The sequence below is a fragment of the Pseudorca crassidens genome, chromosome 16, assembly GCF_039906515.1.
Source record: "Pseudorca crassidens isolate mPseCra1 chromosome 16, mPseCra1.hap1, whole genome shotgun sequence".
NCBI classification, from domain to species: Eukaryota; Metazoa; Chordata; class Mammalia; order Artiodactyla; family Delphinidae; genus Pseudorca; species Pseudorca crassidens.
Window position 1 is genome coordinate 62,242,689 of NC_090311.1, and position 552,438 is coordinate 62,795,126.

Here is a 552,438-nt window from a genome sequence, read left to right on the forward strand (position 1 = left end):
TCTGGTTTCCAAAATATCTGAGTGGATATTTGGTAAGCACGCTGGTAAGGTCCCTGGGGTCTGGGCAGCATGTGGTGGTCCCATGAAGATGAAGAGTCTGTGAGTGCGACCTCACAATGTGGCAGGGGTCCCACGAATGTGAAGCTCATTAACTTAGAGTGTCTGTTACCATGCGTGGACAGGGTCTCCGTTTCAGTGTGACTTTGTACTGTCTATGATGAAAGGATATACATATAAAGACACATCAAAGTGCAAACAAAATGGGGGGGGGTGTTTAAATTACCCAAGTACTTCGTTATTTTCAAGCCCTCTAGAAGCACCAATTATGTTGTAACACGTAACAGTAAACCTGTGTGCTGCCCCATAGGTAATACTTACCTACTTTAAAATAGGTTTATTTTATTTATAAGCAGCAAGACCTTTATAAGCACTATACTAACAACAGTACAGAAAACCGTAAAACTCTGCTTCTTAAAAAATAAAAACAGCTTCAGATTGCCAATATCTTGCCCAGATTCCTGTTTTCTGAGCGTTCTTTGTTGGAGCGGAATGGCTGTGAGGCAAACTTTTCAACTGCTAGTTGTGAGTAGACCTTGCAAATCTATAGCAAATGAATGGCCATCGTCAGCAATAGCTGCTACTAGTGATTGCAGCCCCAAAAGAAAGAAAAACAAACCAAAAAGCCACCAAAAAACAAAAGCAGTAGCAAGTAGCCCTTTGTAACCTTGGGGGCTTCGAGGGTTTCAGCACAACTGAACTTTACACACTTCATGTGGCACTGTAATGAACTTGGGGTACATTATAATAGACGTTGCTTAATATAGTCCCAGCCCTCCCTCTGTTGGACTTAATGGTTCAAACCATTAAACTTCTGAGGACCCTCCGCTTCTGGAACTTCCTGATTTCACAAGAAAAGAATGTATTTAATTTAGTGATGAATCAGGATCAAGAATTGCCATGTTTAATTTTTTTAATAATGAAAATCCATAAGAGTTTAAAATATTCTGAGACACACCTAGCTTAGCAAACACCATGGAACTCCATGTATCTCTGAAGTCACACATAAACTAGCCAGCACCTGAGTGCTGGTTGGCCCCCTTTGGCACTGGAACACAATAATTTATTAAGCTTCAATACTTAATAAGTGTGCACAAATATCATGCAAACGTACAGCCGTACTCACTAACGAAAAGTGTATTAGAGTCTTAGACGTATACAAAACATCTTGTAAACAAAAGGGAAGAGGTTGGTATTTTCTGTACAAAATATGCAGGCTTTCCTTTTTTTTAATAATCTGTAAGATGCATCATACTTTGGGCATTTTCAAAAAGTGGAAACTGTATAAAAATAAATATTCTATTTACAAACACACACACAGGCCAATCCCAGGTTAGAGGCATCACTGCAAAACAAAAACAAACACAAAACAACATGGAGTTAGTGTCAGTTGGTCTGTGAGTGTTTATTTCCCTTGTGGGAAACGAGGTGGGTCTTGTCCTGGGTTGGATGGGAGCTTTGGGTAGGGGAACTGGGGGAGTCAGGAACCCGCTTCGTTCCAAGACCCTGGTGCTGGCTCTCAGCATCCTGAGGGTGGGAAACCACTTTCTCTTTCCAGTCATTCCCCGTCCTGGCCACTAGAGGGCACTTTCTCCCTATGCTGCCTTTGGAGGCCTGGCTGTTGAATTAATTGCATCTTCCCAAAATGAATTAATGGTGTGAACCAACAGACACCAGGCTCTCTAGTTGCTTCTCCCAGACATTGCAGCTCTCGAGAGTAGGCTGTTCTTCCCCTGCTAAGCCCAACCATTTCTATCTCCTAACCATCCACAGCAACCTTGAAGAAGAAAATCTTTTTTCTTAGGGGACGCACCCCTTTCCTTCTTCTTGGAGCTAACTAGGTCTACAGGAACTCACCGAGAGGGCGAGGCACAGCGAGAGAGACAGATTCTTGGGGAGGCATCTCCCTTGAGGGCTGAGCTTTCCCTTTCTCTGGTTAGGGGTGCTTTAGGTACCTGGGTGGTTTCATCGCTTTTACTGAATCGCGTGAACTAATGAGATTGTGGGCACTTAGCCGGAGGATTGTATTCATCTCATTGTAAGTGTGACTCTGCTGTCACTGGGCAGGACTGGATCAGCTAAGCGCAAACTCTCAGGCAGGTAGTGGACTCCAGCCCTTTAATGAGGATGAACCCACACCTCGAGACCTCAGTGATAAAGGGCTGGCATGAAGTCTCTGAGCGGGAGGCAAGGTGGAGGGAGGCCGTGGGTGGGACTGCATGGCAGCTGCTACCTTTGCCAGGACCAAGCTGGGCTTCTGGATTAGCAAACCAGTGGCCCTGGTCATGCCGGGGAGCCTTGCACTTTGGAGGTCCTGGATGAGTGGGGTGATTGCATGTAAGGACCCAGCCCAGTGCTGTCAGATGGCTTTAATGATGGCAAATGCAGGGGCAAGTGTGAACAAATGAAACCTCATTGTTGGTAGGTTGAGGTTGGGCTGCAGGTCTCATGTGCAGAAGCATGGAGCTCTGACAGCTTAAGTTCAAGGGGCAAGGTAGAGTGGTGAGCTGGCCGATCTCTAGGAGGAGGTATAGAATCTATGTGACTTTATAGTTTAAACAACTTAGATTTCCTATATCTGGATAATGGCTTAAATGGCCTCCTACGAGCACTATGAGACTAGCTAATAATAACTAATTTTAAAACATGGTTTAGAACTCCTTGCAGGAGAAGTATTGTATAATTTAACCACACAAAGCATAAAGATGTCATCTGTCTGACTACATGGAACTTCCATACACTCGGGTTTGCAGATGCCTTAAAAATCATTTTTAAATGTTCTCAATTTTGTGCAGTGAGTGGGAGGGTGTTTAATGGGCACCCTGCCTGTGGGATTGTTCCTTTTTTGACCCATGTCTTGCTACCTCATCTGCAGAAAGGCCCAGAATGGAAATAGTGCATGCTTTATTCCACCATAGAGAAAGGAGCCCAAGGACACCTCTGCTCCAAGGCACTAGAACCCTGGGAAACCTTACCTTATTCCAGCAGCCCTGGACTGGCAAGCCATCTTCACCCTGCAGTGAGGAAGGAAGGCAGACGGCTCAGACTCTGCGGGATGGCCCACCAAGCAGCAGGACAGGGGGAACAAGGGCCACAAACATCGCGGCGGCCGATCAGGGTGCGGCCCCCCGATATAGTCTGTCTCTTTTCTCTACCCCAGGGCTGAGCCGAAAGGAGGCAGGAAGCAAGCCTGCCCGTCTGCCCACTGGCCAAGCTCACATGTAGTTACAGTGCAAGGCCAAGACACTAGCCTGTGGGCTCAGCAAGCAGGGGTCACCTGAATGCTGTGGAGAGGACAGACTAGAGGCCTGCTGGTCTCCCCTCGGGCTGTACTGAGCGCGGGGTGCCCGTGGGCGTCACTCAGCGCTTGGGGGCCTCAGTTTCCTCCTCCGTAAAACCTGGGGCAGGTGCGGCTCTATGAAACGACCGCCCCCACTTCCTCCGTTCTCTGATTTTTTCTCTCTTCCTTAGCAGCTGGGGGAGGACATCTAGGCAATTCCCACCTGGTGGTCAGTAAGGAGGAGGAGGGGTGATTTCACAGGCATTGCAATGTGGGCCTGAGGTGCCTTCAGCAGGGAGGCAGGGCTCCTGGCACAGCCATTGCTGGGGACTTGGGGGGAAGAGGCAGTGGTGGAATGGGAAGCCACCGGGTGCCGCTTGTTCCCTTTGCCGGTGCACCTCCGGAGCACCTACAGCCTCAGGACGTCCCGAGTCTCCTCGGGCCCTGCTATCCTGGCTGCTCTGGCACTCCCTGCGGGAACCTAGAAACCACTTAGAGGCAGGTGGGGAGGGTGAGGTTGAACCAGGGCAAAGATCTGGTTCTTAGTCCGGATCTATTAGAATTGCAGCCCAGATTCTAGAACTCCAGGCTCCAGGGCAGAGAAAGAGACACACACGAGGTTTCAGGGGACTGCAGCAAGTGGTCAGCCCCCGCGAAGCCGGAATGGGAGCACCCTGTGCCCTGGACCTACTCATCCACCCATGACAGGTGCCAAAACCACTCACCTGGCATCCAGCAGACAGCCGGCCCTGCACGGGGGCCGCAGAAGTCTAGTTACCTTGTACTAAAATTCCCGATCAACAGCCCCCCAGCCCCGCCCCACTTCCACAGTAACACAGCGCAGGAGACGGCGAACAGCAACAATGAGAAACAAGAAAGGCAAGGCATGTACACTTCCACAGCAAAAGTCACACACAAATGTTATTGGAGAAAATGCCAGTAAGGTCAAATCCAGATAACTTTCATTGTCCCCTCTGGGTCGGGGAGGGTCTGCAGGATGAGATGGTGCATCCCAGGGTTCCATGAGGACCTCTGTCCCTTTCCCCAGCCCGCCACAATGCGACACTTCACACGGTCTCTGGAAGGGAGAGGAGCCTCCGTGGACCACAGGGGCATTCCCACTGGCACGTGGATGGTGGCAGGGGGGACAGAGGAGGGCTGGGCAGGCAGAGGGGAGTGACAGTGTGTGGGTGAGAAGCAGGGAGGCCAGGGCTGCAGTTGTCAGAACTCAAGTGTTCAGATCGTGGGAAGGGTCATGGCAGAGGGGACGCCTGGCTGCTTGGTTAACGGAGGTGCCGCGGAGGGCGCGGGAGATTCCATGGCTGAGAAAGGCGCCTGTGCGGTGCGCGCTGCATGCTGGGGGTTCAAGGTGGGGGTGGGAAGGTGGGGAGCGCGGTGGGAACGGGAGGCTTGCGACGCTGCTTGCTCTGCCGTCCTTCGTGTTGCCTGTGTGGTCCTAAATAGTCCCTTCCAGGGGCTCTATGGTCACCTGTCAGGGTCACACAGAGATAATTCCTGTGTCACCCTGGGGTGGGGATGTGAGGCTGGGAATGCTCATCTGACAATTACTGGTCTGAAACTAGATCCACGAGCTCCAAACCTCCTCCAGAAATTTAGGAGAGCAGGAAGTTTTTGAGCCAATTGCCTTGGAGTGGAGTGCCGTCTCCTGCTTCCCCTGCAGTATGTTCAAAGGATTGCTGTAGAAGCCTCAGGTGTCCCTGCTTGGAGAGGGACTGGGCCCCGCGGGACCAGAAATGCCACCACTTAGGTGGGACATGCTTGGGAGCGGGTCCTAAATGTCGCCCCTCCCTCCCTGTCTCTCCCTTCCCTTCCTTAACTACATTCTTAACCTTTCCAGGTTCTTTCAGACTTTTTGGTTGTGAACCACCTAAAGATGAAAAAAAAAGGGAAACCAAGGGAGGGTCTTGTAGTGTCTTCTGAGATTTAAGCATAAAGGATGAACCCTACAGGATCCAGAATCCTGATTTTGGACCGTCCCCTGGTTCTGGGGGTGTCGCCAGGGCAGTGATCCCAGATCTATGCCGGAAGAACAGTCAGCATACCCCCTCCTCTACTTTGGTTCTAGAACTCCTCATTCTTCCCCGTGTTCATAAGGTGCCCATCTTTCCTCTGCTAAATCGTGCGATGCTGGAGTGGAGCGGGACATGGGGCCAACTGAGGCATCTCATTGAAATGTTTTGCCAACGCTTTTCCAACTAACTGCAGTGTGTGAAGGAAGAGAAGTCACAATCCTAAGAACTTGTCCTGAGAATCCACTTCCCTGGCTTGCTTTCTGGTGGCAGGTTTGTCTAGAAGCAGTTCTGAAAGGAGGGTCTGATGCAGCTAAGGTTGGCATCGGGTGGGGAGGGCCGCTCACATTAAGGTGATGGGCTTTTGAAGCAGCTGCAGGAGGAAGCCAAGAAAGCATCCTGGCAGACTCTGCATGCAAGAGGGGAACGTGGCGGGAGCCCCCTGAGGACCAGCTAAGGCAGGGTGACCCTTGGTGTCTACTGAGTGAAGAGTGACAAGCAGGAGTGTGCAGGGCAGCGGGAGAGGCGCACAGGCACAAGCCGCACACGTGGGGAAGCCCACACTGGCCATGCAGGAAAGGGAGGGTGATGCCATACCAGTGGGCACGGGGCATCCAGTCCGTCCAGCCCTGGTAACCCCGGCTCCCCTTTCTCTCCTTTAAAACCTCGGTGTCCCTGTTCACAAAACCAACCACGATGATTATTTAGGTCAAGGCTGGCCAGCTCCGACTGTGGCGTGGACAGGCCCTGTCCTACCCTGGCCAGGATGCAGGACCCTCGAGGCATCTACAAATACACCCCAGTTCCCAGTTGATTCCCGTCTTCCCAGTTCAGTTTTTGTGCTATCTCTGGCTCCTGGGAGAGTTGAGCTTTGGAACGTGTACATCCCGCCCCCTCTCCATCTAGACTCACTCGGAGTAAACACAGGTGAACTTCAACTTCAGCGCATCACAATTTCAGGACCTTCAAATGAGTTGAGGGACACTTGAGAAGCCCGGCATATGTGCCACGAATCGTTCGTCGTTGGCTGGTTTGGGAAGGCTTCGTGGGGGTCTGTCTACAGATTTTGGTCTGCAGCTTTACAGGTTTTAGCCAGATGGCTGGTGAGCATTGGGAGGCTGTGTAGGAAAGCCCCTTTCTGGCCTCGTTCTGCCCAGTTTGGGGCATAGATGGCCCTCAGGAGACGCTAACCCCAGTGTCCTGCATCCTGACCAAGTGGGGATTCAGACAGCTTGAACTGCTGGCCACAGAGGTGGCCACGAAACGAAGAAGGCAAATGCGGGGTGGGTTTCACAATCGCTACACTGGCTTCCAAAGCCAGCCTGGAGCTAAGAGCCCAGGCCTGCTCCCAAATCCCTTTCCTCGTGGTGTCTCCGTTTCCACACATCAATTGTTCGGCATCTTCAAAGGAAAGGGCTTTAGTGGGAATTACTTGCAGCTGTGGTTTTAGGGCAACACCAACAGCAGGCAGAATTTCATCAGTCACATGAGCAGGTCGGTTTTGGTGGCATCAGTGGAGTCATTTGGTTTTCATCTTTTTATTTGCCTTCTTTGTTTCCAGCTTGCAAACCTCAAGGAAAAACCCAGAACAACCAAGTGATAGATGGAAACATACCAATGGACAGGGGGCATCTAATCCAGGCGCTCCTTGGTCTCCCTTATCCCCCTTAGGCCCTCTAGAGCCTTTCTTCCCCCTCTCCCCCTGTAAATAACGGTTTAGTCCAAGAAAAAAAATAACATAAAAACTTTAGGATCATTCATGTGTTAACATTAGAGACAGAAAAAAAAAAAATGAAAGCAGGAAAAATAGATTCTCTCAATTAGGATATTCTCCCCAGTAGGATTAGGGGTCAGTCCCTGAGAATTTGGCTAAGGCAGGTGCGGAGGGGGCGGGGAGCAATAGGGCTGAGAGCCAGAGGTGGGAGGAAGTGCGGATGGATGATACTGGTGGCCAGTTTTGCTAATTCTGAGCCCAGAGTGCATCTATAATGAACCTGGGGGACCCACTTCCTTCTCTTTGAGGGTTCATTTTTGAAAGGGTCTGGCCTGACAGCTTTTGTCCCAACTGGTTGTCGTCCCTTTGATATTCTATGAGGAGGCAAAGTGATTTTGTTTAGAGCCCTGGGGTGTGTGTGTGCATATGGCTGTGAATGCGGCGTGTAGGCGTGTGCGCATACATGGTTGTGCATGTGTGTATATGAGCTTGCGCATGTGTACACAAGTGTGTGCATGTACTAGTGTGTGCTCGCACGTGTGTGTACAAGGGCACGTGTGTGTCCACGGCTCACAGGTGGCACCTGGTTCTCGGCGGGGTCCTCCCGTTTTATGTGTGTCTCTGGTCCATCCTGGTCTGAAGTCACAGGCAGCTATTTGTATGTGGGTATGTGGGTTCAAGAAATCCATTTGTCTCTGAAAAGCTTCAGTAAACATCGTCTTTCTAAACTGAACCCTGTTTTGTATGTGTCAGGGTCACTCTCCATTTAAAGTGGGGCTATGGGAAATTCTTGGTAATGAATTTGAGTTTGGATTTTTATATGTTGGGTTTCTCTATAAAGGGGCCAAGTGTGCCCCTGGAGAGTCTTCCTGGGAACTCTCCTCCTCTACAGAAGGCCGGTTGTCTAATGCTTGGGGGCTTCCACAGTGTCCCTTGGGGTGGGTGGCCAAGTGGTCAGAGCAAAGGCTTAGAGCCAGAATAGGATTTGCCTCTTATCAGCCACATGACTTTGGGAACTTAACCTCTCTGAACCTCAGTTTCTTCATCTGTAAAATGGGGATAATAATACCTCCCTCAAAACTGTTGTGATATGTATAGCTGAGTCACTTTGTTATACAGCAGAAACTAACACACCATTGTAAAGCAGTTATACTCCAATATAGATGTTAAAAAAAAAAACTTCGTTGCGAGGTCTTTGTGCACATTTAGCGCTTAATACTAAATGTGCACTAATACAGTAGGTGCTCCGTAAATGACAGTGGCTTCATAAAGAGAGCAGTAACGATCGCTACTTCTTGTCAGCCAGTACAGGAGCCAAGGCTGCTGCCAGCGGCACGGTCTTGTGTCTACCGTGTTCCCGCAGTGGAAGGCTGCAGGGTTCCTTAGAGGGAGGCAATGGATAAGAATACTTTTGACGTTTCTCCAGGTCTTTGGAAATTACCCACATTTCTTGATTGCAAAGGTTGCCTGCAATTGCCAACACATCTTTCTAAGTGAGTTTTCTAAAATGCAGGTGCTTACTTAGAAAATGAGATGTGTTTAAGAGGAAACATGTAGACGCATCTTAGGGGTCATCTCATTGGCTCTAAGATATGCCCGCCAATGAGGAAGTCATGGCACGATTAATCTGCAGACAGTGGACAAGCCAAACCACTAGCTGTTTGGAGGGGGAAGCCCCATGGGAAACTTTCTCAGGAATGTGGCCCCTTATTCTCTTTGGGTCAGGCCAGTGCAAAAGTGAGCACAGTTCCCTAAATTCAGAGGGTGAGAGAAGCTCCTGGGGAGTGGGGGATGGTGATGATGTGCCTGTGGGTCACAGAGGGTCAGCGGTGGTCCCTTCCGGATGGGAAACTTGCACTCTGGGCCGTCATGTTCTAAGGGCACAGGAAATAGCCTTAATTGGGTGCCCCTTAAAGACAGTAGAGTAGTAACCTCACCTCCATCCTCCCTGCTCCCCTCTCTTGAAGAGGACATGAAAAGGGCCCTGGTGCAGAGGGGATTCTAGCTGGTACGGGAGAGGGGCAAAGAGAGTCAAGCAGCAGGGGTTTCTTAAAAAAATAAATAAATGTACAAAACTGCGTTTAGAGGAAATAAATTGAAGTTGGGGGAGTGGAAGGGAAAGGATGAGGGCTATGGGATTATTATAATAGGGTGAACATATCTAGAGGGAGAAATAGTGAAGGAGTAAAGGAAAGAAGAAGCAGGCTGAGGCCGAGAGAGAGAGCAGAGGAGAGAGAGCTAGGAGGTAAGGGGGCCTGGGGAAGCAAGACACGCACACACACAAGTGTGCACACACATACGTGCACACACATGCACACACACATGTACACCCAGGCACACACGTGCACACTTCCACACACACACACGTACACACACACCCCAGATGGCACCTCTCGCAGCGTGGGAGGAGCCTCACCGCACACTCTCAGACCTTTCAGTTGGCTGGCTTGCAGGCAGCTCCTCGGTTACACCCAATTTTCCTGATACCCAAATTGCCAAATTCACACCACCCTTTATCCTCTGATGGACTGTTTCATCCTAAAAGTGGCTCCTGGGCCAAATTCACAGAGCTGTTAATGGACAGGAGAATGCCCCTGGTGACAAGGACAGAATCATTCCCCTGGCATGTGTGTCCCCTTGGAAAACTGCCTATCTTGGGCTCTGGGCCTTGGCCACCACTACAAGGACTGTCCTCCTTCCATGAGCAGAAAGGAGACTCCAAGACCATCCTCTGGCGGTACTTGGAGAAGCATGGCTTTAAGGCTGTGAGATAGGATAACAGACGGTGGGGAGCCCGCCCGAGCCTCTCTGACGGGGACCCCGGGTGTGATGGGGGCAAAGTTTGGGAGCCCCCTTCCACACTCGGTGGGCACGGGCGTCTTGAACATCTCCAGCTTCATCTCCATAAGAAACAGTGAAGCTTCCAACTAGAATGTCATCTTAGCACTCCTGGCCTTTTACTTTGACAAAAGTGTCAGCATTCTGAGCTTCCAGGCACCAGAAAACACGGGTCAGGGCACAGAGCTGACGCTGCCTGGACCTTTCTTCATTTTGTAGGCTTTCATTACCAAACCCTCATCTCTCCCCTTAGAAGTCCTGTTAGGGCTGGTGGTATAAAGAGGTCTGGAAGAGGAGGTGAGCTGTAGGTGGGACTCTTCTAGGATGTTCTGGTATCCAGAGAGTCAGAGGTCTTAGATGGAAGAACAAGCTGGTCCTTGATTTGGAAAGCTGCCCTTTAGAAGGAGCTGACTGGTTCTTTATGGTGCACTCAGAGGAAGGTTCAGGTACCTTGCTTGTTTTCTGGACTTGACTTTTACTGACATATTGCTGATTTATATGTGGGACTGGGGGGAAGTGTATAAAACCTTGGACACAGCAAGTGGAGAAGAAATACTTCCCCACTGGATAGTGGGGACTCAGCGGCTCATTCAATGACCTCGGTTCCTTGAGCATCAGAGCCACCAGCCTCCCGCCCCTGTCCACCTGCCGGCCCTCCAGAGCACACAGTCACTACCAATGGGAGGACTAGCTTCGCAGCCTTCAAATGCCCGGTGCCTCAAGCCAACTGAAAAAGTCATGAGAGATTAGGTTTAACAAGTGTTCATCGAATTAACAAAGAACACCGGAACACTTCAGACATAAATTAGAAAGGTTAGTATGTCAACTGAGAGGTGCAATGATCAGTTATTTCAGTGGCCTAAATTCTTGGATGCCACAGTAACGAAGGTGGGCTTCCCAGCCTGCCTGAACAGGCTGGCCCATTTCTGGAAGTAGAACTGTTTATTCCAGGGGTTTCTAGACTTGGGCTCCCCATGGACAGTCTGGGAGGGGTCGCTCTGCCTCTTCCTTCTTGTTCATAGGATATATGGGACAGATTGATTGCTTTTGACCAGCTGCCAGAAAGGAAAATTTAGGAATATGGAAGCGTTCAATAAATCGATCTTAAATGGAAGAGACTTGCATTGATGCCAGATATAAACGTACAGATTCTGGCATGTTCCAGCCATAAACACGGCTATCGTGTTCAAAGATCAGCGGAAGGCCTGGGTTCTGGAAGCCACCTGCTCTGTCTCTAACAGTCCTGGGAACTCAGAACATGTTATCATAGTTCAGGGCCTCGTTTCTCCATCGGTTCGTCCCACTCCTCTTTCACCTCTAAGATCCTTGGGTATTATTCCCACTAGAAGATGCTCTTGGGCTTCTAGGGGACGTGCATCCCACTGAGAACCCCTGTGATGAGGCAGCCAATGAGACGTCCTAGAAGGGAACCCAAAAGTCATCCCTCGGTCAGATGCAGTGGGATGATCTCTCCTGGGCACAAAGGTGCCACGTGTCATGTGCCATCAGGTGGCTGTGGGTGCTGTGGACGGACACTCAGCAACTGCGTCTTGGTGGACACGGCAGAAACCAAAGGGGCAGCTGGGGGCCTCGAAAGGCACGATTTGTTTCATAGTCCTGCCGATTCGTCCCAAGAGAAATAATGGCTGGGATAGCTTTTTAAAGGGTTGGCTGTGTACAACAGCTGTCTGCTTGTTCTTGGAACTGGGATTTATTTTCTCTCTCACCAGTGGCCTGGGATGCCTGGTAAAACTAAGTGTCAGAAGACTAGGACACAGCAACGACGGATATAAAAATACCATTCAGGGGCCCATTATCAGGGCAAGCTAGAGAGAGCCGGGCACGTGGCTCCTGTTACTGGATGGCGATGCTAATCTGACGGCTGCCCTGGGATTCAGCCTCCCCTTTCCACGCGGAAAAATACATGCTGCAATTTCAAGATTAGGTCCCGGGCTCCCTGTAATGCTATGGATGGAGCCCCTCACTATAAAGCCTTTTAATTTAGGATGCTATATCAGGAAAGACTGTATTTCCATGTTGGGTCAGGAATCCCCAGTTGGTCATTTCACCTCACCATGATGACACTAGTAACCACAGCCAAAGTGCGAGGACTCAGACTCACCCGGTTTCCTTTGTCCCCGGGTGGTCCGTGTAAACCCTGCAGTAAATCAGAGAAACGAAGACAGGTTAATGAGAAGGCACAGGATGGCCGTACCGTCCATCCTTCCAGGCTCATAAAGCTCTTTACCGGTGCCTAATTCATCGGAGACGGGCTTAATTATCCCCATTTTACAGAAGGGGGACAAAGGAGAAAACTGCTCAAGGAACTTGACCTAGAGACAGATAACGAGTTATGGGTAAAGTCAAACACAGTTCTGGTTTTCTCTCTCGGCCCCAATGCCCTGGCCTGCAGCCGAGTTCTTCTAGATGGTCCGTGCTGAGGACACGGTCTGGGCGCAGAGACCTCTCCTGGAAGGGCAGGGATTTGCATGGCTCTCCCACCAGCCGCTTGCTAGAAAAATGACTCCAAAGCTCCCGAGCCCCTCTTTTCAAGGTGCCGGCTGCTCCCCTTGTCTTTAGCTGGGGAGTGGGCACGAGGCAAAGACTGGCCGGAGGTGCCTACTTAGCCAAAGCACAGCCGAGCATGGAACCCACGAACAAGTGTATGGCCTTCAAGCGGGTGGGAAACCAAAGTGCTGGCTCTCGTAGGCAGCCGACTTCTATAAGCCAGCAAGGAGACGTCGGCTGCAGATGGAAAGCCAGTCCCGTGGGAAGCTGCCCGTCTCAGGAGATGTCTCCTTGCCCGATGGTGATCTGGACCTGGTTCGGTCCCTCCTCGAGGGTACGGGCCGTGGCACATTCACCTGTGAGACCCCCGCTGCCTTGAGCACAGAGCCCTGCAGCGGAAGGTGCTCATCTGTGTTTGCTACAGCCAGTTAGACGGTGCACACGGCTGAGGACGTGGTTCCCTAACGGGCCGTGTGCGCCAGGGTTCGCCTCTAGCGGTGCCCGGCGGGGAAGTTCTAGCGCGTGGGCTAGTGGCTGTCGGTTGCTTCCACCGCCACAGAACTGGGCACTGTCGCTTGGCCCTAGATTTTCTGCCCCAGGCTCTGGGTGTTCTGTTTTGGCAGTGCTTCTGGGGGGGACCAGGGCAGGTGGAGAGCAGCCTCTGAGCCCATGAGACTTACAGGAAGCCCAGCTGCTCCCGTTGGTCCTGTCATCCCAGGGTCGCCTTTGCTGCCCTGAAACCGGAGAAAGAACACATAAGCCTTCTCTGACATGGTAACAACCTCCCGTCAGCGATTTTCTGTTTTCATACAAAACTTGGGAAACCTTTCCAGTCTCTTCAAAGAGACACCCCCCGCCCCCAAACAAGGAAGCGAGGGCTGGGCGGAGGGCGGGGTGAAGGTGGGGTGACTGCTGAGGACTCTGCCCCGAGGAGGGGGCCTGGAAGCCTCTCTCACCCTCCCTCCACGAAGCCTGGCCCCCCAACGCGCTTAGGAAGGACTGGACAGTGGGGGTACAAGTTGGCCAGAGGCAGAAGCAGTGGGGAGAACAGGAGCAGGAAACGGGCACGGACAAGGGAGATGGGGGCGAACGGGGAGAGGAAGAGAGCTCTGATTTCTCTTCGAAGCTGTGTCACCCCTCGGAGCAGCCACCCTGGTTCCCCCAGTGGCTGGTGATCTCAGGGAAGCCCACGCCTCTCTCCAGAAGCTCCCCACCCTCTCCCCCCTCCCCTCTGCCAGCTGTGGGACCCAAGAGCGTAGCGATAGAGCCCCCGGCGGCAGACGGCAAGAGGGAGAGCTGCTCCCGCGGGCAGAGAGCCCAGCAGACGGCCACTCAGAGGTCCAGCACCCAGGCCAGGCCCCCAGCGACCCCAGGCCCCGCGGTGCGGAAACCGGGCCAGGCTGGGAGGAGCCGCCGCGCGGAACTCTCCTGCCTCCGCCCGCCACCCTGGCTGCGGGAGACGTGACCCCTGGTAGCCGGCCTGAGGCACAGGTCTCCTGGCTTCTCGATGTCTCCCAGGTTTTCTACCACCACCTGGCACTGTTTCATGCCGTATCCCTAAATCACTGCAGAATTGAGGCGTGTCCGGTGACAGCAGGGCCTGGGGCCTTGTGTGGCCCCTGGGACTGATGCCAGGTGACCGGAAGCTGAGGGAAGGAAGCTCTCCGAGTCTCTGTCCACTTGTAGCCCCAAAATGGGCACCTCCGGCCTGCCTGCCACCCCATGGGCTGCGAGGGTCATCCAGAGAGGACATGGATGAGGTGCTTGCCGGGCCGAGGAGGAGCGGATGGGGGCCGAGATGGCTGGCTGACGCGGTGGCCCCGTGGGCTGCAGGGGCTGAGGACCCGAGGCTGAGAGGGGCAGCAGGGCCCCCTGTCCTGGTGGTCCAGGCTCCCGGCTCGCTGAGCACTCACCCTCTCTCCCTTTGGTCCCGCTGGGCCTGGAACTCCAATTGGTCCTGGAGTACCCTGGGGAGGTGAAAGAGCACAGAGGTGAGGGTCCTGACGCCGAGGGGAGCCCCGGGAGCCCCGCACGACACCTGGAGATGAGCAAGGTCCAGAGGCCCAGTTTTCAGGGTTGGCGAGGCCCGGCTTGTTCAGGGCGGTCATTGGACTGGGCCGCGTTCCTGTTTGGGTTTGGGGGCCTCGGGGAGAGAGCGCCTCCCCGCTGCCTCAGAGCCAGATTTGAGGAAGGTACCCCTTTGGTTTCACAACCAAGCTTGCCAAGGCTGAAAACGGCAGAACAGTTGCTTAGTTTGCTCCCAGAAGCGCTCGGGAGGGAGTCGACGCCATCCCGGGGGTGGGGAGGCCGGGGGCTGGCACCCCTTGGCTGACGCAGCTCCACATGCAGCGGGAGGGTCTTCATGCCACAGAGACCGATGCAGACGCACACACAGAGCCAGGCGTGGGAGGGTCATTCCGCCACCGCCCACTCCACCCCCACTGTGGGCCCTGGCCCTGGCCTTCAGCCTCCGGCCAGGCCTTCTGTCCCCATCCCAGGCCCTAGGGAACAGGCTGGATTGGAGAGTGGATTAGTATGCTTCGGATGTCTGCTGACACGGGCCTGGCAGGGAGGTGTGTCCTAAGCACTCCTGACTCGGGGCTGCAGCCCCGGGGGGCAGCTGGAGCGTCAGAGCTGTGTTGATTAGAGACACAGCAGGGCTTGCTAAGGCATAATTAAACGTCTTCTCCAGGTTCCTAATTTATGGCCCGACTAGACGGAGTCTATATTTCCAAGCTTCCTATTGCTCTGCCTCGGTGATTATATTTTCTTGCTCAGGACGTGAGGACTGGGCCTGGGCCTGTGGGCGGTTCCCGGTGGTGCTCCGAATGTAGCTGTGATAGGCAGGGCAGGAGCAAGGTGGGGAAAGGCTGATTTACTTTACATGAAAGTAAAATAGAGGATAAGATGTTCTCGGTGGCTCCTTTGAGGGAAGAAGGAAAGCTGTGGACATCTGTGACAGAGTGTCAGAATAGCACTCTGGAGTCCCTGGCCAGCTTCAAGTCCTGCCTCAAAGGCCTACAACTGTGCTATTGGAAAGTTTCTTGGCTTCTCTAAGGATCAGTTTTCCCACCTGTAAAATGGGAATAATCGCATGAGTGTCTGCTTCCTAGGTTGCGGCCAGGTTAGAATGGATGAATACATGTCACACATTTGGCGCTGGGCCCGACACCTAGGAAGTGTCCAGTAAATGTCCTGGCAGCGTAGGATCACTCTTCCCATAAACATTTTCCTTTAAGGTTGTGTTAACTGATTTTATAAGGAAAAAACCCTTCAGGTCCAAAGGGGACAGAATATATGAATGTGCACTGCTCCCCTCTGTCCAATATGAAGGAAATAACTAGTTGAGAGGAAAGTCATGGTTTCTCGTGATTCCAGCCACAGATAATGCCCCTAGCCCAGACTGGCCACCCGGGAAAGGTGTGCTAGGTGCGAGGAGGATGGAAAGAAAGGGACTGTGGTGGGGGGCAGCTGTGGTGCCACAGGAAGTGAAAGGTGTGGTTGTGACATGCCATCAGAACACTGAGCTGGGACTCGCCCGTGTGCTCCTAAGTGCTACACCTGCCCTCACCCATCAGTGCGGTCCCCACCCACATACACACCAGACTGGTGGCTGCACAGGACTAGAAAGCCCTTGTGGGCAGACAGGAGATGGACAGAGCTCACAGCATGAAGACAACACAGCATGACGGGCACATACAGACACTGTTGTGTTTGGTGGGGATGAGTCACGGCCCAAACCCCTAGGGCTGGGGTCCCAGGCTGAAGTCAGCACTCCTTTAGGAACAGAGTCTTTGCTGCTGAAGCAGCCTCCCACCCCACAGCCAGTGTTCTGGAAATTCAGATTTGAGGACCCTGGGTGCATTCCACAGACAGGGAAATTTAGATGGAGGCCAGCTGTCTTTGGTCAAGAGGCGTGAATAAGCACTTGTGAACTGAGCACAGATGGTACTTCCTGGTGTTGGTGGTGGGATGAGGCACGCCTCACTGAAGAAGTGAGGCCACAGCAGGACAGACGAAAGGGATTACAGGCCAGGGCTGGGGTGGGGGTGGGTGGGTTGAGGGGTAATGGAGAAGTGACACTCACCGGTGGCCCAGGCCTGCCGTCCAAACCTGAAGCTCCCTGGACAAAGGGAACAGTTTGACCAAAAGAAGGGGAAGGGAGGAATGGGAGGGAGAAAAAGGGACCAGGGAGGGAAGAGGTGAGTGAAGCAGTGACTCTGGACAGACATAAATGCTGGTAATTAAACAAAATGGGAGAAATAAGCTTGGGAGGACAGGTAATGTATTCACATGAAAACCAACAAAAAACATGGAGACACCGAGTGCAGTGTGGCCAACTGCTGAGCAAGCTGGGTGGAGACCAGTGCAGGTGGCCGTTACGATCCTCTGTGCCCCCTGCTCCCCTCTCTCCTTTCATCCTCTCTCAGAAACCTCTCTTCCAAGGGATTGAAGTGTTCCAGGGAAAGAGATATAGAAAGTAAATTCATGGAGAGGTGTCTGGAACCAGAGCTAGTGCATCCTTCCCAGGACCAGTCTTACTTGGGGAAGACACGCCTACATGGCAGGTGGGGCCCAGGTGAGGGTGGTCTTCCCAGTCTTTTTTGCATACTGTTGAGGCGAGGCCACACTGGGGGACCCCAGAAGGCTCAGCATTGAATTACAGCATCCAGCTTTGAAATCTGGGCAGAAGCTGGCCTACTTCAACTTCAGCTAGGTGGGAGGAGTTGGGGCCTTGAATGACAATACTAATGATGCCTGACATTTCTCTGGCATTTTACAGTTTGCAAAGCTTAACACAAATTCAGTCCGTTCATCTTATCCCAGACAAGGCCTCTTTTATAGAAAAAGCCTTTAGGGGCAGCTGACTGGGACAGAGGTCTAAGGCCATGTATCCCTTGGAATGAACTGTCTGGCAGGTGGGATGCTATTAAGACCCACTCACTGTGCAGCATCCAGTGATATATACAGTGGGAATTAGAGTTCTTGTTCCAATGCTGGGCTATGATGCTGCCCCTACAACCCACCTAGGAGAACAGGGGTACAATTATCTGATGATATCAATAAGACAAAGCAGGGAGAGAGCAACTGGGACATTCTAGGCCAATAAGGACTGAGTTCTTGAAATCTGCTTCCAACTGAGCCTCAGAAACGAGCCTAGGCCTCAGGATTTTAAAGGTGGGGGAATACCCCCAGGTAAGGGAGGGCAGGGAGCTGCTTCCTCCTGGGGCAAGGGTGTTGGGTAGCAGGACCCTACAGGGCCTCGCTTCTCAGTCTTAGGACCACATAATTCTGGGACCAATCTTGCTTATGGCCTAGAGAGTTGTGGTTCTCAGACCCAGCTACAATGTCAGAATCTCCTGGGGTGATGTTAAAAAATACAGATGCCTGGGCCCTACCCCAGCCCAATTCAAACAGAATATAGCATACTTGGAAAGCTCCAGGGGATTCCAACGTGCAGCCAGCACTGAGAACCACTTCTGTAGGGCAAATAAGAGGAACGCAGTAGGATGTACCTGGAAACACAGGCTGCTGCTCTATGAAGTAAAACACTGAGGGGAAGCCTAAAAACAGAACTTTAGCTAAACATCCATATACTTTGTCTATGCAGCGTTAATACTGAGTTATCTTGAGAGGCCTGGCGCACAGGGCATGAACTGGAGTTTTGGGGGCCATACGTGGGCCACTGACATATTTTCTATGGGTTGCAGTATTGCAGATAATTTTGGTTTAATATTAGAAAATGAGGAGATATCCCATCAAATGCCAGATGTGTAGCTTCCTTAGGAAAATTAGAATACGCAGAAATACTGGACCCTCATTCCCCCAAAGCAACAGTCCGCTGAACTGAGTAGGGCTGTTACCACAGTCCCCACCACTCCTTATTGTCCGTCTGACGTCCACATTAGTTGCCCTTTATGAACACTGCTTGCTCTGTTGTTTTCTTAAGCTAGCCAAAGCACTTCTCTGTACCCGTGTCTCTATCAAAAGTTGACAAATCAAAGATAGACTGGGTACTTTTTCTTTCGTCTGGCGCTTTCTTTGTTTATATTACCTGTATGGTCTTCATTTCAACCCCTGACTGAATTCCCCAATGTTCACTAGGGTTATTGGAGCCATGAAGGTGAACAAGGAGAGGTTTGTGGTTGAGTGGGGGTGGGCAGGAAGGCGCTTTAACAGTAAAGAGTACTTAGTCATTTTGGACACAGCTTAAGACATGGGAAAGTGTCTGCTAAAGTCATCAGTCTACTGTAGTCTGTCAAGCGAATCAGCTCCTTAAATATTCCCACATTTGATGCACTAATGAGGTGTAATCATACCTTTTGTTCTTTCTCTTTGGTTGCTGGGATTACATTAACCAGACCTTCAAACCCTGCCAAGCTGGGGCATCTGGGCTTCCCATCATTCCTCTGCTTTTTACAGCTTCCTGGGGGTGGGAACTGGCCTTGTGCCCAGCACAGAGGAAGCCTCAGTGGCTGGAAAGAGGCCTTTGCAAGGCTGTGGCCTCAGTGAAGGAGCAGCCTCTGGTGTAGCCAGGCCATCGACTTCATATGTGACCTCAAGTGACTCAATTTTTTCTCTGGACCCACCAATAAAATGATTATAGGGAATCCTAAAGTCCCTTCCAGATCTTGAAAAACAAACAAGAAAAGAGTGCCAGCCTCACTGGGGTGTGAGGGAGGATGGAGCCCAGGGCTCCGGGATGGGTGGTGGGATGCGCTCACCTGGAGACAGGTGAGGCAGTGATGAGACCATCAGTCACTGGAGCTTGGGGCAAAGGAATTCACCCAGTCCAGGCCAGACATCGGGAGATGCAGACACCTTCTGAGCAGCCCCTGCCCTGACCTGGGGCCTTAAGCTGAGATCAGAGATCTCAGGGAACCAAGATGTGAGTGGCCTTAGCCTGCTGGGACCGGAGGATCTGACTTTTTGCAAGCTTTTCTGCTGTGGCCAGTGCTTAAGCGCAGAGAGCAGGGGCTCTCTTGGGGTCTGCCTGGGAAAGTAGGAGAGACATGAATACTCTACTGTCCCAGTGCTCCCAAGTCCTCTAAGCTTGGCCCCAATAAGGGCAGATTTTTATTGCCTCAGACAAGCACAAGTAGGGCCTAAGGCTGTTCTCGGGCCCCTTCTGGCTCCCAGCTGGGTCCTCCTTGGGGTGGGGGGCTTTGTCGTATTCAGATTCACATTCCTCCAGAACCTAGGCCAGGGCCAGCCCAGAGGAGGCCCTCGGTAAGAGAGTTAGAGCCTACGGTCTTGTCCAGGTGGGAAAGCAGAACCCCACGGAGCTCTGGAATGCTCAGAACTTTAGAACCTCGAGTTTTCCAGTGGCCTTCTCCCAGGGCCCTGCCCAGCACCTCCTCAGGACCGCCCGGCCAGGCCCCTCACACCAGTTTGCCGGGTCCACGATACTTACGGGTAATCCCAGAGGACCTCGGTCTCCTTTTTCTCCCTGGATGCCCTTCTCTCCTTTTGCTCCATCTAGCCCTGCTTCCCCCTGAAGGAAAGGGAGATGGGCGAGATCACAGAAGGGCATGGCCCAGACGACTCATTCTTGCATTCTGGGGTCCTGCAGATGGGGATGGGTGGTGGGGAGGGATGGTAGATAGAGGAGGGAGGAGGTAGAGGTGGCTGACCCAGGGGTGGCAGGCCGGGGACTCCAAGAATTGCTGAATTCTTAGCCTGGCTCTGCCTCAGTTACAGTCAGTTACTACAGAGTATCTCTGTGGTAACTTTGAGGTCCCCAAAGGGAAAGGGGATGGCAGGAGTAGAGACAAACCCATAGGTCAGTTCCAGGTCAGGCTTTGGCATAGATGACCATTTGCATAGCAGAAAAACTGGGACCCTGCAGATACTGGATGGTGAATGCCTGAAATGCCACCGCTGGAGCTCTGAGGCTCCCACACTAACCAGGAGAGGAAAGTGCCTAGCAGTCCCCTGGAGAGCGCCAGTGTAGGAGACAAGGGCTGTTGTCATGCCAGCAGCCTCCAGCCCTTCTTATCCATTTGAAACGCTGGGGGTGGGAGCTGGGAGAGTCCCAGGCCAGAGTCCAGTGGGCTTGGTCCTGGGAAGGGGTCCCTTGCTATGCCACCCTCTGTCTGCCACCTATACTTCAGGGTGAGTGAAGGGTCTGGGGCAGGTTACATGGAAAAAGGATTTCATCACTGGCTAAGAATCTAACCTGTCACTCTGTAGGGTTGATTGATGGATGGGAAAATTCTGAATCCAAAGCCTGCCCAGTGTCAATGATGGATGTTAACAGGACCATAGGACTTTATTCTGTCCCAATGGTACCCCACTGGCTGAAGCGTCACATGATTTCGTTTAGGGAAGGGGTCAGCTGGGTCCCCTGTCTCTGAAGCATTTTCTCTCTTTTCTGCCTTCACTGACACAGCGCCTTCCCCCACCCCCTTCACCCAGCACCTGTCACGTGATCTCTTCTTACCTTTGGTCCAGGAATGCCTTGGAGCCCCTGCATTTGGAATCAAAACAAAGCATCTCTGGTTAAGTCGACTTCCTTGTCCACAGGTTGGACCACAAAAAAGCAAGGGCCCTCTACAAAAAAGTACAGAGCCTGGCCTGGGGCCCCTTCCCAGGAGAGGTAGAAGGGAATGCTAAGGGGGGGGTCCACCTTAGGACTTCCTGGGGTGGGGTCTGAGCCATGCTTCCCCAGCCAGGGACTGAGAATCTCTCTGTGGCCCTCACAGCTGACTCATGAGAGAAGATTCAGAGTCTCATGAAGGCAAAATTCAGAGGGAACACAGCAAAAATTAAATAATATGTGCAAAGTGCTTAGAGTAGCATCTGGCACATAGTAAGTTTCAATATACCTTGGCCGCTGTCATTATTACTACTACTACTACCACTACTACTCGTACCAATGACAGTGGGTGGCCCATCACCACGGGGACTCTGAACCCGGCAGAGGCAAGGACCAGCATCTGTTGGTTTAGGATGCTTGCAGACCCTCGAGGCCCAATGCATAGGGGTCCCTTTACAGGTGCCTTATCATCTGTAACCATGGAAAGGCCAATCCAGTGGGGCTGGTTTTAAATGGGTCACTTTCTATTTTAATCCTGGCCTTCTTGCTGGCTGGTTAGCAGGAATAAAAGAGGGAGAGGAGCAGATGTCTGATGGCAAAGGGCAGAACCGAGTGACAGAATGACTCCTACTCCTGCAAGGAGGGACCAGACCTCGGGGCTGCCATGCCAGTCAACTGTTTCTGGGAAACCGGGTGCTGCCCAGGCTCCTTGGTGTCACAGAGACAATGCCTGTTTAAGGTGGGAGGGAAGAGAAGCAGGGAGGGGCTTGTGGATGTGAAAATCCCACCGTGGAAGGAGGTGATAGTGACCTAAGGTTGAGGTTAAGCCCAGTGACTGCCATGGGGAGGGGATGTTAGGGGCCTAATCACAGTGGACTGAAACATAGACAAGCCCTCCAAACTTACCGGAGGTCCGGGAGGTCCCTCTGGCCCTGGTGGCCCAGGAACCTAGAAGCCAAAGGGAGACAGTTAGCCCACCCCCTGTTATACTCTAAGGGCTCCTGCCTTCTGCCATAGCCTGGTGTCCGGCTAGGGACTGCAAGGCCGAAGGACAGAACTACCAGCACACAGTCTCCCAAACAAAGGCCGAGAACAGGTCAGAAACTCATAGCACCTCATTAGCCTGCGCAGTGTTTCGAAAGAACAAACAAACATGGCCATGAAATATGCTCAAAATGCCTATTCTTCTGGATGTTTTTGAAAAACCAGAAAATCTGGCCGCCTCAGGCTCTTGTTTGTGCATGGCACACAGTTGCCTGGAGCTCAATGAGAGCTTTCCCTTCCGGCTGGGGCTTGAGTTCCTTGGTTTACCTCAGTCCTCACCACTCCCTATTATTATTATTATTATTTTTTTAATATTTTTTATTTTTTTTTCAGTACGCGGGCCTCTCACTGTTGTGGCCTCTCCCGTTGCGGAGCACAGGCTCCGGACGCGCAGGCTCAGCGGCCGTGGCTCACGGGCCCAGCAGCTCTGCGGCGTGTGGGATCTTCCCGGACCAGGGCATGAACCTGTATCCCCTGCATCGGCAGGCGGACTCTCAATCACTGCGCCACGCGGTAAGCCCTCCCTATTATTTTTAACGCAGACTTCTTGCATTCATTTGTTGCATGCCTGGTCCCGGTTGGCATTTGGGTTTGAGACCTTTAGCTTAAAGGAAGAGAGACTGGTTGTCTGGAATGGGGGGAGACTGAGATGCTTCCGAAGAATATTCCTCAAGCTCCCCAGGTTTGTAACAGACAGGATGGGGACTGTGGGTCTCCGTTTCTCTTGAGGGCAGGTTAAAGTCAAAGAGATTCGGACTGGACAGAGAACACGAAGGAACCCAGGGCGGTCTTCCTCTCTACAGAGGATGCTGTGCAGGGTAGATTGTGTCTCTGGTGAAGATGGACATCCATTTCTCCACAGTCAGCCACCCAAGAGGCAGGAAGGAGACCCGCCTGCTCTTTTCTGAGCCGGTCCCCCCATTTCAGCTTCTGAACTCTCCTTGGGCACCTCACCTTCCCAGGGACAGAATCCCCTGGAGTGTGGCCAGCATGGGGACCCTCTGCCAGGTGACTATAAAGGGAGCCTCTGCACTGGGCAGACAGGGAATCCCTGCTGTCGCTTGGACAGGTGGACTTTTTAACTCCATAAATACTATTGTCTCCTTGCAGGGAACGCAATCTTTGGAAACTCAACCTTCTTAAAAAAAAAAGTTTACTGCTTTTTTTCTTATTATAAACAAGTAATTCATATATCTTGATTGGGGTAGAGGTTATATAAATCTATGCATGTATTAAAATTCATAGAACTGTCAAAAAGTCAATTTTACCATATTATCATTTTACTATATGATAATTTAAAAAAAAAAATTTAAAGGAATATAAATTTATTAACATATTAGTAAATTAAAGAGAACTGAAAGAAGATCTCTGAGTAATGCTAATATTTTGCTTTATTTCCTTCTACTACTCTTTTGATGCATAAAATGTATTTGAATGTATGTCTATACTTACGATGGTATCATATATATATAAAATTTGGTTCTCTTCTCCTTTTCACTTAACACAAAACCCACTTTTCCGTGTTTTGTATGTTCCCCACAAGCCTCGTTTCAATGTTGATGTGTTACTCATTGACTGGAATAAAAATGAGTTCCTACCTAGCCAGGGCTTGGAGCAGGGCTTGGCGTGAGGAAAGCTCTCCAGCACGGGGACTATTATTACCATTAGTATTTTGTGGTAAGTTATTTAATCATTTCCTTCTTGTTAGAAATGCAGCCTGTTCCCAATTTTTAGTTTAAATACATCTGGAAGGAACATTTTTGCATATTATGCTTTTCCTGAGTTTCAGAGCATTTCTTTAGGAGCCTATCCAAATAAATAACATACATGTTATATAATCAGGTCTGTGTTACTAAATGCAGATGGGGTTTGGTGACACTGAAGGGTGACCGAGGGTTTGGTGGTCTCTCTCTGTGGTAGTGTCTGGGTGGCCCAGGCCCTTCCACCAAATAGCCTCTCCCTCACGTATCCTCGACCTCTGTTGCTCTCCTGGCTTTTACCCTAAGCCTGATTCCCTCCCCTGTTATGAGAAGCTGGCTTCCATCCTGACTACCTCTCACTCCACTGTTCCCTTAACCACCACACTTCTCAAAAGAATAATGCCTCTCTCTGGAAACCCTACCTCTGGAGCTTCTAGGCAAACTCCTACAGAGTCTTCAAGACCCTGCTCCAATGACCCATCTTCTGGGGTGCTCACCCGACTCCCTGAGCTGCTGCCATTCTAGTGCCCACAACTGGGGACTGTTTGCTGCACAGGGATGCTCTTGTTTTCCTGTCTCCAGGCTCTAGCACTGGAATGGAACATGGCAGGTGCTGTGTGAATACCGCTGAGGGACTTGATGAATGGGAAGACCGCGGACAAGACCTGTGGGTCCTTGCTGACCCCTGAGGTGCTCAGGAAATGTTCAGCTTCCTGCACTCTTCCTGTGCCAGGCAGTTGTGAGTTTCTTTCTAGAGCACGGAAGTGATGTGCACACTGGAGAGACTGTGGTGTGACAAGGTCCCTGTCAAATATTCCCTGTGACACAAGCCGCAGAGCAGGCACAACCTACCTCCACTCCTGGGTCACCCTTCTCCCCGGGTTCTCCTTTCTCTCCCTGTGGGCACAAAACAACATGGCGTGGGTGCCAGCACTCAGGGGATCCTGGGAAAGACACCCTCAAATCTGTGACAAACCTGACCAGTACTAGACTAGGCCTAGATATCAGCAAGGACCACCTGGGAGGCTGCAGAGGTAGCTGGCCTGAAGGACGAAGGCCAGGGCAGGGGACTTGTGATCACTGACTTCCTGAATCTGAGGTTCTAGCAAGAACCTCAGAGAGGCTGATATTCTGTATGGATCCTGCAGGGCAGAGGCCCTAGGATGGACCTGGGACTTGTTTCTAACCAGCAGAATAGGGCCTGTTGGCAAAGATGATGGGATGTCGCTCTTGTGATTACGTTACAAGCTTATGTTACAAATTATACATGATATACAAATGATAGGTTAAGACTGTGTTACAAGTACGTTACACACACACACACACACACCCCACCCCCCCACCCCCACCCCCCCACCCCCCGTCTTGCTAGGATGCACTGAGAGACGCCTGCTGGCCTTGGTCTTGAAGAAGCAGGCTGCTATAATATGATCTGCCTACTATGGGGAAGGCTGAGTGGCCGGGAACTGTAGGTGGCCTCTAGGAGCTGAGGGACTCATTGCTACTAAAGAAGGAACTGAAAATTATGCCAGTAGCAGCGAGCTTGGAAGAGGACCCCAGCTCTAGATGGGGCTGCAGCTGGATGACACCCTGACTGGGCAGAGGCCCCAGCTGCGACGGGCCTGGACCCCTGACCCATGGAAGTGGTGCCATAATACGAGTGTGTTGTTTTAAGCCACTGAATTTGTGGTGACGTGTTACGCAGCTACAGAAAGTGAATATGGCTCTAGAAGCGGAGCCAGGGCCATGGGGGTGGGGGGCGGTTGATGAGGGTACCGCACACCACATCAGAAGCATTTTCCCTCCAGCTTGGAGGGGACATGTCAGGAGGCTACCAGCTGCCTGCCTGTCCCAGCTGAGTGGGGCAGCCACAGTCAGTGGCCTTCGAGGTATCCTGCACTGGGTCAGAGGTGGGACTGGTTGACCTCTGAGGTTCTTTCCACTTCTAAGAGGAGAATTCCGAGTCCAAGATTCTAGCACCTTGGAACTATGCTGGCCCCTGGAGATGGAGGCCACCAGGCTGTGAGCGGAGGGCGCTGGAACCCCTGCTGACACCCAACTGCCCCTCAGGGAGTAGCTGCTCATCCAGAGGACCCTCCCATCCCCAGGCTGGACAGGCAGGCTGGCGGTCAGTGCAGCTTCATCACAGCACCAGGTACCCGCCAGGCAGGTGACCTCAGGGAGGGCATCCCACTTGCTTGCCCTCATCGGCAGAGGCCTGCTGACCCCCCTGATGCTCGGCCCCCTCGCCTTACCGTGAATCCTGGGAGCCCGATTGGGCCAGGCAATCCGGTCGCTCCATGTCTCCCTTGGTCACCTGGTTCTCCTTTCTCCCCAGTTGGGCCGTCTAGACCCTACAGATCGAAAAAGGTCTCTGTTAGTCAAGGGCAAGGTCATCACACTGAGGTATGGGACCTGCCGTGGCATGCACGTGGGGCCACCTTCCTCCAAGGGCAGGTGTCTAGGGTGCTGCCTGGAAACCATGAAGCCCAGAGAAGGCTCCCAAGTCAAGCCAGAGGCCTAGCTGGCCTGGGCTAAGGTCCCTTGTTTGTACCTCTCCTGGGTCTAGGGCTGTCCCTATACTCTCCTGGGTATAGGTTTGCTGTCCCAAGAGGCAGTTTTACACTCCCAACAACTCAGTGAGGTATCCAGGGAAAGCATTATCATCCCCATTTTATTCTTTTTTGTTAAGTCAAATTTATCAATTTTTTTCCTAATGAATTACGCATTTGGTGTTGTAGCTAAGAAATCTCTTTTTTGTTTCCCCCGCCCTTGACCACACGGCTTGTGGGATCTCAGCTCCCTGACCAGGGATTGAACCTGGGCCACGGCAGTGGAAGTCTGGAATCCTAACCACTGGGCCACCAGGGAATTTCCAATCATCCCCATTTTAGAGATGAGAAAACCGAGGCTCTGCCAGGCTCAGTGACTCTCCCGAGATGACAGAACAAGACCCAGGTCTCTTGAGGCAGGAAACTGGCCTTTATAAAGTAAAGCTTGAAGGGAAAACGGGTGAGCGCCCTGTCCCCAGCTCCCGGCTCCGGTTTCCAGCTGCAGCTGTCCCAGCGCACAGCCACATCATGCTGGGTGGGCCCCGGCACTCACCGGTGGGCCTGGCTGCCCCATCTCCCCTTTCTCCCCCTTCTTTCCTGGGTTCCCCGGAAGGCCATCTTCTCCCTTCAGTCCTGCAGGCCCAGCCTTTCCTGGGGGGCCTTGGGGACCAGGAGGGCCCACATCTCCTGGTTTGCCTCGAGGTCCCTCGAGAAAAGATCAACAACACTATTAGATGCACTGATGGAGAAACGAGGGGCAAGAACAAGGAAGAATGGCGGGGGGAGGGGGAGGGTACAAAGGACTCGGCTCTTTGGCGCTTGATTGGACCAGCCAGAGAGCCTGTCCAGCTCCCGGTGGGAATCTGAGGGGCTGCAGCCCATCCCAGCGTGGGTTGGCCTGGCTCCCCCTGGGGCCAGCAGTGGGGCTCGGCTGGGCTTCCAGAGGTGGGCCTCCCCTCCCCTCCCCCTTCCCCACAAGGCTCCCTTCCAGAGCCTTCTGTATCCTCACCCCCAGGGCAAAGATTATCTTCAGAGGTTTGTCTGGGAGTGTCCTTACCTTCTCCCCATCGTGTCCAGGAGGGCCGGGCAGTCCAATCTCCCCCTGTAGCCAGAACAACTAAAGGTCACTCTCAGACCAGAGAAGAACAGTAACTGTTATTTATACAGCACTTCTTATGTCAGGTGTCCTCAGCACTCACACAGAAGGTATGTACTTTCACTGACTCTGTTTTGGAGGTGAGGACCCCAGTGCAGAGTTGTGAGCCCAAGGCCTGGGGTTAGTGAAGACTGGATCCCAGTCCGGGCATCCCGGCTCCACAGTCCATGTTTTAGCCACAACCTTGCACCAGGCGCTCCACAGGAGGGGTGCTTGCCTCCTTTTTCTCCCTCCCCCCCAAACTCAGCCTTCCAGTCCTGGCCCCCACACGGGGCGCTCCCTTCACTTCACATCAACCTGAGTCCCTTCTTTAAGTCAGGGAGGGGGATAAAGGAGGTGTGGCCTCTGATTTGAGGCCAGGTAAACAACCAGCTGCATCACCGAGGCAAGCTGAGAGGAAAGAGCAGTGAATTCCTCCTGATAGATCAGGGAAGGCTTCAGGGAGGAAGTGGCCTTCAAGTTGGGCTTGGAATATGAAGACTTTGAAAGGTAGGGAAAACCGGAAGGGACTTCAGGGCAGAGGACCTCATAAGCAGAGGACAGAGGGGCAAATGTGTTGGCCTTCTGGGAAAAATCACAGGGGTGGGGGGCAGAGGATAAAAGGGAGCAAAGGCAGGAATCGAGGGAGGGGTGAGATTGGGGAGGGGCTCAAGCAGGGTTGGGTCCCTGCTGTGGCTCTGGCTGGGGCGGGCGCTCGTCTAGATCCAGCCCCACCACATCAGAGGGGTCTGTGAATTACAGGAGCCCAAGACAGACAGCGACGGAAGAAAGGCAGAGCTGAGGATGGGGGGAGTGAAGGGGCGGTGATGTCGGTGGGCAGGCGGTGCCTTGGAGCTTTGGGGAGAATTGAAGGCTGGAGTGAGGTGGTGGCTCTGGGAACATGAGAAGGACACAGATGAGGGGCAGCCGTGGGGTCCCGCGCCCAGAGACACATGCAGGGCTTCTGCAGGGTCTGCACCCGCCTTGTCAAGACAGTGTTACCTTCTGGCCTGGGATCCCTGGAGCTCCAGGTGGGCCAATCTGCCCAGGAAGACCAGGGGGCCCCTAGGAAAGAAAAGAAAGACACGTGGGAGAAGTTTCCAACTGAGGAGGGGTGGCCTGTCTCCAGAGAAGTGTATGTGGAGGCTGGTTTATAGAGACTGCTCATTTCCAAATATTTCATCAGGGGCAGGAAAACTTTTGTTTGCAGAGGAAATACGGAGACCCCGCAGTGTAAGGCAGATAAGCACTGAGCGTGTCTGGATTAAAGTGGGGGGCGGGGACCCTAGGGCCACGCTTATCAGCCTCTCCCTCCCTGTCCGTCTACACCCTGGGGGCTCCTTGGGCTCCAAGAAGATAAATCTGACCTTCCCCGACAGTGACTTAAAAATGTCTCCAGGAAGCAACCCAAATGTCCATCAACAGCTGAACGTCTGGCACATTCATACAATGGATACTACGCAGCAGTGAAAAAAGAACCGAGCACTGCACAGGCCATGCCATAGAAGGAAGAAACCCTGACACATTATGCAGAGCAAAAGAAGCTAGATGCAGACACCTACATACTGTGTGACTCCATTCATAGGAGACTCTAGAACTAAAGAAATCTAAGCTCTGGTGAGAGAAAGCAGATTAGTGGTGGCTCAGGGTTGGGCATAAGTGTGGGACTGACTCCTGAGATGCGTGAAGGAACTTTCTGAAGTGATTGGGGTGGTGGGTACGTGGCTATATACATTTGTCAAAACTCAGCAAATTCTACACCTAAAATGGGTGCATTTTATTGTATGTAAATGGTTAATTCAAGGTTGATTATTAAAATGAAAAAAAAAAGTTTCAGAAACTTTTGCTTCAAAGAGCTATTTCAAATAATCTATTTTAATGTTTCCAAATGAAGCTCACTGATGCCAGAATCATGTGGTTAATACCAGTTTCTGGGATTGGGGCGCTGTACGACTGGTGCTTAATTCTGGCTTTGCATCGTCCCTAAGTGTGTTCTGTGGCACATGGCCACTAAAAATATTAAATGACATAAAATGTGAGTGAGTTTGAGAACGTTGTGATCTCCCCTCTCTTCTCTGCCTTGGAAGTTAAACCTGGTGGTAATCATTTTAGCTACAAATATTTACTGAAAGCCTGTCACTGGTAGGCACACGTGCAAAATCCAGGCTTGGAATTCACTGGTTTTCCAGATGCAGAGAATGAAATTGATTTCTAGGAAAGAGGGAAAGGTAGAGGGTCGCTACTGATGTTTTTAGGATTATGCACTTCATTTATTAGCAAAAGATTGGGTAAAAGGAGAACTTAAAAACACCCTCCTCTATACCACCACTTCCTTGACGCAGCTGCAATGAGAACCAGTATTTGTCCTGTGACGGGAGTGCACCACTGGGTCGGTGAAGAGCTACTCTGGACGACAGTCATGACCCTGCTCTGCAGGGTCAACCCTAACCTTCTGGAGGCGAGACCTCCAGTCCTGTCTTCCAGGCTGCCCTCCACCAGCCCTCAGCCCAGTGCCCGGGGAAATCAGGAGGGAGGACTCACCATCAAGGCCAGTGTCCGGATCTCCTGAAAACCAACACCATGCGATCAGTTGAAGAGCAAATAAGAGCCACATGGAGGGTCCCCTCGGCCCAGTCCTGGAAACGTGGGCACTGGGACCCTTGAGGGAGCACAGTAGAGGTAGACCCTCTTGGGGGGCCTCTGCCTTCCAGCCCCACCCCACCCCCACCTCTCCCCTCCCAGAGGCTTGTAGTCACTGGACAGGGAGTACCCCACGAGCACCAGATGCTATCCTACAACAGATTCCTACATGCCCTAAAATGGACTGCAAATTTTCTCTTTACAAGAGGAAGGAAGCAGCATCTCCTATTCCTTCTGTTTTGTTTTTTTCTTTTGGCCTCGCAGCATGGGGGATCTTAGGTCCCTGACCAGGGGTCGAATGCCTGCCCCCTGCAGTGGAAGGGCGGAGTCTTAACCACCGGACTGTCAGGGAAGTCCCTCCCATTGTTTCTAATCATTCACTGGGACCCTTCCTTGAACTTCCCTCTTCTCCTAGAACCCAGATTTAAGGCTCTGATGTACCTCCCTTGAAACAGACAGACACAATAGAAAACACGGCACCACTGGAAAACTAAATTAGAGGGACAACTCTTGGCATTAAAAAAAATAACTGTACAGCTTGTAAATGCATTCACATAGGTACAAAGATTCCTTTAAAGGAGCAGTTCTCAATCTGGGGTGAGTTTGTCCCCCTGGAGACATCTGGCAATGTGCAGAGGCATATTTTGGTTGTCATAGCTGGGAGTGGGGAGGCATCTAGCGGGTAGAGACCAGGCACGCTGTTGAACATCCTCCAGCACACGGGACAGGCTTCCCCACAACCAACATTTCCCAGCCCCAAATGTCAGGGGCGCCCAGGTTGAGAAGCCCCGCGTTTAAACGAGGGTACCTAATGAACCTGAAATATGATTACATTGACACAAAGGTAGATGTGTTCCAGGAAGACAGAGTCTACCATGTGAAGGGGGAGGGTGTGTGCTGGAGAAATGGGGTCCTAGAACCCCAAGTGGGCCAGCACCCTGCAGGCACCAGGATGCCCCAGTTATGGCTCTCAGTGACCCAGAGCCAGGATACCTGGCCAGCTGGGCCCAGACCCAAAGCCAGGCCATCTGGATTTCAAATGAGGGGGCCGTGTGCATGGGGGCTGCATGGGGGAGGCTGAAGGAGAGAAGGCAAGGGGATGAACCCCCGGAAGCTCTGTCCAGCGGCCTGGCCTCAGGGACATGAGTCAGGGTGTTGGAACGCTCAGCTCTGTCATCACACAGCCCGGAGGCCCATGAGGACCTCCAGATCTCTCATCTCTGGGTAGGCCCCGCTCACCTGGAGAGCCTCGTTGATGTTTCCATTGTAGTCCACCATCTCTCCTTTCCCAGGTTCGCCCTTGGAGCCCTACGAGACAAAGGAGACCTGCACCCAGGGCCTGGGCCAGCGGGGCCCTCAGGACAAGCTCTCTACCATCACTGGCTGCACAGGGGATGCAGAGCAGCTGGGGCGGCTACTGGGGGCTCCAAACACTCTCAGAGGATGCCCAGGGGCTCCAGAACCAAAGAGAAGACTCCGTGTGAGAACCCTGGACTAGACAGACCTGGGGGAGACCGAGTGCAATCGTGGCTGCAATGTCAGACCTCCTATCTGGAGCCAGAATGCTCTTCCCTGCCGCCCACCCCCCTGCAAGGCCCCGGGGACAAGCCACTTCACCCTGTGACCCCAGGGAGGTGAGATGTGGTGCTATGACTCTGGGTGAGAGATGCACGTACCTTGGGGCCAGCAGGTCCCTGTTCTCCAGCTGCTCCAGGCTCCCCCTGTTGCACGACAAAATTGGAGTGAAATGGGCACAAAGTCAGGTACACAGAATCTGGTGTCCCCAGATGGGCCGTGTGTTAGGGAACTCAGAGGGGGCCAGGAGGCTCGGCTCAGCTCAGGCTGAGAGGCGCAGGGCTCCCTGTGCCTCCCGTGCAGGCTCCACCCCTTGGGAAGCACCTCCACCGGCCAGCAAGCCCCTCTCCCTCCCAGCTCCCTCCAGCTTCTTGCTGGAAGATCCTTCTGTCCCATGTTAGTTGTTGGTGATTCCACCCATGTCCGTCTGGCCACCTCCCTCCGGTCTCCTAAGTCAGCCACCTCCTCGGGAGCAGGGACCAGACCCTCTGCCCCTCTTTATTTCTATCCTGCTCGAGGAGCAAGGGCTCAGAAAGTTTTTGCCAATTGCCTGGGTGGTTGACAATTGCCGTGGACAGCCCAGGCGGTTCCTGTCTGCTGGTGAAAGACCCAAACTGTGGGAGGAAACATGGGGGCCAGGGCGAGGCGTTAGAACACCCAGCCTCCTGGAGCAGGTCGGGATGGGGGGATTTGTTTCTGTTGGAAACAGGGCAGAACTGTGGGGAATAAATGAAACGTGGTGTAAATTGTGAAAAGCAAACCATGGTTCCAATTGTTCTGGGATAACGTGAACACTGAACACATTTCAGAAAATCAAGACAGAAAGTAAAAATAAAGGGAAAACAAACCCTTTAATATAACTCAACTGCTGCCGACCCTGCCGCTGGCCAGCTCACGGAGCCTCGCCTCCAGGTAACCTGCCCTGCACCTCCCCAAGCCCACAGCCTTTCAGTCACGGGGCACCTGCGAAGGACACAGCAGCACCAGGCTGACCCATCCACAGGGAGTAGCTGGAGGGAAGTGGGGCCCCGTCTTTACCAGTGGTGTGGGAGCTAGCAGAAGCAGGGGCTCCAGCTCTCTCCCCAGCCCCAGCGTCCCATCCCTGGGCCTGCCTTTGCCTGGCCGCCGTCTCAGTGGAAGTTCTCCAAAGCCCGAGGCGACCAGGAGAGATGGTAGGCACGAGTCATGGCCGTCAGCCCTATGCCTGGAGGCCCAGCGGCAGGACGGCCAAGACTCTGTCTCTCTCTCTGAACTCCCAAGCTGACCCTCATCCTGCAGCTCTTAGATCTGGGGGCTCCTGTACCTTGTCTCCTTGCCGTCCTGGGGCGCCCGCCCGGCCATCAGCTCCAGCTTCCCCCTGGGCAAGAGGAGAGAGATGGGTGAGGGCACACGGGGCAGCTGGGACTGCTGCTTCAGGGGCAAAAGATGGTCTTGCTATTGATGTTCTAGTAAGTGTCTCTGGGTCTTTGTCTCTTTCCCTGCTGGCTTCTACTAACTCACCCCATTCCACCTGTCTGATTCCTTCCCACCCTTGGGCCCCACCCAGGTCTCACCTCCTCCTAGCAGCCCTCCCTGACTACTCCCTTCCTCCCCTGGGCTCTGCGCTGCCAGGCCCTCCTCAGGTCTCGGTTAACACACGCGTGCCCAGTTCTGTCGAGGCCCCTAACTGTGGACTGCCACCAGCCTCCAGGGGCAGGAGGAAGGTCGTTTTGGAGCCTGGAACTCTTACACACCTCATCAGGTCCTGCCTGGAGGACAGAGCGGAGCAGGAGGGGCCTGGGCACGTGGGGACGGGGTGCCCAGGAGGCCTAGGACAGGAGGAGCAGGGAGAGGTAGGAGGTAGCCCACTCCAAATACTTCATTTATTCAAGATTTTGCCTGGTCCTGGAAAGAGGACATGAGTCTGGGGACAGTCTTCTAGCTTTCCCTTGCTTTTGTCCTAGGATACAGGGACAAGAGTGACCAGATTTCCCCAGCCCCAGATCGAGACCCAAGACGCGCCTGGTATCACGCCCTTCAGGGTCAGCGGGACAGACTCAACAGTGGGCATGCCCTGGAGGCTGGGTGCTCGTACCAGGGAAGCTCTGTTCTCACCACAATCACGTGGGAACGTGGCGCTGAGCCCGAGACCCTTCCTGCCACTTCATCTTGCCTGTCTGTGGGGTTCCCTGTGGCCCCCTACACTACATTCCTGTGAATTGTGGGTTTGCTTCTCCTGCTGGATGGTGGGCAAGCCGAGGGCAGGTTCTCGGCAGCCTCACAGCCCACAGCAGGCCCTTGATAAACGTCGGTGGAACGAATGAGGGTATTGCCTCAGATCATGCAGAGTAATTAATCCTTTCCTTATAAGCTGAGCAAGACACCCCCTTATTTCCCTGTGCTGTTAAAATAAACCGAGCAATGCAGGAGGCATCTGCCTCGCAGAACTCAAGTCTTACCACTGCAGCTTGCACCTTCTGCAAGGAAAGTGTGGGCAGCCCCATTTGTAGCTGTCCCACTGCTGCAACCGTACCTCCCCGCAGTGTGCCGCACCAGGTGGGCCCAGCTGATCCCTGACCTGCAACTGATTTAGAGCCTAAGCTAGGGGCCTTTCTGGTTGTCTTAAGACCTTGTAGCCATTGGTCCTTGACTCAGTTACATCATAGCCATTTGAATCAATGGGACCATCCATCTGCCCTAGAGATGCTTGGAAGCAGAAGCTTGGTCCAAATGACCTTTCTAGAATCCACTGGAAAAACCACACGGAGCAGGAGAGAAGGCAAGGTGCCCAGGACACGGGGTCCCCCAAATGGACTAAGGATAAAGGCCACAGGCAAACATCTGCCTTGAGCACTGATCCCAGGGAAAGACTCACCTTTGGCCCTGGGGGCCCAGGGAGCCCTGGGGGCCCAGGCTCCCCTCTGCCCCCTCCAATGGAGTTGCCGGCATCACCTTTTTCTCCCTGGGGGTGGAAGGTAGAGTTACCATCACTAACTCTGGAAGAAGGTGGTTGATCCCTGTCTTTTCTCCCCTCACAATTCGAAGGAGTGAAGGCAGCAGACTGCCTCTCAGTCTATGCTGAATGTTGGGGGACATTAAGGGACTGTGGGCTCCAGGATGGCTGGGGACCAGAGACCTTCAGAAACCTGGCTGTGGGATTTGAGGAGAGAATGGAGCTGGTTACTGAAGGAGAATGGGTGTAGAGCTAGACCAAGAACCCATCAGGACCAGGATCTAGAGCAGTGTTTCCCAAAGTGTGTTCCCTGGAACACTCCTTCCACAGGTTGGGAATATCCAGAACATGAAGAAAAGGGGTCTGGTGGCCAAACAACGTTGGAAAGGCAAAGTGAAATGAAGCTTCGCAGGCTCTTCCACTGCAGGGTGCTGGGAGCCTCTTAGGCCAAGGTGCCCATGACTCTCTGAGGAGCCTGTTTTATTTATTTAAATTTTTACTGGAGTAGAGTTGATTTACAATGTTGTGTTAGTTTCAGGTACACAGCAAAGTAAATCAGTTATACGTGTACATACGTCTAATCTTTTTTAGATTCTTTTTCCGTATAGGCCAATATATAGGCCATTACAGAGTACTGAGTAGAGTTCTGAGGGACCTGTTTTATATAGCTTTCCCCACACTTATTTGACCCAAGTCTTTTTTTTTTTTTTTTAAGCGGAATATCTTACGGAGCTCACATATGGTGGTGCAAAGAAATCAGACCAGGTCATAGCTACTAAATTCTTTGAATTTGGGCATTTTTTTTGGCCAGTCAGGGCCTCCCATGTGGAACCCCATGCCTCTGTCCCCCAAAACACAATCTGGCTGTGTTCCAGCTGCTTTCCCCCAATCTGGGAGGGACACCTCCAGTGCTGGGGCCCGTGTGAATGTGCAGGGCTAGGAATGGGGCTGGGGATGGACACTGGGGCCCTTACACAGAACCCACCATTCAGAGCTGGTTGCTACCCACCTTCTGCCCTAGGAGGCCAAGTAGCCCAGGGGCGCCCGCAGCCCCCTTCTCACCCTGCGGAGGAAACGCAGACAGTTTGGGTTAGGAACTGTTTCTCCGGGATGTTGGCGAAGGCACCAGCCCTCCAGCGTCGGGCCTTGGCTTTTCTCTCTCGTCTCTCTGCCCCTGCGTGGGCTCTTCTCGGAAGGACTCCACTTCCAGCTGGACCCCATCAGGGACCAGACTCCTTCCTTGGGACACTGCACCCTGGTATTGTTATCCTCCCCATCCTGTGTGGGTGGGGCCCTCAGCACTTACGCAGGGGGAGGGGCCAGGAGCATTCAGTCACTTTTGGGGGTCTCCTGGGGACAGGCGAGCAGTTCAGAATGCCAGTATTTGGGAAAAGCTTTTTTAACCCGCTTGGCTCTTTTTTATGTTTGTAACGTCTAGCAATTAGATACCCCTGGTCTCTAGGGAGAGCTTTCCGTCTACCTCCTCCCTACCTCTAGGGAGGACAAAAACCATCGAACCAGAACTTCTCCTTTGGAGGAATATTCTGAGAAGTCTGCCTCCTATTATGGGTTGAATTGTGTCCCATGAAAATTCATTTGTTGAAGTCCTAACTCCAAGTATCTCAGAATGTGACCTTATTTGGCAACTGGGCCATTGGAGATGTAATTAGCTAAGTTATGAGGTGGGCCCCTAATCCAATATGATCGGTGTCCTTATAAAAAGGGGAAATTTGGACACAGACATGCATATCGGGAGGACACCGTGTGAAGATGAAGGCAGAGATTGGGGCAATGCTTCTACAAGCCAAGGTGCCAGCAAACTACCGGGAACTAAAAGGGAAGCACGGAACAGATTTTTCTTCACACCCCACAGAAGGAACCAACCCTGTTGACACCTTGGTCTCAGACGTCTGTCCTCAGAACTGTGGGACAATACATTTCTGTTGCAGAAGCCACACAGTTTGTGGTCCTGTGTTAGGGCAGCCCTAGTAAACGAGTACCCCTCCCTAACTAGCTTCTTCCTGAAGAACACTTTTTCTCCCTTATGGCGCAAGTCCCAGAGCCCTGCTCTCACTGCAGAAAGGAAGGGGCTCCGAGACTGTGGACGACCCCTCACTGCAGCAGTGACACAGCCACGTCCAGCACCCAGGTCCGCCTTCTATGCCACAAAGACTTCACTCTGATTCAGAGCGTCCACTATCAAGAAGGCCCCTGCCTGGTCAGCATGAGAAGCCCCACTCTCCACAGCCTGAAGGCCGGTGGTTCTCATAGGTAACAATGTAAATTGAGGACCCTGGGGTTGCAATGTGCTCACATCTCAATGAACTTTTCAGCTGGAGCCACAAAAGTTGCCACACCAAATCTTTAGCTGTCTTCCCCTTGCCACCTGCCCTTGGGTAGAAGCTGAATGACAAAATAGCCTGTAGCAGGCTAAGGGAGGAGAGGAGGGGCAGATAAGGGCCCAGGTGATGAGAGGGATGTGAATCCTGAGGCCCCAGCTGGCCCTGCTGTGCCTGGGCTGTGCCTTTGCCTTTAGCTGGGGCACCCCCTGAAACAGGCCAGGTCTAAGGGAAAGGGTGCGGTCCTGCCCTACAGAGGTCCTGGGGGATGGGGGCGGGGGGAGGGAAAGCTTCCCTTCCTTCTAGGCTTTCCTCCTGGGTACCCAATGGCTTTCAAGGAGAAAGGCTGTGCTCTTGAGTGTGAATTTCCTGAAGCTTTGCCAGGCCATCGAGGCACTCCCTTTTTCCTGGAGACATGCACCCACTGCACACTGCAAGCAGCACGCCAGCCATAGGGGTGGGGCAGGCAGTGGGGGACCAGCAGAGGCCAGGATGAAGGGAGCACACACTCAAGGACACAGTATCCTACCCTCTGCCCCGTCTTTCCCGGCAAACCTGGGGGCCCCGGCTTCCCTGTTGCTCCTGGGTCTCCCTTTGGGGTAAGAAGAGAAAGTCACTGATAAGAGGATGGGGTAGGGGTGGTGAGGGGTACGAAGGGCAGTAATCATAGACCAGTGTTTCCAGAATACTTGCCTCATAAGACGCTTCTCTTAAAAAACGAATGCCCTGGTCAGAAAGTTTGAAAATGCTGCACAAGACCCTGCATTTTTTTTTTTTAGAGTTTCCCAATGTATATTTAGCATAGTAAAGGCTCTGAGAAGGCCTGCAGTAAAGACACCTGCGTAATAGTTTTAACCCCACATTTCTCAAACGTATTTGACCATGGAAACTTTTTCTCATGTTACATCTCTTATTGTCCTGGATGAGAGAGACAGAGCCCTGTGGGTGCAGGGGACAACAGTCACTACTGGAGCTGGTGTGAAGGCAAACCAGACCGCTGCCCAGGCCAGGATCCAGGGAAGGGGGGAGGCATCTGCAGAGCATACCTGAGGAGCAAGCCCCTCCCCGCAGGCTCTCCTCTGCTCAGTCAGGTCCCCAGCCCCAGGCTAGCCTCGGGGGACCAGGAGCAAAACAACAGCAGCCCCTCCCACCTCCATCCCACGACTGACGTTGCCTCTGTATCAGTACCTTGGCTCCTGGGATCCCAGGCTCACCCTGTGTGGGAAAAAAACAAGACTCAGGTAAAGAAATGAGCGAGCGAGAGTGAGTGAACGCAGGAGCAGAGGAGTGAAGGCATCTGAGGGTAGGGGAAGCGTCTGGCCAGCCCAGGGCTTCCCGCTGCCTAGGACTCGGGCCCCTCCTGGACCGTCCCTTATTCTTCCCCCAGGTGAGAGAGGTGGCAGGTGTGAGGCAGCCCAGGAGGAGGGAGAGGAAGGAAGGGACATTTGCTTCTGACACGGTATCCCTGTAAGTGACCTGCTGGGAGAGCCACATCGAGCATTTGTGCTTCCGGGGTGTCCCCTCCCATCTGCTGAATTTTTTTTTTTTTTTTTTTTTGCTGTACGCGGGCCTCTCACTGTTGTGGCCTCTCCCGTTGTGGAGCACAGGCTCCGGATGCACAGGCTTAGCGGCCATGGCTCACGGGCCCAGCCGCTCCGTGGCATGTGGGATCTTCCTGGACCGGGGCACGAACCCATGTCCCCTGCATCGGCAGGCAGACCCCCAAGCACTGCGCCACCAGGGAAGCCTCCATCTGCTGAATTTTGGAGTGTAAAGGAAAGTGCTAGGTTCCTTTCACATCGGCAGGCTGGCAAGACCTTTAGTTGAGGCTGGTAAACCTTTGCCACTTACTTGCAAGGCTTAGTTAAACATCTGTTGTTCAATCTGTGCATCTGGCATAAATGTTGCTTTAAGAGAAATGGTTCTGAATCCTGTCTACTCCCTCCTTGGTCCAGTGGCCACCCAATGAGCCCCTGAAGCCCAACTCTGTCCTCTCTCCATCCCTCCCATCCTGCCCCTCAGGTGTTGAGTTACAAGGTCCACTGACCTTCATCCCGGCCACAGCGATTCCAGGAGCCCCCTGGCAGAGAGAAGGAAAGGCATGGGGACCTTCTCACCCAGTGGGAAACAAAGAGGACGTGGCCAGCCTCCTCTCCCAGCCTCTTCTTGGAGAGATGTGAGATGTGGAGGCTTCTGCCTGCCCCCAGGCCTACAGGGAAGGGGGTGGCTGAGCTTGGCACATAGGGAATGGGTCCGAGGAAGAGGCTCCGCACAGCTCAGCTGGGCTCCCTGGGCTTCCCACCCACCTGCTCAGCCCCTAGGCCCTCCTGGGGGACTTAGAGGGCACTGTTTCAGGCAGCCCATGGCTGGGCTAGACAGAGGCCTCCCTGGGTGGAATGCGGGGAGGGCTTCTTGGGATAGGAAAGGAGGAGGAGGGGATGGGGGAGAAAGGGAGAGCCATGGGGAAGGGGACAACAGTAGATGGCTGAGTTCACCAAGCTCCTGGACCCTGAGGGTGCCCATGGGACTCTCCTCAAGGGAGCTCTCTGGCCCTATGCACTGATGGACTGGGGAGCGGCTGGGAGTGAACCCCATTTCCTTATCAGCCCAAGACCACCAACTTTGAGGTAAATAGGCTGCCCAGTGCACCACTTAGTAAATTCCATGTGAAGGCGATTTTTAGGGGGTCCCGATTCCCACATGGGTCTCAGAACTGCAGCCAGAGCTGGGGGTACCTGAGAGGACTTTTTTTTTTCAGTACGCGGGCCTCTCACTGTTGTGGCCTCTCCCCTTGCAGAGCACAGGCTCCAGACATGCAGGCTCAGCGGCCATGGCTCACGGGCCTAGCTGCTCTGCGGTACGTGGGATCTTCCCGGACCGGGGCACGAACCCACGTCCCCTGCATCGGCAGGCGGACTCTCAACCACTGCGCCACCAGGGAAGCCCTTGAGAGGAATTTTATGACCCACAGTTGCCCACAAGGAGGCCTGGCCATGTCGGGAGGGCACTGCTGAGTGATGGCTCATGGGCCAAAAAGGAACACCCCTGCCTGGAAGACAGGCCAGGCAGCAAAGGGGAGAGGACAGGAAGAAACGTGCACCCCGTCTCCTGTCTTTACAGCAAGACAGGGTGTGGGAAGGGAAGAAGCTGGGAGAGAGGGCTGGGGCTGGGGGAGCTGCCTGAGGGTGGCGTACCTTTGTTCCGTGTTTGCCCGGCATCCCTGGCATGCCCCGTTCTCCCTGAAGGAAGAAAGAGAAACAGTGACAAGAGGACCAGACTCAGGGCCCAAGGTCTTGGCCCTGGAAGCGTGGCCTGCAAGGATGTCAGTGAGAGTGGTTGCTGTGGAAGCTTGGGATGACCGTCCAGCCCGTGAGGAGCTTGAGGTCCCCACCATTGCCGGCAGCCACGGTGGGCCACTCTTCTCAGCAAGGTGGACCTGCACAAGGACCCCAGTCGCAGACCACAGAGCAGGAAAGAGCCCCAGAGAGAGGCCCACCAGGAGGAGCCTGAGGCCAGGGAGGGGGAAAGCGGACTTGCACAAGGTTTCCTGCCTGACGGGGGCCTGGGCTAGGGCCGTGGGCCTCAGCCGCCCACTTGGCCACTTGCCTACTGCATACCTTCCCTCCCTCCCTGGCCTGCTGCCTCCTGCCCATTTTCACTCTGCACGTTTGCATGGGTGGTACTGCTGGCTGAGCCAGATGGGGCTCCGGCCTCTCCTCTTCCCTGGGGTCCTCTTCCTTCCAGGTTCCTTGGGTCTAACTCTTCCCGAGGACATGAGGGCTTTGGCCCCAGGTCGGGGAGGCTTTGGGCGGTGGGGGACTGTGGATGGAGGCAGGGCGTGGCCCGGAGCCCACCCACTTCTCTGCACTCCTGGCCTTGCCTGGCCAGAGGCACCAGTCACGCGGCTGCTTCTCCAGGATACCACGCTTGGGCTTTGCTCTACCATCTCGGCAGTGTCCTGCCCTCCTTGGAAGGACACACCAGGAGGAGATGGGGTTGGAGGTGACAGCCAGCGACAACTGGGGGCCGAGAGTAGGTGAGTCAAGACTTACCCGCTGTGTCAGAGGGGGAGGGGTGCAGGGGAGGAAGGAGGCCTTTGTCTCCATGAGTGGAACCCCAAAAGAAGTCCCAGTGTGAGCCCCAGCCAGGGCTCAGGGTGCTGCGCAGCGTGCGTGGTAGCAGCTCAGACCCTGTGGCCTGGGGGCCACGCTGCATACCCCACAGGCAGAGGGGGAACATGGCCCCACCTGGCCTCCATCTTTTCAGCTGACCTCGTCCCTTCCCTGACATCTTACAGGAAGCCCTGGTCCACCCCTCTCCTCGCAGAGGCTGGAGCTACTCCCAACCTTTCCCCTCCATGACTGGGCCTCCACGCTGGCATCCAGATAAGCGTCCCACACACAGACTGGACAGTACCACTCCTGTACTTTGACACTGCCACCGCCCGGCACTGACTGTGGCAAAGGGGCCAGGCTCCTGAGCATGGCATTCCACCCCAGCTCCCTCCTGGTCTCATCGCCTCACATCCTGACACCTACACTGCTTCTCTGAAAACATCACCCGTTTTCAGAATTCTCTGCCTTTCTGCTATTTCCTCTGCTCAAAACCCTATCCATCCTTGGGTGCTGGTCAAATGCCATCTCCTCTTGAAGCCTTTTGCTCTGCCCCACAGCCCAGTGCTGGTTCCTCAGTGCAGCGGGAACCACTGTGTGTATGTAACCTGTATACACAAATCATGTCTGCTAGGGAAGGCTTCACCTCCATCCTCTTTGGGTCAAGTCTCTGAATTCTGTGAAAGGCCCAGAAACTTTAGCTCCAAATGCAGGAGCCCTCCCTCACCCGACCCCACCAGGACCCCTGAGCCACAGGCAGGGGTGGTAGAGCTGGACTCAGAAGTGACCACAGCAGACAAGCCGGTGCCCCAGGTCTGCCCCAGGCACTAAATTCTGGTAAATCCCTCTTGTGGGAAAAAGTGGAAAAAGGCACAGCCAGTTACTGTGCCTATGATGTGTCTGGCGCTGAGTTAAGCCTTTGCGTCCTTCCTCTCTTCCATCTCTAAGAAGCCCCTGTAGTCAGTGAGGCGGTGGCTGTTGCCCCTGTCTCACAGGCCAGCGAACTGTGGCTCTGGAAGGCCAGGTGTGAGTGCCAGTGTCACACAGAGCAGGGATTTGGACACGGGTCTTTTGTCTGGCAAGCGCAGGCACCAGCGACTGGTGTTCCGTCGCTTCCGTTAGACACCCTCTGCAGGCCCGAAGCAGGGCAAAGCCCTCTCTTCTGGATGGCCCTCCGGTCTGTGCCCCATAGGGGTGAAAAGTCAGTGCTCAGGCCAGGGCTGTGTCTTTAACCACAGGCCCTAGGGAAAAGAGCTGAGCCGGGGCCGGCCTGTGAGCACAGTTCTGCTCTACGGCCAGCAGAGGGCGCCACAGGACTTCATCAGAAGTCTGGCGACAGAGGCTGTAGAGCGCCAGCCGAGGGCCCCATCACTCTTTCCTTTGGAGGACCCCTGCTCAAATTCCAAACAACCCAACTGGGTTGACTCAGCCCCGAGGACACCAGGCAGAGTTCCCTGGGGGTGGGGAGGTACAGGTGGGAGGTCAGCTTGACTATTCAAGGATCTCCGGTTTGCCCCATTTTCCCTCTTCCCATCTTTCCCTCAGCTTTCCCCCAATACATGTGCCCTCACCTTCCCACCCCCACCGAGGGAGCTGGGCGGAGGAGTCAGGAAAGGCTGTCTGTGGAACCCCGCATAAGTCACTTCCTCTCTCTGGGTCTGCAAAGAGGGATTGGACTAGACCCTTCCTACCCACCCCTGCTCCTGACAGGCCAAAGCCGAGGAGCTGACACTGGGTGTGTTGGCAGTTCCGGAAAAAGGCTCCTCGGGGGAGGGAATGTTAGCTCTGCGGCTCTACGAGGGGCTCAGTTGGTCTCCTTCTGCTCCGGAGGACAGCCTGGGATGCCTCAGTAGGGGAGGAGGCTGGGGTCTGCCCACGCTCTCCAGTCTCCACGTGAGCTGTGCAGAGCAGAACCCTGGGAGAGAGGGTTTCCGGGCTAATCGGGGTTGTCTTCAGCCCATGATGGTTTGTATGTAAAGATGCAACTGCACACTCCGGGGAAATCTGGGCCCCTTGCAGCCTCTAAGGAGGCAAGCCTCCTCGTTAGGGTGGCTGACCTTTGCCCCTTCCCTCCCCTCTGGGTCAAGTCTCTTAATTCTCTAGGTGACCCAGGCTCCCTTGATCCCCATCCCGGGGCCTCCCTCACTTCCCACCCCTCTGCGGGGCAGGAAGCAGGGGTGGCCCCGGCTGACCCCACCCTGCGGGCTCATTCCACTCTCATCAGTCTCCTTCTCCAGGGCTTGTCTCCAGGGGCTTGCCCCAGCCTGACCTCTGAACCGGCGGCTGGGCTCATTCTGCACCAGAAAACATTGATTCTGGACGGTGGGAGAGGTGAGAGCGGGCTGAGAGTCACGATCAAGGACTCCAGGGTGGCTGAGGGCAGCGCATTCATTTGCAGGGGTGGTGGGGTGGGGGCGGGGAGCATTTCCGGGGCCATTGCTAAAGGGAGGACATTGACACACTGTGCGCACAGAGCTTTTCCTCATGGCATGGCTTTGCGAGAGCACATCTAGAGGCTCCTTCTTTCCCGTTTCACTTCGTAAAAGTTATTTTGTTTAAAAGGTTTAAGTTTGGAATTGTCCTAAATTTAGATCCACTAACTCACTAATGTCTTAGTTGGGGAGGGAGAACTCATAGTCTGCCAAAACGCGAGGGCCCCAATTTACCTCCTGTACCTCCTGTCCTCCCAGCAGGGAGCTCGGCCACCGGATCTGGGCCATCCAGCAGCTGGGAAAGCGGGCGCTCCAAGCATTACAAAGGGTCCTGCCCCAGATGCACGGAGCATGGGCAGTGGTCCCTGCTGTGGAACCTGGCCTGCGAGCCCCAGGCCAGCCCTGCCCTGCCTACCACCTGGGAGACTGGCTCTTTAACCTTGGTGCCAAGAACCAAGGACGCTGGCTGGCTGGCCTGGAAGGGGTGGATTCCAGTCTTTGTGGCCAAGAAAGTGCTGGGGTGAGCACAGGTGGCTGCCCTGAATGACCTTGAAGGCCATCCAAGCCCCCACTTTTATGATGCCACTGACTCCAGCTGCCCCTGTCCAGAGTTCGCACCAGCATCAATAGGTTCTCTATTCTGGTTCCGCTTCCAGGTGGGAGGACGCATCCTTTACCCAGATGACAGTATGGAAGCGAGCTCCTTGGAGCACAAACCGTTCATGCTCTGCTCTCTTAATTGGTGATTTACTGTTTGTTGAACAAGCGGGGCAGGGACTTGGCAAGAAGACATAGTCTCGAAAGAGGTGGGGGGCTTCCAGGTCAGCTCCCCAGCTGAGCAAAGGTCAGGCCAGAGGAGCAGGGGGAGATACGTAGACCTCCCTAACGTGAGGCTCCCGCTGCGGCCCAGCTGCGGGTGAGGAGGGCCCTGGGCCCGAGCAGTTCCACACAGACTCTTTGTTCTCTGCAGGGAAGAAGTGTGGGGAGCGGAGGGCTGGGGGGAGGCCAGCAGGTGACTCAGGCCTTAAGCCTGGACCAGTGCCCTTTCCCGGGTTGGAAAAGCTGGGTGAGGAGGGCTAATGTCTTTCTCTCCCCTAAAGAGTTCCCAGAACTCCCTTCCGGGAGAAAGGCAGCGCGGCTCCCTCTTCTCTGCCCCAGCCAGCTCCAGACTGGAGAGGCCTGGGACCGCGGAAACGCCAGGTCCTCCGGTAATTAGGGCCGGCAGGAAGTGATCCGGGGAATTACCGGGGTCAGGCACCCCACCGAAGGCCAGGGCTTTGGAAGGGCGGCTGGCTTGTAATCTCGATTTGAGATCAGTTGATTTTGTAGTTAGTTCCAAAAAGAAAAGTCAGCTCTAATTAATCTGGGGACTTTGGAGGCAGGAGAAACAGGGCCCGGAGAGCACAGGCTGGGGGCTGGGGTCTGGCGGAGCAGAAGTCCCATCAGCCCCCGTGAGGCCTCAGATCTGGGGCCCGTGTCTCAGCTCCCTGATCTGCTTTAATTGAAATGGTCTGGATGCCCCCGCTGGGAATTCATGGCTTTGAAAGCAAGCGCTGTCCCCACTCCAGAAGGCTCCTGCGTCTACGGTTTCCATCTGCATGGAGTGCTCTGCTGCACGTGAGTGTGGCAGGGAGCCGGGGGTTGCCCAGGTCCTCTGGGAGCCTGGGGGTGCAGGGAGGTTTCAGGAGGTTTCTCCACTGGGGTGCAGGGCTGAGACAGCTGCCTTCTCCTGGCTTTACTGGAGGTCCTGGGACCATGCCAGCTCCCTGGGGAAGCATTCGGGTGGAATCAGTGCCAATGGGCAAAGCACTCCCCTTCCTCGGTTCTTTGACTAAAACACACCAAGCACCCCAAGTTCTCTGCCTTAGATGCTCCAGGTCCTGCTCATAGAGAGCCTGAATCCAGCCACAACCTTCTCACAAGAAGCCCAACTCCCTCTTTCTTTCCTTCTAGTAGAGGAAGTAGGGGTCTGGGAGGGGAGGTGTTTGGAAATCATGGGTCCCCCCAGATTCATAAGACCCAGGTAGTAAAGTCATTTAGAACAAGCCTTTGGGGCCAGACAGATCTGGCCTCACTGCTTTGTAGTTGTGGCCCTTTGGGGATTCACCTCTGTGAACCTTGGTTTGCTCATCTGTAAATTGGGGCTAAGAATAAAACCTCCCTCACAGGGCGGTTATAAGGGTCCAACGAGGTGAGGCAAGCCAAGTGCCCCATATAGCTTGGCACGAAGAGGCCCAGTAAGGTAGATATAATAATACTAGTTATCATTCGACAGAAGCGTGTCCACCCATGTGACGCCTGGCTCTGACCAGCAGCTCAGGACGATCCTGCCCTTTTGCAGAAGGATTGAGGAGGGGTGAGAGGTGGGCGGGGTGGGCGTGCTTCTGCTCCTCACACCCTTGCTCCAGTGCCCTAGCCAGCCGGCCACAAGGCCCATCGGATCTCCTCCCCAGGACTCCCTGTTTCTGGGGTGCCCCGCAGCCTCCAGGGGGAGCACCCGCAGTTACAGCCTGAGTGAGCACGAGGCTCTCGCAACCTGCCTCCTCTGGTCTGAAGACGCACAGCCTGCAGCCTGCAGGAGAGCTCTGGTCCTTCATGCAACCACCAAGGCTTAACATCCAGACCACCACATGCGTCAAACTCACCCCCCACTGCCAAGATGGGTGGACCAGCTCTGATCTGCTTAGATATAAGCTCTCACCAGGTTTTGTGATCCACACACAGTCTGACAATACTCGTAGCCTCTTGAAAGAGAGCCAAGGTTGTAATGTTTTAAACACACTTTGCGTCTTGCAACATATTTAAAGTAGATTGGCGTCATAAATTTGGATCAAATAGGTACCACATGGGCACACAACAATACTCACAGTGTCCAGGACGCGGGGCTGGGGCAGCACAGGGCCCGCGGGCGACCCCAGGCTGTGATCTCAAGTAGCTGGTGGAGACGCTGCCCTGATGGCCTGGCTGGCCTTTGAGAGGACGCCAGGCTGGGAACAGCTGCCAGGGTGGTGGTGGTGGTGGAGGATGGAACTAATCATCAGTAAACCTCACAGGAGGAGAAACGTCTTTGCTGAGAGTTAAATTCCACCCCTCACTGAAAGAAGGGCCCCGCGTGTGTGTCAAGTTGACGGGACAGAGCAATGGAAGCAGATGTGGAGGGTCCATCAGTTACCCTGAGGGTCCCCTCATGCCCTGAACACAAGTGGTGTCTTGGGGCCTCTGTCCCAGCTTGGTGTCCCCAACCACCAGTACGGAGTGGTGGGTGGGAACAAACTCATTTTCTCAGCATCCGTGACCAAGCTGCCCTTCGTGTTGGTACCTCCAGGCCTCATTCCAGGCAGAGAGCAGAGGGGGAGGAGGAGAGAGAAAAAGAGATCTGACAGACGCCCCAGAAAAGAGCCTGGGGGCTAACCCTCCACATCCCAGAGAAACCACAGGGGAGGGTGGTCTGTGCACAGATGGCTTAGCCTGGGGTGAGACCCCCTGAGCAGACATTCACTTCTGCACCAGAGCAAGACGACTGCCTTCCGGGTTCGGACTCATGAGACCTAGCTTCCAATTCCAGCATGACTGTTCACCAGCTGTGCAACCTTGGGCAAAGTATTAACCTCTCTGAGCTTCTCATCTAGACAGTGGGGATAATGCGCTCAAACTACTGGGCCGTGGTGAGGATGAGTCAGAGAGGGAGTGAATGGACTTTGGCTAAACCAGAGATGTGAAGTATTGCTGCCCTTGTCCTCGGGCACCAGACTCTTCATCTCAGAATTCTGACAGGAAGCAAACTGCTGCCTGGGCATGGTGATCACTGGGGCTGGGGCAGTGGGCGGGCACTCATAGCCTCCTGAGTATTGCTTGACCTGGAGGAATGACCCCCAAGTCCTCGGGGGCAGACTCTTTGCTGCTGGCCATCGGTCTCCAGTGCACGCCCTCTGGCCTCTGTTGGACTAGGAGGCTGTGGCGTCGGGGATGACAGGACAAGGGTCCCAGCAGAGTGAGGGCCACCATAGAGACAAGGGCGCTGAGACTACCCAGTGCTCCAGGAGCACCTACTGAAAAGTCTCAAGGACAGGCTGGGAGAAGAGGAGGCAGCAGGAGCCTTCCAGAAACCCAGAGAGGCTAGCAGCCTCACAGCCCCTCCGGATTCCAGGAGAAGAGGCCGTTGTGGAAGGGCAGGGGGTGGTCCGGCAGAGAAAGAAAGAGTGGGGAGCATGAAGGAGAAGGGCCTTCTCAATTCCTCGAGAGCCCTAAGAGCACTGATGCTTCTGACAAGCCCTGGATGCCTGGCCTGGAGGGGCCTGATCATCAAGCCAGGGTGGGGTGGCGGGCTGCTCCTCTCTAGAGGGTATGGAGCCAACTCTGTTCTTAGGAAGCTGTAGCTTCCCTGAGCTGGAAGGGATTTTAGTCCAGCCTCCCATCTGACACAGAAGCTTCTCTTAACACATCCCAGACCCATAGTTATCCAGCCTCTCCTTGAATACCTCGGGTGACAGGGAGCTCCCTCCTTCTCAAGGTAGCCATCTATACTGCTCTACCCTTAGTCATGCACCCTTCCATGCTCGAGCCTTCTCTAGCAGCCCTGAGCCTTTTCTCCCCAGAGCAGGCTTCCCAGAGGTCAGAAGCTGCCCCTCCGTCAGCAGGACCACACTAGTTTTCTCTGCAAATTCAGTGCAGCCAGGGCTGAATGATTCCTCCCACAATCTGAGCCCAGAATTGCCAAAATCATGGAACCAGGCCCTCTATCATCATGACACCCCAGCCCCAAGCTGGCGCCTCTCCGTCCTCAGGGCAGCAGACCCCCAACCTCCTTTCCGGATGAATTAGACTTCCCATTGGCAGGGGAGTGCAGACGCCTGCCATAGTATGGATGCCAGCTGAGGGCATCCCCTTGATCCCGGGGGAAACTGCCGCCCTGAAGCTTCTTCACAGTTTGAAAGAGCTGGTCTGGCTGCTAATGGGAAAGCCGTCCCCGTGCTGCATCAGGAGAGGCAGTAAATGCTGTGAGTCTGCGTGAGTGGGTGGAGGCAACCTCGGGGGTTGTGATTTCCACTTCCTGACACGGTACAAACTTCGCAGTTTATGCAGAACTAATGAAAGATCTCTTGGGTCTTGCCATTTCACCCACCAAGCGCCCGTAAAACAATGCGGTGACAGCAGCCGCCTGATCACAGAGCTACATGGCGTGTGGAATGTGCTTCTCCAGAGTGATTCTTGCCTTTCCAGAATCCCTCCCCATCCTTGTCCTGCCTTTCCTTCCTGTCTCTTTTCTTCTCCAGGAAGGCGCCAGAGCCTCCCAGCTGGGGCCTGGAGGGCGGGATGGGCTCCTTATGGCAGGTGGCACCCTGTGAAAGACCCGGACCCGGACTTGAATTCCTGCTCTGCCACTTAGGACACTTTGGGCGTGCCTCATTTTCCTCATCTGTTACATAGGAGAAGAATAGTGTCAGCCTCCTAAGGTGGTCTTAGGATTAGATGTGATGCAAGTCACGTTGAAGGACAGCCTGGTACACAGTAGGCATCTAGTAAGTGGTGCCTAGTATTAAAATGATTTTTATGTTATATAGTTACTGTAATGACCACCTCTGGGCCTCTGCTCAAATTGTTTTCTTGTCTAAAATGCCATTTCCCTTGAAATCTGCTGCTTGAAGGACCACAGTGGTGGATTAAAAATGGCCACAAAGGCTTTGCACCCTTGGACAAGAAAAAGCGGAGGCTGAGTCCCCCAGCCCCACTGACTTGCATGCTTTGGCTGTGTGGCTTGCTTTGGCCAATAGGACTTCGGAAAATGTGATGCAAGGGATGTTTCTGAAAAGCACTTGAGCGCTGGGACTCCCCTGTTTTGAAAGCTGACCTAGGCCTGCCATGCTATGAGGAAACCTCTCTGCCCTACCGGGGCTGAGAAGCCACGTGGAGGAGAACAGAGGTACCCAGCCCACAGCCAGGGCCAACCCCAGGCATGTGGATGAGGCCATCTTGCCCCCTCCCCACCCAGCCTTTCCGCCCAACATCCCATGTGACTGCATCGGTGAGCCCAGAGGAGATACAGAACTCCCACGTGGCCAAGCCACAGAATCCTGAGAAAGAATTGTTTTAAGACGTAAGTTTGAGACGGTTTGTTACACAGCAATAGATAACCGATACAATTACCCATTCACCAGGATTAAGCTCAGAGCCTGTCCCTTCTCAGAAGACTTCCCAAACTCCTCCCAACCTAGAATTAATCTCCCTGCACGCACACACACAGCCCCGCCCCGTATTGACACAGCACTTTGCAAGGGTAGCAGTTAGCACAGTCTGCCTTCACCAGGGTTATTTGTACAGGAATCCTGTCTCTCTGGCCTGTGAGCTGCCAGAGAGCAGGGTTGGGACCCTTTCATATTTCCCACCATGCTCAGAAGCTCTGCCTGGTTCCCACATACTAGGTCCTCAGGGGGGCCAGTGAGAACCTGGCCTGCCTCTGTGCAGACACAGCCACCCAGGCTGGCGGGGGACACACTCCTGGGTCTGAGGTCCAGCAGGGCCACTGACTTGCCCAAGGCCCCTCCCCTTCTGAGCCTCTTCCTCCCGCAGGTGGACACATGAACCCCTGTTCAGCCCCCCTCAAGGGTTTTGAGGCTCCTGCTGGTATGTGTGCAAAAGTGTGTGTGCACGACCAAGTCCGGACCCTGTGTGCACTGTGGTGAAGCCCCACTTGGGTTGTCACGGGGTGGGGGGGTGGGGTCCTCCGCTCCACTCCTTCTTACCTTCCGGCCGTGGTAGCCCTGGATCCCCGGGTCTCCCTGGGGGAACCAAGAGAAGGCCATTAGAGGGGTTTTCTTGCCACCCCCTTCATATTACCATCCCTCCTCCTTCCAAATCCTCTGACCTCCACCTCCAGCCATCCCTGGAACAATAACAGGGACTGTTCTACTCTTCAGAATGAGTCCTTGCCTTGCAGAGGCAGAGGGAGGTGAGAAAGGTCAACTTGGCAGGGGCCCAGGACACCTGAGGATCAGTTATTGTTCTACCGCGGACCCTCTGTGGCACCTGGACAAGTCACTTTTCCCCAGGGCTCTAGCTTCTGCATTTGTGAAACGGTTGGCTGCGATCAGTGCTTTGCTACTTCTCATCCCTAGAGCCGCAGGGACTCCAGCTTCAAAGGGAGATTCTGTTTGACATCGTGGGCTTCCAGATAAGGTTTCCAAAGAAACCGGATGACCCTGAAGGTCCTTTCCAGTTCTGGCCCCTTATGAAATGCTGTTTTATTGGGATGTTGTGACAGCGTCCTGGGCATCACTTTTCCAACTAGACCATGACCTCCTTGGAGGGCAGGGCCGCATCTTCCATACCAGCCGTAGCACTTGCTTGGCCTGAGCCCACAAAAATGCAATCCTTGTGGGACCCAATCAATTTCCGAGTGGCGTTTTTGGAAATAAGCCACTCGTGACCGTTCTCTCAGCCGAGATCCCCCTCAGCTCCCGTCAGTGCCGCCTCCCCCTCCCTCCTGCAGGGAACTCTCCCGCCCGTTTGACGCATCACCCAGAGGGCCCTCACCTTCGGTCCAGGAGGCCCAGGTAAGCCCTGCGGAAGCAAGAAAAAAGGTGAGTGGATTCCTCTGGCAAACGGTGGGGGCTCGTCATGTTTCCACTGGAGGCTGTAATGGGTTCTGGACGTGTTGAAGAACAGATCCAGAGGGTCCTGGAAGGGTATCTGAAACCTGCTGAGGGCACGTGGGGACAACAGGCTCATGTCCCTCTCTGGAGCCACATGGGCGCCGTGGGCATCTCCGCTGTGCTCGCCCACTGGAAAGTAGGTCAGTGGCATCATGTGAGATTGGCAGTGTGGTTTGGTCCAGATTCCCACCCACCCACCTCCTAACTGGAACCGCTCCCTGGAAAGCCGACCTTGCCCAGCAGAGCCTGGGTTTTGCCTCTGGCCCTGCCAGCCTGTGGGGGAGCCCTCTTCTCCCTGCCCCACCCCTGGGGCACAGTGAGCACAGCAGCCAGCGCGGGGGAGGTGGCATGGGCCCCCGCGGGAGCCCGAGGGAGAAACAAGGGAAGGTGGGCTCCGGCGTGGTCTTGGGCGTGGGTCTGGACGGCAAACACTGGCTGGAGAAAACCATGATGCTCGAGTCTGGTCTCTTTCAGTTGGTTTCAAAACATGCTTTCTGGTTTTTCTCTTTATAAACAACCTAACAAAGAAAACCACCTGGCTTGGGTTCAGCGATCGGGAGCCCACTGTGTCTGGGCCGTCAGTAAAGAAGTGAATTTGGAGCCTTGTTTTTTGGTTTTCTTGGCTTGGTTTGTTTGGTTCAATTCCCTAAATTTCACTTCCTTTCAGGTTTTCTGTTTTTGCATCTAGAAACCCATGGAAGTGAGACTAACTTCCCTCCCCCGGGTTCTGGGGAGAAATCATGGAAATATTTGAAATTCGTTACGGGGATCAAGCTGAACAGGAGAGCTGGCTCCCAGCAACTTAGGTTTTCACTCTGCTGGGCCGCCTTCTGGCCAAGATGGCGACCCTCGTCTGCCAGAGCTGTCGCCCAGCCTGGGGGGACCCTACGCTGAACCTCAGCTTTTGGGCAGCTGGGGTAGCTGAGGGCCCAGATGTGAAGCCAAGTGACATGGAATGTGGCTGTACTCATCGAGGGCTATTTGGCGGGGACACCCTGACCCAGCAACTCCACCTTTGGGAATCTATCACCACGAAAGCATCAGAGATGTGCACATTTATGTTCAAGAATATACGGAAGGGGACTCATTAACTTCCTTGAAGACAGACCCAGCAGTCCTAAAATCCACAGCACAGGAGACTCCTGTCTTAGGAAGGGGCATGGTTTACGATATTAAGGGAAAAAAGTAACAGGATGTTATATTATTCAGAACATCATCAACGTGGAAAACCTTTATGTGCAGATCTAAGGAGAAAAGTGGGGAGTACTCTCCACACTGTTAATGATGGGAACTCTGGCTATGAGACAGCAGCAACTTAAGACTTTGTCATAAGAGAGAAAAACACTTTTTTAAAAAAAGCCACGTGGAAAAAACATTATCAAACAGACTATGTCCTTAACCCCCGTCCCTCCAATCACTGCTGATGGTAGTCTTAGCTCTGGGTGGAGAACCCATTTTCTCCAAAGAAGTCCAAGGCCCTGCTAAGTTATTCTGCCCTGGTGCTTTCTTGCACTAAATTGGGCTGAGAAAGAGTCGGGGCTTGGCCAGGGCTTACAAACAGATGACTGGTGGACACTGGGACTGACCTATTGCCCGAGTGTGGTCTTGCTTAGCGGGGTGTCTGTTGGCCCCCCTGGGCCCTCCCGGCAGTGGTCCAGTCCCCAGGCTCGATGCAGGGCCCTCCTGGCCGACCAGACGTGTAACTTGGCTGGAAGGTGGCCCAGGAGTGGAAGCCCACACACACCAGCAAAAGAATATCTGTTAGCGATGCCAGGCAGTCAGATGCCCCCTTGCTACCTCCTTAGAACACACTGTGCCCAACTCAGGTTTTCCTAAGCCCGGGGGTCGGGAGACAGCCATCAGAATGGCCCTGGGAACTTTCTTTCCAAGCTCCTGTCTGCTGAACCTGGGAGGGGGCGCCTATTCGTGGTGTCCTCCCTGGCAGGCAATGACTGGAGTGGAACACATTGGTCTCAGGATGTGTGTTCAGAACCAGAGTGTAACAGGTGAGTGTGGCAGGGACAGGCAGCTCCTGCAGGGGCCAGCCACATCCAGCGGCCTTGTCAAGTGTTTCTGCCTGTTCAGTGGGGACCCAGGTTCCCATGGGTTATGAAAGGTTTGGAAGCTTCCAGGGAATTCCTGGGACAAATCTCAAAGGAGAGGAAGTAGTGGAGAGTGGGAGAGTTACTTACGGGTGGCCCCATGGGCCCTGGCAGTCCTGGGGGCCCCAGAGGTCCACTTGGTCCAGGAGGGCCTGGTGGCCCTGGTGGGCCTTGGATGCCGGCCTGGCCCTGTTCACCCTGAGGTTCGTGGAAACAAGTGTTAGAGAGAGAGCCCCAGGCTGCAGAGCGGTCCCGCCCCAGTGCCATGCACCCGGTGAGGCCCTGCCGTGGGCTCTGGGGGAGGCGGTGGTGGGGTGATGGTGATGGTGCTGTGGTGGTGACTACATGCAGGGGCTGGTGGCAGTGAGGAGACGGCCAAGACATTAGCCCCCAGAGGAGGGGCTTCCAGAGAGGACTCGCTGCGTCAGCTGCTGGTCCCCAGGGCAGAGCTCTGCTGCGGTGGCAGAGGACAGGGTGAGATGCCTCCCGCCCGACCGAAGGCCTCTTCCCAGCCTGCTCAGATGGCCAGGGTACAGCCCAGGTGGCCGGCAGCCTGGGCGTGTCTCGGGCCCTCCCTCTGCGTGGCGAGTCCACCGTCTCTGCGCCCTGGCCTCCTAACTATCAAACGAGAACAGCTGCTCCTTGTTTCCTGTCACTGCTTTTTGCTGTCTTTCATTATCTGGCCCAGAGGATCAACTGAGATCCTGAGGTCAGAGGCCACAGAATTTTGTTCGGCTCACCAAATAACTGGGCAAGAGATTTTATGGAAAACATTTGGCTTGGTGGCTTCTGATGAAAAACTGGGAGCCCTGGCCAGCTAGGCCCACATTCCCGGGGGGCTGCCTCAGGCCCGCCCCCATCCTTTCTGCCTGCAGCCTGCTTCTGTCACTTATGTGATTTGTACCTGACCTCAGTTGAGTTTTGAAAGTGTAAAGTGCTTTGTGCCTCTCTGGAGTCTCTATTATTATTCCTTTGCCTTATCCCCCAGCCTTTGTCACCCACCGTGCATGTGCCCAGGGTAGACCCAGGGCCCAGGGAGGTAGGGGTGGGATCATGCTCCCTGGTCCATGTGACCCAGATCTTGGGGCTGAGGGCCAGCCCGAGTCATCCTAGATCTACACAGACCAAGGTCATTATGTTACTTTCTACGTGACCTCTCCAGGGAGGTTCTGGGCTCAGCTCTTGATGGGGGGATCCAGCCCTGCAGACAGACTAAGGCAGAACAGCCTGGCAGGTGTGAGCGCTCCAGGCTGGGATGCAGGGAGACCCAGGCAGCCAGACTCCAGTCCAGCCCACCCTTCTCAGTGTGATCTCAGTAATCCTCTATGACACTGCTGCTTCCCTATGTGAAAAAGGGAGCTGACAACGCTTGCTGCAAACTCCATAGAGGAAAATGATATTTACAAATAGGAGTGTATGACCTCACAATGAGAACTAAGATTTTAGCAGCATCTGCTTGAATCATCTCTCAGATGGGACATCCTAGGGCAGATGCCACCAGCAGTGCCACTCTGGGGCCTGGGCTGCAACCTGCCACACCCTCTGAGAAGCCACTTAAGGGCTCAGAGTGTCCATGATGGAGAAGGCAGGTGCAGAAATGGGTCACAGGCCCCATTTTACAGAAGAAAAAACTGAGGCTCAGAGAAGTTGAGCTCCCTAACCAAGGTCACAAGAAGAATTTGGGGGGAGCCAGGACCCAAGCTCAGAACTCCAGACTATTCCTATTCATTCCAAGTAAGCCCCCAGCAAAAACTGCTCACAGTCTAACTTTCTGCACTTTGGCAATGACTTCCAACACCATCTGCTAAGCACATCATATGTCATATAAAGTTTCCTCTTTCAACTAATGTTAGACCCAATGTTTACGCATCTTATAGAGCCTGTGAAATCAATATTGGTTTATTGATAGGAAATGGACAAGCCTTTTTATGTCCCACCATGGCTGACAGCATAAAAACCTTATTCTCTAGGCAGAATCTGCAGCAGGCAGGACAGGGGCCCCTATTCTTCTCTCTCCTTTGCAAATCAGGTCAGGGCAACACAAAAAGTTCTGGCTTATCCACCTCTTGCTCTTGAAAAGGGGGGCAGCAACATGCCTCGGCCCCTCCTAATTTCTTCGTCTGTGAGGTGGCGATGATGCCACCTCCACTGCCAGGTGGCCCATGTCGGATTACATGAGATAATCCAAGCAGAATTCTTACAACAGTGCTTGGGACCCAGCAAGGGCTCAACACATAGCAGCTAATGCAACTAAGGCCAGGAGGTGGCTGCTGGGGCTTGAGGCGAATGGCCGCTCTGAGGGCAAGGACTCGGCTCTCCTGAAATGGGGTCTGACACGGGTAGGGGTGGCTGAGAGCGGGGTGGGCCTGGTGCTCTCTGAGCTGCCAGTGGGCCCCCTGAATAGCCAGCCTTGGGCTAAGCGCTCAGAGCACATGGAGGCTCTCAGGACTTGGCTGGTGTAACGGGATACGTAGCCTTGGGTAGCACGTGTGTCACGTGTCCCTCTGTATTTTTAGCTGTAAATTGGAGTGATTTTTCAGCCTTGTTCAGCCAGGTGCCTGAACATGCAGGCCCCTGGGCCCTGGCTCCTGAATCAGGCCAGATGGTGGCTCCAGGCCCTGCTGTCGGGTTTTCAGAGAGCATCTCGGAGCCCTGCCGCTTCCAGTTAGCTTGGGGGTAACCCCTGACCCCCAGTGTAAGGAAGGCTACGGGCATGGGTGGCAGCCATGGAATTCCTGGCCTGGCATCACGCTGCAATGCCTATGCCTGGATCCCTGGGTCTGTGGTCTCTCGTTCTTTGTGATCTGGTCCTATCCCAGCCTCCTTGGCTTCGTTAGGCAGGAAGAAGGGAGCAGTTGCTCACAATGATTACACCTGTCAGTTGTGGGCTACATTTCCTCTGCAAATTCCCTCGCTTCTCAAACTCAGGTTACAAGTGATCGGATGCTAAGCAATCTGCATTTCTAAATATAAAGGGTGTAGGTCCAGGTGAGAGAGCTCTGGACGTGGGGTCTGAAGACCTGGCTGCCGGTTCCCGATCTGCCCCTTGTTGTTTGTGCGACCTTAGGTACAAATTCACCTCTCTGAGCCTCAATTTAATTCTTGCACTGTGCCAGGAATTATTCCCAGTGCTCTACAAACACAATAACCCTATGCAGTAGGAACCGTTATTATCCTCGTTTTACAAATGAGAAGCTGAGGTGCAGAGAGGTTAAGTAACTTGCCCCACATCACACAGCTAATAAGAGAAGGAGAATCTGGGTGCTCTGCAATTTACTGGCTGTGTGACCTCAGGCAACTTACTTAATGTCTCTGAGCCTTACTTCCCCATCTGTGAAATAAGGATGATCATGCCTAATTCATACAACCACTGAGAGAATTAAATGAAATGAGGCCTGTGAAATGCATAGCCCAGTGGCCGGCACACAGTGATGGCTGTCGTGAGTAGTAATGGTGGGGTAGTAGTTGTGGCTTCTGGGCCTGGGAGTTGTGTATTTCCACGTCTACGGCATTCGTGAGTCCATTTTTGTCTAAATTAATGTAACGGGAGTGCAGTGAGATTCTCGCTTCACCTATAGCCCCAGCTGGCCTGACAGGGACCAGAGACTCGCCAGCCCCTGGGAAGCCCCACGTTGTCTGGGAAAGGGAGGTGTCTACCTGGAAGGTCCGCCTTTTAATGACTGGGGGTGCAGCCAGCCGCACTGAATTGAGGAGAGGCAGCAGCTGAGGAGAAAGATGAGTTGGAAGGCCAGAGGGCAAAGGCCAAAGATCGCAGGGGTTCAGGAGGGTTGAAAGTCCACCAGGATGGCAGGGCGGCCAAGAAGGAGGGAGGAGAGGAAGAGAGAAGAGAGATTAGCGAGCGTGAGGCACAGGAGGGAGGGCGTGGGCGGGGCGCTTGATGCTTGTGGGTGCAGTGCTGAGCTTGCCCTTAGATGGTACCCCATCCCTGGAAGGAGGCGGGCCCTTGGGGTACTGGCCAGAAGCACTCCCCGACTGGGAGAGTGGCCCCCTGGCCAGACCTGCCCTCCATGGCCAAGCTGGGTCACAGAGGCCTCCTAACATGCGGCCCAACATTGCACTGCCAGCCCCGCCGGTCCCTGGTCACGGACAGAGGCTGCTGGGCCGAGGGGAGCAGACTCCGAGGCTCTGGCTTGGGAGCCACAGGACCACCCTAAATTGGTACTTGAAGCCAGGCTGGTGTGTGGCGACCTCTGGGTTCTTTTTTTGGCTAAACGAGAAGGGCTGGTGTCAGCGGATCTGGGGAGGATGGTCAAAAGCAGAGCCAAGCCCAATCCCGAGGGTGTGGCCAGTGTGGGCACCAGCTAAGTGCTACTGAGGTCTCACCCTGGGGCTAGTGGGCTTGGAAAATAGACACTGGACAAAGACGTCTCTTGCATGTTCAACCACTTTTCTGGGGGGAGGCAACTTGCAATCATGTTATCTAATGTAATTTTCATTTCTGGAAATTCTTGCTGTTTCCAGACTCTCAACCCATGGGTGCTGAGCGCTCCGCTTCGGAAGAGGTTAGAATCCACGTGAAAAGAAAGATGGCGTATAATCCACCTCTCGTTTTTGAAAGCATTGTGACTCACATGAGGCCACTGGGATGATTAGAGGCAGGGGCCGCCTGGGCTGAGGACGCACCCAGCTAGGGACCTGGGAGCCCAATCGTGGGCGGCCCCATCCCTCCCACTGTGGGGCCTGGGGACGTGCAATGTTGGGCTCTGCATCTAGGGAGCCTCTAAGCAGAGGGGCCTGGAGACCTTCCAGAACCTACAAACCTTCAGGGTAATTATCTGGTTAGAGCGCAGAGCTGCTAGAGACCTGCTTAGGTGCTCCTGGTGTGGGGTAGGGGTGGAGGTGGAGACAGGGCAATGGGGAGAGTGAGTGCCAGGCCCAGACACCAGCTCCCCGTCCCAAGGCACCCCTCCTCCCCCTCCCTCCCTGGGGATGCTACAGGCTGGAACAGGGGCCCGGACCACCTGGATCTTGTACCTTGCAGGCCAGGAGGCCTGCCACCCCCATCAGGTCTGCAGTCCCCTCAGAGAGCCAACAGACGCCTTGCCCTAGAAGGACCCTGCTTTCCTACCCACTTCCAGATAAACAGACGGTGCCAGCTGCCTTGCCCTGCCCAGCGGCTGGATCCCCAAATCCACGCTCACCCGGCCTGACTCGCTACCCACACTGGCGCAGCCATACCCCGGGCTCCTCTGCGCCCTGTGGCCCTGTGGAGCCTTCTCTCCCCGCCAGCTCCCTCTTCTTGGGTTGCGCTGAAGGGCAGAGAGCTCTCTCCTAACCGGCCCCATGCGTTCTCTCGGGGCTGATGACACACTGTCAAAGCGTCTAAGTTGTGTTGTCTTTTGTGCTGGGGGATGCTGTCTTTCTTTTGGGTAACATAACAATCCTGTGAGCCCATCGTTTCAAATAAACACAGCTGACCTTCTATTATTGTATCAGGATCAGGCTGGCCGGAACACCAGGGCCCCTGCTTCCCTGCAGCACATGCCGCTGACAGGCTGGCTCTGTCTGTGCTGCTGCCGGCCTGTGCCCCCCGCCCAGTCTTGGCCTCGCCCCCACCCCAGCCACTGACGCTCAGGGCTGTCCCCGCCTTGGCCTCCCCCTGGCCTGGGAACCAGGGGTCAGAGTCTGAATGGCCAGACCCTGCCAGCAAGGCCCTCCCAGCGGTCTTCTGGAGCCAAGCTGACCGACTCTGAGTCTGGCTTGTGCTTCTCTCCACTCCCTCAAGACCACTCCCTGGCAGGGGTGGGCGCCCAGGGCAGCCACACTGTGTGTGTGTTTGTGGGCATGATGCAGCCTATGACAGGGGGATGGACACCTAAAGATGCTCCTCTGAGAGAGGCAAGGCCGATCCACAAAACGAGGGGCATTTCTCGGGTCCCAGCTCACTGGGGCTCCTGCACACCTTCACTGCCCCCATCCCCGAGAATGGCTCTCTGATGTTGGCACACACATCTGAGGGCTCCCGATAGGATGACAGCAGACTTTGGGCTCTGTATCCTGGGCTGAAGCAAGGGAAAGGAAGGAGCTGGGTGGGGCCAAGGGGGCACAGGAGATCATCCCAGCCCTGAAATCCCCCACTCCACTTGGAGGGGCTTCCTTGATTCTTAAAGAAGCAAAACAGAGACTTTACCCTTGAATTGATTCAGTCAGCCTCCAATTATCTCCCACCATGGAGGTCTGGTCCTCTGAAACAATGACTAACCCAAAAGTCCCTCTGATTCCACCAGGGCAGGCAGATGGACACACACAAGCTGTCTCTCTCTCTCTCTCTCTCTCTCTCTCTCTCTCTCTCTCTCTCTCACACACACACACACACACACACACACACACACACACACACACGCACGCACACACACGCACGCTGGGTAGGGAGCCAGACCCAGACTCACACAAGCTGCACAGCCTTACGATGAAGGCCATGTGCAGAGGAGCACACAGCCAGGCGTGCAGAGTTCCAGATACACACACGCTAGGGGCTCGCAGGCCCAGCCAGCACAGGAGCAGACATACAAAGACACGCAGCTCTGCACAAACACACACACACTGACTACCAGGCACACCCCCAGGAGCTGGCCAAACACCCCAGCACCGTCACAGCCCCACTCTGGCTGCTGAGTGCAGAGGGGGGCTGTGTGCTCCTGGTCTCCAAGCTCTATAGGGAAGAAGATGAGGCTAAACTGGGGGCTGTGCTCCAGGGATGGATCAGTATTCGGGGTTCACTTACCCGGTGTGGGTGCTCTCCACACTGACCCTGGGGAAGAGAAGGAAGGAGAGGAGTAATTAGGCCCTTGTTGGGGGGCTGTACCTCGGGGGCAACCTCAGGACTTGGGGACGCACCATGCATGTGCGTCACCTGCCTGCCCCGCTCTGTCTTGGGCTGAGCTCTCTCAGGCAGGAGAACCGATTCCCTCCCTCGAGCCTGGCTGGCAGCAGGGAGGTAACCTCCAGGACCTGCCTGGATGTGGCTCCACAGAGCCAAGGGCAGGACTCTGCCGCCATACATCACATGCCATGACGGCAGAGTCACGAGTTATGCTCCGTGCCTGGCTGGAAGTATCTTCCGGAAAGGCTGACCCTCTGGGTGGGTCCACCCAATGGCTCTGAACAGGAGCCCCTGGAAGGGAACAGCAGACACCAAGGCAGGCTATGGGCAACGGGGCCCTCGGAGACACCTTCTTGGAGCCGCGGGTGCCAGGTCCCTGCACCATCTGCCCGGGGGCAAGCCCAGAAGAGCCCCCATCAGAAACTCAAGGAAGCAGAGAAGGTAGGAGGCTGGGAAGAGGGCCAGGCCAGTGGTTTACAAACTGACACCTCAGAATCCTAGAGGCTCATGGAGGTGCTCAGGAAATACCATGGGGGTGGCAGGCAGGATGGGCAGAGAAACAGGCTGAGAAGGACCAGGCTCCAGGCCATGCCTTCCCCGCAAAAGAACCCCACGCAGGGCAGCTTCCCTTCTCTCATATACCATGTACCACAGGGTACAGGGGATTCCCCTGGTTCTGTTGATAAAATCTGAAGTTTGAAAATAATCCTTTCTACCTGTTGGAAGGCTGCTTCTTGAGATGAAAATTCTAGAAAACCTCCATCAGCTTACCTTTTCTCCTTTTTGTCCTGGAGGTCCCTAAGAAGAGAAATGAGACAGTTAGAAACAGAGGCTAAGGACTCAGGGCCCAAAGCCTCTCTGCTGGGAAACACTGGGGCGAGGTACCAACTGGCTATCCTGGGGGACCCGCCAAGCCCTGTGGGGAGGAACACACACACAGGTCAGTGGCACACAGAAGGCGGGCAGAATCAGAGATGCAGGCCTGTGTGGGATTGTGCAAGAAACTTTTTGGAAAGCCTGAAGTCCCGAAGGCTGGGCTTGGCCACCCACACCAGGTCTTCCGGTGCCCGAGATGTTCCAGCTGGCGTGGCCCAGCTCCTTCATCCACCTGTGGACATGACTAGGTGTGCCCTGCCCCCCGCATGCGGCCACGACGAAGGACAGGTGTCATCCTTCGTTCATTCCCGCAACCGCCAGCATCTTGTGGGCCAGCCACGGAGGAGGCTGCATGGCCACGTCAGGCAGGGCTCTGCTACTGCACACTCACGCCACGTCCTCACGGAGCCAAAAGCACCTTCTAACTCCTACCCTCCGAGGCCTCAGCATCAACCCCACTGAACCAGAAGGGCTTCTGGGGACACGGGGGCTGGGGCAGCGCTGCGGACTTTGAGGGTTTTGGAGAAACCTTTGGCCAAAGAGGAAGCAGGAAGTGGGCGACTTAAGCCATCCTCAGTTCTGTGAGGAGGACATGGCGTCCAGCTGACCCGAGGCCAGTGCTGAGAAGGCTTCACGCTCGGCCAGTGTGGAGGGGAGGGGGTAGGATGGCGCACCTTGTTCTGAGGACCCCCTCGAAAGCAAGGCTTCCAGGATGTGCTGAGTCACACCCGCGCTGGCCCGAGAGGAAGGCGCTGGCGTCACTCCATCTCCCGGACGAGGTGACGGAGACAAGACCCTGCGGCTCAGTGAGTGGTGCCACTGGGACCGTGAAGGTCCAGCTGTGTCCACTCTGCCACGCGCTCTGAACTGGGCTGGACCTCGGGGGGCAGGGCTTCTAACCTTGGCTGGAGCCACAGGCAGTGTCCCAGCCTCTGGGGCCCTGAGCTCCCTTCCATCCTGCAGGCCTTCCTGAGGGCCTGTGAGGACCCACCTGCCAGGCCAGTCTCTTTGGGGTTTGAAGACCTCAGGATGCCCATGGACAGATCCATCTGGGTGGGAGGAAAGCCTTCTTTTGTCCCCGACTTGACAACTGGACCAACCCCCAAACTGGGAAATTCCTAGGAGGTTCGTGGGAAGGGACAAGTGGTCTTTGGGACAATCCATGTGGCACCCCAGTCTATGCGGTTCACTAAGTGTTTAGCATCAAGTTTAGCGAATATGATGCATCTGGCAGGGAATCAGACTGCAGGGGACCAGGCCACCCTCTCTGGGGACAGAGAGAGGAGTGTGATGAGAGGAGGAGGGCCAGGGGCCCAGAGGAAGAACCCAAAGGCTTGGGACTGCAGAGACTTGGAGGACTGAGTCCAGACGTCCCAAATGGCGGCCCATGGGACAATCGTGGTCCCCAAGGTATTTTGTTGATCCCACACAGTTTTATTTCAATAAACTGAAATATTGAAGAGCAAGGAGAGTACAACAAAAATCTGAATTTCAAGTTTCTTTTAAGTATTTCAAGGTCCAACAACACAGGGCACCAATTAGCTCCTGAGCCTGCCCCTTTAGGACAGGTCAGGGCGATGTGCCAGCTTGGCACCTGTCGTGCTTCCTCTGTGCCAGGCACTGTTCTAAGCACTTGGCGTGAATTAACTCCTCTCGTCCTTAGGACGGCCCTGTGAGTTGTGGGACAAGCCATGAATGCAGAGTCCTGGCTCTCTTCTATGCCACTTGGGGGGCCCCGGTCCTGTCTACGCCTTACATCAGATTCTCGGGGCTACTGTGAGGTGGGTGGGGCAGAGGTGACCCCCCTTTGACAGGTGAGGGCACAGGTTAAGCATGTGAGGGTGAGCCCCAGCCCCCCATGTTGGATGCCCAGCAGCAGGTAAACCACCCAGGAAGGGAGGCGAGTGGGAGACGGACAGATGCTAAACAGGCCAAGATAATTACACTAGACAGCGTGTTGAATTAATAGCTTGGGGTCCCCATGCCAAGCCAAACAGAAGCCTAATGGCTCTGTGGCCTGTCGGATTTTGACGGACGACTATGAGGTGGACGGGGGACCTATCACACTGATGTGAGCTCATGGGAGAAGGGGTGGCCCTACCGTTCCCTGTTCAAGTTAGTTCTGACCCTGAGACAGATGGGGAAGACTCACGGCGGGTGAAGTGGGGTGGGGCAGAGGGATGGCAGAAAGGGGAGTCCCCTAGAAGGGTCCCTTTCTTTCTAAACAAAGGGCCCTGGCAGCAGAAGGAGACACGGTGGAGGGTAAGGGCCTACCACGTGGGTCTCACTCCCTGTTCTGTTATTTAGGAGTTGTGTAAACTCAGGCAATACACACAACCATTCTGAGCCTTGATCTGCCCTTTCATAGAGTGGGGATGATAAGCTGTTGGGAGGATTACAGAGCAGTGCCCTGCTGAGGGCCATCACTGTTCCTTCCGGGGTGGCACGGACTGGGTTAAGGCTCTCCAGAAGGTGGGAAGGGGCCAGGAGGAAGGTAGGGGCAGAGGTCTGCTTCTCTGGGTCTGCCTTGTGCCCGGCTGGGGCAGGAGCGCCTGGAGCCCTGGGTGGCCCAGAGCAGGGAGCACGAGGAAATCAGGCTCAGGACGAAGTGCCCGATGGGTACCCCTCGGCCCCCCTGCGAGTGCTGGATGAGAGCGGCGGTTTGGGAACACTAGCTGCTAATTCTGTGTGACACTGGCCAAGTGCAGACGCTCTCTGGACCTCCCTTCTCTCATTCTTCAGGTGGAGAAGCCCCCTGCCGCCTCTCCTCCCTGCGCTGAGCGAGGACCTAGGGGGACACGTCGCACCCAGCCGGGGAGTGACCATGGGGCGGCCACTCCCGCTGCGGGGCAGTGCTTCTGTGGCCCGTGAGGGCTAGGCTGACCCCCGCACCCCTCGAGGGAAGGCAGGAAAGCTGGGTCTTACCGTCTCCCCTTTTGGTCCGGGGCGGCCCTGGAAGGAGAGGAGCACGAGTGCTGGTTGAGTCGTTTGCACCCCAGAAGTACCCCAGCCCCACCCCCCAGTCACACAGGGCTCCTCCCGTGAACGTGTGCGTCTGGGGCCCAGTGAAAAGGACTGAGATGAGCAGAGAGGAGCTCTGGACGGGAAGCAGCCTCCATGTGGACTTGGGCATGTATTGGGGCTCGACCGAGATGGAGACACCGAGTAGCACACAGGAGGCGCCCTGCGGGGCTGGGGGCAACGGCGCGAGCCAGAGCTCTCCAGCCCTCTCCTCTCCCGCGGCCTCCTTGCCTCACTACCTTCCAGCCCCTTCCAGGAGGCCCCGGAATCAGTAGATTCTAGGATGGCTCTTGCTCCAGATACTGAGAGTGCAGCTTGGAGGCCGTGGACTTGTGCCCAGGGGAGGCTCATGGGGGACAGGGCAACTCATGCAAATGGCCTCTCCTCCCCTTCCCACTGGCAACGACTTTCCGCCCCAAGAACGTTCATTTTATCTGAAGCGTCTTCCAAGGAGTCGGGGTCTCACAGAAGGACGAGGAGACCCCGGGTTAGTGACCCGGACTAAGTGGGGGGGAGCCCATAGCCCGAGAGGGTCCACTCACCGGTTTGCCGTCAAGCCCAATGGGACCCTGAAAGAGAAAGAGGCCAGATGTAAAGACTGAGCATCACAGCTGTCCTGGCAGAGAGGCAGCCTGGGAGGTAGTTAAGGGCACAGGTTCTGCACTATAACAAGTTAGGGATCACATCTCTGCTTCACCACTTGCTGTTATGAGACCATGGGTAAGCTTAAACCTCGCTTTCCCATTCTAAAGTGGGGAGTAAAGGAATCTCCCATGAGGGGTCTTTGGGAGTGAACGAGATGCCCCCTGCCCCGTGCTGGCACGAGGGAGAACCTGACGGGTGGCAGTCGCCATGGCATCAAAGTCCTTTTCACCTCGAGTGGAAAGTGGAGGGCGCGTTCCTGGAAAGCAGGGCTGGCCAGCGCCGAGGCCTGCGGGAAAGGGGGAGCTGGCTGCTCCCTGCCCGCCTCTCATAATCTGTTTTAGGCCTTAGGCAGGGCTCCCAGGACATCCAGATGGCCACATGACTGCCCCCAGCAGGCGGATCTACTCTCAGAGCCAGGTCAGAGGTGGCCTCCGAGCGGTGCGTCATCTGCCCCACAGCCTAGGGTCCTGTGGCTTCACAGCCTGTCCTGTCTGCCACCCCTGCAGGTCCGTGTTGGTGTCCCTGTCCCCTCCTGCACCGTAAGCCGAGCGCTGGGCTACTCTCCTCAGTTACTCTCCACGAAAGGCTGCAGGAGAGGGTCCTTACCAATGGGAATTTGGAATGGCAAAAGCAGTTTGAGGGCCGGCCCTGCCTGAAGTTTAACATAGCCAGGCCCAGGAGTCGCCAGGGGCACAGCTGACCACTTACCGGAAATCCAGGAAAACCTCGAGTGCCCGGCTGACCCTGAAAAGAGCAGGAGAGGAGTGAGTGTGGGCGAGGAGGAGAGGAAGCCACACCTTAGTCCCCCGTTCACCTTGGCTCCCAGAGGATCAGTGGTTTCCCTCCCACTCCTCTGTGATCATCCGTGAGAGACACAGGCTGGGAGGCAGGATGGAGAAAGGAGATGGACCATCATAGGAAATCTCCTCCAGGGAGTGGGGTGGGGAAGGGAAAAGCAGGTGGCCAGCATCCTTTGGGTTTTTCTGGGAAGTAGCCTCCCAGAGCTCCTCACTGCCCGCCCAGATGCTCTGAACCTCGGCATGGGAATGGGATGGAGAGCAAGGACAATGGGGACAGCCTACAGCACGCTGAACTCCTGGACTGGGATTGTCTAAGTCCGCTTCATCTACACAGTCATTGTTCATGGTCACCTATCTAACGATGGTTTGGATATCGGAAATTGGCCTTTGGAATGTGTTTTCAGACCAGAACAGGTCGGATTGCCCACTGTCCTCTCGCCCTGGCTAATAGGGCTCTCCTGGTTGGGTAATCTCTGGATCCCCCAATCTTTGTGGGATGCAGAGCGATCATGTCCATTTTTCCGGAGGTACAGAGTGCACAGATCTCGGTATTCAGGTTGGAAATTAGAAGCAGGTTCACTGGCCAGATTCAGGACAAAAGAGAAGTGCGGAGGTGAGAAGAAGCCTGAGGCTATGCAGACCCAGGGCTGGAACGGGCTGACCAGGAGGTCCAGGGTGATGGAGAGCTACGAAACCTGGGTCCTGTCACTCCCCTTCTCAAGAACCAGCAAGGGTTCTCTTCTGCTCACATGCCATTCAAGGTCAGCCTCACTCTCATCCTGATGCACCATTTTAGCTCCTTTCCTGCCTCACCTTCCTACCTACTCTCTGCTTGGGCACCCTGGCTCACCTGCCTTTCAGTGGACACACCACATCTTTCACACGATTAGCTTTCAGCTTGAAGTCTCCCCTTGACTGAGATGGCCTCAGTCTCTTCCCAAGCTTGGGGTTTTGACTCTGGTAGACTGAGTTCTAATCGTGTCTCCACTGCCACCAATGGCTATGTGACTCTGAGCAAATGGCTTAACCTCCCTGAGCATCAGTCTCCTCATCTACAGAATGGGGATAACTGTATACACTCATAGGGTCGTTCAGCTACATCTGTAAAGCCTATTGAAATGCTAGCTGCCATCGTCAGATGTCTGTTAAACTGAACTGAACCTATAGGAGCACCAGAATAGAGCAAGGTTGTCTTTGATCCAATGTCTTAGGATCAATGGAGGTCTGTCCTTGCCAAGCAGTAGTTTCAGCATTGGCCCTTATCCAGAGGAAGATTCCTCTGGGTCCAACTGCTGTAAACCTGAAACACCTCCAGGCTGCTTGGGTCTTCCTTGAAGCTGTGGACATGGATGCCTAGAGGCCTCTGTTTGGGGGATATGCTCAGGGGACAAGGCTGGGTGGGATGGGGTCCCTGCTGCCAGGGTCCAGGCAGGGAACCAGCTGGAGCATGCTGTGGGCCCGGGATGGGCTTGTGGGAAGCATCCCAGAGGGCAAGAGCGTGGAGATGCCACTCATGTACCAGAAGGGCCCCAGGCCTCTGTCCTCTCAAGGATAAGTGATGCTAAGAATAGCACTAAGAAGAAAACCTGGAAACCACCCAGTGTAAACTTCCAGCTACGCTGAATGCTGAGAGGCCTGAAGAAAAGGTCAGGAGGAGAGGATTCCAAGAAACATCTTCAAGTCCCACTCTGGGTAATGTTTACATGGTAGGGATAATCACATGGTTTGCTAATTACAGAGCTGTCCCTGGTAGCAGGACGCATCTCTCCCACCCAGAGCCAAAGCCAGGGCTAACCAAAGCTTTTTCAGGGATCTTGGGAAGAATGTTGTCATTGACCAAATGGAAACTGGGACTCTACTTCCTGGAGAGGTCGGGCCTTGGTGAGGCACTTGGAGAGGCTTGGAAATGGATTTCAGTTTCCATGTCTTCATATCTATACTGAAGGTGGACATCTCTTCCAATGTTTGTTGACCCATCCTATTTATTTGTGAACTGCCTGTTTGTATTCTTTACCAATAATTCCTACTACGTTTATCTTTTTCCTACTGATTTGAGTAGAGCTCTTTGTCAAGAATAGTAACTGAGAGTCATATGTGTTGCAAATATTCTTTCCAATTTGGCATTTATCTTTTTTATGCTATATTTTCTGCCGTGTGGAAGTTCTACATTTATGCCGACAAACATATCAATCTTTTCCTATGGCTTCTGGGTTTTAGGTCATGTTTTTTTAAAAAAATTAATTAATTAATTTATTTTTGGCTGTGTTGGGTCTTCATTGCTGCGCACAGGCTTTCTCTAGTTGAGGCGAGCGGGGGCTACTCTTCGTTGTGGTGCGCAGGCTTCTCATTGTGGTGGCTTCTCTCATTGCAGAGCACAGGCTCTAGGCAGGTGGGCTTCGGTAGTTGTGGCACACAGGCTCAGTAGTTGTGGCTTGCGGGTTCTAGAGCGTAGGCTCAGTAGTTGTGGCGCATGGGCTTAGCTGCTCCGTGGCATGTGGGATCTTCCTGGACCAGGGCTCGAACCCGTGTCCTCTGCATTGGCAGGCGGTGGATGCTTAACCACTGCACCACCAGGGAAGTCTTTAGGTCATGTTTTGAAGGGACTTCCTCAGTTCAGAATTATAAATGTTTGCTCATGCTTTGTCCTCATATTTTATGGCTGCATGTTTTACATCTGAGTATTTTGTTCATTTGAAATTTACTCTGATTTCTAAACTGTTTGTCAGTTGTCTCAGCATCATTTCCTGAACAATCTATCTTCTCTTTCTATTGTGAAATGAAGCCTTTATCATGGACCAAATTCCCAGATGCGTTTGACTTTACTTCTGTTCTATTTGTTGTTTTAATTGCTCTGTTTCTATAATACGTTTTGATGGCTGGTAGAACAACTAAACCCCTCCTCCCCTACCCCCCTTACTCTATGTTTCAAAAAGTTTCTGAAATTCTCATAACTTTTATTTTTCCAAATGAAATTGAATGTTACTTTGTTGGACTCCTAACTCCACCCCCCAGATTCATGGGTATTAGGATCATGTTAAAATTGTGGATAGATTTTTTTGTAGATTAATTTACAGATTAATGTTATATCCTTCTATACAAGTACAAGGGAAATAAGCTTTACACTGCTCTCTAAAATCTCTTCCTTTAATTCGAGGCCAGGGAAGAGAGGGAGCGAAGTGCATCCCTGTTTTTCGGAAGTGGACCTACGTCTATTCCTCCCTACCTTCCTCCTGCCTGCACTTGTGTGGGGTAAAGCAACACAGACAAACTGAAGTTTCTGGTAGGAAGGACGCTACCAGGAGCTCTCCCTTCCCTCTTATCTAACCCCTGAAAGAGGGCCAGTCGTGGATCTGTCCAGAGCATGCCTTATTCTACCTCCGCTACCCCAAGTCAGTGCTGGCTATCTTTTAAACAAGACTCTGCTGGTAAATGCTTAATCCCGTTGGGGAGAGTGGGGGAGGAGAGCCCTGCTTTGTACAGCATTTGCCAATTTCTGTAAATCTGTGATTCTGTAAATACTCCCACCACAGCCCGTTTTAAGCTTGAAAAGTGATGTCACTGAACGCAGAGTTGGGAGAGGGTGTGTGTGACCCACCCTCGTGAGCCGCCTCCACTCACTCTGACCTCCGGCAGCAAACGGAAGGCCAAACATTACAAGGACATCCCAAATCTATCACCTTCAGATTGAACTCATCTGCCCCCGCACAATCTGCTTCTCCCTTTGGGGAAGGGCACTGCCAGGCACTCCGCTACTCAAGTCCGAAAGATGGGGTCACCTTGAACTCCTCTTTCTCCGTCAATCCCCGTTTTTATCATCACTAAATTCCGTCAATTCCCCTTCCAACATATCTCGCCAGTCCAGCCCTCCCAACAGCCCCACTGACTGTGCTCCAGTCCAGGCCTTGACGATTACAAGTTCCTTCCTGCCAGCCCCATACCTGCAGCCTCTTCTAAGCATGCTCCGTGCTGGAGCAGGAAGGATCAGGGGAGCTTTTTTTTTTTTTTTTTCGGTACGCGGGCCTCTCACTGTCGTGGCCTCTCCCGTTGCGGAGCACAGGCTCTGGACCCGCAGGCTCAGCGGCCATGGCTCACGGGCCCAGCCGCTCCGCGGCATGTGGGATCTTCCCGGACCGGGGCACGAACCCGCGTCCCCTGCATTGGCAGGCGGACTCCCAACCACTGCGCCACTAGGGAAGTCCCTGGGGAGCTTTTTAAACTGCAAGTCTGATCGTGTTCCTCCTCAGCAGAACACAATCCAAGGGGTCTGCACTGCCCTCGGGGTAAAATCCTGACTCCTGAACATCGTGTCCTTCATGATCGGGCCCTTGCTCACCTTGCCAACCTCTCTCTCACCATCCTTGCTCTTGCTTTGCTCTGGAAAGAACTTCCCCCATTTCTCCGGTAGTTTACGGGAACCGCTCCTGCCTTGGAGTTTCAGCACTCCTCCCCAGCCTTGGTGCCTGGGACCTCTGATCCTCCTTGATCACAGTTTAGTTACCTCTTCCTCCCGGAAGCCTTCCCTGCCTGCCCTCACCCCGAGTCAGGTGCCTCCTCATCTTCCACAGCTCCCTAACCGTCCCCAGCTGAGCGCTGACTGTCTGTACTATAATCGCTATGGGATGGCTTCTCTCTGCAAAGGGCAAGCGGGCTGCAGTCAGGTTTTCATCTTCTACCCAGCACCTAGGATGTCGTAGGTGCCTGACAAATATTAATGGAACAAATAAACGAAGAAACACTCAATGGGTGTATTGACCTGGTGTCTCACTGTGAATGAGGGCTGGAAGTTCAGACAGTTCCTCCTGGCCCCTGAAGAGAACCTGGGGTCTCTGGGAAAGAATGAGCTCCCTCTGAGATGGGGGGCATTTCCTAGCCTGGCAGCTGACCTCTCCAGTGCCTGTGGGGCCAGCCAGCATCTCGGGGTCCCAGCCTCCTGCTCAGTTTAATGGGGCCCACCGCTCCGGCACCTTGCCTCACTGGAATGTGAACCATCCTTCTCCAAAGAGCCCGGATGGCGCCCCCTTTGCACGGACCGTTTACGAAGCTGCAAGACAGGAGGCAGGTGGCCGCTGAGAGTGGCAAGGCTGGTTCTCATTAGCAGCATGTGTCCTAGGCCCTTCCTGGCTGAGTGGAAAGCCACATGTTCCCCATCATCCCGGGCCGCAGAGGGCTTGCCCACTTGACCTCTACCCCTTAATTGCAATCGGTCCCATGGTCTTCTGCGGTCCCCTGCTCTCAGCAGCTCCAGGCGGCTTCCTAGGAGGAGCTAAGGGGGTTGCCCTGGTGTCTAGCGAGGACTCAGCAGGGGCCCCAGCCATCTGGGTGAAGGTCACACACACAGGCCAAAATCCGAGGACACTGGGCTTGATCAAGCCTCCTGGTGCCATAAAGCCTCCCCCAACATCAACACAACACCCACAGGGAGGACTGTTTTTTCAAGGTAAATATCCTTTTTAAACAGTAGAGCTTAAAACGTGGAAGGCGCTGTTGGAGAAAGAATGCTGGCTTTGGAATGAGGCCGACCGGGCCCAAACCAAGCTCCAGCACGGAGGAGCCGTGTGACCACAGGCCAGTTATGGACCTCTGTTTCCCGCTCTGTGAAATGGGCTGGCAGCTTTCCTGGGGGCCGGAGGGACTGGAGGAGGCTGTCACATACACAGGCTTTCAGTGTAGGACCTAGCATGTCTCCTAGGTGTCCAGAAGAGGGAAGCTATTGCTATTACTGGAACAGAAGGTACCCTTCACCACTGGAACCATGTCCAGCGCGGTGGGTATATTGATACACGCTGGGCTGGAAGCAGGGGGAGCTGAGGCCCCCGGAGCATATTCTCCAGAAGTGAGGCCTTTTCAACCACTTCTAGGTCTCCAGCTGACATGACACTGCTGAAAGATGCTGCTAAGAGGCTGTGAGAGGACCAGCCTGATCCACACAAGGGAACATCTGTGGTCAGACCAGGAGGCAGACAGAGATGCTGGCCAAAGGGTAGGGCCTGTATTCTGTGCTACTGCCCTGTCCTCCTAACAGGTCCACCCCAGATTCCGTCCTTGTCGTTGGAACCTGGGGGACTGTCTTTCTCTGTGACCTCCCCATGTCCTAGTCGGCCCCTGGCTGTGTACCCCACCTGGGCTCAGGGCACCCACACTGTGGCTCCCCCAGTACACGAGGGGGCTTACAGCCCAGCGGGACGGTGGCCACGTGAGCCAGAAGCACAGGTGACGGGAACCCCGTGGCTGGGTAGCATCAGGGGTCAGAGTGTAGACTCTGAGCACACGGCCCGGGCTGAGTGTCAAATCCCAGCACCATGGCCACACTCTCATGTATGGCCTTCGGCAAGTCACCCGGCCTCGCTGTGCCCTGCTTTTCTCATCTATAAAGTGGAGGTGCTAATGGTGCCTACCTGTGGAGTTCTCGTGAGGATTAAGTGAGCTGCTATGTGTAAAGGTGTTAGGATACTGCCTGCCACAGAGTAAGTGCAAAGTGTCAGCCCTCAGCACTGTCGCGTGCTCTGAGCTGGTAGAAACCTTGCAGGGAAGGCCTGTCCACGCAGCCCAGGCCCCTTCAAGCCCTGCCTCCAGCCCAGGCCCCCGGCCTGCCCGCTGGCCCTGCTCCCCAGCTCCATCCTTCGGCTGCCCTCTCTGACCTTCTCGGCTCTCCCTCTCTGCTCCCAGCTCTCACCATAGCCCCTTCCTGGCTGCAGAGCCGTCAGGGCCTTGCACGTAGCTTAGCAATTTGCTCTCTGACCCCCCTCCTCTCCCTAGTCAGTGGGTAGGAGCCTCCTGCTTCCCACTGAACGCAGGGGAATGGGTAGGGGGCGCGTCACCACCCATTGGGCGAGGCTCTGGGAGCATGAGGCTAGGCTCTGGGTCCCTACCCCTCTCAACTACGCACGGCAGGGCAGGAAAAGAGCACAGCAGAGCATGGAGACTGCAGCCTGTTGCTGCGGGGGGAGCCTTGGGCGCCCGGGGTCCTGCGTTCTAACCCTGCTTCGGCCTCTATGTGTGGGACCCTGGCCAAGCCCCTTCCTCTCCCCAGGCCTCAGTTTCCCCTTCTGAGAAGGTCGTGCTAGACCATCCTTGAGGTCCTTTCCACCCCGACATTTGGCGATTTTATCGAAGTCCCTTGGGTCGGACGCTCTGAGAAAAACAGCCATTCCTCCTTCCCATAGTCACGCTATCTTCCCGCAGCATCGCCCACGCCCCCCCTTGGTCCCTAAGGAAGCCTATCTGAGGGGAAGGCTCTCTGCTTTTCCCCAGCCCCCAGCCACTGGGTGGGGGGGACTGGGACCCAGCACTGAGCACAGAACCAGGGCCTTTGAGGGCGAGAGGCGGGCTGGGCTCTGTCAAGAGCAGGAGAGGGTGCTTGGCTCAAGAGACCTGGGCTCTGGGGTAACTGCTTCTTGGGCTTCTGGAACGTGTCCCCGGGAAGCCGGAGCACGGCCACCACCGCCCTCCCGGGAGAGGAGCCAGCACTTTCGCCCTCTGCCTGTGAACAGCAGGGCCGCCTCACAGCTGCTGTTGTTTCACGGCTACAGGGTAGGGCCTTGTGAACCCTCCCGAGAGGCTGTAACTGAGGTCCGTTTAGTCAGGCCGCTTTCTTTAACATCAGCAGCAGTGAGGCCTGGCCCGTGGTGGCCGTCACACCCAGAGGCGTGGCCAGGACCCGCGCTGGCCCCCCACAGGCCTCCTTACTAACTCACCCATCCCCCCACCCCGAGGAAGGGCAAGAGCCACTTACCGGGGGGCCGCGGGGACCGATGATGGACATCCCGGCATCTCCTGGGGCTCCCTGTGGGGGAGAGAAAGAGGGAGGAGGGGGAGAGGGAGGGGGGCAGGGGTGGGAGGGGAAGAGTAGAAGGGGGCAGCTGGCAGGTGGGGAAGGCGGAGCGGGTGAGGGTGGGTCCCGAGAGCCAGAGGACAAAGCGGGGCAGAGGATACGGGGGAAGATGAGGGACCCAGAGGAGAGGAGATGAAAAGGGGATGGATGGAACATTCGAGAAGGATCGAGAAGGGCAGTGGGGAAGCAGGAGGAATGAAGAGAGAAGTGAGCAAGAGCATGTGGTGTGGGGACCAGGGAAAGAGGGCAATGGGGCCCAGGCCGGAAGCGGGAGAAGAGGATTCAGTGCAGTGATGGGCAAGAGGGGGCCCAGGGAGGGATGGGGAGGGGGGAGGGAGGGAGAGAGGAGGCCTCAGCTCAGCCATGGCTGCTGAGGCCCCAGAGGCATCCCCACAGGGCCCTGCTCAGGATGCTCCCAACCTGCCCCAGCCCCAGCCAAGTTTCACACCCCCTGAGGTCTTCTTCCCCAGCCCCAGGTGGCCACACGGCTTCACACCCTGGCCCCGGGCTGGAGCTGCTGTAAAGAGAGGGTGGGGAGAAGACACACACTTGCTGTTGGGCCCAGCAGCCCTGAGCCTGAAGGTGGGAGCTGCCTTGCCTCCTAGTCCTGGTGTGACTAGGTGTAGGTCTGGGTGTTTCCCTGGGGGACTCTCTCTGGAGCAGCACAAATAGAGTGTCTAAATCTGAGGGACCAGTGAAGGGCTAGGGAGGGGCTAGAACCAGCTACACAAAACAGCACTTGCTGCTCTCCTTGCCTCTGGGAAGGGTGACTGCCTAAGGCTGAAATCAGTGCGAAGAGGCCACATGCAGCCTCTGTGGGCAGGGGACACCCCCTCAGACCTCAGCCAGGGAAGCTGGGACCCTTAGTCCAGGAGTCCCAAGACTCCTGCCCGATGGTGTGGAAGCTGTTAGGAAACCAGGCTGTGAGAGGCTGTGAGGGCAGAGCAGGACGAGCTGGCATGCTCCGCTGGCCTGTGTGCCAGGAGGAGGGGATGGGGGCCTCTGGAAGCCCCCCCAAGAGTCCAGGAGGTGGAGGCAGAGGCTGGGGTGGCAGTGCGGAGGGGAAAGTGTGGACTCACCTTCTCGCCTGGTTGGCCCTTTCCTCCCTGTGGCGGCCACATGCAACATGGAGTGCAGGGAAGAGACAGGGAGGGAGAGAAAAAAGAAAGGATGAGAGAGAGGCACACACACAAGAATTCGTGTTAATGGCACAACGACCCAACACAGGAAGTCACCGTGAAATAAGAAACAAAACAAAACACAGATGCTGACAGATGACAGGTCCTGAATCCAACGAGCACAGCACGTGGACGGCTGGTGTCTCAGCCTGAGGGCCGGCCCCAGCCAGATAACTAAGAAGGCAACAGTGGCAGGAGCCTTATGAGGCCCCCTTGCGAGGTGTGTGTGTGTGTGTGTGTGTGTGTGTGTGTGTGTGTGTGTGCGCGCGTGCGTGTGTGTGTGTAGGAGCCGTGGCCCCAGGGGTGGCCATGGGAGAGACTTTCCCAAGGACTCTGTGGTGAGGTGGAGTCTAGTTGTTTTGAAGGTCCGACCAAATACCAAGCACAAAACTGCCAATAGATGCGACAGGAGTCGTTAGGGGTGGCCAGGCAAGATGCGAGGAGGGACACGGGAAGACAGATAGAAGGACACACACACCTGGGGGATGGAGGATGTGGCCGGGACGCAGAGGAAAGTGGGTCACGGCCAAGGACCCCTGCGCACACAGTGGCCAGTGGATAGATGGCCCCAATCCGCCCTCATTCGTGGCAGCCCGTGGAGCCGCCTCTGGTGGATCATGGGAACAACGCAGGCATTTCACACCCACTGGCCACCCCAGCTCTTATCAGGGGGTCCATGCCAGGGCTCCTACTGGGCAGCCAAATGGGTCCATTGTCACAGTTAAAATAGCACCAGCAGCATGAAAGCACCAAAGTGGTTTGAAAATAGCTTTGTGTAGAAGGAAATGGGGAGACCTCCTGTGGCTCTCCTTCCTGCTCCACCGGAGGCTCAGGTGGACACTTCCCCGGCGGGGGACACATCCACAGGGCCCAAGAAGGAGGGCAGGAGCGGGTAGCCCTGGAGGGATTGCTCTGCACTTTGCAGGCTTCCCTGCAGGCCGGGTAGACTCCTGAAGCTGACCTGTCAGGAGCAAGGACTTTGGTGTCTTGGGTACAAGACCCAATTCTGCCCCAATCCTGGGCAAACTGAGTCTCAACATGCTCACTGATAAATGGGATCTCGGAGGGCTACGGAGAAGAATGTGCCTGGCCCAGGCCCACCCACAGCTAGCCTCTGAGAAAGGCGGCTGAATGCGTCTCGCTAATCTACACAGGGAAGGACCCAGTGACAGCCTGGGGGACTCAAGGTTTGGAGTTAGAGAACTGAAGCCTAGAGACAGGGTCAGGCAGGAATTGCACGGTGCTGTGATCTGGGACGTGGTTGGACAGTTGCACGCGGGGGTGGCCCAGGGCTCCCAGCCTCCATGTCTTGACAGACAGTTCTTGGGTAGCCCTGGGGAGCTCAAAGCTCTGTGACATGGAACACTTGTCCTGAACCTCTGAAATGTCCCAGGTCCTAGGCCTAGGACTGCGGCTTCTTCCTAAGGACCAGACCCTCCGTAGAGCTGTGATGCCAGTGGAGGGGGCCTGGGCAGGGTGAGTTCCATTATCAAGGTCAAGAGCACAGGTCTGGAGTCAGACTGCCTGGATTAAAGTCCCTGATCAGCCACTTCCTAGACCTGTGACCTTGGCACAGACACTTAACATCTGAGCCTCAGTTCTCTCATCTGAACAGTGGGGTAGAAACTGGGCCCACCTCATGCAGTTCTCGTGAGGGCTGAATCAGATGATGTGTGCAAAGCCCTTAGCACAGTGCCAAGCACACCAGCAGCACTTTCAAGTGTGAGCTATGATTTGGTGCCTTTTCTCTGGGCACTGGGTTCACACCAGGTCAGCAGACTCACACAGGATGCCATACCCAGGCCTAAGGCCAACCCGGCCCAGGAGGTGAGGTTACCAGGCAAAGCATGTGAGTGACATGGAAGGACGGCACGGGGCAAGTTGGGGCACCGGGAGCCAGGGTGGAAGTTGAGGCTGGCGGCTGGTGGGGAGTTCGAGGTCAGACGGGGAGAGCAGCTTGGGCCACGTCCTAGACTAGGCTGGGGGGTGGTGAGGCCAGCGTGTGGCCATCATTGCCTTAGGCTGCCACCAGGTGCTGCCCATTCCAGCCCCTCGGAGGCTAGAAGCCACCCGGAAAAACCCTGGTGCTGGGACCTTAAAGCCTAGCACCAACCTTCCCATTTCTGAGATACAAGCTCCCTATCAAATATGCCCTTTCATCATCTTATTGTTTTCAGCAGGAAACGATGAATGTTTTAACCCCCAGCCTCCTGCTGAGGATTTGGAGGCCCTGCCTGGAAGCAAGCCCTTTCTGCATCACTAGCCTCTGTCTAGGGAAGATGCCTACGGAGCTGGCTCCACTGCAGTTTCTGTAGAGCATTTTCTGTTTGCATTTCTTGCCATCTTTCGCTACTCTTGCCGGGGAATGGTTGCAGGAGCAGCTATAAATCTGGGGGTGAGCTGGCAGCCTCGGGAGGTTAGGGAGTGGAGTGGGTGGGAGTCCTCAGTAGTGACTGGCGATTAGCTTTATTCATGCCATCTTTGGATTTTTCCTTTGCCATGGCAGTTCTCTGGAGAGTAAAGCCATATAGCAAGATCGGAAGGATTGGAATAAAACTTTTCCCTCCTCCTTGAAGCAGACTTGGGTGGGGGAAGGGAGAGGTCCGACCCCTCCTTGGGGTGGGGTAGGCAACGCCTTGCCATGGTCTGCAGGACAGGCCGGCACGGGGAAGCAAGCAATGGCCACACAAGCAGGCACAGATGCTCCAACTCACCACACGTCCAGGCATCCCAATGGCACCTTTGTCCCCCTGATGGAGGCAGAAACATACAGATGTGACTGGAGCCAGGCCAGCACGTGAAGGACCCCATGGCTAGCTACACACCCAAGACCTGGTTTGCATGGGCACTTGGGATGATTCCCAGGCGTCACGTGGGTGAACTCGCCCCTTTCAGTCCCACAGACTGTCTGGCCGCATCCTCGTCACGCGGAACTAGGCACGGGGCAGGGTGAATGAATGGCAGCTCCCGTGTGACAGATGGGCGAATCACTTCCCTTGGTCTATCTCTGCCAGAGCTGGGGAGCAGCGCCCACGTCCCCCAGCTCCTCCCCAGGCCCTGTGTCTGCGAAGGCCACCAACAGAGTCCTGCCCCTCCTCACTGCCACAGCCAGGCCCCACCCCGTCCCGCGCCAATAGTGTGCCCTGTGGGTTCAGCCGCAACAGGAGTTTCAGCTGCTGAGAGGGAACGGCTCTGTTTTGCAGCCAGGGGTTACATCTTCTCACTCTGGAAATCTGCTTATTAAGTTTTGTTCCTCCCTCTTTTGGTAGAGAATATTTTTTTGCAATCATATATGTGCAGACCCATAAAATCTGGGGTGGGGCTTGGGGTTTGCCAGGGGCCTGGAAGGATGGAAAACAACAGGGGCTGAAAATCAGACGGTGTTTGTCCCGGCAGGAGAGAGCTGGGTTTGTGGGTTCCCCTGAAGGGTGGGCATTTCTGGGGTGATTCTGTGTCTGCTGATCTCACTTAGGCAAAACGTCCTGAGGGATGGCTAGCATCCCAAGAGGTATGTGGACGCACCAGGGAATAGCAACCAGCTCTGAATTAGGCTACTGTTACATGTACACTGTCAAGACCGAAGTGTCTTTAGTAAACCATTCAGACTTTGGGAAAGAGTGGCAGGGTTGCAGCGATACGTGGATATCTGTTATATATATATATATATATATATATATATATATATATATATATATATACACACACACGTGGATCTGTTTCTTGAACCTCCCTGAACATCCGGATCTCTCCCCCGGGACTGCTGGGAGGATGCCAAGAGACAATGGTTCTGGAACGCTAACTCCGGGTGCCTGGCACCTGGTGAGTGCTGTGTAAACTGCGTCTACAGGTAGTGAGCCCAGTATGGCCACAGGCAAGTGATTTTTATAAGCACGTGTGTACTTCACACTTTTGTATTTCACAAGAGACCAGCATCCGCAAATCTTTGTGTGGGTCACTCCCAGGTCCCTGTGCTCGGAAGCACGAGCAGGACTGTGACCCTCCCTGCTGAGGACGACAGGCCTGCTGGTCCCAACAACCCACTCACTCTTGGGCTTCTGAATGATACTGCAGGATGTGTGTTTTGGTTTCTTTTCATTTCTTTTTTAAAACTAATGTTCTTTGCAGTCCTGGCCATAAAATGCTCGGGTTAGGGGCTGGCATGGAAGGGCCAGAGGCTGAAAACTCTGTGCGGCAGCCCCTGCTCTGAGAATTGCCCCCAAATGCTTTTTAAAGGTGGACATTGTCAGAAAAAAACAAAGTCTGCCCACATTCTCCCAGTCAGCTGATTTTTCCCCTCCTTGGATTTCATGGGACAGAGTCCTCCGTCCTCCTTTGCTCCAGGGCTCGTACTTGCTGGGAGAGTTTTCATTTTCAAGGGCTAAACATTTGCCCACATGCGTTTCATTAAAAAAGTCACTGCTGGACATGAATTCTAGAAGCTGCTGGTTTAGTCAAGAGGTTACAGTATAATTCATGTCTAAAAGAGGAGTAACTGGGATAAGAGGGATGCACAGAAGGCTCTGGAATCCAGGGGGTGTGGCCTTCAGTGCAGGGAGAGAGGGCAGCCTGGTGCCAGCCCTGGCTCGGCCTCCACGCCCACCTCGGCCCTCTGGCTGGCTACAGCATCTCGCCTGAGCCACTACCCATCCAAGGGCCCGCAGTATCCGGTACTCAATGCCTCTACACCCCAGGCTACACCCCACAGGGCAATGCCTTTGAAGACTTTAAAGATAGTCCTCAAATGTCGAGTACGGACAGCAGGAAACAGTAGTATGGGATGGTATGTGGTAACACGGGACCTCAAACAGGTCTACAACTGAAGCTTGGACAATCGGACAAGCGATTGTACCTATCTGTTTCCTCATCCATAAAATGGGCATAATAATACCCATTTCATTGAGCTGGTGAGCAAATCAAATGTATAAGGAGGGATTAGCAGAGTGCCTGGCACCTATGAAGGTCTCAGTGAGACATGGCTACTAGTACTATTGATCCTTTTGTCCCAGAGTCCCCATGGTTACTCGACCCAGCCTCTCTAGCACTCAGAAATGGTAACTGGGGGGAAAACAAAGTTTTTGAGTCTACTCTTACCAGAGGACACAGGACAAAGCAGGGACAGTGGCCTTCGACTAAGCTGGTGCCTCCCGGTAAGGAGGACACCCAGTAAGTCAGGGGACTGCCTCCCCATCCAGCCCCCCATTATAGGGCCACCAGCATGGGAGTCAGGTGTGGCCCCGGATGGGCCTGCATGAAGTCATTTGCCTGCCTGGGCCCCAGGAAAGGTGCCAAGGAGCTTCACCCTCAGCTGTAGGTTAGAGACGCTGGAGAGAGGCCTCCTACCCAGACACACCTGGAGGAAAGCAGCCACCCAACCTCTCCCGTCCTTGGATTGAGAAAGAGCCCATGAGAGAGGTGCAAAGGAAAAAAGAAATGAAAGCTACTTACCGGGAGGCCGGGTCTTCCAGCAGGACCCTGAAATAAAGGGGGAAAGAGTGAAGTTTAGGAAGGTCAGGGTATTGTTCCACAGAGCCCAGCCAGCTGTGTGACCTTGGAGTCACTTGTGCTCTATAAGCCTCTGTTATTTTATGAACAAAATGAAGAGAGGGCCATAATCACTAAGCTTCCTTTCAGTTCTAGCATGCATTCACTCACTCATTCATTCATTCATTCAGAAAAACAGTTAGCAGTGGTCTCCTCCGTGCCAGGCTCAGGGCAGGTGCAGGGAACAGAAAGACAAGAATGTCCCTTCATATCTCTGTCCCTCAAGGATCATCAGGGCTCTAGGGCTCACCGGCATGTCCCCTCTCTCTGAGTCTCTGTGCCTCAGTGTCCCCCACTCATGTGTGTTGGTCCTGGCCTGGGAAAGGGCCCAAGGGGCTGGAGCTTGGTCTTCCCTGTCCTACGACACAGGGGAAGCTAGATGCCAGCTCTGATGGAGCCGGTCTGCCTGGGACGCTTCTGCTGGGCCTGCCCCATCTGAGCCGATGGACCATGGCCAGGGAGCAGGGTGTGGGAAGGGTGTGGGCCTCTCTAGGGGGCCTCTTGCCCTCTATTGGGATGGTGAAGGGGGCAGTGGGACTTCCTTCCTTTAATGCCTCTAACTAGCTTCAGGCCACCCTCTCTACAATGGGTTGGCGCTGGCAGTGAAGCAGGAGACTCGACCCCACCCTGTGTGGCTCCAGAAGTCTGCCTTCACTGACCACAGCCATGTCTTTCTCAAGCTCTTTTTTTTTTTTTTCTTTTTGCGGTACGCGGGCCTCTCACTGCTGTGGCCTCTCCCGTTGCGGAGCACAGGCTCCGGACGCGCAGGCTCAGCGGCCATGGCTCACGGGCCTAGCCGCTCCGCGGCATGTGGGATCTTCCCAGACCGGGGCACGAACCCGTGTCCCCTGCATCGGCAGGCGGACTCTCAACCACTGCGCCACCAGGGAAGCCCCTCAAACTCTTTTTTTATGACCCTAGGACTCCTGCCTAGCACAGTTCTGGGTATAGACTAAAGACTCCATACGATGGATCTGAAATCCCACTGAAAAGAGGAAAACATTCAAAAAAATGTCGATCATAATAGATATTCGCATAGTAATATGCACAGGAGGGGGCTCAGGAACAAAGCAGCTTCTGAGAAAGTCATGTGTTTTTCACTCTGGCCCCCAACTTCCAGATGGATCTGATACAAGGGGGCGGCAGAGAAACTGCTCTAGGAGCTGCCTGGTGAGGTGTCATGGGGCGCCGTGCGGAGTGGGAGGACCCCCTGCGGAGAGCTTCTGGAGCTGAGCCCCAGCCTGGCACGGCCGGGGCCTGGGGTCAGGAGAGATACAGTCTTGGTGTGGGAGAAAGCAGCAGGCTTTAGGTAAGTGCAGTGCTCTGCAGTCAGCCTGCCTGGCCGTCACTGACTAGTCGGTGACTTGGGGCAAGTCGCTTGGCCTCCCTGTATCTCAGTTTCCTCATCTTGTAAATGGGAGAACAATCATATCTACCTCTCGGGACTGAATGAGATAATTTGTGTAGAGCACTCAGCACACGGGCCGGGGCCGGCATCGAGCGAGCGCTGAATGCTGCGATCATTAGGAAAGAAGAGGACTGGCCGGGAGGTGCGTGGAGCTGGCCCCTGGTCTCGCCCTCCAGAGGCTCTGCCATCAGGTGAGTTTCTCTCCTTCCAGATGTCCTGCTCTTCCCATAGACCCACAGCGGTGCCAGGAGGGGGTCTCAGGGTGCCCACCTGGAGACAAGTCCATCTGCCTCAGGGCTGCTGAGGCAACGCAGGCAGCACCAGGAGTAATGCCCCTGGCACCACCCCACCCGCCGGGTCCCTTGCTCCTGAGGACATCCCAGAGGTGGGGGCGGGGGTGGGTGATGCCCCCCAGAGGACCAAGCTCGGGGGATGCTGGTTAGCGGCCCCGTGGGCATGCAGCCCGTGCCCACCCTTTCACTCTGCTTTGCCCCCAGGCACTAAAACGCAAGCTCCCAAGGCAGGCAGGGCACTTTCTGTTTTGTTCACGGATGTGTCCCCAGTGCCTTAAGGAGCGCTGAGCTCTTAGTAGCTCCTTATTTCATGTTTGTGAGCGAATGAACCTGAGGGCGGCTACCACAAACCTGGGGACTCAGCCCCTTCTTTCCCAGCTCTGCAAAGACAGCTCGGGCACCCAATGTTCTCAAACCAGAGCTGTAGCACTGAGCCAGTCCCCCTTCCTGTCATTTCTAAATGCTATCAGGGAGTGGGCCAACAAGCGGCCACGACCTCCCTCCCGTCCCAGGAGGCAGACGGGCCTGTGGGGAGTTCCCAACCTCACACAGGGGGTCTAACCCCGATAGGGACAGAAGGGCAGTCTACCCACTGCTCCTGTGTACTGAACAACAACATCACCTGTACGCGGGAGGAACTTCTCTAGGGTCTCAGCACCAGGAAAGCTATGCTTCACCCAACAGCCAGGGGTGCTCCCACCTTCCTGCCCCCTGGCTCTTGTAACAGCTCTGCTTCCCTCTTTGCTCCGACCACCAAGAAGCTCAAAGCTGCGTCTGTGGCTCATCTGCGCAGGATGTTGTGGTGTCATCAGCTCTGGATTCTCCTTGTTTTCTTGCCTCTGCTCTCCACACTCCCCTCCACTGTTTCCTTATCTAGTTTGTAAATAACCCCGAAATGTTTCTTGGAATAAGGTGGGGTAGAAATAAAATGAAATCGTAAATTAATTTATAAAAATACAAAGAATAATAATTTCTTCCTGAAAATTAAAGACTTGTCAGAATCTTTGGGGATCATCTAGGGAAGTCTTCTGTTTTTAGAATTTAAATGAGTTAATACATTCTAAATGGAAAAAATATATACGTACATACACACATACATGTGTATGCATAATATATATACATATACACATATATACATATACATACATATAATTATATATATTCCTTACAACACCTGGCTGAGTCAAGTACTATTACTACTCCCATTTTATAGATGAGGAAACTGAGGCACGGAGAGGTAAAGTAATTTGTCCAAGGTCACACAGCTAGAAGTGGCAGAGCCAGGATTCGGACCCAGGTGGCTTCCCTCCAGAGTCCATGCTTGAAATCACTCAATTACACTGCTTCCATAAAAGCACATGAGCTCCTAAGACATAGTAAGTGTTAGCTAGTATTTCAGCAAGGATCATTTTCAACCAGGGCTGGCAGCTGGACATCAAACATTTCCTTATATTCCTTCGGAGAAAGAGACATGCATACTTCCCTTGGTCATCTGCTTCAGTCTCACAATTCCTGTAATTAAGAAATTCTCTTAAATCTAGTGCAGGGATGGCCAGCAACTGTCAGCTTGAGTGCAGACTCCAGTGGATTGGTAGTGACTGAGTAAAGCATTCTGTTAAGAAGCCTCTTAATTGATTAGCGATGTCTGCCATGGACAGGAGTGGTGGGGTAGTGGTGGGCCCCACTGCTCAGATGATTCCTGCTGCTGCTTAAATCTATCCTCCATGGTTGTGTTATCTAGGCACTGACCACAGTAACCAGTGTCACCCCAGAGGTGCCCCTGAAAAACAGAGGGTGGCAGACAGGCATTGTGACCAGCTGCCATCTCCCTCTCCCTGCCTCTGGCTGGCGGCATTCTTCCTTTGCGGGAAGCAGAGAGAACGGGCTAGGGGGTGATTTCCACCCCGGCCAGCTTCCCATTTCCTCCTCATCCTGCCTTGTGGTTTCAGCCAGAGTTGGGTGAAGACTCAGGCCTCTTCTGCGTCAGGCTGAGAATCCAGGGAAGCTACCTGGGCTCCTCTCCCTCAGTCCATGGGAGTGGTGGCTGGGCCGGCAGGGACTGTGAGGAGAGGCTCACATCCCGCCCCCGCCCCGGCCCCGATCTGCTCTGCACTGCAGAGCCCCCAGCAGTGACAGCACCCTCCCTGGCTGGGGAAAGTTGTGGGGTGAGGCCAGCAGAAGCTCTCAGGATGCTGCATTCCTGGTGAGGGCAGCCCTCAAGTCAGGCAGGGACCCAGAGCTGACTTGGGTTAGCCCCGCAGCCTGGCTGTGGGAAGGAGGTATATGTGGAAGGTCCCTGGAATGGGGGGAGGTGAGGACCCTTTTTGGCTCTGGAAAAGCAGCCCATTTCCAGCCCATTTGCTGGAAAAGCAGCCCATTTCCAGCAGGTGGTCTGTCGAAGTTTCCTATGGCAGAGTTTATTTTGGAAGATTGATGACAGGAATTGAGATCTGACGTCCAAAGCATGGATGATAAATCATCCCTCCTCTTTTCAGGGAATGACAGGATTTTCCTCTCTCTCTGTAACTGAGCAGTGAGCGAGCTGGGCGGGATCGTCAGCCCAGGTTCAATGTGCCTTTCAGGACACAGATGGAATGGAACATCATGGTCTTGTTACAGCTTAGGCGGCTGTTCTTGTTGGTTCAGATCGAGAGAACAGCTATGGAAATGACTTCTCCGAGGAAGGGACGATGATAGGGCTGCTTTCATTATCCTTGAGAAAGATCTGATGTGGAGGGCTCGGCCCTTTCAACTCCGATACCCAGCTCCCCCGGCGACCTCTGGGCCTTTTGTTGGGATATCAAATGCTGTCCTCAGAAGACATGCCCCTGTTCTCTGGATCCATTACTTCGAGGAGACGGTCTCCTCGGGCTCTTCTCAGGTTCTCTGGAAATGGCTCAGCTCCCCCGCCCTGCCTCTGGCTTTAGGGTGATGCCAGGGGAAGGAGCCCGACAGGCTGCCTCTAGTTTGTGTTGTTTCCCAATCTAACCTGCTGACATCATTCTCTTACATAAAACCCCTGCCACTACCACCAACCACCACCTGCCCGAAGTGATCTGGCAAGATGGAGATGCCCACTCGGCGGTGCGGACACCGCATCCTCAGAAGCCGTCCACGCTTAGAGCCGCTCACCGACCTGTTTACTGAAAGGGCAGGGGACTTTCAAGGACCAAACCCGACCAGAGATGATCTCTTTCTTCTTTCTAATACCAGGTGCTTCTATGACTCCACTTGCCTCTTTGGGGGACAAAGGAGCAGGCTAACAATGGGGCAAACCAGCCTTTCAGATTGCAACTGGGACGTGTTCTGCCCGGGGCACAACTATGGTCTGGCCCTGGAGGCTGCAGAGGTGGGTGGAAAGCAAAATGACTGCCGTGTCAACCTTCTGGAGGGACCCTGCAGACTTCAGTGGAGGGTATAGGGGCCTCAATCCCCCCACCCAGGGCCCGGTTACCAGCAGGGAGCAAGGTCTTTCAGATGCGTGAGACCAGGCTTCAAGGGAGTACTTACAGGAGGGCCTGAAAGAGAGAGAGAAAATGCCGGGGTCAGTGTCAGTGCCATAAGGGCTGCTTAGAAGCAGCGTCCAAGAATTCTTCAGCTGAGGGGTTTCCATCTGGTCTTCGAAGTTTGTATTTTCCTGGCCCACTGTCACCAATATAATCTCTTCCCCCTTTATTTCATCTCTGTATTTTTATCACTGGATGAGAAATCCAGAGGTCTGGGCCCCAGGTGCAGCCAGGCCGGGGCCCTAACTTCCTGAACTGTCCTTTCCACACCTCAGCTTCCGACCCCACAAAACGCGCTCCCTGGGACCCGTCCCAGGTTGGGCACACAGTGGCTTTGCCGAACACAGGGCGCTGGGCACCAAGGCTTTTTGCCAAGGGTCAGAGTGTTACAGAACCTGGAAGCTGTGATTATCAGCATGCCCGTTGTCTCTCCACGCTCACACGAAATGCAACAGAAAACAGGCAGGAACAGAAGGGGCCAAAGGAGGTTTCTCACGGGGTTCCCCGCCTGATGTTTATCAGGCCTGTCCTGGTTTCTGTTAAGCTCTGAGTCAGGCTTTCTGCCCTCCTGGGTCCGCTGCCCACTCCCTCTTTCTCACCACCCGCCTCTGTGCCCTGGCCCTACCCTCCCTCCAAGCTCTCTCCTTTCTTTCCTCCTCCTTGTGGCCACTCTCCCTCCTCCCTCCCACAGGCCTCAGCATGAGCCCTATCTCATTAGGACAACAGCGGCAGCGGCGGAGAATTACAAATTCAAATGGTCAGCAAAAGGGGCAGGAGGACGGGTGGGGAGGTAAGGGAGAGAAGAAGCGGCGGCTGAAAGATAGCAAACTGAAAGGCATTTCTGCAAACGTGAGTCACCAAAGCCCCAGGGCCCGTGGGATTCCCAGCTGGGCCCGGTGTGTCTGCCCAGCCCCTGGTGACCTGGCCACGTTAAGACAGCTGCTACTCCCGTCGCTTCTTTTATGCTCAGCCAATAAAGACTGCTTATGTTTCCCCTTGCTCTTCACATTCCCAAAGCCAGCTTCCTTCTCTGCCTTCATCTGCCTGTTTCTCCATCCTGGTCCCCTTCCAGCAGGAAACAGCCTCTTTCATGCTGGCCTCTGTCAAGCCGTCACATTAAGGGGGAACAAAATGTTTTAAATTAAAAAAAAAAAAAAAAGAGTCAAGGGGTGTAATGCCTGGGTGAGGAGGCCCCAGGCGGGCCGGCAGTGAGGTTTCAGAACAGCGAGAGGGAGGGAGGTCAAGGGAGGAGGGGACATCTGGGACCTATTAGGCTGAGGGGCAGGGGAATGTCACCCAGAACCTGAAAATATCCCCCAAGTGCACTTGCCAGGGGGGCCAGCCCAGCTGGAAGGTCCGTGCCTCTTGGTGGGGGGAAGTGTCCTCGTGAGAAACATGCTGGTGACAAAGTTCAGCCCACGGCAATTTGGGGACGGTTTAGCCACATGGAGAGCAGATGTCCTGACCCGCCTGGGCTCCCAGAGCGTACAGTCTTGGTGGTGGTGGAGGTGGGGTGTCCCTGGTGACACAGCAGAGCCCTGGTGATGGCCCGGCCCGCTGTTAGCAGCCTCGGCCGCACAGGTATCACCAGGTGTTGCCGGGCAGCTAACGTGAGACTTGCCACTCAGCCTAGTCCCTGAAGGGCAGTTTGCTGGGTCCTCCCAAGGGATGTAAATTCTACTGGCGATTTCAAGGTTTTTTTTTTTTTATAGCCCCATCACCACCGCTGCACACACTTCTGTGGTCCTTTACTACATGCCGGGCACAATTCTAAGTGTTTTCCACTCCAGAGAAGATTCTGTCATGCCTACCTTGTAGATGAGGAAACTGAGGCACAGACAGGCTAAGCTTCTCCCCCAGGGACAAGCCGCTAGTAACCCGCAGAGCTCCTGACTCTTCATCCCACTGCCTCTCTCCATGCCTCTCACTCAGAAAGCAACTCACTTCACCCCCAAATCGCCCACAGACCTGTTCCCTCTCCAATCCTCTCCCCTGGATGCCTGCTGTGTTCAGCCTCTGGCTCCTCTCTCTGGACCCAACCCTCTCACCTCTCTTTTACGGGCCCCTTTTTCCGATGCAAAGGAATTTGACTCTGTCAAGCTCTTGCAGGCTAGTGTTCCCCTACCTGTCACTTACACAGACTTCAGGATGGGAAAAGCCCCTGTTTGTTAGTTGATTCTGTACCTTAGGAAGGGGGAGAGGGATAGAGGAATTATCAAAGAAGACTTTTTCTATCACTAACATTTTTTTCCCCTGTTAATGCTAATCCTCAAGGGTCCCCCTGGAAAATCTTTAGGCCCCTTGGAAAATCTAACTACTGCCCTACCCCCGGCAGCTTTCATCAGGCCTCTGGATTTCAGAGTGGATGCTTCACCTAGTGCTGTGTTCAAAGCCCAGCAGCTCTAAGGTGGCTGGGGAGCTGATTGTGAAATCAGTAGTGCTTTGATGTCACTGGTTGGTCTCCAATGTGGGTCACTTGGCCACGCTCAGTAACATGGCTATTAACTGACTGGTCACCCTGGCCAAGCACCAAAAGATAGAGTCACACCAAGGCATGACCAAGCACCCATTGAATGGATGGGGAAACAGAAGCCCAAGGAGCGTAGTGACCATGCAGTGTCACTGCATAGATGGGTGGCAGGGATGGGACCAGAGCCCAGGTCTCCTGACTCCCCATCCAGGGGTCTTCCTAACAAACTTCACTGTCTCTCATGGCTGTGCAGTTGATCCTGTCACCTACCACCTCAGTGAGGCCACTGCTGCCCTTCCCAGGGATTGGCTGACCTCCTCCAAGTAAGACAGTCGTGTTCCTCCTAAAGGGACATGTTAGGCATGGACTCCAATAAAGAATCCCAGGTAGTGTTCTATGTCACACCTTTCACTGAACCATTTTTAGTATGTTCATTTATTCATTCAGCAAACATTTAATGAATGCCTGCTGTGTGCCAGTCGCTGTGCTGTTCTATGGCTCTATAAAGATGAATAAGGCACAGTCATTGCCCTCTGAGGAAGGAAAACTTCATTTTTTAAGCACCTAATATCTACCAGGCCTGATGCTCTAGTGATACAGAGATGAGTAACTCATTTCCTCCCGTTGAGAAATCAACAGTTTCCTATGTCAGAGAACTGGAGAAATTCCAGAGAAGAGAACTAAAACGAACAAAAGGATTTAAGGGAGAAAGGTTTGCTGTGTGAGGATTCACCCATTCACTCAATCAACAACATTTACTGAGTGCCTATGACGTGCCAGACATAATGTTAAATATAGTCATTATAACAGCACATTCAATTCTTATAACAACCACACGAGGTTGGCATTATCCTCACTTCACAAATGAAGAACGTGAGGCTCAGAGGTTAAGCAACCTGCCTAAGGTGGTCTCCCTGTCTTAAATGGCAGCATCTGTTACTTTTTGTAGGTTTAATTTCCATGCAGCAGAGCACGGGTTTGAACCTGGTCTCTCTCAGCCGGAAGCCCGTGCTCTCCAGACTGGAGGTCATCAAGGTCATCAGGCTGGGTGGGGCCCCTCCTGTCTCTTCCCCTCTTACCACCCTCCCCAACCCCTGTACAGAAGGCTGTGCCCCGTCCAGACCTTGGATCCAGTCCTGGTCCTGGACAGAGAAGCGGAGAACCACAGAGTGTGCCCAGGTTCTACGTCATATGAGGCGTGAACTGCCCCTGTTTGGCTGCTGGGCTCCCAGCAGCTGGGGTCTTAGCCCCAACCTATGCCGCCTGGTGCCTGCTGCCAGGCTGCCTGCAGCTGACCACCTGCCACTTGGCTCTGCCACGTGCCGACCCGCCCATCCTGCCAGGACAGATGCTCTGTAACCCTGGCTCTCCTGGGACCTGGGTGGCTAACAACAGTGCCTGTCACGCTCTGTCTGGGGGAACACGGGTTCTCAACCAGGGTCGATTTTGCCCCTCGGGGAACAGCTGGCAATATCTGGAGACATTTTTGATGGTTACAGCTGGGAGGCTGCTTGTGGTCTCTAGTGGGTAGAGGCCAGGGGTACTGCTAGACATCCTGCAGTGCACAGGCAGCTTCCTACAACAAAGCATTATCTGGCCCCAAATGTCAATAGTGCCAAGAGTGAGGAATCCTGCACTACCAGAAGCAGTCCTGTCTCTGGGCTCCCGCTGTGCCTGCAGTCCTGCCTGTACTCCTAGGATGAGGCCCTGGCCTCACTCCACCCAAGGTTTGCCAACTTTGGGGATCTTCTTCTATAGGTTGGCCTGTTCTGCCTCCACTCAAGACCTTGTTAGGACAAATAATAATTCATTTATTGAGCAATTATTCCGAGCCTGACACTATGCAAACAGCTTTATGTACCGCCCAACAAACCAGTGAAGTGGCGACTATTATTATTCTAGAGATGGAAAAGCCGACGCCCAGGGCATTTAAGTATGTGTTCGTGGTCATGGAGCTCACGTGTGCCTGAGCGGGTAGCTGAACCCAGCTGACCGTGGCGTCAAGCAGCCTGGCACAGCCTCCCAAGGCCATGGGGCCCCCGTGCTTGAAGGAGGCACACACGTAGGTGAAATAAGGGGGCAAACTCTGCCTCGAGGACTGGTGAAGAAGGGAAACGCGAGTAGCTCAAAAACCGTCGAGAGAATTTGTCAGGGACAAGCATGACGGCCTGTTAAGGGAATCTGAACGGGATCTGAGGCAGCCTCTGCCCTCTGAGGCACACATCAAAGAGAACAGGAAGTCCTTCTCCCGGGCAGTCCCGGGGCGGGGATACTGGCTTTACAGGGGGTCACGGCAGACCTCTGGGCAGAGCCTCTGGATTCGGTGCTGTGGGAGCATGTCTCACAGATCACGCTTTGTGACCAATGCTTCCCCGTATTGAGGTTCACCACAATCCAGCTCCCATTCTACAGATGAGGAAACTGAGGCTCAGAAGGGATGTAACTCAACTATGGTTCACGGCTGGTAAGGGATCCTGAATTCTAGTCCAGTGCCCTTCCTGGAACAGCCCGCCACTGGCAGAGCTTTGAGGGGTGGCAGGCTTTATAGTTCTTAGAAAAAATATACAAGTACTCAAATGGTGTCTTGTGAGGGCCGATCGTGCTCTTCCCAACTCTGTGTTCACATTGGCAGCTAGAAATCAACCACGGTGGGAGTATTCACACCACAGAAATTGGCAAAAGCTACAAAGCAGCCTCACCCCGACCCCAAAAGCCAACTGTTAACCATTTTCCAGCACACTGAGACTCTGATCTGTCCCATGATGACGTCAGCCACAAGACATCCCCAGACCTTTCCAGCTCAGGCTGATGGAGAATAACAGGTCCTGAGAGGAGTGGGGCAGCAGCTAAAATCACACACACCACACTTTCTACTCTTGCACTCGTGGCAGACACGGCTAATCGATCACAGCTAGTCTTCCCACAATGCGCCTTGACAAGGCTTCACAATTGTTTCCAACATGGCCACTATCAATCAGCACAAGCTGGCACATGAGGTGAAATCTATTAGTCATCTTGGAACTAGAGCCGTCTGGCTGGTGAGACACAGGGAGACAGGTAGGCAAAGCACGAGGGTCATTTTCTGACTTATCAGGGAGGACTGGGTTAGGCCTGGGGGGCAACAGAGGTGGAGAGGCTGGCTATCCTGGACTCCGCAGCTGTACCTTATGCCAGGGGTAGGAACTAGCATTAATTGCAGCCCTCTCCCCCTGTCCCCAGACAGTTGTCAAGACTGGCAGAGAGACTGGGGAGGTGTGAGCACAAAAGGGACAGGAGCCAGCAAGACCCCCTCCAGTTTAGTTCATGTCCTGGCCCCAGGAGGTCCCCGATGACCTACTGCTGCCACACCTGGAGCCACCAGAGGGCAACTCGAATGGTCACCTTCCTGCAGACACCATGGAAGTTGCCTTCCCACCTGATGGGGTCTTGGACCAGCTCCAGGTGCTCTCGGAGCCCTCTGCCCTTAGTGAACACCCCCTTCACCGTGCAGGCTGTCCCTCTTCGTGACCTTGCTCCCCATCTTACTTGGCGAGGGCCTGGGGACAGGCGGAGGCAGTGGGATGGGGGAGGCTCAGGTGCCCTGCCCTGCACTTCTGGATGTGGAGGGGGTGTCTGGGTAGCAAACTCTCTCGTCTCCCCAGCACCCACTCTCCCTTCCTCCTTCCTACAGAACCTCGATTCTATGCTCGTCTCCACCCACTCTTCACACAGCCCCATGTCTCTGGGGAAGCCAATCCCAGGCCTAGCTGGGAATGGGTGAGGGTAAGTGTCTGGGGCCAGGAACCCTCATGAAGATGGCTCTGGGGGGGGTCAGTCTGCGCAGGCAAAGAGGAAGGCCACAGCTGAGGACACTGAGAGGGGGGACATCCCAGTCCAACTACCGCAGTTCCCACCACCCCAGACTCCTGCGTGCCCTGTGACTGGGGAAGCAGCCCCAAGGCTCCAGGAAGTGGCCGTGAGGGCTGCTGGCTGGCAGGAGGCCACAGCAGAGAGCAGCGCCAGGCCCCGCAGAATGGACAACGGCTCCGACCGAAGATGGCCACCGGCCACACCTGTGTCCCCTCCCCAGCACCACGGCAGCTGTAATCCTGGGAGGATGAGAGAGGAGGGGATGTTGTCCTGAACTGACTGAGTGGTGAGTCTGAAGGGCTGAGTATTAAACAGGAAGTGGCTGAGTTTCTCTAGGTTATTTCTCTCCCCCTCAGCAGAGGCAGGGGCTCGAGAGCAAAGCTGAACGCAGTATTGGGAGGGGGAAGACAACCGCATCTTTGCACACGTGAGCTGTGTCCCCTTCATGCTCGCTGCACGAGCATTTATTATCATAAACATCTGCTCAGCCCTGGCTGCATGGGGCTGCTGTGCTGGATGTTGTGAAAGTCAGGCACCGTCCCTGTTCCCAGGGGCTCCTCTAGCTCAGGAGATGCCTCCCCGCTCCAAGTGACACCCACATACCCTGTCCCTCAGCCTGAGCTTCTGGCCAGCTTTTTCCTCGAGACTGGGGCCAGGAACCCCCAGAGTCAGACTGCGGCTGTCCCTCTGGGTTCAGGGGCCGGACCCTGACTTCCGTCCAGATTAGAGCCGGCTTTGCTGTGGATCTTGGAGGGATGCTGTCCTCTCTCCCTCTTGGCTGCCACCCACCTGGCGAGCTCCTGCCTGGGGTGCCGTGTGCGTGGACTGGCTGTCTCATTGACATTCAGCCCTCCGCCCCCTCAAGGATCTTGTTTTATCTTTACTCGTTTGATCCTCAAAGCAACCCTGAAAGGTTGGAGCAGGTATCAGCAGCCCCATTTTATGGGCGGGGGACTGAGGTACAGGCAGGGGAAGTGCTACCCAGCAAACTCTGGTCTCTCCCTCTGGCTCCAGCCCCCGGGCAGCCCGCTCGCCTGCAAACTTGGGCCCAGCGACCACCGACTGCACTGGAAGCAGCAAATGGTCTTAAGACACTGGACCGCCACCCTCCTCCCACCCCGCCCCCCTGCACTGGAGCCCTGAGCCGGGGCTTGCTTTCTCCCTTCGGTTGTCACATGGGTCCTGCAGGAGGACAAGCCTCCGAGGCCCCGCACCTCTGACCCCAGACCTTCTTCCTGACACCGGATCTGGCCACTGCATCCGAGTTCCTGTGGCAGGCCCTGCTCGGGGCAGCTCACACGTCACAGCTCTGCAGGCCGGGCCCCACCAGGCAACTGCTGGGGGGAGAGAGGGGAGGGGTTGGCCAGGGGTCGAGACCCTGGTCAGACCCACACGGGACGTTACCCCCCAGAGGCCTGGGAGAGGCCACAGGCTTCGTAGGTCTTGTCTTTACAACCAGGCCTGGACCTCCCAAGGATGAGCTTTTGTTTTTATATTAAAGTCACAGTTATTGACAACTCATTAAGAGGCTGGCATCCTGAGTCTTTTGTCTCATCATTGTCATAAACACTAACATTTATTAAGTACTCACCAACCTCCATCAAGAGCTAAGTCTGTTATACATCGTCTCACCTACTCTTCACAATAGCCCTGCAAGGTGACACTATTATTATCCACACCTAACAGATGAGGAAACTGAGGCAGGGAGGTCACATTAGCAGCCCATGGTCATACAGCCAGAGCCCAGGCATGTCCTTAGCTGCAAAGCTATGCATTACCTCACTGACCAGCCACCACAACCCAGGCAGGTTCAGTGCTATTACTGCTATTATTGCTCCACAGGGGGCTCCTGGGGCACAGAGAAGTGAAATAATTTGTCCAAAGTCAGACGGCTGGAAGAGGCAGAGCTGGCACTTGGAATCAGTTATACCCTAAAGCTTTCCTTTTTAACCCCTACCTTTATTGCTTCTGTGAAAGCAAATAAGAGTCAGCACGACAGGTGGTAGGGCGAGAGGGCTAGACTGCTGAGCACGAAAATCTGCAGTAAGTCCTTTCTAGCCCCTTTGAGGACTGTGCATGGCCTCATCCATGGGCTAAGTTCAGACCACTCTCATCTCTCTTAAAGCTGGCTCCCCGAGTTCCCCCACTGAGGACTGATTGTAAACCCCACCGAGACACTGCCTGTCTGAGCAGGAACTACAGCCAGCCGCACGCACACTCGGTCTCATGGCTTCGCTGTTCCTTTATTTAGAAGTAGCAGGTTAAAAACTTGACAACTTGCATTCTTCACTTATCAAACTGCCCAGAATCATGGGAAGAGCATGAGTTTTGAAGCCAAACAGCCACAGGTTCAAATTCCAACTTTGCTACTTGCTAGCTGTGTGATCTTGGGCAAGTTGCTTAACTTCTCTGAGTTCCAGTGTCTTTTTCTGTAAAATGGGGGTAATGATAGTATCTACCTTGTTGGAATTCAAGGAGTAAATGAGAGAATACAGGTAAAAGGTTAAACACTGCTCCCGGCTTAGAGTAAGCATATAGTAAATAATAGCTATGGTAATTACTATGGTTATGAACTTGGAAAAAATGACATCCTATCCCAGAAGGCTATGATACCTTCCTCCGTTCTAAGCACAGGTACGGTTAACACAGAGAGCTCTTTCCATGTGCCAGGCACCATTCTTAGTGTTTTATGGACATGACCATATTCAGCCCGCACAAGCCTTATAAGATGAACATCTTTGTGACCCTCATTTTACAGATGGGAAAACTGAGGCACAGACAGGTGGTGTCTCCGGCGTGGGGTCACAGCTGGCAGGGGCAGGCTGACTCCAGGGCCCAGGCCATTAGCCTCTGTGCTGCACTGCCTCCCAGATGAGCCCCCCAAACACTGGAAACCACGAAGAACAAACAGGCAGGGGTCAGGGTAAGCTGAGATAAGCAGAGCAGGATGGATCGGGCTGGGCAAGCATCTGAATAAAACAGTACAAAGTCACCAGCTTTGAACCCGTGGGACAAATTACGTATTTTCTTGCTTCCCTGGGTCCTGACACTTCCAGGTTGGGGTCAGAATCACAAGTCCTGAGTGAGGAAATCTCAGGACAGTTCTCGCTGATGGAGAGTGCAGGCCCAACTCTGCAGACTGAGGCCAAGGGCAGGCATTGTTCTCTGGCCGCCAGTTTCCTGGAGTGGCCTCCGGCACAGGGCAGAGGGGCCGGGCTGCCCGAGCACAGATGGGGGCCCAGGGAATGGGGAGAAGTTTTCTATCAAGACACCCCCTGCGTTGTCAGGGTGGAAATCAATCAGGGCTGGGGCATCCATCAGACTCTGCTGGCTCTGACCCTTATTTCGATAAGGATCTGGGACCTCACTTGAACTTGTCATCCTTGACTGAATCTCCAGGAAGCCGCGAGATCCTCCCACAAGCTCTGGAGGTACCTCCCAAGAGGAGTTACCTCCTGCCCCACCCCCACTGCTCACCTTGGGTCGTCCCCAAGAAGTCAGCAGTGTGCAGGCGATGCTCCCTTGCCACATCCAAGAGGCACACAGAGCTCTCCAGCAAAGGTCACCACATGTACACCACGGCTCCACACCGTCTCCTTTAGGTAGCTGGCTTTGAGTTACCATGACCCCAGAGTACTGTGCACGATGCTCTCCAAGCCCTCAAGATATTCAGTTAGTTATTGGTCTCATTTCTATGTGAGAAAGCCAATTCCATGTTTTTCTTCCTCGTCTTTTCTGTTAGACTGTAAGCTTTCTGATGGGTGCAATCATTTACTCTTTGGTCACTATTCTAAGAGAAGCTGAGGGAGATTAGATGCTGCCAACTCCAGTGCCTGTGTAATACACGCACTGGAGTTGTACTTGTCTGTACAGCCAGACAATAAGTGAATGAAGCAGGCCAGGTGTAGTGCGATAGGGAGTGGTAGAGGCTGTGGCAAAGCACTAAAGGCTTGCTTGGGTGCCTAAAGCAGAGTTACCACCTATGAGTTCCAGCCAAGTACTGCCAGGTGGGGATGCAGACACACTATTGTCAGATCTTGAAAATATTTAAGAAAAGCCAAAATTGGATATTTTATGCAAAATCTTCTGATTTCTAAATGTTGATACTAATTAAAAAATTTTTTTTAACTATTCAGCAAGCCAAACAAAGTTGCATTTGGTCCTTGAGCTGCTAATTCACCGTACATAATCTCTGGGGATCTTCCAGACCTGATGTGTTCCAATTCCACAGCCAGAATACGTGCTCAGTAGATCCTTGCTGAGGACATGAATGGGTGGATGGCTGGACACACTGGTTATGACGGAGAAGTCTGTGAAGAAACAGTGTCCTAACAGTATTTGCAAACTGAATTTATGTTTGAGAGTTAGCTTTAACCAAGTGTGGAATTGCTTAGTTATGCCACCGTCAAGCGTGTTTACGTCCCTCCCCTCTTTGCCGTCCTCCTCCTGCTGGGCATGGAAGCCCAGAACTGACGACTAGCACTGAACAAGGCCCGAACCTTAGGGTGGCAGGTGAGTTAGAAAGTTGAGTTTTACTCAGGCTTGGAGGTAAAGCAGGGTTATGTTGAGCAGTGACTGAGATTAACAATTAATGAGGTGCTTAATTGCACCTATTTGTGTCTATTTGTATTGCACCTAAATTGTATCTATTTTTCTTAAATCTTACTTTAAAATGCACACAATTAAAAATATATACTGTGATGAATAATTAATAAATGTTAATGTCTGGTCATAATACAGAGTGTTTTAACTCAGGGGTCGCCAACCCCCATCGCTTGCATTACCAGCCTGAACCATCCCCCGACTCCAGCCCTGTTCTGTGGAAAAACTGTCTTCCACGAAACCGGTCCCTGGTGCCAAAAAGGTTGGGGACTGCTGTTTTAACTTAGAATAGCATAATCAAGTGAAAAATTTGCTTGTCTCTGTCTCTCAATTATGTCTCAAGCAGCTGTGCTATCTGCCCACAAGGTCACGGTTAAGGTGTGCATATGTAATTGTGGGCCATTTAGCCCTAACGACATACACAGCCTCAGGGGCAGCAGCCTGGCAACCCAGCATGGGTCTTCTTCCATGCCACCTGCCTGGATGGTACCACCAAACCCTCTGAACAGGATAACAGCTAGTGTGTGCCAGACAGTAGACTGGGCATTTCCTATTCACTATTTCTAATCCTAATAACACATCTTATCTGCATGTATTCTAATTTACAGATGAAAACACCAAGGCTCAGTAAGGTTAAATAGATTTTCCAAGGTCAAATAGCTAAAAATGATGGAGGTGGCATTCTCTCTTGGGTCCATCAGACTGAGAAGTCCATCCTCTTTCCACACAGCACACTGCCTAAATAAGGGCACATCCTCTCTTCCTTTTACAGGACAAAGTTGTTCAGTACCCAAGATTCTTCAGGGAAGCACTGGCAGGGTTGAGACGGAAGCCCAGATGTCAGAGCCCTACTTGTAGTACCAGATTACTCTGGAATAGCAAATGCCTGGGATATGTACCACTCACTACTCATCTATCCAGGGCCCGTGGCAGACATAAGCAATCTATTTCTATGCTGCTTCTCGTACTTGTGGCAGCCACAACCAATCAATCACAGCTGGCTCCCATGAGGAAACATATTTGCCATCCTTGGCTAGGCTCTTAGCACAACTGCCAGTCAAAGAACTTTCATAAACTGAAGATGTAGAAACGCTAACCGGAGTCTGGTGGCAAGCAGAGATAGACGGAAACCACTATCTTCTGAACTGAGAGGGCCTTAAACATGTGATAGGAGAAGAGGCAGAAGGAAAAAGAAAGGATGAAGTTGGGCTCTGTGGTCTTATATCCTAACCTAGACAGGCTGGGGGTCGGACCCGGTTTGCACTGCGAGTTGGGTGACCTCGTATGTCTGTGCTGAGGCTGCGGGGTACTGCGGTGAACAGGGGCCAAGGAACTGGATACGTCTGAGCTGAGAAGAGTGAAAACCCTTTGGATCTTGCATTAGGCTTTGCTTTCTAAAAAGAGTTTGGTTTGTTTTTCTGACATGTATTTATTGTTAAAACAGCTCTTTAGGAACATTAAAGGACATTTCGTGAAAGAAAAGCATCATCCCCCAGCCCCCTGCTCTCACACAACTGTCTCCGTTTTCCCTCCTCCCCTCTGCTCCTCTTCCCCACGCACGGCTAGGCGGGGCTGAGCTTAGCGAGCACGCAATAGGGGAGGCCGCTTTCTTTACTCTCCATGACAGGGTAATCGCACTCCCACCCTTGTGCCGCCTTCCAAGTGACATTTTGTAAATGGCTGCACAGTATAGCATGATTGGCCTAGACTTGTTGGCTACTACATCTGGAAGTCTCTGTGTTTTTTGTATTTTATGCTATGATGAATAACTTTGTGCATTTAGCACCTCTCTTGTGATAAATTATTTTCTTAGGCTAAGGAAGTGAGACTACTGGGTCGACACGAAACCTTGTATGAGCATCGCTCTGACTTTCTGCCCTTGCTTTTGACCTCACATGTGTATAAACCCTTGAGAGTTCTGGAGCACTGAACCCCAGCTGGGAGGTTAAGAAGGCTACTCCAGGCCACCCAGCGGAAGAGAGGCCTCGATGGAACCGATGCTTGCCTCTCAGGCTCCTCGTCCAAAGCTCCTGCGTGCCCATAAGCCCTCCCTGCAGGGGTCGGGGGCTGCACATGGACAGGGGGTGGGCTGCGGAGCCCACAGGAAATGCGGACACGGCATCAAGAGGAGGGTGAAGCCCCTCTGGTGGCCTCCAGTGTCCCCTCCTCATGGAAGGTCGCCTTCCGACAGGAAGAGGCTGTTTAGAGGGGGCGGGGCACCCCGGGAGCCCAGGTTCTTAGGTGCTGATCCGCATGAAGGAGCTCACAGCGGAGAAGCCTCTACCCACTGTACCCAGCCCCTCCACCCCACCCCCTGCAGCTGGACAGCCTGAGGCCAGGGCTTCGGTGGGGAGGGCAAGCGGTGTGAGAGCTCTGTGCAGGGAAAGGCTGGGTGGTCTCCAAAGCTCTGGTCCCCTTCTGCCCGAGGCACCAGGAAAGCACAATAAACACAGGCTGAGCAGCCTGAGCCCCAGCTCAGCCCCAGTCCCCGGCCCAGCCCCTGCCTCAGCTGCTACGAGTGCACCCTGGCTGAGAGTATCACTTCACTGCCCAGGAGGAACGTTTGTAAGTTGAGTCCAGCCAGTCCCCACTCCTCTCCCCACTCAGCCCACTGGGGGCTCCCAGGACTGGGTGGGTATGACTGCAGGCCACACTCAGCACTACCCGGGACCTCACCTCCAGCCCACTGTTCCAGCCTGGGGTTCCACAGAACCGCAGGGCCGGTGCCCACACTCAGGGCTGGAGGCCAACCCTGAGCTCACACGAGCCCAGCCTCCCCACCCAGCAAAGTCCTAGCCAGCCCACAGTCAATGGCTGCTTATGGAGCTCTTGCTTTCTGTGTCTGGCACTGTGCTAAGTTGGTGCTGGGGTTACAGAGGTGAAAAAGACAGAGTCCTGGCGTGTGACCTTGCGCAAGTCAACCTCTGAGCTTCAGTATCCTCATCTGTAAAATGGGGGTGCTGTGGCAATTAAGTGAGGTCATATATGTGAGGCACTTAAACCAGTACCTAACATACAGTAAGAGGTATGCAAATATTAGATTTTACATTGTCATTATTCTTCTAGTTGCAAGCAATAGACAAAAAACAAACAAGCAAACAAACAGAAACAAAAAACAGAAATAAATGAGAAAAATCCAGGCATTGATAACTGCCCTGAAGTTAAAATATGGTAACGTACTGGAGAGAGGCTGGAATTAAATGAGAACATGCTTTAGCTTAGATGGTGGAGGAAGGCCTTTCTGAGGAGGTGATACTAAGCTGGAACTTAAAAAACGAGAAGGAGCCAGTGTGAGAGGATCCAAGGGATGATTATTCCGTTCAAGCCACACAGCAAGTGCAAAGGCCCTGAGGTAGGAACAAGCTTGGGTGTCTGGGAAACAGAAAAAAGACCTTATAGCTGGAGCTGTGATATCTAATTCAGTGTCCATTAGCTACCTGGGGCCATTAAAACTAAAATTAAGTAAAATTAAAAATTCAGTTCCTCAGTCTCACTAACCACATTTCAAGTATTCAATAGCTACATATAGCTAATGGCTACTGTATTGGACAGCACAGGTATGAAATATTTTCATCACTGTAGGAAGTTCTATCAGCAGCTCTGCCCTAGAGCTTTGGGAGGAAAAAAAGAGATTGACATGAGATGAGGCAGGAAAGGCAGGTGGGGGCCAGAGCTCAAAGGATCTGGGAGGCCAGAGCAAGGAGCGTGGCGTCTGTCCCAAGTGTACTGGGAAACCCTTGAGGTGTCCAGACTTTGGACTGGGCTCGGAAAGAGCTCCCTCTGATTCTCCCACTTGTCTGAGCCTGAGGAATCCTCCAAAGCCAGAGCTGAAGGGGAACAGACATAGTCACTGAGTCTGACGAATCCACAAGTTCTGAAGCGTATACAGGAATGCCCCAGAAACTCCCCGGGACCCGGCATTTCCCTGGGGGATGCGTGGCTCCCTTAGGGAAGGCAGAGGTGCTGCTGGCACAGAGCCCTCACCGTCAGTGCTTTTCAAGGATTGCCTTGGCTGAAGAGAAGCCCTTTGTCCAAGGCCGCCACAGCAGGCCAGCCCCCGAGCCCAACCTGGGACGGCGCTGAAGGGCCATCCCGGCTTCAGAGCGCCCTGGGGTGGGCTGGGCCTTCCTTGAGACTACACCGCAGCTCAGCTTCTCCCTTTGCCCACTCCTTCCCGTCACCCGTTTCAAAGCCAGCTTTCCAGGGCACCCAGTCTGCCTCGGCCCCTCTGCATCCCAGGAGAGCAGCTGGTCCTTTTGCCCGCTGGTGGGAGACAGTGGAGGAGTCAGAGCATAACGTACTCCCCATGACGACAGCACTAAGTCAAGCACAGCGCTGACCGGAAGGCAGCCTCCTCTGAGCGAGGGTGGCCCCCGGAAGGTCCCCAAAGTGCCCTCACATTGGACATGCCCCAAGGGGTGAGAAATCATATTCACTGAGTGCCCTCCTGTGCCACGCAGTTTACACGTGTGGTCCCAGGGCCCCTCACCAGGCCTCTAGGAGCAGCATGGTAATCCTCATCCTTCTAGAAGCAAAGCCTGGGCTTTGAGAGACATCATAATGAGCCCAATTCCCACAGCTCCCAGATGCCAGAACTGGGATGCGAACCCGGATCTTGTTGATTCTAGAATCCACTCTTTTTGCCTGTACTGCCCTGTGCAGCCGAAACTCACCGAGTTCCGAACACAAGGATTTCATGCATTGAAGCACAAGTTCATGCTAAGGAACATGGACATTTGGGTCTCCTCTCACCTTTGCTGTAGTCAAGAACCAAAGTGACTCTCTTCTCTCAACCTCCACCTCACCTGGGGGGCAGGTTATGGTATAGCAACAGTTACCATCTGTCATAGTCACCACTTTTCCAGGCTCTACAAATACTGCTTTGATGTGCTAACAGCCCCTAATGGAGACAGTGGCTAATAAATCATTCACTGGAGCCCAGGATGGTCAATCCAAGCTACTCTCCTGACCTCTGACCTCACTCGGGAGCTGGCTGTGGGACCACGGCACATCCCAGGCACTGAGGCAGGACAGCTCAGGGAAGCTGAAATCCCCCGAAGGCAGTGTACAGTGGGCAAGGCCTGGAAAGAGGCCAGGAACATTGCGACTTCAGCAGATGGGAAAAAACGCCCATAACAGAGTCACCTGGGGATGACAGTGGTGACCTGAGCTGGGGACAGGTTGAGGCAGCCTGGGAAGATGTCAGGAGACACCAGCCATGTCAGTAGCCCCTGAACATGACGCAAGACTACACAGTTGGCTTCTGAAGAAACAGGACCCCCGTGCTACTAGGGTCAGAAAGTCTGCAGAATAGGGGCTGGGGTTGGTGGCAGGGATGCTGGTAGGGCTGGGGCCAGGATCAAGAAGAGATGTGAAAAAAAAGAAACAACATCCTCTCCTCTTGTTAAAAACGAACAAGAAAAGAAACCTACCATCGTGAGGCAATAATTCCACAACCCTTCCCAAAGACGGGGCAGAAGGGCTGCAGAGCCTGGTCCCTGCCCGTGGGCTCCGTGCTGGGGCGGAAGGAAACGGTGAGTTACTGTTGCTGCCCGAGTCCCCCTCGAGCACCTGGTCAGGTGACCAGGGCATCTGTGCCAGCCCCCAGCTGCCGTCCTGGAGGAAGCAGGAAAGGAATTCGAGGGGAGGGAAATCCCATCTTGTCTCTGGTGGGACAATGGGTCTGAGGCCTGCACGTGACTTTCTGCAGGTTTAGGGTCAGGAACCTGTTCCTTGTAGGCACTGTGGTTTAAGAACCTTTTAACACTCCAAGACGTTTGAAAAATGGTCTTAATATTTCTCTTTGTTTTTATGGGGGTTTTTTGGCTGCGTCGAGTGGCTTGCAGGATCTTAGTTCCCCAGCCAGGGACTGAACCGGGCCACGGCAGTGAGAGCATAGAGTCCTCACCCCTGGACTGCCAGGGAATTCCCTCACTTTGTTTTTGGTAAAATTGTTAAGGCAATTTCAGTCCATCTGAGCCGGAGGGGAATATGGAGATGAACTGCCTGTGTGACCCAGGCAGAGAAGTGGGGCACGGTACCCTGGGCAGCTGGGGACCATGGCAACAGCAGGATACCCCATGGGGATGGTGTTTCAGGGGCAAATGCCGGCTGGATGTGGCAGCCCTTAGCTGTGTGGATGTCCGCACTGCCCGTGATATGTAGGGATAAGGAGAGCTGTTGGATGGGGCATGTCGGGGGGGTGGTGGTGGTGTAGCCTTTCTTGCCCTTAAGCTCCCCACTAGTGCTGGTTGTTTCTTCTGTGGGGGATGCTTCATTCGGGTTTTATAAGAGGAGGGGGATCCCCTTCTTGTTCAATGAAACATCCTCGTCCATCTGTCCCCAGAAAGACACAACGGAAGTCTGGGGTGGGGAAGACAGGTGAATCAGATGCCAACCACGTGAGACAGAAAATCAGTCCACACCTGTCGGGCTCTTCCCTCTTTCACTGAGGGGGGTTGTTTACACTCTCAGCATTTCTTATAACACTGGGAGCCATGAGCTTTGGAGCCTTGGAGCCAAACAGACCTGGGTTCAAATCCCAGCGACTCTCAGTAGCTATGGAGCCCCCCACAAGTTTCTTTTAATTTTTGGGGGCCTCAGTCTCCTTATTTACAAATGGAACTAGTAGTAGCAGCGTGTAAGATTGTCATGAGGGCAGGACACATGGATGCAAGGGTCTTGCACTGAATAAGCATTTGGTAAATGGCAGCTTTACTTCTTGTTACTCGGCCACCATATGGGTCAGGATGTTTGCTATGGGTTGATTTTAATTCAATTCAGGCCACAGTTCGCTCACACTTTGTCAACAACCTCAGCTGTACGGCTTTGGTTGTACAGCTGTGATACTCTTTGACCATCTATCCACCTTCTTGGCAACGTATGCATTTGTCCTGCCCCCTCCCCCAGAGCCCCTGGTGTCAGCTGCTCCAAGGGGCTCCCTTACCTCCCGACTTAGAGAACCTGAGCAAATGATCCTAGAATCCATCAGGCCTAGACAACCCCACTCTTAGAACCCAGACAGGCTAGGAAGGGGAAGGTGGGTGGAGCCAGGGGGCAAGAAGGGCTGTGCTTCCTGCCTGAGTTCCAAGCACACTGGCTCTCAGAAGGTGCTCTCATGCCTGTGGGTCAGAATGTAGCCCTCTGCAGGCAGAGGGATTCCTCCCCGGCCCCCTCCCCTTGGGCCAGTCCCACCCCACTGAGGACCTTGAGGGGAAGAACCTGTTGAACTTTCTTTAAGTTCTTGGCTGGTTTTGTGGGGCCTGCCTGGTTGCTTTTATGGGCCACAGATGGGGAGGGTAAAGGGAGAGTGATTCAGGGCCCCTCCCCCGCCTAGGCAGGAGCCCACGTCCCTCCCTCCCAGGGCTCCCAACCCCTGTAAACGCCTATCATCCTGAGCTGAGATGCTGCAGAGCCAGAGGCTTGTACACAGTCCCATTATTTATTGGGAGGCTTAGGGCCAGGATGAGGTCAGGGCCACATTCTCTTCTGTCCTGGCTCTTCTCACCTGGGTTGTAAGCAGGGAGAGAAGGAGAAAGGGGGGAGAGAGAGGTGCAGGGACAGGATGGAGGAAGGGGCACTCGCGTGTTGAGGACCTACTATGGCCTGGTCCTGTACGAGGTATTTACAGGGGCAACTTCACTGAACAGATCACAGTAGGTCACTTTTACCTGAGGCACGTGCACGTGTGAGCAGTGTGGATGTGTGTGTTTGGAGACAGGATGGTACAGTGGTCAACAGTACAGCTCTTGAGTCAGGCCTGGGTCCAATCTCCAGCCCTGACACTTAAGGGATGACTTCATATACACACATTCCTTCACCTCTCTGAGCCTTAGTTTTCTCATCTGTAAAATGGGGTTAAGAATGTCTACTTCCTGGAGTTCTAGAGGAGCTGGAGCCAAGCCTCAAGCACGGGTCCTGGCACACAGCTGCAGTAGACAGATGGTGGCTGTCACGAGGAGGCGGAGGAAGGGGCTAGGAGAGAGGGGCGTGAGAGAAGAGGAGAAAATAGGAGAGAGGCAAGGAGGAGTGTCTGGGCAAGAGAAGTCACCCACTTGCCTGGGATTTGCCTGGACTCAGTTTTCCAGCAGCACCCTGTGGGTGAGCCCCTAAGGAGAACCGCAGCTCCCACTGGGAAGCCCCGGCTAAGAATGACGGAGGGGGAACCAGAGGGTCCCAAGCAGCAGAGCTGCAGCCACTGCCCCCACCCCAAATGCCTGCACACCAGGTTTCACCAGGAGCCATTGCACAGAGGAGGGACATCTCGGGGTGGGGGTGGGGGATTTGGTCCCTCCTGGGGCTCCCTGCTGAGATTCAAAAAAGCACCCTGCGTCTTTAAGGAGGCACCTGTTGGGAGCGCAGGAGGGAGGAAGGTTAAGATGATTAGCTGGTGCTAACAAATTTAGGATGTGGAAGAAGTCTTTTCTTGGCTGTCCATCAAAGGGAGGATTGAATGTCCCTGAGGTTAGAGAGAGCAGAAGGAGGGAAGGAAAGGGCTGGGGGAGGGGGGCAGGAGGGTGTTATGTGCTTACCAGTGGAGCCTTCTCCCTGCACTGGCCTTTCCCTAGGAACTGGGGGTGTGTGGGAGTTGGGCAGGCTTGCAGGGCCACGTGCTGCCTGTCCAGCTGCTGGCCTCCCTATCAGCCTGTCTGTCATTACCCCTCCCCCATGGTCCCAACCCCAGCTCAGGTTATGTCCAAGCAGCTGGGCTGAAAAGTGATCCTGGAGGAAGAAGGCCCTTCCTGTTGATTAGGAACCGGGACACTCTCCCCTAACCCCCCTCTAACATGATAGACCCCTGCCTCATCCAGGCTCCCTGTTCTGGGGGGACCCCCGGCCTCTCGTCACCAAGGGCTGTACCACCCTTCATCTAGGTTCCCCTGTAACCAAGGGAAACCTGCATGGTCTCCCAGAGAGATCACAAACCACTCACAAAAGCCTTCATAAAAGGTTATTTCCGGCACAGGCTGGAAGGAGGGGGGGGCACAGGATCCGCGCCACGTCCAGGAATGGTTCATTCAGAACTGCCTGGGTACGGGCTCTGGGCCAGGCCCTGTGCCGGGCACTGGGGAAACAGATAGCAAGGCACCGTTCCTGTCCCTGCCCTAGCTCCTGTCCCCAGGAATGCACCATCCAGCGGGGAAAAGAGAGATGAGAACAAAACAATGCACTAAAATGAACCGTAGAGACAGCAGCGGTGTTCAGAACTCAGTGGGCAGAAGGATGACCTGGAAATGCCTATCTAAACGCAGGGTTCTAGACCACACCCTCGGAGATTCTGATGCTGAAGGTCTGGTGTGGGCCCTGGGCATCTATCTGCATGTTTAAACAGAGTGGGTGATTCTCATAGAATCGATGGACGTCAGAGTCATGGGGAGGAAGGCTGAAATGGAGGGAGCAGGGGTAGTGCTGAGAAAGGGTGTAGGGACGGGGCGCAGGAAGCAGAGAAGGCTTTCCAGATTTGGTGGCCCGAAGCTGATTTCTGCTGGGGAGGGTGGACAGGCTAAGAGAGAGGAAGGGTTGAAGGAGGCCTGCGGGTTAGGGAATGCCTAGGTTGGTGTGGCTGGAACGTAGAAAAAGACCAGGCTGAGCAACAAGCGGTATCTCGGGAGCATCCCAGGGGCATTGAATGTCTTCAGCAAGGGAGGTCTTGATTGGGTTGGCAGTTTTGAGAAACTGTTCTACCTGACAAGTGGAGGGTAGGGGGAAGGGACCAGAATGGAGGAGGGGCAACTGATAGCACACTGTGGCAAGGATCTGCAGGAGGGCTGAGGGTGGGAGTAAGACGGTGGCAGGAGCTGGGGGGCGGGGGGGGGGTGGGCAGACAATGGGGAATATCAAGGAGGCTGAGTCCGTAGGTCATGGTGCCTGGTGGACAGGGTGGGGGTGAGGGAGAGGGCGGAAGCAGCGTCAAGTTTCTAGTCTTGGTCGTGGGTGGTACAGCCTGCTTTTCCCTGAGGCTGAGGATACAAGAGAAATGAGCTGGTTCAAGAGGAAAATGGGGAATTTCATTTCGGATCCAGTAAAATCCAGGTAGAGAAGGAGGTGTAATTGGAGCAGATGTGAGGCCCAGGGGGGCAGGACACAGTGATGAGCTTCCCCCGGATCACTGATTCCATAAATCCTGAGTGTCTGGCATTTGAGTATCGGGCCTGTGCCCCATGTCCTCCGCACCAGCCACGCTGAGTTGTCCATCATTTCCATTGCACAGACAGCTTTTCTGCCCCATGTGTTAGCACCTGCTGCTCCCTGGTCTGGGTTGCCCTCCTGCCCTCTAAAAATCAAGCCCCACTCCTCCTTCAAGACCGAGATCCAATGATGCCTCCTCTGGGAAGCCCTCAGGGCTTGCTACTCCTTTCTTTTTTGCTTCTGACTCTCCTTGGGTGCTTTTTACATTCTATACTTTATTTGTGGGCATCTCTCCTGGAAGATGAGGACCATTTCTCGTTCCAGTTTGCGACTTATCGAAAACCTATCACAGAGTCTGGCCCAGAGCAAAGGGTAAGCACCTTTTTATTGATAGATAAACCCAGGTGTATTGATGCCTAGCTCCAGCACCTTTTTATTGGATAGCAACACCTCTCTGGTGGATGCAGCCGGCCGTTGAGAATGTACGTGGAAATGAACAGACTGTCACCAACCCTGTCGCCACCTTCACCATCACAGTAAACGTCAGTGGACAATACTCGGGGTCCTGTGTCAGGTTGCTTCACATTCATTATCTCATTTAATCCTTATCAAAATCCATAGGCTAAGTCTCCTCATCACCCTCGTTGTATAGATCAAAGCTGTCCAGCAGGATGTTCTGCCACGATGGAAATGTTCTACGTCTGTGCTGTGCAGCACAACTGCCACGAGCCACACGAGCACTTGAAATAAGGCTGGGGTGACCCAGGAGCCGAATTCCAAACTTTAATTTTAATTAGTTTAAACATAGTCACATGTGGCTAGGGGCAGTCGTAATGGACATTTCAGCGTAAACGAAAACAGACTGAAGGGGTTGTGTAACTTGCCCACGACCCCACAGCTGGCAAGTGATAAAGGCAGGACTTGTACCCAGGGTTGTCTGGCCCCAAACCCATGCTTTGAGCCACCAGGCTTTAACTCCATCTCCTTTTCTCAGCCCCAGATTGTGGGTGTGGTTGGGAGGAGCTTTGCATCATCACACCAGCTCCAGTGCAGGCTGGTGGCCTCTGTGACCGACCACCAGTCGAATCCTCTGACGGTTTGTGCAGTGTGACTGCCCTGTGTGAGACTCTGGGCCTCCCCGGGGCCCTCCACTCCTGCTGTGACAGTGAGTCCTGGAGGAGATGATCCCACATCCCCCAGCACTCACATCCCACGAACCACGATTTCTTTGCAGGAGGCCTTTGGTCACAGGCTCCGCAGCTGGAGAATATAAACAGTTTACTCTCACTGCATTTCTGCAGCCCAGGCAATGGGGAAGATTTAACCTTGCTTAGTCCTGGCACCGACTTCCAATGTTTGCAGACCTGAGGCCTGTGAGAGCCACTGCTCCGGTGTAAATGGCGCTGGCCAATCACTGCGGCCCCTGTCTGAAACCCCCGCACAGTAGGGCCTGGAAGGAGCAAACCATGAGTGATGCAGTCCTTGCCCCCTGGCTGCTGCTGGGGACACTGGTCCCCTGGCAACACACTGGGGTTAGCACCTGGGCACCCACAGCCCGCTGTGACTGCTGGAGACAAGAGGGTAGAGACCGCGGTGCAGTGGAAAGCCAGCATTCGGGGTGGGGATAATGTTAGTGCCCAAAGCAGCACGGGCAGATGAATGCTCAGGAGGTGGGAGGGGAGAGGGGAAGAGAATCCTTAGAGACGTGTTGACCTCAGCGGGGCGGGGGTACAGAATATGGATGTCACATAGGGACTGGGTGTGAGGACACCCAGGTTCTGGTCCCTGCTCTGTACAGAAGTCAGTCTGAGCTTTCCAATGCACCAATAGGATTAGGTCATGGCTCTGCTCAGCACCCTTCGGTGGCTCCCCATTGCTCTCAAGATAAAGGCAAAAACCTTAACATGGTCCACGAGCCATGTTCCAGCTCCTGCCGACCTTCCAAATCTCGCCTTATGCCACTCTGCCCCCGAGCTCCCTGCTCTGGCCATGCAGCGCCTCCAGTTCCTCATTCTTGCCACCCTCTTTCCCACCTCAGTGTCCTTGCACATGCTCGTCCCTTTGCCTGGAATGAACCCTCTCCCTCCCCTCTTTGCCTGGTCAATTTCTGCTCCTCAAGTGTCACTTCCTTGGGGAACCTTCCTGGACCTCCCTGACACTGAGGACTCTTTCTAGCTTGTCATGAAAGCCTGTACTCCCTTTGGTAGGACCGGTCACCACTGCAATTGTACATTTGCTAGTGCGATCCATGGAGGTGCCTCCCTCACTAGACGGTAAGTTCTGGGACTTACTTTGCACACCCTCGGGTCCCCTGCACCTAGGAAAGTCCTGGCACGGAGCAGGTGCTAGGTAACACGAGTTGAATGCATGCACGGATGAATGTCCGAAAGGATGCTATTGTGATTGTGTGCAAGGCAATTCTGTTCTCTGGGCCTGCTACCTTAAATGATGGTTTGTAGAGTATTTACTTCATGCCAGGTGCTGGGGAGGGCACAGAGCTGGCTGTGCAGAGGGAGATAGACATTTAAACAGGCCATGATGATGCAGTGGGATAAGGGTCTGCTTGGAGGACCAGCAGGCTGTGAGGAAGCTTTTAGCAGAAGCATTCGGTGGGAAAGGGGCTGGAAGTCGGGGAGGACTCCCCGGATGGGGATTACAACTGAGGCCCAATCCGAAGGGTAAGAGAGAGTTAACAGGCAAAGATGGAACAAGGGTGTTCCTGGCAGAGGGCAGAGCGAGGGGAAGAGAGCCCTAGCGAGGCTGCAAGGTGGGCGGGGGGCAGTGGGGAGAGATGGGGCCAGATGGGGACCGAGCTGGACTTTGTCGTGAAGGCGCTGGCGCCACTGCGGGCTTTCTGGCAGATGGATGACAGAGGAGTGTCCTCCTGTGTAAAAGGAGAGGACTGAGTGGGGCAGAGTCTGGGGCCCCTCCAGCTCTGGCGCCCGGGCGGGTACGAAGCTAGATTAGGAAGGTTCCTGACTCCATTGCCAGCACAAGCCTCAAGGGACTGGTTTCCTCCCTGACGTCAGCTTAAAGGTCACACAGATCCCAGGTTTCCTCTCCAGAGCCATTTAGCGTTCTGCATTTTGTCCTTTTCCCCAGATCCCTTTGGGATCCCGTGACATTCCCAGCCTGGACCACCTCGAGGGGTAAGCAGTCCCCTGAGCTCCTGAATCACTGTGAGAAGTAGGACTTCCTTAATTTGTCCTAAACTTACCTCGCTCATGTTTCAAAGGGGGCCTATCATCCTCGCCTGTCCGGAGTCAATGCTGAAGGAAATACACCAGGAGCTGTGCGGTGGGAAGGGGAACTCAGGACATCTTTACCCTGGGGGCCCTTTGCATCATCACATCAGCCAACAAGCTGTATGCCCACAACCATGCAGACAGGCCCGTCTCTCCCTCTCCCCAAACCCAGGCCCCTCTCTGCACCTAACAAACCGGGCATGAGCTTATGAACTGGAAGTGAAACTAGGCCATTCAACTAACTTCTCACTCTAGCCAACAGATGCCACAGCTGGGGGGCGTGTAAATAATAGGGCCACTAAGTAACCGGCGCCTTCACTGCCGCTGACTATCCCTTCAGCTTCTTCTTCCAGGCCTGATGCCATGCCTCCAGGAACCTGGCACCTTGGGCTGCAGCCATGCTCCAGCCCCATGCCCTGCACAGCCCAGCCAGGCAATGGCTCCAGCCAAAAAGCTCTCAGTCTTGCCCGGCTTCTCTCTTTCTCTCCCTGCCGCAGGCAGCCCAGCAGCAAGGCCTGCCAATGTTACCTCCAAAGCATAGCCCAAGCCTCTCCACTTTTCCAATCTCCTCTGTCACCGCTGCCTGGACACCCACAGCAGGATCTTCTCTCCCTACCTCAGCACCCTGCCTCTGTAGTCCATTCTCTGTCAACCCAAGAAGAAGGTAAATTGTACTCTGAGTGCGTGGCTCCCCTTTTAAAACCCTCCAGTGGCTTCCTGGTTCATGAATGATGAAATTTACAAACCCCACAGGCCAGAGTCATGCAAGGCACCTCAGGGCTGCCAGCACGACCTCTCTCCCTTTCACTCACTCCATCAGGCCACTCTGACCTTCTTTCTCTTCTTCAGTCACACCAAGCTCATTTCTACCTCAGGGCCTTTGCACATGCTGTTCCTGCTGACTGGAATGCTCACACCCCATCCTCTGATATAATCAGTCAATTAATTAATTAGTTAATTTAATAGATACTTTTATAGTGCTTTGTTCTATGCCAGGCTCAGTCTAAGCACTTTTCAAGTTCTGAATCATTTGTTAACTCTTCACAAGGCAGGGTCCCTCTTGTCAGTTCAAATGTCACCTTCTCATGGAGGCCTTCCCTGACCCACCTTCAAACAGACACCATTGCCCACCCCCCCAGGCTCCATGGAAAATAGGCCTTTGATTCATTTTCATCATAATAATCAATGGATATTTTCTTATTTATTTCTTTATATGCTTATTAGCTCTCTCTTTTAGACTGGAAGCCCCAGGAGGACAAGGCCTGTCAGTCAACTTGACCCTTATATCCCTAGAGCCTAGCATAGTGCCTGCCCCTGAGAATGAATGAATGAAGGGGTCACCTGCCCCGGAGAGGCTTCTAAGACCACCACACTCTCTAAATGCCACAGCTGGCATGTACACATTGCAGGATATAAGTGGTGAAATGATTCTTGTGGACACTGCTTAGGGCCCAATCAGGAGATGAGCTTCTAGAAGGCGGGGACAAGATCTTGCTTGTCTTTGTGTAAATTATGAAAATAGCAACTGGTATGTTTGCAGCAAATGGCAATTCACTTTAGAACTTTCAAAGGAGCTGCATACACATGAACTCACTGAGAGACTCACTCAGTGAGACTGTCATAGCTCCATTTTATAGACGCGGGAGCCGAGGCCCAGAGAGTCAGGGCTACACCGTGTTCACAAGAGCCAGGACTCAGTGCAGATCTGAAGCCTTTACAAATGTTGTATCCACCTGAGTGCCCGGTGCTCTGTATACAGCAGGGGCTCAGTGGAGATTTGCTGCAGCCAACAGGCAGCTGTTCAAACAGATTCCTCTGGAAGGGCTGGTCCCAGGGCAGTGGTGTTTCAGAGGCTCAGGAGGAGAGGCAATGTGGGCAGTCAAAAGAGTACTGGGTGGGTGTTTGGGAGAGGTGAGTAACAGCAGCTCGGTACCATTTAGTAGGCACCTCCCCTGTGCCCGGCACTGTGCCAAGGGCTTTACCTACATCTCAGTGCCCACAGCAGTGCAATGAGATAGATGGTATCATTATCCCCATTTTACAGATGAGAAAGCTGAGGCTCAGAGAGGTTAAGTCACTTGCCCAGTAACTGTAACATAGTCAAATCCTAGAACTCAGCCAGCAGACAATCTCACCACTCATTAGTCCAGATGCTTCCACACATGGCTGAAGGAACCTCCTGCCTTCTCTGGGTCTTAGACTCTGTCTATAAAGCCTGACTTCAAACTAGATCCTGTCTAGGCCTGTCCAGCTCTGACACGAGTCTGGGAGGGATGAGAGGATGTGTGGCCCCTTGCAACATGAGGAAAGGGCTGCCTGGATGCCCTGGAGCAGGGGCAGACCTTGCCCTGCCCAGGACTTGGTGGATGGAGTGCCCAGGGGCAAGCAGTCCACAGGGCCCTGGTCTCCTTTGCTGGCTGGATGACAAGGACTGGGTCATACGGGAATGGAGAAGGGCTGGGGGATCTCGGAGCTTCCCAAGACCAAGAGAGTGACTCATCATACCACAGGGGTTGTCAAGGTGAGCAAATGCTGTGAGTACATCCAGCCCTCCCACACAGCTGCTAAAGTGAACATCAGAAAGGGGTCCCCAGCCTGAGCTTCCTCTGGATAATAACATCTCATTGTTCCTTCTCTGTATGTCTCTTTCTTTCTTTCCTTTTTTTTTTTCAAGCAGAATCTTGGAGTTGTTGTTCTATAGAAACACGATCCTACTGCCTTAGGTGTCCACCTTACAAGGAGATGGGCAGAGAGGATGGAGAAGAAGTGAGAGTCAAGGCTGATTTCTAATTCGCAAGGAACCTACTGCCCTCCGCAGAAGCAAGACGGGGGAGTGACACATGCCCCCGGGGAGGAGTCGAGAAGACTGGATCTGGATTCATCCCTGGAAATAGTTGTGTGGTGGGTGGTGGCTTCAGGGGCCAATCAGCTTTAGGGACATGACAGCATCTTTTGTTCTGGCAGGAAGGACAGGCTGTCTAATGGACAGATGAATCCGGAACCAGATACCCAGCTTGGCGGGAGCTCCTGGCCTCAGGACACATTACGGTGTTGGCCGACACTGGCCACTGGGCAACTTTACAGTCCTTCGCTTTGCCTCAGTTTCCACAGAAGTTCTCTCTCCCTGTGGCCCCAGGTGTGCCTCTGGGGACCCGTTTGGAGGACAAGACATGGCGGAGAGAGCACGGCCACTCCCCATCTGGCTGCGTAGATTGGGGCAAGTTCCTTTCTTCCTCCTAGAGCCTCATTTTCCCCAACTACAAAGTGAACAGGTTGGATGACACCGGTGGATTCTGAGTCCTGCTCCTAGAGCATCGAGCTACCTGGAGGGGTCACCAGTGGGACACCCCGATCCCACCTGTGGGGCTCTGCCCCTGTGTTTACATGACAGGTAAAGTTTGGATTGCAGGGAAGTTTCCTTCAAAGAAAGGGTTTGCCGCTGCCTCCCTGCCCAAGGTGGCCTCTGACGATGTCCCTTTGGTGTCGAGGTCTGGATTTGGCAGCTGTAAGGAGGAGATGTGCCCCCCTCCATCCCTGCAGGAACCCCCTCTTCCGTACCTGGTCAGGATCCAGAATTAGGCCGATCTCACCCCATACCTTACAGGCTCTGCACTCCCCTCGCTCAATGCCCAGCTTGCCCTCCTGTTCCTTCCTCAGCTAAGCTGGGGAGCACTTGGCAGATGCCAGGATTATAATTGTAAGAGTTGGGAGCCGGATTCTGCTAGAGTTGTTGAACAGACTTTCCAGACTCAAGGGCACATGATTTCAAAAGAATAACATGATTAAAAAAAAACTCCGTGAACTTCCAGCGTTGTTTCTCAGAGTCAGCGTCCATTCAGTCCAATAAGTCATCTGACCCTTCCTCAACCCCACTCCCTGAGGTAAAAACAGAACATCACGTTCCGGTCAACACCTCTGGGCACCAATCAGCAAAGAGCGAAGCAGCCGGGGTGATGCTGTCAAGTACCGGGAACTATAGCGACACGGAGACCAGCCAATCGCAGCCAGTGCTGGCGCCATGACTGGGTGAGGCCATGGCAATGGCCCTGCGGCCAGTGTCCAGACTCACGAGCGCCTGAGGGAGAGGAGAGGCTCATTCAAGGAGGACAGGCACCAGCTTCTAAGCCTGAAGGGCCACGAAGAGGATGTTCCGGCCGCCGAAGCCCTCAGGCCCTAGGTGTCTGGGAGGGAGCCTGGAGGCACGGCTGGGACAGCCCCCCACGCCAACATGCTGGGAGCCCACGGCCCCCTGCTCTGTCCCGCTGCCCCCCAAGGTCTGGGAGCTGCCCTGGCCTCCTCACCGTGCGCCAGGCGGCCCCGTGACTGTGCGCAGAGCTGTGTGGAGAGCTGGCGTCCACTCAGCTACCCACGCCTGCTGGGCCCGGCGCCACGCCAGGCGGTCATGCATTTCCTCCCCACTTGGGCTGGCTGAAGCGGCAGGCCGCACTGCTGGAGCCCTCTGCCCGCTCGACCCTCATTCCAGGCCCCACGAGCCTCCCCAGGGTCTCCACCAGGCGGAGGCGTTCGCCTGCCAAGGGATGCGGTGCCAGGGGCGCCAGACCAGCCGCCCCTGGTTCCTCTCGCTGCACGCCCCGCCCACTGGAGACATTCCCACTTGCCTTGCCTGCCATACCTGCCTCGCCGATGGCAAAGGCCAGAGGGGCCGGGAAGGAGCGCCAGGCTGCAGAGGAGTTCGCGAAGCGAGCTGGAAAGAACGAGCAGGCAGGCCCAGGGCCAGCCCTGCTGCCACTCAGCCACTGCAGGGCCAGACGCTTTTGGAATCCTCTCCTCTCTCCCTCCCCTACTCCCGCCGACCTCTGCCACACCCCCTCGTGCAGAGCTGGGGGGCTCTCCTGCTTCTCACCGAGGAGCCTGGTGCAGCTGAGCTACTGGGTCTCTTCTGACCCCCCTGGGCTAGGGCCTTAGGTACAAATGCCAGCTGTGCAGGCCACCGTCAACAGCATCGGTCCCCGCCCTGCTTGTGGCCCACCTCACAGAGGTGACCCCAAGACTGCAGCTGGACTGCCTCACGCAGAGCACCCACCTGCCCCCCCTGCAGAGCTGCCCCCACTGGAGCCCTTGGTCTCCACAGCAGCTGCTGCTTTACCTGTGCATCCCTTCACCTGAACTGTGAGCCCCTCTGAGTCTCCTGAGGACACGGCATGGCACACAGACAGTGTTTGTTGAGTGAGTGAGTGAGTGAAAGTGACAGAGACAGAGGGAGGGAGAGCGAGTCTGCATTCTGACACTGCTCTGGTTTGCTCCGAGTCAGACTTCTTGGGTTAAAATAATTCTGGCTCCAGCACATGCTAGTTCTGTGACCTTGGCCACATTACATAACCTCTCTGGGCCTCGGTCTTCTCATTTGTAAAAAGGAGGTAGTAATAGTAACTGCCACATAAAGTAATTACGAGGATTAAATGAGATAATGTGATGAAGCGCTTATAACAGAGCCCGGCACAGAGTTAGCCCTCGATACATGTTGTTACCATTATTAATTCATGTCCTCCAGCCTTATCTGACACCACCTCCCTGGACAAGCATTATGGCCATTGCCAAGTCCTCAGTTTGCTCTCGGGGAGCACTCTGGCGGCTGGAGAATGTACACTAGAAGCAAGGAACTTCTGACGTTTCAGGGCTTGTTTCAGGTCCCAACCCTGCCACTTCCTAACCCTGTATCCTTGAGCGGAGTGCTCTGAGCTTCAGAGTCCTGATCTAGAAAACACGGTCATGTAAGTCTTAACTTCAGAGAGAGGCTGGGAGGAAGAAGTGAGGTGTACGAGGTACGAAGTGAGCAGTCAGACTAGCTGCTGTCAGAGACCATCCAAGCCGCCTTGATGGTGGACAGCAATCTGCCGGGGAGTAGCTGAGAGGCTGGCTGGGCTGTGACAAGGAGTGGGGCTCCAGCAAGGGCGTGCGTGGCAGGGTGGCTCCAGGAAGAACTGAGGGATGTGTCCACATGTCCAGCGTGCTCTACCTTTTAGCCTCTCGTAAGGGCCATGGCCCTTCCCGTTTACCGCCCCTTTCCTGCAAAGCAGCACCTGGCATTCCTTTAGCATCACTGTGGTAGAAACTTCTCTTGGGACGGTTAAGTGGCCTTTCCGATGCTCAAAAGCAAGGCATAGAGAGCTGGGGTTCCCCCTGAGGGCTCCCACCCCACCGCAAATGCTGCCATCACCTCTTTGAGGGCAGGCATGCAGCTCACCTGCTTCGCAACCTGCACGCAGAGCCCCGTGTCCTGTATAAAGGTATCCAGAATTTTAGTCAGTGTTGGAATGACTTAGCCACCAGCAGGGCAGAGACGGAAGTGGGAGGGAGCGAGCACCTTCTGCGGCTTCAACCACATTCCCGTGTTGCCTTCAGTGCGTGATGTGCATTCTCTTCCAGGACCTCACATGGCCGGATGCAACTGGGCAAAAGCCTTTTCCACTCATCATCATCATCATCATCATCATCATCATCATCATCATCATCATCATTATCATCATCACGGCAATGGACAATCGTTAAGAGCCAAGTATGTGTCAGGCCCCATGTTAAGCCCAATAAGCTGGGTACTATCATTATTCCCATTTTATCTGAGGTCAAGAGAGTAACTCATCCACAGTCCCATGACTAATAGGGGTAGAATGGGATTTCTGGGACTTGACCCCGGGGATGATGGAATTCAGAGCCCACACCTGTAGGCGCTGGGTTAGCCTGATTCTCGAGGGCAGGTCAACTGGGAACCACGGCTACTGAAGCCGGGCAATTGCTTCCCCCTACAGACAGCACAGCCCTGCCCAGGGTCATCCTCCTGTAACAGGGAAGACAGAGATATGAAAACAGATCCTGGGACTTCCCTGGTGGCGCAGTGGTTAAGAATCCACCTGCCAATGCAGGTGACACGGGTTTGAGCGCTGGTCTGGGAAGATCCCACATGCTGCAGAGCAACTAAGCCCATGCGCCACAATTACTGAGCCTGCGCTCTAGAGCCCGCAAGCCACAACTACTAAGCCCGTGTGCCACAACTACTGAAGCCCGCGTGCCTAAGAGCCCGTGCTCTGCAACAAGAGAAGCCATCACAGTGAGAAGCCCGCGCACCGCAACGAAGAGTAGCTCCTGCTCGCCGCAACTAGAGAAAGCCCGCGCGCAACGAAGACCCAATGCAGCCAAAAATAAATAAACAAATAAATTTAAAAACATGCCTCTTATTAAAAAAAAAAAAGCAAATCCTGACAAAGACTCTGGATAATAGATACATAACATTTCATTGAATATTCATCTCTATTAGGTGGGCCCTAGTACCTTCAATTTATAGTGGTGGAGACCGATGCTCAGAAAAGATAAGGACCTTGCAGGGCTGTCAGCCCTCAATGCCTGGATGCTCCCAGGGCCACCAGCTGTGCCTGGGAGAGTCACGGGAGACGTCTCAGAGGTGGTGACACTGAGGAAGGGAAAGGGGGCAGCACAGCAACCAGGGGGGATTGGGTGCTAGAGTCCAGCTGAATAAGGCTTGGCCCCCTAGACATGGGTCCTGGTAGGGCTGGCACTATTGCTGCCAGAGGTGGCAAAGGCCCCACACATGGGACTTAAGCTCCAAGCGGTGGCACGTCCTCGTTGGTGGAGAATGCCAATTAGGTATTACAGAGTCAGGCCCAAAGCTTCCTTCAACATCTAATCCAACAGTATCTTCTAATCAAACTTATGATTAAAAATGTTTTATCTTGAAATGTTGTAGATATTCAAAAAGGTTTAACATGATGTGTTACTGAGTAATAAAAAGGAATGACATACGGGCACATGCTACAATATGGACGAACCTTGAAAACATTACACTAGATCCAAAGAAAGGAAAATAGATTAGTGGCTCTCTGGGGCTGGGAAGGTTGGGGTCGTGGAGGATGACTGCTAAAGGGTACGGGGTTTCTTTTTGAGGTGATAAAAATGTTCTAAAATTGACTATGGTGAGGGTTGCACATCTCTGTGAATATACTAGAAACCACTGAATTGTATACTTTAAATAGATGAATTATATATGTGAATTGTATCTTTAAAAAGGTTTACAAAAAAATATAATGAACCTGGCATACCCGCCATCCAGCTTAATTGTTACCAATACAGCCAACCCCCCAGGACCCCAATCTCTACCTCCTCCTCCCCCCCTCCACTGAGTTTGATGTTCATCACTCCTCTCCCATGCATTTCTTTACATACTTATTACTTATGCATATACTCCCTGAGCAATGTATGGTGTTGTTTTATATGTCTCTAATTTTACATAAATGAATTATATTGTAAATATTCTCTTCTCATTTGCTTTCTCCTTCAATAGGATGAGATTAACCTATGGCATTGCTTGGTCTGGAGGTCAAGTACATCCATGCTCACTGTGTAAGGTATTTCACTGATGAAAGTACTGCAATTTGTGTCTCCACTCTGCTACTGACAAACATTTAGGTTTTCTTTTTCTTTTGTCAGTAGCACACACAGTGCAGAGGTGGACACCCTTCCCTCTCTTAAGCACGTGGGAGTGTTTCTCTAGGATGTGGCTGGGAGGGGGGCAGCTCTCCACACTTGACCAGATTCTGCCAAATTGTTCTTCAAAGGCGTTGAGCTCTCTTTACCAGCGAGGAAACTGAGGCCCAGAGAGAGGGCAGTGACCTGCTCAGAGTCCTCAGGGTCTGGGACCGTTTCCCAGTCCCGGGCCCTTCCGGGCACAGCACACTGCCTGTCCGGAACCCTCCATTTCCTTATTTTTATTTTCTCTACAAATCGCTGCGACCACCCGGGTGGGTGTTATCAGAACCGATCTAGGAGAAACACATTATCAGCGACGTCCAGGAGGGCTGGGGATCTGGAAGTGCTTTCCAGAGGAAATGGGGAAGAAATTAACTTTAGAGAATTCCCCAGGCGGCTCTAAAACTCCAAGCTGAGGGCCTTGAGAGGAGAGGCGCTTCCAGGGGCAGATGGGGGCAGTGTTTTCTTTGGGGGCGGCACCTAGCTCCCAGCTCTATGGCCTTTCCCATGCCTGTTCCCTGACCCTCCCCTTTCCATGAGGGCCGGAGGCTTCCTTACAGTCAGGTGCCCTCTCCAAAGGCAACAGCCAGCTCCTCTTCTGGGGAAAGCTGGGGCTGAAATGGGCCATAAAGGCTCCAGGACGTGCCTTCATTTGGAGCCCAGGGTGCAAACTTTATTGACTAGTTGTCTGATTTCTAAAGCACAAGGTCCCCGCTCTGGTTTGACTGTGGCTCCCTTCACCTACAGCCTCTCCATCCAAATGCCATCAGATGACCAGCAGCATGGGTGTCACCAGGGAGCCTGCTGGGCATGCAGAAGGGAGAATGGCAGGAGGGAGACTTGGGGGGTGGGCAGATCACATTAGGGACTTGGGCCTTTATACTAAGGGTGATAGAAAGCGCTGAAGTGCTTTTTTTTTTTTTTTTTTTGCGGTACGCGGGCCTCTCACTGCTGTGGCCTCTCCCGTTGCAGAGCACAGGCTCCGCACGCGCAGGCTCAGTGGCCATGGCTCACGGGCCCAGCCGCTCCGCGGCATGTGGGATCTTCCCGGACTGGGGCACGAACCCATGTCTCCTGCATCGGCAGGCAGACTCTCAACCACTGCGCCACCAGGGAAACCCATGAAGTGCTTTAACTAGGGTTATGCATTAAGTTTAAAAAGACCATTCTGGCTTCGGGGTGAAGGGGTATTGGAAGAGGCCAGTTAGGGGCTATTGCAGCGAGTAAGGTGAGAGATGGTGGCAGCCTGACAAGGGTGATGGTCGTGGAGATGGAGGGAATCGGTGGAGTGGGATCCTGAGACTCAGTGGTGAAGGGGATGGGAGGGAAAAGGTGGTGTCCAGGCTGATGCCCAGGTTCCAGCCCAGGTGGGCTGACGGCACCATTCCCCAGGACTGGGAATATTGGGAAAGGGCCAGGTGTGGGGGAAAGACACTGACTTCAGCCATGTGCCTTTTGAGGATGGATGGCCGGTAACCCACCCAGGGGGAGATGTCAAGAAGGCTGCCTGGTAGGGTTTGCAGGCGGGGAAGGTTCTCCCTGGCTGGAAACCCACAAAGGCTCCTCTCACTATGTAAGTGCCTCATACTGAGGTTTGCTGTCAAGCACCTGTAGAACCTACATCAAATCATTAACGATGATGGCCAAGGAGAAACCTTCGCAGGTATATACGTCTAGGTCTGTTTTCACTTCTCATTTGAAGACAAATTACTTGTCGCAGGCCGTGGTTTTGCCTGGATTATGCATTGAGCACACACCAGGCATTATGTTAACACAGTAACCAAACAGCAGAACTACGTTGGGAGAGAAGGACAGAAGGAACTGCGGGGGGATGCTGTAGCAGGCCTGGAGGGGTGAAGAGTTCATGAGGTAGAAAGAGAGAACAAAGATACCAGAACAGCATGAGTGGATGCGAACAGGTAAGACACTAGCGTACAGGCAGGGCGGGTGAGCAGCCCAATTTTACTGAAGGAAAAGGAGTACAGCACGGTGGAATATTGGTCAGAGACTAAGCTAGAGAGATAAGGTGGGCTTATCATTGGGGTAGGGGGTGTATATAAGCACTAGGGAGCCATGGATGCTTTTTGAGCAGAGGAGTGGAACTGATGGAGCATAGGAGGTGCGGGAGAAGGGGACACTGATGCTGCCACAGTGGGTTGCAGCCTGAGCATCTGGGAGGTCAGATGGGTCTGCAAAGGACTGCAAAGTCAGGAGAAGGAGGTGGGACGGGGGAGGGGGGAACAAAGCTGACACAGCATGTGAAAGCAGAACAAGGGAGAGTCTGACTTGAATAGGAGGGTCTCTTCCCAGACTGGTCCTCAGGGATGTGTTTTAAGGAATAGCCAAGAATGACTCAGAATTAACCCATCAATTATTTACACGTAAAGCAGTGTTTCTGAGGTACCTGAAAACAGTATTTCTTTAGTTTAAACGTCCTCCCTAAAACAACCACCAGCCCTGCAATCCTTTTCTTCACCAATGGCACCAAAGGATACTTTGGTCTGCATTCTCCCTTTTTCTGTGTTAGCCAAGTCTGAAATAAGGAGAGCCACAAAGGAAGTGGGGCTACGGATCTGCTCTACTGCAGCCCAGTTTGGGATGGACGCTCTGGCCATAGGCTCTGCCCTTGTAAACACCATGAGACTGTTGGGGGTGAAATCTGGTGCCAGGACAAACAGGGCCATGCTAGACAAAGGAAGGACTTCAGGACATGTGGACACCAGCTCTCACCACCTACGGAAAATAACCAAGCCCGAGAGGCAGTTCCAACCTCAACACAAATAGCAGGGCATGAGAAAATAAAGCTCTGTTCACAGAATCACAGACTTTGTTGCTGGAAGGGGTTTCTCTGCCCTCTAAGCCATCCTTCACGTCATTCCTAGTTATTGCTCTAGAATATGTATTGGATCAGGTCACACTGCCGCTTCCCCAAACCTCTCTGACACCACGTCATCTCCTGTGGGGTAACGGAGCCAGGGCACAGGCATAGCAGCACATTAACTCCTATCATATCAGACATCATTAAGCAATTGCCACATTTTCTGATGAGCCTGGCTGCAGCCGCAGAGTCTCAGCAAAGCCTTGCAGGCGGCCATTGCCAAAACACTACCACTCTCAGGATGACAACCGCTGCCCCCACTGAACAGAGACGCCAGATCTCCTCAGCCTGTCCCTCTGCTGTCTTTTTCCACCCATATTTTCCATCACTACTTCTGTGCTCCAGCTGCCTTCAACTGCTTGCCATTCCTAAACAGACCTGCCTTTTTCTCACTCTCTGAGCCTCTGTCCGTGTCGTGATTCAGCCTGGAATGCCCTCTATGCAGAGTTCCTCGGTATCTGTTCTCCTACCTCCCATAACAATAAAGTTGTATCTGGGCACACAGCCACCCAGCAAAAAACACTGCCTGGCCTCCCTTGGACCTGGGGGGTAACCATGTGCTAAGTGCTGGTCAATGGGCTCCGAGCAGAAGTGATGCATGTTTTATTTTTCTTTCCAAGTTTTGCACTTAAGGGTTTGGGCATATACTCCCCTGGGCCCCTCCCCTTTTACACTGGCCATTTGATGGTGAGAAGAGAGCAGCTGCCAGGGGCCCAGAGATGGAAGCCACATGATGAAGATGGCAGGGCCAGCCTCCCAGCCTGGACCACTGTCCTCTGGCCTGCTAAGGAAGAGACCTCCCCCTTTACCTTGTTGGAATCCCTGTGTTTGGTGGGGGTGGCGGGTGGGGTGGGGTGTCTCTGGTTTTGGGGGCAGCTGAGTCTATAACTATATGCCTTCCCACCTGCTTCCTGTTCCTTACAGCCACCCTCCAGTGCCACCTCCTCAGTGAAGTCTTCCCAGAGTCCCAGGCTCCTCTGGGATCCGCCGCACTTCGTGTACACCTCACGTTGGCAGTCCTAAACCACAGGATGGCTACTGCCCCTCCCACTAGCCTGGCTGAAGGCATCTTCTCTCCTCTCCATCCATCCTGTGGACCAGTGCTGGCGATGGCACTCATGCCCAAACCTGACCACATCACCCCCTTGCCTTCGCTCTTGCAGTCCAGACCTCTTGGCTTGGTGGTCAGCACATGACTCTGGCCTATTCTTCACCTTAGAGATGAGGCCCAGCTTGTGAGGGGATCTGCTCCAGCGGCTCAGCTGGTCACGGCCCCCTCTGTGTGTGCAACCACGGACCGTCCTGCCTGATGCCCGCCCCGCCCAGCCCCAGCATGGCGGGCCTGAAGTAGCTGCTTCCTTGCCGACTGGAGCCTATATTGTCCTGCTCCTCGTTTGTTACTGAGAACAGGGACAGAGGATGGGGAGTTTCCCTGATCTGTGTATTCTTCTCAAGTGGCCTAGAAAGTCCCACAGCCTGTATATGTCTTCCCAGGCCCTTCTCCTGTCCCACCAGGCCAAACGCTTTGCAAATGGCCCACACCTATTCCTCTGAACTTCTGGCCACTGTGACCCTTCTAACAAGGCCCGACCTTTGGCATCCCATTCCAGGGCTGCAGGCCCATCCCTCCCTTGGCAAACAGTGCATGCAGCCCAGAAGCAGGATGCAGCCAGATCTCAGCTAGTAGATGGCTATTTTGGGACAGGGAGGATCCTGGGAGGATGCTGGCGAGGTCAGAGTAGGAAGGGAAAGAGGTGGGTTTTCTGCCCACGATTATGTGTCCCAAGCCTTCTGGATGCTGCCCAGGGGCCCGAGGCTGCCACAAGGAAGAACACACCCACCACAGGGCTCCAGCCGTGGCCCGGCTGGCTGCAGAGGAAAACTGGGGGCAGGCACAGGTCTGGGGCTCTAGGTTCCAAATCCAGTGGCCACAGTGGGACGGAAGAGTGTGTGTTTATTTTCTGTGTCCTAACAGCAAGTGATTTCAGCATCAGGCAAGAGTCAGAGCCGTCTCGGAGGGGGAGAGGCGTCAGAAGCCAACCGGAGGTCAGATGGAGAACACCGGAAAGCTTCCAATCACCCAGCAATGATTATTGATGATAATTTGTTGAACATTCGTTGAGGATCTACTATGTGTGGAGCACAATATTAGGCGCTGGCCAGAAAAAAAGTGAATAATGCTTTGCGGCACTTTACAATTGTGTAAGTCCTTCTGCAAGCATCAGGAGCCTTAAAATGTTCATAAGGTGGTTTATAAACTCTGACCCTCAGGAGATAATCGCAGATGCATGATTCGCGTACAAGGATGAGAGTGGTGTTTTACTGACTTTGGGGACTGCAGACATTTCAGAATGCCAGAACTCCACCTTGCCTGTTTCCAGCGTTCCCGAGAAGGTCATCCATCAATGTCAAGTGCTCAGTACTGTGCCTGGCACAGAGTGGGTGCCCAGTGAGGGGCAGGGGCAGTAACCGCTGTTACTCAGCACAGGTTGGCAGCCACGTGGCCCAGGCCTTAGTGTGGAGGAGGTACCTTTACCACGGGGTGCGAAGCCTCAGGCTGGGCAGAGGGGGCAGGTTCAGGGACCCAGCAGGACTCAGCCCATCCTAGGAGATGCATTTTACTCTGTCGTTCTGCTGTCTGAGACACCTCTGTGCAGCCCTCCAGTCCTTCCCTGCTGACTCTGCAAAATGCTGGGAGAGCATCTTACTCTCCTTCTGATTTTGCCTCCGTTTGGGGCCTCTATATTCTCCCGGTGTTGCTCACCTGGCTCTGAGCTATATACTTCGGGCCAAACTGCCCTCTGGGGAATTCTCCAACACTCGGGACACCCTCACAGGTTCCCCTGCTCACTCTCCTCCCATCTCCCGGCCAACTCAGTCCCTGCTGGTGGCCCTTCGCACAGAGGACCAGTGTCAAGCCCTTCATCCCCCCCAGCACCTCCGAGCATCCTTCCTCTCCACCACCTCGGAGCGGCTCATACTGCTTCACAGCTTCCTCTTCGCCATCCAAGAGCTGAAGCACCCTTCCAGTCCTTCCTCCCTCCTGCCACATCCCTTCCTAGCTCTCAGCCTCCCAGGACCATCCGAGTCAGACTCTCCCAAGCACTAAATGGATACCTATTGGTAGGCCCCCACTTTAATGGAGGCAGGACATGAGAAACCCAATCAGGCGGGGAAGGGAGAAGGACGAGCCTGTCTGCCCGTAAATGTGCCCCCGACACCGGGACACAGTGTTTGATAAGGATTTCAGTGCATCTTTAAAGTGCAAGAGGAATCGAGGAGAAAAACAAAAAAAATAACAGTAGTGCTCACTAGGAATCAGGGAAGTACTAAGTACTCTCTATGAGGACCTCACTGAACCTCTGCCATATACCTGGAAGGCGGGTATTATCCTCATTTCTCAGACCAGGCCACCGGGGCAGAGAGAGGTTAAATAACTCTCTGAAGGTCACACAGCTGGTAGATGTCAGAGTTGGAATTCAAACCTAGATCTTCCATGGTTCCAAGTCTCCTGCCCTTCACCAGCATTCTATACTTCAAGCAAGAACAATTGCAACTGACCAAGAGCTACGAGGACGATAGACACGGTGGTTTGAAACGCGGGCTGCCCCACAAACCCCGATGCACACAGTTGCTCTGCCCAGGCCGCGTCAACACACCCTCACCTTCATCTCATCTCATTAATCCTGGCATTCTTTCCCCAAAAGCCATCACAGATCCCATGGCTCAATCTCTGGGACCCCAAGGGAGGGAGGGAGCTTCCCAGGGCTCCTGGACACCCTTTTAATTAACCCAGATGACCCTCTTCTGCCTGAGGCCAGCTGAATCCCGTCACGGTCTCACCAGCTCCCGTGGCACCTGAACTGTGACTCCCAACTGTGACTCAGCCCACTCACGCTCCAGTGAATGTGGTCCCTCCACTTCCCCCGTGTTCAGCATCTGTCGGCCTCTTGTCCCTGGCCCGGGGACCCTGAGTGGGGCCTCCTAGGGCTCCTCGGCCTCTGTGTCCAGTGGAGTGTCCTGCCACAGTGGGCATCCAGGGCCACACTCTGAGCTGGCAGTGGCCTGGAGCAGGGCAAACCCTCGGCGGTTCCTCGGGAGTGGTACCTTGCTCCACACCCTGTTTCAGCTTCCTCCCTCAGCCCCAAAGGGGTGCAACCCATTCCCATGACTCATGGCAACGGTGAAACTTGCCCATCTGTCATTCTCGTAGCTTAATAACGATGGTGGGTGACTTAGAAAACCATGGCTTGTCAATATTACTAACTGTAGACAATGCAGTTAAACCTCTGCGCTCGGGACCCAGGCCACAGCTGGGACTGAATGAGCAGATGTGGTAAGGAGGCGGCCACACAGCACAGGGGAAGGGCACTGGAACACGTCCTCGGTAGGGAGCTGCCCATACAGGGTAGGAAACAGCAAAGGCAGACTCGGAATCCACCTTGGACTGGTCAGCTTGATCACACCACATCACGCAGCAACCTTAAGCTTGTTTGTGTGTGTGTGTGTGTGTGGCCTAGATACCAGGCGGTGAACACACAGGCCCTAAGCCACCTAGCTGGGGCAAGGTTTTGCAATTACAGGGCAATTCATTCATTTGGGCAACAAGCGCTTCTGAACCGACTATGTGCCAGGAGCGAGAGGCACAGTGGCAGGCTTCTCTTCAACTCCACGTAACACCTCACAAGTTGCCACACCCATTATCTTGCCTGATTTCACAGCCCGGTGTGCACAGTACCTGGCCCATAGAAGAGTTGATGAATAAATGAAAGATTGAATAAGCAAAGGAATGATGGATGGGGGATGGGGCCAATCAATCGGTACATGGAGGGTGAACATCAAGGACACTGTCATTTCCATCTTCCAAATGAAAAGTGACGCTCTGAACAGGGTGTGGCATGGCCACTGAGAGGGCCTCTGGTGTGTGTCCCCATCCTTGTCACCCCTTCGCAGGGCTCCTTACCTGGCGGGCAGTGACACCCTGGAGACGTCTTCGGGGTCTCCCGGCGCCTCCGTGAGTGGAGCTTCCATTTCTGCACAAGGAGACAGAGAAGAGCGGTCACTGGGAGTTGTAAACGCCAAGTTCTGGAAAGCGGCTGGGGGCTGGGGGGTGGGAGAGAGAGGGGGCGGGGGAGAGGGGCCGCCTGGGGGCTGGCAGGGGGACTGGTCCTGGATCAAAGGCTGGCCACCGGGCATCTGGATAATAAGAAGCAGATGGAGAGGTCCCGTCTTGGTAACCTCGGGGTCTTATGTCTTCGGAGAGCTCTGAAGGAAATTAACTCAAGCACAGGACCCTATAAAGCAGTGTGGCCTTCCTGCAGCTCACGGGCACAACGACCTGCTCTTCTTGGCTCTCTGCTAATTGCTTCCTGTCTAGCTCTGGGCACCTGTGGATCCCGGGAGCAGGGACAGTGACCTCTTTCCTTCCGGTGTTGCTCACAGAGCCAGGTACAGGCAGGCCCTCTGTCCCTCCATCAGAGCCCTTTCTCACCAGCTTGCCTATCCTTGGGCCAATCTGGAAGGCCCCAAAGATGCGGCAACAAGAAGACTGAGACGCCTGCCCTCAAGGACCTGCCACATCCGTGGAGATGAACCGATGACAGGTACACACCTGCCAGCCCTGACACCTGGAAAGGGCAGGGCGCTGAGCGCTGAGCGCCTCGGTCCTCACCACCACCGAGGGAGGGGATTGCGGGGTGAGGTGGGGGGAAGACAGAGGTTAACAGGTGTGCCTCTGGGTCAGACCGCCTGGGATCCTAGCAGTTCTTGGCCCCTGAGCTGATAACAGTCCTGACCTTATTGGTTACTGAGAGGATCAAAGAAGTTGGTGCATAGAAAGAAAGGTGCCCAGGAGGCATCAATAAATGTTAGCTATTATTACACTCATTTTATAGGTGAGGGACCTGGGCACAGAGAAGAGACTAAACTGGCCGAGGTCACAGGGGAGGAAGGCTGAGATTTGGACCCCCTCTCTCTGAAGCTAGTGCTGCAGTTAGAAGCTGGTGGTCCCAGAACCAAATTGGCCCTTACATGTTTTTTGTTTTTGTTTTTGTTTTATGGTACGCGGGCCTCTCACTGCTGTGGCCTCTCCCGTTGCGGAGCACAGGCTCCAGACGCGCAGGCTCAGCGGCCATGGCTCACGGGTCCAGCCGCTCCGCGGCATGTGGGATCTTCCTGGACCGGGGCACGAACCCGTGTCCCCTGCATTGGCAGGCGGACTCTCAACCACTGCGCCACCAGGGAAGCCCTAGATGTATTTTTATTTGGTTCCCCCAGTGATTTTTTTTTCATTGAATTTGTCCCCAGTGTTTTGAAGAGGCTGATTTCACATGAAAGTCTGTGTTTCTAACTTCTCTTGAAAAACTGGAAGATCTGGGCCCATGGGGCCTGTACTGTGTGGCTGGCTGTGACTGGCTCTCCTGTGCACTGTGGTCCCCACCCTGACCTGTCAACCGGTTAGGAGGCCGGCTGGCTCCCCACAAGCATTTCCCCAGCACATGGCTTCCCGCTACTGTGGAGTTCTGCCACTCAGGGTGAAAGGTAAAGGAAGTCACGTGAAAGGTGTCATAGGACTTGGTGTCACCTCTGGCTTGGCAGTGGAGAGGGAAGGTCAGGAAAGCTTCCTGAGGATTCACATCAGACTAATGTCTGCTGAGCACCCACTGTGTACTGGCGCTAAGCTGGGTGCTTTCACAGGGAATCACATCTATTTTTCATAATCAAACTCTAAGGTAGGTTAAATAGTGACCTCATTTCTTGCTGAAGGAAAGTGAGGCTCAGAGAGGCTGAGTGACTTGCCCAAGGTCATACAACCAGTATGTGGTGGATGTGGGATGAGAACTCAGGCCTTTTGATATAAAGTCTACTCCATCCTGCTGGAGAAGGGTGTGTACAAACCCCCCTGGAAGAGGGAGCTCAGCCATTGTGTGTGTGTGCCTGTGTGTGCGTGTGCGTGTGTGTGTGTGTGTGTTGGGAGAGGGGCAGATCGACAGTGTTGAGGGGAGAGCACAAGGGGGCTGGAGGTCAAAACACACAGGAGGAGGAGAAAGCGAGGAATGTCCCAAAGGGAAGACCGTCACTCAGAAAGGGAGGCTGGCACACAAATACTAGGTGGATGACTATCGAGGTGGGCACAGAGTGGCCACCGGGCAAACCAAGGACATCCCAGGACAAGGTCTGGTGGAAGGCCCTGTGATGCCCAGCTCTGAGCCTAGCTCACTAGTACCACTTTCCAAGGAAGGGACTGTACATACCTGCTTCCACATCCCTTCCCACCAACAACCTGTGGGCTCTTCAAGGGGCTTATTTGCCAGTGGAGGAGACAGACAATGAATAGAGAAACAAATGAATATATAACCCAGGCAGCAATAAGCACTACAGAGAAAAATAAAGCAGGGTAAGGGGACGGAGAGTGACGGAAGGTGGTATTTTAAACTCGGGGGTCAGGGAGGTTCTCTCTGTGCAGGGGACGTTTGAGCAGAGAGCTGGCAGAAGTAAGGAAATGAGTCGTAGAGAGATGTGGAGGAAGCGTGTTCCAGGCAGAAGGAACAGCAGAGGTGAAGGTTCAGAGACGGGACTGTGTGCCGAGTGTTTGAGGAGGAGGATAGGGGACAGTGTGCCAGGAGGGACTCGGGTGAGGAAGGAAGGATGGGAACGTGGTGGGGGGGCAGATCTTTTGGGCGCTGGCAGAGACTTTGAATTTAGCAGCACACAGATTCCTGACATGTCCATGGCTTACTGACAGCCATAAAAATCTAGAGCTAGTACAGATGCTGTGGTGAGCCATCCGGGTCTCCCAGTCAGGAGAGGGTCAAGACTCACCCTTAGTGCCAGGTATGTTGGCTGCTGATGGCTGAGCTCCACTCTAGGAACCACTCTCACCTTAAGCAGTTGCCTTGACCAGGGTCATGTCCACTCCCCCGGCAACCCGCAACCAATTACTCATAGATACCGTCTGATCCCTAGGCCTCAATTCAGGATGAGCTGCAGAGCCCCACGGGACCAGCTGAGGCCTCTGTCGTGACCGCGTCACGGCTCGACCCTCTGCCCACCCTGCCTCCCTCGCCGCCTCCAATGTTGATCCGATAAGCCTCTTGCTCACAAACCTCCGCTTCAGGCAAACCTGGAGTGACTTTCACATTCCCTGAGCCTTCACTTGACCCTCACCGGCGCCCTGTGCAATAGGCAGGCCACAAATCAGCCCCATTTTACGATAAAGGAAACAGACTCAGAGAGCGAAGGGGAATTGCCTTGAACAGGTAAGCCACAGAGAGCTTAAATTCCGGGTCTTCCACCTTCAAGTTCGGTATTTTTGTTCAATTCATCCCATATACGTGGAGCTCCTACTAATCGAGAGACTGCAAACTGGAGAACAAGACACCATCCCCATCGGCAAAGGGGCTTGCGCCTCCCGTGGGAGAAGCACGTTGAGAAGTGTCCCGCTGACTGCAGACTCTGAATGCTGAGTGGGTGATGGGGGCCTGTGTGCCCAGGTAAGGGTCCAGACCGAAGGAGCCAAGCAAGGGTTTGAAGCAGAGGAGGCACATGGTCAAATCTGGCTGGTGTAAGGGCCCTCCAGCAGCATGCTGAGAACAGACAAGGACAGTGAGAAGGCTGGAGGCTGAGGCTCCTCTCTGAAGGCTGTCAGTCACCCACCCAACCAAGAGATGCTGGTGGGCCAGGCTACGGCCTGGCAGCATGACGGAGAGCGGCGGGGAAGGGGTACGCACGAGGAAGAAGGGACAGAGCATGAGGTGGACTTGGTGAGGGGGTAGGGTCCGGGCTCTGCTGTGGGTGGCCGAGATGCCCCCATGGAGAAAGGGCAGGGGCGAGGGCAGGCTTGTGGAAGGTGATGACTTTGGTTGAGGACAAGCTGAGTTAGTGGAAGGGTCCGGGTGGGAGGGGCGCATGTGGCTCCAGCACTCAGGAAAGAGGCCTGGGTGAGAAAGGTAGATCCGGGAATCAGGAGCGTCCATCAGGAGGGGCAGGAGACGTGTGAGAGGGCAAAGCCACTGGGGACACCGAGGTGTGAAACTGGCTGCGTTCAGGGTGTGGGTGTGTTCTCTCGGCCCGCCCAGTGTTTATCTTTGAAAAGCATTAAATCGAAACATCATCGCAGCCCTTTGAGAGTCTGGGCCTCAGCCCCACCCACTGACCCTCGTCTGCAGCTCATTCCTTCTAATACTCAACCCCAGGGATCCTTCCAGCCCCTGGTCCTTCAATCCACGGGTCCTTTCCCCTTTCCACTGTTCCTCGCCTGCCATGTTTCACTTCCCTCCTTCTCAGCTCTAATTCTGTGGCCAGTGACTATAATCACTCCCCAGGCTCCACCCTCGGCTGTCTTGATGCCCTGCCCCTTCAGCACATGCTCTCGGCCAAGCCACAAACCTGGTAGATGCAACGTTTCCACCTACCCCACTCCAGCACCCAAGCAGCAGATGAAGCTGGGGAAGGGGCCCAGCCTTGCTGACCAGCCTCACTTCATTCATGATCATTATCTCAGAGGAAAGCCCAGCAAGCATACCCCAGTCCCTCCATCTCACTGTCCTAGTAGTTCTCACACCTTCTGTCTCCAACCCCAATGTCACTGTCACCTGATGACCGCGAAGAGGCTCCCGCCGCGAGGCACACCCGCCCACCTGCATCTGTGCTCTCAGGTTAGGCCAACCCTCCACCAGCACGCAGGCAGGTCCCCCCTCCTGCCCTTATCCTGGGTCACTTACACCAGGGGTCAGCAAAGGTTTTCTGTGAAGGGCCAGCTAGTAAATATTTTAGGCTGTGTGAGCCATGTGATCTCTGTCACAACCATTCAGCTCTACTGTCGTAGGCGAAAAGCAGAGGAAGCACGGCTGTGTTCCCATAAAAACGTACTTACAAAAACAGCCTTCCAGTGGGATTTAGTGGTCGCTTGCCTACCCCTGATGCAATCTTTATGCAAACATGCTGCTCTTCCTCCCACCATAAAAAATAAATGAAAAATCCTCATGGACCCTGTTTAACTCTTTTCCTAGAAAAACTCCCTGAAGGAGGGTGTCTCGCCTGCTCTCCCCTGGACCACTCCCACCAGGCTCTTACCCTCCCTCCACCTGGCTCGCTCTCCATGAGGCCCCCCCCCCCATCCCGGTCCCCAGCGCCCTTCTGCAATATATTTGCTAGCCTTCCTCCTTGCTTTATTTTCTCCTTCAGATTCTGTTGTTGTTGTTGGCTTATTTATATTGCTTATTGTCTCCATCCCTAGAAAGCAAGTTCCACAAGGACATGAATATTTTGATCTGTTTCATTCATTGCTATATCCTCAGTGCCTACAACATGGCCTGGCACATGGTAGGTGCGCAATAAATATTTGTTGCTTAGGAGATGTCACGTAGGTCTAGATCTCTGATCTCTCTTGTAAATGGGAAGATCCGGCAACACTGGGCTGTGGTAACAATCGGGTGGTGCTGAGTGACGGCTGCCCCTTTTAGGTGGGCATGTGCTGTCCAGCTACCCAGAGTACCACCCCACCCCCAGCCAGTCTCACCGACTTAGGTCACCAGCCTGGCCCCCTTAGGCATCAGAGTTTGAGACCCTTGGTTTGAAATCCCCAGGCTGAGGCTCAGGGCCAGGTGTAAAACTTTCTGAGGCCCTGGGGTGGACCTCCAGCGGCCCTGGACAGAAAAGCCTTCCTGCTTCACCCCTGCTGTAAGCCAGGGCCTCCTGGAATGCCCCACACAGCCAGAGCTGAAATACCACCAGCCTGATCATTGCAGCTATTAAAATGCCTGTATCAGTATCAAAGGGAAAATGCCAAGTGGCCACTTACTCTCCCCAGAGAATGCAGCTCCGGCCTGGCCTGGGGTTTAGGGCCCACTCCCTCCCCACGCTCAGCCACAGGCCTCTTAAAGGGCTCAGGCTCAACCTGGGCCCCTGTAATATGTGGGTGGGTCCAAGTTGTGGTGTGAGGAGGGAGCCCATAGCAGAGGCCAGGTGAGCTCCTCACTCCACAGCCATGACCTTGAGCCTGGCACCTGCCCTCTCGGAGAATCTGCAAAATAGGGATATTACCCACCTGCCAGCCTCTTAAGTGTTGCCGTGGAAAGTGCCTTGGAAGCCATGAAGCACTTACCAGCTGGAATTATTAAATAGGAGTTAATATTAATAATAATATTCAGTAGCTACACATACAGAGCAGTATATACCGGGCACTGGGCTAAGTGCTTTAGCATTTAATAGTTAATTTTTGGTATTAGTGTATGACTCCTATTAGAAGCCACCTGCCCTTGGAGGCTGTGGTGGGACTCTCTTTTGGGTTAGCACAGCTGGCCCCCAAATCCTGATGAAGCATACTCCATGGGGAGCTCGGCAATATGGATACGCGCTTGAGCTGTCTTTGGGAGTGCCAGGACCTTGGGGTCTAGTCCCAGCATTCCCACTAACTGTGTATTAAGAGAGAGACGGAACCCCTCTGGGCCTTGGTTTCCTCATCCATAAAATAGGAATACTATTAGTTATCCACTGGACCATACTGGACAGCTGGAGGGGTAAAATGAGATGAGATCAGAAAACAAAAAGAGGGGTCCAGATGTGAAGAAGGGTGAGCACCTGCTGTGCCAGCCTGTTTTTCTGAGCGGCCAGATGAAGGCCACTTCTCTCTTGAGCTGGTGCCAGGCCTGCCTCCTTCCACCTGCCACAGTGAGGCTGGCCTGGCCTCATGCACTGCTGCCGACATGTGGTCACGCCCCTCCCCCTCCTGGGAAACTCAGACCCCCTCTTCCCACAAAGGAGAGGGTGATGGAGGGTCCTGTCTGCAACCCTGCCTTTTGACCACAAGAACTAGAAGTTGAAGGAAGGAGTCGCCCATTGAAATGAGCATGCTGGGCAAAGCTCTGGCCCCTGTGCCAGCATCTGATCACAATGCTGGCTCACAGTGGGTGCTCCATTCCAGCTGCTGGAGTCTTCTCATTACCCTGTGCCATAGCTGCTACTGGGCTGGTGCCCCACTGGAGGCTGAGCTGGCCCTTTGAGGGAAGGGCCTGGTCTGGTGTCTCTGAGCCACACTTGAACCAAATTACTTACTTTTAGGCCTGTCCCCCGCTAGGATCTATCCCTGTGGTCCCAGGTGGGCTTTGGCCTGGGCTTGGGCAGAATTCAGATCGATGGAGATGAGGGTGGGGGAGGGCAATCCAGGGAGAAAAGCAAAGGCACGGAGGCAGGGCCAGGGCTGCACAGTGCTGGCTCTGTGGGCCGAATCCCAGGGACTGCAGGAGAGGGACAGATGGGTTTTGTTAAGGGGACAGGCCTGTGTGTGGCTGCATGCCCCGGAGTGCAGGCAGCAGAGCCGAGTGAAATCGAAGCGGAGGAAATGGAGACGCTCAACTCACCCCCACCAGAGCTGGACTTGCCCCGTCCGCTCCGGGAGCCTGTGTGCTGGGGGCCGGACCGGGTGCCGTGGGGGGCCTGAGGAACTGTCTTCTCCCTTCCTCCCCTCCTCCCCTTCTCTTTGTGCAACGGACTTGGTGTCTGATCATAGACTCCCAGGGCCGTGAAGCAGGGCTGGAGGATCCTCCAGATGCCACGAGCTGCCTCTGCCACCCTGCTTCACCAGAACCACGGAGAGATATTGCTCCAGGCTCTGCAGATCAGAAAATGTGGGGAAGGAGGCGCCTGTCCCTGTGTGAACTTTCTAGCCTTCATATGAGAAAGTTCTTCCAGCTAAACTAAGTCTCTGCTGCTGCCAGGGGGAAAGGAGCTGGGCCCTGGACTGTGCAGACGTGGGTGGGAGCCGGGTTAGCATGGGGCCTAGGACCTCCGGTTTCAGGGGCTCGGAGGTCATCCATGGACCCAGGGCAGGATGAAGCAGGGTCCCCCACAGTGGAGTGGGGAGGGGCTGGGGGCAAGAGTGCTGGGACGGAAATCAGAGCCTCTCCCCCACTCCCTTCCCTTCCACAAATGGGTATCGAGCACCTATGTCAGCAGAGCCACGCAAAGTGCCGGGGACCCACATGTGAGCGGAGCAGACATGGAGGCTGTCCTCATGGAGCTTACTCTCTAGGGAGGGGCACATAAGAGTCTCCAAACCACACACATCAACGTGAAGCAGCCACTGTCATCAGAGCTCTGGCCAGCGGGGGCCAGGTGCTGAGAGCCAGTCCTCGGGTACCGACTACGTTGGTTCTTCTTGGGGAAGTGACAGCTGATCTGACATCTGAGGATGCGCAGCAACTGATCAGGGGAGGGGCCCAGATACAGGGGAAACGGGCTAAGACCTGATGTAATACTGTGCTTCTAGTGAACCAGGCAGGAGTATCGCACATATTTACTCACTCAGCACTCACAGCAGCCCATTCATGAACGCGGAAACTGAGACAGAGACAGGTGAATTAACTTGCACACAGCCAAGAAGGGCAGAGGCAGGATCTGAGCCTGGCTCTGAGCCCATGACCCTCTCTGTATGCCTGTGCCTGTGCGGGTGGGGGTGAGGGGAGATGGGCTCTTTTCAGGAGATTGCAACATCTATTTACTGGAGAGACAGGCACTGCTCAAAGCACTCATCTTAACTTTTTTTAATCCTAAAAACAACACTCATAAGATGGAGATACTCTTATCATCATCACCCCATTTTATAGAGATACAACCCAAAGCACAAAGGGGTTAAACAACTTGCCCAGTGTCACACAGCCAGTAATTAGCAGAGCTGGACTTGAACCCGGCAATCTGGCTCCAGAGTCTGTGCTCTTAGCCATGACCGTGTAGAGTCATTTGGCTAGACTTCAAAAGTGAGCGGAGGAGAGCCATGAGGCTAGAGAGGGTGGCAAGGGCCCCATCCTGCAGGCCTCATGGACCATATTAGGAAGCAATAGGAAGTCTCTGTAATCAGGGAAATGTGGAGATCAAATTCAGAGTTTTTGAAAGATTACCCTGGCTGCCATGTGGATGATGAAGAGAGCAGGGCAGGGTGAACGGGTTAGGAGGCTCCTGCCGTGGCCTGGGGGACCCAAGGGTAGCTCAGGTAGGGAGGTACAGGCAGTGAGACAAAGAAGAAGACAGGTTTGTGGGAGGCCGAGAAGGTGCAGTCGGTAGGACATGGAATCAGTGCAGTTAGACGCCAGTGCTGGGCATGCAGAGGTTCTGGGGAGGGCCAGACTTCCTGCTCAGCTTAGAGACACTGAACGTGAGGTGCTGTCAAGACATGCTGGAGGAGTGGGATGACAGGTGTAGAATGGGTCTGGAGCTCTGACAAGATGAAGACCACACACAACATTACAGCCAGAGCTGTCTAATCATGGAACATCCAGCTGCATAAGGTAGTGATCTCCCCGTCACTGAGGGAGTGTAAGCCTGAGAATCAGGGGTGCTGTCGGGGATTCCTTTTAGCACATAACTCCTTTCTTTCTAACATTCTGAGTTCGTGGAGTGGGGAGACGCTAGAGGTGGCAGGACCACCCTCCCTTCCCATGTCACCGAGTCTCCCCCTACCCCTGGGAAACCTCAGTGCCAGCTCACAGGGAAGTCGCTAAGCCTGTTCCTGGAAAAGCCCCAGCTCATGCCCCTTTCTGCATCCCTGTCCCCAGAGGTCACCCTTCCTGTCCTGCCTTACAGGCCACCTTGTCAGAGCATGACCTGTTGCAGAAAACCTCCAAGTGATGGCTTCAGAGGCACCTTCATGGGGCATCTGCGGCATAAGAGGTGACTGCAGGTGTAAAGTCCCTTGGATGGCAGAATCCCAGGCCCTGTGACAGCCTATGGGGGTAAGATGTGTCCTCTGGGGGCAGCAGGGCCTCCCCTGCTGAACTGAAAGAACAGGTAGGGGACTCCTCTGGCGGCCCAGTGGTTAAGACTCTGTGCTCCCCTTGCAAGGGGCACGGGTTGCACCCCTGGTTGGGGAACTGGGATTCTGCATGCCACGTGAAAAGAACAGGTAGGAATGAGCCTCCTGGCGGGGGGGCGGGTGGGAGGGCAGGTAGACCGGGTGAGCTGCCCACAGCAGGAAATGCCTGAGCTAAGGAAAGACGGAGACTTCCCTTTGGACTGTGGGCATGGAGGAGGCCTGGGAGGCTGGGGATGGGTGACAGGAGAGGAAAGGGGGCTGAGGAGGCCCAGCCCGTGTGGACTCCAGCCATGCGGGATTTTGGGAAAACCCACAATAGCCTCCAGGAGGGGAGACAGGGGCCCAGTGTCCCCTGGAAAGGCTGTGCCCAGCCTCTCAGGCAGGCAGTTCCGCCCCTTTGTGCTCGGCTTGCCCTCACTCTTTGAAGGCTCAGAGGAGTCCCCACTGCCAGCAGGCCCATTCCCGCCCTTTGGGCCACAGAGAGTTTTCTGCAGGGAGGCCCACACCCAGGGCAGGAGGCCTGCAGAGGAGCAGGGAGTGTCCGCATGCCTCTGCTGCTGGGGCCTGCCCGCCACACAGCTGGGACCCCAGCCTGCCCCAGCCCTCCCAGCCCCTCCCCACACCCGGGCCTCAGTTTCCCTTGGAGGAAACTGCTGACTTCCTTTCCTTATGGAGGACTCAACAAGACTGCTTCTGAATATAAATGTTTCAGACATTACATGAAATTCCTAAAAATCTTATATGTTCTGGTATAATGTTATAAGTCATAATTCTAGTTATTATTTTAAAATGTATATCTCAGAAATAACTAAATTTCCTTGTCAATTGCATTATTATGAACTTTCATCAAATCTTTAACCGTGGTCAGTTTTAAGTCTTTTGTTATTTACAGACAGTTCTGGATGTACTCTGAGGCTTTTGCAAAAATGTTCCTATAAAAGGGTTTCATCTTCAAGGAATTCATGGAAAAGACTCTGACAAGTACAGGCTTCTGGTAACTGACTACACTGCTGAACTGAATGAATAAGCATTTTCAGAACTCTAATGGAAAACTGATGAACTCATAAAAGTGCTAACAAAAGATCAAGATAAAAAAAAATTAATTACATGGGACTGAGTGAACTGATGAGGATGATTATAATTTTTGTGACTTTGTCTGAATAAAAAAAAAAAAAAAAAAGAACTGCTTCTGGGAGGGACAGAATCCAACCAAAAGAGGTGGGAGAAGGATTCTTAAGGCTTCTGCTGAAACTTCCTTTCTTCTGGAGGGCAAAGTTGATTTTATTTTTTGAAAAACCAAGACCAAAACCCAAACCCAACAACCCCGCTCCAAAACAATAAATCCCACTGCTTTCGCTTCTTTAACCAACCCATACTTTCAAACTGTGCGCTGTACAGTAGGACTGTTATTGACATCTCATCGTGATCCTCATTACTGCCACCATCAGCCCCTGAAGCGCTGCTCAGGACTCAGGCGAGGGGCCTGGGGTAAACTGCACAGGATGCTCCTGGCTCAGGGGAACAGATACAGTCTCTGTCTCTGTCTCAAGTACTGTCAGCTGTGGAGTTTGTTAAACAACCTACTGCCAGACCCTACCCACGGGGATTCACATCAGGGTTTGGGGAAGGAGGTCAGCTTTGGTGTGTTTTAAAGTTCTGCCGGTGCCACTATGCAGCCTGCCCATCACCAGTCCAGGGACAGGCCTTTGAGGGTGTGCAGACATGAGAGAAGGAGGGGAGAGTCACTTAAAAAAGTTTAGTTACTATAGAACTTTTATCCCTATTTTGCTCCAAAAGGAGACACTCAGGCAGCTACAGAGGCACACAGATAGACACACATTATATAGCAAAGCAGCAGGACAGAAGAGAGAGAAAGAAAAGCAAGGGCAGGGTGATAAAACAGAGCTGAGACTGGAGCTTATGCAAAACCTTCTGCCCGAAGGACTCTGCTCTGCCGTGGGGTGAACACCAGATTTGGGGCTAAGCTTCCTAGAGGACAGTTCAATGTCCAAGAGACAAGACCCAACTCATCCCTCCTGGAAGCCCAAACATTCTGGAAGCCAAGGCTGGACAGGGACTTTCTAAGGGTCCTCATCACCAAGGCCTGCTGTATCAAAAGGCATTCTCAGCTCCATTCTTACAACAAAGATGGTAATGTGAGCTGATGCCAAGTCAGTTCGGTAAATGCCACCTCTGTGGGAGCTGAATCAGACTGAACTAAACAGGTCCCTAGCCCTGGCCTATGTGACCTGCCTCAGCTGACAGTGAAGTATGGTACTCTATACAGATTGTATACACATGTGGCTCTGAATGCCAGCTCTGGGGCCAGACTGCCTGGGTTCAAGACCTGGCTCTGCTACTTACTAGCTGTGTGACCTTGGGAAAGTTATGCACCGTCTCTGGGCCTCTGCATTCTCTTCCGTAAGATGGGAAGAGTAAAAGTATAACCACTTCATAGGATTATTGTGAGAATTAACCGAATTAATAGATGTAAAGCTCTTTGGATACTGCTTAATAAATATTAGCTATTAATAAAAGTTGTAGACATGATACAGCCTCATTTTATCTCCACCACTGATGAGGGACGTGGTAATGGTTACAGTTGCTATTAACTGAATCTTGCACCAACTCTGTGAGGAGGATGTTATCCCCATTTTGCAAATCAGGACACCGAGACTCAGGTAACACAACTATTTAGCAGCAGAGGTGCTGTGGGCTTGCCCACTTTACTGTTTTGCCCCAACCAAAAACATGCCAGGCAGCCTGGGCAGGTGAAGACAAAGCTCCTGACACTTGGGAGTAGGGGATGGGAGGGGACGGATGCTCCTAGCTGCTCTGTACAGGTGGGCACACATCACACTGAGCTATCCCCACTCTCAGCCAGGACCAGGGGTTGCAGCTCTGACTGAAGAGGAGTTAATCAGTTCATCCTCTACTGATTGCTGTGAAACACCCAGCTCCAGGGCACACCCCCTGAGCAAATGCTGAGCAGACAGCTGGGTCTGGGTTGAGGGCAGTGGGCGGAGGACAGCTGACTGAGACGGCTTCACTGGCCTCCAGCAGTAGGACCTTAAATCAGCAACTAATTGCTGAGGGCTGCCTACTTTGTGCAAAGCCCCAGGCAAGACTCAGTCAAGGACTCAGAGACCAGTGACCTCCTATCCCTGCCACTGGGTTGTATGAGGTCAAATGGAGAGACGAGACGTTTAAAGGCAATGGAGAGGAGGGCACACTGCACAATGTGTTTGAAACTGAGCCGTGGTCGGCAGATAGATTTTTATCTGGTGCATTGACTCTAATAGACTGGGAGTGGCAGCCTGGAGAGCTGTGTCGAGAAAGATTCTGAGGCCTAGGTAGACTCATGGGGCATGGGCTGAGTGATTAGTAATGCCTGCCGTGGTTCTCGGGTAAGAAAAGTCAGCACGTGTCCTGTCTATTTTCCTTCTCTGAGCTAGATGCTTGGCATGGCCAGGCAGTTCTTCAGGAAGTCGGAGCAGGGAGAGGGCCTATTTGGGGTCGGGGTGGTTTGGGAAGACTTTCCAGAGGGCACTGGGGCAAGTCTGGAATGATCAGGAATAAGGGGAAAAGGCATCTTTCTGAGGGTGTCAAATTGTGAAACTGTGCATACGGCAGATGGCATACTGCTTCAGATGCTTTGACTTTTTCCCACCATCTTCTTACGAGGGCTGGCTACTTAATGAGGTCCTCAGTCTGGTTTGGAGCTACTTGCTAAGTTTAAGGCCTTTGGAGAAGCAATAAAACTTTAACAGCTCTCCCTAGTTTTATCTATGGTAAATATTGCTCTGTATTTTAAAAAATTAATTAGAGTCAGGAAATAGCTCTTTATCTTGAACCTCAACTCTTGCTAGTTGGGTAGCAGTTTCCTGGAACAGTGTTGAAAAGGATTCCGAAGCTGTATGTAAGCTCAATGTGAAAGTGTGTGGCAATCGATTAATAATGTCTGCTGAGGGCAAGAAGTGGAGAGTGGAGTGTACACTTGCCTTGTCTTGGCCACCACTTGGCCAGACAGTTACTACTGTCCAGAAAGGAGAAGGTGTGGTGTGGAGGAGAGGTGACTGATGGAGACAGGGGTCCTACCTCCAGCTACTCTGATACCTGGTGTGCAGCTTTGCACCTGTTTTCTCATCAGTAGAGTGAGGGGACTGGACTCAAGGGTCTCTGAGGATCTTCCCTCTATTAATTCCCCATAAGACTAGTCATTTACTCATAGTGTGGAAAGAGGAGTAGTATTAGGATTGACTCAGTGGAGCGCTGGCTGCATCTGAGGGCACCTGGAACTAAGCTCTGTCCATTAACTGAGGTCCAGGCAGCTGTGATGTACACAGGACACTCTACACAGGCCCACACCCCACCATTCACACACTCTCCCTTTAAGAACCTGCTCCTGTCCTCAATCCTAGAGGACCCCATCCAGAGCCCCAATCTCTCAGCCACTGCTCTGATCTCTCCTCCAAATGCTCCTGGAAAGAGCGCAGTAGGGGGCTCCTGTACACACTCTATAAATGTAAAATATTCCCGTTACAATGGTTGCTATTGTTATTTTTAGGGATGAGGGAGTCTGCCTGGGGTTCCCTCAACATTTTAGCTTGGAAGTTTCAACCACTTCCTCGCCCAGGGGTTTCTTGGGGTGGAAAATGCCCTCAACACCCAAAGGACTGGATCACAGATAGTGAGATGGAGGTACAGTGACATCAGTTTTCCCAGCTATAAAATGGGGTAATGAGAGTATCAATCCTTAGGGAAGTCGTGAGGAGTGAAAGAGATAATACACGTAGCACTGGGCCATTGTGCATACCCTATAAATGCGGGACACTCCTATTACAGCTGCTGTTACTCTTGCTGTTGGGGATGGGGAGTCTGCCTGGCATCCCTCAGCGTCCACCCTGAAGGAGGCTGCTGACACCCCTTGCTCCCCCTTGGCCTGCAAAATGGATCTGGCAAGTTTAAATTCCACCCTCTTCTCTATCACCGCACACCGTCTGCCCAGCCCTAGGTGCCATCTGATTTCCTCCATTTGGGCCATTCCAGTTTCTTTTTTTACAGCAAGCAAATCAAGTAACAGGCAGCTGGAGCGCTCATTAAGGGTTCCAGACCAGGAGAGAGGCGCTGATGGGGGAACAGCTGGAGCTGAGGCCTGGAAGCCACACTCCCAGCTCCCCTGAGCTGGCTTCCTGCCCCCATGCTCCTCTCCTGGCACTGACCCACCCCTCCCAGTGGCTCAGCCACTCAGATCTGGGCCTGTGCTCACATCAGTCCCAGCTCACCTCATTACAGCCTCTTCTCCCTACTGGGTACCCTCAGCCTGGCCTGCCAGCTCCCTCTTCCTCCTGTCTCACAGTCACAGCCTCTGCCCCCAGCATGCTGCTTTCCCCACTGGGATGAGTGGTGTGCATGTGCCCCTGGATTCCTGCCTCCAGGCCTTTGCCCAGGCTGTGTGCCTCCCCAGGATCGCTCTGCCCGATGCCCTGCCTCCATCCTTCAGGGAGTGGCCCCGGGCTCACCTGCTCCGGGACGCACTGCCTGCCCCGGGTCCCCGGGAGCTCCCCAGACCTTTACAGAGAAGGAATCTGAGGTGCAGGTGCAGGGCACAGCTTACCTAAGGCCACACGGCTGGCAAAGCCCAGCTGGAATCCTGGCACATGGGGTGCCTTTGTGCCCTTCGCAGGCACGAACCCTCTGCATGTCCATTTCACAGAATCATTCTGCAACAAAACCATTCCCCCTCTCTCCTCTGCCAGGCCTTCTCACCCGGGGGTTTCCACTGGTCCCAGTTCTCACTCCTCTCCTCACCCTTCCTCACCTTTGCCCTTTGCTCTGATCTGGGAGAACAGACCTAGGACAGGAAAGGGTGGAGGAAGGGCCTCCAGTTGCTCCTGAACACCTTTGATGGCCCAGAAGCTGCCTGCTCCTAGCACAGCGTCATCCCGTGGACCTTTCTGCGGTGACGTGCATGTTCTATGGCTGCGCTGGTGGCCACTAGCTACAGGTACCTTTGAAAGATGGCTAATGTGACCAAGTAACTACATTTTAGATTTTATTTAATTTAAATATAATGAGTGACATGTGACTAATGGTTACCGTACTGGACAGGGCAGACCTTAGAGTGTCCCTTCCGGAGCCACTGGACTGCAGGCTCCGTCCAGGGGAGGCCTCCTGGGGTTATCACCATACAGACTAGACCACCTGCCACCTCTACCCACAGGACCGCTCCCTCCCTCTGGTCCCAACGCCCTCTGCTACTGATCTCAGGTCCCACCACTGTGGCTGCCATTTCCATTCATTTCCCTGTCTCCACTAGTGCCCCTGACCAGGTCACAGTCCCCTCTGGCTGCACTAGCCTCTCGTTTGGCCTCCCTGCTCTGCCCTGCTCTTCCACTCATTCTGTGTACGTCGCTGCCTTCCTCAAGACCCTTCCACGGCTCTCCAGTGCTCTTACAAAGAATGAACCGTCTCTAAGGCCCCTCTTGACCTAGGCTGCCTGTCTCTCTCCAGCCATATCTTCCACCACTCAGTTCCCCAAGGCAAACCCCTCCCTCTGGCTTTCGGCTTCCAGAAGTTGTTCCCTTTGCCCTGTACTCATCCCCATTTGCCTGGAGAACTCCTATTCACCCTTTAAGTCTCCACTTGAAAATCACTTTCCCAGGAAGCCCCTGCCATCGGGTAGCTGCATGGTAATCCATTCCCCAGATCTCCTCTGCTTCCATTATTGTAGCTTTTTTCACACGACATGGTCACTGCCCATTCTCTTCTCTGTGTCCTATTTGCCTGTAAGTTCCAAAGGGCAGAAGTGTGCCCCCACAATGCCTGACCCACAGCTGGCTCTCAGGTTCAATTGCCGAATGAGTGGATGAGGATGAACAAAGGAAGGTGGCGGCAGAGTGGGGAGGGCACTGGAGGCGGGGTCACTGGAAGCTTAGGTTCCAGTCCTGGATCTTGCCACATGACTCTGGGTAACCTACCGCCCCTCTCTGGGCCTTAGTTTCCCCGTCTGTAAAATGGGGGTCTAGAAGTCAGTAGGAATTTGGAGAGGAGGACTCAGCCTGGCAGATAATAACACTGTCAGCCCCAAGGCCGAGAGTATGATGCTTGACCTGGCTAAGTCTTAAGCAGAGGAAGCCAAGATCTGGGAAAGGGCTGGGCATGCCCTGGCCAGCAGGAGGGGCCAGGAAGGGGAGAGGATGCAGAGAGGAACTGAGCGGAACATCCAGGGTCAGATGTTTGTCCCTCAGCAGCCAGGGCCCCAGGGATCCCTGGGGCAGTCCTCACTGTCCTGACACCCTCCCCACCACCCAGCAGTCCCATGTGCACCATCAACTAGCCAGCAAAGGCCGCCTGCCGGCACTGCTGAGTCCAGAGGCTTCCCTCGGAGTCCCGGGGGACACTGGGTGGCCTGACAGAGCCCTCCAGCTTCCCTGAGGCCCGGTGGGGCATGGGAATGAGCTGAAAGTAGCAGTCATGGGTGCACCTCTGGCATCAGTAAACTTGTCCTATGACCACCCTGTCTGCTCTGGCCCTCTGACCTCGCTCTCCGTGATCACCCTGGAGAGCTACTTTGGCAAGGAGCAGCCTTTGCCTGGTAGAGGCACCCAAGAAGAGCCTGGCTGTGGGGAACTGGTGCACCATCGGCACCCACTGCAGTTAGTGCTGGGCTCTGATGCTTGCTGTCATCACCACCGCTTCGATGGTAGATTGGAACTCAGAGGGCTTAGGGTATTTACCGCAAGTTGCACAGCTTCAGTAGCAGAGTGGGGACAGAAACCAGGCCTGCTGGGCTCCACCTCCTGCTTTTCACTGTTCCATACCACCTCCTACTAAGTCAGAGGTCCCCTCCCAGCTCTTCCCCTCGGAAACCGTCCACGGCCAGCCTGTTCCAAGAGTTCTTCTCAGACTGCTGTGGCCTTTACCTGTGGGTCCTCCCCTTCATCCGGGCCCTGGATCCCTGTGCTGTCCAGATTCTCAGAAGTCACCAGGCCTCACGGTCTCCTGGCCCAGCCTTTACTTTGGTGGCACTAATGAGACCGTATGTCCCTACTTCCTGTGGTCTTTTCATGAAGTCCCGAGATTGCCCTGGCTAAGAGACACTAGTGGCTTCTAATACACTTGGGTTCGAGGACATTTTGGAAATGGGAGAAAGCTCAGCATCCTTTTCCCAGAAAGACACACCGACACAAAATGTTGGGGACCATTCCAGGGAACCAGGGACAAGAAACCCAGCTTCAGAACAAGAGGGTAAGCGCTTATTCATGCCCAAGGACAGCAGAACCAGAACGACCAACACCTGGGCCCTAGCGTTCTGGGCAGGGACCAGGACACCACCCCTTGCAAGGACTGCCTCCCTGTCCCCCTCAGCCCCTTGGATAACTCACTCCCTCTCTCTTCCCAAAGGAACATGGCAATAAAAGGCAGCACTGATCGTCGAGGGATAGATGGGGAGGGCCGCGGGGGCCCAGCAAGCCTCGCCCCCGGCCATCGGGCTCAAGTCCCACCGCGTGGGCGCTGGGCGGCTCTCTCAACACCCTGGCGGGGTGCCGGGAGGGAGAAGTGGCGCCTGGCCGCCTTTGCGCGCCTCCGCGCCTTGCCTTCCATCACCTGCCCCGCGCGCTCAGGGCGATTCCGGCGCGGAACGCGGGAGACGCCTGCCAGAGGCTGGAGCTGACGGGTCCCGCGCTAGCCGCCCGGGTCTTCCTGGCACCCTGCAGGACGGCGTCCCTCCCTGCCCCCACCCCTCCCGCAGACAACTGGTGCGAGGCCGGGGCGCACGACGCGGCGTAAAGAGCAAGAGCCCACGGGCACTGGCTGGTTCAGAGTTTGGAGGCTGCGCGAGGGGGCGCCGCGGGGAGGGATAAAAGGCAGCAACAAAGAGCACAGACCTCATCCAGCAGTTGGTTGACTCGTCCCAAAATAGCCGGCTCCATTTGCTGCTCCCCACGGTCTGCTTCCAGGCGCTGCACCCGGGCCTGCAGCTCGGCTGTCCGAAAGTGGGCGAGCAGGCTGAGCGCCAGCGAGCAGAGGGCCAGCACCAGTAGCCCGCACGACCCCGGGCTCGGCAGCCGCGCGCAGCGCTCCGCCGGCGCCACCGCCAGCGCCACCGTCCCGGGCGTGTCCAGCTCCCCAGGGCCGCGGGCACCGGCGGCTGTCGCTTTGCGGGAGCGCTCTGCTACCATCCCCTCGCGTATTGAGAACGAATAAATAAATAAATAGAATAAATAAAGGCGAGAGCCGCTGTCCAAAGGCGCGATCCAAGCTGCGGGGCAGGGGGAAAGGGCTTGTGTCGCTGGAAAATGTCCCTATCCTTGGCTCCCGGCAAAGAGGATGGAAAAAATAGCAGCTGGAGGGGGAAAGCCGAAAAAACACAACCAGCAGTAATTGGGGTACACCCAGGTAAGAAAAAGAAGTGACTTCGAAGAACGTTCCAAGTCCAGGAAAGTTAGGGGAATCTGGCCGGCTCTCCTTTCCGCCCCGTCTTTCCCTTCAAGTATCTGCAGAGTCCTGGAGTTGGTTCTGCGCCGTCTGTCCTTCTTGGTGTCTCCCGTCTCCCGGGCGAGCCAGTTTCAGTCCCGGGGCGAAGGGGTGCACGTGGAGGGCCCCACGGGCAGAGGTGGGTCGTGGCCGCTGCCGAGGAGCGCTGGGGCCGATTCCGGCGCCTCTGTAACTTGACACACTGGCTGCGGCTGCACGGATCGGATGAGCAATCCGTGCTACTTCCCAAACTAATCTCTCCCGCCCCGCTCCCTTCTCCTCCTCCCCGCTCCTCCTCCACCTCCCGCAGGGCCGACGGCTTGGATTTGTTTATTTATGCAAACTCGCCCGGGGTGGGGGGCGTGGTCTGCAGCGCCCGCTGCCCCCACCCACCGGCCCTGGGAGCCCCTCTCCCGCGCTCCCTGTCCCCTTTGAAGCGACACTTGGGGTTATTTATAGACAGGAAGGGGGTGTGGAGTGGAGCTGGGGCTTCACTTCTCTCCCTTTCTCCGAATTCACACTGAGGGCCCTCTTTGCTTTCCTCATAAGTCATGGGTGCAGGCATCACTTTGCTTTCTAACAAGTTGGCAAAGCCAGCCTTTGGGATCCTCCAAGGAGCCCGGCTGAGTTACTGTCAGGCGTCTAGATGTGTCTTTATCTCCCGAGCAGGACTATCTGAATCCCTTCAGCTGCCATTGGGCATCCCTGTCCTGTCTCATCCTCTCTCTTCCTACCCAAACCAGCCCCACCTTGGTCTCCATACCTCCCACGTCCTGCAGCTGCCCCAGCGCCTTGGGTGGGGCTCATTTCTCCAACCGCATTTTTACTCCAGTGTGAAAAGTCAGCCCTCCAGCGGGGTAGCAGAACTGGTGCCCTTGTCTCTCTTTTAGGACCAAGACATAAGGTACAGGTGAATAAAAACTGAGCAGAGGCTTATTCCAGAGTACCCAATGGGCCAGGCAGTCCTGCCGCCTGCCAGTCCTCATGCCTCCTCTTCTCGTCTGCCATCGACCTGAGACCTGTTCCAGCCCTCCGCCGTCAGACCAGCCTGCCCCAAACATCACAGCCATTAAAGGTGAGCAGTTCTCTCCTCTGCTCCCTCCTGCTGTCATTTCCTACGCTCCAGTTGAGAACGCTGCCTGAAGGGCATTTTGTGGCTTCCTCTCTTCTCTTGTCTCCTCTCCCATTTTAAGTAACATTGTATCCCACGAGACTTTATCTCCTTGCACCTCTTGACATTCCTGCGGATGAGGTGATGGGACGGAGTTTATGGAGAAAGCCTACTTCCCAGGAACAGTGCGGGGGCGGGGTAGGGCATAAAAGGCGGCTCCCTGAAATGGAAAACTGAGTGGGTAGGGTGACAGGGGTGTTTCTGTGATTCCATTTCATAATAACAGGGTTGCCAATTTCACGTTTTATATATTGACCTGATCAGGCTTAATATATAATCCAGTATCACAGCACACCTCAGAGTGTGGCATATTTAATAGAGTAGCATAGCAACATAGTACTTGTATCATAAATAATAAATGTTACAACACTGCCTGCCAGGTCAGTTAGCCACTAGGGAGGACTACAGGGATAGAAAGTGATGCTGCGGAAAGGACTGGTGGCCAGGAGCTCTGGGTCAGCTCCAGCTCTAGCATTTCCTTGACATGGGACATTGGGTAAGCGTGCCTGTTTCCTTACCCTGTGAAGGATATCTCAGTTGAGCTGTAGAGAGTAATCCTTGAGAGAACACAGTGGTGTTGATGACCACCAGGGGACGCCAGAGAATTTCTGCACTGAGAGGTACAAGCCCCGGGATCCAGGGACTTTGATTTGGCTCCACCTTCACACACACCCCCACACCCCCGGCAAGGGTAGCGGGAATGGAGGAATTAAACTAGGAGGGTAGTTTCATTCCTTCCTTATTCCACAAGCTGATCTTTTCCCTTTTAAGACTTTGGGACCCTCAGGAATGCTACGGCAGTGAAACCTAAAAGATTTGGGGCTACAGCATCCTCTGTGATTGGGAGCTGAAGGGGGAGGGTGCAGCAGTACTAGCCTGACCCTTGCATCAGAAGTGACATGTCTGGTGGCTTCCCTGCTGGCGCAGTGGTTAAGAGTCCACCTGCCAATGCAGGGGACACGGGTTCGAGCCCTGGTCCGGGAAGATCTCACATGCTGCGGAGCAACTAAGCCCGTGCGCCACAACTCCCGAGCCTGCGCTCTAGAGCCCGCAAGCCACAACTACTGAGCCTGCGTGCCACAACTACTGAAGCCCGTGTGCCTAGAGCCCGTGCTCCGCAACAAGAGAGGCCACCGCAATGAGAAGCCCACGCACCATAAGAAGAGTAGTCCCCGCTCGCTGCAACTAGAGAAAGCCCGCGCGCAGCAACGAAGACCCAACGCAGCCAAAAATAAATAATTAAAATAAATTTATAAAAAAAAAAAGAAAGAAATGACATGCCTGAACCCTGAGGCATCCAGGGGGCTCTGGGGTCACAGAAACTCGGGAATTCTCTGTCAATGTTGGATCAATGTTCTGTCAATGTTGGAGTTAACATCTCTAGAAAATAGAATTTCTTGCTTGTAGCAAGAAGATAGACTTTCAGTGCTAACCCAAAGAGTTTGACTTTAATCTGTGGTCATGATTCCACTCCTAGATAAAAACAGATACTCTTGGGTGCCAGAATGGAAAGCTAAGAAAAAATGTCCCTGCACACACAAGCTGTACTGTTCCTAAAGTATTTTCTGTGTTTTTCTGCTTCCACATATTTGCTCATGCTGGTCCCTCTGCCAGTGAAGTCCATCCTTCACTCACCTGTTCTCTGTACCTTAAAATCCTGCCAATTGCTCCAAGTTGAGTCCCTGTGGCTCTAGTGGGGTTGACCCCATACCTGGCTCTAGGGTATGTGAACTAATCTAACCAATTAGCATCTCCATCTCTCCTGGCTACAGTGATTGGGCCCAAGATGGGTATGTGGCCCAGTTCAGGCTAAGGAGAATCAGGCTGGAATGATTGAGAAGGGAATGCTATTTCTTTGCAAAGGGTTTTCTTAAAGAGTAACAACTACCGCAGTGGGCAACTTGCCTGTGTTCTTAAAGATCCTGCCTGAGAATGAAACCAACACAGGAGGCAAGCAGAGGCGGAGACACTGAGTCATGAAGACAGTATTTGAACCCTTGGATCAAGTCCCGAGTCACTACTCATCTGCCTGTTTGTTTGGCCCTCAGTTCATTCTGCCTGGAACTGCTGTTCTCTTTCCTGTGCATATAGGTTCCTACACAGGCCCCATGGGACTGCATGGTCTGTGAGCACCTGACACTGGGTCTTGTTCCCACCAGGAGCTCAATGGTAGGTGTGGACTGACTGATGGATCAGTGACCTGCACCATCCCTCCCCTCAGTTGCAGGAACACAGAGTTTGGGAGGAGATGTGAACTCTTGTTCGGTCTTTGCTGTATGTCCCCAGTCTCTGCAGCTATGATCATGGCAATGATGGGCTGTGTTGAGTACCGACATGGCACTCAACATGCACCATCGCATCCAATACTCACAGTGGCCCTAGGAGATAGGAATTGTTCTCCCCATGGTTCAGATTTTAAAAGCAGGTGCAGAAGTGGTTAAGAATCCACCTGCCAATGCACGGGACATGGGTTTGATCCCTGGTCCAGGAAGATCCCACATGCTGTGGAGCAACTAAGCCCGTGCGCCACAACTATTGAGCCTGCGCTCTAGAGCCCACAAGCCACAACTACTGAGCCCGTGTGCCACAACTACTGAAGCCTGAGCGCCTAGAGCCCGTGCTCTGCAAAGAGAAGCCACCACAATGAGAAGCCCGTGCACTGCAACGAAGAGTAGCCCCCGCTTGCTGTAACTAGAGAAAGCCCGCGCACAGCAACAAAGACCCAACACAGCCAAAAATAAATAAATTAAATTAAATTAAATTTAAAAAGCAGGAGCAGAGAGGCTACACAATTTGCCCAAGATCACACAGCTAGTAAACAGTGGAGCCAGCACCTGAAACCACTCAGAACAGCCTCCAAGTGAGCAGGAAATGGGTTCCAGAGCTGTCCATGAAATGAGGCCAGGTAGGAGATTTGTGCCGAATTATTCTTGAACCACCTGAGACCAGAGGGATGTGAGCTATTTGGAGCCTCCAGCTGTTCCTGCAAGAGGTCATCAGGAGAAAGCTGGGAAGGGTCTGGGAAGTAGAGTGGACAGTTGGGCATGACCTTTGCTAACCACAATATTCCCCAAATCCAACTTTTTAGGGTCAAGTGATTCTATGGACAGGTCCACTAGCCCACCCTACCAGGCATTCTTCTCAGGCTGGGGTAGACAGCTACATCTGTGGATTCCATCTGGAACCAGGTTCACAGGTAGGTCCCTCCCCAACAAGAATCTGGGCTTGGCCAGGTGACTCGTTTTGGCCAACGAGACATTAGCAAGTGTCACACAAGCAGAGGCGTCATAAACACTTGCCACTGGCACTTGCAATCTCCCTTTGAAAGCCAGCCACCATGCTATAAAGAAGCTCGGGATAGACTGTGGGATGATGAGAGGCCACCTAGAGTGGCCCCGTGGGGATGAGAGGCCATCTGGAATGTTCCAACCCCAGCCAAGCTCCCAGCCAAACCTCCACAACACAGCCTCAGGTGTGACCTCAGCTATGTTACTTGGAACAGAAGAATCACTCCACTGAGCACTATCAACTCACAGAATTGTGAGAAATAAGAAATCATCCTGTTTAAGGAACTAAGGCTTGGGGCCATCTGTGATGCTGCTATAGATGCCTGAAATACTGTCCTGGTTACTGCACTCTCTCTCCTAGGCACGGTTGGGGTCCTGACCATTCAGAAGCACGCACACGTTCTCATACACACATCTCGACCAAAGCAGATTGTCCACGGGTAAGTCAGCACACACCCGTTCTGGGCACGTGTACGTACGGGTGCACATCCTCATCCACGCACACGCTGGGGGTGGCTTGGAGACAGCCCAGTTGTGCTGTGGGGCAGCTCTGGTCACCCACAGCATTTGCACTCCCCTGCATGTACATCCTTGTACGTGTGTGCAGAAATGTGCATGATCTCATGTACCAAAGCACAGGAGCAGAAAAAGGCAGGTACACACAGTGAGACCCTAGGTTGAGGGAGCTGGGGGGGGGGGGGTGGTCACACCCCAACACACGTGCACACAATCATTCATGGCCTGAAACCGTAAGTATCCAAACTCCTCCAAGTGAACAGGGTCCCCCAGCGTTTTCATCAGCGTAGCCTCTGCACTTGGCTCTGCTCTCTACTTAATGAGAGAGTTTGTTTTGGCCCCAGTTAACAAGGCTCCCAGGGCCTCCTGGGCAGGCTGGCCCTCCCCCGCACATCTGCAGCCCCCGTCCCTCGACACCCATCCTCAGCTCTGCAGAGTCACAGCCCGTGAGCTGATTGGCGTGGCTGTGTGGGAAGGAAGTGGGGACTCAGGAAAAGGCATTTCCAAATGTCCTATCTGCAACTCCAAGCAGGGGCCTCGGGCTGGCCCCCAAAACCCCAGTGCACTCTCCTCAGAGACACTGCATGCTACTGTCCTCTAATCTGGGGCAAACTAATTTAATCTCAGAGCCTGTACAAGGGCAAGATTGAGAGCTTGAGACCAAGAGAATGCCTGCCTTGCTCACCTTATTCCTACTCCAGGCCTGGCCTTGGTTCATTCTCTTTGGGATCCCCATCTGGTGCAGGTCAGTACCTCCCAACGCCCAGCACAGGGGCAAAGCCTCTTCAGTGGCTCCCCTTTGCCCTCAGGACAAAGTCCAAATCCTCTGTCCTCCTCAGCCCCTGCCCACCTCTTCAGCAGAAGCCCCCACCCTGTCCCTTTGCACTCCACATTTCAGCCTCAGTGAACCACTGACAATTTCCCCCAAACACCACACTCTTTCTCCCCTCCAGGCTTTTGTACAGGTAGGTTCCCCTGTTTGGCGTGCCCTCCCTGCACCCCTTTATCTGATTAACTCTGCTCATCCTTCAGGTCTCATCCCCCGAGCACCCTCTCTGTCCTGCATTGTAGCTCTTATCCCTGTCAGCCTCCACCATTAGTCTGCCTTGTTCACCACTGTGTCCCCAGCACCAGCACAGGGCTTGGCAAGTGCTCCATAAATATTTGCTGAATGGATGAATGTTTGAGTTATGAAGACCCTTATACATCCCAGTTCTCCTTGCCTTCCCTTGCCCATCAGTTTCTAAATCTTACAAAAAAGGAAGTAGATGCCCAGGTTAATGGAGCTGAGAGAGAACCAGAACTAGAATCCATCCATCCATCCATTCATTCATTTGCTCATTCGCTCATTCATTTGCTCATTCACTCATTCACTCATTCAAACCACCATTTCTTGGGCATCTACACTGTGCTGAGTACTGAGCATACAGAGATAAATACGGTCATCCTGATCTCTAGAAACTCATAGCCTAGGGGAGGGAAAAGACACAGGTCACAGTTAGGACATGATTTAGCCTACACAAGACAGACTAGGATAACAGTGGCTCAAATGAAGTAAGTTACTTCACTCGTGTGAAAGTCTAGGCTTGTCTGTCACCTCAACTCCACAAAGTCACCAGGGGCCCAGGCTCCTTCTATCTTGTTGCTCACTACATGCAGGAGTCAGAAACAGAGCTGAGAAGCAGGGCTGTGATGCCCATGATCATAAAGCCTGGGAGAGAAAGAAGGAACAGGGAGTCTGCAGTGTATGGGAGAGATTATGGTAGGTCCCCAGACCAGGCCTCCTTGGGTGAGGTTTCCCAGTTGGGGCTACTGTGTGGGAGAGTTGGACCTGTTTAGAGGACTGGGCATGGGGCAGGCAGCAGAGCAGAGAAATCCAAAAGGAAGGACAGATCTGAAAGAAACTAAGCAGGTGGAATCTACGGAACATGATCCCAATTGGATGAAGTGGGTAAGGGTGAGGGAAGAGGTGAACATCCAGCCTGAGCCTCGGGACGATGCCTATGCCACAGACCAAGGGAATGAAAGCCAGGCAGTGCCAGGGGAAGCTGACTGTGAGGTGAGGTGGTGGGGGAGGACAGCACCGAACAGAGCTGCCAGAAGCAGCTGGAGACACGGGTGAGAAGTGCAAAGACCGAACAAGAGTTCACATCTCCTCCCAAACTCTGTGTTCCTGCAACTGAGGGGAGGGATGGTGCAGGTCACTGATCCATCAGTCAGTCCACACCTACCATTGAGCTCCTGGTGGGAACAAGACCCAGTGTCAGGTGCTCACAGACCATGCAGTCCCATGGGGCCTGTGTAGGAACCTATATGCACAGGAAAGAGAACAGCAGTTCCAGGCAGAATGAACTGAGGGCCAAATAAACAGGCAGATGAGTAGTGACTCGGGACTTGGAGAAGGAGAGAAAGGTGGAGACTTAGAGTTGGGTGAAGGTGCAGGATGGCTTCCTGGTAGAGAAGTGAGTACTGAGCAGGGCCCTTGAGCATGGCAAGATCCAGACAGAGGAGAGGACTGGGATAATAGAGCAAAAGTTCCAAACTTTTGTGGTACATCCTTGCCAGAGATGCATCATGTGACCACCTGACCCCCAACAGCCCTAACCATCTGTCCCTTCCATTCCTCTCTTCTCAGGTGGCATGGTCTGGTCATGTTTGGCATACATACCAATACTCCCATTCCCACATCATCAGCAGACATCACTAATCAACTACAGACCACCACTCCTAACACACACACAAAAACACTCTGCTTAGGCTTCTCAAAGCAGGAAGCTATTATCAATCTATTGAGGTTAGCGCTTGGGGTGAAACCATTTTGCTGACTCAGGCTGAGCTAAAACAAAGCACCATCTTTGAAATCCAGAAACGCTGAATCCTGGCCTCTCCATCTGCCAACTGTGTTCCTTTCAGTTAGTGTCTTCACCTCTCTGGATCTCAGCCTCCTGCCTGGGGCAAGAGAATATTAATTCCTACTCAGGGGAGTGCTGAGAGACTCAAACGAGACCATGTGTGCAAGACTCTAGTAAAGCACAAAATCCAAAAGAGATGACGGTGATGGCCACGCTGCAGCCAGACATCAGAAGCCTCGAGCAAATGCATCCATTAAGGCCCCATTTGCAGCTTTTTGGAGGAAGAACAATCATTTCAGGAGTGAGAGTGAGACGTAGCCCCTCTGAGCTGTCAGCCCGTGGAAACAGGGCTTGGAATCTGGGCCTCAGCCTAGGGATGGTGGAAGGGCGCCCCAAGCATGTGCTTGGAGAAGAGGCCTAGGACTCAAGCTCTCCCTCACAGGGAGAAAGAGGGGGGAAGAGCTGTCAGAAAGGCAGGCAACTGTGGGTTAAGAGACAGATGTTTTTGGTTGCTGACAGATGGGTAACAAAGAGCACAATTAGTTTACTGAAGCAGATCCTTGTTTACCAGCATCTGGGAACTGCAAGTTATGGTGTTGTATCTCTGCGTGCTCTCCTGTCCCCAGCCTTCTGCCCACCCCCATCGCTGTGGAATTCTTTGTCTTGACCACGGAGCTCTGTCTCTAAGCCTCAACTTAGGAGTGGCTCTCCTGGATTGAAGGGGAGAGTATACCCCTTGCTCAGAAGAACCTTTATAAATCCCCCAAGCCTCCACTGGTATATGACTCCTGCAGAAACTGAGCACAGAGAGGTCAGAATGTGGTCCAAGGTCACACAGCATACTAGTGGCAGCGCTGGATCTGGGCCAGGTCTCTTCCCTACCAGGTATGGCACAGCCCCCAGGTTCAAGTTTGGCCCAGTGTCTGGACTGCAGCCGATGGCCAGTAAATCCAGGGGAGGCTTTGCCCTCCCCACAGAGCTTTGCTCCCTCTTGTTCCTTCACCAGCAGTAGCTGTGAAAGCAGAACAGCCTGGAATATTTGTTCCTGTAAACTTCATTACAAAGGCCTTCTTTTTCTTTCTCCTTTTCCTAAAGCCTGTTGCTTTGTTAAGGTTATTTCTAAAGTTGGGAGGGAAATGCCCCGTTTGTCTTTCCTATATGTCCCATCAGGAAATGAGGGCTCTTGCTTTCCCTGAGTGATCCGTTCCTGACGCTAGCTCGCCAGTGACAGTTGGGTCTGCTGTAGATATATTGACCTGAGTCTTCCTTTGGCTTTATATGGCTCTCGGACAACATCTGGAAACAGATGTTTGCTTGGAGATGGAGCAGGGGCAGGAGGCCTGGATCCAAAAGCAAGCCCCGCCCCCCAGAGAAGGGGGGCAGACGTGCTGAGGGCTCCTACAGGCGCAGGCCATGGGCTGCTGCGGGAATTCTGCACACTTGAAGGAACGGCGCCCTCTCTGGGCTAGGCACAGGCTGCTGCTACGCTGGGCCTGCCCAGGGATTAGGGTCAGTGCTTCAGAGGTGCTGGACTCTGTCCCCACAGCTCCCCTCTTTGCTCCATCCCATGGCCAAGGACTAGCAGTCCAGCTCCTTGAACATGTCAACTTTCTTGTTTTCCAGAGATGGAAAATTCCTGAAGGGCTGGAGACTTCATCACATGCAAATTTGTTGAGGTTCCAAATGTGAAGTGCAGGGCTTGGCGCATTATAATCCTCAGGGCGAGAGTGATGATGGTAGGAATGGTAGTGATGGTGGTGGTGGAGGTGGTGGCAGAGATGACAGGGGTGGTCGTGCTAGGTGGGATAGGTCAATGTGGATACACACTAGGTTATACACCTGCTCGCCACGTTTCTCCCAGTTGCCATGTCTGTGCTTGGCACATGACCAATCTGGGCTAATCAAAAGAGCACACATTTCTAGCCATTGTGGTTGGCCCAGAAGGTAACCAAGCTGAACCAACCAGGGAACTTCCCTGGGATTTTTCAATCTGAGCTTCAGAGATGAAAATTCTTTTGCTTTTGGGTCACTGAGCAGCCAGGATGTAAATCCCTGGCTCCCATGGACAGGTGTCTGTCTACAGAAGAAACTTAAATGAACAGCAGAGAGAAGCGGAGATGAGAGATGGAGCATCCTTTTGGTGTTTGAGTCCCTTGGGAACAGTCATCCTTAGGAAGGTCTTGACCTTTCCAGTTAAGCTAGTTGACTTGGGTTTCTGTCACTTGCTACCGAAGGGTTCTGACTGACCCTGAGCAGAAGGTGATCATGGAAGTATAAAGACGATCATGTGAGAGGGAGCCTAACGGTGATAAATGAAAATGAAGGCGGCAAAGACAACATCAATGATGGAGGTGGTTATGGTGATGCAATGGTGCTGCCAAAAATGGAGGTGGTGGTGATGACGGTTCAGATTTGATGGTGACACTGATGGAAATGATATTGGTGATGATGGCAGGAATCATGTAGATCGATCATGATGCTGCTGCTGAAGACGCTGAGGCATTACCGACCTAATCTGGGTACATATCTTAGAAGCACAGGCCCAAAAGACGCAAGAAAGGATTATAAAAAAGGGTGGGAGGAAGAACAAACTCTTCCAGAATGTCAGACGCTGTCCTTTTCCTTAGCTAAATAAGTCCTAGCTGAACCTGGAGAGGAGGGTCCCAGAACGTACCCCATAGAACTTCAGAACCGTGTTGGAACCTTCTGGAATAGAAAGACCCAGGGTCCCCAACCCCATCAGGTCCTTTTGGTCATTGCAAGTGCCTCCAGGGGTTCAGGCAAGAAGAACTTGAGGTGGGACAGCAAACGTAAAAAAGCACTGCGTCTCCTGTCTGACCATTTATACTTTGTTTATATCTGTGACTATTTATTCATCGTGATCTACTTGGTGAAAATGAGTTACTTCTGGAGAATAATAGCAGCTAATTTCTGTTAAGCATTGACTGTGTGCCAGGGGCTGTTCTACGTGTTTTATATACCTCATCTCACATGATGAAATCACCACAGCCATAGGTATTTCTATCCCCCATTAAACAAAAGAGAAAACTCAGGGAGAAGAGGCTATATGAATCACCCAAAGTCACACCATCATAAAGGCAGGGTGGGAAGCCAGGCAGCCTGGTCACCGGGGCCCATCCCCTAACTCGTTACACCCCACTGGGAAATGTGCTCAGGGTGGAACCCCATCTCCAGCAATGCTTCCGATCCAGTGCCCTCCCTGGATGCCTCCTCTTTCACCCCCTTCTACCCAAGAAAGCATTTTCCAGAGACAGGACCTGGGGCCAAATGGGGAGGAAGTGAACTGCTGTGGGTCCCATGGAAGAGGCCACCTGCTGTAGGGAGCTGCCTGGTCCTGCTGCCCCCGCTGGGGAGAGCTGACTGAGGAGAGCTGGGTTACTGGGAAGCGCCTGCCTCTTCCTTGGGGTTCAGTTCCTTTTCCCCAACAGAGGGCTCCTGCCTGCAGTAGTGAGCACACAGCTCTCTGCTTCTGATTCAGGCATAAGACTGTCAGTGTGGCGCTGGGGTCAGACAAACCTGTGTGTAATTCTTACTTCACCACTTTGGGCTGGTAACTACTTCTCTGAGACTTGATTTTCTCCCTTGTAAAGTGCAGATGAGAATTCCTACTTCCCAGGGTTATCGGGAGCATTCAGTGTATAAAGCACACAGCCCAGTGCCCGGGACCCAGTAAGCGCTCAACGAATGTCAGCCAGTGGTTTATAACGTTCTCGCTACTGTAATCCCTGGACTTCAGTCCTCTTGGTCATTCTCCTTCTCGTCCATGAGCAAGATCCCTGCTCTGCTACAAGGCAAGGAGAGAGGCCTAGGAGGGAGGAACCCAGGGCTAAAGAAACCCAGATCCGCCTCTAGTACAGGAGGGTCAGCACTGGTATCCTGAGCCGCCTCCCTCCCCCAGAAGTTATAGATCCCTGTGGCTGGGTTTCTAAAAATAAACGCATGCCATTTCCACAATGGAAAATTTGCCTTAAGAAAAAAGAAGGAAAGTAAGTAAAACATTCCTTTGTCATCTCCCTTGGCCAAAGAGAACTAAGAAAGATAAATGAAGCCTTTTACACAGACATGGGAGGTTCCAGCTCTGGGCTCCACCCTGACGTGGTTCTGGTTTTGTTGGAGGCTCCCAAGGCTTCAGGAGCACCCATCCCAGTGCCCCTGGGAGGCCAAGGGGGGAGGGGGGTGGTTAACAGAGGGAATGTGGTCTTTGGGAGGGGAGTCCCGCTCCCTCCTCTTGGTGGTGCCCCCTGCAGGCAGCCAGCACCACGGGGCCGAGAACCATTATCTACAGCACGCTGCATGTTGGTAACCCCACCCTGAGGATGCGCCAGGTAAAAAGACTGAGTCCGAGGTCACCCAGCAAGTAAATGGCAGAGCCAGGACCAGAGGGAAGTCTTCAGACTCCTGGCCTGGGAACTCTTCTTCCATACCAGCCACTCTGCCCCGTCAAAAGCACATGCTCCAGAAACTCTGACATGAATCTGTTGTTCTGGGGTGTGGTGAGAAAAGCTGTGAGTCTGGAGTCAGAAGCCATGAGCTTTATCTGCCTGCTGTTTGCCTTCTGAGTAACCCAATAAGTCACTGCACAGCTCCGAGTCTCCCTGGTCTGTTCTGCAGGAAGGAGTACTGAGGCTACCGCATGGGGTTTTGTGGGGTGGGGCATGAACCACCTAGTACATGGAAAGGACTCAAAACATATTTTCAAACTCAAATCACAAGAAACCATCATTGCTTCTCATGGAAAGATTTATGGGTATTAATTAACTTGGCTGTTCTAAATTTTCCTACTATGAGCATATATTCCTTCTCTAACAAGAAAAAAAATTCTGCGTTTAAATAAAACACAAACCCGTTGTCTGTGCTTTTCAACTCCATTTCCTTTCCACCACTATTACCAGGAACTATTACACCCAGGAAAAGAAGAATTGGGATCGGGCCTCTAATATCATGCCACGTAGACAACCACCTACCTGACCTAGTGTCATTTGTTGGGTGGGATCCCCAAAGAGACAGACTTTGAGAAAGAGATTTGCATGCAGGGGGTATACTGGGGAACCAGGGCAGTGGGACAGGGCAGAGGAAGAAGTTTAATTGCACGGCAGTAGTAAGGGGTCTCTGTCAACCCCATGGAAAGCCGGGAGTGGGGATGCCCGGCAGAGCTGCCCTGAATTGAAGGAGGATTGGTCTCTGTACCTCCATTCTCCCTCCAGTCCTGGGATACAGGCTACCCCCCAGGGAGGGAGTATGATCTTGGGTGACGCTGTTCCCTTTAGCCAAGTGTGAGCCATCAGCAGCAACGCCCCTGTGGCTGGGGAGCCAGTGCCTCTGTCCTGGAGGGGATCTGGGTGCTGCATCCCAGCATCCACTGCACCAAGGTTAAAAGCTAACCCTGCAGAAGGCAGACTCTTGATGAAAAGACGCCAGTCCTTCTCTGAACTGTCAACTAAGCACACACCTGACTCCTTGCCATCACCTACGTGGCCACCAAGACAGGGAAATTCAAGAATCAGGCATTTCATGGAACTTCCCTGGCAGTCCAGTGGTTAGGACTTTGCCTTCCAATGTCGGGGGTGTGGGTTCGATCCCTAGTCGCAGAGCTGGGGTCCCACATGCCTTATGGCCAAAATGCCGAAAACAGAAACAATACTGCAACAAATTCAATAAAGACTTTGAAGATGGTCCTCATCAAAATAAAAAGAATCAGGCATTTCAGTGGTTGCATCTAAGCTCCTCCCTTCTCCTCCACCCCCATCTGAGTCCAGAGCTCCATCCACAGGGTGCCTGGAGGTGCAGGCACACAGCTGACCAGCGACAGAATTCTAACCCTCTTGCCAGGCCACAGAACCTTAAAAGAGCTCTGTATGTCGAGCATACTCCCAGATACCCAGGAACACTGGAACTCTAAAGGAAGGTCTGCGAGGCACTCTGAGGGGAGCCACCCTCCACCTTTTATCTGTCATGACACTCGGAGTAGACAGCCTGTTTACAGCCACTTCCACAGGCTGCCCAGACTTGGAAGCAGCTCAAAAATGTTTAGAATGTTCTGGGTTGCAAGTAATAGAAAGTCTGATTCAGACTGGCTGGAAAAATAAAGTGAAGGTACTGACTCACGTGAGTGAAAAGTCCATAGGCGGGTCTGGCTTCAGGTGATGTTTGATACAGAGTTGCAGCATCACTAAAGACTCAGTTTCTTTCTTCCTTCCCTCCCTCCCTCCCTCCCTCCCTCCTTCCTTTATCTCTCTCTCTTTCTTTCACTTTCTATTCCTCTCTCTCTCTCCCTCCCTCCCTCCATCCCCCACCCCTGCTTCTTCTGCTATGACACCCTCAGCCTCACTTCCTTTGTGGTCCCAAGATGGCTGCCCACAGCTCCCAGCACTACATCCTTTCTCATTCATATCCTGTCAAAGAGAAAGAGCATCTTACCCTAGCATTGCCAGCAAAAGTCCTGGTAATGAGGTTCATTCTAATTGGACTGGCTCGGGTCATGTGCTCACTCTGGACCAATCCTGGTGGGCAGGAGGAGGGAATGTGCTAACTAGTTTCACCCCTGGTGTGGAGTGAGTGTTGGGTCCACCCTCCTGAATCATTATCCTCACACAAAAAACAGGGTTATGAGGCTTCCCTGGTGGCGCAGTGGTTGAGAGTCCGCCTGCTGATGCAGGGGACACAGGTTCGTGCCCCGGTCCGGGAAGATCGCCCATGCCGCGGAGCAGCTGGGCCTGTGAGCCATGGCCGCTGAGCCTGCGCATCCGGAGCCTGTGCTCCGCAACGGGAGAGGCCACACAGTGAGAGGCCCGCGTACCGCAAAAACAAAACAAACAAAAAAACAGGGTTATGGGGAAGCGCAACCAGGTCCTGGCAGGCAACCAATAAATGTCCACATGGTTCACGGTGCTGTGGACCCCATAACCTCTTTATCAGTAAAAACACATTTAAATATTTTAATAGCACAAAAAGTTTTGTGATTCCTCACGTAGATGTAGGTGTTTCTAGGACCCTAACTGCGCACCCATGTAGAATGGCTGCTGCTAATGTGGTTTTCTCTTTAGTTGTGTGCTGGATACTTGTTTCTGTTACATCTTATGATCTGCTTATGCTCCTCATGGAACCAGCACCCCAGATTTCATTGGGGGAACAATTTGTCCTTTTCACTCTGTGTCCATGTGATTTTGAATGGGACCATGCAACGTAGGTTGACCATGTGATCCAGGATTAGCAGTTGCACCCTCTTGGCTTCAGTGATTGGTTCAGGGATAGACACATGACCCAATCTGTGCCAATGACGGCCAGGTGAAAACATTGTTTTCCATAATTAGGGGAGGAAAAGCTCCTCTTTTCTGCTGAGTTTGAGTCTGGGAGAGTGTAGCCTGGAGCTGACAATGGCCATCTAACCACAAGTTGGAGCTTGATTATGAAGACAACCAGAAAAGAATAGGACTGAGAAATGGACCAAGACTGCTTCCTAGTGACAATCTGAAACCCTGGAACGTGCTGCACCTGAAGCCAGAACTATCTATGTTGGATTTTTCAGGAACAAGCCCTAATAATTCTCTTTTTGTTCAAGCTCAATGAAATGGGTTTTCTGTCACTGGCACCCCGATGTGTCCTAACAGAGTATGTGTTTGACTTAGCCCCAACCCCACTCACCGTGGACTAAAAGCTCCTGATTCATCTTGAGCAGAACCCAGGCTTTCAACGAGGACACTATTTCCGTGTCAAATGCTTCTGCTCCGGGGTGTTGAAACATGGGGCCTGTTAAGAAGAAAAAACATTTGTCTACAGTGGGTCCAAGTCACAGTGTCAGGCCATCATTACTGTGATCATTACTGTGAAATGCTGGAGAAAGAGGTGCTCCAAAGGGAGAAGAGAAAGGCACCCTTACAGAGGCATCGCAGGAGGCCTAGAGGTCACTCCCCAGGGAAATGAAGCCCTGCTGGTGGGAATGTTTCCCAAGAGATCGTGCATGGCTTTGCTGCAAACTCCCACTCATGCCTTTCCTCAAATGGCTAAATAATCTGAAGAGCTTTGCCACGTATTTTTCATTCCACATCCATACTCTGCCCGCCTGTCCCAGGCAGCTAAGTTCAACACGACTGAGACGTTCTTCTTGTGGAATTCAAGTCAACAGAATCCCATAACTCGTGGGACCGTGTGTCAACTCTCCCACTGTGTAGATTGATTTTGTCCAATTCAGTAGATACCACCGGGTGTCTTCTCCTGCAAGGCCTGGGTTTGGCTGGGCCTTCAGTAAGCACGGATGTGAATTAGATGCAACCCTTGCTCCTCAAAGAACTCAGTTGGGGGAGGCAGGATGTGAAAAGGCAGGCTATTATACAGGCTAAAAGAAATAAGGGCAAGGGAGAGTTGGAGCCCTGTGTTTTGAGAATGTGCAGGAGAAGGCGGGGGCGGGGGGAGACAGGCATGACAGGACTCACTGGGCCTGCCTTGGTGCTTACCCTTCAGCAGTGGGGGAACCCCACTCCAGAGAAAGAAGGGAGGCTTTCTAGGGCCAGGGAAGAGTGGAGCAGAGACTTAGAATGATACAAGGCCACATGTTCATCTTTGCTGCTGCCTTCCTTAGGCCATGTCTCTGCATCTAAAGCTCACCGGGGTTTACGAAAACATCGTATCCAATGGGTTAACTGTAGGAACTGAGCCTTCATGGTCACATTACGGCCTTCCCTCTTAACTAACTTCTTGCTTTTTTGGCCAGGACTTTCCTTTCTTTGAGCCAATCTGACAAGCTCAAAGCAAAGCCAAGAATTACGTCTTGGGCTTCCCTGGTGGCACAGTGGTTAAGAATCTGCCTGCCAATGCAGGGGACACGAGTTCAAGCCCTGGTCCCGGAAGATCCCACATGCCACAGAGCAACTAAGCCCGCGTGCCACAACTACTGAAGCCCGCACACCTAGAACCCATGCTCCGCAACAAGAGAAGCCACCGCAATGAGAAGCCCGCGCACCACAACCAAGAGCCCCCACTCGCCGCAACTAGAGAAAGCCCGCGGGCAGCAACGAAGACCCAACGCAGCCATAAATACATTAAATAAATAAATATTAAAAAAAAAAAAAAGGATTACGTCTTACGGCATCATGGTGGTTTCTAAATCACCTCCTACATGAGAACCCAATGGCACAAACTATAGCTGCAAACTTTACCTGTCGCGAATTGGCTGCATTAGATCACGAGCCGCTGGTTGTTGCCATTTCCACGTTGTAAGGGTTTGGTTTTTGAGTGCAAAGGATTTGAGAAGAGCAGAGGAATGAGTCAGTTTCCAAAAGAGGTGATGATGGTGGAGGATGGGAGCATGGGCTAAATGAAGATATGGGCCAGGAAGGAGAGAGGTGAGGAAGAGTGGGGGAGCAGATACAGGAGCTCTATCTGGCAGCATAGACACTGAGTATTTACTGCTCTGTGGTTTGGAACCACCATTCAACCCCCCTGTGCTTCATTTAGGAAAGATAAAAATATTGGAACTTCTTAGAGTGGGTGACTCGCTCCTTTGCTCAGGGGTGTGGGGGGAGTGGAATTCCAGCCCACCATCTCAGGAATGACAGAAACAGAACTGTCCCCAGTCTTTGCTACTCTGTTTCTATTTCAAGGCCTTATTCTGCCACAGTAGTAGTGGTATAATCCCAGCCAATTTGGAGTCCTCTCCTTTTTAATTTCCCGGAAGCTTAAGTGGTATCCAGGCATCTGGTCTTCACTGTCATTTGTGATGTCCATCACTATGCCTGTCCTTGTTCATTGGTCCCTCAAGTTGCTGTGGAGATGGCCTTTGTCCCCTTGCAAGACCCTTGCCGGTCTCTCTCTCTCATCTGGTGCCGTGCCACTCTTGGGTCATTCCTGTTCTTTGGGGCCATCCTGGTGTGGGGGAACTTTCTGCAAATTTGAGGAGTGGAAACATTGCTCAAGTTTTCTTCTGAATTTTGCTGGTGTGAGCCCTTTATGCTGCCTTATGCCCAAGAATTTTCAACTCAAAACCAGGAAACTCCTTTCCCTGCCTTCCGAGATCACAGTCCTCCCCTGAGACAAGAGCACAGGACAGAATTTGGGTGCGGGTGAGAGGAAAGGAGCAAAGTATGGAAGGGGGAAATACTAGAGAAGTAAAACATTAGTTAATATTTCAAAACACTAATCTGAGGTGTTGCCAAGGCTCCCCTGAAATTCAGAGAGGTTTAAGTGACCCTATAAAGATAACACCACGCTAGTCACAGATCCAAAATGAGAATCTGGAACCTCTTTCTCCAGGCCAAAATGCAGGATTCGATCATGCTCAGGGATGGTGAGAAAACTTAAAAGACCACCAGTCTGACTGAACCATCCTGGGAGAGAAAGAACTGGAGAAGTTTCCAGCAATCACCCATAAGCATTAGGTGGTTGTGAGTTGCTGGCATTCATCTAAGCACTTTGGGCGCTCAGAAGAAAGCCACGGGGCCAGGTCACAGCTGAATCTTGAGGACCATTGTTTTCTTGAAGGAAATCTGGAGGAGAAGGTGGCTCTGAGGAGGGGTCAGAAAACCCTGCTATATGAGGGAGGGTGAAGAAACAGGGAAGATTTATTCTAGAGGAGAAACATCTCTGAAGGCTGTCAGGTGGGAGAAGGACTTGATCTGGGACTTCCTGTAGGACCTGAGGGACACAGGGAGTCAGACTTCGGCCCTGCTGAAGGAAAAGACCTAAGGATTGGATTGAAAATGGAAAGACTCTCCCTAGAGGTAGTGAGTGATCAGGCAGAGGATGGACAAACCCTTGATGGTAAGACAGACTTTTGCATGGAACGTTCAATGAGACCTTGGAGGTTCCTGCCCTGCCTAGATGTCATGATTCTCCACACCCACTGAGTTATGGCATCTCCCACCCTCATACGTTTCAACCCCACTAATCCATACCTTGTGGTAACTCAGACAGGTGCTATCTGAAGACATCACCAACTATGAAAAATGAGTTTGCTGAGAGATAGAAAGTGAAATTAGATTACAAGGGAAGGGCTTGCCCTGTCTATGAGAACAGACTGTTTCCAAGCCTTTCTGCATCTGTAAGCAATCACCATGGTAAATGACATCACTGTTCACTCTCTGCTCGCTGTGACCTTGCCTCATACCTGAGGCCATCAGCTACGAGTTCTCAATTCCCAGGCATCCTCACCCTCAGGTCTTGCACTAGTCAGACGTCCTGCCTCCCTCACTGAATGCCTCAGAGGATGAGGTGTCTCTCTGTGTAAAGGCAAGCATCCCACCTGTGTCTTTGACCTCTAATTCTCCTGCCTCCTCCAAGAGGCTACCCCATCCGTCATACTGTCCTCTCCTGGATCGTCACCTCTTCCGGTCCACTGGCTGCTTCTCCTCTGCCTAAAACTCTACTCACGCCCCTTATATTCCCCAAAATGAAATCCTCCATGTCCTCCTCTAGCCTCTGTCCAAATCTCCCCTCCTTCTCATCCAACCTTCTCAAAAAAGCTGTCCACACTTGCTGTTTTCCAATGGCTCACCACCCACTTAAACCTCAGTCCACTGCAAACTGGTCAACTGAAGCTGCTCTTAATGTTCTTACTGACCCTGACTGACAAATCCAATGGACATTTCTCAGTCCTTAGCTACTGGTTCTCACTGTTGTCTTGAAAACTATTAAACACTTCTCTTCTGGAACTCTCTCTGTTGGTCTCTGTGATATCAACCCATCTCTTTTGATGTCTTCTTCTCTGTCTCCTTCAAGGGCTCTGTGGTGGCCAGTCTCCAAGATGGCCCCCAAAGATTCTCACCTCCTGGAGTTCATGTTACATAATCACTTTCCACATTGTACCAGGGTTGGACAGTGTGGCCAATGGAATATAGCCTAAGCGATGGCATATCACTTCTGAGATTAGGTTATCAGACAGCGTGGCTTCCATGTTGGTCTTCCTCTCATTCTCTCTCTTGGACCACTTACTTTGGGAGAAGCCAGCTGCCATATATTGAGGACTCTCAGGCTATCCAAGGAGAGGCCCACTGGGTAAGGAACTGAGGTTTCCAGATGATAGCCAGTGAGGAACTGAGGACTTCAACCAATAGCCCTATGAGTAAGCCTTTGTGGAAGTGGATCCTCCAGCCCAAATCAAGGTTTTAGGTAACACAGCCTCGGCCAACAGCTTGGTTGCAACCTCTTGAGAGATCTTAAGCCAGAACTACCCAGATAAGCTGTTCTCAGGTTTCTGCCCCTCAGAAATTGTGAGAACATAAATGTTTGTTGCTTTAAGCTACTAAGTTTTGGGGCAACTTGTTACTCAGAAACTAAGACTCTCTTTCTTTGACCACGTATATGGAGCACCATGAAATGTTAGTTGTCCCCAGGACCCCACTGTTATGACCTTGTTTCTCACTCTTAGTGCTCCTGGGGTGGGGTAAACACTATGGGTTGCCTATCCAATAGTCTTCCCACAAGCCCTATTTCTCCCCTGCTGGTAGAATCCATCTCCCATAATTGAGGCTCAAAATACCAGACACCAGCCTCCCTTGCAGCTAGAATTTGGGCATAAGATCCAATCCTGGCCCATAGGACCTGAGGAGTAGTCTGTTGGGTGTTCTGTGAAAGGTTTCTCTCCCTGATAAAGAGGAGATTAGTGAGAAACTCTCCTTTTGCCTTCCAGCTTTTAAATGTCTTGTGTGAAGCATGATTCTTGGGGCAATAACAACTGCTGTTCTGAGAAGTGCATTCCATCTCCCATCCCATTATCCTCCTCAGCCACATCTACAGTGAGCACTGGAGAATATGCCCTCCTTGGGGGATGCGCAGTTTTCTCAGCCTGTTTCCTGCCTGTAGAATTTTGCACTCCCAAGAATTAAAACTTGAACAGTCACAAGACTTTTCAGTCCAGAATTGTGATGAGTTTGACAGTACAACTCAAAGACATAGCAGTCTTCTTATCTATTTGATTCTAGACAACTCTACTTACCAATAGCCACATTCATTTATAGTTTTTATTTTAGATATACATTTTAAATTTGCTGAATTTCTTTCCTCTCTTATTCCCATTGGCCTCCACTTCCTTTAAGACACTAAGTTTTGGGGTAATTAATCACAGTTAAGTTGGGTCTCTCAGGCTTAGATGGGAGAGCACCCCTTCAAGTCTCTGTTCCCTGAGTCAGTTTGTCCATTTGAAAAAATTCACCTCTTAGTTCATTCAGAGTTTTCAACAATGGGTATGACAGCCATGTCATCAATTTGATCCTTACCACAGGCTAAGATTTTTCTGGGCCTGAATTTAAGGGTTTCTTTTTTTTTGCTTCACATTGGTTTTCAGCAATTTGGTTGTGATGTGCCTTGGTGTGGTTTTCTTTGTGTTTATCCTGATTGAAATTCATGGAGTTTCTTGGATATATGGATTTATATTTTTCATCAAATTTGGAAAATGTTTGGTCATTATTTTTTTTTCAAATACGCACACCTTCTCTACTCTTCTCCTGGGACTCTAATTACAGGTATGTAAGACCAATTGTCCAACAAGTCACTGAAGCTCTGTTAATGCTTTTTCTCTCTTTGTGCTTCAGTTTATCCTGTCTTCAAGTTCACTGATTTTTTTTTTTTTCTGTCATGTCTAATTTGCTATTTAGCCTATCCAGTGAAATTTTTATTTCCTATACTACAGGTATTAGTCAGGATTCACCACAGAAACAGAACCAATAGGATATATCCCTATCTATCTAGGTATCTATGTATCTATCTAGGCATCTATGTATCTATCTATCTATCATGAGATTTATTTTAAGGAACTGGCTCACACAATTACAGAGGCTGAGAAGGTTATGATCTGCCATCTGCAAGCTGGGGAGAACCAGTGGCCTGAGAGCCAGCAGCACTGATGCTCTAAGTTCCCAGGCAAGCAAAGACTGCTGTCTTAGCTGGGCAGTCTAGTGCAAAGAGAGAATTCAACCTTTTTTGTCTCTTTGTTCTATGTATTTGGGCTCTCAGTGGGCTGGATGATTCCCACCCACACTGGGGAGGGTGATCTGTTTTACTCATTTCACCAATCCAAATACTAATCTCTTCTGGAGACACCCTCACAGACATATCCAGAAATAATGTTTAACCAGATCTGTGATCATCACATGGACGAGTCAAGGTGACACATAAAGTTAACTTTCACGCTGTATTTTTCAGTTCTAAAGCTCCATTTGGTGCTTTTCAAAAAAAATGTTCCATTTCTTTCCTCCTTATATTAATATTTTCCTTTAAATACTTGAATCTATTTATAATAGCTGTTTAAAATTCTTGTCTGCTAATTCCATCACATGTGTCCTGTGTCTGAATCAGTTTCTATTGATTGATTTTTTTCCCTCTTGGTTATGAGTGTCGTCTTTTGCTTCTCATATCCAGTGATCTCTGACTAGAAGACAGACATTTTCAATATTATCGTATTGGGCACTGACTTTTGTTATCGTTCTTTAAAGAGTGTTAAGTTTTGTTCTGGCAAATAACCTGGAGATCAGCTTGATCCTTTCAAGGCTTGTCTTTATGCTTTGTTAGGATAGGTTTATAATAGCTTTTACCCCAGGGCTAGTTTAGTAGACTAGTTTAGCTAGTAGTTAGTAGACTAGTCTAGCTCTACTCCTAAGGTGTGGCCTTTCTGAAGTTTCCACTAAATACTCTGGGTGCTCAACAGTCTCTCCACCTTGGTTAGCCTGAACTTGAACATCTCCCAACTGTTTCAGCTCAGAGAGTCGCTCAGTTTACAGCTCCCCAGTAATTGTTCTTTCTCCAGTATTTGTCACGTGTCCAACCTCATGGAGCCCCATCATACACATACACAGTTTAGTACAGTAAGTCCCCGACATACGGACGAGTTCCGTTCTGAGAGCTCATTTGTAAATCCAATTTGTTTGTTAAGTCCAACAAAGTTAGCCTAGTTACCTTACCTAACACAGTCGGCTATATAGTACTGTACTGCAATAGGTTTATAACACTTTTCACACAAATGATAAGTACATAAAAAACAAACACAAAAAATAATACATTTTAAATCTTACAGTACAGTGCCTTGACAAGTACAGTAGAACAGTACAACAGCTGGCATACAGGGGCTGGCACACACATCCGCATCTTTGAAAGTTTGCAACTTGAAGGTTTTTATGTAGGGGACTTACTGAATTTAGCCAAAGACTCAAAAGCCAAAGGCTCCTATGTGATTTTCTGAAGCTCTCTGTCTGAATAGCTCCCTCTTCTCCACTATTCTACTTTGCAAATTCCAGCTGCATTAGTTTTCTGAATTCTGATCTGTGTCTCCTCAAAACAGTGAGATTTCTGTGCTCTGCTTGGGTCCCCCTTCCCAGGGCCATGGTCTGGTAAATGCCTCTAGGCAGAAAGTCAGGTTGATCATAGAGTTAATCTTATTTTTCTTCCCTCAGGGAACACAGTCTTCTTCAGCTGGTTATCCAATGTCTGAAAACAGATGTTTCATATAAGCTACCCACTTTTCTATTTGTTTATGGTAGGTGGGGGCTAGTCTAGTATCTGTAACTCCATCACAGCCCAAAGCAGAAGTCCACACAGGGTAAGTTTTCATCAGCCTTTCTCACTGAAAGCATTTTTAAACTTTACCTTTTACTGTTTAGGGTTAAGAAGCAGCTGCCTCAGGGGCTTCCCTGGTGGCGCAGTGGTTGGGAGTCCGCCTGCCGATGCAGGGGACGTGGGTTCGTGCCCTGGTCTGGGAGGATCCCACATGCCGCGGAGCGGCTGGGCCCGTGAGCCATGGCCGCTGAGCCTGCGCGTCCGGAGCCTGTGCTCCACAACGGGAGAGGCCACAACAGTGAGAGGCCGCGTATCACAAAAAAAAAAAAAAAAAAAAAAAAAAAAGCAGTTGCCTCTTCCAACCCCATAAGTACTAATTAGCAGACATTTAATTCCCTCTCATTCCTGCTTGTCAACCAGCCAGTTCTTCCCTGAGCCTATCCCTTTTTTACCTCTTTCCAAACACAGCCAAAGGCAGGCATCACATCTATTAATCAATTGTTTTCCACCCACCTTCCCCTGGGTTCCAAGTCCTTTAGGACCCTCGTCTGTCTTCACGTTATTGCAGGACATACAGTTATGGATGGACAGAGGTGGCAGAGCTAAAATATATAAAGACCTGGGTCCTTGATGACATATTAAGAAGCAGCCCAGGACCTACCTCCAAGCTTATTAAGTGAAATAAATAAACGCCTTCATTGGTTTTAGCCACTTTTAAGTGTATGTCCTGTTCCTTGAAGCCTGGAGCACGCTGATGAGCACATGAATGATCCCACCCCCTCTGTGGTTTCTAATGCTCATGTCTCTCAGAGCTCTGCCTCCAGCCCGTATCTTCCTTCACAGGGGCAAACTCAAATATCCACCTAACTGCTGGTCTCTCCCTGACGTCCCACCCACAAGGTCCTCCAACTCAACATCAAACATTGATCCTATTTTTTCCCCTTCTAAACTGCTTTCCCTCAGAATTCTCAATCTCAGCTGAAGGTACCACCGTGTACTTTATAACCCAAGCTGCAAACCTAGCTGTCATTCCGCAATTTTCCTTCTCCTGCTTCTCTTTATATCCATAAATCACCAGGTCCTACTAATTCTGCCTCCTAAGCATTTCTCAAATACATCCCCTCCTCTCCATCCCTCCTCCTGCTACCAGGGAGAGGCCCTGCCATCTCTCTCTCCCAGTCTGTCCCAGCTGATCCCCCTGCTACCACCAATGCATCCTCTACACTGCTTCTTCTTTTTTTTTTTTTTTCTGAAACACAGATTTATTTGTATCATTTCCCTACTCAGAACTTTTTTTATGTCCCCCCCACCCTTGTTTATATGATGAAGTCCAAACCCTTACCAAGGCTTTTAGGCCTCCAAGGTCTGGCCTCTGCTGATGACAGGTAGCAACTCTTGCTACCCCCCATCTCCATGTGACATCCTAGCAACACCAATCTGTGGTCGATTACTCTAGTCATCCTGCTTTTCTCCCCTGTGAGCCTTTGTGCATACTGTGCCCTACCTGAGATGCCCCCTGATGGCTCTGCCCCATCCCCCAGCTTTTCCCCTGCAGGCATCTATTCGTGCTACCCAAGTAGGAGGTCCCCTTTTCTTCCCTCTAGAAGTCTTCCTTGGTGACCCCAACCTCCACTCTTGTATGGTTGCTCTTTTCTGTGCTCCAGTAATCTTTGTACACATCACTCTCGCCACACCTACCACTCTGCTTTATGGTTATGTGTCTGTCCCCCGCTCCAGACTGAGCTCCTGGAGGGCAGACACTGAGACTTACTTAGCCTTGAATCCCCAGCCTCTGGCCCATGGTGGCTGTGCAATAGATGTTTAATGATTGAATGGGTCACCCAATAAATCCCTTATAGCAGGTCCCCCTACAGACCATCTCTGTGGAATGCATAGTGGTTAGCTCACTCAAGTAAGTGTATTAATTTTAAAATAATAAAACTATGTTTCCTTAAAATCATTTTTCCACCAGCGCTTTCCTTCAATTAGTACAATCAAGGACAGAAGTGTGTTTGTGGTGAGGTTTCCATAGCACTTCTCTCAGAAGGGGTATTTACATGTTTCCAGAAGCAAAGAATCATGGCTTAGTAAGAGAAAATGTGAAAAGAGCATGGCGTGGGTATGAGAAACTGCTGGAAAACTTTTCTAGGCCATTATAATCAGAATGGGCCTTGACCATCCATGAAGGGGGTGACTACAGATGTGGATGTCTGATAGTCCCTTCTCCCCCAGGTGCTATGCTTATCAAAATTCCACCATTAGACAGTCACTCCTTTCGACTACCCTCACCCTCTCCTGTGGAACCCTTACAAGCCAAATTTCCTGTGGAAGGAAGACCCTCTCTCCTTCCAGGGACTGCTTTCTTCTGCCTGAAAATCATCCACCTCCTCCTCCGTCCACCCCCGTTTTTCCTATTCTTTAAAATGTATATGAAGTCCCTTCTCTCCCACCAATCCTCCCCAGATCTTTCTTTTAAGGTTGGGAGATCCTCAAGAGCAGAAACCATGTCTCATTCAACATTGTCTCCTGGGTGCCTGTCACAGGGCCTGGCACATGGTAGATGCTGAGTAGGTGAAGGGTAAACGGGCCTGATCTCACTCAATGCATAGTCATTTTCCCGTCTTCACACATTCTGGATGCTTCTATCAATGCTGGTTCACTGGTACGCTGGTGATTGATGGAAGGTCTTGTGAAAGGTCTATTGTTGCTCTAATGAGATGTTCTTTTTGAAGTGGATTTAAAAAAAAAAAAATTCTTCCTGAATACAGATTAGTTTCCTCACCTGGGTGGCTCCAGGTAGGCAAGGGTTGTGCCTTTGCCCTTCTGGGTTTGCCCTGTGGGTGGAGATTGGGGCTGGGTCAGGGGGAGACACCTTGTGGACAGAAGTTTCCCAGCCTGGATCAGATGGTGAGGATAAAACTTCTAGTGTATGGTATGTGGGACACTATTTGTACTCTTATTCTAGACCCCCAAGATGATGGGGCAACCGTTCATGGGTACCCAGGGGTGGGTGATGGGAATTTTCTCACAGAGTCATCAGATAGGCACTCAACAAGGTCCAGTGGCCAGGGTGGTGGTTCCTCTCTGGCCTGATGATTGGTTCATAGGGATGAAGTGAAGTCACGTGCCAACTAGTGTTGGCCTGTGCACCAGTGATGGGAATTTCTCGCTCTTGGGTTGGCAGGTGGTAACTCAGAGCCCGTGTGGTTCCTGGGCCCTCAAACATGGCTCTTCCACGAAGTCTCTTGCCAGATCAGCTCACTTGACTCTTCGTGGGCCATCTGCCCCCACTCAGGTCCCAAACTTTCCCCATTTATACTTTTCCCACAGCCTCACCTGAGACTCTCGGGGAGTCCCTCTCTAATCCCCCTTCTGGTCTGAGATCTATTCTCTTCCATTCTTTCACCTAATAACCCTCAACTTCCCAGTGACTGAGAAACTGGCTTCCTTTGCTTGAAGATAGGGAGGCCTTAATCTCAAATCTTTAATCCTTAAATGAGGAAGGGAGGGGAGATATTTGCATTCAGTCCGTTCTAGTGCAATAGAGAAAGTGGGGGAAAGTTTAACTTCCCTGTTAAAGGGAGCTGAATCATTCTTTTCATGCTGAATTGGCTGATAGGTTCCTTGGCAGCCAAGCCTTGGCATAACCTCACCCCAGGGGAGAGCTTCTCTCTGTCTCTTTACTCTGGGTGAGGTCGTGTGACTTACTTTGGCCAATGGCTTCAGGCAGAAGTGAAAAGGCACTGGCTCCTTAGGGAGCTTCATGTTTCTCTGCTTCCCTCTTACACCTCTACTGCTGTCACAAGAGGAACAATGCCCTGCCCACCCCCTTGTCCCAGGAGGATAAGAGACACAAGGAACAGACCCTCCCCAGCTGACCCACAAACCTGCAGTGAGAAGTAGGGTAAGGCAAGCCCAGCTGAGATCAGCTGAACCTCTGTCAACCACCTCAGGAGTAAATGGTTAATGTGGTAAACCATTGAGTTTTGGGCTCTTTTGTTATGCAGCATTATTGTGGCAATAGCTAGCTGATATACCATCCTTCTAGAAGGCCAGAGTAAAGCACTGAGCACTTAGTGGTTGCACAGCACAGGATGAGTGCTTAGTGTTTTGTTCTCCATTGAGCCTTGCCAGCTGGCATCATGAAAGAATACAAAAATATCAGACCTGGAAGAGCCTTTAGAGGGGTTGTCTCCACTCCCTCTTTGGCCACATGGGGTAAGTAATCCTGGCCTCACAAAGGCACTATGAGGATTATATGAAATGCCGCAGGCGGAGCACTTGGCCTGCACCTAGTACCCAGGGCTTGTTACCTCTACCTTTCTCAAAACTCATTGTTCATGAGAAAGTAGACTTTCTGATCTCTGGTTTAGCATGACCTTGCAAAGGAAGGTTTATTTTATTCAAGGAAGTGTTGGCCCCATTCTAAAGTATGAAGTCTGAGAATGCTCTCTCCTGCTCCTTCCCTGCCTTTTCTGGCTCATTACCCCTCAGGTGACCCCTAGCCCCTGTAAAAGTGACATCCTTTTTCTTGGAAACCCAGCATTCTCATGTTCTTTCCCTTCTTCGTAGCCAAACCCTGCCCTTGGAAGAAGGTCAGATGAGCCATTTACATTAAAGGGTAAATGACTGGTGTGGCTGGGGCTTTGCCTCTTGTTAGGGGTTGCATTTCAGAAGGAAACAAAGCCATCAGTGGGCACAGTGTTAAGAGAGTCCTTCGCGGGGGAACAATGTACAAATGACGGAGTCATTTGCAGGTTGGAGAGACCTCCCCAGAGGAGGGCTAGGATTCTGCTCTTCAAGACTTGTCTTTGAGCAAATCAGCTCACAGGGCACCTGGCTCCAGGTGACCTCAGCCCACCCCTCTGGCCTCTCTTGGACCCTCCTTCTGGTAGCATATATGGACCTAAGAGGCAGCTATTTCAGAGGCTCCCCAGGAACCCCACAGACCAACCATGACTCCAAGCCCTGCTCACGTCCCTACCTGAGCCACTGGCCCCAGCTGGCCGTGCAGCCCTCTCGTCCCTTTGCTCAGATCTCAGCTTCCAGGAAAACATGTTCTTCCTGGGGTTTGGGAACAAGATGGCCTGATTCATGCTAGGAGATTCTTTGCTTACATTCTCCAGGGCCTTTCTACCCTTAAGAAAAAGGAGAAAGAAAGAAATGAAAGGAAGGAAGGAAAGAAGGAAGGAGGGAGGGGAGGGTGGAAAGAAGGAAGGAAGAAAGCTTGTGCTTTGGTCAAAAGAGTTTAAGATGGAATTTTCCCTCTTTCTTTCTTCTTCCTTTTTTTTTTTCCCCCAGCAGTAAACTACCAGACTCTGAACTGAAAGGGTAGGGACCCCTCTGGCTGTCAGAAGAGACGGGGATGCCAGCCGCACCCGGGGGAGCGGGGCAGGGGGATGCCAGGACCAAGGCCTCGCCCACCTGCCCCCATGCAGTGGACGGTGCGTCCCGCTGCGCTGAGCGGGCCCAGGAGGGACTTACACACCCCTGAGCGTTCTTGGAGCCTCCTTGCTCCCACACCGCACTTGCATTCCCTGCTGCAGAGGAGGGGCGGGGAAGGGCAGTGTGCACCCCGTCCCCACCAGAGGCCCCTACTGCCCTTGATTTCTTCCCACCATGGCTTGTTCCCTGAGAGCACCTTGTTGGTTTATGTGGTGTTGCTGTCACAGAACGTGAGTTCCCTGAGGGAAGAGGTGAGGTCTTCCTCACTCACACTGTCACTGCTGTGCCCAGAACGGCGCCTGGCTCTGGGACCACGTAAATGGAAGGAGAGGGGGAACAAGGCAGCTCACCTGGGATCCTCGGTTCCACAGTCCTCCCCACCCATGCACACACGCACAAGTACACACTCATGCACACGCACAGGTGCCTATAATGGGAGGGTCTCTCTTCTTCAGAACTTCTGAGTTGGGGGGTGGAGGAGAACAGCGGGTTTCTTAGCACCTTGGGAACGACCCTGAGGCCAGAGCCCTGCGCTGGGGGCCTTGCCTGAAGAAGAGGACGGTGACTCAGTTCTGTCACCTGGGGAGGGGTGGGGGGTCCCTTAGCTCAAGGACAAAGGTGTAGAGCCACCTGAGCTGCTGTGCCCCTCTTCCCAGAGGCCCAGGACGCTGGAGGATACGTAACCGTATCACTGCTTCCTAGCTGGCAAAACCTTTGGCAGCGATACCGAGCGATACACCCAAACCTGGAGGGCAGGGCGCGGGGAGTCAGGTAGTCTCCCTGGCCCTGTCAGCACCCTGGCCCGCCTCTTGCTGCCCTTGGCTGGCAGAATGACATTGTTCTGAGGAGAAAACGGGGTCTCTGCCAGAGGCCGTCTGGCTCAAGCTAGGCTGGGTTTGGGGCCCCAGGAGCCCCTGGCCAAGAGTTGTCTGGGCAGTCGCCAGCTTCTACCACGAGGGCGCTAGAGGGACTGGAGAGGTCCCGCCCCCTGCTACCTGCCCCCTAGCCAGCCGTCCTCTGCAGGATCAAGTTTCCCTCCCCAGGCTGAGGCCACCACACCCACTACTGGCCTTTGTTCAGTGGTTCCACGGTAGATCCCGGCTTGCTGAGTGTCCACTGCATCGGCGGGTTATCCCAAATCCTCCCAATGTGAATGTTGAACACAGGTTGTTTTACAGATAAGAAAACTGAGGCTTAGAGATGTTGTCATGTGTCCAGGGTTACAAAGCTAGTGAAGGGTGGAGTCTGAAGTCAGACCTGAGTTGGTGACGCCCCTTGGTCCACTGGCCTCCACCTACATAAGTGTCCCCCACCCCGTGGGAGATTTCACATCCTGCTCTGTGAGGCCCCTCCCCCAGCACAAGCTGAGAAGGGAGTGGGAGAAGTGTCCACCCCTTCCTGCCCCCATTCCAACCACACTGGGCCCCGAAGTTGGACGAGCCCCTTGGAGCCCAGCAAACATCTCTAACCCTGTCTCTCATCCAATACACCACAAGGTCCTGAAAGATAATCTTTCCTTCTATGTCTGCAAAACATAGATATCCTCAGAAGTTTCTGGCCCCAGAAAAAAAAATGCTGTTTAAGCAAACAGATTCTGGCACAGCTCCACCCACCATTCCAGTCTCACCCCTGCTGGACTCCACTAACACTACCTCAAAGGATGAATGGACAAGCCCCATGGAAAGCGATTAAGACTAGGTTCTGGCCCACAAATGCTCAAAAGTCATGTGCCCCTATCATCATCACCAAATGACAACGTTATACAGTGAAAAGAAGGCCAGCTTCCGACCCCAGCCTTCTTCATCACTGGCTGGGCCTCAGTTTCCCTACTTTTAAAGCGAGGCTGGCTCGCTGGACGCTTCTGATGGTTATCAATGCTTCAGTGTACTCTGAGCTGAGCAATGCCTGACCCCCGGAGATAACGTGTGTTCCAACCGCTGTAAGCATCTGTTTTCCCAAGTCAGTGTTTTCCAGACACGCTTTCCTCATCTCCACAGAGTAGGGGGGAAGGCAGGGACCAGGAGTTCCTGCTGACAATCAAAACAGATAGCTGCCCAGAGAGGTTATGTGACCTGCTCAAAGTCACAGAGCAGACCCCACACCACAACCCAGCTTTTCTTTCATTGCCTTGCAAGGGCCGTAGCGGTTCATTTCACACTGAGAACTGGGAGAAGGAATCACGGGCAGAAGAGTGAAACACATCTAGAGAAAGGAAGCCATGTTGGGGGGCTGAGCAACATCCTGTCCCCTCCCCCCAGGAGGACTGCTGGCTATTTAGGGGAGTGAGAGGAAGGCGGGCAGCAGGATAGGTCTGGGTCTGAACGCAGGCTTTCGCCAGGAACAGGGAGCAGAGAGCGCCTAATGACTCCAAGCTGTCCTGGAATGTTCCCCTGGCCGGGGGAGCCGCCTCGGAGTCTGACTGCTGTGCGTGGCAGCTGTGTGGCTGCAAGCCCGGCCACCAGGGACCACCGGCGGCCACAGTGATGGGGCCACCGGCAGGTGGGGCCAGGGGAGGGCAGCTCCCTCTTCCCTCGACATACAGGTCTCCAGAGTCAACCTGGTTAGCGAGGGGCAGGAGGGGCAGCGTTTTGTGGCCAGAAGGGGTCAGGTCGGGCTCCTCCTCCCTTCCTGCAAGCTGACAGGACAGGCCCAGCCTAGGGCCAGAGGGCACTCACGGCACCTCTCCTGTCTCACTAGCCCTCAGGACCCATGCTGAGCCACAGGCTCCTGTCTTCCCTCCCATCAGCAGCTAAGTGCTTACATGTTCCACCGAGACTTAGGTAACTGTGGGTCAGGCCTTTGCTGGGTGGTCTATGTGATAAGTGCAAGGCCATCAGGGGGCCTTGGCAGAAATGGTCCCCTGCACTGGCCTCGGCGGTCTCCCTTTTCTCTGTGGGAGTGGAACCCGAGGCTCGGCCAAGCCCCTCTTTATGGTGTAACGACATTAATGATGATGATAATGACATTAATGATATCTAATGACGTGACCGATGATGGTAACAGTTAGCGCTCATTGAATGCACCCTATGACGAGCCTTGCGCTGAGTGTTGTATGTATTAACTTAAACGAACTCAGAGTCACCCCAAGATGTTGCTACTTTTATAGTTTCTATCTTATAGATGAGGAAACTGAGCCCCAGAGAGACTAAATAACTGGATCAACTAGTGGCAGACTTGGGATTCCCATCCTGGCCATCTGGCTTCAGACCCATGAACTTTTTCTTTGGCTCATTTATACTTATATCTGTTCTGTAGTTTTTCACTAACACCTGTTTCCCCAGAAGCTTAGGAGTTCCTTGCCTGTGGAGACCTAGTCTACCTCCTTCACTGCTGTGTTGCAGGGGGGCCTGGTACCTGCAGGTACTTGTAGCAGAATATATCAGTGCCCTACCAATAGCTCCTGTGCCTTCCAGCACTTGTGTCTCTTTGCCTGAGGCTTCCCTCTGGCCACCGGAGCCAGCTCTGCCCACAAGTAGCTCTCAACCAGTGACTGACGGAGTTGTGGATAAACACCCAGGTCCCTCACCCTTGTGGGGAGATAACTCTGTGTCATGGGTCCTGCACAGGCTCCCAGAGTTCTCCAACAAGATGGAGCCCCAGCTGCCCAGAGTGATGACCTGCTGGAAACATACCCTCTCCTGGCTGTCTTCCACTCCCCATCTCACTTCCCCACTCGACTACTAATAAACCATTCCCAAATAAACCTCACAAATAAATCACATCCTTAACTCAGAGTCGGCTCCTAGGGGAGCCCAAACTAAGACAGTGCTTCACGTTTGTGAAACGATTGGTCCTACCTTACATGGTAGGGTTAGAGAGGGTAAACCACTAGCCTAATCGTTCTCTACAGTTTTCATTGTTATAAAAACATGTATTTCTTTTACCATCACATTAAAATATATTTATTTAGAAAACAGTAAACCCCACTTTATAAAGACAAGCTCCAGCCACAGAGAAGGAAAATCCCCTTCCTCCCCAGTGGAGCATGATAAAGAACACCAGGAAGACCCAGACAGGAAGATTATAAGTGTGTTCAGGGGAAAGAGAAAAGGACAAATGCCTGGGAGCGGCATGAAAGATCAGGGAGGGCTTCCTGGAGAAGACAGCAAGGGAACTAGGCCTTGAGAATGGTTTGGAGTGAAATAGATGGTGAGTGAAGCTTTCAGATGTCAATGAGGGTGTGAGCTCCCTCTACAGGAAGGAGCAAAGGAGAGGCGAGGTCTGCTTGTGGGGTCTTGGGAAGCCCAACTCTGCTGCTGACCAGATAGGTGACCTTGGGCACTAACTCAATCTCTCTGAGCTTCCACTCCTCATCTGTACAGTGGGCATCATGACTGTGCTACCTCAGGGGGTGGCTACGAGGATTAGACAAGGTGATGTGGGCCAACCAAGAGCCTGACACGGAGAGTGTGACCAGGGCCAGATGGTTCCTGGTGGTAGTGCATGTAGGGACACTGAGTGGTTCAGTCTGACCCACTGTCTGCACTTTGGACAGCTCAGGAGTTGCTGGGGTGACATCTGGAGAGGCAAGAGGCCAGCTCTACTCAATTCCAGCCTCCTCTGTAAGTGGTTTCACCTTAGTGAGCCCCACGTCCCTCATGTAATCTTGTGCAAAACAAGATTTGAATTTCAGCTCCACCTGCATCCAAAGCTATAGGGCAGAACTAGATGAAGAAACAGATGTGAACGTAGTTTATAAACTGTTAAGTGCCAATACTTTGGAGACATTAGAGTGACAGCCACAGTGATTCAAATTCAAGATGAGACTGCTCAGAGCAGAGATTTTATTACGGGGCAGAAGTTCCTAGAAGTTTCAAGCTGGAAATGATTCTAGATGATCAAGTTCAGCACGCCCCTCATGCCCCATTTTAAACCAAGGTCCAGAAAAAGGAAAGATTTACCCAAGTCCAGACAGCTGGCAACAGGTGGGGCTGGGAATTGAACTGAGGACTCTGGTGGCCAGCTAGTCCAGGGCACCTTCCTCTCCACAGTGGCTGCCAGGAGCACAGCCACCTTCTAGGCACCCCCCCTGCACCCCACTTCCGTCCTCCACTTTGCCTTCCCAGGCTATGCCATCTGTCTGGCTTTGCTCTCTCCCACCGCCTCCTGTCCCCACCTGCAACCCACACACACTCTGCAACTGCCCCACTGCCTCCCATTCTCACCTGGTGACTTGGCTCCCATGTGTTTACCTCGGAGAAGCTGCATTGGCACGGGTCTCTGTTTGTAAAACTCCCCACCTCTGTTTACTGGTGTTTATCTGGTTGTATCCTGTCTACCCTCCTAGCCTGGAAGCCAGAACTGCTCGTCCTGCCTGCTGAGTGCCATCACCCACTCCCTGTGGGCTCGGACCTCTGCATGCAGCAGACACTGTGAGGTGGCCAGCAGCCAGCTGACACAGTGCTTGGGCTTGGGCAGGGCTCGGTGGCTGACACGGGTAGAGATGTGAGGACACCCCAGAGGAAAGAGGGCTGTGTTTCTGGAAACAGGGTCCAGATATTAACGATCGTATTCTCGTAGTATAAAGTGTCAGTTTATTGCCTTTTACACTGTGTAGAGACTGTACTAAGTGCTTTGCACGTATCGTCTTGCTTAAGCTTTACACCACCTGTCAATAAGATTAGTTATTGTTACTCTTCTTTTTCAGATGAAAAGGTTCTGAGAAATTATATTTGCTAGAGATCACAGAGCTCATGGATGGTGGAGCCAGGATCCAAACCCAAGTCTTAATGGCTCCAAATCCCCTGCTTGTAATCACTGTATTATATTGATTACCAGGCACAACTAGAGTCCACCTTTCCACACTGCTGCCAGATGACTTCTCCAGAGGGCAAATGGGTCCCAGCCATCTCAGAGCAACCTGCCAGGGAGCCCTGGGCCCGGTCAGGTAGGAGAACTGCTGCCTCAGACTATGATATGGGATTAGTGAGATGCTAAATTGATTCAGCCTTTTAGAGGGCAGTTTGGCAGAAGCTAGCAAAAATAAAAACTGTCACGCTCTTCGACACACCAATTCCTCTTAGAGAAAGTAATCACCCAGGGGTACAACGATATCAATACATGATGTTCATTGCAGAAGACCTATGTGTTCATCAATGGAGGAGTAGTTATGTAAGCCCTTGGACATCCATAGGGTAGCTATGAGGCAGCAGTTAAACTGAATGAGGCCGACTTATATGAACTGATGTGGGAAGATCTTTAAGACATATGGTAAGCAGAAAAAAAGCAAAGTGCAGAACACTACGTGAGGTGTGTATATAAAATGCCCCAAACAAGTCCAAATGATATATATGTGCAAAGAAATGCCAAGAAAATGGACAGCAATGATACATACGGAACTGTAAACAGTAGCTACCCCAGGGGAGAGAATAGGTTTGAGAGGGCGGAGGGAAAGTAGAATTGTTATTGTTTACTCTGTGCATTTGTGTATTTTTTTTTCTGAGGGCAGCTGGGGGCAGCTGAGCAGACGGTCCAGAGGCTGGACTGAGCCTGTGGGAGTTCCCTGCAGCGTCCCCAGGGAAACCTTGGCCTGATGCTCCCCAGGGCAGCTCCCTGTCACCCCTGCAGCGGTCTGCAGCGCCTTACGCCTAACCAGCCCATTGACTTTTGACCTTATTCGGCCTGCGCAGCCACTGCAAGAGGAGCTGCCTGAAACTTACGAGGCTCATTTGGTGGATGAGAGGACTCAGAATCACGGCCGACAGGACCGGCCCAGGGGGATCTGGGAGCATATACTCCCACAGCAGGGGAAAAGGAGCAGTCTCAGGGACCACTGGGGGTGGCGGTCCCTGCTGGATGAGGGAAAGGGGCAGATGCACATGGGCAGGAGTGGCTTGGGAAGAGTGTCCCTTAGCTGGAGAGTGGAGCTGAGTATCCCTCACCTTCTCCAGGACCTTGTCCCTGCATGTCACCCCTCCCAAGAGAGCCCCTTCCTTGCACCACGATTTCCTGGTCCCCTGCCTGGAGCACCGACTCTGGAGTTGATCAGACCCGGGTTGAATCTGCCTCTTATTGGCTTTGCCTGTATGAGCAAGACACCTACCTTGTGAGCCCCCATCTCCCCATCTGTAAAATGGGAAAATCATAGAAATGTCTCACAGGCCTGTTGGAAGGTTACAATAGATAATATTTATAAAGCATCATCACAGTGCCTCATGCACAATAAGAGCTTGATAAATGTGTTGATTTAATTATTCCTGGGTCACAGCTAAGGCCTGGGCAGTGAAGAGGGGCTTTTAAAAGAGACCTCAAATCCGGCACAACTCCAGACCTTTTTTAAAAAAAAATCTCCTAAAACCACAAATGAATTTCCCCTTCATTTCCAAAAACAGGTTGACAAACTCCTTCCTAAAACCCTTGTAGCTGGATGTGTTCCAGCATTCAGAACTTTTGGGGTTTGAGATGTCTATTTAAACACATGAAACCCCTAACAGCGTCTAGGGCAGCACCTCATGACCAAACATCATAATATTTTTGTGGCAAAATATGTGGATATGGGCTTCCCTCGTGGCGCAGCGGTTGAGCGTCCGCCTGCCGATGCAGGGGATACGGGTTCATGCCCCGGTCCGGGAAAATCCCACATGCGGCAGAGCGGCTGGGCCTGTGAGCCATGGCTGCTGAGCCTGCATGTCCGGAGCCTGTGCTCCGCAACGGGAGAGGCCACAACAGTGAGAGGCCTGCGTACCGCAAAAAAAAAAAAAATATGTGGATATTCACACCAGAGAGGATACATAAATTCAATAAATAGTCTCATATCAGTTTAGCTCAAGTCTTGCTGTCAAATGGGTTACAAAAAGCTTTGGTTCTCAGAGCTTCTGGAGGTTGGAACTATGGATGAGGGCTGGTGGACTGCTTTGTAAGTCCATTGTCCACTTCCAAAAGCTGCGCTGCGACAACTCCGAGAAAAAGGCATTTTTATCATCACTTTACAGATGAGAAAACTGAGGCTGAGAGGTGATGTGACTTGCCCAACATCACACAGCCAGTGAGTGTCAAAGTCAGAACTAGGATCTGGGATCTTGAGTTTCTGGGGACGGCAGAGAGAAACAGGGCTCAGAGGTGGGTGGCACGGAGGGCCTTCTGTCCCTTCCCCTGCTCCCCCTCAAGCCCCTAGGCAGCCCGCGTGAGTGCCTCTCCAAGACACGAGTGTGCTGCTCCTGGCTGGTCTGTGCCATCCTCCGGCACACGGAGTGCCAGACGCTGGCCTCAGAGGTCTCCCCCTCCATCCACGAGTTTCCCAGGAAGATCTTAATGAAAATGTAACAAAAGAGTTTCCATCACACCCATGTTTTCACTTCAGCCGTACAACCAAGATATTTTCTGGCATTTGGGTTCAGCTGCAGGTGGACTTGGGCGCTGGTGGTGGTGGAGGAGGAGGGGGCAGAGGGAAAGCAAGGCTGAGGCATCCCGTTCCCACGGCAGATGCGCCGGGAGCTATGGGGGCTGCGGCATGCACTCTCCTTGTCCGCTCGCTACCGCCAAGACCAGCCAGATGAGGTGGATAACCGGGGTGGCAGGGAGTGGGGGAAATAGAGTACAGAGACCTGTCACATTCAGTGGCCGTGCTGATCCGTGCGGGATGTTTGTCTCACGGGGAGGGGTGATTGTTCAGTGGAGGCGGCCAGATCCTGACCCAGAGTCTCTTGGGTAGATGGAGTTCCCAGGGATGAATCCTCCCTGTGACCTCTGAGCCTCAGGACAGTGTTTGGGTCTCTCTCTGGGAGCTGGGCAGCTCAGCTCAGCCAGACCTACACTCTCCCTGGAAGCTCCAGGAGGCTCAGACACCTAGTTTGGACTAAAAGCACTGGTCTTGCCCCAAGGGCAGCTGAACCTGTGCCCTGTGCCTGCCCTGTCCCAGCACTGGAAGTGACAACAGGCTTGGCTGCCCTGTGACCCCACAGGCTCTGGGGGTTAAGCCCAGCTCGTCTGGGAGGGTGCATCTGTCTTGCTTTACTCTAAACTATGAGCTGGTGACCCTGAGCCAAGGTCTTTACTAGCCCAAGTACAAGATGCCCTCCACGTCCTGGTGTGTGCTCTCCCAGGTCCACTGACATTCACTCCGGCAGTCGGTGGCAGATGGTGTAGTGTAGTGACCAAATACACAAGCTCTGAACTTATACAGACCTGAGTTCAAGTCCTGATTGTGTCATGCACTGCCATGTGACCTTGAAGTTACCTAAATTCTCTGTACCTGAGTTTCCTGGTCTATAAAATGAGAGGAGAAATAGCACCCATTTACAGGCTTGTACGAGTTAAATGAGCTCATTTACAGTAAGTTCTCTATAAATAGAGGTTATTACAGAGAAACAAAAGCTGAAAGAGTTTCTGGAAATCTACTGGCCATTCCCCTCACCCTGCAAATGTGTCTCACTGAGACCCAGACAGAGGTAGGAGACCTTGTTAGTGATCAGGGATAAGGTCCAGACTTTCCACCCAGGCCTGTGTGTGCTCCATCTTTCTCAGCCCTTGGGTTGAGTCTGTCTCCATGCCTCCTGGTAAGGCTGTGTGTGTTTCATCTTCCCACAAAGCAGTGGTTATCTGCCATTAAATGAAAACAAACACACAAGGAAGTCTCTTTCTCTGAAAGAGTGGTACCATCTTTGAAAAAATAGACGTATGATATTACATATCTGCACATACTTAGTGAAAAAAATCTAGACAGAAATACCCAGTTCAAGAAGGAGTGAATACTCATGCTTATTCTTTTGTCATGGTGAAACCTTCCCCATGATTGTGCCACCTTTGTAAAGTGGATGGATGGATGGATGGATGGTTGGATGGATAGATGGATGAATGGGCAGACGGGTAGATGGATGGATAGATAGATAGATAGATAGATAGATAAAATGCAAACCTTTAGAAAGCCTTCAGGTTGTTGGTCAGAGAATGCCCAAGTCACCACCATGGCCCAAGGGCTGCAAGCTGAGGAGTGGGCTTTGGCTTCAGACAGGCCTGCATTCAGAATAACTAGGACTAGAGAGGCAGGGGAGAGGGACACGACCTGTCAGGGATGTGTCCAGGAGAGGACAGTGAGGGCTTTTGCCTAGCCTTTGCCATCGGGGGGAAGAAAACCCATCTTTACTCTCCTGGGTGCCAAGCAGCCTGGTCTCTGGCTGCCAGCCTGTTGGGTGTATTTACAGGGTTGACTTAACCAGAAACACTCTGGAACCTGGCTACTTCTGGGCACAGGTGTCACGTGTTCCCAGAACAGGTTGTAGACGGCATCGCTAGACTTGGAGGGGCTGGTGAGGGGGTCCCTCTTCCTTACCATTCTGCTTTTGACTTCCAAGCTCAACGTGTGGCTTGGCTCCTGTCTTATTTCTCAGGGTGGGACAGAGTATGCATGTGTGGGTAGGTTTTGGGGGGCTGAAAACTGAATCATTTCAGTGTCAGAAAGACATGTCTCCAAGAAACATGTAATTGTATTCCTGGGACCCAAGCTCAGAGGAAGGAATCTGAGGCAGGCAGCAGCTAGTACAACGCCAAGAAGCCATTGATGTCACTCAGCCCATGACTGAACACCTCCTTTGGCTGGAATCTCACTTCTGCCTGAGATGGCCCGTTCTGTGCTGATTTAACCAAGGACTTCCATTCCCCTAGAAATGATTCTACGTAGCTAAGAAAGGACAAGGGAGTCCAAGGTCCTTCCCCACCCATCTATGCCCAATTATTCTGTACCTCTAGGGAAAACACCATACTTTCCCCACTATCCTGCCATGCTACCTGTATCATATATCAGAAAGGGTCTGGATGTGAGTCAAAAGATGCAAGTTCAAACCCTGACTTTCTCACTCTAGCTGTGTGACTGTTGGCACGTCTTTGAACCTCTCTGAGCCTCAGTGTTTCCCACCACCTATAGACGGTAGGAAGAATCTCTGCTTGTCTGTTTCATTTGGGTTGCTGGAAACTAAAGTCATTAAGAAATTGTAAAAATGAAAACATATGATGACAACGACAAAGATGATTCAGAGTGGCCAGACATGAAGGTTTCCTCCATTCTCAACACACAGGGGGAATGACTATTTCAGATTAGCTTAGCCTAGTGATCTGAAAGAACACCAGGGGTTACACAGAGTGAGGGAGGATCTATAGGGAGGAGACCCCAGGGAACAAAAACTAGACGGGGGTGGAAAGTCCTGGAGAGTCAGGGGCAAGTGGGTCCTGGTGCCTGTGATGGGGCAGAGGACCTGGAGTGGGGGAGAAGCCCCACCTTGAATGTTTGGTTGGGCCACAGCTGGGGGGGGTCGAGGCCAACTCACCTGAGCTTGGGAGGAGCCCACAGACTGACTAGGCAGCCCTCTCACCCTCCAAAGCCTTCACACAAAGCAGCCTGACGGACAGGCCTGCCCAGCTCCTCTGACCAGCACCTGAATTGTGAGTGGTTCATCTAGGCTTTACTACTCTGTATTATGGGATGTTTTCACACACCATCAGCCTGGAACTTCCAGAGTGTAGGAAGCATAAAGCCTGGCACACAGTAGGTGTTTAATAAATGTCTGATGGTGAAAAAAAGAATGAATAACTGGGGTTAAGCCACAGGTATGGGGATCCTAAGTTGACCTCACTTGGCCTCAGCACTGTCCATCCTGGATCTGAGAGGAGGTTTGTTTCTTCCTTTAAACATGAGCCACCTCGGGCTTTCTCCCCTGTGACTTCCACGGCACCGCCCTCCCCAAAGCCTCCTTTCTCCTCAGATCGGAGTGTCCATGCTCCCCTGAACTCTTTCTCCTGGAACCACTCTTTCTCTCCCCTGCTCTCTGAAATGGGCCCCCCCTTCATCTTTCTCAGCTCCCTTCTCCAGAAGCTTTCCAGCTCTCCCACAGTCTCCTCTCCCTCCCCCCAGAGTTCCTCTGAATTCACCCACTTAGTAGTTACCTATATGCTCAGCTGTGGGTTTAGCCAAAAGCCAGATCCTTTTGTTTCCCTTTGTGGGGTTGCCATCTGCTCACTGACCTTTCCTTCGAGGGAGGAGAAAGCCTAAAAACCTCCCCCCCATCCCCACCCGAACCCTGCTCTTGCACAACGGAGACCCCAGAGTTCTTTGCAGTGCACTGTGTCTGGAAAAATCTGAGCGGCCCACACACAAGGCCAGTGTTCCAAACTGGGAGAAACAATTTCCATCCTGTGAGCCACAAACCACCCCCGGTGCACCCACCACCCCCGGCACACAGAGGCCAGAGCCCAGGACATGGCCCGGCCCAGGATACGCTCCTGCCTCGGCCTGGTGGAAACGGAGGAGGGCGAAGTGGAGAAAATGGGGAAATTGGTGGTAGGGTGGAGCCAGAGAGAAACAGAGAAACACAATGGGAGCCCAACTTGCAAATATCAGAACACTGGGCCATAGCTGCCTGTCTTCACGCCCTCTACCTCCCACTCCCACTCCTGTACTAGACTGGCTCCATAATGCAGATTCCCCCACAGTATAATAAGTCCTGGAGGAGTTCCCTTCTTCGCTAGGAGCTGGGTCACGCCATATGCGTTTGCTAGATGCTCCAAAGCTATTTTCCAGGGCATCTCCGATGGGCCAAGCCTTCCTGTTCTAGGCTTCCTGTTTATAGACGGACCCCAAAATGTAGAAACACAATGCACAGAAATGTGCTTTTGTCTTATTACTAATCTAGAGACTAATTCTAAATACAAAACCTAGAGCCATACCTTCTAGATTACTCCATGGGGCCCTTCTCCCTGATTCCTCCCTGCAACCACTCATTCCATCAATTACTTCGCAATTTGCCCCTCCCCCACCTGTTCACCCGTGCCACCTTTGGAACGACTGCTCAACTTTACATCAGCTCCTCCACCTGCCTTTGTTTAGAGGAACCTGGATCATAGCTCCCAGTGTGCCCTGAAACACAACCCAGGCAGCCAAGAAACACAGCGCTGTCTGCTGCTGTAGGAAATTGAGGAAAGAGGTTTATGAGCCTTGTGTTCTGCTCAATTAAGCTGTCACTGGGTGTTTTGAAACTCTGGGCCAAATGCAAACACACACTTGTAATCACTTTGTATTTATGCTTGGCAACTTACTTTCAATATTACCATTATTACACTGGAAAATATTTTCCCTTTAAATATACAATTTAGTTTTAAAAAAAAAAGTCATTTCATTACATCTTGGAATCAAAATTTTCCCTCCAGAGGAATCCATCTCCAATTTAACAATTAAAGTCAAGGAAAAACTAGGGTACAATATGCAGAAACTACTCTTGAAGTTGATTTCCCTCCCTGCTAATGTCTGTTGCAATCATCCCTCCTCCCCTTTTATTCTCCAGGTCCTCTGGCATTTAGGGCCACCTGTTGTGGATTTCTGTAGTTCTAACACAACCATGAAATCCTGAGTTAAACCCCTGAGAGAAAAATGGTCTGGGGAAGAGATCAGAGTTCACGGTACTTTAAATGCAGCCCCCAAAACACAGACTCACGAGGGTCTGCAGTTGTCAACTCAGAGCTGGGCCAATACTGGAAGCTCATCCACCTCCAAGTAGACCACGATCTGTTTTTCAGAACGACCATCTCTCTTTGTCCTTCTGAAGTTCTCAGGAGGTACCAACTCCACAGGCACCTGTTGCAGGGTTTTGTGGCAGAGAACCCTTCTTCTACAACCCACTGCAATCTCTCCAGCTTTAGCCACATGGCTAGGGTTGCCAGATTTAGACAAAACAAAAACAAAATAAAGGACATCCAGATACATTTTAATTTCAGATAATCAACAGAAAAATTTTAATGTAAGTATTTCTCCTGCATTATTTGGGATATACTATGCTGATAATAATTTGTTGTTTATTTGAAATTCAAGTACAACTGGGTGTCCTGCATTTTATCTGGCAACCCTTGGCATGACCATATCTCAGGCTGACCCCAGCCCGTAAGTGCGTAACTCATGCCCAGCTAGGGACTGGCCTTGAAGCACTGACTTCCCACTGCAACTTGAAAGGCCCTGCCCTGTCCCACAGGAGAGAAGCTGCTTCGGATGCCACCCCCTAGGCTGGACAATAGTCCCCATCGGGGTCAGTGGAATTGGGGTCAGTCCACATTGAAGTCAGTGTGAAAGGCCATGATCCCTGATGACTGATGGCTATCACCTGTCGGGAGGGATGAGCGAGGGTCCTCCCATCAGCTGGGCAGGTCCTGGCAGCCAGAGTCGGACATGAGGCATTGGCCCTTCTTACCTGCACTGGTGACGAGATGCCACACACAGTGCACTGACAGGCCTGGGAAAGCCAGAGCAGAGGCTGCCAGGAAGGGGCTAGGCAGGAAGTAGTAGCCAAGGGCCAGATCCCAAATAGGGAAGAGGGAAAGGGTGCAGAGAGGTGGGAGGAGCGGTGGAGAGGAGGGGGCAGAACCAGAGCAGAGCCCAGACTTGGGCAGCTTGGGGAGTGGCAGGAATTTCCCAGGCAGATGCTCTACAGTTGAAAAGGTCTAAGTGGGCTGCAGGCCTGGAAGGCTTCCCAGAGGAGGAGTGGGATCCGCTGGCACAGAGCTGGGTGGCCTGGAGCCCTACTCTTTGGATATAAATGTCCGAACCAAATATGGTCAGTTAACAGTCCTCTTTCCTGCCAGTCTGTCCAGGATGGGTTCTCAGGAGAGGTGAGGTTGGCCCTTCGCCAGCCAGTGAGTACAGAGGGTCTCAGGAGGCACTGAGTGTGCGGGGCGCTGCCAGGAAAGGCAGGGACGCTGCTGGTGGAGCGGTAAAGGCAGAAGGAGGAGGGGCCCTCTGAGGCCCCAAAGAGAGAAAATGTGGGTTTTTGTGTTTTTTTTTTAACACTTTATATGTTTTGGCTACTGAATTAGCATTCTCAGCTGCCAGTGAAAGAAACTCAAGCCAAGCTGGCTTAAACCACAAGGAGAATTCATTGGCTTGAAGAGGCTGGAAGGAGAGTTTGCCTTACGTCGATCTGGATTGAGAAGCCCAAGCAGTGTCAGCAGGCTGTCTCTCACTCTCTGTCTCCTGGATCTCTTTTTCAGTGTGTTGGCTCATCAGATGCTGACTCCCTATGGCTCTGGGCTCTTCTATCAGCTCAGAAGCCCCAGGAGTGTGTGGACGACAGCCCCTGGGCTCAGTCCCTTGGTCTGGCTTGCTTCACGCACTCATTCCCAAACCATCATTAGGCCAGGAGGAGAGAACACACTGATTTGCCAGGCTGGGGTCAAGGGTGAGGGCCTGGGGGCGGGCTGGGGAGGTCAGCCACGCCCACCTCTGGGGCTGACTGTGAGAGATGTGGTCTCTCAAAGGGAAATTGGATACACTTAGCAGAAAGAGTGAGCGGTAAGGAATGGATGCTAGTCAGGTAAAAATCACCAACGTCCAAGCTAGCGAGCTTACATATCAATGCTGATTTCATCTGATCCTTGCAGTGAGGGTGCTGGGTGGGAATTATTCGCTTATTTTACAGAGAATGAAACTGAGGCTCAGAGACTGTGACTTGTCCAATATCATACAGCAAGGTGGAGGCATAACAAGATTCAAACTCAGGTTTCTGGGCCCTGACATGGCCACACCAACATAGCCAACCTAGCCAGATGCCCTCCCAGTGGAAACGTGAGGCCTGGTCCCTACCCTCCAAGGGCTTCACCCACCAGTGCCAGACCACGCCCAGCCACTGTGAGAAGACCGCTTCCAAATTCCACGTAAAGGAGCGAGAACTTCTCAGCACAAGCCACGTGCATGCGGAAAGGGGTCCGGAGAGCAAGTTAGAGGCCTCAGAGAGAAACGGGGTGACTGCCGCTGGGTATTTACAATAGCAGGAACGTTTACCAGGAGTGGCAAAGGAACAGGGCCCCCTAGCTGGGGACCCAAGGAGTAGGGCTGGGTGAACAAGCCGCTCAAATGTGGGAACAGCTAGGAAGAGCTTCCTGTAACTCTTGCAGCCCTGGGAGGACCCACAAGACCTGGAGCCCCATCACCAGGGAAGTGGCCTGAGCTGCACCTACAGGCCAGGGAGACCTGAGGCTCTGTCCCGCCCCCATCCACTGTACGACCCTGACACATCACACCCTCCCCTGGGCCTCAGTCTTCTCATCTGTAAAATGAAGCATACAGACCAAATCAATGCCTCCCTCCCTTCCTGCCTGCCTTCTTTTCCCTCTCTCTGTCTCTGTCTCCCCCTCTTTCCTTCTTTCTTTCTTTCCTTCCTTTCGCTGCAATCCAAAGTAAGAAACACCTTTGCCACTGACTCAAAAACACCCACAGACAAATTTCACAAAACAATATCGATCCTTACCACAAGCACTATGCTCTGATATTTTCTAGTTCATGTACTGCATTTTTTTTTTAAGCTGGATTTTATCTGCTCACTCTTGGAAAACTACACTGGACTAGATGATCTCCAAGGACCTTCTTAGAGGCCAAGTCTTTTGGGCAGGGCTTTTGATGCTGCAATATCTGTTAGGCACTGCAGGGCACAGGGAGGAAACAGAGGTGGGCGTTGGAGGAGCTGATGCTTAAGAACCGCCCCCCCCATGCCCCCTCCAGTTCTCTCCTTTGCTCTTCCAGCTTCCCAGGGAGGCTGTGGATCAGAGGCGAGTCTAAAACACTTTGAACCTGGACAGTTCCCTTCCTTGGAGCTCCATTTCTTGACCTGTAAAATGGGCTAGTAGACAGTATAAGGCCGGATCGTGGCCAGGAGCACAGGCGGCTCTGCACTCTGCCCGACACGGACCTGTGACATTCTGGTCATCACAGCGACTCTGAGCTCCCCCGGCTCGGCTCCAGGCTCCCTCGTTGCTCCTGTCCATCCCGCCTCATGTGTCCCTGAGCGTCTTGTAAATGGTTTTAAGGAGAGCAGCTGCACTGCCGATATTTGACAGGCGGTTTAATCAGACTGCAGTTTCTGTTTGAAGAATGAGGGAGGACTCCAGAGGGAGGCCCAGCGAATTTGCAAGGAAATACCGACGGGTTGACTTTCTGTCTGTCAAAGACAGCCCTGCTGAAAGGGCTACAAAGCCTTAAGTGATCAGCTCCCAGCTTTTTTCTTGGAGCCAAGAGTCACTCAGGCAATTTCCTCCCTCTTCTCCCAGGGGCCCCCCGAGTTGAACTTTTTGGAGTAACAGGCCAGGTGACTGCCTTTGCTTCTGCAGTGTTGGGCTGGGTTGGGATTAGGCCAAATTTAGGTGTGCTGAAGCGGGCCTCTGATAGGACTTTTAAAAACTAACTTTTAATTACATAAGTGGTACATGAATACAGTCTCTTTTTTTCAGCCTTCCTTTGAAAAATTAAAAAATTGCAGGTAAAGTCCAAGGCCCCTTTGAGTGTCACATCCAAGTCCGTTCCTTACTCCCACACCCCTGCCCCATAACCCCCTGTGTGTGTTTGGTACAAAAACAGAAACATGGGTGGGTTTTCTTTTCCATATAAATTTTACCTGCAGCCAACACTGTCCACCACCCACTCAGCAGGTGACGGCACCCATTTCCTCCCTGCTAATGAAACCTGGATGTACTCAAGTGGTCAGCAAAAATCTCCTGATATCAGGGAGAATAGATGAGAATGAATCATGATAGGCTCTCTGACTTCACACTACACTACAAAGCTACTATAGTCATCAAAACAGTATGGTCCTGGCACAAAAACAGACATATAGATCAATGGAAGAAGATAGAAAGCCTGGAAACAAACCTATGCACCTATAGTCAATTAATCAATGACAAAGGAGGCTAGACTATACCATGGAGGAAAGAGAGTCTCTTCAATAAATGGTGCTGGGAAAACTAGACAGTGACATGTAAGAGAAATGAAATTAGAACTTTCTTTAAAACCATAAACAAAAATAAACTTGAACTGGATTGAAGACCTAAATGTAAGACCGGATACTATAAAACTCTTAGAGGAAAACAGAGGCAGAACACTCTGACATAAATTGCAGCAATATTTTTTTGAGCCGTCTCCTAGAGTAATGGAAATAAAAACAAAAATAAACAAATGGGACCTAATTAAACTCAAAAGCTTTTGCACAGCAAAGGAAACCATAGATGAAATAAAAAGACAACCCACAGAATGAGAGAAAATATTTGCCAACGATGTGACCGACAAGGGATTAGCCTCCAAAATTTACAAACAGCTCATGCAACTCAATATCAAAAAAACAAACAACACGATCAAAAAATGGACAGAAGACGTAAATAGACATTTCTCCAAAGAAGACATACTGATGCCCGAGAGGCACGTGAACAGATGCTCAACATTACGAATTATTAGAGAAATGCAAATCAAAACTACGAGTTATCACATCACAACAGTCAAAATGGCCATTATCAAAAAGTCTGCTCTAAACGATTTTTGACAATCTCATCCCTTTAAGCAGAAAGGTCTAAAGGTTAGTGGACGACCCAGTTCTTCATAATGAGATATCAGGGGAATTCTACTGGGGAGGGCTTCCCCTAACAAAGAAAAAGCCACAATTTTATGAAGAGAAAACCCTTTCACTTCTTCCTTCTTCTTGCCTTGAATACAAATGTGATGTCTGGAACTGCAGTAACCATTTCATGACATGAGGCAATGAGCAAAAAGGAAAGGCCAAGAGAATCCCTGAGATGTATTACTGAGCAGCTGACCCAACTCCAGCAATTGCTACTTTTAGACTCCTTGTTATTGGAGAAAAAATAAACTCCTCTTCCTTTAAGCTAGAGAAGGTTGGGTGCTTGGTTACTTAGGGCAAAAAGAAATCCTGACTCCTATGTCAATCTATGACTTGCTTTTTTCCCACTCAACAATGATTCTGAGATCTAGCTGCATAAGTATATAGGGATCATCTTTTAACTAGTAAACTGTGTTCTGTTGTGGAATAAATCATACTTCAGTGAGCTTTTACTGATTGGAAATTTAGTCTGCTTCACATTTTTATTTCACCATTAGTACTGGAATGAACATCCTATACATGTGCTAGTATTTCTTCAATAGTTTCCTAGAAGCAAAATTGCTGGATCATACACGATGCACATTTTCAGGTTTAATACATTATTACAGCTGAATTGCTGTAGGAAGTGGTTGTACCAATTTACACTTCTGCCCTGGTGTGGATGAGTCCCTACTTCGCATCCTTATCTACCTTTGTTTGACCATTAATAAGGTTGAGGTTTTGCCAATATGATGATAAAATTATTATTGTGTTTTAATTTCCCTGATTACTAATGAGGGTGAGCATGTTTGACTGTATTGGACATTTGTGTTTCTTTTGCAAATTGTTCACAATTGCTCACTTTTCCATTGTGTCATTTGTAAGCATTCTGTTTGTAACATGTTATAAGAAACATTTGTGTATAAATGAAACATTACTGATTTGTAACCATTCCTGATATGTTATGGATGCTGATGCTTCCTGGGTTGTGTCTGTTTCAAGTCTTTTCTCCCAGTGAGTTACTTGTCTTAACCCCAGCCCTGGGGCAGTACTCCTGCCACCCATCCACGGGCACAGAGCACGCAGTGGTAGAGCAAGGACTTGAGGCCAGGTTACCTAACATGAAGAGTCTCATTCCCTTTCCCTCAGTCCTGCTGCCTCTGCCCCTGGTGCTCTGTAATAACGAGCTGCTTCTCCTCCTCTCCGACTTCCCTGGGTGCTTCCCTCTCCTTCTCCTTTGTCTGAAGGTTCCACCATTTGGGTCACTGCTCTGGCTTAGGCATCAAAGGAGAGGCACCATTTCCAGAGATGACCTTGAGTTTCCCAGAAGAGGATGAAAAAGCATGGGAAGGCCTAATGTGGGGGGATGGGGGAGCCCCTTTCTCTCTAGGGTCACAAGGATCTGGGGGGTAGCCTCACTGTCCACCTCCCATGGTCCAGTGAAGTCGGCTGCCCCATTTGTTCCTGGGGTCTTTGGCTGCAGCTCCCAGGACCACGGTTCCTGCAGTTCACTCCTCCTGCCTCCCTGGGCCTCCCCATCAACGATCCTTAGGGTCCTCTCAGGGGCCCTGCATGGGAGTGGGCTCTGGTCTCCATAGCCTCAGGTGTCACAGACATCCTTCTCTTCCCAGCCTAGGGGTCTCTCTAAAACTCTATCTCAACAAGTGCTCCCACCTTTCCCTGAGGTATCCTCTGTGTTCTCCCCACACAGAGCAGTCGGCACAAGGACCCTGTAAGAGCCCGCGCTTTGCAAACAAAAGCTTCCAAATGGGCTTCCAGCCGGCGCTGCCCATCAGGCCCCTATATAGCTTTTCCTCCTCGGCCCTACTCTCAATCCTCCCCCACAAGATTAGGGTCAAAAAAAGCTCCAGAATTCCCAGCTCTGGAAACTCTCCATTCAGTCTCTCCTTGGCCCCAGATCTGCTGTGTGCCCTTGGGTGGCCTGGTTGATCTCTCTGGCATCTCTGCAGCAGCCCCTGGCCTGGGTCTCAGTCCCAGAAGCAGCAGCTGAGGTCAGAGGCCTCACACCCCTGCCCTGCAGGAAATCCTCCCACGGTTCCCCGTCTGCTGAGGGTCCTACCGGGCTGCAAAGCTCCTGACCCTCTGGCACAACCGCCCCTCAGGCTCACCTCTGTGGTGAAGCACAGGCACCAGTCACACCAACGGTCCTGTTGTCCAGACCTGCCATGTGCTTTCACACCCTCAAGTCTTTCCAAGACTGTTTCCTCTTCCCCAAAGACCCTTCCAACTCATCGTGTCTACCTGGTAAACTCCTACTCATCTTTCAGTACCTTGATTCCCAATATCCCCAGCCCCAACAGTTAATCTTTCCTTCCTCAGCATCTCCAAAGCAGTGTGTAGAATCCTGGCCCTAACCACGCTGTATTTTATTATTTGTTGACCTATATGCCTAGATTAAGCTGAAGGCCAGAGACGGCAACTTTTCCATCTCTGTACCTCAGTGCATTCAAGAATATGGCACAGGATAAATCTCAATACATGTTTGGAGAGAGAGAAAGAGAGAGAGAAACATATACTTCTTTAAAATCCTCATGAAGTGGGTAAAATTTCCCCGAGTTTTCAAATGAGGAAGTGAGTCTTAGGAGGGCTAAGTCATGTGCCCAAGGCCCCACAGCTTGAGAGTGGTGGCAGCAAGGTCTGGGACCAGACAGCTTGACTCCAGGGCCTAAGCACTTGCCCAGAGTGCTCCACTGCTCCCACGGGCAGCCTTCTGTAGACTCCGGAGCCCTGGCATCTCCAGGCTTCTCTGACGGTGTCAGAAGGCATGATGTGGAGCCAGTCTCGTAAGGCTGTGTGTCCTGGGGTGAGCCACTTAAACTCTCTGGTCCAGCTTCCCCACAGGCAGAGCAGCAATAAGAATCTTGCATGGCCTTTTTCCCAGAGCCTTACTGGGTTCACATCGGATGCCGGATGAGACAGGGCCTTGAAGAGTCTGCAGGGCCAGACTCCTGTTCATAAACACACAGAGCAGAGGCGCCAAGCCCAGACTCTGCTTCCCCTTGGGGGACTCCACCTCCCCACTCCTCACCTGCCTGCTTTGGAAAGAAGCAGGTGGTGAAGCCCCGCCAGTGGGGGCTGGCGAGCAGCCTCCCTCCCCAGCCTCCTCTCCCTCCGTTAATGCACAAGTGTTGTCACATTCTGGGAGCAGCCTCAGGCCCCAGACACCCCAGAGGTTTCCACAGTCTAAACACTGCGTTAGCTAGCTGCTGAGTGGGGAGGGAGACAGCGTCAAACAGACACGCCCCACCTTGCTAAGGACAATGTTACCCCACGAGGCTCTGGCCAAAACAGGAAGGAGGACACTTGGACAAGGTCTGGGAGCGGCGTTTGACTGCAGTTCTCCACACCAGGGGCCTTGGGTCTGCCTTCTGAGGAGCTGTCTGTCCCAAAGCCAGCCTCCTTGGAGCCCTCAGGCCTGGGCTAACTTATTTCAGAAAGGAGGAGTAAGGAAGCATGGCCTCCTTCCTGGATAAGTGGAGGGGGCTGGGCAGAGATGGGAGGATGTGTTCACTTATGCAACGGACGTTTCTGGAACAGGCCATGTGTGCTAGGCTATGTGTTGGGCGCTGAGGGACAGGCACGGTCTCTGCACACAAACTGCTCTGGCTCCTTGGTTTAATTCTCAAGAATATTTAGGAAGGGAGCCCCCTCCTGACCTATCAGCAGCTCTGCATGCTTGCACAGTGTAAAAACAGACTCTGTACTTGGATTTGATTTTAGAGCACGTTCCCTTCACCCAGCTACAATCTTGCTTTATTCCCTGAGTGACCCTGTGAGAAAAGCTGGGCAGGGGATAATCCCCACCTGGTACCAGTTGATTGGAAACTGGAGTGCTGTGTTCAAAGAGATCCCGAGGTTACATTTGGGCTCAGTGTTACAGAGCGCTGTGATTGATGAGCAATGTCTACAGTGAGTGCAGGAAAGGAGAGGAATAGTACTGGTGTAATGGAGTGGTCATCCCTGTACCAGAGTGTACCTTCCTCAAGGGCATAGGTCAAGTCTTGTTCACTAATGGTCCCACAGTACCTGGTACGGTGCCTGGTACAAGGTAGATGCTCAATAACTATGCATTGTATGTAAGAGAACGAAGAACAGTGAAAATGCTGAGACCCAGAGTGAGGGATGGGACTTGTCCAAGGACACAAGGTGAGTCTGGGTCTCCTGATTACCCACCCTCTGCTATCTTGTCAATCCCCACACTCTCTCCATTCCCAAGGTATGTATCTGTACTTCCATCTGAGGGCAAGGATTCAAAGCCTCCATTCCCCATTCAACACGTGTCTTTGAAAGCCAGAGCTGCAGGTAGCCCAGGCTGGGGTAGAACCCGGCTAGAAGAGAGGGTCGCTGTGTCCTATGTTTTCAGGGTAGGGTACCAGGATTACACATTGGGTCAGCTCTGGGCCAGAGAGAGACCAGAAACCACAGACTGGTCAGCCCCTGTGCTGGGCTCTGCATCCAGGAAACCTGGAGAAAGGGAAGGCCATCCTCCTGGGTGTGTGTTGGGGGAAATCCATCCCAGGACACCATCTGCCCCGATCAGAAAGGGGGCAGACCTTCTCTTCTTTGCACAGATCACCAACAAGTATTTCAGGGGGTATCCAGGCCCAGATCTGACCAAAATAATCCTAAAACTGAATTTTTAGAATTCAAGACTTTTTTAAAGAATCCTTCCCAGCAGCTAAGGGGTGGATCCCTATCCCCCAACATTGTGTTAACGGGCATCTCTTGATGGGGTTCTTTATTCTTCTCAAAGTGCTCTCATAACCACTCTCTTAGATAGAAGAGAATCACAGGATGTTAATACTGAAAGGATCCTTAGGGATCCTCAGAAGCTGAGACCCGGTGAGGGAAAGTGACTTGCCCAAGGTCACACAGAGGTGGGTAGAGCTGGGCCAATTCCTGGCAGGGGCTCCCAGGCGTTTTTCATGGCTGTGACCAGGTGACAGTGCTGAGGAGTCAGGCCTCTCTGGGAAGGTGGGAAGGACTGGGAAATGTGACTAGAAGGAGGGCAGCTGGAGAGAGCCTTGGGGTCAGGCCCCAAGCCCACTCAAGCGTTTAATCCCCAGGGTAATGCCCTGTGGCCACCCCATCTGCCCCAGGCCCTGTCCGTGCTACCCACAAAAATTTCTCATTCATTTGCTTATTTTTAAACATCTTTTTTGGTTTTGTTTTTCCAACCTTTGTGTTTATAAGGAAAGCTACATAAACAATCCCAGAAAGAGGCCACCAGCTCCAACCAGCTGCTTGGGTTCAGGGACGAAATCAGTATTTTTGGGAAATGGGTCTTTCCTCTGCCTCTGCCTCCATCTAGAGCTGAGGCCCTGATGTTTAACTCAAGGGCAGGGAGAAGGGGCATGCAGGGAGGGCTGTGCTCTACACACTGGGTCCCAATGTCCCTAGAATCACCCAACACCCCCATTTTGCCACTGGGGAAACGCACTTGCCCAAGATCACATGACCGGCAAGTAACGGGTAGATCTGGAATTCAAACCTAGGCAGTCTAGAGTTTAAATGCTCGCCACTTTGCTAAGGGGCCTCCTAAAATGAAGACGGGCTACAGGGAGGGGGAGGGAGGTGGGGGATATGGGGAGACGAGTGGGGAGAGCAGGGCTGCAGTTTCCTTCTAAAGAAGGGCCCACAGGGTGGAAACCCACCCCCGTCCATGTCCTGGGAATACTGCACAGTGTGTATACACATTCATGCAAACCCACACGCACGCATGTGAGCACACACACATGCTCACTCACACGGAGATCAGCCCCACTGCAGCAGGGCAGGGGCTGCCCGACCAGACCACATCCTAGGACACATTCTTTGCCCATCGACCTGAAGAACGCAGACCTGTGGGACCAGCTCTCCCACAGGCAGCTCGTAGATGCTGGCCCAGGAAGCTGCTCACTTGCCCTTCACTTTGACAGATCGTCCCTTCTCATTCTGGTGCCACTGCCCACTGGCCACGTGCAGTTGAGAGAACAGAGATCAAACTGGGAAAGCAACTTATCTAAGGCCCCACAGTGAGTCTGTGGTAGGCCCCTGCCCACCCGGATGCTTCCTTTAACCATATTTTAAGACTTTCTAGCTTGGGATCCTCCCTGGCCTAGTTGAGAAGGATTAACAGATTCCCTGGCAGTGAGGGTGAGTCGGGGGCCCCTGTGAATGTTTGCTGAATGAAGGAGTGAGTGAATGAATGAATGAATGAAGAGATGAATGGATAAGGGAGTGAATGGATGAATAGATGGATGGATGGATGAAGTGAGTGAATGTGCAGGGAAGGAATGAATGAATGAATGGATGGATGGATGGATGGATGGATGGATGGAGGAATGAATGAATGCATGGATGGATGGGTGAATAAGTGGAGTGAATGAATGAGGGAAGGAAGGAAGAGAGGAGTGAATGAATAAGTAACATATTCAGGCCCTCCAGGGCTTACAATTCATTCAACTGGAAATAGCAGACACAAGACTAGACTCTGTCCTCATAGAGTTTGCATTTTCATGGGGAAATCTGAAAATTTTTGGAAAATGTACATAAGGAAAAAGGGCCCACAAAAGGCCACACTCCACAGCATCCTGAGAGTCGCCCTTTTGGGAAGATCTCCAGGTAATCACCCCTGCCACCATCATACTAACCTGGGGTGGGGGCAGGGGGGGAGCGCTGTCTCCCACTTGGCATCTGACCCAGGGGGCGGACTCACTATTCCCTTTTAATTTCCTGTAGTGCAATGAGAGAAGGCTCTTTTAAATGAGACTTTACTAAAGGCTTGAGGGTAACAGTAGGAAAATAAACCCAGAGGTCCAGCTCCTGGCATTCATGTCCCCTTTCCCTGTTCCCAATGCAGACATCACTAGCTGATCTTGGCACTTCCTCCCTGAGCACAGGATCCTTCTCTGAACCGTGCTCCAGGCAGCCACAAACAGTCAGTGGGTGCTGACATGTGAAATGATGCCTAGTTGCCCTCCCTGGGCTACAGAATCTGGCTGTGGGGATGTTGCTGACATATCGTCCTCTCAGGGAGTCCTTGGAGAGGTCTCCCTGTCTACTTTTTCCCTGCTCAGCACAGAGGACCATACATGAACCATGCACCTGGTGGGGCTTGGTCAGTGGATGAAGCAGGAGCCCTGCTGTTGGAACAGAGTGCCAAGGACAGAGTGGACAAGCAGCCTGGCCAAGCTCCTGACAGGGACTCTCCAGCCCAAGACAGCAGTGGGGCCAGAGGCTGGGGAGGTTAGATGTCATCGCCTTCAACTCTCACTTTACTGAAGAGGCCCAGAGGGGCCAGGTGACTTGCCCGAGACCACATGGTGAGTGACATAGTTGGGTCTAAACCCAGAACCCCTGACTCTCATGGTGCAGGCCCCAGATCCTCGCCTATGGCCCTGTCATTACTCCACGCTGCTTTCCTTTCTTTGGAACTTAGAGAGATAAAGAGTTCTGTCCATCTATCCTGAATTGCATTTGCTGGTGACACCTTCAGTTGCCTCCTAGTTTTTGAAACTGTCTTTCCAACGAGGTTTTTCAGTAGAAGGGGTTAAGAGGTATGGAACCCATCTCATGCTCTCCCAGTAGGGCAGTACTTGCACTATAAGGGGGAAAGAAGCAGTTTCTTCAAGTGCCCCAGCCCTACCTGCCCTGCTCCTTTGAGACCTGAGTAGAAAATACCTCTGTCCAAGATGAGGCCTCTAATACAATTCTTGGACAGTCCCAGAAGAGCTGGTGAATCACATTTATTAGCGCCTGAGGGGCGTTGGGTCCAGAAGTAGTGGCTGTGATTTATGAAGTGTGGGCTGGGCATTAGGTAAGTGGGCAGGTGGTCGGTTAACGTGGATGGGCAGCGAGGGGCTATGTGGGCAGGTGAAGTTGTCTGGGGGAGGTGACGGTGCAGAGCAGGCTGCCCAGCAGTTGGGTTGGTAGGCTGGGTGTCAGAAATCAACAGGCCTGGTGAAAGGTGAGGAGATACAGGCCAGAGATGACCCAGGTAGGGTGTGGATTCAGGGCAGGCCAGCTGGGAGGCATGGCTCTGGGCTTCAGTGAGTAGGGTCAGCATTGTAGGTCCAGATGGGGGTCAGGAGTGTGTATTCTGAATGTTACGTGGGCTGGGTACTAGCTGGGTGGCTCAGTAGTGGCACGGGAGGTAAGGGGTTGGCTCCTTAGGTGGGTGGGTGGGTAAGCCAGTGGTTGGGAAGAGGTTGGGTATACAGACAGGGACAGGGCTTGGGAAGGCAGTTTTAGGCTGAAGATCTGTAGGCTCCACTCCATCTTCTCGGCATTTGCTATTTGAGCCAAATGCCTGGCTCCCCTGTGGCTCCTTCAACTGCAGACCAGCTTCCAGCCCTCCACGCCTCCCCACCCACCAATCAGCGGACCCGGGCGGGACGGTGGCTATTCAGAGCAGTGGTCGGGGCCCAGCCTACTTGGGCCAGCCCAGAGTGACCTCTGCATGCTTTCTGGAAACCTCTGGCAAGTAGTCGCCCCTCTCACATTGCACAGGCTCAGCTGTTTGGCCTAAAAAGATCCACTCGTGTAGATCCTTTACAAAAGAGTTCAGATGTGAATCTGGGCCGGCATGGGCTTTTGTATCATCCAGGGAGAACGAGTAGGTGGAGCCAAACTAGGACTAACAGGATGACAGAGGGACCACGGAGCTACCTAAGAACCCAGAGGCAGTCTGCATAATCGCTCCGGAGCAGGGGCCATGCGGCTAACCTGCAGATACGCAAACCCCACCTCTGCTACCTCCTGGCTTTCCTCACTTTCCTCATCCATGAAATGGGGATAATGTGATAATACCTACCTCATAGGGTTTTGAAGATTAAATGAGTTAGCATGTGAGAAGTGCTAAAAAGAGTGGCAGGCAAATGGTACGTGGTATATGAATTAGCTATTATTGTTGTTACTTTATTGTTAGTATTATGGAGACAGACTTGCCAACCACTTCTCATTACCCAGCTGCCCCCTGGGCTTGTCTCCGCACTCATCTTTCCAAGGGGAGGCCCAGGGACAGCCCTGGCAGCTCTGTTAGTATGGAGTCAGCCACTGAAGAACTTTAGAGAGCAATGAAAGTGCCTTTACTCATTTAGATATTTCAGGCAGAGCATATTTCATCGAGCCCTCCTCGGCATCAGGAATGATCCCTTCGTTCCCAGTATCCACCCCAAGTCAAGGAGCATGGGCAGAGGGGGACAGAATGAGAATGAATGGTGCTTAATGGAGGAGGCCCTTCCTGGTTTGGGGGAGACTAAGGAAGAGAGCAGGCTCCTGCCAGGCCCCTGTCCCCAGGCATGCCAGGGGACAGGTGTGGAGACCACACGCCGCCGTGGAGTGACTGCAGGGGCGTGGATGAGGGCAGTGGATGGCCTCATTGCCAGGCCCTCTCACCCTGCAAAGGCCCGGGCATCAGCTGTCCCGCCAGAAGTGGCTTCAGTAGAAGGGGCTGGCCGCCGGAGAGGAAGCCCAGTGCGTGCCAGGCTCCCCAGGCTGCAGGTCAGGGGCCAAGGCGGCTCTCAGGCCACAGCTGCTCCACTGGCTCATTCCCACCCCGGGAACTGGCAAGTACACAGTCACCCCAGCTAGGAGCCGGCTGCTCACTCTGGGGTCTTGCTCTGCGCCCAGCCACTTCCTGCTTCTGGTCTTGGCCCTTTTTCTGTCCCTGGCTGGGCCTCAGACAAAGGACAGACCCTGGGTCCTAATGACCTGACTCTCAAGGCTTCTCAAAGGCTCGGGGAACAGGGGTGTGTGTGGGGCAAAGGAAGCTGAGTGAGGGCAGGGCAGCGGGATGCACTGTCCTCTTCTCAAGACCAATGTGGAACCATGGACAAGTGAATTCACCTCTCCATGCCATCTTGCCCTGAGCTCTAAAGCTATGGGTGAACTTCTTTCATTGGGATGGTGGGCTGGGGGGCGATATTAGTAATGTCTCAAAAGACTGAAATCAGGGCTTAAACATGAGCTGATTATGGAGTCACAAAACAACAACTTCCATTCCCTCTATTATTATCACACACAGAGCCACCTCCACGGCCAACACAAGCATACCACTGCCTCAGCACAGGTCCGCCCAACTCCTCCAGTAACCTGGGGTGTCTTCTTAGGTATCAGGTATGGAAAAATGTAACTGAATTGGCAAAACTGGAGGAGTTAAAGGGAATACAGACTGGTGTGTGTGTGTGCGTGTGTGTGTGTGTGTGTGTGTGCGCGCACTTTGGTGTGTGTGCTGGGTCTCAAAGCCACATCATAGGGTTTTGGATTGATCTGTCTATCCTGTAACACTTGTAGCACCTGAAATCTATAACACAGTTGATCGTAACTCCCATCATTTCTCCTCCCCTTAGAAGCGGGAGAGTGAAGAGGAAAAGAAAAGACCCAAGCATTTTTCTTGCAATTTTCCCAAAAAGAAACTCGGGCCCAGAGAAGTTAAGTGACTTGTCCAAGGTAACCCAGTGAATGAGAACTAAATCCAGGCCTGGAAGCCAATCTGAGTCCCTTACTGGACAGTTCCCAAAAGGAGGTGGGGTCAAAGGCTGCTGTTGGCCCGCCTCCTTGTGTCTCTTCCTGCTTCTGGGGCATCTCAAGGGGCGTCCTCCCCTCTGCTCGGCCGGGGCCCCAGGAGGAGGGGCATTGGCCAGTGGGCTCCATGTCCTGCTCGATGGGCCTTCCCTGTGGGACTTCACAGATCAGGAATGCTCGAGGCCCTGGCCTTCCTGAGCACAGGCCAGAAATAAAGCCATGAACTAGACCCACCCAGTCCCTGCCCTCATGGAGCTTACGAACAGTTTCTCACTCAAGGAGTCTTGCCTTGACTTCAGAGCAGGGCAAATGAAGGGGCGAGGTGAGGGGCAGGACAGCCCCCAACCCCCAGAGGGGGCATGTGAGGGCTCATCCCCATCTGACAGCAAGGAGGGATGCCGGAGGCAGTGACAGCTGGTCCCGGCTACACTGTGGCTGCAGCAGGCAGGCTGAGCTCTGCAGATGCAAAGTGTGGGACAGTGGACCCCTCTGGTCACCGATGGCCCGAACTGAAACATCTACCTTCCTCCAAGGCCCAGGTGTGTCTCCCAGGCCGACCAGACCCTACAGTCACTGGTTCACAAGCTACAGAACAAGGGGGCCCCTTCAGGTGGTCTTGTGCAAACTGTTCACCGTACAGAGAAGGACATGGGGTCCAGAGAGAAGGAGAGCAGAGGCTGCAGCCTTGGCCCAGACAGCCATGTGGACAGCCTCACAGGAGGCCCTTCCAGAGGCAGGAAAATTGCTGGCGCCTGCATCGATGTGGAGCTGTCAACCCACACTGGGGAAGGGGCTCAGTGCTGGCCTCATTCAGCTCAGGACAACCCAGAACCTTCTTAACCATGGGAAGCTGAGGTGGGGTGGGGCATTCTAGGGTCCCACAGACAGTTAGTAGGAGAGTCTAGGTGGAACCAGGCCTCCTGATCCTTAGTCCCTTCTGCCATCTATCCCCTCCTCCAAGAAACAGCGTCCAGAAGGAGGGAGGAACCCCAGGCATGAGGAGAGACAGAACTCAGAGAGTTCTAGGGTTCACCTTCTCTCAAGACCCTTCTGTGCCTCAATTTCTCTCTCTGGAAATAGAGCCAATTTTTCTTGACATTCTCCTGGCTGCGTGTTCTGGAAATGATTCATTGCAGAGCCCTGGCGATCTCTCCCTCCCTGCTACACCCCAGCCATGCTGTCTTGGCTCAGCCTGGCCAAGCTTCTGCCACCGCAGAGCCTTTGTCCGTGCTGTCCCTCTGCCTGCAGCACCGTGCCCTCTTCTCCCAGGTGTCCCTGATGGATGAGTGTAGCGGGGAGACAGGCTCGGGACAAGCCCTGGGCTCCAACATCAGATGGGAAGGATGGGGAGGCAGCAAAGGAGAGCAAGAAGGGCGAGAACTGGAGAGAGCAGTCCCAGGAGCCGGGCAAAGAGAGTCACGGGTCAAACAGTAGTCAGTGGCGGCGGGGGCAGGGGGGCTCCAGCCAGATGCCCTGGTTTAAAGTCCAACATCCTGTCCTCCTTGCCCATCACCCCAGACCACAAGATGATGCTGGTGAAGGGTCTCGAGAAGAAACAAGGATGTGGACTCTCTGTGCCACTCACCTCTGAGCCTTTGTTCAGCCAGTTTCTCCCTGGAATGCCCTCCCCACCCTATGTCTCCTTGCAAATCCAGCCCATAACTGAGAGCCGAACCTGAGTGCCTCCCCTCCCTGGCTACAAGGCTGTCCTGTATGCCCACTCAGTGGGACCTTTCCCTCCTCTGAGCCAATATCCTCCTTCCAGGTCCTCTGTCCCTCTCCCCTGCAGGATCCAGAGAAAGGAGGACCCTGAAGCTCTATCTCCCAGGCTCCCTCCGCATTCTCTCCTTAAGTCCCTTCTGGAATGAGATAAATATGGCCCGTGAATATCTGTCCAGGCTGCCCGCCTCCCCACACCTCTGCCCGCCCTGGGTCCGGCTCACCGTGTGGCACTCGTGGGTCACACAGGGCCTTCCTGCCTTTCGTCTCGCCCCTCTGGATTTCTCTCTTAATCAGCACTGTGATGCTTTCGCTGCAAACCCTCAATGACGCCCCACTGCCTGTAACTCTGTGGGGACACCCAAGGCTGCTCCTGCCCTAGCTCCAGCCCACCTTTCTGGCCTCGCCCTCCCAGTTGGTGCCCCGAATGCTCCGTCTGCTCTTCCTCACACAGGCCCTGAGTTTCGGGCTCCTGATTCTTGCACACACCGGAGTTCCCGCTCTCCAGCTGGGGAAACCACTCTCCCTTCTACAGCCACTTCAAGTGTGACCTCTTCTGCAAGGCCTCCCTCGGATGCTTCCAGACCTTCCTCCCGCACATGAGGCAGACAGCTGTGTGAGGACATCCACGGATTGCTCCTTGTGCTTCCAGCTCCCCTGCTCCTTGAGGCCAGAAATCTCTTCTTGTGCATGCCCTGCCCCAGAGTGCGGCTGTCCTAGATCTTGAGACATGTTTATGGAATGGAAAACCCAGAGCAGCCTTTAGAAGCAGAGCCTGCCTCTCCCAGGACCACAGAGCCCAGGAAAGCCTCCTCACTTCATTCCTGGCCTGTCCCCTATATCCCCTTCCCTGGATGATGTCTTAAGAGGGAACACAGGGCTTCCCTGGTGGCGCAGTGGTTAAGAGTCCGCCTGTCAATGCAGGAGACGCGGTTCAAGCCCTGGCCCAGGAGGATCCCACATGCCGCGGAGCAACTAAGCCCGTGCACCACAACTACTGAGCCTGCGCTCTACAGCCCGCGAGCCACAACTGCTGAAGCCCTCGCGCCCAGAGCCTGTGCTCCGCAACGAGAGAAGCCACCTCAATGAGAAGCCCACACACCACAATGAAGAGTAGCCCCCGCTTGCCCCAACTAGAGACAGCCTGCGCGCAGCAACGAAGACCCAACGCAACCAAAAATAAGTAAATAAATAAATTTATAAAAAAAAAAAAAAAAGGAGGGAACACAACAGGGAGAAGGAAGGCAAATTCTCGCTAGGGTGTAAATGGCCGATATCCAGCTGCTCTTGAGAACCTGTCAGGTCCTACAAGCCTGAGGACTCCAGCGGGGGCTGGGGAGGGAGGGTGGAGGGTGTTGTCCAGGGCTGGTCAGCATCCTGGCCACAGCCCTGAGTGCAGTGTCCCCCAGTGGCCCTGTGATTCTGGCTCCAGAGCCTCCTCCACTGATTCTAGGGGGTCCCTGGCTCAGCCTGCAAGGCCCAGCTTGTGGGGGAGGGAGGGTGCTGGGCAGGGACACGGAGCCCAGCTCCTTTCCTCCCTGTGTAAACAGATGACTTAAAGGCTTAGGGGCAGAAAAATAAATAGCCCTGCTGGCCACAGCTGGCCTTGGCCCCAGGGAGCTCACTTTTCCTTCAGGAAGCAGCCTCTGCCTTGGACGCTCTGGGACACTTGGCACCCACCCCCTCCCCAGCCACCCACCAGCCTGGGAGGAGGGCCTGGCTTGGCTTCCTACTACTCCCCCTCCCTAGGTTCCAACGACAAGGAAAAGGGCCCTTCCTAGATTCCCATCCTCTCTATGAAAAATCTCACGTATGCAAATGATGTTGGGGAAAAGACGGGCACACTGGGACTGGCCCCTAGAAATCACTGGGGGTGCACATGAGATGGCATAGGTGTGCAGGGGTGACCTGCACCGGCTTCCGTGTGAGTCCAGCACTGCCACTGGCTCATCGGGTGAGCCTGGCCCAGTGACATGATCTCCCTGCATCTAGGCTGCCTAGAGAATGGGGACAGTAATAGTACCTGTCCCACAAGGTTGTTGCCAGGGTTAAATGAGATAATATGTGTAGAGCACAGCTGGCATGTAGTGAGTGCTCCACAAATGGTAGCTATTACTGTTATGATTGTTAATGCCACCTGGCTGCTGCCCTTGGGATCTGAATCCTACCCAAAGAAGCCAGGCCTGGCCCACTTCACACCCTGGGGTGGGAGGCTGAAGACCCCAGGCTCACCCCCATGCCCAGCTTTTTTTTTTTTAATAGATCTTTATTGGAGTCTAATTGCTTCACAATACTGTGTTAGTTTCTGCTGTACACCAGAGTGAATCAGCCATATGCATACATACGTCCCCATATCGCCTGTCTCTTGAGCCTCTCTCTCACCCTCCCTATCCCACCCCTCTAGGTCATCGCAAAGCACTGAGCTGATCTTCCTGCGCTACGCTGCTGCTTCCCACTGGGGCGAAGTGAGAGTAGCATTGACATATATACACTACCATGCCCAGCTTTGTGCGAACACTACCCTGAATCTCTGAACAAAATGCACCCTCTCCCCTCCAACATCAACATAACCTCCACCCAGATGTCTGCTCTCAGTTGACACCCAGCACTGAGCTTTGAAAACATCTGGATGGTGTGTTTTGGCTCTTTCTGCAAAGTCCAGATGTTTGGGCAGCATGTGAACTCCCCTTTCCGGCCTCCCCGAGGAGTGGAGTGGGGGGCTCAGCATGTAGTGGCGGACATCTGCGACCGCAGGGAGCCCAGCCCTCCCCTGCCCTAAGCCGGGCCTCCCGACCGACCGGGGCCCTCACACGGGAAGTGGGGATGGGGTCAGTCTGCCTGCTGTGGGCCACCCCCCTGCCCAGTGTGAGAACCAGATGGCCCCCTTGCTGGGAGTCTGGGAGGCAGGCCAGAAGGGGCGCTTAGGGCTGGCAGGGGGCAGGAAAGGGCACAGGGTCTCTGCAGACCTGAAGCCTGGGGACCGGGAGTGAGGAGACCTGGGTTCTAACCCTGGCTATCCTATGCAATTGCTGTGTGACCTTGGGCAAGTCACTCTCCCTCTCTCGGCCTTGGTTCCTGCACTGAACAGTCAGGGGCCTGGGCTAGAGCAGGTTACTAAGTCTGGCTGGCATTGAAACCCCCAGAAGGCCTGTGAGATCCCAGCCCTCCCACCCAGTCACCACCCCCCACCACCGAGGTTCCAGTTCACCAGGTCTCAGGTAACAATTCCTGGGAATTTTTAACAAAGGCCCCTAAGGTGTGCCTCCAGGTATGGGAGCCACTGGCCCAGATGGTGTGTAAGAACCTGCTGACCTTCTGGTGGCCTCTGCGTGATGTCCCCTGGACCTGGTTCTCACAGTCACTCTGGAAGGCTGACGCCAGCCTGCCCTGGCCTCAGACAAGCACAGAAGCAGAGCCCGCAGTCGGGCTGGGCAGTGTCAGCAGGGGGTGTGCACTAGATGAGGCACACGGCTGTGGGTGTGTGGTGGGAAAGGGCTGTGTGAGTGGGGAGTGAGAGTGTGTCTGTCTAGAAGTGTGTGCTGCGTGTGCATGTCATCAGAGTGTGTGTGTGTGTGTGTGTCCACTCAGCACCCAAGGCTGGGTTCTGCATAGCGAACTGCTCTCCTGTCACCTCTGTGTTTCTGGGGATGGACAGGTGCCGAAATGGCCCAGGAAGGTCCTCTTGCCCCTTACCTGCCCTCCGGGTGAGAGTGAATGCTTGTCCCCAAGGGGAGTTGCAGAGCTGGACACTGGCCTGGAACGCACTGCGGTCAGTGGCTAGGAGGGGGCAGGGGCTGGGTCAGGCGAGAAGCAGGCTGGACAGCCAAGCCCAGCTATTCAGCTCACCCTTCACTGAGGCCTTGACAAAGCTGGAGACTTGGGGAGGCAGCAGATCTACAGAGATCCCCCTCCCACAAGACTTCCAGAACTTCTGAGTGGCCTTAAGCCTGGGCAGAAGTCCCATGGATCCTTCAATTCTACCTGTTTTCATTCAACTCACTAATGGTCTGAACTGAGGGACACCTCCTCCAATATCCAGGCTGCTGTTGCTATCTTGTCCTCTTCATCCTCACTGAGCATTTCCTATGTGCCAAGCACTTTACATGTAATGGCTAAGTTGATGTCACAAGGACTGTGAGAGGTAAATACTATTATTATTCCTATTTTGCAGGAAGCCACTGAGGCCAGAGAGGTGAAGCAACTTGCCCAAGGTCACACAGGAAGTAAGCAATGGATATAGAATACAGAGCCACCACGTAAGTCCTTAACTGCTGAATCAGGTTACTTAACAGCGCCTTTTTCATTCCTGAACAATAACAATGTGCCAGGCCTGTGCTGAGCACTTTCCATGCATTCACTGATTTTGTGAGGGTCCTGCTTCTTTAAGGAGCAGAGCTAGAGAAAGAGGAAGCAGGAAAGGATGCGAAGAAAAGCTTGGGCAAAGGGCTGTGGAAAGCTAAGGAGGGAAGCTCAGGATATGGCAGCAGTTAGCAAACTTTCTCTGTAAAGAGCTAGACAGTAAACATTTTATATGGTCTCTGTTGCAACTACTCAACTCTGGCTTGCAGTGCAAAGCAACCACAGACACCATGTAAGCGAGGGTGACTGTGAGCCAATAAAACGGTATTTATGGACGATGAAATCTGAATATATGTAATTTTCACGTATCACAAAATAGTCTTATTTTTTTCCTACCATTTAAAAATGTAAAAAGAATTCTTAGCTTGTGGGCCTTACAAAAACACGGGTTGGGCTGGATTCGGCCCATAGACTGTAATTTGCCAACTCCCGTTTGGGTTTAGTTCACAAGGGCTGTGCTCTGTGGCTCTGTTGGCTCTGTTGGTTCCTGCAATTCTTCAGGCAGGTTGGAGCTCCTGTCCCAGGACGCTGCATCCTGACATCGAGCTGATCGAGCGTTCTGAATGAGAGCTGGACAATGGTTACTCCTGATCCTGAGCTGGCATCCAGATCTAAGCCAGGAATTCCTTTAAGGATTTGAGTTTTCAGCACCACCATTTCCTGGCTGAGTGATGTTGGGCAAGTTTCTTACTCTCTGAATTAAATGGGATTCCCTTCAGGTGCAAAGGAGAGAATTTCAACTCAACTGCTTAAGCTAAGAAGATTCATTGGCTCCTGTAATTGAAGAGTCCAGGAGCAGACATGAGAGCTTCAGGTATAGTTAGATCCAGGTGCTCGAATAACATTTTCTGAAGCCTGTCTCTTTCTACCTCTTGGTAGAAAGAAGATTCATTGGCTCCTGTAACTGAAAAGTCCAGGAGCAGACATGAGAGCTTCAGATATAGTTAGATCCAGGTGCTCGAATAACATTTTCTGAAGCCTGTCTCTTTCTACCTCTTGGCTCTGTGTTTCTGGGTTAACTTCATGCTCCATTATAATCACCCTAAGAGATGGTAGAAATGGACACCAGAGAAGCTGGAGGCTCCATCCTGTCTGCTTATCAACCCCAGCTGAAAGCAAACTCTACTTCTCCAAACACTTAGCACATTTCCAAAAGATGCTCACAGGCTCTGGTTGGCCAGGTCTGCGTCACGAAACTCCTGCTGAATTAATCACCATGTCCAGAGGAAGTAGAATCCTTGTTTGCCCCTGCAGCCAAGGGGCAGGGTTGGCCCCCACTGAATCAGCACACACTGAGAGTAGGGTAAGGATGGCTTCTTAATGGAAAAACCAGAAGGAGGTGAATGGAGGCTGGGCAGGCAAGAGCAGCAGCTGCCTGCCATAGAATCAGAGGCTCAGCGTCCTCTTCTATAGCAGAGGAATTATGACCCCGCCTCACAGTCAGTGTGGCAGTGGGAAACCAGAGCATCATGACAACCTAAGCCACCGTAGAGAGGAAGGAAGGAAACTAGGTGCGTGTGGTAGGCCTTTCATCTGGAGGCCCTCTGACATTCACACCACAGCCTCCTACTAAAGAAAGACCCACAGAATGTAATATGGTGCAACTGCTGTGGGAAATAGTATGGCAGTTCCCGAAAAAATTAAAAATAGAATTACTGTATGATCCAACAATCCCACTTCTGGGTACACACCCAAAGAATTGAAAGCAGGAACTCAGATATTTTTACACCTATGTTCACAGCAGCATTAATCACAATGGCCAAAAGGTGGAAGCAATTCAAGTGTTTGTGGATGGAGGGACAGATAAACAGAATGTGGGATATACACACAGGGAATATTATTCAGCCTTAAAAAGAAATAAAATTCTGACACATGCTACACCATCATGAGCCGTGAGGACATGATGCTGAGTGAACTAAGCCAGTCACAGAAAGGACAAGTACTGTGTGGTTCTACTTCTAAGTGCCTCCTCTAGGAAGTGATCAGACTAGTCCGATTCGTAGAGACAGAAACTGGAATGCTGGTTGCCGGGGCTGCAGGAAGCGGGGAGAAGGGGTTACGGTTTAATGAGTACAAGGTTTCAGTCTTGGGGGAGGAAAAATTCCTGCAGATGGATGGCGGTGAAGCTTGCACAACAATGTGAATGTGATTAATGCCACTGAACCACACACCTAAAAATCATTAAAGTGGTAAATTGTTTGACCACAATTTTTTTTAAATGTTTAAAAAAAGAAGAAAGTTCCACAGAGGACAATTCTTAACTCAAAGATGATTAACTCAAAACTCCTTTCAGCAGTCGAGTGAGGATGTCACTGGGGTAGACTCCTGGCCAGAGCCTCCAAACCACGCCAAGGGAGCGGCTGGGTGCCCCCCTGCAGACCAACGGAAAGAAAGGCTAAAAGCCTCTCTGTTCTGCATTTTAGGGCCAGTGGAGTTTGTCGTTGTTGTCGTTGAACATTTTCCCTCCTTCCCTCTCCACAGACATAGAACAGAAGCTTCCAGCACTGCCGTTTTCCCCACCCAAGATTGGGGGTCCTGTCTCTTGCACCCCTCCCACAGGGCCTCTTGCCTGGGTGGAGGCAGGAGGTTCAGGAGGACGAGCCTGGGGTCCCACACCTGTTGGTGGCAGAGCCGGGCCTGGACACTGAGATAGCCTTTCAAAGGCGGCACTCAACTACCGCAATCTATTCACGCGGTGACCATTCTGACCTTGAAAACTGCACCTCGACTAAGGTCACTCCTGCTTCGAACCCTCAGATGCCTCTTAGAATAAAATTCAAACTCCATCCCACCCAGAAGATCCTCAGGCGCTGGCCCCTGGGGCTCTCCAGCCTCACCCCAGCACCTGCTCCAGCCGCCCCAACACGTGAGCACCTGAGGGCCTCTCTCTGCATTGCTGATTCCACCGCTGTGAATGCCCTTCCTCCAGCTTTCCTTAGGGCTCCATCTAATCCTTCAGGCCTCAGCTCAAATAACACTGTCCCAGAGGCCTTCTCAGATGCCCCATCTAAAGTGGTGTTTCCCAGTGACGCTCTGGCTCTCCCCGTTTGTTTCCTTTTTAGCTCTCATCAGCTCAGCCTCCCAGAGGGGTGATGGTGGGTGAATAGCCAGCATCAAGCCGGCCACAAAGGAAACTATGGCAGCCACCGTGCTCAGGTTCAACCCCATAGGACTCACCAAGCTCTGGCTTCCCCAGCAGCTGCCAGGAGGGGCCAGGCAATACAGTCCAGAATTACATAGCAGTCAATTACATGGTGGATGGGGAAGGACCAGCAAAACACCATCTGTTCTTTCTCCCCCCCGGCAGAAGCTTGTTCTGAGACACAGTGGTTCCACAGGACCTCTCCAGGGACAGTCCGCATGACTGAGCAACCAGCTGTGTTTTCTGAGAAGCTGAGGCCAGCTCGGTAAAACATCACCTTGGTTTTGCTTTCCTTCCTCTCTGCCTTACTTGCCTCCCCTCACTCTTGCTTCCTGGGATTGCACCCCACAATCAAGCATTAGCACACAAGCACTGCTGCAGGCTCTGTTTTCTGGGGAACCCAGGCTAAGGTGTTTACCTTGGTAAAAACCAGTACAACACCTAGCAAAAACATGTGCTATAGAATGTTGGAGGGATGGGTGGATGGGTGAGTAGATGGATGGATAAGGGGGTGGATGGATGGATAAGGGGGTGGGTGGCTGGACGGATAGAGGGATGGATAAAAATCTTCACTAATAGAGCACAATAAGGAACTTCTTCTTAGAGATGCAAATGTAGATACCCACATATTCAAGCTAAAAACACTAATGCACACAACCAGGGAAACACTGCCCTATACATGCCGTTCCCATTCTCCTTCCATATATTAAAAACGCACACTCAGACATTCCCCCCTGACCTGTGTATAGTTCTGTCTCCTCCAGAGCAAGCCTCTTATGAGTGAACCAAGACTGCATTTGTAGATTTGGAACAGAGGTCTCTGACACATAGAAAAACTTACCAGTGCATAGACAATGCTCTTGAAAAATGAGATCAGGCTGAACACACGTGCTCTTGCATTCCACACACTGCTCTAAGAGCTCTGTGTACAAACTCACTGGATCCTCTCAGCACCCTCGGGGGTAGATACGATTACTTCTTGCCCCTTATAAGAAACGAGGTAACTGAGACACAGAGAGGTCAAGTACCTTCCCTAAGTCACCCAGCCAGCAAGAGGCTGAGATGGGATTTGAACCCATGGCTGTATTGCTCCAGCAGCTGTGCTCCTACACACTGTTCTTCTAGGGAGTAGAGACAATTCTGTTGTTCTTCTTCACCAGCCCAACCTAGTGATCCTGGTTTCCCCATCATCCCAGCCAGGGCAGCCTTTGAGTAAGCCGAGCAGGCACTTGCAACATCTCTTAAAGGTGACCCTCGCATATCCATGTAACAGCTGGCTTGGAGGGGAGACCCACCGCAAATAACCACTCACAGAAAGACCTGAAGGACTCCTTCCTCTGCCTGGGTCTACCCTTCAGTCTGAATGGATTTATGAGCCTCCACCTCCGTTCTCCAGATACGCCACTGGGGATTTTTCTCTCAGGTGAAGGGAAGTAGAGCGATGGACTAGGGAAAGGGCAAGGAGTGATGAAGGGAGGCCAAGAGTGGGAGGTGGCTCACCCCTTCCTGGCCCGCCCAGTGTGAGGACACCCATGTCATTCAACTCAAATGTCACCTCCCTAGAGACGCCTTCCCTCACCACCGTCTACAGCGGCCCCCTCACTTCCCCACACCCAGGGCTCTCTGTAATTGTCTACCCTAACCCTCTTGGACACTGCCTTGCCTCTCTCTCTGCCTGTCTTCTTATCTGTCTCCTCGAACTCTAATGCACACCCCGTGAGAGCAAGGACCTCGGCTCAGCTGTATCCCCGCATATCCCATGGTGCCTAGCCCATTGTAAGTGTTTAATAAATATTTGTTAAATGAATGACTGGGAATGTCAACAAGCCCTTGTTGAATTAAGTCTCAGGCAAAAGAAACCAACAGTAGAACAACCTTCCAAACTTAGGAAGGTTGGGGGGGAAAATCAGATAAGTGTTATTTTGCTTTTTCATTCTTGTTTGAGCTGGTTGATGTTATACTTTTTTTTCCTGCTTTGCATAAAGTCAGGAGATGGAGGTTAGGTGGGTCATAAGCAGGCTAGGTTATACAGCTGAACAGGTTGTACACTGCACAACTCCAGGGAATGCCATCCACGGTGAAGTCTTGGGAAATAGCACTCCCAAGGGTTGTGCAATACGCAACCTGTGCACCTGAGGGGGCAGCCCTGATAGCTGAATGGGAGAGAGGAAGATGATAGCAAGGGAGAGACAAAGAGATGATTCAGTTTATGGAAAAAAGCATTGGAACAGACCTGGGTGATCATCCACTTTAACTGTTCTCCCTTTCATTTAAAAATAAGGAAAATGAGACCATGAAAAGTGAAATAACTTTACAAAGCAAAGAAGGAACAAAGCCACTCAGAATTCCACAAAATGCCAATAACATCAATACCATCACATCTCTGGTTATATATTTCATCACCTTGTGGTGGATAAAGGAGACCTTTCAACTCCATGGAGAGAAAGCAGGGCCCTGGTCTAAAGCTGAGACTGAGAATTTAAAATCTCTAGGGCAGCAACTAAATCTCCAACTGAATAAGCTACAAAAGGTCAGATCCCATATCTGCCTAGTACACCACTGCAGCCCCTGCCCCCTCCCAAGCTCAAGGCTGAAATGCAATAGACATTCAAATAATAACAGCTACCCTTTACCAAGCCCTCACTACCTGCCGGGAGCTGCTTTAGGCACTTTATAAATATCAATGCATTGAATCCTCTCAACACCCTTATTAAGCAGGTTCTGTTATTACCCCCATTTTACAAATGGGGAAACTGAGGCACAGAGCAGTTAAGTAACTCACACACGGTACACAGCTAGTAATGAATAAATAAGTGAACAAATGAATCTGTTATGTCACCACTGAGTCCTCCTAAAACATCCCACCCAGGACCTCAGGGAGTGCAAAGCCCACCCCCAAGGGAGCAAGGTGCTCCTCTCCCTGCAGGAATCAGCATGTGCTACGGTCTGGGGAGGAACTTCAAGAGTGTCCCAAGATGAGACAGGACTGGAAAGGCTGGTGGTCAGCGGGACCAAGAGCGGAGCAGGGAACAGGCTGGTGGAGGAAGTGTATTTTGTTTGTTATTTGGAGGTGCTAAGTGGGAAGGTGGCAGGGGCCTTATACACACACTCACACACACACAGTGTCTGGGCTGACAGGAAGAGGAAATGCCTTGCATTTTCCAGCCGCTTGTCCCCAGGCCAAGCCTAAATGCCAGCCCTAAAAATACTGCCTGGAAGCAGAGCTATGCTAACAGCTCCCTCCTGTCTCTGTCACCCTCCTCCCCTCCTCTCCACAGGTTTATTTTTGAATGAGGACGCTGTGTGAAAGTAACTTGATGCTGGCAAAACCTGAACCCTTTGCTTTCATGTCTCCTTCCATTCACGTTTCTGGAGGGGAAGAGAAGGGAAGGAGGGAAGTATGACTGCCTTTGGGTTAGGAGGAAAGCAAAGGGGATGGGACAGAGAGGGACACATACAGACCCTTTCTGCAAGATTCTGCGATTCAGTGACTTGATTGGCAGCTGAATTTGTCAAGCTGACCAGCCATGTTAGGAACAGTATGAGGAACCAGAATCAAATATACCATCTCTGCCCTCAAAGCACTTGCAGTCTCCATCAAGCATGGACCAAAACAGGGGAAAGAAAAGCACACCACCCAAGGCTAATTCCAGGGTCCTCCAACCAGTCCTAAAATGCTACCCCTTTGAGCTTGTCCAAAACTTACCAGGGCAAATAAAAGCCAAGGATGAGTGAAAGACTGAATACCTCCCTGCTATGATTGGAAAGAAGGCAAGGAAGCCCACTCTTACCATTCCTATTTAACATGGTACTGGAGTTGAAGCCAGTGCAATTAAGCAAGAAAAATAAATAAACAGCATCTAGATTGGAAAGGAAGAAGCAAAACTGTCTTTATTTGCAGATAACATGATCACTTACACAGAAAATCCTATAAAACCTACAAAGAAGCTACTAGAATTAAAAGTGAATCAGAAGGTTATAGAATTCAAGATCAAATACACACAGGGAACTATACTCAATATTTTGTAATAACCTATAAGGGAAAAGAATCTGAAAAAGAATATATATATATATATATATGTATATGTATACATATAACTGAATCATTTTGCTATACACCTGCAACTAACACAACACTATAAATCAACTATGCTTCAATTAAAAAAATAAATAAATATGATCAATATACAAAAATCAAGTGTATTTCTATATACTAGCAATGAGTAATCAGAAATTGAAATTTAGGGACTTCTCTGGTGGTCCAGTGGTTAAGACTTCACCTTCCAATGCAGGGCATGTGGGTTTGATCCCTGGTCGGGGAGCTAAGATCCCACATGTCTCGTGGCCAAAAAACCAGAACATAAAACAGAAGCAATATTGTAACAAATTCACTGAAGAATTTTAAAACACATCAAAAAAAATCTAAGAAAAAGAAAGAAATTGAAATTTAAAACATTGCCATTTACAAGAGTATGAAAAAGTATGAAATACTTAGAGATAAATCTGACAAAAGATGTGTAGGACCTGTACACTGAAATCTACGAAGCACTGCTAAGAAAAATTTACCAAAAGAACTAAATAAATAGAAAGATATGCTATGGATTGGAAGATTCAATATTGTAAGGATGTTGATTTTCTGCTAAACTGATTTATAAATTCAGTGGAATCCCAATTAAAATCCCAGCAAGCTTTTTGGAGAAACTGACAAACTGATTCTAAAATTTTACGGAAATACAAACGATCTAGAACAGTCAAATAACTTTGAAAAAGAACAAAATTGAAAGACTTACTCTGGTTTTATGATGTATTATAAAGCTATCATAATCAATGCAGTATGATAGTGGTGTAAAAGATCAATGAAGATAATAGTCCAAATATGGTAAATGAATTTTGACAGAGGTGCCAGGCAGTGAGTAAAGTATAATCTCTTCAACACACAATGCTGGAGCAATTAGATACCCATATTAAAAAAACAAACTTGGATTCATAACTTGCACTATACACAAAAGTTAACTCAAAGGATCATAAACCTAAAAGTAAGAAATAAACTTACTGAGCTTCTGGAAGAAAACATAGAAGAAATCTTAGTGACTTTGCTTTTGTCAAAGATTTCACAAATAGAATGTAAAAGTACAAACTATAAAAGAAAAAAATAAATACACTGGGCGTCAACGAAATCTTAAATGTTTGCTCTTCAAAAGATATGGTTATGAAAATGAAAAGGTAAGTCACACACTGGGAAAACTATTTGCAACAGTTGTCCAACAAAGGCTTTGTATCTAAACTATATACTATATAAAGAATTCTTACAACTCAGTAAGAAGACAACAAACAACTCAATTCTTTAAATGGGCAAAAATTTGAACAGACACTTCACCTAAGATCTGGAAGACAGATAAGCAAGTGAAAAAATGCTCAACATCACTGGTCATTAGGGAAATGCAAATTAAGAGCAATAGGAGATACTACTACCTCATCCACTGGAATGGCTAAAAATTACCTAAAAAGACTAATCATACCAAGTGTTGTCCAGGATGTGGAGCAACTGTAACACTCATACCCAGCCGGTGGGACTGCAAATGGTACAACCATTTTGAAAAACAGTTTGACAGTTTCTTTCCATTCCTAGGTATTTACCCAAGAGAAATGGAAGCATATGTCCACACAAATACGTAGTTATGAATGTTCATAGTGGCTTCATTTGTTATAGCCAAAAACTAGAAACAACTCAAACGTCTATCAGCAGATTCATGGATATACAAACTGTGGTACATCCACACAATGGAATACTACTCAGCAATAAAAAGTAATGAACTACTGATACACACAATAACATGGATGAATATCAAAATAATTAGGTTGAGTGAAAGAAATTGGACCCCCCCAAAAAGTACATACTGTATGATTCCCTTAATATAAAATTCTAGAATGTTATAGTGACAGATAGCAGATCTATTTTGAGGGTGATGGAAATGTTCATTATCTTGAATGTGGTGATCATTTCACAGTATATACACATGTTGGAATTTATCAAATTGGACACTATAAATACACAATGTATAGTTTATTGTCTGTCAGTTATATCTCAGTAAAGCTATAATTAACATAGGTTTTGGGGGGGAAAAAAGTGCTAAGGATAGGCCTAGGCAAGGATTCTTAACTACTTTTTGGATTATAGCTCTCTGAGAATCCAATGAAAACCACAGAAAGTCCCACATGCAGAAAGTGGACATGATTCCGGGTGGGTCTGTGGATCTCCAGAGACCTGTGAAGCCCACACTCAGACCCCAGCTTTCATATCCCCAGTCTACAGCAGCATCAATTACCACATGTGTCCACGTGCTGATTCTCAACCCCAAAATAATGCTGGATGGACCCCTTTCCCTCAGTATTGCCCACCCTTGCCTAGTCTCGAGCATGTGTTTGTGACAAAGCCAGCAGAGATTTGTAATCTGGGCCCTGGGCCCTGAGATGGAGCCAAGGGGTTGGGCCCTCCGTGGGTCATGCCCAGGGGGCTGGCCTCTGATGCACTGTGCACTGATCCCTGGATCCTCAGTCCCTAAGTATGGCAAAGAGCTGGAGCAGCCATCCTGGGAGAGCTGGGGGAAACTGGGCAGCTCCACTTGCACTGTCTTCCTCTCTCCTGCCTGGGTCTCCCAGACACAGGGCTCGTTCACCACAGGCAGACGTGTGGCCATAGCCTATAATGAGATGGACCTGGCCACTGGTGCCTCCCTGGTTACTAAGCCTCAACCCTGGACACAGCCTGACCCCTACTCTGCCAGGATGACCCTGGACCCCAGCCATTGGCTGGCCCCTGGCTCCATACTGAATTCTAACTCCCATCGCTGCTGATCCTGACGCTGACCCCACACTGACCTCTGTGTGTTATAAACCACAGAGGAGTCCAGACAAGGAGCTGTGGGTGCTCAGAGCCGAGCCCCTCTTGGGGACACAGAGCAAAAATCAACGTTTCCAGTCCTCTTACCTCTAAATATGAGCCACTGCATGTCACCTGATGATGATGGTGGTGATTATGATGATAAGAATGAAAAGGTGGAAGAGCCTTGGCATGATTTCTCTGTGTGAGCATCGGGAGACAGAGAAGAGACACAGAGCAGCCTGGCCTGCCTTGATCTTCCCCCGTTTCAGGGGTTAGAGGAAGCAGGTCTCAGCACCCCTTCCCACTGCACCCTCCCATCTTGGGTCTCCTCTTCACCCTGGGAGTCCCCGGGGAGAAATAGCTCAAACCTCCCAGCAGAGGGCACCCCATGCCTTCTAACTCCACACAGTAGCCTGTTTCCTGGGTGCCAGGGCGGGAGTCCTTTGGCACGAACTGATGCAGCTGGGCTGCCCGGCAGGAGGAGAGAGCTCCTGACAAACGGCTCTGTGGGATCCCCTCCCAGCAGCCAGTCCTTCAGGTTCAGAGATGCCTTTGGGCTGGGCTGTCAGGCATGGGTGCTCTCCCTTGAGGCTCTTGTCTAAGCATCCTCGGACATGGTGCTGGCCCAGTGACTCTCAGCCCTGGCTGCCCATCAAAATCACCTGAAGAGCTTTTTAAAAATACCAGTGCCTGCATATGATATCGCTTATATGTGGACTCAAAAAAACGGTACAAATGAACCTATTTACAATACAGAAATAGAATCACAGATGTAGAAAACAAACGTATGGTTACCAACAGGGAAAGGGGGGCGGGTGGGATAAACCGGGAGATTGGGATTGACATATACACACTACTCTGTATAAAATAGATAACTAGTAAGAACCTACTGCATAGCACAGGGAACTCTACTCAATACTCTGTAATGGCCTATATGGGAATAGAATCTAAAAAAGAGTAGCTACATGTATATGTATAACTGATTCACTTTGCTGTACACCTGAAACTAACACAACATTGTAAATCAACTATACTCCAATAAAAATGAATTTTAAAAATAAATAAATAAAATTAAAAAATAAAAATACCAGTGCCTGGCCTGCCCACGGCCAATAAAAAAGAGACTCTGAGGGTGGGGCCCAGGCATAGTATTTTGTTGTAAGCTCTCAGGGTTGAGAGCCTAGGGGCTAGAGGCTCTGACAGATGCCTTGGTCCTCGCTGCTCCAAGTGTGGTCCAAGGGCCAGAACAGCAGCATCACCCGGGTGGCTGGTCAGGCCCCACCGCATCTCAACGAATCCAGATCCCATTTTCACAAGATCCCCAGGTGAATCATGGATGCATTAAAGTTTGGGGAGTGCTGATTTAGAAGCAAAACCATGGCTTCCTGACATTGAGAGGTTGATTTTGTGACTGGGCTGCTGGGAGGCAGGCCAAAAACAGATGCCACGTGGCATGTGAAAGAGGGCCAACGGAACAGGGATAGTTGTAGGATGTTCAAAAGTGAGTGCCCCTTTAGGGCTTCCCTGGTGGCGCAGTGGTTGAGAGTCCGCCTGCTGATGCAGGGTTCGTGCCCCGGTCCGGGAAGATCCCACATGCCGCGGAGCGGCTGGGTCCGTGAGCCATGGCTGCTGAGCCTGCGCATCTGGAGCCTGTGCTCCGCAACGGGAGAGGCCACAACAGTGAGAGGCCCGCGTACCGCAAAAAAAAAAAAAAGTGAGTGCCCCCTGAGTGCCTGAGTATTCTGAAGGCTTCTGGGTGGAGGTGGGATTTCAGCAGACTTGAAGGACAGTTTGGTGGAGAGGAGGAGGAGGCAGGGGAGGCAGTTGAGGTGGGTGAATGGCTCAGCAAAGGCCCATGGGGGGGAGGCACATGGCTTGTCCCAGGCACAGTGAGGAAGCAGCCTGGTGGAGGACAGCCTCCTTGGAGATGAGGAGGAAAATCCACCTGGAGAGGCAGCTTGGAGCCAGTCCTAGAGAACAGTGACCAGCGGAGGAAGTGGAGTACTTCCTGTAGCAAATGGGAACCCTTGCAGATTCTCGAGCAGCAAAATAACCTGTAAATAACAGCCTAGAAAACCTGGAAGAGCATGCAGTATGAAGTGGAACAGAATGCCTTGCTCTCCCCATGGCCCCAGGAGGAGTGATTAATAATGAAAATAATAACGAGGAAAGGAATAGCTGAAATCTGTTGGTGCCTACTGTCTTCCCAGCATGATTCCAGTATACACTGGCTTCGGTTACAAGTAAAGTGGACGTTCAGCTGGTTTGTACTGGGCAGGCTCCTGGGTGGCATCTTAACTGAACGGGCAGAGTCCCCAAAGCCCCGGTTGTCAAACACGTTGATGCCATTGCTGGTTACGTCCAGGCTTTTGTCAGACAGATAGGGTGCAATCCACAGCGCAGTCATGCGGCACAGCCACCTAGAGCCTCTGTTTCTCTTGTGTTAAATAGAATGACAGTAACCGCACTGCATGGAGCTTTAGTGAAGATTGGATGAGATTGTTTATGGGGAGTGCTTAGCAGAATGTCTGGCACATAGTAGGGTCAATAAATGGAGCTACTGTCACTTGGCGCGGAGACCCAGGTGTGGGGTGACGCTCGAGGCCGGAGACTAGGTGTATAATCTGCACCCCAGTTCAGACTTGTGTGCACTGCCCGCCTCCCCAGCTGGCCGTGGGAGAGGCTCCAGGCCCAGTCCCACCCCATCCCCTTCGCGCCAGCTGAGCAGACCCATCTGCTCAAGGATGGCACCCTGCTCCAGGACGTGCGTGCCTGAGTCTCAAATCTCCCTCTGCCTTTCACATGTCACTGGACTTAGGGCCTTCACTAAAACCAAGATGACCTCATCTCGAGATCCTTAGCTTAATTACATCTGCAAAAACCTTTTCTCCAAATAAGGTCACATTCAAGTTTCTGGGGATTATGATGTGGATGTATCTTTTGGAGGTCACCATTCCACTCTCTACACCTCTGTCCAAGCCAGAACTTCCCAAACGGATTATGGAACTGCTCCCCCACCCCCCCACTCCATGTTTTTCATGAACATTTGCTAATTTATAAAGCACAGTCTGGAAAGTGCTGTCACACATCCAGGAGGCCTGGAAGCCGGTATCTGGATCGTCCCGGCCAGCGCCGACTCCAGCGGTACAGATGGAGTCAGCGAGGCCTGGAGAGGGGCTGCTCCTCACCTAAGGGGGGCCGTCTCCAGGCTAGGACAGCAAGTCCTGACAGCCAGCCCGCTGCACCCCACTTCGGTGTTAATTCCTGAAAGGTTACCTCACTCCCCAGCCCCAGATGAGCCTCCTGTGTCTCCTCTGACCCAACAGGCCCAAAGCCCCTTCACAGTGGTCCTCTCTGAGGACAACGCCAGCGGGGCCATCCGCGTGCCGGGACAGCTGCCGGCTGGGCCTCCAGGAGACCCGGGAAATAAATGATGAGGATGGGCTGGGGGACTCGAACCCCCGGGGCTGGAGATTGACGTGGCTGCATGCAAAGCAACATAATGGGCCTTGCGGGCCGGCCAGGCAGGAGATAAAAGGCCAGGGACATAAATAACACAGGCAATAAAGGGTGGGAAGCTGGCCCAAAGGAATAAATCCCTGCTCCTCGACAGGCTCAGTGTGGGAGCTGGGGCAGTGCTGGTGGGCAGGGGAGGGGTGCAGGAGCCAGGGCAGCAGGGTGGGCTGCCAGCTGCCCCCTGGGGCCTCTGGTCACACTCACCCCTCCCACACACACAACGCTCACAGAGGCAGTGGGGGAGGGCGAGTCCTGCTTGGATCACCAACTCACACAACTGGCGGTCCCCCTCTCTGCCTCTGTTTCCTCCTCGGTAAAATGGGGTGGGGTCCTAGGCCAGCGTTTCCTGAGAGGGGTCTAAGGGCCACCTCCATCAGTATCACCCAGAAAGCTTGTTTAACATGCAGTTTCCTGGGCCCCACCACAGACCTATGAATTAGGGTCTCTCTAGAGGGTCCAGGATCAGCACAGCTATTAAGCTCCCCGGGTCTGAGACCCACTGGACCCTTCCACCATATAGATTAGATAGATAGATAAATGCATGAATGGATATATATATATGTATGCATGGATGGAAGGATGGATGGATGGATAACAGATGTTTGCCACCATTTATTAGCTGTTTACTATATACTAGGCTGGATGTTTTGCTTGTGTTTGCCCAATCCAATTTTTACTTCGTTGCCCCTACTTTGCAGAAGAAGAAACCAGCTCAAAGGGGTTCCACGACCCACCTAAGGTGAACGCAGGGCCAGGCTCCTGGCCACCACAGTGCGCGGCCCCCATGACGTGGGGACATTATATACGCGTGTAGTGGTGATCCTCTGGTCAGCAAGCACTACAAGTTTGTTGTCCTTAGGACCCTGACATCCTTTAAAGTAGAACCTGATCCCAAGAGCCCCGTCCCCACTCCACAGGGTCCTTGCTCTCTCTCTGTGCCCAAGGGCCTGGGTGAGAGTAAGAGGACCCTGGAGGTGTGGCTGAGCTCCCCTCTCACCAGTCTGACAGTGAGGATGAGGATGAGACTGGGGCACTTTGAACGCTTGCCCTGGATGACCTCGTGGACGGTCCTCACAACTCAGGTGGAGCAGACACTCTCACTTCCCCTGATGCTCATGTGCCCTCCCCTTTCTTTTTAAATGGCCCCAAACTTGCTCACTTCCCTAATTCTCCAAGGAAACAAAACACATGCCAAATCCACTGTTTTGCCCTCCCCTCTAGCACGGGCCTACGTGCTTCCAGGAGGTCGTGGGGAAGAGAGAGCAGAGGGTCTCTCTCTGAGGAAGAATTCCCAGGGGATTGAGGATAGAGGGTGGCCTGAATCTGGCCTTCGGAGCTGATCTTCCAAGAGATCCAAAGAGAAAGGCTCTGCTCAGCTGGGCCTGCAGCAGAGGGAAATGGAAACCAGATGTGTGGGCCTTGGGGGGATCTACTCAAGACCGGGGGCGCTAGCACCTCATTCCCACTGTCCTCAGCCATGGCATGGGGTCACCAGAGGGCAGCACGGCCTTCTGTGTGGAGGGGACCCCCAGCTGCCTCTTTCACTCAGATGAGATGGGGGGAAGAGAACACCCCTGAACCGTGGAAAGCTGCAGGACCTCTGGGAATTCTGGGCTGAACAGACAGACCAAAACAGGAGTTCTGTTGCTCAGGGCCAAGACACGAGGCCCGAGGCATGAAATCACTGGAACAAGATCACAGGCATCGCTATTTGGACAAGGTATGACCCGGTCGTTTATTCTTCCCAGGAGTTCTGCCATTGCCATTCCTCTGTGGCCAAACAGACCCCTGGTGAAAAGGCAGACGCTCCTGGGAAGAGGATGATGTTAAACCGTTTTCCAGCCATTCCTCCTTGAGTGCCAGTTATTTGGTCATGGCCCAGCATTTGAAGGTGGGGGACCATTTTCCACAATCCAGCCCAGTGGTTCTCAATCCTGACTGCACATTGAAACCTCCTGGGGGAGCAGTAAAGAAGAAAGCATGTGAGGGCCCCAGCCACTGCACAGAGATGCTGATTCAATGACAGGTGTGTCTTTTGAAGCTCTCCATGTGATTCCAGGGAGCAGCTGCACCCAGCCTCCAACACAGTGGCCCTTTAAGGCCAGCAAAGCCCTTAGCCTCCCCACCCGTGACCCATGGACCAGCAGTGTGGGCAAACCCTGGAAGCATATTAGACGTGCAGCCCTCAGTCCCCACCGTAGCCCTCCTGATCAGAATCTGCCCTGAGCAAGACCCCCAGGTCATTTGCAGACACATTCAAGTTGGGCAAAGCTCGGACTTACAGGAAATACAGGCCTTTGCTCTCGCCTTATTCCTGAGATGGCTGAGCAGAGCAGACTTCACATTCTCTCACCCACCCCCAGAAGCACCCCGACTGCTCCACCTCCCCCCCAAATCCTTTTCAGCTACAGAGGCGGCTCATCTGTGGTGGGAAGGGGCATGTTTGTGTGGAGCGCCCCCTTTCTGCTCAGCCCCAGGAGGCCCTGAAACCTCGTGCCCCTCAGAGAGAGCGTGTGGGTGATTTACTGCTTCAGACACTGGGATGCAGGGACGGGGGGGGGGGGGGGGGGGGGGGGCGGGGCCGGGAGACAGGTCAAGGGCTGGCAGCCAGCCTGACCAAACACACGAACAGCGGCAGCCGCCTGGGCCCTTGAGGAGCCACAAGCCTCAAAGATGCGTTAAGTCTACACAGAAAAAGATGGGCTGTTTGGTTTTTCTCCTTTAACAAGCGAGGCTTGTTCCAGGGACTGTGAGCATATGTTGCCAGGCCTGTTCTGATCAGGGCTGCACCTGCTGACTCTGTTCTCAAGACCTAAACACCCCCGATGTGTCCCCACCCCAATTCTACCCACCCCTGCCTCTGTCTCCTTTCCCTACAACCTCATGAGCTTCTGGAGTTTCAGGAAAGGAAGCCTGGACTGGAGCTGAGGCTGCAGGTAGATCCGTGACCATGTAGAGGAGCAGGAATGGGCTAAAGGGGGAGACAGAGACCCAAGGTCCAGAGTGGCCCTGGGCCCACTGAAGTCCAGGTCATGGGCAAAGCCAAAAAGGAGCCTTCCCCTCACTGGGAGCCACTCAAAACTGGGTCCTGTGAAGCCAGGGTCAAGCATGGCCATGCCAGAAGGAAGGGCTGGCAGGTGAAGAAGAAACATTTTGAAAGAGGGTCAATGAATTAGAGATGCTTTCTCAACTACGTCACTCCTGAAAGGGAAGGACCTTCTCTTGTTCTCTCTGAAGCATCTTGCAGGGGGCTGGGAACAGTATGGTGGGCAATAGAGAATGAGTACGGAATACAGAAAAGGTCAGTGGGTGGACAGATGAAAAGACGAATAGAGAATGAATGACCAGGACTTCTGATTCCAACATTATGGCAAACTAGATACTGGGAAAGGCCTTCTTGCTAAAGAACTGAATCCTGAATAAATTATAACACACATTTTTGAACACATTTCTGAGCTTGCAGAATGATAGGGAAATATTCAAAGGAGGAAAACACAGTCACAAGACGCTGAAACCCAAAGGTGATATAGACCTGAGGGTAAATACATTTATTGGCAACACCAAAGGGAGCCGCCTGCAGGCTGGGGGGAGCTGAAATTGGTACTCCTAAATTAAGTCTGGGATTCTTGAAAGGGTTACCAGGTCGGTACCAGACCTTGAAAGGGTCTGGATTCCAGACAAGTACAAATCCTCTCTGGAGAAAGGTGTTCCCAACAGAGACCTTTGGGACTGATGCCCAAAGATTAAGAAAATGTGAACTCACAATCAAAAATTACCAAACACACAAGGATATGAGTCACCACAGATTTACATTCCTAAGGACTACAAATGTTGGAATCCTCAAATATAGACAATTAAACAACTGTTTTCAGACACTGGACAATATGAAACTCAAGACTGAGAGGCGAAAGGCGGGAAAGTGGCGGGGTGGGTGGTGGTGGTGGGACAAATTGGGAGATTGGGATTGACATGTATACACCAATATGTATAAAATAGATAATAAGAACCTGCTGTATAAAAAAATAAATAAAATTAAATTAAAAAAAAAAAAGACTGAGAGGCAAGAAACAAATGAGATCAAACCAAACTGCAATCTTCTGCCTGGAGGGAATTTCTGGAATGCAGAGCAGGGTGGGTGAACCCAAGCAGAGTTCAGTAGCCTCAATGAGTTGAAGAGATAGAATTTGGAGTTTGGAGAGGCCAAGGTGCCTAGAATTTGCAGGACAGAATACCAGAGAAAAGAGAGTTATGAAGAGAAAGGGCTTCTAAAATCTGCATGGTCCCCTTAAATCTTTGGCTGGATTTCAACCTACGCAGCACAGAGTAAATACCCAAGGCCGAGAAAAGAACAACATCTGAGAACAGAACAAGTACCAGGGAGCTGTATGATGAAAAATTCCCAGAGCCTGCACAGGAATCACTAGAGTTGTTTGTTTTTCACACAGCTACCCAATTGTTTTAGCATCTTTTATTGAAAAAGATGTCTCTTATCATTATCTCTATTCAAGATTTTACTGGAGGTCCTAGCCACTGCAATAAGTTAAGAAGACATAAAAGCATCCAGGCTGGAAAAAAAGTACAACTCTATTTTTAGGCAACACAATTGTGTACATAGGAAATCTTAAGTTACCTACAAAGAAGTTACCAGAGTGATAAGTGAAGTGAGCAAGTTTGCAGGATACAAAGTTAATATATTAAAATCAATTATATTTCCATATACTAACATGAATAGCTAGAAATTGAAGTGGAAAATACCATTTACAATAGTACCCCAAAATACTTGGAAATAAATTTAGTGAAGTATGTGTAAGATCTGTACACTGAAAACTGCCAAACAAAGGTTGACTATATCACGCTCATAGGTCAATACTGAACATATGTCAATTACCCCCCAATTGACGATCTACAGATTTAATGCAAATCTAATAAAAATCCCAAAAGGCTTTTCTTAGGGATAGAAATTAACAAGCTGATTCTAAAATTTATATGGAAATGCAAAGAACCTAGAATAGACAAAAGTATATTGAAAGAAAGAGCAAAGTTAGAAACTTATACTACCTGATTTCAAGACTTATTATTAAACTATAGTAATCAAAACATGTAATACTGGCATAAGGATAGACGTATTAGAAATTCCAGAAGTAAATCGACACATATATGGTAGTAAGTATGTATCTTTGATTTGACAAAGATACAAGGTATTTTAATGCAGAAAGACTAGTCTTTTCAACAAATGGTTCTAGAACAATTGGATAGCTATATGGAAACAAACAAACAAAAAAACCAAAAACAAAAAAACCTCTCAAACTCCGTATACAAAAATACTCAAAATGGGCAAAGACCTAAACATAAAAACTAAAACTTCTAGAAGAATTGTGACTTTGAGGTAGGACACAAAAATCATGAACCATAAAAAAAAAAAATTCATAAATTGAACTTAATTAACATTGAAAATTTCTACTCTTGGAAGGACCCCGTTAAGAAACTGAAAAGTCAAGCCATAGACTGGGAGAAAATAGTTACAATATATATTATACCTGACAAAGGATTCACATCCAGAATATATAAAGAAGTATCTAAACTCATAAGATAAGCAACCCAATAAAATATGTGTAAAAAAGTCAAGCGAACATTTCACCAAAGAAAATATGCAATGGTCAACATGTACATGAAAAGCTGTTTAACTTCATTTGTCATCACATCAGAGAAATGAAAATGAAAACCACAAGTTGAGTTACCACTACAGATTTGCTCAAATGGTCAGAATTAAAAGCTTGACAATACCAAGCACTGATGAGGATGCGAAGTGACAGGAGCTCTCATGATCTGCACATGAATGTTACGGAAGGCTTTATTTCGTAACAGCCCCAAACTGGAAACAGCTCATGTGTCCACAGCAAGAGAATGGATAAACAAATTGTGGTATATCCATACTATGGGATACTATTCATCAACTAAAAGGAGCAAACAGGGACTTCCCTGGCAGCCCAGTGGTTAAGATTTTGTGCTTCCACTGCAGGGGGTGCGGGTTCCATCCCTGGTTGGGGAACTAAGATCCCACATGCTGTGCGACATGGCCAAAAAAAAAAAGAAGAAGAAAAAAGGAGCAAATACTTATACACACTGCAGCATGGATGAATTTCCTATCATCATGCTGAGAGTTGTGGGTTGGATTGTTCCTCCAATAGGATACATAGAAGTTCTAACCCCTTGTACCTGTGAACGTGACCTTATTTGGAAATAGGGTCTTCGCAGATGTAATCAAGTTAAGATGAGGTCATAGTGGATTACAGTGGGCCCTAAATCAACATGACTGGTGTCCTTATAAGAAGAAAAGAGACACAGAAAAACACAGAGACACAAGGAAGAATGCTACGTGAAGAAGGAGGAAGCAATTAGAGTCATGTTGCCACAAACCAAGGAATCCCAAGGACTGCCGGCAACCACCAGTAACCAGACAAGAGGCATGGAACAGATTCTCCCTCAGAGCCTCCAGAAGGAACCAACCCTGCCAGCACCATAATTTCAGACTTCTGTCCTCCTGAACTGTGAGAGAATAAATTTCTGTTGTTTGAAGCAACCCAGTTTGTAGTGCTTTGTTATGGCAGCCCTAGGAAACTAATACAGTGAGCCAAAGAAGCCAGGTACAATAGAATATATACTGTACAATTCCAATTTTTATGAAACTCTAGAAAAGACAAATCTAATCTATAGTGATAGAAGACAGATCAGCGGTTGTCTGGGACTGGGATGGGGGTTTATGGGAAAAAGCCATGACGGAACCTTCTGGGGCGATGGAAATGTTCTCTATCTTGACTGTGGAGGTAGTTACATGGGTGTATATACATGTGTAAAAACTCAAAACTGGTACCCTTAAAATTGGTGACAGATCTGCAAATGAACAGATTGAAATTTTGGAAACAAAAAAAGTATGTATAATTGTCCAAATTCAAAACTCAGGGTATGGACCCTGTTGTGCTGGGTTGGAATCTGAGATATTGGTATAAATGCACATTTATTATAATATAGATGGATGGATGCAAAGATATATAGATGTAGATAGATGTGTGAATACAATGGATTAGTATACATGCATACACTTCCTAGCTCTGTCCACTAAGAGAATCTAGAAGCGCTGACACTCAGTAGTAATAAGCACACTTCATGCCTAGATCTTGGTTTCTAAATATCATTCTCCAATAAAAGGAACCAGGCTCCTTGATGAAATGCCTGACTCTACGCTTGGGGCAGGAAAAATGCAAAATGAACCTAAAGCACCTTGTGGTGCCAGGAAGTAAGAAAGTGCTTTTAAAAAAGTCAAAAGTCAGAGTCGTCAAACTGAAAGAACTTCCGATGGCCAAAGCTACAACAGTTTGACCAACAAAACAAATCCCCATGAAGCCATAGTGACATAAATAAGGGACACTTTACAATATGCCTGACTAGTATTCCTCAAACATATCAACACCATAAAGGACAAGGAAAGACTGTAGAACTGTCACAGATTAGAGCCTAAGGAGACATGGTAATTAAATACAATGTGGTATCATTGACTGAATCTTGAAACAGAAAAAAGACATCAGTGGAAAACTGAGAAAACCAAATAATGTCTTTGGTTTAGTGAATTGTATTGTACTGATATTGATGTCTTAATAACCGTACCATGGCTATGTAAGCTATTAACATTAGGGGAAACTGGAGAAAGGGTATAGGAAATTCTCTGTACTATCGTTGCAACTCCTCTTAAGTCTAAAAACTATTTCAAAATAAAAAGTCATTATCAATTAGGTATAACTCTTGAAATACATATATAAATGAGGCATAAGCGTGAGATTAATCACCAGGTAGTCTGTATTCAGGCAAAAGCAGATGATCACATATATTCCTAGCATTCTCTATCAGTTCCCAATGTAATAGGGGAGAGTGACTAGATGGGGAGATGTGAAATAGCTTATACTTTATCATACTATGAAAGCTACTGTTACTTCACCCTTAAGCTAGAGTACATTGTGGCATTTATTCTACATATACAAGTGTCCTCCACTTTTCAAAACTTGGCTTTACACCACTTCACTTTTTTTATTTTATTTTATTTTTTTTGCGGTACGTGGGCCTCTCACAACTGTGGCCTCTCCCGCTGCGGGGCACAGGCTCCGGATGCGCAGGCCCAGCGGCCACGGCTCCCGGGCCCAGCCGCTCCGTGGCATGTGGGATCCCCCCAGACCAGGGCATGAACCCGTGTCCCCTGCAACGGCAGGCAGACTCTCAATCACTGCGCCACCAGGGAAGCCCAACACCACTTCACTTTTATGAAAGACCTACATTAGTACCTGGTTTCACTATCTGAAAGAAATCTGAAGAGGATTTTCGCTTTTACAAAAAAAACCAAAAAAAGCGAAAAGTGAAAAAGTGTTTAGCATTTGGTTTGCAGTGAGCCGTAACAGAGGCAGTGTGCACCCAGAGCAGCGAGAGTGGCACTGCCAAGCTCCTTACCCGGGAACCACACTCAGCATCTCAGCATCAAGTCTCCAGAGATTTGAACTGTCTGTGAGCATCTGTGCTTTATCTCGATTTGTTTTGTACATCTTAGGCAAGATGTATTTTAAGGGAGTTGCTTCTTTGCTTTACACCATTTCTGCTTACAAAAGGTTTCACAGGAAAGCTCTACTTTCGGATAGTGGGGGAAATCTATATCTGAATTGTCCTTTAATCTTTCGTTCTTCAAACTCACAGATTTTTATATTGTTTTCCCAAATAGATTTAAACTCCACAATGCCTAGAGATTATGTTTTAGTTTTAGTACCTTCTCCTATTTATCTAATTATTTTTAATCGTAGCTCTAGGTTCATACTTACATACCAAGAAGGGATATGTAATCTTGCATGTGTCATGTATTAAAAGTATCACTTTAATTTTCATTGTTATATGGATTGAATTGTGTCCCCCCAAATTCATGCTGAAGTCCTAACCCCTAATGTGACTGTAGTTGGAGATGGGGCTTTTAGAGGGTAATTAAGGTTAAACAGTTAAGGTCATATGGATGGGGCCCTAATCCGATAGGATAGGTGGCCTTATAAGAAGAGGAAGAGAGAGAGAGATGAAAGATGGAGGGGGCTGTCCCAGACTGGAAAGGAGGCAGATGCAAGAAGAGGTGGCCTGGTGCTGAGATTATAATCTCTTTCTTGGCATTCTCCTTTACTGTGCCTCCATCTGAACCTCCAGCAATAGCAGTTCAGTCCATGACCACCTCTGAGCGCTCCCAGAGGCCCTCTGAGCCTCCATTTCCAAGATGCTACCCTTGGAAGTCCAACAAAGGAAGTCGTGTGTGGCTCAGTCGCCTGATGTTCTCAGAGGGGCAGGTGTGCACACACACGACCACAGGCAGAAGCACAGCCCCCATCTTTCTGGTTTCTGATTTTTGGCCATGCCATGCAGCATGCAGGATCTTAGTTCCCCAACCAGGGATCAAACCCACGCCCCCGCGCCCCCTGCAGTGGAAGCACGGAGTCTTAACCACTGGACCTCCAGGAAACTCCCCTCATCTTTCCTTCTCTGCATTTACTTGGGCAGCTGGAGCAGCAGGTGATCCAAGCCATGTGGCTGAAAGGACAGGTACAGCATCAATAGGACAGACGTCATGTTTGAGAGTCACTGCAAGCACTGTCAAGTAGGAAATTTAAAACCAACTGCAGTTCTGCCGCTGCCTCTGCTGGCCACTTACCCCCAGGGAAGTCTTCCTGACAGCGTTATCTTCTGGAGGGATTCCCTGTTTTCCTGGGAGCCTGTTATCCTCCTCTCTGCCAGCAAGGAGGCCAGTCAGTGGAACAGTGAATGGTCTTCCTTCCAGGTAAAGGTGGACTGTGAACATGGTGGAAACTCTGTGGGGATGTTTCCCTGGGAAGCTGGCAGCAGGTTGGGGGTGATGGATGCCTTACAGCTTCCCAGCTTAGAGTCTTCCCTTCTGTCATCTCATCCACCTTTTCTGAGGGGTTTGAGATTTTTAAAAATACAAATCTTGGGCTTCCCTGGTGGCGCAGTGGTTGAGAGTCCGCCTGCCGACGCAGGGGACATGGGTTTGTGCCCCGGTCTGGGAGGATCCCACATACCGCAGAGCGGCTGGGCCCATGAGCCATCACCTCTACCTGGTTCTGATCTCTTTTAGAGCATTATGTGCTCATTATTAAAGAGATGGGGGGGGATGGGGGCTTCCCTGGTGGCGCAGTGGTTGAGAATCTGCCTGCTAATGCAGGGGACACGGGTTCGAGCCCCGGTCTGGGAAGATCTCACATGCCACGGAGCGGCTGGGCCCGTGAGCATGGCCGCTGAGCCTGCGCGTCTGGAGCTTGTGCTCCACAACAAGAGAGGCCGCGATAGTGAGAGGCCCGCGCACCGTGATGAAGAGTGGCCCCCGCTTGCCACAACTAGAGAAAGCCCTCGCACAGAAACAAAGACCCAACACAGCCCAAAACAAATAAATAAATAAATTTAATTTAAAAAAAGAGATGGGGGGGAAGTATCAATATAAAGGAAGAAGTAAAAATTACAGAAAATTCCACTCCCTGGGGATAACCATGAATAATACTAAGGTGACAGCTCCCAAACAGTGCACTGAGGCATCAGGGCACAATAACAGATCCACTAAGACACTGCAGGGGTATTTTAAGTTTTGAGGGAAGCACAGTGCCATCTGTCGGGTGCTCAGCAAACTGCTGGCTCTAGCAGTCCAGTTTCCACATTAGATTATGAAGCATTCCTTCCAACAATGTCATATCTTTGTGAAGTTCGTTTTTTGGCGGTTGCTGTGATTAAAAGGAAATGCCACGTGAAAATCACCGAGGCACAGGACACGAGTGATGGTGTCCAACATGGCTCCAAGGTTTGAGAAGCTGTGCAGCGCCCCAGGCACATCCATTAGTAAAGAACTGTGGTTATTTAAGAATGAAATATAAATTTTTTCTTTCAATTTATGTGTACTTTTCTTAGATGACTGCAAAATAGCCTTTGACTTATATAGACATAACTACTTAATCAAAGGATCTCTTTGGTATTTCTTTTGGCCTAAGTGCACCATAGAAAATTATTGACTCTAAGGGTGCTACGGACAGAGAAAGTTTGGGAACCGCCGTTCTAGGGCATCTGCTTCTGGCATTTTGGTGTATATAAACAAATGTGTATATTGTCTTCATAACTGAGCTCATATGTATACGCAGTTGTATAATGGGTACTACGATCCATCATTTTATAGTTGAAGAAGCTGAGCTCCAAAGGGGAAGCAGTCACACAGCTAACCAGGCCCCTCTTTGTCACACCCTGCTGCTTGCCTCTCTGAGACCCCCAAGGTGGTGGCCCTCTATGGTTCTGACAAGTGCCAGCCTCACCAATGAACGCTGGCAGGGCCTCAGGCTGCTGGCATGGAGTGGTGCCTGATTTGGTGATAAATCCCAAGTGCCCCAACCTTACCTCATTACCCACTTTGCTGATGCCTAAAAATTCATCTATGCTTTGACATAAGATTCTCATAAACAGCAGATGACTCTGGGAAAGGGAAGCCACTGAGCTATTATCAACCACTGGTACCTCCATGTGAATGAGATTTTCTGAACCTTTCCTGAGAGAAGTTTTGATAAGAAAAAAGAGGTTTCTGAGAGAAGTGGGTAAGGTGGGTGTCTCAGATGGGGTTCCCTGGAAAGACTGATTCGGAGAGCTGTGCGCAGAAAGTATTTAAGGGAGTGTTTGCAGGAGATACAAGGAACTGAGGAAGGCAGGACTGGGCAAGGGGGAAGTCAGCCTGCAGTATGTTTATAACTGAGGCGTCAGCCAACCTATGGAGCGCTCTAGAGCTGAGCTGGCCCTTCAGAGTTGTCTCAAGTCGAGGCAAGCAGGCTGTGTCTCTGTATCCCAGCATTAGCCAGTCACTGTCTACGGGTCACCCCTGGAAGGACGTGTGACCTGGAGTGCGCAACTCCCTGCAGACCAGGCAGGGCACAGTGAGGGATGCAGTTGGGAGCCATTTGTGGCTAAGAATCCCAGCAGATGGACACTAAACAAAGAGTTAGTTACAACTGTGCAAAGTGCCTTGAAGGAGAAATCTAAAGAGGTTGAGTGTGTGTAATAAGGGAGAAGAGTAAGTATCTTAACTTAATCTGGAAATGTGGGGGTGGAAGGCTGTGCACAGCTTCGAGGAAGACTCCCCTGGAAGAGTGACATTCAGACTGTGAGGCCTTTCGCTTAAAGGGTTGCACAGGTAGAGCTGGGGAAAGCAATAATGGACAGCATGTGCAAAGGTCCCGAGGCAGAAGGAACAGCCTTTAGCTGAGGTTGGGGTGTGAGGGACCATCACAAATCGAGGCTGGCATGCAGCCTGGGTCAAACAGGGCAGGGTTGCGGGGAGGATGTGGGACCTTATCTCAATGGAAGCCACTGACCAGGGAGGTGGGTAATATGATCAGATCTCTCATTTCCTCTCTGGGATCGTTTCCCTCCCCTCAGGCTGCCCTTTGATGATTAGACTAACCAATGTCACCTGGATATAAGTGTGGTTTGTCCTAAGTTCCCTCTGAGCCTCTCCAGAGAGGTCCTACCCCAGACAACCCCAGGGTCTCTGTGGCAGCCAGCAGCCTCTCCCCTGGAGCTACCCAAGGCCCTGGAAAGAAGTGGCTGCCCTTGTCCTCCTCCCAACACCCTTTCCTGTCCAGAGCAGACAGAGCTGCTCCCTCTAAAAAAAGCCTTGGCAGGGGAGTGAATAATCCCTTTGCCAAGCTCCCCCAGAGGAAACAAGGCGGAACGAATTAGCAGAGCTCAAAGGTCCCATTTGGGAAACCACTCAGGGTTTCCAGGATCTGACCCCATGGCAACTCTGAGGGCACCTGAGCAATCCAGGAAACACTGGCGGCGAGTCCTCCGTCTGATGTCTCTCACCTCCGTGGGAACTTCTCTTGGAAGCCCTGGTTGGGGGTGGGGGGTTGGTGCTGGAACCAATCTGATCACACTCCAGCCTCCCCACGGGCACAGAGGTGGCTGGCCACCCCGTGCAAGAACGACAGCGTGCACCACAATCTGATCAGTATTTCTAAAAATATTCCAAACAGTTCAATCAAATCTACCAATTGCTTTGACTGTGTTTCTTTCTGACTCATTAGGATGATGCCATTTAATCATTCCTTTAACCAAGGCAACCATTTAAATCAGCTAATGCATGGTGCAGTCCTCAACAAATAGTCAGCCAGGACAGGGTGGCCTAGGGCATGACACTGATTTATTTAGCACTTCTTACATGCCAGACATTGTTCTCTGTGCTTGACAGACATTCGCCCGTTTCATCCTCACAATTCTGTCAGGCAGATAATATTATTGTCCCCTTTGTATAGATGAGGAAACTGAGGCACAGAGAAGTTCCTGGGGTCACAGTTGGTAAGTGGCAGACCTGAGATTTGAATGAGAGTGTAGTTCATGGTTTGTAACCCGGGCCCAGAGGCACCTCTGGGGCTCCGTGGAACCCGTTCAGGGCAGCAGGATGGTTACCTCCAACCCGTTCCCTCAGATCAAAGGATCTGTTTCATTGGTTTTCTCTCTAGCATAAAGATTTTTTTAAATAAAAGATTCCAAGGCTCTGAACAGATTTGCAAATCACTGGCAAGTGAGCTTTGTCTGAAGAGGCAGGAGAATTATCATCTCTTCTCTGAAACTCTGATTTAAAGGTCTAAATTAGAACTCAGAAATGAGCATTTAATAAACATATCAAGAGATTCTCATCTTTGGACAAATTTGGAGGGAAAAAAAGAGAGACTTGCCTTTGGGTTCCAGATCCTCCTTAACTTCAGTGGGCCTAAGGCAAGCTTTGGGACTCAGTTCTTTGCCTGTAAAATGGGCACAATTCCTGCCCTGCCTCTTTCCTAGAGCTGCGATGAGGTGCAATGAAATCAGCACTGTGCTCTACAAGGTAAGGGACTGTCACAACATCAACAATGATGGGTCCCTTCCAAGCCACAGCTGTGGGCTGGGTCTGCTCCTGAGCTTGTGATAAGGACAAAACAAAAAAGTAGCTGGGGAGGGATGTGCTGGGGCTGGGTTTATGAAGAATCCAAACGTTGAGATTATGGAGAACACACAGGCTGGAATAGAAGGTTTTGACAAAGGCATGTGTAGACCCCGGCTAAACACAGGGGTCTGAAGCTAAGATGGTTAAATACACCTGTGTCCCCCAAGGTGGGGCAGTCCAGGGAGGGGAAGGGAACCTGCCAAGAAGGGAGGGCATGCAGAGTGTGGGCTTGGGAGTCAGATGCTGGTTTGCAACTGGATCCCTGAGACGTACCAGCTCTGTGACCTTGGGCAAGTGGCCCCGTGCCTCTGTGGCTCAGTTTCCTCATCTGTAAAATGGGAGGAATCACAGAGTGTGCCCCATGGAGCTAATCATGAGGATCAAAGGAAACATTACCCGGGACCTGTCTGTGAGTGTCAGCACAGCAGGAACCAGACTTGGGCTGCAGCTAGGCTGTGCAAGGCAAAATAATTCACCTTTCCATAGTGATTTAATCTTGGGCTTGAGCTCCCCCACTCAGCTGTGGGGATGGACGCAATCTCAGAGAGATTGGGGCAACCCGCTAATGTCTCCCAGGATGAGTCTGAGTTACGGGAGCTCATATAACCCCAGGTACTGGGGGAGTTAGTGTGTCTCCGAAGCATTTGCCCCATGGGGTCCTCTGGGACATCTCTCAGTGGAGCCCTCGAAGAACAGGTATGAATCCATGAAGCATCTCCAAGACAACCCTCATTCTTGCGTTTTCCTGCCCTTGACTGCAAGGTGCCAGGGCCCGGGGGCCATTTCTCAGGTCTGGGCCTCACCTGGGCATGGAAGCCAGGCAGAGCCTGAACTTGCCACCAGCCCTTCCCTCCCAGGTCTTGCTGTCTCCTGGAGCTCTCTAGGGAATCTCTCCCTTCAGTGGCCATGCCTGCTCTCACTCCAGACCTTGCTCCATTTCCACTAAGCCCATGCATCCTCTCATTTCTTCAAAGGTCCAGGGCTGGGGGGTGGTCCAAGCCAGGCAAGCTGCTTGTTTCCACCCACCATCTGTCCCATCCCTCATCCTAGCCACACAGGCCCAGTGTCTTGAATGCAGAGCACAGAGTGAACTCCTGGGAGAAAAAAGTGATGTCTCAAACAAGCGCATCCCACCTCATTTGCTGAGACCATGACCATTCCCTAGCAGAGGAATGTGACGCTGTGGGGACGTGGCCCCAGCAGAGTTTGAGCAGGGCTGGAAGGATGGGGTGTCTGTCTCCGGAAAAACATCTTAAAGAAGAAACTGGAGAGCAGGGACCAGATGCTGGAAATGGAAGGAGAGCTGGGGGGATTCAAAGTTGCCCACTGTGAATGTGCCTGGGACATCTGGGTATGGACTGTTGGAAAGAGCTTCTGGTGCTTTGTGAGGGAGATGGGGCTGGACAGGAGCAGGCAGAGGGAATCCTGACTAGGTGCACAGCACCGCCCCCCCAACACACATATACACACTCCTCAAAGTGCTCAGACCTCTGGGGCTGCCTGGGGCCACAACTGGTCCTTCTTCAGCCCCAGACTTCCAAGCAGCACCCCTAAAGGAGAAACAAAATAAGTTCATATTCCCTCCCTGTGCACAGCAGTTGCTTTGATGGCTGAAGAGAGGGCGAAAGGAAGGGAGTAGAAGGACAAGAAAATGGAACTGAGGTCAATCGGGCTCCTCTATCCAGGACCCCTCCCCCTCACCACTGTTCCAAAATGTTTTACAGCTCGTGCTCCCATTACACCCTTGAAATTGCCCTGCAACATCCTGTGGGTGTCCCATGCTAGCATGCTGTCCCAGCACCCCAGGTGAATTCAGAGAAGTGACAGAGGTGTGGCCAAGGGCAAGATCACAAGGCTATTAGACATCCAACTCCAAGGAGGACCTTCCCTCCCTCTGGAGGGAGGGAAGGAGAAGGGAAGAGGAGAAGGGAAGCTCTGGCTTGGCTGGGTATCCTCACCCACTCTCTCCCTTTGCCCACGAAGATGCTGCTGGAGAGGTTCCAGGGGCTGTGGAACCCTGGGTTCCAGTCCCAGCTTAGCCACCAGGTCAGGGGCCCTTCCCCTCTCTGAGTCTCCGTGTAGAAAATGGAGATCCGCAGCCCTTCCAGGACCAAGATTCTAAATCACCACCTGCTGCAGCCAGATGTCATCACTGAGAGCAGACAGGGAGCCTGCTTTGATCTTCCAAGGCGGGGCAGGACAGGCTCTCAGAGCTACGTCAAGGGTGTGGCTTGGTGGAGCCAGGAAGACAAGCTGGCGGGGAGACCGTGCACATGGGAGCATTCCAGGTGCCTGGCACTGCAGACATTCACGCCAGCTCCTGGGCACGGGTCTGTGACAGGATGGACGAGGGGTAAAAGCTAAGAATCCCCAGGACATGGTTCAGTCAAGGGCTCAGAAGTGGATCAGCTGTGCCTCTGCGACCAGACAAGCCTCTGGGCTGGAGGTGGGGGGGGAGGGGCTGGGCGGGAGTGCAAGGAGTGCAAAGAGCCTGGGCGGGCACGTGCTTGTGGATTTCGTGGGCATCTAGAAGTGCTGGGTGTCCAGGGAGGGCACGTACACACACACGCGCACGCACGCACACATCTGTGTATGTGTGTCTTCAGGTTTCACCGTCAACAGAAGCCTTTCCAGGAAAGGCAGAGGCAGAGTTGAGACAGGCTCCAACCCAAGGTGAAGGTTCAGCTGGGGCCTCCAGGACCGCCAGACTGGCTGCTAAATCATTAAAATACTTTAATACCAGGGTAAATAGGTGCAGCCCCAAGCCCCTGGAGCGTCCCCCACTCCCACCCCAACCTAATACTCCAGTCCCAGGACTAAAGACTTCCCATAGGCCTGCAGCCAAAGGGTGAGCACCGGACTCAGCAGGGACGGACGCCAGGAACCCACTCCAGTGCCACGTCTGGCACCCCCACCGACCGATCGGCCCGTTTGTCACCGGGGATCACGTATGTGGATCAGCCTCCCCGCTCCCACCCCGGCTCCCCTCCCATCTCAGCTGTCTCCTGCTTTGCTTTCATCACATCCCTCTTAGCTGCAGTAGGAACTCTGGGTTTAGGAGAGAGGGTTCAGATGGCTGCGCGTTCCCGCCTTGAGACCTGGGGTCCCAATGCCCAGGCCAGACACTCAGGAACTGCTCCAGAGGCTGCAGCTGGGCTGAGGGGCAGACAGAGGCGTCTCCCACACTCGGGCCACCTGCCCCCCACACCCCCTTACCCAACAGCCCATGAGCTCCCGGCCCCTCCAGCCAGCCTTCTGATGGGTATTCCACACCAGCTCAGCCCCCAAAAGCAGCAAAGGCAGCCCCTCCCTATGGCTGTGTGCTGACAACCAGGAAAGGGTTTTAATCTCAGAAACAGTCAAGGTGGGGAAGAGGAATGAGGGGCGGCTGGAGGGCCATATGGAACCTGTTTGAGGAGCTGGGTCAGAGCCCAGCTACACCTCCATGCTCTGGGGCACCAGGCCAGCTCTCGGCTTTGCCTGCCCAGCTACAGCCAGAGAGGGGAAGGAGCGTGGGAGAACAGACAGGCCGGCCATGAGGGGACAGGCGCGCTACGTGTGTTCACAGGGCTGTGCCCTGGAGGTGATGACACCCTGGTTGGCTGCCTGTGGCTGGATTGGGGCACTGGCTTTTGAAGGCCTGAAAGCTCGACCACATGCTAGGTTCACAGGGACCAGCAGAGTGGCATTTCGGGTCTCCTCGAGGCAGGCACAGGGGCGTGTGTGGGAATGTCACCCCTGCTCAGCCTGCCATTTCCTCGGCCCAGCTCCTTGTAGAGATGCTTCCGGAAACCCCCAACGGCACCATTTCGTCGCCACTTTGGCTCCCCTGCCTGCGCCCGCAGCCAATCCTCTGTCTCTTGGTCTACCCGGCGAAAACCCAGTCCCATGACCGGATGTTGGGCCCACGCGATGCCAAGTGGCTGGGGGGACGTTATGTGTATTTGACTACACTGCTTGGACCTCAGCCTCACCACACTGATCTCGGGGCTGATCCGGATTTGGGACTGACCTTGCTGGATTTGGGACCGACCTCACCAGATTTCCAGCTCACCACCTCAGTACTCGTGAAGCCTGCCTGAACTTCTGTCTAGACGCCCAGGACTTCAGGATGAACCGATCAAGCTTCCGATTGATTTTGCAGAAGTCAAGACAAAACCCGACCTAAAGCAGTGTGGCCTGAGCTTCCCAAATTTTCAACGCACCTGACTGGATTTCTGAGTTTCCTGAATTTTCAGCGCACCTGACTGGATTTCTGAGTTTCCTGAATTTTCAGCGCACCTGACTGGACTTCTGACTGGTTTGACTGAAAAGTTTTAACCGACTTTACTGACGGTTATTTGAAAAGCTGAGCTTCTCCGGCGTTTGAATGAGCTCTCGGGATTCTCTTACCCTGAACTGGCAAGATGATGGGGGTACTCTCCGAACCAGACTAAATAACAGGAAATCGTGCAGAGAGCCAGCTGAGCCATCTGCAGCCCACCCCACCTCACACCCACGTCGCACCCGGAGCCAGCCCATCTCGTCTGAAGAGGGGACGTGACAAGAGGTGCCCTTGGTCCATTAACCCCCCTCTGGAAACATCTAACAATCTAGCACCTGTTTCTTTACTGATGCTTCCATCAACCGTTCTCTGCCTTCTCCTTGTTTCCGACATTGCCCCAGCTCTTGGAACTGGGCATCAGCAGTTCTAGGAAATGATGCTCTGGAGTCAGCCTGATCTGAGCTCCCATGTCCTACTAAGAAGTCATATAAAACAGAGCTCAAAACCGAGGGCTCCGGGTCAGCCTGCCCGGGCTCAGGGCTCAGCTCTGCCGGTTCTAGCAGTGCCATCCTGGGACATGTTCATAACCTTTTCTGGAGTTTGGTTTCTTCAGCTCCCAAAGGAACTGGCCAGTCATTTGTTATGGCGTGGCTCTATATTCTTTGGGGAGCACTGAATAGCCAAGGCCCTCCCAGCTGCCCCCAACCCCCAGCCCAGTACCAAGCAAGCCGTGGACGTTTTCAAACCCTCCAGGTATGTCAGAACCACAGGGCTAGTTCTGCTTTTTGGGACCTTTGTCCATCTCCTCACATCTGGTCTGATTTTATCATGAGAACTTCCTGGGTTTCTTTACTGACACTTTAATGGGAACTAGATTTGCAAAGCGTCCCCCAGTCCATAGGGTGGGTCGGTGATTGCCAGGCTGTGGGCTGTGAGGTGTGGACAGTGACAGTAGAGAAACTGGGCCCTGTTCGTGACCGTGAGCGATGCCAGTGGCAGCACCGGTTTTCTTGTCTCTCCAGGGTGGGAGAGGAGGCAGGCGCTTGGGGAGACGTGCAGACGATAATATTCATTCCTCACTCTAAGGGAAGTTCTTCTTTCACGGGGAGAGTGGGTGAGAGGTGCTGTGGGCTGCCCTGTTCAGTAGTCTCTGGCTTGTGTCCCTGTGTGCCTCTATTTGTGTTCCATCCAGACAGATGCCTCTACTCCCCTTCATTCCCACTCTTCCTTGCCTTTGCACGGGCTGCTCTGTTCCTCATTTGTCCTCCTCCTTTATACACTCATTCAGCATTCATTGACCATCTTCTATATGTTCAACGTGATTCAGAAGCTAGAGGCACAAAGACACAAGCCCAGTCCTCAGTGGCTCAGTGGCAGAGACATGCAAAGTATCAAGGGATCACAGGCCTGAACACCTAGGCCAACGGGGGCAGGACAGGGGAGAGAATCAGGAAGGACCTCCCTCCTGCTGGAGGGAGCATGTAACTAGACTCTGTCTTGCCTACTCATCCTTCAACACCCTGCTCAAGGAGCACCTCTTGTCTGAAGGGCTCCCAAATCCCCACAAGCAGAATAAATGTCTCTCTCTCCAAAACTCCCTTGGCTTTGCACATAAAAGAGAAAGCAGTGACCATCACATTGTTTATGCCAATTCTGCCCACCCTGCCCTGGACCACAAACTCCCTGAGGACAGAACTGGATTTGCTTTTGCATTGCCAGCGCCCTAGAGCAGTTTAATAAATGTTTGTTCAGAGTAAGTCTGTGTATCCATCCACATGTATTGTATCCACAAGTGTATGCACGTGTGTATGTGACCACACATCTGAGAGCGGGGCAAGATGGTCACAGGGGTGGGGGGAGTTCTTGGGTCTCATTCCTCAACATATCTGCTTCATTAAGATCTCTCAGCTACTCCCCATGACTCCCTCCTCTCCATGTGGACAAGAAAGATAGTGAGCTCCCTCCCTGGTGTTTACAAGTTGAAAGATTGATTCCCAGGGGAGGATGAGGGGGCTAGGACTGGGAGACACTGATGCACCAGCCTCCTCAGCCAGCAGCCAGGCCTCGGGGAGCACACAGACAACTGGCCCACCTTAGCCGAAGGGACCCACCTCTTGACTTCCTACCCCTCTGCGCCCAGAAAAGGCCTCCACTGCTCCAACCCACAACTGAAGCTTGGTGGGAGGGTCCCAAGGGGCCTTAGTGTCCTGACCATTGAACATTCTGAACAGAGACTTAAGGCTGGATCATAGGTTAACTCCCATGTAGAAACTCATATCCCAGCTGAGCCCTTCCCCACCTGGGGAGAGCTCAGTTGTATGAATTGTCTAGTCCAAGCTGGGCCCCAACCTGACAGGCTCAGACGGCAGGGAGAAGGTCCCCCAGGTACAGAAACCCCACAGGCTGCCCAAAGTACCCCATTGCCTGGGTCTGATGGTAACAGTCCTCGCATCTATGTGGGCCTTTGTAATTTCCAAGGAACCTTCCATACATTGTCCATCCGATTAACATTTGTTGAGACTTTACCTTGTGTCCGGAATTGCGCTTTGCTAATAATAACATGAATGGGTGCTGTGCTAAAGCCTTTCACATGTATCACTGTTTGGTCCTCCCACTGACCCCTCTGTAAAGATGAAGACAAGGAGACTCAGTTTATCCATTTCTCAAGGACACACAGTGCTAAACAGTAGAACCAGGGTTTGAATTCACCTGTCTCAGGTGACCCAGACCCCCCCACACTCCCGCACTCCCCCATCTCTAGCCTTTTCACCTTCCCCCAGTAACACTAGACAATCTAGAGCAGGTATCAATGTCCCATCTTAAAGATGAGAAAACTGACCCTTGGTGGGCTTAGGGGACTTTCCAGAGATCTCCCAGAAGGCTGGGCCGGAGTGCCAACCTGGCTCCAACGTCCCCACTGCCCGCAAGAGAACACTCATCCCAACACTGCCCTCACATCCAAGCCCACGTCTAGTGCCCACTCTGCCTGGCTTTGCCCCGCACCCAGTCTCCCTCCCAGACCCTGCTGTGCAGGATGCCTTGACAGGCAGGAGACAGGCTCCCAGGAATGGGGATGTCACCCACCACGACTGGCCCATGAGCCATCAGCATTGGTGGCCAGATGGGCTCCGGAGCAGCCACCCCCCAAGTGCTGGCCCTGCGGGCTCCTCTCCCCACAGGCTCCCTCCTCCAGGGCGGGAATGACCAGCCTTCCTGGGGGCTGAGGCACAGAAACACTCTGAAAGTTCTTGCCTAATCCCCACCCACCCACCCATGGGCTTTGGGCTCCATGACAAGGTCAATAGTTGCCCAAATATCATCGGATCAGATCTATTTTCAGTCTTCAGACTGGCCAACACCAACTGGCCTATTTCTCATCCATCCGTTCCCACTAAAATGCTCGTGTCTCTCACTCAGAGCTAAGGACTCTCCCCGCGCTTTGAGACCTGCTCGGGGGTAAACTGCCCCCTAGAGCAGGGTGCAAAGTTCCAGGAGGCAAACACGAGGCAGGGTTTCCAGATCCCTGAATTCCACCCCCAAATCATAAGAGGGTCAGGTGAGTCCCAGGGAACCCCCAAGTCCATAGGCCCTTGCCCCCTGTCCACTGGGGGAGGTGGTCCCATCGTCCAGCCTAGTCCCATAGAGGTCAGCTTCTCTTGGGGCCTGGAAGTTTGAAAACTCTAACTATTCAGAAACTTGACAAGTATAGAAGAAAAACAGTTGCAGTAAGACTTGAGTTCAAGTCCCAACTCTGGCCACTCATAGTGTGGCTCTGGGCAAGTTTGTTTTGTCCCCCAATTTGTGCCCATAATTATTTTGATTACTTCACAGGTCACATAGGGCTTTACCAAACGAACAGCCACTGATCAAATGGGCTCTGGGCACCTGTTTACCCACTGTTTTAATGAGAGGCCAGGACTTGGACTCTGAATATAATTCTAGCTTTGGAAATGGTCACATTCTTCAACATGACCAATCTAGGAACATCCTTCTGATGAGAAAGTTTTTGTTTTCAAGGCACTATTCTATCATTCCATCTACCCTCCCGTTATCTCTGACAACACATGGAATTAATTATCTGTGTGCTACTTAGAGGAACAATCAGACGAAGAAGAAATCTGCCATTTATAGAGCACTTACTATGTGCCGGACCCCCTTCTAAGCGTGTTCTCTACGTACTAACGCACGTAATCCTCCATCTAGCCTGTAAGACAGGTGCTATGGTTATGCCGCCTGGAGACTCAGAGATGTAACACGACGTGCCAAGTGCGTGTGGGTAAAAAGCAGCAGGCCAGGCTTTGAAGCTGGGCGGCTGTCTCCAGAGCACTCGTGTTTAATGACCGCGCCACATGGTCACAGCGAGATGAAAGAGGCCCAGCCCAAAGGGAAGATAGGGCTTGTCCATACATTTTTCTAATGCAAGTTGGGGAAGTGATAAGTGACCAGAGGGAAACAGATAATGTCCCCTGGGAGTTCAGAGAAGGGCAACATTGCTTCCAGCTGGAAGGAGTGGGAGGCTTTATGAAGGAGGTGACATTGTAGCCGAGCCTTGAAGGACAGGTAGGATTTAGAACCATGGAGATTTGGGGAGAGGGAGCAGTAGGGTTCGAGTTTAGGAAGAGCTGCTCTGCCTGGGAGCAACAGACAGCAAGGAAAGCTGCAGATCAGAGAAGAGAACATCAGCCACGTTGCGGTGGGTTGTAAACGCCCCTCTTACACTGAATGAGGACAACGAGAGGCCAAGGTGTTTGGGATGGGAGAGACACGGTCAGGACTGAGCTTTGGGAATGGTGTGCAGGCAACAGAAGCCGGGAGGGGAAGAGCCTGGAAGCAGGAACAGCAGGAACACTCAGGGCTCTGGCAGGAGACAGTGCAATTCAGGGGGCTCAATCCATGGGTGAATGAGCCCACTGCTCAGGGAGGGGTGGGTGGGAGCGATGAGGGATGAAAAGGCCCCCAGAGATGGGCAGCAGCGGGAAGCCTTTACCCCCGTTAAGCTAGGTCTGCCGGGCGAGGGCAAGAAACTGCATCACTGGCCCTGGTAAGAGCCGGAGGTGCAGAGCTTAGGAATGCAATCGTGGCCAGAAACTTGGCCCCAGGAAGGACTGGAGCAAGAAGAACCCATCCTCAGATCTCCTCCTGGGGCTCTCCATGGGCAGAAGCCAGAGCCACTGGCAAGACAGTCCCCATGAAGGAGACTGCAGGGGTCGGTTTCTGGGGACACGGAGCAGGACAGAGAAGGATGGAGAGAAGATTGGGGTGCGGGGGGAGACAAAGAGAGGAGACTTACCAGCCCAGATCAGATTTAGAAGCTGTTGTCATGGTTTGGGAAAGAGACACTGAGAGACTGAACCAGGGCAGTTGCAGAGAAAAACGCAGTGTTGGGGACAGATGTAGGGGAGTTTAAGGAAGTAAGACCGGCAGGATTTGGCGAGCAATTATCTGCAAGGCAAAGAAGAGCTTAGGTACCTGCTACATGCCAGGTGTACATGCTGCCGACCTTCTATATGAATGGGGGAAAAAACACACAATGATCTGTTTGGGCATGTTGTTAATGAAACACTTGAAATCAACCCATGGTGATGAATGATACACCAGACAGGTTCTCACGGAAAGGCCAGGACAGCAGGCTCTCCTCCACGTGTGGTCACAATCACCTGGCACGTATCCCTGTGCCTTGGCTTCTTGGGTGAATTACCGTCCCCATTCTGCAGAGGAGGGAACTGAGGCCCCGGAAATTCCAGTGGTTTGGAGAAGATCACAAAGCAAGACTGCCACAAGGCTGAAATTAGAAGCTGCCACAGTCTCCACCCCCGCATCGGTCCCCACCACCTGTCTAGCTGGTGTGTCATAGAAGATAACAGTCAGCCCAGTCCAACGAGGACTGGGGAAATCAGGGCACTTCTATCACCCTCTGCCTGCTATGGGCTTCGTCCCCTCTATACCTACCCTCTCTTTACCCAGCTCCTTTGCATCCAGGGCATCAAGATCCTTGCCTTGGAAAAGACATGGGAACTAACCAAAGATGGTGCCGGCCAGGTATCCCGAAAATGAACTCCCGGCTCTGGGTTTCTGTGGCGTTGTCGCCATTCAACAGGTAAGCGGGGCAGCAGAGTGCAATGACGGACTGGGAAGGAAAGATACCACTCAGACCCTGTAAAGCAGCTTCATTATCCTGCTGCATATTTTTGGCAATTCCTCAAGTCTGGCTCGTTTTATGTCTAATTACATATCACCATGCATATCCCCTGTATGTTATGTTTCACATAATAAATACACAGAAAGTTATTCTCTTTTTCTATTAGCCCCTGCCCAGAAATAAACCAATTTCTGGTGAGTGCTTAAGCAATAAAGAAGCAGTTGTTCCAGACACTGTGACACTTCATAACTGAATTTTTTATGGGCTCCCATCGCTCTGATTCAGAGGGCTTGAGAGAGGGACCTGGGTTTTCCGCCTCCTGTTTCTGCTCTGGAAGCAAAGGCCACTTGTCAGGAGCAATGTCCTGGGATGGCTGGAAACCCAGCCAGCGCCTCAGTCTGGGGAGACAAAGGACTGTCGGGCTATTGCAGGGAGACGTGCTGACTTCTGGAGATGAGGCTTGGCTGCAGGGGCTTTCCCGTAGCTGCAGTGTCACAAAAAATGCCAGTGTCTCCTGAGTATTGATCAGTCACAGGGTACCTCATCCAACAATCAGTCGACATACATTTATTAAGCACTTTCTATATACCCAGGTCTGTTCTAGATGCTGAGTTGGAGAGGGAAAGGGTAGAGCATAGGGAGGAGAATACCAGAGAGTAGAGGTGTAGTTATGAGAGCAGGATTTGGAATTGGACAACCTGGGTTCAAGGCCAGGCTCCACTACTGACCAGCTGTGGGATGTTGGACAAGTCACTGAAAACCTCTCTGAACCCGTTTACACATCCATTACATGGGGATGCCAAGCTATGGCCTCAGGGGGCTGTCGTGAGAATTACATGAGATAATTCAAGTTAAAGGGCTCCCTGTGTCTGTGGCCCAGAGTGTGTGCCCAGAGACTGATCATTATTATAATCAGTAATTATTATCTTTATTCTCTTATCATCTGCAATGGGGTGGCGCAGTGGCGGGTTGCAAACGCAAAAGAAGTAGAAGACTTGGCTCTGAAATTCACCGTCCTGGGTTGAAGCCCAGCTCATGGCTGGCTGAGAAGGAGAGCCTTGTGGCACACCGGGGACAATGGGGAAACAATTTGGTCGTGGGCTGGAATGAACTGTCATCAGTACAGAAGGGCTGGGCTGCTGCGGGCTGCAGCCCATAAAGACAACAAGACCTGGGAAAAGGATAAAAGCAGAGCGTGGCCAAAAGTGGGAAGAAAGAGCACAATGTTTTGTGAGGGCATAAAACCATTGATCCTCATGCCTCAAATGCCTATCGAGCATCTACTGTTATGAGTACTTAGTAAGCGCCAGGTAGCCTTCGAGGCATGGGGACACACAGCTCCCTAGTGGGGTCACAACCACACCCGGGAAACTGCAGGACACTGACCTCTATGCTAAGTAAAGCCTTGCAGTGCAGGGGGGCAGGATGCGTCATGGTCAGGGTCAGGAAAGGGGCAGAAGGGTGGCAACCTTCGACCTGGCCCACTTGACTACTGATGAGAACGTGCACTGGGGGAAGGAGGTCAGGAGGGGCAGATATTCCAAACTAAACGGCCCTTCCAACTTTGGGCCCAACAGCCCTGATGTCACCCCTAATACCATGACCCACTGCATGTTAGTTTCGTGAGGGCAAGGACTTTGCCTGCCATGCCTGGACATTAGCTGGCACACCACAGACGCTCAAAAAATATGTACTGCATGGAGGAATTAATGGTAATTGAATCACGTCCTGGCCAGTGACATCTGTTTGCCCTTCCAGGTCCACTCTCTCCCTGTGTCCACCTTGCTCTCTGCCCAGGAGACTTATGGGCATGAACCACCTCAGTGGGCTCCCCTGCCCTCTGGGTCAGTGGGGAGCCCAGGTAGGAGACTGGAGGGAGGGAGGACAATGGGATCCGCGCGCTTGGCTACATCACTACAGAATCCCCTCTGCTGGCTGGGGCCCTCCACAGAAGTTCCTCTATTACACAAACCATGACCTCTCCTGGGCACTGGCAACCTCTCCCTCTTATCAGCAAGCCTAGGGATGGTAACCCAGATTCCTGCACCATCCATGGTGGTTCCCCTTCACCCTGGCCACACCTCTGTAAATATCTCTTTGTAAATTAAACCTCCTCGAATTCTCCTAATTTGTGTGCCATCTGTTCCTCCTTGAGACTGACATAATTCCCAAATTTCAATTTCTTACAGCAAAGTTCCAATATAGTGCTCTCCTTTTCATCTCAATTCCAGCAGTTTGGTGGAAGATGTAGGTGTCTGATGGACTCTTGACCAAGAATAACCTCCCTAATTCAACTTTTTTTACTCCACAAATACTACAGAACAGAAGAGGACCTCAAAATGCAAAAGTAGAACGTGCAAAGAGAATTCAAGTGAGCGAAAGCGCTCGGCCATGCTGATTTTGAATCTTTTCTTCCTTTCCCCTTTGTTCCACTGGTAGCCTCAGGGGCCAACCCCTGCCCACATAAATGGCGACAGAAATCAAAGAACATAGAAGAGGAGCTCTGAAAGGAAACCTGAGACCATCTGGACCAACCCCTCCCTCACCACCACCTCTCCTTCCATCTCCACCCTCACCAGCTCTACTGTCCCCACCACCTCCCTGCCCGCCACCAACACCTCCACCACTCCCTACACCACCTCCACAACCATTACGCCCAACCTAACACCAGCACCATCCTGCCCAACACCATCACCACCACCACCTTCATCATCCCGTCGACCACAGCTACGATCATCTCCACCGCCATCACCATGTTCAGCCCTACCATAACACCTCCAGCATTCCTAACACCCGCACTGCATAGATAGAAAGAATGAGGGCTGGGAAGACGTGATTTGCAAGATAGGACACTTAGTGGCTTAAACAGAACTAGAGCTCAAATCTCTTCAGTTTTCACCAAAGAAGCTGAGTCTCAAGGAAACAGTTGACTTCAACCACAATCTAAAATTTAAAACAAAAGTAAGTTTTGAAGAGGAGGACAGAATGGTATTGGAAGACAATGTTTGTCTCATGTTGACTTTTTAAAAATAGACTTTACTTTCTGGAGCAGTCCTACATTCACAGCAAAATTGAGCAGAACGTACAGAAAGTTCCCAAATACCCCTAAATATGCAAGCCTCCCCCACCCACTATCAATTTCCTGCACGACAGAGGTACATTTGCTACAACCACTGAACACATGGACACATCCTTATCACCCAGGGTCCATGGTTTACATTAGGGTCCACTCTGGGTGTTGTACATCCTATGGGTTTGGACAAATGTATAATGATACGTAGCCACCATTAAGTATCAAACAGAATAGTCCTTAAAAATCCTCTGTGTCCCACCATCCGTCCTTCTCTCTCCCACAACCTCTAGAAACCACTGACCCTTTTACTGTCTCCACAGTTTTGCCTTTTCCAGAATGTCATACAGTTGGACTCATACAGTAAAGTAGTATTTTCAGCTTGGCCTCTTTCCCTTAGTAACATGCATTTCCGTTTCCTCCACGTTGTTCATGGCTTGATAGTACATTTCTCTTTATTGCTAAACGATATTCCACTGTGTGGATGTACCAACAGTTTATTTATCTGTTTACCTACAGAAGGGCATCTTGGTTGTTACAAGTTTTGGCAATTATAAATAAAGTTGCTATAAACTATAAACATCCATGTGCAGGTTTTCATGTGGACATAAGTTTTCAATTCATTTTGGTAAATACTGAGGAATATGATTGCTGGTCATATGTCAAGAGTATATTTAGTTTTTTGGGGTGTTTTTGTTTTTGTTTTTAATTTTTATTTATTTTTGGCTGCACTGGGTCTCCATTGAGATGCGCGGGATTCTCACTGCGGTGGCTTCTCTTGCTGCGGTATGCGGGCTTCAGTAGTTGTGGCATACGAGCTCAGTAGTTGTGGTGCACAGGCTCAGTAGTTGTGGCGCATGGGCTTAGTTTCTCCGCGGCATGTGGGATCCTCCCGGACCAGGGCTCGAACCCGTGTCCCCTGCATTGGCAGGCGGATTCTTAACCACTGCGCAACCAGAGAAGCCCTATGTTTAGTTCTGTATGAAATTGCTAAACTGTCTTCCAAAGTGGCTGCACCATTTTGCATTCCCACCAGCAACGAATGAGAGCTCCTGTTGCCTCACATCCTCATCAGCACATAGTGTTGTCAGTGCTTTTGATTTCGGCCATTCTCATGGGTGTACAGTGGTATCTAGTTGTTTTAATTTGCGATTCTCTAATGCAGTTCTCTGTGATATTGAGCATCTTTTCATATGCTTATTTGCTGTCCATATATCTTCTTTGGCAAGGTGTCTGTTCAAGTCTTTGCCCATTTTTTAATTGGATTATTCATTTTCTTATTGTTGAGTTTTAAAAGTTCTTTGTATATTTTGGATAACAGTCCTTTATCAGATAGGTCTTTTGCAAATATTTTCTTCTAGTCTGTGAATTGTCTTCCAACTCTCTTGTCCGTCTTTCACAGAGAAGGAGTTTATAACTTTAATGAAGTTCAACTTACCCATGATTTCTTTCACAGATCTCGCCTTTAGGGTTATCTAAAAAGTCATTGCCATACCCAAGGTCATCTAGAGTTTCACTGCTGTTATCTTCTAGGAGTTTTATAATTTTGTACTTTACATTTATATCTATGGTCCATTTTTTAAACCATATTGTTTTTTTTCAATGATTTACCATCAGATTGTCTTCAAAGGACAAAATTGGTATTAAAAACCACAGAGTCCTATATTTCAGTTATATGTTACCTAACTCTGGTGAGCTTTTGTATAACAATCACAAGTTGGTACAGTCTTCTAGTTATGTTCCAATTTCCAAACCTAAGCTTTATTTTCTTCAAATTCAGTTTTCTGCCTTGATTGCAGGGGTTAGGTTGTGGAAGTAAATAAAACGTTCTTCCTTGGGTTGAAGTATGAGCTGTTAAATTCACACACAAGTTTCCATCAAGAATGGTCACAGGCATAATCCTCAGAGGTGAATCGCGTTTGGCTTGATGTGTAAGTACAAGTAACTTCAACTACTTGCCAAGTAATAATACTACTGGCTTGCTTTTATATTTTTCAAAGAACTTTTATATCCATTATTTTATCTGCTCCTCAAAATAATCCCAAGAGGATGCAGGTGAGGGACTGACATGAGAATGCTCGTGGTCACAACACGAATCAGTGGCAGAGACAAGCTTAGAGCAAGACCGACTATGATGACAACAGTGATGATGATGACGATGACAGCTGACGTTTGCTGAGTGCACCCTCCGTACTGAGCACCTCACCTGCCTATCACTGTTAATGAGGACCGGGTGGTTTGTCTTTTTTAGTTGCCCTGAACCCATATAACAACTGTGATAGTCTGCCACTCATACTGCTAAATCAGGCTCAGCCCAGCAACTCTGGGTCCTGTGAAAACAAAGAGCTACAAAGAACTCATGAGTGGGAAGCAGAAAAGTAACAGGAGTGGGGTTGACATTGCTTCTAAAATCTGTCTTGATTGCCCTTTGCCTAAAGAGATACCTGCTGATTTCTTTCAAAGGAGCACAGAAGTGAGAGCCAGGGCTCTCTGCCACCTTCTAGCCATGTGACAAAGGAAGACATTGACCCTCTTGGGGCTTTGCTGAAACCCTATGATGAAGGATACAATGAACCAACTGGTTCTGTTTCTCTGGTGAATCCTGACTGATACAAGGACATTTCAGGCAAATCAGCTCCATGAATGAGAATAAAGCCTGGACCCTCTCTCTGGTGAGGACCCTCAGGTCCAGGTGTGTGTAGAAAACCCCACATTCAACCCTAAGCTGCCTTTGAAAGGCTTTGACCAGGGTCCTTTTCTGCAAAATTCTTCTGTTGACCCTGATCAAGCTGCCCCTGCCCAGACAACATGGACCACTCCCAGCCACTGTGCTGCCTCCCTGGACTCCAGAGTAGGAGAGGTGTAAGCGTGGGCCTCCTTCCAGAGGCAGATCTGTCACTCTCTCGGGCTTGGTCCTCCCCACGGCTCTGGCGAGCTGTCTGAGGCATCTCTGTATTGTCCCAGGTCGGGCAGGACACACTGAGATCCATCTTCCCAGCGAACGCTCTACGCTCACCGAGTCTAGGCGGTGCCAACCATCAGGCCAAGGGCTCCAGGGGCTCAGCACAGAACCGCAGGGGCTTGGGGAAAGCAAGAGAAATGTTCACGGTACGTGGGGGAGATTGGGGAGCGCCAGGAGCTGAGCGGGCACATACTCCCCGGAGTCACAGCTGCCCACCTGAGTGCCCTCAGCAGGGAAGGAAGGTGGCTAAGAGCCTGACAGCCAGGGCTGGGCTCGGCACCCCACCTGGCTCTGGACCTAACACACTGATCACAGGGTATCCATATTGGGTTCGGCAGCCAGGACCTGCTACATGCCAGGGACCTTGCTAATCCCCTTGCGTGAATTTGTAGCAGGCACCAATCTCACACAGTCCATAATTCAAGTGGGTAAGAAATACTTTCATTATTTTCTATGACTCAGCCTTATTTTCATTTCGAATCCCCATGCCAGTGCAGCCAAATCTTGATCTCAGACAACTCAAATTTCATGCCATTTTGCCCAGGAGGATGTCCCAGTTCCCATGGGTGAGAGTAGGGTCATCATTAGAGACAAGAAGACATCAAGTGAGACCACGATGTCATGAGTCCACCTGGTCACCACGGAGGTGCCCTGTGATCCTGTCTGCATGATGCCTCCAATCTGGGAGGGGATGCAGGGTGTGGGGGGGTGTCTCTCCACTTCTTCTGGGCCACGGTTACCCCTGGGACCCATGTGCTGCTTCCACATCCTGATGGGGCAGGAGAACTCACAACGGGGCTGTTTAAGGCCATGACCTTGTCACGCTGCACAGTCCTTTCCTTTCTCTGGCCCTCATTGCCTCCCCGGGTTCTCCCCGGGAAGGGAGCCTAGGTCCCCTCTGCTCCCAGATCCCAGACCTCAAGTGGAGCCGTGGCCCTTCCCCAGGACCCAGCCTCGACTCACAGCTCCATCTCCTCAACCCCGCCCAGCCATCCTCCTTTTCCTCCCCATCAGGGAGTGGTTTTATAGTTGGTGGCGTGGGGTTGCACTTACTCACTCAGGATGTTTTTTTCCTAAATCTTTTCAGTTTCCCCTACAGCCAAGGCTTTGCACACAAACGGCCGGAGGAGACCCTTTCTATTTCCCTTTGCCTCCTTCTGTCACATCCTTTCCCTGAGGCAATGAGTACAGAAGAGGCTGGCTGCAGGAATGGGAGAAGGGTGGGGAAGGGAGGAAATACAATGGGGAAGAAATACCAGTCCATTTTTCAAAGTGCTATGGGGCGGCTGGTAGGTCATTAAACCGCAACAACGTTGTGATGTAAATATCAACACTACCATTATGCCCACTTTATAGATGAGGAAACCAAGGCTTAGAAAGAGTAGGGGACGTGCTCAAGGTCATCTGAACCCCGGTGCTTTGCCTGGCCGGTGCCCCTAACCCCAAGGCCATACTTCCTGCCTGCCGCCTGCTCTCCTGCCTCCCTGAGGCTTCCCAGGGGTGTGCAGGCAGCAAGAGCAGGGTCTGCAGGATGTCCGGGTCTCCTGCTGAGTCCTGCAGGTCCCGAGGGGGAGGTTCAGAGCCCAGCCCACAGGCACTAACACACCATTCTTCTTAAGAAGCAGATGTTTGATCTGACTGGGACTTCCTGCCTGGGTCACAGCCAGTAATCAATAAGACAAATCTTGGCTACCATTGTTTGTAATCTCCTTTGGGCCTCGCAACTACCTAGTGAGAAAGCTATTCTGACATTCTGTTGACAGAGGTTAAATTACTCGCCCAGGTCACAGGCAGGATGGCTGCGCTGAACCCTAGCTCCCTGGCGGAGCTGTGTCTACCACCCCAAGCAGCACCCAAAGATGGAGCCACTCGGGGTCATCCTTCCCCGTGATAAGGCCACCAAGCTGCCCCCCTCAATAGCCCTGGGTAAGGGAGGGTCATCTCTCCCGCATCCCACACCCCCCAGCAGGGGATTCCCTCTTTGGAAGCCTTTGCTTTCCGTGGCCTTCCAGCAAGGACAGACCCTTGGAAATGGGACTGTTGGTCCCCTGGGTCAGGGAGAGTCCCCTTCAGGCCTCAGGGAGGATCCTCCCGCCCAAGCTGCCGGGAGCCCTGGGCACTTTGCAGACTGACCTGAGGCTCATTCCTCCCCCTCCCAACCCGCCTCTGACTACAGAATAATCAGGTGGCAGGTTCTGCCAGGGGAGACCTGGCAGCAACGGGGCTTGGGGAGGCGGAGAGGGGCACTGCCACCAACCCCTCTCAGACATCCCAGCTGGCCTCCCATGTGCTCCTGACGGGGTTTCCTGGCCACTGTGGGTGCTCGGAGAACCTGGAATCTGGAGCTGCCCCTGGCCACAGCTGTGAGAAGACCCTGCCTCCAGCCTCTCATCAGGCCAGACTTTAGGGGCTGGTACTTTGGCAAAGCCCTCCCAGGCCTGGGGGAAGGAAGATAAAGAGGAACTGAAACCTCTCCCATCCCCTAATCCCTCTCCTCTTCTACCAAACTTTCCCACAGAAGGCTTTGGCCCTCCCAACCCACGCTGCTGCTCAACTGGGAGGGAGATCTCCTAAGGTCTTTCAGAGCTGAGGTCCCTGTCCCAGCTGCAACCCCTCCTGCCTCCCGCCACTCCTCTCCCCCACCCCCGTTGCCCATCATGCCCAGGCCAGCCTTCCCCAGAGGACAGAAGACGGCCCTATCCAGCGCCTCGATGCAGGCTGCTCCCAGCCCTCCCTGCAAAGCACCAGTCCCAGATCAGTTCCTCACAGGCCACAGGGCCAGGCAGTGGGCTGGAAGGGAGCTCTGCCGGCCAGAGGAGCTCCCCAGTGGCATCTGTGACTCCACTCCAGCCCTCCGTTGCCAGGTCTTCTGATTTTTCAAGAGAAGCTAGAAATCTAGATTTGTTTGTAAAAGATTCTCCAATGTAAGTGCCAACTGATAACTCAAAATGAAAACAAAATGAACAAAAATATTACCGGGTGGGCCTGTTAAAGATAAATTTTGTGCCACAGGCTACTTACCAGTGGAGAACCTGGGGGGGACCCTCAACAGCCCTGAACCCATAGCTTGACCCAAGCACCAGCAGGGGCCTTTTGTCCCTCAAAGGGGCCTGAGCCACTTCTCTTCCAGAAAGCTCAGTGGACTCTGGGAATGGGACCTAGCCTTCCTCCATCCCTCTCCCATGCACCCCACACACCCCTGTGCTTTACCCCTTGTGAGGTAACGGCTTCCCTTGGCAGAAAAGGAAGGCCTGCTGCTTTCCCACCTGCCAGGGGAACCAGCTAGGGGGCGACAGATCCTGCCACCATCCTTGTCGTCCACAGAGTGCAGGGTGGGATGAGAACCCACGGCTGGGGGTTCTGGGTCTACCCGTCTCCCCACTGCGCACATAGGGCCACCAGGACATCAGTCCCTGACCTGGTCACGTACCAGAGAGGCTTCCCCATAGGCTGGGGAGCCATATAAGGAGCCACATTGCAGAAGTGGGGGCTAGAATCCAGCCCAGCCCTCCCTTGACACATAGAATTCTGTGCATCCAGCGTAAGCTGGGTGGCCAGCCCCGCCACTGCGGGTCCCCAAGCTGGCTGTCATCACCCCCACACCACACTCTGGCCGGACAGCAGTCAGAAGGGGCAAGCACTAACTACCGGCCCAGCCCATCTAAGGCCCCAGGAGAGCCCCTTGCAGGCGGACTGGGGTCCTGGCACAAAGGATGTTTGTCTATATCCAAGCAGCCTGGCAGCTTGGGTGTGACGTGAACACATGGCAGGGCCCTGCAGCTCCTTATATAAACCGAAAAACTGCAGACTGCGAGACAGAACTTTTTCAGCGAAAGCAGGACTAAAGCTTGCCTCTGATAAGCAAACACTTTCTGCGGAGAGTCCAGATCCTTACAAACAAGATCCTCAGAGGGAAGATACTTACAGATACTATGGAGAGCAAACAGATTGTAAGCACTCTGACCCAATAAAAAAGCCTCAATTACCTTCTTTTTTTTTTTAATTGGGGTACAGTTGTTTTACAATGTTGTTAGTTTCTACTGTACAGCAAAGTGGAGTTCCCTGTACTATACAGCAGGTTCTCATTAGTTATCTATTTTATACATATTAGTATATATATGTCAATCCCAATCTCCCACTTCATCCCACTCACCCCCTTTCCCCCCTTGGTGTCCATACGTTTGATCTCTACATCTGTGTCTCTATTTCTGCCTTGCAAACTGGTTCATCTGTACCATTTTTCTAGATTCCACATATATGCATAAATGGACGATATTTGTTTTTCTCTGACTTACTTCACTCTGTATAACGGTCTCTAGGTCCATCCACGTCTCTACAAATGACCCAATTTCGTTCCTTTTTATGGCTGAGTAATATTCCACTGTATGTATGTATATCTTCTTCAATTACCTTCTGATGATATTTTTAAGATGAGAATGGCAGCCATTCTCTATTTCTGACTCACATCCTTCAAAGACTCTGAGTGTCTTGCTTGAATATGTCATTCAGTGTATTTTCTTTTCAACAGGACATTCTCTAAATCAGACTGACCTTCCTTTCTGTTAGTCAGTCAACAAATATTTCGGGAGCCTGTCCAAATGGTCAACCAGGGAGAGGTCTGTTGACCTACTCACCCCTAGCCCGGGGCCTACTTTGCAGAGACTTCCTGCCAGCCACCTGCTGAGAAGACACATGTAGTTCTGGAGCCGGCAGGTCTCCCCCTTCTGCAGCCCCAGAAAGCTCTAGAATCCCAACCCTCCAGCCAAGAGAGGCAGCTGGGAGGGCTGGTCAAGTGGTTCATGAGAACCTGATAGCTGTGCGGCTGACATCTGGGAGCGGCCATCCGGGTGCCGGGCACCACTCGATCCCCGGCCAGCCCCTGATGAGGCCAGGGCTGCCACCTCATCCCTTGACCAGCCTTTGGCTGGTCTGGCCCACACCCACCCCCGGCCTTGGCCCCTTTCACATCTTTATGTCCCAGGAGCTTCCTTTCCATTTGGGCCTAAAACACACTACAGAGCCCCCCATCCCTTGCAGCGCCGAGCTCTGATGCTGATTCGGCAAGGCAAGAGGCGATCTGGAGTTTGTCTGCTCCTGAGGGTCAGCCTCCACTCCCCAAGGCTTTATTACGGGCCTCCAGACCAGACTTTAGGCATCTGGAAGAGCGGCCTCCTGGAGTGCTTAGCAGGGGCACACCTATCTGAGGAATCACAGGAACCAACAGGAAGAGATTCAGGGGCCTCGATCAGGGGAGGGGTCACTTGGTACCCAAAGCCCTAAGGCCAAGTACGGCTGGCCTGCAGCCAGATGGAAGAGCTGCAGCCGAGGTGCTCGCTGGGCCTGCAACACCCTGAGCCCTCTCTGAGCCTTGGCTTCCTTATCTTTAAATGGGATAAAGTCTGGAGCAGTGGGGTAGACTTAGGCGGTAGAGCCATACAGGCCTGGATTCAAACCCCAGTTTTGAGCCGTGATCTTGCATGAGCTCCTTAACCTATCTGAACCACAGATATATCATCTGTAGAGGGGGAAGGATAACCGCGCTCACCCTCTGTGGCTGTTGACAGTGCTAGAGGACATGTACATAAAGTACCTGGCACAGAGCAGGGCTCAGTAAGCAGGAGTTATTATTACGTCATAGGCCTGTTTTGAGGATTAAGTCCAATGAGATGATGTGTGTGCAAAGGCTTGGTGACATACAGTGAACAAATGGTAGCAATTTACCGCTTATCAGTTTGTCCTCCTCTCCCTGGGCCTCTTCCCCCTCCTTCCCTTTTCTCTGTCTGGTTTATTTTTCCTTCTCTGCCTTAACCTTCTCTTGGCTTCTCTTTCTCTAGTCCCCCCCCCCTCCCCCTGGTCCCACAGACTTAAAAACCAGCCTCCAACACCAGCCTCATCTTCCCTCACTCCAGAACCTACAATGGCGTCCCAGTCTCCCCAAGCCCAAATTCAGCAGCACCGCCATCCCTCACCACCAATTTTACCTCACATCCCACCCCATCAAATTAAAGTAGTGGTTATGGGAAGGAAATCCAAAAGAGAGGGGATATAGGTATACATCTAGCTGAATCACTTTGCTGTACAGCTGAAATTAAAACAACATTGTAAAGCAACCATACTCCAATAAAAACTAATAAAAACATTTAAAAATAAAAGAAAATGGAAGTAAAAAAAATTAAAGTAGTGGTTTGTAAAGTTTCTAGCATAGTGTTTAGTACACAGAAAATGATTAATAAATAGTAGTGACTTTTGTCATCCTGGTTCTTGGGCATATAAAACAAAGCGACACAGGCAGGCAGGGAGTGTTAGGTTTTTGCTGTGCATTTAGCGATCCTTTGGTTAAAATCAGTCAACTCTCACTCATCGAGTGCCTGGCCAGGCTTCCAAAGCTCCGTGTCACAGTATCCTCAGAGTTCCAGTCATTCAAAACTCACTTACAGGGCTTCCCTGGTGGCGCAGTGGTTGAGAGTCCGCCTGCCGATGCAGGGGACACGGGTTCGTGCCCCAGTCCGGGAAGATCCCACATGCTGCGGAGTGGTTGGGCCCGTGAGCCATGGCCGCTGAGCCTGCATGTCCGGAGCCTGTGCTCCGCAACGGGAGAGGCCACAGCAGTGAGAGGCCCGCACACCGCAAAAAAAAAAAAAAAAAAACTCACTTATAGTCGACCCGTCTGTGCAGGGAGTTGTGCTAGGCATGGGACAGGGGTGACACGGGGGGCTGGCACAGCCAGAACAGGTTCACAGAAGGACTGGAAAGCAGGTAATAAGGACCCAGGCCCCCATGCCACCTCGGAACACAAGGGCACTGGGTGGACTGGGACACGACCCAGCTTTCTCTACACGGCCTGCCCTATCTACCCTGGGGCGGTCCCTTCTCTAGGCCCCAGTTCATTCTCCCAGCCCTGGCACTCCCTGCCCTTGCCACCCTGGCCTCCCTTCTGTCTGGTAAAGGAACAGCTCTGGCCTGGCGTGGAGTCTTTGCACATGCTCTTCCTCCTGCCCAGGATTTGCTTTCCAGCCTAGACACCTCCAGAGGTGTAAGAACTCCTCCTAGAGCCCGCCTCTGCCCATGCTTGTGGGATGGCTGGCTTTCTTTTAGGCTGTTATGAAAAGAGCTGGGTTTGAATCCAGCTCTCTCACCTCCCAGCTGGCCTTAAGCAAGTGGCAGCCCCTCACCTACACCAAGGAGTCCCATGACCACACATGTCAGGGCATCCGACCTAGGCCAGGGGCCTAAAAACAGCAGCTGATGATGAGAGACAGGAACACACCCCATTTTAGAGGCTGGAAAGGGAGGTGGGAATCAAGTGGCTTCAATGCCAGTAAAGAGCTGGCTCTGTAGCCCAAGCTAGAGGGACGCAGGCAGCATTGAGGAAGGTCAGGCAAGGTCTGTACAGGATGGATCCTTGGAGAGAGCAGGCAGCACCCCATGCCCAGATCTTTAGCCAAACGCTGTTCACCCTATGGTCCACGGGTGCACCCTTATCTTCTGTACCAGGTCAAGGGCAACTTGGGAGCAGAGGCCATGCCCCATGCCTCTGAACGCCTCTAAGCTCTAAGGCAGGCTGGGCACCCAGGAGGTGCCCAGTAAAGACTGTCACCAGATGCTGTGGTTGCATGGTTCTCAGCAGGCCACCTGGCACGGGCTTTCCGGGGTCTCTAACTCCCCTGCCCAGCATCTCTCCCAGTTAAAAAGATGGTCCCTTCTCCCTGCAACCCCACCCCTTTGCTCCCCTCAATTAGATTATGTCTGTAAAGCACCCTGAGGTAAGTGGGTTATAAATACAAGGCATTTCTATTAGATCCAGGCTAGGGAAGCTGTGAGGAGGCGGGCAAAGGACAGGGGCTCCGGGGAGTCTGCGCCAGCTGAACTGTATAGGGTTTCTTGTGGCCCAGATGCCATTAGTCAAAACTGACGGCTGCCGCCGGTTCCTCGGAGTTACTAGTAACCAGGGAGGGCAGAGTTGGCTGAGATTCGAGCATGTTGAGTGCTTCGGACTATCTGCCTAGTATTTGCAGCTGGAGTAAGTCCAGGGACCGTTCAGCCGAGCCCCTTTAAAATCCATTTCTCGGCCCACATGAATTTAAGGGTTTGGGGGGTTCTCCGGGTTCTCACTTTGCAGACTGTTCTCTGAGACCCCTTTTGAGACGGGACTGTGATGTGCTGGACCGAGGCTAAAAGGTCCCACAAGCTGGAACCTGACCCCAAAGCTGGGCAGTCGTGGGTCTCTGGCTGAATGCTTTCAAGCACACTCCTCTTCCCATTCTCTCCTTCGATGACCTCTCCCTGGGACATAAGGGGATCTACAGTCCTCATCAATCCCCTCTTTCCTTACCAGCCTCTGAACATCACTGTGGCTTTTTATCCTTGCTGGTTTGGTTCCCCACTATGGGGTACACAGCACATGGGAGCAGGACATAAGCCGGGCGTTCAACCCATCTCGTCTTCAGGTAGACGCGCACAGTAGGAGGTCCCGCCAGCTGACTGATATCCACTGGTAGAGCTGAGCGTGACCTGGCAGGTCTCCCGATGAGTCCCTCCTTAGCTGACCACCACAGATGCAGCCACACCCCTGTTTACCTCCCCATCACTGCCTCCACCACCTCACCTCGCCCACCACCACCTCCCACCTCCCACCCTCAAGGAATAGTCAAGATGCTGATGAGAGAAGACCTCAGACCTCCCAAAAGGCAAGAAACCCCCCACGTACCTGGGTAGGGCAAAAGAAAAAACTAAACAGAGACAAAAGGATAGGGACGGGTCCTGCACCAGCGGGAGAGAGCTGTGAAGGAGGAAAAGTGTCCACACACTAGGAAGCCCCTTCGCGGGTGGAGACTTCGGGAGGCGGAGTGGGGGAGCTTGGGAGCCGCGGAGGAGAGCACAGCAACAGGGGTGCGGAGGGCAAAGCGGACAGATTCCAGCGCAGAGGATCGGGCCGACCGGAACTTGCCAGCCGAGAGGCTTGTCTGCTCGCCCGCCGGGGCGGGCGGGACTGGGAGCTGAGGCTCCGGCTTTTGTCGGAGCGCCGGGAGAGGACTGAGGTTGGCGGCGTGAACACAGCCTGCGGGGCGTTGGTGCACCGCGGCTGGCCGGGAGAGAGTCCGGGGAGAAGTCTGGAACTGCCGAAGAGGCAAGAGACTTTTACGTCCCTCTTTGTTTCCTGGTGCACGAGGAGAGGGGATTAAGAACGCTGCTTGAGAGAGCTCCAGGGACGGGCGCGAGCCGCGGCTAGGGGTGCGGAGCCCAGAGACGGACGTGGCTAGGGCCGCCCAGAGCGGCTAGGGCCGCTGCTGCCGCCACCGGGAGGCCTGTGTGCGAACACAGGTCACTGGCCACGCGCCCTTCCGGGGAGCCTGTGCAGCCCGCCACTGCTGGGGTCCCGGGATCCAGGGACAACTCCCCCGGGAGAACGCACGGCGCGCCTCAGGCTGCAACGTCTCGCAGGCCTCTGCAGCCGCAGGCCCACCCCACACTCCGTGCCCCTCCCTACCCCCGGGCCTGAGTGAGCCAGAGCCTCCGAATCAGCGGCTCTTTTAACCCCGTCCTGTCTGAGCAAAGAACAGACGCCCTCCGGCGACCTACACGCACAGGCGGGGCTAAATCCAAAGCTGAGCCCCTGGGAGCTGTGAGAACAAAGAAGAGAAAGGGAAATCTCTCCCAGCAGCCTCAGAAGCAGCGGATTAAAGCTCCACAATCAACTTGATATACCCTGCATCTGTGGAATACCTGAATAGACAACCAATCATCCCAAATTAAGGAGCCCTGTGGATGAAAGGCTCTTGGGGCTGCAGCCAGGAGTCAGTGCTGTGCCTCTGAGGTGGGAGAGCCAACTTCAGGACACTGATCCACAAGAGACCTCCCAGCTGCACATAATATCAAACAGCAAAAATTTCCGAGAGATCTCCATCTCAACGCCAGCACCCAGCTTCACTCAACGACCAGCAAGCTACAGTGCTGGACATCCTATGCCAAACAACTAGCAAGACAGGAACACAACCCCACCCATTAGCAGAGAGGCGGCCCAAAATCATAATAAGTCTACAGACACCCCAAAACACACCACCAGACGTGGACCTGCACACCAGAAAGACAAGATCTAGCCTCATCCACCAGAACACAGGCACTAGTACCCTCCACCAGGAAGCCTACACAACCCACTGAACCAACCTTAGCCACTGGGGACAGACACAAAAAACAACAGGAACTACGAACCTTCAGCCTGCAAAAAAGGAGACCCCAAACACAGTAAGATAAGCAAAATGAAAAGACAGAAAAACACACCGCAGATGAAGGAGCAAGATAAAAACCCATCAGACCTAACAAATGAAGAGGAAATAGGCAGTCTACCTGAAAAAGAATTCAGAATAATGATAGTAAGGTTGATCCGAAATCTTGGAGATAGAATGGACAATAGAATGGACAAAATGCAAGAATCAGTTAACAAGGACCTAGAAGAAATAAAGATGAAACAAGCAACGATGAACAACACAATAAATGAAATTAAAAGTACTCTAGATGGGATCAATAGCAGAATAACTGAGGCAGAAGAACGGATAAGTGACCTGGAAGATAAAATAGTGGAAATAACTACTGCAGAGCAGAATAAAGAAAAAAGAATGAAAAGAACTGAGGACAGTCTCAGAGACCTCTGGGACAACATTAAACGTACCAACATTCGAATTATAGGGGTTCCAGAAGAAGAAGAGAAAAAGAAAGGGACTGAGAAAATATTTGAAGAGATTATAGTTGAAAACTTCCCTAATATGGGAAAGGAAATAGTTAATCAAGTCCAGGAAGCACAGAGAGTCCCATACAGGATAAATCCAAGGAGAAATACGCCAAGACACATATTAATCAAACTGTCAAAAATAAAATACAAAGAAAACATATTAAAAGCAGCAAGGGAAAAACAACAAATAACACACAAGGGAATCCCCATAAGGTTAACAGCTGATCTTTCAGCAGAAACTCTGCAAGCCAGAAGGGAGTGGCAGGACATATTGAAAGTGTTGAAGGAGAAAAACCTGCAACCAAGATTACTCTACCCAGCAAGGATCTCATTCAGATTTGATGGAGAAATTAAAACCTTTAGAGACAAGCAAAAGCTGAGAGAGTTCAGCACCACCAAACCAGCTCTACAACAACTGCTAAAGGAACTTCTCTAGGCAAGAAACACAAAAGAAGGAAAAGACCTACAATAACAAACCCAAAACAATTAAGAAAATGGGAATGGGAACACACATATCGATAATTACCTTAAATGTAAATGGACTAAATGCTCCCACCAAAAGACACAGATTGGCTGAATGGATACAAAATTTACAAGCAGCTCATGCAGTTCAATGTCAGAAAAACAAACGACCCAATCCAATAAATAGACCTAAATAGACCTAAATAGACATTTCTCCAAAGAAGATATACAGATTGCCAACAAATATATGAAAGAATCTGCAACATCATTAATCATTAGAGAAATGCAAATCACCACTACAATTAGATATCATCTCACACTGGTCAGAATGGGCATCATCAAAATATCTAGAAACAAAAAATGCTGGAGAGGGTGTGGAGAAAAGGGAACCCTCTTGCACTGTTGGTGGGAATGTAAATTGATACAGCCACTATGGAGAACAGTATGGAGGTTTCTTAAAAAACTAAATATAGAACTACCATAGGACCCAACAATCCCACTACTGGGCATATACCCTAAGAAAACCATAATTCAGAAAGAGTCATGTACCAAAATGTTCATTGCAGCTCTATTTACAATAGGCCGGAGATGGAAAAAACCTAAGTGTCCATCATCAGATGAATGGGTAAAGAAGATGTGGCACATATATACAATGGAATATTACTCAGCCATAAAAGAAACAAAATTGAGTTATTTGTAGTGAGGTCGATGGACCTAGAGTGTGTCATACAGAGTGAAGTAAATCAGAAAGAGAAAAAGAAATACTGTATGCTAACACATATATGTGGACTCTAAGGGGGAAAAAAAAAAAAAAGGTCATGAAGAACCTAGGAGCAAGACAGTAATAAAGACACAGACCTACTAAAGAATGGACTTGAGGATATGGGGAGGGGGAAGGGTAAGCTGGGACGAAATGAGGGAGTGGCATGGACATATATACACTACCAAACGTAAAATAGATAGCTAGTGGGAAGCAGCCGCATAGCACAGGGAGATCAGCTCGTTGGTTTGACTAACTAGAGGGGTGGGATAGGGAGGGTTGGAGGGAGGGAGACGCAAGAGGGAAGAGATATGGGAACATATGTATATGTATAACTGATTCACTTTGTTATAAAGCAGAAACTAACACACCATTGTAAAGCAATTATACTCCAATAAAGATGTTAAAAAATTAAAAAAAAAAATAAAGCTTATAGAAGAAAAAAAAAAAAAAAGATGCTGATGAAGTCAAAAGGAGACCTTTGTCAGGAAAACTCCACGGAGGAGCAACTGAAACCAGAGATTGCAGAAGATCCTGGGAAATTTAGAGTCCGAACAAGATCTGCAAAGGGTGCAAGCGGGCAGCCAGCCCTGTCCGTGAAAGGACTGAATTCCATGTCTCCTATTTCACGTCCCCCACAGCCTGAAGGTTGGCAAAGGCCGGCCTGATGGATCAGTGAACAGTCATTCACAGTGTGCCTGGATTTCGAGCAGCCCTTTGTCCTCCAAGAGGAAGAGGGGTGGAATTATTCATGGTGTGCCCACGAGGATGCGCCCTTTCCTCAAGGAGCTTGTAATATCTCGGAAGAGACAGAGTATAAAAATAGTAACGGCAGGAATAAGTATAAAGTTGAATGAAGGAAAGGTTGGGGTGCTGCAGGAGACGGGGAGAAGGGGGTCTGACCTCACTGGGTGTCTGGAAAGGCTTCTCTGACGGAGCTTCCCGCCTGAGGCCTCCCCTCTCCTGTCCCCACGGCCCTGGCCCTTTTCTGAATGCCCTGCTCCATGGCCCTCCTACAGGTACCATCTGCTCTCGAGATGCCCACAATTGAAGGCTCCCCCCAGCACCTGGACATCATGCTCATCAGATGTCACAACCGGAAGAGGCCTTAGCAGCCCACTGCCTGTGATGCAGACTCTCCTAGCAACACGGGAACTCTGTGATGAACCCACTTAACTTCTGCACGCCTCAGTTTTTTAATCTGTAAAATGGGCCTGCCTTAGATGATTAGGACGTTTAAGCAGGACAAGGGCAGTGACAGTCCTCTGTGGGCTGGGGGCATCGGGGGTGAAGTGTTTCTGAGGTCTGAAGGCAGCAGATAAAGGCCAGGACGATTTTCTTTCAGACAACTCCACCCCCAGAGGCGCCAGTCCCACTCAGGGATATCTCTGACTCAGGAGTGTGACCTCAGTCAAGGTTCGTGGGATCACACGGAGGGTCTGCGGAGGGTGGCAGGGAGGAAGGGGCTTGTTCCCATCCTGGAACGGGCCTGGCTGACTTTCCATCAGTAATGGCTTCAGGGTGCAGACAGCTGGAGACAGCGAGGTGGGGGTGGCTGGGAGAGCGAGAAGCCCAGACGGGGGACAGGAAGGTGAGCGCTCAGTGCTGTGGCACGGGGCCGGACTGCGGCCCCGCGTTAAATATAACCCCGGCCCATTGTTTTCTCAGTTATTGTATTTTGCAGTTTTCCCTCTTGAGAGGCAGCCTAAATGAGGACTGGCCGAGTCAGGGGCCGCCTGGAAGTTCTAAGAACACAATTGTTTTCGTGATGAAAATTAAAATTGTATATTTTCTAAGCTTAAAAAAGCAAACACTCCAAGGTCATACACTGGACCTGTGCCTCCTGGAATCCGGCTGGTTTGCTATTTGTCCTCAAGGTGCCTGAGTCTGGGGGCCCAGAAGGGTGGGTCAGCAGGGGGCCATCGCCTGGAAGATGGCTGAGAAATACACCCAGTGGGACACTCAAGTCCTTAAGAAGCAGCTCGTCCTGGCCCGACAGCTCGTAGGCACCACGGGAGGCTCAAAGGGCAAACAGGCAGATGAGTCCGGCTCAGAGCCCTCATGCTGGGAGACCTACTCACTGCCTCACTTCTAGGGACCCAACTGCCAAGAACAAGGCTTGCTGGCCTGGGTGACCAGGCCTGGAGGAGGGGGGATGCACCTCTACTTCGGGGCTCGAGACCCAGAGCTCTCCTCTCCTGGAGCAAGTGTGCAGCAAGGGGGCGTCAAAGCCCCTCCAGGGGTGCACCTGATCGTGCACGGGGTCCTCGCGCTTCTGTGTTCTCTCCCTTTCTCTCTCTCTCTCTGCTCCCCCGACTCTCTCTGCTTCTGTCTCTCTAACTCTCTTGCTCTCCCTCTGTCTCTCTGTTTCTATCTCTCTCTCATTCTTTCTCTCTCTCCCTCTCTTTCTCTCTTGCTCTCACTCTCATATTCTCAGTCCTCAGAGAATCTCTGTTGAACTAAGGAGCCTTAATCCCACTTGACAGATGATAAAGGAGCCCCGAGGGATCCCTGAGAGACCAGCTTGGGGTCAGCCAAGGGCAGGACCGGGCCAAAAATCCAGGGCTTGGGTGTCCCAAGTGGTTTGAGCACGCCACCTCCCCGCCAAGCGGGTTGGCCCGGAGGAGGCTGTGGAGACCACCTAGTGAGTCGCCATTCCCCCCTCCTTCCCTTCCCCACAGCTCTCCGTGGCACGGCCCCTTCCTACCACGGGGGCGGGGGAAGCGCCCTCCGTTCTTTCCCTCTACTCCCAGCACCCACTCCTCCCTCAGCTGGGGTGGTATCGGCCTACACGTTTACCCTCTGACCCTCCCTCTGACAACCTTGGCAGCCTTCCCCAGCTCGGCGCTCCAGGGAAAATGGCTCAGTGGTCGGACCAGCAGATCTATGAGGCTGAGTTCCCAGCAACCACAGCTATGTGCTCCTGACCAGAGTGGGTCCCAGCTCCATCAGCGCTGGCTCACCCTGGCCTGCTCCTGGGGAAGAGGTGAGAGGAGGCTGGGTGGAGTGGGTCCCGGGAACCCCTCCCGGCTTCCAAACACGGCAGTCCTCTTTGTGTCACTGGGCAGCCAGAGCCTGGACGGGGCAGCTGGGGAGGCCCTGACGTGAGCTGGGAAGCTGGAGACAAATTTTCACCCTAGAAGGGCGTGCGTGTAAATAATAACAGCAAACCCTTGTGTAACCTGTTCTAAGCAATTTGTGCATTAGCTTGTTTAATCTCCACAATGGCCCATGATTATCCCCATTCTACAGATGAGGGAACCAAAGTCTGGAGGGGTTAAATGACTTGCCAAGATCCCAGGACCCCAGCCCTGCTGGCTCCAAAGACTGCTCCTGGGCACTTCCCCGGGCCTGCTCAGGGACAGTCTAACAGATCAAGCTCTTTCCAACACTGAGATGCTGCGGGATGTGCAACCGCAGTCACACCAGGCCCAGCCCACGCTGGTTTAATGCTCTGCAGCTGCCATCCTGAAATTCTGAGTAATTTTTGAAAAAAGGGCTCAGCATTTGTATTTTGCACTGGGCTCTGCAAATCATGTAGCCGGTCCTTGGAACAGAAACCATGCCCCCAGAGGTCATTCTCTGAAGGGAAAGCTGGCCGCTGAGCTCTGCCTCTCCACTTCTTGTTCACTGGTCTTTGCTTGGACTTTCTCTAGCTCCTTCTGGGTATATGCTGGGGGCCAGGTGAGCTCTCAGTTTGTGTCTTTCTCTGAACAGTGCCAACCCGAGAGATCCGAAACACTCCATACCTCTCACCAGTCCTGGAGAGAGAAGCTGGAGCAGGGAGCAGCCTGGGCCGAGGTGACCTGGCCCCGGTCCCCAGGGCAGCTGGGAAGGGAGGATTCTGGAGCTATTCTGTTCCATTCCACCTCCTGCTGATGGATGTGTATCTACAGCTCTCCTGAGCCTGGGGCAGGCTGCACGGCTGTGACCTTGAGCTCAGCCCAAGAACCCCCCACGCTCAGAGCCAGGTGGTGGGCTAAGCTCGGCCCCCTTCTAGGTGTTTTCTTTCCCGACACCCACCCTCTTGTGGGAAGTGATTCCAGGGTCCAGAGCCCTGGGAGGCTGGATTCCAGGCTGCAGTTTCCACAGTTCCAGCAGGCAGAGCCCTCTCCCCTCAGAGAGCAGGATTCCTTGTGATTTAATGCCTGAATGTTTAGACCCTGGGCCAGTTTCATTCCTGCTGAAGCTGAGAAGCTGGACAGGGACAAGAGGAGACCCTGGGTACAGTGGATAGAGGGCAGGGGCACGCAGGACACTAGCGTTCCATCCAGCTCTGCCACGGCATAGCAGCGGGACGGGAGGAAGCCAGGCAACCCTCTGGGCCTCTGTCCTCTAGTCGGTCACATTAGAAGACTGGACCTGAGGGGCTTTCTTTGAGGTCCCTCCTTGCTCTGAGAGTCAACACTTTGAGGACTCAAGAAGATGGACTTTTTTCTTTTTCTTTTTTTGGCCACGCAGCACCTCAGTTCCCCAACCAGGGATTGAACCCGTGCCCCCTGCAGTGGGAGCGTGGAGTCCTAAGCACTAGATCGCCAGGGACTTCCCTGGACATACTTTAAAGCCAGCCCACTAAGACCAGAATTCGTCTGATTGGGAAGCAACCCTGACATGATCCCCAGCCTCAACTAACATCCTATCATCTCAGCATCCCCAAGACTCCAGCAAAGGCCCGTATGACACCTTCATTCATCTTGCTTGGGGTCAGAAGCCAACTCTTGAGTGAGCGCCATGGGCAGAGGGAAGGAACGCTCTGGTTGACCAGGCTGGTCCCACCTGAACGGCCAGGAGTGAGCCGGCAGTGCAGGAGGCATAGCTCTCAGAGAGAAGTCAGGGGGAGGGGAGTCAAAGCTGCTCAGGCCATCATGACAACGAACATTCGCGCCGCACAGCCTCACTGACCACCCAAGAGGGGCCACCCCTCCTCTCTGGGGGCACAGAGCCCTCCACGTACCCCTCTATCGCAGCACGGCAGACGTGCCCACCTGCATCCTCTCCAAGGCAAGGGCTTCTCCGGGGGGCCACCCCTCCTCTCTGGGGGCACAGAGCCCTCCACGTACCCCTCTATCGCAGCACGGCAGACGTGCCCACCTGCATCCTCTCTAAGGCAAGGGCTTCTCCGGGGGGGCCACCCCCCCTCTCTGGGGGCACAGAGCCCTCCACGCACCCCTCTATCGCAGCACGGCAGACGCGCCCACCTGCATCCTCTCTAAGGCAAGAGCTTCTCCGGGGGGCCACCCCTCCTCTCTGGGGGCACAGAGCCCTCCACGCACCCCTCTATCGCAGCACGGCAGACGTGCCCACCTGCATCCTCTCTAAGGCAAGGGCTTCTCCGGGGGGCCGCACCTCATTCACCTGACTGTCCCAGCGCACTGCTGAGGATCTGGCACAGTCGCGGCTCAGCACGTGTTTGCTGGGTGACGACTCGAGTCAGAGGGCTCCAGAAAATAACGCTATGGAGTGTGTCCTAGAGCACATGCTTCAAGACCCATCTCCAGTGTCACCTTCTTCAGGGAGCAAGAGCCTCCATCACTTCGGACTTCGTGTTGGAAGTGACAACAATGAAAGCTTTCTCAAATGGATTAAACAAAAAGGGGATGCAGTGTTCACCTAAGGCAGCAAGTTCAGAAGTAGAGTGCATCTCAGGACTGGTTTGACCCAGTGGCTCAAAAATGTCACCAAGGACCTAGTTTCTTTCTTTTGCCTCTCTGCCATTCATGATGCTATCTTTATCCTAAGGCCGACTTCCTTTGTGGTCTCAAGGTAGCTTCCAGAATCTCCCCCAAACCACAGACTTCTCTCTCAGATCCAGAGAGAGAGGGAGTAAGCAAGCAACTCTGCCTCAGCAATCCAGGTAAACTCCTGAGCCTCACTCGGACGGACCACATGTCCACCCACCAACAAATCGTTGTGGCAGTGGACGGAACATGCTGACTGGCTGACTCCCAACAGGGTCTCTTTCTTCCCGAAGCTACAGTGGAGTCCACTGTGTCCAGAGAACCTCATAAAGATTCTCTGAGCAGGCGCAGTGGATGCCCAGTTGAAGACAGGGTCCTGTCGGGAAAGCAGAAGGGCAGGTAGAGGCAACCATCGAAATCCCACTACACCTGCCCTAACTCTGCTCACCCTGAGGCTGAGCTCCCAAGAACCCTGTTTCCTGCTTTATCTCTACACTTATCACACTAGACTGTAAAGTAGATGTTTACCCATTTGTCTGCCACATGAGACCATGAACTTGCTGAAAGCAGCCACCACATCATAGCCACCCCTAGGGCCTGTTTCAGGCCCTCACTCAGGGCTGCATACTCAACAGGTACTCAGTTTACATTTGTTCAGCGAAAAAGCTGCCCAGAGTAAAACTCTCATGAAACGGATGTCCCCCTGTCCAAAGAGGCCATAACAACTTCCTGTTTGTTTTAAAATAAGTGTGTGTAGTCTTTTCCTTGCATGATTTCTTAATGGGATCTCTTGCATCCGGAAGAATGGCGCCCGTAATTCCAGGAAGCAGGTTTGTATGTGCCACGCCGCCTGTGCTTCCTGTTGCAGAGACAGGAGGGGCTGGCACACGGGTCCTCCAGGTGCCTGTTCCCCCCTTGGGGTGGCGGGTGGACATAAATGTGCCCACTCACTGGTCCAGTCACCACATCCATGCACCAGAGGCGCTGGGACGGTCACAGGAAACCAGAGAGCTCAGAGCTCTGCACATCACAGGCCCGGACTGGGGGCTAAAAACGGCCTCAGGAAGACCAGCCATGGTGGATCAAAGAGTTCTTCCTGCTTTGGAGGAAACCCCCCAGCACATGAGCTCATCACACGCTGCTCCCAGGAGGATTCCAGATCTCCAGATGGGAGGCAGGCTGGATGACCAAACTGCCCTGTCTCCTTAGTTACGTTCTTTGTGTAATCCCTGCGGTTCCAGCTGTGACTGGAGAGCGGCATCTCGGCCCCCATCCCACCGGCCTTGCCAGGCCTGTCCCAAGGCCCAGGAGGACGGAAAGGACCAGGGTCCAGCTCCTAGCCTCTTCCAGCCCACCAAGCAAGGCCTCAAAATACAAGCGAGGATGCTCGGTCACGTGTCCAAGGGGACCTGCAGCTTGTGAAGAGCCACTGCCCAGACCTCCCTCGTGTAAACCAGCTGTGTAAACCTGCCCCTCTGGGGCTGGTTGGCGGAAACTGGGTCAGAGCACAAGAAACCGTTAGGAACCGAGCAGCGCGCAGCCCCGAACAACACTCCTGCTCTTCCTCAAGGAAGCTGAAGCCTCCACCTAAGAGTCAACACATCTTCGTTTTGTTGCTTGGAAAGTATAGACAGGGAGGGGCACCGCGGTGTGAACCCCAAGGTGGGGGAAGCAAGCAAGGGCTGAGTCTGCGGGAGGCCAGCAGCTGGAGCAGGGGCTAGTGGAGTCAGGCTTCCAGCTCAGCACGCCCAGCCCAAGCACACCCCATCCCTACCCCCTTCAGAAACCCACACAGCCAGGGCCTGTCGGGCCTTGCATTTTTCCTTGGAAGATTCCTTGGTTCACTTTGCGTTTATCCTCATGGGTTGCCAACACCCAACACACACAAACACACACTCTCATAACACATAATCATGAAACACACACACAAGCCCTTTTTAAACCTCTGTGGGTTCCCTTCCCTCCTTCCTAGTGTATACACATTCCTTTTAGACATTCCATAATTTTATGTATTATGTATAAACATTATATATGTATTTTTATTCTGCCCTGTCTACCTAATATATCACATACAGTATAAACATTGTTTGACGTATAAACAATGTATAAGCATTGTTTGATAGCACAGCTACTCTAAAAGAGAACAAGTGCAGAAGGCCATGTATTGTGGTCTGAGGGTAGGGGTGGAGGGAGACACGAGAAGCCTGGAAAGCCAAGTCCACAGAGCTTTAAGCATTGAACACACAGCACAGGATGCACCCAGCGGCTCTGGCCTGGGGGACATCCCCTCGAGCACCCATTAAGCTCCTCTGGCCTCAGAGGAGGAGACAGACGGGGGCAGATCCCAGATCTACAGCTGGAGGGCAGAGGTTCCTTAAAGAAAAGAATGCAGAAATCCAAAAACAATAAATAGGCACAAAGGTGAAAACTTATTTAGAATGAGAAAATCAAAACAAATTACAAGTTTTAAAAAGCTGACAAACTCCACAAACATCACAAAACGCTATTCCAGACCAGCTTCTGCCTTTGCACAGTTCAAAGCTCATTTCCCTCCCCTCCACCTGCTCTGGGGCCCTTCACATCACCCCAGGAGGCACCTCTGTGCCAGGAACAGGGGGCGGCAAGAATGCACAGGAGCCTTTCCCACCCCAGGACGGCCAGCCATGAATGCCACAGCCGTGGTAACACGTCTCCTTAAAGCCAAACAGACTCCCCCCAACTCCGTGTCCCTCGAGCCAGACCCCAGTGATGCCCTGACAGGCCCCTGCAAGTGTCAGGCAAAGTGAAGGGAGAACGCAGTGGTCTTAACAGATTGCAGTTAAATTATTTTATTTATGCAATTATTACAAATACCTGTGGCCATGGCGACACATCGCAAGGGTCCCTGCTGGGCCTGGGAAGGCTCTGGTGCACTGGGGCGCCCTGGGTTTGAAGCCTCATCAGCTTCTGGTGGCACCACCTCTGCTAGAGACCTTCACCCTTCACCCTTCACTTTGCCTGGTGGACTTTGTCACAGTATAAATGTCACTTCCTCCTGAACCCCAACCTACAATAGGGCCTTCCTATTCTCTCTCGCAGAACCCTGCTTTTCCCCTGTTGAGTATTTTTCATAATTTGTAGCTATATTTTTGTGTGTCTATTGATTGGTGTCTGTCTCTCCCAGCAGATGTCATGTCCCAGAGGGCAGGGACCACATCTGTCCTGTCTACTGTGTGTCCCCAAAGTCTAGTACCCACTAGGCCACTATCCACAATGACAAGGAGAGTAAACAGCGTGCTGCCGCGCGGTACACTGTGTAGTGCCAGAGTGCCAAGCACCAAGGTGCTAATGAGCTCCTTCCTCTGCTCTCTGCCGGCTGAGTTACCCCTTCCCAGCAGCTAACTGCCTGCTAAGTCCAAGCAATGCTCAGAGATGCACAAGGCCTAAAATAAAACAAGAGAAAGGAGGAAACGATACCAGGGGAGGTTATGGGGACTCATCCACGGAGTATCACACCTCATATACTGTTTATTAAGGACATGAAAAATATCACACAAAATGTGAAAACACAAAAACAGTGTGTTTTGTGTGTGTGTGGGGTTGGTTTCTTGTTTTCTTTTGTTTCGTTTTTTGGGGAGATTTTTTTGTTTTGTTTTGTCTTAGAGAAGGACAGCTTGACTGCTTTGCCAGGCAAAGAGGGACATAGCGGGCTCCTGCTGTCGAAAACTGTGTGTCCTTTGTGTGTGTTTTGTTTTGAAAAAAAATCAGAAAATTCTGGAAGGCTCAAAAGGAGGCAAGACAGACACACAAGATGGAACGGGTTAAACCTTTTTTGTCACACAAGAAACACATTACATCACAGATCCTCCTCGATTTACACAATGAAGTTACGTCCAGATAAACCCATTGTGAGTGGAGAATGCATTTAATACACCTAACCTGCCACACATCATACAATAGCTTAGCTAGCCCACCTTGAACATGCTCAGAACACTGACGGTAGCCTACAGTTGGGCAGAATCGTCTAATAGCAAGCCTATTTTAAAGTGTTGAATCTCTCGTGTAATTTATTGAACACTCTACTGAAAGTGAAAAGCAGAATGGCTGCGTGGGTACAGAATGGTTGTAAGAGTGTCAGCTGTTTATCCCCGTGACGGCATGGCTGTTGGAGCTGCAGCGCTGCTGCCCAGCATCACATATCGCTAACCCGGGAAAAGATCAAAATTCAAGATTCAAAGTTCAGTTTCGACTAAATGTGTTATCGCTTTTGCACCATCGTGAAGTTGAAAAATCGTTAAGTTGAACCATTGTAAGTTGGGGACCATCTGTATATGAATATTTCCTAGAAATATGAAATTAGGCTAGAAAACAGACTGGCCAAAGAAATAAGAGAGGAAGAAAGATTGAGGGATGGAGAGAGGGAGGAAAGGAAGGAAGGAGGAAGGATGGAGGAAAACAGGGAAGGAAGGAATGAATCATTAAGACCTCAAAATTAGGCAAAATGAGACAAGTTACCTAAAAGACTGTAACGATTCTCAGCCTGAGCTAAAACTGGCTTGTCACATCTGCAGTGAAGTACACCTGATTACAGAACTTTCAGGGTGCACCACCAGTACCTGTGCCGTGCAGTGAGTTGGTTTTAGGGAGGGGGACCAGAGCTGGCCACCAGCCCTCACCCAACACCCCAGAAAGGGCTCCTGCCTGCAGTCACCAGGACTAAGGGAGGTCTGGCCATGACACATTCAGAGGACAATCCAGGAGCCTCCAGGAGTGGAGGACTGATACTCCTTCGTGTCCCCCAGACCTGTTTCCATGGTGACAGAACCCCTCATGCCTTGTAAACCAGGATGGGAAGCAGAGCAAGCTCTCCTCCTCCCCGCCCCCAGCCCCTCTGCCCCCTCCAGTAGGTCCTTTGTCTACAGCTGTGTCTGTAAACACCTCTCTGCACACCCCCTCCTCTAGCCCCCGCTTCTCCTGTCTGCAGTGTAGCACATATTCCCCACCCCCCAACTGATCTATTTGGGGAGAATGGGGGAAAACGACTCTTTAATTTCCTGCCTTCATTAATTATTGTAATGGCTTTCAACTTGGGGGAGGGAGGGGGCACAACGCACCTAATATGTTTTTATGTCGACAAACACATTCTCTCCTTGGCAGAGAAAGAGGCCTGCTTGGGGTTTGGGGATGTGGAGTGATTTACAAGGAACATTAACACCAGAGAAATTCTCCTGCTACAGATTCATGGGCTGGCTTTCTGTGTTGACTTGAACTCTCACCCTCACCCTCTCCCTCTCCCCTTAAGATCCCTGTCTCCTCGCCTCACTTTTCCCCCTATCCTAATACTCTTCTTCTCTCTCTTAATCCACCTCTTTTCCCCCATGTTCACATCCCTCTTTTCCCCACCACACCCTTCTTGCTGCCTCTCGCCTTCTCGCCAAAGCTGAGGACTCTTGGGGAACATGGCTGATGAGCGGAAGCTCTCAGGCTGACATCATTCGCTGCAAGCAATGGGGCCAGCGTACTGAAGGGCGCTGTGGGCAGGAAAGGTGGGAACCGGGTCTGCTTTGCCCTGTTTCTCTGTGGAGACCCCTCACCCCAGCCTCTAGCCGTGTCTTACTCTCCCCATTAGAACGGGAGAAGGTTACCAGGGGAACCCTGAGTAAACAGAATGCTCTCCAGGCCTTTGTGGCCCTGGGCGGGAAAGCCCACTGGAGAAGTCTTCCAGGTCTGCCATCAGTGGGAAAAAGCCCATTTGGGTTGGCAGAATTTCTGGAGAGAAGGAACGAGATGAAGCTAAGAAAAACAGTTCCACAAATCACTCTTCAGTGAGGTGAGTCTCCACAGCAACCTGCCCAGGGCTGAGAACCACAGAGGCAGGAGATGCACTGTTGCCATGGAAACCACATCCTAGAAACCCACTGGCATTGGTCCCTGTTTGCGTTTGCAGATAAGGTGCTGGGGGCAGGGGCTAGACCTGCAGGGTGCCTCAGAGGAACAGGATGGAGGAGAGAGGGAGAAAAGAGGGGAGAGAGACGAGGGGCAGGAAAGAGAGGCAAGAGGGGAGAGCAGATGGAGAGAAGAGAGAGAGAGGGTGATAGAAGGAAGGAGGGAGGAGAGGAAGGTTCTAGGAACCAGACAGCCTCTCAGGGGGATCCTGAGTTCTCTGGGCTTTGCCCAGAAGAGAAGGAAGCGCCCTGTGCACTGAGTATGGGCATGTACAAGTGAGCTGAGGGGAAGGGGACTGAGCTGAAGCCCAGGCTGAACCTCACGTCAGCCGAGGCACCCACTTGTCCTCATTGCTTTTACTCCATCATTGCTCAAAATGAGTAAATGAAGCATACCCTGGGGCGCCTGCTCACTGACCACAGAACAACCCCCCAAAGGGTCTGGAACCAGAGGAACTCCACGTGGGGCCTCCTGTCCCTCCTCCCCCAGGGTGCCCAAGCACAGGGGTTCCAGAGGGAAGGTGATTGGAAGTGGCCCCAAAGCCAGCCTCTTCCCTGATTACTCCCAGACACGGGTCTGTGGTTCCCTTTTTCTGGGAGTTAAGTGGCCACTGGGTGCCTAGCGCCACCTGCTGGTGACCACTGGGAGCAAGACAGCAGTGACTAGAATTGGCCGAGCCCACTGTTGCCCCCACCACTGAGCCTCAGCAACCTCTTCAAGCCAGGGGTGAAACTGGTACCCTCCTCCACGCCCCCTCGGACGGCCTGTGGGCCAGATGAACTCTTCAGTCAAATGAGCCACAGTCGCATTCGGTGTCTGATCTTGGCAAGTCAATTCCCTCTCTGGGCTCCCACGTCCCATCTGTGCAATGAAGGTCTAGAAGGGCTCTTTATGGCTTGGATACTCTGATTCCTTGACTCAAGCCAGAATTTAGCCCCTATCTGGAATATTTCTTTAAGTCTGAGGGGAGATACCAGAACCCCTCCCCCAATGTACTGTTCCTTGGACTGGGGGCTCTGTAAGCCCCACGTGGTTCAAGGGCAGCCTGGAAGGCACCAGAGTTTCCCCGTCACCCTCCCTTTACCAAGTGGGCCCCGCTGAGAGGGAAGCAAAAGCTTAAGCACCGTAACACACAGCACCCACTACAAGACATGTCCCAGGCCCTGCAATCCCACCTACCCCTCCTCTGTAGTCTGAGAAAGCTCCCGGGTCCACAAAGGCTCCTAAAAAGCTGTTAGAGGGGAAGGAAAGCTGGGGAACCAGCATGCTCCCAATCAGTGTTGGTGCCTACCACATCTGCAGGAGAGATGCCACTTTGGGACACGGTGCCAAATGCAGAAGGCTTCCTGAGCCCCTGTGATGGCATCAGTGCCTGCTGAGCTGTCTGCTGCAACCGAGAGAGCCAGGGCTGCCGTGGGGGAGGTCTGGAGGCAATGGTGGCTCCCCAGAAAGGCAGGAAGTGAGTGAATACAGGACTCGCGTCAGGAGAGCCAAGTCCAAATCACAGCTTTCACGTTTAGTAGTTCCATGACCTGGTGCCATTTTCCCATTTGCCAACCGTAGGTAATAGCAGTATCTACCTCCCAGAGTTCTGGTGAGGATTAAAATGAGATAATGCATGGGAAGCCCTTAGCACAGGGCCTGGCCCATAGCAGCACTCATCATTACAGACTCAATTCAGAAACTCTGGATTTGGACCAGGCCAACTCTGACTCATCATAATATTAACAACATGTAAAAAGTTCCTCCTATTAATAACTATTCGTGGAGCACCTACTATGTGCCAGGCACAGTGCGCACAACAGGGCTAGAGCAACAGAGGAGACAGACATGATGCCAGACTTCATGGAGTTTCTAGTCTGGTGAGAGGTAAGGGAGAGTGGTAGACGGTCATCAAACAAATAATGACACAAAGAATAAATTACTCTCCATTCTGAAAGGGAAGCAAAAGTGCCAAGGGAGCATATGACTGGAGAGATGACCTGATCTGGGTGGTTAGGGATGATTAATCTTTGCCTCTCCCTCCTTCATGCTGACTGGAATGAGGACATGATGGCTGGAGCTTAGCAACCATGTTGGACCATGAGGCAGGGCTGCTGGATAAGAGGGACCTACATGCCTGATGACTTTGTGAAGGTGTCCAAACCCTCTCTGTATTGTCTAACTCTGATGTTTTTATTCATTTTCTTGACAGAAAATGATTTTAATCTTTAAGAACAGTATTTTTTAGTTTTTAATTGTCCTTATCCTCAAAAAGCTCTGAACCACTGGACTGGGATTAGTAATGAACATGCTGCCTCTTCATTAGACTGTAAGAATGTTGGGGGCAGAGGGAGTCTCCAGCCCAGGGCTTTCTTCATAGGAGAGTGTTTGTAGAGTTTTGTTGAGTGGGAAGGAGTTAACAAGAGACAAAAATCATGGACAGATAAATTGAAGCTGGATGTAAATCTGGGGCGAGAAACCCAAACAATTTCAAGCAGTGTCTGAGGACAGAGCGAAAGGAAGGCGGCACAGAGAAATTCAGCAGCCAAGGACAGGACCTAGCAGAACAAGAGCTGAAGGACTTGAACCCAGGGAAAGAACTGACCGCCAGAACAAAATACTTTTGGGGTGTTAGAGGGCTCCTCTGGGATGGCTTGAAGTTGACCCTGACCTTGAATGTCATGTCTAGGGAAGACAGCAGAGACCTGGGTTTAAATCCTGCTGTGTCGCTTACTAGCTGGATGAGTTTAGATAACTTGCTTGGCCTCTCTGAGTTTCCGTTTACTCAAAGAACAGTAAAAATAGATGGAATGATATGTATGAACTCCCCCCGCCGGACCCCCGCGTCACTGCCTGGCATGTGGCACCCAATCAATCGTAATGATGTCCAACAATCTTTCAGCTGCTGTGGCGGATGGACTTTCAGGTGGCCACGTGATCTGGCCTCCTGATGTTCATGTTTTTCTGGGATCCCCTCCCCTCGAGTGTAGGTGGGCCCTGGGACTTGCTTCTAACCCACAGAGTGCAGCACAGGTGACCGGATGTCTCTCCCATGATTGTATTACATTATGTAAGACTCGGTCTTGCTGGTGGACTTGCTTAAGAGTCTCTCTCCATTGCTGGCTTTGAAGAAAGAGCTGCCACGAGTCCTCCAGTGGCAAGAAAGTGCGGTCTGCCAATAAATACCCCGAAGAGCTTGAAAGCGAACTGTTCCCAGTCGAGCCTCTAGATGAGAACCCAGTCCTGGGGTTCCTGTTTGCAGCCTTGCAGAAGACCTGGCTAAGCCATGCCCAGAAACTGAAGTGATAAACATGTTGCTTAAGTGCTAAGTGTTTGGTAATTTGTCACATGCAGAGAAAGGGAATACAGGTGCTATATCAAGAGTATTTTACGCAGTATTTAAGGAATGTATCACTTTACTTTCGTCAGCACATCAACTCTAATAGGGGGTATTATTACCCCTACTTACAGAGAGGAAACAGGCTTGATTTGCCAAGGTCACACGGCAACTGGGGAAGAGGGAGCTGTGACACAGGCGCTAGAGACTACACAGTGAAGAGCCCTGTGACTGGCCTGCTGGCAGCATTAGCTTCACCCTGCACAGTGCTGTGCAGCTACATGAAGGCCTTTAGGCAAATGCTCTCTGCCCAGTTCTCCACAGACCCCACCCCTCCCTATAGCCTGGTCCCCAGCTGTTTCACATGGTTCTCTCAGCCACCTGCCAGGCTCCTGAAGGCATTTGAGTCTCCAACCCCATATAACTAGGGCACTGGGAGTTAGAGGCCACATACAGCAGGTCCTGTTTCCTCAAGGGTTTGGGAGCAAAGGGCAAGAGCCGAACTACCCGGGGAATGGCGCAGAGAAAACAAGGTAGCAAGCATCCCCAGCGCAGTTCCCTTCCTGAGCTGTGAGGCCACAGTGCATCACTTTCATGACATCTGTGTATGGTGACGTCAGGGTCGCTGCACCCTCCACACCCTAGGGCTGGGCCTGGTTTAAGGACCCCACCCCAGGGAGCAGCGCAGCAGAAGGATAGGGATGCATGGAGACTACAGCCTTAGAGGGGACCCTCAGCTCCCGAGGCAGGGGCAGCGAAGGGGCCAGGGGACTCGGGGAGTCCTCATCTGGTGGTCTCTACGGGAGGGTTACTGCTTCATTTAGAGAAACACAGGGACACAGGCAGACAGCACAACAAGCCCCAGGAGCCCTGACTCAGGGCTGCACTTACACTGTTGACCCAGGTTCTTTCCTTCCTTCCTTCTTCCCTCCCTCCTGCCCTCCTTCCCTATTTCCTCCCTCCCTCTCTTTCAACCACTTGTGCTGGGGGTGGACAAGGGGGGACTGTCTGTATTTATAACTTGAGAATTAAGGCCAAGTGCACAGGTGATAGTTTTTTTTTCCCGATCCACCGGAAGTCACAGGATCCACCCAGCCAAGGCAGGAAGGGTGAGCTCTGCCCTTGGGTCGCCCTTCTCCTTTCAGTTCGGCTGGTCGCTTGTACCTTCCCATGCAATTCACTCAATGATCCCTAAGCTCTGATTAGGGCCCAGCCTTCATCAGGGGCTGGGAGCACAGAAAAGAACCAAGTAGTGGGTGAAAGGACAGGCACCACAGACCCCACTCCCCATGGCGAGAGAGGCTTCTGCCAGGAGCAACTCTGGCCAGCCCAGTCCGGCTTCCAGGGCTGGACCCCACACTGCAAGTTTTAAAGCTGCCCACCCAGGTGAATCTATTGTGCGGCAGGGGTTGAGAATCACTGTCACAGGGAAGGGAACACTCTGTCTCAGGCATCTGTGGTTGCCTTGTCCCTTCCCTTGCGGAAAGCATCTGGATTTTAGTCACTTCATCAGAAGAAGATGCTTTCTCAGGATTAGGTGAGCTCAAAGTTGCAAAAGAAACACCTCCCCTAGGCTGCAGCGGGCTCTAGCCCAGGCCAGTGCCTCAGAGGCAAACTTCGTAGCTGCTGTATACTGGTAACTGCCGTATTGGAAATGTTCTCAGTTTTTTTTCTCCTGGAATTTCAAAAGCAAATTACATTCTGAACACTGTTGGCTAAGGACAGCCAGTTTTCACCAATGAGCACTGCAGGAAGGGATCCAATACAAACCATCACCACGGCACGCTGCTACACACCAGGTACTATATACGTCTACCATCTGGACCTCACAACAGCCCTAAATGACACCTTCTCCCCATTTCACAGATGAGGAAGCTGAGGCACACAACTAGCAAGTGGGAGATCTGACTCCCTTACTCCTTGCCTCCTACGTAAAAGACAAGCACTACACAAGGGACACTGTGTCCTGAATGACACCAGATCACGAAATCACATTCATCAAAGGAAACTGGGCGGAATGAAGACAGGTGAGTGTGGAAGTGCTGGTGGGCACTGCACTGGGCGGGCTGCACTAGACACAGCTCCCCCCAGACCCTATCTAGAGAGAGCCCAGCCTTAGAGAACAAGTGAGTCTCTCCCGCTGGGGCCACCTCCGTGATGACAGCAATCCTGGACTAGAAAATCACCCAGTGTGAGACTTCTCATTCCAACTCCTACCCTGGAGGCTTAAGTACCAGGGGCTCTTCTTCAAAACAGGCCCAAGGCCCTTGGTGACAGAGTCTCTTCCTGGGGGCCTCAGCCACCCTGCACCCTCCCCCCTCCCCTCCCCTAGGGGTCCCAGCCCAGATCTGCCATCTCTGTGCAACCACGTGTGAGTTGCTTTAACCTCTCCAAGCCTCAGAGTCGCCATCCGTAAAAAAGGGAAAGACGTCTATTTTTCTTTGCGGGAGGATGAAACGAGACAAGAGTCTTACCCCAGGGTGAGACCATAGTAAATTAATTCCAGTGGAATCGCATGTACTCTCCACGAGAAACCCGAGTTCTGCTATCACGGAAATGCAAGGCAATCGTAAGCCTGGGCTGGCTGAGCGGAGCACTCACCTGGGCCAGGAGGAAGGATGATTCGATGGAGGGATAGAGATCATGCTCCTGCAGAGACATTCCACCAGGTGGCGCCATGGTACAACATTCACAGCCCTTCAGGCCAACACACCAAGATCGCTGGGGTCTCCAGGGTCTTCCTGCACAAGAACAGGACTTCATTCAGTCAGAGCTAAAGAAAGCCTGAGACTGTGTCATTCTTCACAGCTTCCCTCCATCTCCTTCATCTAGATCTTCATCAAAAGTGTGGTGGGAAGGGGGTGGGGCCACAGGGACAGTGACAGTGGCAATGCCAGGCCATGTCAGCAGCAAAGTCCACCAAGCACCTACTATGGGCAAGGCCCTCTGGCAGGTATTGTCGAGTTTTAGAGCTGAGAGGGGCCTTCAAGGAAATCCACCTTTGCCCCTTTGTTTTTCCAGAATGGAAGGAGGCCAGGGGAGGGTCACGCCTGTCTGTTAGAGGTGGTGGAGAGGCCTGCCAGGCTCACCTTAGGGTGCAGCCTGACTCAGGAGGACAGGTTTCAGGTGAGGCCACCTCGCCTCCTCCCCTCCTCCTTGCTGAGCTGAGCCAGACAAAGCCAGGGGAAGACAGGAAAGGCATCCCATCCGACTGCAAAGGGAACAGAGAAAATGAACTGGGTGTGACTTCCTAGGCTATTCCTGCCTCACCCTCTCCTGGGACACAGGACACTCTTCCTGAATGTCTGCTGAACAGACTGCAGACCTAGGACCAAGTTTAAACCATCCAGGGAGCTTCCTCCTCCAGCCCTGAAGAAGGGGGACATTTCTCTCAGGGTCCCCTCATTTCAGAGAAACAGCCCCATGGAGTGGTTCAAGGTCAGTGCTGCAAGGCCCTTGGGGGTCAACTGGGTCAACCCCCTGTGGTACAGATGATTCCATTGAGAGCAAAAGAGGGTCAACAACTCACCTCAATACCAAAACTCTACAGAATGAGGCAGCTTTCTATGCACTAATATGAAATGTGTCCAGGATACTGTTAACGTAAAAAAGAGAGGGCAGAAAACGTGTCTAATTTTCCATTATTTATATTAAAAAAGACAAAATTAGTATATTTGTGTTTGCACATAATTGCATAAATAAGTTCTGGAAGGATTTAAAAGATGCTAAAAACAGTAGTTATAGGGTTGGAGGGGGGATGCATGGATGGATGGATGGATGGGACAGGGGAGGGAGGGAGACTTTGTCCGTATGCATTTGTACATCACTTGATCTTTGAACCACGCAAATGAATTCTGTTTCAAAGACTAAATTTTAAAAACAGTTTGCCCAAGATCATACAGTGTTTCCCACAGTTGTAGGTAGGATGCTTTCACATGGTAGGATGCTTTCACGTGAAATGATCTGGGGTGCACAAGGTGACTGTAAGCAACTCACAAACAGCACTGAATCATTCAGTGAGAAAGCCATTCCCTTTTCATTTCTCTTCCGTCTTCTGAATCCGTCAGGGGTAATGACTCAGTGAGATGCTAGTAGGTCTTTAATACCTTTCTAAATCCTGGTAAACTGCCTTTTTAACAAAGAAAAAAGGCATCAGGCTTAGAGCCTTGGTTGACAGCGGCAGCTAGCTAAAGGGTGAAAATGGAATCGTGTTATTTTCTCTACACTCAATTTACTTGTACTAATATCTACTAGGAATGGCAAGTAACATTGGTCTTCAATTTGCAATAGCAATATGAGTCTTCCTTTTGGAAATATTTTAAGTAAATTGTATGTTGCTCTAAAGAAAACTATTACATAAACCCTAATGCCATTGCTTTGTGAATATGGTATTATCAAGTGCTAACCTTGCACCAGAAACTGCTAAGTGCTTCCCATGAATTAATATACTGACCCTCCCATCCCTGGGAGGTGCAGATGAGGACACAGAGAGGCAGGGAGGATGTGGACCTTGCCCAAGGTCACTGGTTGACTGGAGGTGGAGCTGGAATTTGAACCCAGGCATCCAGCCTCCTGTAGGGCTCAACACCGGAGGGACTAAAAGCTGGTGGCCCAGTGAATGCAGACCAGCCCTCCCCCCTCCAGCCATTGGCAGCCTGCACTTTAGGTAGTTGCCCTAAAGGCTCAGCCTCATTTGGACAGCTTTATCTTCCTCCCCCCAAGCTCTGGGTCCCTAAAGCCAAACTGAAGCACTCCATCTGCTTCCTGAACTTTCTCGCTCTGTGGGGTCCCAGGCAGCAGCACAAGGAGAGCTAAGCTCTGCTTCTCCCACCGTCGTGCTCTGCTAGACAGGTTGCAGGCTTCTCTCTCCATCTAGTTTTGGGGGAAAAGCCCTCTGCCTCCCTCACCCTCACCTGTACCATCCTTCAGGGACCCTACATGAGGTAACTGGATTTCTCCCCTTGCCATTTTGCTGTGAAACGTCATGCATTCAGGAAAGCAGGGAAGAGGGCTGCACCCTATTCAATGGCTGTGGCCCAGAGCTGGGAAGCTAGGGAGGCCACCCAGCCGGGCAGCTGCAGCCAGCATCCTCACACCTACCCTGTGCCCTCCGCCCTCACAGAGCTGATCTAGTGGTCACAATGGGTCCCAGCAGGTAGTGAGGCCTGTTCCTGCCCTGTTTCTCTCCTCTCTCTGGGCCACAGGCACCCTCTGCACAGTCAGGAGATGAACTACCCCTCACTCACAACCCTCCATCAGAATCACTTGGAGGGCTTTGTAAGAGGCAAGCTCTGGAGCACATCCCTCAGCGCTTCTGAGAAACTCTATGGTGAGGCCTGGGAATCTGCACCTGAAACAAGTCTGGAGGTGATGCTGACATATACCAAAGGTGAACAGAGGCGTGGTCGAACATGTGGGCTTGGCCTCAGTCTGCATCCTAGCTCCACCCCCGACTCACCTGGGGGTGGGAGGGGTGCGGGAGTCCTGGGGGCGAGTCATAAATGCTCTACAGTGTGCTCAGCAGTGAAATGAGGAGGACAGTGATTGTACCTCGATCATAAAGTTCTAGTGACAATTAAATGACACCAAGTGCTTAGCATAGTGTCAGACACACAGCACACTTGGCAAATTCCTCCTGTCCTGACACTCGAGACCTGCAACAAGCCCCTCAGCTTCCAGGGGTGAGAGAAGCAGCTGCATTTCTTCTCCAACGGGAGAAGGTGGGTGGATGGTGACACTGGTCTTAGAAGCCCAGCATGACCCCAGCTGGGGGTCCTAGGAGCTTGGGACATGGCGGCTGCTCTGGCTAAGCCCACAGCACAGGAGCTGTGGTCCAAGGCAGAGCATCCGAGGAGGAGGTGCCGGAGCTGGAGCAGTCCTCCCCATGCCCTCTGTCCATCTCCCTCACCCACTGCACTGAGGGTGATCCCTGAGGCTCCGGACGGCAGGAGGGACCCAGAGGGACCATCATCCCTCCTTAGAGATGAGGAACAAGGCCCTAGAGACTGAGTGAGCTGTCCAAGGTCATGGACCCACAAAGGAGAGCAGGGCCTGCAAGCTTCCTCCAGGGTCCAGCCGGCCAGGGTTGGGGGGCCTTCTCTGCCCTCAAGGTCAGGTGTCCTTGGGCAGAGGCTCTGACCACCACACCAGGGTTTTTCCTCAACTCACAGAGCCAGAGTCCCCAGTCAGGGAGCCCAAGTCCCTGCCTCTGCCAAAAGGCCCAGGAAGAGCCCTGGAGGCAGCAAATCACGTAGCTCTCTCTCAGGCGCAGCGTCTCTTCTGGGGATATGGAACTGTGGACCCCACCGGCAGGCTAGCTGGAGGGCGGGGAGGGGTAAGGCGTGCAAAGCAAAGGGCTTGGAACTTGTGGAAGGAAGGGCCCAGGAGGCCGCTCGTCCTGGGAGATGGAGTAGCAACACGCAGTCGGACCCCAGCAGCTCCTCACCAGGTGGCCCCAACCAGGGAGTCAAACAACCCCATGGGGGGTGGGAGTTATTTCCAGCCCCATGGAGGCGGCGGAGGCCTGGTGTGAACCCCGCTGTGGCTCACGAGGCAGCCAGGCCGCAAATCCGACCTGACACGGAGACACAGGGCTCCGAGGATTAGCCCTAGAGATTAGCAGAAACCTCCCTTGAAATCTGCCCCCAAGGTGGCCCAGTCTGGGGGGTCCCGTCACGCAGCAGGTAGGGTGGGAAGGGGGGGGCAGAGGAGGCAGGGCCCACCCTCCTCAGCAAGCCTCCAGGTAGGACGCACACTAGGCCAAGGTGGCCCTTGGCCTCTCTCAGGGGCCCGTCGGGCTCTGCAACTGGCCACCCAGCCAGGCAACAAGCCTCTACCTGCTCAGAACATGCCTGCACCATGATTTCTGAGCGCAGGCGGGCGAGAGCCCACTGAAGGGCATTCACAAAAGAGGTGGAGACGCGGCCCCCAGACGGCTTATAGCAGCTCCACAGGCTGCACAACCCCAGGGGGCGCCTTCCCTCAGCACGCTGCTTCTGCCAAGGCAGACTTTCAGACCCTGGACCTTGAGAAGTGAGGCAGAGCATTGCTTAGCAAACTGCCCAGAGCCCGAGGGGGCATAGGGAAGGTTGGCTGAGGAAAGAAGGGTGGAGAGGTGGGCCCCTGGGCCCTCGCCCCGGGCCACTTCAACCAGCGCAGCTCTGTTGGGTCTGTGTCATGGGTGTCGAGCTCAATCAACAAAAAGCACTTCTTTCTTGAACAACTCACTTCGTCCGGTCCGAGCCCCCAGCTGCTTCCCTTAGGCTGGCTAACAAGTCCCTGGGGCGGTGCCCAGGGCTCCTCCTGCCCGCCAGGGCCTGCCCCAGTCTGTCTCCTAGTCAGAAGCAGGAAGGAAAGCCCTGCCTTCTCTAAAGCACCCTCAATTCTCCTCAAAGGCCTCAGGCTTTGGGAATGGAAACTGAATTATGGAAAAAGACACAGTTCTCAGCCCTGAATTTGTGGACTCAGATTCATACCCCTTCAAGGAATTTTATATATTGAGGGTCCACTTAAGATTTATTTCTTCAGAAAGTCCCACAGCTTTGCAAGGCAAAAAGAAAGGGAAAGCCCAGCCGCAGAGAGATGCACTGAAGGGGGGTGTCAGGAGAGGGAGTGCTGTGGAGGATCATCCCTTCCCCCACGGCTGCTGGGCTAGAGCCACAGGAGCCTGGGGGCTGGGGGATGTGCTGGGCAGAAGGAGATGCCACGGGGAACAGCTGGGATACCAACCAGGCCTGGGCACCACCTCCCCTGCCCAGGCCCCAGAGGAGCCGCCGGGAGCCAGACCCTCCCTTCCCTGTTCTGTAGAAATAAAGACACAGAAAACCCTGAAATAGGAGTCCTATCTGAACAGTATAAAGCTTCCCCGGGAATGTCTATGATAAAGGCCGCCAGCCCCCTCAAGGGCAGCGGTGGGCACAAGGGCGGGGGAAGAGGGTTCTGTTCCCCCGGAGCACCGCAGGCTCTCCGGAGGGACGGAATCAACCTCCATCTCTCTCCCCCATCCTCCCCCCACATACACCCCATGATGGTTTGCTGCCCTGGCCCTGGCTTTCAAGAAGCACCTCTAAAACCTGCCTTCTTCCCCCAAACCACCAGACCCAGAAGGATCTTAAGAGGAAGGTGAGGTGAGAAATCTGGTCCCTGAGCCGGGGAAGCCCTCCAGCTCACGCAGCCTCTCCCTGACCTTGAACGGTCAGCACTGTAGGCCCAGAGCCCTCAGCCATCCGATGCCACACCCCGCCGCCCAGCAGGGTCTCCACACAGACCCAGGGCTCAACCAGCCATAACTCAAGGCCTCCACTCACGGAAAGCAGGGCATCCTCAGCCCACGTGCACGGAGTAGTCAGCGCCAAGACCCCTGCTTTCTAAGGAGAGTGTGCCGAGGTTAGAGGCTATGAGAGCCTCAGGAGACTGAGCGAGGTTGAGCAGCCTCTGGTCAGAGACCCTGGGAGGGGAGGCCAGCACCCTGGCTGTCCTGACCCCACAGCCTCATTGGCCCTTCTGGTCAGAGAAACTCTCCCACACCACCCCGGACAAGGCCAACATCTCAGAGTAAGCCAGAGTTATCCAGGCATCGGTCAAGGGGCCCAAGCACAGGTTTCACCTGGCCCCCTGCCCCTGCTCTCAGAGCCCATCAGGAAGAGGTTAGAAACCACCCTCCAAGGTCAAATGCCCCCTTCTACCTGGTCCCCAATCCCAAACCACTTTCACCACGTCTTCCAGATCTACATGCAGTTGTACAATTATTTACGAATGTCTTTACATGGACTCACTTTTACTTAAATTTCTTTATTGAAAACGCCACCACAATAAGGAGAATACCAGTACCACCTGTCGTAAATAAAAGGTAGCCAATAAAAATATCCCGTTAAAACAAAACAGAGCTATAAAAGTCTAGAAACCTTTCCCACCTGCCCTAAGCTCGAGGCCTACTCCCTAGTAACGGGGAAGTCAGCCCGTGTTCCAGACGCGCAAGAACATATTGGCACACAGCAGACTTTCTTCGTGGCATAAAAGGGTTGGGTGAGAATTGGAAAGGGAATCCCTTTCTCGCTCTGACTTTGTGCTTAATGCCTGATACGACCGAAATGCATCTCCAGGGAATGAGGGTATCACCTGATCCTTTGGGAACGTTGGACTAGAGGCTCCCTCTGCCTCATGCTTAACACAACATGGAAACATGCTCTCTGAGCACACGTTCAAGGCACCAGTGAAGCTCCTCCCCAGGTGCCCGCTCTCACACCGAGGCCCAGCAGCTCCCTCTCCCACACACCTGCTCCAGCAGCCCCCGGAGGTCACCGCTGGCTCAGGTGGGACACCAGGTAGACGAGGCCCACCAGCAGGAGTCCACGCACACCAAGCAGCATGAGCAGGAAGACGAGCAGGATGGAGGTCACCGGCTCCACGGCGTGGTTGCCCAGATGCCACTGGGGGAAGCCCATGTTCAACAGCTGCCGGTTGAGGTCACTGAAGGGGGACTGAGCGGCACCCAGCCTGGCGCCCGCCTGCTGCTGGCGAGGGCCGGGACCCCCCAGCGGGGCGCCATGGCCCCTATTGAGAAAGCTCTGGAAGGTGAAGACAGAGAGAGACGAATGAATCCAGAGAGAGCTTCGCTGGAGTTGAGGCACCAGAGGCAGGAGGGAACCCTCTGGGTGGGGCCCTGCTCTCCCCTACGGCCACCCAGGGCCATGCCCTCCTTTCTCAGCAATCCTCACATGCCACCCGTGGGGATCCCAACCACTGAGTCGCAAGCTCTCAGAGCACAGAAAATGCCAGTCTAGGTTCCCTATGTCACGTCAGGGAGAAGCTGCCGGGGACAGAGAAGAGGAAGGGGGCAAGGAGGGTGGGACTACACCCAGGGCACAGCATCTGAGCAGGCATTTTTAACACTCCTCACTCCTTCCTTTAAACTCATCACTGTGTGGCCGTGGGTTCCTCTTCTCCACTTACTCTCCAGCTTCCCTCTCATCCAACAGACTCTAAAAGATGCTGGCTCCAGTGGGGGTTGCTGACCAGGTTAAGGGAGAGAGAGCTCTTGGGTTTAAAGTCTGGGAAGGCTGCCTGGAGAAAGGAGAGCTGGGGAGGCAGGGGGCTGGGCAACAAATCTATTGGGGTTTTCCCCAAGTCTTAAACCCCCATGCTGCTCAGCCTGGCTCTCTGCAAAGAGGACTTCGGGCTAGAGAAGGTTAATCACCAGAAAGGGAGCTTCTGGGAGCTAAGGAGTAACGGGTACAGAGGACGGGAGGCCAGCTGCTCCCCTCCACAGGGGCGGGGCGACTACCTGTCGAGGGGTGCTGCTGCGTGGTTGGGTAGTGTTCCTCACACGGGGGTCATCGTCCTGCACAATTTCCCCATTGGCCAGGATCCGAACCATCCTTCCAGGAGCTATGGGTTCCAGCTGGGCTGCACCTTTCCCCAGACCTCGAAACACCTGAAGGAAAAAATTTACCAAAGTTAAAGAGATGCTTGCTTTCAGTGGGAGAAACTGCAATTCTGGGTGCTCACACTGGTGACCCATGCTGAGTAGGCAGTGTGTCTGACTAATAAAAAGGAGAGAAATAAATACAAGTTGTTTGCGAAACAAAAATCTTTCAGACTTCGAGTCCACTAGGAAAACTATCAGAAAGATTCTTGGAGAAGGAAGTTTTATTATTAACCACCACCTCCAGCAACAATAGGGATGACAACCCTTGCTGGGGCGCAGGCCGTGTGGAAAGTCCACCCAGGCTCATCTCACTTACACCTCCCAACACTCCTCCGGGGCAGATACAGCTAGGGACCCAGAGGGGCTTACTTCACTCACCCGGGACCATTCATCCATGGGCAGCAGAGAACGAGCACAAAGCCAGGAACTCTGGCCCTAGTAGGGAGTCCAGGACACCAGGATCCCCAGTGTCTCCATTTCCCTTCCGTTAAAAAATGGTCCAGGGAGATGCGAAGGACTCAGGCCTTCTCCCCGCAGGAGATCGGGGAGAGCTACTTTCCTGCAGAGGGCATACTCTCACTTGTCCCTCACCTCTCAGGTAACACCTGGGCGGGCGCGGCCAGCCTTCCCGAAATACGGTTTGAGGGACGCTGCGGAGGCCCCACTCACAGACCACAAGGGGGTCCACGGGCTGGAGATGGGGGCCTTTCCACGCCTCTCCCGAATCTGGGTAAAGGCCATCATTTTTCTCAGAAGATGAGGCAGTTTTCGTCTAAATTCTCAAAAGCACTCGTGACGCACACGCCAAAAGAGATTAAGAGCCCTTGTTCTCACGCCCGTGGCCTGGGCCGGCGGGTCCCTATTTTGAAGCCTGCTGGCCCTTGCAGAAGGTCAAGCGTGTCCAAAGGGTCCTCCGCAGTCCTTTTGTGCTTTGTTATCCCGCCTCGCTGGGTGGGCTGAGGGTGCGGCGGGCCCTCCCTGCACCTGACACTAAGGGGGGATGGGGGCGGGGAACGGGGATGGGCTGGGCTTGCTGCCGCGGTGGGACAGGCCGCTGCCCGGGCCGCGGAGCCCGACTCCGAGACCAGGCCCGGGGTAGGGGAGGGATGCGCCCTCGTTCCCCCGCGCCCAGGGCCCGGACACTCACCTACGGGCGACGGCGTCCAGTCCCCGCGGCTCCCAGGCCGCTTCCTCCCACCTGACCTCACAGGAAGCGCGCGCCGCAGCCGTACGGCCCCGCAGGTGGCGCAGCAGCTCCCTCTGTAGGCCTCTGGGGGAACTGCAGCTTCCGGACCCTGGGCGGCGCAAGGAGCGGGAGAAAGAGGGCGGGAGAAGAACGAAGATAGGACCGGGTGGACCACAGGGCAGGGAGGGAGGAGACGAGTGCGGAGGAAGAAGGAAAGCAAAGAGAAGGGAGAAGAAGAGGAGGAGGAAAAACCTACGGGGTGGGGGCGCCTCTGGCCTGGGTGGCACAGGCTCAGCCCACCCGTATGAGTTTGCTGAGCCCGCTCAGCGGATGCCCCTTCAGTAGGACCCAGCCCTGTACTCAAGGAACTCCAGGTCCTGTTCCACTGTGGAACCTCCCAGTGGGGAAGACAACACATGAACCACAGGGCAAGTGCAACTAACTGCAACGTGAGGGAAGGCAGGCTTCCTAGAGGAGGTGGCCTTTGAACTGGGGCAAGAAGTGTAGGTAGGAGTTTACCTGTCAGGCAAATAAGGAAGGGCACCTGGCAAAGGAGTGAACGATAAACCTCTGCCTCTTTCCCAGTGTTTTCACCCCCCACCCCCGCCCACCTTCATAAGCTGCTCCCTGTGGACCTGTTCACCAGTGGAAGAGAATAAGCTCGGCAATCCCACAACTTGAGTCAGACTCTGGCAAGTTCCAGAGCTGCTCAGTCTCTTCATCTGCAAAATGGGGCCAAACATAGCAGTTACCTTCAGGATTGCTGTGAAGATTAAGAATAAGAGTCTCTGGCACATGGCAAGTGTTGATAACCATTTGTTATGATTATCAAGCAGTAGATGTTTCTGGGAGCAGATATTTATTAAGCATATATAGACCTAGATGCTCACTAGCCCCTGGGTGGGGGAACAGAAAGATTGAGACTTAGACCTTGCCTCAAGGGCTCATCTTCTGCCACCACGGTTTAATTATTTGATTATGAAAACTTATCAGTAAAACATGTTGAGCAGGACCCCTGATATCTGTACCTCATTTGTGTATTATTTAGTTGTTTGTTTATAAATTATACATGTGTGCTATGAGAGCAGATTGGCATTGTGGGTAAAAGGTGGATGCTAGAGCCAGCCTGGGTTGGAATCTGGCACGGCTGCCTTCTGGTGGTGTGATGGGCCAGTTAGTCAACCTCTCTGGCCTCCGTTCCTTCATCTGTAAAATGCGGATAATAACAGTACCCACTTCATTAAGTTTTTGTGAAGCACTAAGTGCTTAGTGTAAAGTGCTTAGATGAGAGCCTTAGATGAGGCCGCAATATGTTCTCAGTAGTCACTGTCATTGCTACTGCTCCACTACATTAAGTACTATATTGTAAAGCATATACATTAGAAAAGAACAGGATTTCAAATAAATATAAACTGAAATCCTAATACTTCCTTCCTACACTCTTGCTGCAGGTGGGTATAGTGCATACATTGAAGGGGTAATCCCAAGGCAGGATGCCCAATTTTCAGAGGTGGTCTGTGGATCTCAAAACTGTCTGCAGGGGCTTCCCTGGTGGCGCAGTGGTTGAGAGTCCGCCTGCCAATGCGGGGGACACGGGTTCGTGCCCCAGTCCAGGAGGATCCCATATGCTGCGGAGCGGCTGGGCCCGTGAGCCATGGCCGCTGAGCCTGTGCGTCCGGAGCCTCTGCTCCGCAATGGGAGAGGCCACAACAGTGAGAGGCCTGCGTACCGCAAAAAAAAAAAAAAAAAAAAAAAAAAAAAAACACCTGTCTTCACATTGAAATTATCTGTGATGTTTAAAAACAATCCCAATGCCTGAGTCCCACCCCAGAGGTGACAGTGCCATTGATGTGGGATACAACCTGGGCATGAAGAGGTTTTAAAAAAACAAATTCCAGGTGATTCTAATGAACAGCCAGGACAGAGAACCACTACCTTCCATGAACTGAGCTCTATACATGGGGCTCATAACCCAGGAACCCCAAGAAGGGAGAGACCTCTGTGGGCTGGGGAAACCAGGGAGGAAATGAGAAGTTTCTAGGAAGGCTTCAGCCGGTACCACAGCTGCCAAATAGACACAGTCTAGCCAGAGGTAGCCGTGAGAGCCCATTGGAGGAAGTAAGTCCCTCTAGAGGGGGTCAAGAACCGCTTTAGGAGGCAGTAGTGTTTGACTGCACTTAGAAAAGTCCTATCATTACCAATTAAAACAACTTCAGGAGGCTGCGAATCACTTTTCCTACCTCTCCACTTCCTTCAGGTGTCTCCCCTACTCAGCAACCTGCAATGGTTCCCTATTGTCTGCTCCAATAAGACCCACTCATTGGCAGGCTCCAACAGCCCTCCAAATCTGGCCCCAGTACACTCTTACCAACTCCCTCCCTCAGCTCTGCCTGCCAGGGTCTCTTCACTCTCCCTGAAGTACATCACCCGAAGTCCTGCTCTGCTTGGGCCTGACTATCTGCCCAAAGGCCCTCCCCACCCAATCTAAATCCCACCCCATCCCCAAATTTTAATGCCAACAATATAAACTTCAGTTCTGATTGTTCCATGTCGTAATGATAACCTCTATGTGTACAGAGTCCTTACCACTTCCAAAGTGCTTTTCCAGAAACCACATCATCCTTTTCGGATTTTTAAATAGGAAAGGTGTAGGCTATTGTTCCCATTTTGCTAATAAAGAGACTCAGAGGGACTCTGGGTGACCATCCCGCGGTCAGTGGCAGAGCCAGGATCCCCCCAGCTCTGCACTGTAGGCTCTGTATCTAGCCACCACCAAACAGCCTCCCCCAGCATTGTCCCATCTCTGCTGCCTCTTTACTTGGTGCTCTCCCATCCAATGCCATTGGCACAAGACTGGCCCCAGGTCATGTCTTACTCCCAGAAGGTGCCCGGTAAAAATGTGCTTTTGGTTTTCCTGGTCTTTGCAGGGTTACTCTTACATACACTGAAGTTTGACAAGCACTACTTTGGACCAGGGGCTTTTCAAGCTCTTTTGATGGCAATACATCTTACATCACAACCTAGTAGCCCCTCCCCACACACACACGAAAAAGAAGTTTCAAAAACAATATTATCCTTTCTATATTAGCTATACGGTGACATTTTCTATTTTGTAAGGGAAGAAAATGCCAATCGAGACCTCACTCGATTTCTCTATCCACTAATACAATGGTTCTCAACCCTGGTTGCACATTAGAATCACCAAAGGGAACTTTCATAAACCACTGGTGCCCAAACCAATTGAATCAGAACTTCTAGGAGGTAAAGCCTAGGCACCTCCATTCTAGGTGACTGAACAGGCACTCAAGGCTGTGAACACTGACGTGTAGTCATTTTTAAAACACTGTTGTAGATGCCCCTCAAACTTAAAGCCTCTTCGGATACAAAGCAGCAAATTCCACTTTGCTAACAAAGATTAACTTGTATAATAGCCCAGGCCCCAGACGGGGAACATTGCCCAAGGTACATCATCATAATTACAGTCACTTGCCTCCTTTGAATATCCAAATGCCAACAATAAAGACCAACACTGAGCCCCCAATATAGCTCCAATTCTTAAGGAGACCCTCCGGCTAGTTGATGGCAAGTTGACTTCACTGGGCCCCTCCCAGCCTGGCAGGGCCGGAGATTCCTTCTGGCAGGAATGGACACACACTCCAGGTGTGTGTGCCTTTCCTGCCTGGAGGGCCTCAACTAGCACCATACATCTTACAGAGTGTTTAATCTACTAGTATGGTAGTAGTAGACCAGTGGTCTACTACTGGTCTAGACCAGTGGTCCCATTTTACAGCAAAACAGGCGTAGGATCATGCTCATGACCATGGGATTCACTGGTTATATCACATATGTCACCGGCGAGAAGCTACTGGCCTGAGGGACTTCCCTGGCAGTCCAGTGTTTAAGACTTCGCCTTCCAATGCAGGGGGTGAGGGTTTGATCCCTGGTCAGGGAGCTAAGATCCCACATGCCTTGGAGCCAAAAAACCAAAACATAAAACAGAAGCAATATTGTTACAAATTCAATAAAGACTTTAAAATTGGTCCACACACACACACACAAAAAGAACATTTAAAAAAAAAAAGAGGCTACTGGCCTGATAGAACACTACAACAGCCCACTGAAGGCACAGGCAAATGCCAGCTCAGAGGCAGTACTCTGCAAGGATGGGGTGTCATTCTCAAGTATGCATTCAATACCTTGAATCAAAGACCTTTACAAGCTGTTGTGCCTCTAATTAGAAATGGATTCAGGAACCAAGGGGTGGAAGCAGCAGTAACTGGAACCAGAGAACACAGCAAGAGTCCTGTCAAGCTAAGAGTGCAGCCTGAGTACTTTTTTTTTTTTTTTTTTTTTGCGGTACATGGGCCTCTCACTGTTGTGGCCTCTCCCGTTGCGGAGCACAGGCTCCGGACGCGCAGGCTCAGCGGCCATGGCTCACGGGCCCAGCTGCTCCGCGGCACGTGGGATCTTCCCAGACCGGGGCACGAACCCACGTCCCCTGCATCGGCAGGCGGACTCTCAACCACTGCACCACCAGGGAAGCCCAGCCTGAGTACTTTGAGTTCCTATTTCTGGAGTCTCGCAGGCATGAAGAGGAGTCACTGTCCTGGCAGGAGAAACTGGTCCTGATCACCAGGGGAGGTAGGGCTGCTCTTACAAAATGGGGACAGGCAGACCATGTTTGGCACCCAGGTGATCCACTTGGATGTCTCTGGGTTCTCCTTTACCCAAATGTAATGGTAAAGGGCAGGTGCAGCAACTCTGTCCTGAGAAGGGCATGTGACCAGGAGCCCAGAGGCCTCAGGGACAAGGGTCTGGGTCATGCCACCAGGTGAGCCGCTAAAACCAAAAGAGGTGCTAGCCGAGGGGTAGTGGACGGACCATTTGCAGCTACAACACAGGGGACTATAGTTTGTCCCACTAGTATTTCTCAGAAAGACCCACCAGAATCCTTAGAAAGGAGATCTGAGTGGTACAAGAAGTGGACTGTGGGAGACATGAGGATTGCTGGCCAGACCCCCTCCAAGGAAGGATTTGTTGCCCTAATTTCTGGGAGGCCATCAGGGCAGCCTTCAGCCATCAGCCCCTTCACAGATTGCTTCACCACAGAGACACTTCACCCAAGGTCAAGCCCTTCCAGAGGCTGCCCACATTCAATGACTGATGGAGGTAGGAGGTATCCATGAGCCATTTCAGCTCCAGAGTTCCTCTTGAGGTTGGCTGAGGCTGGAAGGTGCTTTTGGAGAAACTGGTGCATTTTGTCGAAGTTGTTGAATTTGTTTATAGAGTTGTTTGTGGTGTTTCCTTATTATCTTTTTAGCGTCTGCAGGGTCTGCAGTGATATCCCATTCTTCCTTCCTGATACTGGTATTTGTGTCATCTCTCTTTTTTTCTTTCATTCTTGCTAGAGATTTGTCAATTTTATTGTTCTGTTCAAAGAAACAGCTTTAGTTTTATTTTCTCTATTGTTTTTTTTTGTTTTCCATCTCATTGATTTCTGCTCTTTATTATTTCTTTCCTTCTGCTTGTTTTGGGTTTATTTTGCTCTTCTTTTTCTAAGCTCTTGAGGTAGAAGCTTAGATTATTTGTTTGAGACTTTTCCTATTTTCTACGGTAAACATTTACTGCTATAAATTTCCCTGTCAGCACTTTTCATCTGTGCACCATAAATTTTGATATGTTGTGTTTTCATTTTCACTTAGTTCAATGAATTTTTTATTTTGTTAAATTTTTATTAGTTATTTATTTTTGGCCGTACTGCGCAGCATGTGGGATCTTAGTTCCCCAACAAGGGATTGAACCCGTGCCCCCTGCAGTGGAATGGCAGAGTCCTAACCACTGAGCAGCCAAGGATGTCCCTATCTATAGTACTTTTTATTATATCTCTTTATATATCTTATTTGGTGGTTACTCTAAATATCATATTACATATACATAACTCATCAGTCTTCTGGTGACATCATTTTACTAGTTTGAGTGAAATATAAGAACCTACTTTCTTTTATATCCATTTACCCTCCCAATTTTAATGTAATTGTCTTAAACATTTACTCTACATATATTTAGAACCACATCAGACAGTGTTATCATTTTAGTTTCAAGGGTCAAACATAATTTAGAAAACTTAAGAGGAGAAGGAAAGCCTATTTTATTTACCCATATTTTTGTTTAGCATGTTCTATGCATGGGCAATCCATGCTGGGGAGTCAGAGAGGCACCCACCAACAGTGAAATCAAGGGCTGACATCAAGACCCGCAGCAGCACAAGCCTGAGGAGAGACCTTCAGGTTTCACCTGCAGAAAACTGGTCAAAGCCAGCATGGAATGGGTACTAAAGCAATCGCTGGAGAAAGGGGTCAAACCAAGAAAATTTGCGAAGGTACATTAAAGATACTTATCACACACCCAGAAGGAAGATAAAGAATGGCTGTGCAACCCAGAAAAGAGCTGCTCATCCGGGGCTAAGGGATCCGTAATCCTTCTCCAGCTCCTCCGATTTAACAAACCGCCCTGACTTACAAACTCCTCAGGCTGCCTGAGGAGAGGGCCTTGACTGCCCCACAGCCTCCTACAGCGCTGACGAGCCTTTCCAGGTCATCTGACTATACCACTGTAGCCCTATCTTTAAAACTACATAAACCATGCTAAAAGAAAAACATACAATAGTGAACAAAAGATGCCAGAAGCAAAATGAACCTTACTGCATGGTTTCATTTATATAAAAATCAAAAGAAGGTAAAATTGAAGTATATTATTTAGGGATGCATACTTGGGTGATAAAAGTATAAAGAAAAGCAAATAAATCATTACCAAAATTTAGTGGTTAGCTCTAGGGGAGAGAGAGGAATTGTGCATGGCAAGGGGTATGCACATGGTAGGCAGCGGAGGCTATAAGGGGCTGACAATGTTCAACTTCTTGACCTGGTTGGTAGTTTCATGAACATTCACTTTATAATAATTTGTTAAACTGCACAGGGAAGTGGGGGGGACAGAACTGAGGAAGGAGTCAGTCTATCCAAGTCGTGGTCAAATGGGTCTATTCTTTCATTAGAGGCTGCCTAGGTATGGATTAAGCGTATGGCCTCTGGGTTCAGTTGACTTGGATTTGAATTCTCTGGCTTTGCTACCTACTTGCTGTGTGACCTTGTGCAGTTTGCCTAACCTCTCTGTGCCTCAGTTGTCTCATCTGTAAAAATAAGGATAATAATACTACCTAATGTGAAGATTAATAGCTCTCAGGCGTGCAGTAAACTGGGCATGAGCTTTGTTAAATAAGTAAAAAGTTGTACATTCATTCAACCTAAAAATTCCTCGAGGACCTGTGCTCTTGGGCCCATCAATAAGCCTTCACAGGCCCGTGGTCTTGGGCCCAAGAACTGGAGCTCCACCTTAGAGGCAATGAGGCCACCACCCAATAAAATCCAGACCAGATTGCTGGCCCAGGCCAGGCTGAGCCGAGGGGTTATCCAGAGGGTCCCGGCTTGGGGCACCCCTTCAGGGACTGGAAGCCAGGCAGGCCCTCACTGGCCTCCTGCTTCCGCAGCTGGGCTGGGCATGGGGGCTTCGGGCAGTCTGGCACCAGAACCAGCGGCCTCTTCTACTCCAGGGCTCAGAAGAGCAGAGAGAGGTCAGACTGTGAGAAAAGACGAGCAGGGAGAGTAGAGGAGCCGGGAGGGTCCTGGACGCCTTTCATCCCTTCCACAGAGGGAGCAGCAGAAACAGAAGTGCGGGGGTGGGGTGAGCAAAAAAGGAACCAAAAGCAGAGAATGAGGCCAGCCCAGCCAAGCGCTTTTTGTGGGGTCTTAATTAAGCCCATTGTTCCTTTCAGGGTAGGACATATGTTCAGGGCCTGGCTGAGGTTTGGGACTGAAATTTCAATGGTGCTGGGCCCTATGGCCTGCCGGGGAGGGGAGCCAGCAGGGGGGGAATTGAGGGGGACCATCCCTAAGCCCTACAAGAACCGACAGTGTCTCCCAGAGTCACCTTCCACTATTTCCAGAACAGGAAATAAAACAACCAGAAAGCGTAGCAGAGCCCTCACCCCAGTGTGGGGAAATGCCCGTGGGGTAGGACAGAGCTATGGCACCCCAGCAGGCTGTGACCCTCTGTGGGACTCAGTTTCCCAAAGCGTGCCATTCAGGTGAGGCTGTCTAGGACAGCAGACAGTCACCAGTACCTGCCACGCCCACGAGCAGGACCCACCCCACTCACCCACCCCCGACCTATCCCCATTCCCCCCACCTGGTCCCAGCAGCCAGACAGCCCAAGGGTGAAGGGCTGAACTCAGAGTCAAGCTTCCATCTGAATGCTCACTCTGCTGCTTGTCCACTGGGTCGCCTCGAGGGAGTGACTTAAGCTCTCTGAACCTGTTTTCTTATCTGTAAAATGGGGTGATAATTCCCATCCTCTGTGTTTGCAATGGAAATTAATGAGGATGAGCCTTGTCGAGCCCTTAGCACATCGTGCCTTGTGCAGGTTTACTGTCATCAGCAACCCATCATCACACATGTGACCTTCCCCTCCTGCAGCCCTGACACAAGCCCAGGAGGACACTCAGAGCAGAGTGAGGAAACAGACAGTAAAAAACGAAGACAAAGAAATTTCTGAAGATATGGAAGTGGACTGTGAAGAATTTTTAAGAGACTTGTAAGCATGCTAAGCATTTCCTCTACATTCTGGGACGTCAAGCCAAGTTAAGGGACCTCAGGAAAACCATGTAGAGTTTGACATGTGCTCCTTGGAGTTTGAAGGATGCAGGAACTGGTGTCCAACTCACATCTGAAAAGTCTAAAGAAAAAAGCCAGGTTGCGGCTGCCCTGGGATAGCTGAGGGGAGAAAAGCAGAAAGTGCGCAGGCAAAGAATCCGTGAGTTCCTCTGGGTCATATGTGGAATCTGAAGAAGGAAGCCAGGCTGGGTCACCTTGAGAGTGTGAAGGGACTAGGTGACCCCCCAGAAACCAAGGGGCAGAGAGAGGTCATATACAGAAACAGCAAATGGAGACAATGTCTGTGCCAAGGGAGCTATAGGTGAGAAATCCTTAGTGAGAGAGATGGTCTGCGAAGAACCCAGGAAGCTACTTCTAGAGTGAGATGATGAGCATTTGGAAAGAACCACAGCCACAGAGCAGCAGCACCAGGTGACAACTATAGCAGTCAGGCAAGAACTTTCCTGATTCTTCCCACTTTGGGGTAGAAACCAGCAGCTAGGGAGGTGGGCAGGAGAAGGAAGAGAGAAGTTGATCACACCCCCCATAAGCTCACGTGTCCCCCTGCAGGGCTCCCAGTCTGCTATAGGTCTAGGCTGAGGGAGGCGAGAAGCCCTAAATAAAGTTGGAGTTCTTACAGTACACTGGACTGGACATTCTAAGATTTGGAAAAAGATGCTATTCATTACCTGTTAGTGATTGGGAAAGCCCTGAAAACAGCCAGAGATCTCACCCAGGAGCAAAGAAGAATAAGATGGGAAAGCCAGTTTAAAAGGGCTGGGGAGAAATGATATATATAGCTGCTTTCTATTTGCATCCTAGCAAGTCTAGCTCATTCAAAATCCAGTTACAGATACACAACTATGGAGTGATAGTTGCCAAGTGAAAAACGCAAGGTACAGAACAATGTATAGAGTGGTGTCTTTTATCTAAGAAAAGGGAAAATACAAACGCAAACAACTAAATACATACATACATACATACATAAATAAATAAATTTCCTTATATATTTAACATGGAAGGATAAACCAAAAACTAATAAAAATGGTTTCCAATAATGGGAGAAGGAGACAGGATTGGAAATTAGATTTTGCTGAAAGTAAAACCCAACCATGTTGGCACCCTGACCTCAGACTTCCAGTCTCCAGAACTGTCAGAAATAAATATTTGTTCTTTAAGCCATCCAATCTATGGTGTTTTTGTTATAAAAGCCCAAACTGACTAAGACAGATGCTTAACTTAAAAATTACTAAATTACTCTTGATGAAGCTCAATATCTTTATTGCAATGATGAATTTTCAGTTTCAGGTTAACATATGATGATGATGTAATGTTCTGTTTCTATGAGCCCTTTTTTTGTCTTTTAGGCAATTGATCACACAGGGAAAGCTGCTGTGTTTGTCACACGTCATAATCACATTGATGTACTTTAAAGCTTAAGATCACCAGTGTAAAGTTACTACACACACATTCTTTGCTTCTAGCTCTTTATGCCATGAGCCCATATTCCTGTTCTTCTCCAGAGTCTGACATAAATTGTGTTTAGGGCTTTCTTAGAGCCCTGGGTTGTGATTTTCAACTGTATCCTGGACGCTTTGGCTATTTTGCCTGTAAAAGATCTTTGAAAGGTCACCTGTTGCTTTAGCCGGCCCAGCATGTGTTCTCCCTTCTTCTGATATCAGCAGGCCAGTTTCTCCTGAGTGAATGGGCCCTTCTCCACTGTTGGTCCATTTAGTTCAGCTGGAGCTAATCCCACTCCCAGGTCCAAAGGTGGCCATGTGGACCAGACCTGGTCTGACAGTATACCCTATCCTGCCAGCTCTGAGTCCATACTGATATAAATAAATGATTGAATAAATAAATGAATAGTAAGAAAAGACAAATTTCCCACACAGAAGAACTCCAAATAATTTATGTAAATATTTACTCCTCCAGAAATGGGAAGTTAATTCTCCGTATCATAAGTGTGGACAGCACTTAGTGACTTGCTTCCAAAAGTTATAGTATGGAAAGGAAAAAAGGAATTACAGCAGAGAAATCTGACAAACACTATCTCACCCAAATGATCGTGATTAATACTATCAGTGATAAACCATGCTGCTAATGTCATGTACTTTTGCTATGATGTGATAAGAATGGAGACGGCAGCAGAAAACATCAGGGAAATAAGTCAATCTAAAGAACAGAGGGAAAAAATACTGGAAAAATTTGAACAAAATCTCAGAGACTTGCAAGACAATAACAAGTCATTTAACATGCATATAATTAAAGTCCCAGAAGAAGAGAGTAAAATCGAGACAGAAAAACAATTTGAGGAAATAACAACCAAAAATTTCCCAAATCTGATGAAGAACATTGACTTGCAGATCCAAGGAGCTCAGCAAACTCCAAGTAGGGTAAATACAAAGAAAAACACACCTAGGCACATCATAGTCAAACCAGAGATAAAGTGAAAACCAAAGATAAAGTGAAAATCCTGAAAGCAATTTGAGAAGACACATTATGTATAGAGAATCAATGATATGAATGAAAAGTCATGTGACTTTTCATCAGAAAAAAAATGGACACCAAAAGACAATGAAATGACATCATTAGAGTGCTGAAACAGAAAAATAAAATGCCAACCAAAAAATCCTAAAGCCACCAAAAACATCCTTCAAGTTGAGTATAAAATGAAGACATTATCAGATAGATGAAATCAGGGATAATTTGTCTCCAGTGACCTGGGTTATGAGAAATGCTGAAGGAGGTTCTTCAAGCTGAAGGGAAATGATACCTAATGATAACTAATCTACAGGAAGAAATGAAGAGCGCCAAAAATGGTAAATAAGTAGGTAAATATGAAAGGCTATATTATCTTTTATTCTTGGGATTTCTTTAAAATAAAATAGACTGGGGCTTCCCTGGTGGCACAGTGGTTGACAGTCCACCTGCCGATGCAGGGGACACGGGTTCGTGCCCTGGTCCGGGAAGATCCCACATGCCGCAGAGCGGCTGGGCCCATGAGCCACGGCCGCTGAGCCTGCGCGTCCGGAGCCTGTGCTCCGCAACGGGAGAGGCCACAACAGTGAGAGGCCCGCAGACCGCAAAAAATAAATAAATAAATAAATAAAATAAAATAGACTGTTTAAAGCAAAAATGATAATCATGTAAGATAGGTTTATAACTTATGTAGAAGGAAAATATATGACAAACATAGCACAAAGGATGGAGAGGACAGGTAAATGGCATCATACTTTTGGAAGGAAATAATAAAAGTAGTGAAAAGGTATAGAATTAAGAGGCCAATAGAACAAATGAGTTAGAACACTTAAAAACATTTGATTGACCCAAAAGAAGGCAGAAAAGGAAAAATAGAGGAACAAAAAGTTGAAGGAACAAATGAAAAATAAGTAGCAAGATGATACACTTACACCCAACCACATTAATAATTACATTAGAGGTAAATGTATTTATGCCATCTATACCATCTATATTATAAAATAATCAGTTATCTAGGTTTCCACATTAAGAAGCTAGAAAAAGAAGTAAATAGAAGAAATTCAACCCTAAGTTAACAGAAGATAAAATAATAATTAAGGGCAGAATTCAATGAAATGGAAAGAGAGAAATAAAGGAGAAAGTAAAGACAAAAGTCTGTTCTTTGGAAAGATTAATAAAGTTGATAAACCCCTAGCTAGACTTATCAAGAAGAAGGAGAGAGTACAAAATACCAGTATCAGGAATGAAATGGGTGGTATCACTACAGATCCTACAGACTTTAAAAGAATAATGAGAAAATATTGTGAACAAATTTTAAAAACGAAATAATATCGATCTTAGACACTCTTTTGGAAAATAGAAGAGAAAGGAGCACTTCTGTATCATTCAGGGTCCAATCAGGAGACAGAAACTACATGGTAATTCAAATGGTAATTTGAAGTTTAATATAAAGAAATATTATCAGGAGATTGGGGGGGAAAAGGGGAAATTGTCTAGTAAGAGTGCAAGAGAACCCTAAAGAATACTGGAATAGCAAACATAATGAGTAGCCGCTATTCCTAGGGGCTGAGCTAGGGCAATCATAAATATCCCCCTCCCTGGACTGAGATCCAGACTTCACTTAAGAGGACATGGCACAGCACACTGGACAGTGGAGAGGGCTAAGGTGCCCGAGGTACCATGTGACTTGATGGAAACCTGTCCTCTGAGGTGCAGAGGGAAGTCATCCACAGTGAGGTGCTGTGCCTTGGAACCTGCTACAAAGTTGCTGGGGTGGCCATTTATGGGGAAGTACCTCACCAGCACCACTCCACCGCCACCTGAGGAGGTACCCAGGAAGGCCGCTGGCTGTCACGTGCTGCAGGAACAGGGAGGTGGGGGAGCCACCATGCTGATCTACCTAAGCACTGGGAGCTCATGCTACAGGAAGAAGAGAAAATCCTTCTCTCCTCCAGTGTCCCTCGAGCATCCTCTACTGACTTAACGTGGTGCCTGCTGACCAAGGTGAAATATTTACATGACCATCTCCTTGATCACAGAGCAGGCAAAGAAGAATGGATTTGGAGTTGATAGGCAATAGACTGATAACTGGCACAGCCTGTCAATTCCTTCTGTCCATTTTCATGTGGCCAGAAAAACTCTGAAAACAAAACTGAAAAAACTTACAAGAAAATTACAGACCAATATCCTTCCTGAGCACAGTGGTAAAAGTCCTTAACAAAACATTAGCAAATCTATTACAGTAATGTATGAAAAGGATAATACATCATGACCAAGTAAATTTTATCTCAGCACTGCAAGGCTGGTTTAACATTTTTTAAAAATCAATCAATAAAATTCACCACATTAAAGAATAAAAGACAAAAAGTACAAAATCACCTTGATAGATGGGCAAAAAGCATTTGACAAAGTTCAAGAGCCATTCATGATTTAAAGTCTAAGTGAGCTAGGAATAGAAAAGAACTTCCTCAACCCGATAAAGCCCATCTATGAAAAACCTACCAATAACATCATACATAGTGGTGAAAGACCAGAGCCATGGAAGGGAAGTAAAAAAAAACTTAGCTGGTAAATTTGCTGCTGGAGATGCTGCCTTAGATAGACAGGAAAGGTGAGAAATAGCCTGGTTTCTCTTCTTGCCACCCTTGAATCTCCCACCAGTGTCTCCTACTGGCTGATCCCAGGCGGAAACCACAGCCTAGGAAACATAACCCAAGGTCAGCTCCTTGCAACTTCGAGCAGAGCCAGGGAATAGCAAAGAGGGGATCTCAGGGAAAGCAGGGACTATTCCAGAGATGCTGCCGCCTGCTGGGAAATCGCCGTATCTCATGGCAGAAGAGGGCGGGCTTGGCCCTGCACGGCTAGGGCAGCTCGTGGTAGTCCAGCCATATCGTCTTTCTATCTTGGCTCTGGAGGGCCTCCTGCTGCTAGTATGGACCTCTTCCTCCTCCTATAACCCCTTTTCACATAGCCATCTATTGAGTCACCAAGTGACCCCAAGTCTGATACGCTTGGCAACCCAGCCCCACCCCACCCCATGCCCCCTCCTTCTTGCCTGACACTGAGATCACCCAATCAGCCACGCTACCATGTGATTCTGTCTGAACTCTGGGTCAGCCAGGCTCATCTGGATTTTCTGGCCAAGTCCTGTAATAACCCCCATGTTGCCAGTAGAACTTATGATTTGAGTTGTCTTCCCAGCCTGGAGACAAATCATCTCTGGCCCCTCTGTGTTCTCACCACACTCTGTTCACACTCTAATAGGACACTGACCATTCCTTCTGGTAACACTACAGTGGCTTGACTACAGGGGAACTCTTCCTTCCCATTCTGAGTCCATTTGATTCAGATGAAATGGACCCCTCATTTCCCCTCCCCATCCTCATACCCAGTATTCCAGGGATGGAGCATGTGGCCCAGGCTAAGCCAGTCAGAGCATCTCATTTCTCTTGTCCTAATAACTGGGTCAGAGATGGACATACAACCCCAGTCAGATATGAATCAGAGCTAATGAGACTCATAATACTAATTTGAGCTGCAAAGGAAGCAGATATATCTGGCAAGGCTTATCCTCAGACAGAAAAGAATGTTTCTTTATTGGGACATAGGCTTATCCCAACAGTCCCTAGAGCACATCTTTGACTCAGACCCATTAATCTGACCATTTTCCCTGTGACTTGCCCACAAATAGGAGAGGACCTGTAGGGCCCAAGCAGGGCAAGTCTATGGGGCATAGGACTATTTCTGTTGCTACCCTACTCCTTCTGCCAGGCCTGGGGAGAACTTGAGACAGAAGCTAACTAGCAGCTCTAACATTATCCCGGTCTATGGGGCAGGTCACTGTGTTTCTATTTCTCAGCTCCTTCTATACTCTGCTCTGCTGTGCTGGAACTGAGTGTGCAAACCACATACCTGCTTTACCTGCCAGCTTCCTGTAAGGTTTGACCACAGGGGTCACTAGAGGGAGACTGGCAGACAAGAAGAGGTGAGAAGGGACTTGCTTCTCCTATTTGCTGGAGTTTCCTATCAGCATGGCCCCAACAATGGCCCTGACAGTGGAAACTGATTCTAGGCAAGAAACTTCCAGCTTCCTTTGGCAATCTCAGCACCAGTCTCGTCACTCCTCCTTAGCCAGCAGTAGCAGCACCAGCCAATGCCCCTCCTCAGAGCTCTGAGCTCTGGCTTCAAGGAAACCCTGCTCTGAACTTGTAGATTCTAACCCCCATTCCTAGAGATAGTAGCTGCTTCCTGCAGTTATTACTCTGTGTTCCCTTGGCATAAACTTTTTGCTTTTTCACCTTCAGGTAATTTTTGCTTCCAACACCTGCTTGACCAATTTCCTATATTAAATTCCCTCAGCTGAAGTACCTAGAGTACTTTCTCTTTTTCTCACTGGACCTTGACTGATTCATCTGTTAAAACATGTCAGCAAACTTTCTTGTAAAGGGCCAGTTAGTAAATGTTTTAGGCACTGTGGGCCATAAAGTCTCTGTTGTGACTATTGAACTCTGCTGTTGTAGCACCTAAATCAATGAGCATAGCTGTGTTCAACAAAACTTTATTTACAAAAACAGGTGGCTGGCTATAGTTTGCTGGCCCTTGTGTCAAACCAAGATTTCAAAGGAGTCATAATAGGTCAAGTCAGGAAGCCAATCCTTAGACAACCTGGGAGTGATTAGATCCAGCAACTAACTCTGGGCAAGGCTACTCTTGAACTTTGGGGTCTTCATTTAAAAGATGAAGTGGTTGAGGTATTACTAGATTATCCTTACATCCCTTCCACCTCTAAAAGTTCAGTGGTTCTATTATTATCTCCAAAACACTAACTCTGCAAAGCGATGTCTCAAGTCAGCTTCCCCAGGCAACAGACTCTGACGTGGAGATTACTGTGCAGGGAGTTTATGGGAGAGTTCTCTTAGGACCAAACCTGTGGAGGGGACAGGAAAGGAAGAAAGCCTGACTGGGAAGAGGGTGAAGTTAGGCTGAGATATGTTCTCAACAAAGGTCTCATTCTACCCAAGAAAGCTCTGAAGCTGGGATGGTCCTTAAGGTTATCCCAAGTTGGGGTGATGGGGATGGATATCTATACCCCACTTTGACCAGTCATCAGATGCAGGCTGTGCAAGAAGGAAACATGACCTTGGCCATGGCAACTACATTGACCTGAGGCAATCTCTGAGGAGGGTTAACAGCCAAAGGCACTTCTAGCATCTAAAAGAGTAAATCCTTTATTGCTAAAGAGCAAACTGGATAGAGCATCACTGTAGCATCCACTACAATCCACCCCTTGTGCTGCTCAGATCTCAGATTAATTTCTTTAGATAAGTTCAGGGTGCAACTTCTCTAGAATTATGGGACGGTTTATTTACTGGGGGATAACTCAGAAAATGAAGGCATCAGCTAGAAGAAAACAATACCTGCTATGTATCTGATCTTGGGCTACAACTGATACACATAATCCCCCTCATTTTCAATCCATTCTAGATTTCCTTCCCCCATTGATATTATCTCTGCTGGGCTCAGTGGTTTACCTGATGGCATGACCCTCATCCCTGAGAGGTCTGAGCCCTTATCACCATGCCCTACTCAGGTTGTGGCTGCTACACTTGTCCGTCTTTCACCAAGATTCATCCAAGTAGATCATCTGGGTAATGAACATATTACTCCCCGCCTCCACTTTGCATCAGTTGTCTACATCATTCTGGGGATTGAAATCAACTACTCCTGCCAAGATGATGACTCACCTTCCTGCTTCAAGGAGCTTGATATGCCAAGGCTGCAACCTAAACTTGTAGTTCCATGCACTCATGTTCTATCTCCTGTTGGAGCACTCTCCCTTTGGGTTTCTAGGGTCTGCACACCCAAAATGGTGGAGGCAGAGAGCTAAATTCCCCAAAAGGGTCATTGAGTGTGATAGAGAGTGGGGCTACTCCTGCCTCCACTCTATTGATTCCGGGACTTGTGTGTTCTATCCTACTGAGTATACAGCACCATATAGATTGTTGATTTAGAATGTACACTATGTCTGCCAAAGAAGACATACAGATGGCCAAGAGACACATGAAAGATGCCCCACAACACTAATCATAAGGGAAATGCAAATCAAAACCACAACGAGGGCTTCCCTGGTGGCGCAGTGGTTGAGAGTCTGCCTGCCGATGCAGGGGACACAGGTTCGTGCCCCGGTCCGGGAAGATCCCACAGGCCACCGAGCGGCTGGGCCCGTGAGCCATGGCCACTGAGCCTGTGCATCTGGAGCCTGTGCTCCACAGCGGGAGAGGTCACAACAGTGAGACGCCCACGTACCACAAGAAAAAAAAAAAAACCATAACGAAATATCACCTCAGACCTGTCAGAATGGCTATCATCAAAAAGACAACAAATAACAAGTGTTGGTAAGGATGTGAAGAAAAGGAAACCCCCATGCACTATTGGTGGGGATTGTAAATTGGTGCAGCCACTATGAAAACAGTATGGTGGTTCCTCAAAGAATTAAAAATCAAATTGCAATACGATCCAGCAATTTAACTTTGGGGTATTTACCCAAAGAAGACAAAACACTAATTCAAAAAGACATATGCGGGGACTTCCGGGAAGATGGCGGAAGAGTAAGACGTGGAGATCACCTTCCTCCCCACAGATAAACCAGAAATACATCTACGCGTGGAACAACTCCTACGGAGCACCTACTGAACGCTGGCAGAAGACCTCAGACCTCCCAAAAGGCAAGGAACCCCCCACGTACCTGGTTAGGACAAAAGAAAAAACTAAACAGAGACAAAAGGATAGGGACGGGTCCTGCACCAGCGGGAGAGAGCTGTGAAGGAGGAAAAGTGTCCACACACTAGGAAGCCCCTTCGCGGGTGGAGACTTCGGGAGGCGGAGTGGGGGAGCTTGGGAGCCGCGGAGGAGAGCGCAGCAACAGGGGTGCGGAGGGCAAAGCGGACAGATTCCAGCGCAGAGGATCGGGCCGACCGGCACTCACCAGCCGAGAGGCTTGTCTGCTCACCCGCCGGGGCGGGCGGGGCTGCGAGCTGAGGCTCCGGCTTTTGTGGGAGCGCCGGGAGAGGACTGAGGTTGGCGGCGTGAACACAGCCTGCAGGGCGTTAGTGCACCACGGCTAGCCGGGAGAGAGTCCGGGGAAAAGTCTGGACCTGCCGAAGAGGCAAGAAACTTTTACGTCCCTCTTTGTTTCCTGGTGCACGAGGAGAGGGGATTAAGAACGCTGCTTGAGAGAGCTCCAGGGACGGGCGCTAGCCGCGGCTAGAAGTGCGGACCCCACAGACAGACATGAGACGCTAAGGCCGCTGCTGCCTCCACCAGGAGGCCTGTGTGCGAACACAGGTCACTAGCCACACGCCCTTCCGGGGAGCCTGTGCAGCCCGCCACTGCCAGGGTCCCGGGATCCAGGGACAACTCCCCCGGGAGAACGCACGGCGCGCCTCAGGCTGCAACGTCACACCGGCCTCTGCTGCTGCAGGCCCGCCCTACACTCCGTGACCCTCCCTACCCCCCGGCCTGAGTGAGCCAGAGCCTCCGAATCAGCGGCTCCTTTAACCCCGTCCTGTCTGAGCAAAGAACAGACGCCCTCCGGCGACCTACACGCACAGGCGGGGCCAAATCCAAAGCTGAGCCCCTGGGAACTGTGAGAACAAAGAAGAGAAAGGGAAATCTCTCCCAGCAGCCTCAGAAGCAGCGGATTAAAGCTCCACAATCAACTTGATATACCCTGCATCTGTGGAATACCTGAATAGACAACGAATCATCCCAAATTAAGGAGCCCTGTGGATGAAAGGCTCTTGGTGCTGCAGCCAGGAGTCAGTGCTGTGCCTCTGAGGTGGGAGAGCCAACTTCAGGACACTGGTCCACAAGAGGCCTCCCAGCTGCACGTAATATCAAACAGCAAAAATCTCCGAGAGATCTCCATCTCAACGCCAGCACCCAGCTTCACTCAACGACCAGCAAGCTACAGTGCTGGACATCCTATGCCAAACAACTAGCAAGACAGGAACACAACCCCACCCATTAGCAGAGAGGCTGCCCAAAATCATAATAAGTCTACAGACACCCCAAAACACACCACCAGACGTGGACCTGCCCACCAGAAAGACAAGATCCAGCCTCATCCACCAGAACACAGGCACTAGTACCCTCCACCAGGAAGCCTACACAATCCACTGAACCAACCTTAGCCACTGGGGACAGACACAAAAAACAACAGGAACTACGAACCTTCAGCCTGCAAAAAAGGAGACCCCAAACACAGTAAGATAAGCAAAATGAAAAGACAGAAAAACACACAGCAGATGAAGGAGCAAGATTAAAACCCACCAGACCTAACAAATGAAGAGGAAATAGGCAGTCTACCTGAAAAAGAATTCAGAATAATGATAGTAAGGTTGATCCGAAATCTTGGAGATAGAATGGACAATAGAATGGACAAAATGCAAGAATCAGTTAACAAGGACCTAGAAGAAATAAAGATGAAACAAGCAACGATGAACAACACAATAAATGAAATTAAAAGTACTCTAGATGGGATCAATAGCAGAATAACTGAGGCAGAAGAACGGATAAGTGACCTGGAAGATAAAATAGTGGAAATAACTACTGCAGAGCAGAATAAAGAAAAAAGAATGAAAAGAACTGAGGACAGTCTCAGAGACCTCTGGGACAACATTAAACGCACCAACATTCGAGTTATAGGGGTTCCAGAAGAAGAAGAGAAAAAGAAAGGGACTGAGAAAATATTTGAAGAGATTATAGTTGAAAACTTCCCTAATATGGGAAAGGAAATAGTTAATCAAGTCCAGGAAGCACAGAGAGTCCCATACAGGATAAATACAAGGAGAAATACGCCAAGACACATATTAATCAAACTGTCAAAAATTAAATACAAAGAAAACATATTAAAAGCAGCAAGGGAAAAACAACAAATAACACACAAGGGAATCCCCATAAGGTTAACAGCTGATCTTTCAGCAGAAACTCTGCAAGCCAGAAGGGAGTGGCAGGACATATTGAAAGTGTTGAAGGAGAAAAACCTGCAACCAAGATTACTCTACCCAGCAAGGATCTCATTCAGATTTGATGGAGAAATTAAAACCTTTACAGACAAGCAAAAGCTGAGAGAGTTCAGCACCACCAAACCAGCTCTACAACAACTGCTAAAGGAACTTCTCTAGGCAAGAAACACAAAAGAAGGAAAAGACCTACAATAACGAACCCAAAACAATTAAGAAAATGGGAATAGGAACACACATATCGATAATTACCTTAAATGTAAATGGATTAAATGCTCCCACCAAAAGACACAGATTGGCTGAATGGATACAAAAAGACATATGCACACCAATGTTCACTGCAGCATTATTTATAATAGCCAAGATATGGAAGTAACCTAAGTGTTTGTTGATAGATAAATGGATCAAGAAGATATATATATATACACACACATACATACACAATGGAATATTACTCAGCCATAAAAATGAAATTTTGCAATTTGTGACAACATGGCTGGGTAGAGGCTATTATTCTAAGTGAAATCAGACAGAAAGACAAGTATCTCACTTACATGTGGAACCTAAAAAAACAAAACAAAACAAAATAAAAACAGACTGGTAGATACAGAGAATAAATAGATGGTTACCAGGGTAGGGTTGAAATAGGTGAAGGGGATTAAGAGGTAAAAACCTCCAGTTATAAAATAAGTCATGGTAATGTCATATACAGCATAAGGAATATGGTCAGTAATACTGTAATAACTTTGTATGGAAACAGATGGTTACTAGACTTATCATAGTGATCACTTCATAATATATACAAGTGTCAAATCACTGTGTAGTACACCTGAAACTAACATAATATTGTAAATCAACTATATTTCAATAAACAAACAAACAAAAGAATGTATGCTCTGTTCTGGAGGATGGTATCCTATCCTTTCTGACTCATTGGTACCTTCAGCAGCCCATTCCAACACTCTGTTAGGCAGCAGCTTCTCAAAGATGCCATATGTGAAATAACCAGTGGATGCCATGAACCTGTATCCAATTCCTCACCTTCTTTTCTATGACATAAATCCCTTGATCATACACAATGCAATGCGGGCATTCTAAGACAGGAGATTTATGTTGGAGCTGAAATGCCAGGAAAGGCCTCTGGAGAAGTGGAAACAACTTTTTCCCCTAAGACACGGATTTGAAAAAATTGCATATTTTAATATTTCAGGACCATCACCTCCTGCTTTCTCCTAGGCTTTTCCCCTCATCCTCTGTCTCCAGACTTTCGTCCTCATGGCATTTCCTGAGGTGTAAAATATGGACCAGCAAAGACTGGCTAATGAAACAAGATTAGGGATGAATTCCATAGTGTCTCCCTGCACTGTAATGTGAGTTCTCACCACACACCTCACGTGGCTAGTCTCATGCGTTTGCAGAGCCCTCTGCTGTTTGTAGAACACTTTCACTCACAGCACTACATTTGTAATGACAATGCTTTCTTATATCCATATGGAACATTCAGCTCTCCCTCAAGCTGGTTCATACCTTGTGTCCTACTCCAGGCAGAATTAAGAGACCCTTCCCTTGCCTTCAGGACAACGCACCTTCCTGGTGGTCCTCCTTCCTTTCTGGCCACTCCTCCTCAATCTCCTTAGCTCTTCCTCCTCTCTTATGCCTTTAAAGCCTGGAGTTCCTTAGACTCCCAGGCCCTCCTATTTTCACTCCATGCTCTTTCCCTAAACTGTCTCATCTATTCCCAAACACTGGCTATACCCAGATGGCTTAACAAATGTGCATCTCCAGCACACACTTCCACCAAGACCCGTCTTGGACATCTCAAAGGCACCAAATGCAACATGTCTTCTGGTGATCTCCATCTCACTGACAAGGGCCCCATTATTTCTATTATCCCTTCCCTAATGCCCCATACTTGATCTATTGCCAGACTCTGCCCACTCTCCCTCTCTCAGCTAGATCCAGCCATTTCTCTCCATGCCCTGGCCCCAGTCAAGCCCCATCCTCTCACCCGTACAGGCCCCTTGGCTTCCCATCTGTGTACACCAATCTGCTCTTCACATACACACTGATCTCTCCATAAATGTACATTGTGAACATGCCAGTCCCCAGTTCAAAACCACTCAGTGGCCACCTACTGCTCTCAAGGTAAATACCCATGAAGCTATGCAGGGCCCAGCCCTACCAAAAGGAGCCCTGCCAGCCTTCCAGCTTCATCTCAAACCTCTCTCCCTTCTTCTCTGTGCCCCATCCACAAGGCCCTTTCACTAGATCAAATGTGCCATGCTCTTTCCTGCTTCAGGCCTTAAATGTTGGTCCTCTCTCTAGAACACCTTCCCTGATTGCAAGCTTCCTTTGCACCCTAAAGCTTGTCGCTCATAGCTCTCACCAGGGTTTGTCATCATCTATTCGTATGACTGCTTTGTTAACATCTGCCTCCCCCAAGTAGACGGGCTGTCAGCCTGTAAGAGACTGTGTGTTTTGCTCTCCTGTGCATCCTTATCATGGACCCAGTGGCCAGCACCCAGTAACCCTCAATAAAGCATTGCCCTTGCTATGAGCTGGGCACTATTCTAAGTGCTAGACATCTATTAGCTCATTTAAAACAAGAACAACCTTGGATGTGAGCACTGTGGTTGCATCCATTTTTAGATAAAAGAATCAAAGCCAGAGAAATTAAGTAATTAGTCCAACATTACAAAGAGATTAAGATCCGTCCATAGCCTGTATTCAGACCTACCTAGCTGACTCCACAGTTTACTTTTTGTTTTTTTGAATTTTATTTTTTTTTATACAGCAGGTTCTTATTAGTTATCTATTTTATACATATTAATGTATGCCTGTCAATCCTAATCTCCCAGTTCATCCCACCATCACCACCCCTCGCCACTTTCCCCCATTGGTGTCCATACGTTTGTTCTCTACATCTGTGTCTCTATTTCTGCTCTGCAAACCAGTTCATCTGTACCATTTCTCTAGGTTCCACATATATGTGTTAATATACAATATTTGTTTTTCTCTTTCTGACTTACTTCACTCTGTATGACAGTCTCTAGATCCATCCAAGTCTCAACAAATGACCCAATTTCATTCCATTTTAGGGCTGAGTAATATTCCATTGTATATATGTGCCACATCTTCTTTATCCATTCATCTGTCAACGGGCATTTACGTTGTTTCCATGACCTGGCTATTGTAAATAGTGCTGCAATGAACATTGGGGTGTATGTGTCTTTTTGAACTATGGTTTTCTCCGGGTATATGCACAGTAGCGGGATTGCTGGGTCATATGGTAATTCTATTTTTAGTTTTTTTTTTTTTTTTTTTGCGGTACGTGGGCCTCTCACTGCTATGGCCTCTCCCACTGCAGAGCACAGGCTCCGGGCACACAGGCTCAGTGGCCATGGCTCGCTCCGTGGCATGTGAGATCTCCCCGGACCGGGGAACGAACCCGTGTCCCCTGCATCGGCAGGCGGACTCTCAACCACTGCGCCACCAGGGAAGCCCTATTTTTAGTTTTTTAAGGAACCTCCATACTGTTCTCCATAGTGGCTGTATCAATTTACATTCCCACCAACAGTGCAAGGTGTTCCCTTTTCTCCACACTCTCTCCAGCATTTGTTGTTTGTAGAGTTTCTAATGATGCCCATTCTAACTGGTGTGAGGTGATACCTCATTGTAGTTTTGATTTGCATTTCTCTAACAATTAGTGATGTTGAGCAGCTTTTCATGTGCTTCTTGGCCATCTGTATGTCTTCCTTGGTGAAGTGTCTATTTAGGTCTTCTGCCCATTTTTGGATTGGGTTGTTTGTTTTCTTAATGTTGAGCTGCATGAGCTGTTTATATATTTTGGAGATTAATCCTTTGTCCGTTGATTCATTTGCAAATATTTTCTCCCATTCTGAGGGTTGTCTTTTTGTCTTGTTTGTAGTTTCCTTTGCTTTGCAAAAGCTTTTAAGTTTCATTAGGTCCCATTTATTTTTGTTTTTATTTCCATTTCTGTAGGAGGTGGATCAAAAAAGATATTGCTGTGATTTACGTCAAAGAGTGTTCTTCCTATGTTTTCCTCTAAGAGTTTTATAGTGTCCGGTCTTACATTTAGACCATTTTGAGTTTATTTTTGTGTTTGCTGTTAGGGAGTGTTCTAATTTCATTCTTTGACATGTAGCTGTCTAGTTTTCCCAGCACCACTTATTGAAGAGACTGTCTTTTCTCCATTGTATATCTTTGCCACCTTTGTCATAGATTAGTTGACCATAGGTGTGTGGGTTTATCTCTGGGCTTTGTATCCTGTTCCACTGAGCTATATTTCTGTTTTTGTGCCAGTACCATATTGTCTTGATTACTGTAGCTTTGCAGTATAGTCTGAAGTCAGGGAGTCTGATTCCTCCAGCTCTGTTTTTTTCCCTCAAGACTGCTTTGGATTTTCGGGGTCTTTTGTGTCTCCAAACAAATTTTAAGATTTTTTGTTCTAGTTCTGTAAAAAATGCCAGTGGTAATTTGATGGGGAGTGCATTGGATCTGTAGGTTGCTTTCGGTAGTATAATCATTTTCACAATATTGATTCTTCCAATCCAAGAACATGGTATATCTCTCCATCTGTTTGTGTCATCTTTGATTTCTTTCATCAGTGTCTTATAGTTTTCTGAGTACAGGTCTTTTACCTCCTTAGGTAGGTTTATTCCTAGATATTTTATTCTTTTGGTTGCAATGGTGAATGGGATTATTTCCTTAACTTCTCTTTCTGATCTTTCGTTGTTAGTGTATAGGAATGCAAGAGATTTCTGTGCATTTATTTTGTATCCTGCAACTTTACCAAATTCATTCATTAGCTCTAGTCGTTTTCTGGTGGCACCTTTAGGATTCTCTATGTATAGTATCATGTCATCTGCAGACAGAGACAGTTTTACTTCTTCTTTTCCAATCTATATTCATTTTATTTCTTTTTCTTCTCTGATTGCCACGGCTAGGACTTCCAAAACTATGCTGAATAATAGTGGAGAGAGTGGGCATCCTTGTCTTGTTCGGGATGTTACAGGAAATGTTTTCAGTTTTTCACCATTGAGAATGATGTTTGCTGTGGGTTTGTCATATATGGCCTTTATTATGTTGAGGTAGGTTCCCTCTATGCCCACTTTCTGGAGAGTTTCTTACTATAAATGGGTGTTGAATTTTGTCAAAAGTCTTTTCTGCATCTATTGAGATGATCATATGGTTTTTATTCTTCAATTTGTTAATATGGTGTATCACATTGATTGATTTCCGTATATTGAAGAATCCTTGCATTCCTGGGATAAATCCCATTTGATCATGCTGTATGATCCTTTTAATGTGTTGTTGGATTCTGTTTGCTAGTATTTTGTTGAGGATTTTTGCATCTATATTCATCAGTGATATTGGTCTGTAATTTTATTTTTTTGTAGTATCTTTGTCTGGTTTTGCTATCAGGGTGATGGTGGTCTCGTAGAACGAGTTTGCAGGTGTTCCTTCCACTGAAATTTTTTGGAAGAGTTTGAGAAGGATGGGTGTTAGCTCTCCTCTAAATGTTTGATAGTATTCACCTGTGAAGCCAACTGGTCCTGGACTTTTGTTTGTTGGAAAGTTTTTAATCACAGTTTCAATTCCATTACTTGTGATTGGTCTCTTCATATTTTCTATTTCTTCCTGGTTCAGTCTTGGAAGGTTATACCTTTCTAAGAATTTGTCCATTTTTTCCAGGTTGTCCAGTTTATTGGCATAGAGTTGCTTGTAGTGGTCTCTTATGATGTTTTGTATTTCTGCGGGTCCATTGTAACTTCTCCTTTTTCATTTCTAATTTTATTGATTTGAGTCCTCTCCCTCTTTTTCTTGATGAGTCTGGCTAAAGATTTATCAATTTTGTTTATCTTCTCAAAGAACCAGCTTTTAGTTTTATTGATCTTAGCTATTGTTTTCTTTGTGTCTATTTCATTTATTTCTGCTCTGATCTTTATGGTTTCTTTCCTTTTACTAACTTTGGGTTTTGTTTGTTCTTCTTTCTCTAGTTCCTTTAGGTGTAATGTTAGATTGTTTATTTGAGATTTTTCTTGTTTCTTGAGGTAGGCTTGTATTGCTATAAACTTCCCTCTTAGAACTGCTTTTGCTGCATTCCATATGTTTTGGATCGTCGTGTTTTCGTTATAATTTGTCTCTAAGTATTTTTTGGTTTCCTCTTTGATTTCTTAAGTGATCTCTTGGTTATTTAGTAACGTATTGTTTAGCCTCCATGTGTTTGTGTTTTTTACATTTTTTTCCCTGTCATTGATTTCTAATCGCATAGCGTTGTGGTCAGAAAAGATGCTTGAAATGATTTCAATTTTCTTAAATTTACCGAGGCTTGATTTGTGACCCAAGATGTGATCTATCTTGGAGAATGCTCCGTGTGCACTTGAGAAGAAAGTGTAATCTGCTGTTTTTGGATGGAATGTCCTATAAATATCAATTAAATCTATCTGGCCTATTGTGTCATTTAAAGCTTCTGTTTCCTTATTAATTTTCTGTTTGGATGAACTGTCCATTGTTGTAAGTGAGGTGCTAAAGTCCCCCACTATTATTCTGTTACTGTCGATTTCCTATCTTATAGCTGTTAACAGTTGCCTTATGTATTGAGGTGCTCCTATGTTGGGTGCATATATATTTATAATTGTTATATCTTCTTCTTGGATTGATCCGTTGATCATTATGTAGTGTCCTTCCTTGTCTCTTGTAACTTTCTTTCTTTCTTTCTTTCTCTCTCTCTCTCCCTTTCTTTCTTTCTTTCTTTCTTTCTTTCTTTCTTTCTTTCTTTCTTTCTTTCTCTCTCTCTCTCTCTTTCTTTCTTTCTTTCTTTCTCTCTCTCTCTCTCTTTCTTTCTTTCTTTCGCGGTACGCGGGCCTCTCACTGCTGTGGCCTCTCCCGATGCAGAGCACAGGCTCCGGACGCACAGGCTCAGCGGCCACGGCTCACGGGCCCAGCCACTCCGCGGCATGTGGGATCCTCCCGGACCAGGGCACGAACACATGTCCCCTGCATCGGCAGGCAGACTCTCAACCACTGCGCCACCAGGGAAGCCCCATTCTTTATTTTAAAGTCTATTTTATCTGATATGAGTATTGCTACTCCAGCTTTCTTTTGATTTCCATTTGCATGGAATATATTTTTCCATCCCCTCGCTTTCAGTGTGTATGTGTCCCTAGGTCTGAAGTGGGTCTCTTGTAGACAGCACATATGTGGGTCTTGTTTTTGTATCCATTCAGCGAGCCTGTGTCTTTTGGTTGGAGCATTTAATCCACTCATGTTTAAGGTAATTATTGATATGCATGTTCCTATGACCATTTTCTTAATTGTTATGGGTTTATTTTTGTAGGTCCTTTTCTTCTCTTGTGTTTCCCACTTAGAAAAGTTCCTTTAGCATTTGTTGTAGAGCTGGTTTGGGGGTGCTGAATTCTCTTAGCTTTTGCTTGTCTGTAAAGCTTTTGATTTCTCTGTTGAATCTGAATGAGATCCTTGCCGGGTAGAGTAATCTTGGTTGTAGGTTCTTCCCTTTCATCACTTTAAATATATCGTACCACTCCCTTCTGGCTTGTAGAGTTTCTGCTGAGAAATCAGCTGTTAACCTTATGAGAATTCCCTTGTATGTTATTTGTCTTTTTTCCTTTGCTCCTTTCAATAATTTTTCTTTGTCTTTAATTTTTGCCAGTTTGGTTACTATGTGTCTCGGTGTGTTTCTCCTTGGGTTTATCCTGTATAGGACTCACTGCGCTTCCTGGACTGGGTGGCTATTTCCTTTCCCATGTTGGGGAAGTTTTTGACTACAATCTCTTCAAATATTTTCTCTGGTCCTTCTTCTCTCTCTTCTCTTTCAGGGACCCCTATAATGCAAATGTTGTTGCATTTAATATTGTTCCAGAGGTCTCTTAAGCTGTCTTCATTTTTTTTCATTCTTTTTTCTTTATTCTGTTCCGCAGCAGGGAAGTCCACCATTCTGTCTTCCAGGTCACTTATCCGTTCTTCTGCCTCAGTTATTCTGCTATTGATTCCTTCTAGTGTAGTTTTCATTTCAGTTATTGTATTGTTCATCTCTGTTTGTTTGTTCTTTAATTCTTCTAGGTCTTTGTTAAACATTTCTTGCATCTTCTCGATCTTTGCCTCCATTCTTTTTCCGAGGTCCTGGATCATCTTCACTATCATTATTCTGAATTCTTTTTCCGGAAGGTTGCCTATCTCCACTTCATTTAGTTGTTTTTCTGGGGTTTTATCTCGTCCCTTCATCTGGTACAAAGTCCTCTGCCTTTTCATTTTGTCTATCTTTCTGTGAATGTCCACAGTCTGCTCTTGATCACTCTCTGTAACTGCTCTTCATGAATGAGTGAGCAGTCTACAGAGGAGCTGTCTAGAGTTCCACAGAGCTGGAGTTAGAACCCAGAGCCCAGGACTCTTCCTGCCACCCTCGGTTCCTGCATCTTTGCCTGCAGTGACCTCCTCAAAAGCTTATAAGCTAGTCATCTGTGGCCTGGCCCCAACTCTGGCTTCATATCAAAAGCACCTGGGGTACTTGTTAAATTTTCAGACTTCTGGGCTACCAGAGGGCCTGATCTGCGATAGTAGGCACAGAAGAGTTCTGTAATTCCTAGTCTAGGTGCCTGTTGTCTCGCCACTAGACTCTGAGCTCTTGAGGCAGGGACTAGATTTATTCCTAGCGCTGACCACAGTGCTTGGTCCACTTCAGGTTTCAGTGCATATATGCTAAATGACTGAGAGACCTTCATTTTGTTTTGCCAGAACTTTATTCAAAGCTCTTTATTCACTCAGAGCCTCAGCACATCTCTATAGAAGAGAAAAGAATTCTCAAAAAAAAATTCAGAGAGATTGTATGACTTGCACAAAATTTCTCAGCAACCTTCAGACCATAGTAAATTCTTAATGTTTGGGGCAGAGGGCCAAGGACCCCTTGATGACCTAATGAAACTCAAATTTTCTCAGAAAGATGCATGCATACACGGAACATTGCCTACTAACTTTGGGGTTTCACAATCCTTGGGAGCCCCCAGGCTGGGGGATGGACACTACATTAAGGATCTCTACTGAAGTCCAAGGAGGAAAAGTTCATCTTTTCTAATAACTAAGTGTGATAAAGACTGTTGTTAATAGATTTCCAATTTATAACTAGGCATATGGTGACCTAGACTTCAGACTACATTTCCCAGCCTCCCTTGCAGCTAAATGAAACATGGGATTAAGTACTAGTTGATCCGAACATAAGCAGAAGTAATGTATACCACTTCCAGGTTGTGCCCTTAAAGGGAAGAATGTGCCTCCCTTTTTCTGCTTCCATCATCCCCACAGCCTCAGCTGCGTTACCTGCATCAGAGTTTACAACAGCAGACGGGGTCTGATCAGCCCCTTCCACTCCTTCCATATCCTGCCAACCTCCGGCTGGCTGCCCAGATACTCAGGTCTCACATAACCTTCACCTGCCTGGGCCCATAAAGCTGGTCTCTATTGGAGACCCACCATTTACAACATCCTTGCTAAATTCTCAACATGACACAGCCCCTGTCCTCAGGGAGCTCATCCTCTACTGAGGGAGACACAGGACAAGGGACCTCCACACACCAGGCAGAGAAGGGTGGGTACCAAATGAGAACAACACAGAGCAAGGGCTCTGGGACTTGATCATGGAATAATAGTGGAAAGAGACCTGAGTTCTGACTTGGCCACACTTGTAGTGTGACACTGGACAAGACAAATTTCCTTTCTGTTCCCAATCATGTGTCAACTTAGTGTTGGGGACCACATACTAGTGAAGGTATTCCTTAGCCCCAACCCTCTGGTTCTTGATATTTCTCACAACACCTAGCATATCATGGGTTTGTGCTATTGTTCTGTAATGCTTCAGAAGGGGACTGGTATTACTTCCAATTCACTCAGGTTAAGAACTATAGTAATAAATTCCACCCATGATCTTGACGGACTTCTGTGGCAGGTGACTTGACTCCCCAAGTGTGTTCTATAAAACTGAATAGTCCCAGTGGAAAAGTCATGGGGATGGATACGGTCTCCTGGGATCATCCAGGCCATCCCCCTGCCTCTAAGCAGACTATATAACCATTCTATGCCAGGAATGGGAGGTCTTTACAGAGAGGATTCCACCTCACCTGAAGAGGACTCTTACCATGTTTATCTATTAGGGAAGACATGGTCATAAATAGCCTATATCCCTGCCTTTTCAACTCAAACCACTTCCCCTGAGTCTAATCTCTGTGACTGTAGGGAACAGCTGGCCACCACTGTCTCCTGATGACCCTTCATAAACATTTATGGGACAAAGGTAAGGTGTGCCCAATTAACCCAGGCCATCTTGGTATCTGGGCAATTGCATTGACAGGAATTTGATTTGCTGTTTCCTGTGCAGACTTGAAGCTCTGCATAAAAGTGCTCCCTTCTACACTTAACATCTGCAAAGTGTACCCCACCCACCAAATAAGGTCACATGCCAGGGGCCTCCAAGCCCACTACGGTTTCTGCTGGACAAGAGTGAATGAGCCATATGCACACACCACCAGCTCATTGATTAGCCCACACCCCCTTCCTTGGTAGTTGTTCTGCAAGAGCCTAACTGGGTTGGGTTTACAACCAGCTCATAAGTGGGATCCACAGTGTAACATAGAGCCAGGGTGGACGAGGCACAGACGTGGGGTCAGAAGACTTAGATTCTTATTCCCATTCCACAGTACAAATTGGTTGCCCTTGGGTGAGTCACATCAGCTCTGTGAAGCCTCAGTTTCTTCATATGTAAAACGGGATTAAGATCTCTGACCTTGTGGCCTCACTGGTGTGGTGAGAAATAATAACGGGTGATAAAGTACCCATCAAATATAAACCTGTGTCATAACTGTTGATGATACTGCTACGGTGGCTGCGTAACACAGCAGCCTTCAAAGTGGGTTGCCTGGACGGGGGAGCATGAGGAGAGTCACGTATTAGGACTTCTAGTTATATTTATTTTTATTTCCTGGGTGCAAATTTCTTTGAAGGTATGTTTTATAAAGTACATATTACATTGTATTCATAAAGACTGAGCACTCACTACCTGCTGCTGTTGATCACTTTAAACAAATCCGATCATTTAAGCCCCATGAGGTAGGTACTCTATTATTATGCCCATTTTATAGGTGAGAAAATGGAGGTGGCTCAGAGAGGTTGAGTCAATTAGCCAAAGTTACACAGCTGCTAGGCACAGAAATCCAAAATGGAACCCAGGGTGTCTGGCTCAAATCACATTCTCTTTTCCACTACTTGCCCTGTCTGGTACAGAAAGACATCTATCATTTACAATAAATCATATTTTGCATATGCTTTATATTGTACATAATACGTGAAGAATTATAAGTAGCTAACATATCTTGAAGGGTGTGCCTAAAATAGTTTTCTGAGAGTGCCACATAATCAAAAAAACTTGGGCCCGTGGGAGGGAGGGAGATGCAAGACATATGGAAACATATGTATATGTATAACTGATTCACTTTGTTATAAAGCAGAAACTAACACATCATTGTAAAGCAATTATACCCCAATAAAGATGTTAAAAAATAAATAAATAAAATGATTTCAAAAAAAAAAAAAAACTTGGGCCCACTTATTTTACAGTCTAAAGGGGGGACAGGAAGCTTATTGCCCTCACAGCAGGGCTGGGGCTGCAGTGAGGTTAAGTGAGGTGCCTTGGGCACACAAATTAAGAAGGTGCGCACTCTCAAGGGCCTGCAAGCCTGGCCCTGCCTCCGTAGCATTGCCAGGAGCTAGGGGAGGCTCTTGGAAGCCACAGGAAGACGAAGACAAGAGAGAAGGGAAAAGTCTGCCTTATTTATTGTTCTCAAACCCCTCAACTCCTGTGCCCCCAAAGCCCTGGCTGAGACCTGCCCATCTCCAAAGGGCTCCAGGGGGTGGCAGGATGAAGATCCTGGAGTGTGGGCAGTGGGTAGGGGGCCAGGAGGGTGACTAAATGAAGATTCCCTGCCAGCTGGCTGGAGGGGACACAGGGAAGAGGAGTTCCAGACTCGGCTCTATGACCTTGAGCTTCAGACTGGTGAGGCGTAAAATGGGAACAAGAAAAATCCCTTCCTGGAGCCCGCACAGGTTGTGTGAGAGGGTGCTCTGCCTCCTTCAAGGTTCTATACGGATAGAATGCTATTAAGTGCTTCGTAGAAAGCTGCACTGCATTACATTCTGTGGCTTCTCCACTGAGTTACTCTAGAATTAACTCTTGACCCTGCCCACCTTCTACCCCTGTCCCTTTATTAGGTTGCCTTCCCAATCTGATAACTGGAGGTGGGGTGAGTATCTCATCTATGGTGACCTCAAAAAGTGAGGTGCCCTCACCCCAACTCACAGCAGTTCTGACACCCTTTGGTTCTGACTGCTGTTGCCTATACAGAATCCCCACAGGGCTGGGGGTGGTTGGGTAGGGGACAGCAGGACAGGGGAACAGAGGGACCACCAGGCAGAGGGCTCCCCTGTCAGCACCAGCCCTGACTTCTACAAAGGAGATTTCTCCCAAAGGAGACTGCCCCCTGCCCTGGGCCAGTGGACCTCAGAAAGGTCAGAACCCCTACAGTCAAAAAAAAAAAAAAAAAAAACCACGCACACAGAAAATAAAGACAGTTTGTGAAAGGCTGAGGGAAGCTGTCTCTCTCTTTCAGAACGAGCAGAGTTCATCCAAGCTCACAATGGAGGTGGGAGGGGCATGTTCTTCTCCAAAAACAGGCCTGGAGACACTAAAGGGCTTAAGAGCCTTACATCCACCACCCAGCTTCCCAGCTCCATCCTGGCACTGGAAGAAATGAAGGTCTGAAAGCCTGGTTTCATCAGGCATGCCTGACTGTCACCGAATGTCACAGTGGCCCAAAGGTTGCCTATGCCCTGAGAGTTGAAAGACAGAGGGACAGAAGACAGCTTCCTAAACCCCTCAGTGTCTGTCTTTCCCTACGACCAACACTGCCCTCAGCCACTCAAATGTTGGTGAAAGACTCATCCAACCAGAAGCTCACATCTGGGAACCAGATGGGTGTTGGGGAGCGGAGGATAGCTACACTGCCTCTGGGTTTCCTCCACTCACAGCCTAAGGCCCATTGCTATCCAAGACTTCCAAATTTTGCAAAACTTGAAAAGAAAATTACAAAGTATTTCCTTCACAGCTTTTTCCTTTAACAGAGGGGAAACCGAGGCCCGTGTAAAATAATTTGCTCAGGTGGCACAGGGATATTGGCAGAGCCAGGCCCCCTCTCCCCCATCCACTGCTCTCCTTATCATGCTCTGTTAGCGCACCCGCCAAGGAGATAAGTGGGCTGGTGAAGCGCGCCCAACGGACTCCTCCGGCCCTAGTGCGCCTCAGGTGGATGCCCACCCAGGGAATCCTGTAAGGACCAAGGCGTCTTCACCACTCAGGAGTTTAGAAGCCCAGCGGTCAAGTGAGGGCCAGAGGTCAGGCAGTGCCGAACCCGCACCTGCAGAGCTTCCAGCCCTCATCGCTTCTCCCAGGGGCCCCTTTCCTGCAGCATTTCCTTCTGCGCTCTGCGTCCACACCTTGCGCTCTCCTGGCCCCCAGCGCCGCGCAGTGCGCCACCGCGCCAAGGGGCAAGGGCGAAATTGGAGGCGCCTGGAGGGGCCTCACGGCCCCCCGGGCGATTTCCGTTTCTTCCTTTCTGGGGAGGGAAAAATCACACAGCCCTGTTTGTTTCCCCAGTCCGCGCGGGCGCGGAGCCCGGCATATGGACATTTCGCGCTCCGCATCTGTGTCATTTGTCGCGTTTTCTGTGGATGTCTGCGTGTGTGTATGTGTGTGTTTGAGGCCCGGGCGCTGGGAACAAACGTGCATCTGTTAAATTTGACAATAAAGTCCTACAGCGAAGCTGCCAAGACTGGGACAGCGGGTGGGGGCGGAAGGCAGAGAGGGTGGGGAGAGCTGGAGTCTCAAAAGGCTACGCCAAAGCGCCTGGCCCAGGTATTATGTCGGGAGAAGGTGAGGAGAGCAGCTGCTCCTTCTCTCGGGGTGTGTATGGGAGCGAGGGTGCGTGTGTCCCTGTGAAGAGTACACACCGATCTGCTCAACATATGTCGCCACAAATCACAGTATCTCTCCCTCCTCCCACCCCCCACTCCTTCCTAACTGAAGGCAGAGCAGAGAGAGGCGCTGAGAAGAGGCGCCGCTTCAACAGGTGTCTTGGTGCGCAATGCACCTTTTCACGCATTCACTGTCTCCGTCCGCGGCGGAGATAATGTAGACACTTTGTTTCCAGGCGCTGCGTGCGAGCTACGGACGCCCGGGGGGGAAGCGGCCCTAGGCAGGGAGGGGCATCTGCAAATAAAGACCTCGGATGCTCCTGAGGTCCGGGGCCCTCTCTTCCCTTTGTTCGAGGACTCCCCGGGCCGGAGCTCCCTCGTGCGCCCTGGGGGGTGGCATATGGCGCCCTCTCACCTACCCAAGAAAAAGAACCGGCTACCCATTCAGGAGCGCACGAGCTCCCTGAGTCGGGGAGGGGGAGTCTCTGGGGGAACAGCTTCTCTCCCAAAGCAAATGAGGAGCCCTCCTTCTCTCTCCCCACCCCACCTCCGCCATCCTTTCAGCTGGCGCAGCAGCCGTTGGGTGGGGAGCAGAGCGCAGGGCAGCACCAGCCTGCGGAAGCGCCCCAGCTCCCGGCAGATGAAATATGGGGCTGGTGAGCCCCTGGAGACCATATGCTTTCAATAAAAGAAGACAAATAGGACCGAGATAGGCCTTGCAGCCAACCTGTTATAAATGGGTGGCAATTGGGCCAATGTACACGGGGGAAGGCCAGGGGAGGCGGGGGAAGGCCTGCTCCGTGCCAAATCCATGTGTCAGCTTCTGGGACAGGTGTGCCCAGGGGCCAGGGGCCAGGTCTCCCCCATCTGGGTTTATCACGGCAAAGGTAATATTGTGCTAACTATGAGTAAACAGTCACTGTGAAAACGAGAGAGGGTTTATCAGAGGCAAACTAGTTGGGGGGTGGCTTAACAATAAAGTTGCCCGCCTTGGGAGCAGGTGACGGCTGGCTGCGGGACTCCCGCAGTAGATGTTTTCCAAAGCACTCCACTTTACAATCTCTTGTAATTATTTATTAAACGAAATCTATTTATTATTATTTTAGCAAACACTGGAGACAGGTGGGGCTTTCTTTTCGTCGTCTCCTTTTGTTTGAAGGGCTGTTTGAAGTGGCTAGTCTCGGCCTGGGCAGCTCGCTCGCCAGATTTTTGTCTTGCCCTCTTTCAGTGTGGAGGCGAAGGCGAGAGAAAGAAGCCCCCTCCTCTGTCAAGTCATTAGCTATTCAGCCTCCTGTGGCCCCCCTCCCTTCCCCTCGTTTCTCAAAGAGCCCCCAGGCACTGCTAAGATTCCCCCCGCCGACAGGAAGGCGGCAGGGCAGACCACTGCCTTCCTTCTTTTCCAATCTGCCCGCGGTCTCCAGGCATCAGGCTGTCGCCTCTCTCCTGGGCCCCCTCAGCCTCCAGGCAAGCCTAGGTCTCAGAGAGTTGAGGGGTGCGGGGTTCCCAAAGGCCTTAGAGGCGGTGGCCGGCCGGGGGCTTCAGGAACAGGCTCTGCTCCCGGCTGGAAGAGCCCATTCACAAATACCGCCAGCGCACACTGAGTTATCACAGCCTGCGCCTCCGCCGCCAAAAGTACAGGAATTAACTTTGGAGAGGGGGCTGCGCATCCTCTACAGCTGAAAGGGAAGACGTGGATCCTTGATCTCTAATCCCCCAGGACTCCTCGACCTCCGGCCCCACCCTCCAGACCAGAGGAAGGGCTGCGGAGAGTTCTTGAGTGCCTCAAGGAGATCGCTGCCCCCCGGTCGCTGCGCGCTCCTCGCCCTGTGTTTTGCGCAAAGCAGGAGTGGTGGCAGCCCGCAAGCCCTGGAGAGCCCTGAGCTGGAATGACGCTGGGGAAGCTGGATAAGAATTCTCAGAAGGTGCCAGATTTCTCTCCCAGTCAAGAAGATTCCCAAATATCCCCAGAATCTTCCCTGGTGCAGAAAGCTTGCCCTGCGGCTCTCATCAGTACACATGGGCCACCTGAGGCAAGACTGAGCCAAGGCGAGTCCCGCCTTCAGTTCTCATCTGAGGGCCACTGCAGGATGAGAGCCCTGGTTGTGGGCTGCTCTTCAGGCCTCCAGGGACCCATAGGGGTGCTTTGATCCCTTATGGCCAGGGCTCCCTCCTCGGAGCCAGGCTGGGTCCCCTAGCCCTAGGGAAGCATGCTTTGGGTTTCCTCTCTCAGATCCTAATTTGCAGGATAGAAATCAAGCAAGGCAGGTGTATAGGGTGTGAAAGTAGAGAGACGGAGCCTGAGTGCATACTGGCTCCCCTTGGCACTGGGAGATGGGGCCACTATCCTTTTTGTCCTCTGACTCTGTCATTCCTCATAGACACAGGACTTCTATCTTCTACATTTGGGGATGTCTGGTTTTGCCTTGAAAAAAAAATTTCCCCCAATCAAAGAGAGGCAACAGCTGCAAGGGAGAATCTAGGACTAGGAGTCTTAGGACCTGAGTTCTATGTGATTCTGCTAGAACTTGCTGTGTGACCTTGTGTTGAGTCACTTACCCTTTCTGGGCCTTGACTTTCCATTTGTAAAATGGGCCTAAGGGGCTTCCCTGATGGCGCAGTGGTTGAGAGTCTGCCTGCCGATGCAGGGGACACGGGTTCGTGCCCCGATCTGGGAGGATCCCACATGCCGCGGAGTGGCTAGGCCCGTGAGCCGCTGGGCCTGCGCGTCCAGAGCCTGTGCTCCGCAATGGGAGAGGCCACGATGGTGAGAGGCCCGCGTAGCGCAAAAAAAAAAAAAAAAAAAAAAAAGTGGGCCTAAGGTTCTTACGACTAGAAGACAAGTTTGGAGCAAGTTGTGACCTAAGGGAGGAGCAGCAGCAAAATGTGGAACTCAGGAGTCTCGGCAGGGTCCCTTAGTTGGTCTGGAGCCTGGCTCCTAGCTTCAGTTCCCAAGCAACAAGGGAAGGAGCCTCTGCCAACAGCACAGCAGCTGAGATCCTGAGGACAGCACCGTCGCCTCCACGCAGACCTAGAGCCCTGGCTCCCTGGCTCCCAAGCATATCCACCCTCTCTCTGCCTCAAGGTAACTTCGCCCTCCGAGCAGACTGGGCAAGTGTCAAGAGGCTGTCACTAGGGCAGATATGCAGACTTACTTACCTCATTCCCTCACCCTATCCCCTCAGTTTCCCTGCCAGGTCCTGCCCCCCTCTGCCAGCTTCCAGAGGCTCAGGTTATCTGGTTCCGCCAGAAAGTGAAGCCTTCGGGGCCTGCAGGGACTTAATCCAGACCCCGGTCTTCCCAGACTCGGCTTTCTCCCCGGGGGCACACTCACCCTGACTGACCAGAAGCAGAAGACCACAGGGTGTCCAAAGCAGAGACAAAGGGACAGGCGGGGGAAGAAAGGAGGGATGGTGTGTTCAGGCTCACTTTTATTTCCACACATTGCTAACTGGGGGTCTTGAAGACACCCTGCCTTGTGCTCACTGCCTGACCCCTGCCTAGGGGTTTGCACCAGGTAGTGCAGGCAGCCCCTGCCGGCCTGTGATTGGACAGGAGGACTAAGGGGAGAAAGAGTTGATCTGCTTCTTGAAGCACCAGCACTCCAGGGGCATTTAAAATACACAGGGGCTCGCTGTGAACTCCTGGCCCTCTCCTGACCCCTTCTCATCTGAGCTCTTCCCCCACAGGCCCCGGCAGATTGCTAGGGTACTGTCCACAATTGGCAGTGGTGGAATGCCCCTGGAGGTCCCACCATAGCCACCCTCCAACTCTGAGGCACGATAAAAATGTCTTAGGTTTCTGATGGGTGGTGGGATGAGGGGAGAGGTTCTAAGCACCTACATCTGAGCATGGGGCATCATCTCAGGGCATGGTGGGGGGCTCATCATCCCCAGGCAAAGGTCTCTAAGTGGCAGGGACATAGGCAGGATCTCTCTCTGTGGTCACCCTGTGCCTCCTCCCCAAATAGAAAGGGTCAGTGAAACATCACCCTCTGTATTTCCTAACCTGACCCATAGAGGAGGAGAGCAGAATGGCACTAGGAATTAGTGGCTGCTCCTCCAAGCTGACAGGACACCTGGCTCCTTGTCCTTTCAGAGTGGTTTGGGGGCAAGCTGCCTCCTTTCTGAGCCTCAGTTTCCCCTTGTGTAACACACGGGGATTGACCTACCCTACTGACTTCTCAAAGCCCCCTTCAGGGTACCAAGAAAGGGTCTGGACAGATGCCAAGGAAAGCCAGAATGGAGCAAAGCGGTTTGGGGCCGCCAGACGCGAGCTAGACAAGGCCCTTCTCACTGGGCGAGGCTCTTTGAGGAACCGAGAGTTGCTGGGACAGAGCCCGCGGGGAGAAAGCAAACAGAGCGGCATTCCCCTCCCCCGACCCCATCCATCCCTTTGTCCGGAATCCAGCTGTGCCCCTCGAAGGGCGGAGCGGGCTCGCGTGGCGCGGCGCCCTGGCCCGGGCGCTGATTGGACGGCGGCGCGGGCAGCAGCGGGGCAGGCACGCTCCTAGCCCGGGCGCAGCAGATAAAGCGTGCCAAGGGGGCACACGACTGGCGGCTCAGAAAATCTGCAGGGTCTCGCAGCCGCGCCAAAAGAGAGCAACAGAGGCCCGGGGCCCCCTTTACACTTTTCTTCTCTGGGGCCGAAGAAACTTTCCAGCGGCAGCGCCTGCTTCTCAGCTGAACTTGCAGACGAAAAAGCCAGCGCAGCTCACCGCTGCTCTCACTGCCTACGGCTCTCTACCTCTTTGCGCCCTACAGCAAGGTAACGCCTGGAGCCACAGAGCGATGAGCAGAGGGGAAAGGGGGTCCTCTGGTCCGGCGGGGGTGGGGGGTGGCTTTCTCTCGATTTTTCCCACCTGGCCCCAGGATTGGGAACTGCGCTCGGGTGACTGACCCACTCTTACCCTTACCTCTTACCCCGCCGCAGGATGACGCCTCATCCCGCGTGTGCGCCAGGTGTCCTAGTGACCCACGAGACGGAGCAGCCCTTCCCGGGTGTCTCGGACGACGAAGTGACCTGCGTCGCATCCGCTCCGCCCAGCCCCGCTCGCTTGCAGTGGAACTGCGCCGAGACGGAAGGGGGCGGTTGCCGAGGGTCCTCAAGGAAGCTCCGTGCGCGACGCGGAGGGCGCAGCCGCCCCAAGAGTGAATTGGCTCTGAGCAAGCAGCGACGGAGCCGGCGCAAGAAGGCCAACGACCGCGAGCGCAATCGGATGCACAACCTCAACTCCGCTCTGGACGCGCTGCGCGGCGTCTTGCCCACCTTCCCGGACGATGCGAAGCTCACCAAAATCGAGACGCTGCGCTTCGCTCACAATTACATCTGGGCGCTGACGCAGACGCTGCGCATAGCGGACCACAGCCTCTACGGGCTGGAGTCGCTTGCGCCTCCCTGCGAGGAGCTGGCCAGCCCGGACGGCTGCTCCCCGGGAGACTGGGGTTCCCTCTATTCCCCGGTCTCCCAGGAGGGCAGCCTGAGTCCCGCCGCCTCGCTGGAGGAGCGCCCCGGGCTACAGGCGCCTGCTTCCCCTGCCTGCCTGCACCCTGGCGCCCTGGCTTTTTCAGACTTTCTATGAAGGGGCTTATCCGCTGCTGGGCAGTGGGTGATGGTAGAAAGGGAAGGGGCGGAAGCCGTCGGAGACGCCCGGTGGAGGCCCTCAGGCGTACTTGCTCCTGCTGCCTCTGGCTCGCTGACCCCTGGCGGGCCCAGGCGCCCAAGAGGGTGGCAGGCCGGGTTCAATCCCTTGGTCCTCTGCGCCGAGCCAACTGCAACCCTCTGCCGCTGCCCGCGCGAGTGGGCACTGCAGGCTCCGCGCGTTTTAGGCCCTCTCCCTGTGGCCACCCCAAAACTCGTGCAGAAAAGACGAGGATGATAGCACTACACAGCAGGTGACACCCACTGTCTCCGCCACCCTACCCCCACTGAAGTCTGTCTGCCCGTCTCTCTCTTACCACTCCTCCCCCAATGCGGCTTAATCCAATATTTGGTTTCTCAGCACTTGCTCCTGTTGCCCAGCGTGTCTTCTTCAAGGATGCTGCCGACCTCCTCTAGTCCCTATCAAGCCCCGGGGTTTGGGCCTCTCTACTCTGCCTTAATTCACGAAGGCGATCCTCTGCCTTCTCCTTGTGCAATTTCCTGGAGCCATTGCCCTCCCAGGGGCGGGAGACGAGGCTATGAACAGGGGGAGCGCCTCCACCACCACCCTGCAAACTGAAGCACCCTTGTCTTAAAAAAATCAGTTTGTAAATTATCTGATATCTTTTGAAATGAATTTTTGTCTGGTAAATTATATGGCCCCTCCCCTGTTTTACACGTTTGTATTTATTGATGAGATTTCACAGTGGGAAAAGTTTTTATGTTGTACATAAGATGATTTAGGGACTGGTGAATGAGATTTTGAACCAATAAAAAGAAGCCTGAGCAAGGTAACTTGATGGTGCAGAGGGGAGGGGCCAGCCTCTGTGGCTGGGGTTGGGGGAGGAGGGCCCTGTCCAAGGAGAGGGATGAGAGTTTTTCTGGGGATCTGGGGCCGCTCCTGAGGCCTGGTCTGAGAAACTATGGCGCTAGGCTGGAGGCCAGGCAGACTGCATTCTCAGGGCAAGTCAGCTATACACACTTGGAAAGGAAGAGCTGGAAGGCTCTTAAAAATCATTGGCTCAGCCCCCTTGTTTTATTTATGGGGCAGTGACTTGTCTTTTTCCAAACAGTGGTTTAGGAGAAAGACAAGCCTCCAACTAGGGTTACTCACTGGTGGTGCTGACCCTTTCCCCTATGCCACTAGCCTGGATTTAGAGTGACTGTTGCATTGGGGGAAGGGAGGGAGTAATAACCCTGCAGCAGGGTCAGAACCCTCAGAAATGCTGGTAGGCTGGGCATCCCAGGAATTTTCCCAAAGTGCTTAGAGCCCAAGCCCATCTTCTGAGCTCATTTTACGCTGCCGCCGGTGCTGAGGCTGTGGCATTAGACTCATGGAACTAAGCAGCAGGGAGTAGAGAAAGTGGAGGGTCCGGCTGCAGTCTCTGACACCTCCCAACACCCAGCAAACTTGACTGAATAAACTACTATTCTTTTCAAGGAACTAGTCAAGGTTTCCAGCCCCATGTTCTCTATTACTTCCAAGGTAGAGTAGGGCTGATGCACAGTGACACTGACATGTCCCCAGAGCACTGCTGGAGCAGCCCTACATTAGCTTCCAAGACCCCCAGGACCTCTGGGAAGCAGGTTTGAGCTCTAAGAACCCAGGCCTGACTCTCAGGAACAGGAAAATGGAAGGTGGGCACACTACCCTACGAGTTGAACCCCGGAGGCCTCCTTGGATTGGCCCGGGGTGCCAGGGGAAGAAGCGAGCCAACCCCAGTGGGGAATGCATGGCACAGTCAGCAGCTGGGAGTGGTTGGGTAGGGTAGGTTGCTTTCCAGTGTTAGAGTGCAAAGGTGGTGGCTTTGCAGGGGTTAATGCCTCTTGTGTCTGCCTCTTATGCCCTCCCCGCTTCAAATTGAGCTATTCCTTTCTCCTCTATTCCTAGGTCCCTAGAGGTGGCTCGGAGGAGATAAGTCTTAGTTATCAGGGCCTGGATTGGGGGGGGGGGGGCGGGGACGGGGACACTGCAAACGAATGAATGAGGCTGTTGTATTTCATGGCTTTAATCTGGAAGGAAAAGATTAATGGGTTATTGGTGACTTCTGCAGCAGCCAATTTTCCACCTGGGGCACCGCCCTGGGGCAGGTGTCGGCAGCTCCAAGTTGCACAGACCAAGCCAGGGTCTGCTAATTACTGGGCATTGGGGGGAGGGGTGGAAAGACATAAAAATCAGGAAGGTCCATCTCTGTCCTCCGAGGACAATAGCAAGTATATAGACAAAATCATTCAAGGCTAAAAAACACTGGTGCTGAGTGGAGGTAGGAGCCACAGAAGGGACAGTGGGACTGTTATCTGCAGCCAGATTGGGAAGCTTGCCAGAGAAGGTGGCATTCTGGGCCAGGACTAAAGGTTTGGAGAGGAAGTCCTCAAGCAGGAAGATCATTCTTCCTGTGAAAGGCTGTGGGAAGTAGTGTTCAAATAGGCAAGGGACTCCTTTGGTGCAAACGACTTCCAGAAGCAGAAAAAGTGTTGACCCTGTGTTCCAGGTGGAGACACCCACTGCCCAGTCCCTCTCCTGCTTGTGAGGGTGCTCATTAAGGAGCTATTAGTCACCCAACACACGGAGACTCGTCCTTCACCCCACAAATTAAAAAAAAAAAAGTACTATTTAACCAACTCGAATGCTGGGCTGCCACCTTGGGTTGGGGTGGATTTGATCCCCCAGAGCTGTGAGCTCTAGTCTCCAAGTCAGGAGGAGGTGGAGGAAGGTTTAGGGCTCCTTGCCCAGGATGAGTTCCATCAAGGCGCATGGAACCGTATTGAGATGGGAAACCTCATCCACGCCTCTTTCCAAAGAGCCCCTCATCAAGAAGGGCGAGGAAACATTTCTGGGTGGCGCCTACAACTAGCCCAGTGGCATCACCACCACGCCCCCCCCCACCCATCCTCGGGCATTTTGCATTTGGCGGCTTTTACAATTGGTCAGGCTGCTCTGGGTCTCAGCTGGAAGCCCACCCACTACACCTCAGCTAGAGTGGCTGCAGGGCCTCCCGTGGTCTGAGGTCGTCGCCTGCGCCCCAGCTCCCCAAAACCTAGACAGGGTCCCAAGCGGGGCCAGGAAGGATGCTCCGGTCAAAGGACTCTTCCCCCTCTTGTGCCTTTGTCTGAGCCCTGGCTTCCAGAAAAACAGCACATGAATCTTGCGGCCACCCCATCCCACCCCGTCCGCACACACAAGCAGGTAGATTTATGGTGTCCTGCCCCCATCCCACCCCATCCCCAAGCCGGCTGCAGGCGGAGGACAAAGCGTCCCAGGGCTATTGGAATGCTAATGTCTGGGAGCCTGGCCGCAGGGCTGGCACAAAGGCAGGGGGGGCCAGGGGAGCACACAACCCCACAGACGCCCTCTGCCCCTCCTCTCACCCAAAGGCCACACTGCCCGGCTGTGTGACCTTGGACAAGTCTCTGAGCCTCAGCTAATTCACATGAGAAGCTGGAGAGAGTCCCTAATACCCTTTCACTGGATTTCTGGGTGCTTAAGAGAAGGCCTTGCTTATGATGGACGGAATTATAGGCCCGGGCGACCCCGGAAAAGTGACAGTGGGAAAAAGCCTTTAGACCCAGGGTAACACTGTGTGTACAGTGTGTGTGTGGGCGAGAGGGAGAGGAGATTCGACTGAGAATGCGGTGCAGAACAAATGCTGAGTATATTATAATTACATTTTACATATATGTAATTAAGATTCTCTGTCATGTTTCTTTTCCCTCTCCTCCCCTTTTAAATATCTGCAGACTGTACTCAAGAAGGAGTGGGGGGCGTCAGGGACACTCACTCACCTTACTTGCCTGCTCCACCTTCAAAGGGCCAAAAGCACAGACTGTGGGAGACTTGGGGCTGGACACTTCTTATCTCAGGTCCCCTCCTACAGCCGGTGAGGGGGGCAAGGCAGGATGGTGACACCCATGGAAATAGAGACCCAAAGTCTTGGAAGTAGGTGACGTGCCCAAGGCCCTCAATCACTCAGTGAGTTACTGGAGCAAGCTAAAAGTATGACCCTGGCTCTAGGCTAGTAGTTTAGAGCTCTCTCCCTCTGTGCCAACTCAGTCTCTAGGTGTTTATGTACTGACTTGAGCTGTGTCCTCTGGGTCTTGTAAGACCAAGAGACTCCCTCGCGCTTTGGCCGCTCTCCGGAACCCTAGCGAGATTCACAGGCTGCTGTGTGCCCCCTCTGCTTCTGCGATCCGAGGACCAAAGCGGTGGGAGAGAGCGTATGCCTGGCTAACAATGTCGGGCACCGAGGTCCTGAAAAGCGGCGGCGTGCCCCTGACCATGGTGCTGAAATGACTGCATCGGTTCAGAGGAGAGACGCTCCTGGGAACTTGGCGTTCTCAGTAAGGAAAACCACCTATCAACAGCCTCTGCCCACCTTTCCAGTGCTGAGTCCCTAGGGAGCCCCCTGTGGATATGTAGACCCAGAAGGCTGTCGGTTTCCTTGATATGGTGGTGAAAGCACAGACTCTGTTGCTAATAACTGACTGTATGACCGACCCCAGACAGGCCCTTTTCTCATCTAGGACAGAGAAAATTCCCTTATAAATGATGGAGTTAGAATTGAGTTAGTTACCAGCTGAGGAATTTCTGACAGCATATGAGAGGTCTGAAGTGGAACAATATTGGAAGTTTAGGATGCAGCAGCCCTAACTGGAAAACTGGTTTGGAACTTTGCCCTCGATAATTTTTGAAGACAATCTAGGTTAAGCAAGAGAAAAGTGCCATTGTTTGCCTTTGATAGGGGGGTGGGAAGGGGGCATTCTCCATACATATTCTTTTTTAACTTTGCACCTTCCTTATATAATAGTTTGTATTTTGGTTATTTGCTGCCCTGGATACTTTCAGGAAGAATGAATTAAATACTCAGGGTGAGTGAGTTCGGTCTAAGATCTGAAGTTTTCAGCTATGAAAACAGGAAAAATATACGACATTTTAACTTGACTGTGGATGATGACGGTTGCATGTTTCTAATTTGTATGTGTTTCCATCTTTGTGACAAGATGCTTTAATAAATCTCTTAAGTATTAAAAGGGAGGTGTCTCATTCTTTGGGTTAAAATGAAATTTTAGTTATTCCAAGAACAAAGACGAAAGGAAGCCCTCCAAACACATACATAAATGGCAGAGTGGTTAAGAACAGTTACTTCAGAATCACACAGACATTAGTTCAAAGCCTGGTACTGCCACTAACTAGTGAGTTTCAATTATACCCCTTTGCCTCCCTAAGGCCCCTTTTCCTCACCTGTAGGGTTGGGACAATAAGTAGTAGCCACTTAATTGGGCTGATTAAATGTGCTTGCTTTTAGTGCACATTAAGCTGCCATAAATGGTGATTATTATTATTATTAACATCTTCATTTGTCTCAAATTCTTCTCATTCTCCCAGGATATTTTGGGATGGAGGAGGTTGCTTTTGTATGAATTTGAATCTCCTGTGCAGTGCAAGCTGGCACAAAGGCCAAGGGCCACCCACCCCTTCCCGGTGACCCTCCCCAGCTGTGATCTACCTTTCCCATGCTCCAGGATTATACATCCAGATGTCACTTGGGCACCCCAAATGAGACATGTTCAAAATGGAATTACTCTCCCCTAACTCCAAACTAATGCTGCCTCTTGTACCTGATCTCACTAACTAGCATCACCCAGTCATCCGTACTGGAAATCTAGGGTTCATCTTGATTCTTCTCTCTTACTACCCACAACCGATTAACCTTTAAGACCTGCTGATTTGTCCTTCCCACTATTTCTTGAACCTGGCCTCTCCTTTACCTCCTTATGATGACGTCTCTAGTTCAGGCTCTCAACTTTCACATGGAGAGACTGCCCAACTGATTTCTCTACCTTTTTTTTTTTTTTTTTTTTTGCGGTACGCGGGCCTCTCACTGTTGTGGTCTCTCCAGTTGTGGAGCACAGGCTCCGGACGTGCAGGCTCAGCGGCCATGGCTCACGGGCCCAGACGCTCTGCGGCATGTGGGATCTTCCCGGACCGGGGCACGAACCCGTGTCCCCCGCATTGGCAGGCGGACTCTCAACCACTGCACCACCAGGGAAGCCCCCTGATTTCTCTACCTTTAATCTCAATACTTGTCCCTATACCCTCCATGCTGCAGCCACAGAAACATGCAAATATAAGACTGTCACTCTCCTGTTTAAAATTTTCAAATGGTTCCAATCATCCCTGGGATAAAGCTCACGTTCCAATAGAGAAGGATGTTGTAATGTGAGCTTTGATGTGATATGGATCTGGGTTCAATTCCCATCTGGTTCACCAATTATCAGTATGACTCATGAACAAGTTCCTTAGCCTTTCTCTCAATCTCTTCAACTGTAAAGCAGGGATAATAATATTACCTTATGGAGTTTAGATTAAAGTAAACCCAGGCTGCTATACCAGACTCACCAATAATTCATTCTGAGGTGAGCATTCCATGTGAGTGGATAACTCTGCTCTGTGGCATCACTCAGGGACCCACACTCCTTCCATCTTCTTCCTCCCCCAGCTCCTAGGTCCCTGCCATCCACATGATTGAGGCTCATTGCCATGGGTCCCAGCCAGTGGGAAGGGGAAATAAGTCATGGAGGAGCCTCACCCGCAGTCTTAAAGCTTAGACTCAGAAGTAGCATGTTTCACCTCTGCTAACACTCCACTGGGAGTACATGATCGTATCCCCTCAACCTAACTGGAAGAGGGGCTATGTGCCTAGGAAGAAGTGAAGAATGGGTTCTGGCAGGTGATGAGCAGTCTTCACCACAGGACTGTTGTCAGGATTACATTGGATTATATGTGCTAATATTTGTTTTTATCATCACGAATCACTCGTGCTTATGACCAGAGTCCTGCTGCAACAGCCTTTCTTTCATAATGTCTTGCTTGCCTTGGCATTTACCCTCAGAAATACTGACCTGCTTGAAGTCTTACCCTTAAACACAGTCAGTACCACTTCCATGCTTTTTTCCCACACTGCTGTCCCTGCCCAAACCCTCATTTCCCCCTCCCCAAATCTCCAACGTGGATATCACCTCTTCTCAGAATCTTTCTCTGAACTATTCCTCCCTCCTTGCTCCTGCTTCCATAATATCCTGTGCATAAGAATATCCTTGCACTTTCCAGGTAGCATTTGTGATTATCTGTTTGCTATTTGTGCCCTCCACTGGCAAAAGGAAGTGTCCTTCCTGTCTCCAGTGAGTACCCATTCTCAACCATATGCCACATGTTTTTAGAATGAATTAGAGTAAATGAATTGACTGAATGAATGAAAGGTATTTCAATTATATGTTAGAAATTTCTATCCTTCCCCCGACTGGCTGCTGTATAAAGGTCAATGAATATTTGTTGAATAAGTGAATTAATAAATTAATAAATTATACAGAGACCCATTACCCTTCCTGCATCATACCCTCCTCGGCACCAAAATAGCCTGTCTTTGGCTGCCAATAGGTTTATTTTAGAAGATGCCCCAACTGATTTGGTGAGACTGGGTTATCACAAGAGTATCACTGTTTCTGAGATCACCAGTAACAATTCCAATCCCTCCTAAGATAGTCCATTAGAGCATGAAGCTTGGCATCTATCTCAACTCCAGCACTTCCTAATTCTATCACATGAGCAAGTTACTTAGCCTCTCCAAGCCTCCATATATAAAAATTTCTCCAAATAACAACATGAAGAAGACCACACCTACCTCATAGGGTTTTATGAGGATTCAGATGAGATGACAGGTATGTCCATACACTTCACGTGCCTGCCTGCAATTTAAAGCAGACCTCATTATAATTCCCACCCCATCTCCATCTTAAGCCTACAGAAGGCTAGCTAAGAAGGCAGAGACCAGGACTGACTTTCCCACATTAACCAGGGAGAGTTTATATGACTTGCCCAAGCCTGTTAATTATGGAGACAAACTGATGCTCCTGCTATTCTAACATCATCACCAGCTATAGTACCTCTGTCCTACTAGTTATCTATTGCTGCATAACAAATTACAAAAAAACTCTATTACTTAAAACAAGAAACATTTATTTTGTGGGTCTTCTGTAGGTGAGGAATCCAGGCATAGCTTAGGTAGGCATCCCTGACTCCAAGTGTCCCATGAGGCTGCAGTCAGGGTGTCAGCCAAGAATGTAGTCTTACCTGTTGGATTCGCTGGGGCCGGATCCACTTCCAAGCTCACTCATGTGGCTGTTAGCAGGACTCAATGCCCCGAGGGCCATTGGACTGAGGGCCTCAGTTCCTCAGTGGCTTTAGACCAGAAGCTTTCCTCAGTTCCTTGCCACGTGGCCCTCTCCATAGGGCAGCTCACAACATGGAAACTGGCTTCCTTCAACGCAAACAAACAAGAGGTAGAGGGACACCCAAGACGGAAGCCACAGTCTCTTTGTAATCTAATCTCACAAGTGACATCTCATCCCTCTGCCACATTCTATTCACTAGAAATGACTAAATCCAGGCCACAGCCAAGGTGAGCGGATTGCACAAGGGCACGAATACCAGGAAGCATGGCTCACTGGGGTCCATCTTAGAGGCTGCCCATCACAGCGGCAGTAGCAGAATATTTGCCGCCTGCCTTCTACACCCTAGAGACAGACAGACAGACACACATGTGCACGCACATGTGTGCACTCACACACATATACCTCCCTAGGACCAAATATATCAAAGTTCAAAAGAAGAAAGCCTAGGTGATTTGACTCCTGGGCCTAAAGCAGATGTCTCTCTGCCTCCCGGTGCTGGGTCTGTTTCCAAGAAGGGCCCAGGAGGGGCACCATTAAGTGAGCACTGGAGCTACCCCAGCTGATCTCTGACATCCGTTTACTGCTTTCACAGGCCTTCCCACCCCCACTCTCGGAGGCAGAGATTTAGGACGTCTGGAGCCTGGACACCGTACCCACTGAAGGGAAATTTACTGCCTCTAGAGAACCAGAGCCTGACTTGGGGTCTTGAATGCATCTTTTTCCCCTTTGCCTCTGCTTTATTAGGTTAATCATTGCTTGAATCGGTTGCCATGGTTTGGGCAAACCCATGGTGACTCTATAATGAAGCCTGAAAGACTTGGACCCCATTTATCATCCCCAGTGTTTGGGAGGCCCAGAGTCTCATTTGCCTGCCCCAGGGTCTGAGCACCACCATTCTGCCTGGGGCCCCTATGCTCCTTTTGAACAAGGAATGAACATGTGGCGACTTGGAAGAGAAGAGGATACCCACACAGGTGGAGTGAGCAGGGCATTGCACATTCCCCACCACACACACACACACACACACACACACACACACTTATATTTTCCACTCTAGGAGTCCGGACACAGACCAAACACACAGGCAGCTCTGCCACAATTCTTCTTTCTGGAAAGTGAGAGGCAGAGAGTGATGGTCAGTTAGAAGGGATCCATGGCTGTCCTTAGAAACAGGGGAGCTTGTGTCTCAGCAGATCCAGATTCCACACCCCTTAATCCACGGGCACAAATTAAGCAGCGCTGCAGTCCTGCAATGAGGTGGGAACAGATGCAGCAAGGCCCAGTGGGAAAACAGAGGTTCAGTAACATGTTCAAGGTCACCTAGTGATGGTGTAGCCAAGGTAGAACGCAGAACCAGTAAAATTTATTTTGAAAAAAATCACAGATAGAGGTGCATAATGAATTCTCATGTATCCATCACACAAATTCAACAATGATCAACTCAGAGCCAATTGTTTTTCACCCACATACCTACCCACTTCCCCCAGCACTACCTCTGTGGATTATTTTGAAGCAAATCCAAGACATCATACAATTTCAACCACAAATCCTTCCCCAGTTTCAGGGGTTTTTTGGGTTTGTTTGTTTGTTTGTTTTTTGCATCATAGAGCGTAGCAGCTGAGAGCTGCTCTGAAGACAGACACTCTGGGTTCAAATCCCAGATCTGCCCCTTCCCAGCGGTGTGACCTTCAGCCAGTAACCTAATGTCTCTGAGCCTCAGTTTCCTCAACTATAAAAGGATACAATGATATCTCAGAGGGTAACTGTCAGAATTAAATGAAATTTTACAAGACAAGTGCTCAGCATCTGTGCCAGGGGCAGAGTAAATGGAGGCTTTCATTGTTTCCATTTTTGCTACCACTGTACCATCAGCAATGGCTGTAGTCTGGCAGGAAGTCAGCTCTTGGCCTCCAACATCCAGGTCTCTTGGTGCTGTCTCCTGGCATAGAGGCAAGTGGCTTGTCACTACTACTCTGTGCCTGGCACTGCACTATGAGAACACAGACCTCAGCAGTGAGCTTGGTGTCAGGTGCTGACGGCCCCCAGCCTCTACCACTCACAACCCTGCTCAGCTCTGCACTATGGACCCCCAGATCAGCAAGACCAGGACCCCCTTCTCTTCTCCTTGCATCTTTAGGCCTTCTGACCTCTTTCCTGATGGTCCCACTTGTGAGCAGGTGTCAATCTACCTGCCTTAAGGTTGCATGTATATGTGTGTGCATGCATGTGCCCATGCTTCTGTGTGTGCATGTACATGTGTGTCTGAGTGTGTGCTGTCCCTCTGTGTGAACTAGCATATTCTCATGTCTCCATGTGCTCAGCCTTTGAGAGAGACCCCAGATGGAGACTAAAACCTGCCCTCTTGCAGTTCACATTTGACTGACAGAGACCAGAGTCAAACTGGTCAAACAAAGGCATGACGGCACAAGCATGGTACTGAGACCTCCTGGAGGAAGCAGGGAGAAACTAAGGTCTACCAAACACATAAGATTGGGAACAGAAGAGAGGGGCAGGGAGGGGGCTCCGTGGAAGCCGAGGGTGGGGGAAGGGAGCCAGCCTACCGAGGTTCGTTGTATAGAGGAGGCCCGGGTCCTAACAGCTGACCTCTCCAAAAAAGGTTATTCCAGGAAATCACCCACACCCCCAGGATCAAAGCTCCAAAGAGTTCTCTTGGGCGGAAAGGGCCCCCCAAACTTCCCTTTTTCTGGATGGCAACTAATTTTTATTGAGTGTTTACTATGTCTAAGCAGAGTTCTAGTGCTTTCTGTTAATCTATGAGATCAGAATTATTATTCCCATTTTACAAATGATGAACTTGAGGCTGAGAGCCATTAACATGTTACACGTTACCCAGCGAGAGGTGGAGTTGGATTGAACTCAGGGTCCTTTGCCCTGGAGGCAGTAGACCTAACCACGGCTACACTGTACCACTGCCATGCTCTACTTTTCCCCTTTTTAAGTTCTGGTTTTGGACATTTTCAAACATGCATAAACTAGAATAGAATCCCGTGTCCTCATGGATCATCACTCCGCTTCTGCAACCGTTAAGTCATGGTCAACCTTGTTTCATCTATTCACCCCGCCCCCGTCTGCCCCAATCCTGCACACACACTTCTATATTTATTTGTGTGGAATTTTTAAAAACACATCCCAGATATTGATCATCCCACTTGTAAAGACTTCAGTGTCCATTTCTAGGTGATAGAACGTTTAAAAAAAAAAAGCCATTTTTTATACTTAATAAAATTAACAATTCTATAATATGATCTAACAGCTAGTCATATTCAAACACTTCCAATCAACTTTTTTAAAATGTGCAAAGAATCTCCATCTTAGAATCTCCTCTCTCCCAGCTGAGCAGGTGAGCCAGGTGGCCAGCTGGTGGCCAGGACCAAGGCCAAGACCAAGACCAGGCCAGCCTTGACTCCCTGGCTTAGTGGGACTGGCCTTGGGCAAGTCAGTTTCCTCCCCGCCCCACCAGTCTCACCCCAAAGTTTGGTGACCAATCATTCTGGTTTGCCCAGGACTTTCCCAGTTTTAGTACTAGAAGTCCTGTCCCCAGCAAATCCCGATGGTTGGTTACCCTACAAGGAACCAGAAACCTGTGTCCACCCCAGCCCTCCCTCCCCCTCCTAGCTCCAGTGTGGTGTCACCCACTGAGAGCAAGGGGAGCCTGCCACCGAATTTCAAGGGCCCTCGAAATAATAAATAATTTACCGAAAGCTTTGAGGGGCCCAGGCGTGCCTAGCTCCAGGAAGAAGAAGGCCCAAGGCCCCCCCAGCCGCCAGCAGAGAATCAGGATCTTTTCACACCCAAGGGGCCAAATTCAGCAGTCTCCTCCCTCCGTCTTTTTCCCCTCTCCAGATCTAATGACAATCCAAAGAGTTCCTGATAGGGTTTTAAAAGATGCTCTTCATTCACTATCCACCAAGCATGAAAATCTAGCTCGTTTGTCTCCATTCTTTGCCCTAAAGGCCTGGCCGGCCTCGGGCCTGCAGCCTCAAACTTGTCACTCACTTTTCACTTCCTTTTGTTGGATTCGCCTTTATTTCATTCTTCTGTCTCCCCTGTGCACCCTCCTCTCCCCCTCCTCACTCCATCCCTGTCCTTCCCCTCCGCCCTCCCCCAGCACTCCCCAGTTCCTCCATCCACACAAAAAAAGCAACAGATCAGTCTGGGAATTTCTTTACAGTCCCCATGTCCCCTGCCCCCATCCCAGCCTCTTCTCATTGCTTTTAAAGAGTGGGAGCAAAAAGCTAGCAGCAACTGAAAAAGGACTCGGGATCCAGGAACAGAACTGCCTCTTGCTCTGGCTGGCAATGGCCTCATGGACCCCTGAGTCCTGAACTTTGGCTTCACAGCTGTGGAAACTGAAGCCCTGAAAGGGGAAGAGCCTGGCCCAAGGTCACACGCAGAGTTAGTGGCAGGTCCGGGTCCGGAGCTGAGTGTCCCAGTTTCGCAGCCTAGACTCGCTATGCAGAATTGAGGCTACCCCTCCATGCCCACGGCACCAAGTTTATTCTCCTTTTATGTCTCAGCTGTCTGGCTAAGAGAGGGTCATAGCTCGAAAGCAGGGGCCATCACAGTGTCCAGTTCATCGCAGTGTCCCCTGAATGCTTGGCATGTGGTAGGCATTCAGTGGTAATGTTTTTAATGAAACTGAACTGAATGAATGCAGGGGCCAGGCTGGCCCCTACTCTCTGGATCTCGTATCAGCCACCTTCTGGGCTGTGGTTTTGTTGCCAGGCCCAGGGTGTTCCCTTCCCTGGGCCCAGCGAGCAGGGAGGATACATAAGAAAGAGGTGTACGTTTAGCAGTCAAACCCCTTCTAGCCATTTCCCCTTCTAGGAACAGTCAACACTGGTGGAAAGGAGAGAGGTGCTCTCACCCTTCTCCAGGGGCAGGACAAATAGGTTGGAATCCTCAAAGCCTCAAGCAGGGAGGGAGGTGGCAACAGGCATCTCACCAGGTCAACATGAAACAGGAAGGAGTAAGAGAGAAGGAGGAGGGGAAAGAGAAGCAGGCAGGTTTACAGGGGCTCTGGCTCCACCGGTCCTCAGTGCATGCCAGGCCCTGTGTGAGTTGTGTGAAAAGAGAGCCCCATGGGCCTCAGCAGGAGGGGCCAGTCAGACCCACAAGCACAGCCCTAGCAGAGCAGAGCAAGGCTTCTCCTCTGTGACCTGGTCACACCTCCTCCTTGAGGCTCCACTCCTACAAACAGCACCACCACGAGCCACGCACCTCCCAAGCTAGAAACCTGGGTGCCAGCCTCACCTTGGCTCTGTTGATTCTGCCTCTGCAATGTCCGTGGAGCCGCCCTGGCTCTCCTTCAACTCTTGGCTACACTATGGCAGAGGTCCCTGCCGGGAGACTTCTTGTCCGCTCTCCCTCTGGTCCAGCCCGCACACCACAGCCTATCTTCCCACTGCAGCTCCTGTAGCTCCTCCGCACAGAGCTTTCCACGGAGGCGAGAGAGCCACTTAACTCTCTGTTGTAGTGGACAAGAGCGCGGCTTAGGAGCTGGGCTGCCTGTACTTGGATGACAGATCTGCCACCTACAGCTTGGTGACCTTAGGCAAGCTCTTTAAGCCTCGATGCCATTTGTGAAATAGGAATAATGATAGTGCTTCTCTCATAGTATCTACAGTATAATACAATATCCAACTCTACACTATATAGTATATAGTATAGTGTATACTATATACAATATAATAACATACAAAAGTAGGAGACTGCAAGAGATCATCAGTGAAGGTTAGCTGTGGCTACTGTCATGATTAGTGATTAGTGTCCTTCTGTACTTAAAATTTTTTTATAATGTCCATATACTACTTTAATTATTTTAAAAATTGACCCATCCTTTCTTGCTGGCAGTATTATCAAATGCCTGAAAATGGTCAAACATCTTGGCCCAGTAATTCCTCCTAGAGAAATCATCAGAAATTGCATAAGGGACTTCCCTGGTGGCACAGTGGTTAAGAATCCGCCTGCCAATGCAGGGGACACTGGTTCGAGGCCTGGTCCGAGAAGATCCCACATGCCATGGAGCAACTAAGCCCGCGTGCCGCAAGTACTGAGCCTGCGCTCTAGAGCCCGCGAGCCACAACTACTGAGCCCGCATGACACAACTACTGAAGCCCGCACACCTAGAGCCCGTGCTCCGCAACAAGAGAAGCCACCGCAGTGAGAAGCCCGCACACCACAACAAAGAGTAACCCCCACTCGCCGCAAGTAGAGAAAGCCCGCGTGCAGCAATGAAGACCCAACGCAGCCAAAATAATTAATTAATTAATTTTAAAAAGAAATTGCATGAAAATGTGTCAACAAAGGCATTCATAACACCATCTTTTATAATGGCAAAAAAATGAAGATGCAAAGGAAATGTTCTATCATGGAGAACAAATTATATTACTATATATTAGACAGATTATATTTCAAATTACACATTACATTTAAATATTAGATTATTAGATATGTGTCTAAAATATCAAAAACAAAAGAAATGTTCAACCACAGAAGACAGATTAGATTATTATATATTCTAATATATATTAGATTATTATATATATTCAGTGGGGTTACTATGCCCCATTGAAAATTGTGTTGTAAAATAATGCTTCTTAAAAGGGGAAATGTTTACAATATATTGCTAAGTGAGAAAAACTGGAGTTTAAGCAAGACGGCAGGCAAGGCAACTTGCAAACTACTACAAAATATCTAGAGACCTGTGGCCTGTGGGGCCAGTTATCCAAGCTGAGTGGGATTGTGTGCAAAAGAAGAATAAGTGGGATCTAAGTTAGGAACTCTTCCTTTTGAGCGTATGAGCTTTGAGTCTTGGACTTCGTGCCATCAGGATGATGCCAGAGGAGATGGGAAGGAGGGCGGCCTCATCTAGTGGGGTCGGGGCAAAGACCTCATGGTACCAGCTGGGGGCTCTCAGGAGTACAGACATCAGGCCGAACACAAACTTGCTGCGGTGGGCAGTGTCCAGCCTAAGGGCTCGTCAGAGGAGAGAGTTTCTAGAAGACTGAGGTGGCCCAACCCTGGTTGGGGGAGGAGTCCCATGAGGCCACCTGGAGGAGGTGGAGCTTGAAGGAGGGAAGACCCTCACGACAAAGAGGCAATGGCAGACAGTGAAATGGCAGACAGTGAAATGAGCATGGGATGTGAGCCCACACACCTGGTTCAAACATCAGCTGTGTCACTCTTAACAACTGGCAGATATCCTTCCATATATATATTACACAGGAAAAATGATGCTCTACTTTTGTCGAACCATGCTTACTTCACTTTATATATTACAAATATCTTTCAATCTCAGTGAAATACAGATCTACCTTGTTATTTGAATTGCTAGGTTAATTGCTTCCATTTTCTCATCTATAAAAAAGCTAGTATCTGACTTGCTATGTTCTCGTGCTTACGGGAGGTTTAAATGAGAAAACCTGTGGTACTGCAGAAGTGTACTTGTGGAGGGGTCTGTGTGTGGGTCGTGGACATCTGCAGGTTGGATTTCATTAGCCATCCTGTCTAGGGCACTAACACTCCAAAGAACAGCGTGGGCCAGGGGAGGTGGGGCAGTGGTGGCAGGACAGAGTGGCCTTCCTGCAGCTCCCCATCCATCAGTGCTGACAAACCTGGCCCCCTGTGAGGGCTCCAGGCTCAGCTGCTGAGCAACGGCAGGTATAGAACAGGAGCCCCTCCCTGAGCCCTTGGCACCCTCCGCTTAGGTCAACAGACAGAGTGGGCTCTGTCGGCCAGGTTGGGACAGGGAAGATTAATGGAGCAGGTGCAGGCTGGGGAGGGACAATCACCTGGCTACAGGGTGCCTCCTGGAGACTGAATGCCCCACCCAGGCCAAGAACCAAACCTGATGTCATTCGGCCTGGCTCGTACTTGACCAGAGGTGAGCTGGAGCCAGCTTCGCTGCCCCTGCTACCCACCCTGTCCCCAATCCCACCTGGCCCCACCTGGCCTCATTCGGTCTCTAATGGGGGGGAGCCTGCAGAGACTCCTAGAGCCCAACCTGTGACATGCAGCTTTAAAATAAATGTTTTTCCTGCTTCTTCAATCTCCCAAGTAACCCACTGCAGAAAAGTGTAGATTAGCAAAATATTATAAATCACCCATTAATCTCACCACCAAGAGATAACTCTGTTAACATTTGGTAGATTTTATATCTATCTTTATCTACCCACACACAGACATCTCACACACACAAACACACACATACATATATGAAGAGAGAGAGATCACTCTCATATACTTTTCTTACCATCTTTTTTTTACACTTAATACATTATGATGCCAATGAAGTAGAGATCTTATCTCATCATTTTAATTGCTACACATATTCTAAGTATTCAGGTATAGTATCATAATATATTTAACCCCAAATCCCCTATTGGATATTTAAGTTCTGTCCAATTTTTGCCCTTTATAAATAACAGTTAGATGAACATTTTTACACATATATATTTCAATTATTTCTTTAGGAAAATGTCCTAGAAGTGGAACTTTAGGTCAGAGTATATGTACTTTTTCAGGCTTTTGATATATACTGCTAAAGGGTTAGACCTGTGTTTATTGGAGCCTGTGGACTGTCCAACTGGCACCGGGGTGAGAGGCAGAGGTAGGAGGAGGGTGGCCTGTGGACAGAGGTTGGAAATAAGGCCAATCTAGCATGGACCCCACCCCACCAGGGGGGTTGTCATCCAGGCTTCCACCCAGGAAGAGAAGTTGTTGAGCAGGCAGGTAAGGAAGCCCATGGGTTTGGGAGGTGAGTACTGGAAGCACCATAGAAGTCAGAGTAGAGAAGGAGAAAATCTACAGGGGAGATGACGTCAGAGGGGACAGTTCTGCCAGCCTTGGAAGGTGAGAAGGATGTGGCTGCTCAGCGGCAGTAGTCCACGTGGGGCAAAGGGTTGGGGAAGAAGTGCGCCACCTTTCTAGGGGAGGTGGGAGATAGAGGCAGCCAGGGCCTGCCCTCAGCTGTGGCAACCGTCCCCCACCATGCTAGTTGAGTCTTTGGGAGGGCAGAGCCTTGCCCCATGGCCAGACCTAAACTGACAACAAGGGCTGCCTCCCACACTTAGCTTTGTGACCTTAAGCAACTCAAAGAACCACTCTGCCTCTCAGTTTTCCCATTTGCAAACGGGGATGATAGTTGTATCACTCTCACACAATGGCCATGGGGACTGCGGGAGAGACAGGGGGTGGGCCTTTGTAAATTGTGACTAGTCTAAGAGATTAATTTTTTTTTTTAATAGAAGCTGCTTTCTAGTTTTCTGTCCTAAAAGCTAAAGTGCATCATATTTCCATGCTGTCATTTCTGGGCTATCTTGTCTGCCTATAGGACACACAGCCCCAATAGCTTAGCGGAGGACTCCCAGGAGCAGTTCCACGGGGCTCAACAAAGGGAGAGAAAATTAATAATTATTGAGAGCCTACCAAATGCTGCCACTCCACGTCCACCCTCCTTCTGTCATTCATTGCATCTTTACAGCATCCCTGAGGAGTAGGAGTTATTATTTGTCCCAGTTGACAGGTGAAGGAACTGAGGCTCAGAGCATTCAGTAATTGACCTCGGTGGGCACAGCTGGTGGGTAGCAAGGATTCAACTCCAGGTCTGTCTGACCTTCCCATAGCTCTTGAGCCTTCCCTGGGCCAGGCTGTCACCAGAGCTGGGATTACTTCTCAGCATCACTTAGGGCAGGTGCCCTTTGGATTACAACAAGGGTCTGCAGCGCTGGGGAGTGTGGGATCCGGGGCTGTGGAGATGGAAGGCAGGGACTCCCACAGGCTCCTGCCCCAACACCACCAGTAGCCTCCTCGGCATGGGGCAGCCACCTGGTGACCCGACCTTGTGCCTCTGACAATGATTTAACCACACTGGTGGGGGGTTGGGAGAGATCTATAAAGCTGTCAGTGGGGGAGGGGCTTTAACTCCAGCCTCTTGGCTCAGCCACCAGCTGGGAGTGGGAGGAAGAGGACCTAGGGAGAGGCCAGGGACTTCTGACTGCACTTGTGTTTCCTGCATTGGGGTCCACTGTGGAACACCAGGACCCACGGAGCCCGTGAAGTTCTGTGCCTTTCCTGCCCTAAGTCCAGATTCCCTGTAACCTCAGGCAGCTCTGAAATACTGTCACTCCTCTCTCCTGTCCCATCTAGGCAGAGTCAAACTGGCCACAGAATATAGCAGAAATCACCCTGGCTTAAGAATCCAGAGATCAGGGTTCACATCGCAGCTTCCCCACTGTCCCTGCAGAGGCCCCAGAACAAGTGCTTCAGGGCAAGCAGGCAGCATCACGATGGTAGTGGCCAAGTGGGGACTGTAGTCACCTGGAGAGGCCACGTACCCCTAAAGGAGCCAGCTGCTGCTTAAGTCCAGCTTATTATTTCTATGCAACAACGAAGGCAGACTTTTTCAAGAGAAGCTAGAAATTCAGATTTGTATGTGAAATCTCCCCAATGTTAGCAACTACCTCGGGAGAAAAAAAAAAATCTAACACGTGGTAGGCCAAACGAAATAAGTCTAAATGTAGCCTTAGGCTGGAGTCTGTCGTCTGGACACAGACACCATAAAGACCAGAGGGGGACTTCCCTGGTGGTCCAGTTGTTAAGACTCCGTGCTCCCAACGCGGGGGGCCTGGGTTTGATTCCTGGTCAGGGAACTAGATCCTGCATGCCGCAACTAAAAGATCCCACATGCCACAATGAAGATCCCGCGTGCTGCAACTAAGACCCAGGGCAGCCAAATTAATTAATTAACTAATTAATCAATTTTTAAAAAGACCAGAGGAGCCACTATTAGATACTGCCTTTTTGTTTCAGATGGGGAAACTCAGGCCAGACTGGGGAGAGAGGCATAACTTGGTTAAGGTTGCGCGGTGAGTTAGTGGCCCCCTGGGCAAGGAATCCAGGTCTTCTGCCCCCAGTCTGTGCTTCTGCCATAACTTGCTTAGTTGGGGGGACCTGGGGAGACACTGGAGACTCTGAGCAGGGAGTGAGGATGGGAAAACTGAGGACTTTCCTCCCTGCCAGCCTCACCTGAGGCCCCTCCAGTCCTCTGTGAGCCCAGGGGTCCAGCACCAAGGTGTTCCTCATCACCTTTTCCACCACTGCTCCCTGCCTGCTCCAGGTCAACCGCACAAGGCGGGTGGGGAAGGGATGGCGCACCCTTGCTCCCTCAGGGAGTTGACTGATAAATACTGATTTCTAAACCAATTAAGAAATTAGACAAAGAAGCAAGGCAGATAGCGAACAAGTAGCACATTTACTACACATGAAGCAAATGCTGAAGAACATGGCTTATGGCTGTGGGTAGGTGGGCATCCTCGCGGAAACCTAGAACTAGTTAGACTTAAGTCACAGGCAACTGGGGACCATCACCAGCCTCTCCAACCCACTAGGGCACAGCAGAAACGTGTGTTCCCTGCAGGTAGCTTGTACCTAGAGAAAAGGGCTGGGCTACCCAAGCCTAGCTCACCAATCAAGTAAGCCACTCACTATTTCCTGGAGCAGAACAAGGGAGAGACAGCAGAGACGCCAAGTACGTTATGCTGATGGGGCTCCCCACACACAGAAGAAAACATCAAGATTCCACTGTAGCTCTGCTTTTGGCTTAGTATCTCTACTTGTCATTCTCTTCATGCTTGCTCTATGGTTTGCAATATGCTTACTGCATATCACATATCGCAGTCTGCCATCATGTATAACGTAAGAACCTTCCAACAGTACACTTCCATTCTCCCCTTCCATCCTTTGTGCCACTGTTGTCATACATTTTCTTTTCTCTTTTTCTTTTTTTTAGATGGGAGCCAGGAGGCTTCCCAGGGCCTGAACCTGGTTCCCTGGGTCCGTTTACCGCACTGACACTTGTTGCAGAGCCCAGAAGACATTCCCAAGACAGCAATTTCAACATTTTCTACATATATTATAAACCTCCAGATATTGCATTATTACTTTTGCTTTATACAGTCAATTATCTTTTTAAAAAAATACTTTCTATTTACCCAACTGTTTATCATTCTTGCTCTCTTCATTCCTTCATGTAGATCCAAGTTTCTACCTGGTATCATTTTCCTTCTCCTGGAGAATTTCCTATAACATTTCTTACATAGGTCTGCTGGCAACAAATTCTATCACCTTTCATGTGCATGAAAAAAATCTTCATTTCAACTTCTTTTTTTTTTTTTTTTTTTTTTTTTGCGGTACGCGGGCCTCTCACTGCTGTGGCCTCTCCCGTTGCAGAGCACAGGCTCCAGACGCGCAGGCTCAGCGGCCATGGCTCACAGGCCCAGCCTCTCCGCGGCATGTGGGATCCTCCCGGACCGGGGCACGAACCCGTGTCCCCTGCATCGGCAGGCAGACTCTCAACCACTGCGCCACCGGGGAAGCCCTCAACTTCATTTTTTAAAAATATTTTTTAATAGATCTTTATTGGAGTATACTTGCTTCACAATACTGTGTTAGTTTCTGTTGCACAACAAAGCGAATCAGCCATATGCATACACATGTCCCCATAACCCCTTCTTCTTAAGCCTCCCTCCCCTGCTCCCTATCCCACCCCTCCAGGTCATCGCAAAGCACCAAGCCGATCTCCCTGTGCTATGCTGCTGTTTCCCACCAGCCAACTATTTTACATTCGGTAGCGTATATATGTTGATGCTACTCTCACTTCACCCCAAATACTGTATGCTAACGCATATATGCGGAATCTAAAAAAAAAAAAAAGTGGTACTGATGAACCTAGTTGCAGGGCAGGAATAAAGAGGTAGTCATCTTCATTTTTGAAAGATATTTTCCCTGGAAAGAGAACTCTAGATTAACAGGGTTTTTTTTTCCTTTCAGCACTTCAAAGATGTTGTTTAATTGTCTTCTGACCTGTTTCTGATGAGAAGTCTGTGTAGTTGTTATCTTTGTTCCTGGGTGCATAATGTCTTTTTTTATTTCTCTGACTGCTTTCAAGATTTTGTCTTTATTGCTGGTTTTCAGCAATTTGATTGCAATGTTCCTTGGTGTGTTCTTTGGTGTTTATCCTCCTTGGGTTTCATTGAGCTTCCTTGGTCTGTGGATTTATAGTTTTCATCAAATTTGAAAAGAGTTTTCCTATTATTTCTTCAAATGTTTTTTCTGTCTCTACTCTCTCCTTCTGGGACTACAGTTTCATGTATGTCAGACTACATGATGTTGCCCCATAGGTCACTGAGACTCTATTGATTTTTTTTCTCAATTTTTTTTCTCTCTTTACTTCATTTGGACAGTTTCTAAGGCTACATCTTCAAGTTTACTAATCTTCTCTTCTACAATGTCTAAATAATTGTTCATCCTGCCCAGTGAATTTTCATTTCAAATATTTTTCATTTCTAGGAATTCATTTGGGTCTTTTTATCAACTATTTCTTTCCTCATTATGTTCACATTTCCCTCTAAATCACTGAGCAAAATAAGTATATTTATAAGAGTTATTTTAGTATCTTTGAATACTAACTCCATCACCTGTCATTTCTCAATACACTTCCATTGATTTATTTTTCTCCTAGTAACAAGTAACATTTTTCTGCTTCTTTGCATTTCTATTAACTTTTGATTGAATGTTCCACAATGTAAGTTTGTTTTTGAGTACTGGATTTTGTTGTAGTCCATTAAAGAGGGTTGGACTCTGCTCTGTCATGTCATTAAAAGAACATGATGATCTTTTACAGGATTGTTTTCAAGCTTTTAAAAGGTAGGACTAGAGTAGCTTTTCTTCTAGAGGTAGTTTAGTCCCACTATGAAATATGACCCTCCTGGCATCTGGCATCAAATATATAGACGCCTCATATATTCAACAATGTCTTTCTACCCTGCCTAGTAGGAAATCAAATGATTCCCCATCCTGTGTGAGCTCTGAGAATTTTTTATCTTACAGCTTCCCTGGAAGTTGTTTTTTGACTAGCCTTGTGGAATTTCACTCTCCGCATGCACACATTTGTATTCAGCCCAAGACTCAAGTGAATACTACGCACATTTCTGGGGTTTTCTCTGCAAAGATCCCTCTTCTCCATGAGTCTGCCCTGCAAATCCTAGCCACATCAACTTCCTGAACTCTGTTCTCTGTCTCATCAACTCACAAGACCACCAAGCTTTGTTTAGTTTCCTCATCTTTATACCACAGATCAGAAATCACCTCCAGGCAAAAAGCCAGGGTGCTGACAGGGCTCACCTCATTTGTTTCCCTTCTCTCAAGGATGATAATCCTGTGCTGTCTGTTGTTTATTGTCTAAAAACTGTTGTATCTTACGTTTTGTCCAGTGTTCTAGGTAAGTCTTCCTTCCCCTATTACTCCCTCATGGCTGGAAGAAATCTAGAAAGAAATATTAGGAGTGAGGAAATGTTTCTACCATTAACAGTTCCTGTACAAGGATGAGAAAGAATGAGAAACTGGACCATTTTAGGGTCATACCTGTGCTCAGGGATGTTCTATTTGATCACCTAGCTGCAAGGCTGTGTGGTGCAATGGAGAGAATCATGGAACGGGGATATCGTTCTGCCCCCTCACTGTCTGTAGTAGAATTTAAAGTTTCTGTCTGCCCCACATCCTTTTCCTCCTTCTCCTGGTCACAGCACCCATCTTCTTTTGGAGAATTCCATACAGTTCTGCTTGGGCTGCCTATCACATCACCTGCCTTCCAGGTGACAGTGATGGGTATCTGATCCACACGCAGCAGGTCAGAGCTCTGTAGCCCTCTGCCTTGGTTATTCATTCAGGGATGAGTACCTGATCCAAGTCGGGCCAATCACAACACTTCCTTAAGATTTTTACATGGATGCTAGGAGAGAAAACTTTATTCTAGGGGCATCGCTAATCTGGATAGAGGTAAGCCTACAGTTTTCTGCAGCTACATCCCACTCCTCTCCCCATTCCTGCAGTAAAAAAGACCAGGGCAGAAGGCTCGAGTAGAGGAGCAGAGGGAGTCCTGGCAACATGAGTGACATCCCTGCAGTCCCAGAGGCCAGCTCCACCTCTGCACTTCCTGTTTATATGAAGCAGTAAATTCCCTTTTCTACCGGTTTGAGTTGGTTTTCTGTCACTTTCAGCAACAACAAGAACAAAACCTACCTAACTGTCCTATTTCTACGTCTTGATCCAGGTGTCTTTACAGTGCACTGTGTACACTCCAAGGGGGCACAAGATGATTCGTCAGTGTGTGGGAAGGAAACATAAGATCTCCTGTTTATGAGCGGGCATTTTCCAGATGGAAAAGGCATACATCTACGTGGCAGAATAGTATGTGCAATGGCATGAAGACTAGACTCCAGCCTCTGTGAAGGCAGCGCCAGGATCTGCCTCGTCCTTTTCTCCCCCAACACTGAGCTCAGGGCCTGACTCATAGCTGACATCAGATAAATGTTGGCTTTTCCACACAACTTATAAAGGGGTCCCTATAGCATCATTCTGGGTTCCCGTCATAACTTAAAGAACAACTTTCACAATGTCTGGAGCCCCAGGTGGCATGAACCTTGACAGCCAAATGAAACAGTACATTTACAAAGGGAAAAGTGATGGCATCTACATCATAAATCTGGAGAGGACCTGAGAGAAGCTTCTACTGGTGGCCCATGCCATTGTCGCCATTGAAAACCTGGCTGATGTCAGTGTCATATACCCCAGGAATACTGGCCAGCAGCCCGTACTGAAGTTTGCTGCTGCCACCGGGGCCACTCCTTTTGCTGGCTGCTTCACTCCTGGAACCTTCACTATTCAGATCCAGGCAGCCCTCCAGGAGCTGTGACTTCCAGCGGTTACTGATGCTAGGCTGAACACCAGAATTCCAGAGTGAACGGACTGCTCCAGCTTCTAAACTTACTGCCACTCATTCTGAAGTCGCAGGCTGCTCTGAAGGCACAGGGCCCCTCCGTGCCTATTCAGTTCCTGACAGAAGACAGAGCCCTCAGCCCGCGGCTCAGAATGGGTCTGCAGCTCTCACTGCTCAGGCCACTGAACGGGTAGGAACAACCACTGAGTGGCCTTAAGCTGTTCTTCCCCATCCTCTTAAGTAGAAAATAAAACTAAAATTGATGAAAAATGAACAGTTTCTAAAATAAAGAAACAAATATTTGTTGGATAAACAAATGAATAAAGATGAAAAGACGGGAGTGTATAGATAAGTGCTTATAGTGCAATGTAGAGTACACAGGCAAGTGAATCCATAAGAGAAAGTAATATGCGTTTTTGGTGAGGGGAGGGCACAGGAATCCGTAAGCAGGGAGATTTCTATGCTAAACGGGTTCTCTTTGCAGGAGAAAGACTGAGCAGTGCCACCTGTTAGGAGTCTTCTTCAATAGTCTTATGAGATGCTGGTAGAGAATGAGGGAGGTGCTGACACAAGAGGGATTTAAGAGGCAGAACTACCTTGGTCACTGGGTAGGATGACAATGGGGCCTGGGGCAGGTTTCGGTCACAAAGGGGGATGAGAGGTGTCAGGACAGAGGTGGATCAATGAGGACCTAGGAGTTTCCACTTTGGGGGCCTGGGACAGAAGATTTCATGGTGAGAAGAAAGTTTGGAGGAAACACGAGTTCAGTTGATGGTCTCTCGTGTTTTTGAGTTGAGATGTCCAGGTGGATGTGTCTTCTAAGCTGTGGGATTTGTCAGCGATGGAAATAAATTTGGGAGTCATCAGGGAAGAGATAAGATTAAAACAATGAGACCGGTTATAGATGAGTAGGTTAAGGAATGAACCCCAGGTACATTCAGTGGATGGTACCAGCCCTGCCGAATTACAGTACTCCAGTAGGCTAGAGACTATGTATTTTTAAAATATATATACACACACACACACACACAACCCTGGCAGCAGATGCCCAGGATGGACTCATAGGAAGATGGACATTGAATGCTCAGAGAAGTAGGAAGAGGCCAGGGAGAGAGCGTAGTCCTGAAAGCAAGAAAGCCTGAGTATAAAGGGGGAGGGGCTGGGCTTCCCTGGTGGCGCAGTGGTTGAGAGTCCGCCTGCCTATGCAGGGGACATGGGTTCATGCCCCAGTCTGGGAAGATCCCACATGCCGCAGAGTGGCTGGGCCTGTGAGCCATGGCCGCTGAGCCTGCGCGTCCAGAGCCTGTGCTCCGCAGCGGGAGAGGCCACAACAGTGAGAGGCCCACGTACCGCAAAAAAAACCCCAAAAAACAAACAAACAAAAAAAACAGGAGGGCCTTTCAAAAGGGTCAAATGCCATAGGAGGTGAAAAATAGGGACTAGAAATGGGTAGATGGCAAGGATATACAGGGTGAACTCTGCTACTGACTACCTGATGTTCTTAAGCCAGCCACCCAGCCTCAATACCTCCTAGAGTATTGAAGTGCCTGGCACCATGCCGAGTATGCTTAGGGAAAGCTTTATTAGTGTTGATTACTCTCTTTGTAATCAAGCTTCTCTAAGCTTCTTTGACTGCTTCAGCCTGTGCAGACCAACCTCCTCTTGGACTTCCCTGCCTCTGCCTCCCTCCCCAAGCATCTGACTGACTGGAGAGCTCCCTGAAGACTTGGGGTGCCCCTGGGTCTCTGGATCAGACTTGCATTCCCTAATCTCCTCTCCTGCAGCATTCTGAAAGCAGGGATGGCCCAGGAGAGCAGGAGGGAGCATCCAGTCCCCAAAGTGGGGACTGTTCAGTGGTGAGTGGGTGGGGCTTAATCTGAGCCAGTCCCCTAGCATGCACTGCCACTTTCCCAATTTGCTTTAATTTCCCCAGGGTTTGGGGTGGCAGTGAGAGTGAGAGCCAATGTTGTCCCACCCTTGGGCGCAAACTCCCCTGGGACCAAAGCTCCCCCCCACAAAAGCCTCCATTTGACAGAAGAAACAGGCAATGTCCCCAGTTTGGAGAGGTCACTGGCAAGGGCGTCTCTAAAATCCCAAATCCCCCGCAAAGCTCCCAGGTCCCTCTGCCTCGGAAGGCTACCTTTCAGGTGTTCTGGGCTGGAGAATTCAATTCGCCAGTGTAGAGAGAGAGGGGACAGGGAATGAGCCACAAAGGGTCGCGCTGTGTGGCCTCGAGGCAGGCCAGCTTTTCAAGGCTGATTTGCTCTGGCTGAGCTGGAGGAAGCGAATGCTAATTTCATCCCAAAGGGGGTCTGCAGCTCTTCTTCCCAAGTCCAAAGTAAAAGCAGGAGACTAGACTTTCTTGCCGTCCTGGGACCACCATCATCTTCCACCTCCCTTAGGCCCCTCACACTTTCTGGGACCCCAGTGACCACCCCACAAAGCACAGAAAGCAGGTCTGTCCAATAATACAGTAGATCCCACTTTGCCCATATTCCCCACTAAGCAGTTGGGCAACCAAGGTTCAGGGCAGCCAGGCTGATGCCGCTACACCCACCACTCCAGGGCCAGGGCTGGGAGGGCCTAGAGGAGAGGTGGTTTTTTTAATCCTCTTAATCCTCCTGGATTAGGCCCAGGGGAAATCAGGGTTTGTTGCAAACACTTGCTAACACCCCACCCTACCCCCCCCTTACCACTCCCACCCCACCCACCCCTAGATTTTCTCAGCTTCCAGCTCCAAAGCCCTTGGCCACCCCAATACCTAGCTGAGGTTTAACAACATTGGGTTATTGAATCATATTTCACTTTAGAGTTAGCTTCTACTTTTTCTATTTGCATTTAGGATAGAAATTTTTCTTTTTAAATCTAAACTTTAAAATAATGCACTCTAAATAAATTTAAAGAAAAAGGATTAATAGTTTAACTGGATGTGGCAAAGTATGCAGTGAATTCCTGATGATTCAAGTCTGGCAAAACCCAGTCTGATAGGCAGAGAATGGGGTTCAGAGAGGCTGGGGCTTGCCTGAGGGGTGCTCTCTCCTGCACCACCCACGTGGCTTGAAAGAAGGAGGTCTGGCTGCCCAGAGGCTCCAGGGACCTGGAGCTTCCCTGGCAGACCCTCTGGCAGAATGGAATGAATTAAAACCCCCAGTACCAGCTCTCCTGCCTCCAGGTCTATCCCCCATGCCCCCTAGGGCTTTGTTTCTCCTGGCTTGGGTGGGAGCCTACACACACACACACACACACAGAGACACACACACACACACACACACACATCCTCTCCCTTCCCTTCCCTCTCCCCCTCTTCCCCTCCCCTTCTCTCTAAGCTATGAGGCCCCTTTGGAGCCCCTTTGTAAGGTAATTGGATTTCTCCCCTTGTTAGTTTGCAATGAAAATGTCATCTATTCTGGGCCACCGCCAGGGAGGGGTGAGCTCCATTCAGCGAGCCAGCCCAGAGCTGTGAAGCTATTCAGGCCTCCCAGCCTCCAGCCGGGCAGCTGCGGTTCCCTGACAATGCACCCCTTCGCCTCTGCCCCACCAGCGTGCCCAGCCAGAAGCGGCCTCAACAGGGCCAGGGCTGGGGGACTGGATTCTGAGGCTCCAGGATCACCACCACCCGCCCCCAGCAAGTAGGCACTGCAGGAATTTGATTTTAAGAGTATTCCCCTCACCTTGGCGGGGAGGTTCTGTAAGTTAGGAAGCCATGGTGGAGTCTCGGAGCTACCCAACCTCAGCTGGAACCACGGACAAGCAGAACCTGCTCATCCTCACGGTTCCTAGTTAGAAAGATGAGATGGGGGAATGGATCACAATGTACTCGGATATCCAGCAGAATACTTCCCTGGGACCATGCGAGCAAAGTGAAAAATGGGGGGAAATGAGATGGAAAGGCAGTCACGTGAATCTGTAACCTTGAAAGGCTTTCCCCAAAGGGAGAGAGAGAAATCCCCCCATCCTTACCCTCACTACTCAGATGTGGACACTGAACTCAAGATTGCGTGAGTACTTGCTCAAAATTACACAGCTGGACTTCCCTGGTGGCGCAGTGGTTGAGAGTCCGCCTGCCGATGCAGGGGACACGGGTTCGTGCCCCGGTCTGGGAAGATCCCACGTGCCCGCGGCTGTGCCCGTGAGCCATGGCCGCTGAGCCTGCGCGTCCGGAGCCTGTGCTCCGCAACGGGAGAGGCCACAGCAGTGAGAGGCCCGCGTACAGCAAAAAAAAAAAAAAAAAAATTACACATCTGACAAGTGGCCAAGAGGGGATTCTTGTGTGTCTGGACTGTTATGCTTACTGCTTCAAAGAGCCAACGCAACTTTGAATGGCATTAACATTCACACGAGGGCCAGGAGAGTGCCACAGCTGGTGCTCTGGTCACAGCCCAGCTGAACAGCAGGGATGCAAATCCCGTGTCTGCAGAACGGAGGGCTCTAAGGCACTTCCTCTCCATCTGGGGACACTGAGGGGCCACACTAGGCAGCTGGAGTCCAGTCCCCCAGGGCCTCAAGGAATAGCACAGAAGTTACCAGGAGACAGGTGAGGACTCAGATCAAGGAAGTACTTTCTGAGAAAAGATGGAACGGGTTGTCTTAGTGGGGAGCAGGGGTTGTGAATGGAGGCTGGACTACCACCAGCTGGGATTCAAAACCACTTTAGTCCAAAGTGCCATTTGGAACTCTGGAGCCAGCTAATCCCCCCTCCTGGTCCTCTCATCACCAGACACAACTGCGAGCTTCTCCATCCACTTGGCCTCTCCCATGATCTCCCTGCACGATTTACCCTCCTCCCCCCAAAGCCTTCCTGGATAGCCTCTCCACCCTGAACTGCCCCCAGTGAGGAGTCTGCTGGGTGGAAGAGGGCACTGGCTCCTCTGGGCCCTCAGGAGATTTCCAACCATCATTGCCCTTCCCCCTTTGTACGAAACCTTATCTCCCTTTGAGGTACACGGTCATCGTCGTGGCCATCATGGAATGTTCTGATGACCCCATAATTTCAAGGACATCGGCATCTGGATCACACTTCCTCCTCCAACCCAAGGTCTGCCATTATTCTGGGGAACTTCAGCACCCCTTGGAATCTTCACCTGGCACCTCTGTTCCTCAGCCCAGCCCAGGATGGTCACCTTTGAATCTCTTTGGCCGCCCACACCCTGGAGCTTGGCATCTCCAGAGCCATCCGACTCTGAAGTTGGAGACTCGCTGGCTGTAGGCTCCTGGCCTCCCAGTGCTCCCCCTGAACTTGGGACACAGCCCGGTTGACCTCCTCTCGTCTTCTCCAAGACCCACCCCACTCCCTCCTTCCCTCCCAGTCACAGGGCAGAAAGCAGGGAAACTGCAGATCCCGGATCCCAAGGTCCATCACTTAACATCTTTTGCCACATGCCCAGATCCCCAGACACTTGTCCTCAGCCCACCTCAGACAGCCCTGACCTTGAGCCAGCCATCCCCTCCAGCATGTGAACGCTGTTGGGGTAAACTCTCCACAGGCAGGGTGCTGCCCCTGTGGATACACGGAGCGCAGTCTCCGCCAGGCCTCCAGTGCCCCTTGGCAAGCCTCTCTCTGTCTCAAAGCAGCCTTGCTTCCCATTCCTCTTAGAAAAGTTTAAAACCTCAAGTCCCTTGTTCTACTCTCCCACCACGTTACATAACTGGGGACCTCGCCTCGTAATTCACAGAGAGAGAGAAAGAAATAGAAGCCATCTGATTGGAATCTCCTCACTTTTATGCCCCCATGCCTATAACCAGTGGCAAAGATGACTAGCCATCCTCCCCCAAATCCATTCTCCCCTTTTCCATCTTAGGAGGATTGTGAGCTATATATGTGGCCTCCAGAATAAAGACTGCATTTTCTAGTCTCCCATGCAAGTAAGTGTGGCTGTATGCTAAGTTCTGGCCAATGGGAGAAAAGGGAAAGTAATCCGTATGTTTCTGGGTCCCTTTCCTGGGGGTTTGACCTCTGATCCCTTCCCCTTTTTCTTACTAGCCAGAATGTGAACATGATGGCTGGAACAGAAGCAGCCATATTGGTCACGAGGTAAACTTGGGCCTGGAGGTCAGGTCATGCTGTAGATAGAAGAAATCTGGGTACCTGACCTCATTGAATCAGCCCAAAACTGATTCCCCCAGACTTCTTCAGCATGAGAGAGAGACTGTTTTGTGAGCCCTGTTGCTTTTCTATTATTTGATCTTGCAGTAGTGGCTGTGCCCTTCCTCTCCTTCACAGCTGTGTGCTCTGGGACATTTTCCTCCTCAAGGGTCCTCTTCTGCTGCTCATTTCTTCTCTCTCCTGTATCTTACACCCAGCTCCTTCTAGGAACAGATGTCCTTGTCTCATCCACCTTACAGGGGCTTTCAAGCTCTCCAGCCCGTGTCCCATTCTACCACCTGCCCTCTGGCTCCCCTCCTTTCAGAGCCTAGATTCAAAGAGCATCATGCATCCTCTCCCTGCCATGCCCTCTTCAATCCACAGTGACAAGAATTTCTTGCTCACAACTCCTCCAGGAGGCTGAATTCACCAAGGTCACCAAGAACCTCTATTGGCTAAATTCGGGGGCCATGTTTCCGTCCTCATTTTCCTCCAAGTCTCTTCAATATTGGATGCCGTTACCCACTCCCTTCGTTGGAAGTCTCTCCCCTTCTTTGTTCTTCTACCTTCTCAGACTAGTTGGCCTCAATCTCACTGTGACTCATTTCTCTTTTCCTCCCACTTCACACTCCTCCTGGTGAGTTCATCTACTGCTGAGGCTTTAACTCTCAGGCTGACCATTCTCTCCAGAAGCAGAATTCCTTTCCTCCCAGCTGCCCATGGAGCCTCTCTTGCTGCATCATCGTAATGATGATGATGATTGACACGACTGAGTGCTTCCTGTGGTCCAGGCTGCCCTGGCCCTCTGCGTGGGCGCTTGCCCTCCATGGAATCTCCACTCCTGTGACTGAGGTACCGTCACTTCCCAGGAGGCACAGACAAGTTAAGGGACCTGCCCGAGGTCACCACAGCTGGTAAGTGGGGGAGTCAGGATTCACACCCAGGCAGTCTGACTGAACAGCCTGTGGCCAAAACCACTCAACGGCTTCAAAACAGACCTCCTGCTCCTCTGTCAGCCCTGAGCCTATTAAAGAGGCCACCATTCACCCCCTCAGAAAAGCCGGGGTCCTGGGAGCCATCCTCACCTCCCACTTCCTCCTCCTGCCCACATCCAGCCATCACCAACCCTGTCAAGCCCCGCCCCGACCCCAGTACCTTTCAAATCCATTCTTGTTATGGACTGAATGTTCATGTCCCTCTGAGATTCATGTTGAAGTCCTAACCCCCAACAGGATGGTATTAGAAGCTGGGGCCTTTGGGAGGTAATCAGGTTTAGATGCGATCAAGAGGGTGAGCCCTCATGATGGGATTAATGTCCTTTTAAGAAAAGGAAGGGACACCAGTGCTTCCTCTCTCAGCCCTGTGAGGACACAGGGAAAAGGTGGCTTGCACTGGTGGTAGCAAGCCAGGAGGAGGGTTCCCACCAGAACTGGACCATGCTGACACCCTGCTCTCAGAGTTCCAGCCTCCAGAAATGTGAGAAATAAATGTCTGTTGTTCAAGCCACCAAGTGTGAGATGTTGTTACGGCAGCCTGAGCTAAGACAATTTGCTTCCTCCACTCCCAGGGTCCACACACCCCTTTCATAGTCTGGGCCTCCATCAGATCATGCCAGGATTACTGCCAGAGTTTCCTCTAGTGGGTTGAATTGTTAACACCCCACCCCCACAAAAAAAATTCATATGTTGAAGTCCTAACCCCTCAGTACCTCAAAATGTGACTTTATTTGGAAATAGGGTTGTTGCAGATGCAATTAATTAAGATGAGGGTTACACTGAAGCAGAGTGGGCCTCTCATGAGTGGTATCCTTATAAAAAGGGCATGCACACAGGGAGAATGCATTGTGAAGATTAGAATTATGTTGCCACAAGCCAGCAACTACTAGAAGCTGGGAGCGAGGCCTGGAGTAGGTCCTCTCCTGAGGCCTTCAGAGGCAGCATGACTCCTGGACCTCAGACTTCTAGCCTCCGTAACAGTGAGACTATAAACTTCTAATGTTCTAAGCCACCCATATTTGGTACTTTGTTACAGCAGCCCTGCCAAACTAATACACTTCCTAACTAGTTCCCCTGCCCACACCTTGCTCCTACAATCCATCTCCTCACAGCTGCCAGAGGGATGGGCAGCAACATAGACCCGGCATTGTCACCTCCTGCCTGGAAACTCATCGGTGTTCCCACCACCCTCAAGTCCAAATTCCACAGTATGATTTAGCCCGGCTTGCTGCTCCAGCACCATCCACTGTTGGCCCCTTCCTCACACGCTGTGCCTCAGCCACCAGCTACATCCTGCATGTGCTATGGTGCTCTTCATACATCAGTGTCTGCAAGGCTACAGAGCTCCCCCACTGCTGCGGCCACTTGTTCTCCTGAAAGACACCTGCTCATTGGTCTAGTGTCCCTCCTTTGGGAAACTTGCCAAGACTTCCCTCTCTGGACCCCACCGCAGTGTGTCTATGCCTTTATTCCATTTATTCTACTTTTTCTCTATGTCTGTTTCCTTGTCTGTAAAGTGGGCAAATAATCGCAATCACCACCAAGGCATTGTTGGAGGAGCCAATGGATTGGTGGTAGCTGGTCTCTGAAGATGGCTGCCAACGATCCACAGCTCTGGACAGTCCCCCTGCAGTGCTGAACCTGGGCAGGCCTGGGACTAAGAGGATGTGGAAGGAGGGTTGCTGCGCTGGTCCCAATCCTAGTCTTTAAGAGGACCAGCAGCTTCTGCTTTCCCCTCTTGGAAGGCATGGCCCTGAGCTGCCATGGAAGAAGTCCTGCGGTCCTGCTGGAGGAGAGGCCACCTGCACACAGGTCACTTGAAGAGAGGCCCTGAGACGACATGGAGAGGGAACGAGGACCAGCCATCCCAACATCTGAGTGTCCCAGTCGAGCCACCAACTGAGCCTTCCTTCTCCAAGGAAGACCAGAAGAAGAACTGCCTAGCTGAACCCAGTCATCCTACGGAAGTGTATTAGGTAATTAAGCTACTACATCTCCAGATGGTCTGTTATACAGCAAAGAGTAATTAAAGCAGAGTTAAACAAGTAATATGCTTAGGACTGTACCACAGTAAACACTGAATTGCTGGTCCATTGTCAATTGTCCTAGAATCCTTCTGGCTCCCATGTATGCCCAGCTCTCTGGGGTAGGGGCAGGAGGCCAGAGAGGAGAAATCTGGAATCAGGAAAGGCTCCCTGGTGGAAGCAGTTCTTGAACAGGCTTGATTCGCGGGTTGATGCCTTGGTGCTGCATACCGTGCAGCTGGGGTTTACCCTCTTCTGAAGTGGGGTGGAGGCTGGTCTCAAGGTCTCTCCCATCCTCATTGGCCACTATGATGCCCCAAGCCCCTCTCCCCAGTTGCATGTTCCTTTACTGACCCCAGCTCACCATATCCACCAGATTTGAGACTTTCTCTCCTGGGGGCCATATTCTGGGTATCTCCAGGCCTGTGGATTCTGCAGGGCATGTGCCAGCCTCCCTCAAATGCTCTGGTACCTTGGACCCAGGGCTGGTTTCTTATGGAGGCATTTTGGTTACTGAGCAAGCTAACGGGGAAAATGTTCTGTGGGGAGGAGGCCCTCAGATCACACCAGATATTCCATTTTATCAGAATGAATAATTTTATAAAGCAATAACTCCTTTCATGTATTATTTGGTTACTCCATAGTACTAGTTACATAAGAAAAGCAGTATGAATGCTTCTTTCCCTTTATTTATCAGGTTTTAAGACAATAAATGGTTTCTCTGTTATCCAAAAGAGACAAATTAGTTTTGTGGAGTTTTTTCTTTTATTATCCTTATGAATTCATGCATTAAACACTTGATAGATTTGAATTCATTATCATTATTATCCTCATTGAAGCTCAAATTGTCCCACTTTGGCCAGTGGAAGCCTCTTTAAGTTGGCTCCTCGGTCCATAGGACACAACTTTAGTAGCTTGATAACTTCCTCTCTATCTGGTATGAGAAGACGTTCCAGATTAATCTTAGATGTTTCCTGTCCCAAACTGGAATCTTCTATTTTTCCAAAGTCCTGTTTTCCTTTCATGGGAAATGGCACTACAACATTTTAATAATCTGGGATTTTCTTAGCATTTCTCCTAGGAATACTCATTGCTGCTGGATAAGTCGTTGTTTCTAGGTCTTTTCAGTGGGCAGGGATAGAAAATATAAATAAAAATATATAAATATTTTAAGATGAAATACCTCAACAGTTCATTCTGGGTCTTCCAATTCAAGTCCAATATTACAGAGGGTTTTTTTTTTTTAATTCTTTTTCTTCTTTTTTTTGGCTGCACCACGCGGCATACGGGATCCTAGGCATGCAGGATCCTAGTTCCCCGACCAGGGATAGCACCCGTGCCCCCTGCAGTGGAAGCACAGATTCTTAACCACTGGACCTCCAGGGAAGTCCCTACAGAGTTTTAATGTAACCTCTAGTATATTACATCTATACCTCCTTTCTTTCGAATTGAGATACGTGGTTACCAATACCAGGCTATGAAAAGATTAGAATACCCCATAAACACTCATTTGCTTTACCCCACTTTGCACACAAACAGTATCAGAATAGCAATACTAACACTACCACAACTGAGATAATTATTGAAAATGGTTACACTCTCCCATTCTCCTCCAGCCCCTGTTATTTTGGAGACTGCACTATAATTACCCAGTCAGATTATATAGCCATTGCATTCTACAGATAACTATGTATTTAACATTCACCAACAGTCCTTATGCTGACCTGATGCCTCTCTGGTCACTCGCTTGTCTGAAGCTCATTCTCTAGCAGATTCCCAGGAAGAGGTCGTGGGAACAATACTCTCTGAGTTCTTGCATGTTGTTAACAGTTTGTCTCTGCTTTAAGACTCTAAAGTCAACTTTGCTGGATATAAATCCTTGGCTCACATTTTCTTTCCTTGAGTATCTTAAATACGGTACTGAATTTTCTTCTGTCCTAAAGTTTTGCTGTCTAAAGATCTGATAATAATCTAATTTTCTTTCCCTCTAACGCACTTGATTTTTTTGCCTAGTTGACCAGATCATTCTTCTTTTTCTTCAAATCCAGTGATTTTTTTAGAGTATGTTTTGGTATAGTTCATTCTGGGTTGACACTCAGTTGTGTGGTGTACTCTTTTCCACACATAGCTTCCAATCTTTTTTTTATTTCAAGAAAGTTTTCTTGAGTAATAGTTTTAAGTATTCTGCACCCTTATTTTGGTTTTCTTCTTCAGGGATATGTTGGATCTTCTTTTTCTGTTTCAATATTTGTCATTTCTGTTTCTCTTAACACATTATCTGTTTTCTTTATTCATTATGTTCCTTCTGTTTTAGTATTAATTTATGAAGTGATGTTTTTCCTTTTATTTCTAATTCTTTCCTGGAGTTCTGCCATCACATTTCATATTTTTCTAATTCTTAAGTTACTCTTTCATGTTTTATATCAGTTTCTTAATGTATTTTTTACCACTGAGATAATAGGTTACAGTTTGATACTTTTCGGTGTAGGTTTGTCTTTCTGCTATGCTTTCATTGATGTGGCAACAGTATTCTGCTCCTTAGTCCCTCTTTTTTCTTATAATAAATTTGTAAGTAAGATTTGACCTCAATATTTCTTGATTGTTTGTTTTTATGTGAACTTAGTTTTCCTGAACCTTATGAAGAAGGTATGGTTCAAGATGTTTTTTACTACTGCACAAATCTCTCTTCTATTGTTTTTACACAGTGTTAAAAATATGGTGGGCTGCTTACTCAGATTTTCTAGCTCTGTTTGCCTCACCCCATTTTTCCCTGGATCAGCTCTTTACTTCATCTCTATTGTTCCTGTCCTGAACAATTTTTATTCCACTCCAGGCCTTTATCATGTCTAGTGACAGTCTCTAACAAATGTTAGAGTTGTTATTAGGGATCTCTATGGAATTTATCAGTAGTATTTTTAGCAATTATTGATCAAATTATGTGATCTTTGTCTTTTAAATTATTCTTCACTTATGTTGACAAATTTCCTAATTTTAAATTTTGTATACTCAGAATTTTTGCATTTATATTCTTAAGTGAAATTGGTCTATAGTTATTTGGTACCATATTCATCAAGTTTCATGATTAAGATCATGCTTGCTTACAAAGTGGATTGGAGAGGCTTTCGATCTTTTTTAATAATCTGGAATAGTTTGAGTAACAGAAACCTTCATTGTTTAAAAATTTGGTTAGAACTCAACATTTCTTCCTCCTGGGCCCACACTAGACCACATTTCTCAGCCTCTCTTGTTGTTAGGGTACCATGTGACTGAGTCCTGGCTAATGGAATGGGGCAAAAGCAGACCCCTTCCAGTCCTGGGCCAGAAAAATCTCCAATTTTCCACCCTCCTTGTACCATCTTCTTTTGCAATGACCTCAGAAGCTATCTATTGAAGATGGTGGAGACAGGATGGAAGAAACATGGATTCCTGAATTACCATTGGGAAACAGCCAACAACCAATGAGGAATGCCTGTTTTGGTCTCTATGTGAGTAAAAGATAAACTTCTGTTGTGTTAAGCCCCTAAGATTTAAGGAGGGAAGTTATAGCAGTTAGTAATGCCTACTGATACCATAATCAACTGTAAAATCATCTAGACCTGATGCGTTTGTAAGTCATAGTTTTTTGTTTGTTTGTTCTTTAATTTATTTATTTATTTATTTTTGGCTGCATTGGGTCTTTGTTGCTGTGCGCAAGCTTTCTCTAGTTGTGGCGAGCGGGGGCTACTCTTCATTGCAGTGCGTGTGCTTCTCCTTGCGGTGGCTTCTCTTATTGTGGAACACGGGCTCTAGAGCGCAGGCTCAGTAGCTGTGACGCACGGGCCTAGTTGCTCCGCGGCATGGGGGATCTTCCCGGACGGGGGCACGAACCCGTGTCCCTTGCATCAGCAGGCGGACTCTCAACCACTGCGCCACCAGGGAAGCCCAATGACTGTTTTATGTTCTTTGTGAGGAGAAAGTTTTTCTTCTAGAGATGGGTATTGGATTTGATCTATTGACACAATATAACTAAATCTCCTAATACTGAACCATCAAGTGAAGCCACCCTGGCTTTGTTAATTTGTGGATAAGCTTTATTTTTTACTTCTATTCTTAAGAATTCTTTATGACTTGCACTTAAAACCTCCACCAGGCTGTGGATTTCCTTCTTAAATTTTTGCCTAGTAAGGAGTAAATTCTGAGTCTACCCATCAGCCCTGTCCCTTTTCTTTTCCTTTTCCTTTTCTTTCTTTTTTTTTTTTTTTTTCGGTCATGCTGGCATGCGGAATCATAGTCCCCAGACCAGAGATCAAACCCGCGACCCTTGCAGTGGAAGCGTAAGTCTTAACCACTGGACTGCCAGGGAAGTTCCTCTGTCCCTTTTCTTTTCTTTCTTTCTTTTTTTTTTTTTAACATCTTTATTGGAGTATAATTGCTTTACAATGGTGTGTTAGTTTCTGCTTTATAACAAAGTGAATCAGTTATACATAAACATATATCCCCATATCTCCTCCTTCTTGCGTCTCCCTCCCACCCTCCCTATTCCACCCCTCTAGGTGGACACAAAGCACTGAGCGATCTCCCTATGCTATGTGACTGCTTCCCACTAGCTATCTATTTTACATTCAGTAGTGTATATATGTCCATGCCACTCTCTGACTTTGCCCCAGCTTACCCTTCCCCCTCCCCCCCATGTCCTCAAGTCCATTCTCTACATCTGCGTCTTTATTCCTGTCCTGCCCCTAGGTTCTTCAGAACATTTTTTTTTTTTTACACTCCATATATATGTGTTAGCATACAGTATTTGTTTTTCTCTTTCTGACTTACTTCACTCTGTATGATAGTCTCTAGGTCCATCCACCTCACTACAAATAACTCAATTTTGTTTCTTTTTATGGCTGAGTAATATTCCATTGTATACATGTGCCACATCTTCTTTATCCATTCATCTGCTGATGGACACGTAGGTTACCTTATCTTTGATAAAGGAGGCAAGAATATACAATGGAGAAAAGACAGCCTCTTCAATAAGTGGTGCTGGGAAAACTGGACAGCTACATGTAAAGGAATGATGTTAGAACACTCCCTAACACCATACACAAAAATAAACTCAAAATGGATTCGAAACCTAAATGTAAGACCGGACACTATAAAACTCTTAGAGGAAAACATAGGCAGAACAGCCTATGACATAAATCACAGCAAGATCCTTTTTGACCCACCTCCTAGAGAAATGGAAATAAAAACAAAAATAAACAAATGGGACCTAATGAAACTTAAAAGCTTTTACACAGCAAATGTTCCTTTTCTTTTGATAAGTTAAAAAGTACAGAAAAGTGACCCCACAATACAATCTTGAAAAAGAAGAACGAAATTGAAGGACTCACACTTCTTGATTTCAAAACTCACTACAAAGCTATAGTAATCATAACACTGTAGTACTAGAAGAAGGACAGATATACAGACCAATGCAATAAAGTAGAGAACCTAGAAAAAACCCTCTCATATATAGTCAATAGATTTTCCACAAGGATGCAAGACCATTCAGTAAGGAAAGGACAATCTTTCAGCAATTTATTTTTAGAAAACTGGATATCCACATGCAAAAGAATATCCCTCACACCATACACAAAAAATAAACTCAAAATGGTTTAAACACCTAAATATAAGAAATGACACCATAAAACTTCTAGAAGAGAACATAGGCAAAACATTCTCAGATATAAATCTTAGCAATATTTTCTTAGATCAGTCTCCCAAGGCAAAAGAAATAAAAGCAAAAATAAATAAATGGGACCTAATCAAACTTAAAAGCTTTTGCACAGCAAAGGAAGCCAGCAACAAAATGCAAAGAAAACCTACAGGAGAAAATATCTGCAAACGATGCGACCAACAAGGGGTTAATATCCAAAATATATGAACAGCTCATACAACTCAATATCAAAAAAAACCCACAAACAACCTAATCAAAAAGTGGGCAGAAGACCTAAATAGACATTTCATCAAAGAAGACATACAGATGGCCAACAGGCACATGAAAAGATACTCAACATTGCTAATTATTAGAGAAATGCAAACCCAAACCACGATGAGGTATCACCTACACTTGTCAGAATGGCTATCATCAAAAAGTCTACAAACAATAAATGGTAGCGAGGGTGTGGAGAAAAGGGAACCCTCTTACATTGTTGGTGGGAATTTAAATTGGTACAGCCACTATGGAGAACAGTATGGAGGTTCCTTAAAAAACTAAAAATAGAGCTATCATATTATCCAGCCATCCCACTCTTGGACATATAACCAGAAAAGATGAAAACTCTAATTTGAAAAGATACATGTACCCCAGTGTTCACAGCAGCACTATTTACAATAGCCGAGACATGGAAACAACCCAAGTGCCCATCAACAGATGACTGGTTTAAGATGTGTTGTACATATATACAATGGAATATTACTCAGCCAAAAAAAAAAAAAAGAATGAAATATTGCCATTTGCAGCAACATGGATAGACCTAGAGAATATCATACTAACTGAAGTAAGTCAGCGAGAGAAAGGCAAATATATCACTATACGTGGAATCTAAAAATTAATACAAATGAATCTATATACAAAACAGAAACAGGGACTTCCCTGGTGGCGTCGTGGTTGGGAGTCCTCCTGCCCTGGTCAGGGAAGATCCCACATGCCGCGGAGCAACTAAGCCTGTGCACCACAACTACTGAGCCTGTGCTCTAGAGCCCGCGAGCCACAACTACTGAAGCCCGCGCACCTAGAGCCCATGCTCTGCAGCAAGAGAAGCCACCACAATGAGAAGCCTGCACACCGCAACGAAGAGTAGTCCCCGCTAGCCGCAACTAGAGAAAGCCTGCATGCGCAGCAACAAAGACCCAACACAGCCAAAAATAAATAAGTTAATTAAAAAAAACAAAACAAAACAGAAACAGACTCGCAGACAGAAAACAAATTTATGGTTACCAAAGGGGAAAGGGGGAATGAGGGATAAATTAGGAGTATGGGATTAACAGATCCAAAATACTTTACATAAAATAGATAAGCAACAAGGAGCTACTGTATAACACAGGGAACTATATTCAATATCTTATAATAACCTATAATGGAAAATAATCTGAAAAATATATATATATATAACTGAATCACTTTGATGTACACCTGAAACTAACACAACATTCTGGATCAACGATATTTCAACTAAAAAAAAACCAACCAAAAAAATACAGACATAACATAACATAAATTTTCATCTACCAATATCCTGAATGGACAAATATTCACATTTGAACATTTCCCTTTACAACTTTTAAAGAAAATAAATAAACCATACAGATAAGATTGAATTCTATTCAGTCCCCAGCCCCATTTCCCTTGTCCCCTTACAGAGTCTCATGATTTTGACCTATCTCCATCCATTCCTCATTTTTATACTTTTACTTCTTATATAGATATCCATCTGCAATATATCATTTTTAAATAAATACAATGACATCAGAGCAGAAGCAAGAAGAACTACAATCCTGCAGCCTGTGGAACAAAAACCACATTCACTGAAAGAAAGACAAGATGAAAAGGCAGAGGGCTATGTACCAGATGAAGGAACAAGATAAAACCTCAGAAAAACAACTAAATGAAGTGGAGATAGGCAAGCTCCCAGAAAAAGAATTCAGAATAATGATAGTGAAGTTGATCCAGGACCTGAGAAAAAGAATGGAGGCAAAGATCAAGAAGATGCAAGAAATGTTTAACAAAGACCTAGAAGAATTAAAGAACAAACAGAGATGAACAATACAATAACTGAAATGAAAACTACACTAGAAGGAATCAATAGCAGAATAACTGAGGCAGAAGAACGGATAAGTGACCTGGAAGACAGAATGGTGGACTTCCCTGCTGCAGAACAGAATAAAGAAAAAAGAATGAAAAGAAATGAAGACAGCCTGAGAGACCTCTGGGACAACATTAAACGCAACAACATTCGCATTATAGGGGTCCCAGAAGGAGAAGAGAGAGAGAAAGGACCCGAGAAAATATTTGAAGAGATTACAGTCGAAAACTTCCCTAACATGGGAAAGGAAATAGCCACCCAAGTCCAGGAAGCGCAGTGAGTCCCATACAGGATAAACCCAAGGAGAAACACACCGAGACACATAGTAATCAAATTGGCAAAAATTAAAGACAAAGAAAAGTTATTGAAAGCAGCAAGGGAAAAACGACAAATAACATACAAGGGAACTCCCATAAGGTTAACAGCTGACTTCTCAGCAGAAACTCTACAAGCCAGAAGGGAATGGCATGATATACTTAAAGTGATGAAAGGGAAGAACCTACAACCAAGATTACTCTAACCCGGCAAGGATCTCATTCAGATTCGATGGAGAAATCAAAAGCTTTACAGACAAGCAAAAGCTAAGAGAATTCAGCACCACCAAACCAGCTCTACAACAAATGCTAAAGGAACTTCTCTAAGTGGGAAACACAAGAGAAGAAAAGGACCTACAAAAACAAACCCAAGGGCTTCCCTGGTGGCACAGTGGTTGAGAGTCCGCCTGCCGATGCAGGGGACATGGGTTCGTGCCCCGGTCTGGGAAGATCCCACATGCCGCGGAGCGGCTGGGCCCGTGAGCCATGGCCGCTGAGCCTGCGCATCTGGAGCCTGTGCTCTGCAATGGAAGAGGCCACAATAGTGAGAGGCCTGCATACCACAAAAAAAAAAAAAAACAAACCCAAAACAATTAAGAAAATGGTCATAGGAACATACATATCGATAATCACCTTAAACGTGAATGGATTAAAGGCTCCAACCAAAAGACACAGGCTTGCTGAATGGATATAAAAACAAGACCCATCTATATGCTGTCTACAAGAGACCCACTTCAGACCTAGGGACACATACACACTGAAAGTGAGGGGATGGAAAAAGATATTCCATGCAAATGGAAATCAAAAGAAAGCTGGAGTAGCAATACTCATATCAGATAAAATAGACTTTAAAATAAAGAATGTTACAAGAGACAAGGAAGGACACTACATAATGATCAAGAGATCAACCCAAGAAGAAGATATAACAATTATAAATATATATGCACCCAACATAAGAGCACCTCAATACATAAGGCAACTGCTAACAGCTATTAAAGAGGAAATCGACAGTAACACAATAATAGTGGGGGACTTTAACACCTCACTTACACCAGTGGACAGATCATCCAAAATGAAAATAAATAAAGAAACAGAAGCTTTCAATGACACAATAGACCACATAGATTTAATTGATATTTATAGGACACTCCATCCAAAAACAGCAGATTAAACTTTCTTCTCAAGTGCACATGGAACATTCTCCAGGATAGATCACACCTTGGGTCACAAATCAAGCCTCAGTAAATTTAAGAAAATTGAAATCATATCAAGCATCTTTTCTGACCACAACGCTATGAGATTAGAAATTAATTACAGGGGAAAAAAACATAAAAAACACAAACACATGGAGGCTAAATAATACGTTACTAAATAACCAAGAGATCACTGAAGAAATCAAAGAGGAAATCAAAAAATACCTAGAGACAAATGACAATGAAAACACGACGATCCAAAACCTATGGGGTGTAGCAAAAGCAGTTTTAAGAGGGAAGTTTATAGCTATACAAGCCTACCTCAAGAAACAAGAAAAATCTCAAATAAATAATCTAACCTTACACCTAAAGGAACTAGAGAAAGAAGAACAAACAAAACCCAAAGTTAGCAGAAGGAAAGAAATCATAAAGCTCAGAGCAGAAATAAATGAAATAGAAACAAAGAAAACAATAGCAAAGATCAATAAAACTAAAAGCTGGTTCTTCGAGACGATAAACAAAATTGATAAACCATTAGCCAGACTCATCAAGAAAAAGAGGGTGAGGACTCAAATCAATAAAATTAGAAATGAAAAAGGAGAAGTTACAACAGACACCACAGAAATACAAAGCATCCTAAGAGACTACTACAAGCAACTCTATGCCAATAAAATGGACAACCTGGAAGAAATGGACAAATTCTTAGAAAGGATTACCTTCGAAGACTGAACCAGGAAGAAACAGAAAATATGAAGAGACCAATCACAAGTAATGAAATTGAAACTGTGATTAAAAATCTTCCAACAAACAAAAGTCCAGGACCAGATGGCTTCACAGGTGAATACTATCAAACATTTAGAGAAGCGCTAACACCCGTCCTTCTCAAACTCTTCCAAAAAATTGCAGAGGAAGGAACACTCCCAAACTTATTCTATGAGGCCAACATCACCCTGATACCAAAACCAGACAAAGATACTACAAAAAAATAAAATTACAGACCAATATCACTGATGAATATAGATGCAAAAATCCTCAACAAAATACTAGCAAACAGAATCCAACAACATATTAAAAGGATCATACACCATGATCAAGTGGGATTTATCCCAGGGATGCAAGGATTCTTCAGTATACGCAAATCAATCAATGTGATACACCATATTAACAAATTGAAGAATAAAAACCATATGATCATCTCAATAGATGCAGAAAAAGCTTCTGACAAAATTCAACACCCATTCATGATAAAAACTCTCCAGGGTTTCCCTGGTGGCGCAGTGGTTGAGAGTCCGCCTGCCGATGCAGCGGACACGGGTTTGTGCCCCGGTCCGGGAAGATCCCACAAGCCGCGGAGCGGCTGGGCCCGTGAGCCATGGCCGCTGAGCCTGCGCGTCCGGAGCCTGTGCTCCGCAACGGGAGAGGCCACAACAGTGAGAGGCCCGCGTACCGCAAAAAAAAAAAAAAAAAAAAAAACTCTCCAGAAAGTGGGCATAGAGGGAACCTACCTCAACATAATAAAGGCCATATATGACAAACTCACAGCAAACATCATTCTCAATGGTGTAAAACTGAAAGCATTTCCTCTAAGATCAGGAATGAGACAAGGATGTCCACTCTCACCACTATTATTCAACATAGTTTTGCAGCACTATTTACAATAGCCAGGTCATGGAAGCAACGTAAATGCCCATCGACAGACGAATGGATAAAGAAGAGGTGGTACATATATACAATGGAATATTACTCAGCCACAAAAAGGAACGAAATTGGGTCATTTGTTGAGACGTGAATGGATCTAGAGACTGTCATACAGAGTGAAGTAAGTCAGAACGAGAAAAACAAATATCGCATATTAACACATGTGTGTGGAACCTAGAAAAACGGTACAGATGAACCGGTTTGCAGGGCAGAAGTTGAGACACAGATGTAAAGAACAAACGTATGGACACCAAGAGGGGGAAAGCCACGGGGGGTGGTGGGGATGGTGGTGTGATGAACTGGGCGATTGGGATTGACATGTATACACTGAAGTGTATAAAATTGATGACTAATAAGAACCTACTGTATAAAAAAGTAAGTAAAAAGAAATACAATGACATCGTATTCTACGTATCATTATGCAGCTAGCTTTTCCATTCAACATTGCATTCTTAAGCTCTGATACGTAGAGCTTTGATTCCTTCACTTGAAGTGCTATATAATATTCCACTGGAAGAACATACCACCTGGTAGGGATTCGCTCCCTTTTGGCAAACACTCAGGCGGTTTCCCATGTTTCACTATTACAAACAGCACGGTGATGGACATCCTGGTCACCATTCCTAGTGCACCTATGTGCATGTCTAGGGTTCACCCATGTGGGTGGGCCACGGGCAGCGGAGATTCTGGTTCCCGAAGCCCAGGGCCTGGGTGCCCCCTCCCTTTACCTAGAGAACCCATAAATATTATCACTTTCTCTATAAGCACTGGAGAAAGTGAAACAAGTGCCATAATCGCACATTTTCAGCTTTACTGTGTCTTTTTCTTTTTTAATCAAGAATTTACTTCCTTTATAACTTTACTGCCTCTCTTTCCTTGTATGTGTGTCTGTGTGTGTGTGTGTCTGTGTGTGTGTGTGTATCTGTCTGTCTGTCTGTCTGTCTGGTGGGAGGCAGAGAATGCCTGTCCCTCGGATGAGGTTTCTGTGGCCCTTGTCCCTGTTTGTTCTCATAATGCTTTGTCTTACCCTTTCCCTCTGCATCCTGCGAATGCCTCTCCACCTGGTCCTCTGTACCTCTCATTTGATTTTTGCACTTTCAGGTCTACTATTTATTGCAACCAATGCAAATTGTAACTCAGCTCCTGTATTTTTTGTTTACCATTGTCTCCTCCCATGAATTCCCCTCATTTAATAGAAGCTGTATTCTCTTGCACCTTATATAGAGCCTAAAGTACAAATATTCTAACTTTGCTGGTAAAATCTATTGCTGAGGAAGGTTATACTCTGAGTCACATATTCATTTGACATGTTTATTGAGCATCTGCGTGTGTCTTGCGAGGTGCTAGAGCTACAGTGATTATAAGATACAGCTCCTGCCCTCTCGTCCTCCTTTCCCCTTGGCTGCATCTTTTTTCATAGGCCCATTTTTTTCCCTGGCGACTCTTCCTCTAATGAAGAGTTCTTTCTATGGGCCTTTGTTGGATGCATGGATTGTCCCAGCTCCCACTTAGGGCCCCCAGACCCAGATGGAATCTTCCTCACAGATCTAAGGTGGAAGATGTTGTGCTATGTGGTACCCAGCCAAGCCCTGACCAATGTTCTCCACGTGCAGGTTGCCCTTCTGGGTGTGAGACCCTGTTCTAGTTCTCCAGGCAACATGGCGCAGGAGGCTTCGGGTGCCTCTTCACAAGCGAGTCAGTTTCTGAGACCCATCTTTGCTGCCAGCAGGGTCCAAATGATTCTAAAGGGGCCTCCACTGCCAGAGGCTCTCCAGCATCACCTTGGAGGGAGGACAGCAAAGGCTAGTCATAAAAACCCCATCCGGGCCCTCACTAATGGCGTCTTAGCCTGAGTCCTTGCTAGAAGCTGCTACAAGAGCGGCCTCAAGCACAGGCTTAGTTTCTTAAGTTGATGCAGACATTTTTCTATTTGCAGCGATTTCACTGGGGTTTTCACTGGATACTGGAAGGGGGAGGGGCAGCCATGGCATGTTCACTTTGGCAGATGGAGGAAAGAAGCAGGGAGAAGGAGGGGGCGGTACAGCCATGACAGGGCAACAGGTGCATTGCATTGCCACCCCCTGAGCCACCACACCTGGAAACCCTTAGATGCTCCTCTGGAGAGGAGGCGAGAGAGGCCCTCTGGGGTACAAAGATTTGACCAGGCTGACAGCCTGCAGAGCAGGGCAACACGCCAAGCCTGGCCCTCTGGGGTTCACACGTGGGTTACAAGGGGCCCACTGAGTCCCGGAGCCCCGCCCAGCGCAGGTACCCCGTGCTCCGGGCCACTTCCGTTCCCTCCGCCAGCGCCTGCTCACTGAGCACCCACCAAGCTCCAACACCAGCACTGAGTGCCGGGGAGACAGCAGTGCACGGAGCAGGCAAAATCCCGCCTGTCAGTGGCTCAGTGGGCGAGACGGATAACAGCAAACCAAATCAGGAAAATATTATAGATAACACGTGCGGTGGCCGCTATGTTACGATGGTTGCTCGTCCACACGGCCTGCTCAGGCCCGCTCAGGGCCGGGGCAAGGGCTTGGGGCAGGGCTGGCTGCGGAGCCCTCACAGAGCAACAAGTGGACCTGCATGGCTTCCTGTCAGCCCACGGCGACCCGCCGGGCAGAGGTGCTCATCCTCCTTCCAGAGCCAGAAGCTGCCCTCCAGGGCCCAGCTGCCCCACTGCTCCGCCACCCTCCCAGCCTCATTCGAGGCCCCTCTGCGGCTGTCCGAAGGCCGAGGCCTCCCTCTGGTGGTCGCATGATGCTGGGGGCTGAGGCTGTGCTGGCTGAGCAGGGTAGCGGGCTTTCATCCCGGGCTCCCGCTCGAGGCGGACGAGGAGGCGGCACTGGACCAACAGGTGATCCCGACAGGATGTGGGCAGAGCGCTTCAAATCCTGGTTCTTCCCTCTATTCCACGAACCGACCTAAGCCCCAGTTTCCTCACCCGCAAAACGGGAATAAAGCACCTGTGACGACTAACGAGGATGAAGACTAGAATGTGCTAAGCATGGTGTACCTCCGCCCTCCACACACACGCCCTCACACCACACAGCCACCTAGGGACAGTCAATAATAGTAAGCTACTGTTAGTATCCAGCCTCCGTTTCCCAGTAACAATCACTTATTGAGTGCCTACTAGATGCAGATACCGATAGTATTTTAGCCTCACCTTTTGGCCCGCTCCTTGGGGTACGGTCTGAAGGGCACACTCCGGCGGCAGCCACAGCGCCGGCCCGGGCTCTGGTCGGCGTGGGGCGGGGGTGGGGGGTGGAGTTTGCGTTCTGGGCGTCAAGCCGCGGGCCGGCAGCGCCACCTAGTGGCAATGTGCAGCCATGCCAGGAGACGTGCTTTTTGCCTTCCTGGGCTCTCAGGATTACAAATCAGGCTCCCTCCAAGGGCTCAGACTGTGGGAGGCCATCGCCGGGAACCAGCAGCCCCATATTACTGTGCACGTCCCAGGCCCCAGGCGGATGGTAGGCAGGGCAGGGGCTTGGAAGGAACCAGGTTCTGGGGCTGCTGGTGGAGCCACTTGGTATACAATTTACTAGTCTGGCCTCAATTTTCTCCATCTGCAAAATAGGCAATCATAAAAATAAGTCTTTCCACACACAGAATTGAAGTGAAACTCAAAGGAAATGGGGAAAGGGAATGTGGAAGAGTTGAGAGCTGGATCTTTCTCACGAGATGATAGGTAGAACCGTGCGAGCTAAGAATGAACTGGGTAAGCCCTGCTGACAGGAACAAGGGACATGGATGAGGCCAGAATGGTAGGTAGGACCTCCAATGCCAGGCTAGCACGTGGGGGACCAAGGGCCTTGGAGTCAGACATGTTCTCAAATCCTGGCAGTATCACTTACTAGATGGGGGACCCTAGGCACGTTCCTCAACCCTTCTGATCCCAGTTCCCTTTTCTATAACATGGTTATTATGGACCATCATTATAGGTGAAAATAGATGAGCATGGAGCCGGTGCACAACAAGCACGAAAAAGGGGGGCAGCTGTTACCTGATTGATTCTGTAGGACAGTGGAGAGAGGTCACCCAAAGAAGGGGTCATCTTCTCAAAGACAGGAGTGGAGGAGGGATAAATTAGGAGGTTAGGATTAACATACACACACTACTATATATAAAATAGATAACCAACAAGGAGCTACTGTACTGCACAGGAAACTCTACCCAATATTTTGTAATAACTTATAAGGGAAAAGAATCTGAAAAGAATAGATTTATATTATATTACCAATATATCATCAGTTATAGATATGTAACTGTGCTGTATACCTGAAACACAACATTGTAAATCAACTATACTTCAATAAATATATATAGATAGATATATATACACACACATAGATAAAAAAGGAAATGCAAAGTAAGATCACAACGATTTATCACCACACACCCACTACAACGACCAAAATTTAAGAGACTGGCCATACCAAATACTGGCAAGGATGTAGAGGAACAGGGACTCTACTGGTCAGGATATAAAATCATGCAACCACTTTGGAAAATACTTTGGCAGTTTCTTATAACATAAACCTAAACATACACTTACCATATGATCCAGCTATTCCACTGCTAGATATTTACCCAAGGGAAATGAAAGTATACTTCTGTACAAAGACAGGTACATGGATGGTCATAGCAACTTTATTTGTATTAAAAACAACCCAAAACCTGGAAACAACACAAATGTCCATCACTAGGTGAGCGTATAAACTATGGCAAAGCCATACAAAGGAATACGACTCAGCAATACAAAGGAATGGACTACTGATCCGTGCTAGGAAATGAATGAAACTCAAAATAATTACGTTAAGCAAAAAACGGCAGACAGAGAGAAGAGTCCATGCTGTATGAATCCGCTTACATAAAATTTTGGAAAATATAATGTATAGAGACAGAAAGATCCATGGTCACCTGGAGATGGGTTAGCGGGTGCTGAGAAGGGCTATAAAGAAGGAATCCCCAAGGGGCAAGAGGAAATTTCTTTAGCATGGTGGGGTTGTTCATTATCTCTATTGTGATGATGGTTTGACAGTGATATACTTGTCAAGTTAAATGTGCGTGGTTTATTTTAGGTTGAATATACCTCAATATACTGTTAAAACAAAGTTTGGAGAATACTATTTGGAATTTTTTTACTAACCCAGTCTTCCTTAATGCATTTTATTGTTTTGTTTTTCTTATAAATATATGAGAACGAAAAAAGTCCCAAATCAAAGCCTACAGATCTCCCCCGGCTTCACAAATATTGTGGGCTGCACTGATATCATCATTTTCTGTGTGTGCCACAGTGAGGGAAAATGACTCACTTTGAGGGTCATTCTTCCATCCTTGTGTTACGAGGGGTCAGGATGATGTAACTGCTTTTGAAGCACAAAGGGTGCAAAGCAGGGGCATCCCAACCACAGGACTGAGAAAGGCCTCTCCATGGGTTCCGTTTGTTTTCAGGAGAGGTGAGTGGCTGAGGTTTCGGAAAAAAAGAAGAGCTAAGTGTCCACGGCACTCAGCCTCCTGTGGGCACCAACCTGTGATCCCTGGTGCACAGAAGCAGCAGGGGGAGGTAGAGGGGTGTTGGTGAGTGGTGGTGAGAAGACGGAGGACAAGGTGACCAGAAGTCTCCAGGTTCCAGGGTAATGTGACTTTGGATAAGCAGACTCAGTGCAGTCCCAACCCCTTCGGTGCCTCTGCCATCTTGCTGTCCCAAAGGCAGCTGCCACACCCTCTGAGCAGAGAGAATCCTCAGAGAACAGCCAGAGCCAGGGTGCCACGAGGCCACCAGCCAGACACAGAGTTTGACCTGGCCTTGAATGCACTGGTCAAAATGGGGACCAGGCAGAGGCTCCAGCAGCGGCTGCAATGGCCACCCCATGGGGACAGCTACAGTAACAGCCATCCCAGGTTTTGCACGCTTAGTACCACGTGTCCATACGAGTCAACAGAATCGGTACAGCAGAGGGGCTGCATGCCAGGGAGATTCTACCCAGGTTCACATCACGGCTTTGTCACTTACCAGCCGTGTGCTTTGGGCAAGTTACTTAACCACAATATGCCTCAGTCTCTCCTCAATAAAATGGAGATAACAGGATTTACCACATACAGTTGTAAGGATTAAAGGAGTTAATATCTATGTTTAGACAAGTTTCTGAGACAGAGTGTGCTCAGTGATGTGCTTGCTATTGTTGCATTATTCTATCCTTTTAAAAAAAAAATCCCTCTTCTGCTCTTTCCTACACATGAGAAAACGCAGGCTTGTACATATGGCCAACCAGGCATCCTACCTCTTGTGGGTGTGATGGGCAGTTCCTTTAACACTCTTAAATTGAATTCTTCAGGTTTGGGGCTCATGCTGTTTATTTCTATTGCCCTGGCTACTAAGAACCTCACAGCAAATCTAGAACTCAACTCTTGGGGCAGGAAGGCTTGGGTGGACTGATCCACGCAGGTCCTGCCGTCTCCAGCAGGGGGCGACCAGCACCATCCTTTGCCAGGCAGTGAGCACCGTCCAGCCCCACCCCAGGCCCTGGAACAATGGGCTGTTTACAGTCCGATGCTATCCAGGTGCTTTCATCCTGTCCCCGAGAGTTCCTGCTGATGTTGGGGGTAGGGCCTCCCTAGGCCTGCAGAGACAAACCTTCCCTTGCTGGTCAGGCCTCTGGAACCCCCAGGGGCTTTTGAGCCACGTGTAGCCTCTAGAGGAGCAGGTGATAAGTTACCAATGACCCACCCACCTCCAAGGCTTCTGACCTCTGGCTCCTCCATCCTGAGTCATGTCCCCCCTGTGCTGACCCCTGACCCTCCCATCCCCAGCCCCTGTGTACTTCTGCCATGTCCTGCCCACACTCACCAGTTTTTACTAAATAAAGCACGTTTTGTTTGGTTAAAAAAAAAAGAGAGTCACTCCAGTTCTATAGCCCAAAGGTCGAGGGTGGATCTGTAGGCACTGCTCCTTCCCCGACTTTCCTAGTTCCCATCTACCCCACTTCCCGGAAGAGAAGACTCATGCCAGTGTGGCTTGGCCTCAGTTTCCCAGTCTGTAAAATAGGTTGTCATCTCTGCCTCTTTCCCTGAGGTTTCCCGCAAGTGAATTCCTGGCAGGAAGGATGGGCACAGGAGGCTCCAGGCCCAGTCCACAAACCAAAGGGTGAGAGAGGCCCTTCCAAGCTGGGAACAGGCAGCCTCGGTTGATCCTCCTGGGCCTCAGTGTCCCAAACTGTCCCAAATCTTGGTCTCAGGGTGGCTCCCCTTCAATCTTTGCACCAACAAGGGGTTTCCAAGCCCAACTTGGGGTCTTCCTCACTCTCGACCCAAACGGCACAAACAAAAAACCAGAAAAAAAAAAAAATCATGTCTTTATTGTCTGATTAATAAACTGGCTTGGAGGGGGAAGAGGAATGGGGTTTTGAATACAGCTAGCCTTGATTAGTCGGAAACTCCTGTTAACTGTGTACAAAATGAATGTTATAAAATCAGGTACAAAACAGGGTCAACAAAGCAGCAGCCCTGGGGTGGTCTCAAGGTACCCGGGAGGCTGAGAAACGGACCCAACGTGGCCTCAGGGTGAGGCCGAAGGACTGGGGCCTGGGGTCTGCACCCCACCCCTCTGCTCCTTCACCTCGGGGCACACAAGCTCTCCTCCCTCCCCGATTACAAATCACTACAAAACTGCCCTCAAAGGGGCACAAACACCAAGGCCAAGGCACTACCAGAAATGAAATGGGTTCGGAGCCCAGCGCCAAGCTCCCCCTTCCCCAGCAGCCGGAGCATGGAGGAGGGGTGCCCTGTTCCCCACGCCCAGCAGGGTGGGCATGCACAGAATTCCGCAGCTGGGGAGGGGCTCCGCCCCCCAGACAGGCGGTGGCCTGGGAGCCCTGAGCAAACACAGCCATGGCTTTGGTCAGTGCTGAATGTGGAGAGGGGCCACAGTCCTATCTGGCCCCCACGACGTGGCCTGCGCAGAGATGTCCTGTCACGGTCCTTCTGGAGCTGCCGCCCCAGGCTACGGCCCTAATTGGGGTAGCACATGCAGCACCCCGTGCCTGCTGCGTCCACGCTGGGTTTGGTGCTGGGTCCCAGGAGCCCATCGGTGACAGAGTGCTCCGTGATGATGTCCTCCACCCGGGTGATGTACAGGAATGTCAGCAGCACCCCCAGGAACTGAGGAGAACGGGCAGGGCGGGTGAGAGCCTGCTGGCCATCTGGGTGGCCCTCTCCGGCAGTCCCGAGCCCCCACTACCCCAATGGCCCCAGCCTGGGCCCTCCTCTGCGCCTGCCGGGAAATCCCAGAGACCCTCCATTCTGCGACTCCTATTCCCCCCCCAGCTATGTCACTCACTTTCTAGGCCATTCACCCCCTCCTTCCAGCCCTCCAGCCCTCCCAGGGTAAGCCCAGGTGGCTGGTCCAAGAGCTCTCTTCAACCCAGCCCTTTGTGCCTACTCTGCACTCTGTAATCACCGAGCCACACATCATCTGAAGCCACAGCCTGCCCACACCATCCCCACCTTTAGCTCCCCTCCCTGGGGGCCGGGGGGGGGGGGACCAGCACACCTGGGGGAGCAGGATGCCTAGCAGGAGGCCCGCCATGATGGCGTAGTTGTCCATGAACCAGATGAGCACGGCGTTGGTGCAGCCCCGCACGTAGATGACATTCTGCACGCTGAGGCGCTGCCGGGGAGGAGCCTGGCTGAGCACTCGCCTGGAAGCCCTGGTCCCAACTCTGCCACTCACCCCAGGTCCAGGCGAGTCCCTCAGCCTCTCTGGGCCTCAGTTTCTCGTATGCAATGTGATGAGAAGGTTGCTCTAGATCACTGGGTCTCAGCAGGTGGTACCGCTCCCTAGAGAGCACTGCGGACATTGTGGTGGCACTTCCGGTTATCACTGCGATCGGGGCTGGGGGCTGAGGGACTGTAGAGCTCAGGGCAATCCTACTCCACGGACAACTTCCCAGACTACCTGCCTCTTAGATGTCCCCTGGGCATCTGGATGGGTGAAAACCCATCCATAATTATCTGAGCCCAAAGCCTAACTCCAGGGACATAAAAACCAAAGTGTTTTCTGCATGTTTTTACTATGCACTGAATTCTGTAGAAAGAATATTAGAAAAAGTAAGGGATAATTATACTTTATTTTGTTTGCAACTTTATCAAGAATTGTTCACCATTTTGAAAAACCATGTCAATGGCAAAAATACGCCCATGGTAATGCAAGTTGTCCACACAACACCCCTGCCAAGTATCAGAAGCCCCTGGCAGTGTAAACACCCAACCACTTCGCTTTCTCTGTCTAGTGCCTGAGCACGTACGTGTTGAAATATGGTATATGGTTGTAAATTGTTTTATCTTATTTCTCCTTTTATCTCAAATCATTACGTTACCTGTTTTGGAATTACGTGTGTAGGTAGCTTATATTATCTGTGAATTTCTCTTTGGAATAATAAATAGGGCATTACCAAGTGTTTAATGTAAAAACTGGCCATTGGGTTTGATGGCTGGAGAATCACTGCTGGTCTGTGGCTCTGCATGTTAAACGTGTGTCAGAATCACCTGCCGGCGCCACCCCAAGAATGCCCGTTTCTAAAAAGTTCCCAGGTCGGGGGCGGGGGGGTGGAAGGCGCTGCTGTTGCTGCTGGTCGGGGGACCTCACTGTGAGAACCACTGCTCAGAGGCATCTCAAGTCGTCACTATTTTCAGCTTCCTTCTCAGCACCACCCCAGCTTGTCTCCAAGTCCAGGAGAAATGCCCAGGAAGCTGAGCCAGGAGGGACCTTCCAGAGGCTCCCTTCCCCAAGGGACTCCTGGGTCCCAGGCTGAGGAAGCCGGTGTGCGTCGTCTGCAAATGGGCAGCTCCAAGGGCAGAGGCAGGCTGGTGCTGAGCGCGGCCGGGCACAGGGGCATGCTGGGGGCACTGGCAGGGGCACGGTGGCCTCACACGTTAGGTGCCCGGCACATCCTGGCAGCCAGCCTTTCCCAGCCTGGGGGGATTCTTGGCTCCCCGAGTCCTGTTCTGGGTGGGGCAGAAAACCTGAGCAGTCCCTGGCTCCTTTTCACAGCCAGGAATGTTGGGAAATCTCAGCAGCCAGGAGCCTCACCCCTGGTAGCCCCTCTGATCACCCTGGAGATGGGACAGGAAGGGCAACCTTTCTGGAGGAAAGAGATTTCAAAGACGTTACCTCCTTGTCAATAGTTCTGTAGCCGCACATGGTGTTGACAACTTCTGTCTGAAACAGAAATGTGTATTAGCTAACACTTACATAGTGTTTACTGTAGAAGACATTTGTTCCCCCTGACCCCCATTTTATAGTGCACAGAGAGTTGCACTGCCCAGTATGGATAGAGCTGAGATTCCCACCCCGGCAGCCTGGCTCAAATCTGCATCTTAACCTCCCGCCTCCAAGAAATGCACAGGGAGGACAGGCGGGAAGGCCAGTTCCGTGGCGCTTCGGTGGGAGGCCCACTGCTCCACCCGTGGCAGCCTAGGAACCCAGAGGAAAGGGCACTGCCCCAGGCTCCCTTAGTGCAGCTGCCCCAGAGCCCAAGCTTTGCTGATAAGGTTATGGGTTGTCTGAGGTCAGGGCTGGGCTGCTCCCACTACGCTGGCTCTTATGAAAGAAAATCCCAGACCACAGCCAGGGCCCTGGCCAGCTGGGGATTACCTGACGGCAAAGCCAGGCCTCTGACCACACTTCCCTGTTCCTGCAGACAGCCACCCACCAGTGGAAGGACCTCCCAACCTCCTTCCTGGGAAGAGAGCTGCTCTCAGGAACTCCCAGCGGCTGACTAATCTAGGCGCAGGGGAAGCTGTGGTCGGCCCTAGACCCATCAAATCTCTTCCCAGCAGACCTATAACACAGGACTGGCAGGGGCACTTCCCATCACTGCCTGAGCCCTTGTATAGTTTCCTCTATTTTCTAGAAGGTGAGAGAAAGCTCGATGTCCCGGTCCCATCCCTTCACATCTAAGTGAAAGCTGCTGTGGGACCAGGGTGCCACAGGTTCCAGCAGTAATGCAGGACAGCGGAGTGGCCAGTGTGGTCTCTGGCATCATGTTACCTGGTCCAGGTCCTGCTCTGCCACTTAGGAGCTCTGTGACCAACCTTAGGTGGGCTGCTGAGGGACTAGCACATGCAGGCACTCAATAAGGATTTGTTGAATGAATGAATGAATGAATAGCTTCCCTGGTCTCTTCCATAAAGCAATGGTGATCTAAGAATGTACCCCACGGAGCTGTTTTGAATATAAAGTGAGATATACATGTAAAGGGCTTATCCCAGGGCTGGGCACATGGCAGAACACAGACACGCTGGCTGGAGTGACTTTGGACACGATCCCAGTCCCTGGAAGGCAAGGAGGGCTGTCTACTCTCTTTCCAAAAGAGTGGGTTGAACCTCAGGCGTCATCTAGATCTGTCTAAATGTCAGGGCCTGATGTGTGGGCAAAATAACCTCTCTCAGTCTAGACTGTCCCCCAGGAGCCCTCAGACCCCAAAACACCGAGCATCCACTTCATGTCAGTTGGCATTTGTGGCCCCCCAGGCCAAGAACATGACCCCCAGGGAGAAGGTCAGGCCTGGGGAGCAAGTGCACGAGGGCATGATGGGAACAGGTGCTTCCTACCTCATTTGTTCATTCATTCAGTCATTACTGAACAAATACTGAGCACTCATTATGTACCATTCTCTGTTCTAGGTGTTGGGAATATAGAAGAACAAAAAAGCGTCCTTGCCTTCATGGAACTTTTATTCTAGGGAAGGAGACAGACAATGAACATAATAAATAAGTAAGCTATATGGTATATAAGAAGGTGACAAGAATAAACTTACTCTTCACTGTGCTTCCAGCCCTGGAGGTAGAACCACAGCTCCTGCCCCTCAGGGAACAGACATGCAGCAGCAGAGGCCTCCCTAACCCTAGAGCCCAGAACTCTTCTCTAGGCCCCAGGGTGACTCACCTAGATATCTATGCAAACATTAATTCTGGGTGGTTTTTTAATGAGATTAACATTTTTTGTTTTTGTTTTAATTAATTTATTTAGTTTATTTATTTTTGCCTGCGTTGGGTATTCGTTGTTGCATGCGGGCTTTCTCTAGTTGCAGTGAGCGGAGGCTACTTTTCATTGCGGTGCGCGGGCTTCTCACTGCGGTGGCTTCTCTTGTTGTGGAGCACGGGCTCTAGGCGCTTGGGCTCCAGTAGTTGTGGCGCACGGGCTCAGTAGTTGTGGCTCACGGGCTCTAGAGCGCAGGCTCAGCAGTTGTGGTGCGCGGGCTTAGTTGCTCTGCGGCATGTGGGATCTTCGCGGACCAGGGCTCGAACCCGTGTCCCCTGCACTGGCAGGCGGATTCTTAACTTCTGCGCCACCAGGGAAGCCCCCAATGAGATTAACATTTAAATCAGTAGCCTGAGTAAAGCAGATTGCCCTCCCTAACGTGGGCGGGCCTCATCCAATCAGTCGATGGCCTGAATAGAAAAAAAGGGCGGTCCTTCCCCCAAGTAAGGGAGAATTCTTCCTGCCTGACTTCAAACCTGAACTGAAACACTGGGTCTTCCTGGGCCTTGAGCCTGCCAGCCTTAAAACAGGAACTACAGGGCTTCCCTGGTGGCGCAGTGGTTGAGAGTCCGCCTGCCGATGCAGGGGACACGGGTTCGTGCCCTGGTCTGGGAAGATCCCACATGCCGCGGAGCAGCTGGGACCGTGAGCCATGGCCGCTGAGCTTGCGTGCCCGGAGCCTGTGCTCCACAACAGGAGAGGCCACAACAGTGAGAGGCCCGCGTACCAAAAAAAAAAAAAAAAAACAGGAACTACATCATCAGCTCTCCTGGTTCTCAGGCCTGTGCACTCAGACTGGAACTAAACCATTGGCTCTCCTGGGGCTCTCACTTGCCGACTCACCCTGCAGATTTTGGGACTTGCCTGCCTCCATAATTCTGTGAGTCAGTTTCCTATAATAAATCTCTTTACACACACACACACACACACACACACACACATCCTATTGGTTCCGTTTCTCTGCTGAACAAGCCAGCAAGTCCCTTCCGGGTGGGACACTCCTCATGTAATGCCTGGTGCATGTGGAGGGTATGAAGACCTGTTCCCCTTGCCCCAATATGGGACAACTCTGAAGGACCATCCCAGAACATTCCTGGAGAGGCAGCTGAGGCCCCCATTGAGCCTGCATCATTGCTCAGCCTCTCCCTCTGCCCAGCCCAGATTCTGTCACCTCCCTTACAGGTGTCAATCCTGAGCGCACCTCCTACTAAACCTCCTGCTCACTAACCAGCATGTCAGAGTCCACTTCCTGGACAGCCTTAGCTGTGACACCTGGACCACTGCACTAGCCCCTAACCAGACTCCCCACGTCACCTCTGCTCCCACAGCAGACAGGGTGGTCCTGGTAAAGCCTAAGTAAGATCTGCTACTCAGCTACTGAAGCCCTGTCACTTGACTGCTTGTCACTCAAGGGAACCTAAGTCCTGACCACGGCCATCAGGGCACCCATGACCTCCCTGACTTTGTCTGCCACTCTCCTCCCCCACACGCACTCTGCTCTAGCCACACTGGTCTCTGCACTGTTTCTCAAACTCACCAGGGCAACTCCCACCTCAGGGCCTTTGCACTTGCTGTTCTCTCTGCCAGGAGTTCCCATCCCCAGATACACATGGCTCACTCCCTCACTTCCTTCAGGGTTTTACTGAGAACCTACATTCTCAGTATCTAAAATTGCAATCCTCCACGCCCCTGCTTTATTTTTCTCCTTAGCATTTATCATCTTCTAGCATACTATCTCTTTTACTTATTTATTTTTCTTATCAGTTCTACCCACTAGAAAGAATGTCAGCTCCATGCAGGCAAAAGTTCTCTGTGTGTTTTCTGTATCCTCAGAATGTAGAACCACATCTGGCAGGTCCTCAATAAATACTCGTTGAATGAATGAATGAATACAAGTTGGGCTTCCACATCTCAACCTGGACCTTCAGGTGCCACTGCCTTGGGTGATGAAGTTCAGGGTCACCCCCCGTAGGCCTCCCTAAAAAACCCGGGCTCTTCCCCAGCACTCCCCTTGCACAGAAAGCTACCCTAAAATGGCAGCTACAATTTCCAAACAAACCTCCCCTCCTGGCCCAGCCTTTTTAGGGCTAATGCACTTGGCACTGGCTCCCTGACTCACTGGGTGAGGCCCCCACCCCTACCAGCAGCTGCGTGGTTTACAGAATCCGGAAGTGGGCACAGAATGGTGGAGCATCAGAAGAGAAATTTTCCATGACTCTTCAGGGTGTGAGTAATTGCAAAGCTCTCCGCCTCATTCCAACCCAGAAACCATGCAGTTTTGGGACACATTAGTCAAACACAGGATTGACCAAGCCTCTCATTTATTAGCAGTGACAGCACAGGGCAGCCTCCCAAGTGGCCAAGGAGGCAACAGAGCTGAGAAGATCCCACTGGGGAGAGGCGGAGGCTGACGGTTACATCACCAGACCCCTTCCAAATACCCTGTTGCTGATGGTGACCAGGATGTCAAGCCCAAAGTCCACCAGCAATGCCCACAGTGCAGGCCCTGCTCTGGTCCTCTGGCTACGGCTGTCAAGCCAGCCACCCTGCTAAGCCCCCCGGCCTGGACCCTCTCCTACTCCTTGCCTGGCTTGCACAGGAGTCCAGGGTGCAGCTCTGACAATGGCTGCCTGAATTTCGTCCCAGCCCCATCAACCTTGGGCAAAGCACCTAACCTTTTGGTTCCTCAGTTTTCTCATCTGTACAGTGGGTGAAATAACGGTACCTACCTCACAGGGTTGTTGAAAAGACTAAATGAGTTAATACAACTAAAGAACCTAGAAAAGGCCAGCACATGGTAAGTGTTCAGTAGATGTTAACGACCGCTACTAATAAGACAAGACTTCCCCGCCCCCCTTCCCAGATTCACCCCCTTTAGTAGCCCTCGAGGCTCAAGAAGCCTCGACAATGACCACCACCTCCTGCCTGCCGCACCCAACCATCCCCACCACCCGTCCTGAAAGGTGAGAGAAGCGTTTGACCAGCCGGGAAGCCCCAGGAGCAGTGGGTACCGTGTTTCTGAAGCAGCAGGTGTAGGGCACCCCGCAGGCCAGGGGTCCGGGGGCACTGCAGTCGTGGTACTGGTTTTTGCTCCAATCTCGGTAGTCTTCTCCGCCACAGCACTTAAACTGAGGGATGAAACAAGCGGAGAAGAGAGCTGCCATCACCGCCGGGGCCCCGGGCAGACAGCGGGGAGGGGCCCTGCCGGGGGATGGACGATGTGATTTATGATGGGGGTCACCCTGGTAGGGGGAGCTACAGGCAGCAAATGAGGCATCCGTTGTGGGGTCAGAGTTCACCAAAAGCGGCATGGCTGCCCAACAGGTAGTGAGCGCCCCGTCACTGGAGAGGCATGCAAGCCAAGGCTGGGTAGCCTTTTGGTGGGATAGCGGGGTGGTGACTAAACACTGGAGGGAACATCCTTCCTTGACAACCGGACTCCATCTTCACATCCCCAGGGCAGGCGCTCAACCCGAGGAGCTGGCCTTTAAGGTCCCGGAGAATAGGATTCTAGGGAAGCCCCACAACCCAGGGGTCCCTGAACCACACTGACCTTCTCCTCACCTGCCCCAGCTCTGCCTGTCCTGCCCTTAGCAAAGGGGCACACACCTCACACCCTGGCCTGGGCTCAGGACTGAAGCGATGGCACAGCTGGCATCATTTTCCCCTTAGCTTAGCCCCTCCCTGCATCTCCCCCTGTACAGATGCCAACGCCTGGGGGAAGCAGTTACTCCACTGAGATGCTGGTGCGTGCCGGGCATTGTTCTGTGTGCCAGAGAGACAAGGGGCAGCCAAAGCACCACAGCCCTGCCCATATGGGACACACGTGCAGAGGGAGACAGAGAGGAATCAGCGTTGTGAAAAGGACAGTGAGGTAGTGCTGGGTACCAGGGATACGGCAAACAGGGGAAGGAGCGGGGAGGTCGGGAAAGGCCTGAGGAGATGTCATTTAATCTGAAATAGGAACAACAGGAAAAAGCCGGTCAAGACATGCAAAGACCCCACGCAGAGACGAGGTGGTTATATTTCTGCAGCAGGTGTGCCTGGAGCAGAGCCAGCAAGAATGGAGGACATGAGGCCAGACCGTGAAAGCCCTGTCAGCCAGAACCAGCAGGGAGCTGGGATGGTATTCTGAGTGACGGAAAGTCACTGCAGGGTTTATTAACCAGGGGAGTGATATGATCCAAGGTCTTAGTAAAAACACAGATACCCTTTCAGAGTCCCCATAGAGCCTTTTAGGTTATCAGTTTGAGGGATCTGGAAGTGCCTCTTTGGGGTACAGTGCAAAGGGCATTTGCTTTGCCATCAGACAGGCCAGAGTTCAAATCCTCACACTACCGGTAACTCCATGCTGTGTGACTTTGGGCAAGTCAGTGACCCTCTCTGTGCCTCAGATCCTCAACCGTAAAGCAGGAAGAGCAACGTCAGCTTTGCACAGCTGAGCTGAGAATTACAAAGGGAAGCCATGCATGACGCATTCTGCACCAAGCAGGGTGCCCAGTGAGCATGAGTCATCCCGCCATTCCACCCTGGAAGAAATGAAAATTGCGAGCCAGCTGAAGGTTGGTTCCAATAAAAGCATTTTGCTCCACTTGATGGCCAGAGCTGGCAGGCACATCCCTGGCAAAGAAGGGTCTCCCGGAGGCTGCACCTGTTGTGACTACATGGAAGGCCTGAGCCAAGGGTGTGGCCACTACGGGTGGCCCTGGGCGCGGTGAGACATTTGTCCCCACTGAGGGCTAGCACGGGGATCAGGCCAGCTGACGCCCCCAAGGTCACATCCAAAGAAGCACAGCCAGGGCTGAGCGGGCCCTCGGCCCTCAAACTCTGCTTGTCCTCACCTAGTAGGACATGAGGATGATGACCACTGCAGCTGACACCGACCTAGGTCTCATCATTTGCCTGGCACTGCTCTAACCACCTCTGAAACAGGTCGAGGCAATCTCACAACGACGCCAAGAGGAAGGGACCATTAGTAGCCCCTTGAGGCAGATGAGGGGGCTAAGGCGCAGAAGGACTAAGTGAGGTTGATGTGTAGAAGCCCCCGAGGGCAGCAGCTTGCCCTGCAACTGCTATTATTATTACACCCACAGATTCGGGTGGACCTTGGGAAGAGGGATGACATCCCCAAAGGACAATTATCACATTCAAAGAAGCGTCATCGAGGAAAAGGAGAAGTCTTGTGCTGTTCCCCCATGCAGGGGGAAGTGGAGTCGGGGAAGAGCTCTCTCCCCGTCGGGGCTGTCCTGGACTTGGCAAGGCAGTGAGCTCCCCATCACTAAAGGGTCCTGGCAGGGGGAACTTCGAACTGGGTGGCTTGGAGGTCACTCCCACCTCAAAGAAGAAGGATCTTTACCCACTGGAGATGGGGCACCCTGAGGCACTGCCAGGTGGCTTGTAGCTACCCCTGACCTTGTTCTTTTTTTTTTTTTTCCAGGAGGGGAGGGCCCGTGTACCTGGAGAGGAACAGGTAGGGCAAGTATATTGTGGGGGAAGCACACGGGTAGAGAGCTGGTTGAGAAGGTCAGGCCCTGGCATCCCTACCCTTGGCGGCCATCCATGGCCCGCCCTTGCCTCCCAACGTGGCCAGCCACCTGCTTTGGGAATGGATAAGCCATGTGACCCTCACCCCGACCCTCTTGAGCAGGGTCCCCAGTAGGGGACAAAGGGCATGGGAGGCAGATGTCTGACCCAAAGAGCCTGGCTCACCTCCTTCTGAACAAAGTCCATGATGTTTTTGAAGTCCAGATCGTCATAGTAGTTCTCGATTCCTCTTCGAATGTTGTCATTCAGAAAGTCGATGGTCTATTTAGACAGAGAAATTACAAAGGAAGAAGAGCACACATCCCCAGAGTCCCACCCGAGATTTCCCAAAAGTCGGGATTGAACCAGAGTGCCCACATGCCCAGGTGGCCCCTGCCCCTACCTGCACAAAGCACCCCTTCCACGCCCCCAGTGCCCATCGGATGCAGGAGTGGTGCACCCCATTCCTTTACAGATCAAACAACCCATCCAGGCCAGGGCTGGGACTCAGCTGCTCAGGTTCCTGGCCTGGCGCTCCTTCTACTGCCAAAGACAGGCCTGTGCTGGAACCTTCCCTTTGCCCTCCAGGCCTTCTCTCCACTCTTCTCTCCTATCCAAGCTCTTGTTCTACAGATAAGGAGGCCCAGAGAGGGAGCTTGATTCTCCCCAGATCACCGAGCAGGTCTCTACTCTGGTTAGGGGCCCGGCCAGGTCTCCTGACTCTCCTCCGGGCCTCTCTCTGTCACTGCAGGGAGATGACAGGGCCCACCTCCCTCTCGGGCTGGGACAATCCCCACCGGGAAGGGCGCTGGCAGGCCGCCCTGTCCCAGTCACACTGGGCCTTCTGGATCAACAGCCCGGCTGTTGTACTGGGATCCAGGAGCACAAAAGGCCCCACAGCAGGAAGGGATGGGGCGGGAGCGTGGGCAGCCCAGCTCCACACTGGCAGCGACAATCGGGGCTTTCAGAGCAGGAAGGCCCGTGTCTCATCAGAGATTGTGCTGGCACAAAGGGTGCATTCTCAGCTCTGGAGCTGGACGATTCCCGCGGGAGGTGCCCTCAGGGTACATGGGGACAGCAGGGCCCTGGGTTCCAGGCCCCAGCCTGGGACTGCAGGCCCCATCACAGCTACTCCTCCTCTCTGGGCCTCAGTTTCCCACTTGTGAACCAACCCTGCAGGCCTATGTTTAAGACACCTCCGAGCTCTGAAGATCAAAGACTAGGCTGCGAGGGGCTGTCAGGCCTCACGGTCCCTGCAGCCACGCTGGCCTCGGGCACTTCCTTTAACTTCCGGGCCTCCATTTCTTCCTCTACGGAATGGGGGCTGGCGGTGGGGGAGAACCCTCTGCCTGGGAGGGGTTGGAGATTCAAATAAACTAAATCTACAAAAGTGCTTAGCAGGACGCCAGGCACATAGTAAGCCCTGCTGTTATTATGATAGGTCTTTCTTTTTCCAGGAGACAGATACCCTGTGGTATCACTTCATACCCATTACGTCATCAGTGGAAAATGGCTAATCCCAGAAGAAATTAAGGCCCTAAGTCTTGTCCAAGAGCTGGGCCCTAGCCTGGGACCCCTCACAAACACCCTGCAGCCCAAAGAGGTGACGTGACGTGTCCTGACGTGACGTGTCCAAGGTCACCCTGCTGATCACTGGCAGAGAGATGGCTGGAACCAAAGCGTCAAACTCCCGGCCTGATACACTTTAAGAAGCCAAGGTAAGTATCTGTATAACTGATTCACTTTGCTTTATACCAGAAACTAACACAACATTGTAAATCAACTATATACTCCAATAAAAATTAAAAACAAAAACTCTGTGTGGGGATAGGTTATCCAAGGTAACTCCTCTGTAAAATGAGAAACAATATTAACAGTCTTAGACTCATAAAAGATCATGTTTACCGATGATTAAAGCGAATATGGAAAACAGGAAAAAAAGAAGCCAAGAATAGAACCCAAGGTTCAGATTGGGGCCATCTCCCCAAACCATCTCCAGTATCAAAAAGAGAGGAATGAAGGATGTGACAGCCATCTCCTTCCTGAAACTCAGACACTGCTCAAAGCCAGGGTGACAGAGGAGACTGGCTCAGGGAAACCTATCTCTGTGGCCAGAAGGAAAACCCTCTGCTGATGAAAATCAGCCGCTCAGGAGCAGACCTGGGAGCTGCAGGCCTCGGGAGGCACAGGGCCAGCCCCCTTCCCATGTGAGAGGCTCTGCAGTCACCAGCCCTCAGCCCTGCCCAGGTCTGGCACTGGATCCCAACCAGGGCAGGGGCTCAGTGGAAGAGCTGCTTGCTGGCCACTCGACCTGGGCAGAGCAGGAGGCTGCCTGGCCTCAGGCCACCCTTCCCAGAGGCTCCCAGGTCCTGCAGCCTTCCCGACCTTGGGTACCAGGACACCAGGCAGGATCAGTCTGTCACCCAGGGCAGGACAAGGGAATGAGCTCGCAGCATTCAATGGCATGGTGTAAGGGGCCCTTGGCTGAACTGAGGTGCAGGGGCTGATGTCCAAGGTCAGGGACATGTCTAGGGCCACTCATGGGAGGCGGGGTGGCTTCCTTCCACTCTCAAGGCACTGCGGACCGTCCTGGTCCACCTACCCCAGCCCATTGGCTCACCCCTCAGCCCTCCCACTGGGTCACATGCTGCTAGGAAACAGGGTGGGATGAGGGCAGGAGGCCCAGGGCAGGGAGGAAGACAGGCGGCAGAGGGGACGCTCAGTGGCCCAAAGGGGAAAGGCTCTCCCTCCCTCTTTGGTGAGCAGCCCTGACCTCCCTCCCCAAACCAGCTCAGTCTCTGAGCATTTTCCAAAGGCACGGACTCCAAAAGAGCCCTCTTTGTGCAAATCAGGCCTTCCATCTGGTTAGCTGAACCGGGACCCTGTGGGGAAGGGAGGCCCCGCTGGAGGCCTCTCGGGATGGACAGGAGGAACAGATGGTCCCAGGCTCCACAGGCGGCAGCTGCCCCCAGTTACCATCAGAGAGCTCTTTAGGTTGTGCTGGTTCTTGCACGTGTGCACTGCCTTTGGCACCGTGCGTGTGCATGTGCGCGTGCATGCCCATGCCAGAGACGTGTGTAGAATGCTTGGGTGGTTCCTGTGGGGGTGGAGGGCATACAGGTCATTAATTAACTCTAATTAAGTGTAAAGCACGGTGCTTATATCCCACAACGTCCTGAGGGACTGGGGGAGCCGCTGAGAGGACGCGCCCTGTGGGAGCGTGGAAGGGAAAAGAGAATTCTGGCTTCCTCTGCTGCGTCCAGAGGCCAAACGCACACAGTGCCAGCCCCACCCTGCTCTAAACCAGGTCACACAGCAGGGGCAGCTCCAATGAGGACTAGAAAACCACCTTTCACAAATGGCTGGCATGGCCTCAGAGGCACGTGGCCCGGGCTAAATTAAGCAGAGAGTGAGCGAGCATCAAAGGCCATGGGATTTTCAGAGCACATTGTTCAAGCCACCAGACTCAAGCTACAAAGAGCTGCCCTTTCTAGTTCTTTCTTTTAATCTAGTTTTAGAGATATCTGAAGCCTCTGCTCTCAGTGGAGGCACTTGGAGAGTTTTTAAATGAAGGAGGAGAAGAGCAAAGGGATGTCAGATTGCTTCTGGAGGTCATGAAAATGTTCTCAAATCGACAGTGGTGATGGTTGCACATATCTGAATGTACACTTTAAATGAGCGAATTGTATGGCATGTGAATTAAATATCAATAAAGCCTTTTTTTTTAGCCTAAATAAATGAGGAACTGGAGGGGTGGGGGGCATGGGGCAGCAGCTCCCCCAGGACGGCAGGGGTGGAAGGGCTGGCTGGCAGCCGGAGCCTCCCACCAGGCCTCTGGGGACGCAGCTGTCCTAGTTTCCTACAGGCTGCCAGCCGGCTTCCATCGCTTCATGTCCGCTTCTGAGGCCCATGCTGGGGAGGCCCAACAGCTGGCAGCTCAGCTCTCATAACGCAGAGGCGGGTGCTCAGCCTAGGACTTCCTTCCTCCCTTAGTGCCTGGGCTGAGCCAGCATCTCTGGGCTCCCCACAGTACCCCCAGAAGGTGGGGATCCATCCTTGTTGCCTCCAGACCCCAGCCTCTGCTCCAGCCCTGAGATGGGCCCCATCAGACAACCAAGGGTTGAGAGGAACCCAGGGAGTGAGAAGGAAAGAGGTGCAAACTCTGCAAGGTTCTCTGGAATACCCGGCTGGAGGTCACAGGATTAATCCCCATGGTGGGGGAGGGTTACGCTTTGGTCTCCCAGGTGTTTGGGGCTCCAGCTCTCACTCCCACAGTGGGAGGCACCAGCTATGGGAATCTGTCCACAACAGTGCAGAACTTTCTCTACTTTCTTCTGGGTGGGAAGGATATATATGCTCAGGTGCTCAGCCAGGCAGGCTATGCTGTCTCCTTTCTCCCTGCCCTGACCTCACGGTCACACCCAGAGCCCGCTCGTGGCAGTGCCATGATAAACAGGCTGGGTGCTGCCCATCATTCCATGGCCTGGTGTTAGGTGTGACCACAGCACCCTCTGATCAAGGCCAGGAAAGTGGTCGCTCCCCTGACTGTTCTGGTGGTAGAGGGAAGGAGGTCGGGGATGGGTAAAGACGTACCAGCTACAGCCCAGTGCCCTCTGGGTGTCCCTGCTCAGCCCTGCCTCACTGGGAACATACGGTCAGGAGCTGCCCACCTCCAAAACCCCCGACACCCTCCAGAGAGGCTCGGGACAAGCTGGGGTGATGGCAGGTCAAGAGCGGTGAGACCCAGACAGCTGTGGAGGTCATTCAGGTTCTCTGCCCCCCACTGGGTTCAAGGTGCTGCACTTCTGCTTCTAATGCCCGGGCCCTTGGGGCCAACAGCTCTGCACCCAGCTCTCCAACGCATGGCCACTCGACCCTGCACAAGCAGAAAAGCTGCTTCAGTCCAACTACTGGGTCATGCCTGGCAGCAGAAGCCTCATCCAGGGGCAGCGGTTTATGGAGAGTTTCTTCCTTACACTCTGGAGTCTGTTTATCTTTCGCTGCCTGGCGGTGGCCATGGTCTGTGCACCTTCCTGAGAACCCTGTGTGAAGTTATGAGCCTGATGACTTGTCCTCATTTGTCACCACAAGTGGATTCTTAGAGTTAAGAGGTAGCCTGCAGGGCTGGAGACTGAACTTATTACATCGTGATTCAGAGAAATCTGTCTTCTCCTCTTGGTGAAGAAAAACTGGAGTTGGGAACTCACCTCCTCCTGGAACCTGACCTTGACTGTGCCTCACCTCTTCCTCCATCATACGCTGCCCCTTTCTGCCACCATCAACAGCCAGGCTGCTCCTTCCCTATCCTCGCCATTGGCCCATTTCTTGTTTTACAAAATCGCATGGCATTACAGTTGGCAGGGACATCATTTTTCTTTATATGGTATTTTCCCCCTTGATTATAAAAAAAGAAGAAGAAAATTTGGGAGCTAGGGAAAAAAAGAGTCCCATCCCTCAGAGGAGATATGAATTAATATGTTAATATTTCTATTTCCTTCCAGGTTTTTCCAGGCCTATGTTTTTCATTGTGGAGATCTTACTGCACTTAGTTTTGTATCTCATTTTTTAATTTTTTGAATTATGTATCACGGGCATATGACAGCACAGCCCATCATGAGCGTCCAAAGAGCTGAGATCCCTGAAGGTGAAGGTCCTTCCTGGGTTGCACACTGAGACCTTCCCGACAGGGCCCCATGAAGGGGACAACCCACCCAAGGGGAAGGAACACACTTCACCCCGTGGTGCCCTCAGGGTTTGGGGATAATGGAAACTCTCACCCCTGACCTCAGGCCCACGGCATCCTCAGCTGTAAGACCTAAGGGTCCCTGGAGGTTTCGTCTTAGTTCTCTCCCTGGAAAAGAGTGGTGTCACAGCCCCTGTTGACCTACCCGGCACTGGAAAATAAGTCAACCGCCTTTGTGAAAGCACCTGGGAAACCAGAACTGCTGTTCACTTAGGGGATTGTTTATTAAACCACTGATGCTGCTAACCCTGGCCTGCACCTGGGCTTTAGTCAGTAAAGCACTCATAACTCTGGAAAGCTGTGGGCTGGCCAGGAGCCCTGCTGACTGCACAAAAATGCATCCCCATTCGCAAATGGAATAAACATCTCTCTCCCCTCAGGGCTGCTGAAAAATGAACCAATACCCTGGAACTGCCAGCCCAGAGCAGATGGTCTGAAAAGTAGAAAAGAGAAAAAGGGAGGAACAGGTAGCAAAACTAGATTGGGAAGACAACCAGTGGGACAAGGCAATCTACAGATTCAATGTGATCCCCTATCAAAATTCAGATGGCATCTTTCACAGAAATAGAAAAAAAAATCCTCAAATTCATATGGAACCACAACAAACCCCAATAGCCAAAGCAATCTTGAGCAAGAAGAACAAAGCTGGAGGCATCACTCTTCATGATTTCAATATAGCAAAGCTATAGTTACCAAAACAGTATGGTGTTGACATAAAAATAGACACACAGGTCAATGGAACAGAACAGAGAGCCTGGAAATACACCCACACATACATGGTCAACTGATTTCCAGCAAAGATGCCAAGAATATACAACAGGGAAAGGACAATCTCTTTAATAAATGGTGTTGAGAAAACTGGAAATCCACGTGCTAAAGAATGAAATTAGACCCTTATCTTATACCATAGACAAAAATCAACTCAAGACGAATGAAAGACTTAAATATAAGATCTGAAATTGTAGAACTAACTCCTAGAAGAAAATATAGGGAAAAACTCCTTGACATTGGTCTTAGTAGTGATTTTTTGGATCTGACATCAAACATTATAGGCAATGTCGCCTATAGCAAAAATAAATAAGTGGGACTACATCAAACAAAAAAGTTTCTTCACGGCAAAATAATCAAAAAAGTAAAAAGGCAAACTATGAAAATATCTGTAAACCATATATCTGATAAGAGGTTAATATCCAAAATATACAAGGAACCCTTACAACTGAATAGCAAAAAAAACAAATACAGTTGACCCTTGAACACTGTAGGGATTAGGGATGCCAACATCCAACACAGTTGAAAATCTGCATACTGCTACTTCTGCCTCAAAAGCAAAGGAAATGATAAATAACTCACCCAAGGGCAGGAAGCTAAAACAGCTTAAATAGAGTCAGGACTCAAACCCTAGTTCTTTTGACTCCACATATTGTAATCTCTAACCGAACATAAACTTTTCCTCACGCTTAGTTATTTAAGGATCTGTAAAATGAAATACAGGTACTATATTTATTGAAAAAACTCTGTGTATAAGTGGACATACACATTTCAAATCCATGTTGTTCAAGGGTCAACTGTAATCTGAGTAAAAAACAGGCAGAGAACCTGAATAGATATTTTTCCAGAGAAGACATACAAATGGCCAACAGGTATATGAAAAGATGCTCAACATGACTAAACATCAGGGAAACGCAAACTGAAACCACAGTGAGATGTTATCTCACTCCTGTTGGAATGTCTATTATCAAAAAACGAGAGACAAATGTTGGTGAGGAGAAAAGGGAACCTTTGTACACTGTTGATGGGAGTGTAAATTGGTACAATCGTTATGGAAAACAGTATGATGATTCCTCAAAAAATTAAAAATAGAACTACCATATGTGGTACAATCCCACTTGCAGGTATATATCCAAAGGAAATGAAATTACTATCTCAAAGAGTTATCTGCCAGGAAAAGAACTCTCATGTTCATTGCAGTATGATTCACAATTGGCAAGATATGGAAACAACGTGTCTGTTGCCAGATGAATGGACAAAGATGTGAGAGATATAGAGAGAGATACAGTTATGTAGATATATAGATATACGTATATTCTCCATTGTGTGTGTGTGTGTGCATATATATATGTGTATATATGTGTGTGTATATATATATATATATATATATAATGGAATATTATTCAGCCATAAAAAAGAAGGAAAACCTGCCACTTGTGACAACATGGGTGAACCTCGAGGGGGTTATACTAGGTGAAATAAGTCAGACAGAGAAAGACAAACACTATATGGAGTCACTTATATGTGGAGTCTAAAAAAAAAAAGTCAAACTCATAGAACCAGCGAGTAGAAAAGTGGTTGCCAGAGGATAGGAGGTGGGCGAAATACGGAGATGTTGGTCAATGGTACAAACTTCCAGTTATAAGATGAATAAGCTCTGAGGATCTAATGTATAGCATGCTGACTATAGTTAATAATACTGTATTATACATTTGAAATTTGCAAAGGGAACAGATCTTAAGTATTCTCACCAAAAAAAAAAAAAAGTTAACTATTTGAGGTGATGGATGTATTAATTAACTTGATTGTGGTAATCCTTTCACAATGTATACATATCTCAAATCATCACACTGTACAGTTTAAATATATCACAACTTTATTTGTCAATTATTCCCCATAAAGCTAGGGCAGGGGAGAAAAAAAGAACTGAAAAAAGATTGGAAAGCATCCCTGAGCTGCCTCCATCTTCCTGTGTGCTCTTAGGAGGGCTTCTTAACCTCTCTGTGCCTCAATGACTCCATCAATATGATGGAAATCTCCCCTTCCATCACAAAACAGGAAGAAGACCCCTGGATTCCAAGGGTGTAGACATGCCTGTGGTTAAGGCCCACCCAGCTGGTCTCCCTACTGTCCACTCTCCATTCAGCAGCAAGTAAAATGTGAATCAGATCACATCACTTCCCAGCATAAAACTCTCCAAAGGCTTCCTACTGCCTTTAAAACAAAAATCCAAGGCCCTACCTGATCTGCCCTAGATCTTCATCTTCTACCCCCTCCCCATCACTCACCTGTTTCAGCCAAGCGGCCTCCACACCGTGCACAAACCCGCCAAGCTCACTTCTGCCTCAGTGGCTCCCTCCGCCTGGACCTCTGTTCCCTCTGAGCCTTAGCTGGTTGGCTCCTTTTCAGCAGCATCCTCCCCACCTCCACCCCAGGCACTCTGTTACCAGCCTGTTTTGTTTTCTTGTTCTCCGGTTTACCTGTTCAGTGCCCATCGCCCCAGCCCAGTGGATGTTCCACGAGGGATTATCTGCCCAGCTCTCTGCTGCACCCCCAGTTTGCAGCCCTGGGCGCATACACAGTGCGTGACTAGCATACACATGGCTGATAACTGCGCCAGAGGCCCACCTGGTTCCGGAAGATCAGGGCCACCACGCCACCAACGAGCTCGATTATGAGGCAAATCCCAAGGATGTACATAAACTGGAAAACAAAATTCAGAGATTCACCTAGAGGGGAAGCGGAAGTGCCATCTGTGCCGAGCTCAAGCGCAATAAAGAGAATCACCTCTGTCGGAGCTCTTAGCAGCTCCTGGGCCTTTCGCCCCTTCCTCCTGTGAGGACACAGGATGTGGACACACATTCCCGGGAAAGCCTGTCGCTGGAGCTAGTGGTCAGGAAAAGGGACTCAGCTGTCCCAGCCAGACTGTTATCGAGGTTTGTCCCAGGGGTCCTCAGCAGGGTCTAGGTGGAGAAACACAATCCCCTCCACCCACCCCCCACCACAAGCAGAGCTGGTCCTCGCTCTGGCTGACCCAGAGGGGACAGGCTGTGCAGCATTTCCAGCTCTGCCTGCAGAGGCTCTCCACAGTGGCTTCCCAGACCCCCAGGGTGGGTGAGGGGATGCCTGAGGCTTAGAGGATACACCCCCCTTTATCACAGAAACGGGCATTGTCCAAACTGATGTCAATAACTTCCAGGCTCAGGCAGCACCGAGACTATCCTCATAGGGGCTTTTAGGGGCTTCCCGTGTGAGGGGGACAATGAGGTCAAACACACATGTGGTTGCAGAGAAAACAGATCCTCCTACCCGGCACCCCCCACTCTGGGGAGCCATCCATCTCCTGCCAGTAAGCGGGGTAGGGGAGTTGACCTCCCCTGACCCCAGGGCAGGCACTTGGCCAAGCAGGCCCATCAGAGTCCTAGGACCTTGGCCAGAGTTACCAGGAAAGATTCCCCGGAATCAAGAACCATAAGGACTGTTGGCCTGAGGCTGCTGGCCACCACTGCAAAGAGAGCCTGAGAACAGCATCGGGCGTCCAGCTGGGAGGTGGCGAGAGAGAGCGCCTGAGGGCACCGTCTGTACCCCCGGACCCAGTGTGGGCTTGCTGGTTACATGAGCTACTGACTCACCACCAACAACTTTTCTTGGTTTTGCTTGCTCTCATTTGAGTGTGCTTTCTCCCACCTCCAACCGACAGTCCAGACCAACACAGGGTTTAAGTAAGAAGAACAGTATTCAAATCAGCCTTTCTACGCAGAAGTGGAGGAGGCTGGGCACTCTTGGGCCAACGTGCACAGACAGGCTGACCCAGGAAACCCTCTAAAAGAGCTGGTTTGAGGCAAGGACTGAATAACTGGGATGCCCAAGGGCCCAGGGGTGCTCTCCCCAGCTCTCCTGGGGATGCCAAGGACCCCACCACCACCAGTGGCTGAGGGGTGCGTGGGGCGGACTCACCGCTTGGAGAAGGCACAGGTTGTCGCGAAGGGAAGCCAGCACGCCGATGAAGGACACGATGAACATGACAACCCCCAGGAGGATGAGGATGATGGCCGGGGCCAGAAAGGCACTTTCCAGGGTTTTGTATTTCTGCCTCTCGACCTCTGCATAGATCCCCACTGACAGGACCAGGCCCCCGATCAGCTGCGGCAAGAAAGCAAGGAGTGAGAGAGGAGAAGGACTGGCAGTCGCGTGATTTTCCTACAAAGGGCTCGTCTGAGGGCTGTGGAGTCTGCCGTTAAGAGGGCCTCACCCCAGGTGACTGGATGTGAGGGAAACTGTTATGGGCTCAACTGTGTCCCCCCAAATTCACATGCTGAAGCCCTAACCCCCCAGGACCTCAGAATGGGACTGTACTTGGAGACTGAGGCTTTAAAGAGGTAATTAAGTTAAAATGAGGTCTTATGACTAGGCCTTAATCCAATACAAATGTTGTCCTTAGAAGAAAAGGAGATTAGGATACAGACACACACAGAGAGAAGACCATGTGAAGACACAGGGAGAAGACAGCCACCTACAGACCCAAAGAGAGAGGCCTCAGAGAAAACCAACTCTGCCCACACCTTCGTCTTGGACTTCTGGTCTCCAGAGCTGCAAGACAACAGATCTCTGTTGTTTACGCCACCCAGTCTGTGGCACTTTGTTATGGCAGCCCTAGCAAACTAACACAGACCCTATTTGGAAATGCTGCTTTAGAAGAAGGTACTGGTGAGTCAGGGAAAATCCACTGGCTAGAGGGTCAGAGAACCTGGGTTCGAGTCCCAGCTGTGCCACTTGCTAGCCCTGGGCGTTGGATAGGCCTTGGACCACACGAGTCTGTGCTCTCATCTGAAAAATGGCTGAAGTTTATCATTTCTGCCCTGCTCACCCCACAGGTTTTTGCAAGGCTTTTGTGAGCTAAGGAAACTGGAAACACTGTAAGTCTGAAAGCCTGGGGCCCCTGGGATGCGTATTACACAGGCAGGTCACCAAGGGAAATTTCAGAACTGCTCAGGGAGATGGGCATTTCACTCAGCACCATAAACATGGAATTTATCTTCAGAAAGACTATCGGGAAGGCCGCAAGTCGGAGCAGGAGGGCTTTTCCGGTGAATTCGTCATCATCAACTTTCCTAAGGGTGGAAAGGTGATCACTGTAAAAACCCATCAGAAAAAACCAGGCAAAAAAAAGCCCTTGGGGGACCCCTTTTTTGCTCTCAGCCTGAAAACTCTCATACTAAATCTTCAGGGAGACTGATCAGCTGACATCACCCCGAACCCTCAGATGAGTCTGTGGCTGCGCCGCCACATTGCACTGGGACCCGCAATAGTGTTCTAACTGGCCCCCTTCAGCCTGTTCTCCACAACAGAGTGACAGGCGAAACCTAATCAGGGCAGGCTGGTGCTCTGTGCGCCAAGAGTAAAAGCCACAACCCTAATCACAGCCTACGCAGCCTGTCTGAGCTCACTTCTCACTCCCCCCACTTCCTCACTCTGCTTTAACTGCACGGGGCTCCTCACTGCTGGTCAAACACACGAAGTGTGCCGCCCCAGGGCCTTTGCACAGGCTGTTCCCACTGCCTGGAATGCTCTTCCTCCTGATCTCCATACGGCTCTATGGCTCCCTCCCTCACCTCCTTTCCGTCTTTGCTCAATCGTTTCCTGCTCAGTGAGGCCTTTGGGGTCATCTTGTTTAAACGTAGAAAATCCCTCTCCTTGAAACTCCCGATCCCATTTTCCTGTTTTATGTTTTTCCTTTGTAATTGCAAGTACTTAACATACTACATTTTTTGCTCTATTTTTTAATTGTTTGTCTTGCCCACAAGAACATAAGCTCCATGCTAGGAGGGATTTTCGACCATTTCGGACATCGTCAGCACCCACAACAGCCCTGACATTTAGGAAGTACAACAGGCATTTACAATCAATGTCTGTCGAATGGATGCAAGCCAGGCTTCCCAAGAGACCCCCTTGGGTTTGAGTCTGCCGCTGTCTACCCAGCCTCCTTCCCGTCCAAGGATTCTGGCTTTCCGGGTCACACATTCCCGAGAGCAGATACCCTGGACTTCACAGAGCAGAAGGCAGTGTGGGAGAGGAGCTGGAAGCCATGGTGCTGTCAGCAAAGGTCTGAGTAAAGGAAATGAGGGATAATACAGACAAGATGTGGGCCAGATGTGCCATGAGCACAGCTACCCTAGAGTCAACATCTGGAACTCCTCAAGTTACTCCTGGTCTACCCCCGCCTTAAATTGGCTACAATGTGCCGTCAAAGTAGATCCCCTTGACTGCCTTCTAAAGAGCGCCAAGACTGTCCTGGGTAAAGGGAAGTGCCTGCTTCTCCTAAGCTTTGACAAGTGGCGGGGATGCCGAAAGTCAAACAGACCAACCTTACTTAGAAACACTGGGTAACAGGGGATTACTGGGAAGCCATCTCCCTGGGGTCCAGGGTTCTGCTGTATTTCTCAGCTAAGTGCCATTCCCCTTAGTTTGAAAGGATAATCTGGGACTACTGAGACCCACTCCCCTGGTCTAAAAGGAATGCCTTCCCGACACACATGGGCCAATAGGTGTGAAAGGCATTGACAAACTTGGCCATGAGCCACTTATTAACAAGTTGGCCATATCAGGAAAACTGTGAGTGAAATGATGTCATCCAAATTACCCAGTTGGGTAAATTTTTTAATTTATAAGACAGGATACACACACACACACACACACACACACACACACACACACACAGCCCTCTATAGGAAAATGGGGACCACAGGAAATAAAATCTACCTTTGATAGGGAAAGATTAACCAGAGTTATTTGGTCAGTTCATGCTCCAAACCCCAGAACGTGGTGAAATCATTGTTCAAGGCTGGCCTAAGCCCTGCGGGTCCTCTGAGAACAAGGGCAAGCAGCTTTATAGAGCCAAATCCTCCCCTTCCGAATTAGTGCAATTACAAGAAATCACTCACTCAACCCTAACCCTGAACCAGACACAGAGCCCAGAGATCCTTCCACCCCGGGGATCCTTCCACCCCTTCACCCTGGGGATGACGGTTAAAGAAGAACCCCACAAAGAGGTGACATCTTCAGAGCCCAGGCAGGAGTGCAGCCAACATGCAAGGCCATGGGGGCAACAGAGGTGGGGCTTCACCCTCTATCTTGGTGGAAAGTATGATTCTCAGGTTGTCACTGAACCAACAAGATAACATCTTAATATTTTCAGGATTGATTCCATATACTTTTGAGAGTTCTATGTTTCCTGTTGTGAAACAAAAAAAGCTCTTCTTGGTCAGGATGGACACAGGCCCTGACATCTTCCCAGTGCCCTAGCCTGTCCCCCTCCCTCCTTCCCGCTTGAGGCTATGCTTTTGGATTAAAGTACCGTAAACCATCTCCAAAACACCAAAGCTGTCATTGGCCTCCATTCTGAGCAGAATTGACCCCAGCCCTCTTTGTAAAGGCCAGTCAGTGGCTTCTTCTATTTTTATAAGCTCCCCGGACACTCCAGAACAGCCTTGCCGGGAGGAAACAAAACTTCCTTTGGTCTGATCTCCCTCCTGTTACAAAAGATCACATTTTCCTTGCTAGTCAGCCTTGCAACATTTCCAGACCACTAAAGCCATAGGAAAGCTACTGTGGCAAACGCAGACCCAAACTTCTGGACTCCCGCACCACTGTGTGCTGAGCTATCACAGGTTTGTGTCTCCTGGTCCAGCCCTCCCAGCGGCCAGCAGGTAGTCCCCAGGGCGGCTTCGCACACAGCACACGCTGATCTGGGCTCCTCATTCAAGGGTTCCAGGGGCAGTAGGCACGGGGAGAGGCCGGCATACCCCTCCCAGGCACTTCAAGATCTCCAAATGATATGTACATCTCCGAGGACATCAGTTTATGTTTCCATGTGAGTATAAAATTAACTGTTGATGCTAGCGTGCAATCCCATCCACTCTCCTCTGCTAATTATAGTCTCTCTTCGGGGGCCGGCCACTCCAGCTCCAGCGCAGGAAGTAAATGGCCCATTTGTCAAGCAGGGCAGCTTCAGCTAAACATGGCTGGGGATGAGGGGCACACGGCCATGCCCATTTGGGGCCAAAGAGGCAAAGAACATGCTGCTGGTAGCCCACGGGCCAGGACCAGAGCCCCAGACTTTGCAAGCCACATGGTATCTTCAACAGGCTGCATGGGAGCCCTGTCGTCCATTGTGAACCAGGCCCAAAGGTCCCCTCTGAGCCCTGCAGCCTGGAACCGGCTTCTTCCTCTGCAGGTTGAGGCCCAGCTTCACGCAGCTGCTGGGAAGCAGGAGGCCGTGTGAGGCATTCCAGCACCTGCGTCGTCCCCTCCTTCAGGAAGCATCTGGTCCCAGCTGGCTTACCCCCAGCTGGGGCAGGTCTACACTTTGAGGGGACCTGCAAGGCCTATTTTTACCCACAAAGGCACATGCCAGGCACCTATTGTGTTCCAGACCCTGGGGGTCCCAAGGGGTCCCAAGACTAGACAATGGGCTAAGTCTGGAGGAGGGGAGATTAAGAGGCTAGAAATGATCTCTATGGCCTGACGGATGGAATTCAGGGGTCTTTACTTTCATTAGCTTTTAACTGAAATGTTCCTGTCACGAAAAAAGAGGAAGAACCTCAGGTCTACGGGAAGCATGCTGCAATCCCTCCCATGGGGAAGGCTCTGGGAATTTGAACAAAACTGAGGGGGAAAAAGGAAACATCAGAAAATCAAGGTGGGCTTCCTGGAGGAGCCAGCGTTTCCTGGAAGGTCCCAAGAACTGTTTCACTCTGAAACCATCTCATGGGTCACTCAAGGCTCCAGGGTTCTGTGTGGCCCAAACAAAGCACTTTTCTGAGTTTTGAGCTTGAAAGGATGTGGGGAGTAGCTAAAATCCAAGGCCTGAGAGAGATTTTAAATAAGATGGGGCTAGCAGGCCCCCGGCATCCAGCCAAGAAACCCCGGACTTCACATCCATCAGCTCTTCTGCCCCAGGACGATCCTGCCTGGCCCTAGGCAGAGCCCACCGTGCAGACAGCCGCCTCCTCCTCAGCACACTCTGTATCAGCTTCTCTCACGCACAGATTAGGGCTGGAAGGAGCAGTAGAGGCAGGATAAGGATGGGAGTTGGCATTCTGGACCTTCATTTATTAGTTCAGTGCCCTTGGCCATGTCACTTCGCCTCTTTGACCCTCACCTTTCACCTGCTGCTATGTACAGAGTGATTATGCTGTGCCAGCATCCTGCAAAGTGCTATACCAGCATGATCTCTCTTGACCATCACACATCCTTACACGTCTAAGAAACAGCCAATCACATTTTACAGACCAGTTTCAGTGAGGCCAAGTGTCACAGAACTTAGGAGAGGCAGAGCCAGGATGTGTGGGCAAAACCTGTCTGGCCTGCCACTAAGGCTACCAGATGGGCCTTTCACTTAGATCTGGGAGATAACTGGTCTGAAATGTCTCTGCAAAATACAAAGTTTCCAGTAGCAGAGCAGTGCTCCCAAGAGAATGTTCTGTGATGACAGTAACATCTAATACGGTAGCCACTAGCCATGTATGGCTAGTAAGCTCTTGAAATGTGGCTTGTGTGCCTGGGGAGCTGAATTTTTAATTTTACTTCCTTTAAAGTAGTTTAGATTTGATCACGTGTAGCTGGTGGCCACCGTATTGGACAGCACAGCTCCAGAGCAGCTCTCATTGGACGCTGCCCCTTACCATTCTCACCTTGCTCCTTTCTGATAGTACAGACCACCCTTATTAAAGAGTCACGTGCCCTAACCATCCTGCCACTAGGTAGAGGAAGTTCAATTCATACTCACTGACTTCATTCAGGAGAAAGCAACCTCTTTTCCCACTTTCCCCAAGAAAGCTCAGTTCCTATTATCCCATCCTTCTTGCCCCTAAGGAAAGCAGGACACACCAGATCCAGCATCCCCAACCCAAACTGATATAGGGCCTATTCTGTCTCCTGGGAAGGTGCCAGACCCACCTCTAGGACTACAGGGCAGTATTCTAAGCTCTGGGGCCCTGGACCTCAGCACTAAGTCCAGGCAGCCTGTGCTTGAGGAAAGGGGTTCCTCCCAACCCCAAAAGGAAAGCCAGCCCTGGAGGAAACAGCAGAGACGGCCTCTTACGCCAGCAAAAAAGCCAGCCTCTGGTCTTTGTCACTGATACTCTGCTGTCAACTCTGCCTTCACCCTGGACTTCTTTCTTTTTAAAAACCTGGACATCAATGCAGAGAACTTGGTTAACTGCAACACTTGGTCCATGACATCCTCTGACAGTCTGCTTTTGTTTGGAACATATTAACCGGTCCTCCTGTCCTCGCTGATGTGCTACGACTCTGCTGTCACACACTGACTCTCCCAGGGTCACTCGGTCCCGAAACAAACCTCCCTAGTGTAGTGATACAGTTTTATAACACACCATGGCATCTGCTAGGCCACATCCCTCCTTCCTGTCTTCTTCCGAAGTGTCCTGGATACTCTTAGACCTTGACTCTTGTGTAGATATTTTAGAATCATTGTATCAAGTTCCATGAAAAAACCTGCTAAGGTTTAACTAGAACCGCATTGAATCTATAGATCCCTTTGGGGAGAATTGACATCTTTATCAGGCCTTCCTGCCCAAAAGCATGATCTATTCCTTCTTTATTTACATCACCTTTATTATGACCTCTCTAATAACAGTGCTCTCCACCTCCCTCAAGCTTTTCTGTGGCTGTCTAGGCAGATCTGGGGAGAGACTTGTGGAAGTCTTTCCCAAGCTGCCCCTCCAGCTAGGCCCAGGGTGGGAAACATGGTCTTTGGAAAACAAATCTCTCTAAGAAGCAAAGTGGACACACCAGTCTGTTTTGCTACCCTCCTGTCACCAACAGTTACAAACACTTGATTTAAAAGACTCCCACATGATAAATTAGGAGTTTGGGATTAACATATACACATTACTATATACAAAATAGATAATCAACAAGGACTTACTGTATAGTACACAGAACTCTACTCAATATTCTGTAATAACCTATAATAGAAAAAAATCTGAAAAAGAATGGATATATGTATATGTATAGCTGAATCACTTTGCCATACACCTGAAACTAACACAACTTTGTAAATCAACTATATTCCCAAAATAAAATAAAAATTAAATTAAAAAAATAAAAGACTCCCACATGTTGTCTGTTCTCTATATTGTGAAGTTTTTTAGAGGTCTGCCTTGTCACTTTCTCTATCACTAGATGATCGTCCACATTCTTACAGCTGGGGGAAAAAAAAAAAAAAAGGCTCCCACATGCACACAGCTGATTCCAGGCTGTGAAAGAGCTAAACTGGGAGGTTTGCAAGCCCCAGCTACTCAACCCAGCCGGGGCAGAGTGGAATTTCTAATCACAAACCAGCACAAACATATAAAACACTGTGGGTAGGAGCTGACAGAGCCCGGACTCTCTTTGGGAAGAGTTTAGGGGCAGGCAGATGGGGAGTGGTGTAACAAACAAGTGGTAAAAATCTTCTGAGACAAGAGGCCTGGCAGTCACTTCCTCCTGGGAAACCAGAGCAGGCCTATTGGAACTGAGCCTTGGAGGACGCACAGGAGTTTGACTTCACACCACTGGATGCTCCATCAGCACAGGGACTGGCCCGATAGATCTGTCGGCGGAATGAATCAGAAATGCTATTGCTTCAGATGCCCATGAGCCCAAAGAAGAAACTAGTGATGCCATTCCAGAGTAGAGGCCTCTGAGGCTTAAGGATAAGATGACTTATCTGGTTAATCTGAAAACCACAGAAACAGCCAAGGGGCAAAGGAGAGTCAAGAGCATATCACCTCCACCCAACACACTCTTCTCCCTGGTTTTCTTTTCCCTTCTGTCTCTGGACCCCTTTCCTTCTCTCCACCTTCCATGTGTCTGAACCAAGAGAGTCAGAGCCCACCTCTCAGGGCTGTATTCCCACGGCGCCTGGGTGATTATCTTCCCAGATCTCAGCCCAGGTAGGGCACCCCCTGCTGGGGTACACTCAGCAGTACACCCTGTGCCAAACCACTGCTGGTCTCCCCTCCCTTCTTTCTCTAGCAGGGCTGGCTAAGGCTCCCCTGCTCAGAGCTGCAGGCCACTGGCAGGAGTCAGTAAGATGGCCCAGGTCTCCCCTTCCCTCAGACCCTCTAAAAGCAGACACAGGCTCACACAGGTGATAAGGGGGCTTTGTCCTAGACAGCCTCCAGTTCAGGTCCCAGCAGCCTTTCAAAACCCCCAGCTGCCCACCAGGAACTGGGCCAGGCATCCCCCATTCTTTCCAAAGTGGCGGCAAGAGGAATTTCAGGGAAGAGGGCAGGAAGGTGGAGTCCCCCATGATCTCAACTCTCCCTGACCCTCCGGGCTACTGAGAGAAGCCACAATAAAGAAGGGAGCTGAGCTTCCCTGGTGGCGCAGTGGTTGAGAGTCTGCCTACCGATGCAGGCGACACGGGTTCGTGCCCCGGTCCGGGAAGATACCACATGCCGCGAAGCGGCTGGGCCCGTGAGCCATGGCCGCTGAGCCTGCGCGTCCGGAGCCTGTGCTCCGCAACGGGAGAGGCCACAGCAGTGAGAGGCCCGCGTACCGCAAAAAAAAAAAAAAAAAAAAGAAGGGAGCTGCACCAAAGAGCACAGGAGTTTGGGGAGTAGACATGAGGGGTGCGGGGGGGGATGAAGGAAATTCCAGCAGCAGGTGCAGAAGGCAGTGAGGCCCCACAGCCAGGGCTGCCTTTTCCCGGGGGACACCTGGCTGCGCTGGGCAGATATGAACTAAGAGCTGTCTCCACACAATTTTGGCAATGACAGAGCTTACTGTTTTGTGTTTCTTGTTTTTAATGTTAGATGTAGTTTTATAGCTAAGAAAAAAATAAAGCGAATTGATTATATATATATATATATATGGCCCTTGGTTCATTCTTTGCACAAAATCCCGCATCTGAACAGGGCCCTCTGTCCCTGAACGAAGGCTGGAAGGCAGAGGAGGCAATCAGGCCACAAGTGTCAATGCCTGGCATGACACTTAAAGAACATAAATCGCCCCCACTCCAAAGGCTCAGACTCCAAAGCGGCCAAAGGGCAAAAGGGAAAAGGAGGCAGCATGACACATTGGAAGGAGAACTGGGGGGCGGGGGGGAGGATGAGAGGGGAGCCCTGAACTTTAATCCCAGCTCTGTCGCTAACTCCCATGCAACCTTGGGTAAGTCTCCCTTCCCCTCTCTGGGCCTCAATTTCCCTGCTCCAAAAGGGAGATGTTTGGCCACAAGCCCTAGAGTCCCTTCACTGCTCCGGGAGCCCATGGCAACTCATGCCCGGACAGCCCTTGTTAGAACCCTGGCCATGGGCAGACCGTGGGTGGTCCAAAGTCCTCTCTACTGAGTCCTTCTCCATGGGTCTACCCCTGCTTTCCCACCTGGCCTGGAGACGTCACACTCCTGCATGGGAAAGGTCCTACAGGGGACAGAGATGCCCTTTCCGCCCTGATCAAGGCACACACCTCCCAGCCTCCCACAGCAGCTGTGGGAAGGAGACCAACTGTTTTTTGGAAATAACAAAGCTGAAAGAGGCTAATGCCCATCCCCCAAAGCTCAGCTCAAAGCCTCCTCCCCTGGAAAGCCTTCCTGGATCACCCCAGCTATAGAGATCTTTCTCCACTTGTGATCACCTATGAAATCACCAATGGGAAGCCCTCACTGGTACTGCTATTTACAATACTAACTATGCCCACTGAACAGATCATTCTGGGTATTTACTACCCACTGCATGCAGAGCGAGGTGGCAGGACCCAGCAACACATATACCATACCATCTCTGACCTCAACAACTTCACAGTCTGCATACATGATGCAAATGCATTAGTCCCAAAAGTTCACAGGAAGTTTAGCTTAGCTCCCAGACCACATTCTCCCCACAGAAGCCATATGGAAAGTGGTTGGAGCCCAAGTCGGTTCACAGTGGCCTAATGAACCACAATGCCCCTGAAGCAAGATACCGTGCAAAAGTTCCGGGCACCCAGCAGGTGCTCAATAAATGTTACTTCTCCTTTCCCAGTAAAGATGCAGTACTGTTGTAACCCTGACATTTCAAGACTCAAATCAGACGCCAGAAACCATTTCCCCTTTAGAGGCACTTTGGTCCAAGGATAAATAAGGGAAAGAGAGTCCCTATTCTGAATTCTAAGGCAACATTCACTGATTCAACATATATTTAGTAAGTGCCTAGTATGTACCAGGCACTGGGAATAAAAAGGTAAGACCTAGTTCCTGCCCTCAAGGAGCTCAGTCTGGTAAGACACACCTGCACACCAACAAATGCAGTGGAGTTAGGGAAACACTGGGGTAGAGGTAATTGTGCAGAGGCACTAGAGATAGGAAACGTTAAATCATGGGCAAGGAAGGCTTCCTGGAGGAGGTGAGTTTGAACTGAGTCCATTTGATGCACGTAATGGATAAGTAAGAATTTCTGAAATGGACAAGGGGTTTCAGATGCCTATGAAGGTGCCATGGGGACAGCAGGTCAGCATAGCTAGAGCCAAGGACAGGCAGATGGGGGAGGGGAGGAGGCCAGGGAAGCTTGCAGAAGCCAGACCACCAAGGCAAGGTCTCTCAGGTTAAACCAGAAAGTTCATTCATTCATTTGACATCTCTTTACTGAGAGGTTGTGTAAGCCAGCGGTTCTCCAAGTTTTTGGTCTCAGGATTCCTTTTCACTCTTAAAAACTTTTGAGGACCCTAGAGTTTTTGTTTTGGGGGATTATATCTATCAATTATTTACTACATAAGAAATTAAGACATATTTTAAATATTTATTAACTCATTTAGAAATAACAGTAATAGATTTACATGTTAACATAAATATTTTTTGTTAAAAATTGTCCCCAAAAAATTGAGGGGGAAGAGTGGCATGGGCTTTACATTCTTGCAAATGTTAGTGTCTGGCTGATGAGAAGAACTGGTGGATTCTTGAAGCTGCTCCTCACTCAGTTTGCTGCCACATCACCGTCACGTGCCCCTGAAATACTCCCTGGGGCACTCCTGAGAGAATGAGAGCAGGAAAGCAAATAGTATCCTAGTATTATCATGAAAATGGTTTTGACTTCACAGACCCCTCAAAAGAGTCCCCCCACCAAGGATCCCTGGAGCACACTTTGGGAGCAGCTGTTAGGAACGGGCTGCGGGGTGGTGAGTGGGGCCCAGCTAGCAGTGAACCAACCAAACACAAAAGTCTCAGCTTTGGTGGAGCTCACGTTCTAGTCGGGGAGAAACAAATAAATAAGAAAAGTATACGGTATATCTTGGTTATAAGTGCTATGAAGACAAAAACAGAAAAGGAGGCCAGGGAGGCTGGTAGAGGGGGCTGTCATTTTAAATAGCACAGCCAGGGAAAGTGACACTGGAGTGAAGACTTGAAGTGGGGAGGGGTGGGCGTAGCTCTGTAGCATCCATGTGGATACACAGCCGAACATCCAAGCAGCTTCCAAGACCTCGGAATGTGCCCATGTGTTCAAGGAACAGCTGCTAGAGCCTGATGGGGTTAGAGTGGAGGGGAGGAGGGGAGAGGGCAGGGGTGTGGGCTGCAGAGCAGATGGACCCTTTGAAGCTATTGAGGGGACTCTGACTTTTGCTCTGAGTGGAAGGCAGTACGAGTTTGCATCTGATATGACTGTGATTTTTAAATGAGTTACTCTTGACTGCTGTGCTGAGAACTGGGGGATGGAGGCATGGAGGTGGAACGGTCAGGAATTCACTGCAGTAACCTAGATGCTAGGTGAGAGTGGCCTGGATCAGGGTGGGCACGTGAAGGTAGCAAGAAGCAGGCAGACTGGATATATTTTGAAGTTGAAATTAGGGAAATCACTGAAATAATTTAAGCAGGGAGTCACATGCTCAGATTTGCTTTCGAAAGTTGTTTACCGAACAGAATATGCACACAGCCGCAAGTGTCACCCACGGTTTACGCATTTGTCGTCACAGGGCTGGCGGTCCAGCTTGGCACGGTCAGCAGCCGGGAGGCCGGGCGTCACGCACCTCCTAACGTGGCCTCCTGTACCCCCTCACCGCCTCCCCACACAGCGTTCGTGCAGGAAATGTGTGGCCTGAACCTAATTACAAGGAAACCATAGAGCAAATCCAGGACGCTGATGTTCTGCAGATCAAAGGCCTGGAGGCTTCAAAGGAATCCAAAGCAGTGAGGATAGCCTAGGATGGAGGAGATGAAAGAGCCATGTCACAGTGAAAACAATGGGTGGACCTTGATTGGATAAAATGTCCACTACAAAGGACATGTGGGAAACAACTGGTGAAATCTGGAAATGGACAGCACAGATGATGTTCTATTTAATGGTGATTTGTTTTCAGATGGACAATGGCAGCGTGTGGGAGAACCCCCTTTTCGGAAAGCTGGATGCTGGGGTACGTAAGGGTGAGGTCACAATGGCTACAAAAAAAAAAAAAAAGTGTTGTATTTATTGAACTCTTCTTTCAACTTTTCTGTGGGTTTAAAAAATTTTTTTTAAGTTCATTTCCCCATCACAGCTTGATTAGGCACTACTTATTTAGCGCTCCCTGTCCCGTGAAAGAAGGGCCTCTCCCGCCTCCCCTTCCCCAAGGAACAGAGGCTCCGCCCCACACATCCCAGACAAGCTGGTTGTCTGCAAACAGAGCGTCTCTGAACAGATAACACCAGGGCGTGCTGGGTGTCCCCAGGCAGACCGTGGGCAGTGGGCCCCGGGTCTCGAAGCTCTTTAGAGCATCTCCCCACAGTGCCTAGCACAGGGCCCAGCACATGCCGTTGGTGACTGACAGTGGGCACTCAGGGAGTCCTGGGTCTGGCTTCCGGCCACTCAGCAGTTCTCCTTCCAATGGGAAGAGGGCTCATGCAGGGTGGGCCAGCAGCTCCACATGGATATCCAGGCCCAGCAAGCTGAATGCTTTCTGAATTTTCCTAAGCAACGAGAGGGCAAGACCCCAGTAGGTCTTGGTGGATCAGACAAATGCAGGCAAGTGACACATGACTGTCTTCCCTGAGACTCCAGAACCTATAACATTCAAGGCCTCAGAGGTCACCCCTCATGTTTCAGAGGCACTGGGACCTTTTCTGTCAAAATGAGATCCGCTATAATGCATGAACTGTAATTCTGCATCCTGATTCTTTTTTTTTTAATGCACTATGAGAACTATCTTAAGGATAACTGGAGAAGTTTTAACATGGACTTGGTATATAGTGGTGCTGTGGTTGTATCCAAGGACAATTTTGTTTAAGGAGATGCATCTGAGGATAGTTGGGGTGAATTGTCATGATGTCTGCAACTTCCTCTGACACGGCCAAATGTCAACATTACTGATTCTGGTTAGTGGGCATATGGGTGTTCACTGAATCATTCTTTAACCTCTTTTATGTTTTATGTTTTATTTTTTAACAATAAAAACGTTGAAGCAGCAAGCAAGATCCAAGTTCCATGTCTTCTAAGAGGAGATCTGTTCACAGTCTGAGTCTCCCTTTGGCCTGGGAAGTCTCAGTGGCCACAGCCAGGGGCTTGCTCACCAGAGGCTCAGGGCAGGCAGCCTCCTCTGGCCTGGAATTAATGCCCTCACCAGATGTTTCGCTAACTGCCAACTGGGGCTAAAGATCAGCTGTGACGGGAACCTACCTATTATCCATCCAGCGAGCTCACTAGAAAACAGCACCCCAGGGGGCCTGTAGGACACGTTCCTCCTTGTGCATAGGTTAGAGGCCTGCAGGAAGGGACACAGAGGGTCACTCGTCACCTTCAATCCCATCCTTCTCTGCTTTAAGGAAATCAGGACAAGAGAAGATGCGTACGACAAAGCAACAATATGATGACAGCCGGTGCCAGCTGTGGGAGGAGGTAAGGCCGAGTGACCCAGCGCTCCCTGAGGCTGGGCTGGTGGGACTGGCAAAGAGCATGTGCCAGCTGAGGCCCTCTGCACTTGGGAGCTGTGTGACCTTGGACAGATCACTTCCCTCTCTGAGGGTCGGCTGCCTCTGCTGTTAAACGGGAATGACAACACCTGCCTAATGGTCACTCAAAGGACCTGGGGAGATGGGGAAACTCCTTTGTAAACTGTAAGGTGCTGTAACACATAATGAGAATCCCCATTCTTTCTTTAAAAGCCAGCAAAGACTGTTAAGTGCCTACACCTGACCAGGAGGTGCCACTATTTTTCTTTAAATTGACTGACTTTTCTTACTAAAATAAATATGGTCTTGGCCTAACCTAATCAACATCTATGAAATCATAGATCTGAGGTATTAGTTATTTTCTTTAATACACATTACACCTAATGCACACGTATTACATTTTAAAATGTTCCCCCAGGAACCACCTAAAATCGTCTTGTGGACCCACCAGGACTAAGGAGATGGATGCTGTTCTGGCCCCACCCCCTTATTTTGCAGATGGGAATCTGAGGCCCAGAGAGAGGCAGTCACTCCCATAAGGTCACACAGTCCAGTGCTCTCTCCACTGCAAGCTGCCCTCCCTCATCGGGAAAAAAATGTTCTCACGCCCTGGCATATCCTCTCATAAAAGAAAAACAAAAAACCTGCTTCTGAAGGACGGTGATAGAGGCTCCATTTCTGACTTCCTGCAGCTTCAGAGAGCCCGCTGGGGACCTGGCCCAGGTGCCTTGTGCCACTTCAGGTCTGCTCCCGTCCTTCCCACAGAGTCTGACAGTCAACCCACCTCCCTGGGGCCCTGGCCCCAGGAAGCTGGTCCCCACTCCAGGGCCCCTGCTCCTCTAGCAGCACCTCAGGGAGAACCAGAGGGCCCCCGGATGCCTGGGAAATGTTAGATGAGTGACTAAAGGACCGAACCAATGAACAAACAACCCATCCCCAAACAGCCCACCTCCCTTAAAAGCGTCCTTCTCTTAAGGACAAACACCTGGAATAGGAAGGCATCGAGAAGTCTGCCAGAAGAGAGGGGATAAGGCTTTGCATTTATTTGCAAGTTCCCTAACCTCTCTGAGCCTCTCTTTACCTCAGTGTAGAATGGGGCAATAACCCTAAAACTGCCTCTGAGGGTTGCTGGAGGATTAAGGAGAGAATGTCTAGGAGACAACTCAGTCCAGCACACAGGAAGGGCTCATTAATTGTTAGCTTTAAAAAGACAAAGAGTCCAGTTATAAGGTAAATTAATGTTAGAGATGTAATGTACTATATGATAAATATAATTAACACTGCTGTATGTTACATATGAAAGTTCTTTTTTAAAATATTTATTTATATTTTTGGTTGCATCAGGTCTTAGTTGCAGCAGCCGGGCTCCTTAGTTGTGGCTCGAGGGCTGCTTAGTTGTGGCTCGCTGGCTCCTTAGTTGTGGTTCAAGGGCTCCTTAGTTGTGGCATGCGAACTCTTAGTTGCAGCATGCACATGGGATCTAGTTCCCCAACTGGGGATCAAACGCGAGCCCCCTGCATTGGGAGTGCAGAGTCTCAACCACTGCACCACCAGGGAAGTCCCTGAGAGTTCTTAAGAGAGTAAATCCTAAGAGCTCTCATGACAAAGAAAACTTTTTATTTTCTACTTCTTTAATGTTATATCTGTATGAGATGATGGATGTTCACTAAACTTGTGATAATCATTTCATGATGTAAGTCAAATCACTATGCTGTACACCTTAAGCGTATACAGTGCTGTATGTCCATTATATCTCAATAAAACTGAAAGAAAAAAATTAAAAAGACAAAAGAGGAGGAAGCAGAAGGCACAACCAGGCTAGACAGAGGGCAGCCAGGGGAGATTTTCTCACTGTAAAGGGGAACGTTTAATTCTAAGTGAGGTGAGCACCAGAGGAGACTGCAGTGGAGAACCAAGACACAAACAAACAGGGCCGCTCCTGTCTCAGAACTGCGGGTCTCTGAACAATTCCTGTCCTCGCCTTCTTTCTGCTCTGATCCTGAGTCCACGCCCCCTTGAAGATGGAAAGAGTCAAGTGGCTGCTGCCACCCCTGTGGGGAGCCCAGAGCCCAAGTCTCCACTGCTGACTAAGCCTCCCCACCCACCGGAGCCTCCTGGGAGCCGCTAGCCCACCCCACTCCAATCACAGAACATCTGCAGCTGTCCTGAGCACCCTGCTAGGACTCAGTGAGTGCCGGCTTCTCAAGGGACGGGGCTGGCTCATCTGTCCCCACCAACCCAGCACAGGGCCAGGCAAACAGTGCTCCCCGGTGGCACGCACAAGCGTTCCCGCTGCCTGAGTTCTTTCTGGCTCTGCAGAGAAGACCAGTCTGTGATAAGTCCCACATCAGGCCTCTGTCCCCAGGTGCAGCAGCAGGCCCGTTTACAGTAGGGACACCAATAATCCCAGCTGGAGAGCATGCCACTGGGGTGAAATCACTGAGCAGTGTCCACTGTCCCCTCTGAACGATGGCGGTATTAGAACCAGAGGCACTTGCCGTGTGGCCTGGTCTCAGTTTCCTCCCCTCTGAGAGGAAGGCATTGCTACACCAGATGCCCTCCACTGCCCTTTGAAGTTCGCCCAACTAGAACCCCACCCAACTAACTGCCCCAAGTGATGGGTGATACGCCTGTTCAGAGAGGTTGTAAGGGAATCACAGATATTTTACAGCCCCACTTGGAAAGCGGTTTCAATTTAACTCTTTTCAGAATCAGGAGGTGCTTCCTGAGAGCTAACTTATATTCCCTTCTCATGCTTTAACCTCTTACTATCAGGCTTTCCTTGCAGAAACCAGTTGTAGAGCACAGCCTTTGAGCTGTGTGGGCAGACAGTTGCTGGGAAGGGGCGGGGCCTGTGTGGGGCAGGCCGCTTGGGGTGGGGCTGCAGGAGGGGCGGGGCCACCAGCAGGGGTGGGACTATGGGCCTTACCCTCTGCCAGCCCGGCTCCTCTCCCCATCCCCACCCCTCGTCCTCTGTCTTCAGCACCCGCAGAAAGGAAAGGGATATTCAGGGACCTGCTCAATTGGACCCCTCCCTAGCGAGGCAACCTGGTGAAGCGGAAAGGGCTTGCATTGGTTTTCTGGGTTGCTGCAACAAATGACCACAAACGGCTTAAAACATAAACGTATTCTCTCAAAATTCTGGAGGCCGGAAGTCTGAAATCGAGGTGCCGCTGGGCCATGCTTCTTCCAGAGGCTCCTCGCCTCGTCCAGCTTCTGGTGGCTCCAGGCATTCCTTGGTTCGTCTGCCTTTGCATTCACACGGCTCTCCCCTAGGTGTGTTTGTGTCTTCTCTTCTGTCTCAAAGCTCCCTCTGCCTTTCTCTTACAAGAATACTTGTCATTCAATTTAAGGCAGCTCAGGCGATCCAGGATGATTTCATCTCAAGATTCTGAACGTAATTATATCTGCAAAGATGCTTTTTCCAAATAAGGCCACATTCACAGGTTCTGGGACATGAACACATCTTTTTGTGGGGTGGGGGGGCACCATCCAACCCACTACAGAGCTCACTGGTCAGAGTCAGAAGTCAAGTCCCTATCCTTCCACGAACTGGCCACTAGCTCATCACTGTGACCCCACGCAAGTTCATCACACCTACCTGGAACTCTGCTTCCCCACCACCTGCTGTACCTCCCCTACAGAGTCAGAACTGCAGGTCGCTGACACTCAATAGATCACAACCAGCTTTCCAACATGATGCCTACACATCAGCAGTTCTCAAACTGGAGACATAATTTCGGGGGTGGGGGGGTGGAATTATCACAGCTCACCCCCTAAGTGTGTGAATCCCTGACTCAAGAAACTCAAGTCTGGTTCTATAGAAACTTCTTTAAGTTACAAAGTTAACTACAGAGACGTGTTGCCTTTAGAGCAGATTAAAGGATGCTATAAAGATAACCAAAAGGAAAACAAAATTCTAGAACCATGGACACCCCCCAACCCGGATACATCTGGGTCCCCGGAAGAAGCCCAGCCTCCCGCACGGTCACCCCCATCCCCAGGCTGGTGGTCTCCACACATCTCCGTCAGCCTAGACTAGCCCTGTCAATACCCCACCCAACACCCCCGCTCCTCCACCCCTGGCTAGCGCACCCTCCCCTTCCAGGACGGCTCCCTCACGGTGAGCCTCTCTCAAATGTGCACAGTGACTTCCCAGCCCACGGACACTGTCCAGATCGGCAGCGAGGTTGGGAAAAGGTTCAGCAGGGCAGTCAGGATTCAGGTAGAGAGAAAGTCAGCTTGGAAACCGGGCCACTCCCATCAGAATTCCCTCACAGACACCACCATGAGCTGCAGTTTCTACTCCAGCTGCACGTTAGAGTCACCCGGGGAAGTTTAAAACTTATAGGTGCCTGGGCCCCACCCTAGACCCATGCAGTCAGCTCTGAAGATGGGGCTTGGACACATGCCCTTGTGAAATCCTCAAGATGGGACGCCTCAGAGGCCCAAGGCCCAGAAGGTCCTGTCTTTTGACCTCAGGAAGTGACCCAGTCTCCGAATTCGGTGCCAGCCTCGGAAGCCAGCACCCCACTCCACTCCAGCCGGGCGACTTGGCCTCGATCTGTGACGGGGCGGGCTGGGGGCTGCACCCATCTCTGGGCCCAGTGCCCAGCCCACAGAGGGTGCACGGGAGCTGACCGCCTGACCCCAAGCACCTCTGCGGCCCCCCACACTGCACCCAGCACAGCCCGTCCTCTGGTAGGGACGGGAAACAGCACAAGGAGCCTTGTGACTTGTCCAAGGCCACACACTGCATCCTGGGAGGGGCTCTCCAGCAGGAAGGGGGAGGGCTCTGAGAATGACCAGGCCAAGGCTGTTTTCCTTCTACCCTCTGGGCAAATATTTACTTCCCTGCAGGCCAAGATGCAAACGCCTCCACTGGTGAGAAAGTCTACTCTGGAAAGAATTAAACAAAACACAACAAGCACCACTTTCACAGTGAAACAGCTCCGGTCTCAGGGATGGATGCAAATGGTGGGTTGTGCCAGTCACGTCCCCCTCTCTAGGCCTCAGTCTCCGCAGCTGTGAAAGGGGAAAGTGCCCAGCTCACAGGGTTGTTCTGAGGACCCAGAGAAGTGAAGCGATGTATGGTGATGCAAGCGCAAAGCGGAGGCTCCTCCCGCCCTCCAGCCCTTCTCACCAACACACAGCGAGCTGCCACCGGGCTCACGTCCAGCGATGCTTCTCCCGGCATCCGCGCTGATGCTTACCGCACAAGACGCCCGGTTAAGAGCCCTGGAGGCATCGCCCCATCCAAGCCTGGCCCCCTGTGAGGTACAACGGTTACCCCATTTCCACAGACAGGGAAACTGAGGCACAGAGAGTTGTCCGTGACTTGTCATGTAGCCAATCAGACCTGCTCCTCACCCATCAACCAAGAAGTGCTCGTTCTCCTAACTTGCTGCGTGGTAGAGCTGCGCCTCCAGGACTGGTCCCCTCAAAGGGCGTTTCTGGGGGCTTCCCTGGTGGCACAGTGGTTGGGAGTCCACCTGCCGATGCAGGGTACACGGGTTCGTGCCCCGGTCCAGGAAGATCCCACATGCTGCAGAGCGGCTGCGCCCGTGAGCCATGGCCGCTGAGCCTGTGTGTCTGGAGCCTGTGCTCCGCAACGGGAGAGGCCACAACAGTGAGAGGCCCGTGTATCACAAAAAAAAAAAAAAAAAAAAAAGGGCGTTTCTGACCTCAACATCCAGGCCCAACAAATATCCCATTCTGCAGTGACCCCCCCTCCTCTCCCAAAGCTCATCTCCACTCCTCTCAGCCTGGCATCCATGCCCTTCAAGCCCGGCTGCCACCTCCTGGAAGTCCTCCCCAGGGCTCCTCTGCAGTCACGGCCAGGCAGCCCCGCAGGAAACCACACGCTGCCTCCAACTGGCTGCTGCCGCCTGATTTCACCTTCCAGCTCCCCCGTGGGCTGACCTCCTAGTCTTCTCTGTCTCCCCTCCCACAGGCCCAGGTGGGAAGGCCCAGCCTGGAGCTGAACAGTACACCTGTGTGACATTCCCTGGCAAGGGCAGACCCTGCCCCTGGGATCCCCCACCCCTCCTTCTCCAGGTGCTCTCAGTATCATTGAGGATACTTCTAGTTTGGCCTCCCTAGACCCACGTGCCCATCATGTGGCACACAGCCTCTGCTGGTACACCACTAAAGCCTAGGAACGAAAGGGTGGGAAGAACTCAGGCCCCAGAAGAGGCTGAATGTGCTCCCAAGGGGGCAGACTTCTCCGCCCAAGGGCAAGGCCACTGCCATCTGCTCTAAGCAGGCAGAGAATCCCCAGCAGAAAGCAGCTTCCTCTGATAAGACGAATTCCAGAACTTCTCATCACATCTTACGTCTCAGCTCCCCCTGAGCTCTGGAAGGCTCCCCAGATAAGTCTCCATCCCCCCCCAGGGACACCGGGCCTATAGTGTGCTGGGTGCTTCCACATCTCTCATCTTGCAGGGTCCTCCCCACAGCCCTCCAGGGTATCCGCAGATGAAGCGTCCAGGAGAATCAGAGAGTTGGTCCTTCACCCAGCGTCACAGCAGAACCAGCACTTGATCCATGTCTCCAAATGGCACTGCCATCAGGTCCTGACAATTAAACCTCCCCTCTGGGCCACTTAGACCCCAGACTCCTCATATGACCAGAGTCTCTCCACCCACAATTTGGCCCTTAGGCTTCCTCATCTGCTGCAGCCATACTTGCCTACCTCGGGCCTGTGCACTTACTGCTCCCTCCGTCTGAGATGCTCTCTACAGGCCTTTTTTGTGGCTGGGTCCTTCTCAGACTTTGACCTCCTCATAAAGGCCTTCTTTGACCACCCCATTTAAAGTAGGAACTCCCATCTCTTCCCACTTCCTCCCTAATTTCCTCCTTAGCACCTATCACAGCTATGTTTATTTACTGGTTTGTCTGACTAACCTGTCTCATTCATAGTTGTTTCCTGGTAACTACCACAATGCCTGGTATACACAGTAGGCATTAAATAACTATTTTGTTGACTGAATAAGCAAACGGTCCCCACCCTGGAGGGAATGGCAGATCAAGACTGGAATCTCCTGCCTTCCAGAAGATGTCGATTCCAGCCCACTCACATCCAGAGGTGCTCTCTGGGAAAGGTTTATCTTCTCAATCTCCTGTGTCCGGGCTTACCCAGAAGACATCATTCCCCTGTATATGCAGCCAACTGGTATGGAAATTGCATTATCAGTCCCTAATCTGGTTGACTCTAAGCCCCACCCCAGGTTGGCATTGTGACTCACGGAGAGAGAGGAGGCACCGGGCAGGGGAAAGGAGAAGGGCAGGTAGTTACTCCTGCTCAGGAACGAACAACCAAAGGTAGCGAGGTCCCAACCCACTCCTACAACTTAAAGCAACCCCTCTCTTACAGGAGGGGGCAGGTTCATGCACAGAAGCCTCGACTAAGCACAAAGAAACTTTCTCGGGGCCTTACTTGCTCATATGGAAAATGAGTTCATTAGAAGGTTCTCCAAATCCCTTCCGGGACTGTCTTCCTGATTCTCTGGATTTTAAAGGTCCCATGGCCAAGCTGGGGGAAGGGAGGACCTCTCTGGGCCTGAGGCCTGAGCCCAGCGCCAGGTCATCTCTGACAGCCCATGAGGCATGGTAACCGCTTCTCCAGTATGAAGGCTGCCTCACTTTCTACTTGAGTTTCACTATTTTCTCTTTGAAATGCTTGCCTAGAACAAGAGGGAAATAGACCTGCCCGATCAATCAAACACAATAAAAAAAAGTTAAATATGTACATATATGTACAAGGACATGTCCAAATGGGCAGTAACCCCAACAATGAGTTCTCGCTCAGTGGTAGAATCGAAGGTGACTTTTATTTTCATCTGTGTACCTACCTGAATTGCTTGGAATTCTTTTTAAACTATGTGCACATATTATTTTCACACAAACAAAGCTCTTTTCAAAACTTAGAAATTCCTGCTATGGACTTCCCTGGTGGCGTAGTGGTTAAGAATCCGCCTGCCAATGCAGGGGACAAAGGTCCGATCACTGGTCCAGGAAGATCCCACATGCCACGGAGCAACTAAGCCCGTGTGCCACAACTACTGAGCCTGTGCTCTGGAGCCTGCAAGCCCCAACTACTGAAGCCCATGCACCCTAGAGCCCGCGCGCCGCAACTACTGAGCCCACGTGCTGCTACTACTGAAGCCCGCGCACCTAGAGCCCATGCTCCGCAACAAGAGAAGCCACCGCAATGAGAAGCCCGCGCACCGCAACGAAGAGTAGCCTCTGCTCGCCACAACTAAAGAAAGCCCGCGCACAGCACCGAAGACCCAATGCAGACAAAAAAAAAAAAGGAAATTCCTTCTGTGCTTAAGTGAGAGGCCAGGTACTTGGCTCCTTCCAGAAATGCTGTCTTCCACCTACACCTTGAGCCCTGACATGTGGAGGGACTACCACGGGGTAGGGGCTGGGGGTACAATGGCTGGTAAAGGTCACAGTGACCCCATGAAGAAAGTGAAGTCAGGCAACCGGGTCCTGGTCTGGGTCTGTCACTAACTTGCTGTGGGGTCTCAGATACTTGCTTCCTCTCTCCAGGCCTCAGTTTTCTCCTCAGTAAAACAAAAAGGTCACACTAGGGCCCTTCTAATTCTCAGTGAGTACCAAGAAGAATAGAGAGGAAGGTTGGGAAAGAACGGCTAATCCTTAAGTAGCTGGTGTAGTGTTTACCATGTGCTAGGCATTGCTCTAAGCTCTTCTTATAATTAATCCATTTAATGGTCTCAGCAACTCTCAGGTAGGTTCTGGTGTCACCCACTTTACAGATAAGACAACTGAGGCAGATGGAAGTTAGTGCCTATGTCACTCAACCTATAAGTGTCAGAGTTGGGATTTGAACCCAGATAGCTTGGTACAGAGTCCACGCTCTTCATCATTAAACTTTAGGGAAAAATAAAGCATCACAGATCAAACTATGATAACGGGGCCCATCCTTGGAGAGGGCAAGAAGAGTTAATATTGCCTCTGGCATTTATAACCTTCATCACCTATCCACACCCACTTCCTTCTCAATCATCAACACCCCTCAGCCCTGACACCATTACCCAACTTTTCAGTTGGGTTTTCACCCTACCTCATTGTCAAGACAACAGGTGCTTGCCAGAGAGCCAGTGTGTCCACGACCAGTAAAGCCCACTTTGCAAATTCAAGGCGTCAGCAAACCTGACCACTGCTGGCTATACACCCAGTTCAGCCTCTGATCCAGGTACCCATATCTCCAATCCTTGCTTCCAAGATGCAGGTTGGGACTCAACTGCCCCAATGCAACAAGCTTTCCCTGAGGACCTACTGTGTGCCCGGCTCCAAGACCAGCATTTGGAAGAGGATACGAATGAGCTACACCCCTGACCTCCAGGAGCCCACAGTCCAGTGAGGAAAAACAGTCATGTAAACGGATCTCTAGGATACCCTGTGGTTGGTGCTATAATTAGAGATGTGTCCCCAGTGGGCTAAGGGCACATGTGTCAGAGTGATTCACCCATGTGGTGGGAAGAGGAGCCTCCAAGAGCCTCTGGGTAAGCTCCTTTCTCACTGAACTGGGAATGAGGAGACGTGGGGGCTAGTGCCAGCTCTGCTCAGTGACCTTGAGACACACCCCCTCTGAGCCCCAAGGTCACCCTCTAAAAATGAGAGGGCCCCCAAGTGTGGGACAAGAGGTCACTGTAAGGGGTTCAAGGTCATGTTCATATTGACTCATAGACTGAGAAGTTTTCATTGTTCATTTTCCTTCTGATCTTTCCAATCTCATCAAGGAGCAAATCTCAGCTTCGGTGTCAGTTTGTCTTTACGCCTCTCAAACACTTGCCAAACTGCTTTTGAACAACCAGGGCAAGCCTCAGGTTTGCAGCCTACAGCACCCACAGTATCTAGCTAGGATTAAATAACTTGTTTTATCTTCCCTGCACTATATTTACTGTCATATTTACCTACTATATTTTTTAACATCTTTATTGGAGTATAACTGCTTTACAAAGTTTTGTTAGTTTCTGCTATATAACAAAGTGAATCAGCTATATGTATATATATATCCTCATATCTCCTCCCTCTTGCGTCTCCCTCCCACCCTCCCTATCCCACCCCTCTAGGTGGTCACAAAGCACCGAGCTGATCTCCCTGTGCTATGTGGCTGTTTCCCACTAGCTATCTATTTTATATTTGGCAGTGTATATATGTCCATGCCACTCTCTCACTTCGTCCCAGCTTAACCTTCCACCTCCCCGTGTCCTCAAGTCCATTCTCTACGTCTGCATCTTTATTCCTGTCCTGCCCCTAGGTTCGTCATAACAATTTTTCTTTTTTTTTTAGATTCCATATATATGTGTTAGCATATGGTATTTGTTTTTCTCTTTCTGACTTACTTCACTCTGTATGACAGACTCTAGGTCCATCCACCTCACTACAAATAACTCACTTTCGTTTCTTTTTATGGCTGAGTAATATTCCATTGTATATATGTGCCACATCTTCTTTATCCATTCATCTGTAGGTGGACATTTAGGTTGCTTCCATGTCCTGGCTATTGTAAATAGTGCTGCAATGAACATTGTGGTACATGACTCTTTCTGAATTATGGTTTTCTCAGGGTATATGTCCAGTAGTGGGATTGCTGGGTCATATGGTAGTTCTAGTTTCAGTTTTTTAAGGAACCTCCATACTGTTCTCCATAGTGGCTGTATCAGTCTACATTCCCACCAACAGTGCAGGAGGGTTCCCTTTTCTCCATACCCTCTCCAGCATTTATTGTTTATAGATTTGTTTTTAAGTTTGTTTGTTTATTTATTTATTTATGCCTGTGTTGGGTCTTCATTACTTCACGCAGGCTTTCTCTAGTTGTGGCGAGCAGGGGCTACTCTTTGTTGCGGTGCCCAGGGTTCTCACTGCGGTGGCTTCTCTTGTTGCGGAGCATGGGCTCTAGGCGCGCGGGCTTCGGTAGTTGCGACGCGTGGGCTCAGGAGTTGTGGCTCGCGGGCTCTAGAGCACAGGCTCAGTAATTGTGGTGCACAGGCTTACTCGCTCCACAGCATGTGGGATCTTCCCGGACCAGGGCTCGAACCTGTGTCCCCTAAATTAGCAGGCGGATTCTTAACCACTGTGCCACCAGGGAAGTCCCTGTTTGTAGATTTTTTGATGATGGCCATTCTGACTGGTGTTAGGTGATACCTCATTGTAGTTTTGATCTGCATTTCTACCTGCTATTTTTGATAAGGAATATTGGTTCCCCAATGGCAGTGGTGATATAAAGCCTCCTTTTAAAAATAAACTTAAGTTTAAAAAGTGAATCAGCTTAAAGTAATATAATATTACATGTAAACAATATTATAATAGTTACAGCCTCTACGTATGGCTATTTGAACAACATCTATCAAAATTTTTAATGCACATACAAAAACAGGTGAAGCTGTTCTGTGCTATTAGACATCCCAATAGTGATTACTACTGGCGAGAAGGGGTAGCGACTGGCAGTGGACACAATGGGAGTTGCTGGCTTCTTCTGTCCATTCTGCTGGTTGACCTGGGGGCTGAGTATACAGTGGTGTTCACTTTGTAAAAATTAATCAAGTTGTACACACTTATTATGAGTGTATTCTTGTATGTATATTATATATTCATATACCCTTTAACCCAGCAATTCCACTTTTAGAAATTACCCTGAAGACATACACACATATGTGCAAAATGACACGTTCGAAGACGCTCACTGCGGCACTGTCTGCAGTAAGGAAAGATTGGAAACAACCTGAGTTCCCCAGCTGGAGACTGATTAAGTATATTTTGGCCTAGCCTACAGTGAATTCTATGCAGCCATCAAACAGAAGGAGGCAGCCCCTAGCAAAGCTCCAAATTTCACACAGATTTAAATTTAAGTGAAAAGGTAAGGGCAGAGCTGTGTAGTGTGCTACTTTATGCAGGGGGAACAAAAAGGAATATGTAACATATGCACATGTTTGTGCCTAGGACATCCTGTGCCTAGGATTGCATCTCAGAAAAGAATCATAAGAAACTCATAACAGAGGCCTCCTCTGGACAGGGCAGGCCAGGAGAGAGGGATAGGAGGAAGGCTTATCACTGATGACGATTCTTCTATACTTTTAAATGTTGTACAGTCTCCTTGCATTTCCTATTTGATAGTAAGTTTTAAAGCAAAAAGCCCTATAGAAGGTGCATGGCTATGGTAAAACTTATGGCTCCTTAAATACTGAGATGAAAGTGTTGGCACTTTGGGCTTATAAAGCAAGTAACCCTTGGCCCTACTCCTCCTCCCAAGGGACGGAGACGATAGGCTCTCCTGTAATGGCTTCCAATTAACAGCAAACCCAGTCTAGGACAAATTACTTAAACTGGGCCTCCACCCTGCAGTCAAATTCTGGCACCTGGAGTTGCCCTGGCAGGTGGCTGAGCTCTTGGCATGCCTAGGGAGACTTTTAAGCACAAATACCTGCAGGGATGGGAAGTTAACGATTTGGTAAGGCAATCTCAGGTGGCTGGAAAGGAAAGATTCTGAGTTCTGAGTCCCACCCTGCTCCAAGAGGGACAAAGCAAAGGTCACAGAGTGCTCTTTTCTCAGGGCTGCAGGGGACAGTGACAGGACAGGCCTTGAAAATTCCAGTTCCGTTTTAACTGTGCAACTTTCTTTTTTATAGTCCTTGGTTTCCCCACATATCACTGTTTCCCCACATCACTAACCCCAAAAACAATCCAATGAAGTGTGGGGCAGGGTATCAGTTATCCATTTTACAGATGGAAAAATGGAGGCACGAAGAGGTTAAGAGACTGGTCAGTGATTATATATCAAGAGAAGGGGTGAAGCCAAAACAGTAATCCCCACCTTCTGACTCCTGGTCTTCCCCTATTTTCTCACCTCCCCACCCATCAACCTCAGCCTTTCTTTAAACTCTGACCTACAGAGAATGAGCTTCTGAGGCCAGACGAACAAGGAGAAGGCAAGAAAAACCCAGAATCAGAATCAAAGGGCCTACGAGACCATCTAACTCAGCCGTTTTTAACCCTGACCACACAGTAGAATTACCTGGGGAGCTTAAATAAGTTCAAATAAATACACAGGCCAGGGCCCAGGTAACTGTAGTGTTTTTAAAATTCTGTAGTTGATTCTGATGCAACTTTAAGAACCACTGAATGACAGCTCAAATCACCCCCATCCAGTTCCACATAAAACCTTCTGCCTCCCTGAAGCCTCCATCAATGGGTCTGTGCTCCATCCTCCGGCCCCCACACATACTGCTCTTCTCTCTTCCACATTACATAGAGTCAGAGAATTGGACTGGGAGCTGGGCAAGTCAATTAACAGCTCTGAGGCCCCAAACATGGAAATGACTTGCCTAAGCTCTCCCAGTGATTCAAAACAGAACAAGACTAGAATCTGGATCTTGACTACCAGGTAAGGTCACATACACAGAGGGGTCACAAGGAAAGCCAGGCTTGATGGCAGATCTAACAGTTCCTGCCAGCAGAACAGACCCAATGAGGGCTGAGGAGAAGACCAGGAGTGTGCATGTGTTTTGAGGCAGAGGAGTGTCAGGTACCTGGGCAAGTCTACCCTGTGGGGAGGGGTGTCAGGTACCTGGGCAAGTCTGCCCTGTGGGGAGAGGTGTCAGGTACCTGGGCAAGTCTGCCCTGTGGCATACTGGGGGTAGGGGGCTATTCTAGAGTGGCAGGGCTGGCACTGGCCTGTAGAAAGAGGTCCTCATTTCTACAAGGGGGCCCAGCCTAGTCTGAAATCTCCATAAAGAAATGCTGTCTATTGGGGCAGTTTACCAGGAGGGCCCAGCTCCCTTGCCCATAATAATAATGGCTGACACCTCTTAAGCTCTTCACTGGTCCCTGTGCTAAGCAATGTACTTGACCTGTTTCATTTAATCTCCACAACCATTCTGAAAGTTGAGTATAATTACTGTCTCCATTTGCAGACCGGGAAACTATGGCCTAGAGAGTTGAAGTAACTTCCCCGAGATCACGCCGCTGGAAAGACGTAGTGGCAGGATTCGAAGGCTGGTTCATGTCCAGCCACTACCACCCTGCCCCCAACAAGAGAGAGAGAAGGTTAAGTGCAGGGGCTTTTTTAAGTTACTGAGCACCTGGGAGCAGTCGGAGACCACACGTCTGGTGGAATCCTCCTTTCACCAAAGAGGAAATCAAGGCACCTGGAAAAGCATCTTGCTCAGGGGCATCGGCAAGTAAATAGTGGGGACAGCATAAGGAGTTCAGGTCTCCCGACTCCGGACAACAAAGCCCTACCACTTCTCCGCAGACGGATAGAGAGACGAACTCAGTAATACCCGGCAGGTGGGGTGAGCGCGGCCAAACGTGGTAACCACAGCCTACGGCACCAGCGGAAGCGCAGCGGACTCGCAGAACCAAACTGCTGGTCAGGTGCACACAGGTGAGCCAGGCGGAGCTCCTTCGTGGGAGCTCCTTCGTCTGAGACGTTGCCACCAAGCTCTAAGGCTCCGCACCGAGCGGCTGAAACTCAGGTGGAGCTGGAGCAACCATAATTTCCTAGTTCACAAGGAGAGTGGGACGAGAATCCAGGAGTGCGCTTCTGCCCCTCCCTGGAGCAGACAAGCCTGGACCCAGCCCACCCCCACCGCCGGCTCAGCGTGTGGGTGAACAAGGGAGTGCCGACTCCCCCTCCCATGCCGGGGCCCGACTGGGGTCACTCACCCAGAACACCGTGGAGTAGATGACGAGCGAGAACTTGAGCCAGAGATAGGAGAGGCGCGCGCAGTAGCGCACCTGCTCCGAGTCTCCGCGGGGCATCCTGGGGGGCTCCCGGTCTGGGTCCCTCGCTGCCAGCAGCCCCACCTGAGGCTGCCTGCCCGGCTCCCCGCCCCGCCACCGGCGCTCACTCGGGGACTGACACCGGCGAGCCGCAATCACAGCCCCGGCCCGGGCCCACCCAGCCCCAGGGCCAATGGGCGCTCTGGGAGGGGGCGGGCCTGGGGCGGGGCAGCGGCCTGGACCCAGAGGAGGCCGAGGGAGGGGCAGGGGCGAGGGTTTTGCGAAAGAGGTCGCGTGCAGCTGTGGAAGCGCCTATGCTCAGGCACTTTGGGGGCCGTGGGAGAGTGTGTGCAGAGGGGCGCTAGGGAGACAGCTAGAGTGCTTCATTCGGGGTACACAGAAATGCTCGCTTTCCACTGTTGTCAAGAGAGAAGACTATGGGAAAAGAGCAGGAATTTATGGCTAAGGTGTTAAAGTGTGCAAATGAGTGTGCAAGGCATGAATGGAATAAGGAAGTGGAGTTCCTCAGCCTAAGGGGGGTGGGAGAGCCGCATCTAGGAAGGTGCTGCAGACGAGGGTGCGGGTAGGGGCCCTCGTGGAGCAGAGGCCCGCAGTTTCCTCTTGTAACAGTTTGGAGGCTTTTCCCCAGGTCTCTGAGATTCCCCTTCTCTGCGGCCAGGTGAGATCCCAACCCTGCCCCAGTGGCCTCCTCCTCTGAGAAGCCCTCACCCCCTCACCCCAACTCAGGAGCCCCCTCCCTTGCACACACTCAGCCCAGCTCTGACCCAGCTTCTTCGCACCCAGCCTTTCCCCTGCCCGGGGTCAGAATCTGTCTTCCTGTCTGTGAGTCTGTCTCCCACGGCCCCTGCTTGACTCACTGCTATTTCCTTTCCCTGCAGGCCTAGCTCAGCCTGGGACTTGGCAGGCCGGCAATCAGTGTTTGTGCCATTCAGGAATTAAATGTGTGGCCCAGAGGTTGTGAGCTCACGGCAGCGCTAGGTGGGGTCCCTGGTGGTGACTGCAGGAATGGCACACTTGTCCCAGTCCCCTGCCCTAGACTCCCAAGCCTCCCAGAGAGAAACAGAGACCAGGCTGTCCCAGCCCTCAGGGCTCTGCCATAGAAAGAAGAAAGTAAGGTGGGGGTGGGGAGGGAGGCAATGCCCTGCCCAGGGAGTTAAAAGGAAGCCAGTTTCCTGGTACTAGGAAGCAAGCGAGCCTTGCAAGGTTGGGTGGAGACTTGGAACCAGGAACTGCTGAGGGTCACCTTCAAATGAATAACCAGGGGCTAAGAAGGCATCCTACCCCAAGGTTAGAAGTCATCCTCTCTGTCCTTTAAGGAGGAAGAAATTAAATCTTTACCCCTCTTTGCAGGACTACCTTCCCTCACCAGCCCCACAGAGCCAGGCTTACACCCACTCATGGAGGTGCTCATCTCCATCCCCAGGAGGGGTTGTCTGTCTCCCTCTCCCTGGGGGTTCGCCTCCTAGCCTCCTTCCCCACTCCGGTTTTCTTTCAGTTGCCCCCGCCTTAGTCCTGACCTCTCTAGCTAGCTGCACGCTCTCCTCTTTCAAATCTTCCCTAGTGACACACACACATCTGAGTGGTCCCTCTCAGCTCTCCCTGAGCCCCTAAACGATGACGCCCTGAGGGATGAGGCTGAGACACCCCCGCAGAGGGAGCCTGGAGCTCTTTGGGGCTAGCACAGCCTTTCCCGGGCTCCTGGGCAACTTCGTTGTTCCTCCCACCCCCAACCTGACCCCAAGCACTATGGGCTGCTCCTCAGACACATCTGCAAATACTGAAATCTCAGAAGTAATGACCTATTTTCAATTTTTCTCTCCTTTTGCCAGGACCTCTGGGCTGGGGGTCAGCAGGCCTGGTGCCAAGCCTGGCTTTGCCATTAACTTTGTTAGAATATGTGGCATAAATAGTATGACACAGAGGTGGGAGTGTGACCCTGGCTGCAGCTTCGAACCACGTGGTGATCTTCAAATGTATCCTGATATCCAAGCCCCACCCCAGTCCAGTTAAGTCAGAATCTCCACCGACCGGGGCCTGGGAATCAATATTGTTGTAAAGGTGCCAGGTAATTTCTGAAGTGCAGCTATGACTATCACCAAGTCTAGAGGTAGTCATGAGGGTGAGGTGGTTGGCCAGAATTTATCAGAAAGGCCACAGTCCAGAAGGCTCTAAGCTATCCAGTGGTGCGCTGGTCAATGTTTAATAACTGGCTCTCTGGTTGGTGGGGTGGGCAGGGAGACCCTGTTGCCACTTTCCATAGTGTAAATACTTCCGCCATGTCTGAGATGTACACAATCACACCCAATCAGCTCAGCACAGCCCTGCAGCTCTCCCTCTCTCAATAATGATTAGCATAGAGAGCGCCATAATGAATGTATCAGTGAAATTCATGGCTTATTAATTAGCACAACAGGTATTAGAAATAAGCTATCTTTTGGTGAAATTACTGCCGGCATACCTTGGAGATATCGTAGGCTGGGTTCCAGACCACTACAATAAAGCCAATATCGCAATAAAGTGAGCGACAGGTATTTTTGTTACCCAGTGCATATAAAAGATACATTTATACTATACCACTGTCTACTAAGTGTGCAATAGCATTATGTCTAAAAAAGCAATATATATGCCTAATTTAAAAACAGTCCACTGCTGGACTTCCTGGTGGCGCAGTGGTTAAGAATCTGCCTGCCAATGCAGAGGACATGGGTTCAGTCCCTGGTCCAGGAAGATCCCACATGCCATGGAGCAACTAAGCCCACAAGCCACAACTACTGAGCCCGCGTGCTGCAACTACTGAAGCCCAAGCGCCTAGAGCCTGTACTACACTACAAGAGAAGCCACCACAATGAAAAGCCCGCGCACCGCCACGAAGAATGGCCCCCGCTCGCCACAACTAGAAGACCCAGCAACGAAGACCCAACACAGCCAAGAATAAGTAAACTTTTAAAAAATAAAAATATAAACTTTTAAAAAATACAAAATAAATAAAAATACTTCATTGCTAAAAAATGCTAATCATCATCTGAGCCTTCATCGAGTCATAATCTTTCTGCAATAGTAACATTGAAGGTCACTGATCACCATAACAAATATAATAATGAAAAAATTTGAAATATTGCAAGAATTACCAAAATGTGACACAGAGACATGAAATGAGCAAATGCTGTTGGACTTGACACAGGGCTCCCACAAACCAATTTGTAAAACAACGCAGTATCTTCAAAGCACAATAAAGCGAAGTGCAATAAAACAAGGTGTGCCTGTAGCATTCGAGATACGTAGATTGGCTAAAATGATGAGGGGCACCATCCACTCCTTCTTCAGAGTAAAAAAAAAAAAATCTCACTTAAGGATGATGCACTGGGCTAAATCCTTGAGGCATCCCAAATCCTGAGGGATTCTGGTTGCCTGATGTGACCATCTGTCTAGCTGAATCCTGCGTCTAGAACGTTGTATCTTTCTTGAGTGGACCCTTCATGCAAGGTGACAGAGCACCTAGAAGGACAGAGGGCTGAGCCTTCACTGACTTTACAGAACAGACTGTATGAACCGGTTTTGTGGCTTCCTGCTAGTAAATGCTTGTTGTATACAGATTTGTATGGGTAGCAGAATTTGTTCTGAGATCTATTGTCATGATAATCCTGGCAGGGAGATTGTAGGAGGAAATAACTAACCTTCACCTTTAGCGGCTACTACTGCTTATGAAAATGAAACCTACGGATTGTACACAATCAACTTGGCTCTCATAAGTTTGCACCCCTGCCTCTGCTTCCCCATCTGTGAAACCATGAGGCTGGACTGTTTTTCTTCTACCTAGTTCTAACAATCTTAGCTATAGTCCTCACAGACAAATCAGTCAGCAAATGTACACTGAGCTTCTACTATGACTCAGGCCCTGCCCCAGGCTCTGGGGATACAGCTGTAAACAAGATAGACAAGAGCTTCTATTCCCTTCTACTGGGGCATGGGAATGGGGGGGGGGGGCGGGGGGGGCGGGGACATGCAACACACATGACAACTACTACATGAAAAGGGTAATTTCAGGTACTGATATGTGCTAAAGATGCGGGAGAAGAGCTTCTAGTGGAAGAAGCAGCAGGTACAAAGGCCATGAGAGAAGAAGCAGCTTTGAGAGGGTCCATGTGGCTCATGCAAGGACCTCGGGAGAGTAGAACGGGGAGAGATCAGAGGCATAGGAAGAAGCCTCACAGCTTTCGTAAACAGTGTAGATTTGTTTCCAGTTTTAGTGAGGGCCACTGGTAGGTTTTAAGCAGGGACGTGATTCTGAATGTGATTTAAGCTTTAGAAGGTTGCAGCTGGGACTTCCCTGGTGGTCCAGTGGTTAAGACTCTGAGCTTCCACCGCAGGGGGTGCAGGTTCGATCCCTGGTCAGGGAACTAAGATCCCACATGCCGCGTGGTGGCCACAAAATAAATAAATAAATAAGAAGGTTGCAGCATGGAGGACAGACAGGAGACAGGGCTGGGGGTGAGGAAGGCTGGTTAGGAAGCCTTTGCACAGTCTCAGTGCAAAAGGCTGTGGACTAGGGGTACAGCACTGGGAAGAATGACAAGTGGCTGCACTGGGGATATATCTTGGTGATAGAACCAACAGAGCTTACTGACAGATTGGGTGTAGAATGTGAGGAAAAGAGAAATCAAGATGCTCCCAAGTGCTTTTGCCTTGAGCAACTAGGTAAATGTTGCTGTCATTTACAAAGGTGAGGGAGGTCACAAAGAATGCTGCTGGGGGAAAGTGGGTCAAAAATCAATTACTGGGGACTTCCCTGGTGGCGCAGTGAAGGCAGATTCCTGGTGGCGCAGAATCTGCCTGCCAATGCAGGGGACATGTGTTCGACCCCTGGTTCGGGAAGATCCCACATGCCATGGAGCAACTAAGCCCATGCACCACAACTACTGAGCCTGTGCTCTAGAGCCCGTAGGCCACAACTAGTGAGCCCACGTGCCACAACTACTGAAGCCCGCATGCCTAGAGCCTGTGCTCCACAACAAAAGAAGCCACCACAATGAGAAGCCCGTGCACTGCAACAAAGAGTAGCCCCCGCTCGCTGCAAATAGAGAAAGCCCGCACGCAGCAACGAAGACCCAACGCAGCCAAAAATAAATAAAATAAGTAAATTTTTTTAAAAAATCAATTACTGGAATTCCATGGCAGTCCAGTGGTTAAGACTCTGCACTTCCACTACAGGGGGCACGGGTTCAATCCCTGGTCGGGGAACTAAGATCCCACAGGCCGCACGGTGCGGCCAAAAAAAAAGAAAAAAGCTTTCCTTTAAAAAAAAAAATCAATTACTTTGTTTGGCCATTTAACTTTTTGAACTATCTTTTCAAAATCCAGGTGGAATTGTCCAGGGAACTCAGAGGTGAGGTTTAAGCTGGATGATATAAATTTGAGAGTCATCAGGTCAATTTAAATCATGGGCCTATGTGAGATCATCTAGGGAGAAAATGTAGCAAAAGTAGAGGGACAAAGACAGACCCTGGGGCCCCTTCCTTTGAGAGGAAGAGAGGCTGGCAAAGAAAACAGAAAAGGTACAGCCAGTGAGGTAGAAGGAAAATGAGGCCAGAAAGGTGACAGGGATGCCTAGAGAAGAAAGGGCTTCAAGAAGTTAAGAGACACACCATTGTAAAGCAATTATACTCCAATAAAGATGTTAAAAAAAAAAGAAGTTAAGAGATGCTCAACAGCACTTAATGTCCTGGGAACCCCCCTTAATACGCTGAGGCTTCAACTATGTTCTGAGAGTGCGGCGGGGGACGGGTGGCACAGAGCAGAGAACTGACCATCAGCTTTGCAAGATGTGGGTCACTGGTGACTTTGATAAGAGCTCTTTCAATGGAACAATAGGAACAAAATCCTGATTGGAGTGGATGGAGGAGAGAAAGGAAGCGAAGAAATGGAGGCAGCAAGTGCAGACAAAACAGGGAAGTATACACTAGCAGGCAGGTGTACAAAGCCGTTCACGTGGGAGTGCATAAATGGACTTCTTCCCAACCCACCAAACAGCCTCCCAGGCCAAATATGCATGAGTTAGCACCTATGTGGAAGAGTTTCAATGGTCAGGAATTTCAGCAGCTTCTTCATCAAGAGATAGAATCTGTTTCCTTACCTCTTGAATCTATGCTGGCATTCTGACTTGCTTTCACCAATAGAATGTGACAAAAGTGAGGTTGGTTGAGTTCCAAGCCTAGGAATCAAGAGCCTTGCAGCTCCTGCCTTGGGCCCTCTTGGAACGACACTGCCATGGGAACAAGTATGAGCTAGCTGGAGAAACCACATGAGATAGAAGCAAGGTTCCTGGCTGGCAGTCCCCAACCACCAGACATGTGTGTGAAACTATCTTAGACCATCCAGCCCATCCATGCCACATCTGACTGTATCTATGTGAAGGAATCCAGGCACCAGCAGCTGAACCCAGCCTAAACGTGCCAACTTAGAGAACCAATTTAGAAACTGTTGTTTTAAGGACTAAATTCTGGCATGGTTTGTTACACAGCAGAAGATAACTGGTACATTCTTAGAGGCAAAAAAATTCTTTAAACTCAAACACCCATCTCCTTTTTTCCTCTTCCTCCAATTCTTCCCCCAAAGTACTGCATTTTTGAGTCTATATATTTCTTCTTGAGGAGAGACTTTTGTTGTCCTTCAGGTTTTCCTTGACTCCTTTTAGTGCCATCTCGTGGCTCAGAATTTAGGCCACTTCTCCTTCCCATCCCATCTTAACTCTCAAGGATCTCCATTTATTCTTGACCAGTTATTTATTTAGCATCAGGCACTGAGCTGTGGGACTTCACATAATCACCTCTTTTGTATTTTTGTGTGTGTGTGTGGCTGTATTGGGTTTTCGTTGCTGCGTGTGGGCTTTCTCTAGTTGTGGTGAGTGGGGGCTACTCTTCGTTGCAGTGCACGGGCTTCTCATTGCGGTGGCTTCTCTTGTTGCGGAACATGGGCTCTAGGCACACGGGCTTCAGTAGTTGTGGCGCGCGGGCTCAGTAGTTGTGGTGCGCAGGCTCTAGATCGCAGGCTCATTAGTTGTGGCGCACGGGCTTAGCTGCTCCGCAGCATGTGGGATCTTCCTGGACTAGGGCTCGAACCTGTGTCCCCTGCATTGGCAGGCGGATTCTTTTTTTTTTTTTTTTAACATCTTTATTAGAGTATAATTGCTTTACAATGGTGTGTTAGTTTCTGCTTTATAACAAAGTGAATCAGTTATACATATACATATGTCCCCATATCTCTTCCCTCTTGCATCTCCCTCCCTCCCACCCTCCCTATCCCACCACTCTAGGTGGTCGGAAAGCACCAAGCTGATCTCCCTCTGCTATGTGGCTGCTTCCAACTAGCTATCTATTTTATGTCTGGTAGTGTATATATGTCCATGCCACTCTCTCACTTTGTCCCAGCTTACCCTTCCCCCTCCCCATATCCTCAAGTCCATTCTCTAGTAGGTCTATGTCTTTATTCCCGTCTTGCCCCTAGGTGCTTCTGACCATTTTCTTTCTTTTTTTTTTAGATTCTCTATATATGTGTTAGCATACAGTATTTGTTTTTCTCTTTCTGACTTACTTCACTCTGTATGACAGTCTCTAGGTCCATCCACCTCACTACAAATAACTCAGTTTCGTTCCTTTTTATGGCTGAGTAATATTCCATTGTATATATGTGCCACATCTTCTTTACCCATTCATCTGTTGATGGACACTTAGGTTGCTTCCATGTCCTGACTATTGTAAATAGAGCTGCAATGAACATTGTGGTACATGACTCTTTTTGAATTATGGTTTTCTCATGGTATATGCCCAGTAGTGGGATTGCTGGGTTGTATGGTAGTCCTGTTTGTAGTTTTTTAAGGAACCTCCATATTGTTCTCCATAGTGGCTCTATCAATTTACATTCCCACCAACAGTGCAAGAGGGTTCCCTTTTCTCCACACCCTCTCCAGCATTTACTGTTTGTAGATTTTTTGATGATGGCCATTCTGACCGGTGTGAGATGATATTTCATTGTAGTTCTGATTTGCATTTCTCTAATGATTAATGACATTGAGCATTCTTTCATGTGTTTGTTAGCAATCTGTATATTTTCTTTGGAGAAATGTCTGTTAAGGTCTTCTGCCCATTTGTGGATTGGGTTGTTTGTTTCTTTGATATTGAGCTGCATGAGCTGCTTGTATGCTTTGGAGATTAATCCTTTGTCAGTTGCTTCATTTGCAAATATTTTCTCCCATTCTGAGGGTTGTCTTTTCATCTTGTTTATGGTTTCCTTTGCTGTGCAAAAGCTTTGAAGTTTCCTCTGGTCCCATTTATTTTTGTTTTTATTTCCATTTCTCTAGGATCTTGCTGTGATTTATGTCATAGAGTTTTCTGCCTATGTCTTCCTCTAAGAGTTTGATGGTGTCTGGCCTTACATTCAAAATCCATTTAGAGTTTATTTTTGTGTATGTGTTAGGGAGTGTTCTAATTTCATTCTTTTACATGTAGCTGTCCAGTTTTCCCAGCACCACTTATTGAAGAGGCTGTCTTTTCTCCACTGTATATTCTTGCCTCCTTTATCAAAGATAAGGTGACCATATGTGTGTGGGTTTATCCCTGGGCTTTCTATCCTGTCCCATTGATCTATATTTCTGTTTTTGTGCCAGTAACATACTGTCTTGATTACTGCAGCTTTGTAGTATATAGTCTGAAGTCAGGGAGCCTGATTCCTCCAGTTCCGTTTTTCTTTCTCAAGATTGCTTTGGCTATTTGGGGTCTTTTGTGTTTCCATACAAATTGTGAAATTTTTTTGTTCTAGTTCTGTGAAAAATGCCAGTGGTAGTTTGATAGGGATTGCATTGAATCTGTAGATTGCTTCGGGTAGTAGAGTCATTTTCACAATGTTGATTCTTCCAACCCAAGAACATGGTATATCTCTCCATCTATTTGTATCATCTTTAATTTCTTTCATCAGTGTCTTATAATTTTCTGCATACAGGTCTTTTGTCTCCTTAGGTAGATTTATTCCTAGATACTTTATTCTTTTTGTTGCAATGGTAAATGGGAGTGTTTTCTTAATTTCACTTTCAGATTTTTCATCATTAGTGTATAGGAATGCAAGAGATTTCTGTGCATTAATTTTGTATCCTGCTACTGTAGCAAATTCATTGATTAGCTCTAGTAGTTTTCTGGTAACACCTTTAGGATTCTCTATGTATAGTATCATGTCATCTGCAAACAGTGACAGCTTTACTTCTTCTTTTCCGATTTGGATTCCTTTTATTTCTTCTTCTTCTCTGATTGCTGTGGCTAAAAATTCCAAAACTATGTTGAATAATAGTGGTGAGAGTGGACAACCTTGTCTTGTCCCTGATCTTAGTGGAAATGGTTTCAGTTTCTCACCACTGAGAACGATGTTGGCTGTGGGTCTGTCATACACGGCCTTTATTACATTGAGGAAAGTTCCCTCTATGCCTACTTTCTGGAGTTTTTATCATGAATGGGTGTTGAATTTTGTCGAAAGCTTTCTCTGCATCTATTGAGATGATCATATGGTTTTTCTCCTTCAATTTGTTAATATGGTGTAACACGTTAATTGATTTGTGTATATTGAAGAATCCTTGCTTTCCTGGGATAAACCCCACTTGATCATGGTGTATGATCCTTTTAATGTGCTGTTGGATTCTGTTTGCTAGTACTTTGTTGAGGATTTTTGCATCTGTGTTCATCAGAGATATTGGCCTGTACTTTTCTTTCTTTGTGACATCTTTGTCTGGTTTTGGTATCAGAGTGATGGTGGCCTCGTAGAATGAGTTTGGGAGTGTTCCTCCCTCTGGCAGGCAGATTCTTAACTGCTGCACCACCAGGGAAGTCCCTCACATAATCACCTCTTAATTCCCCACCACCCCTGGAATTTGATGTGATGAATCCCACTTTACAGATGAGGAAACTGAGGTTCAGAGAAGTAAACTGACTTTTCTCCAGTGGGAAGGTCAAATACTCTGAGCCAGCAAATGATGTGCTTTCTACTGAATGCAGTTGTGGCCCCAGCTACACTAGAATGAAACGTGTTAACTATGTGCCTTAAAAAGCAAAGAGAAATAATACACAACAGTGCAAACATTAAGAGTTCAATACTGATCAGAGCTGAAACTTTACATAGTGTTATTGTGTGTTTCTGCAAGATGGTAGTTCTGAGCTTTTACGTGTTTCCTTAAAAAGAATCTATCAAAAAAGTCTGGGAAATGCTGCAGGACTTTTTCATATCCTTTAATATGAGAATGGATATTGTTTCTCTCCAGGAGGAAAGATGGGGATGCAGCTTTTCCCAACTATATTTGACTGCACAATCCTATTTCCCCCAGACAACAGCTGTTAACATCTCAATAACTAGTATTTATCAGTGGCTTGGGGCACATGGCACATTCAGTTTTAAAACTGGGACAGTCCCTAGAAACCGTAACAGTTCACCTGGGACTGAGGGGTTTCCTGGGATCTAGGAGTTTTGGTGCTAAAAGAGTCCTGTGCAAAACCAGGACAAGATGGTCATCCTATTTCTTTCTACCCTTCCCATGATCTCACAGATGTTCAGAAGGGACTAGCCAGTGGTGTGAGGGCTTCAAACTGTGCCCTCAGAGGAAAAGTCAGAGAAAGGGGAAGGGAAGACTCAGGGGATAGGACCAGTGACTTCAGCTATCTGAAGGTTATCATGGGGGAAAGAGGAAAACTCATTCTAAGGGATCCCTTGGGATAGGAGTGGGACGAAGGGGACCTGCTGAAGGTGAGTCAAGCTCCCTGAAGCAGCACAGCTTCGTGAAAAACATTTGATTCACAGTCAGGGGGCAGGTTACATGCCAGACCTACCACGTGCAAGCCAACTCTGAATGAGGATACTGGGAACTTTGTTACCCTCCTGGGACACCAATGCCATCTGTGAAATGGGATGCTTCAAGGTAACCAAATGAAATTATCAAGCACTGTACCTAGAACAAAACAGCTCCTAAAGAACTGAGTCAAATCTGCCCACAGCTGGGTTGCCTCTGTGCAGTCCAATGGGGACCAGTAGACATGGAGGGGGCCAGGCCTTGGAGACCACCAGAACCCCTTCCATCTCTTCATAGCCCAGGTGCTGGCCCTGAGCCTAGCATCCACCCTCCTAGGACATTTATCCTCTGGCTGGTTTCTCCTTCAAAATTTTTGGAGCCACCTGCCAGCGCTGGGAGGTAGGCTGGATAGGTGTTTGTATGCCCAATTACAAATGAGAAAACAGGGAGGTTAGGATATTTCCCCTGGTCACAGAGGGAATTAGCGGTAAACCAAGGCTGACAGTGGTGATTCAAGGAGTACCCGAGCTGGGAGGATCTTCAGATATCATTAGGTCCACCTGCCTCATAAACGGACAGAGGAACTCAAGCTCAAAGAAGGCCAGAATCCTGCTTACAGCTACCTATTTATCTTTTATGCCCTTTTCTACATGTGTGCTATATTGCACAATAAATGTTTTTTAAAAAGAAAAATGTTCCCTTTTATTTTGCATTTCCCTGATAATTAGTGAGGTCAAGTGTATTTTTACATGTTGATCAGCCATTGGTGGTTCTATAAATTTTCTGTTTTTATCCTTTGTACATTTTTAAATTAAGTAATAGATTCTTTTAAGTGGGCAATGCCAAGGGCTGACAGACTGAGAAAACGCCATTCCCATCTCTTCTCCTCATAAGGGAGGGGCCTTTCTGGAGGAGATTCCAAGCTGGCCTCACAGAGCTTTGACAGAGGAGGAGTCTCGCAGCCGGCCACCTGTAGGGGTTGGTCTCACTGGGGCCCAGCCAGGCGTTCTGGGAAAGCACCGTGGGAACAATGGCTGCTGGGCCAGGCCTGCGTGACTCACTGGGAGTGGTGAGTGCCAGCCATCAGGGCGGCAGCAATAGCTCCACCTGTCACTCGGGAGGGCAGGGCACCTGCTTCTGGAAGGCTGGGTGCTGCTGGGGAAGGGGAGTCTCAGAGGAGGTGGCTGGGCCCCCAGGGTGGTCAGAAGGTACCAGGAATAGGCCTTGGGGGACACAGAAGTGGGGTCTGGACTTGATCTTGCAGCTACTGAGGAAGGGGTGTAAGGTTTTACACTCAGAAAACGTACATGGATCTGCTGGCCTATGCCAGGAAGGTTAACAGGGCACAGCATCCTGCCCTGTGCTGGTTGCTAGGGGACCCCATTAAAGGTAGACTGCCCAGTTTACAGCTGACAAAGTGCTTTCACCCACTTATTAGAACCCTCACCACCCCCAGATTTACTTGGATATCGCCCCCCTCCCCACTCGGTTGTCGGCAGGGGCCATCTCACCACCTGGTATCTGGGGACCTGGGGGGGTGCTGGGCACACATAGCTGCTCATTAAACACGGAAGCCACAGGTCAGCTGTCCCTCGCAGCGCGGGCCGGCTCTGCCTGCAGCCCCGTTCAGACTGCAGGTTCCGTCCTCCCCCGGGCTCCCACCAGAAAGCCAGTCACACAGACATTTGAGGAAAAACTTGTCCCGGGAGGAGCCAGTTCTCTTCTCCCAGAAACGCCGCCTCCTTTCTCCTACTTCCGGTATTTCCCCTCAGGCCATTTCAACTTCCTCTTTCTTGTTTGCTGAGCAAATTCACCTCAGCTGCAGCACCTACATTCTGTCGTACATTCCCAAGTCCCCCTCTGCCCGGCTTAGAGAAAACAAAAGGCCTTCCACTAGCAAAATGCCATTTTCTGTTACAAACATGTGTTGACTGAAATGTGGTTTTTTTCCTTTTCTGTGGGTCATCAGAATCGCTCTGTGTGGGAAACAAGACGAGGAGGATACTTCTTGCTTCACTCACGAGGAGACACAGTCTCGGAGTGTGCGCCCAAAGTCACACAGCCCTTCAGGGTCCGCGCAGGAACTCGGACCCGGGGCTGGTTTCCACCTCCTGCTCAGCCTCCTCAAGCTTCCCTCCAAACCCTGGAGCAATGCTGGCTGCCTCTCTGCCCCAGCAAATTCTCTGAGATTTCACGAGGACTGCAGAGAAAGCAGGCTGGTCTGACTTCTGGAGGGTCAAGTAGGGGCTGGGGAAAAACACCATGAGTTTAGGCTGCCAAACAGTAGTTAGTTCTAGTGCATCATAAATGCCATAGGAACCTGCATTTAAAGTCAGCTGGGGGGGGCTTCCCTGGTGGCGCAGTGGTTAAGAATCCACCTGCCAATGCAGGGGACGTGGGTTCGAGCCCTGGTCCGGGAAGATCCCACATGCCGTGGAGCAACTAAGCCTGTGTGCCACAACTACTGAGCCTGCGCTCTAGAGCCCGCGAGCCACAACCACTGAAGCCCGTGTGCCCAGAGCCTGTGCTCCGCAACAAGAGAAGCCACCACGATGAGAAGCCCAAGTACCACAACGAAGAGTAGCCCCCGCTCGCCGCAACTAGAGAAAAGCCCGCGCGCAGCAACGAAGACCCAACACAGCCAAAGATAAATTTAAAAAAAATTTTTTTTAATAAATAAATAAAGTCAGCTGGGGTGGAGGGAGTTATGGAATTCTTCTAGTAAAGGATCTCATCTTCCTCTAATTTTATTCTCTTGTGAAGCCAAAACAACTGTCCCCAGAACATCCTCCAATTCAATACCGCTTATACTTTTTTTTTTTTGGCTGCGCTGCATGGCTTGTGGGCTCTTAATTCCCCGACCAGGGATTGAACCGGGCCACAGCAGTGAAAGTGCAGAGTCCTAACCACTGGACCACCAGAGAATTCCCCTGCTTATACATTTTTTTTAACATGACCCAGAACTGTAGTTTACGTTACAGCCCAATGTACATACAAAACACAAAACTGAGCAAAGTTGCATGAAACAAACTCACCCTTGCCGCAGGATGCGTTCTTATATTTTCTATACTGTCGCTTTTAACACTAGTCATAACCCACTGTTTGAAATCACTAATTCAAACTCCCGATAAAATGCCTCCAGAGAAGCCCTACCAGGCCTGTTTTAGCAGACAGGTAAGTCGCACCTGGATTTATAACATTTGTTTGTACAGAGTGTACCCAGGTATTAAGCAAAAGCCAAACCTTTATAAACTGGGCTCAAGTGAATCCTGAGATTGCCTTGATTGAGCAGTGATTGCACATCCCTTACCCCCTCCCCCTGCCTGCCACCCACTCTCTGCGTGACATAACCCGGAAGCCAGGAAGGAGTACCTGAGGCCGCAGGGAGACCCTACATCTCCAAGGGCAAGAGCAGGTTTGGGGCTCCACCCTCCTGAGCTACAGCTGAAGGGCCAGAGGTGGGAGAAGGGGCACAGCCTCCTTTCGGCACCAGGTAGAAGGGACTTTCTGGTTCCCAGAGGTGACCTGCCCCCACCCCCGTGGAACCCTAACTCTTCTCAGGGAGGGGCTGCTTCTGCCTGCAGGCCGTGTGTGGTCCTGGGGGCCTGCGCCGCCCAGCTGACCACCACGGAGTGGGGGGCAGCACTGGTGGACTGATGGGTTGCAGGTGGCCAGCGAGCCTCCAGGGATGCCTAGAGTGGAGAGAGGCGAAGGAGTGACTGTTTGCCAGACCTTTCCTTCGCCAAAGGCCCAGGAGAGCATAAACTGCTGTGTCTTCCACCGCTTACTGGCTTGGTCCCTGTTCTAAACATGTCAACAGCCTGGCCTCTATGGGGACCAAGGGGGAAAAAATATGAGGAAGGAAAGAAAAATCACACCTATTTAAAAGGACTCAGTAACATACGGGAGGAAGCCCTAGGTGAGCGCGTTAAGTAGAAGTAGCAAGAAAGAGAGGACTTCAAATAAAGAAAAATTGGTTATGGGAAGATGCAGTTGGAGGACACACAAAAAAATTCCTGCTAACTAAAAAATATGACTTTCTTTTTTTGTTGTTTCTTTTGGCCGCGCTGCGCAGCTTGCGGGATCCTAGTTCCCGACCAGGGATTGAACCCGGGCCCTCGGCAGTGAGAGGGCACAGTCCTAACCACTGGACCGCCAGGGAATTCCCTAAAAAGTATGACTTTCCAATATAACAATTTAATAGAGACAGTCAGGGATGGGAATTGAGTCTGGAAGACAAAGCGAGAGAAGTACCTCACAATTCAGAGCAAAAAACACAAAGACGTGGAAATCAGAAGAAAAAGATAAGAGATGTGGAGGCCAGATCCAGGATGAAGAAATGTAGCAGAAGCTACTGGCTGACTAGCTGAACCCCGTGGCCAACCTCCTCCTCCCTCCTCTGACTCCACTATGGAGGCTGGACACTTACTACCAGCTTCCCTTGCTATATGACACTGTTCCAGCCCATGAGACATAAGCATCCAGAAACACTTTCGTCTTTTCTGATATAAAATGCATATGCAATTAGTGCCGCACTTTTTTCTCCTTTCTTCCTAACTTGACTGCAAACACAGTGCCTGGAGCTGCGGCAACCGTCCTGTGACCACAAGAGAGAGGCCAAGAGAATTGAGGAGATACCAGCCCAAACGCTGATGTTGTCAAACGACAGAACCCAAGCCAGCAGCTGCCTACCCAGTGCCTTGTGAAGTGAGGAAAATAAGCAACTATTTATTCAAGTCATTCTTTATTCAAATGTTCTGCTACTTACACCTGAAAACATTCTTACATAATATGAAAATAGAGAAATTATAGAAGAAAAGTTCCCGGTGAAGAAAAACTTGTGCTTTCAAACTGAAAGGACTCACTGAGTACCATATTTAAAACTGATACTCTTTTATACACAGGGTATAAATTGGCAAATTCCTGAATTCCATAGAGAAAAGAGAAAAAGCTACAATCTTCCAGCAGAGAGAATAGGTTCCTTAAAAGAGTATCAAGCAGGGCTTCCCTGGTGGCGCAGTGGTTGGGAGTCCGCCTGCCGATGCAGGGGACACGGGTTTGTGCCCCGGTCCGGGAAGATCCCACATGCCGCAGAGCGGCTGGGCCCGTGAGCCATGGCCGCTGAGCCTGCGTGTCTGGAGCCTTTGCTCCACAATGAGAGAGGCCGCAACAGTGAGAGGCCCGCGTACCGCAAAAAAAAAAAAGAGTATCAAGCAAACATTAGATTCTTCATTTTTAGCTCTTGAATCTAGACCACAGAAAAGCAACATCGGTAGATGATTGAGAGGAAATAACCATAATCTATGATCAGCTTTAAATATGGGGTATTTTCCATAGTCTCAAGGTCCCTCAGGAATTATTAGCTATGGCTTGGGCATTTCAAACAGAAAACAGGAAAACACTGGCTTTAAGAGTATTAAGAACAAACATCTTTATATCTACATCCACATTTAAAGAGAAAATGCTTTTCTTTATGCTTCAAACACTGTAAACAGATAAACTGCAAAAATAAAAACCTGGGGCAATATTCAAAATCATAAGATTAATAAAACTTACCTCTCGTGTTGTTGTGAGGATTGGTTCCATTAATGTTTCCACTCAGTGAGGAAGGGGGTGGTGATAGGGAGGGAAGGCAGACATTTGAAAAAGCAATAACAACACAGAGTGGTTAAGTGTCGAGGGGAGGAGCAGTTGCTTAGATCTGTCTGTTCCAGAAAGGCTTCCAGGAGGCAGCAATGTTAAAGAGAGGCCTGCCAGGGACTTCCCTGGTGGCACAGTGGATAAGACTCTGTGCTCCCAATGCAGGGGGCCTGTTTCGATCCCTGGTCAGGGAACCAGATCCCACACGCATGCCGCTACTGAGAGTTCACATGCCACAACTAAGGAGCTGGTGAGCCGCAACTAAGGAGCCCTGGAGCCACAACTAAGGAGCCCGCCTGCCACAACTAAGGACCCACGGGCTGCAACTAAGGAGCCAGCGAGCTGCAACTAAGGAGCCCGCCTGCCACAACTAAGACTCAGTGCAACCAAATAAATTTTAAAAAAAGAAAGAGAGACCTGCCAGATTAAGTGGAAGCTGCCCAAGTGAAAGTGTGTGGAAGAGGGTCTCGGAACAAGGGAAGAGTAGTTCCCAAACTTGTCTGCAAACTGGAACCACCTGGGGATTTCTAAAAAGCACTGATGGGGCTTCCCTGGTGGCGCAGTGGTTGAGAGTCCGCCTGCCGATGCAGGGGATACGGGTTCGTGCCCTGGTCCAGGAAGATCCCACATGCCGCGGAGCGGCTGGACCCGTGAGCCATGGCTGCTGAGCCTGGGCGTCCAGAGCCTGTGCTCCACAACGGGAGAGGCCACAGCGGTGAGAGGCCCGCGTACCGCAAAAAAATAAAAAATAAATAAAATAAAAAGCACTGATGCCTGCCTCCCACCCCCATACCTCCTGCTTAATTGGTCTGAGGTGTGACGTGGCATCAGGCGTTTTCAAAGCTCCCCAGGTGATTCTAACGTGCAGCAAAGTTTGGGAACCACAAGACTTGAGGCAAGAGCCTATGGCTCTCAGTAGATTGAACAGGGAATTGGAGGGGGGAGGACAAACAGTGGGAATGGAGAGAAGTGGATGGGTTAAGATTTAGGATGTAGAATGGATGGGAGTAGGTGATAGTGGGGAGAGAGCGAGGGCAGAAGTTGCTGATGGTGATGCCCCGGTTTCAGGCTTGGGGAACTGGGTGGATGTGGTCAGTTTTCTGAGATGCAGAACACAGCAGGAGAAAGGAGTGTGTGCGGGAAGACCTGCTGATTAGAGATTATGCACACTTATTACAAGGAGGTTTGGCTCAATAAATCTTAACCCTGGCCATGGTTATCGTTATCATCCTCATCAATCATCATTTGAGACTGAGAGGCTGCTTGAAGCCCTTGTGCTCACAAGGATTAAAGCAATGATGTTGTCCTCAGTGTCGTCATCTGTGTATTACAGACACTCAGGCAGCAGTTGACACACGTGCAGGGGACGGACCCAGGACCTCGGCCCAGGTAGGAACGGGGGTGGAGGCGAAAGATCAGAGATGATCTCCCTTAGTCTCAGGCCAGGATCTCCAGTGATCCCCACGCTCAGTCCAACCTGAATGAGGGTGTCCTTTGGATGAGCTGCTGTTTCTGCAAAGTGCTCACGTCATGGAGGGAGCCCTGAGGAAACAGCACTGCATGGGGAATTTGGAGGCTGGAGCTCCAGACACAGCTCTGTTAGTACTGGCTGTCTGACGTGGAGTGAGTGCCTCACCTGGGCATCAGTGTCCTTATCAGGACTAGGTGCCCCGGAGGGCTAAGACTGTATCTGTGTTGATGACCACAACACTGGCCAAGACTGACATTCTCTGCCCTCCAAGGAAGAGACAAGGGGCAGCTCCCGTGTCCTCCAGAAAAGCTTCCATGTGCCAGTGAGGAGTAGAGAGCAAGTATCCAGGGAGGCTTCCAGGAGGAGGCAGCATTCCATCCGGGCCCTAAAAGGATTCATACATAGTGTCTGTGGCAAGACACCCCACCCTTGGAACATTCAGTACAAATTTGTCATCTCAGAGAAGCCCTGTGGTAGGAGAAGAAAGTGTGTGGGCTCTGGAGTCAGACAGATCAGGCTTTGACTGTTGGCTCCCCCAACTGCATGACCTTGGGCAAGTTCTTTAACTCTTCTGAGCATATATTCCCATGTGTGAAATGGGGATATGATGAAATAACAACAGCAAGCTCTTATTTAGCCCTATGTGCCAGGTACTGGCACAAAAACAGTCCCATGAGATAGGACAACTAGTCCCACTTGACAAATGAGGAAGATGAGGCATGAAGAGGTTATATAACTTGTTCAGTCACCACGCACATGGGCACGTGTGTGGTGCACAGCTACTGCTGTGACCACAGAGATGATAGTTGATGGACTGTACTGGAACAGGTGAGCTCATTGGCAGAGCTCAGTCTCCTGGGCAGGCCAGTGTCCAGAAGAGAATTTCAAGAGATAGAAAGTGACATTCTCCAGCAAGCATTAAGAACAACGCATGATTTGTGACCACATCATGATACCCCATGGTCCCTGGGACTTCCTGAATATGGTACCACGTGGGTAAGGAAAAGGCAAGGGCTCTTAGAACTGGCTTCTTCCCACCAGCCCCAGTGAGTCCCACAGTGCCAAAATCCAGTTGCGTCCTGAAGAAGGAAGACACTTCCTCTCCCAACTTCCCATGTAGCTAAGGGTGGTCATGTGACCTTGTTCTGGCCAATAAAATATAAGGGACATCTACTGGGAGGGTCCTGGGAAAGATTTCCCTCCCTGACAAAAGAGAAAGCCCTGGAAGGGGAGTTCTTTTCCTTCCTGCTCCCTTCCTGGGATGGGAATGCTGTCACGTAAGGACATGATATTTGGAGCTGTTGCAGCCATCTTGAAGCCATGAGGTAAAGGCCAAGAAAAATCAAAATTCCCAAAGAGCTTTGAAACCATTGAGCTGTTTAGCATGGAATCACTGACCTCCAGACTTCTGGTTATGTGAGAAAAATAAGCCCCCATTTGTTTAAGTCACTGTTGCTTATAGCAAAAAGTATTCCTAATATTACACCCAAGTTGTTTCACTGTATTCATTCACTTACTTAATCAGCAAATACCCTTGAGCATATACAATGTGCCCATCACAATGGAGGGAAGGGAAGATATGGCCATAATCAAGACAGACATGATTCCTGGCCTCATGAACTTCTTAGCTTAGCAGAGAAAACCCACTCTGAACAGATGTGATGGGTCAGGGTGTTAACAAGAAGGAAAGCACAGAAATACTACTGGAGCATAGAACAAAGACAGTTAACCTGAGTGAGCACCAAGGAAGTTCTTGAAGGATACTGTATTATGAAGGGTTAAGTGCTATAATAGAGCCCAACATGCAGTGCCTTAGGTAAGAAAGAAGTTTGTTTTCTTTTCCTTTCCTTTTTCATGTAACAGCCCTGGGCTCTGCCAGCCATAAGACAGGGCTGCCCTCTCTGGATTCAAGATGGCAGCTCCTGTTGTTGCCATTTTCCAGGCAGTGGGAAGAGGGGAGTGGAAGTGAAAGGCAACCAGCTGCCTCTTTAAAGATGAGACCTTCAGAATGACCATCCTTAAAAAGTCTACAAATAACAAATGCTGGAGAGGGTATGAAGAAAAGGGAACCCTCCTACACTGTGGGAATGTAAGTTGGTGTGGCCACTATGGAAAACAGTATGCGGGTTTCTCAGAAAACTAAAAGTAGAATTACCATATGATGCAGCAGTCCCACTCCTGGGCATATATCCAGACAAAAGTATAATTCAAAAAGATACATGCACCCCTATGTTCATAGTAGCACTATTCACAATAGCCAAGACATGGAAACAAGCTAAATGTCCATCTACAGATGAATGTGGCTTCCCTGGTGGCGCAGTGGTTAAGAATCCGCCTGCCAAAGCAGGGGACACGAGTTTGAGCCCTGATCTGGGAAGGTCCCACGTGCCGTGGAGCAATTAAGCCCCTAGGCCACAACTACTGACCCTGTGTTCTAGAGCCCACAAGCCACGACTACTGAATCCCGCGCACCTAGAGACTGTGCTCCCCAGCAAGAGAAGCCACCACAATGAGAAGCCCGCGCACCACAACAAAGAGTAGCCCCCGCTCGCTGCAACTAGAGAAAGCCCGCGTGCAGCAATGAAGACCCAACGCAGCCAAAAATAAATAAATAAATAAACAAATAAATTTTTAAAAAATAGCAAAAAAACAAAAAGAACCCCAGATGAATGGATAAAGAAGATGCGGTACATATATACAATGGAATACTACTCAGCCATAAAGAAGAACGAAATAATGCCATTTGCAGCAACATGGATGCAACTAGAGATTATCTTACTAAGTGAAGTCAGAAAGAGAAAGACAAATACCATATGATGTCACTTATATGTGAAATCTAAAATATGACACAAATGAACCTATCTATGAAACCGAAACAGAATCAGGGACATACAGAATAGACTGGTGGTTGCCAAGGGGGAGAGGAGTGGGAGAGGGATGGATTGGGAGTTTTGAATTAGCAGATGCAAATTGGTATATATAGAATGGATAAACAACAAGGTTCCTACTGTATAGCACAGGGAACTATATTCAATATCCTGTGATAAACCATAATGTAAAAGAATATGAAGAAGAATGTATATATATATGTATAACTGAGTCACTTTGCTGTACAGCAGTAATTAACACAACATTGTAACTCAACTATACTTTTTTTTTTTTTTTTTTTAGCGGTACGCGGGCCTCTCACTGTTGTGGCCTCGAGGGCCCGTTGTGGAGCACAGGCTCCGGACGCGCAGGCTCAGCGGCCATGGCTCACGGGCCCAGCCGCTCCACGGCATGTGGGATCTTCCCAGACCGGGGAGCGAACCCATGTCCCCTGCAACGGCAGGCGGACTCTCAGCCACTGCGCCACCAGGGAAGCCCTCAACTATACTTTAATTAAAAATAAATAAAAAAAAAAAAACGAGACCTTGAAGTTGTCCATATACACATATAAATCGCTCCTGCCCACATCCTATGGGCCAGATCTTAATCATGTGACCACACCTGGGTTGGAAGGGAGGCTTGGAAAGGTAGTCCTTAGCTGGGCAGCCGGGTGACAGGTAACATCTGGGGAGGTTCTACTGCTAAAAGAAACAAGAGGAAAGTGGTCCTGAGGGAGAGTTAGCAGTCACACCTGGTAAAGGAATAGGGCTATTTTTCTCTTAACCCAGAGAGCAATGGGAAGTCACTGAAGGGTTTCAAGCAGGAAATGCATGGTGGATTTGTGTTTTTAAAAGATCATATGGTGGCAGAGGACAGAGTGGAGGGGGACAGATAATACAGGGGGTAGTGAGTTCTCTCTGCTATTCCAGGACCTGGCTCCCCAACTTGGCTGGGAGCTTCATGAAGGTAGAGACATGACATTTTCTCCTAACTCTGGGCTGACCATCAGACCACCTGCCCAGTCGAGAGACCCGCTGCAGGGCCTAAGACTCAGCCCTTTCAGAAGCGCTGACCCTTTGCCACCCCCCCTTTCCTTACCTCATCCCCCCTTTCCTCGCCACAGCACTTGCTGCCGCATTTGCCAGCACCTGGGGCAGACACCAAGTCCCCTCTGCCTGCAACGCCCAGGCTGCCTCTGGGATGACCCCAGTCATGCAACCAGCAAGCGGGTGTTAGGGTGTCCCCTCCTAGGGCAAGCTGCACCCAGTTCCTCCTCTGCCTGCCATAGATGGGCAGATTTTGCAGAAGCCTGATGTGGAGAAACGAACCCGTTTTGTGTTAAGAGCTTCTGAGCTCTGTGTACACCAGGACTAGAGCAGATGTAAACACTCGCGGCCTCTCTTCTCCAGCTAGATAAACTTCAGGCTTTCAGGGGGAGGCACTGCCCCAGCACACTCACAGTGTTTAAAAAAGGTGTCAGCTGCAGCCCATGCTCTTGGCAGACGGCAACTCTCCCTCTCCCAGCTGAAGTCCCAGACTCTGGGCCAGCGGGTGGAGGGCCCAGAGCCCATCTGCTAAAGGGGCCAGCCTGGGACCCTCTAGTCTGTGGACAAGGCGGGGGGGGGGTGGGCTATCTGTGAGGAATAAATCCTGGAATGCTGCAGAGACCCCAACATCCTCCAAAAGCTCTGCCCGACCTACATGGACATGTTCTTTTAGTTTAAGCTTTAGATTCTGTGAAAATAAGAATGCTACTCCCATCATCCCTGACAGGGTGATGTTTTCAACTTTATTCATTATTTGTTATTCATTTATTCATCTGGCGTTTACTGAGCACCTACTGTGTGCCATGTACCAGGCTTTATACTGCCCTGCCCACTCAAAGTTCCCGAAAATCCCACCATTAGTGCCAGTGCCATTAGTATAAGGCTTTCAGATATATATATTAGATACAGATAGATGATATATGTTATATATATAATTTATCATCCCTCACCCCTGAGTCATATTTTAGATTTTATTCATCAACATTTTGATTCAATCAACATTTATGGTGCACCTGATATACTGACTACTCTCCTAGACACCAGACATAAATAAGCACAATCCAGGTCCTGAGGAGCTCCCTGCCTGTGTGACAGGGAAGTAACCGGGAGGTGGGTTTGATGGGCCTCAAGCGAGCAGAGGCAGACAGGCCAGTGCAGGACGAGGGAATCCCTCAGGAAGCGGCCCCCCTCCAGGGCCAGAGGACCCAGGGCAAGCCTTCCCCTCTCGGGGGCTCCCCCTCTCTTCTCCAAATGAGGAACTAGATCAGGGCTCCTGAGTCTCTGAATTTCATAGACCAATAAAATATCATAAACCTAATTGAAGGAACCACACAGCTCACCAGAATGTTATTCCACTGAGTAAGAAATATTAGAGAAAAAGAAAAACCAGGAACACAGCTACCATCTGCCGTCACCATTATTTCATGACAGGAAGGCCACTTTAACCCAAAGAGCAAGAAGGGCATGGTCTCAGAATGAAGGCTGAGCCTTCAAATGGGATTCATTCCCCGGAATAAAAAGCTCAGTGCGTTGTCCGCACCCTCATTTTGCCCACAGCCCTGTGAACTTCGTGGTGACTAGATGACCCACAGCTGCATGTGACCCGCCGAAGCCAGGATCAAGGGCCCAAGCCCAGCCAGAGACACGGTCAGGCGACTTCCAAAGGCATCTCTGGGACACTGCTGAGGGGCACCCAGGCCACAACGCTTCCCGGAGCCCCTTTTCCCTCCCTTCCCTCATCCCTGCAGCAGCTCCCACCTTCTTCTCCTCCAAACTCCTTGAAACACAGATCACTTCCGACTCTGGTCTCCAGGATGCTCGCTTCAAGACCACAGTAGCACAAACCATGAGGGTAACTCTAACAGGCCATTCTAGCTCAGAGTGAGTCAACCGGGGGCTGTCCAAGGCCGCTGTCTCACCATCACCGCTCAACTTCCCCTTCCGCCCACACCTGCTTCTTTGCCCTCCCTTCGCCAGGGGTTGATCCCATGCGCTCCTTAATAAACATCCTGCACTCTAAAGTCTGAACCAGAGTCATCTCCCAAGGGTACCCAACCTGCGCCATCACCTCAGCCCAGCCAGCCAGAACCCACGGGCGGCCTTCCCCTCCACTTCCTGGCGGAGGGAACTTCCCCCATACATGCTCGAAGAGCAAACTGGAGTCTTGACGCGTCCACAGGAGCTAAAGGAATTTAGAATGTTTTTCTGTTTTGACAAAGAGCAGCCTTCAAGGACATTGTTTAGCGATGAACTCAGCAGGCCAGCTCTGAGCGGCAAGGCTGATTGGTAAACTCTTTGTCCGGGGCAGGGCGGCCCCCACCCTCTCCTTCCACGAGGCCACAAGCACATAGTTGGAAAGCCGCGCGAGCACATGATTTAAGGGGGAAATAAAACTCTTGGATTCCACAGCTCCAAAACATAATCCTCACATACACAGTGGAGGTGGCGGGACGCTGGGGGGAAGACGAAAGGGTGCTATTTGGGGCTTCTCGGGCAGGTGACACAGTCTTGGGTGTCCCAGCCCTGCACTGGGCTTGCACCTGAAACTCAACAAATTCTGGCTGCCTGGAGTAGGAGGCAGAACCGCAAACAGAGAAGACTGCCCTGCGGTTACGTCCTTATTTCTATACATTCTACCTCCAAAACCCTGGTCAGTGGAGCATGAGACAAACAAGCCCTAAAGTTGAGTGGCTACCGCTGCTACCAAAAGGCATCAAAGGCAGAGGCCCTTCAGCAAAGGGCAGACATCCAAACAGAGGCTGGTGGCCCGATCCAGACAAGGAACAGGCCTCTGCCCCACGGCCTGGCCAGGGCTGGAGCCAGTTGTGTCTGAAGCTGACTCTGGGCGAGGCGAGGCCCGGGGCCCCACGGTACACATACCCACGGGAGGAGCAGGGGCCCCTGCAAGCAGCCCCTCCTCAAGGAACGGGGCTGGCTTCCCAGGAGACCAAGCACACACTTAGCCCAGCAGCCCAGCAGGGCCACCAATGCTGGTGACTGAGAAGCCCTCCTCAGCTTTAACGAGGGACACGCCCTGCCCTTCTGAGCCTGCCCGGCACGGGGCCCGTGCACAGGTGCACGAGTGTGTGTGTGCTTACACACGTCTGTCACACACACAATCACTCAGACACAGCATTGCAGCTTCAGGCAGCACCCGACACACATGCACACAGTCAATGACCAAGAGTAGAGTCTGTGGGCAGCCCCTCGGGGTTTTCTGGAGCTCACAGAAGAGGCAGCGAGCCCTGCCCTTGTCCTTGCCCTTTGAGACAGTGGTTCTCGAAGTGAGGTCCCTGGACCAGCAGCACCAGAATCACCTGAGAACGTGTTAGAAATGCTTTGCGTCCTGCCTCGGCCAGCAGAGCCCTGAGCTGTCTGGGGGCCTCCCGCAGGGCTACAACTCCTTGACATGTTTTTTTTACCTGCCAGCTCCTGTGCTAAATAGACTTTACGTACGTTATCTCATTAAAACTCACCAATATCTTGTGAGATGGGCACCGTACTGTTCCTATTGTTTTCAGATGGGAAAGTCGAAGCTGGGAAAGGTGAAAAGACTTGCCTGGAGTCCCTGGGGCTCCCAAGCCCGTGCCCCTGATCACATTCTAGATGTAGCTCTGCGCCGCTGAATGTAAACACCCTACCAAGGACTGTGCCCCGCGTGCCTGGCCCCGCCGCTGCCACCTCCCATTTCCCCTGGGTCTCTCCCTGCCTCAGCAGCCAGTCCTAAATCTTCCCTCAAGATACAAGGCCGGGCCCTCCACGCAGGGGTGGGACGAAGGGCAGAAGGCAGCCCTACCTCGTGAGCAGAAAACACCTCCGCCAAGGCCCTCACCACCCAGCACGCCCTGCCCGGAGAGCAGCAGGGCAGCAACCTCGGGCTGGCAGCCCTGCCTGCACCCCAACGCCTGGAGAGAGAGCCTGCTGTGCAGTTGACCTATGGAATCCAAAGACGGCTGCTGTGTGTGCATCTGATCCAGAATGTTCCCTGAATTGCATTAGGAGGGACCTGGGTTTGAGTCCTGGCTTTATCACCAACGTACTGTGCGACCTGGGCTGGTCCCCTCTTGGAATCTGTTTTTCCATTTCTGCAGTGAAGGGGTTGACTGATGATTTATAAGGATGTTTCTTGCTCTGAAAGCATGTCTTGGATTCTAGATGTCCACACGACATTGGAGAACTCTGGCCAGGACATGGAAATGTAAAATGCCAACGGCTCTGGACCCGGCTCTCTGCTCAGCCTAACTCATCTTTGCTTGAGACTTGGGAGTGCCCCCCAGCTCCCCAGATGTGCCTGGCTTTGCACAGGAGTGCTTCCCTCGCTCCCCCACACTCATGCACCAGAAAGGATTTGCCTTCTACAGCATATCCGGCAGGGCACCAGGGCCTGGAAGGAGCCAAGGAGCTAGACTGTTGTCCCAGACCCAGAGGCAGCCATGGGAGCCTGTGCCATGGTGACTGACACCAACATCTCATCTGGCCTTGAGAGCAACACCATGGGCACCACAGCCTTCTCCATGCCTGGCTGGCATCTGGCATTGTGGGCAGCAGCCTACCTGGCCCCGGTGCTGGTGGCTGTGATGGGCAAGGCTGCAGTTATCTGGATAATCCTGGCCCATTGGAGGATGCGCACGGTCACCAACTACTTCACTGTCGACACGGCCCTGGCCGACCTCTGCATGGCCGCCTTCAATGCCGCCTTCAACTTCGTCTACGCCAGCCACAACATCTGGTACTTTGGCCGTGCCTTCTGCTACTTCCAGAACCTCTTCCCCATCACAGCCATGTTTGTCAGCATCTACTCCATGACCACCATCGCCGCCGACAGGCAAGAGGGGGCAGCTGCGGGGAGTCGGCTCGCTTTTCTGGGTTCACACAGGGCTGGTAACTTGCCCACAGTCACACAGCAAGTTAAGGGTAGAACCCAGTGAATTAGTTGCCTCCTAACCTGATCATGATCCTAAACTATGCATCTGGAAGACAGGGGACTGTGGAACCGAAGCAAGTAAGGTTCAGGTTAGACACAAGGAAGAACTTTGCACTAGACGGCTGTTCAAGGCTACAGGGGAAGACCAACGGCGTTTTAGGGACCTTCTGAGGTGTTCTTCTCTGGAGTTGATCTTTGTTTTACTGAAAGGGAATTGCTTATATTGTCATCCTATTCCTAGATATATTATATGAGGGGATATTTCAACACTGCACGCAGTTACTACATAATTAAGATGGGGCCAGTTACTTCCCTGATGCTGCTCTCTGGGGCTGCAGACTGTGACGTTCTGACGGGGATGGGGTGGGGGCAGGAGGGGTGGAGGAGTAATCAGTCAGCAGATCTGAAAGTCCCCTAAGACTTTCTTTTCATTCACTCAGGTATTTGAGGCACTGTTTCAGGCACTGGGGAATAAACACCAGTGGGGAAAGAGTCCCGGAATCATGGTCTCATGGAACTTCCATTTTAAAGGCTGGGTGGAGGGTGGGTAGTACGGACTGTAGAGGGCAGGGTGGGAGCCAGGAGACCAGGCAGGAGGACATTGAATAATAACCCAGGTGAGGAAGGATGGTGGCTCAGGTCAGGATGGTAATAATGGTGACTCGTCCATTCATTTCTTCATTCATTCTTATGTTCAATGCCTACTATGTACAGATACTGTTCTGGGCACTGGGGGAAGAAACAGACAAAGATGCCTGCCCTAGTGAGAATTTAAATAATAAACACAAGACTAAATAAATGATATGTTGTATTTTGAGGTCATGAGTGCTATGGAAAAATATCAGGAAGGGCATCCGAGGCACTAGGGTATGTGTGCTGGGGTAGGGCAGGTCATAGTGTTAGATGGGGGTCAGGATCAGCTCTATTGTGAGAGAAGGATTTGAGCTGCGTCCTATCGTTCTGGCCTGGTCTCAGGGTTCAGATGGATCCCAGGGAGGAAGGCCCGGGGGTCATCTAGGACCAAAGCCGTCTCGGTGTATGTAGAGCAGTTCCTCCACGGCAGAAAGCTGGTGGGCAGCTGCTTTGGGCTTCGTGCAGGAGACCGTTGGCCTCTGTTAAGGTTTCTGAACAGAAGACAGGCTGTGTGGCTGGGGAACTCGGCAGGGCTGAGCTTCAGGAGAAGGCCCCAGATGGACTGCCGGTGTGGCCACACCGCCCTCTTGTGGCCATCGAGAGCACATCCGCGCTCAGAGGGAGGCCATGTGGTGGAACGGGGTGGGGTGGGCTGGCGTGTAGCGTGCTAGTGTCCCACATGGCTGTGGGAGAGCACCAGCCCAGCTGGCTCTCCGCAGGTGGTCAGCCAGGGTGCAGGGAATGGGACTAGCGAATCTGGGCTGGTCTGACGGGAGGGCACCCACCACTCACACCGCCCTCTGCTCACAGGTACGTGGCCATCGTCCACCCCTTCCAGCCACGGCTCTCGGTCCCCAGCACCAGAGCAGTAATTGCTGGCATCTGGCCGGTGGCCCCGGCCCTCGCCTTCCCCCACTGCTTCTACTGCCCCATCACCATGGACCGGGGTACCACCAAGTGCGTGGTGGCCTGGCCCGAAGACAGCGGCGGCAAGATGCACCCTTTGTAATGCCTGGGGGTGGGGGAGCATGGTGTGTGTGTGCACGCGTGCATGCACATATGTGCACGTACACATGTGCAGTGTGTATGCGTGGGTGTGCACATGTGTCTGTGAGTGAACTGGGGATTATGTGAGTACAGTATCAACTAAAAGGAGCACTTACTATATGTCAGGTTTGGTCTAAGTACTTTACATATATGAACCCACTGGATCCTCCTAACAATATGGGTATGTATGTATTATTATTCCCATTTTTCAGATGAGGAAACTGAGGCACTAAAAAAAAACTAAGTAATGTGCCTAAGACCACACAGCTAGTAAGTGGTAAATCGAAGATTTAAATCCAGGCAGTCCTGCTTCAGAGCCCAATCTCCTCACCACTCTTACTTAAATAAGGGACATGTCAGGGTACCGAGACAGAAATGAAAGGGCAGGTGCCAGAGCCTGGGATGTTTTCAGGAGGAGCCTGGAGCGGACTTGACCTGAGGCAGGCACCATGGGCTGGGGGATGGGGGAGAAAACAGAACTCAGGCGTGGTGCAGCTGCTGTGTGACACTGGGTAAGTCCTTTCCCTTTCTGGGAGTCAGTTTGCCCAGTTCTCACAGCGGGTGTGGCTTTGTCATCCCCAAGCACCGCGGGGGGGGGGGGGGGCGGGGGTTGGTAGTAGAGGATAAAGAATTGGTTGAGGTTCTGGAGACAGTAGTCGAGTTGGAGTCCTGCGCTGTCCCCTGCTGGCCGAGGACCCTTTGTAGTCACTTAACCTCTCTGACCCTTTGGCTCCTTCTCTCTTAAAGGGGATTAGTAAGAGAACCTTGCTCAGGGGTTGTTGCGAACACAGAAGAGAAAATGTACCTGACGCAACTTAGCACGGTGCCTGGCACAGAACCGGCGCCCAGTAGGTGGCAGTTTAAACGGGGAACAAACGAAAACAAACCTGGCAGATTTAGTCCAAGAAAAGCCCAGCTGCCCCAAGCCTGAGGATGTGCACGCTCTGAGCCCAGAGCCGCCAGAGCACAGCGACAGCTCAACTCCCTCTCCCGCCTCCTTTAACACTCCTCCCCCAACGCCCGCCCCTACCTGGTCTCCTCCCGTCCCGAGCACCAGACAGAAGAGCGCCGCGCTGCGGCCTTCGCGGAAGGCGCCATTCCTCTGAGAAGCCTGTTCCTGGCAACTGCTGAGTTTCCCGGGAAACTGCTGCCCTGCGTGTCTGCCCTCGTTCCGTAGCCCACGCTCTCAGGACTCACGGCTCCAGGGGCGGAGTCTACGTAGGGACCCGCCCCCTTCTTGGCTTTGGGAAGGGGCAGAGAGCAGAACATTTCCTGACTGGCCACTGCGGGGCGGTGTTTCTCCACCTTAACAGTGAGCTTTTCTCTCTGAGGTGCGGACCAGTAAGAATTTAGGGTACCAACCACCACCTTTCTGGGGATGGTGATTTCCGACTCTGCTCCAGGCAACAGGGGAAAACAGAAGGGCAGAGGTGGGCTAGGAAGGCTATACTTTGGTGCTACTTCGAATTCTGAGAGGATTTGGGGGAAAGCCTGGTTTCTCGTAAGAATATATTATTTGTTCTTGGGTTGGGGAGCTTCTGAGATTTAGACTGGGGGCTCCATCCGTACAGGCTCACATCCTGTGTGTGTAGGAATCTAGGAAAATGCACATGCGCTCCCCAAATCAAAATACAAAAAAGGCAGTCCGGGCTATGAGATTCTGGCAGGCCCTGGAAGATGGTTCCCAAAGCTCCTTGGCACTCCCTTTTGTGTGGGAACCTAGCCCAGAGTGAATTCCTATCCTGAACCGACCCACGAAAGAATGAGGCAACAGAAAGGCGTCGCTCATACTTGGGAAGGATGGTAGAGATTAACTCCTTGTTTTACAAATGGGGAAACAGACTGAGGGAGAGATCTGACTTGCCCAAGGTCATGCTTTAAATTAGAGGCTAGGCAAGAACCCAGTTCTTCCGACTCCACAGGGCTGACCCTCAGTGGAAGGAAAATCATTTGTGTGTTAAGTCCGTATAGAGCTGTTTCACGGGACACAGACTTCCTGTGCCTCTCTGAGCCTCATTTTCCCGCTCTGGGTGCTGAGACAGGTGGCCCTGCTGATCCTCAAGGTCTATCTATCTCAGACACTCTGCGACGTCACAATGAAGGTAAGGTACAAGGGCCTGGCACCTGGCTGCTGCTCCGCCCTCACCTGCTCCACAGTAGGACAGATGATGATCGGGGAGTCTAGGAGCCCCCAAACCTTTTGTAATTAGCATGCTTGCCAAAAAAGTAAGCAAGCCGAATTCTAAACTCAGGCTTTAGGGAAGACATTTGCTAATGTCTTCCCCTCCCTCCAGGTGTCAGTACCTCTTGAAAGGGACCCGGCAAGGCTGGCACACGGGGAGGAAAGGAGGGGCTTGGGTTCACCTCTGTTCTCCTAGAAAAAGGTCACATGACAGGGCCAGGGGTCTTGGGTCCATTCACCGGATGCTCCTGCTTGGGCCTTGTCAGACAGAGGCTACAGCATCGCTCAGAAACCAGAATGGGCAGCACGCATCTTTCCAAAAGGAAATGAGAAGGCCTCAACACAGCCCCGGGTGTCCTCCACGGGGACTGGATGAGCGCCATCAATGGTGCTCTGGGCCACTTGCTCACAGGTGGTGTGAAAGAGTATCTGCAGATGTGAGCCATGTTCCCAACCAAATGCTCATAGTCAGGAAGAGATGCTCCACTAGCACGTACAGTGTGGCCTGTCTCCACTGCCCCTTCCCTGCTAGGGATGTTGGTGCAGGATAGAACCGTATCAACTCTAGGAAATCTATCTAGACAGACAGATGCAGATATAGAAGATACACATAATCTATCTAATACATATGTGCATATACATATACACATATATTACATGATTCTGGAAGAAATATTCCAAACCATTAACAGTGGTGGGGGTGAGATACATAATTTTACTTCCTCCTTTGTGCTTAACGGCATTTTAAATTTTAAACAAATGTATTACTTGGTTAACTTTTTCGTTCCTATTTATTTCCTTGTTTGGTAACTTGTCTGTCGCTTGGAAGGACTCAGAGCTAACACAGGTGTCCCTTTTGCAGCAGGGGAACTCTCATTGGGCACATGTGCTAGCCAGTCTGCCCTTTTTTTTTTTACTTTTTTTTTTTTTTTCAAACCAAGCCCTTGGGAGGTGGCCAAGGGTAGCCCGCCAGGGACAGCTCAGGGGCGTCAGCAAGGTCCTGGGGATTGAGTGCTGGCGGATGCTGGAGTCGCCCCCAGGTCGCCCCGTGCCCAGTCCCTTGACTCTCCTTCCAGGTACCACCTCGTGGTGATCGCCCTCATTTACTTCCTGCCTCTCGTGGTGATGTTCGTCGCCTACAGTGTCATCGGTCTCACGCTCTGGAGACGCACTGTCCCAGGGTACGAGGTGCATGGCGCCAACTTGCGCCACCTGCAGGCCGAGAAGGTGAAGTCCGGGAGCGGGGCCGGAAGTTTGGCCCCGCCTCGGGATCAGCCATTCCGGGCACGTCCCCTAGAGGGCGCCGCGGAGGATAGACTCCACCTGTAACTTGCCCTTTGTCCCAAGTCCCTGGCCAGAACATTCATTCCTTCTTCCCGGGCGGGCGGACTTGCTTTGGTCTTTGGGCTGTGGCAGACACAGATTGCAGGGAGAGGGAGACCTCGGAACCCGTAGCAGGCATGGTCTCCTCTAAGGATGTGGTTAGGAACGAGAGCTCATCCACTCTCCAGGGAGGGGAGCTGCTCTGCTCTAAGGGGGATCCAAGACGCCTTTTAGAGGAGGTGGCCACCGAGCTGGGCTTTGAGGAGTGAGGACTTCAAAGGAAAGACAGCAGCGTGAACAGAGAGAGCAGCCTGAGCAAAAGCCCCGAGGTGGAAGGCCCAGGCGTGTCTGGGTAGCAGAAGCTCTACCGGCCTGAGCCTGTGGAGGTAGACAGGGCCTGCTTACTGAGGGCTTCTCAGGCTGGCATGAGACGTGCCTCGTGCTTCCCCTCGGGAAAAGCGGGGCTTGGGGCTTCCAGGCTGAGGAGTGACCTGAGTCTCTCCTGGACCAGTTTGTGAAGACCATGGTGCTGGTGGTGGTGACATTTGCCATCTGCTGGCTGCCCTACCACCTCTACTTCATCCTGGGTGGCTTCCAGGAGGACATCTACTGCCACAAGTTCATCCAGCAGGTCTATCTGGCGCTCTTCTGGACGGCCATGAGCTCCACCATGTACAATCCCATCACTTATTGCTGCCTCAACCACAGGTGAGCCCTCACCCCAGCCCCTCTCATCCTGGCCCCATCTGGACTCCCCTGCACAGCTCGAGCCTGTGCCCGTCCATCCCCGCCACCATGGGATTACCATCCTCCCAGGGAGCCCCCAGCACAGTCCTCCCTCGGGTCCAGGCCTAGCTCGCGCCCCATCTCCTCCCCAAAGCTTTGCCCCATTGCCCAGGCCACAGCTCTCACGTTGGCCTGCCCCTGCTCTTTCTTCTGGGGGCTGCATCTGGGACAAGAAGAATGGAGGGAAGGACAGAGAGATGGAGGGAGGGGAGAGAGGGAGAAGGACAGCAGAGAGGGCGGAAGGAAGGAGCCAGGTAAAGGAGGGAGGGACTGATGGTTTTAACAGCTTCCTACACTGAGGAAGAACTGAGGACTGTCCCTGGGCGAGGAGAACAGCGCCAACCGCAGCAGAACGAAGAACCCAACCTGAGGCCCGGGGCCAAGACTAGAGGGGGAGCAGGTTGCTCCCTGGAAGATCACAGAAGGGGCTTTCAGGGCAGCTAGGAAGTGACCTTGGCAGACACTGCCAGAAAGGAAGGAGCCAAGTTCTCACTTCCCCCCAAGCCTTGTACTTCTAGAGAAGTGTAGTCCCAGAGAGGGGCTGGCATTTGCTCAGGGGCACTTGCACAGGTGAGGAGGTGCTGGGCCAGGCAGGAGCCCCAGCCCAGGAGTCCTGCTTGCGGAGCAAGTCGTTCAGCCTCTCAGAAAGCCTTGACGGTGGAGCCAGGTAAGAGGAGATGAGAGGTGGACACTGAGTCCTGGCCTTAACGAGGCAATGATGTGGGTGAGGTTGGCCCTGGGCATCTTTTATCACCTCCCTGCCCACGTGTCCACACCACTCATAATGCCAGTAGGATCTCTGTTGCTCAGACATCCCACCCGGGGCAGGCCAGAAGGAAGTAAGAGACTGTACTTTTTTTTTTTTTTTGACTGTTTAATGGCTGCCAGAACCCTCCATTTGTCTCCTGAGAGGCAAATATATAATGGGAGGGAGGTGTTATCCCCATTTTACAGATGAGGAAACTGAGCCTCCAAAAGGAAGACTCTCCTAAACTCACAGAGCAGGAATTCCATGTGTCTCCAAGGCCTGTAATCTCATCCCCGCATCACACATTTCTCTGGCATGCAGTTGTAGGAGTGCGAACTTGGAGACAGGGACTGTCACATCAGGGAGGGGGCTCCCAGCCTTCTGTGTCTGTGCACTGGTCACTCTCCCGCTACCCAAAGACACAGTCCCTGGGAGTCTGAACACCCCAGGGCTTTACAACTTCTGAATCATTCAGTATTTGATGACAATAGCTCTGAAGACTGGTGCTCCTGGCGGAATTTTCATTCTTCCGCAAAACGTTCATCAGTGGCTCTGTGTGCCCGGCACTGTTCCAGGCCCCTTGGGACACCCTGGGGAACAAAAACAGTGATCACTATCCTCGGGGAGCTGACCCTCTAGTGGGGAGGTGGAGATAGACAATAAGCAAATGTAATGAGTAAATATACATTGTGTATTAGGTGATACATCCTATAGAAAAAAGAAAAAGTAGAGCTGGGTAAGAGAGGACAAGAGGCGCCGGGGGAAGTAATGGCCATCAGGGTTGTGATTTTTACGGGATGGTCAAGGGTAGGCTTTACTAAGGGGTCTTTTGAGCAGACTTGAGGACTGAGTGGGCCCTGTAGGTGTCTGGACAAGAATTCCAGGCAGAGGGAACAGCCAAAGCAAGGGCCCTGTGGTCAAGGTAAGGACCTGGGCTGGTTCTCTGACATGAGGAGCCCTGCAGTGTTCTGAGCGGGGGAAACACATGCTCTGATTCCCTTTTAAAAGAATCAGTCTTGCAGCTGTGTTGGAACTGGACCACAGAGGGGCAAGGTGGGGGAGGCAGGGAGATGGTTAGGCAGGTGCAATAATTCAGGCGAGAGATGGTGGGTTTAGACATGTGGCAAGTGGTCAGAGTCCGGAGATTGCTAAGGTAGAGCCAACAGAATTTGATGGAGAGGGAGTCAAGGATGACCCCAGGTGTCTGGCCTGAACTAGTGGAAGGACAGAGTGGTCAGTTGTCAGGAACTGAGACGAGGACAACTGGGGGGGGTGTGGGGGGAAAAGGGTGGGGAGCTCGGGTTGGGACATGCTGAGTGTGGGCAGAGGCCATGAAGCTCCCATAATAAAGGCATTTATTGGGCTGCACCACGGAACCTTCAGAGCTACAGCGGGAGGAACCAAAATCGGGCCTGCTCTTCTGAAACTCGGAACCCTGTGTCTCCGGGAACAGACCATATAGTTCTTTCCCTCCCTCCGCATCACACAGGGTCTCATCTGTTTCCGCCGGCTCTTTCTCACTTCTTCCAGTCACTCTCTGCTTCCTCTGATCTCCAATTTACAGGTGGACCCTCTTTGCTGCCTTGGGGAAAGTTGTCTATTTTTTAAGCAAATGTACCAAAACTTGGTAGTTCCATGTGTATATTTTCTTTCAAAGCATCCGTATTCTACCCAACATCGCCAAAGCCCCAAGTTTTTAAGACTCCTCTCTGCATACTCCCTTAGAAGCCAGTTAACAAGTCGAACAAGAAAATCTGTTGTCTTTATGACCGAACTTGGTTTATTTTTGTTTGTTTGTAATAACAAACGGTCTCATTCGGCTCACTTCAGTCCTTGGACTTAGCTCCAGATTACTTCTGGTTGTTTCCCAAAACCAAATCCACTAAAGAACGTGTCTCCCCAGAGACCCTGAGCTCTTGGGAGCGAGGCAGCGACTTTCCTCTGGAGGAGAGATCGGCTCCTGGAGGCGGGAGCAGCCACAGGACAGTTCCCGTAACTGCCGCCCTCACTCCGTTGCTCAAGATGACCCTCCATCCCCCAGGTTTCGCTCTGGATTCCGGCCTGCTTACCGTCGCTACCCACGGGTCACGCCAACTGAGGAGGACAAGACTGAGCTGACTCACACCGCATCCCTTTCCACGAGGGTCAACAGGTGTCACACTAAAGAGACTTTGTTCATGGCTGGGGATGTGGCCCCCTCTGGGGCTGCCAGTGGGCAGGCTGGAAGTCTGCAAGCTGAAGGGTCTGCTGACCCCTGAACCCTTGTGCCTGGCTGCAGGGGGAGGCTTAGCACCCTGGAGAAGTAGCCAGAGAGACTCTCTACATCAGAGAGTTTGGCCCATGCCTCACCCTTCAGTACATCAATGGAAAAACAAGATGGGGCCAGGAACTCTGCAGTGGGTGCCGACTCTCCCAGCCACCCCTCTGACAGTGCTTCAGGGCGTCCAATAAGTCAAAGAAGACAGTGTGAGCTAACATTTATCTAATCCGGGAGTTGCAAGCTCGAATGCCTCCCTGGGGCATACAACATGAGTAAACCGAATCCAGTATAAAAGAAAAACTGTAGCTATAATGATAAAAGGTAAGTGACTTCCAGTGTTGGGGCAAAAGGAGGGGTGGGGACTGTGGCAAACTGGAGAGCACAGGAATGCAAAGGGGACAACAGCCGATCGGCTCTGGACAGATGCTGCCACGTGGCTGGGAGCCCAGTGTGGCCAGATCCTCCAAACCTTTCAAGAGAAGCCAGAAATCCAAACCTGTGAAACTTCCAGGTTTGTTCAATTGAGCTCCCATTTTTATAAATGTTGCATAAACCAAACAAAACACACCCGTCGGCAGCACCCAACCATGACACTGACCTATTATTAGGCTAAAGACACATGGAAAGAAGCTTCTTGTTTTGCAAAGCCCCTAACCTGTGAGCCAATCCAGGGCTTCTCTGCCTTAGCATCTAGGAACCCAGATCCACCCTAGTGTAGATGGTGGTTAAAAGGAGCCTCAGGGGGCTTCCCTGGTGGCGCAGTGGTTGAGAATCTGCCTGCCAATTCAGGGGACACGGGTTCGAGCCCTGGTCTGGGAAGATCCCACACGCCGCGGAGCAACTAGGCCCGTGAGCCACAACTACTGAGCCTGCGTGTCTGGAGCCTGTGCTCCGCAACAAGAGAGGCCGCGACAGTGAGAGGCCCGCGCACCGCGATGAAGAGTGGCCCCCGCTTGTGGCAACTAGAGAAAGCCCTCGCACAGAAACGAAGACCCAACACAGCCAAAAAAATTAATTAATTAATTTTCAAAAAGGAGCCTCAGCTGGGTGGCCTCAGACAAGTCACAATGACCTTCAGCTCCTTTCCCTTTCAATGGCAAAACTACCTCACAGGGATGCTGTGAAGACGATGGGAGTGATGCCTATAAACTGGCAGGCCCAACACAGGTTAAGTGCTTCATAAACAGCAGCTGTGACTTCTATTACTACCAGGGCAGCCGTTTGACCTGAATTCCGCAAGTCAGCAACACAGCCCTCACCCTTACTTCTGCTCAAGGAGGTGGCAGGCAGAGAACACCCACTGTCCCATCTCCCAGAAAGCTCCAGGCCCAGCCCAGCCCACACCTCACCCTGCTTGCTGACTCACCCTGCCCACCTCACGGCCCCTCCAGAAGCATCACGTAACACTGTAAATGCACACCTAGAGTTCAACGTTATCCGTGTTCTCCACGAGATCACTGTGTCATAGGCACCGCCAGTGACAAATAACGGGACTCTGGTCTCACCAAACCAAGGGAGCATGCAGTCAGTCCTGGGAAAAGCCACCAGAGGTGTGGTCATGGCCTGGGAGACTCACATCGCACCTCAATCACAGGGTACCAGAATGTGGACTGATGTGGGGTCCACACACAGGCTGGGGGAGAACCCCAAACGGCAGCCACAGAGTGGAAGAGCACCTCAAGACTGCAGTGGGGCAGGGATGACAGGGTCAGAAAAAGGCCCACAGAAGGGGTTCGTTTATGATGGGGGTTGGGGAGAGGACAGCAACCCTGCTACCCTGGGCTGCTGCAAGGCCTCATCTGCTCAGGGAAGGGGATCTCTTCATCCATCGTCCTGGAGTTGGCAGAGAGGGTGATGAGGGCAGGACCCGCGCTAGCACAGCAGGAGGGAGGGCCAGTGTTGCCCTGCCCTCTCATGGGGCTTCCAACAGCCCCCGCAAGCCAAGCTGACTTTTCCTTTGTTCCAACTACAAGTGAGGAAGCCAGGCTATTGGAAGACGGGGGCCTTCCATCCCTTTACCTTCTGAGAGGTGTCGAGGCGGGGGCTGCAGGAGTCCCTCCCTGCGGTAGGCCCCCGGGGCTGGAGCAGGGAAGTGAAAGGGCAGGTGCTAGAAGAAGGGGAGTGGCTACTTCTTGACCCTCTGCAGGGAGAGTACAGAAGTCCTCAAGCCAAAAGAAGGCTGCACGCTGAAGAACACAGCCTTCATTTCAAACTCTGCCCTGACCCAGAAGGCCACGAGACCCCCCAGGGTTTGGTTTCTGCCACATCCCCCGATGTCCTCCCCACTCCCCAGCCATTAAGCGTCACTCGGGTCTTTGAATTGGTACAAAGTTTACTAGGTCATACAACATGGCTCACAAAAGCGATGGGAAATTCCAACGAGCGTACTGTTTCTTGATTGGTTCGTTTTACCCAAACGGAGACAAGACACTTTCCCGCAGGACTGCCCACCTCCCCTCCCCAAGACAGGATGCAAGACTGTCACAATGTGGCTAGGACCAGTTCCACGGACACACAGTTCAGTGGCATTGACACGCCCTGATGGGACACCAGACAGCAATGGGTGCGGGGCCGGGAGGAAGCGGCGGCTGATGCACCCGTGGGAGGAGTCCCGGCAGTGTCTGCTGGTGAAAATACATTGCACACAGGGGACACATCCCCAAGGACGGGCTGCGGAGGCCCATAAGGCCTGTCAGATGGTGTGACTTTTCATTTTGAGCCAATAAATAACTGTTGGACTAATGCATAAGTTAGAAACGGACGCCACTAAACTTCACATGTGGGGAACGTACGACCAGGTTGAAGTCAAATCATGCAAAGTGGCAGGGCAGGTGAGGAGGGATCTGGAGGTCAGGGAGATTACCAACAGCACACACTCTATTTTGTACCCTACGTTACGCGCCATTACTTGGCTTCTGTTTTCCTCCCCGCGGTGGTGCTGGCGGGCTTTGGTGCCGGCGTCTCCCAGCACAGCTCGCTGGGCAGAACAGGGGGGCGCTGCTTGAAGAGAGAAGTGCTGGAAGGGCAGCAGGCTGGGGGGTCCAGGACTCTTAGCTGCTCGTTTCTTGCCGGAGCCGAACGCCCACTGCCGTGATGAGGGCGGCTCCCTTGCCGCTACCGTCTTCGGATAAGAGGAAGGACACGTTACACTTTGGTGACAGTTCCTTCACGGTTTGGTGCATGATTCTGGAGAAACTAAAAAGGACAAAAATAGAGAAGGGTAGGTAGAGGAAGATGAGGAGAGACGCCGGACCCACCTGAAGACGCTGAAGCACCCTAACAATGAGGAGGGAAGCGAGATGGGAGGGGCTGCTTGGAAGCAGCTGCGGCTTATTGAGAACGTCTGGGAGAAAGTGGGTTTACAGCCAGTCCTGTTACAATTTGCAGCAGGGAGGCACAACGGAGAATCCAAAACCAGCTGCTCTGTACACCTTCTGAGGGCTAAGGCGTGAGTAACACACCCAGACGGCTCCCATCCTCAAAGCCTGAGGCTCCGAGGGGACCGAAAACCAAGAAGGGGTGCTGGGACCTGGGTGTGGACCACTGAGGTGGGCCAAGCTGGTCCGGCACTGGGTCAGCTCAGCAGGCTGCATGGAAACGCACGTCACCCACCCCCAGCTGCAGTCCTCTGAGAGGACTCCACCCCCAACCCAGCACCTGAAGCTAAGAGAGGGAGCCCCCCACCCCCATGAACTATCATCTGTAAATGAGAGGTGACTCTGGGTTCTTGCATTTTGTGCTGAAAATGAGATAGCGCCAGGCCGCGGATGCTCCTAGAGGAAATACTGACTGCCCTTTGCTGAATTCCTCCTAGGTGTCCCACACTTTACATATGTGACGTCCGGCCTGCCGGTGGTCATTTTCCCATGAAGAGGAGACTGGGCAGAGATGAAGCCACTGAGCACAGCTCCTACACGGTGGTACCAAGATTAAAACCAAGCATGTCCACGTGCGCCTCCAAAGCCTAGCTCTAAACCACAGGGACAACGAGGACAGCTATGAAGGTGGAGAGACAGAGGTTGGGGTGGAGCCCAACAGATGCTTTCATCCCAAGCCACGGCCATGACGTAGGCGGGCAACGCCTACACTGAGTTGGGTGAGGTTGCTTTTAAGTGGAGTGAGCGGCCCAGTTTACTGGGGACAGTCCCAGTGTGATTATTAGTAGCACTCTCTTGATTGGCAAAAGTACCTCCATTTCGACAATAATATGGTCACTCTATTCATAAGAGCCAAGCTTTGGGATGTGTGGTAGATCAAAGAGCAGATGGGCTCACTTCTCCTCCTCCAGCATATGGGGTGCTGGACACCCAACCAAAACGTCAGGGAGGTCACATCCCACCCGTCTCCCTGCTACAAAGCCCAGGGCCAAAACCGCTCCTGCCTTCCAAGGCTCTTGACAAACTGATTTAGCAGGTGGACACGACAGTGGGCCCCTTCCCCTTTCCTTCACTCCCTCTTCCTGCTTACCAAACACAGCCTCCCGGCCAGGCTGATGGGTAAGTGGACACCCACCCTTACCTCCTTTCCTGCTCCCCACCTGGATGAGAGAGGCCCAGGAGGAGGGGAAAGCAGGAAATGCCAGGCCACAGGTGTGAGCTGGCCAAGTGAAGCCGCTTCTCCACCTCCCCAGGCATCCCAGGTAAACTTCAGAGCAGCTCATTTCCTCGTCCCAGACAAGCCCCACCCTGACCACACAGCCTGCAGGTTGGCTGTGTCCTGGTGAGGAATTTTCCTGGTGGGAAACACATCCTGATGTCCCACAGCCATAAAGGGGCCTTGCCTGCCCGGGAAGCTCTGCCCATCCCCACCGGAAGCCCCACTCACTGCGGATGAAGCTTGTAGAGCGTCCCGTCCACGCCCACAGTCACGTTGAGGTGGTCCAGCCCCCTGTTCTCGCGGATCTTGTCCACCACGGCAGCCATGCCTGCGCCACACAGCTGTGCGGCCCTCTTGGACACTACCCCGCACACGGTCTTCACAAGGATGCTGTCGTCGCATGTGCTGTTCAGGCCAAGCTGCTGGAGGATCGCCCGGACCTGCAGCAGCGCTAATCGGTCGCTGAGGGGGACAAAAGCCAGGAGGCTGGATGAAGCAGGACCCACGAGAGCAGCACAGAAGCCACCGACTCCAAAGGAGCCGGCCCCAAATCACTGCACTTATCCACGAAAAGGGTCGTGGGGTTTTCTCTCCCCTTGAAAATAACATTTACTTGTCTATGTTTTTTAATGATCCCCAAAGTATTACATGTTAAGTTGTAGAAAAACTAGCAAATCTAGAAAAATAAAAATTGGATAATTAAAACCATCTACAATCCCAACACTGGGGAAAATACTATTAACGTTTAAATATATTTCCTTCCAATCTATTTTTCTTGGATATCATTAAACAATGTCTTTGTCCTGATATGTGAATAGGCTTGTTCTTTATTTTAAAATTTTTGTTTTATATTGCAGTGTAGTTGCTTAACAATGTTGCAGGCTTGTCCTTTATATATGGTTTTCTTTCTTGCTGTTTTTCATGCTTCATACATCTGAGCAAGTTCCCACCTCCTTATCTGCGACCAAGATGGGTAAAAGGCTGCCATAGTAGTCTATTCTGGGGATGACCATAATTTATTTAGCCAGTCTAGAGAAATTTAAGTTGTTTGCAATTTTCTGCTAATATAAAGTAACACTCTGATGCTGTTCCTGTTGGTGCAAGTCCGATTTTCCCCTTAGGATACATTTCTCGGTCAAAGGGTTTTTGATACATATTGCCAAGTGCCTTTCTGAAAGTTATATCAATTTACTGTCTCTAACAGAGTATTTGGCCTTACTTGTCCCCAGTGGAAAGGGGCTTCCCTGGTAGCACAGTGGTTAAGAATCTGCCTGCCAATGCAGGCGACACGGGTTTGAGCCCTGGTCAGGGAAGATCCCACATGCTGCGGCGCAACTAAGCCCATGCGCCACAACAACTGAGCGTGCGCTCTAGAGCCCGCGAGCCACTACTGAGCCCACGTGCCACAACTACTGAAGCCCACACACCTAGAACCCGTCCTCCGCAACGAGAAGCCACTGCAACGAGAAGCCCGCGCACCACAACGATGAGTAGCCCCCGCTCGCCTCAACTAGAGAAAGCCCGTGCACAGCAACGAAGACCCAACACAGCCAAAAATAAAAATAAATAAAAGAAGTAAATTTTTTTTTTTTTTGTAGGTACGCGGGCCTCTCACTGCTGTGGCCTCTCCCGTTGCGGAGCACAGGCTCCAGATGCGCAGGCTCAGCGGCCATGGCTCACGGGCCCAGCTGCTCCGCGGCATGTGGGATCTTCCCAGACCGGGGCACGAACCCGTGTCCCCTGCATCGGCAGGCGGACTCTCAACCACTGCGCCACCAGGGAAGCCCAATAAACTTTTTTTAAAATTAAAAACACTGGACAATTTGGTAAGAATGGCATCACACTGGTTTAATCTGTGCTCCTCTCTTAGTGAGGATTACTGTTTTTGTTTTTGTTTACTGGCCATATGAACTACCTTATACCAAAACTCTTGTTCTCCTGAGATATTTGTCTCCTTCTCATTAAACTGAAAGAGTTGACAATGACTGATGATGAACACAACAGCAGTGGTAAGAACAGTCAGGCTTTTCAGAGGACTTACTATGTGACACGTGCTTTACATACATCACCTTATTCCTCCTCCTAACAGCCAACTGATCCATGTATGATTATTCCCATTTTAAAGATGCGGAAATTGAAGCTCGGAGAGATCGAGTAACTCACCCAAAGCTCACAGCCAATGGGGCAGAGCAGGTGTCAAGACCAGACCTGCCAAAGCTCTTGCCCACCATGCCATGCTCTGCATCTTGCATATATAATGCAAATGTTTTCCTTAGTTTTCTGTTTGTCTTTTAAGCTTGATGACTGATTTTGTTTTTATCTTATAGAATTATGCAGCTAAATTTGGCATTTTTTTCTTTATGATCTCTTCCTTTGCTATTACACTTGAAAGGACCTTCCCCAGCACTTCACACCCATCAGGATAGCTATTATTAAAAGAAAAACAAAAACAGAAAAGAATAAGTGTTGGCGAAGATGTGGAGAAGTTGGAGCCCTTGTATATACTGTTGGTGGGATGTTAAAATGGTACAGCCACTGTGGAAAACAGGATGGCAGTTCCTCCAAATAAATAAATAAGTAAAATAATTATGTGATTCAGCAATTCCACTTTTGGGTATACATCCCAAAGAACTGAAAGCAGGGACTCGATTGTGTATTTGTACACTCATGTTCATAACAGCATTATTCACAACAGACAACAGGTGGAAGCAACCCAAGTGTCCACGGATGGATGAATGGATAAACAAAATGTAGTGTATACATACAAAGAATTATTCAGCCTTAAAAAGCAAGGAAATTCTGACACATGCTACAACATGGATACACCTTGAAGACATTATGCTAAGTGCAATAAGTCAGGTGTGAAAGGACAAATGCTGTATGATTCCACTTACATGAAGTCACTAGAGGAGTCAAATTCATAGACACAGAAGGTAGAAGGGTGGTTGCCAGGGGCTGGGGGGAGGCAGGAAATGGGGAGTTAGTGTTTAATGGGGACAAAATTTCAGTTTGGGATGATGAAAAAGTTCTAGAGATGGATGGTGACGATGGCTGAACAACAGTGTGAATGTACTTAATGCCACTGAACTGCCCACTTCCAAAATGGTAACGACGGTAAATTTAATGTTATATATATCTACCACAATAAAAAAATGTTAACAAGAAATATTCACTGGGGCTTCCCTGGTAGCGAAGTGGTCGAGAGTCCGCCTGCCGATGCAGGGGACACGGGTTCGTGCCCCGGTCTGGGAGGATCCCACATGCCGCGGAGCGGCTGGGCCCGTGAGCCATGGCCGCTGAGCCTGCGCATGCGGAGCCTGTGCTCCACAACGGGAGAGGCCACAACAGCGAGAGGCCCACGTACCACAAAAAAAAAAAAAAAAAAAAAAAGAAATATTCACTGATATTTTCTTCTCATTCTTCTCTGGCTCCTATTTTCCACACTTGGCCCCTGGGTGAACTTAGAATGAGGAGAGAAAGCAGTGGGGAGCTTGGTTCCCTATCATGGTGACCCCCCCGCCGCAGCTGTGAAATGCCATCACTCCACCTGCCCAAGTCCTCCAGGGTCAGTGCCGCAGGGCCCCTGTCTGCAGCTAGCACTTCACCGCGTGGGTTCTGGTGGGCAGTGAGCTCTACCTGAAGGTTACAGACGCAGGCCTGGGCGAAAGCGAGGGGCAGACCCGAGCCGGCCAATGTCAGTGCTGCTATCGTGACCATTCTAAAATGAAGGTGGCTTTTGCTGAGCACTTTTCCACCTCTTCTCACAGCTCACTGTGGGAGATGGCAAAGGCACAGATGAAATGTTCACTCTACATGAGAAAAACAGGAGGAAGACAGAAGCAGCTCGCTGGGGGGCACGGTGGGCGGTGAGCTATGCATCCTAGGCTGCCTTTCAGAGGAAAAGAGGGTGAGGCCAGACCAGGGGTGCTTAGCTCTTCTGGACTCAATGGTCCTTCAATACAAATATCTGTGATGCACCTTTCCTATCCTGGAATGTAACCTACTTACACACAGGATGATTTCAAACAAATTAATATAATGCCCTAACATACAGGATGAATAAAAGGAAATGATTTATAGTAAACTTATGGAACTTCAAAATGCAACTGCTCAGGGCCTACTACTCCAGAGGAAGAACAAAACCCTCCCAAATGGCCAAAATGTTCCCTGTGTTGCCTACTGCCCCCATCACGGCCCCCTGGCCAGGTCCACCTCTAATAGGGAAGGCCCTGCCCACTCACCTCTCGATCTGAGAGAGATACTTGGTCTGAAAGATGCCCCGAGTCTTCAGCGGCTCAGAGATCTGCCCTCGGAAGAGGAATCCCCTCTTGGTGAAATCTATCAAGATGTTGCGGACGATTTCACCCAGGTACATACCGCTGATCATCTTCTCATACCTGGAACGAGAGGAGGGGACTGGGTGTCTATATGAAGCCTGCGGTCTCACTTACTCTGCCTCATCGGCAGATACTTACTCTGCCTCATCGGCATCACCAACCCGTGCACCCAGCCCTGTGCTCCCTGGCAGAGGCAGAGCGTGAGACTGGGAAGGACTGAGGAATCCCCAACCCCCCCAGGATCAGACGCAAAAGTACCAGCACCCTGTCTCACTGCTGGACCATCCTCTTCCTCACCTGACTCCCTGCCTTTGCCTGGCGAAACCCCACTCCAGCTCTCAGCTCTCAACTTGCCCAGCACGGCTCCAAGAGGTCTGTCCTCCCCCTGCCTATCTCAGCTCCCATGCACCCTCCCTTCTTCACAGCACACACGGGTCCTCCGCCCCCTGGCACCCCTGCAGCGAAAGCCTCGAGGGGACAGAGAATGTGTGTCTTGCTCAGCTTTGAGTCCCAGGGCCCAGCACAGCTCAGCGTTGCTCTCAGTCAGGGGCTCAATCAATACCTGTAGAACCAGCAAACGGCTTAAAGGAACAAGACAACACAGGGAAAGTTCCCACTAGATTTTTGGAAGGTTTTGCCAAAACCCAGAGTGCTGGTCAAGTACCCACAGAGTGATAAAGCCACACAGGCTGGAGGACCCAGGTGGCCACCACACCCCTGAGGGTCACCTGTTCGTGGGGGCTTTTAATTCCTGTCCTCTCCATGCTCAGGAGCCTCAAGAAATGGCATGGGCTTTAAATGCTTCCATGCACACACCCCATCCCAGTGTCCCCAAGCTGGCACGACTCCACTGGAATGTGGATACTCCAGAAGACTTCGGGTGGTCCACAGGAAAAACATGAACTAGAACTCCTATCATCAGTTCCCATCTAGTCCTTTTCATTCCATCAAGGAGACATCTCCTTGGTGTTGATAAGTTTGATGCTGATATGGCTCTAACCACTTCCAACCTCTACTGAGCTCCCTTATAACAAAGGGGGTCTTCCTGTAGAGCTGTTGGTAGGCACAGTAGCTAGGATTGAAATAACGCTGTTCTACACTATATCCATTTTATGGTAATATTGGTTTTCCTCCCTCATTAAATGTAAGAATACAAGCTGATTTAAAGAAAAACATTAAGCGTAGGTGGTATCTGGAAAAGACAAAAATCTTGAGGTCAGCTGGAGAATCACTTATGTTTGGGAGGTATTACCCCCAGCTCTTCATTCTGCTCCTGGGGGCACGGCTTAGACCACCTCGTCTTGGCTACGGCAGAGGATGGCCTGATCCCTGGGAGCTTGAGACAAGGGGTCATTTGTCTCTATGCTGGGAAGGGTGGACACTGCCATCTTGGGGAGGGTCCCTGACACCCGAGCTGCAAAGATCCAATTAGCCACTAGGTGGTGCAGGAGGTCTGCCGTGGGAAAAGGAGGAATTGGTGGTGGCGGGCCTCTGCCTCACCAGTGACGGGGAGCCCCCCACTCCCACTGGCGACGTCCTAATTTCCCTTGCCCTTTAACAACTGCAGGTCAAATGTGTCCTACTAAACAAGGCAAAAACCTGCTGACCAACAGATTTCTATTAGCCTGATGGGGAAGAAACAGAGAGCAATGAGAAGGCCAGAATGTTGCAGGATAAACACGGTCACTGAGAGGAGTGGTGTGGCCACTGCTACCCTGTCCCCAGAGGCACCTGCACAGAACATCAACCCTGGGCCATCTTGTACCATGTGCTGCCACCACCCTCCACCCCTAAGTTCTCTGCTCTCCTTGGGCCAAAAGCCAAGGTCAAGAGTGAACCTGAGGGACCACAGTCTCCAGGCTTTGTGCAAACCCCACTCCTAGAAACTTCTTCCGTTGTAACAGGCAGAATGCCCTCCCATCCCGTCTCCTCCACCAGGTGGGATTACCTTTGCTTCCCAGCGTTTAGAGAATATTCATCCACCAGTTTGTCATAGATCGTTCTGATGTCATCCAGACACCCGTTGTCCCCAAAGGCGCCCCACTCCATGTTGATACACATTTGGCCCTCGTTTCCTGCTAGCGTCTCGACGTTTTTCATTTCTTCCATGTAGCAGGCATTGCTGCCCGTCCCTGGAATACACGAGGAGAGAATGAATGGCCACACCACCATGCTTAGTGGGTAGGGGGACTGCAGATAGACGTGGGGCCTGGGGCTCCACAGAGAGGGGCACACGTTTGAGATGAACAAAGTAATAGCTTCACTTTCCCAATGTCTTCCAGGAAAAATCTCAAAATATAAAGGCAAAATCAGAGTTAAAACTGCCCAGAGCATTTGATTAACTTACTTTATACTAAGACATCAACACCGAGAGCCTCGTGTGTTTACCTGTCCACACAGGGCTCTGTTTATTTTAATACAAGATGGTCTTACAACAAAGGGATGTATTTTCAATGGTAGAAGTTCAGGCAGCATTCAGACTGGAAGGACATTTCTCTATTTCTCTTTCCTTCTCTCTGCACATATACACACACACACATATACTGCATTTATATGTATATACACACATACATATAAAATATTACATGGAGGGGTTGTCTACTACCCCACCATGCATGTCCACTTATCTTTTCTTATCAAACTTGGCCGTGGACTCTGCCTGAATGAACTCTCCTGTGTGTTCCAGAATGAGGCCCACAGTTAGTTCAGGGAAGGACAGTGTCCTGAGCACCTCAACGGTGCCCTTCTAAAGCAATGGCTCCTCACCATTTTGGTATCACAGATCTCTTTGAGATTCTGATGATTCTCCTGAGAAAAGGGATGTTTCCCTGAGTGCACCCCTACACTGTATACACACAAACAGACAAACGGCTTCCAGGGGACCAGGAGCCTCTGATCTCCATCCCTGACCTCCCCAGGGCAGGGCTAGTCAGACTGTGGCCCCCCAAGGACTAGGGCTGGACCACAAACTGTTTGCTGTTCTCGACTAGGAATAGTTAGGTACAGATGCTGAGAGGAAGCGTTCTAAAACTTTCACAGCAGATTTAACAGCCAGACATCCAAACTTGTGGTCACTGGCCTCGTCTCAGTGAATGGACGGGAAATTTAAAAACCAGTCAACTAACCAAGGAGTCTCTCACACAGATACTTTAACATACACCTGAATCCCCTGAGGAGCTGTTAAGATGGATTTTCTGATTCAGGAGGTCTGGGGTGAGGCCTAAGACCTTGCATTTCTAACACACTCGCAGGTGGCCAGGGATTACACTTGCAGCCGCAAGGCCCTCGAGCACCGTGGACACACCCTGGGTGGGAGACAGAGGTCGATGGATTTTCAACATCCTTAAGGGACACAAGGACACCTCTACCAGCTAGACAAGTGGGCTCTGGCTGTTTTATGCCCTTTAAAGAAACTTAAGTAGAATTCACAGATGCTTCTGACTGTGTAATTGTAAGCAGATAGGGTAGGGGGTCTCCAGAGAAAGACAAACAGGCATGACTCTCTTGATATAAGAGGAGCCATTTTGGCCTAAACCATTTTGTGGTCTAAGCCTGGCCACAATGCTTGCTCTTGAACAGGTCTCAGTAATAATGATTTGAAGGGAACGAAAGGACCAACTGTTACCAGGCATGAGAAGTAACAATAGCAAAGATCATAAATCAGTTGTAAAGACTCCTAGCTCTGTTTCAGTGGTAAAGATTAGCCTGAAGCACTTTCTTGAGCTGTTTTGCAGAATTTAAACCCCCGCTGGGCACTCAACCACCAGATCAAGTGTAACCTAAGGGATGGTGATGTTGACCTTTCCTGACCCTCGTGACTTAAATCAACTGAAGCCTGGACTCTGTCAACCTCTGCCCCAATTCTATACTGAATTCTCCTCTGCCCAAGCTCCTTCATGAATATGCACGTACCCTTAGCTTAAAACTTCCCCAATTTTTCTGTTTGAGGAGACACTGCTTTGGGAAAGATCCCCAGTGTTCTCTTTACTTGCTGCAAGTAATAAATCCTTCCTTCTGATCTTTGGTTTGGTTGTGTCCTTTGGCTCGACACCCACCAAGAAGCCAACCCAGTTTTCGGGTAACATAACTGGATTATTTTTGTTTTCTCGACTCCCTTTCACCCAAAGTGTAAAACTGAGGGAAGAGGAGCCCCAGAAATGGAAGGGGTGCAAAGAAAGCCAAAACGTGTAAATTATACTTCTTGCTCATGGGCGTTCTGAGCAGAGATCAACTGATGACAGAGGGAAAGAGTGACTCTGAAGGCAGCGGGAGAACCCCCTACCCCCACCCTCCACCTCCGGACCCCCGGCATTTGCGGGCCTGACCTCTGGCCAGGAAGGTGAGGTCAGGCCCAAGCAGAGAAAGTGCTGTGCCACTCTAGCTTTGCATTTCACACCTAAGCCCATTCATAAGCAGAAGGAAGGGAGGGGCCGGGTGGAGAAAGAAAGCTTTGCAAAAGAAAGGAAGAAACAAAGAGCCCCAAAGCCAGGCCCCAAACGACATTTACCTGGGGCTGCTCCCTAGCTTTTTAAAATTTCTACAGGAGCCAAAAGTGGTTTAACAAATGAAAAGGGCTTCCTGGCACCAGGAAGGCAGCCTGCTGGGGCCTTCGCCCAATCTCCCAGGTCCACGCAGCAGGCTGCTTGCTGACTCTCTCCGCCCAGGGATGCTCTGCAGGTGTTAGCTAAGAAACCGGGCCTTTTCCCAGCATCCCTGACATTAGGAACAGCATCAGTTAGGCAAATGTTTTTCTTGTAGCCTAAAATCAAGATGCTTCTGGAATCTTGTGCTCTCAAGGCCCAGACCCCTATTGTGCTTGGATTATAAGGGAACAACCTGCAAAGCCAGATAATCCCTCTGCCTCTAACCGAGCAGGACCCTATGGGGCCTTCCCGGGACAGACCCCTCTCCCATATCCTCTACTTTAGCTCCTCTCTGAAGTACCTAGATAATAGTGTCTGATGCACATTCCCTAAGTTGTTTTACTGATGCTAAAACCCCCACCAAATGGAAGATATTAGCTACTTGATGACCTTGAGAACATAGCCCCAGGCCTGCTGGAGCCTAAGGACTGTTAATGTTAACCCGTGACACCGTCCTGTTACCTCACCATCAACCAATCAGAGAATTGTGCAGGAGCTGATCACAGACCCTGAGATGCCCCTCCCTCACCTGGCCTTTAAAAAGGCTGTGCTGGGGGCTTCCCTGGTGGCGCAGCGGTTGAGAATCTGCCTGCTAATGCAGGGGACACGGGTTTCGAGGCCTGGTCTGGGAGGATCCCACATGCCGCGCAGCGACTAAGCCCGTGCGCCACAACTACTGAGCCTGCGCGTCCGGAGCCTGTGCCTCGCGACAAGAGAGACCGCGATAGTGAGAGGCCTGCGCACCGTGATGAAGAGTGGCCCCCGGTCAATGCAACTAGAGGAAGCCCTCGCACAGAAACGAAGACCCAGCACAGCCAAAATAAAAATAAATAAAAAGGCCGTGCTGAACTGTATGGAGGAGTTCGGGCTTCCTGAGCGTTGGCTGTCCTGGACTCCTTGTATGGCACCTCACAATAAACGCTGCCCTTTCAGTCCTGTGCCTCTTTGTCTATCCCCGCTCCCCCCAGCAAAAAACCAAAAACATAACAAAACATAAAAAATGCTGCACTCTTCCTTCACCACAACCCAGTGTCAGTAGATTGGCTTTACTGTGCACAGGTGAGCAGACCCAGGTTTTGGCTCAGTAATATGCCTCCCACTTCAGCAGCTGGGATCATTGGTGCTAAAGGCCAAATGGCGCCCAGACTGCCCTCGGGCCCTTCTCCACAGTCAGGAGAAGAGGAGGCTTGCTTTCTTCCCAGCCACAGGCCCCGGCCCCGCAACACCTGCCCGGGTCCCTCCCTACAAGCCCTGCTGACGAGGCCAGCTCCAAGCACTCCCACCCTGTCCGCCGGGGGGCCGGGGCCGTGTGAGCCACCTGGGGGCAGCACTCCTGGAGAGCTCCGTTCCTGCTGACAATCTGCTTACAGTCAACTGGAAGCCTCTTGGGCTGGGTGTTGGGAGGGGAAACCCCTGGACAGCCCTGCAGCCTCAGGCCATGATGAAACTCTGGAGGTGGGTTAAGGGGACAGTGCTGACAGATATACTGTCTCACACCGAGGGCTGAACTGTTGGCTCAGGGCCCCACAGAACAGGAAAACCCAGCCTACCCTGCCCCAGAAAAAGACCTTCCAGGACACCCACCTACGATGAGTCCAACCTCGCAGGTGGGCTCCTCATAAGCACAGGTCATCATGGTGCCCACCGTGTCATTGACCACAGCCACCACGTCCAAGTCAAATTCCTTTGGAAAGAAAGAGACACAGGTTTAGCTTTAGGGGAGGGACAGCGCTGCCCGGCTTGAGTTCTGCAGGGTCACTCTGCTGCACTGCAGTCAGAAAGCTGCTGGTGCGTCATCTGAAATAGTTTCCTTACCAGCCTGTGAAAGGTAATGAAATGCTTCTTCACTAAACATCTACTATTACTGATGTATCTGACGCTTGAGCTCTGAAGAAAGGAAGTATTCTACCCATTTCACAGATGGCCATGAGTCCTAGAGAGGCAGCCCAGTGGGCACTGTGGAATGGAGAAGAGACAAGGGACAATGGCCAAGTAACTCTTTCTCTTGGCAGGTTAAAGTATTATAGCCTTTCAGAGGGCAAAATGGAAGTACCAAATCTATGTCTCAGAATCTGTTCTTCGGAGACAAGCATACAGGTGCACAAAGGCACATCCAAGGGTATCTGCGTGACTTATTCGAGCCAGAAGGAGAAACAACCCAAATCTAGATCAAAAGGGGCATGTAAGGCCTGGTTCGGGCAAACGCTGGAATTCTGCACAGCCAAGAAAGTGAATGAGGCTGGCCTCTAGGTAGTGACACGAAAGACTCCTATTTCATAGCAAGTGAAAAAAGCCAGCTGTAATATAGTATACACGGTATGACTCCCATTTTTTAAATGTGTGTACGTTGGTATATGCATGGAAAGTACCTTGGAAGAACAATGAGATTAAGAGTTGTGAAATGGGCAAAAAGAGGGCATCAGGTTTCTTTTCAAAGAAATATTAGCTGTCGTCTAGCACCCTCTTCCAGGAACAATCGATCCCTCTTCCAACCCATATATTTCAGCCTCCCTGACTGCTTGTGTATATTAATTAATCTGCTCTTCTGAACTGGAGACACTTGAACGGACCTTTTTTTTTTTTTTAACTTCTGATTCCCTCATTAATTAATGAGTTAAATAAAAACTTCGGAATTTTTCATTTTATATTTTGTCAGTCAATGTCCTCCAGCCAAAGACCACCAGAAACATACCCACAGTGGAAAAACCTGCACTTCCTGACTGGTTGGTTGCAACACAGGCAAACACATCCCATGGTGCGTGCCAGAAAGTACTAGAAAGCACAGTTATAGGATCTGAGCCTGTGCTGGTGGTTTTAGGGAGGGTTCTAAGAAGTGGGGTTTTGCTCAGGACTGGATGCTGTCAGGAAGCAGGGCCATCTCTGAGCACGTGCCAAGTTCTGCCATGATGACGCAGCGCTTCCTGCTCATTTGATTCCATCGCGGTCGCAAGGGGGCTGTGATGACGGCTGTGCTCTGCGGCAGTGCCCGGCTGTGCCCCCCTGCCAGGGGCTGCTTTTCCCTTTTTCAAGCTGGAGGAGAGCCATGATTTTACATTCCTTAAACTATCCTTTAATAACACAAAACTCTCTTTTATTGCCATCAGTTGGGGAAACCTATTGCTCTCTTTTATTGCCATCAGTTGGGGAAACCTTAATATCCTTGTCACAGGGTTCTGTATCGTATGAATTCTTTGTATTTTTATTTTTGCGATACGCGGGCCTCTCACTGTTGTGGCCTCTTCCGTTGCGGAGCACAGGCTCTGGACGCGCATGCTCAGCGGCCATGGCTCACGGGCCCAGCTGCTCTGCGGCATGTGGGATCCTCCCGGACCGGGGCACGAACCCGTGTCCCCTGCATCGGCAGGCAGACTCTCAACCACTGCGCCACCAGGGAAGCCCACGAAAGATTTTTAAAAACATCCTTTTAATAGTTACCTCTCTCCTTTTTACCGCATCCCTCAGTAAGGTCGCTACATCCTGCCCCACGCAATCAGTTGCCTTAAAACCTTTCGTCCAGGTGATCAAGATTCCCTGCAATAGGAAGGGTAGTGGGAGAGTCCTGTGTCATTAATCCTTCTAGGCAGAATACAAAATTCCACCCCCTCCTTCCGGAGTAAACACCTGCTAAGAATTTATAGTGAGACGATGCTGGAACATCTTAAGCATAAACCAATAAAATACAAAGAGTCCTCCGCAGGCCTGCCCCCTCTCACTGTCCTCACAGTGGTCTGGTCTGTAATCCCCACTTCACAGATGGAGAAACTGAGGCATAGAAAGTTAATGGTGCTGCCCGTGGTATAACCAACTAGCTCCTCTGAAGAACAGTCTGCCAAAAACATAAGTGGAGAAATGCAAATTTTTAGGAACACTGTTACTACCTAAAGTAAACTTTAGGTTTGATTGGAGTGTAGTGTATACACTTGCTGGGTGTGTCCTCACTATGATGACGGCATAAGTGAACGGCTTGTAAAAACCACCAGACCTTTTCAAAACTGCAAAACCAAGTTTACATGGATCCACCCGTTGAGATCTGAAGGAGTTATTAAGAGGGAAAAAGACCCGAGTCAGCACCGTGTCTGGATTAACTGGCTTCTAGAGGCAGGTGGCCCTGCCCAGCTTGCCAAGTGCTGCCAATCATGTGCCTCAAACCCTGGCCTAAGGTCCCGTGTGATGTGATGCCAACATCGGGGCCTGCTCCCTGGCCATACCTCTACCTGTGAAAACACAGAGAATGGGTCTCGCCTGCATGATTCTGCACAACCGCTCCCTTCCACACAGAACGTCCCCCCGGGCCTGCCAACACCCCTAAGCATGGTGCCGGTGTTGTTGGAGTAGGCTGAGATGCTCCACTAGACTGGCGGCTTCCTGAGGGCAGGAACTGTGTGGACAGCTCGTGGTCCTCAGCAGGTGCTCAAGCCCTGACCTTGAGCCCTGGTTCATTCCATTTATTGAATAAACAGTTATTAAGCATCTTCTCTGATAGCACACTGTGCTAGGGCCTGTGGGGAACACAGGTCCTCGGCTCAAGGAGCATACAACGTCGCAGAAAAGAGAGACACCAAAGATCACTAAAAACTGTGTAAGAAGTGCTATAACCAGGCAACATGAGAGGAAACAGGGAACACTCACGAGGGTGAGATTCTTTTTGCCTGGAGGACCAGAAGGCTTCCCAGAAGAGGTGAATTCTTTAAATGATAAGATAAAAGAAGAGTAGAGTCTTAAGATGTGCTGGAGGGTGTGGCGTAAGACCTGGGTCAACCCACTGTGACAGCTAAACTGTCCCAGAATCGAGGGAGGACACAGAGGCTGGAGGAGGCTTCAAGAGCTGACCCACACTGGCCAAGGGACAGTCAGCACCGCCCGGTGTCTGATGCCTGGAAAAAGGAGACTCACCGCATCCAAGCTCGTCTGCTTGCAGGGAAACGAAAACGTGAAGCCCAGAGGCATTCTGGGGCCCTTGATGCCCATGTAGTCCAGGAAGTCAGAGATGCAAGAAACGATGTGGTCAAACAGCTTTAGGAGAAAGGAAGGGCTTACTCATGTATCCTCTAGTTTCACACCTTCAGTGCATACATACAAGTACACACACATACACACCCGCCCCCGACACGTGCAGAGCAAGCCCCCCTCCCTAGTATCTTCCCAGCCCCTGAGCATCCTAAGCCCAGCATGGCTGAATGTACCTGATGCTTTCGGGCCACACAGACACAACTGCACAGCAGCATGTATCACATGCAGGTTCTGGGGCCCGATGCCACTGGCCAGGTCTGTGACGCACATATGCCACGGTGGTATAAAAGCAAACCTGTCTCACCTCTTCCCCAGTGCCCTGCATGATTTCCGTGGGAATGGCGTAGATCTTGTTGTGCATTTCCACTGTTCTCTTTTTCCCACTACGAATTTTCACCAGCAAGACGCGGAAATTCGTTCCTCCAAGATCCAGGGCCAGGAAGTCACCGTGCTCTGTTGTGGTCAAGAACATAAAGAAGGTCAAGAAGAGTTAGTATTGCCTCCTGGCAGCCAGTAGCCCCAAGACGTCAGACTTTCAAGGGAGGAGGCCGCATATTAAATATAGGGGAGAAGCTGTTAAGTCTTCCCTCAGCACACAGCCCAGGCTCAGAGAGGGTGGGCACCAACTCATGACCACCGCAGCCTCTGAGCCACACTAGAAGGACAAAAGGCCCCATAGATGAAGCACCTGTCACAGTAAACAAATAGATTTTACCAGGCTACTAAAAAGCTTGGCAACGATGACCTGATCTTAGGGAACCTCATATAAAAATTAATAATATATGTCAATGTGTAGAGTGTTACAAAAATGGCCACAATCATTCCTCCCTGTACGCAGGCTTCTTTGCAAAGTGACTTTGCAGTTCTTCCCGTCAAAAGATGGAATCTGGGCTTCCCTGGTGGCACAGTGGTTGAGAGTCCACCTGCCGATGCAGGGGACACGGGTTCGTGCCCCGGTCCGGGAAGATCCCACATGCTGCGGAGCGTCTGGGCCCGTGAGCCGCGGCCGCTGAGCCTGCGCGTCCGGAGCTTGTGCTCCGCAACAGGAGAGGCCACAACAGTGAGAGGCCCGTGTACCGCAAAAAAAAAAAAAAAAAAAAAAAAAAAGATGGAATCTATTTCCGCCTCCCCTTGGATCTGGCCTGGCCTTATAACTTGCTTTGGCCAACAGAGTGTGGCAGAAGCGGAGCTGAGCCAGCCCCAGCCTAGGCCTCCAAGAGGCTTTGAGGTCTCCCTCTCCCTCGTGGACCCTGCTGTTACCATGTGAACAAGCCCGGCGGCCCACTGGAGGATGAGACACGTGGCCAGGCACTCCTACACCCCAGCTGACAGACAAATGCTGGACATGTAAGGGAGAGCCTCCCAGGGGCTGCAGATGCATGAATGAAAGTTCAGCCAAGCCTGGCCCAGAGGAGCAACAATAAGTTGCTGACCCAGGGTCCCCTAAGCCACAATAAGTGGTTGCTGTTTAAAGCCACTAAGTTTCACGGTGGTTTATAATGCAAGAGTAAGTAGCTTACACAGAGGACATACTCATATCACAAACAGTCATCAGCATCCCCCCAGTGCTCAGCTCCAACAGGACCAGCAAGGTCAGCAGTACGGGGTTGGACGCTGAGCTCCAACCTACCCGGGTATAACAATGCCCAGGCCTCTGTGTGCCTCTCCACCAGGACCTAGGAAGGGGCAGTGAGTGTTTATCCTTCTTCTACTTTCCTGTGTTTATCAGAGGCCCTATAGCAATCTCAGTGCTTCGGGATCTGCCCAGCTCTGTTCTCTTAAGAACACTTTCTAATTCTGAACAGGGCTGTGGTTTTAGAGACAGCGCCTGCCTGGGAGGCTGGACCAGGGGAAATAGACTGCCTTGAGTCACACACACGGCAAGTCGGTGGTAAAAATGGAAGACAGAGGTTTGAGTGAGTTTGTAGCTCTTGCCAAAATCATGCCACCCCAGTGTAGAGCATCCACTGGAGAAGCCAACCACCCTGCAGCCCCACCGTGACTCAGCCACTGGTATGAGACGCGGGAGGGGCGTGTCAGCCCCCAACAGAGGTCCTCACCTGTCCCATCGGGAGTGCTCCGGACAAAGGAGGGCAGCATCTTGACGACGGCCTTGTCATGCGTCTGCTTGCCCAGCCCCAATTCCATCTCGGCCCGCATCCTCCTTTTCACCTCCAGCAGCGTATCCTTGGTGAGACTGAAGTGGGCCAGGGTCTCCTCTATCTGCCGGTGCTGCTCAGCCAGGCGGTAGGCCACCGCAGTCACCATGGCAGCCCCCTTGCCGCTGCCACTCTCCGAGAGGAGGAAACGCACATCGCAGTCGGGCACCAAGCGCCTCAGGGTCTTGTGGAAACGCCGGGAATACCTGGGGTGTGGAGGCCACAATAGCCGACTGAGCCGGACTGTAGGGACCTCCAGGACCCCTTTCTTTCTTCTTGTACACCTTAATTCCATTTTCTACACTTGCTTTCCGCATTACTCCAGTCACACAACACATCCACTGTAGAAAAGTTACCAAATGCAGACAGGTAAAAAGGGGAAACTGAAATCACCCACAGTGACACATAAAAAGAGAGGGCTCTCATTGTTACATGAGTATCGAGGGACTTCCCTGGTGGTCCAGTGGTTAGGACTCTGCACTTCCACTGCAGGGGACCACAGGTTTGATCCGTGGTGAGGGAACTAAGATCCCACACGCCACGAGGCCAAAACAAACAAAAAAAAGAATATCAAATACAGAAAATTCAGGGTCCACAAAAATGTTGTCTACCATGACAAGAAGATAATACAGCACAGTGGTCAAGAAACAACCCAAAAGAGCCCAGCGTTTAAAAGTCAGACCAGGAGATAGGGTGAGTGTCCCCACTTCCGTACCAGGGGGCCTTGTTCTGTTACTTAACCTTGGAGTCAATGTGGATGACAGCATCTGGCTGACAGTGATGTGGTGGGAACTCAGTGAGTTCATCACATCTTCGATGAATAACTGGCGCTGAGCAAGGGCTCAATCAAGCAAGAATCTCTCTTGTTTTCCATTTTCACTTGGCCCTTTCCCTCAGCCCCCAAGACTAGGGATATTTTTTAGTGGTTAGAAGAGGACTTTAGGACAGGACTCAGTGAGACACAGAACTTTCTCCAGGTCTGAGGTCTGTTATAAGTATGGAAGGCTGCCTGCCATGGGAAACTGGGAAATCGGAACCTCAAAATGTTAACAGCGGTCAACTCCAGGGGATGGGGTTAACAATGACTTCTATTCTCTTTGTAATTTTCTGAACTACCTGAAGTTTCTATACCAAAAATATTTTATTCCTGAAATAATCAGTATTTAATCAAAGTTATTTTTTAAAATGTGATGTTGCAGATGACAGAGTTCTAGAGATGACTGGTGTTAAGGATCAAGGGATCGATCCACGAAGAAGACATAACAATTGTAAATATTTATGCACCCAACACAGGAGCACCTCAATACATAAGGCAAATACTAGAGATGACTGGTGGTGATGCCTGCACAACAGTGTGAAGGTACTTAAATTTACTGAACTGTACACTCAAAAGATGTCTAAGATGATAAATTTTATATTATGCGTATTTTACCGCAAGTAGAAAATTATTTTAATGTGATGTAAATCCCTAAGCTGTCTTGTCCAAAAATTAGCCAAGAAATTAAAAAAAAAAAAAAAAAGATGGCTAATTGCATTATCAAGAATTTGACAAAAACTCTAAGAATATAAAGAAATAAAATTATGAACCTGGCAGATAATAGCAGCTAACTAGCTCAAACCCTATCCCCTCAGCAACACTGAACTATTTCAGTTTAAGTCAATCCTTATTTAACTGTTACTAGAACTGGGTACGAAGGCACAGTATCTGCAAGGCCACTTCACAGGCACATTGTATATACAATGGGAGAAATACCTGAGATCCTGTACAAAAAAATCACGTCGCAGGCAGTTCTTGTTAAAATTCGGAACATGAAGACTTAGAATTCACCTTTAGCCTTTTTAATAGATTCAGGCCATGTCCTTAGTGGCCACAGAAGGCTTTTGACACTAAGGCGTCCAATAGACAAGAAGGCAGCATCAATGGGGACCACTTAACAACTTAATCCCTCTCTGTCTCTCAGATGCAAAGCATCAACAAGTTACCCATTTTTAAAAAGTACTATCTGAGGGTTTGAGGGGCTTTAGAAACTCATCAGAGCTTCTAAAATAGGAATGTGGGCACTACACCTATGACCCGAGCTACAGTGAGGATGAAGGTCCCTGATGAAATGCAGACAAGCAAGAGAATTCAAGATACAGACATATTCCACCCAGTGCTCCTGGCAGCTATAGAAATCTCTACCAAGACTTACGAAATGAGGAGAGATGACAGTGCAGTGCAGAAGCAACACCAGGGCTGAGGGCTGGATACTTCCCCAGGTGGGCAACTCTGACCTTTCTGCCCAGAACTACGTATTATCTTGTCTGCCAGAAACCTTCACTGGGTGCAAAAGTCTGCCCTCTGGAGAAAGTCCTTAGCCCAGGCGGGTATTCAGTGCCAATTATAGCAAAGGGCAGACTCACTGTGGGTGCGTCTTGTAAAGAGACCCGTCGACACCAACCGTGGTCCGCAGCCTGGGTGTGCTCTTGTTATCTCGAAGACGATTCAGGATGGCGCCCAGCGTCGCAGCCACTAGGTTGGCAGAGCGGAACGAGACAATGGTGCACACGTGCTGGACCGAAATACAGTCGTCATCAGATGGCTCCACTCCCAGGCGGGTCAGGATTTCTCTGGCGTTGTGGAGGCCTTCCTTATTCCTGTGAGGTCAGAGGCCAATACTTGTGAGTTAAGGACCACAGCAGGCAGTGCAAAGCACTGAGGTTTGAAGGTCCTGGAGAGGTGAACTCACCATTCACCATGTGTGTACGACATGGGATGAAGGCAGTCAAATGCCTTAGAAGAGCCTGAGAAAGGGTCTCCTCCGTAAGAAGTCAGGAGGCAGCGAGAGGAAAAACTGTACTAGGCTGGGTTATGCCATGTCAGACAAACGGAGAGAAGTGAACAAGCCAGACCACCTGGGCCCTGAACAGGTGGAGAAATAGATGCTTCCACCCCAGGGCTCAGTGCCCAGGAGGCCTGGGGGAAATCTCCTGCTCTTTGGGTCTGTGAGTTGCCCCTGCATTCTTACACATTCTTCCTTGATGTCTTCCAGTCAAATTTTAATTCGCTGCATACATACATTCTTTGTATATCTTTTGCTGGATTCACTCCAGTGTATAGTTTTATTACTATTGTAGATGTGGTCTTTAAAAAAGAAAAGAAGATATATATATTCTTTATACACACACACACACACACACACACACACACACATATTTTAAATACACCATATTAAGGTAAAATGTTAACAGTGGGGAAAACTGGGTGAGGGATATGTACTATCTTTGTAATTTTTCTGTAAGTCTAAAAATATTCTAAAATAAAAGATTTTAAAATATATACATATTTTAATTACTGTCAATATATAGAAATATAATTTTTGTATCTTATCTCCAGATATCTTCCTAACCTCTCCTGTTATTCTAATCACTTGTCTAGATATTTTTGGTGTTCCATACAAACAAATACGATCTGCAAATAATGACAGTTTTACTTCCTCTGTTTTTGATTCTTATGCCTTTAATTTCTTTTTCTTTCCTAAAAAAAATTTGGCTAAGGCTCCAGGACAATGCGGAATAGAAACAGGCGATACTGTCTTGCTCCTGATTTTAAAGAGAATGCTTCCAACATCTGCACTGGTAAGATGTTATTTTTGAGATAGACTTTACTACAATATAGATGCCTTCTTGAGCTAGTTCAAGGGGGTTTTGTTTCTTGGTAACCTAAGAGCCAACACCAGAAACAGGCCCAGAGGAAGGCAGGCATTTCCTGACTTTGTCAATGATTCTGAAGACAAACCATGAGCCTCTTTCTCCCTCCCCTCCCAACAGTTGACCAGGTGACTTGAGAACAGAGATGACTGGAAACTCAGTAGTGTGCCTCCCTATTGACTGTAGCTCTGTACCAATTGCTCCTAAAGGAGAGATCCTAGGACAAATGCCAGGACTCGGATGGGAAATAAGAGTAAGTTCAGATAAACCCCTCTCCACTTACATTATAGCCAGAGCTATGATGCCACTGGCTCTGAATTTCTAGGACCACAGCAGGGGCAGTGGGATGACCGCCTCGTGTGGAAATGAAAGGGCATTTCTGGCACCAAGCTAGCCCTATCCTTAAACAGGTGGCCATGGGTTTCCCTGGTGGTGCAGTGGTTGAGAATCCGCCTGCCGATGCAGGGAACACAGGTTCGTGCCCCAGTCCGGGAAGATCCCACATGCCGCGGAGCGGCTGGGCCCGTGAGCCATGGCCGCTGAGCCTGTGCGTCCAGAGCCTGTGCTCCGCAACGGGAGAGGCCACAACAGTGAGAGGCCCGCGTACCGCAAAAAAAAGAAAAAAAAACAGGTGGCCTTACACGGCTACGTGGAGTCTCCTGAACCAGGAATAGAATCTAGTGGCGCACGGAACTGGCCACAGGACAGGAGCCCTTCAAATGTGGAGCCGCCTGACTACACCAAACTGCCTGGCATCAAGTTCACCCAAGGCCTGCAAATAACAGTTGAGACAGAGAAGTCTGGGTTTCTTATGTTGAGGACAAAAGGTAGCAGCCAGGGGGCTGGCTGGACTATCCTTCTATGTCTATCTGTCCTATCTCATCTGTTAACCAATGTTTCTCAAATTTGTGCCAGGGAACACCTGTGGCGGTGAACAAGTGAGAGAATGTGGGGGCCGAGACAGAGTGGGGAGGGAGGAGGCAGAGGGTGTTTCAGGCACAAGGGAAATTTGGGAAATGACCAGTTAACCAAGGTGAACTGGGTTTTCTTTAATATGCTAATGAATACTGTACTTCTCTAAGTATTTTCCAATCCTATTGGTTACAGAACCCTTTTTTCAGGGAACACCTAATGATCTTGAGGTCACTATGTTTCCCTGGAACATTGTCTGGAGAAGGTCCCGATATCCCAAGGGGGAATTAACCGAACCTGGGCTCAGTCAGCTCCTGTTCACCAACAGGATTCTAATCAGGCAGAGGTGTGTGTGTGTGTGTGTGTGTGTGTGTGTGTGTTGTGTGTGTGTGTGTTGTGTGTGTGTGTGTGTGTGTGTGTGTGTGTGGTGCAGAGTGAAGAAGAGGCTACTTTCATAACTAAACCATCCACAAAGGATTTGCTGCTAACTAAATGGCTCTTTAATGCCACCAGGTGCCCGCAGGGAGAGCAGCCCAGGATGCGTGAGCTAAGAGAGAGGGGAGACTGGCCCAGAAAGCCCTCACACTCTTGAGAAGCCCAGCAAACCAGGACTTAAGTGGTAACAAGGGGCCTGTCGTTCTTCTCTGCCCCGCACCCCCAGAAAGCCTTGAGGGGAGGCACCTACTTTTCAATGGCTGACACGTCACTGGTGTTAAACTTCCCTCTGGTGAGCAGCTCCGGGGTGATCCGCCCTTCAAATAAAAGGCCCTCCTTGGCCATCTTGACCAGGATCAATCGGACCAGCTCGCCCATGTACATGCCACTGACCATCTTCTCAAACCTGCAGGAGAAAAGCGCCCAGACACTTGTCAGTCATTCTTACGTACCCACCAGTGGGGCAGCTCTTAAAGGGTGAGAGAGACACAAAAGGAGAGGAAGGCACGGCCCAACCCCTCACAAGCTCACATTCTCACTGGCAGGCAAGACCACGCACTTGTGTGATCAAACAGCGAGCACACAGCGGGGGAACAGGGGTCATCCAGACCCCACCCCCACCCCCAGGGTAGGAAACAGGAGGAGACCACCAAGGGGCAGGGGCCGGCAGGGAAGGCTGCCTGGAGGCGGGGAAACATAAGGATTTAGATTGGGGTTGACGAGAAGGCCCCCAGACAGAAATGAGCAGAATATGATCATCTCTTACAAAACTTTATGCCTTATTTTTTATTTTATTTTATTTTTATTTATATATATATATATATATATATATATATATATATATATATATACACATATATATATATATATATATTTTTTTTTTTGGCCATTCCACACGGCTTTCAGGATCTCAGTTCCCCGGCCAGGGATCGAACACGGGCCCCAGCAGTGTAAGCGCAGAGTTCTAACCACTGGACCACCAGGGAATTCCCAATGCTGTACTTTTTAAAGGGCTTTCATCTTCATCACCCTATCAGGAAGCTCTCCAATCCCTGTGGGAAGGTGGCCAGGAAGTATTCTCTCCATTTCCCAGCTCAGAAAGGGAAAATGTCTTCCCCAAGGGAAGATGACAGGGCTGAAATTCAGCCTTTCCCCATGGGACCTCTGTCGCTGGTCACCTCCCTGGCAGCCATGATCTTCTCCAGCCAAAAGGACCAGGAACGTGCTTTGGGGAACTCACTCCTTCCCCAGTGATGGGCCCCTACACTCCAGGAGAGGGCTCCAAGTAGCTTAAAACCAGTCAGCTCATCCTACTGCTCCGGCCACATTCAGCCACAGGCCAGTCCCAGTGGATCCGCTCTCCCGCCTCCCTTGGGAGGTGTGGTGGGAGGTGTGGGCTCTGTGGCTGCAACAGCATTTTGAGCCCAACACTGCAGGGGAGAGGCCGCCAGGGACTGGGGCTCGATGACATATCTGAGCCAGATCCAGGTCCCGAATCCTGGCTGACCAAGGGCAAGGAGGAAGCCCTGAGCAGGACAGATAAGAGGCAGGTCCACATCCGGGCAGCCAGCCTCTCCTCAGAGGGAGCCCAGCTGGCACGCCCGGAGCTGGCCGTGACACAGCAAAACGATCTGTGCCATTCAGAGCCAGGCCCAGGAGCCAGGGATGCTGCTGGGACCTGAGCACGCGGCCCTCCCTAGCCCCAAAACAAGGTGCAGAGAAACACTGGTTCTCATTGTTCTGCTCTGGACAGGACCAGACAGGACCTCCCCAGCCACAGCTGTGTTGAGGATCCCTGGCAGGAGAGCACCCTTCTGAGTCCTAGCTGCCCTGCCCAGTTGCTGCCCCAAACACCTGTGGGAACAGCCTGTGTGCAGCCTAATCTGGAGACTCAGAGCAGAAAGGAGCCAGACTGCCTGGGCTTAAGCCCAGCCCTGACACTTACTGTGTTACTTACCTCTCTGGGCCTCAGTTTCTTTACCTGTTTAATGGGCCTCGTGGCAGGGCCTACCCTTAAGGTTGTTGTATGGAGGAGAGGGATTGAAATAGGTAAAGTGCTACGGTGCCTGATAATGAGTGCTGTGACCCTGGCTCTGTGTTTCATACTTAACTAAGCAACTTATATGTAGGATTAACTTATTTCATCATCATTACAACCCTATGAGGTAGACATTATCATTATCCCCATTCCACAGATAAGAAAGCTGAGGCATAGTAGGATGAATTGGGAGATTGGGATTGACACATATATACATTAATATGTATAAAACAGATAACTAATAAGAACCTGCTGTATAAAAAGATAAATACAATTCAAAAAAAAAGTATTCATAACATGTTTACAGAAAATTAAAAAAAAAAGAAAACTGAGGGGGCTTCCCTGGTGGTGCAGTGGTTGAGAGTCCGCCTGCCGATGCAGGGGACACGGGTTTGTGCCCCGGTCCGGGAAGATCCCACATGCCGCGGAGCGGCTAGGCCCGTGAGCCACGGCCACTAAGCCTGCGCGTCCGGAGCCTGTGCTCCACAACGGGGAGGCCACAACAGCGAGAGGCCCGCGTACCGCAAAAAAAAAAGAAAACTGAGGCATAGAGAGGCCCATCGTCACAGGGCTGATAAGTGGCAAATCCACATTTTTAATCCAGTTAAATCCAGCCCCAGATTCTATGCTCTAATCACTGTGCTGTTCTGCCTATCTCATAGACAGTATCATTAATTGTTACCTGTATTACTATTGCGCTAGCAGCCACTAGCCCCACCCCTAACCCAGTCTGTGCTTGTCCACCTCCAGCTCACTTCCTCTAGGTAGTCTGCCCCCCTGTTGGGCAAGTATGACAATAGGAAGGTTCTTCCCCCTTCAGATGAACAAAAATCAGCCTCCTTGCCTGACACCCCTCTACCCACTGCTTTTTGCTCTGCCATCTGGAGACACTCAGAATGATCTGCTCCCCTTTCTACACGATGGTCTCTTAGACACATAGATACTACCATCCCCCTTTCCAGATAAAGGAAGCCCGAGGCCAGGAGCCTGTCCTTTCTCAGTCCCCAGAGTCCCTGTCAGAGCAGCAGAATGAGGAAACAGCACTTCTCATGAGCCTCCAGTGAAACCAAGCAAGTCGTGATCTGCTTCTCAGCAGTCAGGTGCCTACAACCACAGGCCGGTGGGCAGCACCACGGTGTTGCAACCTCACTGCCTGCTGGTGGGCACAGGCCTGGGGGAGACTGGGAAGGTGCGGGGGGACCATATTCAGACAGGAGAGCAAGGATTTATTTGCATGCCGATCAGGAGTTCCCTTGGCAGCCAGGGTCTGCCCCGACAGGCAGCGCCGGGACAGAGAAGGAGGGTGAGGTCTGTGGCCACCTAATGAGGATTAGAGCTGCTGAGAGATTCCATGCAGCAGGCAGAGCCACAGTAAGTAAGCAGGTGTTTGGGGGATGACTTGAAAAGAAGTGGCGTTACTCCACCACCATTCAGGCCAAAGAATTTTCCAGACGAAACCTTCCTGCTGTTATGATCACTGCTACTGCTGTTTTGTGGGGTGGTGTCTCCTTTGTTTCGAAAGATGTGAGAAGGAATCACAGGGAAATGGGATTCAGAATTCCAGACAAAACAGAGAAAAAGAGCCAGAGGCCCAAGAAGACAGGAAGAGGAGACAGGGAATTTAAAATGAAAGAAGGTAGGGCTGACATCTACCATAGGAGATAGGTATGGGACCAAAACAACAAAGGCCCAGGATGGAGGGCGACAGGGAGGAAGGCCATGTCTGATCCCTTTTAGAGAGAGACCTTCTAGCTTGGGGGCTAGGGTGGGGTTCCTGAATACTCAGGGCCGTTACCCCGTGGTCCTAAAGCAGCAATCACCAATGAAGGTAGGAGCCATTGTGCCACTACCCCTCCTGTCAGCCACGTATGGTCAGTACTCAGTAAATGCAAACTTCAGTCAAAACAGATGAGGGGGTGCATAGTGGGCTAGAGCCCACCTGGGCGCAGAGCCTTTACAAAGAACTAACACACCTATGTTTTCAACCCCGGTTAAAAACTGGAATCACTTTTAGGCTCCTAAAGACAGGCCTCAGCCCAGGCCAAATGAATCAGAATTGGGAGGGAAGGTCAATAGGGTGGGAGGATGCCTGGGCAACAGTATGCTTTTTAAAGGGCTCTATGTAATTCTTCTTTATTATTTTATTTTATTTTTATTTTTTTGGCCACACCACATGGCTTGTGGGATCTTAGTTCCACGACCAGGGATTGAACCTGGGGCCCCAGCAGTGAAAGCACAGAATCCTAACCACGGGACCACCAGGAAATTCCCGTTTTTAAAAAAAATTTTTTTTTTTAATGTAATTCTAATGAAAAACATTCCTCTAGGGGACTTCCCTAGCAGTCCAGTGGTTAGGACTCCATGCTTCCACTGCAGGGGGGCATAGGTTCAATCCCTGGTCGGGGAACTAAGATCCTGCACGCCATGTGGCACGGCCAAAAGAAAAGCAAGAAAAGAAAAACATTTCTCTAAAAGGTTAATAGAAATGAAAGCTCCATGAAAACGCATTGTATGTGTGTTTTGGTTTTCGTTCCTTTCAGTCTATTTTGTCACTTCCACATCCACAGTGCCTAGAGCAGAACCTTGAGGATAGTATGCCCTTGGTAAATATTTTTTAAATTAATGTCAAAGGCAGAGAAACAGAGGTTGATATAGATTATTTGTTTGGGGGTTACCTTCCTATTTGAGCAGTGGTGCCATTGATCAAGATGGCTCAGGATAAACTATTGATGTAACAATAACTTGGTAATAGTTTGTCAACGCTTACCAGATACCAGGTATTGCTAAATGCTTTACATTCCTTATATGATTTGATCCCCAAACATCCATATGATATAATTGTATTCTTTCTATTCATTTTAAAGATAAATGAACTGAGGCTTAAAGGGGCTAATTAATACATCAGATGCCAAAACTAAACGTATGATAGAAACAGAATCTGAACTTAGAGACTTACATAGACTTAATTACATAGACCAGGACCTAAGATATACTTGGGTTACAAAATAAATAAAGAAAACTATCATAAGAAGTAGAAAGCCTAAATACATAAAGAAGCATGTACTATAAGTTTTTAAAATTGTTAAAAAATTAAAATAAAAAAATCTATTCCTGAAAAAAAAAAAAGAAAGAAAAACATTCCTCTAGACCATCCTTGATGATTTTTGTTCATAAATGATGAGATGCCTCTTAGACATTCTGGAAGCTCACTATGAAAAACATGTACTTTCCAACAGGACAGAAGACCCCAAACTTAACCCAGATTAAACCTCAACAAAGAGCCTTGGGCCAGCTTTGCCCTATCCCCGTAGCCTAGTGCCTTAATTTCCCCATCAGTCAAATGAAGCAAACACCTTTCCCCTGGAAAACAAAAGGGCTTTGAAGAACTTGGCATTGCACAGAAGACATAGGGAAGACCCCCCAAATCAGGCAGAAATCTAAGAGACCAGGTAAATTTACTTTGGCAAAACACTCTCTGGCCAATAGCCTAGTTCTAGGAATAGATGATACAACTCAAGCATCTGTCATCTCTTTGGAACTGTTCCTACCAAGACCTGACCTATGGTAATCAGTAAGCAGGGAAGCATATTGGAGATGGACTTTACCCCACCCTTCTTACTGTTTTATCCATTTACCTGTTTAGCCAGCCACCCATTTCCCAGTCACTCAGCCACATCTCTCATCCACCATCCATCTTCCACTCCCCCATCCATCCATCCACCCGTCCTTGCATCCATCCCCTATTCATACACCATTCCAAGAATGTTTATTGCAAGCCAACTGTGAGCCCAGTTCACAGTTCAGCCTGAGGATGTGGTTCAGCCCTTTAGAGAAATTTAGAACTACGTCAAAATGGAGGGCAGAGGGGCTTCTCTGTGGCGCAGTGGTTGAGAGTCCGCCTGCCGGTGCAGGGGACACGGGTTCGTGCCCCGGTCCGGGAAGATCCCACATGCTGCGGAGTGGCTGGGCCCGTGAGCCATGGCCGCTGAGCCTGCGCGTACGGAGCCTGTGCTCCACAACGGGAGAGGCCACAGCAGTGAGAGGCCCACGTACCGCAAAAAAAAAAAAAAAAAAAAAGGAGGGCAGAGAATCCAGGTTTCCACCCAAGCCATGTAGGATCCCTACACTGAGGCTAAGGAAACAGACAAGGGCCTGGGCCATATCTGCTCAGTTATCACAGGTAACTGCCCTACGTGCTCTGCTAAGAAGGGTGACTTCTGATTAAGTGATTGATAGTAACTACAGGTACGTAATTTCTTATCTGAAACCCCTGGGGTCATATGTGCTTGGGAACGTGGACATTTGAGGATTTTAGAGATGTAATATGTTACATATGCCACAGAGTACAGAGTAAACCCAGAGGGGCCTGAGGCAGTAGTATAATCAAGCATAGATCTCCACTGACATGTATAAGCAGGCACAGTAAATAGTTTCATGTCAGCTGGGGTCAGGTTTTAGAATTGGGGGTTAGGTCAATAGATTGAGGGGAAGAACCTTTGGCTCTCAGAGCTGGGGCTCTTTATTACCAAGGTGGTTGGTGCTTCAGCATGCAAAGCAGATATTCAACGCTGCGCCTAAGAACTCAGGATTCTCTCAGTGAGAGACCTCATTTATTCACTACCCCAACTCCCAGTGGAGGGGGGCTGGTCATTTATACAATTCCATTAACTCAGGCGGAAAGCCCAGTCGCCAGCCTGGGTGATAGGTAAAATAGGTTTCCAAATGACCAATCAACTCCCTGACAGCATCTCTCTGACATAGGATAAGGGCTGTTAAGCCAACAGGGTCAATGAACATCTCCCAGAGGGCTGACAGCATCCAACTCCAGGACAAGGCTGCTGAGAGGTCGATCAAAGAGAGCTGGCAGCACGCTAGCATCACAGAGAAATATGAGTGTGCACTTCAGGAAACAAGTAGCTCAAAGGAAGCAATGCCCACACCAGCCTGAATAATATCTCTCATACTTCTGTAGCCAGAGTTCCCCAAGGCCAAAACCCACTTGCCCAAGAAGTCTGATGTGATGTTCTTTATCAGCTCTGACCCATCTGCCTACACGTGACATGGAAGAAGGTCTCACCAAGGTCTGCACGACTCACACGGCTCTCACCGACTCCTCTGCATGACAGGTGTTTGCGTGTGTGACTTCCCTCCCCAACTAGACCTTAAGTCCTAGAAGGGAAGGTGCTATTTGTATCCCTGGAGCCTAGCACAGAGCTGGCACATCCTAAGAGTTCAAGAAATGTGTGCTGAATGAACGGATGGCCTCTCCCACCCTGAACAGCAACCCTAGTGAGGACAGCATATGGAAACGCTTTTAAACCTTAGCTTTGTGCTAATGACTCTGTGCTTTTAATTTTCAAAATGTTTTACAAGGACACAATAACAGTGTAATTAAACAAAGAGAAAATCATTTAAAATATGCTCTTTGATCCCTGGTCGGGGAACTAAGACCCCACAACCCGCACCGTGTGGCCAAAAAAAATTTAAAAATAAAAATAAAATAAAATACGCTTTTTAAGCTGCAGACCTCACAGCTGTGTATCTCTCCAAAGAAGTGAGAGACAACACACACTTGATGGGCTTTTCCTTTTCTGATCACCTGGCTTCCTGCCCCTCTCACTTCCCACCCCAAATCTTCCGTTAAGTGTCCCCTAAGTCCTCTATATGACTAGTTAGAAAGGGTGGGACTCACAGCTGCTTCCCGGGGTTGAGTGAGCCCCGGTCAATCTCCCGGTCAAACTCGGTGCGGATGTCCTCCAGGGCCCCGTCGTCCCCGAAGGCCCCCCACTCGGTGTTGATGCACATCCTCCCTTCGTCGCCTTCCACCAGGTCGATGTGCCTCAGTTCCTCCATGTAGCACGCGTTGGTGCCCGTGCCTTGGAGAGAGAGACGAGATCAGAAGCTGTGACCTCACGAAGTCATGAGAGAGGAGGCGGTGCCGTCTGGAAACACCGGCTTCAGGAAGGGACGAGGACACGGTGGGCGTTACCAATGATGAGGCCGACTTCACACTGCTGGTCGTCGTAGCCACAGGTCATCATGGTCCCCACAGTGTCGTTCACCACAGCCACAACGTTGGCGTCATAGTCCTTGGGGGAGAAGAGGGGGTGTCACCGTCCACACACACGTGGAGCAGAGATCACAAGCTTCAACACAGCCTAGCGGGAGGGCTCCTATTTTCACAGCGGCCACTGCCCCCATGGGCGGTGCTGCTTTCATTACTGCTGGCACTCAAATTCACTGGATTAGAGCGCAGTGGTCACGCTGTGGAGACGGCAAGGTGCCCTTCATTATCTGGCTTAAGATTCTTTACAGAATGGATTTTACTCACAGAGCCACAGCCCTGTGCAAACCACCTCACTGCATCCATGTTCTTTCTGCACTTGATGCAACGCCGGCAGGCTGCACTCGACCATGCCAGCTCCCTGCGCAGCTACCCTCCTGTTGGAAGGAGGCCATCCCCTGCCCAAGGGCTTGGCTCTTTGGGGTAGCACCTCGGACAGCTCTGCTTTGAACCAGCCCTGACCTTCCAGACCGTGAACTCTCACCACTCACCTGTCTGGGGCTTCAAGGACTGCCCTCCCCCCCACCATGTGATGGCTCAGGCCATGCACTACTGTCCCCTGAAAGAGCCTTGGTCACACAGCCTTCTCCCCACACTCCCCCACCTCCGGGTAGTCAAGGCAAGTGGCCAGTGAGAAGTTACCCCGTGCTTTTTGATGGCTTTCTCAAGCAGCTTCACCACATCCGTTCCCTCCACTCCACTCGCTTTAAATCTCTTTGTCCAGGTGATCAGGATGGCCTGCAAAGGAGAGCAGATGGGGTTGGAAGAGGGCTGGGAGGCCCCCGGAACCCCCAGGGCCCTTGGGGGTCTGCTCAAGGACAGTGACAGAAGCGGAGGCCCAGAGGGGACAAGAGGTTCACTCCAGATCACACTGGGTAACAGAGCCAGACTCTGTCCCATCTCCTGTTTATCCATCCACACAATGGATTTCTCTGGGGGCTGCCATGGGGAAAAAACCTGCAGCTCATCCTCAAATACAGCCAGTGGCTGGCCAGTGCCGTGGTGTCACATGGCACACAAATCTAACTGATGTCAACTGCACAGCCAGACTTCATTTAAAAAGAGAACAAGAGAAATGCCGTTATTACCTGATCACCTTTCTGCGCTTTCAAACCAGACCTTGGTTTCCACAGCCCCAAGGAACTTTTGTCAGAGGCAAATTGGGAAGAGAAACAAAATGCTAAGATAATTTTTGGCTACTGAACTTCTAAGAGCCACATCCTGAGATTAAAGGATAACACTGACTATGTATGATTCGTGCCTCTTCCCCAAGTTTGGAACTTAACCACCATTTGTAAGCGGTGACACTACAATTTATACAATATGATCCATCTCTGTGTGTATATTAATGGAGAAACATTAAGGACAGACATCCAATGGTTATTCACTTGGGAATGTAGAAGGGTAGGAATTTTTACTTTACACCTTTATATTATTTCAATAGTTTTACATATTGCATCTGTATTTTTTTTTTTTTTTTTTTTTTTTTTTTGCGGTACGAGGGCCTCTCACTGTTGTGGCCTCTCCCATTGCGGAGCACAGGCTCCAGATGCACAGGCTCAGCGGCCATGGTTCACAGGCCCAGCTGCTCCGCGGCATGTGGGATCTTCCCGGACCGGGGCATGAACCCGTGTCCCCTGAATCGGCAGGTGGACTCTCAACTACTGCGCCACCAGGGAAGCCCTGTATTTTTTTTTTTAATCAAGGATACTAGAATAGAAAAATAATTGTTCTACTTAACTTTTTCTCCGAATGGAGGAAGTCACTATAAATGCGGCAGGGTTGGGAGGGGCTGCAGTTCAGGCCCTGTAGCCTCCGGGGGGACACAGCGATGGGAAGCTTGTCCACACTGGGCTGCCCCGCGCTCTGAAAGCCACACAGCCTGCAGGATGCACCGGGAAGGGCGAGCAGCAGCCTGCAGCCGAGCTAGGCATTCCAAAAGCCCCTGGATACTCTGTTTTCTTCCCTTCAACCCTCAGGCCCCCAAAAGCCTCAGAGAACATGGTATTGTGGAAAGAACGTGGGTTGGAAATCAGGAGATTTATCCTATTCCCACCACTTCTGCCCATTTCCTTGTGGGCCGTTTCCCCAACTCCTCTGAGGCCCACTTTGCTCATCTGTGGAAAAAGGCAGCTGGTCTAGATTTGGACAACTTTGAAGGTCCCAGGCAGCCTTGAGGAGTGGGCAAAGGTCTCCAGATGGATAATTAGAGCCTGTGACCCACTGGCTTCCTGGCAGGCAGCATGCCCAGTTTAGGAAGCCCTCTCCGGATGGGAATCAAGGCTGGCAGGTGGGGGGCACACTTTTGACTCATTCTCTGCCAGGCACATCTGCCCTGCCCTGCGGGGCTCTTGTGCCCCTGAGGACATTCCCTCTCCACTTCTGCAATGCCTCCTTCCCTGAAAGACTGCACCTCTGGGGAACAGGCCACGTCTGCGTGCAGCTCTTTCCCAGGGCCTAGCCCAGCCCACACAGGGATGGCACTCGGACCACAGCCACTGATGAACAAGCAAACAGCCAGCATTGTCGCTTCCCAGGCCATCTCCCACCTCTCCTTGTGGGAGGAGGGGTGTCTCACCCTGTCTCTGCCCAGGGAGTGTGGCTATCAAGCCTCAGTTCTCAAAAGCAAGGGAAACTCGTACCAACAACAGGCCTTGTGAAAGGTCACTAAACCTACTTTGTTTTCCTTCACTTGCTTGAGTTTAAGAAATGGTCCCCTCGGGCTTCCCTGGTGGCGCAGTGGTTGAGAGTCCGCCTGCCGATGCAGGGGACGCGGGTTTGTGCCCCGGTCCGGGATGATCCCACATGCCACAGAGCGGCTGGGCCCGTGAGCCATGGCCGCTGAGCCTGTGCGTCCAGAGCCTGTGCTCCGCAATGGGAGAGGCCACAACAGTGAGAGGCCCGTGTACCGCAAAAAAAAAAAAAAAAAAAAAAAAAGATGTCTCCAAAAATACATATATAATTAAAGCAATTAAAAAATAAACATGATTATCATGACCTTACATTAATTTCTACAAATATTTCTAAAAAATACAAGATACACAAGCCATCCTGTAAGCAAAAGGGAAAAGTAGTCAAGGGAAAGGGTTCATTAGCATTTCCCCTATGGGGCTTCTGTGGAGCATTATAATCCTAGAATGTCTTACCTCGTCTATTTTGGATTGCCGACAAGGGAAAGAAAACGTGAATCCCACAGGTAATTTCTTGTCCTTGATTTTTTTTTTCTCCATGAAGTCTCCCAGGCACTCAGCGACATGACCAAAAAGCTGGAGGAAGCACAAGAGAGCAGTCAGGAGGGAGGAAGGGGACTTAGCATTTCAGGAAAAATGTGAACAATTCTCTGCCCCACACAGAGAGGAGCACGGCTACCCCAGCTGCCCATACCCAAGGCACCCAGTGGCCCTGCATGAAAAGCCATGCTGGGGACTTCCACTGCAGGGGGCACAGGTTCAATCCCTGGTGGGGGAACTAAGGTCCTGCATGCCTCACGGCACGGCCAAAAAAAAAGAAAAGCCATGCTGTATGTGACTGGCAAAGAAGAGTCCCCTGAAAAGAGCCTGCTTCATGGGCCACCACGGCTTAGGAAGCCTTTTAAAGGCTTCACACAGAACTGGCCTCTCGGTGGTCACTAAGATGTATTATCTGGGTACTGAGGAAATGTGAAAATAAGAGAAAATCAGCTCATCCTCCATAACACACAGGCCATGGATCACCAGCAGCCACCCAGGTGGAGGGGTCGTTTGGCCCCTTCTCTGTATCTCTATCTCCCTCACTCTGTCAATTCCAGAAGCTCCGCAGAATACATATATACTCCTAGCCTCTAGCCCACTTGCATGATTTCAGAATCTTCAGGTTAACAAATTTTTATTTTTACTCAAGTATAATATGCATGCAAAAAGGTGCAGACATCCTAAGTACAGGGTTCACTGGATTCTCACAAGCTGCACCCACCTGTGTCACCAGCACCCAGATGGAGAAACACAATGTTATCAGCACCCAGACACCCACCTCGTGCAGCCACTGTTGCTGCCACCCAACCCAAGGGCAATCGGCAGCCACTCTGACTTCCACCGCCCTCGATTAGTTTTGCCTGGTTGTCTACTACGTATAAATGGGACAACAGGGTGCACTCGTTGGTGTCTGCCTTCTTTTCCTCTACACTATGTGTGTGTCATCCACGTTGTGTGTTTCTGTAGATTGCTGATTCTCACTGCTGCACAGTATTCTATGGTGTGACTATACCACAATTTATTTAGTGGATTGCAATTTAAATTTGCCAGCTCCACAACATGTGGCCGGGATATGTATACATATCTTAGACTCCACTAGAAAGAACCCAGAACACTGTTTCCCTAGCCTCTGCGTGAATACTGTCAATGACGGGACGCTCACCACCTCTAAGGCAACCTATTAGATCTCTCCAATACCTCCCTTCTTCTCTAAAATGTATCCAGAACTGAATATAATATTTTATATGTGTTCTGACCAAGAGGAAAGCTTAGTTGAACTAAGAACCTCCCTTTCCCTTCTCTCTATACCTCTATTAATGTAACCAAAGCATATATATGCTCTTTCAGCAACCATGCCACAGTCCAGGTAACCTCTCTGGTTTTTTTTCACATGGCTGTCGTCTAACACAGACCACTAGACCTCCCTTGTATATGAGATTGACACAGCTAATGGAGCTTCTTTTTTTTGCAGTACGCGGGCCTCTCACTGCTGTGGTCTCTCCCGTTGCGGAGCACAGGCTCCGGACGCGCAGGCTTAGCGGCCATGGCTCACGGGCCTAGCCACTCCACGGCATGTGGGATCTTCCCGGACCGGGGCACGAACCCGTGTCCCCTGAATCGGCAGGTGGACTCTCAACCACTGCGCCACCAGGGAAGCCCTAATGGAGCTTCTTGAAGCCCAGAGAAGGCAGTGTTGGCAGAGCCAAACCGCACGGTCACAGGAAGCAAACCCAGCCCACGTTCCCAGACAAGGTCATCTGCCTGAAGGCTTTATTTGCAGGGTATCCTTTTTTTCCCCCCATATTAAACTTATAGTTTTATTCAGGCTTGATTTTAACAAAAGTGTCAGGGAGAGAGCCCACAGTAAAGAGTGAAGCCCACGGCGGTACGCCTCTCCCAGATGCCAGAGGAGGGGGCAGGTCCCCTCCCCTCTCCTCTTCCCTCCGCATCTAAAGGGATTTGGGGAGAAACACAGGGGCGGGGGCTGGTCCCCAGTCTGTGTGGGTATGTTTCGGATAAAGGGCTATGGAGGAATAAGGGACCAGCCCAGGCAGGAGTGGGGGAAGGGCACAAGGACCACCTGCCAGAATCCACAGCTTTCTGATTCCTACCTGAATTCAAAAACAAAACAAAACTAGACCACAGCAGCACCCACTCCTTCTCCCGGACCAGGGCTGTAGTTCAAAGGGAGAAGAGCAGGCCTCTTCACCGAGGCCATGGTTCACTCACTCCTGGCCAATCTGCCGGGGCTCCCTGACAGATTGAGGGGGTAGAGGAAACTAAAATAAAACGTCAGATAAATTGTATAGGAGGAGTCCAGCCAAGGGTCGGGCCAGAGCGGGGCCAGGCTGGGGGACGGGGGCCTCTGCAGCCTGGGGGATCACTGCCGCCCTCACAGCCACTGTGCAGGATCTCCTTGAGAGACCTATCCCCATCCTTCCCCAGGTGTCCTTGACCCAGCTCTAACAGTCTGACTTTCCTGCCAAGGTAAATGAAAAATTGTCAGTTTTGACTTGGGAGTCTCTGTCCCTGAGTCACTATTACTCAGGTCATGGCTACAGCGGCGACTGACTAAGGAGACACATGACCACCTTCCCCGGAGAAGCCCGGCTAAACTTCCTGCGACCTTCATTTCTGAGCGATATAAACCCATTACTAAGCCCATCAGCTCGCCCCACGTCATCTGCATTCAGAAGCTCCAGGCTCTCAGGCCCTGAAGAGAGCCCGCTGGGCGGAAGGAAGGAAGGCAGGCTGCGGACAGGAAGAGGCAGGGAGAGCTCAGCCGCAGAAGTGGATTCACAGGGCTGGGGCGCTGGAAGCAGCCCCCCGCCCCCATTCAAGCCAAACACACCCACCCCTTAGTGCTCTGCTAAGAAAGAAATGTCCCCAACCCAGGGGCATTCCCCCAGGCTAACCCACGTCTGTGACCAGCCAGAAAGGGAAGTTACCCAGCCTCTCGGCACGCAAAATTTTAGTGTCTAAAAAACTTTTTTTTTCTTTCCTGACAACATGTATATTTATTTAATTTAAATAAATTTAAATTATTTATTTAGTATTCAAAATTCCCAAAACTAAATAAGTGATGTTTTAAGAAGGTTGCATTTATGCTTCTGAAATTATTAAAGCTTAAAATTGCACTGAAACTTTCAAGATACCTTGTATGTCTGTGTGTGTGTGTGTCTGCGTGTCTGTGTGTGTGTCTGTGTGTGTGTGCTTGTGTAGAGAAAGAGAGAAAGAAGGATAAAGCAAATAGTTTATTGGGAAATCTGGATAAAGGGTATAAAAAGCTCTTTGTGCTTATCTTAAAGCTTTTCTGTAAGTTTAAAATTACTTTGAATAAAAGATTTAAAAATCTAGCAAAAATTCCTGTACATTAAAGAAGACGAGATCACAACCCCAAGAATTCAGCACAATTCACAGTCTGTAAGTATGAGTTGCTTCATGGGCAAAATGGGGCCCTTGGTTTGCTAGAATATTCGACAGGTCGATAAGAGATCTCAGAAAAATGGACCACCAATATTTATTGCTAATCTCACACCAAACTTCTAGACAAGAGGTTACGGTTTCACCCCTATTTTTCAACTGCTAAGCTTCTCCCTCAATCACTTGGACCTTCCTCCTTACCCATAGCCCTCACATTTCCACACCATCAAACATTTTTAATAAAAATATAAATTAATTAATTAAAAACAAAGACAAAACCCAGTCTATGAGTGTCCCATGTTGCTAAAACTGTAACATCTGGAGCCAGACTGCCTGGGTTCAAATCCTAGCTCTATCGCTTATGTGCTGTGTGACCCAAGGGGCTGGTTACTTAACATCTAAGCCTCAACTTTCTCGTCTGTGAAATGGGAATAATAATACCTACCCCATAGGGTTGTTGTGATGATTAAATGAGTTAATCCAAATGAAGTGCTTAGATCAGTGACATACATAACAAGCTCTATGTAAGTTTTTGCTATGACAATATAACATTATCGTTATCATCATCATTATCATCACCATCTTTTCTCTGCAGACTGCTTGAAAGGGGCAGAGGAAGAAACAGCAGGAAACAAAGTGATCCTGGGGCTGGGAAGATGGGGACAGAGGCTGGGAGAGTCAAGGTCCCAGGGGCAGCAATAAGAAGAAAGTCACAGGACTTCCCTGGCGGCCAAGTGGTTAGGACTCCACGCTTCCACTGCAGGGGGCATGGGTTCGATCTCTGGTTGGGGAACTAAGATCCCATGTGCCCCAACGCAGCCAGAAAAAAAAAAAAGAAGAAGAAGAAAGTCACTGTGGAAGTGACACAGTAAGTGTGCACCTGAGGTGGGAGGCATCCCCTTAATTTATAAACCCTGCTCCTAAAAGGTTAGGCCAAAGCACACAGGAATGTCTGCAGCACAGGGTGTGAGTCCCAATGGTGAAGCAAGAGGCAGAGGTGGCTCGACCCAAAGACCATGGGGAACAGAGTGACAGGTCAGTACTTTTGGCAAATGGAGAGAGCAGGATGCCAACCAGAGGCTGCTGGCCACCTGCAAAAAGGAGCAACGCAGCAACCACTGGGCAGGACGAGGAGACCTACTTGCTGGCAGCCTTCATGCACACACTGGATGAATGAGCCAGTCTCTGAAGCCCAGTAATGGAGGGACAGGCAGGGGGACCTCCCGGCAGGTCCATCAGATGAGTGAGGCACTCTTTCAGCGGCTGACTGAAAAGTGGCCCATCTGTCCTAGGGACAGTGTCCCCTTCAGTGCTCACTGTGACATGGTCTGAAAAGCTCTGAACCCAACCCGCCAGCAGTAGGTTAAAGGCCAGGATTAGCCCTTTTCTCTAGTAGAAGGAAAAGGCAGAGAGCTTGCATCAGGTCCCACCCATGTTAATTTAGGAACAAAGTGGAGCCAAGAGAAGGCTCTGGGTCTCATCTCAAAGTCCAGCCCAGAACCAATAAGTTTTCTGGAGAACTTAGTCATGAACCTTGCCGTGAACACACCCTCCCTAAAGCAAATATTTGGCAAGCTCTGAATAAAACGTATCCTGACAACAGCCATGACTTGGGAGGCGAGCTTCAAATGGGAGTGGCCAGAACACCTGCAGGAGAAGGTGAGGAGTAGAACAGAACCCGGAAATGACTGAAAACCTGACTGGGGGCTGCCCACACCCTGATCACAGGGTCCTCAGTGAGCCTTCGGCCCATCACCCACCACGACCACATGGGGAAGCAGGGAGGGTGGACAGGCCCTTCTGAGCATGCCCACAGCCTCGACCAGCAAAGGAAGGCAGCGTCTCCATTGGCAGGGGTTACAAGTGTGAGAGGAAGGGACGGTGACTTTCCAGGCAAGGCCCTGCCCTCGGTGCTTTCTGGGCCAAGGACTCGTAGAAGACTATTAAATTGGGTAGCCAGGAGCCCTTTATAATAGCCCTGGGGCTGTGAGCTCAGATTCCTGCTGCCCCACTAGGTGACAGCCATAACCTATGAGGCCTGGGCCTTTGGTGAACTGGGTGAGGACAATGACTTGGAAGAAGGGTTTTCACCCAAGGGCTCTGCTACCCCTCTGCTGGGGAACCAACCCCTGGATCCTTAGGGAATGGATGCATTTATCTCCTCTTCACACCCCTTACCTGAAAGTCCCAGCAGCCCCCCTCCCATCCACCAGTTTACGCACATGGTGGGGTCTCTTCAGGCAGTCACGCTCTTCCACCCAGGAGTCCTCCACTCGTGCCTATGATGGACTCCCAGTGCTTTGGGGTCTGGCTCCTGGAGGTACCCTGGGGCCTGATGCTTGGGCCACAGGGGCTGATCGGAAGGGAGCAGGGACCCACCTGGCTTCCACTGCCGTGCATGATGTTCTCCGGGGTGTCGTAAACCTCGGACTCCATATGAACGGTCTGTTTTTGCTCATGATTCACTTGCACCAGCAGAATTCGAAAGGAAGACCCGCCAAGATCCAGGGCAATGAAATCTCCCTTTTCTGTTTAGGGAGAAACAGTATCACATCAGATTCAAGCGCTCCGGGAAAGTCTCATGCTCTGCCCGCTTCTCAACAGGGTCCAGCCCCACCGCGCTGTGCTTTCGGCCAGAAGAGTCATTCAGACCCCATAGGACCACTGCCCCGCCCGGAAGAGTGGAAGAGAAACCCTCTCCCAGCCGGGCGTCCCTAGACAGACGGCTTCACACAGTCCTGCTCACTCCTGACTATAGGAGAATGGAAGTATGGACTTAAGTACCAAGCCCTACCCATCTTTCTCTAATTTCTTACCCTTTTTCACAAATGGCTATGTTATCCATAAAGACAAAAACAGCATTTCAAGTCAGAGAAAACCCTACATCTGACGTCCATTCCATGCCTTGGGTTCCTTCCCCATCAGCTCAGACACCAATTCCAGCTAGTCCAGAGCTCCACTGATTCCCCAGGGGATTTTGTTTTTTAATTGTGGTAAAATATACATCACATAAAATTTTCCACCGCAACCATTTCTAAGTGTACAGTTCACTGACACTAAATACATTCACAACGTTGTACAACCATCACCACCATTCCCAAAATTTCTCATCATCCTAAACAGAACCTCTATAACCACTGAGCATTAGCTCCCCATTTCCCCTATCCCTAGTCCCAGGCAACCACGATTCTACTTTCTATCTCTATGAATTTGCCTATTCTAGATATTTCATGTAAGCAGAATCATACAGTATTTGTCCTTTTGTATCTGGCTTACTTCACCTTGCATAGTCTCAAAGATTCATCCATGTTACAGCCTGTTTCAGTCGTTCACTCCTTTTTGAGGCTGGATGATACTCCGTTGTATGTGTATCCATTCATCTGTTGCTGGACACCTGTGTTGTTTCCACCCGGGGGATGTTTTTAACAGAAGTCCCTCTTGGTCAGATAGGAGTAAACTGGCTTGATGTGGTTATATTCCTCAAGACCAATGTGTGCGGTGATTGGGGTGGACCTCAGTGGGACAGAGAAAGATGACGGGACCGTATGCCAAGACCACGATACAGCACCAATGGAGGAGGCCATGATGGGCAAGATTCCAAACCATTAAGCCACTATCTAATATTCTTTACCCCAGTTACCCTCACACATTCTCCTCCAGAATCAATTAAAATCTATTAATTTTACTTCTGATGTTACATTCTCACTGTCTCACTATCGTTTCATTTTCTTGATGGTGACTTTTGAAGCATAAAAGGTTTTAATTTTGATGAAGTGCAACTTATCTACTTTTTTCTTCTGTTGTTAGTGCTTTTGGTGTTATATCTAAAAGCCCATTGCCAAATCCGAGGTCACAAAGATTCGCACCTATGTTTCCTTCTAAGAGTTTTATGGTTTTAGGTCATACATTTAGGTATTTGATCCATTTTGAGTTAATTTTTGTATATGATATGAGGTAGAGGTCCAACTTCATTCGTCTGCATGTGGATATCCACTGTCAAATTCCAGCACCATTTGTTGAAAAGTCTACTCTTTCCCTCATTGGCACCCTTGTTTAAAATCAAGTGACTATAAAGTATGGGTATGTCTGGACTCCCCATTCTTTTTTCCCCAGTTTTATTGAGACGTAATTGACATAGTGAACTCTCAGTTTTGATCCACGGATCTATATGTCTATCCTTATGGCAGTACCACATTGTCTTGACTACTACTGCTTTGAAATTTGAAACTGGGAAGTGAAAGTCCTCCAACTTTGTTCTTCTTTTTCAAGATTGTTTTGGCTATTCTGGGTCCCTTGAGCTCTTTAATTTTTTTCTTAAGTAGTGGTTGCCTTTTTTAAAAAAACAGCTTTTCTTTTATAAAGCTGACGCCATCTTTGTATTTGAGTCTACCAAGCTTTAAGTTCTGACACACTGCTCTATTTCTGGAACTTAGAATGGTTGTCTGGCATACAGTAAGAACACAACAAATACTTGAACTAATGAGGGTGGTAAAGGAATCAATGAATGAACCAAAGTCTTCTCACACTGAATTTCTGTTCTTACCCTCTCAAGCTCCGTGAGGGAAGAACCACAACTTAGGATTCTTTACATCTGCCCTTGGCACCCAGGATAGCTCAATAAATGCTTGGTAGCTGCTTGATCTCAAGGGTTGGTGGCCCATTCATTCATTCAAGGCAGCCTTGCTTGTTGTTCATAAAACAGGAAGCAGTTATACCGCTGGTTGGTTGGTTTTTTTTTTTTAATAATAGCTTTATTGAGAAATAATTCACCTATCACATTTTAAAGTGTACACTTTGGTGGGTTTTAGTATATTTACAGAGTTGCGCAACCATCAACACTATCTAATTATAGAAATTTTCCATCATCCCCCAAAAAAACTCCGTACCCATTTGCAGTCACTCCCCATTTCTTTCCAAACCCCCTCGTTCACCAACAACCACTAATCCATTGTCTGTCGCTAGAGATTTCCCTATTTTGGACATTTCATATCAATGGACTACAATATGTGGTCCCCTGTGGTTGGCTTCTTTCATCTGCCATGATGTTTTCAAGGCTCACCTATGTTGTAGCATGTATCAGTACCTCATTCCTTTTAATGACTGAGTTATATTCCACTGTATAGATATACCACATGATGCCAATGTTTTGGGGGGGTTTTTTTTGGCCGCACCATGTGGCATGCAGAACCTTAGTTCCCCGACCAGGGATCAAACCCATGCCCCCTGCAGTGGAAATGTGGAGTCCTAACCACTGGACCGCCAGGGAATTCCCCATGATGATGTTGTTTTTAAATTGCTCCTATCGTGACTTCCCTGGTGGCGCAGTGGTTAAGAATCTGCCTGCCAAGGCAGGGGACACGGGTTCAAGCACTGGTCCAGGAAGATCCCACATGCCGCAGAGCAACTAAGCCCATGCGCCACAACTACTGAGCCTGCGCTCTAGAGCCCGCGAGCCACAACAACTGAAGCCTGCGCGCCTACAGCCTGTGCTCTGCAACAAGAGAAGCCACTGCAATGAGAAGCCCGCGCACCGCAACGAACAGCAGCCCCCGCTCGCTGCAGCTACAGAAAGCCTGCGAAGACCCAACGCAGCCAAAAATAAATAAATAAGTTAAAACAAACAAACAAACAAACAAACAAAAAACTGCTTCTATGGTCCAAAGGAAAGAGACCAAGGGAGAATACTGGGAAGCAGCTGTCACAGCTTTGTGGGAAATTCTGACCCTGATGTTACAGGTTGCTCAAATCAGTTTAGGGTTTTCTTTGGGCTCCCATCAGAATCCTAACCCCTGTGGTGCTTACGCCACTACTCAGTTAAAAAAATGAATTTGGTATGAGGTGCTTCCTCTCAGGAGGAAGAATTACTAGAACACCAAAAGCACTTTATTTAACCATCATTCATTGAGCCTTTCTGTACTCCAGTCGCTAAGTACTTCATATGCCTCATTTTACTTTTAATCCTCTCCACCCTATGAAATAGGTACTACTATGATCCCCATTCTACAGATGAGCAAGTAAAGGCTGGGAGGGATTAGGTAACTTGCCAAAGCACACGGCCAGTAAGTGGCAGAGCCAGAATTTGAATCCAAAGCCCAAATTCATAACCGTTGGATAAAACTGCCTCCCGGACAGACCTCGGGGACAAGGATCCCCAAGGTCAGCATCAAAGTGATACTTCAGCACATCAGGAACAGCTACATCTCTCTTTGGGGGTCTCGTCAACATCCATGATTCCTCGCAGCTTCTGACTCTGTTCTTTTGCTTAGATCTTTAATGAAGATAACGAAAACTCCTTCCCGTAAGCAACTATAAACCACCTGTGCAATAGGGAAATACTAGGCACAAAAGCAAACACCGTGCTAGGATGAAAATATGGGTACTTTTTATTTTGTTAACATTTTAATTTAATTAATTTATTTACTGTTTTAATGGTTTTCAAAAAATAAAACCATTTATTTATTTCATGTTTTACACTGGCTTTCATCATAACTTAAAAACAATAGCTTGGGAAATTTTTCAGTTGCCAGCCCAGTCAAAGGTCTCATTTTCAGTTGAATGAAAGGCCTAAGTAAAAGCAGGTTCTTGTGCTCAAGTTCCAGGTGATGGTGGGGCATCTCCTGCTTATTGGTGTGAGTGTCAACACACAACGGGTAAGAGCTTTCAGCCCTTCATGCAGAAAGGGATCAGGTTTCAAGCAGCACCTTTGCAGGACCCAGGCCTGAAGTTTTCAAGCAAGGTAAGTGAAAATTGTCTCAGCTGCCTCTAGGTCGGGAAGGAACCTGGCCTTAGGGTGCATAGGGCTGGCCCACACTTCTGTGGCTCTGCAAGACCCCTGCCCCACCCTAGCTCTCCACTGCTCCTTTTTTTAAAAAAAAAACACAAACACAGGTCAGTAGGGTTCCAAGGAGTTAGGGTCAGAGAAGGAGACCAGAAAGGTGACCTTAAGATGTCACGACAATGCTAAATACTGCATACTCCACACATCTGCTAGTGGGAGTTGATGGGTTTGACGGGGGCCATTCCCTGAAGGCATTTTACAAGAGGTCACTGTTAAGCCCAGTGCAGCTCCTGATCTGTCCCTGAGCAGTGACCTTGATTCCAGGGTGTGTCTGTGATCGCTAAAAGAAATGGCAGTTGGCCTCTCTTCTGTAAATCACATTTGCACCTCAGGAAATGTGAGACAAATATTAACTTACCTTCTCGGTTTATGGATAAGGAAGCTCCAACCAAACCAGGTGAATGACTTGCTCACAGTCACGCCTGTGGCAAGCCCAGGGCCCTTCCCTTTTCTTGGTCACTCATGTACTTGCAAATACTGGGATGCTCCTAATTTTTTATGTATATATGTCTTATCTTCCTCAGTTGGATGATAAGCAATTTGAAGGCCAGGGCAATTTAACATGCTTACTTCCCTCCCCCAGTACTGAGTCCTGCAAATCTGTACGTGTTTGCTGCTAGTTTGATAAGAACTACCTGGGTTAAATGCATGGTCTGTTCAGTCCTATCCTCTGCCAGGCAAAGGACACCAAGGAACAACTTCTGGAAAGGGCAGCAAGATTTCCGGTAAGCTTTGTTTGCTGTCTAGCATCTCTTTAGATAACTACCCTCCAAAGAGTCCCCCACTTTGCCCATCATGATTGGTTCAGGATGGGCACGTGATCCACGTCAGCCAATCATTACCCTCTCCAAGACCACCTCTGGGACCTCTAGTTCTTAGGTGAGGTGTCAGCTAGGGCTGCCAGGGCTGTCTCTGCCACCATAAGGGAGAGGTGGCCTACAAAAGAAGCTGACACAAAGACTAAAAGGATAAGAGACAGATGAGTCCCTGTCAACAGAAGCCAACTTACAACTCCATCTCCCAGTTATGTGAACCTAGAATTCCCTTTCTTGCTTATGTAACTTTGAGTTAGATTTTTTTTTTTTTTTTTTTTTTTTGCGGTACGCGGGCCTCTCACTCCTGTGGCCTCTCCCGTTGCGGAGCACAGGTTCCGGACGCGCAGGCTCAGAGGCCATGGCTCATGGGCCCAGCGCTCCACGGCATGTGGGATCTTCCCGGACCGGGGCACGAACCCGTGTCCCCCGCATCGGCAGGCGGACTCTCAACCACTGCGCCACCAGGGAAGCCTATTTTTTCCTTTAAATTCAAGTTCAGCTTCTTTTTGCAGCAGTTGGCTTCCCTCTAACTTCCTCTTCAAATCTTTGGCCTCAACCTTCCTGCCGGCCGCTGCTGAGACTTCGTCCCACATTTCCCATTTCCACTGAAGCCAGAAGAACTGCTCTTCTAGAGAAGGCTCATTAAACAAAACATCTGAAGGGCCCCCGGCAACTCTCCACTTTCTAACGACAACCATTATTACCGGCAAATAATGGAAAACAAACACGGGGACAGATGTCTCTCTTGAGTCCAGACCTGCGCTGGAATACAGGGCAAACAAAAACTCTGCTTTCATGAAATGCCTGCCTTTGCTCTGCTCCGTAAATTAATTCTCTACATGAGACACAAAGCCTTCCCTCCTGTCTGCAATCCAGCTAGTTGATGAGAGTTTATACCTTCGTCAGAAACCCACCCAGAACGCTAGACATTCAGATTTCATGAATGGAGAGAATTTCTGAGACAATCCAACCACCTTCCCAGATAAGGAAACAGGCAGAGAAAGGTAAATGACCAGCCCAAATGCTGCGGAAAAAGGAAATATTTTCCTTCCTTTGGCTGGAAAGTAGTATATTTTAAGCCCCCAGAATTTAACTGTGACCAACCTGCAAATCAAACATTTTTAACTTAACCTTTGAGCAAAGAGCCTGCCAGGAACCATGAAACAGAAACAAGGAAATGTTCAACTCAATTTATCCTCGAGAAGCTTACGATCTAATTGGTATTTATGGATACAATATCCTGAGTGATAAATGACAAGAGGAGAAAAAAGGGGAGGTTTCACAAGTGAGACAAAGTGTTGGCCAGGCCTTCTGAGGGAGGCTGGACGCAGCTAGGCACCTATCCCCGACTGGGCAGCTCTGAAGAGAGGTTTCTGTTTAGCCAAGTCATCAGAGTAAAAAGGCTTCAATATCTTTCTTCTTTATATATTATTCATACCTTTCCCACTCCAGAAAGGATATGCATCAGCTAAAAGCCACTTTAGGGTTTTTGGGGGTTTTTTTAAACCTAGTGTGTAGATTACTGGAGAGCAATTAAAGAAAAACCACTGCCCATAACAATGGTCAAAAGGGGAAAAAAATTCATAAAAATGGGCTGATAACATTTCGGAAAAATCAGTAGAGTTTCAAAACTCTGAGTCCAGTCATGAAGGTCAAGGTCAGCGGGAAAGGAAAGGTTTGTTTCTCCCTCTGACTTGGAAGTCACATCACCACTTGACAGGCAGGGGCATCTGTCAACCTCAGTGAGTCCAAGTTATCCTTTGGTGGTTTGGGATTACCACTCATTCTGTCGCTGACTAATTATACAGTTGAAGTAGTAATTAACATTGCGAAAAGGGAACAGCACCACGGTTTACTATGAAGGAAACCCACATCCCGGCTGCTCCAGGGGACCTCCTGGTTGGAGGCACTTCCATTACAAAGGGGCAGGGGCTGCACTGGGGTCAGGGGCCCAAGGCCTTGGTATCAATGTCAATGTCTGTGTGGGGCTGTAGTGACCATTCCAAGGGGAGTGTGGGCCCCTGGGCACATGACCCGAGCCCACCCATGAACGTTAGCAACAGTCATAGGGAGAAGAAGTATAGGGTGTATTACTAGGGTTGCACAGTGGCCCCCCCAAAAGATATGCGGAAGTCCTAACTCTGGGTGCCTGTAAATGTGGCCTTATTAGGAAATAGGGTCTTTGCAGATGTAATCAAGTTAAGAGGAGGTCATGAGTGTGGGTCCTAATCTGACTGGTATCCTTATAAGAGGAAAATGCCATGTGACAACAGAGGCAGAGACTGGAAACTACAAGCCAAGGAATGCCAAGGACTGACAGCCACCACCAGAAGCTAGCAAAAGGCAAGGAAAGATTTAACCCAGTGTCTCAGAAGGAGCATGGCCCTGCTGGCACCTTGATTTTGGACTTCTAGCTTCCAGAACTGTGAGATAATTCACTCTGATTTAAAGCTACCCAGTTCGTGGCACTTTGTTACAGCAGCGCTGGAAACTAACGCAGGGTAGAAGAAACAGTCACCAGGGAGGACAGAGGTGGGCAGGGTAGGGGAAGGCTGAGGGACCCAGGGCCTCATGCATAGGAGGGCGGGTCCTTGTGGTTCAAGGCTTTGGTTCCTCCTCCCCCCTCCTCCTTCTGTTCTCAGCACTGTTCTGGGCTCCCAAGAGGCCCTAAACATTTGGCCCCAACCACGCTGGAGATGAGAGGCTCAGAAGGAAGCATGGGGCCCAGGCTGCTGGCTCCAGTTCCGCAAACCCTAGGACAGTGTTTCCCAACGTGGGCATATTACCACATATGTTATCACATTTAAGACACCACTGATTGCAGACACATCATTATTTTACGTAATACGAAAGGAGGAAAAAATACTGCCGATAATAATTTAAAGATGCAACTATTGTACAATGCATTGCTGATTTCAGAGGACTCAAACAAAAAGGTATCTCAAAATAGATGAAATATAGTAATAGATGTTGGGGGGAAAGATCAAACAGGTTTGGGGGAAAGGAAGGTAGCCGGGTTAAACAGGTTTCTCTCCTGCAGAACTGCTCAGGGCCTTTAATACGTTGGTGTCTGCTTTGAATCTCTAAGAGGGGGCTGCAGAATGTTGTCTTTCCCAAATGAGGATGAGTTTTGGGCCCTGTTTTAAAGAGTAACTAATGGGGACAAATGACTAGATTACTAGCCATTTGTGTATGTGGATCACACTTTGAGCCCCTCAACCCTGGAAATGGTGTGTGAAAGAGTGAAGGAGGGCACCCCCTGCTGACACACAGTCCTGGGAAGGGGAGCTGGCTTGCAAGCCGCGTTCAGGAGGAAAGAGAAGCCATCTCTCATGGGATGTGCCGGCCCTGGGCCAGTCACACAGGATCAGGTGCTCCCCAGGCATAAGGTAGCCTTCTGAGCTCTCCAAGCAAAGCCAGAGCAAGGGCCCTGGGGGGCTGCCCATCCCACCTCGCCTCCCCTTCGTCTTTTCTCAGCTGACAGCAGCTGACCACGCCTCTCCTACAGAACTCAGCTAACCCTGTAAAGGCACAAATGCTCCGGGATGTGAATGCCATTCGGGGCTGGGAAAAAGCAGGAGTGAATCAGAAAGCCGGAGGCATCAGAACAAAACCCAGGGGACACCACGGTCTGGTCACTCTGATGACTAGAATCTCTTCGGCAGTCATAAAAAAAACCTAAACTGCTGGTCACCAAGACCTCAAGGAAAACAAAAGGATAAAAGTGGAGTAGATTTTAAACAGTCAAGAAACATCAGAGATATAAGTACCAGTGTGTGTGCATGAAGTAAACCCCAACTGTGGCCACAGGGCAAACAGAGCACATGCCCTTCCTAGGCGTCCCAATCTTGTCCAGGACTTTAAAGGCCGGCTGGAGGCACAGCAGGGCCTTCCCACTGCAGCCAGTCCTCCAACAAGCCGTGTGCTCGCCCACCTTTCATAAACATCAGCTGCAACAGCTGCAGTTTTCCTGATGTCCATTGTGTCGGCTCCATATCAGATGCCCCAAATCGCAGCTTTAAACTAGTCCCCAGAGTAGGGAAGAAACACAACAGTGTTGTAAGGGCCATACTTTCAGGCTATGTACTCACAACCCCAAGAGAAACCTGACTTTCATGATCTCTCTCCCTCCCTCTCACAAAGCAGGCGAGCCCCCGCCTAGAGCACAGAACACGGCTCAGAGCAGGATTCCTGTGCGTGCGCTAAGCTGGGGCAGGCACAGCACCCACTCCTGGGTCAGCCAGACAGAACGACCTCCACTGAGCAGGCCAAGGCCAGGCTGTGCCCTCCCAGCCTCCACCCTGCCAAGAGCAGGGGCTGAGGCCAGTCCCTGGGGAGGGGGTACTGACAATCTTCAGGGAGCCCCCAGATCCCCACTGTGGGGCATGAGCCACACGATGCAGACCAACAGGATAATTTTTTTTTTCCAGTCCTACTCCTCTCACCATTTCTCTGCTTGAGGGGCTACCTTGACTTAGCATCTATGAAATTTGTACAAATGGGGACTTGAGTCTCCCCCCTGAGTCTGAGATGCACCTGGCCGCTAGAATCGCTACTTATCTGGGGTACTAAAAGGAGGCCTTGGTGCCCTGATGGAGAGATTCTCCTAACATGAAGGAGAATCATCTGTTCTGGAGCCATTCATGTTCTGAAGGCATAAGAGTAACTCACACAGCATCTGTAAGATCCATAGACACTACACTTCATTACCATAAGTCACTAGACAGGCCGACAAAGGCAGGTCAGCATGGTCCAACCACAGTACCCCCTATAGCACATGGTAGGATCTCAATGGACATACATTGGATTGATGGATGGATGGATGGGAGAACAGATGGATGGAATGGTGAATGAATGAATAACTGGATGAATGAGTAAATGAATGAAAGATGAATGAATGAACAAACAAATGAATGTAAGTTGGAAGGGTGGCTTCACAGAGCTTTCAGCCCTCAGAGCCCAATCTCTGGGTGAGAGACTCACCTGAACCGTCAGGAATGGACCTTACAAATGTTGGCAACATCTTGACTGTGGCTGTCGGATTAAAATCCCGGGAGAGGCCATTCTTCATCTCCTTTTTGAAACGAGCCATGATATCTAACAGAGTTTCATCAGAGAGCCGCATGGCATAGAGATATTTGTCGATCTGGAAGAAGGATGAGAAGGAAAGAAAGTGAGGCCAAGGCTGAGGAAGGTCGTTTCAGCTCAAGTCTGGCTGGGGTAGGACGAGGCAGGCAGCGTGAGGTTCCCACCTGCCTAAGACAGTCCAGCTCCCGTGGGCACTGGAACACCCATGCTGGCTCATCATTCAAGTGCAATCAACCATGTCACTCAGAGCAGGCTTGCAAATGCTCTGAGCCCCGGTTCCCCCCTGTAAAATGAACCAGACACGTCCAAGGTCCCTTCCAATCCTTGACTATTACATGGAAGCTGCCCTTCAATCCCCAGGTACGTGCCAAAAGCACCTTAAGCCTCCACGTGACTCCTTCCCTCTGTGAGAGGTGGCTGGCTCATCCTCACGTGGATGACAGTGCCACAGAACAAGGGCTCCAGAGCCATCTACCTGGGGTTCAAATCCAAGCTCCATCACTTACCAGCTGTGTGAACTTCAGTTTCCTCAACTGAAAAACTGAGATGATAAATAGAACGTAACTCACAGAATGTTGTAAGATCAAAGGAGACAGAGAAGCACTTAGAACACAGAAAGTGCTCAGTAAACATTAGCTATTAGCATTGTGAGGCAGTGGTGCTGGTGGGTTTCCTTGGGCACGACTTCTAGGTAGGTGGAAATGGTGGACGAAGGGCTGGAGCCCTTCAGGACATGGGGCTGCAGGCCCAGAGCACGGAGACCTTAACCTCACTACCCCCAGCAGGTATGAGACAGCCCAAGTTCCCACGCCCGTGTGCCAGGGCCCATGTGCCCACACTTCCTGATCAGACCGCTCCTGACCCAACAGGACCAAACCAACCCGCTCCACTTCCTGGGCTCCCCACTCTCCTCAAGGATCCTGGGCTCCTAACCTCAGGCCCTGTTGCTGTCATTTGTTGTTCTTCCTTCATAGTATCTTCCCACTGACTCTATTTACTGGGCACCTACTACATGTCTGGCTCTTGGTTAGACATCTGTCCTCATGGTGCCTGATACTGTGGAGTTCACTGAAGTCTCTCTGTCTCACCATTCATTCTTTCTGCCACTCCCTGCCTTAGGAAGCCCTGATAACCATGTGCCTGTATTCCTGACGCCTGATGCGTAATCAGTGTCATGGTTTTCAATCTTCAATTTCTCTCCCTTCCAACCCAACCTCTACACCACGGCCACATTGCACCTTCTTTTTTTTTTCTTTTTTCTTTCTTTATAAATTTATTTATTTATTTATGGCAGCATTGGGTCTTTGTTGCTGTGCGTGGGCTTTCTCTAGTTGTGGCGAGCGGGGGCTACTCTTCGTTGCGGTGCGCGGGCTTCTCACTGCGGTGGCTTCTCTTGTCGCGGAGCACGGGCTCTAGGCGCGCAGGTTTTAGTAGTTGTGGCTCGCGGGCTCAGTAGCTGTGGCTCGCAGGCTCAGTAGTTGTGGCTCTCGGGCTCTAGAGCACAAGCCCAATGGTTGTGGCGCACGGGCTTAGTTGCTCCGTGGCATATGGGATCTTCCCGGACCAGGGCTCGAACCCGTGTCCCCTGCATTGGCAGGTGGACTCTTAACCACTGCACCACCAGGGAAGTCCCCCACATTTCACCTTCTTAAACTGGGACCCTGGTCACTTCACTCCCCTGCTCAAAACCTTGCAAAGCCCCCCACATTGGAGGCGCCTACACTCTGCAGGTGTGGCTCCGGGCTCTCTGCACACCAGCCAAACCACCTCTACCATTCCTGGGAGGTGCCTGGCCCTCCTGTTGAAATGCCCTTCCTTCTCTTCCCAGCTACTCAAAGCTCACCTCCCCTTCAAGGTTCAAATCAAATGTCACCCCTCCTGCAGACGTCGAGACCCTCGGGGTGCAGATACCGCCTCCCTCAGCACCGATCTCTCTGCACGGTCCAGCCTGGATCATCACTTTCTATGCCTGTCACCTGGACAGTGTCTGCTCCATTCACCTTGACCTCCCCATGTCTCACAAGCAGCCTCACACACGGCAAGTTTCTGGCAGATGGACAGACAGATTTATGACCCAATGAGGATGAAAAGACCTTTGACGTGATTTGCTTCTGAGAATGGCTTCTCATGCTTACTTTTCAGGGTGGCTGGAAACGTCCGACTCAAGGACACAGAGTCATTTCTGCATATTTTGGTCCTGGGCAGCCTTCTCGCTCTGGACTCCATGCCTCGTGCTCCCCCAGGCCCTGCCTGTCTCCTGTCTCAGGGACAATCAGGGCACTGGCAGGAGTCCCCCAGTGTCCTCTGTGGCCAGAGACAACCCTGCCCCCACCCGCATCTCTTCCACCGCAACTACCTTTTCCTTTCCCCTTCGTGAGAAAGCCGTGTGGAGAAGGGCAATCAGAAACCGCCAGGAGCTGAAAGATAAATGGCCAGAACACAGCCCTAGAAGACATGCTCTGTTCTACCCCCAAGGCTGGCAGCGCTGATCCGCAGCCCTTGCTGTCACCACGCCCACGTGCTGGTCGGGAGAGGCAGTCACACGTGCACGAGCGGCCGCAGAAGCACATGGGGGCTACGAAGCACAGACTGGAGAAGGCTGCTGGCGGGGGTGATGTCAGAGAGTACGTCCAGGCACAGACAAGAGCGTGTGTGAAGGCCAAAGGTGAGGGAGGGAGGGTGGTCTGTGGGATGACGGAGCACACAGTGCAAGAAGTGAAGCAGCTGGAAAGGCTGCCAGGAGCTAAGCCTGCAGGGTCTCGTGCACTGGGCGAGCAGGTTCAGACTCTAAACGTGACTCTGAGTATTCAACAGTGACACATGTTTCAGAAAGCTCAGCTGTGCGCTGGGGCGGGGACGGGTGAGCAGTACCAGCAGTCACGGCGCTGCTCTGGCATGTGGACGTGTTTCCACTACCACACTCCTCACCCTACATCACGATTATCTGTCTACTGACATGCCTATCTCCTCCGATAACATGTGAGTTCCCCAGGAAAGGAAAGACGGAGGAGACCTGTGGAACTACCCAGTGGCCTGGCACAAAAGAGGAATTCAGTGAATGCCAGATGCTAGAATAATACTTTATAATTATATCAAGTGCTTTCACATCCAATATGTCATTTAACCTTCAATACGACCCTGTCAGGGGGACATTCTTTTTTTTCTTTTTTAAAATTTATTTATTTTTGGCTGCGTTGGGTCTTCGTTGCTGCACGCAGGCTTTCTCTAGTTGCGGCGCACGGGCTCTAGGCACACGGGCTTCAGTAGTTGTGGCGCACGGGCTTAGTTGCTCCGCGGCATGTGGACTCGAACCCATGTCCCCTGCATTGGCAGGTGGATTCTTAACCACTGCGCCACCAGGGAAGTCCCAGGGGGACATTCTTAATCCCCATTCTACAGTTGTGAAAACTGAGGCTCCAAGAAGCTAAGTGATTAGTTCGAAGCACACAGCCAGGGAGTCAGTCCCATACCTGAGAGCCTAACACTCTCCCTACAACCGTCCCCATCCCTTGGAGAAGGCCAGTCCCCCTACCGTGTGGAGATCAGGCCCAAGCAAAGCTGCTGAGATTTTCCAGCTGGACAGGGAGAAACTTCTAGAAGAAGCAGGGCTCCACAGCCAGCCTGCCTCCTAACTCGAGGCACAGCTCAGCACAGGGACAGTGAGCCCAGAAGCCAGACGTTTTCAGGACAGCCAATCAGACCCGAATAGAGGCAAGAAGCTCAAACAAGAGAACAGGCTGGGGATATAGAAGACGACCTGGCCCCCCAGCGTAGAAGGAAGGAGGGTTTCCCCCGCTGGTTCAGGTTCATGAATCATCACGTGGTACAACTCTTCTCAGAAGAGATGTGGAAATTGGGGCCAGAAAGAGGGTGTAGCTTAGGGCAGAGCTGGAACTGACTTTGAAGCCTCCTGGATCTCAGGTGCATGAGAAGAAGCCAAGGGGCACCCCTTCTGGTCCTCAGGAGCTCAGGAGGGGCCTCTGAACGGCACAGATCCTGGGGCTGGGCTGCAGGTACCCCCCAACGCTGCCCAGCCAGGCAGACACCTGGTGCAGGACTCAGCAGATCCACACCATATGGACTGTGGCCCTTTAAGCAGCCCAGGAAGCGCTGGAACAAGAGACGTTTGCAGAATACTCCCAGGGGCCCAGAGTGCCCAGCACCTCACTGAACAAGGGGCCTCTTTCCTCTCATTCAGACTAGCCCTGCCTCGCAGCTGGCCGGGCTGCCCCTGTCCACCTGGGAAAGAAGCTGGGAAAGGGTGGTAGGTGGAAGGGGGTAGAAAGGAAGGGTGTCCTCCTGCCCATTTGCTCCAGATCTCTGCAAGAACCCCAGTATAAGAGCTGCTTTTCTTATAGGAGGTTGGCCCGGAAGCCCAGGAGGGGAGAGATGGAGGAGGGATGCAGGGCCGGAGAAGGACAACTTCTGGCTTTGGGAGGTTTGGCCAAAGTCTGTGGTCCTTTCAGCATTTCTCTTTCCGTCCCCTCTCCATAGCAACTCCAGATCTTTTCCTCTCCCCTCTCTCTCCCTCCCTTTCACATTTCCACAATTCTTGCTCTTCTCTTAGGACGCTGCCTCAAACTCTGCTGCTCTGGCCAAACGCTGGTGCCCAAAGAATCCCACCTGTGCCTCCAACCCCCAGCGCTACATTTTGGTGACAGGAGGGCACAGCACCTCTTCTGGTGGGTTTCAAGCTGCAAGCCTTTGGAACATCTCTCATAGGATGTCTGTCACAGACAGAGACAGAGGCTTCCAGGAGTCTGTGATAGGAACCTCCTGGGCTCCCTTTCACACATGGTGTCTGACACAAGTATTCAGGACTCAGTCAGACTGGGAAGGAAATGGGGGAGGTCCCAGGGTCCCAGACACCACATGGCGAGCTGGGTCCTACAGACTCTCGGCTCAGACTGACGACGCCCCTGTCCAGCCCCCAGGGCATCTTTCACCGCCACCGCCACCACCGCCGCCGCTGCCGCCGCCGCCGCCACCGCCGCCACCACCACCACCACCACCACCACCACCACCACCACCACCCACCACCAGGGGAAGAGCCCTTCTCCCGAGGGTGGGAGCCGAGGAGGCTGCACAGGGCAGGCACTGGTGCCCTACTACTGTGCAAATACCTGGGCTGTCCTTCCTGCGGACCAAGAGGGCCTGGAAGCTCTCATCGGCTCCAGAAGCAGGAACACAGCAGAGGCAGGAGGAGATGTCAGAAGAGAACACAACCTCACCAAGCCCCGCTGGCCCAGAGCTGTCCGGCCAGTGGAAGAGCCCAGCGACCCCGCACTGGTCTAAACTCAAACATTTCTGTGCCCGACCCCAGCCCCACCTCCTGGTCCCAACAGACACGTATGAAAAAAACAATTCAAGACTGTACATGCCCAAGTGGACAGGCTGGTCATGGCAGGAGGCTCCGTAACCACTGGTGACCCAGGCACTCTAACCTCCTGTGGGAGGGGGAACAGCCATGGAAAATTTTCACTCCCTCTCTCGTCCATTCTTCCGTGAGGATCAAGAACGAGGCAGAGCAACAGGTGTGACTGAAGCTGATCGGCACAGGCCTACGAAGTGAACGTTCCAAGTGAGACACTTTACTTGCAAAGGAAATTGGGGAGCTGGCAGCGAAGCGTTAAGAAGGACTCTTGCTTAAGGGTAGGTCAGAGATTTCAACATCAGATTCACTTCTCTTTCTTAAGGAGACTGACTCAGGAACGAATGGGTCCAGGGGGGTTAATATTATTTTAATAAGAGCTCACGTGTGCAGAGGGATCTGCTATTTACACACACAATTTTCACACACATTATCCCACCTGGACGGCATACAAAGAGAAGCAATGAGCTCATGGATGCCGGGGGTCTGGCATGAAGTGGTGCCTAATGTGTTAGCTCCCCTTCTCCCGGCACAGAAACCCAGCAAAGTAGGCGGTAGTCGAGGAAACTGAGCCCCATGACTCACACAAAGTCACATGGTTTATCAGTGGCAGCTAGATCTACATTCCAGGTCTTCTAACCCCTCATTTGGGGATTCTTCTTACAGATTTCTATCTTTTCTTACATGGCGGGAAGAACACAGGGCTATGGATGAAGACAACTGAGTTCAAATCTAGGACCTGCCATTTATTTGCTGTGTGACTTTGGACAAGTTACTTAACCTCTCTGAGTCCTGATTTCCTCACTTTTAAATGAGGATAATTATACTTTCACCTCAGAGAGCTATTCGGAGAATTTTAATTATGTACCAAGAATTCTTCCCACCCTTCCAACGAAATGACAGAAAGGGAATCCATCTCCCTCACTCCCTTGTCTAACTCATAATCACATATCCCTAATTCCTTTTACCTAAATACCTAGAGAAATGCATTGATTACCAAATATTACTGACCCATTTTGTAGAAAAGAAAACTAAAGGTAGGTGGTCATTTGCCTGAAACCATAGCAAATAAAAGATTCTCACAAAAGTCCTCTGAAACATTTGGATTGTTTTATTACTTAAAAAAAAAACCTAACAGTACATTATAGTAACAATAAGTTATATACACTCATTATTAAAAAAATTCAAACAATACATAAATGCACAAAAGTAAAAAGTCTGAGTTCTTCCCTCCATCTCCCCAGAGAAATCCCTGCTAAAAGAGCTTTATGTTCTAGGACAGTTTTCCTACCTAAACAAACATTCATACATACAGGGCTTGGGTCTTTTTGTATTTCATTTTACAAAAAATGGAATCACATCATAAGCAGTTTCTCCCTTGAAACCTTAACTCCTCCTCTATTTCCTCGGGGAACTGCCTCTAAGACTCACACTACCAGCCATACTTAGATTTTCTCAGGACCCTACCTGGCTCAATGATGGGACATGGACTGGGTAGTACAAACACCTGCGCCAGACTCCAGCTTTGCCATCCTGCAGGCACCTCAGTCTTTCCATCTGTAATGTGGGTGTGTTCACCTGACTCTGACCTAGGAAGGCCTCTCTACTTTGCATAGCACTTTCACACGCTGGTCCTTAAACTATCCTGTCCAGAGAAGCAGGGCAGGTGCCATCACATTCAATGCCCTAAGGAAAAATTAGAGGCTAGAGAGGTTATTCGACTGGCCACGGTGACCGCTGGTCAGCAAGAAAACCGGAGTAGACACCAAGTTCCTGGTTCTGTGGTCCCTCCTCAGTACCTTTCTTGCTCAGGCCAGGGCGAACCCAGGCCCAGGGCTTCCGAGAGCAGCGAGACGTGGGAACATGGTGGCATTAATGCCACAGCTCCATCCACTGCAGGAGCAGCATGGCTCCCTTGCCTTGCAGAAAGCACGCTGCTCCGGCCTGATTATTCTGGAAGCCTCATTCACCCTCCAGCAGCTACCAGGGATCTGAACTGCTCATTTCCCCTTTCACACAATCCTGGGAAGGAAGTTCAAAGGCCATAGCAAGCCCAAAGGTCCTGGCCTGATGGGACCCTCCGCCGTGGTGGGTCCCATCCCAAGCCCTCCTCCTGCAGGTCCAACCCTCTTCCTGCCTGCCCAGCCCCACCTCACTGCCAAGGGTGTCGGCCGCAAGGAACCTACATTTCTATCCTGCTTTTGGCAGCTGGTACCTGAGCAGAGAGGGCACTGGCCACAAGGAGAGACATTTTGGACCCTGTGGGTTCCCTACCAGGATCATCTGCTCCCGGCACCCTCCTGCCCTCTGCACCCCCGACGGTCCTTCCTCACAGATCCCCCTCTATTACTCGGCTGGCTTGGCCTGTAACTGCCTCTCTGCACTCCACTCCACACCCACCTCCTCCGAAGGGGGTACCATGATCCGCCCGCCCAGCACCAGCTGCCGCTCTCCTCGGCATCCCCTCGGCCCTCGTGCTACGTAGGAGCAATCTGCCCGCGCCGCAGCAACACGTGCATGGTGCACGCCTCCAGCTAGACCGCGAGTGCCAGGGGTGCAGGGGCCACGCTTCCAACTTCCTTGTGTCCCCACCCCCTCAGGTGGCTTCTCAGCTGGGCTGAGTGGCTGCTCTCCTGGAGGGGCAGGAAGGCCTCTGGAGACGCTTGGCCCGGGAGGTCTTCTCCGAAGGGTCTGCTGGCTCAGATAAGGCCGGAGACTCCTGTTCCCTGAATGACCCGCACCAGCCCCTCACTTCAGCCTCAGGGTGACCTGCGTGGAGCCAACAGCCCCTCCCTGAGTGATGGAGAGTTCCAGGCGCTCTCAGACGCCTGCTTCGCCTCACAACATCTGCACCTCAAGGCCCAAGGGGACATATAAACGCTCTACAGATAATCAGGAGGCTCCACTCTTCAAGGCTCTCAGAGACTGTGGAATATCTGAAAGAGGAAATGTGTTTGGGAAAATAAATCCCACGTTAGAGGCTTCTCAGTGAAGGCTGTGCGTGCGAACATCCCCAGCGCATCAGGGTCCCTTCGGCATGTTCACACACTATGAGGGGAGGGTTCCCTTCTCCAGTCCTTTTCCAAAATTCAGACACAGCTCTCGGTGCCTTATCTATCATTTAATTGACGCCTCTGAACTGTGAGTTCCATTTCAGTGAGCATGGACGCAGCACCTATGAAGCACCATGGACTGTTCACACATACAACACTTCTGTTTAATCAGAGCAAATCAGGAGGAAAACGGGATCCCCATTCTTGATGAGGAAACTGAGGTTCTGGGAACTGTGATGTAACGGTCAGCAAGGATGGGTCCCCTGCTGGGCACTTCCGCCTGCCCTGATCCAAGCTGCACACTTGCAGCGTGGGCGCTATCAGCCCTGTTTTACATGGGAGGAACCTGGGGCGTGAAGCCAAGCGAAAGGCCCGAGCATCCAGCACCCAGGGTGGCTCTGGCTTCAGACCCCAGCCCCGGTGCTCCCTCCCTACTTCCCCAGACTCCTCTTGCTAGGAGGACCACAGAAGGCCGTGAGGTCATGCCCAAGGTCCTCCTGGTGACCTTGGCTCAAGCTAAGAGGCACTTTCCGCTGGTGAGAGACCAGGCCCTTGCCCAGACAAGAACAAAGCTGTCACACTGAACTAGCTAAAAATAAAGGAGGTACCCAGTCCCTCAAGGGGAACAGAACAGCCCTGGAATGTGGCGGGGCAAGAACAACAGGCTTCGTTCTGGGCCTCACGGTCAATGGCTTTGGCAGGGCCAGGCACCAGACTCACAGTTCCCAATGTGCCAGGTGCCTCCAGACGAGAGGGAAGAGAGGGTCCGAAGTACGGACAGCTCTGCTTTCACTATGAGACAACCAGACCCCAGAGCCATGGCTCGCAAATACTGCAGTGATGGGAGCAGACTGGGCTGGAAAGTGAAGGGCTTCAGGCCTCCTCCAGCTATACAGATTCCTTCTATAACCTTGGGCAAGTCACTTCCATCTCTGTGTTTTTCCATCAGTAAAAAACCAACAATGAAAACTGCCCTCTCGTCTTCATATGGTGGGCATAGGAGCTCCACGACACCATGGATTCCTCAGAACACAGGCTTTTCAAAATCCCATGGTGGCAAAGCAGAATGGTACCCAGGATCCCTGCCCCGGCTCAGGGCTCTGTCCGCTTACCCTGTTATCCAGGAAGCTACACTCCCCCACCATGCCTCGGCAGGTGCCTACAGGTGTGTTCCAGGTGAACAACGATGATAACGTCTGACATTTGTACAGTTCAGTACGCTTTCCAAGTGTTTCCATATCCATTCTCTGATTTGATAAATGGGCAGATAGTGAGGTAGGAATCATTTACCCCATCTGACAGATAAGGAAACTGAGCCCCAGAGAGCTTGATGTCCACCTAACAACACTGCTCAAGCTAGAGGGATCCTTGAGAGATAAAGGATTCCAGGCTCCTGGCTTTATAGATGAGGAAATTGAGGCCCAAGGACCGCAGGAACCCACTGCCTTAAATGCAGAGTGCCTCTGCCTGAACTTCTGAAGCATAAAATTTCCTGTCTAGCAGAGTGCTTCCAGTAGGAATACAATGCAAGCCACATATGTAATTTAACATTTTCTAGTAGCCAGATTTTTAAAAACAGGTGAAATTAATTTTAATAACATTTAACCCAATATATCCAACATATTATTCCCACATGTAATATTTTTTAAATGATCAACGAGCGATTTTATATATCTTTGTCATACAGAGTCTTCAAAATCCTGTATTTTATGTTCAACAGCACATCTCAAACCAGACTTGCCACATTTCAGGTGCTCAAGAGCCACATGTGGCTGGTGGCTACTGTTGTGGACAGCACGGCTCTAGCACTCCAATCACATCCCCATCGTGGGAGCCTTGGGTGATGATTTCTGCTGGGAGCCCACTGCAATGCACTGCTTTAGAAGCCTGAAGCCCTGGACCGAAGTCCTGGATCTGCATGACAGTGACAGCTGCCTACTAGTGTCAGACAGACCTGTGTCTCCATCCCAGCCCTCTGTTCTCTGGCCACCAAAGATCAGATCACTTCCACTTCCTGAAGCTTGCCTGCCCCACATGTAAGATGCAGAAAGAAACACCTACACCCAAGCTTGCCAGAAGGACTTCACTAAATCAAGCATGTAAAAGTATTTTGAGAGTGGAAAAGAACTTTGCAAATGTGACTTGGTGTCTTTGTTACAAGGATGGCCTGCGGGTCTCCAACTCAACTCACCCCACCCACCCAGAGAGGGTCCCGGAAGGCACCAGGGGACATTAGAGAAATGAGATCAGACTGAATAACAAGGCTGAAGGCAAACCCCACGTGTCAATCAATCAAGGAAATCAGCTGCTTACAGTAGGGCCAGGCAGAAGCTGGGAGAGAAAGCTAGAATAATGCCTTATAGGAAGCATGGGGAGGTCTTTCAGGGAAAGCACTGGCCTCCCCAAGTGTCCTCTTTTAATTGCAAACAGGATGGAGGGAAGGGGACAAATGAAAAGGGTACAGAGAAAAATTTGAAAACCAGAGAAAATCCCTAACATTCACTGTAAAAGACTTTATTGGGTCAATTTCCTGCCCAAGTGGAGGGAGCTGGTCAACACTGAGCAGCTTGGGGGTGGAGGGGTGGAGGGGTGGGGATGGCAGGCACAAACCAGTGTGCTGATGCTGGGGAGGATGGGGAGGATGAGGAGGATGGAGAGGATGGGGAGGAAGGGGAGGAAGGGGAGGATGGGGAGGATGGGGAGGATGGGGAGGATGGGGAGGAAGGAGAGGAAGGGGAGGATGGGGAGGATGGGGAGGAAGGGGAGGATGGGGAGGATGGGGAGGATGGGGAGGAAGGGGAGGATGGGGAGGATGGGGAGGATGGGGAGGAAGGGGAGGAAGGGGAGGATGGAGAGGAAGGAGAGGAAGGGGAGGATGGGGAGGAAGGGGAGGAAGGGGAGGATGGGGAGGAAGGGGAGGATGGGGAATGGGAATCGGGGGAGTATGGAGGGTCTCATGCCCAGCTCTGCCCTGGCCCCGCCTCTTTCCTTCCTTGAATCTGTTTCCCTCAACAGCAAAATCAGAGTTGGATGTGTTATGGTGGAAAGAACATGGGTTTCTGAGTCAGGGGACCTGGTAGTGTTTCTGTCCCTATCACTCATGAGCTGTGTGGTCAGCAAGTCACTTCACTACGTGGGGACCTCAGTGTCCTCATTTCTAAATGGAGATGATGCCTTTCTCAGGTGGACAGAAGCAGGGGCTCTCCCAGCAATTCCACTCCTACACACATACCCAAGAGAAATGAAAACGTATGTCCACACAGGGAAAACCGTTCACATCAGCATTATCATAACAGCCGCAAAGTGGAAACAACCCAAATGTCCCTCAACTAACAAATGCATAAACAAAATGTGGTATAGAGAAACAACTCAATATTATTCAGTAATAAAAAGAACTGAAGTACTCAAACATGCTATAGTATGAATGAACCTTGAAAACATGCTAAGTGAAAGAAACCAGACACAAAGGTCACACATTATATAATTCCATTCATATGAAACGTCCAGAAGAAGCAAATCCATTAAAAAAAGAAAGTAGATATCAGGGTGGAGGGAGCAATGGGGAGTGACTGCTTAATGGGTATGGGGTTTCTTTTGGGGGTGATGAAAATGTTCTGGAAATAGATGGTGGTGACGTTTGTACAACCTTGTGAACATACTAGACACCACAGACTTGCACTCTTTAAAATGGTAAGTTGGGCTTCCCTGGTGGCGCAGTGGTTAAGAATCTGCCTGCCAATGCAGGGGACACGGGTTCGAGCCCTGGTCCGGGAAGATCCCACATGCCACAGAGCAACTAAGCCCGTGCGCCACAGCTACTGAGCCTGCGCTCTAGAGCCCGCTAGCCACAACTACTGAGCCTGCATGCCACAACTACTGAAGCCCACGCGCCTAGAGCCCGTGCTCCGCAATAAGAGAAGCCACCGCAATGAGAAGCCCACGCGCCAGAACGAAGAGTAGCCTCCACTCACCACAACTAGAAAAAGCCCGTGTGCAGCAACGAAGACCCAATGCAGCCAAAGATAAAATAAATGAATTTATTTAAAAAAAATTGTTTAAATGCTATGTTTTATGGTATGTGACTTATATCTCAATTAAAAAAAAAAAAAAGCAGGGGCTCTGCCAGAAGACTTAATGCGTCTGAATGCTGGCTCTTCTGTTTATATCTGAGCCTCAGAGTCCTCATCCAAAAGTGGCGATCATAAGGGTACCCACCTCACGGGGGACCTGTGAGGATGTAATGCCTTTGGTGCAGCAAATGTGACAGGCATTATATATGTTGGCTTCGATTAGTATTGTTACTATTGATGATTAAATAAGACCCATTTTAAGAAAGAGAGGCCCCTAGTAGGCATTCAGTGCACCCTTCCCTCCAAGGCCCCCTCAAGGCCTCGGCGTCTGAGAGCCTGTAACCAAGCATGCAATCAGATGAACGTGATCTGACATTTTCTGCCTCCCCAGGGACCGCATTTGCAAAGGGCTGGGCTGCAGACCTCACACTGCAGTGTGCCTTGGTGGGGGGCGGGGGGCAGGTGGCGCACAGCCACCCTCTCCTTTTACGGAAGATAGTCTGAGAGAGGCTGCCAGCATGAGCTTTCTGTAATAGAGAAACGTTTAGGGGACAGATAAGCCAGCCCTGCCCCAGTCAGATCCACCCAGGAAGAGAGTGTGTGCAGGCAAAAGCACACTTGTTTGTTTTAATTCCCAGAAAAGTTTAACGAATTCATGCTAGAGCACAAGGGGACACAGAGAGCCTTCACGAGCCTCTCTCTGTACGCCCTACCCCGCCACCACTTGGGCACTGTGCTAACAGCCAATGGGGTGGGCACTGCTCACAGTGAGCTGTCAACCTCACTCAGTAACACTGGGCAGCAAGGGCTCCCCTTCATAAGGTAAACTAGGAAATGGCTAATTTTAAGCCAAGCTCAAATGTTGTATGTGAGTGGAAATGGCTGGGAAGAAACAGTTTTTTTCAAAATTACCTATTAAAAAATTTTAAGGTTTTACTGTAACCAAGGGTTGGCTGTGGAACCATATGAACCTGTACAAACTTCTGACTGGACTGGGAGCTGACATGACCACGGAGGAAATTTGGCAAAATCTTAAAAGTGGGAAGATGCACTCACTCCTCCACTGAGCGATTTCAGCCCTAGAAACACAGCCTAGAGCAACTTACGTGTGTACAGAAGGATCATGGGGGCACTGTCTGTAATTTGAAAAATCAGAAACTCAAAGGCTTACCAAAAGAACAGATAAATTAGTTTGGTGTATTCACACAACGTAAGGGCATACGGCAGTTTAAACTGATGAAACAGAGGTATACAGATCAACATGGAAGAATGTCAAATATACAACGTTGAGCTTAAAAAAAAGCAAGTTGCAGAAGGATACAAACAGGATAACACCATTTACAAAAGGTTAAAGCCATATAAAGTAACACTACATACTGTTCATAGATACATGATATGTAATAAAAATATTAAAACATGCAGGAAATGATAAAACACCAAACTCAGGACAGAGGTCATCTCTGGGAGGAGAAATGAATGTGACTTGAAGACGGGCATAGAAGGGGTTTTAGTCGTGTCTGTAATGTAATTGTAATTGTGTCTGTTACCTCGCAAGCTGAGGAGTGGATACACAAGTGTTTGTTATGTTAATTTCAATATTTTTTACGCACCCCGAATATTTCATAATAAAAAATTAACTCATATGTATTGATTTGTGGGGGAGAGAATTAAAATACAGGTTCTAAGTTAAATTGTTCAAATCAACAAAGATGGGTTTTTCTCCTAAAGGAAAGAAGTGGGGGGAGCAAGAATGGCCCTATGGATCCCATTCCAGATTTTCTAAGACCTTGAGAGTCATTCATCTCCTCTGGGCCTCCAGTCAGTCCCTGTTTCTAAATGGGGAATAAAATCTCTGCCTTCTGTCCACTGTACACAAGGCAGCAGGATGTCCAGGGGAGGAGCTGCGAGGGGGAGGGAGCTGCCCCGGGAGCTCAGGAATAATACTTCCTATCGTGACATCATCGCTCAGGTTTCTGAAAGATCAGATGAAAGCATACACACACACACACACGTGCACGTTAGTGTGTCTATGTGTATTGTTAGGTATAGACAGACATATATACATACACGCACACATATAGCTACACACACAATTGATAGCTGATATGGCACCCAGAAGGTGTCTTGGGATGCTCAGCGACAACAACCCATTAAAAAAAAGAGAAAGCAAGGGACTTCCCTGGTGGCGCAGTGGTTAAGAATCCGCCTGCCAGTGCAGGGGATACAGGTTCAAGCCCTGGTACGGGAAGATCCCACATGCTGCGGAGCAACTAAGCCCGTGTACCACAACTACTGAGCCTGCACTCTAGAACCCGTGAGCCACAACTACTGAGCCCGTGTGCCATAACTACTGAAGCCCACGTGCCTAGAGCCTGTGCTCCGCAACAAGAGAAGCCACTGAAATGAGAAGGCTGTGCACCGCAACGAAGAGTAGCCCCCGCTCGCCGCAACTAAAGAAAGCCCGAGTGCAGCAACGAAGACCTAATGCAGCCAAAAGTAAATAATATAAATAAAAATAAATTTATAATAAAAAAAAAAGAAAGCAAAGCTACATTTTGGTAACTATCTATTCGACTCTCCCTTACGAAGTTTCTAAGTATAATATTTCCATTTGTACATTTAGAGCCTGATTTTTTTTCTTTTTTTTTTTTTGGCCGTGCTGCACAGCTTGTGGGATCTTAGTTCCCCAACCAGGGATCGAACTCAGGCCCTCGGCAGTGAAAGTGCCAAGTCCTAACCACTGGACCACAAGGGAATTCCTTACAGCCTGGCTTTAAGCAACTCTTAGGCTAGTGATTTCCCACCCAAGATCTGACCACTGGCCCCTATAGCTCTCATAGCATTCTCTGTTTTGCACTTATCATAAGACAGCAAATAATTATTTATACTCCATGAGAATAGGGACTATTTCTACCAGGTTTATAGCTGTCACCCCATCCTAGCACAATACTCTGCACATAATAAAGGACTCAAACATTTTCTGAAGAAATGATTGAGGTCCCATGATCGGATTTGATTCTAAAGGGCCTCAAATCAATAAGCAGGTGCCTGCTGTCTAGCCATGACTGCTTCCTGGACACGGAGCTGTATGGATGCCTCTCTATCCAGCATCTCCTCCAGGGCCTCCTCAGGCATGTTCAGCGCTGACTCCAGTGGCTAATTCTATCAGGCAGGAACCCCTGACTGCAGACACACATGGAGACAAATCAGTCTTTTCTCCAGAAAACAGGAGGAATGTGGGAGGACAGCGCAGCACGGCCAGATGTGAAAGTCCTGCATACCCACCCACTTTCCCAGTTTATTCCCTCACGACAATCCCAAATTATCAAACCAAATGAAGTGCTGGGCATTTTCTTAGGGGGAGAACTCCAAGGAACATCCAAGGCAGAGGGGACAGGGATTATGAAATGAAGATTCCCCAGGGAGTGAGGCTCTTACTGGATGCTTGTATAACACCAGATCAAAAGGTGCATGAGATAGTTTTCATAATTTTCTAACTCTCATCTCTCTCACCCCCGAGCAATACGGAAATGGGCATTTTTTAAATGCTTGCTTTTGCCGCTGGAATACATGGGCTCCCAGGAAAAAGAACTTGGTAGCCTTTTAACTGCTAAGCATACTCTCCTCTGCCTTCCTGAGCCAACCACTCGAGGACTCTGGGTTCAGCCATTGGACAAATCACACCTGTTGCTCACCTGCTTAGGGGGATTCCTTAGGATCATGGGGATCCCTCCCAGAGAAAATCCACCGGCATTTGCTCACCATCTGTCAACCCTGAAGGAAAGGACGTCTAGTTTTTCTTTAGAGGCCCAGTTCTGACCTTGCTGGACCCATCTTCCTTTCCTAAAGGAAGAGAGTACTACGTAATCCTTTACCCTCCTTCGAGCTCTTAATGGCTAACCCAAGTGGAGGAAGCAGGCAAGATGAGAGGCATGTAAAAGTTAAAAGTAAAAGTTACTTGGAGGTCAAAAGACCCAGGCTCTACAACCACTGAGCCTGCGCTCTAGAGCCCGCGAGCCACAGCTACCGAGCCCATGCACAACTACTGAAGCCTGCATGCCTAGAGCCCAAGCTCCGCAACAAGAGAAGCCACCACAATGAGAAGCCCATCAACATAATTAGAGAAAGCCTGCGTGCAGCAACAAAGACCCAACACAGCCAAAAATAAATAAAATAAATAATTAAAAAAAAAAAAAAAAAGACCCAGGCTCTAGCTGCAGAATTAACAGATGTCTGGTATTCTGATGAACGGAACCTTTCACAAGCACACATGTGCATCCTTTTCCTCCTAAAAGCACTAGAAGAGTAAAAGGGAAATCTATGTTTTATACTTAACTTCAGTCTAATGCCACGACACCCTTTTCACCGCACCACATCATCCAACACTATGCAGATGCAGTCTGGAAGATGGGACTCCAGGCTGGGAAGCCAGATGCTTGGCCTGTTTCAACCCAGGATATATTTATGAGGCTGAATTACTGATGTGTCTCATAGGCAACGGGGGGAGAAATGATACCCCTTCACGATCACTTTTGTATCCTGAGCAATCCCACAAACCTTCCCTGGCACCATCCCCATCTTCCCTCTACACCCAGGCCAGAGGGCAAGTAGATGGATGAGGATTAGTGTGGGATGCCAGCGCTGTCTCCAGAGCTCCAGAGGCCACCTAGGGCTGGAGGGCTGAATCACCATGGCTGCCCACGCTGGCAGGTGCGGCGGGGTGGGGGCTGTCTGCACTGGGTCCTCATCAGGTTGCAGATAGGGCCCAGAACCCGCAGGAGGAACAGGGCTTGGAGTCCTGCAAGTGGAGGACGTACCTTGGAGTCCCAGGGTAAGTGGTAGGTAGGAAAAGCTGGTCTCTAAAAAGTCCTGAGTCCCAGGAGAGCACATGGAGTCTCCCAGGATCTGCTCGAGTAGGGGCCAGGAAAACTGACTAGGCCATCAGAACAAGTGCCCACTATGTGCTCAGGAGGCCCAGGAAGCTTCCTGAGAACCACCATTACGGATGGCAGAGTCACACAGCCCATCACGAAGGCCGAGGTGACCCCCTGGCAGGAATCCACATACTCCCCCCATAGAAAGCAGCCTGAGAACTCCTCCATGAGGTGCAAGAAAGCCAGCCTGTTTTCAAGACTCTCCTTGACCAGTAATATTATCTGGTGGAAGCTCTGGCCTCAAGACCCACCTCCAGCAAGGTTCTGACGCCAGAGGAGGGCGGGGAGGGAATTTCAGAATGCCAGTCTCGGAGGAGGGACTTGAGGATCAATTGATTCAGAAGTCACACAGTCAGATGCCTACAGGAGCCTGGTGGATAGAGTGTGAATCAGGCCACCACGAGAGTGGAGGGCTCTGGGGCCACACTAGATACTGCGTGCCTGATAAAATAGGCCCCACTGAGGGCAGTCCAAACCTCAACCCAGCATGGCCCCTGGCGGCCACACAGACGTTGGTGGCTGTGGATGCTGGAGGCTTACAAGGTCATTCGGGTCCCCACCTCAGTGATCCGCTGTCTTGAGCTACAGAGGGCACCGTGTGCAGGGAGAGGGCAGTGAACTCATCTATGCCTTAAATCCCCCACTGTGAAATGGGAAGAACATCAAGGATACACAACACCACTGAAGAAAACTGGTGAAATGCACATGTTGAGGTGCAGAGCTCCCCAAGCTCAGTGGTCAGAAGGAGGCTCCAGGGTGCTCCACGGGAGTGAGCATGAGTCCCACGGTTTGACAACTCTATAGTCACTGCCACTTGTAGCCATGAGGGACCGTGGCAGATTCCCAGGCCTCTCTCCTAACTACCCAACTCTGGTCCCCACTCAGCGCAGGACCCAGGATCCAAGCAGCATCCCCAATGCCTTTGTCTCAGCACCTCCCCCTCAGCTGACTTCCAGGAGGAGCCTCAGTCAAGTTCCCAGTGGAGGGAGGCGGAGACCTGGGTCCCGCCCTGGCTCTCCCTCTAACTCCTCGGGTGACCTTGATGAGGTCACTGCCCTTTGCAGGCCCATTTCCTGTTGTGCCAGAGGAGGGGGCTGTCTTGGGTGGTTAAGAAGAGCACTGAACATCCTGTGGCTGCAGACCTGTGGCTCCTGCCTCTCACCTGTAGGTACAGCTCCTTTGTTTGAACTCCAAAGTCAGGTTGACTTTGCTGTCCACCCCAGCTTATCCCAGCAATAATGTCACCCATTCTGGGTGTGGATGGGTCAGGAGATCTGTCAGGCGTGGCAATGATAAAATGGGCGTCTTTCCCTACAGCTTAGGCTGTTTCTCAAAAACTTGACGCCAAAGCGGGTATAAGGGAGAGATACACCTTTAACACCTGCCAGCAGACAGGATTTTATGTTAGACATAAGTTAAAGGCAGCAATACCTCAGGGTAGGGAAATGTGTCCTTGTGCAAGTACACACATGCCACAAGCATACATGTCAAGGCCTCCATCCGACTCAAAAGACCAGTCTCTTATTTGAGCTCCCTGGGCTGGCTGGAAATTACAGCTTAAGAGAGCAGAGTGGTCACGGAGAGGGATAAAAAAATTCCATTCAGACATGCCGCTCCAGACCTGAGGCCTATAAGCAAAGTTTCCGGTGGCCTCCACGCTTCTCCTTGTTCCAGGAAGCCGTGCCGGTCGCCCCGTCTTCAGATTAAGGAGCAGCCGCAACTGGGAGAGCCGGGGTGACAGCTTTTCCGGGCACCCGACGCCCTCCACTGGGAACCCCAAATATGGGATGCATGGCCTCCAGCCAGCACCCCCGCCTGCTGCGCGCTCACCTCCCCAGCATCTCTGTGATCACTCCTCCGCCCATGGCGCTTGGACCGTACCAAACAGGCCCTGTGGACCAACCCACCAGTTGCCACACGGTCACCCTCCCCGCACGGCCCGGGGGCCCATTTGACATCCACATCCCGTTTCAAGGACGCCGCAGCAGGCAGCCCAGTCTCGGGGGTCTCCCCCCCACCCCCCAACACACACACACACACACACACACACACACACACACGCAGCATACGATCCCGGGAAGAATCAAAGGGCGAAGCCTTCCCCACCGCCCTGCGGTCCAACCAATGCTGGCCTGGGGGAGGCTGGGCGCGGGAGGATGGAGGCGGCTGCGGCGGCGAGCGGATACCGGAATGCAACGTTGCGGGCAGAGCGCCGGGCGGCGGCGCCGGCGGGGGCTCACCTTTTTGACTTGGTCATCCTTCAGTTCGGTGAAGTAATAAGCCAGGAGCTGCGCGGCGATCATGCTGGCGGTCGGGGACGCGGGGCGGCAGGCTTGGGGCGGGCGTCTGTCCTCCGCAGCCTGAGTGAGCAGTGGTCCCCGGGCTGCAGCTCCGCGGCTCCTCCTCCTCCTCCTCCGGCCGCTCCTCCCCCACGACCTGGGGCGCGGCGGCGGCTCGCGCGCTCCCAGTCTCCGCGCTCCCGTCCCCGCGAGGGTGACAGCCTCCAGCCGGCCCACCTCCTCGGCGCCCATTGGCTGCCGCGCGCCTCTGCAGCGCCGGGCGGTCGCGGCCGGGCCAGGGCCGGGGGGGCTCGGTGGCTGCTCCTCCCCGTGCCGGAAAGGGGGCGGGCGACGCCGCGAAATCCCCCACAGCCCGGCATCTCCCGGCACGTCCCCCACGTAGGGAGCCGGCGCAGGGACGGGAGGTTCTGTCGCGCGCGCACCGTCACGCGTGGCGGCGCCCTGCTCGGGCGGGGCGCAGGCGGGGAGGCTCGGGACGCAAGAAGAGGCATCGCCCAGCCCGGTTTGCTGCCGAACGGGGCAGCCTAGGGGCGGCGGTCCCCTTCCTTGGAAATTAGGGCTCGCCCCTGGGAGTTCCGTGGAAGGAGAGACGCCCGGAGGGGGGCTCGAAGAAGTGGGCGTGGAAAGCGAGCGGGGCCTGTGGCGGCGGAAGCGAGATCCCGGAGGCTTCGCGGTCCTCGCACCGGGTCACCACGCCAACCGGCTCTCGCGGGCCCAAGGGGCCGAGCGCCGAGCCCCACCTGGGCCCTCACCGACGGAGCATCATACCACTCCACCCCGCCCCACCCTGGCCCGCCCGTGCTGCGGCGCCTCCAGGCCTAATCCCCGGCTGGCGGATTTGTGTTGCTAAAGCAAGAGCGACGCCCCACAGCGTCCGCCCCTGAGTCACCGGTTCTTTCGGCCGGCCCTCCCGAAGGGCGTACGCCCGCTGGGCGGGACTTGAGCTGCAGGCCCCGGCCTGTCCCCATCCCCCGCCCCCCCCCCCCGGCCCCCTGAGCACCCAGGCTCGCTGGAGGCTGGGGGACAGTTTGGGCGCCCATCCTAGGTGCAACCTTTCTCACTTCCCGGAGGAAGTTAGCCGGGCTGGGAGGAATCCCTAGAAAACCATTCGACTTTAAAGGGGGGAAGGGAAGTGAGGAATCAGAGGTGTTTATGCTGCTACTAGGACTGATGGCTACATAGGATTCTTAGATTAATTGCTTCTGTGTGCCAAACACCACCAGGAGCTTTACTGCCTTACAAAAGGACATGTAATGAGCTCAAAATACAAAGAAGTGGTTACTATTCCGATTCAACGGGTAAGCAAGTGGAGGCTCGCTGAGGCCATGTGTCTTGCTGTACAACCAGAAAGCTGTAGATCCAGGATTAGACTTTGGGTCTGTGTGTTTTCAGAACGAGTGCACCCCTGGGTTTTGCTGTCCTCCCAGTCGTATGTAGCCTCTGCCTAAATAGGCCATGATACTTAAACCAAGGCTGCACCACATGGTGCCCTGAGATGGCCAGTGTCCAACCCCATAACCTCTACCCCAGCCCTGGATCCTGGGGGCCCCGGGCCAGGCCTAAGAAAGGTACAGTGGAGTCAGGAGGGGGTGGTTTAGGTCCAGAACGGCCCTCAGGGGCATGGCTTTGACATCACCAATTGAAGAGGGTCTCAGTTGTGGCCCTTGAGGCCAGAGCCCTCAGTCCAGAGCACAGCCCCTGCCCCCTAGCTTTATGGCTGTGGCATCCAGGGTCACCTCTCTGAGCCTGCTTCCTCATCTATAACGTGGAGATACTAATGCCCACCTACCTCCCTTGGTTGCTGTGAAATACTACAAATAAAATACCTGCTTATAATATACAATTAATAAATGGTAGGTATTATCATAAGATTGACTGGGAAGCTGATGAGGTTTACACTTCAGGGCTTCTTGCTTGCATTCCCCCAATTCTAGGCCCTCAGAGGGCCTATCAATTTTATATTTGTAATTTTGAATTATTTTCCAAAGAGGCTCCCCAACATTATTTCAAGCTTTAAAGCTTCACAAAACCTGGATCTGCCCCCTGGATAGTATCATTATAAACCAGGAACAGAGAGGTTTCCTGGCATCCATCAAACACTTATACCACCTGCATGGCCATAAAGCAAAATTGGGCGCATGGGAACAATTTGGTTGTTCTCAAGTGCCGTTTGCGTCTTGCGAGTGTGATTCTGCCAGACTCAGCAGGATCGAGAACTGTGCTTTGTTAATTGCTCTGTCTCACACTCAGCCCACGGCCTGGCACTCGAAGGTGGAATGAGCCCAGCGCAGCGATCAGGAGCACACATACCCCTTAACACAGGCCCAGCCAGCATCATCACCAAGCCCTCCACTGCAACTGAGATGTCTTATCTGAACTGGAGCTAGGGAGAAGCTAACCCTTCCAACGGCCCGGCTACCCGGAGATGTTCTGTTTGCAGGCAGGGAGGCTGCCAGTGCTTTCTCTTCCCTGCCTTCCAGAGAGAACCTGCTTCTTAAGGTGACTCACTCCTCCACATCCCCTGAATGCAGCCATGTCCCAAGACCTATCAGTATTCCCTGAGAAATATCCCTAGGCCTGCCCCACCGCCTCCTCCCAACCCTCAGTCCTCAGCAGCCCACGCCAGAAATATTGCAAGACTTCCTGGTTCCTGGCTTCCCGCCATCCAAGTCATTCTGAGGTCCCAGCCACACTACTCCTGCTAAAAAGCAGCCTAATCACAGCGTAACCCTGCCCGAAACCCCTGCGTGGCTCCCTCCCTCCTGATGGAGTGGTTCAAACATCTCTGCCTGGTGTCTGAGGCCCTCTGTAATCTGACTCCACTCTTCCCCGCTTATCTCTTCCTCCACTGTTGGCCACAGCAAAGCCACTTCCCACTCTTCTTGGCCCACTCCACGTCCATCCTGTTGGAGCCCCTGCCCATATCTCCTTGCTTGCTCGGCCCTCTCCACTCACCTCCACCTGACCGGTGTCCCTCTCGCCGAAGGCCCAGCTCTCCCACCCTCCCCGTAAACTCTTCCCTGACCACGGCTACTCACTGCAGTCTCCCAGGCCTCAGCACCTCCACAGGGCAAACTCGGACTGTGCTCAGAGTCCATCTAGATCTAGACCAAGACTCTTCTTTACAGACTAAGAATGTGAGAAGCAGCAGGTGGGCCATCTTGCCCAGCCAGTGCTCTGTCCATCCTTCCCCACTACCTCACTGCAGCCTGGTTCTCAGATAAGTAACACTGAGTCATAACAGTCTGCCTGATATTTTTGACTGTCTTCTGGGGGGGTGGCCTTATCTGCCCCAATCAGACAGCTTCCTGAGGCCAGAGTCCATTCTGCACTGCTATGTCCCACACTGGGCTCAGAGCTGGGCCTGTCTCCCCTTTCTGTCATGCCAGTTATCATCCCTTGCACTTCTTTATTACTCTGCCTCTTTTCTTGCTGTCACGTATCTCTTGGACCCCAGCCAAGTCCCTTTGCTGATTACTCCACAGACCCTGAGGAAAAGCAGCAAAGACCTGGACCATGGGAAACCTAGTTCCACAGGTCTCTCCTCACCCTCGAGATGGCCCTCCCCTCTCCCAGAAGTCCCCTGGGTTTCTCTGTTCATTTACTGGGCTTCCTCCTGTATGAGTTGGGATGGCGGGTGGAGGGTCAGACAGTGCTGGGCTGCCAACCCACAAAACACCCCTGCTGGTAAGAGAATGAGGGCTGCAGCTAAGTCAGAATGAAACAATTTGCATCAGACCCATGGCACTAGGAACTTTATACCAGAAATTCTCTGCAGCGGATGAAAGCTGTACCCCAGCATCTGGCAGCACACCTGTAACAGCAATGCTTGCATAATGTTGACAGTTTACAGAGCAGTTTCTCATTTATTGCCTCATTTCTCCTGATAACAGGCTGGTGACGTTAGAAGGGCAAATATCATTATCCCCACTTAATCAGTCGATGAGGGTTATGGAATTTAAAGAGCTTGTTTAAGGTCTCAAAGAGAAAGAGAAAGCAAAAAGAGAAAAGAGTAAGGCCACTGCCCACACCAGGGCAGCATCTTGGACTCCTGACACAGTGGGGGGCCTGTTGTGCACAGCACATTCTGAAAAGAAGCACCAGGAAGGGACCCTGACCCAGTGTTCATATTAGTTAGATCCGTGGTGTTGGGAATTCCCTGGTGGTCCAGTGGTTAGGACTCAGTGCTTTCACTGCCGTGGGCGCGGGTTCAATCACTTAGGTCAGGGAACTAAGACCTCTCAAGCCGTGTGGTGCGGCCAAAAAAAAAAGAATGACCTGGAGAGCTTTTACAAATGCTGATACCCAGGCCCCAGCCCCAGAGATGATGGCTGAATTGACCTGGGGTGCTGTCCAACATCCTTTTTTTTTTTTTTTTTTTTTTTTCTCTACGCGGGCCTCTCACTGCTGTGGCCTCTCCCGTTGCGGAGCACAGGCTCCGGACGCACAGCGGCCATGGCTCACGGGCCCAGCCGCTCCACGGCACGTGGGATCTTCCCAGACCAGGACACGAACCCGTGTCCCCTGCATTGGCAGGCGGACTCTCAACCACTGCGCCACCAGGGAAGCCCCAAACATCGTTTTGAAAGTTCCCCAGGTGAGTCCCAGGGACTACCAGGAATGAGAATGACTGATTTAGACCCTTACTTTCTACGGGGACGTCTGGAGGAAATGACTGAAATGGATTTCAGCATGGAGACTTTCAGCAGTCTCTCGTGGATGCTGCCGACCAGTGGCTCCTCCAGGGTCCTAGTGGTCCTACAGATCTGGAGCACATTGGACGCAAGTCCATCGTGACTTTCTCATCAGCTTTGCACAGTTCTGCTTCCTGCGTGAGAAGGCTGTGAGGAGTGTCTGGGGTTGGAAAATCACCTCAGCCTGCCTCCTTTCCTCTCGCATTCGCCCGAAGTGCTGCCCTCCAACAACATCACAACAGAAGTTATAGATCGACAACCACCAGGCTAAAACATCTTATTTGGCCCACCGAATGTTTTATGAGCCAACACTTGAAAATGACATGTCAGTTTAAATTATTTATTTATTTTTGGCTGTGTTGGGTCTTCGTTTCTGTGCGAGGGCTTTCTCTAGCTGCGGCGAGCGGGGGCCACTCTTAATCGCGGTGCGCGGGCCTCTCACTGTAGCGGTCTCTCTTGTTGTGGAGCACAAGCTCCAGACGCACAGGCTCAGTAGTTGTGGCTCACGGGCCCAGCTGCTCCGCGGCACGTGGGATCTTCCCAGACCAGGGCTCAAACCCACGTCCCCTGCATTGGCAGGCAGATTCTCAACCACTGTGCCACCAGGGAAGCCCATGTCACTTTAAAATCCAGGTTTCTGGCACCTAAAGTCTAGCCACACAGAGCCCATGTTATCACTGGCAATAAGCAGCTGGCACTGAGCACCACTGCCCCCTTCAGACAAGGTAGGTGTGCTGCAGCTTGCCCAGGCCCCACCCAGCCCACCTGTTCACTGGTACACACAGCTGACTGGCCCCTGTAGGCATTTCAACTTTCAACTGATAACTGGAATTTGTAGACCGAAGGCCTCAGGTATTAGGGCCGGGACTGAGAGGCCTTGCACCCTAAGCACCTCTCTTGCTTCACCCAAGTCCCAACCCTCTCAGGTTTCATTAAGGTCCCTGCCTGCCTGCCCCTTGCTCAACCCTGACCTATTTACCTGGCTCAGAAAGGGCCTGACCCCCTAGAGACAGCTTGCTCAGCTTCTGTCCCAAGAAGCCTTCTACTCCCCTTTAGGGGTGACAGTCCCTCAGGGAAGCCAAAGGAAAGCCCAGTCTGGTCCTGTCAATTCCTGGGCATCCCATCCTCATTCCATTGCCTCGGAACCTGAGAGCCTCCTGTGCATAAAGAATAATGGCCCGCAGGAAGAAGGGTTAACCAGACCGCTGAGTCCTGCCTGGCTTCAGCCCTGCTCCTTATCTGAGGCCAGCTCCTGCCCCAAAGGATGCCCATATCGTGTTGGAACAGAGCAATCTTAAATCACCCTGCTGGTTACCCCGAGTTTCCTGGGATAGTTCTCCCCAGTGCCCACACACAGCCAAGCTCACAGGTCCAACAGAAGGTCCTCCTCAATCCTACCCCTTAGAATTAGCTCCAAAATATGGAGGGAAATGCTCACATAGGAGAGTCCATGTCAACCCTTAGGCAGGGTTCCCAGGCTATGGGATTGCACAGGCCAGCAAATTAAACATACAGACAAAACCTAGGCACTGGCTTTTCATTTTGCTAAGAAAGGATTTTTTTTCATTGTAATTTCCATCTCCCACTACCATAATTTCCTAAAGGAAGAACTATTTTAACCCAGAGAAGTAAACATAAGGGCTGGTTTTCAAACAAAATCCTTTGGTTTTATAATAATACTAGTGCTTAGGTAGGACTTACTACATATCAGGTATTGTTCTAAATTCTTTACTTACATTAACTTGCTTGACCCACAGAACAACCCGATGAAGTAAAAACTAATTTTATCCCCATTTTATAGACAAGAACACCGAGTCACAGGGAGATTAAGTGACTTCTCCAAGGTCACAGGGCTACTGATGGAACAGCTGGGATCTGAGCCCAGGCAGTCTGACTCAAGGCCACCCTGCTGCTCTAACAAGGTGAAATATTCATTTTACTATATTGTCCTTATTTCTTTTATTTAACCAGGGCCAGTGACGGCTTAGTCACAGATGGGTCCAAGCACCTGAGTTGGGGAGCTTCTCCCCTAGTGTACTGAGCCACTCTTGGTTAGATTTATAAAACATGGCACGTGGATCCTGGCTCTGCAGAGCCCTAATGATAGGGACAGAGTAAAGGGACAAAGCAGGTTAATTAAATAGTTAATCCCACTAGGGAATTGTAAGTAAAGAAAAAAATATGGGAGACCCCTGTAAGTTAAGGATCACTCAAGAAAGCAAGTTTTCTTAACCACAAAGCCAAGCAGGCTTGCTTAGCAACAAAACCATGCAACAGAAGCATGAGACATGCCCCCAAACAATAAAACAATAGTGGCATGAGACCCACATCCTGCCCAGTGAGCTCAGTAAGTTAATGACCCCTAGGACATGCTCTCTGCACACATAAAAAACAATAATTTATGGAAAGGTGACATTTCAAAGGGAAAGACCCTCATTGTACTGAGACCTGAAGTAATTTTTCCATAGTGCCATGACAGTCCCAGCTTGACCACGTAGGGACAAGAAAACTCCCCCACCCAACCTGGAGGAGGAGCTGATGATGGAAGCATGACATCTACCAACGAATGAGGAACACGGGGATCTTCTCCCCATCCCCACTTTTCCTTTGATTGTAAACCTATAGCCCAGGGACTTCCCTGGTGGTGCAGTGGTTAAGAATCTGCCTGCCAATGCAGGGGACACAGGTTCAAGCCCTGGTCCAGGAAGATCCCACATGCCGCAGAGCAACGAAGCCCATGCACCACAACTTCTAAGCCTGTGCTCTAGAGCCCACGAGCCACAACTACTGAGCCCGCATGCCACAACTACTGAAGCCCGTGCGCCTAGAGCCTGTGCTCTGCCACAAGAGAAGCCACCGCAATGAGAAGCCCGGGCACCGCAACGAAGAGTATCCCCCGCTCACTGCAACTAGAGAAAGCCCGCGCACACCAACAAAGACCCAAAGCAGCCAAAAATAAATTAATTAATTAATTAATTTTTAAAAAACTGTAACCCAGTAAGTTCTCAGGGTGTGGCACCCTCTCGTCCACCTGCTTGTAAGCCTCACAAGCATCCTATTCTAATAAATCACCTCTTATCTATCACTTTGCCTCTTGCTGAATTCTTTCTATGCTGAGACATAAAGGACTGGAGCTCCTTGTAGCGCCCAGAATCGCCTCCAAGGGGTTTCACTCTTACAAAGGGCATTCTCAAACCAAGTGGTGAGGCTGATCCCGTGACAGAGGGGCCTATAAGGGAGGTGTGGAAGCAGTTGCCCGTCCCAGTGCAGGGGCGGGGAGGAGGGGGCGTCTAGTTTGGTGGATCAGCTGAGCTGACTATTTCCTCCTCTCTCAGTCTTCTGCAGGTCCATCCCAACGTGCCCTACCCAAAGAATCACTTTTGTCAAGAGTTGCGGCCTCCACCTCTCTCCTGAGCTCCAGACCCATATTTCCAACTGCCTGTAAATATCAACTCCTAGATCCCATGGGCACCTGAAACTCAATTTGTCTCCCATCACAGTTATTTCTTCTTCTTAAACTTCCCTTCTTCTCGATTCCTCCCCTTGTCATTTATTCACTCAACAAATATTTCTGAAGCGCTTAAGGTGCCCTGCACTTCCTAGTTCACTAGAAATGCACAGGTGAGCAAAACAGAGTCTCTGCCCACATTCTGTGGAGAGAGACAGACAGTCAACAAATCACAAATTAAATGTACCTTATGTCAGGCGCTAGGAGGAAAAATAAATCAGAGTGTATGTGACACAGCTGCATCCTACAATTTCCATTTCCCCTGTGTCCTAACTAATAAATGCTCTAATGTTTAGGTGCCCTGGCCCCGCGCCCCAGAATAAAGCCTAGCCAGCCTGCAACTAGATGTGGCCAGGGGACCAAGTTTTGGCCAGAGAGTAAAGCTGAGTCCCCCTAAAACTGAGTTCCCCTGCCAAGTTTATGATTAACCTCTCTATCCAAAACTTTATTCCCTTTCTTGTCCTACCCCTGTTCCCCACAGGGTTGAGAAATATCAAAGAAAAGGTAGCGGGGGGGCTTCCCTTGTGGTGCAGTGGTTAAGAATCCACCTGCCAATGCAGGGGACACAGGTTCGAGCCCTGGTCCAGGAAGATCTCACATGCCGCGGAGCAACTACGCCCGTGCGCCACAACTGCTGAGCCTGTTCTCTACAGCCCGTGAGCCACAGCAGCTGAGCCCCCGTGCCACAACAAGAGAAACCACTGAAATGAGGAGCCCGGGCACCGCAACAAAGAGTAGCCCCCACTGGCCGCAACTAGAGAAAGCCCTCGTGCAACAATGAAAACCCAACACAGCCAAAAATAAAAATAAATAAAAATAAAATTTAACGAAAAGGGGGGACTGAAACTGAGCAGGCCCCTGCAGGGTCTTCCCAGGTGCAAGCCCCTCCATGCTCCCTCACCCCCTTCTTGTTTGGCCTTCCCTGATTTCCAAAGAGCAGTTAATAAATAGGACAATAGTCACAGGCTTCCTAGTTCCTCCTGAAGGGATACAGATAACATCTGAAGCATATCTTTGAGTGGTTCTGCAGAAATTAAGACCCCCACTCAGTGGATGGTGGTGACTTGCTGACCACAAGCACATAGACCCCAGACTGGTTGGAACCAGAAGGCTGATGAATAAGATTCCTGAAACATCCCCCTGTTACTTCACCACCAACCAATCAGAAGAACGTCTGCTAACTGATCACACACCCTGCAACCCTCACCCCTAGTGCTCCTTTTAAAAAACCCTTGCCTGAAAGTCTTTCAAGCACGAGCTGCCCCTTGGTGCCCTGCAGTAGATGCTGTACACGCTGTACTTCATTCACTGCCACCCGCTGTCAGTAGACTGGCTTTGCTGTGCATCAGGAGGGAGGACGTAACAAGAAGAAAGTGAGGCCTCATGGGAGCTTCCAAGAGCCATTCCTAAGATTGTGCAGCTTTCCCTCGGCCATCCCTCCTTCTTCCCTCTTGCTGGCTGCAGTACAGACAGGCTGGAGATCCAGGAACCACCTTGGATTATGAGATAACTGTCACCGAGGTGCCCCATATCATCCCCACATTGACTACCTCCAGATTTTTAGAACTTGAGAGAGAAAATTTAAATTACAATAAAGAACAACAGAGAATGTATCACTTTAGATAGGATGGATAAGAGAGGCTTCTCTGAGGATGTGACATTTGAGCAGAGACCAGAATAAAATGAGGGAGTATGCCGTGCCTGTGCTTCCTCTTCTCTCTTGGGAAAAGAGTGTTCCAGGCAGAACCGTCTCCCTGCCACCCAAGCTGAAAAACTGAATACCATCCGTGAGCCCCTTCCCCTCCCAAACCCCATCTAGTCTAATCTGATCTGTCACCAAACCCCACCAAGTCTACTTATACTTGTGTCTTGAGAACAAACACAACACAAATCAAACCTACAAACTCTCTTGAATCCATCTTCTCCTTCTGATTCGTTCTGCTACAACAGGACTGTAGTGGGTTGAAGAGCACCCCCCAAAAGATATGTCTTAACCCTCACAACCTGTGAATGTGACCTTATTTGGAAAAAGAGTCTTTGCATGCGTAATTAAGGATCTCCAGATCAGCCTGGATTACCGGTGGGCCCTAAATCCAACGACTGTCCTGATTAAGAGGCAGAAGAGAACACACAGGGAGGAAAAAAGAAATCGTCACTTGAAGGCAGAGGCAGATGCCATGTGAAGATAAACCAAGGAACGCCTGGAGCCCCCAGATGTGGAAGAAGTACCCTAGAGCCTGTGGTGGGAGCACAGCCCTGCTGACACCTTGATTTTGGTCTTCTGGCCTCCAGAACTGTGAGACAATACATTTCTGTTATTTTAAGCCACCCAGTTTGTGGTAATTTGTTCTTGTCGCCCTAGGAAACAAATACAATGCCTTTAGCACAATATCTACTCTCTCTTAGCCCCAGGCTACAGAACTTGTCTGTTCAGAAACCCCTGTAGTAAAAATGTTTGGATCATGTATCTCGATATGTATATTAATTTACAACTATCAGTGCATACGACTGTACTAACTCGTTAGGTATATTATAAAACATACCTAAATGTCTATGTTCGACATGAAAATGCATGAGACAGATGGGAGTGTGAAGTGATACAACTACTTTGGAACTGTTTGGCTGTTTCTAATAAAGTACAATATACACCGACCCCATGATGCAGCAATTCCAGTCCTGGGCATTTACCCAAGAAAAATTGAGGCACGTGTCCCTACAAAGATTCGTACACGAATATTCAGAACACTTTATTAGTAACAGCCCAAACTAGAAGCAACCCAAATGTCCCTGAGCAAGCGAGTGGTTAAACAAATTGTAGTACATCCATACATCATACTTCTCAGCTATAAAAAAGGAATGCTTTTCTGGGGTAACAATTTTATTGAGTGTCATTCACTACCATACAATTCACCCATTTAAAGTATAAAATTCAATGATTTTTAATACAATTGCAGAGTTGTGAGATCCTTGCCACAATCAATTTGAGAATATTTTCATCATCCCCAAAAGAAACCCATATCCGTTAGCTGTCACTTCCCACCCAAGCTCCCGCGCTCCCTAGCCCTGGGCAACCACCAATCTGCTTTCTGTCTCTACAGATTTGCCTATTCTGGACATTTCGTATAAATGGCATCATACAGTCTCTGGTGACTGGCTTCTTTCATTTAGCATAGTGTTTTTAAGGGTCATTCATGTTGTAGTGCCTATCTGAACTTCAGTCTTTTTTAGGTCTGAATAATATTCCGTTGTGTGGATATATCACAGCTGGTTTATCCACTCATCAGTTAATAGACAGTTGGTTGTTTCCACCTTGGGGATTCTTTTGGTATTGTATTAGTTGGGCTGCCTGAACAAAATACCACAGACTGGATGGCTTAAGCAACAGAAATTTACTTTTTCACAATTCTGG

General features: G+C 50.8%; 6 protein-coding genes across 23 annotated transcripts; 2 read left to right on the forward strand and 4 right to left on the reverse strand.

The window, feature by feature from the left end:
* Positions 1-952: 952 nt before the first annotated feature.
* On the reverse strand, positions 953-79,964 carry COL13A1 (collagen type XIII alpha 1 chain). 11 transcript variants are annotated; one of them, XM_067710699.1, is made up of 37 exons: positions 79,819-79,867; positions 77,088-77,123; positions 74,275-74,301; positions 73,097-73,147; positions 65,273-65,308; positions 64,462-64,488; positions 63,824-63,850; positions 60,794-60,820; positions 59,924-59,950; positions 56,836-56,901; positions 53,269-53,376; positions 50,958-50,984; positions 50,168-50,203; positions 40,078-40,122; positions 38,931-38,963; positions 38,072-38,098; positions 35,554-35,607; positions 34,467-34,553; positions 32,916-32,969; positions 31,714-31,758; positions 31,277-31,345; positions 29,939-29,962; positions 28,400-28,462; positions 27,320-27,364; positions 26,816-26,968; positions 25,966-26,064; positions 24,563-24,607; positions 21,873-21,914; positions 20,871-20,897; positions 19,842-19,922; positions 16,515-16,550; positions 14,341-14,394; positions 13,108-13,161; positions 12,042-12,077; positions 5,965-6,042; positions 3,033-3,071; positions 953-1,402 (listed from the first exon to the last, which is right to left on the reverse strand). In XM_067710699.1, exons 2-37 carry the CDS (start codon positions 77,100-77,102, stop codon positions 1,400-1,402), a joined length of 1,767 nt encoding a protein of 588 aa, XP_067566800.1. In that variant the 5' UTR covers positions 77,103-77,123; positions 79,819-79,867; the 3' UTR covers positions 953-1,399. The 11 variants fall into 11 exon arrangements, 7 of the variants coding, with proteins under 7 accessions (XP_067566800.1, XP_067566798.1, XP_067566803.1 ...); XM_067710697.1 differs by lacking the exon at positions 5,965-6,042 and adding an exon at positions 6,983-7,069 and having other exon boundaries at positions 79,819-79,866; XR_010935965.1 differs by having other exon boundaries at positions 3,033-6,042.
* A 45,781-nt stretch (positions 79,965-125,745) lies between these two features.
* On the reverse strand, positions 125,746-378,593 carry FAM241B (family with sequence similarity 241 member B). Of its 3 annotated transcripts, XR_010935971.1 has the most exons (8): positions 378,496-378,593; positions 339,304-339,490; positions 338,855-338,918; positions 289,948-290,097; positions 288,940-289,231; positions 282,267-282,406; positions 160,567-160,671; positions 125,746-125,825 (listed from the first exon to the last, which is right to left on the reverse strand). XR_010935971.1 is itself a non-coding variant. In XM_067710714.1 (3 exons), the coding sequence occupies exons 2-3, from the start codon at positions 290,038-290,040 to the stop codon at positions 288,962-288,964; spliced, it is 363 nt and encodes a 120-aa protein (XP_067566815.1). In that variant the 5' UTR covers positions 290,041-290,097; positions 291,239-291,384; the 3' UTR covers positions 288,436-288,961. The 3 variants fall into 3 exon arrangements, 1 of the variants encoding a protein (XP_067566815.1); XR_010935970.1 differs by lacking the exons at positions 338,855-338,918; positions 339,304-339,490; positions 378,496-378,593 and adding an exon at positions 291,239-291,384; XM_067710714.1 differs by lacking the exons at positions 125,746-125,825; positions 160,567-160,671; positions 282,267-282,406; ... (1 more) ...; positions 339,304-339,490; positions 378,496-378,593 and adding an exon at positions 291,239-291,384 and having other exon boundaries at positions 288,436-289,231.
* On the forward strand, positions 330,469-331,116 carry NEUROG3 (neurogenin 3). The gene has a single exon (XM_067708925.1). The coding sequence runs from the start codon at positions 330,469-330,471 to the stop codon at positions 331,114-331,116; it is 648 nt and encodes a 215-aa protein (XP_067565026.1).
* Positions 378,594-382,666: 4,073 nt separating the features above from the next.
* Positions 382,667-461,729, reverse strand: TSPAN15 (tetraspanin 15). 5 transcript variants are annotated; one of them, XM_067710732.1, is made up of 8 exons: positions 461,553-461,729; positions 403,364-403,549; positions 402,035-402,109; positions 393,082-393,177; positions 390,384-390,500; positions 385,501-385,544; positions 383,881-384,167; positions 382,667-383,489 (listed from the first exon to the last, which is right to left on the reverse strand). In XM_067710732.1, the coding sequence occupies exons 2-8, from the start codon at positions 403,427-403,429 to the stop codon at positions 383,332-383,334; spliced, it is 843 nt and encodes a 280-aa protein (XP_067566833.1). In that variant the 5' UTR covers positions 403,430-403,549; positions 461,553-461,729; the 3' UTR covers positions 382,667-383,331. The 5 variants fall into 5 exon arrangements, with proteins under 5 accessions (XP_067566833.1, XP_067566831.1, XP_067566832.1 ...); XM_067710730.1 differs by lacking the exon at positions 461,553-461,729 and adding an exon at positions 432,000-432,211; XM_067710731.1 differs by lacking the exon at positions 461,553-461,729 and adding an exon at positions 432,000-432,208 and having other exon boundaries at positions 383,881-383,997; positions 385,501-385,548.
* Positions 458,122-467,922, forward strand: TACR2 (tachykinin receptor 2). The gene is made up of 5 exons (XM_067710729.1): positions 458,122-458,743; positions 460,286-460,480; positions 463,781-463,931; positions 464,539-464,735; positions 467,603-467,922. The coding sequence occupies exons 1-5, from the start codon at positions 458,352-458,354 to the stop codon at positions 467,817-467,819; spliced, it is 1,152 nt and encodes a 383-aa protein (XP_067566830.1). The 5' UTR covers positions 458,122-458,351; the 3' UTR covers positions 467,820-467,922.
* A 2,213-nt stretch (positions 467,923-470,135) lies between these two features.
* On the reverse strand, positions 470,136-540,994 carry HK1 (hexokinase 1). Of its 2 annotated transcripts, XM_067710715.1 has the most exons (18): positions 540,768-540,992; positions 520,995-521,157; positions 510,738-510,886; positions 504,852-504,971; positions 502,348-502,443; positions 501,631-501,730; positions 501,334-501,517; positions 493,854-494,009; positions 490,970-491,203; positions 488,468-488,772; positions 486,712-486,860; positions 486,291-486,410; positions 484,833-484,928; positions 482,982-483,081; positions 478,703-478,886; positions 476,659-476,814; positions 472,646-472,879; positions 470,136-471,016 (listed from the first exon to the last, which is right to left on the reverse strand). In XM_067710715.1, exons 1-18 carry the CDS (start codon positions 540,828-540,830, stop codon positions 470,872-470,874), a joined length of 2,754 nt encoding a protein of 917 aa, XP_067566816.1. In that variant the 5' UTR covers positions 540,831-540,992; the 3' UTR covers positions 470,136-470,871. The 2 variants fall into 2 exon arrangements, with proteins under 2 accessions (XP_067566816.1, XP_067566817.1); XM_067710716.1 differs by lacking the exon at positions 484,833-484,928 and having other exon boundaries at positions 540,768-540,994.
* Positions 540,995-552,438: the final 11,444 nt, after the last annotated feature.

Coding starts and splice junctions, on each gene's coding strand:
- COL13A1 (XM_067710696.1), bottom strand. Junction 63,851..64,461: donor TTGGGCTTGACGGCAAACCG/GTGAGTGGACCC, acceptor CTCTCCTTCCAG/GGCCGCCCCGGACCAAAAGG. Junction 40,123..50,167: donor AGGGCTACCACGGCCGGAAG/GTAAGAAGGAGT, acceptor TTCTTCCTTCAG/GGAGAACGGGGCATGCCAGG.
- FAM241B (XM_067710714.1), bottom strand. CDS start 290,040: ATGGTTCGGATCCTGGCCAATGGGGAAATTGTGCAGGACGATGACCCC. Junction 289,232..289,947: donor GCAGCAGCACCCCTCGACAG/GTAGTCGCCCCG, acceptor TTCACCTTCCAG/AGCTTTCTCAATAGGGGCCA.
- NEUROG3 (XM_067708925.1), top strand. CDS start 330,469: ATGACGCCTCATCCCGCGTGTGCGCCAGGTGTCCTAGTGACCCACGAG.
- TSPAN15 (XM_067710730.1), bottom strand. CDS start 432,095: ATGCCCCGCGGAGACTCGGAGCAGGTGCGCTACTGCGCGCGCCTCTCC. Junction 402,110..403,363: donor ACCTGTGCCTTCTCCAAGCG/GTGAGTCCGCCC, acceptor TTTGTTTTCCAG/TTTATGTACATCCTTGGGAT. Junction 384,168..385,500: donor ACAGAACTATTGACAAGGAG/GTAACGTCTTTG, acceptor AGTGCTCTCTAG/GGAGCGGTACCACCTGCTGA.
- TACR2 (XM_067710729.1), top strand. CDS start 458,352: ATGGGAGCCTGTGCCATGGTGACTGACACCAACATCTCATCTGGCCTT. Junction 458,744..460,285: donor ACCACCATCGCCGCCGACAG/GCAAGAGGGGGC, acceptor CTCTGCTCACAG/GTACGTGGCCATCGTCCACC. Junction 464,736..467,602: donor TATTGCTGCCTCAACCACAG/GTGAGCCCTCAC, acceptor TCCATCCCCCAG/GTTTCGCTCTGGATTCCGGC.
- HK1 (XM_067710715.1), bottom strand. CDS start 540,830: ATGATCGCCGCGCAGCTCCTGGCTTATTACTTCACCGAACTGAAGGAT. Junction 486,861..488,467: donor GAGCACTCCCGATGGGACAG/GTGAGGACCTCT, acceptor TGACCACAACAG/AGCACGGTGACTTCCTGGCC. Junction 476,815..478,702: donor CTAAACGCTGGGAAGCAAAG/GTAATCCCACCT, acceptor CTCTCGTTCCAG/GTATGAGAAGATGATCAGCG.